The 571,371-nt window shown below is 47.7% G+C and overlaps 18 protein-coding genes and 4 long non-coding RNA genes across 48 annotated transcripts in view; 8 read left to right on the top strand and 14 right to left on the bottom strand.

The window, feature by feature from the left end:
- Positions 1 to 8,989, bottom strand: part of LOC148650407 (uncharacterized) — an 11,102-nt gene extending 2,113 nt beyond the window's left edge. Inside the window, exons 1-5 of the mRNA XM_088604159.1 lie at positions 8,837 to 8,989; positions 6,590 to 6,928; positions 5,865 to 5,951; positions 1,095 to 1,177; positions 731 to 848 (exon numbers count right to left, since the gene is read on the bottom strand). Of these exons, the coding sequence (XP_088460285.1) occupies positions 731 to 848; positions 1,095 to 1,177; positions 5,865 to 5,951; positions 6,590 to 6,928; positions 8,837 to 8,891 (682 nt within the window). The 5' untranslated portion in view covers positions 8,892 to 8,989. The remainder of the gene's footprint in view (positions 1 to 730; positions 849 to 1,094; positions 1,178 to 5,864; positions 5,952 to 6,589; positions 6,929 to 8,836) is intronic.
- Positions 8,990 to 12,551: 3,562 nt separating this feature from the next.
- LOC148650405 (uncharacterized) lies at positions 12,552 to 32,721 on the bottom strand. 2 transcript variants are annotated; one of them, XM_088604164.1, is made up of 8 exons: positions 18,392 to 18,528; positions 17,471 to 17,689; positions 16,885 to 17,226; positions 15,667 to 15,741; positions 14,728 to 14,813; positions 14,278 to 14,362; positions 14,125 to 14,161; positions 12,552 to 13,270 (listed from the first exon to the last, which is right to left on the bottom strand). In XM_088604164.1, the coding sequence occupies exons 2-8, from the start codon at positions 17,523 to 17,525 to the stop codon at positions 13,174 to 13,176; spliced, it is 777 nt and encodes a 258-aa protein (XP_088460290.1). In that variant the 5' UTR covers positions 17,526 to 17,689; positions 18,392 to 18,528; the 3' UTR covers positions 12,552 to 13,173. The 2 variants fall into 2 exon arrangements, with proteins under 2 accessions (XP_088460290.1, XP_088460291.1); XM_088604165.1 differs by lacking the exons at positions 16,885 to 17,226; positions 17,471 to 17,689; positions 18,392 to 18,528 and adding an exon at positions 32,384 to 32,721.
- On the bottom strand, positions 18,045 to 29,969 carry LOC148650406 (hepatitis A virus cellular receptor 2-like). Of its 2 annotated transcripts, XM_088604160.1 has the most exons (8): positions 28,813 to 29,969; positions 26,791 to 26,987; positions 24,676 to 25,017; positions 22,097 to 22,180; positions 21,286 to 21,371; positions 19,770 to 19,854; positions 19,617 to 19,653; positions 18,045 to 19,057 (listed from the first exon to the last, which is right to left on the bottom strand). In XM_088604160.1, the coding sequence occupies exons 2-8, from the start codon at positions 26,843 to 26,845 to the stop codon at positions 18,961 to 18,963; spliced, it is 786 nt and encodes a 261-aa protein (XP_088460286.1). In that variant the 5' UTR covers positions 26,846 to 26,987; positions 28,813 to 29,969; the 3' UTR covers positions 18,045 to 18,960. The 2 variants fall into 2 exon arrangements, with proteins under 2 accessions (XP_088460286.1, XP_088460289.1); XM_088604163.1 differs by lacking the exons at positions 22,097 to 22,180; positions 28,813 to 29,969 and having other exon boundaries at positions 26,791 to 26,972.
- Positions 32,722 to 47,376: 14,655 nt separating the features above from the next.
- LOC148650404 (dead end protein 1-like) lies at positions 47,377 to 52,438 on the bottom strand. The gene is made up of 4 exons (XM_088604914.1): positions 52,109 to 52,438; positions 49,259 to 49,382; positions 48,370 to 48,831; positions 47,377 to 47,651 (listed from the first exon to the last, which is right to left on the bottom strand). The coding sequence occupies exons 1-4, from the start codon at positions 52,121 to 52,123 to the stop codon at positions 47,377 to 47,379; spliced, it is 876 nt and encodes a 291-aa protein (XP_088461040.1). The 5' UTR covers positions 52,124 to 52,438.
- Positions 52,439 to 56,207: 3,769 nt separating this feature from the next.
- On the bottom strand, positions 56,208 to 64,661 carry LOC148650403 (uncharacterized). 4 transcript variants are annotated; one of them, XR_015926107.1, is made up of 7 exons: positions 64,526 to 64,661; positions 63,243 to 63,584; positions 61,132 to 61,182; positions 59,497 to 59,618; positions 58,675 to 58,759; positions 57,400 to 58,128; positions 56,208 to 57,317 (listed from the first exon to the last, which is right to left on the bottom strand). XR_015926107.1 is itself a non-coding variant. In XM_088604158.1 (6 exons), exons 1-6 carry the CDS (start codon positions 64,575 to 64,577, stop codon positions 57,935 to 57,937), a joined length of 846 nt encoding a protein of 281 aa, XP_088460284.1. In that variant the 5' UTR covers positions 64,578 to 64,661; the 3' UTR covers positions 56,208 to 57,934. The 4 variants fall into 4 exon arrangements, 3 of the variants coding, with proteins under 3 accessions (XP_088460284.1, XP_088460282.1, XP_088460283.1); XM_088604158.1 differs by having other exon boundaries at positions 56,208 to 58,128; XM_088604156.1 differs by lacking the exons at positions 56,208 to 57,317; positions 57,400 to 58,128 and having other exon boundaries at positions 58,137 to 58,759.
- Positions 64,662 to 121,075: 56,414 nt separating this feature from the next.
- Positions 121,076 to 138,542, top strand: LOC148650402 (alpha-1A adrenergic receptor-like). Its single transcript, XM_088604151.1, has 2 exons — positions 121,076 to 122,486; positions 137,815 to 138,542. The coding sequence occupies exons 1-2, from the start codon at positions 121,523 to 121,525 to the stop codon at positions 138,399 to 138,401; spliced, it is 1,551 nt and encodes a 516-aa protein (XP_088460277.1). The 5' UTR covers positions 121,076 to 121,522; the 3' UTR covers positions 138,402 to 138,542.
- A 3,858-nt stretch (positions 138,543 to 142,400) lies between these two features.
- ttc1 (tetratricopeptide repeat domain 1) lies at positions 142,401 to 157,649 on the top strand. Of its 2 annotated transcripts, none has more exons than XM_088604152.1 (9): positions 142,401 to 142,419; positions 142,772 to 142,834; positions 145,183 to 145,727; positions 147,201 to 147,261; positions 148,128 to 148,240; positions 150,009 to 150,045; positions 151,028 to 151,176; positions 154,019 to 154,073; positions 157,186 to 157,649. In XM_088604152.1, exons 1-9 carry the CDS (start codon positions 142,416 to 142,418, stop codon positions 157,317 to 157,319), a joined length of 1,161 nt encoding a protein of 386 aa, XP_088460278.1. In that variant the 5' UTR covers positions 142,401 to 142,415; the 3' UTR covers positions 157,320 to 157,649. The 2 variants fall into 2 exon arrangements, with proteins under 2 accessions (XP_088460278.1, XP_088460280.1); XM_088604154.1 differs by lacking the exon at positions 142,401 to 142,419 and adding an exon at positions 144,956 to 145,058 and having other exon boundaries at positions 142,816 to 142,834.
- LOC148650401 (uncharacterized) lies at positions 148,325 to 154,022 on the bottom strand. The gene is made up of 2 exons (XR_015926106.1): positions 153,852 to 154,022; positions 148,325 to 148,818 (listed from the first exon to the last, which is right to left on the bottom strand). It is a non-coding gene; the product is annotated as an uncharacterized LOC148650401 (long non-coding RNA).
- Positions 157,650 to 159,684: 2,035 nt separating the features above from the next.
- Positions 159,685 to 195,700, bottom strand: pwwp2a (PWWP domain containing 2A). Of its 3 annotated transcripts, none has more exons than XR_015926104.1 (4): positions 194,226 to 195,700; positions 177,094 to 178,990; positions 160,495 to 162,656; positions 159,685 to 160,164 (listed from the first exon to the last, which is right to left on the bottom strand). XR_015926104.1 is itself a non-coding variant. In XM_088604150.1 (3 exons), exons 1-3 carry the CDS (start codon positions 195,365 to 195,367, stop codon positions 162,441 to 162,443), a joined length of 3,255 nt encoding a protein of 1,084 aa, XP_088460276.1. In that variant the 5' UTR covers positions 195,368 to 195,700; the 3' UTR covers positions 159,685 to 162,440. The 3 variants fall into 3 exon arrangements, 1 of the variants encoding a protein (XP_088460276.1); XR_015926105.1 differs by having other exon boundaries at positions 162,003 to 162,656; XM_088604150.1 differs by having other exon boundaries at positions 159,685 to 162,656.
- Positions 195,701 to 201,038: 5,338 nt separating this feature from the next.
- fabp6 (fatty acid binding protein 6, ileal (gastrotropin)) lies at positions 201,039 to 205,225 on the top strand. The gene is made up of 4 exons (XM_088604155.1): positions 201,039 to 201,192; positions 202,095 to 202,267; positions 202,770 to 202,859; positions 204,509 to 205,225. Exons 1-4 carry the CDS (start codon positions 201,126 to 201,128, stop codon positions 204,569 to 204,571), a joined length of 393 nt encoding a protein of 130 aa, XP_088460281.1. The 5' UTR covers positions 201,039 to 201,125; the 3' UTR covers positions 204,572 to 205,225.
- Positions 205,226 to 209,689: 4,464 nt separating this feature from the next.
- ccnjl (cyclin J-like) lies at positions 209,690 to 237,211 on the bottom strand. The gene is made up of 6 exons (XM_088604142.1): positions 236,856 to 237,211; positions 235,694 to 235,803; positions 227,831 to 228,041; positions 215,024 to 215,323; positions 213,883 to 214,042; positions 209,690 to 213,593 (listed from the first exon to the last, which is right to left on the bottom strand). Exons 2-6 carry the CDS (start codon positions 235,769 to 235,771, stop codon positions 213,146 to 213,148), a joined length of 1,197 nt encoding a protein of 398 aa, XP_088460268.1. The 5' UTR covers positions 235,772 to 235,803; positions 236,856 to 237,211; the 3' UTR covers positions 209,690 to 213,145.
- A 2,262-nt stretch (positions 237,212 to 239,473) lies between these two features.
- On the bottom strand, positions 239,474 to 244,720 carry c1qtnf2 (C1q and TNF related 2). 2 transcript variants are annotated; one of them, XM_088604144.1, is made up of 3 exons: positions 243,245 to 244,720; positions 242,000 to 242,281; positions 239,474 to 240,728 (listed from the first exon to the last, which is right to left on the bottom strand). In XM_088604144.1, exons 2-3 carry the CDS (start codon positions 242,250 to 242,252, stop codon positions 240,091 to 240,093), a joined length of 891 nt encoding a protein of 296 aa, XP_088460270.1. In that variant the 5' UTR covers positions 242,253 to 242,281; positions 243,245 to 244,720; the 3' UTR covers positions 239,474 to 240,090. The 2 variants fall into 2 exon arrangements, with proteins under 2 accessions (XP_088460270.1, XP_088460269.1); XM_088604143.1 differs by having other exon boundaries at positions 242,000 to 242,257.
- Positions 244,721 to 244,817: 97 nt separating this feature from the next.
- Positions 244,818 to 258,165, bottom strand: slu7 (SLU7 homolog, splicing factor). 2 transcript variants are annotated; one of them, XM_088604140.1, is made up of 16 exons: positions 258,033 to 258,165; positions 255,496 to 255,654; positions 254,650 to 254,803; positions 253,692 to 253,772; positions 253,323 to 253,487; positions 252,482 to 252,550; positions 251,842 to 251,889; positions 251,262 to 251,393; positions 250,511 to 250,608; positions 250,248 to 250,315; positions 249,628 to 249,767; positions 248,853 to 249,014; positions 248,307 to 248,411; positions 247,404 to 247,475; positions 247,162 to 247,275; positions 244,818 to 245,409 (listed from the first exon to the last, which is right to left on the bottom strand). In XM_088604140.1, the coding sequence occupies exons 2-16, from the start codon at positions 255,630 to 255,632 to the stop codon at positions 245,230 to 245,232; spliced, it is 1,725 nt and encodes a 574-aa protein (XP_088460266.1). In that variant the 5' UTR covers positions 255,633 to 255,654; positions 258,033 to 258,165; the 3' UTR covers positions 244,818 to 245,229. The 2 variants fall into 2 exon arrangements, with proteins under 2 accessions (XP_088460266.1, XP_088460265.1); XM_088604139.1 differs by lacking the exon at positions 258,033 to 258,165 and adding an exon at positions 257,144 to 257,283.
- A 67-nt stretch (positions 258,166 to 258,232) lies between these two features.
- Positions 258,233 to 261,754, top strand: pttg1 (PTTG1 regulator of sister chromatid separation, securin). 2 transcript variants are annotated; one of them, XM_088604149.1, is made up of 6 exons: positions 258,233 to 258,376; positions 258,768 to 258,860; positions 259,552 to 259,709; positions 260,530 to 260,617; positions 260,796 to 260,945; positions 261,422 to 261,754. In XM_088604149.1, exons 2-6 carry the CDS (start codon positions 258,770 to 258,772, stop codon positions 261,505 to 261,507), a joined length of 573 nt encoding a protein of 190 aa, XP_088460275.1. In that variant the 5' UTR covers positions 258,233 to 258,376; positions 258,768 to 258,769; the 3' UTR covers positions 261,508 to 261,754. The 2 variants fall into 2 exon arrangements, with proteins under 2 accessions (XP_088460275.1, XP_088460274.1); XM_088604148.1 differs by having other exon boundaries at positions 261,371 to 261,754.
- A 50-nt stretch (positions 261,755 to 261,804) lies between these two features.
- Positions 261,805 to 273,504, bottom strand: grpel2 (GrpE-like 2, mitochondrial). Of its 3 annotated transcripts, none has more exons than XM_088604146.1 (4): positions 273,349 to 273,504; positions 265,763 to 265,919; positions 264,862 to 264,943; positions 261,805 to 263,856 (listed from the first exon to the last, which is right to left on the bottom strand). In XM_088604146.1, exons 1-4 carry the CDS (start codon positions 273,429 to 273,431, stop codon positions 263,501 to 263,503), a joined length of 678 nt encoding a protein of 225 aa, XP_088460272.1. In that variant the 5' UTR covers positions 273,432 to 273,504; the 3' UTR covers positions 261,805 to 263,500. The 3 variants fall into 3 exon arrangements, with proteins under 3 accessions (XP_088460272.1, XP_088460271.1, XP_088460273.1); XM_088604145.1 differs by lacking the exon at positions 273,349 to 273,504 and adding an exon at positions 272,998 to 273,275; XM_088604147.1 differs by lacking the exon at positions 273,349 to 273,504 and adding an exon at positions 273,008 to 273,271.
- Positions 273,505 to 280,362: 6,858 nt separating this feature from the next.
- Positions 280,363 to 322,683, bottom strand: afap1l1a (actin filament associated protein 1 like 1a). 3 transcript variants are annotated; one of them, XM_088604169.1, is made up of 19 exons: positions 322,502 to 322,683; positions 300,175 to 300,300; positions 299,351 to 299,434; positions 298,646 to 298,743; positions 297,389 to 297,497; positions 296,500 to 296,598; positions 296,183 to 296,391; positions 295,591 to 295,770; positions 292,891 to 292,983; positions 292,327 to 292,420; positions 291,970 to 292,125; positions 291,518 to 291,729; positions 291,202 to 291,347; positions 290,526 to 290,586; positions 287,197 to 287,302; positions 284,575 to 284,739; positions 283,832 to 284,007; positions 282,811 to 282,939; positions 280,363 to 282,318 (listed from the first exon to the last, which is right to left on the bottom strand). In XM_088604169.1, exons 1-19 carry the CDS (start codon positions 322,515 to 322,517, stop codon positions 282,292 to 282,294), a joined length of 2,286 nt encoding a protein of 761 aa, XP_088460295.1. In that variant the 5' UTR covers positions 322,518 to 322,683; the 3' UTR covers positions 280,363 to 282,291. The 3 variants fall into 3 exon arrangements, with proteins under 3 accessions (XP_088460295.1, XP_088460294.1, XP_088460293.1); XM_088604168.1 differs by lacking the exon at positions 322,502 to 322,683 and adding an exon at positions 304,666 to 305,032 and having other exon boundaries at positions 298,646 to 298,740; XM_088604167.1 differs by lacking the exon at positions 322,502 to 322,683 and adding an exon at positions 304,666 to 305,031.
- A 219-nt stretch (positions 322,684 to 322,902) lies between these two features.
- ablim3 (actin binding LIM protein family, member 3) lies at positions 322,903 to 442,363 on the bottom strand. 10 transcript variants are annotated; one of them, XR_015926109.1, is made up of 23 exons: positions 441,599 to 442,363; positions 419,076 to 419,213; positions 390,136 to 390,319; positions 375,008 to 375,123; positions 369,731 to 369,857; positions 368,222 to 368,315; positions 358,120 to 358,207; positions 355,461 to 355,519; positions 354,380 to 354,451; positions 352,274 to 352,429; positions 351,341 to 351,370; positions 350,256 to 350,385; positions 348,796 to 348,894; positions 348,258 to 348,383; positions 345,826 to 345,876; positions 339,432 to 339,569; positions 337,435 to 337,499; positions 335,758 to 335,911; positions 330,328 to 330,357; positions 329,014 to 329,072; positions 328,587 to 328,647; positions 325,985 to 327,958; positions 322,903 to 325,632 (listed from the first exon to the last, which is right to left on the bottom strand). XR_015926109.1 is itself a non-coding variant. In XM_088604171.1 (23 exons), the coding sequence occupies exons 1-23, from the start codon at positions 441,609 to 441,611 to the stop codon at positions 325,519 to 325,521; spliced, it is 2,052 nt and encodes a 683-aa protein (XP_088460297.1). In that variant the 5' UTR covers positions 441,612 to 442,361; the 3' UTR covers positions 322,903 to 325,518. The 10 variants fall into 10 exon arrangements, 1 of the variants encoding a protein (XP_088460297.1); XR_015926108.1 differs by having other exon boundaries at positions 419,076 to 419,216; positions 441,599 to 442,362; XR_015926110.1 differs by having other exon boundaries at positions 339,432 to 339,551; positions 419,076 to 419,216; positions 441,599 to 442,362.
- A 15,977-nt stretch (positions 442,364 to 458,340) lies between these two features.
- sh3tc2 (SH3 domain and tetratricopeptide repeats 2) lies at positions 458,341 to 477,179 on the top strand. Its single transcript, XM_088604138.1, has 18 exons — positions 458,341 to 458,704; positions 459,211 to 459,309; positions 460,966 to 461,070; positions 461,435 to 461,562; positions 462,050 to 462,155; positions 462,856 to 462,999; positions 463,991 to 464,186; positions 465,214 to 465,287; positions 466,026 to 466,221; positions 466,655 to 466,788; positions 467,058 to 467,108; positions 467,386 to 469,137; positions 470,060 to 470,237; positions 471,674 to 471,824; positions 472,512 to 472,634; positions 472,965 to 473,115; positions 474,795 to 474,991; positions 476,171 to 477,179. The coding sequence occupies exons 1-18, from the start codon at positions 458,653 to 458,655 to the stop codon at positions 476,378 to 476,380; spliced, it is 4,047 nt and encodes a 1,348-aa protein (XP_088460264.1). The 5' UTR covers positions 458,341 to 458,652; the 3' UTR covers positions 476,381 to 477,179.
- A 22,237-nt stretch (positions 477,180 to 499,416) lies between these two features.
- Positions 499,417 to 504,507, bottom strand: adrb2a (adrenoceptor beta 2, surface a). The gene is made up of 2 exons (XM_088604137.1): positions 504,318 to 504,507; positions 499,417 to 504,147 (listed from the first exon to the last, which is right to left on the bottom strand). Exons 1-2 carry the CDS (start codon positions 504,486 to 504,488, stop codon positions 502,936 to 502,938), a joined length of 1,383 nt encoding a protein of 460 aa, XP_088460263.1. The 5' UTR covers positions 504,489 to 504,507; the 3' UTR covers positions 499,417 to 502,935.
- Positions 504,508 to 509,662: 5,155 nt separating this feature from the next.
- On the top strand, positions 509,663 to 524,154 carry LOC148650388 (uncharacterized). The gene is made up of 2 exons (XR_015926103.1): positions 509,663 to 509,928; positions 522,159 to 524,154. It is a non-coding gene; the product is annotated as an uncharacterized LOC148650388 (long non-coding RNA).
- A 6,018-nt stretch (positions 524,155 to 530,172) lies between these two features.
- LOC148650387 (uncharacterized) lies at positions 530,173 to 538,045 on the top strand. 3 transcript variants are annotated; one of them, XR_015926102.1, is made up of 3 exons: positions 530,194 to 532,345; positions 532,606 to 534,965; positions 536,368 to 538,045. It is a non-coding gene; the product is annotated as an uncharacterized LOC148650387 (long non-coding RNA). The 3 variants fall into 3 exon arrangements; XR_015926101.1 differs by having other exon boundaries at positions 530,195 to 532,345; positions 532,606 to 534,213; positions 534,643 to 538,045; XR_015926100.1 differs by having other exon boundaries at positions 530,173 to 532,345; positions 532,606 to 538,045.
- Positions 538,046 to 547,457: 9,412 nt separating this feature from the next.
- Positions 547,458 to 560,786, top strand: LOC148650386 (uncharacterized). Its single transcript, XR_015925839.1, has 2 exons — positions 547,458 to 547,835; positions 559,798 to 560,786. It is a non-coding gene; the product is annotated as an uncharacterized LOC148650386 (long non-coding RNA).
- The last annotated feature ends 10,585 nt before the right edge of the window (positions 560,787 to 571,371 follow it).

Genomic DNA, 571,371 nt, shown 5'->3' with positions numbered 1-571,371 from the left:
TTCACATCACTGTAGGTCTGGATAAAATACCTGTAGCTAATTGCACTGATTAAAAAAACATTTTTACATTTTTGCAACTAAAACCCTTTTGCACTACAGAGAGACTAAAAGCTAACGATCCAGACCAAACATTTACAGCTCTTGCAGGTACACATCGCCTGTCAGATCAGTGCAACGAGTGTACCAGTCCTTCAGAGCGCTGATGTCAGATCACAAGCGCCCCCGTTATTGTGGTTTCCTGTCTGGTATCAGTTTCGACTGGGGGGCTGCAGCTCGTGTTCTGTAAGAAGCATTGAGCTGCACTCTGCCCAGAAGCACAGTCTCCCCAGGTCACAGTGCAGAAACGATCTCTGTGAGAGTTTGGTTGTAGCGCCAGGGGTACACCATGTCTAACGCTCTTCAGAGTCGGGCTGGCCCACCCACAGTCAGAAGTGGTCATTCTTGTTGTAACTCAGGGGCTGTCCAGTCTAGGTGCTGGAGGGCCAGCGTGTCAGGAGGTTTTCATTCCAGCTCGGCTCTTTATAAACGAAATGAGCTCATCACAGGCCTGTCTGAGCCAGACTGTCTGCTTCCCCTGCCTCTCCAGCCTGCTGACAGGCCGGCCATCCAGAACCAGGACTGGACACCCCTGTGTCCCAACTATTCATAAGAAGTGCTGTAGTTGTGCATCGCGTTACACATGACGTTCGTGGGAGGACTCGTTTCCCGTTCATCCACGTCGGATACCTACGTCGGAAGCCCAGGAGAGCCAGCGAGCTGGCCAGCAGCAGGAACAGCAGCACAGTGATGGACCCAGCCAGCACCGGAACATTGATCTGCAAGGACTGCGTGACAATCGCGCTCTCCTCCTGCAAACAGCGAAAATGCCGTATTTTTTCTATTAAAAAAAAATTTTATTTCACAACAGGCATCTTACAATGAGCACAGACTCTGACGAGTCATGCGATTTCAACTATATAGGAGACGTAAAAATACATCATTAATGCTGAATATATAATAGAATAAATCAATAGAAAATAACGATATATACCGAGCGCACTTTTTTTTAATGTGAGGGTCAATGGGAGCGCCGGGCACGGCGAGAATGCACTCACGACGCCTCCGGAGCGGGGCAGGCTGGGGTTCCTCGCGGCATCATCCTCAGTCAGGCGGGGCGACTCTGCTTCTACCCGGCCTCCTGCAGGGGACAGACACGGGGCACAGCGGCCTGGCTGCCATCACCCGACTACAGAAAGACCAGCCTGGTCCCAGCCCGAACAGCACCGGTCTGAGAAACCAACGCGAGAGGCGCCGCGACACACGGGAGCGAGCAAAGGCATGCAGACACTCAGAGCAGCGGCCCCTGAGAATGGAGAGCGCGGTCACTAGGGGGAGCCGGTGCGTATTGTTTCGTCTAGATCAGAGGTCCCAGTGACCTGATGAAGCCTTACTTGAACAAACATGTGGCTTTTTTGGAGTATTTTTGGCAACTCAAAAGTCTAGGATTTTACATACGAAATGCAAAATTTAAAAGGCAACCCCCTACGTGTTTAAGAGCTGAAAACAGTTCAGTTGTCATGTGCACAGAAAGCATGTTTCCGCCCGGTTTCGAATCGAGAACTTTTCCCGTATGATGCGAAAGTGATTAACTACCACACTACAGAAACTTGGCGCTATACTATGGAAACAGTTAAGCAGTTCAAATAAATACTGTTATCAAGTCACTTAATTGTTCGACTGTGTGACTGGGAGCTAGGCCGGAACTCAACCCAGCAGGTGTGTGGGTCACCCGGACCGGGACTGGGAACGCCCTTTCTAGATGACCCGAACTCCGGTCCAAGAAGACACAGGAGGGTCAGAGCTCCCGCTGTTGTTACCTGTAACAAGGCGCCGAGCACGCCCGCGCATTCATGACTACACAGACCTTTAACACTGAGAGAACAGTTGACACCGTTTGACACGCGTGTACGAGTCTGTGGAAAGCCGTTCTGCACTCCCGCTCCTACGCAGAATAACGTGCGAGAGAGACTGCTGCTGTGGTTTTCGGGAATCCAATGTTTCAATATTGCCAAATAATTAGATATTGCCAAAGCAAGGCAGAATATAGTTCGTTTCAATTGCTGTTCACTTCATCGCCGATTGTTTCTGAATAAACCTCACAGAAAGTAACTTTGTGACATTTTTAGTCACCGCAAGGTTCAGGGGTATAGTGTGCGATAACTACCTCGGCCTAGATGAAGCTGATCATTTAGTTGCGTTTTTGGAATAAAGCATTTTGGGGAGCCGTGTAAAAAATGTTAATCAGGAACTGAGTGGTCTTGAATAGTTTCAACGTTATGGAACAACCCAGGCAATTCAATTTGTATACAAATGCTGAAAACTGAGTCACGGGAGTCGCATTTGGTGATGAACTGTGAAATAAAGTGCTGTTCGTTTACCTAACTAGCTCCGACCGCAGATGCACGACTCTCAGATGACGTGCATGGTGTTTAAATGCGGTTATTTGCGCTAATACGCCCGCCGTACAAAACAGACAGTTGAGGTCTGTTTTTCAACTTCCTTTCGGGTCGGGTGGGATGATGTGAAGCAGGGTTGAATCACAGGACTCTCGGTGAGGGAGACCTTTTTTTTGTAACAACTATTTAGACTGAAACCAGGGGTTACCCCCGGGAAGAGTTCGTTGCTTCTAGATTAAACCCCATCGAGCCGACTGCAATTACCAGTGAGCCAGAGACGCACCATCGCTGGAACAGACATTCTTCCCTTAAATTACAAGTCTAATCCCAGAATCTCCACACCCGCCAGAACCAGAACAGCTTCCGATCCTACTAGGAGAGGAAACTCAATAGAGTTGCAGCCCAGTGTGTGATCTCCTGTCACTGCCTGAGGACAGACAGTGAGGAGACTTTGAGTCTCTTAAGAATAATAGTAAGCCCTTTCGGGCTTTTGCAAAACTGGAGAGCCAGTGTCTCATTCAGAAACATGGGAAGAATGTTAATTGGAGGAAAATCTGCTAGAAACAGGGTGAAATGGGTCCTAATTATGGAAGACTTTATTTTGGATCTGACTCGGGTCAGATCGCACCCTGCAGACTGACGCAGTCTGGCAGGAGGACGATAAAGTCTCAAGCCTCTGCTGACTAAACTGCTAGAATAAACGAGTCATTTGGATTTCAGAGAAGTGGTTCACAGATCACACAACAAATTACACAACACTTTCCATTGCATCCAGCAACAGTCTCCCAGTCATTGTGAAAGTAGCACCATTTCCCTGTCCTAGTAGTCTCGGAACGCTGAAGCACGTGCTTTCTCATGCCTTATCTTTGCCACCACCCACTGAAGCTCAGCAGGTGTGAGCCTGGCCAGTACCTGGACGGTAGACCTCCTGGGAAAGCTAAGGCTGCTACTGGAAGAGGTGTTAGTGGGCCCAGTAGAGGGCGCTCATGCTGCCGTCTGTGTGAGTCCTAATGCCCCAGTATAGTCATGCTGTGAAAAAAAAGATGGTGCCATCCTTTGGAGGAGACCCAAAACCGAGGTCCTGACTCTCTGTGGTCATTAAAAATCCCAGGGCGTTTCTTGAAAAGAGTAGAGGTGTTTCATTGGTGTTCTGGCCAAATTTCCCCTTGGCCTTTACCAATCATAACCCCCTAATTATGCCCATCTGTGAACTGGCTTCATCACTCCTCCCCACTGAGAGCTGGTGTGTGGTGGGAGTACTGGAGCGCTCTGCCTGCCATCACATCATGGTGGCGGTGCGGTGCCCAAGGATCTGCGCCTGTGGCTGGAAGGTTGCTGGTTTGAATCCTGCGGCTGGCAGAGGAATCCTTCTCCGTTGGGCCCCTGAGCAAGGACCTTAACCCCAACTGCTCCTGGGGTGCTGTATAAATGGCTGACCCTGTGCTCTGACCCCCAGCTTCTCTCCCTGTCTGTGTGTCTCATGGAGAGCAAGTTGAGGTATGCGAAAAGACAAATTCCTAAAGCAAGAAATTGTATATGGCCAATAAAGTCATCTCTTACCTCTCATCCAGGTGGATGGATGCTGTAAAGCATTTTGAGTGGAGTGTCAGATAAGGGCTATATTATGATAATAATAAGTATAAGGCTAAATTATTATAGTCTTTCATCGGAGTGGGGAGAGAAGGCAGACACTTCCTGTCACTCGCTGATGGGAAGTGGGTTTCACTTCCCAGAACCTGCCCGTGTCTCATCGGCAGCGCTGAGCCCCGATCGCAGCTCGTCATCTGACTGCTGACTAACGGGCTCCTGTGGCCTTGGAAAACGTCACACGTCACCGCGTTGAACCGATGCCTCTAGTGGCCTCTCCTTCACGAGAATAACCACACCACACAGCACAGGGCTTTCAGGCACAGCCAGACAAGAACCAAAACACTCATCACATCCTGCTCTAAGATGCCAGCCTAACCTGATTTAAGAACAGAGACCTGAGCAAAACCACAAAACTTGCAGCCCACCACAATGAAGCACACAGGAAAAGCTGTGCACGGGGGGCATCTCAGCCCATCTGGGTCGATTGGTGGCGAGTATGTAACTGACCAGAGTATCTCATCTAGCTGTTTGCTTGCGAGAGCGCTTGTGTCCTCTGGTTTGTCTTTCTTTGCCGGCTTGAACTGCAGTCCAGTAGGCTGAATGCTCGATTCAGGTTCAAGAATTCAATTCTTTCTGCTTGTCAGATAAGGACAATCCCTTAAGGCGTTGGCTTGGATAAAGAATGTTATCCAAATTCTTCCTGAATTGATGTTGCTGCTTCTGCAAGGTTTGCTTAGCATTCTTCTTTGGGGGAGTTCCCACTCAGTTTTCCACACCCATGTCCTAGTTGTTTGAAAAGACAAGATCAGCTCAGACTTCACCTCTAGTAGGTGTCCTGACAGACTGGATAAGACCAAGGAGGTCCAGTACACAATGCCAGCTGGACCCACACTGCGCCAGCCAGACCTGGGAACCTTTTATCCCCCGGTTTAAGCATACAGGTCAAACATCCATCTATCCCGCCATTATCCACGGCAGATGGCAAACCAGAGGCTAACCCCGCAGACACAGGGCACAGGGTGGGCACACACCCTGGAATTGCTGCCAGTCCATCCCAGGTGCTGTAGCAATATTTCCACTTCCCCTTGAAAAACAGCCAAGAGTCCGCCTCAGAAGTTAAAGGAAGGTTTTATCTGTCACACGTCCCTGGGCTGATCAGACTGGCAACATTGCAGGATCACGCTCATCTTCCTCTTCCCCATTTGCCAAAGATAACTTATTATAACACAATTGGTCACTTACTTTTGTACCACATGTTCCTGTATAACACAGTATAACTCCATTCCAGTTCAATCCAGTTCTTCCCCTTGCAAAATACGGCAGAAAACGTCTGTCCAAATTTCACAAAGACCCTGTCAACACAGGGTACACCTGCAGGTACACTTTGGAGACAGTAAATGCCCTAGTCGGCATGTGCTTGGACTATAAAAGCAGACTGCAGCACCCTGTAAAAACCCGCCCAAACATGCAGACTCCACACAGAAGGCTCCTCAGGCCCCAGAATGTGTCCAACCAGCGCTGGCCTGGAGTCTCGCTCACAGGGCTTCCACGATAGGCTCTGGATTAGCACCACCCTTCTCCAGGGATGCACGGCTTTTCAGTAGCGGATTAGTGCCAAGAGTCCCCTGCCATGTGGGTGGTATTTGTGGGCGCACGGCGTCAAGACAACTGCACCCACGTGTGCAAGCAAGCACACTGCCTCCTTCAGGCTCGCCAGCTGCAGCCGGGTTAGTGCTGGGAAAGGCAGAGCATACAGTGGTGGAATTGCGGAGTGAGAGGCTCAGGTACACAAACATGCCCATTCCACTCGGAGATCCAGGAGATTAGCGGCAGGCTTACCTGCAGCCTGTGGCTCCGATTGGTTGTGTCCGGAGTGTCCGGGTGTCGGAGTCACTGGGCTGGCTGATGGTGAGGGCTCCGCTGGCGCTGGAAGGACAGGAGGTGTATTCAGGCATTTACTCATATGAAAAAGCGCATGCCGAGAAAGAGCCTGGACTATCAAGAACTGTGAGTCAGAAAGGAAGGAGTTACAGTTTCAGAGGTTTTAACCCAGGGTTGGGGGGGGCATCTCCAGTCCGCAAGTGCCTCTGTCTAGCTGGGTTTGTAAACCTCTTTACATCTCCACCTTCTCAAAAACTAGGAAATGCTTGTCCAATCAAGCAAATGATAGGTCCAATTGGTCAATTAAGTAATTAAGAGCTCAGGTTGAAGGAAAACCAGCAAACCGCTGGCCCTCCAGGCCTGGAGTTGTGTCCCCTGGTGTAAACAACGTTTATATTCAAGAATATGAGAAATACGGTACAGAGCTGGCCTGTAACAGTTGCTCAACAGTCTTGGCTCTTGGTAGGATCAAAGTTCCATATATAGTGTGACAAAGAAACCTGCCTTCTCCACTTCCTCCCAGATTCTCTCCATGTAATTAGTGCTTTATTATAATGACATTTTATTAACAGATTGATTAATTACTTCAACTGTTTGATGACTAATTTGATTAATTAATTGACTGTTTCTGACAGCTACATCAGTATTTAGTATCTGGGTTGCCCAGGGCTGGTGTAACCTACCTTTGAGAACTTGCAGGGTGTGAGACACCTTCTGGTCATTGAAATAGCCATCGATGTCCACTCGGCAGCAGTATGACCCGCTGTCCGCTTGCCTCACCCTGGAGATGGTCAGGTCCACCTGTCCGGCCGGGATGTCTCCGTTGAGCCGGTACCGGTCCGAGACTTTGGAGATGACGCGGCTGCCGTCGGTCTGGACGATGGTGTCGCTGCACCAGAGCGTGCCGCAGTTCCGGCCCCAGCACACCCGGCTCAGCCCGTACCTCTTCACCGAGTAGCGGCAGGCCAGGCTGACCGCCCCGCCTTCCAGCGCCCGGTACCCCGCGGCCGAGGACCTGGGGGCTGTGAGGGAGAGAGGGATGAGTTTCCTGAGCCCATAGCTACAGCTGCACTGTTCCAGCTGCTACTGCTACCTTACTGCTGAGCCCCATCTACTGGTGAGCTCCACCTACTGCCACTGCTGAGCCCTGCCTACTGCTGAGCCCCATCTACTGGTGAGCTCCACCTACTGCTACTGCTGGGCCCCGCCTACTGCTGAGCCCCACCTACTGTTGAGCCCCGCCTACTGTTGAGCTCCACCTACTGCCACTGCTGAGCCCTGCCTACTGCTGAGCTACATCTAATGCCACTGCTGAGCTCCACCTACTGCTACTGCTCAGCCCCGCCTGCTGCTCAGCCCCGCCTGCTGCTCAGCCCCGCCTGCTGCTGAGCCCTGCCTGCTGCTGAGCTCCACCTACTGCTGAGCTCCACCTACTTCTGCAGCTCCACCTACTGCTGAGCCCTGCCTGCTGCTGAGCTCCACCTACTGCCACTGCTCAGCCCCGCCTGCTGCTGAGCTCCACCTACTGCAGCTCCACCTACTGCTACTGCTCAGCCCCGCCTGCTGTTGAGCCCTGCCTGCTGCTGAGCTCCACCTACTGCTGAGCTCCACCTACTTCTGCAGCCCCACCTACTGCTGAGCCCCGCCTGCTGCTGAGCCCTGCCTGCTGCTGAGCTCCACCTACTGCTGAGCTCCACCTACTTCTGCAGCTCCACCTACTGCTATACCTACTGTTGAGCTTCACCTACTGCTGTAGCTCCACCTATTGCTTGGGATGAAACCGAGCTGAAGGTTGTGATCCCAGGTTTTAAATTAGTGGTGCAACAGACTAGGATCACAAGACAAATCTAGCTAGAGAGTGAGTGAGAGTTATTGTAACTAATGAGCCCAGTTCTGTTTTGGCAGCGTGTTTAACTGATTACTATGAATTCGTGCTTACTGTTGTTTTGGATTATCAATGTTATTTAAATTAACTTAAAGCCAATGCATTAGTACTTTAATTATCACATAATTGAGGGTTACTTATGTCTCTTAACCCTTCATATATATACTGTGATACATTCTGTGGCGGTGTAGGCATGATCTGGGTTATATGCTATTTGGCTATTTGTGACTGTTCTCTGCACTGAACCCTCCCAAATGTTGAGACCCTACTGTAATGGAATTTGAAGTGCAGTAACAGACGCCCAGACCAAATCAAAGTACCAACGGTATGTGTTGCATCAACAGCATTAGTAAAAGTAGAAGCAGGAGCTGTAACAGTTGTAGCAGTAAACATACCAGCAATAGTAGAGATTGATGAGAGTAGTGCTTTTACTTAATTCTAGTAATCATTGGTAGTAACTACTATTGCTATTATCATTACTACTATGTTAGCAGTAATGGCAGTACTGTAGCAGTAACATTAGCCCACTAATAATAGCAGTGGTGGCATTAGCCTTGTAATAACAGCAGTAGTTAGTATGGCTGTAACAGTGACATGTGTAGCACCAACAGCATTAATAACAGCAATAGCAGCACCAGCAATAGCAGTAGCAGGAGTCCTGTAAGTACAGAAGCAGTAGTTACTGCAGCTGTAAAGGTAACATGTGTAGCACCAACAGCATTAATAACAGCAATAGCAGCACCAACAATAGCAGTAGCAGCAGTAACCACAGCCCTGTAAGTAAAGAATGTGTAGTTACCGCAGCTGAAACAATGATATGTATAGCATTAACAGTATTATTAACAGCAGAAATAGCAGCTGTAGCACCAGAAATAGCAGTAGCAGGAGTAACAGCAGCCCTGTAGCTATGTTAATGCAGGTGGTGGTTATTGCGGCTCTAGCAGTGAAACATCAGCAGCATTAATAACAGCAATAGCGGCAGTAGCTGGGGGTTAGTAATTCCAGCACAGACAATGGAGAAATAACCGTGGGTAGGAGCTCTTGCCTGCTATAGCCACGGTAAGGATCCAGTGCAGCCACAGGCCAGCGCGGAGAGGCATCTCCTCAGCAGCAGTGGTGTCAGGGTACGACAGCCCCTCTGAGAGAGCGCTGCCAGAGAGCGGCTATTCACGCCGCCCGGGGCAGGGGGCACCTCAATGGCCTCTTGTGTCCCGGGGCTCCTGCTGGGATATCTCCTGCCAGGACTGGCACAGGCTCTGCAGCCCATCCTGGGAGCCTGTGGCGCGGGGGCTCAGAAAGGGGCCATTGTCTGGCAGCTGGGCTGCAGAGGCCCTTCACTTTGTTTTCCGCCTTCTCCGAAGGCAGGAAGGAGGGAAAGAAAAACGTGGCAGCAAACCAGTGCTGATGGGCAGGGGGCATTTTCCATAGCTGAACTGATTAATCAGTGAATCAGATCAGAGTGACTATCGGATCACCTTGCAACCTTTGTCTGCCTAATTCTGGTCTCCTGCCTGTCTCCCAAGCCAGTTTATACTCCATGGGAGACAGGGCCTTCTCCTCTTTGACTCAAAGCTCTGGCATTCCTTTCCTAAGGATATCCGAGAGTCACCCCTGACATCTGATCCCTGGGCTCTATTAAAGCTAGACTCAAAACCTCTTTTTTGTTCTGTAAAGTGCTTTGAGACGCCACTTTTAAGGGCGGTATATAAAATCGAGTTTATTATCATTGCAATCACTGACCCGTAGCCCTGCCCATGCCCAAATGGAAATACTTTGTGAGACAACTGTAAGGCGGTCAAATGGCCTCTTCCTGTCTCGTGGCAGGGCAGGTGACCCAAGCACAGGCAGAGGTGACACAAGCACATCCCGGCCTGACCCGACACAGGCGGGTCTCGGCACCGAGCCTCCAACTCCCTCTTCCCAAACCCTTTCCTCCTGGGATCTCCCAAGCTCGACGGGGCTTTGACAAATCCGATACAGGATGGATGTCAGCGAAAGCCAGGGTGGCAAATAAGTGGCTGTCCAAAACATGAACAGGACCCCGTTTCCGTTGTGGTGGGTTAAAGGCCTGCTGGTGTTTTTCACAGCCCGAGGTTGCGAGCTGCCTGTGAATGATGTAACCTCCTGCGCTGTGGTCACCACTGACGCCCAGGCCCCCGCGTGACTCATCGCCTTGGTGCTGGGGTTTCCTGCCGAAGCTGCCGTTCGCCCGCCTGAGCAAAGGGCAGCGGGGGCGACCCCCCCCCGAGACGGGCCGAGCCGCGAGAGGGGGGAAGGGGAGGCAGGGTGGTGGGGAAAGTGCAGCCTGGCTCAGGGCGGGGGGGTTCTGCTCACACCATTGTGAATGTCACACCTCGAAGAGCCGCCCCACCGCTGGGCAGCGGGCGGAGAGGGCACAGCTCTGATCGCATGTCTCTCTCTCTGTCCCCCCCCCGCCCCCCGACTGCCAGGGTGCACAGCAGTGACGAGCAGGTCCGTGTACCGGAGGAAAGGAGCAAACTGGGCAGGAAACAGTTCGAAATGCAGCAGCTGCAACACTCGAGGTGCTGGATTAATCTCTCTTACATTCACATTAGTAGCACACAAAAGCTAGTGGGTGATCGAAGGAAAGCAGGGTAACGGCTTGTTCCACACTCCCACCACCCTTTGTGAAAAGAAGTGTCTTCCTCTCAGCCTCAGTCTTAAATGTTCTTCCCAGTAGTCCCCGTACACCACTGTCCTCTGGTTTGTGTTTCTCTGTTGATTCTGGGTTGACTTTATCAGTGTCTTCGAGTATTGTTAACTCTTGTGTCAGGTCTCCTGTTCCAGACTAAAATGGTTCAGTTCCTTCAGCCTGCTAGTGTACAAATTTCCTTTAAGCCCCGGAATACAACTGGTTTTTCTTTTCTGCACTGATTCCAGAAGAAACAAAATCTTTTCTATTACCTAGTGACCAAAACTGAATACAGTACAGTTCAATTCTAAATAAAGTCTTACTACTGTGGTATTTAAATTAGCATGACTTCTCTTGAGTCCAGTCCTACACTGTTTACTAGGTAGCCTCACGGTCTGTTTGCCTTTTTTATTGCTTCCACACAGTGCTTAGAACATATCAATAGTGAATCAGAATTAACACTTAAGTGTTTTTCTCAAGTATCTTATTCTAGAACAGCGTTTCCTGTTTTGTGTTTATAATTCCTGTTTGTGCTGCCTGCATGTAACACTCTGGCACTGGTCTACATTAATCTTCATCTGTCTGCCAGGTGTTTGCCCAATCTGGAATTCCCTCTAAATTCTCACCTTTTGGGTTTCCTTTGCTGCTTCTAAACGTTTTCTAAAGGCCCCTGTTTCAGTGTCACCTGCAAACTGGTACACCCATGACAGTATTTCAGAATCTAGATCGTTCACATGAGTTAGGAAACCAGTGGACCCAATCCAGATCCCTGTGGTACTCCACTAATTACAACATTACCCGTGCTGAAACAGCAACACCTTATCTGCTCTTTTTTCTACCCATTAGCCAGTTCTCAGCCTAAATACATGCATTACTTTACACACCTACTGCCAGATGTTTGAGATTTACTGTTTATGAGAAGCTTGTGAACGTCAACATGCCAGATTGTATGGTCTGTGTGCGTCCATTACTGGAGCTGCTTGTTCATATTACTCTGACAAGTGAGTTAAGCTAAACAAGGTGACTGTCCTCTAGAATCACACTGCCATGCAAGTGCTCCTCAGGGAGTCGTGTAAACCATTCTGGGGTTAATGCTAAAGTTGATCACATATTCTTTACTCCATTTACTGCACAGACTGGTTTGCCAGAAAACAGAAAGTACAGCAGCACTAGCGTCGTCGGTCTCTGGCACTCACAAGCTCATCAAGTGGTTTTTGCACCTTTAATGAAAACAAGCCGATCAAATTTCACGCCCTTTTCACCATTCCTACAATAGCACAGGGGAAATGTGGACAGTAAGCACAAAAGCACAGCCTCTAAAATTAGCCTTCTGTAAAAACATAAGTGAAAATGAATCTTAAAAAATGTCAAATAAGTACATAGAAAAGCAATTTCAGCATATAATTCTGTGGAGCTCTAGATTCCCAAGGGATGGAAGCACAGCTGCAAAATTCTATCCATTAAGTTGAATATAGTGAAACAGATCGAGTCCAATTAGCATCAGTGTCTTCCTCTTAAACCTGCGTCAACCTCTTAAAACCAGCATTTCTGAATATTACTGAAGGACAGACCATAAAGCAATGAATCATTTCCAGTTAACACTTAAATTCCCTAGCAGGCTGGAAGTTGTCACTCACCAGCATCAGTGTTTACATTTTTCACATAGCTGTAACTTTTTCAGCTTTCTGCCCCCACTGAACGCAGTCCCCTGCAGGAGACTTGGATCTTCAACACTGACGTTCAGACATGTTCCATGCCCAAGACCCCACTGTGGTGTCAACCCTAAAACCCAGGTGAGGGTTTCTCCGATAGGTCTTGGAGAGCCAATTCCCTGGAAGCAGAGACAAGGGAAATTCCTGCTCTGATAGACTTAAGGAACTGGATTTCTTTAGTCTTGCCTTTTGATTTTCTTGTCAATAATTAGCTGTTCCTGTGTTAAATGTGTGTCTGTACAGGGCTGGGAAAATTTGAAAAATCAGTAGCTACCAAACGTGCGCATTTAGAGATGGAAATTCAGTGACGTGACCAGTCTGTAGAAACCTGCCAGCCTACGGGCTGTGAAGTTATTTTTCATTTCATGTATGTTTTATCAGACGTACAACAGAGGTGTCAAAATCGAAAATGTATTTTTAAGTACATAAGGCAAATGCATTAAATAACAAGTACAGGACAATGGTCTTCCAGGGATGTCTTTTGAACTACACAGTAGTAAAAACAACAGCAAAGGGAATTATATGCCAGTTCACCTTAAACTCAGGCCATACAGGATGGAGGATTTCAGGAGTGTGGATTAAGCTGGCACCCATCAATTCTGCCCTATAAAAATATATTGTATCTCAGTATGTAAAGAAAAAATGTAATTATTGCTTTCCTCTTTTTGTGTTAAGAGCCACAGCCTTTCCATTAAGTCATTGAACCAACTGACCCAATTAAGAGAACAAGTACACCTGTGGTTCTTAAGAGCCAGGAGAAAAGGATCTACAATCCAGACCTGCATTGACAGCATTAATCTGGAATTGCAACATTATCACGTGGGTTGCAAAACTGAACAAGATCTCAGTTCCTCTCTGCTATTGTCTTCCAGAACAGTTTTCTTATTTCAGTGCTGAGGTTGTCAATGTTGTAGATGTTCTCCTGCACTCTGTCTCTGGGGATGTCAAGGACAGACTTCATAGTCATCCTGTGTGTCACTGCTGTAGATGTTCTCCTGCACTCTGTCTCTGGGGTTGTCAAGGACAGACTTCGTAGTCATCCTGTGGGTCAATGCTGTAGATGTTCTCCTCCACTCTGGCTCTGGTCTGCAGCTCTGGGATGACCTGAGGGTCCCTGCAGATGGAGGAGGAGTGAATTAGATCTGAGAACCTGAGCCCATGCTGCTGAGCTATGCTGCCTGTAAAAACTCACTGCATTTCAAACAGGGGCGTGTAGCTATAACCCTGCTTTCTGATATAGAAAGCAAAGGTTTACATCTAAGGTCAAACTAAGTTGAAAAAGATGTAGCTGTGGTACATTCTGTATCCTTTTATTACACCTGTCCAGGTCCTACCCTACCCAGAAAAACAGCTCTTGATAGAGCATTTCAAAACTGAATGAGACGGACTTAGAATATTTACACAGAGAAAAGGTTTGAACCCTTTAGATTGGTCTGCATTATCATATGAATTGAAACACATCATTAGATCCACATGAGAGTCTTAATGAAGGATGAAGCTGAACTAATTAAATGTATAACACATTTAATTAACAAAATTAAGTGTTACATTTAGTTGGTCCACAAATCGGACTAGATGGGTCAAATGGCCTCCTCTCATTTACTATATTTCTGAAATTCTTATACTAAGTAAAATAGGGGTTCACTTATTATTTCACATCCAATACATTATTTACACTTTTCTGCTTCATGCACCCTTGCATCCCCTAAAAACACTGAACTGGTAAATACAGACACTTTTCAGTATCTTAGAAAGGACTGGTTTTGATTAAGCACAGGCATCATGGCCAAAAACTGTAATTGCCAGAACGGCACTGGAATTGTTACACGATCGCGTACAGGGGTGCGGTTTAAGGGTCACCCTACTTCCCCAAAAACTTCCTGTCATGAGCAACAGATGCTGAACAAGCATGGAGAGCACGAGGCACCAGCCCTTGCAGGTTTCCGCTGAACTGTCTCCAGTACTTACAGCTTAGTCGTCGTCTGGGCTCTCCGTTGTCTTCTGCCTAAAGTAAAGGAAGAGCCATGTGACTGAACACTTCAGTGAAGGAGGGGGGGAGTGAGAGCAGAGCTGAACACGGTGACAGTTCTGTCATCAGGGGTGATAAAGATCTCTACTTACGCAGCAGGAGAAACAGCAGGGTCAGGAGCACCAGCACCAGAGCTAGAACTGCCACCAGCCCTACAGTGAGGACTGGGCCCCCAGCCTGCAGACACACAGAGGACAGTGTTACTGGAATGTGTCTTACTAACAGCATCAACACATTTATATGGTTTTTAAATGTCACGGATGCAAGCACAATTAGACTTGTGAAAAGAAATTTTCAAAAGACCACCTTTTGATGCTGTGGTTTAGTCAAGACCTGCGTTCATATTCACCCAGCTTCTTTATTTCTGTGATCTTGAGAGTTTGCTCACAGGTTAAATTAGACCCTTAGTGTTTATCCAGAGGCAGATACTGTAGCTACTGCTGGTCATGTGCAGACCAACCAGTGACTGAAGATCTGAATGACAATGCCAGACAGTATTCTCCTGTGAGTGTGCAAACTCTTCAGCCACAGTCTTCACTCACCGAGTTACTGTACGCTGAGCTGCTGAGCTGAGCTGAAGACATTGTGGAGCTAATTGTAGAATCTGCTGCCTTCCCAGTCGATTTACCTACACAGACACGTTATTAAAAATACAGGCACAACCATTCATTTTCATTCATTTCCTGGGCATGTTGTAATGATTTACAGTACTGTGGGAAAGAAGATGATGTTGGGCTTTGTTAGGAGAGCTGTCTGGTTTTAAAGTTTTGAAATCTCAGTAAAATCTTATCAATAATGTGCCCATTCACAGAGTGTGACCAGACTGTGTGACTCTGACACCACAGAAACACCAGAGTTAGAACCTGAGAGAACTTAGCTGGTTAGTCCTCAGCAGGATGTGAAAGAGGAACTGCTAAACATAATCTGAATCAGGGTGACCAGGGTGACTGAGGGCCGTGAATCTGGAATCCCAACTTTCGCTGGTTTAGAATTTTTTCTGGGCATTTTATAATAGTTTAAGTGCATCTTTTCCCACAGCTTCAACACACAGAACTGTACGCCGTCTCTCTCCAGTTTACCAATTAAGAGTCTGCTGCCATAACTCCGACTGAAGAGCTCTGATCAAGTGAGGAATCGCTGGAGAGCATGCACAGGTGGGAATGGCGCTGTATCAGACACGCCAGAGTGTTCAGTCAGTTTTCCTTCTCCTGCAGCCCAGTGGGTCAGATTACAGCTCACACACATGAATGAGGGCCATCTTGAAACATTCATACCTATTACAAATCTTATCCAGCTTTTTAACAGGCCTTAAAGGACCTTAAAAAAGGCATCAGGTAGAGAATTGACATAGATCAGCCTGTGTTTCCGAACTCCGAACAACGACCAGCAGACAGAGGGGAATCACTGTTCCTGTGTACTGTGTGCACAGTGTGTGTACTGAGCTGCCGCTGTGTTAGAGAGGAGACAACAGAACTTCATACAGGGGGTCTGAGTGGTGGCTGCTGTCTTCTGAGGCTCTGGGGAGGAGACGAGCGAGTCTGTGGTCGTCACAGGAGCTGGAGGGGAAACAGAAGAAACTCCTGTTTGGTAAAGAAACAGAGACTGGCGCTGTACTGCGGACTCTGACTCACAGCCCCATCAGGACAGAAGCTTGAAAAAATAGAGCGCAGCTCGTCTATCTGTAACACACCCGGCACATCTGGACTGGAGACACTTTCGCCGTTTTCAGGTCAACCAGATCAAAGCCTACAGTACATGTATTTCAATAATAATAATTAATAATAATAATAATAATAATAATAATAATAATAATAATAGTTTATATAGCACCTTTAAAATGGCTTCTCAAAGTGGATTTACAATAAGAAAATAAAAAAGTACACTAGAATTACACTAGAGCAGAATTACACTAATCCAGCAGGGGTTTGGAATACAGTAATCCAGCATCCAGGTGGATGCTGCACATTGGTGATGGTGGAGGGGAGACCCCGTTACCTGTAAAGCACTTGGAGTGTCCAGAAAAGCGCTATATAAGTGTAAGCAATTATTATTATTATTATTATTATTATTATTATTATTATTATTATTAAGATGTGTGTGTGTGCACATGAAGTTTAGGACAACTTGCAATGAATCTGTCTCTCGGAGACTGTTTGCCAGCTTGCTCTCTGGCCCTCAGAGTGTTTAATTGACTTGCGAGCACACATTATAGTAAGGCATATAAATAAATATGCATTTACATATAAATAATTGCTCAGGTGAAAGTAATTCTGAGACATGACAGTGAGACGTGCTCTCTGCTCTCTTCCACCATCAGCTGGGGTTTATTCAGCCTCTGTAACAATCAAGTCCACTGTGGATTTCTGGTCATTAAGCGGTTCTGGTACTGACCTGTTGTTAAATGTTCATTGTTAATAGTTGTATAGTATCGCCAACTAGCTCTAATCTGGAAGTGTTCAATACGTGGTCATGTGCTAAACCATAAGAACAGTCCCACACTACAGCCTGCAGTGCAGTAAGACAGAGGGGACAGGGCTCAAGGTCACAAGTTGTTAGAACTGCTGCTTTGTATCTGATGTATTACATCTGAAAGTAGAGTTACACTGAAACACAACAGGGCAATGTTCACTCAGCTCCTTTTCACTTTTAAAGACACGAGGAGAAGGAAGTCGCTCACTATGGCTGAGCAGTTTACTCACCCTTTGTAACGATCAAGTTAACTGTATGTTTCTGGTCATTAAACCAGCCTGGTATTTCCACACGGCAGCCGTAGAGCCCAGAGTCGCTCTCCTGAGCGTGGAGGATGGTCAGAGAGACATCGCCTCCGGTCAGCTGTCCCAGCAGCTGGTACCTCTCTGAGAGTCTGGAGTTCACACTCTGTCCATCAGTGGAAATGATCATATTATTACACCCAGAAAGAGGTAGTTCTCCTCTCCCCCAGCACATCGTCGTCACTCCGAGATCCGTCACAGAGTATCTGCAGGGGAGAGTGACATCCTGGCCGACGGATCCTCTGACCGTCAGAGCAGAGACTCCAGTGACTGAGAATGAGGAAGAAAATCATATTACACAGCTTCTGATCAAGTCCCCCCAAAATATGTTAAAACCGAGTACCAGCATGTTTTTCTGATATAAAAAGAGTTTGATCTTCAAGAATAGAAACTTGGTGAAAGGTGAAAAATCACCAGAACGTAAACTTAAACTCCCCAGCGTATCTCCAGTATGAAGCCCAGTGTGATGATCCCAGTCAGTGACCCACAGCTCAGAAGTCCTGGGAGCTCCTACCTGCCATGAGGCTCAGTACCAGGCAGCATGATGGGAGGATCCTGCAGAATCTCATTGTGAAGAGCTGCTCTGACACTGGAGCCCCTGTGTCTGAGTTTCTGTAGACTCTTGACTCTCAGCTCTGACCTCACCTGCTGTGGCTGGCTGTGGACTCAGTTTGTCATCTGACTTCCTTTCTCGCTTTGTGAGTCATAGCTGACAAGAATTAATTTCTAAGCACTGAGGGAGAAAGGAAAGTGATTGAGCTCCAGGCTTGATTTGCTACGGTGAAGATTTAAAGTTCCTAAATTAAATGTTTTCAAATGCTAAATAATGTAAGCAATCCCCTTAAAAAGATTAATTTAATGTTAGTGCACAGAGCTGGAGACTTTCAAGCATCTAAGGTGTAAAACATAAAAATGCTTAAATTCCTATGGAAAGCAGTGGTGCCTTCCCTGTTGACCCCTTAAGAACTGATTAAATTTATGGAATAAATACAGCCAATATAATTACTGATACTATATACACTGCCTGCAACTTTCCCACTGGCTTCTCATGTGTACAGTTTTTTCTCATTACAAAAAGACAAGAGATATGACAGAAGAGGTAATTAAGTTTATTGTCGTCTTCAAGCTCGACAGCTGCTGCCGGTGTCAGCTGGGTGTCAGCAGTCAGCGCAGTGAGATCTCTACCTGCTCAGAGCAGCTGGGACTGAGCACTGCCCTGCACAGAGACTTGGCTTCAAGAGCCACTGTGACACCCAATAATAAGATGTGTGTGAAGATGGTTATTGAGTATTTAGGCAATGACTTAATGATATCTAAGTCAGTAAAACTATAAAAAACAACATGATAATAAATAATAAAAGAGTTGGGAAATATGCGATTGTTGGTCTGTGGCAGAGTTGTCTCACAGGAAATGCAGATTCCTGTCTTTCCAAACCTGTCTGTGGGTGCAGAGCCCTCCAGTTAGTTCCTGAGTCGTTTGAAGGCAGGACCAATAGTGTCTTTTAGACTTTTGATTGGCTCTGATGTTGATGCAGCTGCTCCTCGGGGGTGTCTCTCTCAGGTGTCTCTCCATCGTGAGCCCCCGGCGTGGCCAAGCTGCTTTAAAACCCACAGCTGTCTTCCAGAACACTTTTCCCACACTTGTCCTCTGGTTTGGTCATGCTTCTCCTCTCTCTGCCTCATCAAGGAGATGCAGTCTGTCTCTGGGGTTGTCAAGGACAAACTTCATAGTCATCCTGTGTGTCACTGCTGTAGATGTTCTCCTGCACTCTGTCTCTGGGGATGTCAAGGACAGACTTCATAGTCATCCTGTGTGTCACTGCTGTAGATGTTCTCCTGCACTCTGTCTCTGGGGATGTCAAGGACAGACTTCATAGTCATCCTGTGTGTCAATGTTGTAGATGTTCTCCTCCACTCTGGCTCTGGGGATGTCAAGGACAGACTTCATTGTCATCCTGTGTGTCACTGCTGTAGATGTTCTCCTCCACTCTGGCTCTGGGGATGTCAAGGACAGACTTCATAGTCATCCTGTGGGTCAATGCTGTAGATGTTCTCCTCCACTCTGGCTCTGGTCTGCAGTTCTGGGATGACCTGCGGGTCCCTGCAGATAGAGGATGGGTGATCATTAGATCTTTGTGCTTGAGCTCATTGTTGCTAATGACTGACTTCTGAAACAGGTCAAAAACATGATTCTTCTTTCCAGACACGCAAAGAGCATTTATTGACAGGAGAAGGCAACACAATGAATTCCTATGAACATTATAAAGCAGTTGCTCCTTTCAACCACTGATGTTCCACTTCAAGATAGTTAGACCAGACTTTGAAGGTATGTGTGGATAGGCCAGACTCCATCCTCCCATCTTTTGCAATATCTTATGCTATCACAAAAGTTCAAAGTTCAAAGTTCAAAGGTGAAGAGTTAAAGCAATAGATTATCAATGTATTATTTCTTAGCTATGACCTGTCCAGAAAAGAAGGCAAGGAGAAGGGGATGCATATCTATAATGCTTTTGTGCGGAGAGACTGGCAAAAAGCTCACGATAAAGCCCAGTTCGTGGGCCTCACGACATGAAGTCACTCTTACCAAACACAAAACCTGTCTAAATGTACATTCTCGGGCTAGGCCTCAGTTATTTCTCTTTCATTTCATCCATACTTACAGTCTAGTCGTCGTCTTGGCTCTCCGTTGTCTTCTGCCTAAAGTAAAGGAAGAGCCATGTGACTGAACACTTCAGTGAAGGAGGGGGGGAGTGAGAGCAGAGCTGAACACGGTGACAGTTCTGTCATCAGGGGTGATAAAGATCTCTACTTACGCAGCAGGAGAAACAGCAGGGTCAGGAGCACCAGCACCAGAGCTAGAACTGCCACCAACCCTATAGTGAGGACTGGGCCCCCAGCCTGCAGACACACAGAGGACAGTGTTACTGGTATGTGTCTTACTTACAGGATCAGAACACTGTCTTCAGTATAACGGGCCATTTCCATACCTACACAGGGAGACCCAGAAGAAACTGTGACTACATAGTTACCTAGGTTAGTAATGTTTGCACTTCTCTGATTGATTACCTCACCCAGTAGGTTTGGAGGCACATCATCATCGTCTTAAGACACAGATGATTAAAAGTTGTTCCTAATGGTTTACACAGGTTATTTAACTTCAACATATGTCATAAAGGCCACCATATTGAAGAAAGAAAACACATTCAACAGCCACCAGATCGTTCCTAGTGAGGTCACAGAGCCAGCCGAGCCAGCATACAGTGGGATTGGACCACAACATAAATACGGGAACAGAGAAGCAGAGAAGAGGGAGGAAAGCAGACCTCATCAGTCATCATTACCATTACTTATCTTCATCATTATCATCTCAGTTTTAAAACAAAATTCTATCCATGCAATTTAAGCACTTTAAAGAGTTCTGGACTTTGTGCATTATTCCAAGAGAGCTTGTGGTCTTATTTTAATTCGGATTTCATATTTAGTGGAATTCTCATGCTAAAAACATCCCTCCTGTTTTAGTGGCGCACTGTTAGAAGAACAGGGAAATTGTTCCCATTCACTTGTGCTTATCCATGGTATAGAGTCAAAGATTTAATTCTTATATGACCCATTTTTTATAGAACTCAGGTTTCCTTTCATTAGACAGTTAAGTGTTTTGTGATGTACCTAGACTACAGGGAAAGATTTGTGGAATTACCTGTCTGGTGGAATAGGACTCTGAAACACACTGACTGAAATAATCTGTCTATAGAATAATCGTTGTGTGTATTGTAGAGTTCTAAATTAAATTGTCATGATTATGTAAATTATTGTTGATAAATATTTGTTTGTCCTGTCTAATTTTGTCCTGATTAATATTCCTTCATCACTGTGCTGCAGCATAAAAGATGTATATTATTCTGTAGTCCCAGTCTTTGGTGGAGGAAATCATCAATCTGTAATTATTTGCTTCGTATTAAAAATGGTGATTTTTTAACACCCCACTATTCTTACATTTCAAAATCTCCTGCCCCCATCATGTAACAATTTCTTATGGTTTTTAATGACATGGATGCAAGCACAATTAGACTTGTGGAAAGAAATTAAGACCACCTTTTGAACAGCAGCATTTTGGTCAAGATCTGTGTGCAAAGTGCCCAGCTTCTTTATTTCTGTGATCTTGAGAGTTTGCTCACAGGTTAAATTAGACCCTTAGTGTTTATCCAGAGGCAGATACTGTAGCTACTGCTGGTCATGTGCAAACCAACCAGTGACTGAAGATCTGAATGACAATGCCAGACAGTATTCTCCTGTGAGTGTGCAAACTCTTCAGCCACAGTCTTCACTCACCGAGTTACTGTACGCTGAGCTGCTGAGCTGAGCTGAAGACATTGTGGAGCTGATTGTAGAATCTGCTGCCTTCCCAGTCGATTTACCTACACAGACACGTTATTAAAAATACAGGCACAACCATTCATTTTCATTCATTTCCTGGGCATGTTGTAATGATTTACAGTACTGCAGGAAAGAAGATGATGTTGGGCTTTGTCAGGAGAGCTGTCTGGTTTTAAAGATACTGAGTGACCAGGGTGACTGAGGGCCATGAATCTGGGTGACCAGGTTACTGGGGGCCGTGAATCAGGGTGACCAGGTTACTGAGGGCCGTGAATCGGGGTGACCAGGTTACTGAGGGCCGTGAATCGGGGTGACCAGGTTACTGAGGGCTGTGAATCGGGGTGACCAGGTAACTGAGGACCATGTATCAGGGTGACAAGGGTGACTGAGGGCCGTAAATCAGGGTGACCAGGTGACTGAGGATCATGGTCAGTTTCCTTGTCAAATCCGATGTGACTCTATAGCATCTCTTTGGCCCGAGCAGCTTCACCAACAAATACATAAAACTAGAAAAAATTACTATATAAATATATATCTACATATAATTATAAATATTAATATATATCTACACACATATATATATAGTAGATATCTATATAGAGTGTCTTCTGAAAAGATCCTCATAAATGTGAAGCAGTCAAAGAATTTTAAAATCTGGTTGTGACTGTTGTGTGGGTGTGTAGGCCAGGGTGTGTTTCTCGAGGGTGTGCACGGCGTGTGTGCTGAGCTGTCGCTGTGTTAGGGAGGGGGTGGCACTCATCCGTACTCGGGGTCTGAGTGGCGGCTGCTGACGGCCGAGGCTCCGGCGTCACTGAGGAGGGGACGAGCGAGTTGGTGGTCGTCACAGAAGCTGGAGGGGGGACAGAAGAAACTCCTGCTTGGTAAAGAAACGGAGACTTGGGGGAAATTCAGGACTTGGGAATAAAACCACAACCACTTAGAGATGCCAATTACATTTGCCAGCATGGTTTTGGAGACTCTTGGTAGGTAACTAGGCGGAACTAGACAGAACCCATGTGAACCCATGTGGACATGGTGACATGCAGACCCCACACAGAAGGTACCCCAGTCCAGAAGCAAACTCAGGACCCAAGACCTGTGAGAAGTGTGCTACCCTAAAATTGATATATTTAGTCTATATAAATTAATATTGCAACTTAAATACTTCACCTGACATGAGAAGTCCTAAAACAAAACATGTCTAAGGTATTTGAAAGGTAACATTTGATCCAGATACATTTGATTCTCTAAGATTTAGAAATTCGATTCATACATGAGAAATGAGCTATTGGTAATAAAATATCATATACTGTATATAAAATATTGAATAATCTGAGTTTCTGTAAATGTATTAACATCTTATTCATATTCTCTTAATCTATTACTTGCAAACACTTTCTAAAAGGAATGTGTAACGAACATTAATTATTTTCAAGCTATATGATAGTAAAATGGAACAATAAAGCATACCACCAATTTGAGTGTTTATGACTGGAGCACAACATGATTCATTCCTCGTAGAGGATACAAACCATATCTCTTCATTCCCACCCTCCAAAAACTCTCTATTTCTGGTTTCTTGCAAATACGGTGAAAATGTTCTTTGTTGGATTATAGAAGTCAATATTGCACAAAAATGAAAAAGATGTGTACTTATGGATTTGATAACTACATACTGTACATGCAAGTAAGACTATGTTACATATGTGAAAATATTGAATTTTTAATTTAAGAATGTTTAAGGGAGACAAATTATACAACTGGGCAAAGGAAAAGGAAACCTTGTCCTTGAGCCTAGAGCCTGTGCTGTGTGGCATTACGTGGGGGCGTGTCCAGTGTGGAGGCGGAGCCTTTCATCCAGGGCTCCGCCTTGCCTTAGGAGCTCTATAAAAGCCCACTGAATACCCCCCTAAGGGACGAGCAGGGCCATCCCCAGAAGGGGAGGAACTTCCACCGGCAGTCCCAGAGGGGGATCGTACCCGAGCGTAAGGCTGTTGTTCTTTTTCTTTTCATTTCCTTTTTCTTTTTGTCTGTCCCGTCCTGTATCTTTACTGGTGCAGGCTGATTGTTTTCACACGTTACGTTCCTGTTTTGTTTGGGGCTTACGCTCCCAGCTCTTTCAGGCTCTCTTTCCTAGCGTTAATCCCACATCAGCAGGGTCCACTTGTCGGCACGCCCGTCTCCATTTGGTGGTTTGAACCAAATCTTTGAGCTGACGTTGCCATTAACTGCGACCGAGAAATACTCCAACCGGCACATCGCTCCGCCTGCCGTCAGAGTTGGAGGGGGGAGGAGGAGAACAAAGTAATGAAGCCAATTCAGAGATGGGGATTATTAGGAGGCCATGATTGGTAAAGGCCAGGGGGGAAATTTGGCCAGGAAACCAGGGTTACACCCCTACTCTTTTCGAGAAACGCCCTGGGATTTTTAATGACCACAGAGAGTCAGGACCTCGGTTTTACGTCTCATCTGAAAGACGGCGCTTATTTACAGTATAGTGTCCCCATCACTATACTGGGGCATTAGGACCCACATGGACAGCAGGGTGAGCCCCCCTGCTGGCCTCACTAACACCTCTTCCAGCAGCAACCTTAGTTTTTCCCAGGAGGTCTCCCATCCAGGTACTGGCCGGGCTCACACCTGCTGGGCTTCAGTGGGTTACCAGCTGTGAGTTGCAGAGTGATGGCTTCCCTGCTCTTTCAGACTGGACTCCGTTAAATAGGTTAAAGTCCAGTCTGGCCACTGCTGTGCTGTTGGTTCTTTTTTTTCCCAGGCTGGACCCTGTTAAATAGGACAAACCCAGCCTGGGTGTCGCGATGCACAGCGGCACACTTCTTTTTGCTTTTCGCTCTGTTTTTTTCACCCTTTTCTGTGTTATTTTGGTTCTTGCTAAGCTCACACCGGTGCTCCCATCTCTCAGTTATCCCATCCCTCAGGCTTTTTACTGGTGCTTGCCACGGCTCCTCCCACTCCCAAGGTTACAGTTGGAAAAGATGAAAGGGTTAGGGTTACCTTCTCATACCTGTTCTTAATTGCTGTAGCTTAATTGTAGCTGTACACTATTGTTCATTGGTGTTTGTTCAGTTTGTGCTCATGTGCTAAACCATAAAAACTCTTTATTAACATATTGACCGGCAGTCCCACACTACAGCCTGCAGTGCAGTAACAGAGTGGACAGGGCTCAAGGTCACAAGTTGTTAGAACTGCTGCTCTGTATCTGATATACTAACATCTGGAAGAAGAGTTATTCTGAAACACGACAGTGAAATGTTCACTCAGCTCCTTTTCACTTGTAAAGACACGAGGAGAAGGAAGTTGCTCAACATGGCTGAGCAGTTTACTCACCCTTTGTAACGATCAAGTTAACTGTATGTTTCTGGTCATTAAACCAGCCTGGTATTTCCACACGGCAGCCATAGAGCCCAGAGTCGCTCTCCTGAGCGTGGAGGATGGTCAGAGAGACATCGCCTCCGGTCAGCTGTCCCAGCAGCTGGTACCTCTCTGAGAGTCTGGAGTTCACACTCTGTCCATCAGTGGAAATGATCATATTATTACACCAAGAAAGAGGTAGTTCTCCTCTCCCCCAGCACATCGTCATCACCCTGTGATCCGTCACAGAGTATGTGCAGGGGAGAGTGACGTTCTGGCCGATGGATCCGTTGACCGTCAGAGCAGAGACTCCAGTGACTGAGAATGAGGAAGAAAATCATATTACACTGCTTCTGATCAAGTCCCCAAAGATTGTTAAAATTGAGTACTGGCATGTTTTTCTGATATAAAGAGTTTGATCTTTAAGAATAGAAACTTCATTCCACTGAATGATACTTCACTCTCTGTCCATCTTTTATCACACCATAAAAGAAGCAAAAGGTATTTCTCCTCTCTTCCAGCACATTTTCTGTACACCATTCTCTTTCACAGAGTATGTGCAGGGGAGAGTGATGTTCTGACCAATGATTGTCACAACAGAGACTCCACTGCCTGGAAAGAACATGAGAAACATTATTTGCAGAGTGAGCCACACAGGAAGCAGAACAACACACTGTCCACATCACAGGGCTGACCCAGGCCTGCAGGAAGTTAGACACGAGAGGACCTGGGTGTTACTGAAGAGGCTTCTGTGTCCTCATTGAAACAACGTGGGGAAGCAATAAAAAAAGCAAACAGTCTAGTTTTTGGATTTAGAGCACAGAGTGTGGAATTTATACCCAGGGAAGTTATGCTCAAGGTTTTCAGCGTCCTAGTAAGGCCTCACCTGGAAAACCGCGTTCAGGTTTGGTCATCAAACCACAGAAAAGATATTGCAGCCTGAGAAAGAGTTCAAGGAAGAGCAACAGGAATGATTCCTGGTCTCAGGAGACGGCCTCTTACAGACAGGTTAAAGAAGCTAAACCTCTTCAGTCTAGAGCAGAGGAGATGGAGAGAAGTTCTGACTAAAGCATATGAGCATATCCGAATGTATAGATACAGACAGAGCCAACCCAAAAGACTGTTCCACACCCTGCAGAGAAACTAGGACACAGACTCACAGCTGGAATTTTTAATATGTTTCCATAAATTAAAGGAAATGTTTCTCTACACAAAGAGTTGTGGCACTAAACATCCCCTGCTCTCTTTTGCAACATTAAATGTAGTAGCTGTATTTTTCAATTTATTATATGAAAAATCCTTTTACTTTTAATTTTCTAATGAAGTTAAATTCTGTCCTTTCTAGCCTCTTTATCTAATACAAGGTTGTGGGGGAGCCAGAGCCTATGGCAGCAAGCAATGGGCACCAGGCGACATACACCCTGGACTGAACACCAGTCCATCACAGGACAGACTGACATACACCCTGGACTGAACACCAGTCCATCACATTGTCAGGGCAAACTGACAGAGACACAGTTACATACAAGTACACAGCACATTTTTCTCAATTTTCCCAAACGCCAATTCAACTACCAGCATATCTTTGGACTGTGGGGGATCCCAGAGTAACTGGAAGAAACCCACACAAACACAGGGAGAACATGCAAACTCCACACAGACAGCACCCCAAACAGCAAAGCTTACCACAGTGTCACCACGTCACTCGAGGGTTTAATTATAATTTATAATTCCTTAAAAAAATCTACATTTATAATGAGAAATGTGAACCCTCCATGATACAGCTACACAACTGCCCAGAGAGTCCAGTGTATCTCCAGTATAAAACCTGCCTGCAGAGACAGAGACTCTGTCCTGTCCTCACAGTGATCTCTCCAGTGTATCTCCAGTATAAAACCTGTCTGCAGAGACAGAGACTCTGTCCTGTCCTCACAGTGATCTCTCCAGTGTATCTCCAGTATAAAACCTGCCTGCAGAGACAGAGACTCTATCCTGTCCTCACAGTGATCTCCCCAGTGTATCTCCAGTATGAAGCCCAGTGTGATGATCCCAGTCAGTGACCCACAGCTCAGAAGCCCAGGTAGCTCCTACCTGCCATGAGGCTCAGGACCAGGCAGCATGATGGGAGGATCCTGCAGAGTCTCATTGTGAAGAGCTGCTCTGACACTGGAGCCCCTGCGTCTGAAAGACTCTTGACTTTCAGTTCTGACTTCCCCTTCTGTGGTCGGCTGTAGACTCAGTTTGTCATCTGACTTCCTCTCTTGCTTTGTGATTCGTAGCTCAGGTTTCTATATTTAAAAAAATTGAAGTTGTACTATTCTAGGCCAGGGGTTCCCAAATATGGTCTTCACAAACCATTAGCTAGAAGGAGTTGCTGGATACAGGAGTCCTGTGCAGGGACAGGAGATCTGTAAATGTCAATGTTGCATTGAATCACAGGAAGGGAATCGGAACAGGGGCAGATGGAGTTGAGTGTAGAAAAGTGCAAATGAGTGCCTGCAGACAGGAGAACTGTCCTCTGTAAATATCAGCTGGAGACACTGGCCTGTGAAGAGAACTACTCTGTTCACTCATCATTTCCTCTTCCAGATGTGGTGGAGGAACAAAGGAGAACATGAGTATAGCACAGTGTATATATATATATTACAGTGAAGTATGTGACAGGAAATACATTTTTACACAAAGAGCAGCAGGAGTCTGGAACATGGTACCCAGTTTGCACTTGAAATCATTTTCCTGGTCAGAAGCAAATTCTCAGTTCAATAAGGTTCTGAGTACAAACCAGCACAAACCAGTTGAACTGACTCCTCTGGTCTGTAACTTCTTCATTTTATATGAAATACATTTAATTTTGTCAATACATAAAGTCCTCTTCTGTTACAAGAAGCTTTCAAAATGACTAAAGTATTAAATCACCCATGTGGAATACAGTTATTTCTCATCATTTGACACCACATACAGTGCTTGTGCACAGTTAATATTGAAGTTTATTCCAGATATCCTACACCACTACACTGTCGTAATTCTGCTCTCTACATTACATTGTGGGTCCTCACTTTTAGCACAAAGCTAACAGAGAGAAAGGCAATTTTAGCCTATATTCAAGGACTTTCTTCCTTACTAAAATAATAACTGATCAAAATAAGAAAAAAGCATGTGTCTCTTACATATACCTATCCTCCACAAGTTTCAATATTTGCAGTAATTGTTTTTCTAAAGGAATAACACCTCTAAGAATTTCCCACTAGGTGTCAGTGTGGTACAGCTGTTGCACTGAACTACAAAAGGGATTAAATCTGCTGTTTAAAGTGAGTAGTTGTAGGATCTTCACTTGTACAGAAATAGGTTCCTAATCTCAGACTCCTTCTGAATGTACACACTTTATTAGAGAATGAAAAGCTGCAACAATGTTGTTCAAGTGGTACAGGTGTGGTGCTGAGTGGAGAAGAATCCAAGGCTCTTTCTTCATCATGGTGGGTGTCATCGCTTTATGCACCTGAAGAGGAGCGCAGACAGAAACGCGCCGGTCAGACACACGACACACAGCAGCCGAACTCCATTCGCAATGAGGACTTCATCCTGGTGGGCAAAGGAGGAAGAGTTAGAAAAATACAACTTTACCCCACCAGACTCGTATCCCTACTTCCATCTTCCCCACCCATCCACTTCCTGTCCACTGTATACACGTCTGGGTCACTGGGCATCCGGAGCCTATCCCAGAGAGCAACAGGCACACCCTGGGCCGACACCAGTCCATCACAGGGCACACACAGAAACAGCACCACGCAGGGCCGAGTTTCCCTGCCAGCGATTAACCTACTGTACCAGCACGTCTTTAGACTGTGAGAGGAAACCGAATCACCTGGAAGGAAACACACAGAGAACCTGCAAACTCTTGACAGATAATACCTCGGGTCCAGAACTGAACCCAGGGCCCAGCACTTCCCTGGTATCTCTACAAGTGGAACTCAATGTTGAAAGCTTGTGTTTGTACAGAAAACTCCAAGCCATTTTCACTACAAGAGTTTTCAGCCTCGGTCTATGGAATGTCTGTAGGTTTCCGGTTCCGTTCGGTTACACTGTGTTTGGGGGCGAGATAGGAGCTGTACTCACGGGGACGTGCGGAGGGTGGGTTCCTGTCCGGACAGCCCCTCCTACAAACACGGGAAAGTGTCAGTAGCGCCTAATCACAGCAATACTGATGAAGACCGGACACGGGCGAGGAGGTCAGTGTTTGGGTGAGCACTGGCTGTTTTCACAGTCCAGTTTCTATCAACTCGATGGCCGGTCTTGCAGCTGACAGTATGATAACAAGATTTACAGCAGGGAGCTGTAGTTGACGCAGTTCAATGAAATCCCTATTGTAATGACACCTTTTCACCAGCAGGGAGCTCTAGAGTTCAATGCCTGGTTAGCATCAGACCTCACTGCAAAATTGATGGTTATTAAAGTATGAACTGTGAAAGGCATGTGGCGATTTCATTCGTATTCGAAATAAATATCCGATATGTACAGTTAGTTATATTTCTTTAAACATTTACTGACCAATTAATGTCAATTAAAATAGTAAATAAACACATATTTGCTATATAAATCGCCATTGAGCCTGAAAGTCCCGTTTAAAAACTGTTTTGATATATAATGTTATCTGTTTTTGGTTCGGTTGTTGATAAACTAGATTATGTAGATGTTCTTCAAGAAGGGTAATTCAAAGAAACGCCCGTCAAGGCAGAGAACACCAGCTTTTCCCTCGACATGGTTTTCCGCCGGTTCGCGTGTGTTATTACTGTCTGTGCTCTTCAGTCCCCCCGTTTTCCAAACACCTCCTGCTATTCGGTGTCTCGGGGGAGCCGGAGTCTTTCCCGGAGAGACATGGGGGCAAGTACAGGGTACACCCCGGCTGGGATACCACACACACACACTCCAGGGCCGGTTTTCCAAGAAAGCAACTTAACTTGCCAGTATGGGACTGTGGAAAGAAAGCCACACAAACTAGGGGAGATCATACAAACTACATGCCGTATCTGTGCTCTTGAGGAGTGAAGTCAGCGAAGCGTTTGTGCCTTTTTCTCGCCCGTAACTGATAATGTAAACCTCTTTTACAGTACTAATATAAGCCTGGAACAACACTGAGGAGAGGCGTCGCCGCCTATAGTCTCAGTCATGCTGAGAGACCACATTCTGTATTAGAATTACCAAAAGAAGGTTTACTCTATGCAGAAAATGCGTTTGATTATTACGCAGTCGACTAATGTTATTTCGGCTGGATCTTCATTAGGTAGCTGTGGCGTACCCTGTGTGTAATTGTGCTGTCTGCCTGTGGTGTGTCCTTTGCTCCTGTCCCAGGGCTTTTCTGTGGAAGTGGAGACAGTGGCTTCGGTAGCTGCAGTTGTGTAAGGAGCTGGAGGAGAAAGAGACGGAAATCTTCGTTAGAGAGGGTGTCAGAACAAGGTTCCTTGTGTGTAAAAGAAGTGACAGGTCAAAATTGGATCAAATGTCCTTCCTTGTCTCTGTTGAGATGTTGACGTCTCATTTAGGATGTTATTTGTAAAGATGTATGAGGTATAAAACACATTGTCACATTGCTCTTTCTTCTGAGCTGTGCACAACCAGGGTTCCAATCAGACAAAGTAACAGATTACAGGCAACAAACTCTGCTAATGAACTTCTTTTGTCGCTAAGATCCAAAGAGCATTTGCCTTCCTTAGTCAGGCAGGAATGTCTGCAATTAAAATACTAAGGCTGATTCCAATCACTGTATGCTGATTATATAGAATTTAATATATCAAATAATATTTTTTTGCATTTGTTTATATATTACTGTACTATATTTATAATCTTTTTGGCATTCGGAGCTATTGACATAACTCCCACCCTTTGTGTAAAGAAGTCCTTCCTGTCTTCAGTGTTAAATATTCCTCCCTGTAGTTTCCACTGGTGTCGTCTGGTTCGTGTTTTTCTGTTGGTTCTGAAGAAGTACACTGGCTTCATTGGGTCAGTGCAGTCTCTTCTAGCTCACTCTTTCCCAATTACAGTTTCTTTTTCCTTCCTGCCTGCAAAACCCTGTGCTTGTCTGCATAAACTGTGATCTCCTAGGTATTTGCCTAGTCTTGAATTCTAAGGATGACTAAGGAAGACATACAGTAGCATTGTCTTGAATACATTTTGCTTCATCCTTAATGCTGCTGTTCCTGTTGTGGTAATGAAAAAACTCATGTTTTGCTCAGTTGCAGTTTTCTTTTCTGTCTCTCTCTTGGTCTGTTCAAAATCTTCTTTAACCTGTTCCAGCAGATCACTGTATCCTTTTTACTTGACTGGCTTGTTTTTAAATCATTTTATGAAGTGCCTTAATTTCCCTTATATTTTTCCAAATTAATTTGTTGAACTATTTGGGTTTTGTTTTTCTAGCCTTTGATTTGCTAACTCTTGGGATTAATGTGTTGTGTGTTTTAAGCACAATCTCATTAGACTGTTGCCATCTGTTTTGCACTGACACCATATCTACCCTGTTCCATTTTCTTCCCTTGAGCTGTTTCATACCTTCAACATCTGCTTTTCTGAGGTTGTAGACTTTTGCATTGGACACATCCTGTACAGTTTCAAAGTATACAGTTCTTCAAAGCACGTAGTTCCCTAATTGCTCACATACCTGTTTACCTCAACGTGTCTCAATTGTTTTTGAAGATAAGATCTATACAAGCATTTTCTCCTGTAGGTGCTCCAGATAACTGGGTTTCATGAGCAGCTTCTGACTCTCCAGGGTGCAGGGCTCCCTGAAAGCTGGTTGTGTCAATTCTGCAGTTCTCTGGAGCTCCTGGAGAGCCTTTAGTAGTTCCTGCTCCTGTGCTTCAACCTTTACATTCAGTATCTGGATTCTGTTACTATAGATATTATTTCTCCAGGTGCCACGCAAGATCCACATGACTGGAGTAAACACCGTCGGTTAAGTGTATATTGTACAGCACATGGAGAATGTTTGTGTTTTTAGGACGAGAAAAGACTTTGCTGTTTCAATGTGGTCAGCCTTCTTAGCTGATGATATTTATCACAACTTCCTGTGACAATGTGGCCTGTTAGCTGTAGCACAATGTATTTGAGCTGTTTAGACATTTACTAACTGCATCCACTTGTAGTGCAGCTGTCTTCAGGAAGTGATGCAGTTATGATGATTTCAATAAAAAGAAAGGAGCGTTATGATACATGAACATTTCCTCGCCACCTCACTCAGTATTGGTTTTTCCTAAGTGAGCTACTCTTGCGGTCTGGGCTTTATTGGTTTCTCACACCCTTTTGGCTTTGGACTAGTTTCGCCTTTGTACTACGGCTTTCGGATTGGGGCTTTGCTTTGGCAAGTACTCTCCTTGGTTTGGACTTTAGGCTTTCACCTTCGACTACGTGCTCAGACTGCGCTTGAGGAACTATCTTAACTCAAAGTATATTTTCCAGCTCCCGTATAGGGTCTGGATTTCTCTCTCGGCTATAATAGCCGGATTGGTAACACTAATATCATCAGAGAAGCTACCTCTGAGAGGAGAACGTCACTCCTGTTTGTTCTGACTTAGTCACATTTCCGAGAACTGCAACAGCCCAAGAACTAAATCAAGCTGGAGTACAAATTAGCTGTATTTTGCTAAAAAAAAACATTTTTTTAGTTTCAAGTATTTTTACTGTGCAGTTCACTCACCCTTTGTAATGATCAAGTTAACTGTCAGTTTGTGGTCATTAAACCAGCCTGGTATTTCCACACGGCAGCCGTAGAGCCCAGAGTCGCTCTCCTGAGCGTGGAGGATGGTCAGAGAGACATCGCCTCCGGTCAGCTGTCCCAGCAGCTGGTACCTCTCTGAGAGTCTGGAGTTCACACTCTGTCCATCAGTGGAAATGATCATATTATTACACCCAGAAAGAGGTAGTTCTCCTCTCCCCCAGCACATTGTCGTCACCCCGTGATCCGTCACAGAGTATGTGCAGGGGAGAGTGATGTCCTGGGCGACGGATCCACAGACCGTCAGAGCAGAGACTCTGCTGCCTGGAAACAACAAGAGAAACATCATTTAATACACAAAGCATTGGGTTATGTTGCCTTACAAATCAATAGCAATGATTTAGATATGGTTAGCAGTTTAAAGTAACACAAATGGAAGTACCAAAACGTTTCTGCTTTTATTAGTTTTAAAGTAGAATTTAAAACCCATACCACATGACCAGTCACTGATGCTGTAGTATTGGGACTCAAACTGTAGAATAAAGTTTTCCTCCCTCCAGCTTTCCCAACTTCTGTATTGTAAAAAGATAAATCTTTTCTGCTCTTAAGTATTTCAGCAGTTTTAAAATACTGAAGCAGCCAGATATAGTCCTGTAGGTGCTCCAGCAAACTGGGTAATAAAGCTGACATGAACCATGTCTGCCTTTGCAGTTTCTGCTGAAGCTTTTTCTGAGTTGAGAAATTGAAGTCTCCCATGAAAACTATGTCTTTGTTTGCAATTAAAATCTCACATTATTCTACATCTACTTTTGTACTTATGATTAACATCAGCATTTGGATCTGGTAATGTATAGCAGTCCCCTGACACTCTTTGATATACTGTATTGTTCATTCCTCTCCCTCTTCCATCTTTCCTGTCTCTTCACTGTTTACATTCCTCTCCATCATGTGATCCCTTTTATATTACTATTCCCTGCAGCTATTGTAGCTTCCTATACCTTTTGAGAGCTCCTGGCATTTAAACACAAGCATGTAAAACTCCTGGACCTGTTAGTAGTGCTGTTTTCCTCTCTGGTTCTGTTTCTGCCATTGTTCCCAATGCAGCTGCATTTTGGAAATTCTTTGGATTCTCCTCCATTCCCGTCTACTTTTAAAGTTTCCCGATTTCCTTGTGGATCCTTGTGCAAAGAAGGCTTCTGCCCATGTCATTCAGACATAGTCAGTCACATCTTGTAGATGTCCTTTGCTATGGAATGGCCTCCAGTTGTAATGGGAGCCGGTCCTGACTCCCGTGACGTACGTAGTTTAGGACCCTGTGCAGACGGTATAATCCGGAAGTGACTGGAGAAGGGCTACAGAGAAAAGAGCCTGTAAGCCTGTAGACTTTAGAGACAATATCAGGCACTTCAGATCCAGGGAGACAGCAGACTGTCATTGACTCACTATCTGTGGTGCTGATCTCAGTTATACGCTGTGGTGTTCAGTTATTCAGTTAACTGAATAGAGTCTTCACTAATCCCCACTTCCCTTTCTGTGTTCTTAGCAGTGTTGACAGTACTTGTAGTCAGTGTTTGGGACTTGAGGTCAGCAGTGAAGGTTTCATGAGCAGCTTCTGTCAAACTCTGTGTTTATCTGACTCTCCAGGGTGCAGGGCTCCCTGAACGCTGGTTGTGTCAGTCCTGCAGTTCTCTGGAGCTCCTTGGGAGCCTTTAGTAGTTCCTGCTCCTGTGCTTCAACCTTTACATTCAGTATCTGGATTCTGTTACTATAGATATTATTTCTCCAGGCGCCACGCAAGATCCAGATGACTGGAGTAAACACCGTCGTTTGAAGTTTTGATTGTATACTCTGCAGCATATGGAGAATGTTTGTGTTTTTATGACGAGAGACAGTTTTGCTGTTTAAATGTGGTCAGCCGTGTTAGCCACAGCAATGTGTCCTGCAGACTACTCTACCAGTACTCAGTGTGGTCTGCTCACACCTCATCTCAACCATTCAAACACCTACCATGCAGTATATTGTGTTTTTGCTAACACATGATATTCTTGGCTATAATATCTGCTATTTGGCAAATATAACTGTGAAATAATATTTTCATTTTTAAGTATGTTGAAACTAGATCTCAAGTGTATCTCCAGTATTATACTTGCCTGTAGAATTGGTCTGTCCTGTCCTCACACTGATCTCTCCAGTATAAACCTCCCTGCAGAGATAGAGACTCTGTCCTGTCCTCTCAGTGATCTCTCCAGTGTATCTCCAGTATAAACCTGCCTGCAGAGACAGAGACTCTGTCCTGTCCTCACAATGATCTCTCCAGTGTATCTCCAGTATGAAGCCCAGTGTGATGATCCCAGTCAGTGCCCCACAGCTCCGAAGCCCAGGTAGCTCCTACCTGCCATGAGGCTCAGTACCAGGAAGCATGATGGGAGGATCCTGCAGAGTCTCATTGTGAAGAGCTGCTCTGACACTGGAGCCTCTGTAGACTCTTGACTCCCAGCTCTGACTTCCTCTGCTGTCGTTAAGTGTGGACTTTATTATCTGACTTTCTTGTCTCGTGATTCACAGCTCAGTTTTGTTTTTGTTTTTAATCATAGATATGAAGAAACGGAACCAGAGCTTTTCAGCTGTAAATCCTGAGTTACTCACAAACCATTAGTTTGGATGTTCTGGGGGTCACTGGATACAGGAGTTCTTCCTAGTGGTGGGAGATTTTTAAATGTTTCACTGAATCACGAGAAGGGCATCAAACTGGGGGCAGATAGATGCTTGCAGGCAGGAGAACTGTTCTCTGTAAACATTAGATGGAGACTTAATGTCTCTGTTTGCTTATTAATTCCTCTTCCAGACGGAGGGGAGAAACAATTTAACAGGAACACAAATGCAGACAGATAGATAATACTTTATTAATCCCGTAGGGAAATTGATGTGTTACAGCAGTCCAGCCCAAGACAAGCAAAACAGACATCAGAATAGTTATAAAACAAAAGCCAAAAAATAAAAATAAATAAATAAATAAATAAATAAATAAATAAATAAATAGGTGTGTGCAAAATGTGATGATCATAGTCACTGTAAAAACAATTAAATATGTGCAAAATGTGCATAGGTTTATACAGACTGATTGTCCAACAAGTACAATGGAGCAAACATGCTGTCCATAGAGGAGCAAATGAAGGGCTAACAGTCCTAGCCTAGGGCAGCGTTATACACCCTGACAGCCGCCGGGAGGAAAGACCTGCGGAAACGTTCCCTTGAACACCGTAGCTGGAGCAGTCTGTTAGTAAAGGTGCTCCGCTGCCCAGTAACAGTCCCATGAAGCGGATGAGAGGCGTTGTTCATGATGGCTGTGAGCTTGGTCAGCATTCTCCTCTCCGCCACCACCTCCAGGGGGTCAAGGCTCAGTCCCAACACAGAGCCAGCCTTCTTGATGATTTTATTGAGCCTATTTGCATCTCGTCATGATGCTGCTGCCCCAGCACATAACAGCGTAGAAGATGGCCGCCGCCACCACTGATTCACAAAAATAAAAGGTGTAGCAATGTTCCACACACACCAAAGGACCTGAGCCTCCTAAGAAAATAGAGTCGGCTCTGACCTTTCTTGTACAGGGCGTCAGTCTTACCAGACCACTCCAGCTTATCATCCAGGTGTTCCCCTAAGTACTTGTAGGAATGTACGCCCCCTATGTCCTCACCCTGGATGTGACAGGAAACACTTCTTTGCACAAAGGGTGGTGGCTGTCTGGACCAAGCTGCCCAGCGGTGTGTTTGAAAGCTTCCAGAACTGGCTGGATGCCGAAATTCTCTGTTCAGTCAGGTGCTAAGAAGAAACCGACTCCTCTTATATGTAACAATATGTTCATGGTGTGCTGATAATTAAGAACTCACCAAAATTAGCAAACTATTTTCACCAATCTTGAATACATAGTGTTATGTTGATTAATGATACCAAATGCAGTGCTTAAGAGTAATTTAAATATAATTTTATTCTACATATTTAGGCTTTTCTACACTGTTCTATCTCTGTTCTCTTCATTAAGGATTCTGGACTTTCAGCTTTCAGTGTTAATGGTGTATCATGTACAAAGTGTGGTGTCCAGTCAGCTGGTGTCCAGTATGGATGGTTTATAATGTGAACTATATGGTGTCCAGTCCGCTGGAGTTCAGTATGGATGGTTTATACTGTATACAGTATGGTGTCCAGTCAGCTGGTGTCCAGAGGTGAATGATGATTTTTCTATTCACAGAGAGAAAAGGAATTTTAACCAGTACCTCATAGCCTTCCTCCCTAACAGAAGAATAAATTAGACAAACTTTTCTATAGTAAATACTTTTATTTCTCCAGCATGTGTCTCTTATGTATGCCTATATATATTTCTAAATAAATTGCATTAGTTGTAATAATTAATTTCGGATATTTTTTGTCTCTTTTTTTCTCCACTAGGTGGCAGTGTAGTACAATCTCAGCCCTGCTCAAGCTCCAAAACCACAGCATGATTTTAACTAGAAAGGAAAAACACTTTTATTCAGCAGAACAGAGCTCAAACAGCACCCTTCCTAAATACTTCATACAACCTTTTGGGAAAATGGAAAAACACAAAGGTCACATGAAGAAGATATAGTCCAGTTTTACAGACAGTTCAGTTTTATGACACAGTACATAAGACAATAAGAAAGGTAGCTCCCTGAAGCTGCTCCCCCTACAAACAGCACAAAAAATGAAACCCAACGCATTCATTAGTGAAGTGGATGACATTCAGTCCCATCCAGACTGTTCAGTCATTAGCAGCTAATTGATCTGAGGATGTCATCCAGCTGTTTCTTGAAGGACACAAAACCTGGGTATGAGCTTCAACCGCATGACTGTGCAGCTTGTTCCACACTCCCACCACCCTTTGTGTAAAGAAGTGCCTCATGTTCTTGGTCTTCGATATCATGGTGCTATCAAAACAGATTTCAGAGGATCTAAGAGACAGCAGTTGATGCTCATCAGTCTGTGAGGCCTGGTGGAGGTAATGTGATAAATAGCCATCTCTGTTACTGGCTCTCTCATCTCTGCAGATGATGTACCATATGTAATGATGGAAGTGGCCAGTGATCCGTCATTCTGCCACAATGAAAATCATCAAACCCACTTTATCTCCTGCCCTGCATTTTACAACCAACATTTGCTGCACTGATTGATAGAGAACACACAGGTTTATTAAAGAGTGTGTCCTGAAATCTGTAATCCTCAAATTAAGACTGTAAAGGTGATCAGCAGAACAATAATCACTTTGAATTAATAACTTGCTGCTAGTTCTACCACTTCAGGAACTCATCTTGTCTAGTGACAAACCACAATCAGGAGGACATCAACTTCCCAGCTGAGCAAGATTCTGGTAAAATAAAGTTTTTTTTTCTGGATTACTCTTTGCTTTCTGCCATCTATAACAATCAAGAATCCTGACTAGTTTACCTTAAAAGTGACCTTGGAGGCTTCCGCTTAAAAAAAAATTAAACAATGAAGCAATAAAAAATAAAAAAGCCATAAGAAATCTTAAAGCGGACTTTAACATGGAAGGTCTCCACCTAATTACTTTATTTAACAAATAATGTATACATATTTATATGGGCAATTACTAGTTTACAGGAGATTAGCATCTGGTCATTAGCAGATATTATTGCCTGTTCCAGGTCCAATATAGATAATGCTTGAACAGGTGAATGAATGTGACTTTAGTTTGCCTCAGCTTGTGACACCACACCGGCTGTGCAGGCAGACTTTATCTACCAATATATTTGGACAGCTGAACCATTTGGTTAGATAAGCAAACAGCTACATTACAACCTCAGTTAACTTGGGAAATTGGCCTCAAACTAAGTCGAAGTTGGAAAGTCAGTTCCCCTGCACTTTGAAGCTGTTCCACTCTATATGCGCTGATATTCAGGTAAATTGAAAAATGTAGCACTGCATAATTTCCGTAATGATGAATTTACTTTAAACTACAGAGGTTTGTGTCGCTTGAAACTTTGCCAGACGGCCCTATTAATTTGTTGTTGCAGTCTGCACAAAGATTGATACAGAAGTCATTTATTTCCAGCAAACACTCGTTAGCTTGCAATAATGAGCATTTAGGCTCAAGTTAGGCTGTGATCAGAAAGCAGCACCTTCAAACAAGTGACTTATCTTCCAGGCAGCCCATACAACGCAATGTGCTCTAATTTGAAGGAAGAATTTGACACGGTTTTCTTTAATTTAAATCACATCAAGGTTCAAGTAGGGAGCTGTGTCTGCATGCGTAGGCTGCAAAGAAACAGGTGAAGGTGTATTCCATCTGGAGTATTCCAGCTACTATCCTAAAGAAGGCTCCAGAGCTGAAACGATCCCTTTTCTTTCCAGCATGGACTTGACCAAAAGTAAAAAGAGCAATCAAGAGGCTGTGATCAATTCTTTACATTTAAGCCGCACATCCAACCCCAACTTCCTCATTAAAATGACCCCTCTCCTCGCCTTTCGTCTCGTAGGTTTTAATCTTTCTTTTCCTTCGAATAACTACTGTGACAATGGACCACACCTCCCACTGCACGCCCCACTCCACGGCGCGTGGGAATGCGCAGCTATCACGCGGGAGGCTAATCAAGGCTGCGCTTTAAAGATCCCCACGAGGGCACAGGCGGCGTTCATGCTAGAACCGAATGTGTTCTCCTCGCCGGCGACCCAAACCAATTTCTCCGATCTGAGGAAGATTTCTCTCCTGTACCAGAGAACCGAAACCTCTGCAGACGGCTACACACCGCCCAGAAAAAAAAACACGCGCTCTGCCGGTGCTCAGTAGTAGTATACAGTAGTAAATCCTTCCGATTTACCATGTTTAAGCATGGTAACAACACAACTGTGTGTACAGGGGCTAAACTTCGTGGGTTCTCCGTTTAAAAAGCTATTAGTACAGAACATTTATCTTTGCCTAGAAGTGTTGCATAGGTAATTGTTCCTCAGCTGAATGAAAACAAATCAGAAGCTGACCCCAATACTCACAAACAGTGCTTTCTTAAAACTATTTCGAGTTTGACTTTCTGGTATTCTGATTTTTTGTGGTCTTATGAACGTATTTCGCATAGTGTAAATACCATGTTGAACAATAATTCAGAACTCAAATATACCGTCGTATTCCAGCATGTACGTAATTGTGCATAAGCCAGAACTTAAGGTACTAAAAAATGTAATTAGGTCATGGACACTGTTGAAATCAAATTTTAAAAATCACAAACCGCGATCTTTTAAACATCTGTGGTTTGAAAACGCTGCGTGTTTTCTTGCAAATGAAGCGTTTAAATGATCAACTGGAGGTTGTGGGGAAAAAAACACAAATTCCCCTCAACAAAACGCGAGAGGTCGGGCAAGAGTCAGGCGAGAGGCTCATGGGATAGGTGAGATATCAGTATGTGATTGCGCGCAGCTCTCGTAGTTTGTAGACATTTATATGATTATAATGTAAATGTGTTTGTAACTGCTGTAACTTACTTTCAGTTTGTGTTTAGACCATTGAGTGTTGCTTGCAGAGTGGACTATCTTTCTTCCGTGCTCACCTGTATTTCTTTGCACAGTTTACAGGGCTGCTGCGGCAGTCAGTGACGATTTTAATACCGTCTGTGTTTGTTTCATTAAAATTCTTCCTTTCCATTAAAGCACAGTTGCTCCAAGAGCCCTGCTTTTAGGCAACAGGCTAACTTGGGCTTTAATGTAAATTATTGCCGAAAAGAAGTTTCTTCTGAATCAATCTGTGTGCAGAATGGAACAACAAACCTGGCAAAGTCTTTAATCACACTAACCTCTGCAATTTAAGTAAATTTGTCATTTCATCTGATTACCGAAATTATGCAGTGATACAGTACATTTTCCAACGTATCCGAATACCAGCGGCATACAACAGCTACAAAGTGAAAGAGAACATCGTGTGATTCCCAAGATGACCGAGGTTGTAATATAGCTATTGAGTTTGCATGTGCTTATCTAACCAAATGGTTAAACTGTCCAAATATATTGTTAATCTCTCCCTGCACAGCCAGTGTGGTGTCACAAGCTGAGGCAAACTGAGGTCACATTCATTCACCTGATCAAGCATATTAGACCTGGAACAAAGCAATATCTGCTAATGACCAGATGCTAATCTCCTGTAAACTAGTAATTGCCCATCTAAATGCATATAAATGAATTGTTAAATGAAGCAATTAGGTGCAGACCTATTTTAAAGTATGCTTTAAGATGTTATTTTTTATGGCTTCATTGTTTACATTTTTTTAAGCTGAAGCCTCCAAGCTCACATTTATTTTAAAGTATACTGGAAGATTTTTTTATTTCCTATTGTTTCATTGAGATTTTTTTTAATCCGTTTCCACTGATTTGCGTGGTAAAGACCAAACTCACAAAGTTTCTGACAGGTATATACAGTAGGACAGGGCTGCCCAATTCTATTTCCTCTTTACTTGTTACCTAATGTTAATCACTTGATTCTAATTGTCCCCTTAATTGTGCAAGGAAACTAGGGTGTCACTTATCAATTTCCCTTCGTGATCAATAAAATCTCATCTATCTCTCTTATTTTGCAATCACTGACATTGCAGCAGACAAAACATTGAATTGTTCAATATACAGGATATCACAATAGTTCAGTGGTTAGCACTGCTGCCTGGCAGCGCTGGGGTCCTGGGTTCAAGACCTGGGTGGTGTCTGTGTGGAGTTTGCATGTTCTCCCTGTGTTTGCATGAGTTTCCTCTGGGTGCTCTGGTTTCCTCCCACAAAGACATTCTGGTAGGTTAAGTGAGTTCTGGTGTGAGTAGGTGTGAGTGTTTGTGTCTTTCCCCTGCAATTGCTTACCAGGAAATATTGCAGAATCATAACCTGTAATACTAATTTAATACTATTACTATGACAATAGCCCTTGCCCTGCAATGGACTGGCGCCCCTTCCAGGGTGTACCCTGCCCTGCCAGGTAGGCTCCAGCTTCCAGCGACACCATATGGTATAAAGGGCCTTGCTCAGGGGCCCAACGGAGTAGGATTCCTCTGCCGGCCGCGGGATTTGAACCAGCAACCTTCCAGTCACAGGCGCAGATCCTTAGCCACAGAGCCACCTCTCCGCCCCAACTATTGGCTGATTGTACTGTTGCTATTGAACTGGCAATCTCCAGTTGTCTTTAGTGTTGCTATGTGCTGTACCAGATCATGTTATCAATATAAAACTGATATTAAAAATGTGAATTATTGCATTAAGAGTCTTGGCAAAGTTGTTCATTATTGCAATTTGCTGAACATCTCATTTTTCTTCTAGTTGTATAAATGAAAACCCAGGTCATAGAAACATGAACAGCCTTTGGTGTATGATAACAGCATTTTTGCTGTAAACATATAAAAAATGGGACACACTCTAAGCCCTATGATGACATAATGTTCTCATAAAATGGGATACCATAAAGTGCTGATGTCAGTGCCAGACAGCAAAAGCAGGTATCTCCGTATATTAATTAATCACTAGAACTGACTGTGATTTTGTCTAAGTAGTGGTGTAACATATGATATTGTTATTTGAAGGGTATCTTGGGCCCCTGGATAATTTTCCATAACGCTCAGCAGGATGCAGTGACTGGCAATAATAAAAAAAATGAATTGAAATCCATAGGAAGATGAATGCTTACTGAACTCAGTGCAAAAAGGCATCAACAAATCATTAACCCTCTTATCACAGGCTATTTAAATTCTGTCTAATCTCTGACAGTAAAGGTTCAAAGAGCTCATTAGATACAAGATGAGATTGTAATTGAGCTGCCCCTGCTCATTAAAGAATATTTACAAGGCTAGGCAAAGAAGGAAACAGTTAACCACTTGAGAGCCCAGGTCAGGTGTCACACCAGCTTTCAGAGAGGAGGTGAGTAACACTAGGCTAAAGAGAAGAGTAACTAGCTTTGAATAGGATCAGAGCACTGCTGCCTGGAGCATTTTGCTTATCAACTGAGTGTGTCAGGGAGGTTTATAATAATAATATGTTTTATATGTGTGCTTCTGAAAAGTCAGTTCCCTCAAATACTTGTCCTCCAGGGAGTTCATCACACGGAGAGTCAGTAACTTGTCAGGATGCTATTGCGAAGAGCAACACAATGTTCAAGAAAAAGAGAACTGCACTAAATTATGTTCTCTACCAAACACTGGTGAATTCAGCAAATTCAGTTGCTCAAAACAGCTGTGTTATAGTCCCTGTTCTACAGAAATAGAAACTGTCTGGAAGCACAACAGTTTCAGACGTTTTAATTAACAGCCACTATACTAAAACATTTTCTCTACCCTACCACTAGATGTCAGTATACATTTTAGGTACCACTACATCTGTCACGATCCCTTTCAGTAAGAGCTTATGCATGTCGGGGTCCTGGGGAAAGCATTGGATGGGATGCCAGTCCATCGCAGGGCAGACAGACCCAAACATAGGAGGTGCCGGCATAAATAGGTGCAGATACAAATCGCTTTAAATAAAAGAGTCAGCCAGTAAATTAGTGACTCTTCTCGCACAATTGCTTTGTTATTTGTACTTGACGTGACATTAATCTTCCCTTTTACATACAACTGATTCTGGCTAGATCCTTGTAGGGATACGTTTCTTTTCTGGAAAACGTCTTCAGTTCTTCAGGAATAAGATCTCCGTCTGCTCCAGTATCAACCTTAACTTCAGCCCTGCCAGTGCTTCTAACAGTTTAACAGGTCCGGTCTGAATGATGAGCACCAAATTTGGCCATGGATACAATGTCAACGTCTTCTTTTGTGCTGGATTGCAATCATGGGAATTTCCAGTTTATTTCGTTTGAAGTCGTTTTTAGCAAGACGGTCTTTCCAGAGAGCTTCTACCCACACCACATACTTTCCTTTTCTCGCAGTGTGTCAGTATCCATTTGTACTTTTTCTCTTTCTTATCACCTAAACCCACAATCGGTAGGTCTCTACTCCTCCGAGAAGGTTCATGAAACTTAAGAGCTCATCTCTCAGACCAATCAGCCCCCTGGAAAAGAAAATAACTTTCTTCAGGGCTCCAGTTGACATTAGAGTTTTCGGAGAGAATGAAAGTTTAGAGATTGTCATTTACAGATTGCTGATTATTTTTATTTGAAGGATACCTTATCTGCAGACAAAGTATACTTTACACTATCTCTTAAGCCCACACACGGTTTGTACTGCTCGTAGTAGCTCAGCTCAGTTGGAAACTCTCTCACTGTTTATAGGGATATTCCTTGAGATTCCTTGTGACTGGTGCAGTGTTTCCTGTGTTGGAGACTCGGAGTGCTTCAGTACAGCAACGGTGTCATGCAATAAGAAAAGTGCTGTTTACACTAAAATAGTTTTTGCATGCATGAAATAGCTTGTGGCTCTGTGGCTCAGGATCTGCGCCTGTGGCTGGAAGGTTGCTGGTTTGTGTCCTGTGGCCGGCAGAGGAATCCTACTCTGTTGGGCCCCCGAGCAACCCCAACTGCTCCAAGGGCACTGTAAAAATGGCTGACCATTTCTCTCCCTGTCTGTGTGTCTTATGGAGGACAAGTTGGGGTCTGTGAAAAGACAAATTCCTAATACAAGAAATTGAATATGGCCAATAAAGTGATCTTAAAATATATATATAATATATATAAAATATTAATTCTGTCAGCTGTTCCCCATAGCTGTGTACCATAATTTAAACATTTCTTTCAGCATTTCCTAATGTAACAGCTGCTCTGGACTGCACAGATATCCTCATTATAATAAGATAAACCTGATAATAAGATCAACTTCATTGTTCCCTAGGGGAAAATGTTTATGGTCACATTGCCTCTGTATATCTGAATACATCACAAAGCATCACACATACACATCTACTGCACTTGCATAACTCATGACAACAAACAGTAATCGTGGCACTTCACTCATGCGTAGTTTGATAGTGTTAGCTGATAGGCGTTTGCTCTGGGGGTCTTCTTCCACAGAGGAAACCGTCAGCCCATGTGGAGCGTGCGTGGACACGGGGGTGCTGGTCTCTCTCCCCGTCTCCTTGCTCCGCTCGGTGACCTTGCGTGGGGCCGGCGCCCTGTCGCCCAGACCAGGCAGCCCTCACCGGCCTGGAGGAGGGGCTCCCCGACTGTCTCCCTATGCTCTCGGAGGGCAGAGTAGGGCACCCCGCTGTCTGGTGGGCCCACAAACTCTCGGGTCGTCTGGCTTCGGCGCCCCCTGCTTATCTTCAGTTTATCTCTGAACTTCGTTAACAGCACAACTATTTTTTTAATCGTTCTTGAGCCCTGAAACAGGTGCCACACTGAGGACTCACATTATGGGTGAGTTAAGCCTCTTTTCAATTGTGATATGTTTCATCATGGTATTATAGTCCTTCCCTTTAAGACCAAACAAAGAGCAGCCTCTGGTGTGCTTGGCTGTATGCTTAACTTTAAATATTGGAGGTTAAATGCTGTCTTCATTTTTTTTCTCAGGCTGTGACCTTATTTGTTATTGTGTTGTATTTAGTGGTTTTAAGCCATATTTGTCATTGTGGCCAAATATAGTATTTGTTGGGTTGCTTGTTCTGTAATCTTGCCTGTTTATGGCCTGTTTATGTCCTTATCTGGAAACGGAGCATAAAACTTATCAAATCTAGTGATTTGAGCTATATCATTTAGGTGTTGGAAGGTGCTTTTGAAGTGTTAATTGAGCTCTGTTCTATGATTGTCCTGGTTTATTGCTGTGTCCTTTAATAGGAGTGGTTTATTAATCTTATCAGGCCAGGTTGTCTCAGGTCTCCTGCTGGGAACAGATCTGTTTTGCTTTGTTTGTGAATCAGGTCTTTCTCCAGTGAAATGGGTCTGATCTGATGTTAAGAAACTGTATCTGATTTACAGGACACAAGTGGAAATTGTGTGGAAGTGAGTTTCCAACTGACAACAAATGCACCTCTTTACACCAAGGTTTGTGGGAGGATGTAACAATCCGACCATATGACAGCCTGGATTCCCTTAAGATACTGCTGATGCTCAGTTTGTTATCAATTGCTATCAATTAGCTATCAATAGCCAATGGAGGAGGCATAAATCAAGCAGCGTTTGGGTCACGAATCTTATAGAACGTTATCTGTATATCTGTACGCATCAGTTAGGTTAGAAATGTGCTTTTCCCCCTAACACATTACATTTTAATAACATGCACACAATATGACCAATCAAATATTTTAAATTTAAGTTAATGCTTTGAATCTTCAAATCTAAAATCCCAAACTAAATGTATTTTTTTAAAATAATCACTTGGAGCATTAGGACCCACACAGACTGCAGGCTGAGCACCCCCTACTGGCCCCATTAACACCTCTTCCAGCAGCAGCCTTAGTTTTCCCCAGTCGGTCTCCCATCCAGGTACTGGCCAGGCTCACACCTGCTGAGCTTCAGTGGGCTGCCAGTTGTGAGTTGTCAATATATAATTGCATCTTCCATGCCAAATGGCAGCTTGCTGTACATTTATATGAATATTCCTGGCTATGGCAGGTGTAAAAGTACATGTATATACAGTATTCTAAACCAGTCATTCCCAAGCCTGGAACACCATGTCTGCTAGTTTTTTATTCCAGCCGAGCTCTGAATCTCCTATGCTAATTGAAGCCTTAAATTAACTTGACATTTTATAGTGATTTCAGGGCCCTTGTACACCAGCAGTGTTGGGGACACTTTACAGGCTTAAACCAAACAGATTTAAAAAGAAGAAAAACTAATGTTAAGCCAGACTAAACGGGTCGGCCCGCAGTCTAGGTCTGAGCGCTGTAAGAGAGCCCCCAGGGACTGAGCTCCCGCGCTGTGCAGCGGGGCCCTGAAAGCTCGGGGGCGCTCCAAGATGTGTCTCAGCCGGGCACACAGGGGGCGATCAGAGGGGAACTGGGGGGCTGCGGGGCTGCGGGGCTGGAGCCGAGTGTGCTGGGGAAGGGGGAGCCAGCGAGGACGCGTCAGGATTGGGGGGGTGACGTGGTCACGGGGCCCCGAAGACGTTAGAAGATCTGGAGCGTGTGAAGTATTTTTAGGGGACAGGAAGGGAGCCCCCCGTGGAGACTGTTACAATAATCCGGCCGAGATGAGATGAAGTCTGAGTGTGGGCAGCGTTTCTGAAGTGAAAGTAAGAGTCTTTACAGATGGTCTTATTTGTGCATCCAAAAATATTAGAATTGGAAAAACTGCTATTGCTTCAAGGGTATTGTTTCCAACAACTTCCGCACACAGAACTTCAAGCAGCCTTTCCTCAAATTTCTTACTCAAATTACTCACTAATCAGCTCTTAATAGGTGATCAATTGAAAACTGACACAGGCGAGAAGACCTTAGATGCAAACACTGTGTCAAATAGTCCCGCATTGAGCTTTTTTTCCTTCCTCCGAGGTCTAAATTACTTGCATTTAAAACAACACTTAAATGAGGAGAGTTCTGGACTTGGGAAATGTATAGAGGGATGATACTAGTTAGGGTGGCGCCATGTTTAGCATTGCTGCCTTGTAGCCCTGGGATCCTGGGTTCAAATCCAGACTTGCTGTGCTTTCTGTGTGGAGTTTGTGTATTCTCCCTGTGTCTCCATGGATGTCCTCCAGGTGCTCTCGTTTCCTCCCGTTTTCCAAAGATAGGGAAGTTAGATTCTGGAAAAACTGACCCTTGTGCGAGTATCTGTGTCAGTGTGTGCTCTGCGATTGACTGGTGTCCTGCCCAGGGTGTATCCTGCCTTAATGGATAGGATCTAGCTCCCCTGTGACCCGGAATCAGAAGCATTTAGAAGATGGATGGGTTTGTTATACATTGTTAACACACAAATAAATTGTAAACGACAAAGAGCCTCCTTTGCGAAAAAGAAACTTTATTATTGTGACTGAAATAGTAACTATGTACAGATAGACAATATAACCAAAAAAATATAAGTTAAAAATCAACAAGGGGAAGGAGGAAGCATTTTATCGAACAGTGTGGGACTACACATGTTGAAAACCACCACTTAACTTGATGAAGCAGCTCAGCCTCCGTCTCGCAGAGCCCGACGGGGGCGCCGGCGAGCCGCCATGCCCAGCTCTGGGCTTGCTGGTCCGAGGCCGCCGATCCGAGGGCGGGAGCTCAGCCTGGGCGGCCCGGGGCTCGGGGCTCTGGGAGGGACACGGAAGAGCGGCTCCCGTCAGCCTCTCCAGTTCGTCCTGGGCCCTCGGGGTGAGCCAGGACACTGCCACCGAGAGGCCGAACATCGCCTGGAAACCTGCAACGACAGGGGGCTCACAGTCACCGTGCCGCTACAGCGCAAGGGCAGGAAGCAGAGCTCCGGCGCCGCCTGCGCACGGCCCGAAACACGAACCAGCAAACGAAACAAAACAAAGATTATCCAGGAGCAACCATTCGATGTCAATTCAATTTCTTTTCATATAGCGCCTTGCACACCAAGGTCGCCCCCAAGGCACTTAACAAAGCTATGTGACAGTACGTGACGTGACAATGCAGAAAGAGAAAAAGCCAGAAGACAACGGAAGAGAGGAACCAAAAACTCCTCTGGAAGGAGAAAAAAAACCTCTACAGTAGGGATTCAAGGTCAACTGGCTGCCAAATTATAACAGTATATAATTCTAAAGAAAGTACTACATGTGGACTATTAGGGTACAGAATACTAGGTCACTAAAAAATCATCATCATTAGGGGCAACATTAATGCACGGAATTCTTGTTAAGATGCAAGAAATGTAATATCACCTCATCATGGATACTTGTTCACCATTTTAGTCTTGAGATTAGAAAAGGACGTGCAAATCATTACATTTAATCCACCACCTTTTTAAGTGTTCGTGAATGCTTTGGACGATTGTGTTAATGCGAGTGTGCTCATTCAGAAAACCGCCCGTTTCAGCAGTGTGATGGTGCGGAGGGCAGGGCACGGCATTGCTCAGACATGAGCCACTAGCTGCCTGGAAGGGGGTAAACCGGTACCTTCGCACACGACCTTCTTCGCCATGGATGCAGCCCGGTGCGAGACGTACTCGGCGACGGCGAACGCCGTCTCGCTCTCCGCGGGCCCCGGCGGGACCGTCACGCTCGCGACCCCCTCGGCCAGGTGCCGCAGCGCCCCCTGCAGCTGGCTGCCCCCCAGCGCCCTGGGCAGGCCGCCGATCAGCAGCCGCCTCTTCTCCACGCTCCTGACGACGGCCAGGCGGCGGCCGCCGGGCAGCTCGTAGCGGTGCAGCCACAGCACGGCCGCCCGCGCGCCCCGGGGCTCGCAGTACTTGGCGAAGGCGAAGCCGCGGTTCTGCCCGCTGAAGTTCATCATCAGCCGGAACTCGTACAGCTGGCCCGCCTTCTCGAAGAGCGGCACCAGCTTGTCCTCGAAGACGTCCCGGGGGATGTTGCTGATGAAGACCTCGCAGATGTGGGAGGGGGCGGGACCCCGCCAACCTGGGGAGACAACGGGAGGCGGTTTTCTCCACCGCGTCACCCGAATTCAGGGCCTATCCCAGCAAGCACTGGGCGCAAGGCAGGGTACACCCTGGACGGGGCTGGCGCACACACTCGCGCCAGGGCCCGTTTTTCCCAGACGCCAATTAACCTGCCAGCGCATCTTTAGACTGTGGGGGGGAACGGTAGCGCCCCGAGCAAACCCACTCGACCACGGGGAGAACATGCAAACTCCACCCAGATAGTACCCCAGGTCCAGATCACCAGTTGGATCAATGAACATTTCAGTCTCGGAGAAGTATATTTCATTCCTAGGCAATACAGCAATAGCATTAGGAAAACGTGTATGCCAAATCCTGACTTTCTTTCTTAATTGCACAGTGTTTTAAATTCTTGCCTGGATTTAGAAGAGGCAAGTTGCACTGACCTGCCGGAGGACTGCCATATATCCTCTGTCCGTTGACCTGCACAAGGGACACGCCTTGACTCTCTTTCCAAGACTCCAGGGAGGCCAGACTCTTCTCGTTCACAAAAATACCGAGGCAGCTCTCCTGGAAAATGGGAAAGCAAATCATCATCAATCATCTTCCAAGGGACATATTGCTTCTGTGTTTTGCTTCTGCAGTGTAGCTCTCTAGAGTCTGTCTCGAGCGCTGGGGGAGTAGTAGCTTTCACTACCTCTGCTGTGATGCCTTTCACATCAGGAATAACTCCAGAGCGCTTCACACACATCCGCGACAGATCACACCCGCTCTCTCAAACTCTGCCCTCCGCAGCATCACACTATCGAAATGGGCGATCTTATGAATGAGCACATTAATACATTTTAGCATTATCAAAAGTGTTAATAGTTAAAAAGATAGTGGATTACATTTAATCATTTGTATTTTCCCTTTATAAGCTCAAACTAAAATGGTCAGGTGGTATTACATTTCACACATTATCTTAACCATAAGAATTCCGCGCGTTGATGTTCTTTTTTTATTTCTTTATCCCCGAGTGCTCTGTATCCTCTCCCAGTCTGCGATCAGCAGTGTAGGTTTTTGGCCCAGGAAGAAGAGCGCCATCTGCTGGCCACCAGGACGCTTTACAGCAAGGGTTTGCCGTCCCAGTAATGACGACGGTCTAGCCCCGCTTAGCCTCTGGCAATCTTAGGCTACAACACTGCCTAATGATCCTCAGATTGTCAGTAAATCTTCTAAATTTCATCAAGTACTGTCTTAAGAAATAAATCAACGCAAAGAATTTCATTTCACACTCAACATCGACCATCTCACATTATCTGGTTATTCTAAACCATTATGAAAAGTGTAAAAGCGCTTATTATTCCTAAATTATTCCGTTTGATGGCCTACCTGCTAAAAACGGCTCCACAGATTCTGAAGAGCTCAGTTATAATCTTCTTCCACTTTTTATACATAAGGCATGTCAAATTAAAAAGCCAAAAATGCTAACACTTTAATTAATTAATTTATTAATTACATTAATTTTTCGTTTGTGAATTCATGTGGTACCTTCACAACTTGGCTTGAGAAATTAAGAGGAACGTTGAAATTTGTTTTTAGCCTTCAAAATAATGGAAGGCTTGCAAAAGTCTATATTAAAGTAACTTGTTTAACAAATCTAAGGTTTTTGTTCTTGATCACAGTGGGCATGTAAAAGGTCGCAAATAATAATTATAAAAAATAATTAATTTCACTCTGTGAAAGCTTGAAAAATGCGGGTTTTCTACGGACTCATTTTTGAGAGACCGGCACGCATTTGTTCATTATGCGAGTTCCGAGTTCAGCATTTAACTCAAAACTGCAATTGAGCGTTTCCTTTCAAGGTCAAAACTATACCGTATGTTAGTAAAAGATTTTCCGTTGGTAACCTAAAAATCGATTATACGATTATACGATTTTTCATAACAGGTTTAATGCTAAGTTGTTTTGCACTGAATCGTTTCATTTTGTTTCACTTCATACGTTAATGTTTTAGGTTTACGTAGCATAATTCCTCAGGTTAAGGCATAAACAGGTTAAGACTCATACTTGAGAGCTTTTCTTTTAGGTAAAAAAAAATCTATAAAACTAGGAAGAAAAAGCTTACTCAAAATGTCGTCAAATGCAAACAATTGAAACAGTATTTACAAGGATATAGTATTATCTTGGTTTGAACTGGAGGAAAGTCCTGTATGGTAGCTTTAACGAAAATTCGATATCACCTGAAGTTTAAAAATGAATTAACATATATAAACAAAATTAAAATGTATTAAGTCACCTCATATAAAAGTTTATCAGCTTCCTTCTGTTTGGAAGAGCGCTTAATAATATTACAGACTCCATTCTTTATTAACCAGACAGCGGTAGCACACTTCAAACTGAATTGAGAGGAAATTGATCTGTTAGTAACAATTATTTATGAATAAAGAATAATTCCGATTAAAGAATACATTTCAATCACAACTTCGAAAATACATATGCGGGGCATTTATTCAATTTGGAGTTTTTAATGTTTTGCTTCGCCTGCACATATTCAAACTCGTGTTGGAATATCTCCACGTATTGTTAGAATACTGTGAAATGTTAATGTCTGTGAAATTCGTTCAGAAAAATGATTACACATTATAACATTAAATGTGAAAGGTCTCTAGTCTAAAGGAGAATTCGGGAAATGTTAAATGTAAATGTTTAAGTCCAAAATTCGAAACACTACCGCATGAAGTGAAGAATTACCGTTATGTGGGAAATTGATTAACAATTTATATATATATTGAATCGATTTGATTTTTTTAGTCTTCAATAATTACAAGACAGAATAAAAAACATGAATACCGCATGCATTTAATTACTAGTGCATGCAGTCGAGCCCTGTACGCACAAAACTTTTGGAGGTACTATATAAGATATAAGATACGCCAATATGAACAGTTTTAAAATTTATTTTGCAATAATTTCTACAGAATTTAGATAAAGATAAAAATGTATATGCAGTTGGTAATGTTAGATTAAATTAACTGATACACAATACAAATAGGTATGATACATTATTAGATAATACATTGTTTTAAATTATTCGATAATCACATTATTGCGTCGTTTCCTTTGTCTAAAACATAACGACAACGAGTCACATTAAAACACTTGCCGCATCTGCGTTGATATTTCGTGAAGTCGATTATGGTAACTTCCGTTTAATTGGTAGATCGCACCGATTTTAACATCATTGAACACGCTGCGTATTCTGCTTTTCCAACCGGGAAAAATTGGTTTACGACAAATGTTATTCGACCTACCGTGTTCGACTCCATTTGTCGATTGCTCGTAGATTTTTCTGTCTTTTCTAAATCGAGTTCCTGCGACACCGGTCTTTCTCTCTCCCGACACAGGCGATTAAATACTGGTCATATCGGAGGCGGCGCTTCAAGAAAGGCCTGAAATTATTAAAGATTGCCTTGTACACGCGCGCCCTAATGGGTCAAAGTAGGCGGATTCCAGTCATGAAAAAATGTAAAAAAAAAGCATACGCTTGTGTTACAAGAAATCTGGAGTTGCTGAAATCTGCCCTGGCTTATTGAACACTTTGCATAAACGGTGCATAGGAAATCGGAGTATTTTAATCCTCTTTGAACACATCACCCTACCCTTCATTCCAGAACTATGACGGATATATAATTCCAAAGTCATTAATCTCAGCACAGCGCCTCGTTTTTCAAAAGGGAGATATAACGTACACGCATTTTATCGCAATAAAGGCCAATCGTTTATAACGATAAAGGGTAGTGATTTATTAGCACTGTAATAAGAAAAGACCCCAAAATTAAAACGTAAGGGCGCTATTTGATTTCGACGAAGGGCGATGAATTGCTCTCCCTGGGAGCACGGGTGATATCTGAGGATGTATTGTATGTAGGAAGAGTTATGTTATATCTGTTATGTAGTAAGAATATTTCATGAGGTAAAACTCATGAACATGGCTAAGCCCAGCAGGATACAGACACGCTGCACAAACACACAATACCGTACCAGGACAGACACGACTATCGAGTGGCACGCTGGACCAGAGAGGCAGCACACGTGTTATTTTACTAAGGAAACCGCCAGTAGGACATTGATGTTTTCAAACGCGCTCAAGCGTAGAACGAGGATTAAGACAATGAACTAAACTTCATCATGTAATTAGCATCTAATAAAATGTAGAAGAAAAAAACAAGATGATATTATATGTTATTATAAATAATATATAAATGTAACAGATTAACTGGACACTGAAGAAAACACTGAGAGCTCAGTTACCAATTAGCAAATATTCGCATTCCAGCAAGCATATACAACAAAATGAATGTGTCCATATTAAACACCTTTGGGAAGTGATGCAGAAACGCATCATCCTCTCAATCACTAGCAGATAATCAGCTGAATGATTACAACCACAACAATCAATACACACTTATCAGGCAATTGAAAGAACAGTTACAACCCCAATAATAATTTAACACCATTGTCAGGCCTGGCGAGAGACAGAGAAGTCAACCTAATGACACAATACAGCCCCTCCCCTGCATCTCACCCCTGCAGTGGAGAGGAAAAGGAAAACCTGCTTCGAATAGATAGCTGAGTAGCTTGATCTTATTAGCACTTCGATAAAGATCGCATAACATCTGGGGTTTTTTTCCCAAACGTGTGAAATATGTGAAGGTCCCAAGTGGTCCAGCGAGTTTCTCTAACTGTAGACACTGAACAGACCGACTCCGCTGCCTTGTGCGTAGATGAAGTCCTTTTTGTTTCCGAGTTTGGCTTTTGCATTTTCAGTCCGTACAGCTCGATTTTAGGGAGCCATTAGAATTAAGGCACACGCGGGGCTGGGGTCCCGGGGTTAATTCCGGTGCTGGGGTGTTGTCTGCGTGCCGTGGGGTTCTTCATCACAGTCTGTTTGCTGTTGTAAAGCTTTCTTTATCAGTATATTCAATTGGTGTTTTCCCCCTTCAGAAATAAATCAGATGTACTGTGTATTCCCAGAGCTGCTTCACGGTAGCTTGTGTAATGTTCTTGATAGTCATAAACAATTCAAACTTTAGTTTCCGCTCTTTTTACTCGCCTGAGATTTTAGCTTCCAAATTCATCGCTTCTGGAAGCTTCGGTTTTACTGTTGTCTTTATTTGTGATGTATCAAAAGACAGAGTCTGCATTTCAGAAAAGAGCAATTGCTTTCTGAGTTCTGTGTATTCGGGGTACATAAAACACTCTCATTATTGAACCAAAATCTTTTAGCGCCCTCTCCTGGAGCCTTCTGGAATTTTGGCTCTAGTCAAATCGGTCCTATCGTCATTACAGACTGTATTTGTCTTGTTTCCTGTGTTATAATTAACTACTTTCGCAAGTGCAAAAAATATTTTATTTCAGACTTTATTTTCAGACTTTTCAAAAGATTTTATTTCAAAAGAGCACACATTTATATATATATATATCCACCGTATGGATATTAGGATCTGAGTCATTAGTACACTTCCACAACATATTGTATTTTCTATTGTTCTGTATATGCTGTTTGCTCCAAGGTTGTCCTTGTGCACTTCATTTAACACACCTGTGGTTAGTGCCCCAGTTAAAGCTCTTGGGCTTTGCACTCATTTTCAGAAGCAGGCGCTTGACAGCTGTCTCGCTCGCGAAGACGCTGAGGAACACAGACCCATGCTGAAAGACACACAGCTGCTGGAATACATCGTCCCCTTTGTCCACAGGAATCAGTCCAGAACTGAGCAGGTACTGAGTTCCTTTGGGCATCTGCATTCCCATGCATGTTGTCATCTGGGTCGTGTTTTCCTACCTGTACTAACTGCTACTGTATGATGAAACTGCAGGACTGCACATGTGGGCAATAGCTCTTGGGTCATTCATACATGAATCCTGTAGGTTAGGATGGTGGAGCCCAGGAAGAGATCACCTGGTGCAGTTCTGGAGGGCTGAAGCAGTCTGATCGAGTTGTTGCCCCACGACAGGTGAACAACAGCATTCAGCAAACAAGCTCACCCTTCATGAGCAGCGATGAGATATTACCTACCTGTGAAGTGTGCGGTACTTGTACTGCACATACAGTGCCCTCCATAAGGGACAGTGAAGTCAAAATGGATATGTCTGCTGTTTAATCAAGCAATTCGGATTTGAGATGAAAACATGAATATGAGACACAAGTATAGAATGTCACCTTTTATTTCTGGGTATTTCTGCACATGCTTTAACATTTTAGAATCAAACACTTTTTGTGTACCATCTCCCCACTTCAGTTGAGCGTGCGTATGGGGACAATTGACTGCCAGGTGTTTCTTATTGATCAGGTGTTTCATATTGATCAGGTGTTTCTTATTTCGCATTGATTGTGCACAGGTACAAGGGCTGTGGTTGTGCAGTGTTGGATGTAGCCTTTAAATCCAGGAGACCTAAACCAGCATGAAGACCAGAGAACTGGCTATGAAAGAGGAGACTCCACTGCCGGTATGTGAATGGGGACAGGACTGGCTGAGGGAGAGCAGCAGGAAAGACTGCTCGTATCTCCAGCAGTTTGACAAAACAACATAGGAAACGACTCCTTCCTCCCAGTGGCTTTATTAACAGCACTGCTACATGAGGGTTGGTGGAGGGAGAGAAACAATCAGGATAAGGAACCCATATTAGTAAACTACTTCAATAGGAACAGTAGCTGCTGTTCTCAATGGCAGCACTGACATCCACAGCAAATCAGTCAGCACAGGGAGAGATCAGTGCAGTGCAGAGCAGAGAGGGTATCCAGACACACAGCCTGGTTTCACTGTCTGATCTCTTCTGTGTGTATTAACGCCAGCTGTGTCCCCATCGACAGCAGGAGTTCTGCATGCTGACACATGCTGAAGGTGACCACTCAGGTCTTGCTGGAGGAGGAGATGAGAATGTTCATCTAGTCAGTGTAGTTTCAATACTCCTGTCATACATTGAGACACAGTACCGAAACCAGAGTTCCAGGGCTGAATGTGTCTGCTTGCTTGTTGCTGTCATGCCTCCTCTGGAGCAGAGTGACAGACGGTACAATCACTGCATCAGAGCCCCACTCCAGCTCGGCACAGTGAAGAAGATGCCGGTGCAGAACAGGCAGAGACGATGAAGAGTTCAGGTACACTTCTAGAGCCAACGTTCGCTGTGAGGAGGCAGACTGTCTCAGAGGGAACAGGAGTGGTAACTAGCATTTCAAAGTCTTCCTCTCTCACTGAAGAACACATTAGAAAATCAGATCATGTTGCCTTTTTTTATAGGAAATAACTTTATTTCCCCAGTATCTGTCTCTTATGCCTCCCAATACATGCACAATTATATCATAAACTGCATAAGAATTAATTGCAATCTTTAAATGAATATGCATCTAAGACTTTTGTATAATTACTTTATTTCTCCACCAGGTGACAGTGTGGTATCTCAACCTGTGAGACCACAGCATGCTTTTCACTAGGAAGTAAAAGGCACTTTTTGTTAATCAGAAAAACAGATCTCAAACAGCACCACTCTTATGGAGTTCATAAAACATTTCAGAAAAATGTAAAAAGCCCAGGGTATTCACAATGGGGCATCATGAAGGTTACACAGAGGTCACATGAAGAAGATAATAGTCCAGTTTTAGAGACAGCTCGGGATTTTGTTTTTTCATATACACACTACTTAAGACAATACAAAAGGTTACAAATGAGAGGAAGCCATTCAGTCTCATCTAGTCTGTTATGTAGTTAGTACCTAATTGATCTGATGATCTTATTTACATTAACAATATCTTGAAAAAAGCCATGATATCTGCCTCAACCACATGGCTTGGTTGCTTATTCCATACTCCTACAACTCTTTGTGTATAGATGTGCCACCTGTCCTCACTGGAGGATCTCATCCAGCTATTTCTTCAAAGAAGCTAGGGTATCAGCTTCAAGTCAGCAGCCATATCACTCTGCAACTCACAGCTGGTAACCCACTGAAGCTCAGCAGGTGTGAGCCTGGTCAGCACCTGGATGGGAGACCTCCTGGAAAAAACTAAGGCTGCTGCTGGAAGAGGTGTTAGTGGGGCCAGCAGGGGGCGCTCACCCTGCAGTCCATGTGGGTCCTAATGCCCTGGTAAAGTGATGGGGACACTATACTGTAAACAGGCGCCGTCCTTTGGATGAAATGTAAAACTGAGGTCCTGACTCTCTGCGGTCATTAAAAATCCCAGGGCGTTTCTCAAAAAGAGTTGGGGTGTAACCCCATTGGCCCTTACCAATCATGGCCTCCTAATAATCCCCATCTCTGAACTGGCTTCATCACTCTGTTCTCCTCCCCATTGAGAGCTGGTGTGTGGTGAGCGTTCTGGCGCACTATGGCTGCCGTCGCATCATCCAGGTGGGGCTGCACACTGGTGGTGGTGGAGGGGAGTCCCCATTACCTGTAAAGCGCTTTGAGTGATGTGTCTAGAAAAGTGCTATATAAGTGTAAGTAATTATTATTATCAGAACATGGCTGGTGAGCTTGTTCCACACTTTTGCGTAAAGAGTGGTGCCTCCTGTTCTTGGTCTCAAGTACACTTTTTCATAGTTTCCACTTGTGTCCTCTGATTCGTGTTTCACTGTTCATCACTTCCTTTGAAGAATTTGTTCGTGTTTTATGTACTGAAATATTTGAAATGCATGAAAGGGGAACTGCGACGCTACTTTAATATTTCAGGATTTGAAACAGTCAGCATCGATGAGCGCATTTCAAACCACAATGAAAGCTAAATGTACACAGTAACTTGTAAAACCTCCAATTTACATCACAAAATCGGCTAAATTCCCAGGTTTGTGCAGCGCCGTGTTCTGTGATTCAGAACGAGGCAACAAAACCTCTGTCGAGGTGAAGCCACCTTATTACATTGTTCGACTTCCAGGTTTGTTGACAAATACTCCTTTCCTCTTAACTCTCCGTGCAGATCGTGTTGGAACATTTCTGAGGTGAAATGTCTGCTGCACAACCTGTACCGATTCGGTCGTACGTCACAGTCCACCAGTCATTACAGGGCTGCGTGACGTTGCAGGTCTCGCAAACTCTCGTGAAAAAGTTCACGACTTTGTGCTTAATTCGACATTTAGAAACATTTCCTAGACTGCCAATGAATTTACCACATTGCCCGAATGTGTGACGTCCTGCACACGCCAGCTGGCCGCGGGGACCTGCGGGGCGCGCAGGGGTATTTCCACATATTCCGACTCCACTCTTGACGTGCGGCTCGCCGTGGGCGCTGCAGCCTGGGAGTTCGCGACTTCCGCTTCTGCCTCGCCGGCCCGCTTCATTCCTGTGAAAGCAGAGCAAAGTGGGAAAGTTCTGTAGATTCGCCCGGGCTCCGCGCTTCCGCCACTGTAATGAATCACCTTATTTTCAGTTCCGCGTGGAGAGCTGTGATTTTCAGCCAGCGTCCAAACAAGCCTGCTTTCCGCTGACCTACATAGACATCCAGTTCATTTCGCACCACAAGCCTCAACGAAATTATGATTCTAGCTGTGTGGATGTGTAATACTGTCCCAGGCGCACACAAAAAAAAATGGAATCGATTTGAATCTCATCCGTCTGACCAAGCAGCGCAGAGACAAGACAGCAGTGTAGCGGCTTGGTTGAGGTTTGTAACTAGAGGGCTGCGGGCTCGAGTCCAGGTTAAGAGACTGCAGCTGGAGCTCCGAGCACTCTGCGTCACTCCTGTATGAGTTGTTGGAATGCACAGCTGTCTGAACGGGCGAACATATCAGATCATGGACGAGCAACTGAACTGTAATTATGATTCGACTTCTAAAGCGCCGTGTTCCACCAGAATAGAACGGGATTCTGTTTAAGGAGAAGAACTCACCACAGATGATCAAGAGGATCAATCCGGAAATTGCAATGACTGACACCAGTCGAATAATATCTTCATTGAACAGATGGGCGTTGTCCTTAAAATTAAGGAGAGAAAGATTTTTTTTTTAAACCCAGCCCGGACTGAAGTTGAACACTTTAACTTTACACTGTGCACCAAATCAGACCATTAACAAGTGAACTGCAGCGCAGGACTGTGAATATTTCCCGAAATTCACCGGAGACGTTTTATAAAAGACGTTATAAAAAACGTCTCTGTTTTTTTCCCAACCAACCACTGAATTAATTACATTCGCTCTGTAACAAGCGGTGGTTCAGTGCCCCTGAAACCGATCAATTCTGGGGGATAGGCTGGTAACCCCCAAACCCACAGAGACGGGTGAGATCTCGGCCTGTCAAACTCACCACTTGACTTAAGAGGCGAGAGAGCTCCGACTCCTTTCTGCGCAGCACGAAAGATGCTACAGCGGCTCATCACACAACTGGGTCTTTCTTACTACGATACAGCGCAAAGGGGCGCCAGCTTTCTCTATCCTTCTCGTATATTGCTTCTACTATTTACTGCTATGAACACTTTTAAGACATCGTCTGTCGATCGTATGTTTTCCGGCTGCATTTATTTATAACATCCTGTTCTTATATATACGGTTTGTTTTGTTAATTCAACTTTAAAACAGTAATAAGCGCGTGGTTTAGGAGTTTTCTTGTCATTCTCGGTACAGTAAGTCGCTCTTGTGTATCGTTACCATACGTTTTACTCCACATATGGACACACATCCACTTGGAGACAACACACAGTACAGAACCCCCCTACCTCAGCACCTGTACCGTCCACACAGCAGGGTCCGCCCACCACTGCGCTGTTCCTCGACCGTCCTGTAGTGGTGGAGGCGTCTGGAGACGGACTCGCGGGATAGGAGGTGTGAGGGGCCCCACCTGCAACAGCACAAGCAATGAGACCCTCTGCTCCGCACTGCGACGGTGTGGTGCATTGTACTGATAATGATGTGCAGACAAGATAATAATAATAAAGTTTATTGTATATAGCGCCTTTAAAGGTGGCTTCTCAAAGCACTTTACAGGATGAGAACAACAATAAATAAGAAGAATACACAAGATAAAACACAATTACAACACGCAGAGGAGACCGTGAATGGTGGTACTAAGAAAAGCAGAGGGGTGAAGAAGTAAGTAAAGGCTCTTCTAAAGAAGGTTTTGAGCCTGGATTTGAAGGAGTTTAGAGAAGGTGACTCCCTGATATCCTTGGGGAGAGAGTTCCAGAGCTTGGGGGCATAACAGGAGAAGGCCCTGTCACCTATACAATGTAGACGGGCTTGGGGGACAGTTAGGAGACCAAAGTAAGAAGAGCGAAGGTTACGAGGTGGGGAGATTATGGCAATAATAGTTCAGACAGGTACTGTGGTGCCAAGCCATGCAGAGCCTTATAGGTGAGCATGAGGATTTTAAAGTCTACATGGAATTTGACTGGAAGCCAGTGCAAGGACTCCAGGATAGGAGTAATGTGAACACTTGCACTAGACCTGGTCAGGATTCTGGCTGCTGAATTTTGGACATACTGCAGTTTGTTCAAAGTAGATTTAAATACCCCCAGCGAGTAGAGCATTACAGTAGTCAATTTGAGAGATCACAAATGTGTTGATCAGCTTTTCAGCCACAGATAGTGATAGCATAGTGATGGATAGCGTCGATAGTAGTCTAACAGTTTTTCTGAGGTGAAAAAAAGAGGTTTTGACAATATGCTGCACATATGGGTCAAATGTTAAGCCAGAATCGAATATAACCCCAAGGTTTTTCAATTTAGATTGAAGCTCAAGTGCAGAACCATCTAAAGATAGGGTTACAGGACTGGCTTTACAAAGTTGATGGGGGGTGCCAATAAGCATGACTTCAGTCTTGTCGCAGTTAAGATGAAGGAAATTTTGAGTCATCCACATTTTTATGTCAGAGATGCAATGCAATTAGATAGAATAGAGACAGCCACATCGGTGTCAGGTTTGGTATTGATGTATGAGTATCGTCAACTGAAAAATGAAAGCTGAGGCCATGTGATCTTAAAAGCTGACCAAGTGGAAACCTGGTCAGCTAAAGATAAATACGCTTTTAATAAGGGCTGAAATAGCCTGCAGGGACGGCGATCTATTATTGTAAAATCTTGAGAACAAAGCGTGTGGCTGGCGAATTGAGCCGCTGTCTACCCCAGTGCAGATTTTGAAAACTCTTCTCTGCTCAGATGTTCATGTAGCAAGAGAACACATAGCAAGTCATCCCAATACTTCCGCGAAATGGGAGTTTAAGGTCTTCAGATGGGTAGACTAACTGTTTTTGGAATCGAGGAGTCTGCAGTTAACTGTTTGCTTGAGGGTCGTCTGGGATTCATGATGCGGTTTGGTTCTGGTTCCGACAGTTAGCGCCCTGCTGTCTGGCTCACCTGTGGGAGCTGGAGACCCGGACTCCTCCGTTGGCACAGCTGGAACAGCTTCTTGTGATGGAGAAAGAGATCAAAAGTATATTTCAGCTTAATATCCAGCAAAATAGAAACACAATTTGCACTCTGAGGATGTTTTTCTAATGAGCTGAGAAGAATCCCACGGGGCTGAGCCTGTCCAGCACTGGGGGAGACTGCTAAGAACAACCAGGCTCCTGCTGTAAGTGGTGTTGAGGGACTAGTAGTTCCTAACTAACTGGTCAATACAGATCCCAGGGCTGTTAGTAAGAGCAAGGGTGTCACCCCAGTGTCCTGGCTGAACCCCACTCTGGTCTTGTACAGTTTCTCTCTCCTCCCCTGATCTGTAGCTGTGGGGCTGCAGGAGGACTGAACCCCACTCTGGTCTTGTACAACCCAGACTCATTAGAGGCTCTGGCACAAACAGTCTGTGAAACACTTGGTGCACTGACTTTAATAAATGTCACAGGTTGCACTGTTCACCGATGCAAAGTGAACCTCAAATGTAACACCTCACCCAGATTTGCAACCTGAAAAAAACACTTCAGCCCCAAACCAAGAGCCCCGACCACTATCCTATACTGCTGTGACTGACAAAGCTGCAGGAATCTCCTAATAATTACTTTTAACACAGCCCTGCTGCTGCATTTATTAATACTATCCATTAGGAGAAACAAATACCAACACAATCATTTTAAAATACACATCTGACGGCAAAATGTCATTTTTTCTTGATGCTCAATAGGTTATATCATTAATTTATGGCGACTTATTAAATACATATTGTGCAATAGAGTTTAATTTAATCCATCAATTTTCTAACTGCTTTTTCCAACACAGGGTTGTGCGTAGTTCAGTTCTTTTTTCCAAAATCGTATTTAACGCTCCTTTCGGCGCATAGATGTCCACCCGGCTGTTGATTCCCTGTTGTCTAATAAATGAAGATTCAGATGTCTGAATTTACCATAAACCTATAAACTGATTTTTAATATTGTATTGTTTGTATTGATTGTATTCTTTTTTTACTTTCACTTTATTTTTTGAAGGTTAGAGGGCACAGTGCCAGAGACGCCCCCTGAGGGTCCTACCTGTCACGCCCTCTGCAGCCAGAGGGCGCTCCTTCTCTGTCCTGTCCCTAGTTTCCGGTCTGCTGTCCTTCCTGTCCCTCTCTTTCCCTTGGGCTATATATTTCCGTGTCTTGCACTCTGTCCTGGCTCAGTATTGATGTTCGGATGTCCTGAGACCCGCCTAGCACCAGGGCGCCCCACGTCCGCTCCCTGAGGGCATAGGTTTCTATACGGCATTCCTGAACTCTTTGCACTAATGAGCCCGGGCCTTTTTCCCGTCTCGCCGCTACGCATATGGGTCTTTTTCCGCTCTCCTGCTCCCCACGGTTAGTCCCTTTGGACGCCCGTGACACTACCGTGACTGACACCGTGCCCCGTGCCCGCGTCGCTAGGTGACCAGCGACGTAGCCCGGGAAAACCAGCCGGGGCTGCTGGTCGGCTTGGAGGACGGTTCTGGAGCATTAGAAAGGACCGGACTAATTCCTCGGCGTTTCCGCTATCCGTGTGAATCCGTGTGAAAAAGGTGTGAATCAATACACCCCACTAATTACGAACGGGACAACAGGCGTTTTTGGTTCCTGTGTGCGCCGCCTTAAGGTTCTGAGACATGACAGTGAGACGTGCTCTCTTCTCTCTTCCACCATCAGCTGGGGTTTATTCAGCCTCTGTAACAATCAAGTCCACTGTGGATTTCTGGTCATTAAGCGGTTCTGGTACCGACCTGTTGTTAAGTGTTCATTGTTAATAGTTGTATAGTATCGCCAACTAGCTCTAGTCTGGAAGTGTTCAATACGTGGTCATGTGCTAAACCATAAGAACAGTCCCACACTACAGCCTGCAGTGCAGTAAGACAGAGGGGACAGGGCTCAAGGTCACAAGTTGTTAGAACTGCTGCTTTGTATCTGATGTATTACATCTGGAAGAAGAGTTACGCTGAAACACAACAGTGCAATGTTCACTCAGCTCCTTTTCACTTTTAAAGACACGAGGAGAAGGACGTCGCTCACTATGGCTGAGCAGTTTACTCACCCTTTGTAACGATCAAGTTAACTGTATGTTTCTGGTCATTAAACCAGCCTGGTATTTCCACGCGGCAGCTGTAGAGCCCAGAGTCGCTCTCCTGAGCGTGGAGGATGGTCAGAGAGACATCGCCTCCGGTCAGCTGTCCCAGCAGCTGGTGCCTCTCTGAGAGTCTGGAGTTCACACTCTGTCCATCAGTGGAAATGATCATATTATTACACCAAGAAAGAGGTAGGTCTCCTCTCCCCCAGCACATTGTCGTCACCCCGTGATCCCTCACAGAGTATCTGCAGGGGAGAGTGACGTCCTGGCCGACGGATCCTCTGACCGTCAGAGCAGAGACTCGGCACACTGCAGAAAATGATGGATTAAGAGAATTTCAAAACACTGCCTCAATCGCTGTTCGAAGGACGTTCCTGTCCTCTTTCATTTCGAAGGGCAAGTGAAGAATGAACCTTGAATGACGTGTAGCAAATACATACCGCCATGCTGAGGAACGGGTCGCGTTCAAAGACTTTGCACGAGTCTAGTGTTAGTTTCTCGTTCAGACGGCTTCGAAAAATTCGGCATGCATGCTGCTTGTGTTTCGAAACGATTCAAATTTACCCTGTTTAAGTGTTTTTTATAATATCTGGTGCTATTTTATATTTTCTTCAAACCTTGAACGTTCATATTCTCGGCAGAGGGTTGTCGATGGAGGGTTCGTGTCCGGGCGACTCGGGCCCCAGTCTAGGCGTAGGAGACGGGTTAGGTCTTTCCGCTACGGGTGAGCCGAATTAGTTATCAAGCCCATTGCCTGTGAGCTACCGCTGGACATCACACAGCCGGAATGCAAGACCAAAGTGAATTTTTAGAAAGAAATGGCGTATTTGGGTCTGTATTCGCGTAAGGCTTCAATGTTAGAGGCACACGGTGGTCATTTTGGTAGACCAAAGTCACATCAGCAGTTTTAATTTTCTGTCTCGATCTCTGTGGTCCGCGTGACGTCTTTTGCCGCCTCTCTGCTTTTCCTCCTGGGTCCTGGGCTCAGGTCTGGTGAACGTGGCGTCCGGCACAGCCATTGCAACCAACACCTGCTTAAACACTGTTACCTGTCAGTGCATGACATTATTCACATAATTCCTGACGTCACGATTGTAGGGCACCGGAGGAACGGGATTTTAAATGTACGTTTTGGAACAGTTGACGCTGGGTTTAGTGAACGGCAAGAATCAGTTTCGCTGAGGAAAACCTGGTCTTAATTCAGACAACCAGTAAATGACGGCGAGGTAGCAATCAGACCCGTGTCTTACCTGACAGTAGCACCGCGATAACGGAGTGTGAGGCAAAACAAGGCAGCTTCATGCTCTTTCGGAAGAACCTTATAGGTGATAGAACCGCTTATAGGAAATGTATTTTGTGCGTTGGGATATTTATGCAGTCCGTGGCTTCTGCCCCTCCTGGCCAGTTTCTGCGGTTTCACCCCAAAGCATTTTTTTCGAAGTAACTTCCTTCTCCTGTTCATTGCGTTAGAGGAATGGTTTCAGAAACAAGATCATACGTGGATTAGAAATCAGAACAAATCCGTACGTGAGCGAGTCCAAACTTGGGAATGTGGTAAAAATGAATAATTGTTTTTATTTTAAATAATTTGAATATTAAAAATAAATAATATGATGATAATAATAGATCAAATAAATAAGTAACAGAATTGATCTGGCGTGCGCATGTTAGTGTTAGTGTTAGTGAACAAATCGTCATTAGCGTTGATTTCTCAGCGCGCAACCACTTTTACGGCCGAGCGTTTGACTACTGAGGCGAACCCGGTGTTCATTCAGAGAATTTAAGCCCGCAGCCCTAAATACGCCCCCCGCTGCTGTATGGGAACTCGTAAAGACAACCCGCCTATCGCTGAATTCAGACAGTTGCTTACTTTAGCCGACCCTCAATGAACCATCGCGATGAACATTGACCATCACCCACGCTCTCTTAACTGCAGCGCAGCTGTTTCGACAGCAGAGGGCGCAGCAAGATCACTGAACTCCGTGCTAGCGGTAAAATTGGGGCCGCGTATGGACGTTTCAATACAGCGTCTTTTGAGAGTTTTCTTTTTAGTATCCGCGGAATTGTGACAACATCTTGTGCAGTCGGTGACACTTCCTTATCGAAACATCTGCCAAACCCGGAAGTTTATCTAATAGTGAAAATTGCTATTTAAAACTTGATGTTTGCACAAACGGAAGCTGTTCTTTAAAGATATTTATACAACTGAAGACAGAAAAGTGTTGCTCAAGTAAAAACAAGAGTCTGCATATTTATTTGTGTGTGTAAGGACTTAAAATAGATCAGGTGGGTAGCTGCGTCAGAATGCGTAGGCTGCAAAGGAACAAGTAATGGGTTTATTCCAGGCTGAAAAGAGAAGAAAGAAAACGCAACGTTTCGGCCATGGAGCCTTCTTCAGGTGTGTGGTGTGTTTAACACAAAATAGGTTACCAACACAAAAACAGCTAGTTTTCTTAACCCCATTCAGTTGTTAGTGGCTAATGAATTTAAGAATGTCATCCAGCTATTTCTAGAAAGACACCTAGCTTTTTATGTATACAGTATGTAAGTGTTTAAGTTTGTGTAACCTCACACTGGTCCATTGAGTGTATGTATATGTGTATAGTTACAGTATGTGTGTGTTTATGTTTCTATATGTGTGCATGTTTGTATCTGTGTGTATATGTGAGCTTGTGACTGTGTACTATATGTGTTTGTATATATGTAAATGTGTGTGCTTGTGTACAGTATATATGTGCATATATTTGTCTATTTGTAGATGTTGTTCTTGTGTGTTGTTGTGCGTGTAGGCATGTGTATACAGCATGTGCATTTGTATATGTGTATCTGTTTGTGTTTGTTTTTCACTCCTGAGGATTGGAAATGCTCTCATGACGGCGATCAGCTTGGCTCCCACAGGGCAGATGTGAATGAAGTTGACTGGAGAGGGAGAAACAGGGTTGTCACTGAAGCGCTCCTCATGTTCTTCAATAAACTTTCCTGCAGGGGGGTGGCAGGCCTCTCAAAGTTTATATCAGCCATCTGTGTCTGTGACACTTTGTTGTTTTTTAACTGCTACCACTGCAGGGAAGCCATTCATTTGTGAAATTGACTATTTCAAGCCGGCTTATTCATGTGTGCAGAGAGAAAGATAAAGTAAACCGGTGTTCATTTTAAGGCCGTTAAAACAAAGCTGGTGTTGCACTGTGCTTGCTCTTAGCCCTGTGCAATGAGTTACAGCTACATCCATCCAGCAGCTCGCACTTGAGATAAACTGTTCAGTTTCATATGTCCTGTCTTCCCAGACATGCTGAACCAGTGTGCAGAGGAGCCCTTGTCAGTCTGGGCCTCCTGCTCACAGCTCCACACAGCTCATTGTCAGCTTCTTTCTGTGTCCCTCGTTACCCATGAAGACAAGATGACAGACAGGACACTGCAGAAGACAAGACAGCAGGCAGGACACTGCAGAAGACAAGATGACAGACAGGAAACTGCAGAAGACAAGACAGGAGGCAGGACACTGCAGAAGACAAGATGACAGACAGGACACTGCAGAAGACAAGACAGGAGGCAGGACACTGCAGAAGACAAGATGACAGACAGGACACTGCAGAAGACAAGACAGGAGGCAGGACACTGCAGAAGACAAGACAGTAGGCAGAACACTGCAGAAGACAAGATGACAGATAGGACACTTCAGAAGACAAGATGACAGACAGGACACTGCAGAAGATCAGCTATTGGGGTCAACTAGCTCAGAGGCAGCCAGCATTCGTTTAAAAAACGAATTTTAAGGGGCAGAACGGAGTGATTTGCATCACATGTTTGCGTTTTGCTTTGATTGCATCCGAAAATCCAGCATGCCTTCGTGTCTGTAATCTGCTTAATACTCCCACCGATGTAGATACTATGCTGGTGAGCTGAAGCCTTAGATCAAAGAGAGAGCCCAGCTCTGCCAGTTCCTGGAGGAACAGTGCAGCTTCAGGGTTCAGCTCCAGCTCAGTTCCTCATCACAGGCTGATTGATTTCAGTTTGAGTTGTCTGTCTGGGGTGGATTTCTAAATGTGCTCAACTGCGATCTGCAAGTTTTCAACCCTATACCAGTTTTGGAGTTTCAGAATTACCCCAGTTCAGATGTGTTGCCTGAAAAGTAACCAATTAGGTGTGTCTGGTACAGTGTCATTCCACCTGTGTGCTAGTCTGATACAGTCATTCCTATTGTGGGTGTGTCTGATACAGAGTCATTCCCACTGTGGGTGTGTTTGATACAGCCATTCCCACTGTGGGCGTGTCTGATACAAAGCCATTCCCATTGTGGGCGTGTCTGACACAAAGTCATCCCCATTGTGGGCGTGTCTGATACGGAGGCATTCACATCGTGGGCGTGTCTAATATAGTGTCGTTCCCACTGTGGGTGTGTCTGACAGACTGTCCTTATTCTCACCTTTGCCCCTTCATCACCAGCTGATCAGCTGGGAAGAGCTGTCCGGTCAGAGAGGAGAAGCCGTCCCTCTGAAGGAGGAGTTCATGACGCTCATTTCTGACCCTGTTCCTCCAGGATGAGGGGTATTGTGAGTTCCTTGAGTCAAAGACTAACAGTTCACATTAACACCAGGGGCGGAAACGGGCAGTGCTCCACACCAGAAATCACCCTAGCAGCTTTAAAGAACGTTTATGATATAAAGCATTGATTATCGTGGGGGATCAGTACCACGATTTTCAAACAAAAACAAATTTTCAGCCGAAACAATAAAACTGTAAACTCTGGAACTAGAATTTCATAACATTCGATGATGCAACAGGATGAGCTTTCTTGCTATGGTTTGTGCTTTGATCGATTTACCGATGGTGCAAATTATTCCCCGGTTTGTAGACATCAAACCGCTGTTGGGTTTAAAAAACGACATTTAAGGGGCAGAACGGAGTGATTTGCATCACGTGTTTGCGTTTTGTTTTGATTGCATCCGAAGATCCAGCATGCCTTCGTGTCTGTAACCTGCTTAATACTCCTACCGATGTAGATACTGCATTTCGTCTGCGTACATATCTGTGTAGAAACACAGACGAAGACACAGTATTGTATCTGCAAACAACTGTACTTGTGTACAGGAACAAACATAGAGGCAGACAGCACTGAGTCTGTAAAATATATGCCTGTATACAGATACTGTATAGTGCTTAGATAAACTAAACCATACAAGGACAAAAAAGTGTTTTTTTTTTACTTTTTTTTTGCAGAAGCGTTCTTAGTTAAAGAAAGATTTCCTGCGGTAGGCTGCCAGGACTGAGGAGAGAGCAGTGGCTCAGGATCAGCAGAAGACGTCGTCAGAGAGTGTCTGATTGCTTCGCCCAGGCCTGCGGGAGGGGGTCTCTCGGGCCGGGGCAGAGCTAAGCGCGGCGGGGTCATGTTTTGGGAGACCCGGGCTTTGTGCACTGGGTCTCTTTCCCTGTTCCTGCGCCCACGCCAGGGTGCAATATAGGTTGCAGACATTGCTGAGTTGTTTTGATGCAACGCTATCTCCTGTCACAGACTTCTTGTGCAATAGCAGGGACTGGCTAATCAAAGGCAGAGTGGTACCGGTCACTCTGACCCGGGGCTTTGGAAGATGAGGGGGGATTTGGAAAGCCTCGGGGTCAGGGCGACATCGCCGGTCTTTAAGGCATCGTTAGAGAGTTATTATTTTCTCTTTAGGAAAGAGGAAGAGCGGGGCCTTTCGTCGTTTTGTGTCGTGTCCGGTGTGAATACAAGCTCTGAGCAGACGCGGTCCTCTCGCCCGCGGTGTAACCGGGGGTCTCCAGGGCTCTGGGGCTGCCGCAGTGAAGGAGAGGGGGACACCTTTTAGTAGAACTTCCTATTTTAGAAGGCAAATAATAGAATTTTAATATGCCACCCTAAAAAACCCGATGTGCATCTTTCACGTAGTTCCGATTCGAACTCCAAAAGCTACGTTCGCTGGTACTTCCTGCTTCATCCCTGTGCCCCGCTCACGAGTAGAACCCCAGCCGGCCATGGCGGCTAACGCGGACGACCTACACCCTTATGTGGTTCAGCAATCTGTTCGGATGGTTGTTTCCTGGCATCGTGAATCCGTAGGAGCTCATTAATACTAATTATCGTCATCTATAGTGACTGTCCGCACTTGCAAAACTCCGCCTATCACACGACATGGCGATGGATGATGATGAATGATGTGGAAATTGAAAGATCATTCACGAACCCCGGCCAGACAGCCACGTCGAACCCTCTGTGGATCGCAAAGGCGGGCTTTGGTACTAGTGGACGTTTTTACATTTTTTTTAATCGCTGCCATCTAGCGAACTTCCTTGACGGCCTGAGAAAGACTGGGGCTTTCCAGAACGAAGAAGTGAAGGTCATTAATCAGATTTTCCTGAGATGTTTTTCCAAGATTCAATGTCAGTGTTTTAGCAAAACAAAACTTGATGTTCAATGTAAAACGCTGCCTATACATAAGTAGTGTTTATATATATATGAATACTAATAATAGACAGATCTGTTTGTAAAAGGTCGCGGAAAGTCAGAATCCCGAGGCGTCATTAGAAGGGGAAAAATGCGCTTTGTAAACAGGGGCCGTATTTTGGCGGAGTGTGCTGCAGCGGGAGCGCGCGCCGGATGAAGACGGATCAGCCCGGCTTCTTCCTGGGAACGCGCTCTGCCCGGCTGACCGCGCGCGACCCCGGTGGCCGAATCTCCCTGTACCCCGCCGGCGGCCTCGCCCGGTTCCGAACAGCGGAGCGCTGGAGGTTTTCCTGCCCAAAGGTTGTGTTGTGTTGCGCCTGAGGTCCCCAGAAGTGCGAACCGACTACGAAGATTTAGGGAGGCACGAAGGTCCGGCCAGGTGGGGGAGGTCGCTGTGAGCCGGTTGTAGAACACGCGATTATAGTCTTGTAAGGGCTGAAGCCCCCTTCAGCCCTTCTAAAAGTCGAAAGGCTCTGTATTCCTCCAAGGGAGGGTCCCCTGTGTTTAAAAACGCGCGTTTCGGAGCGTGGAAAGGCAGCGTGGTGTGCAGCACAGTGAGACAACACAACGAGGCGAGGTGCTCCGGTGAACCGCACGCAGGTCCAGGAAAATCTTTATCATTTGCAGTCTCACGCAGAACTGTTACAGGAATAGTGCATTCCCAGAGGCGTGCTGCTGTTCCTGGAGCCGTTCTAGCGTGATTCCTTATTCTGAGAAGTCTGAACACCCTTTCCCACCTAGGTCCGCCTCGCGGCACGGGCGGCGCGCGGAAGAATCCCGATCGCGAGAACCGGGGCGGACTCGGCCGTGGTCCTGGGCTGTTTCTCTGACGCCCCACGGTGTGTCCCGGTACGTTTTGTTTTCTCTTCTTTAGCACTAAGCCGACATCTTGGCCCCAACGCTGAACAGAAGAGAGGTCTCGGAGGTAAGGGAGGAGGAGCGGGGGCGGGCTGGCTGTTAAACCAGGAGCAAAAGTGCGTCCAACAATCTCTGCTGTTGTTTTTGAAAGGCGTCTTGTTTTTGTTGAGGAATTAACGAGGGCGATAAAACGAGAGATCGGTATTTGGAAGTCTGAGCATGTAGAAGCGGGCAGTTGAACCCTCCTCCGTGTCTCGGGAGGGACGGGCTGGCCGGACCGCTTCTCCGGCTCTGTGGGAAAGGGAACCTCCGCGGCTGTCTGGGAGCTCGCTTTTCCTGCACCCCCCTCCCCACGCGCGAGTTTATCACGGCCCAAAATAGGGAGAGGCAGGAAAGGAGGTTGTGATGGAAGTGCGTTCTCACAAAAAACTGTTCAGGAGCTGAGGGTGTCCACGGAAAGACGGATAGGAGCCGGATCAGTCTGTGCCCCACAGGTGGCGGCTAATTCTGGAGGCTGGAGATCGTGGGTGGGAAAAAGCAGAGGACATGAGCTCTGGAGCCCACTGGGCCCTGTGTTCCTGCTGGGGCACTGAGATCTGGTTCCTCCAGTTTGACTGGCAATGCACAAGTAAAAAGGACAGACAGTTCTCTATAGTGCCCCCCCCAGTGGTGAAACGTGCCGTCAGAACTGTGGCCTGAGGCACCATCTTCTTGAAGAAACTGAAAACTCAGCTCTTCAGGGCATCCCTGACCCCAGAGGCCTGTGACTGGCCCTCGCTTACTGACCACTTTTGTCGCTACTTCCTGTCTGTCGAGCAGCTCTGAAAGTCCTGAGCGTTGTGCAACATCCCTGCCCTTCGCTACTGCATCATTTGCCAAGTGAATGTGTTGTGTCCCGTGAACAGAAGCCAATATCCATTAAACAGAACAGGATGGGACTGGAGGCTGCAGGCTGCTGAAATTGGAGCAGAGGTTTGTACTGTGAGAGGTAACGGAGGAAATTTGGCTCTGCATGAAGCTCTATTTCATGGGAAGTGATTCAGCTCCCAGCCACCAACCCAAAAGGATTTCAATCAGATTACAGATGTTTTTTGTACAGTGCGATTTGGGATCTGCCTGACTGAGAATCGAACGATCAGATCGCAGAGCAAGGAAATAAGCAATATGGATTGTGAGCTGTGCACAATTTCCCTCAATCAAGTATAACAAAAGCTTCTGTGCGGAAAACCTACATTATTTTCACCTCTCTCTTAACGCAGTCCCGGTACTTTACAATGGACTGAAAAAATTGACTTTAATAACAAGTCTCATCACTATATTAGAAACAGCTTTTGAAAACATATAGTCAAAGATCTGTATTATCCACATGGGATAGAAATAGAGAAACCACATGGGGAAAAGCAGAGTGTCCTTAGAGAAAGGATCTATAGTGTCCCTATGAAAATGATCCATAGTGTCCCCATGGGATAGAGATGTATAGTGTCCCCATGCATGACAATGATCCATAGTGTCCCCATGGGATAAAGGGCGAGAGATCACATGGGGAAGATCTATAGTGTCCACATGGGGTACTGATAGAGATGGGGATTATCTATGGTGATAAACTAAATGCTTGTATTGAAAACATTAATGGCACTAATTAATATGGATAATTTTCTACATTTCCGCTGCGAACACCACTTGTAGGCATGAGTGTTATTGTGACAGCCACTCAAGAGTGAGGTTTTAATATGTAATGCAACAGGGAGCAGGGGAGTTAAATTAAAAGTAATAATACACTTGAAGTATTCTAGATCCGATTGCAGTGACTTTCATGGTTTGCTAACTTTGTGAGATGATTTTGACAGACGAGAGCCCTGCAGCGATGTATCAGGCGAGCAGACCAGAACGCTTTAATTTTCTACAACAAAAAAACAGGTTAATGAAGAAGGAAACAAAGAATACCAATTTGTCTATGCTAATCAAGATTGTGTCCTCTCAGACTGTCCACTACCATCTCATTCACTTTTGTCTGAACGCAGGAAGTGCCTGCCGTAGGCATTCTGAGCACAACTGCACAGATTAAAATCACAGCCGCCCCGTCATGTGGATTTGTCTCTTGTCTCTTTATTTAGTTCAGCATTTTCAGAGAATAACAGCAAACATCTTACAGGTTTCATTCTTCCTCATTTTTCCTCTTTACAAACCGCTTCTGTGGCTTCATCCCTTAATGTTGTTCAGATAATGACCCCGGGCTGAGAGGTGATCATCTGGGTGTGGTATTCACTCCCAGGTAACACAAAGACACCTGGATTACCTGGAAAACAACAGCTCCCCTGTTTAATTAACAGGACGGTTTGGTGTTGTGCTGTTAATTGATGACTGTCAGGATGTCACAATGAAAGTGTTATTCATAAAAGTATTAAACGGTCGAAAGTCAAAAACATTTATGACTTTTTGAAACAAAACAAAAAAAATATTTTCCAAATCAATTTGCTAGGATTGATGCAGCTGAGCAAATTAAGCTTCTGAAAGTAGTTAAAACATCATGACAGTAGTGAGTCTTATTCCCGCAGTGAATTGAGACCTCAGTGTCTCACTGTGACAGTAGTGAATCTCTGTGAACTCCAGCAGTGAACTGAGACCACAGTGTCTCACTGTGACAGCAGTGAGTCTCTGTGCACTCCAGCAGTGAACTGTAAAAGACTGTAGTGACTCCAGTAGTGAACTGAGACCACAGTATCTCCACCAGTGCTATAATATGAGATTGACTTTGGCAGCAAAGTGATGCAATTGGTTTTGTGCTAATTCCCTGCTTAATGTTGTTTGAAATAGCTCTCCTTGTGAAAGTCTAAGGAATCTTTAGGCTATTTTGGGCAACGCACGTTTTATTTTATTGCATGGAAGCAATCCTAGGACTGAAAGCTGGGGTCCGTGGGAATAAAAGTTGAGAGTTGGAGGCCAAATTTGTCCAGATCTGACAGAAGGAGTGATGAGTCTGTCATTGGTGTCTGTTTCTTGTCTGTCCACAATCACTCAGAATTATATAGAAGGTCTAAGTCAGGTGACATTAAATTATTAGTATTAGTATTAGTATTATGTGTGGCTCACTGGCATTCTCTGTTATGAGAGAAGCACAAAAGCATTACTGTAAAGTGCAAAAGAATTAGTCTTTCCTCATACCCTAATCCGTGTGCTTATTTTACCAGGCTGTGAATGAAAGACGTTCAGATTAAGGACATTTACTATCAGTAACATAGCTATTAAAGGTTTAGCCATTTTGAGACTGTTATACTGTGCAGCAGACCAGAGGGACCTGGTCAGACTGCTGGGGTCTGTACAACTTCCTTCTCACCTGATCGCTACACACAACACAAGATTACTCCGACACATGGTTGTCCGTCTGACTCCTGGAGGACACCTGAAGAGCAGGAAGTAGGTCATTAATGATCCGACGCTGGTTGTTAAGAACTGAGCTGCAAGGAAAACTGACCGATACTTCAACCTGTGTGATCCAGAATCCTGGAAAAACACCAGAATTAAATCTGTCCATCTCTGAACAGGACACCACTGCCATAGCATGTTCACAATCCCATCTTCTACACCCACCATCAATGAACAATACAGTCCAATCGACAGCATGTCAAAGGTTGTCCAAGTCATTACAACGGAGCACACTGGAGGTGGGCTTTGTCCCACTGGGAGAATGACGGCCACACTGCTCCCCTGTGGCCGCTGGTGAGGTGTACCAGGTTTCGCAGAGCAACATGCAGGACAGATCTTCCTCCATGGGTTAAGCCAAACTCTAAATAGTGCAAAGGAGGTTTTTAAAGACAAATGACAACAAGTAGCACAGTAGCATGCAAAAACACATGTGCTGGGAAACCACAGTTAGTATTACAGCTCCTTCTCTTTGGCTTTCTGTTTTTTGTTTACATGCCATTCAGCGTCTTTGGGACATAGTGTTCTTCCTAGAGACGGCACATTGCCATCTCTTCTGCGGCTGTGGACAAAGTCTGTGTACCATTTTCCCCAGCATGTCACGTCCACAGGAGGGGTCGATTCCCAGAGGGTAGTGTGGTATTTTAAGTGAGAGGGTGTACTGTGTCACTGTGATTGACTGGCGTCCCCTCCAGGGTGTTCCCTGCCTTGTGCCCATTGCTTGCTGGGATAGGGTCTGGCTCCCCCGCGACCCTGGATTGGAAGACGTGGTTAGGAAATGGATGAGTGGATTTGTGGGTGGATGCAACAGTGGCTTGAGGATGCGCTAAGAGAGCAGGACTAGCCACTGTTTCCTGTGTCACTGGGTGAAAGCACAGTTAAGTCCCATCCCAGCTGAAAGTCTCATATCATTCCTGTTAGGGTAAACCGCCAGAAGAACAACATTTAACAAAAAAAACACAAGCATAAATCCTTCCAATAACATCACTAAGTCAGGCTAATGTCACAGGAGACACTGATGAGACTTGTGAAAGATATTTCTTCCTTTTTGATTTTTGCTTTAAACTTGAAATTCTGTAATACTTGTTTTCTTTTACAAACAACTAAAATGCCTTTGTTTTTCTCTGTTACCATAGCTTTTTTTTCCTGTTCACTTTCATACATCATTGTTTAGTTGTTGTTGTTTTTTGTAATCTGGCAGATTATCATACGACAACAGTTGACTCAGTTCACAGAAGCCTGCTCTATCCAGCTGGACTGCTATTAATCTGTTCCTTCGTGTTTTTGTTTAACTGTGTCCGACAGGACGACAATTCATCATAAATCCCCAGCTTCCGGTAGCAGAATTCTCAACCACACTTTCCTTCTGCTGTCCTTAAACTCTAAGAGCTCCATTTTAGACGACCTTGATGCCTTCACAGGGGCTGAGGACAGCCTTTTTCACAGAAGACATTTGGTATTATAGATTATTTCGATCAGAGTTAATTAGATTACCATCTTTTAGCCCAGCGTGCCAATTCTGGCCACCTTAGAGAACTAAAACGGCACGTTTTAAAAATACTATTAGTTCATTAGCTACCAGAGGTCTACATGTAATCCAGGGATCTCGAGCCCTGCTCCTGGGGAGGTCCAATCCAGCTGGTTCTGTGGGTCACCATTAAAACCACCAGTTTCTAAAGCTGAGGACCAATTCCATTGTCATGAATTAAACAGGTGATATGTTAAATGATGTAATTGCTGAATTGATCAAAATCTTCATAGGTTTGATACATGATAGATTTTAATAAGAAATGAGCTGAGTTAGTTCCTGATACTCTTTCTGAGGGCTCAGTCTTTGCACTCTCTGCATTCATACCACCTCACAAACACTGGCAAACTTCTTCCCAGACCAGGCTGGGGAGACATATCTCTATATCTACCTGATTCTCATCTCTTGTCCGCATGAAATACTGTCCAGGGACTGCAGAAATCATTTTAAAACTCGGCTCAAGGCCTTCTTAGATCTGTCTTCTCCTAGTTATATTTCTGTTTTTACACAAGCTGTTTTTCTTTTTCCTCAGTCTTAATGTGTTCTCCGTGTTGCGACTTTCATGCCCTATTATCAGGCGCAAGGTAAGAACTGACGCTCCAGGAAACACAGTTTAAGGGGATTTGACTTTTTCCAGGCCTGGAGACTACGAGGAGCATGCTGAGCACAGCTCCGACCTGTCACAGAGAAATGGCCTGCGAGTGTGGAGGTGTTTCTTCTTTCCTTTTTAAAGGAAGAATCGTACGGGCAGAATATTACCTACCACCGATATTCAGGTTGGGATAATGAAGTCAGACAGGAGCTCAGACTAAGATCTAGGCTTTGTTTGCGCTTATTTTATTTGTGAACATTTTTGTTACTTTAATAAGAGCCGTTGAACTCTTAAAAGGCATCTTAGGTGTGGCTCTGTCACGAGCGACACTTTTACCCCTTTTGTTCATGTTCGATGAGAGCACCAGGGATGTATCTACCTGAATTCACCTGAGTCAAAAGGAAGATTAATAAACCAGAAGCATATTCTGCAGGAAACATTAAATATATTATTATTTTTATTATTATTAATAATATTAATATTCACCCAACCACTGAACTACCAAACACAAACACAAAAGACACAAAAAGCATTAATTGGAGACGAAACCTAGTGTGTTTCCATTCATAAATAATTCAGGCGGAAGTGTATCTCTAGAGTTTTCATTAGTGTGCATGTGTTAAGTAAACAGTGACCATGAGGTCGTGGGTGTCTGTAAGACATGTATCGTAAGTTTAAAAAAATTGCGTTCTTTTCCGTTTTTAAGTGTTAACGGGTAATTTATGATTAATTATATGAATGCTGATCTTCTGGTGCCATTGAGAGCAAAGCGAAGCTGTTTGTGCCACAGACGATCTCTGTGGGAATCCGCAATTAATGAGCTTTGCAAGCCTTTTACTCATGAATCTCTGGGCTTGGCAGCGCTCCCAAATACAGTATGTGCTGCACATATAATTCACCGTCCTCCGCAGAAAGAAAATCACATAATCTGGATACTAAAGAGGATCCAATTTCAAAAAAGAACATTTGTTTCGGATTTGGAAGTTAAATTATCGCCATAACAGAGCAAACCTTCTGAAACGAAAAGCCGTGCTGAAATATTTCTGGCCCTTCTCGGGGACTTGTTTAAGGCAAATCCGTTTTTCTCTTGTTCGCGGGCAGTAATGTCCTCTTGATTTGGAAAATGATTCGATTTCTCGGGAACGTTACTATAGTAACAGGATGAAAAAGCGCGCTGTCTGCTGATCATGTCTTGCACTTATCCTCGTCCTTGAGCAGCGTTTTTTGTAGGTATTTTACCTTTCCCTAATGCAATCGAAGCGGCTCTTTATTAAGTTACCCTGAACTTCCATGAAATGGAAAAGGGAGGGGTTTTCCCTGTCGCAGTGAAAGGGGCTTTTAAACATCATAAAGCACTGCAAAGTGAAAGGACTTGTACTTTTAAAAGCTCGCTGCTATGGGGAGCCAAGCTGGGAAACTGGAGAGTGAACCATCTGCAGGGCTACACTGGCGTACACACCTTTATACAGTACATGCTTTATAGATGTGTAGTTATTGCAGTTTCAAAGACTCCTGGTACGATATTTAAAATCCTGACACTGAGGGACAAACCAGCAGACTTCTTCAGAGCACAAAGTGAAACAGAAACCAGAGGACACCAGTGGAGACCACAGGAAAGAGCATTTCAAACCGAGAGCCGGCGGCACTTCTTTACACAGAAGTCGCTCAGCTATGTTGTTGGAGCCGATGCTCTTCCAAGAAACAGATGGAAGAGATCCTCGGATCAAACCGTCACTAATGGGCGGAGTGGTCTTCTCTCTTTCGTAACCTTTCTTAAGTGTTTATGTAACACAGATAGATCTCTTTAAACAAAAAACAATATTAAACAGTCCAAAGGGCTCTTGGGATACAGCAGTGCTCTTTCTTGGTGCAGAAACACCAGTCTGTGCTGATCTTCCACTCTTTTCAGTGTCTCAGTAATCTTTACGTTTTTTTTTTTAGTTGCGACATGAGTTGTTTTGGAATTTTCCGAACAGTTGCCAATTTAATATGATGGAATACAAGTTTCGGGTACAATCCTGCAACTTCCTCCCTTTCCAGAAGGAGGAAAGGGAAGCATTTTGCTCTGCCTTTACTCAAAGACTGATACCTGGAAACCTATGACCTGCTGTGAAAAGCCACTCTGCACTGCTCTGCACTCAGTGACCCCTCTTTATACAGAAGCACCAGTCTGTGCTGATCTTCCACTGAGACTGCAGCCTGTCTGTGCTGAGCTGACAGATCTGTGGGCTCCGGTACACAGACCGGTCTTCAGCTCTGTGGGTGTGTGGAGGAACAGCTGATGTTAAAGTTGGGGAGAACCTGACAGTGAGTCAATCAGATCTGATAGGCAAATGAGATTAATAGCTAGAATAACAATACTGTCTTATTTACAGTTTACCTTCAGCTGTTGTGAACAGGTGTTCGGAGATACTGTGGATTAACATAAAACAAAAAAACGACTTAAAAACAGACTTTTGGTACCACATCACCCGTCAGCTACAGTCGTGCATCGCAGTTTGCTGCACCCGTGCCGCGTTTCCTGGCTTGTCATATCCCAGTCTATATTTACCATGCAGTAGGAAGTGGAGCACAATAAAAAAAGACCAAAAATAAGTGAGGTAATTATGTTTTAAATCAACGCTCCTGATGGGACAGCGCTGTAACGCTGCCGGGAGTTATTATGAAGACTGGCCAGGAAGTAAGAGACTTGGGTCAGAGTCGGAGTCCCTCCAGTTTCGCATGAGGGAAATCAACACTTCCGCAAACAGCAGAAATATCACACAGGAGGCTGAGCCAACCGGCTATGAGTGTTTATTGATTGGTACGATTGGCAGCTTTTTTAGATCTGTCAGTCAGGATTTAACATGTCATCGAGGTAAAAGATTTTTGCTGCCGGGACTGTCAGGCATTCAGGAGTCACAGTCGTGTGAAATAACCCGTCCTGTGGAAGCAGTTGCCATCTCGCACCCTAGCAGGTGATGACGGCTTGCTTTAACTGATAGACGGTTGTTTTGACGCCGGTTTAACATGTCTTTTAATCAAAAGTGACTTGTAATTAAGACCGTAGGCTGACTCTTTCCGCACTGGGGGGGCAACACCTTGAGCTCCGCAGCGGAAAATGTCAAAAAATATAATTGCAATTTGGGACTTTTAAATAGACATCGATTCAGGTGTCAGTGGGATTCCACGTGTTTTCTTCACATTCGGCCGAGTTTCCCATTTAAGAGGCCCTGCCAAGCAGAGGGCGCTGTGTAGCGCAATGACAGAATACCCGATGCAATAATGTCTTCATTCGTGCCCTTTAGTTCAAACCAGGGGAACTGGATAACAAAACATCTAGCTATTTCGGCCCGTTTCTGTCTTCATCAATCGGAGGAGAGTGCCCTGAATTGTACTTGACTAATGCCAGCAAAGACTTCATTTAACACGTTATGTCCTCGTACATCATGATGTTCTTTTATTCTCACAGGGAAGACGTTGGGCGTGTTAAGATTCAGGGCTATGGGCAGAAAAGGTTTGTCACTTGTCAGGTAACTCTTCTCTTTCTTTCACCGAGTTAACAATTTGTTAACAACATCTGTATCAAAATCTTCTTTCTGTGCGTCAGGCTCATGATGCTGAGCCTGCCAATAGAATAGAATTGCACATCTGCATCACTGCAGAATTCCGCATCTGCCCCACTGCTGAATTCCACATCTCCCCCACTGCTGAATTCCACATCTCCCCCACTGCTGAATTCCACATCTGCATCAATGCAGAATTCCACATCTGTCCTACTGCAGAAGCCCACATCTGCATCACTGCAGAGTTCCACATCTGTCCCATTGCAGAATTCCACATCTGTCCTACTGCAGAATCCTACATCTGCATCACTGCAGAATTCCACATCTGTCCTACTGCAGAAATCCACATCTGCATCACTGCAGAATTCCACATCTGTCCTACTGCAGAAATCCACATCTGCATCACTGCAGAATTCCACATCTGTCCTACTGCAGAATTCCACATCTGCCGCACTGCAGAATCCTACAGTACATCTCTCCTACTGCAGATTTCTGCTGATGATACAGAGTGCATGTGCGGGAGAGATAAACAGAACACCCATACAGTCCACACTGCTGTGCAAAAGTCTTAGTGAAGTATCTCTCATACTGTCAGGAGCTGTTGTGTATTTCATCAGCATCAACAACGTCCTGGAATCTCACTACAGCCTTTGACTATTATAGAATCTTTAACTATTATTTGATACAGATTAGTGTGCATTAGAAGATACGCATCTTGTCATCTAACGTGAATGTTTAAATGGAGTACGATACAATCCTATTAGATTGACTTCGCTCCGCAAGCTGCTGGTTAAACGCAAGGATATTTAGATCAAAGCGGCGAGTGCGATGCTTGCACGCAGACCGGGGACACGAAACCACCCTCCCAGCGCTCAGAGATCAGAAGGAACTTGGCTTGGCTCCGTTTTCACCACTGGGGCTTTTACGGCTCAGCAGTTCCACTCAGCCTCTGCGGCGGTGTTTTCTGTGATGTCACTGCAGTACTGCGAGATATCTAGAACAACCTCGTTAGTTTTGCTGAGAACTGCCTTTTAACCCGGGAGCCAGAGTTTCCTGGGAGAAATCACGCGAAGCACAATATTGGTATCGAAAATATGGTAAAGTAAAAATTGTAGTTGTGTAGTGTAAAATTCTCGTACCTGCAGTACTGGACGTTTTCATTGTGACATAAAATGTGCATCCTTTAACATATGACACGTTGGAAGATTTACAGTTCCTCCCCAAGACAGTCCTGGGCATTGTTTCCAAACAAACCTTTATATTTCTACCGACGCTTTGTGAGGGATTTTCACAGCCTAACCACCCTCTCAGCGCTTCGCTTTGGCAACCGGCCAAGGACTGACTTTCAGATCCGCTCTGTACAAAAGCTCCTGGCGACCACAGGCAGTAACCCGATCCTCGCGGACTGCGGCTCGCCCTTTCCCGCGTGCCGTTTCCCCCCACGCCGCGCGCGCGCGCCTTGCGCACCGCTGTCAGCCTCGAGGCAACTGGCTGACCTCGTCAGCTGACGGCCCGCTCGCCGGCCCCGAGCCCCTCGGCATTCTGCTCGGCCTTACCAGGAAAAGGAAAGCTGCTCGCACGCACGCAGACGCTAAAGCAATGTCCGCGCTATTTAAAGAGCGCCTTTCAAGCTGGAGAGAGCCTTCGAAAGCTGCGGGCGAAGCAATTATAGTTAAAAGGATACGCTGACCTTCATCTGGTCAATGGGTTTCTGAGCGATTATTCCTAGTAATACATACTGTATACGCATGTGTGGAATTCATAGTATATAAAACTTCATTTCACCAGATAATGTCCACTCACAGCAGGTTCTGATCAGGGCCGGCGCCAGTGGAAAAATCTGTAGGGGGGCGTCTGAAATTCTGAGGGGGGCGGTGATATTTCGCCTGAAACGGAGCCGTTGCAACTACCCAAGTGAAATCTCGCAGCCACGCCACTGACTAGTGCTTCATGTCAGAAGACAACGACGAGCCATCTGGGATTTAGCGATGTAGTACAGTTTCACGTTCATCAGCACCCTCGCGATTATCATTGCCCGGAGCGACAAAAGACCAGACGCGTCCATTTTTGGCAGCTACTGTAACATCGACGGTAACGAGGTCCTGAAACACTAAGAAAAAAATAGTTGTAAAACCAGCAGAAAGCACAGAGCTCTACAACTACAGCCCTAGTTATATAACGATTGTAAGTATAAGGATAAACTACTGCGAGGAATCGGTCCACCTGAGCAAACAAGATCGTAATAATGTTGATACCCAATAACATAGACACTGTGTAATATGTGCCGTTCCTGGACGGATAGCCCTCCTGCACATCAAACAGTCCGATGTAGTAACTGTGAATTCGGGGTTAGTATAGTTATCTGACCATTGACCAAGTACTATTTTTTAGGGCGTTAAGTTATGTAAGCGAAAGTGTTGAAAACTCCTTTTGTCCAAAACTGAGGGGGCGGGACAGTTCAGTTGAGGGGGCGTTATTTCTGTGAACCGCCTTTTGGGTTGTCGTTCTAGGTCCACGATTGTAGTTGTCCGCTATTTGTTTCTAAACAAAACAAAAGTTGAATAAAACAATTTGTTCGGGAAAACGAGAGTTAAAGCACATGGAACCAAACTCTTTCGCCACCGCGCTGAGAGATCAGGGAGAGGTGTGAGGATCTCCCGAGCCGAGGGAATATTAATTCCTGCTTTTTCACGGATGGGTTTCGCTCGGTGTGAGGCTGTGGGGTCTTACAGATGGTGTGTGGCGCGGATATTCGCCTGCAAAATTCTCAGAAATGCATCCCCAGCAGATGCGTTCTTGATTGACAGCAAATAGACGGGCCTTAAATCGTTGGCTGTTAGTAACATCCTCCTCTGCAGTCAATGCGTCGTAAAAGGAAATAATAAATGTGGTCTAAAGCTTGAAAAGGCGTCTCTTCTTTTCTTCCCTATAATAAGCCGCTATTGATTTGACGCCTCTTGCGCAATGTTTCTCTCGCACGACCGAGAAGACAGGAAAATAAACGGAATGTTCTTTTCTTTCCGAGAGCCCGACTGTACTCGAGGCTGATCCTGCGGGATATCACGAGCAGCCTGACGGAGACCTGGAACTTGGACAGCAGGCAGCGCGGGACACAGACGTTAGCTGCGGGTGTCTCTCGCGGTGCGTTTGCACAGCAGATGGCAGGAGGTTTAGGGCACAGGCCCTTGTGCTCAACGTGTGTAAGCGAAAATGACAGATTCCGTTTCCATATGGACGATAAAGCGTTTCAGTATGGCATACCCAGCCTAATTATAGTGCTGCGAAGTTTACACAGATGTAGAACAAATTATCGGCACTTACTCAGACGGGCTTCTCAAACCTCAGTCATTTTGTACACATGTGTATTTAAATATCGGGCGGCCCAGTGGCCCAGTAGTTAGCATTGCTTCCTGGGGCCCTGGGTTCAGTTCTGGACCGGGGACGCTGTGTGTGTGCAGTTTACATGTTCTCCCTGTGTTTGCATGCCCAAAGACTTTTTTTCTAACCAAATTAACTTGATTTCCCAGTAGACATCTTACAATGAGCACACACTCTAACAAACCATAAAACTCTAATCAGTTAAGAAAACATTCGAAATCGGGTGACTGTCCGTTTTCAATCTGTGCAAGAGGAAACTGGCGCTGGATTTGCACAGTGAAAGAGTTCCTTAAGCCCTGCCACTCGCTGTCGTCCGGGCCTCTCCCCTGTCCCGGCTCTGAACCTGCAGTCGTCCGGTCCTCCGCAGGAGCGCGGGGAACAGGGATCTCCTCCTTCGTCGCTGTACAGGGCCCATCGTCCCTCCCAGCGCCCCCTCGCCGTCGAGAAGCCCCACTTGGCGACATTGCTCTTCATCCTCCCTCTGAGGATCCTCTCCTCCAGCTCCCTCGCTCCCCACTCTGCGTTGTGCCCGATGAGAGTCTTCCTCTCGCTCCACAGTCCTTGTTTTGTTAGGGACACCAGCAGCCAGAGCAAGTACTGTGTCCCTCTGTCCGGTCCGGTCAGGGCCAGGTCCAGCAGGAGGCACTGGTAACTGAGCACCCCACCGCTCCCAGTCCAAAGACATACTGTACTGGTTGGTTAATTGGCCCTGGTGTGAGTGTGTGCCCTGCAATGGACTGGTGTCCTGTCCAAGGTGTAGCCTGCCTTGTTGCTTACTGGGATAGGCTCTGGCTCCACAAGAACCCTGTGCTGGTTAAAGCGCTTAGAAAGTGGACAGATGGATCTTCAAATAGGTGTCTGACAGTTTATTATCACACCTATGGACTCTGAAACACATGTATAGGAGCACACATACAGAGAAAACAGTGACTCAACACGTACTGTACTATTCCTTTAGGAAAGGTTAATAAATTCGCATCATGTGGAGCAGTGTGTGGGAAGTCACTGTTCGGAGTTTACAAGCTCTGCCCAGAGTCCTCGTGGTTTTATTATCAGGCTTTTCAGACCAAAAAAAGGCATATTGAGTTCATCTCGGCAACCCCTCATTGGTCCACTGTGTTCTCCACAGGCATTGAAAAACAGGTCGGGAGCGTCAACACAAAAGATTAAGACATCTGCAAAACCGCCAGCTCCTCGTGCCAAATCTGAAATAGCATCCTGGAGCCGATTTGTTAAAGGAAGTCTAAATATAGCGCGGTTGTTTGCTTCTGGAACTTTCAATCAGTCTGATCACAATTAAGACACTGCTTTATCGGTCCCCGGAACCGCGCCAACAGCAAACACGGCAGAACCCCACACAGCTGCACCGACTGGCACCCAGACATCGCGGGCACGTGCGGTTCGCTGGCAGCCGAGCAAGAATGCACCTTCGTGACGCGCGGCTGTAGCTCAAGTATTGCAATGCGTTGCAGTCAGCGGCACCGGCGCGATGCATTTGTAGTGGATGAAGACGAAAATGACGATGAAGCAAAACCAACTGAAAATCGGCATTTTAAAAATATTTCAGGTGGGTAGCTGTGTCAGCATGCGTAGGCTGCTAAGGAACAAGTAATAAGTTTATTTCATGCTGAAAAGAGAAGAAAGAAAACGCAACGTTTCAATACACTTATTACTTGTTCCCTTTTTAAAAAATATTGTTTGGGTTTTCGGAAATAGGTCGAAAGGACACGCATCTGTTTGCGCAGTAGCAGCTTCTGCGCCACAACGCTGAATAAACAGGTCATATTTTGTGACGACAAAAAAAAACGATTTGGTGACGACACAGATGATAGGATCTCGTTCCTGTGCTACCGCTAAGCCTAAAGCGTTTGTTTAAAGCTCATCTCTTTGTTAGACCTTCTGTAACCCTGGCAGAGTCCTGGTCAGTGAAGCCCTCCGACACCCCCTTCCCGAGGAAATTTTTACTCACTGGCGGAAACGGGCTTCCATAGGCTCATTACGACTTGCGGTCCCTATCATGAAAACGAAAGATTTGCTCACGCGGTCGCAAACGTTTGGTGAAATCAAAAATTAAAAAACGCTCAAATAAATTATTATTATTATTATTATTATTATTATTATTATTATTATTATTATTATTATTGATAAAGCCAAATGTATTTTTAAAAAAAAAAACGAAATCCCATGATTAAAAAACGATTTTGGAAAATGTGTTAAACGTTCTTTGGAGTTATGAAAAAGAGTTTGGTGAGAAGAGACAAGACAGAGCGCTTGAACTGGGCCAAAAGAAGAGACTGCAATTGTCCCGTGTACTCGCGTCCTCCAGGCTGATATAAGGCGCAGGAAGACTGTCGTTTCGCAATGTTGTTAGTCCCTCGGACGGCGGTAGTGACATTTAGGCATCAAGCCAGCAGTATTAAATAGGGAGGGAGACAAAGGATCGTTTCCTGCGCATTTAAAATGATTTATGAAAACATTTTGTTCAAACGATGGGGACATTTGGCACAGAGGCGACGGAGAGAGGTGGTGTGAGTTCTGTGCGACCGGTCACGGTGTGTTCAGAACCTCGTCCGGCAGGATCGTCGTGCATTTGTACACGGGAAATCAAAGGACATCAATTGTTTTCCAAATTGAATTTAAAATATTAGGCAAGTTCCCTTTTTTTAAAGCGGAAAATTGAGCGTGGCTGTTTATGACAGAGAAAGAAAGTCAACTGGATACTTATTTGCATTTCCGACGTTCGTTCGCGATTTCATTCTACGGAAGGGCAGGTTCATTTACTTTCCCAACAGCCTTGACATTACGCTCGTAAGTCCTGTTATTTTCAGGTATTTACAATTACAAATGCTGTAAAAGATAATAAAAAGTAGATTAAAGTCCACCGTATATAACCCGATCCAATTCAATTTGATTTTTTTTTTATCGACCTTCAAAACAAGTTGTCACAGAGCGCCTCCACGGTTAAATACACTGACTGTACAGACGCGGTTATATAATACGATAAATAAAAAGGGATTGTGTGTAAGTGGGTGTAATGCAGAACGGCGTTAAGTGTAACTAAAGGGAACGGAAGAGAGAATACCAAAAAAAAACCAAAAGGAGAAAAAAAATCTCCTAGTGTCTTTATTTCCGTAGGCTGGGCGTGTTGACTGTACATTTTTCATTAACCCTTTGAAAACTAGGAGTCTGAGCCTGCCTTATGGTATAGTTCTAACTCTTTTCAAAACATCTAGTTATACTCCGGTACTAATGTGGTGCTGGGATCTCAGCCGGTTCTAGGAACAGCTTCTCCAGAACTGTTCTTACTCCTCTTGGACCGGATTCAAAACCCATTCCCTGGCTCGGAAGGCAGGCGCGGGGAAAAGAGGGGTTTGTATATTAACACGTGTTTCATTATTTCAAACAGACAGAATGATTACAAAGCCCTTTTCTCTGCAAAGTTGATGGACACGCAGCATCCAGGTGGATGCTGCACACTGCTGGTGATGGAGGGGCGTCCACCAGTTAGGGAGCTTTGAGCGGAGTGTCCACAAAAGCGCTATATAAGTACAAGGAATTTTTATTATATACGTTTGCATCATAAACAAACGTAAGACAGTAGTGCCTTTGGAGCAGCTCACCGTCTGATCTTGTGTTTCTCTCCCCTGCTGAGAAAGAAGAAAAAACACGACAAACGATATTAATTTCCCCACAGCCAGCCTTATGTAATGAGTGGGGAGTTGCGGGTTCACATCCTAGCTGCTGCGGCTGTGTCCTTGTCTGTCTCTGATTCTGCACGCACTCAGGGAGAGTTTCTGAGGCACCGGGCGACCCCGCCAGTACGTCCGTGGCGGGTGGGAAGAAATGAAATCGCCCGGAAAGAAACCCACCGGGTCAGAATGTGCAAACTCCACACGGAAAGCACCCCAGTCCGGATTCGCACCCGAGCCCCCAAGAGCTGTGAGGCTCTTGCAGCACTCACCACGTATCGCCGTGCTGGCTGGCACACATCCTGCTCTGTGGTTAGCTCCGAGGGAAGAACGGCACGTACCCCCTTTCGGCTGCGAGGTGCCGTGAGTCATGGAGATGCCGGCGAAGACAGGGGGCACCAGGCCACATCCGGCTGGCCTTCCCCGCAGACCGCAGTGTTGTTGAGGCCCCGTCTTTCATAGATGTTTGGGGAATAAATAAGGAACAGAGTGGAGCTTCAGAAGAGCTTTGAAGATCCCCTACTACGTGCCCAGACTGTCAGTCCCACAAGTGTGTGGGCTCTTGAACACACTGCCATTCCCACACTGCCCGTACACCATCTCAGTGGCCCTGCAGGGGGGGGGGGGACCCCTAGAGAACTTCGGAAGAAGACATTCCCACATGTGGACGTGCCACACACCCCTCATCAGAATGCCTGTGTCCCGCTGGTGTGGCCTTCTCACCATTCCTTGGCTGAGTCCCTTCACTGTTTCCGCTACCTGATACACACAGTGCGGCCCGCAGAGACAGAGGACTATAAGTGCATAAATCCCTACCCACACAGCTAAAACTCCACCGTCTGTCACCAGAGGGGAGAGCACAGGAGCCCACTCTGTCCAGGTTGGTCCTCATGCCTTGGGAGAGACGGTCATCTGCGACCAGAGACCCTTACAGAATGCAAGTCTCTGCCAGATCATGCAGTGAGTCTCATTCAACAAGACATCAAATATTCCTCTGTGCAATGCAGGGATGGGAAAAGAGGATTTGGGCATTTCGAGGAGGAGCGTTCCTCTTTGAAATCCACACCGAGTTCCATTCCATTCCCTTTTTATTTTTTTTTCCAGGAGGTGGTTTCACAGCTTGTTGGCCCACCAACACGAGTAAATGAAAAAAAAAAACAGGTCTCGGTTCTCAAAAACGAAAATGATTCAGGGCCTTCACTTACTGGACCACCTCTCTCCCGCTGGATGTGTCTTCAGGCAATCTGTGTTGCGACAAAGTGCCCAAAGTTGGTTCAAAATCTTCAGAGGTAATCAGTTTGTTTGACACGTGCACACGTGCAATGACATGCTTATTTGCATGTATGCTCCGATGGGAAGATATTCAAGAATCGCCAAAACATAAACAACAGAACAGCAACAGCACCAAGTTAAATAACTTGCAACTTTAAAAAAAAGGCGGGTCAGACAAGCAGTGCAAGTAGTAATGTAGGCGTAGTCGATGAGTTTAGCCAGTGACATCGGACAGCGTGCGGGAAGAAACTGGCTCTGAATCCGGAGGTTCGTGCCTGTATGCTCCTGTAACGCTTACCTGAGGGAAGGGGGGAGAAAAGTGTGAAACCAGGTGAGAAATCAGTAAGTTCGAGTTCCCCAGTTCCCATGGAGTATTAGCTGAGCAGCCCCTGATCATGCCAGCCCCGAACTCCTAATGAATTACTTTAACCCACAAAGTCCTCTATCTAATCTTGGCTTGGCGGTCCACACATTTCTCCCCTTGATGTCCACTTTGAGCTCCACTGAAGCACACTGGATACCCAGCTTTCTATTCCTGTAACTGCCTTTCCATGAGGCTCACTGTCAGCACGGAGACCCCCACTTTTTTATTTAAGAGAACAGATAAAACCAAGTGAAGTACCGATGACATAATCCAGCCATCCTTTCACAATGCACAGTTGGTGAGTTTAGTCTCTTCTTATTTGTTCCCTTGATATTTCTTGTATTTCTTTCACTTGCTTCTTACCAAACCATGTACATTCAAAACCAGGAAGATGCATACATTTTTATGATTATACAGCGGGAGAAAGGTACAGAAACAGATTCAGCAAATTCAGACTTTACAGGTCTTTTAATGTAAGACCAATATTTGACAAATTTGTTCATCTGTAATTTAAGTGAAAATGTTATTTTAATTTATTAACTCAATCCAATCATTCATTGTTGGTAAATCCAGATGAAGCCACTTGCTTGTTTGAGACCTTTTAGCTGCAGATAAAAGAACTGTCGGAGACAGTTGTTGTTATTCCACAGTGTGGTCACGAGTTCTACTGTGTTTGCTTGGGAATGCAATCATTGAAGAGCTAAGGAGAGCTTCTGAGCTACTGTAGTTTATCTATGTTCCTCAATGCTGGGCCCTTCCGTCCAGTACTGCTGTGCACACTGTGATAAAAAGTGAGTGAAGTACAGTACAGCACAATGAAATCCAGGCGAAGCATGGGGAGGTACAGTATGAGTAATAACCCCTGAGACTGCAGGAAACCATCCATCTGGTTTCAAACCACTTTTTCCAACTGAGGGCCGCGAGGGAGCCAGTCCATCACAGGACGCACACACTCACCGTAGACAGGACGCCAGTCCATCACAGGACACACACACGCACCCTAGACAGGACGCCAGTCCATCACAGGACACACACACGCACCCTAGACAGGACGCCAGTCCATCACAGGACACACACACACCCTGGACAGGACGCCAGTCCATCACAGGACACACACACACCCTGGACAGGACGCCAGTCCATCACAGGACACACACACACCCTGGACAGGATGCCAGTCCATCACAGGACACACACACACCCTGGACAGGACGCCAGTCCATCACAGGACGCACACACGCACCCTAGACAGGACGCCAGTCCATCACAGGACACACACACACCCTGGACAGGACGCCAGTCTATCACAGGACACACACACACACCCTAGACAGGATGCCAGTCCATCACAGGACACACACACACGCACCCTAGACAGGACGCCAGTCTATCACAGGACACACACACGCACCCTAGACAAGACGCCAGTCTATCACAGGACACACACACACCCTGGACAGGACGCCAGTCCATCACAGGACACACACACACCCTAGACAGGACGGCAGTCCATCACAGGACACACACACACCCTGAACAGGACACCAGTCCATCACAGGACACACACACGCACCCTAGACAGGACGCCAGTCCATCACAGGACACACACACACCCTGGACAGGACACCAGTCCATCACAGGACATACACATACAACCTGGACAGGATGCCAGTCTATCAGAGGACACACACACTCACCCTGTACAGGACACCTATCACAGTCTATCACAGGACACACACACACCCTGGACAGGACACCTATCAAAGTCTATCACAGGACACACATCCTGGACACTACGCCAGTCCATTACAGGACACACACACACCCTGGACAGGACGCCAGTCCATCACAAGACACACACAGGCAACACACTCACACACCAGGGCAATTTTCCCAGAAGCCTGCTTACCTACCAGCATGTCTCTGTACTGTGGAAGGAAACCAGGGCACAGAGAAGGAAGCCCACATGAACACAGGAAGAACATACAAACTGCACACAGACAGCACCCCAACAATTGAACTCATTGCTGTGCCACTGTGCTGCCCTGGGAACCAGGATCCAGCAGTGTCAATGCAGAGTGCAGGTATGAGCAGGTTTACCGTGGTAAACTGTCCCCAGGGGAGAGAGTGCGGATCAAAAGGAGGGGAAGAGGCCGAACTGGCAGCATGCGAACATGCGGCCTCATTACCCAGCGCGCATCTCTGCGGGCCTGCGTGTGGGCAGGCGGCGGCGTTTCGGACCGCAGCGCCCGGCTGCTTTCACATGGGAAGTGGCGGCCAAGCCACATGGCGCAGCTGTGGGGGAGTGAGAAGCAGGAAATCCCAAACAGTGGGGGCTGGGGGAGGGGGAGGGGGTCAAAGGTCACCTGTACTGAACTGTTGTGAATAAAACATTCTTCATGCCTCTGGATCAGCCGGGGCACTGAGCCAAAGGTGAATTTCTAGCTGAGAAATGATATACTGCTCTGGAATCCAGACAGAGAAGAGCAGCTAATTACATTCTGTGGACAAGGGGAGAGTCCCACAGTGACGGGCTGAAGGAACTGAAGCTCTTTGGTCTTGAACAGAAACTGCAGGGGAGCCCGATACAGGAGTTCACAATCTTCAAAGACACTGACACAGTCAACCCACAGGACGTCTTCAGAAACAACGGAGACACAGGAACCAGAGGAAACTACACTTTATCACTGAGAACTGGGTGCACGTCTCTTTCCATCATTCAAGGGCACGTTCATGTTGCGTTGCCTGGGTTCAAGGAAACCCCCGCGCCTCCAGAGAACGGTTCTTTCAAGCTAGCCTGCACTCAGGAAAAGTCATACCCAGGCTAATCTCACAGAAACTGGGAGTCAATGGGTCATGGAAAGTATTTGTTTATGAATTGTTGTTTATTTTGCAGTTGTCAAGGGTTTCGACAGAGCCTGACCATGTGTGGTTGTAGAGGAGTGGTGTTGAGTGGCACATCACCAGGCACAAAACAGAGGAGACACCAGTGCAACAAAGTCTAGCAGTATAGACTCGCACTGCATGCAGGGCCTGACACACACACATACCCTGCTAACTACACATACTTGCTGCCCTACACAACTTGGACAAAATCCAGAGTTACAACCTATATATACTGCATATTATTCATGTTAACAAATTATTTAAAGACCCCACAAGTGTGTTCTACTGTTGCAACAGTTCTGACATAATATGCTATTGCAGGTTAGGGTGGGCCTTAGGAGACCTGTCTTGTCGTTTAACTTGGACCTTCAATCCACACAGATCAGGGTCTCTGAACACCTGTTCACAACAGCTGAAGGTAAACTGAAAATAAGACCGTATGTTTATTCTAGCTTTTAGTCTGAGGTTCTCCTCAACATCAGCTGTTCCTCCACACACCCACAGAGCTGAAGACCGGTCTGTGTACCGGAGCCCACAGATCTGTCAGCTCAGCGCAGACAGGCTGCAGTCTCAGTGGAAGATCAGCACAGACTGGTGTTCCTGTATAAAGAGGGGTCACTGAGTGAAAAAGCAGACTAATGCACTAAGAATGAGCCCTCTGTGCAGCAGTATAGACAACAGTCAATAAAGGGCTGTGAGTGAACTGGACAAAATTGTTCTGTTTTGGATGGGGGGTTCAGTTTGAATTAACCCTGTTTTGGATGGGGGGCTCAATTTGAATGAACCCTGTTTTGGATGGGGGGTTCAGTTTTAATACCTAATGTGACCATGGGTCACTCTGCTCTTTCCCAGCTTACCTAGGAATTACTGGCAGTCCTTTTCATATTCATATTCATATTCCTTTTCATAGTCTTTCATATTCCTTTAGTTTTCTGCCTACGTATCGTATTTTAATAGATTATCATATAATGATGTTATTCCTAATGCACCTTAAAGGGTCATATCCCTTCTTGTTTTGTTATAATAAACAATAAACTCTTCTGTATATCTCTATCTGTGTATATTTCTGTATCTGTGTATAAGCTCCCAGCATATCTCAGCATGAGCCGTTTCAAATGAGTCACCGCATGCTGCCAGATTAATGGATACACATGGTGAACAGTTCACTAATCTCCCCTTAATCTTTAATAATGTGGTTTATTTTGAATGCTCGTCATCATTATTGTTATCATCAATATCACTATCGTAAATCACAATAAAGATTGGATCCCAGATCCATTATACCAAGCAAGTAGAAGTATTTTGTGCATCTGACTTTCCAGCATGTTTTTTGTTAACTCCTACCTGAGAGGAAGATTATAATTGCACATGAAATATTCAGAGAATTAATCTCAGGCATACCTGTGGATTGGCCTCCCACTGCCCCACCAGGAGCTTCACCTCCAGCCTCTCAAGCTCAGCATGTTGTACCTGTTCGCACTCTGGACGGGGGGGTCTCGGGTTCAGAGCCGGATGGCACACTGCTGTGCCGCTGACTAAGGTACCTTATCCGGTTGGTTCCAGCAAGTGCACTGCTGCATTCGTGGGTCTCCAGGTCTTTGTCGTAAGTGATAACGTGGTCTCAGTTGATGCATCCAGGGAAATAAAGAAATAAAAAACAGGTGAATGTCTAAAAGCATCAGACAACCTCTTGTCATGAATGTGTTTATGGTCCCAGCATGGCATTTGCATTGATGTACACTGCCCTGTCTAAATATTTGCATATTGCATGTTCCATAAGCAGTCAGATCAATACGCTCACCACCCTACATTATCAATAGAGATCAGTGAAGAGAAGTATTCACTTCTGCCCAAAGCAGTGTGAATTGACCAGCAGCTGGTGTTTCTCAAGATTCCTACAGACAGCAGTATGGCAACAGACAGGGCTTTTTCTTCAGCTTGTCCTGCTGTGGCCTCAGGTGCATCAATATCAGACAGTATCAGTCCTGGCTAATGTGTGACAGCCGCAGGGCTTGCGATTTGTTCCCCAGGAAGCTACTAGTCCCAAGGGACAGATGTGTTTTAATAGGAACCTGAGGGTGGGACTGAGCACAGGCTGCTGCACAAGTAATTGCAGGTCAATTAGATGCAACATGTCGGCACGAAAATTATCAGTTAATAAAACTGCTTACTCCCAAAGGCCTCATGGCCGTCTTCCTCTGACCCTGTGCTTAAAAGCTATAAAGGATGGGTTAGTTTGGATACTGTGCGTGAGGTGGCAGGCAGTGCAGTGCAGTATCGACGCTGTGTCTGAGCCGGTTTGGAGCTGTCTCCTCTCTCTTTGCTCACTGTGAGGGGGTCGGGCTGTGTTTTAATAGGAACCTCATGCCAGTCAAGCTGAGGGGGGGGGGGGGAGATTCTGAAAGCCAAGCCTGCGTGTGAGCAGGACCTTGGTGCACTGCTCTCCTGGACATCGTCTCAGGAGATGGCCCGACTCGTCTCTGGAAGGGGTCTCCGGTGCTGGTTTCCCCACTGGGCTTTGGGAGGGGGTGAAAGCATCTCTGCTGACAGTCCTAGATCACACCGCGTCTTCAAACTCGCACGGTCTCACTCAGGCACTACAAAAAAAAAACCTCTTTCAATTCCAGTTCTGTTTCTGACGTCTTTGCTCGTGTGTAGGTGGAGGCACTGGCTCTGAGTGCCGATAAAGATCACAGTGACACAGGGAGAAAGTTCGTCTGCAGATGCTTCAATCCCAGCTGCCTGTTTGGAGGCTAGAAGATCAACACATGAGCTTCTTATGATAGGACAGCGGATTAGCAGACCATCTTAAGCCAGGATCCCCGATCCTGGGCCCGGGGGACCCCTCGGTCTGCTGGTTTTCATTAATCACTGCTGCTAATCGATGCCTTTCATTGACCTGCTTGCTTGTTATGACTGTTGTTTACCTCGCTCTCAGGAACACTGCGTCAGACGGATTGTTCCCACCGCGCCAGGGGGCGGGGGCGTTACGCGGTTTCTTAAAGGGAGAGCCGGGTCGAGCATCCAGTTCAAGCAGGACCACCCAAGCCCTGTTTATTCTCCACAACCTCTTAGGATGGTTCTCGGGATGCATATTCTGTCCAGATAAACACTTCCGGTTTCATGGCTAATTTTAAAATGCCTCTCTTGCCTCCAAATCAGAGAGCTACACAACAAGCCGCCCATCCCATCGACTCCATTACACACTTTCGCCAGGATCAGCTCCTTCAATGCTTACAGCACGCTGACCATCAGCAATAAAGCAGCTGGTGACATCAAAGTAAAGGAAGGGAGAGGAGTGGATTGGAGCTGAGGAGCCCTGCCTTCGTGCTGGAGTCCCTCAGACCTCCTGTTTCTCATTCCAGCCCAGATTGATCACTTAACCAAGGCCTTAATTGAACTAACAAATTGATTGATTGGAACACAGGCATTCTTCTCCTTCAAAATGTGAAATTTTATGTTGCTTATAAGATGCAATAGCTAGAAACGACCTCCAGAGATGTTGAAGAGGAGAAAACGATCAATCCACCTGTCGTTAAATCAGTTAAGGGTTTGGTTGTGGACCAGGACTGGGGAGCTCGGTGGGAGGCAGCTGTAGGTGTCTTTGTTCCTGTGACTAGCAGCTCTCTACGCTGGGTCTAGCCAGGGCTGGTCAAGGTCGGTCTTAAGCAACCTGTAAGATCCCAGACACACACAGCGTGGCCTGGGGATTCCTCTTGACAGAACGCAAATGGAGATGGTGTAGCTGACGTACTGTACGTACAGTCTGCACAAGACAGACGTTTTGTTAAAACTATTCCTTAGAGAAGTTTATTCAGCAGGCACAGATATTAAGACATTTTGCTTGCAGATTCTTTACTTGTAAGAGGGTTTTTATCGGTCTTCCAACCACATGATGTTATATTGTAACCAATGCAATTTGAAAACACTAGTGTCCTCGCTGTCTTATGAGCTGGTACACAAGCTTGCTGTCTGTTTATCCAATTCAGGGTCACAGTGGACTGGAGCCTATCCCAGGAAACACTGGGCACAAGATAGGACAAATCCTGGACAGGAAGCCGGTCCATCACAGGGCACACACAGACACACTCACACCAGGGCCAGTTTTCCCAGAAGCCATTTAACCTACCTGTGCAACTTTTGACTGTAGGAGGAAAGCAGAGCACCCAGATGAAACCCACACAAACCAGGGGAGAACATGCAAACTCCATATACATAACATGCCAGGTCCAGAATTGAACCCAGGGCCCCAGTGCTGTGAGGCCGCAATGCTAACCACTGCGCCACCATGCTTCCCTTGTTCAAATACACTCTGCTAAAAAGCACATGAAGCAGTCAATATGCTTAAGTGCTGCTCTGCAGTTTAAAACTATTTATAACCAAGAGGCAAAAAGGGCTTTCAGAAATCATTTCTACAACAGTCCCGTTCTACGGAATTAATATACTTTTAAATGCCCTTTTCCCCTTGAGCACATTACGTGTTCTTTTTATTCATTTATCATACAATTCCACATTGAAAGCACGTCAAAGCTAAAAGCCAAGGCCCAGCAGGCTTAATAGCTCAAAGTACAGCTAATACACAGTTAGAAAATTAAGTATTAGAACCAAAGATGGGAGCTGGGAGGCTCCGGAATAATGGAAAGTTAAGTTAAGACAAGTCCTTGAGTTTCACAAGATCCCGTTTTTAAAAATATTTTGTAGAGCTCTCTAGGGAGCAGCATTTGGGGAAGAAATTCTAAAATGTCTAGATAGTGCAAGATTTCCTTTCTCTAAACATGGGAAAATATTGGTCAGCCAGGTGTTGCTTACTGTACAAGTACAAGACAGCTTAGTGACTGCTTGGAGCACTAATCCATTAGGTATAAATAAACTCTGACAACAGGGCTCGATACTCAATGACTGAGTCAACAGTTGGCAGGAGCAGTGTCATCGATTAGGCATATTACAGCGCGGGGTGGAAAAGTAAATGCTTTAAGATTGATTTGTGCTTAGTGTTTAATAGCTTTTCCTGAATTTTGTCAACTAATACGTTTTAGAGAATGCCGTTTTGTTTCGCTGTTAATTAAAGCCTCTCCGCACAGTAACGGACAGGACAACAGGCTTCAAAAAGGGCAGCTCCTCATTTCAAGCCGTTAGACAGCTACAAAGCACCAATTACCCCTGTGAGCCCCTGACTTAGATTTTCTTTCCCTGGGGCACTTGAGCACCTTGGGCTCATAACACTCTTGCACATATTCAACATACTGTAGGGTCTCCCAGGGCTGAAGCTGCACAGTCTTCTCACAGTCAGCACGACTGTGACTCTCGTTATCATCCAGCTCAAAAGATGCATGGACCACACATGAAGGCGGGTTATTGCTGGCAGTTGATCGAGTGCAGACTGCACAGATGCCCTCTGTGTGGAAGTCTGGATGTTCTCCAGCATGGGGTTTCTTTAGGTTCCATTTCTTCCCACAATCTAAAGATACGCTCTGGTGCTGGTTAATTGGTGTTTGGTGTTCACTGGTGTTTCTACATGTTGTCCTGTCCCGTGAAGAGCTAGTGTCCCATCCAGGGGGCTGCCCTGGCGTCCTGTCCAGGGTCCGTTCTGCCTTGCACCCATTGCTTGACAGAACAGGCTCTGGCTGTCCCGTGACCCTGATGGGATGAAGTGGTGAGAACATGGTCAGATGGGTGTGTTACAGTGCATTCCTGCCCATTCCAACCTCCAGCTTGTCTCTCTGGGCTTTCTCTGTACAAGCAGGCCAGTTTGCACTCCCTTTGGGGAAGAAACCAACATATTTTTCTGTTTTGGGGACAACGTCTTGGCTTTGCTATTACACAAAATGCAAATCGCATGCAGAGAGCCAAAGCCCGTGTTTCTTACAGTCTTCTATTTACTTTTGGATTGTTTTAGAGGAATGCTAAAGTCATCTTCCAGTTTAATGGGCTGTCATTTTCCAACATTTGTTTGTCATTAGCCTGGAGAGCGCAACACTTCGCTGAGCCGTGCTTAATTACAAAGGCGGCTAAACGACATCGATTCGTGGGATGCATTAAGAGCATTAATCTTCCGAAGGAAAATAATTAAGGAACCACCCCTTCGCCTTCGATAAGACTGACTAGTCTGAGACAATGCAGAGTGACCTTTCAGTAGATGGAAATTAGGGCTGACATACTGCTGAAGTAAAGACTGTGTTTAATATGATCACCTCCCCCTGAATAAAGTACAGTGTCAGTAGAGAAAACAACGTTCAGCTTCTCCATTGTGTGGTCCAGCCCTGCGCAGTGTCCGCCGGGTCAGGCTGTGGGTCACTGTGGCCCCCTGTGGTAGGGGCCCCCAGCTGTGGGCACAGAGAGCCCCTATAATGCCCTTCTCACAGGTCACCACTAACTCATCAGTTTCTGACTCACAGTAGTACTATACTGCATTACACTTACTGGATCTAGTGAACTGCAGTTTTTTAAAATCAAGTCATTTAGAGATCATGGGGAAGAAAAACAATTCCGAGATACCCTTTAGTCCTTAAGGACCCGAGTTCCCTTATGTGAACAAATTACTAGCCTAATTAAATGGTCAGAAGTGTCCCATTCTTAAAGAAAAACGAGGTAGAGTGGACCTGTGTTCTCCAGGACCAGGACTGGAGACCCCCCGTTCGGTACAGAACTATAACAGATGGGTGCATCGTCTATCGGGGGCAGTATGGAGGTGTTGTGGAGTTTGCATGTTCTCCCCACTGGTTTCCCCCACCAGTCCAAAGACACAGGGGTCGCCTAGTTGGCTTCTGGGAAAGCTGGCCCTGGTGTGTGCCTGTGTGGCCCTGCGATGCACTGGCGTCTCACGCAGGAAGTACCCAGCCTTGCGCCTGTTGCATGCTGGGATAGGCTCTAGCTTCCCCTGCGACCCTGCACTGGATATAGTGTTTGGACGATGGGTAAATGGACGTCTCTCCTTTCCACCCTGGCTCCAGACCACATAAACACGTTCATGTCAGGACCAGGGTCCTGTGTGCCACCTGTGTGCTCCACAGGGCCTGGACAGGTGGGTGGAGTGGACAGGGCGGGGGAGTTTCCCCTCTAAGGGCAGGCAGCTGGGGGGATGGGCGCAGAGAGGAAGTTCACACCTCGAACACCTTCTCATTGGCTGGAGCCCTCAGCCTCTTCCAGGTGTCTCTCGGGCTCCTCCTCCCTCTACTGCCCTGTGCGGGGGCCCGGCAGAAATCGCCTTAATTACCTTAATTACTGCAGATTCAGAGAGGATCATGTGCGTTTCCCTGGGAGACGCGGCCCCTGCGCTTCCTCGGGTACCGCGATTTGCATTTTAATGATTAAATTAGCTGCTGCCTTGACGGCGACCTCCGCGTCTGCCACCTCATCTCTGTTCAGCGGGATCGACTGCGGCTGAGCTGTGAGGAGGGTCAGCGTGGTCATTTGCGGCGCAGTCATATCTCTGATGATCTATGTCTGCTGTAATTGCGAGAACATTGCATTCACCCGGGGTTTAATGATCTGGAGGGGGGGGTCGTTTTCTTGAGGGGAATTTAACAGCATGTGTTAACGCTTTAACAAACGGGCAGCTCTAATGCTATTTGACTGGGCAGGAATGAATGTGTTCGCACTGTCAAGGGGCTGCTGCGCGCTAGTAATGTAATTTAAGCATTTTGACGAAGGAATGCCAAGGCGTTTTAGCCTCCATAAACTGCCGAGTATTTGTGGAAATATATGTGCATCCCCTGCTGGCATCCACTCGATAGTCTAAATGCATATAAATGCAAGTTTTACGACGCTAGCTGAAAGGTTTATAACGTGAGTGTTTTACCCTTGTTGGAGCGGCAGCGGTGTATGAAGAGAGCGGTTAATTGTAGCGTCGAAACAGCAGTTTTCTCTCTCTCTGTCCCGGATAGGGCAGTTCTCCGTTAATTACATGGCTAATAAGTCATCAGTGATAGCCTGATACCCGACAGCAGAACACACCAGTCTGCTCTTTTTCCAAACTGGGCTTGTTTCTCGCCGCCTTGGAGCTCCGAACGAACGCGGGTCGCGACACACGCACACACGTGGGTGACACGCTGGGAATGTGCTGTGTGAGGGTTTCTCTGTAAAAGCCGGGAAATCCTGTTTACGAACGCTAATTATATCAGAAGAATCGGTTCTGGAGACTGTACTGGCAAAGCCCTTTGTTTTAAACCAAGCGAAATAAATCGCATTTCACTACAGGGTCTGTAAATGTAAGTTGTAGCTAATGCATACTGGTTAAAGATCATGAGCAAGTGCATATTAGACTTTTATTAAATTGAACACCTTTCCAGATTAAAGCAGAGGTTAAAAGCAGCTGGGTATGGGTATGGACAGTATTAGTCTTCTGTTCCAAAACGGCGCTGTTACGTCATGTCGTTCAGGCCTTTTGCGTTTGTGTGGTTGGTAAAAACGCAACAAAGCCATGTACATAAAGATTTATAAAGACGTTAAATGGTGAGAAGAGTGGGATAGCCCTAAGACGTTGGTCTGTCTTTGCATTGCCATCGAAGAGCTAATTAGTATTCATGGGATTAAAACCTTCTCCACTGCGCGTTAAATCTAGACCTGCGCTGGAGAAGGAGGGTGATTCAGGATACTGTGCGTCTCAGTTATCTGCTGTGTCTTTTGAAGAAGAAGAAGAAGAAGAAGAAGAAGGGAAAAGCAAGCCAGGAAGGTAAAATTCATGTCCACTTCTGGGTCGTCCAGAGACCTAGTGCCCGGCTGAGTCCTCCATGTCCGAACCCGGATATCGGAGGTTCTCGCGATACTCGCCCCGTCGCTGCGGCAAGACTTCGGCTCGCACCCGGGCATTGCGTCTGCGGCAGGTGGCTCCGGCTTCAGCACGAGGAAGCAGCCGAACAAACTGGCACCCCACCGCCCCCCCGCGGCGACGCGTGCTGCTGTACTGGGGCGGCCGTTCTAGACCGCGTACGGAACTAATTCCGATCCGGACGGCCGACGTTCCGAGTGCCGGAACGCAGGAGGGGAGAGGCGGACGCCGAGCTGTGCTTCGCCTGTTATCTGCGCCGTGGTGCGGGCAGTGCTTTCAATAACGACACCCTGTCCCCGATCAAGGCCAGAGTGACCGTTCCGGGTATGTTAATAAAAGCGGCCAATTCTGCAAAATACGCTTTTTTTGTGGTAAACATCGGAGAGAACAAAGCATCGCCTAAAGCCCAAGAGAGCACACAGCTGGGGCTCGTCACTTTCCTGGTGTTTTGAGCGAAATGCTTTTAGGTTCTTGTGGTTGAACTGGACAAGAAGGGGGAGGGAGGGGGGGAGCGAGTATCTGAGCGTGTTCCGTGTCCACATGGCTACAGTTCCCCGAGCCGATTCAAAGATCAATGCAGATCAGGCCCCAGTGTGCAGTTGTCTGATCTTAAGGCAAGGAGTGAAGCTACAGAGGGCAGTTTCAGGAAATCTATCAGTCTATTCAGGAAGGTTAGGACTGCCTCGGCTGTAGAGTGGTGGGCCACAGTCGCCCGCCTGAACAGAGGATTGATCGGGGGGGATGACGTCAGCAGGCCTAGATCAATCGCAGCCACGTCTGCGTTTTGCCCCAGAAGTGCCCCTCAGCCTCACCACAGTCATTCTGGGAATCACAAGTAGACGCAGAGCTGTCAGATCACAGAGATAGGTCCAGCATTTTCAATAAAAAGTCATTTTGCAAGCAATCGATAGATGCTGCAAATCTCTCTTGTCACGGGAAGGGGAGTTTGTCAGCCTCGCTCGAGGATCAAAAGGACAGAACAAGGATTAGAGAGAGAACTTGGACAAAGCAGAAAAAACTTCCTGGCACTGCTGTCCGTTAACTGACATTAAAAGAGGGGAAGCAAACCAGGCTAGAGGAGAGAGGAGATTGATTGTATAGTGTCTTGTATGGCAATGTAATAAAAAAATTTGATCTCAGAGCAGATCACAGCATAGGCAGAGGGCTGGCAAGGGACCTTTGACCTTTGACCTTTGAATGGTAGACCCTTCCAGTCTCAATTGCTCCCTGGATGCAGTTGCTTACAGGAAAAAAAAAAAGAAAACGCATTGTAAAACCAGACAGGAAAAAGTCACAATCTGAAATGTGAGGGAACCGAAGACCTCCGTATTCTCCAGTTCCAGCACCCCGCGGCCACAGTCCTGCAGAATAAACACGGGGTCTCTTTAAATTGTTATTTCGGGGACCCCCCCAGCTGCAGCTCCTGACCCCCCACTGGAGAGAAGGAGAACCCCCACAGCACAGCCCCAAGGGAGATGGCAGTCCTCCCTCCCAGTAGCCGAGCCCAGATCCCCCCAGGAAGCTCCCCAGAGCAGCTCCCAGCCCTCTGCAGGCCGACAGCATCGCCATCAGTCCAGTCACACCTGGGGGAAAGGTGATCAGGTGATGCCATGTTAAAACGGTATAACGCACTAGTAAGGCCTCGTTCAGAATATTGTGTACAAGTTTTGGCCATCATGTTGTAGAGAAGATATGGTTGCGGTCAGAGAGGAGAAACCAGATGCATTCTGGGCCTGAAGGGAGTGTCCTACACTGACAGGCTGCAGGAACTGAACCTTTTTAGTCTTAAACGGAGATGACTATGAGAGGACCTGATAGTGTGTTCACAAGTGTTCACAATCCTGAAAGACGCAGACACAGTCAACCCAGAGAACTCCTTCACAAGCCACGGAGAAGCACGAACCAGAGGACACCGGTGGAAACAAGGGAGGAGCTGAGAACAGAAGGCTCTTCTTTACACAAAGAGTGGTGTGAGTCTGGAACAAACTATCCAGTAATGTTGTTAAAACCAAAACCCTGGTTTATTTTAGAAAATGGTAAAATCATGGATGAATCAACCACTAAACAGATGGTTTGGATGGGCTGAATGGCTTCCTCTGTCTTTGTGGCCTGTCTTATTGTCCTATATTATGAATCCAGGTTATCAACTTCAATAACATAGCTTTGCTGTTTGTGCCACACCCCCGGCACCCTCTGTGTAAAGAAAAGGGTCCTGTTCTCTGTTTTAAAGGCACTTCCGCAACTTGTGCCCACCAGCTACTCTTCCATCCCATTTTCATTTTATTGCTCTTTCCAAATGTTTTTTTTCCTGTAAGCCTTTTTAATGTTTAATCCAAGCTCCTGGAATTTTTACAACTTAATTTTAAATAGTCCCTAATATAGACATGGGATACCTTTGACTGTCTTGACATTCCTGGGACGCTGTTTAAAGCTTACAGTAAAAAACAGTCCATTAGAGTAGATGTTTCATTACTGTTCACTGCTTCAGACAATGTTTTTATACTTTACACTGACTGTAATGCTGCGCTAATTGAATTTGAAGTAAACAATCCCCATGCTGGACAGAAGAATAAGGATTGTTTTCCTTCAGAACTTTCTTAGATCTCATGTGCATTGCTTTATCTTTAGATCAATGGTCGTACTCTGCTTTTGTGGCACCAGAGCAATGGCCTGTGACCTGAGGTTCGAATGGCATCGATATTCAATTATGCAGGGCAGTTAGCATGCACAACCTCATTTGCCGCAGATAACGGCAAACAAAAGCGCTTCAGGCTCTCTCCCGCCTCGTGCTAAAGATAAATGCTCTACTTTAATTGCCTTGGCAAAACCGCTGAGCCCCGAAGAGATAGCGGGCTCCGAGGCCGTCTGCAGCTCATCATCAGGCACCAGCGGGACCTTCCGTTAGAGAAATTGAATCTTTTTTTTTTGTTTTAGAGCTGCCTCAGTCTTCTCTGATAAAGCAGAGGCGTGCAATTTAAGGATAAAGGAGGAGTTTTCGCTTTATCCTTACACTGAGAGTGGTGGGAGTGTGGCTCAAGCCACCCAGCTGTGGTGTCCAAGCTGATGGCCTGGCTTCTTTTAAGAAAGGGCCAGGATGAGTTCCTGTCGTTTTGCTGCCGTGTACGTGAGTAACGTTTTGTGGGCGCGCAAAGGTCCTCCCCCATCTTTGCAAGATTCAGCAAGCGAAGGAAGTGGAGATGAGCAGTGACTTATTGGAGTTTGGCAGCTGCTGGATCAAAGAGCTGGACTCCCCTTTTGTCGCAGGAATGGAGAGAGCAGGCGTCCTCAGAGGTGCTGGCTCCTGGTGCTGTCCGAGGACCGTCGACTGTGTTTTGCGGGAAGGGAGAGCTGTTCTCCCCTCGTGCAGGTAATGTGATCAAGGCAGGACAAGCCTGCCTTGCTGACCAAAGCTTTGCCAATGAGGCCACATCAGGCACACAGGGAGGGGAGCCTGGGCTTTAGCTTTTAATTTGTTTAGCAGATACAGAATGTGGCTTAAGGAGGTCTATAGTGGGGGTCTTAAGCCCGGACTTGAGAGTCCCAGTCCAGCAGGCCTCCAGGGTTCTTCCACAGCTCTGAGGAGTGTAAATTAGACTGTCCATCACCCCGTTGTTAAGGGTCGGAGCAACACCAGACCCTGTCCCAGAGGAAATATACAGCTGAAGGAGGGACTAAGGTTTATCACGGGGCACAAAAACCCCATCACAGGCACACGGGGACCATTTGAAGACACTTCACCATCCTTTTTGGAAGACAGAGGGAAACCCCTGCCAACCTGGACAGAAGATGCAAGCTCCTCACAGGAGGTTTCCCAGTCCAGAGAGGAAACCAGCACCCAGCAGCCATGGGGGCAAGAGGCCCTGGTGCTGTGACAGCCTGTCACCACAAGGTTGCTTCTTAAAGCACTGAGGCTCGAAAAAAAGTTACCAGTCTGGCAGACTGCGGCCCCTGAGGTCCAGAGGCGTCAGCACTTTTGAGAGTGACCGTGAGAAGGAGGTGGAGAGCACGGGGCAGGGAGGAAAGGGAGAATGAGATTGACGGGGCCCGACTGCTGATTCAGCACAGGCGCTCGGCGCTCAGCCTGAGCCAGCCTGCCGTGACAGTGCAGCTGCCAAAGAGCATCAGCGGTAATCACCGCTCGGAGCCCGGCCGCAGGACTCACCTGGGTCTTAACTGCATTAACTGGAGCTGCGGAGCCATCACTTTCATCAATAACAGTCACATCCACGGGCTCTCTGTCGACACCCAGGGGGAGCCAAATCCGATAAGAAGTGCTGTTTTCGCTTAGAATGAAATTCCTCGTTACAAGTCTAATTCAGAACTTAATTGGCCATGCTTTCCCAGAAGTCTCTTCTCGGGATGGGCAAGGAGGGGGGGGGGGGAGGGGCATCTAGCAAAGAGTTTACAGAACAAAAATCCCAACCCGCCCAGAGTGAAGCATTTCTTTGAAATAAATCGCCAATCAATAAAAGTCGTACTCCGGAAAAAAAACCAAAATAAGTTCTGCTTCGAGATTCTTTTGAAGATCTTGACAAAATGGGGCGCACACCGTGTGGCGCATTCATCTGAATCCGATGCCATTTTCGTGTGTATTTTCCTAAGTGGGACCACATGTGTAATAATAGGAAGAATCTGTGGTTGTTATGACTAATTCCAGTGGGGGAGATCGCTGCTCTGTCAGCACTGCGGAGATATGGTTGGGTATTTTTTGTAACACTAATCTCTTGAAATCCATACAGAACAGGCTGCTATTTCCATACAGTTTGACTACAGAAGTCAACCTATAAAACGATAAAGTGTTCAAACCCTAAGAATGTCAGGACAGAGACAGTGCTCACGAGTTTGGTTGTATGTCCTGTAAATTTACCACATTCTGTTTAGAATGAAATGTTCTGTTTTCTGGACATTTCACAAACTAAACTGAGTTTCACCCTTTCATGTCTCCTAACATTAAAACTATCGGGCATTATATTACCGTGGAATTAGAGAGAGGCACACTGACAGTCTTCAGAAGAATCTTCCATCCCAAAAAACATTCTGTTCAGTGATCCTGGTTGGACAATTTACAAACAAGTGGAGCCTCTCTGGCCTGTTGGGTCATTATTAGTGAATTGATCTCTGGATCTCCTCCATCTTTTTCCACTCTCTCACTGCCCCTTGTGGAAAGAAGTGACACATGTTCTGGTATTGAAATGTACTTTTCCTCGTGTCCTCTGCCCATACTTACACCAGGGCCAGTTTTCTCTGAAGCCAATTAAGCAACCAGTATTTTTTGGGACTGGGGGAGGAAATCAGAGTACCCTAAGGAAACCCATGCAAACCTGGGGAGAACATGCAAACTCTGCACAGATAGTACCCCAGGAACTCAGAGCTCGAGAGAGAGCTCACCACTGCAACTCCATCGACCCCCCTTTTCCCTCTAGGTTGTACTGGTACATCGTTTCCCCTGATTCGGGAGGGATTAGTCTACCTGGTTGTGTACTGTAGTCATACTGTGGGATGTCTGCTCGTTTTCCCAGGTCTGAAGCAGGTGACCATTCAAAGACAATCCGGGATCCCCACTGGGCTGAGCTCTTCCCAGATCACGGCTGTCCATCACTGCCGTGACTAAATCGCAAGAGTGAAGGATCTGTAGGGATCAATAGTGTAGAAAATCTCAGACAGCAGGAAGATCTCGTTCTCTTTTAATCAGTTGCAGTTGGGATTTTGTTTTGGTTTGGGCTATTTTTGCCGCTGCTTATTCCTTCGGCTCAAGGTATAATCTCTGCTGAAGGCTCTGACTTCACTTTTGGGAGAGACCAAAATACCCACGTTCTGTACAGATTGTCAGGCAAACAAATCGGATTTTTGTTTTCCTTTATTTACATCACCACCCCACCCCACCCCCCGGTGAGAGTTTTCTCATGATGAAAATATGCCGAGCAGTGTGATTCCACTCGGGGAGGGGTCCGTGCCATGTGAACTGTCTGCACAAACTGTCGTTTATGGGCCTGTTTACAAAACTTCCCAAAAAAGCATAAAGAAAATATAGCATACAGTCTCTCTCTCGGTGGCTGTCCAGCTGTTTCATTCAGGGTAAAAGAGCAGGGAAGGATGAGCTGACCTGCAAATAGGAAACCTGCCCAGAGACATTGCTGAGCTGCTGTGTGCACGTTTGAATGTACCATTCATTTCAGAGCAGCCTGGAGTGCCCTTCTTCTCCACCTGATACGTACGAGTCAGCATGCGTAGGCTGCAAAGGAACAAGGAAAGGTTTATTCCGGGTTGAAAAGGCAAAGAAAAGAACCACCGTTTCAGCTGTGAAGCCTTCACACCCAAAGAAAGCTCCACAGTCAGAACGTTGTCTCTTTTCAGCATGGAATAAACCTTAACTTGATAAGGCTGAACTCAGGCTTCAAGCTGAGTTTAAGAGCTGAAGAACTCTGAACAGTTCAAATAAATCCCGCTATTAAGTCAATTAAAGGATCGAATGTGGGAGAGTTGGTCTGGAATGAAAACCAGCAGTTCTTGGGACCAGGATTGTCATAGGCACCCTATACCACACAGGACCCCCCTGCAAAATGAACATTAGTAATGGGTGGAACTAAGGGAAATGTGATGAATGGGACCTGAAGGGTTTTCAGCGTGCTAAATGGGCTATGATCTGCTTCATTTAACAAATCACCCGTCCAACTGATAGCAGTTACGTTGTTGCAAGTCTGTGGAAATTCTGGTTTAATGGTTACTCATGAAACCTACTGGACTAATGGGATTGTTCAAGGGTATCCCAGGAGAGGGAAACTTGTTTTGTTTCCTAAGGGTTGATATGGGTATCCCTATCATGTGGTGCACTGTTGAGGAACAGGAGGTGATTGGTTGCAATCCCTCCAATCAGAATGTCCCCTGCCCCCAGGGCTCCGCCTCTGAACCCCCCCCCCCCATGTGGCATGCCTTTCAGCAGAATTGAGACAGACTGTTCACACTCTTCCTCTCTGATGTTTCAGCTCAAAGCAGGCAGGAGGTGTTGAGGGAAAACACAGTGCCCCCCCCCATCACAGGAGACCCTGGTGCTGTGAACACAAGCACTACTCTCCCAGTGTCGAGAGCACGAGGGAGCAGGGCTGGGAAATCTTTGGAATACAGTATACAGATGTGTTTACACCAGCAGGAGTTCAGCTCTGGTCCTCAAGAACCGCTGTCCAGCAGATTTTATTGATCTCTTAAACCATGAAAAGCGTTCAATTCGCCAAATAAGAGGTCATCTGGACATAAAACCCAAAATGCCCTGCCCCCCCAGCCCTGCAGCTGTAATTCCTTGGGTTGGGACACACTCAGACATTACTCAGACAGGTCTTGTTTAGACTCTTCCTGTTCTGGAATCGTGAACAAAACAGAGGGCGCTGACTTGGCCCAGAGATCACAAGAGCAGTGCAGATGGAGTTTAAAACCGCAGAACATGGACTCTGCCATAATGAAGTGTCTGGGTTCCTCGAGCAGGTGGAAGACATCAATAGCTTTCTTCACGTTGTGAATTCATTTTCAGTGATTCCTTTGCGTAGGGAGAGAGAGTCAACTGGAGCCAGCCCATCAAGTGAAATGTGTGATCAGGCTCCTCATGGTCAATTTTTCGTTGGGGTTCTAAAATAAAAAAAAACTCCTTTTCATCTGCAGTCATTTCCCAGCTAAGGAAAGGCCTTGCCTGATGACGCTGACAAGAACAGATGTACCAGGACTGAACTCTTGAGCGTCTGAACTCCAAATACTAGGTCATGGTTCTGAGCGGAAGAACTGGGGTTCCAATTGGGGTACGTAGGGCTCCCGAGTGGTTAAGCCAGTAAATGTGGCTGCTCGAGTCCTCTGACCCCCGATGTGACTGGCTGGAGCATGGGTCAGATCATGAGCAGCAGCCTATCGCTCTGCAGGTACCCTGTTGCTGTTTATCCTCGTGTCTTGGATTCTGCAGGACGGGCGGAACCGAGCCCAGTATGTGGGACATGTCCACCAGCACCGAGTGAGGGTTTCTAGCTGGGCTGTAGAGCACTTTTCCCACTTTCCCAGCCCAGTCAGACATCATCAGCACAGTGTTGTTTCTCCGGACAACAGGGGAGGCAGTCAAGAAGGAAAACTGGGCTGGAGCTTCCTGTAGGCCTCGGGGGCGAGAGGCAGAGCAGGGGGCTGACTGCAGATTCACAGTGCTGCTGGGTCTCTCTCATCTGATCTGGGCCTTTTTTTTCTCACCCGCTTGGTGCTGAGAAAACAAAATGTGCCAAATGATCAACTGCGCAAAAGATGTATTCATCCAGGCCTCTGGGACAACGACAGGTTTGTCATTGCATTTGGCGCCGCTTAAATGAACAGGTGTTTATTCAAAACTTAAAAACGTACCCAGCCAGTGGAGCCATGCGAACTTCGCACAGAAGGATCGCCGGGTGGGACTGGTACTCTGGACCCTCACACTGTGAGGCCGGTGGAACTGACCGGTCCGCTGGGCTGTCAAAGCGAAGCCTTGCTTTCTGACAATGAGACACTCTGCATCGCGCTGCTCTAGAAACTGATTCCAGTCCCGGTGACAAAAGGCACATTTCTAACTACATGGCTTACCGGGCAGATGCAGGGTTAGTAGCTCTGCCAAGTGGGCTGAGCTCCAGAGAGAGTTCGTGGTAAAAGCGTGGTAATGCGCTAACGGAAAAGACGAACACGCGAAGCAGGTTGGATTTTCAGAACATTGGGGAAGTGCAGAAACTCACGAGTTACCACGCTCAGTGCTTAATTTCAGCGTCCAGCTGCTGTGTCGTCCTCGGGAAGTCAAAGATTCCTCTCTTTCCTCAGAGAGGCTCTGTCGGCACCTGGAAAGGTTAAAGCCGCAATGTATCCGAGCCCTGTTTCTGTTCTTACTGGGGCTGGTGAAAGAGGAACGGACGCGCGGTTTTCACCTGTTTACATTCAGGGCCCAGTTGTTCCTGTTTTTATTTTCGGCGGCGAAACAGAAGACACCGTGTCGTCCGTTCCGAGGCCGCCCGCCCGAGAGCCGACGCGCCCCGCCAACAGCGGCAGCGGCGGCTGGAAGCGAGACAAGAGGACTATTGAAGTCCCTGCCCCGGAGCGTCACCCCTTCATGTCTTCTCCTCGTTTCTCGATTCTCGTCCTGTAACTTTCCGCGTTTAAACCTTCGCTCCCCTGCTGCTGCCCGGACCTATTTTGTTCTCTTTTAAAAACGCGATTGCTTTTGCTGTAATTAAGGCCTGGTAGGTGGACACAGTGCGATGTATATGCAACGGGGCTTATTTTATATAGAAACGGGCTGCATGGGGGCTACGAGTTACGCGCCGTTCAGGAAAATAACTGGAATATTTTCTGGAGCAAATCGATGCTCTACTACGGCTTCCCGGACTGCAGTTCTAGACTGCAGCGGATGAAGCGTTTTATAGTTGAGAAGATGCAGACGCCATCTGGTTTCTGTTGTCTAGCTCGCGTCAACGCTCTAGGAAGAATGTTTCGTGTGCTACATGATCCTAGAAACCTGACCCCAGCCCAGGGATCATCAAGCAGAGCCACAGAATCACTGGGCCGAAGGGAATCGCGCCCTTCTCTGCCCTCGACTCGTATTAGGCCAGCGTCGCCTGAAACTTGTTTTATGGTCCTGTCCGTGCTGGACTGGTCTGGAGTATGTCACTCGCGTGGCTGGGATTTCGCCAAGCTTGTTTAAATACACAAGAACTCGAATCATCCCGAAGCAACCTGTCCCGAATCCTGTAAATGCAGTTGCAAGACTACCGATATCTCACACCGATGTATTCTAAACCATCGATAACTTTCTTGTGTACGACATGAAAACGCAGTGCTGCGCATTGCTGCCTCGCAGGGCGGGTCCTGAGGGTCAGCTCCTGAGGTGCTGTCTGTGTGGAGCCTGCATGTTCCCGCCGTGTTCGCGTGGGTTTCCTCCCGCAGACCAAAGACACGCAGGGAGGTTAATTTGCTTCTGGGGGGAAAAAACGGCTAGAAAACGGATCGATGGATGGAAAGAATCGTCTTCGTGTACTGCGTGGTTTTTTTTTTCATTTTGGTTCGTAACGAGTGGTTAGTCTATTAAAGCAATCCCGCTGTGCAGCTAACTCCTAGCTATCGCTTTTACGTTTGGGCAGTTTAACCTCTGGAGAGCGGGTCTGTGATCATCCTCACAGCTGGGAAGGATGGTGTGTTTTTCAGGTCCTCAGGGCGATTGGCGAGATCAGACCTTCTCGGTTGGAGCCGCGTTTAGTCTCCCTCGGCCAGCGAGTAGCGCTACGCAGAAGCGGCTCCAAACCGGGTTGTGATTTCTAAAAACAATATCCTACAACTTACCCCCAGGCGAAGACTGCCCTTCTGTTTTTCGAGCGATCAAAACTGGAGCTTTCATCTGAAATTAATAAAAGACTTTCATTCCAGACCCTCAACTCTAATTGCTCCGCACTGCTTGAAGCGCATTTTAAAGTAACAGCGCGATGAAAACGGGGCTACAGGCTTCTTTATTAAAAAAAAAAAACATTAAAATACTTCTCGGCGTTAGCCTCCGAATTTGGTTTGAAATCTCACTGTACTTGACCAGAGGAGATTGGGCTTTGTAAGCGGCCTCCGTTAAGCTTCAAGATCGATTCCACGTCTTTTCAAAGCGCAGCGCTGCACCGAAGCAAAGCTGTTACACAACACGGGATGGGGGTGTTAAAAATAACGAAGTTAAAATCGCACAGTTTTGTAAACTTCTGTTTGGGCTTGGGTAGTGCCGAAGTTTTGGGTTTGTTTTTTTTGGCGGGGGAGGGGTGTTGACCTTATGTCTTCGGGAGGTGAAGTTTCTCCGTGTTTTGCCATCTTGAATGAATTACTCCCTCGGCTTGAGCTTGTTGCGTACAGTATGAAATATGTATTGAGCTGTTCGTTTTAGGCGTAAATCCTTCCTTTACAAGCTCACCCTGTGCACGCCATAGATCACATGATACGTCACCTACATGGTACATATATCATTTCGCACGCTTATTGTGCAGAGTATCTTGTGAGGAGACTCCGAATGGATTTTCCTTCGCTTCTCCCCTGTTAAAGTGAAATGCATCTTGTGTTAGACGGATGAAAAACGGGCAGAGGGATGGGTTTAATCCAGAAAGCATTAACGACAGATTCGCTCTTCGAGTCCCGTGCTGACCTCGAGCAAGCGACCAGTTCATCCTAATCAATCACATAAGGATTTTGTTTTTGGCGCAGCAGAGCTCAGTGGACACGGACAGACAGGCTCTGTTGGAAGCAGTTCTACATTTCTCTAATCCTGGCTTCCGAAGCGTCACAGCCATCAAACACTCCGGCATCCAGGTTAATCACGGGTGTTATTATGAGCGTTTGGCGTCTATAAAGTGCTTGAGGGTGGATTCAGACGAGAAAGGACATTTTTACACTCAGGGCGGCGGGGGACGGGAACAATGTCCCTAGTCTTTCTGTTGAAGAAGATTCCCGGGTTCCCGATGAAATGCGTGGGTGAGTTCAATATGCTGCTGGCAAAGAAAATTAACTGGGTGTCACCGTTCTGATGCTCGGATTTTGTAAGCTGCCTCACGCCCTGGTGTCGCCCTGGTGGTGTTGCTGGGTTTGTTCTCAGCAAGGCATTCCACCATATATACGCCACGCCAGGGCCATCTACTCTGGCCCCAGTCTGTGTGACAGGTTTGATTAGACAGCGTTCCCGTCCAGAATCACCTCCACAGGTCCGGTGGGAGACAGCACTATTGAGCTGTGACCTGCCAGCTGGGTCAGAGGTCAAGCAATCAGCGAGCCAACACCAGGCGGGGGAATGTGGTCTGCTCCCTCCCCAGACCCCTGCCCCTAAATGAGCTAAGTGACCGAGCAGCCTCTGCTTAATCATAGGTGCAGCTCCATGGGCTTTGACTGTCAGCAGTGCGTTAATGCCTTTAACAAGGCCAAGTTCTCTCCTGCCACCTGCACTAGGAAGGACAGCGGGACTTTACTCCTAACACAGGTCTTCCTCTTCCATCCCTGCAGCCCGGATACATCTCTCTCTCTGGGTCCCAGGTATCTGCAGGGATCCTGCCCAGTACTCTGGATACCCTTTCATCCAGTCGGACATCTTGCTTGGACACGAGTGTCCCTTTCAGGCCTACTGACCACCGTCGCTTGACCAAGCCAGACTCCGCCGTAACATAAGCACCGAGTGTTTGGATGGCACCTCATTCTTGCAGGAGCTGCACAGAATTCCTCCCAAAAGATCGGAGTCCCGCCATACAGAAGGAGACCTGGCGCAGGGCAGTGTTCTCCTAGCTGATGTCCTGTCCCAGCCCTGCACTGTTGCTAGTGATGGTGGAAACCTGAACTCCCTAGTCTTGGGTTTTTCCTCTACTGAAGTGCAGGTGATTCTCTGTTCAACATTGCCTGATAGGTGTGTCGCTGAACCAAGTGACCTGCTAAATACAGTACCTGGACCCTTCAGGATTCAAGGGAGAGCGTCCATTTCTTAGTCGGTCCAGGCCATGCCTGCATTCTTCCTGACCATCTTGGTGTCCAGCAGTTCACCTAATTTTGGAATCATTCTGAAAAGTAGCACACGACTCCACAAAAGGTGACCGTCGATCCTTCTCATTCGAGCTGTGTCCACCAGGAGCCACGGCGAGGTGTTCGTTTCAGTGAATGAGTTGGAGTTCAGAGGTGTTACAGCCTGCTGGGAGCTGGTGTCTTCCTGTAGACAGTTCTTGATGCAGCAAAGTCACACCGATCTGCCTTATTGCCTGGTAGGTAACATCCTTCATTCTTGATGACGCAAAGAGTGGGCAAGCTTGAAACTGTCACAGATGCGGTTAAAACGCATGGATCTGGCAATTCAAACTGAGAGCATGCGACACGTCTTTACGCAAAGGATGGCAGGAGTGTGGAACAAACCATACAGCCATGACGTTAAAGCAAACACCCTGGACTAACTACCAAGCTCGAATGGCTGAATATCTCAATTATTGCATTTCTTATGTTCTGACGTGTTTGCCCCAATGTAATTTTGGAATATCATTTTCTGCTAATCATTTGTAACTGCAGTGGAATACTTTACAAGCCCCCGGGCGCTCTTTTCGAAAGTTGTGAATTCAGCAGCAGACTGGGAGCGCGCGAGCATTTTGAATGAAAATCAAACCTAACTGCATACGCAGAAAAGAAAAGGGTTGTGACTGTAGGGATGGTCCTGTTCCGTGCCATGGCTTTGGCCTGACACTCAGAACAGTGACAGTGCGTATCGCTGGCATGGGGGAGGTCGCGGCCTCCCTTCAGAAGAGCCGTTGTGTAAACGTTTGTGGGGGATTAGCGAGCGTGTTGATGTGTTAGGAAGGCCCTGGGGGAGTCTGCTGCAGGGTCGGCCTGCCTTCCAACTCCCCTGCCTGCGCAGAAGTAGAATCCTAACGAGGCAGGAGATGGGGCCTAGGAGAGAGGTCACAGTCTTGCTGTTTTCTGACATTTACCTTCCTCTGTTGTTCTTCAGATTAAAGCCGATGGCGCGTTTAGGATCTCATCCCCGTGGTCTCGCAGCTCTCCGTGGAGTCGGAAGCCCCCAGCCGATTGTGCAGGAAGGCTCCCTGATGATTCCCAGCAGACCGCGGGCGCTGTGTCCTGAGCTGGGAAATCCTTCCCGATGTGCAGACAGGCCAGCTTGCTCTGATTTCAGAAACCTATCAGAGGCCAGAAGGGCTGTCTGCAGAGGCTTCTGTTTTCCCAAGTACAGGGCCGGAAATATAGCGGGAGTGATTTATAAATGCAGGGCTGCCACGCCTTTTCCACAATTTGGAGCGCGTACACACGACAGAATGAGACTTTTTTTCCAGTTGAGATAGAAATCTGTGCAACAAAGATTAGCATCAGGAGCCTGTAAATGCATTGGTGGACCGCACGCAAAAATGCCTCTTTCAATGTCCACATCAACTCAAGAGCCGTTCAGAGATTCAGGCTTTGACTTGCACGGAGCTCTGATTTCGGCATCAATGAGTGCAATCGACACAGTGAAGGACCTGGCACCGGTCCCTCAGCGCGGAGCAGCTGTGCGAGTCTCCGATCAGCATTTCACACCTTCTCTGCGCCAGCGCTTGGCATGGCCCTCAAGTGCCCTCTCTCGGTCCTTACAAGACACAATCTTTCCATCGTCGGAAGCACCGCCTGACCTGAAAGCCGGTTCCTCTCAAAACCTCTGCAGTCGGAGCCTCATCCTGTAGTGAGGCGAGAGGCTGTAAAACCCGAAGAGGCCTCTCTGCGCTCTGCCAGAAGAATCGGGAGGGTGGCCTCTCCACAGAGCTGCTGCAGCGGCGCACAGACTTTTACGGGCGTTTCCTTCCTTTGCAGGAGGTCCTGCTCTTGTCTCCCTCCTGCCCAGGTGGTCGGGACCAGTCGCCTGTCTCCTGCCATCAGGTGTAACACATGTGGAGTGGCACACACACCTAGAGACCTAGAGACGCTTCCTTCTCTTTGTATCCGTGCTGTTGTGCCTCTCTCCTCTCCGAGAAGCCAGAGAGTATGTACAACTTTGCCTCCATTTCCTTAGGATCTGGTAAATAGAGCAGGGGCATCAAATCGGAAAATCAAAATCGAGTCACCTCTCCGAGAGTCAGGCTGGGCCAGGCACGCCTCTGCTCGCGCTCTGCTGCCGGGACGTTTGCTAGAGGTCCCCTTTGCTACTGTTCCTGAACCCACAGTGAGTCAACACAGGCAGAGGCCTCCGTCTGGCAGTGGCCGCGGGTGATTTATAATGCCACCCTGCGCCCTTTCCCTGCTAAGGTTTTGCTGCCTTTTCATTGGCCTTTAACCTCCCACAATCCATTGCACATCCTTGACAAGCCTGCAGGCGAACCACTCTGGCAGCCCCATGAGCGGCTGACCCTGAGGTCACGGTGAAACGGCCTGAACTATTCTGCCTTTCCCCCGGGGGACACCGGAGACTTGGCATGCCTCGCGCCAGAGCCTGGATGTTTTACGGCCCTCAGAAAAGCTGCGGATTAATTCTTAAGCCACTGAGAAGATGAGTGCTGAGTGGTTCGCACAGTTCAGGTCTGTTTCTGGGGCTTTCAAATCTCTCTCCAGAGTCCCCTGGTCCCTGAACACCCCCCCTTATCTGGCAGTGCTGTTGGCAGTCCCTCTCGGTCTGTTAGTGCCATTTCCGATTGGAAGCCCAGATATCCGAATGGAAGCTCACATTATTTATAAGTAACTGGGAGCCTGTGCCAATCTGAGCCACATCTGGAAGGAAGTGCCCACAGATGCACTGGGACCAACATTAACAGCACTGTCGAATTCAAGCATGCCATGCCAGTGTGCCCCCAGGAGAGCGCGCTAAAAATAAATGACTTCATCCAGGCAAACGCCTGCAAGACTTCCCCTCCATGAGCTGTGGCTGAGCCACACAGACTCTCCTGTCTCTCTCCCTGGGCAGCTGCCCACCTGCTGCATGATGGGAGCTGGCTTGCACGCGGGTGAGGTTCCGGGCTGCCGTTGCTCCGGGCACCCTCTCTCCTCGCCACGAGGAGTCCCAGATCGCGAGCTGCTCCCCACTCTTTACCCAGAGTGAAACCCCGCCCAGCTCCAGATTTCCAGGCCTGGGCCGTGATCCCTTCCGGTGAGGAAGCAGGAATGAGGAATGAGGACCCAGCCCTGCTCAGTCTTCCTGACGGATGGCCATGCACGCACGTGACATTCCAGACAATTTTAAAAGCTTTTCCAGATTCTTCGGGCAGCCTCCCCATGATCCATTCTTCCTCCCCGCACCGGTGAAGGAATATTATTCCCTCTCCGAATACACGGCTGTGCTCCTGGGGTTAACAGCGCGCAGGTTGGGAAGCCAACTGGACAGTCTCTCTCTCTCCGCTGTCCGCTCGGAAAAGCAGACCCCCCCACGCCTGTCTGACACGGTGACTCACAAACGCGAGAGTTATTCCTGGACAGGAGTCTCACAGACCTCAGACCTCGTCTGTGGGTCAAAATATCCCAGGAAAATTGACGTTTTATCTTCCCCTTGCGCATCCAATTTCTTCTTTTCATTTTAATCTCATTATTATTGACCCCTGTCCGCCCCAAGATGACTTCCACTGGTTTCAGATGGAAACCACAAATTTACACTAGATTTTGTTGGCTTAGGAATGTAACTGGCTGCAGCATCATCTGTTTGTGCGTCTGTGTGTTCCTGCATGTCTGTGTGTGTGTGCCTGTACATGTGTGTGTGTCGATTTGTGTGTGAGTCTGTTCCTATCTGTATGTGTGTATACGTGCGTCTGTGTGCATGTGTCTGTGTGTGTTTAATGTGTCTGTGCGTGTATGTATGTATGTGTGTACGTGTGTCGGTGTGTGATGTGTCTGTGTGTGTGTGTACGTGTGTCTGTGTGTGTATGTATGTCTGTGTGTGTATGTATGTGTGTACATGTGTCTGTGTTTACCTATTTATCTGTTTGTATGTATGTGTATGACTATGAGTCTGTGTGTGTATGTGTTTATCTGTGCAAGTGTGTGTGTTTGTGTGTGTACATGCCTGTCTATCTCCCCGTTTAGGCTTTCTAAACAGTGGAAATACACACAGTTAATTAGAATACTATTTACTTTTGCATTGCTGTATATACAATACTGTTTACTGTTTGCTTGCTCTCATCTTCAAAATTGCTAGCTTTTCCATCACAGACAACTAGCCTTGATCTTGTGTTTCGCCTTCTAACTCAAGAGTCAGACCCAGAAAGTAAACACCAAAGCCTGGAACCGAGGCCGTACATCCACAGCTGCTGTGTTTTGTGTTTTCACAATTAATTGCAACATTGAAAATCTGAGCAATTAGGAACACCTGCCAGACATTTCTCCCTGTACTTATGCTACCTGAAGTGGGGGGACTGGACACAGCAAATGACATGGGTCTAACATGGCTACACATGTACACCACAAAATAACCAGAAGCAAATGCTGAAATTGCGTGCTTTTACCTTTTTATTCATCTCTCAATCTGAAATATACATTTGATTAGTACAGAGCAGAAATGACAGATTTTACTTCACTGGCCCAATGCTTAAAAACCCTCATCATAGTCTTTTGTGAATCTAGCCAATATTTTTTTAATTCCCTTCATGTGTCCCGGGCTCAGCTGATTTAGGCTTACTGTGTGTCGGCCCCCACTGTGCGTCTCCGTGTCGCTGTACCCCCAGAGCTCCAGCGCACCGCCCTGAAGATAACCAGGGAGTCGGACTCGCTTGACAGAGTTTTACAGACGCTTTTATTGTCAGCGGCTCCGCCCCGGCGCGTGCCGTGTGTTCCTGGGCTCCGCAGTTTCAGCCTCGCGACCCGGCGTGCGTCGTTCAGCGCCTGGAGACGACTGCTTGGACAGGCGCTGTTGCGAAATCAAGATTTTGGCACCGCTTGTTCTTTTCACACGTGCGCCGACGTGCTCGGGGGGTGTGTGGGAGCTGCACGGATGGGCCAAGAGACTGTTCCGTGGCTTCATCGATGAGGGAGTCCTGACTCCCGTCGCTGCGAGCTCCTCTTGCTCTTGCGCGATAACCACGTGGCCAGAGAGGCGTTATCGCATAAGCTCGGGCCTGAGCCCAGTCTTCCTTTCTCTTTCAGGTCTGTCTGTGGTCACCGAGCCTGTCCTCTCTGGACAGTCAGGTTTGTCTGTGTCCAGTTTCTATGGCCAGGCTGTGGACACTGAGCCTGTCCTCTCTGGACAGTCAGGTTTGTCTGTGTCCAGTTTCTATGGCCAGGCTGTGGACACTGAGCCTGTCCTCTCTGGACAGTCAGGTCTGTCTGTGTCCAGTTCTTATGGCCAGGCTGTGGTCACAGAGCCTGTCCTCTCTGGACAGTCAGGTCTGTCTGTGTCCAGTTTCTATGGCCAGGCTGTGGTCACTGAGCCTGTCCTCTCTGGACAGTCAGGTCTGTCTGTGTCCAGTTCCTATGGCCAGGCTGTGGTCACTGAGCCTGAACTTTGTCAGGGTCTCCTTTGCTGTATCTTAATCCTGGTCAGATACTCAGCTAGAGTGTATTGTGTGTTTAGGGTCCTGTATCAGTCCAGTTTGTGTTGTGTTTGTGTGTGTGTCCCAGTGGATGCATTATTACAGAATGGCCTTCCTCAAACTCGACGAGAGACAATGTCCCCGCCTCTCTCCAAATCCAAACCCAAAGCTCCCGGTTTTGCCCGGCCTGTGTCTGGCTGCCCTGCGCCCTTCTCTGTCTGGGCCTGTTTGCTCTCCTTCAGCCTTTTTTTCTTCTTACTTCCTGTCGTGACCGTTTCTGTCTTTTCTTCATCACTATGCACGGCGTCCTTGGGGTTAGAAGGCGCGTCCAGATTTTTTTTTCTAAAAGACATTATTGAACCAAGAAAAATGGTTCCCTGGGCTCCCAATCGGGCGAGTCAGACGTGTGCCCTGGAACATGGATCTGTGGGAAGGACCCAGTGCGTGTGGGAGCATTCCCATGGGGAATGGTGGGGGCAAGGGGTCACCATGATTCTTGACCATCCGACACTGGAGGTGGAGGTGATGTGGTCAGCATCACGCTCCGGCCAGCCTATCACCCCCAGAGGGATTAACCTCCAGGACTCGCTTGGAAAGCAGGCTGAGTGGACCTGGGAACAGTCTGGAAGGAGTTAGACCAAGCTAACATCCCCTTCCTGGGATTGAACCCAGGACCAGCAGGTCAGGAGCTAGACGCCCCTGGTGGACAGCTCTACAATTCTCCAGCTGCCCCCCTCTCTCTCACACCCTGTCCGGGACATGTGTGCTGTAACATACAAATCGCCACAGGCCTCCACTTCCTGTGCTCTCTGGCATCTTGCCAGCCGGCCATCGGAAAAATGAAGTGTTCCGCTGTAATTGAGTTCCCGCCTCTCCATAGACCCCCTCTACCCTCCCCTGTAGAAAGCACGTTTAATCCTATCCCGCCGGGCGGCACCAGAGCCACACAATGTTGTTTTAGAACATCTCGCCCTTCGCAGGTCCAGGAATGTTCCGAGATTCATGAGCGAACCCTGTCAGCTTTTTAATAAGAATAATTCATAATACCGCCATGAGTCTCGCACGAAAGAGTGGGAGCTAACGGGCTTGTATTGTTGTTGTATTGCCGTCAAAGACGGAATTAGATATCATCATGTGTTATCAGGTAATTATGAGAAAACACATGAAATATATTTTTTCTATCCTCGAAGGCGGGGCTAATGTCTCACGCAAAGCTCATTCCTCATGTAGGCGCCTCGTGAACACTAACCGCATTTGTGAAGGAGTCGAGGTACAGGAGGTTCTGATTATTTGTCGCCCGCTTCGAAAAGGCTTGAGTGGGGGTGTGTTTCGTGGGTGGAGGTGGGTTAAATAGACACCGATCGCGTTGTCGCCTGTTGTCAAGGGATCTGGTACCGCCGGCGCCAGAGGCAAGGCCGACCCACACGGCATCTTCTCATTAACCGGGCGTTCCCGACGGGGCTGCTGCATGAGGTTATGGATGGTAGTGCCGAGACGTTTTCCTCTGCGTGCCCTCGGTGAAGAACACGCAGCCCCCTTTGTCATTCGCAGTTACCCTGCGTGGACCCGCGAGGAGGTTCGCCACCCGCGAGTCCGACAGACAGCGAGAGATCCGCGTCCCCGCGCTGCTCCAGGCCCCTGGTAATGAGAACCACGTGCGCGTCCAGAGGCCCCCCCTCTCCCGCCGTGAGTAAAGACGGACCCCCCCCCCCCCCGGTTTGAAACCACGGCCCGCTGGTGAGAGCCAGGGAAAAAACACAAAGATTGGAATTTAGAAACCACGCGTGGGAAATGTCAGCTTTTTTTTTTTTACGTGCTGCCTGCACACCGAAACACCACGCAGCGTGTTGTGCGTGTGCGGGGAATCTTGTTGACTGACAGTGGAAAAGTAGAGCCGAGAAAGACAATGGGCGTGTTTTGGCCCTTATTTTTCAGACAGTTTAGCAACTTTAGTATTTTTTCGGGGGGGGGGGGGGGGGGTTCTGTACGAATCACGACGCGCGCGAAGACCTGTTCTTAGATTTCCTCGCTTCTCTGTCACTGATACAAAAAAACAACAACTTGTTGTTGTTTATTATCTATTATTTCTCCGTGGGACGCGTGGGAGTCCGAGTCTAACCCCGCAGCCACCGGGCACAAGGCAGGATACACCCTGGACTGGACGCCAGGGAATCTCAGGGCTACACAGACACAGAAACACGCTCTCTCGCCAGAGCCAATCAGCCCAGAAGCTAATTAACCTACCAGTAGGTCTTGGGACTGTGGGAGTAAATCCTCGCAAACGTGGCAAGACCATGCGAACTCCACACAGACAGCACCCCAGGTCCGGAATTAAACACAGGCCCCCAGCGCTGATTATTAAAATAACAGAAGGGTGGGATAGCTTGTCGTGCGTGTTTTGTTTTTAAAGTTTATGAAAACAAACTCAACGCATGTCTTCATTTTTAACATCAACAATAATCAGGCTCGTAAGCACCGCGCTGAGTCAGCTCCGTGTATCTTCTTCTCCGCGCGCTCACACAGATCCTGCTTCACAGGAAAGGGCTTCATGTGTGTTTTTCTTGAAATAAGGCGAAATAACGTGTCTTCCCGGCAAGAACGTCATCGGGCTGCGTAGTTCCTCTAAAACCAACAAACCTCTGCCACCAGGCTTTCAAACGACAATATAAAATATATAGGAACATTCCTTCTGTATAATAATAATAACAAAAAGACGTGTGTTGTTGGCTATCAGTGGCACAGTACGCTAATGGCTTGATCAACAGCCAGTGCTATCAGTGTGCTGCTTTTTTGCTCCAGTGTGACCAGTGAAATCGCAGACCGCTCGGTCCCTTGCAGACCTCGTCCGTGTTCGGCTGCTACCTGGCGAGTGATTTCGTCGGGACGGTCCCGTCGGAGGGCGGCGGAGGCGGCTCTGAGAGTAGCGCCGCCGGACACGGGCGCTCTCGCCACCTTCCACGGGCGCCTGCCCGGTCTGCGCCCGCACCTTCGGCTCCCTCGCGGCATAGCTTTCAGAATGCGTGACGTCATTTGTTGTGTACGCCCCACCCCACACACACACTGGCCTCTAGCTAGCGCACGCTGGCCTCTCCATTCATAGCTGTGTAGGCACGGTCGGGGAGCAGGCACGCAGCTCGCTAGCGCATCGGCGCTCTGTGGAGTCAGGAGGGCTTAGCCTTATCTGTCGCTCCTATTCTGCTGCCTGGGCCAATTTCAACAGGGACTGCAGAGTTCAAACGGAGGTCGGGAAAGAGAGAGAGAGGGTCTTTGCGTCCAGCTGAAGTGAAAACAACCATATAGCGCAAAAGGTAAACTTTTTTTAAAGCTTTTTTTGGGGGGGCCGAGTCGACAAAGAACAGCAAACGCACTTTTTGGACCCTGCGTGTGGCCGTGCGATTAACGAACACTCCGATTAAGTGCGTGCAGAGGAGAAGAAAGCTACTCGTCTGTCGTCGATCGTCGAAGTTTGCCCGGTCTGCTGCCGCCCCGCCGCACGCCTGCCTGCTATGGAGGGTCGCGCCTCTCACGATGAGTCTGGACGCTAGAGATGCCCTCGGGGTTAACGCGTCTTCGCCGCGGCTTGCGCCCCACGATGGGGAACTGCCCGCCAATCTCTCCAACGGGACCTCCGGGAACCAGACGCTGTTCCCTTCCCTGGACGTCACGAGGGCGGCCGCGCTGGGCATCGTGCTGGGCGCCTTCATCTCCTTCGCCATAGTGGGCAACATCCTGGTCATCCTGTCGGTGGTCTGCAACCGTCACCTGCGCACGCCCACCAACTACTTCATCATCAACCTGGCCATCGCCGACCTGCTGCTGGGCACCACCGTGCTGCCCGTCTCGGCCACGCTGGAGATCGTGGACTACTGGGTCTTCGGCCGGGTGTTCTGCGACATCTGGGCGGCCGTGGACGTGCTGTGCTGCACCGCCTCCATCATGAGCCTGTGCGTCATCTCCATCGACCGCTACATCGGCGTCCGGTACTCCCTGCAGTACCCGACCATCGTGACGGAGGGCAGGGCCGTGCTGGCCATGCTGGGCGTCTGGGGGCTCTCCCTCGTCATCTCCATCGGGCCCCTGCTGGGCTGGAAGCAGCCGGCGCCCCCGGACGAGAAGGTCTGCGTCATCACCGAAGAGCCGTTTTACGCGCTGTTCTCCTCCCTGGGCTCCTTCTACATCCCGCTGGCCGTCATCCTGGCCATGTACTGCCGGGTGTACATCGTCGCCAAGCGCACCACCCGGAACCTGGAGGCCGGGGTGATGAAGGAGAGGAGCAACGCCAAGGAATTCACGCTGCGGATCCACTACCGGGGCTCCCAGGCCAGCGAGGAGGGCGCGGGGGCCGGCAGGGGCCGAGCGCAACACATCCGGAGCTCGCTGACCGTCCGGCTGCTCAAGTTCTCGCGGGAGAAGAAGGCGGCCAAGACTCTGGGCATCGTGGTGGGCATGTTCATCCTGTGCTGGCTGCCCTTCTTCCTGGCCCTGCCCATCGGTAGGTGGGGATGTGTTCTCTTGGGGTTTTTTTTTCCTCTTCTCAAGTTCTTTATCGAGCCCTGATTTAAAAGCCCGTCCGTTTTCTCCCCCCCCCCCTCCCACCCGCACCCACGCGCGTGAGAGACACGGACCCACTCCCACTGTCACGCACTCGGCGGCGTGCTGGGGTTACATCCCCGGGATGAAGTCTGGCGATCCGGCTCCACGGAATTGGCGGTGGGCTCTCTGCTGTCAGAAAAGATTATGATGCCCTTATAGATTTTATTCCTCTCCCTCCACCTCCAGGTCATATAGCATTGGCAGTTTTTAGTTTGTTGATTTATTTCTATTTCTGTTGATTAAATATCGGAAATCTTTCTGGAGACAGCGAACATTTGTCTAACAGCTCCCGTATCCGATATCACAAGAGCAATCGTTTCTTTATCTAGGCAGTGTTTTTGTGAATAACAATGGAAAAAAAAACTATTCCTATTGTTTTATTTTAATGCATACTAAGGATATTTCATTACCTCCCTTTTTTCAATGTATTTAAGTGTTTTAATGGGTGTGAACTGCGTAAATGCGATGTGGTTAGGACGCGTATATTTGCTTGTGGTTATTTTAAGAAAACAGCAGCCTTTAAGAGAAAGGTGTTGATTGACGCGCTGAGATGTCACTAAACACATTCAGCCGAACTGGACTCAACTCTTGCTCTGGCGCGGAGCACAGGCACGATCGCAGACAATAAGGAAATAAAAGTCAATATGACCAAGGTAACAGAATCAAAACTTCCAGCAGGCAGCCGCGTCAGCATGCGTAGGCTGTAAAGGAACAAGTAAAGGTTTATTCCACGCTGAAAAGAGAAGAAGAGAGACAACGTTTCGGCTGTGAAGCCTTCTTCGAGTGTAGAAAAAATTGCAGAATAAAAACTTGTTAGCCGGGTGAAAGGTGGGATTTCCGTTCAACACTTCGCAAATATGTAGATATATATAACCATTTGTACATATATAGAACTTGCAAATATAGATACAGTTTAAATACGGCATGCGTATACAGGAAGTAAACAATAAAATAGGATCTTAATCTAAAAATCCTAAATTAACCTCCGGCGCGAGGCTGTATTTTTCGTCTCTCTGCGGTTGACCAGCTCAGTTTGTTATGACTTCCGCCTCGTGCGGTCAATAGAGGAAGTGCTCGCAAGGCGCTATACTTCAGCTTCCTGTTCCGTGAAGTGCTCTTCTGTATGGTCCGTTCACTTGTCTTATCGCATTCAACGACAAAGCAAACTGATGAAGCAGCCCTGCATTTGAATTAGACGATAATTCAAGGTATGGTCATCGCATCGTAGGTATGGACGTGAAGGGTAGTCCTTCCTTTAGCGAACTGTTTGGATTTGGCTTGGGCTTGTGATAATGGTAATAATGGGTTTAATAATTGCTTACACTTATATAGCGCTTTTCTGGACACTCCACTCAAAGCGCTTTACAGGTAATGGGGACTCCCCTCCACCACCTTTGATGGTAAAAGCTGGGGTACGCAAAAGTAATGTTTGAAATTACTTTTTAGTTCTTAAATTGCATGTTATCGTCGCACCACGGGAGGGGGGGCTTTTAATGCACGATGTATTTCGAAGCTCGAACTGCGGCGGCGCGCAGTCGGGTTTTGTTGTTCCCGGTTTCGAACCAGCGAGGTTTAGTTTCATCCAAACCGGTTCATTCTAGTAATGGCGACAGTGGCATTTAACGCTATCAGTTTAAGGCTTGGAAAATAACATGAAAGGAGGCCAGGGATCTCTTTCCCTCTCAATTCCTGAAACGAGAGCCCGTCCGACCGGCGGGCCTTGGACTGTGTGTCCTGAGGCGGGGGTGCGCTCAGCCCGCGAGCGGAAGAAGGTGCTTCTGTCTCGCGGCAAGGACAGCCGAGAACCTCACGAGGGACGCGTCGGCGCGTGCACGCCGGGACATCAGATGTCCACAGACCCCGAGCAGGCTGTGGGGGTCAATATTCCGGGAAGCTGCGTGGAAAAGATCTGTGTAGAATGCGTTTTCGTGAGGACTCGTTCCTAGAACAGACCTTGCCCATGTTATAGTCTTTCAAGATTCATGTCTTTAAGCTGCACCTGCGTACAGTGTTGTAAAAGAAACTTGTCGGTAAGACACGGTACCACCTCCCGAGAGACCACAAGAAATAGAAACGCGCGTACCCCCCAAAATCCAAAAGTTCATACGTTTTGTGAACGACTTGACTATTTCGTATTTTGAAGTAGCTCGGCCATGAGACAAAGTGTGAGTGTCTAATACGGGGAAATATAGAATTAATATGATCTATCGCTCAAATAAACTAGGATAATAATCCATCAGGCATAAACTGAGGTGCGTGGCTTCACCTCTAGAGGGATTCCAGATTCAGGACAGGCTGGAGGCGCTCAGTGTGGAGAATTCCTGGGAAAACCCCGCAGCGCCAGGATGGAGAGCAGAACCCCGTGCTGCAGGTCCGAGCAGGAGAGTCTGGACGCACGTGGGAAAGCGATAGCCGGGGCGTGGCGTTGCTGTGGTACCTATAAGCATCATTTATAGCGCGCGTTAGATCACTGGGTACAAATGCACGTCTCCGTGCTCCACAGTTTTATACAGCTTTCCTGTCTCCTAGATAAAATGGGGAGGAGGCTGTTGGGCAGGATGTTTCTTATTATTATTTCTTCACGTTGGAAGACTGGAAGATCAAATTGCATTTCTTGTACAAATAGCTCACACGGTCACGTTCGCAAACTGGACTGTTGTGTATTATAGCTGTTTACAGCACAGAATACTGGCATTCAGAGCGACATAACAACTCTTGTTAACTTGCCCTCTCTCGCCTTCCCAACTCTTACTGGCAGGGATTTGTGCGGTGATAGTGATTTGCGGACAGACCCCCAGAAAGCCAGGCTCGGGGTTCCTGGGGGGGGGCGGTCGGACCGCGCGTGGGTCCCATCCTTCACCCCGCGACGCCTAGCTGTCCCGCGGTCATGAGCACCACGACCCTCCTCGTGTCCGCGGGGCAGGAGCGAGGCTGAAACTGTATCGGAGGGCACGCGAATGAGCCCCCTGACGCTCCGGGTATTTTAATACCGCGAACAGCGCGCGGCACAGCGACACTCCTTACTGAAGCGTCTGCTCTAGAGTGCGCTGGGGCAGCGCTTCGTACCTGTAATTGTACTGTTAATGACAAAGCAGCAGTTTCAAAGACAGATAAGTAGAGGCAATTGAAAGAAAAAACAGGAGCAGAAGTCGCGTTTTGTTGTTAAGGTATTTGTTTTCTGGACTAAACGGTGCTCCATTTTGGTGGCCGCATTCCCGTTTCCTCTCCCTGCTGTCCCCGAATTGGGAGCGAAGAGAGACTGACCACAGAAAATGAGACAGAGCCCTGCAGGCCGGGCAGAGCTCAGCCTGAGCGGTCTCAGCCAGGGCAGGGTGCCTTCTCATCACCACCCTGCTTGCTGGTCTTCTTACATTTCTTCCTGTCATGCTTTTGTGCTGGGATCCTGTGTCCCTGTTTCAGGGACTGGAGCTGAGCGTCAAACTTAAAATGAGTCTTTTTCAAGAAGACATGTTTCGACAGCGCAGGGGCGTGGGTAAAGGAAAGGCGCAGTGTGAGATTTCCATTGCTGTATGCACGGGCAACTGCTTGCACTGAATTCATTGAATACACTATTGGTAGCTATTTCTACAATGTGGCAGGGAAGCTAGCAGTGTTGCCAAAGTGCAGGAGAGATATACTCACAGAAGTATATCTTACAGAAAATCAGAATAACAGCAGCAACGAAACCCTGGTCCCGGTCAGGCATGTGTTAGATTTTCTCAATCGATGATATTTATGCGATCCTGTATGAAACGGGGCTCAGCACGCCGTGCATGTTACAGAAGGGACAACACCTCCCTACGTCTGGAATCCAGCCTGTGTGAGAGTCAGTGTTTCTGTGTGGTGGAGTTGACATCTGTCCCAGAGCCTGGGAGGGACCGGAATTGAATCCCAGCAGGGCTGGGAGAGCAGTACGCATTACAGACAGACATTCCACTCAACTGGCTTCAGACAGTTAAGACTCTCGATTTGATTCTTGATTCTGTAAGGCAGTCCCAGTGGGCTCCTAGCCTCTCACAGCTGAATTCTCAGAGTCAGGAATGCTGGACTGGGAGAAGTACTGGTGCCACTAAGCATCTGAAGATGTCTGAGATTTTGTCCTTGGGAGACCCACTTTTCAGCGATAAAGATTTCATGATCGAGATCCGTCTGTGCACCTGTCTTGTGACCGGGTAGGCCAAGGGAAAACTGCAGTGACCTCCTGACCTTTACAGTTTACAGGACGCGCGCCCCAGTCAGGCACTCCGCTGCGCTGTAGAGAGCTTTTCAACAAACAGAAGGAGGCCGTCTCATGCAAGGCAACAGGAATGCAGTCTGGGGAGTCCTAATGATCTGAGGAGGGGGGAGGGGGGGTCGATACTAATCATGCTGCGTCTGAAAAATAAACTCACAGGAAAACACGCCCAGTTGTTGCAATGCTGTAAAGCTTCTGTTTGGACCTGCTGGTTGGCTAGGTGTTTGAGTAAAGGCTTAGAAAACAGGACATCACATCCTTTTTCTCATCAACTTCAATTCAGCCGCTGGTGTAGGTCCTCGTGAATACGGTGTAGCTATGAGATATGTAACTCGTATTTGGCATGACTCTCCTAGCTGAGTAAATGGCAATCTAGCTGTGAGGACAGGCTGCCCCGTCCCTCCTCACTATTGTGAGGAATGAGCCAGGGAGCTGCTCCAAAGGTGTAGATGAGGAGGTGGGGGGGGGGGGGGTGCGAGAGAGATGCACGAAGGGAGGTTCTGGGTGCCAGGTTTCTGTACGTACATACAAAATCAGGACCTTTCTCTCGAACCTCTGCTAGAAATTCCATAACTTAGGAGCTTCATTCCAATGGGATGATTACAAAAGCCATTGCAGGGAATAAATACATTCAGAGTGAAATACCTTCATTCAATCTGGTTCGTTTGCGCTTCAGGGGTGTGTGAAGATTAGCCCTCCTGTGCCCAACCCTCACTTCCACTCTCACCCTAAACTTCCCCCCACTCACCCTCACCCTAACTCCAACCCTAGACTCAGGGAGCTCTGAGGAGAAAACTAACTGGACAAGGGCTGCAGAGCGAACATGGGCAGTTGTGCCTTGTAGGAGCCCTGAGAATCTGCAAAAGGGAGAGCCAGGATTAATGGGCACACAACGCAGGGCCCTGCAGGAGATCAGACAGACAGTGCTCAAACTGCCAGAGTTTCCCACTGGATGCTAGGAATGTTCTCAGGAGGAGTCGGGGAATGAAGTCTTTTTTTTTTCTGCGGCCCAGAATGACGCGTGGGAGCGAGTCTGGACAGTGTACCAGCTAACGGACACTGCGCTGGGAGCCACACGGGCGAGGCGCTCTCATCAACGTTCGATGAGTCCGGCAGGGGCGGGGCAGGCCGGCAGAGCCCAGTTTTCCTCTGTGACCGCGTCTCGCAGATCCCCAGCTCCTCACGGTGCCAGTGGCTCTCCGACCCTAAAATAAAATGACAAAAAGTAGCCAGAAAAAAAAAAACTTTGAAGAAACCCTGATCTGGATTCCCAGAGACGAGAAGGGACTTGTGTTCAAGACCGCTGATCTGACATGAAAATACTGGCACCTCCGAAGACCTTTGGCCGAGCAGTATCATGTTAACAGCCTTTGAAGCTGGCCAGACGTGACCCAGGTATGTGAGTGCAGCTGGGAAGAGGGAAATTTTATCCCAGGAAATTTATGGGACAGGGTCTGGCAAAGGCAGCAGAGCGAGGAAACAGGCCAGATTCTTGACCATAAGAGGAAGAGGTTGCCAGGGCCTGTTCTTCCTCACAGAAGTTTCAGCACATGGCTGCATTCGCACAGCCAGGCCCAGGCTGTCCTGACAGTGGCGATCTCTGCATGGCGCAGATCTCCATCAGGCTGTTGCTTGGTACCGCATGATCGCCCAGTGGACAGCACTCATCTGAAACCCCTGTCCACTGCTGCGCACGCAGTTTCAACCCGACCCTGAGATTTCAGAGTTTTCAGTGGAACCCGCATGGATGTGCATGGAAAACTGAGAACAGGAGGCACTTCTGTACACAGAGGGTGGTGGGAGTGTGGAACAAGCCTCCCAGCCATGTTGTTGAAGCCGATACCCTGGATTCTTTCAAGAAACAATTGACCGCTAAAGACCAATCAGGCCAGATGGGCTGAATGGCTCCTCTCGTCTGGAACCTTTTTTGTATATTTATGCAGATCCCTCTGCTGGGTATTTCACACCTGTTGTGTTCCATTGCGTCACACAAGCTCAACAAACTGGGACCACTGGGAGCCCTGTGCAATTTCTGTCAGGGCTGGAAGAAGAGCCGCCTGACACATACAGCAAGCTGCTTAGCACGTACTGCTGCCCTTCTGTGTCATCCAAGAAATACATGTTCATTGCCACCCTTAATTCAAATTAGTTAATTCCCAAAATTAGTGCATAAATGTGTTCAAGAAAGAGGGTGTCAGGGCTTGTGATTTTTTTCCAACTTTTAGTGCAGGGTGCCATCCGGTCAGCTAGTGACACTGTGAGGGATGGAGTGAAAGTTAAGGAGAATGGATCTGTAAAAACAGTCACCAGTGTTTCCAGGATTTGTGCCAGAACTTGTCCAGAATGAGTGAACACGCACCCAAAGTGAATGAGCGAACATGCACCCCGAGTGAGTGTACACGCACCCAGAGTGAATGAGTAAACATGCACCCAGAGTGAATGAGTGAATGCATGCCCAGAGTGATGGGTCTTCCCTTATTTAATGAATTGCTGAACAGGTGATATTTGAGGTTTTGCTATAAAAAGACCCCCACCCCCCACCCCTGTATGTTAAATATATATTCTGCACATAACATCAGACCCCTGTATTTTACTCTCACTTAGGACTGCATCTGTTCGGCCAAGAGTAACAGATTGGAGAATTACAACTGTAACACCATAACTAATCCCCCATAACTAAGACCAATCTGTCTTACTTATGTTACTGATGAACTTATGGAAATAACAGAGCTCAATAAGGAATACTCAGAAAATAGTCATTTTAATAATTAACAGCCAGCATTGAGTTAGTGAGGAACAATCTTGTTGAACTAACTTTCTAAATCTTGTTGAGCTAACCTGCTGGATCTTGTTTAACTAACATACTAGAGTTCTTTGATCAAGCATCAAGGACAGCTGGTAACCCATGTGACATGATACATTTGTTTTTCCAGCCAGCTGTTGATGAGGTTGCTCATTGATTAATGCACAAGCTAAAGCAACAGGAATCCAAGGTTATGTTGAACGTGGATCAAAAACTTGTTGACAAACAGGAAACAGCACAGATCTGAAGAGCAGTAAGTTGTGATTGGGCAGATGTTGAGCAGTGGTGTACTGCAGGGATACTCAAGCCATCTGCTCTTCCTCATTGTTAGCAATTCAGATTCCAGAACAGTTAGCAATCTAGTTAAAGATGCAGGTGATACAAAAATGGGGAGAGGCAAATACACAGAGAATGAATAATGTCTTTACACAAAGAGTTGTGGGTGTCTTGGACAGGCTTAACTGCCTGGTGGTTGAGTTCCAAATTCAGGCTCCTTTGAGTTCTGCATAGATGATAATTTCTAATACCACTGCAGACTGGGCAGGCCTGAAACCTATTGTTTTTCTCAATTGATTTTGACAGTTTTGAGGGTACATTGGACAGCAGTTAAGCTGAGGTGCTTGATGAGATCCTGTCTGAGTAATTAAAGTATAGTCATCCGGTTTTAACATATTTTTTTGCATTCTGCTCATAAGGGAAGACAAACAAACCTGCCTAAGGAGAGACTTTCAAGCCTGTGTTTGCCAGCTGAGTACAGAATTAAAGACACCCTGTCAACTCGGGAAACTAAAACTCATTTGGGATTTTAAAAATTGGCAACACTTGACATCAAGAGTTGTGGGTGTCTGGAACAGGCCTCCCAGACAGCAAAACCACACCAGCAACGGGCAATTGAGGACAGACGGCATTAAGCATTCTCGGCCTCTTTTAGGGAAAGTTTTTATTAAATGCGATTAATGCGACGTTTTTTCTCATTGCATACCCATTCGGTATGCTGAAATAAATAGCGGTCGTATTCAGCCCCGGATCTGCTAGGACTTGTGTTGGATCTGCTGGGAAAAGGACAGGAGGACAAGGAAAGTAACGCTGAAGATGAGGCATCGGTGAACTGTTTTCTCTGGGGGTCGTCGACTCCCAGTGATCTTTAGGCAGAGGTAACTTCAGCGCGGTGCGATCGCGGGGGGGTGCGAAACCAGAGCCCAGCCTGTCCCCTACACTTGCGAAACACACCAGAGACCCGTTTCTGACCCGTCAGTCCCCAGACTCCGCACTTCCAGACGAGCCCGGGACCTGAGAAACGAACTCGAACTGGGTTCGGAAAGACTCTAGAGCTTCGCGACCCGGTTCGAGAAACTTAGAAAAACGCTGCTTTTGCCAGCGCTTCTACCTGACGGAATGATAAAGAAATTCCCGATCAGCTAATCAAACCATTAATTTCTAGAAGAAATATAATAAGCCAAAGATTATTTGGGGGGTTTCCCGGAGATACCCAAATCCCACAACCACGTAACCTAGTGACCTCCTAGGAAGTCTGAGTAGCTTTTTTTAGACCATTTTTTTATTCCCCTTCAGTGGTTCCCCCGCGGCCGCCAGGTCTCAGCGCCTGCTGCTCTCGTCCGCCGAGCGCCTTGGCGGCGTCCTCCAATGACGTCATTGCGTGAGACCCAGGGTAGAGAGGGTGCCGGAGAGTGCCTCGCGGGGCTCGGCGCGGCCGGGGCGAGTCGCGCGGTGCTTGAGGCGCAGCTCCTGCCTTCCGTCGCGGTTTTCCGTCCGTCACAAGAAACCACGCGAGACAATTCCCACGGGTCCTGTGGCCGGCCGTCATGTTTGGCCTTCGCAGTAGCGGCGCTGTAGTGCTTTCAGCATTCTCCACTCTTAAGTCACAGCGGCTTGAGTGCCCTCTGAGCTCAGTTAGAGTTTCAAGGTGAGATGAAGTCCATCATAAACCCATTCTGGACGCAGCACTCCTCCATCTGCCCCCGAGTCATGTACCCTCACAATGAAGGTCACGGAAAACCAGAGTCCCTGTCTGGTGGACAGTAGGCCAGGCAGGAGGGAGAGCACATGCGATGAGAAACAATCGAAGACCCCCGAAAAACACAAGGAGCACATGCAGACTCTCCACAGGCAGGTGTTCGAGGTCAGGGTCAAACCCAGAGCTAATCATCTCGCCACCAGCCTGCCCCTCGTCCAACAGGCACTGTGCTACTCAGGGCACGGCTCTCAGGCCTGTGTGCCTTGTTGTACCACAGTTTCAAAAGGTTCATCTGACAATGTTGTGGCTCGGGCTCCCCTCTCCTTATAGAGAGCACAGCCCTAAGAAGCCCTAAGAAGCAGCTGCCTTCCCAGAGACTGACATAAAAGGCACTCGACACATCACCAAGCACAAACCTGAGCTGGCACAAACCCATCAGGGCCCTGATACAGCCCGGGGGTTTTAACCTTCTGGGACAGTGGACTTCCCCACCGCTTGGAAATCCTCTCTTGTCTTGTACTTTAGGGGAATGGAGATTGAATCCAGGCTGGGAACGAATCCCCCCCCACCACCACCACCCCACTCTTGCGCCACACAGGGCCTGATGCAGATGCTCAAGGAAGAACCCAAGTGCTGGATAGCTGAACCACTTGAGAAGCTTGGGTGCTCATTTTCATATGACAGGAGCTCCAGGTTACTCACTGCTCCTGCTGCTGCTCCCACAGCTGTGTGATCAGAGGAACGGGTATTTCCTCTACAGTATCGGTGTATTAGTTTGGGGCTGCCAAACATGCGGAACTCATTTGTGCCTCTTGGACAAAACCCCACTGAACTGTATTGACAAGAAAATTGCTTCAGTGCGTCTCGGTACGCAGCTGTGAAACAGTTTTCTTCAGAAAAGCTTTTGAAGACAAACAGCATTGATGAAGTGGTATTATCGAGACTTGGGGGCTGCACAGTGATGCAACGGTCAGCACAGCTCCCCCGCAGCACTGGGGCTCTGGGTGTAGTTCCAGACCAGGGTGCTGTCTGTGTGGAGTCTGCATGTTCTCACCAGTTTTTGCATGGGTGTCCTCCAGGTGTTGTGGTTTCTTCCCACAGTCCCAGGGCATGCTGGTAGGTTAATTGGCTTCTGGGAAAATTGGCCCTGGCGTGAGCGGGTGTCTGTATGGCCCTGTGATGGACTGGTGTCCCAGTCCAGGGTGTGTCCTGCCTTGTCCCATCGCTTGCTGGGATAGGCTGCGGCTCCCCCTTGACCCTGTACTGGACAAAGCAGTCAGAAGATGGAAGGATGGGTCAAGGCACAGGATTATAAACGACCGTGCAACAAGATTCCGTTTTAAAGCTGCTGAGATCCATATTTGGATCACGTTCGGTTGTTGTAATTGGCAGAAGTCAGAGGGTTCTGCAAGATTACATTCTGTGATAGTGGAGCTATTTGCTTTCCAGCCCTGCCCTCATATTGCCAAGGAATGGTGATCTCAGGGGCCTGCAAAGGAAACTGTTTTGGTGTGGGGGCCTGCCGCCCGAAACAGTTTCTGTAGTTGTTTTCGCACAAGCACCACGAGGCAGCCGCATGGTGTAGCAGCCCTGGGTTCGAATCCCCCCACTCCTCCGGGGTTACTGCAGTTGAACTCCCACCACACTGAATGGGAATACAAGCTGTTCACTTGGGGTGAAAGAAGCCTGCCAAGTATATAAATAATACCGTACAGTAGCCAAAGAGAAAAACAGGATGCTGTGTTTACAGAGCGCTATTTCTTCTGAGGGGGCACAGCGTGAAGCTTGTTACCTGTTTGTTTGAAGGAAGGAAGGATGTGCTCTGACGATTTTGGACGGAGCAGTAAGCTTTGTTCCAGCTCTGTCGTGTTTGTGATGGGATTCCTAGACAACTATTTTGATCTCTGCGCCGCGTGTTTCGCCAACACACAAGCCCCGAGAGAAACCCGTCCAGTCGTGCCGGAGGCGGTCTTTCGGGTTACACAGGGCCGGTCTGCACCGCTTCGGTAAACGAGACAATCCGCAGCTGGAACATGCGCTTGATGCGTGTTGCGTTAAAAAAGAATCAAAATCCAGTACGGCTCAAACCCCTTGGTTCTCCGTGTCTTCCCTTCATGAAACCAAATATCCGCTTTTCCTATCGTCGCCCTCACTGTAGGGCCGGGCTCTCGTGATATATTGAAGCCGCTTCGTGCGATTTTCTGAGGAATGCTGTGAGAATAGAAGACGTTCACACAGCCTTCCCAAGTTCACACACACACACTCACACACACAGAGAGAGGTCTTCGGCCTTCCCACACGCTCCCACGACACTGATCGGGGAAATCGCCAACGACGCGACGCGACGGGCCCTCTAGGTGGTTAAAAACAAGCGTTGTTAAGGAATCGTTTACGCTCAAACCGCTTGACGCCTGGATGTCCTGCGGACCGGTATGATCGGTATGAACGGCGTCGATTGCCCGCTGGATTTTGTCACGCAGCCCACCGTGGCTGCCACGGCTCTCGGACGGCAACCAGAGACGCCACACGGTGCGGACTGTGAAGGTTTTCGAGATGCAAGCGCAGACTGGGCTCCCGGTGTCTGAGCTCCGCGCCGATTAATCTTCCCGCTCGCAGGCTCTGGTTTCAGCTCGGCTTTGGCACGAGGGGAAGGCAAGGAATTTCCTGGTTCTGGCGGCGGGGGTTATCGAGATGTGACCCCAAATCCTGCCTCTCTCGCCACCCCCCCTGCAGGGGTACACGCAGGGCGTTCGGGAGGGGGCAGAGGGGGTGGATTGACAGGGAGGGCCCGCGCCACCCCACGAATCACCCCACAAGTGGAACAGCGCAGTTAAACGAATCGGTATACTGTATACGTATGTGTTTCATTTACACATAACTGTTGTTGGTTGTTGCTGGATTTCCGTCTCGCACGACTCGCATTCTTTGCTCGACTGTTCCTGTTTTGTTTTCCCTGGGAGTCTATTAACGGAGGCAGTAACTGCAAAAAAAAAAAACGCGTGCTTTCTTTAGGAAGAAGGCCAATCCATTACTATTGTTGTTGTTGTTGTTGTTGTTACTGGTTTTGAATCTCTGTTTGCCGCTTTCTTTCGCCTGTAAGCCACATTTAGCAACCCCGCGTCCGCGCTCGAAGTTTATTTTAACGGCACTTAAAATTCCTGCTCCCCTGGCCTCGTGTCACGTCCCTGGCGCGAGGCGCGAGCAGGAGCGCGCCCGTGGGTCTGAGGGCCCGCAGAGGCTGCTGACAGAGGGGTAATCGGAGCGCAGAGGTGATTCAGCGATTACAGCCGGCCAGGAGAATTGCAGGATAAACACCTGTGTGTAAACAGTGCAGGTCTGAATATTGCAGGGCAGGGCGGGGTCTTCTATGGGGAAGGAAGAGTCTCGTTTTTCCAAGCGGCAGTGTTAGACACTGTTAGACTCCTTACTCTGCTCAGGGAGTGTGCTGCACCCAGCTGTGACTCTGCACCCTGACACTCTGCTCAGGGAGTGTGCTGCACCCAGCTGTGACTCTACACCCTGACACTCTGCTCAGGGAGTGTGTATCACCCAGCTGTGACTCTGCACCCTGACACTCTGCTCAGGGAGTGTGTATCACCCAGCTGTGACTCTGCACCCTGACACTCTGCTCAGGGAGTGTGTATCACCCAGCTGTGACTCTGCACCCTGACACTCTGCTCAGGGAGTGTGCAACAGTGTCTGTCATCTTTCAGACTGCAGGACACTGAGCTGTTGGTCACCGTTCCAGTTCTGGAAACATTCAGAGCCTGGAAGAGAAATAATACAGACAGAGAGATGGACTTATTGCCAAGGTTTGAGATTTGTTTTTAATTCCACAGCCATCTACATGTGTGTAATGGTAAAAGAATGTGAGATCCACACAAGCTGTGCGCTAACTCTGCTTGCAGCCCCAGTATGTCCTGAGCGCCATGACTGTCAGCAGGTACCAGTGCAGTCTGGTAAAGTCAGGTGTCTGTTTTTCATTGTGAGCATCTAAAAACAATAACAGGTAATAGGCAGGTAATTCCATTTGGGTCACATTCAACAGCCCATCCTGCTTTCTAAATACATATATACTGATGCATAAAATACATGGGCCCCACTGAGACATAATGGTCCTGAAATTTGAGCATTTTAAGATATTTAACGGGAGGCACAGTGGCCTGGCAGTTACCAGTGCTTGCCTTGCAGAACATGGGAAGTTAGGTGTGGGGATTAGGTTTGAGTCTGGCATGGGCCTTCTGTGTGGAGTTTGCGTGGTATTCATGTAGGTTTTCCCCACGTGCCTCAGCTTCCACCCACCTCATGAATTCAGGCTTGTGTGTGTGTTCAGGCTCGTGTGTGTATGGGCTTGTGTGTGATTGGGCTCGTCTGTGTGTACAGGCTCGTGTGTTTATGGGTTGTACGAGCCAGCTGTGGTGAGAATAGTGCTTTCAGCCACTTGACGTCACAGAAAATGAGCACAAAAATAAAAGCTCAAGGAATCGTGGTGAGTTCACAGTATGTAACATAGCAATCTCTCAAAACCTTTGCACATTTAGCATATCAGGTATCACTTCCATGGACACCAACACAGGACACAGTCCTGTTAGTGCTGAAGCACAGTCTCCTGATCAGTCTTGTGACTGCAGTGAGCTGCTCCTCCCCAGTCTACACCAAGGGCACTGTTCTGTTAAAAAGAGAGTCCTCCTATCTTCTGTCAGGTCTGGCCAGGGCAAAGTGCAGTTTATCACTGATTACAACACTCCAGCTCTCTCTCTTCCATCACTTCAGATGTTCTCCGGCCTGCAAAAGACAGCAACTTCATCTCCCGGCTGTCAGCTTTAACTCTGCAGTTCATTTTCAAGCAGATGCTGAGCTGCAGTCACGCAGCTGAAATGCAGGCTGTTTCTTCCTGGAGTTTCTCGTGCTGCTGAAAACTGATACACAGGTCGAATCGGTTGGACAGGAGAGGCCCGAGCCTGGGTGGTGGCCCTCTGCCCACCAGAACCCTGTCCCTCACAGAACCGGTCTCCTGGTCTCTCTGGACTGGTCTGCTGGTGCTTCATACAGAGCGCCTCACTCTCCAGACAGCCGAGCTCACAGACAAACCATCATGAACCAAAGCCACAGCAAGCAGTTCATCTCGGCTGCTGACATGGGGCGTGGTGCACATCTACCTCTCACTGCTTTCACATGCAGTCAATTGTCATTGTCATTTTGAGTGACTACACACATTCTTAATCTGCTTATTTCTTGTAGTTTAACTCTAACACAGGGGTGGCACAGTGTTTAGCACCGCTGCCTCATGGAGCTGGGGTCCTGGGTTTAATTTCTGGGGTGCTATCTATGTGGGGTTTGTATGTTCACCCCATGTTTGCGTGGGTTTCCTCCTACTGTGCAAAGACACACTGGTAGGTTCATTACTTTCTGGGAAACCTGGCCCTGGTGTAAGTGTGTGCATGTTTGTGTCTGTGTGTGGGTGCCCTGCAATGGACTGGTGTCTTGTGAAGGGTGTACCCCAATTTGAGTCTTTTGCTTGCCGTGAGAGGCTCTGGCTCCCCCATGACTCTGAATTGGAAGAAGTGGTTTGAAAATGGACTCTAACACACAACTCCTTCCTTTTTTTTATCCTCAGGAGTGATACTGCTCAACATTTCTGCTCACTGTTTCAAGTGTAAATAATAATACTGTATTATGTGCACACTGAGCTGTCAATGTTGCATTTTCAGTGTGCATCAGTATATTTACAGTAAAGAAACAGGGAGTTGCATCATGGGAAAGACTTTCATTTCTAGATGTGTCCTGTACATGATTAAGGGTGAAAAGTAACAATTTGCCGTTTTGTTTTATGAAGTCGGATCAGATTAGCCAGAGTGGTTAACTGCAGAGATATGCAGACCGTAAATTCACGATGACTATAGGGAATGCTCCTATCCGAGTTGGATATTAGACACACCCTTGTTAATGGTAAGGACAGAATCAGTGCAGGCACACAAAATCTGCAGTTTGATCGACACATCCCGAGAGCAACCAGTGACTTGCAAGAATATCCCGCGCTAGTGAGCCTGTACTGCCACCTGCTGTTCAAATATAGACTTGCATGCAGCGCCGCCAACGGGGCGAGTTCAGGAGCTGAACACGCCAATCAGATTGATTTTGTGCTACTGGTAGTTTCGCCTGAGCCAGGGGTGAATACGTTTTTTTTTAAAAAACAAATCCTTCCACTCTTCCAGGATCTTTCAACACCCATCTGCGGCCTCCCGAGACCTTGTTCAAGGTGATCTTCTGGCTGGGCTACTTCAACAGCTGCCTGAACCCCATCATCTACCCCTGCTCCAGCAAGGAGTTCAAGAGGGCCTTCATCCGCATCCTCCGGTGCCAGTGCCGGCGCAGGAAACGCCCGGGCTGGAAGGCCTCCAACTACCGCACCTCCCACCTCGACTCCTCCGACTACTCCCGCAAAGACTCCGTGGACTCCATCTTCTTCAACGGGAGCCAGAGGAGGCTGTCCTCGCCCAGCCCCAGCTGCCTGTGCATCGGGCCGGACCGACACCACGAGCCGGGCGCCTCCCACGCCTGGCGGCCCTGCGCCTCCTCCCTCCCCGGCAGCCCGACCGACAGCCAGCTCCGGCCCCTGGCGGGGAGGCTGGACAGCGGCTGCCTGTGCCGGGGGCTCCCGGAGCGCAACGGGAGCAACGCGCTCCCGCTGCAGAGACCCTACGCCCTCTGCCTGGGGCCCCCTCAGGACCACGGCCTCCCCTATGGTCAGGGGCCCGCGGGGAGCGGCCGTGTGGGCGGGTTCGCCCTGGTGTCGGAGTGAACCAGCGGTCCGGCGGTTCGGGGGCGCAGGCGGCGGGTACCGCACGCCGGGCCGCGCTGTGTTTCTGGTTGTTTCTTGTTGTTTTAGCGGACCTGCCCTTTGTTTCCTTGTTAACCCACCGAGTCTGGGATGACCAATGGGTGGGGAACTCGGCTGTCTGCGAACGAAGCCTGCCGGGGTGGACGGAGACGGGCTGTGAGCCGGAGTCGGCGTCTGGCGCACAGCCCAGAGAGCCCCCGCGCACTCGCCACCCCCTTCAGCGCAGACCATCGGTAACACTCGAGCCCGCAGCCTCTGGGTCGTAGCGCGGACCCGTCGAGCCGCACCCGGGACCGGGCTCGCTTGAGCGAGTCCGACGCCTGCAGGCCGCGGCACGGTTCGTCACTGTCCCGCTGTCAGAGAGGGCGGTGACGTCACTGCTGTAACTGAGCGGGCCTGAAGAAGAGGGTGAGAGCCCCGCTGCACATAGGATAGGACTGGACTGCGCCAGGCAGCTGTGACACGGACGCTGGCGGGTAACTGCCCACGAGAGCCTCGACAGATCGATGTCTGAGCTAACAGCGACGGACACACCGAAATAAGTGAACGCATCTTGCACGATGCGCATTTCACTTGTATCTTGCGAGTCTGTAAATCTACGGTATTCTTGGGAACTGCGGGCTGAGGCAAGAGATGTTTAACTTGTGTCCGTGTGACTCTTGATTTTTGCTGGAGGAGACACGTCGTCCTTGTGGTCTCTGAAATACGTCTTCTGTTTTCCCCGTTATACGCACAAACACGCATAGACGAATGTATTCGTGCATTGTACAGGATATGGACCGGCACTGGTCGATAAAGGTTAATGGAGTCGCTGACTTTATAACCATAGTGTGACTCTTCAGAATACTGGGCATTTTATGTATGAAACCTAAAGGGAACCAGTTCAGGGCTCTCAGGTGTAGAGTGATTTGAGATGCACTCTAAAAAATGCACACAAATTATTAAGAGACTTGAGACTAATTAAATCTTGATGAAGTTTCCTGAAGATGCATATGAGGTTGTGTTGTTGCTCTAACATCTTAGACACCATCAAGAGTTGCAGTGTACTGTATGTATATTATCAGATGAAATAATTTACTTAAAGACAGTGGGGTTTTTTTACTGTTAGAACATATTTTGTTAATTTGGGTGAGAAGAGAGCCTTTTATTCATCAATTCACACTGATCCACAACAGTTGAAGGTAAACTGTAAATAAACCAGTATTGTTATGCTAGCTACTGTATTAATCTCATTTCCCAATCAGATCTGATTGACACACTGTCAGGTTCTCCCCAACTCTAACATCAGCTGTTCCTCACACAGAGCTGAAGACCGGTCTTTGAGTAAAGGCAGAGCAAAATGCTTTTCAAAACAGACTCCTCCTTCTGGAAAGAGAGGAAGTTGCAGGATTGTACCCGAAACTTGTATTCCATCATATTAAATTGGCAACTGTTCGGAAAATTCCAAAACATCTCATGTCGCAACTTATAAAAAAAACATAAAGACTACGGAGACACTGAAAAGAGCATCCTGAGACCGGTTTAGGATTAGCGCGCTGTCCCAATAAGGGCGGTGACCGCAGTTTCACAAACGCGCGCCGCCGTGCTGTGTTCACCAGGGGGCGCGCTTGACGTCACCCGGCTTCAACCGTTACAGTGCGCGCTGCCTCTGCCGTGTGAGCTGGGCGAGACCGACGGACGTCTCGGCCGGAGGAGTCGAGGTGAGTAGACTCCGCAGTGTGGATCTCCGCTTGTCTTCAAGCCTCCCCTGCCGCCTCCGCTGCCGTTCCCACTCAAATCATCGTTTTCCAGTACGGGAAAAATCAAACCCGCTTCCAATAGCCTTCCATACCATGGAGTGGTTGAGTTGTTGTATCCGTTTTCACACTGAAGATACAAAAGCAGACATACTTTTACATACGTGTTAATGTTATTTAAGCTTTTACATGGGAGAAGGTAATAAAGTATTTTTTACGAACGCTGCCGTATTTCTCGTCCTCAAGCTATCTGTCATTCTCGTGTTTCTGGGGGGTATGTCTTCAGCATCAGAAGGCTCAGCACATTCATGCAGGGACTGCTGGCTGAGCGCCCTGTGCCTCCCCTCTGGACAGAAGGAAGTTTTCAGGGGACATCCAGTCTGTGTAAATGTCAGCAATTAATTGATCCAAGGAGGATCTCACCCAGCTGTTTCTTCAAGGAGACCTTCTTTAGCTCAGCCGGCAAGACCCCTGTGGAGCGACACCGGAGACCCGGGTTTGTGCCCGTGCGGTGAGGGACGAACTGGGGCGGGAGCGGCGAGGGCACAAGCCCTAGAACCCGACTGCGCTATTGTCAGCAGTCATATCACCCTGCAGCTCATGCTGGCAGCCCCACTGAAGCCCAGCAGGTGTGAGCCTGGCCAGTACCTGGATGGGAGACCTCCTGGGAAAAACTAAGGCTGCTGCTGGAAGAGGTGTTAGTGGAGCCAGTAGGGGGCGCTCACCCTGCGGTCTGTGTGGGTCCTAATGCCCCAGTATAGTGACGGGGACACTATACTGTAAAAAGGCACCGTCCTTCGGATGCGACGTAAAACGGAGGTCCTGACTCTCCGTGCTCATTAAAAATCCCAGGGAGTTTCTTGAAAAGTAGAGGGCTGTAACCCTGGTGTCCTGGCCAAATTTCCCCCTGGCCTTTACCAATCATGGCCTCCTAATAATCCCCATCTCTGAATTGGCTTCATTACTTTGTTCTCCTCCTCCCCCCTCCAACTCCGACGGCAGGCGGAGCGATGTGCCGGTTGGAGTATTTCTCGGTTGCAGTTAATGGCAACGTCAGCTCAAAGATTTGGTTCAAACCACCAAATGGAGACAGGCGTGCCGACAAGTGGACCCTGCTGATGCGGGATTAACGCTAGGATGAGAATTTATGGAGCAAATCATTAAAGAACACATCTTTCGGTGAAAACCTCTGAAACACACTTGAATGTTTTTTGCCTGTTTAGCATGTTTTCACAGTGGAAACTTTCCATCACAGTGTTGTAGAACAACAAGGTCGAGTCTCACAAATAATGCAAGACAGGGTACACTGTGAACAGGACACCAGTCCATCGCAGGACACACAATCACACCAATAACAATTTTAGGATTGTGGGAGGAAACTGGAGCACTGAGCAAACTCACACGGAATCTGGGAGAACATACAAACTCTACACAGACAACACGTCAGGTGCAAAATTGAACACAGTGCCCCAAAGTACCACTTTTTAAATATCTTCCCTCTAGCATGCTGGGATAGGTTCCGGCTACCCTGTGACGCAGTATTGGATAAAGTGGTTACGAAACGGATGGATAGAAATTCGATCTGAAAACATTTTCATTCGAATAATAGTAATGTAACGCTTACGGCCGACAGGCACTGTGTAAGAGCCGGCTTACCAGAGCGGTGACGTCACCGCCCTCCCTGTGTTCCCCGGTTCGAGCCCCCGACGGTGGGGGGCCGACATAATGCGGCAAGGGCGCCCGCCTGAGCCCCCGTTGCGTTACAGTAATATTAATTCACTATACACCCACGGCAATAACCGACTCAGAAGCTAGACCAGCCCGGGCCCGGAATCGCAAACAGATTCCTCCCTCATCCCCAAGTACTTCAAAGCTCCCCACTGCCAGTTTTATAGAGGCAATAGAACTCCGAAATGAGCTGCCGTATAGATTTACTGGCTGGAAAAGACCCAAACCAACACGTTTTCAATCTATGACCGCATGAAGATGGGTGTGACTCCGCCCCCGTGCTCAGTACGGTGAGACAACAGCGACACGGTACGAGAAGTTGATCCTTCAAGAGCGAAGAAGTTCGGTCAGGAGCTGACAGGCTCCGCGTGGACTAAGCACAACATTGTCGAGATTTTCTCTGATAAGCAAGAGCAGTTTGAATCAATAAGAACAGATAAACGTAAACAAAAAGCAGGAATAAGTTCAACGGCTTTTATTTTACTTTTTGAACAAAGAGGCGCCTCTAAAGATGGGTTTGTATTAGAAAACATTTCTTTCCAAGAATGACGTCTGCAGAACCCAGTGAGATGTGAGATTTGCTGACATGTTTACGCGCGATTATGCATGAAGCTCTTATTATCAGCGTATTCGTCTGATTTAATAAAGCAACCAGTAAATGGTGAAATATTTCATATGAGCGGCGCCAGGTGGCGCGCTCCTGCGGTCACTAGCGAGCACAGGCATCCTGGGCTGTATCCTGAGATACGCATTTTCCCCGAGGGCGACGAAGAACTACAGCTTCCAGAACCCTCTTCTCTCTTGTGAACAACTACATTTCCCAGAATCCCACGCCGGCTCTTTTAAACCCTCTCCTTGTATTTTAAGCTATGATTCGCCAAAAGGGCCGGAAGTGTTTCTGCAAAGCGACTGCTTGGCTTCATCGTAAAGGTAGGAATGACAGAGCAAGTGTTTTATTTTCTCTATTAACATGTTTCTGAGGAAATTTGGAAGGGACAGCGCAGGTAGTCTCGAGTGGTATTCTGGCTTAACGGCACACATTGGTTCATGTGCATATATGCGTGTTGGAAAAATAGTAACACATGAAATAAGCTTGACAGTCCTAAAATAATTTTCAGAAGGCAGTGCTCATTGGCGTGACTGTAGAACAGCCCTTCGAGTTCTGGAGGACATTCCGATTCACAGCGTAAATAGCATAGGTTTTAAACTTGAAGTGTCTTTTATCTACAATGCAATTGTGTGCTTATTCGCTACTGTAGTTTTAAGGAAGAGCTGCGACCAGCCTTCTTGAACTGAACAGTTCTGCATGGCTCGGAGTCGTGGGCCTTCTCCGGAAGAATCTCTGTAAACTGACCCGCTCCTCCACCTGTAATTCAAGCAGCCCCCAGACTGTGGGGTCTGTGTCTGTATGGTTCGTTCTGTCTTGTGGCTACGGTGGGCTCACGTTTCTGCAGTTTAAAACTAGTAGAGTAGACCTGTGATGAAATCGATCGATCTGATTATTATTCAGAGAGACGAGCTTCCTTGAGCCAACGACATCTTTATGAACAGGGAACACAAGAACAGGAGCTCATTCGTCTTCATTCGGTTCAATTGGCATTTGGTATCTAATTATCCCAGGACCTCATCCAATGTTCAAACACATGGCTGGGCAGCTTGTTCCCCACTCCCACCATCCTTTGTGTAAAGAAGTGCCTCCTGTTCTCAGTGTTAGATGTTCTTCCCTGTAGTTTCCACTGGTGCCCTTTTGTCTGTATTTCACTGTTGATTCTGAAGAAGTCTTCTGGGTTGACGGTGTCTTTGAGGACGCTTAACGCTTGTATCAGGTCTGCTTTGTAGTTTTCTCCTTCCAAGACTGAAGAGATTCAGTCCCTTTAGCCTGCCAGTGTAGGACAGTCCCTTCAGCCCTGGAATACACCTGCTTGCCCTTCTCTGGAATGACTCCAACAGTAGCAATATCTTCTATATAACACGTTGATTAAAATTGCACACAATATTCAAATGAGGTCTTACACTATTCGAAATAATTTTATTTTGATTTTTGACACTTGATCTGAATTTTACACCTTTAATCATAAACCCTAACATTTCTGTTTCCCTTCCTTTTGCTTCTCCACATGGAGAACCGCTGTAATCGACAGTCACCGAAGTGCAGTTATGGGTTTCGTTCCAACTGGGCCCTTAGTCACCAGTGCTTACTGGTGTTAATAACTGGTTTAGACTTTTTTTTTCTGCACTCAGTCCTTGGTTTCAGAACTACCCTGGAATGTATTATTTCAACATCTTTAATGCACTTTATGCAGAATCTCAACTTGCTAACGAAGAATTTGGTCCCTTCTGACTAAACAGCTCTTACTAGGTGATCAGCTGATGAAGAACAGACAGCTGGGAATGATTCTGTATCAGACATGCCACCATTGAGGTGGTTTAAGTCCAATAATATATAAATACATTACATATTAGCATATTTATATATAAAATAATAATAAGTCCAATAATATATAGCTATATCACAGCTCACAGCTGAAAGAGACCAGTCCTAAAATTCACTGATTAGCACAGAGTCATACCGTTTACAAATCACATTCATCTTTTCAGGCGCTGAAAGTAAATATTAAAAAAGGCCTCAGATAGTTACCTGACATAAATTAGCACTGCTTACTAAGGGCCCATCTGCAACACCACCCAGCAGACAGGGGAGTCCTGCAGGGCTAGGACTGAGAGGCACTGCTCTGGAAGTTGTAAATAATGTGTCAGCATGAGCAGTTAATTCTTTTCATAAGTGTCTCTATCTCTCTGTGCAACACTAAAAGTTCAAATAACGTATGTCACCCCACTGTTCTGGCTGAACCCCACTCTGGTCTTGTACAGTGTCTCTCTCCTCCCCTGATCTGTGTGTTGTGGGGCTTATATATGAAATTCCATGGGATCGTCTGTGATGAAAAATGATGTATAAATGCAAGGCATGATTATTAATTAGAGGTGAGTGCTAGACTCTGTTGGCAGTTTCAGGTTTCCCTTCCTCAGGGATCTGTAACTGCGTGTGTTCAGCTCCACAGGACCCAGGAAGTCACTCTGGCTCTCTGCCCTGAGGAGAGGCCTGTTCTGACCCAGAAGCCTGTGGGATTTAAACCTGCCCTGTTCAGCTCTTGCTGTAGGATATTTGTCTCTTCATTTTAGTAAAAAGTCAGAACCCTTCACCGGAAGCCCTCCTCAGTTCTGACAGAAGGAGGCTGTGTTGCTGAGTTTTGATCTTCCCGTGCGCTGTGTCCGTATAGGCGCTGTCATGGCGGAGTGTCCCAGCGACAGGGATCGGCTGCCGGAAGCCCTGGCCCGAACTCTGGACCTTTCGGAGCGGCACAGCGGGCCCGAGCCAGAGGACGAGTGCTTCTTCGACTGCGAGGAGACCCTGCAGGGCGAGGCAGAGGAAGGGCAGAGGAGGGGAGAGGCCGGAGAGGCCGGACAGCCTGGCGCGGCAGGGAGGGAGAGGGCATTGTGGGAAGAGTCCACAGAGGCGAAGGACCGAGCGGTCGAGGGGAGGGAGGAGGAGGAGGAGGAGGAGGAGGAGGAGGAGGAAGAGGAAGAAGAGGAGGAGGAGGAGGAGAGGAACGAGGACGCTGCGCGCGGCCGGGCCGGGCAGAGCCGAGCGGAGCGGGGGCAGGGCGACGGCGAGGGCGCCGAGAGGTGGGAAGAGTGCTTGGAGGGGGCGGAGGCAAGGGGGGAAGAGGAGGAGGACTTGGAGCTGAAGCCGGAAGAGGCGCCGGAGTTCGACGAGGAACACCTCAGGGAGCTGGAGAAAGACCTGACCGAGGAGGAGAAGGAGGTGAGGGTCGTGTTTCTTTCTGTGAGAAGACTGGTCTGAGAGCCACAGCGCAGCGGCCAGACGTTTGGAGGCTGATACTGCTTCTATATAATCAATTATCAATAGATCATCAAGGCCACTGGGTCCGGTCACACCTATCGTGTGAATGAGCCCCAGTGTCCCTGCTGGGGAGTGCACCCACAGTGTACACCTCATCCATGGGAGTCCTGCCCCTGCAGCTTTGAGACTCCTCTGTCCATTTCCTAATGCGTCCCAGAGCATCAGTGACATGGCTAGGAAATTGGTTCCACACCCCCACAATCTCTTTGTGTAAAGAAGTGCCTGCTGTTCTCAGTTCTGCATGCGCACCTCCTCATGTCCCCAACTGGTGTCCTGCGATCGCTGTGTCACAGGGCTGTGAGGTGGTAGCAACGTGCTGGGGTGCAGAAGTTTGCAGGGAGACTGAAGGAGAAATGTCCTCCCCCTTCGTTGAAAAGGGCACCTTTGTGATTTTAGAGTATCAAAGGAAGAATTCAGATTCCCATTTCATGCTTTTCCCCCAAGAATTAGTGTCTCCTTTGCTGAAGCTGATGGGGAGGGAGAAGCCAGTCAGAACTGAGCAGAGCCTGTGGTTTGTGTTTGATGTGCAAAATGTTCAAAGTTATCTGTTCGAAAAACTGACTTCGGCTCTGAACGTTTATCTGTGCAGTTGTAACTTTCAGTGAAATTGTTTTCGAAAGGGGTTTTTAATAGCAAAATAATCCCCTGCGCCGAAGAAAACGCCATTATCACCTAAAATGTTTTTATGTTCTTTCTTTTTTTCTTTTATGGAGGCTGAAAAGGCTCACGATTTGAGAAGCCTGCAGCTTGCGCCTGTCTTTGATTCCTGCATGTGGAAGCTGACAACGTGTCAGAAACGAAACACTGGCTTTGATGTCTTTGTCTGATGTTCCTCTGTCAGACACCGCAGGCTTTGTGAAAGACCGAACAATGGGATTTTTTCGGTCTTCTTCAAAACGAGATTGACAGTCAACTCAATTTCATTTACCGAGGTTTTCAAACACAGCTGATCGTGTACATAGATTGTAGCCACTCAAGACGCCTTAGCAGGATTCAAACATCCTTGTATTCAAGGATATCAAAAAGCCCATTCCTTGCTTAATCCCATCTGGTTATTATGGAAATTGTATTTTTCTAATATGCACACTTGGCATCAGTAATCATGTTCATGTTTTGCTGAGGAGCACGTTGGGGGACAGGAGAACAGGAGAACATGTTTTTACGCAGGTTATCCAGCAGGCTTCTTGGTTTAGAAGTTACTTCCTCCACCCATCATAAAATCTCTTGGTAGAATAATTAAAATTAAACTTTTGTTTTTTTGTTTTTTTTGGGGTATCGGGCAGGGACAGTGACCTCCCGAGACCCTACGCACTGTGATAGGGGTGACCGATGGTCTCTTCACCTTTCCTTCACATTGCTTTCCCGGTTTTCCAGAGCAGGAGAGATGAAGGCATGAAGCTGAAGGAGCGAGGGAACGAGCAGTTCAAGAAAGGAGGTAAGATCCGGAGTTCTGGCCCGCCGACTTGTGAACTCGGGACAGAAGCCCCCGCTGACTGCACCGGACCCACTTCCTGTCTGCTTGGCAGTGAGGGGTATGCTGGGATAGAACACCAGCAGGGTCTTGGCACAAGTGATTGTTCTCGTCTGAGACCTCTTGAGCGTTTAATATGTGAAAGCAGCACACAAGCTAAAACGGCAATAATTCAACCATGCAGCGGTGATTGAACTTGGCCTCGATTCCTTCCAAACCGGAAATGGTTCACTTTAGGTCTGTCTCTGTATTTTGTTTGTGGGGGGGCATCGTCTGTAGATAATGCTATTTCCAGCTGTGTGTGGCTAAAGCTCTTTTTAACATTGAAATGCTAGTCTCATGTTTAACAGCAGTATGACTCACATTAGCAGATGTGTGACTCAGCCCCTTGTATAAAGTATAAATGATGCATTCTGGAAAGAAATGAGTCCAGCTGGCTTGTAGCTTTCTTTGACACATTTCCAGGTTCAGCTTAGGACATGGTTTGAGCTCATTTTAAGGTGAAACATTAACACAGACCGTTAGAATCTACATGTGTCGGCAGGCTCCGTTCCTCAAGCTTTCTACAAATTCAGTATGTGAATCGCTTTCTCTCTGATGTCAGTAAACTGGCAGGCAAGCAGTCAAACCGCCGTTCGGTGACCTAAAAATCCACCGTAGACCTTTGATTTGAATCGAAGATGCTGATGTGTTGATTCATCGGACGTGTCGCAAGCTCTTGGGGCTCCTGCGCCTTTCTTTCCCCTGGCAGGGAGGGCGCTGTTGTGTGGTGTTGTGTGCGTGGGGAGTGGTGATGTTGTCTCCAGCCCCTCTGTGTGTTGTGTCTCCAGAGCACTCCGAGGCAGAGGAGTCCTACACTGCGGCCCTGAGGATCTGCCCGGTCTGCTACAGCAAAGAGAGATCCATCCTCTTCTCCAACCGCGCGGCCGCTCGCTTGAAGCTGGTAAAGAGAGTCTCACACTTAATAACACCCGGGGGGTGGCACCGTAGCAGCGACATCAGAAAACAAGACGCACAAAGGCAGGCCTGAGGTTAAATGAAGTGCCTTTTATGTACAATGTCCCCAGCATTACCCATGCTAAAGTAATAGATAATAGGCAAAATAATAATTATTCTAAGAAATAATAATTTCTGTAGTATCAGAGCTTTGCACAACAGCATACTTGGGGTTAAATCACTTGGTTCACTTAAGGGTTTAAAGAAAAACCCTTTTTTTAATTTGAGTTCCGACTAGACTTCCAAAATCAGTTAAATTTGAGACAATTCACAGGCTCATCTGGCGGGCGCTCCCTCTGGTGTAGCGGATCTCGGAGGCTCCGCTCTCCCTCTGGGGAGCAGAGGTTGACGACCCACTTCCTGGATTTCACTTGTCAGGCAGCCAATTGTCTTCCTGCAGTTGGTCAGGTGACTTAGGGTGGCAGGTCATTCCCCACAGTTCCCCCTTCCGTCAAGCCCTCTCCGATGCCTGGTAGGAACAGAGACCCGCACTAGTTGTTTGACACAGCACGGGCTCTGTGCTGCCTAATAGGGGAGAAACGAGAAGTAACTTGAGGAGAGGCGTGCACTGTATTCACAGAGCAGCAGGCGCAAGTAGATGGGAGATCTGGAGTCATTGATGATAATGATAATGTGATAATAATGATAATGTTTCTTTATTAGCCCTATACAATTTCTTGCATTAGGAATTTGTCTTTTCGCATACCCCAGCTTTTTCTCCATGGAGGTACAGACACACAGACAGGGAGAGAAGCTGTACAATGGGTCGGCCATTGTACGGCGCCCCTGGAGCAGTTGGGGTTAAGGGCCTTGCTCAGGGGCCCAACGGAGTAGGATTCCTCTGCCGGCTGCGGGATTTGAACCGGCAACCTTCCAGTCACAGGCGCAGATCCTTAGCCACAGAGCCACCGCTCCGCCCTATTGCTGTGGTATAGTCCAAGGCCCCAGACTCTGGGAGACACTCGCTCATTCGTGTGTCACTGTTTGGTGTCCTCGTCCTCTTCGTAGCTATTTAAACACAGTGTGTGGACTGCAGGGCTCCTCTGGTGCTTTGAGCAATTTATCGGGCCAGGCTACTCCGGATCCCCAGTTAAAGCATAGTAACAGGCGAAGGGGACAGTCGTGACACAAGTATATTAGGCCGAACCCATCCATTGCTGGTAGCCTGGAGCTGCACTGCATGCAGCCCTGATGCAGAAGCTTGTGTAGAAGTCTGGAGGTTACGGCACAGGTGCATAATTGTTTCGGACAAAGCCGGACGATTTGAGTTTCTGGTTTGCTGTTGGGCAGGTGCTTTATTTTTTGTAGCAGAGGCCCACCTCTCTAATATTCTTATACTCTAGGTCAGTGATCTCCAGGTTTTCATTCTGCCCAAACTCTTAATGGGTTAATTGAATCAATTATTGATTTAATTGAATTAATTCAAGCTCTTCCCAAGTCTTTAGTCATTGTGAAGTTTGACTTCCCAATAAAACCTACAGGCTAAGATATTTAGTTCTGTGTTTCTGCACTATGATCCTTTACTTTCCCACAGATTCCTCCAGGATCTTCACAGTCTGAAGTTTAGATTGACAGATTGCTGCTTCTTGGGCATTTTATCCAAGTCTATTTACAGTCCTTCAGCACAGTCAGGCCCATGAAGATCCCTGCAATAGTCAGGTACAGATCATCTTGTCGCAGTGTGTGCCAAAATGCTTTTTGCTTTCCTTTTGCAGGATAAGAAGGAGAAAGCTATATCAGACTGCACAAAAGGTAAGAAAATGTTCCTCTTGTCTTATTGTTTGTAGGGGGAAAAAATTCTGTATCCCTTTGTACACAGTGTTGCTGTGCAAATTCCATGCCTGGTCTTGTCCATCTTGAACAGGAAGAGGCGGAACACTAAAGCTGGTGTTGACCCAGTGCATTCTGGTACTTGTAGTCCTGAGGCCCAATAAGATTTCTGCAATTGCTCATCTCTGAATGTTTCACATAAAGGAGGGGACACACTTCATCCATTAAAGAAGTGCAGTAACATCTTGTCCCCAGAAAGCACTCAATTCTAATTAATAATTATTCCTTGCATTTATACAATTTTAATCACAAAGGATCCCATAGAATTTCATATAGATAAGAGAGAATCCCATCCCCACTGAAGTGTGGATGCACCTGTTATTGTACACCTTCATCCCCACGACACACAGGTCAGGGAGGAGAGAGAAACTGTACAAGACCAGAGTGGGGTTCAGTCCTCCTGCAGCCCCATGGCACACAGATCAGGGGAGGAGAGAGAAACTGTACAAGACCAGAGTGGGGTTCAGTCCTCCTGCAGCTCCACGACACACAGATCAGGGGAGGAGAGAGAAACTGTACAAGACCAGAGTGGGGTTCAGTCCTCCTGCAGCCCCACGACACACAGATCAGGAGAGGAGAGAGAAACTGTACAAGACCAGAGTGGGGTTCAGTCCTCCTGCAGCCCCACGACACACAGATCAGGGGAGGAGAGAGAAACTGTACAAGACCTGAGTGGGGTTCAGTCCTCCTGCAGCCCCACGACACACAGATCAGGGGAGGAGAGAGAAACTGTACAAGACCAGAGTGGGGTTCAGTCCTCCTGCAGCCCCACGACACACAGATCAGGGGAGGAGAGAGAAACTGTACAAGACCAGAGTGGGGTTCAGTGAACACAGTAGACCTGTTGTATGTCACCCCAGTCCCTGCCTGCCGCATTGCCCCTCTGATCCACCTCTCTTTACAGCTATAGACCTGAACCCCAATTACGTCCGGGCGATTCTCCGCAGGGCGGAGCTGTATGAGAAGACGGACAAGCTGGACGAGGCCCTAGAGGACTACAAGGCCGTTTTGGAGAAGGATCCCACAGTGCACCAGGCCAGGGAGGCCTGCATGGTGAGTCTGAGCGGCATCGCCTACCGATGTGTCCACTGGTGTCCCAGGTACAGATTACCTTCTCCAGCTGTGTCTACTAACTAACCCCCCTCCCCCATTCACATGAATTTTCCTGAGGTCATGGTGGAGGGGGTGGTTTGATGTCAGATCCAGAAGTACTGTCTTCTGTGTCTGCTGTACATCTTTTCCCACTGGTCTGGAGAGAGAGCTAACTGTGTTGTCACACGGATCGTCCTGTGGAGATATACTCTTTTTCCGGCATTCTCAGCCAAGTGGTTGAAGCCAACGCCTGGCTTCCTTCACGAAACAGCTGGAAGAGATCCTCCAATCAGGGCGGGAGGTGCTTCTTTACGCAAAGGGTGGTGGGAGTGTGGAACAAGTTGTCAAGCCATGTTGGTGAAGCAGATACCCTGTTTTTTTTTAATAAATAGCTGGATGAGATCCTTGGATCAGGACAGGAAATATCATAAGATTTATTGTCCCCTGAGGGAAATTTTTTATGGACACACTCCTGGACATTTAAATAGAATGCAAACTTCTTTACACAAAGGGAGGTGGGAGTGTGGAACAAGCTGCCCAGCTGGCCATGCTGTTGAAGCTGATATCCTGGCTTCTTTCAAGAAACAGCTAGAACAGATTTCTTGGATCATTTAGCCAATTATGATCAGAGGGGCCAGATGGTCTCCTGTCGTCTGTGATCTTTCTGATGGCCTCTTGTACTGTGAATGCCTGAGTGCCGTGCATTTGCATGTGAAATAATGAGTGCCTGCTTTTTCTCTCATGTATCATAATACATGTCTTAATAGATGCTCTGTCTGTTCGTCCATTCAGAAATAGAAAGGGAAGAACTCGATGTGAGGGTGAAGGAGAACAAACAGGTGGCTAATTGTTTCTGCATCTTGTCAAAAACATCCAACCATCTCTCTATCCATTCTCTAACTGCTGAGTCCAAATTCAGGGTCGTGGGAGAGCTGGAGACTGTCCTGCTAAGCAGTGGGCACAAAGCAAGATCCACTCTGGCAAGGACACCAGTCCATCACAGGGCACATACAGACACAGGCACACACGCACACCAGAGCCAGCTTTCCCTGAAGCCAGTTAATCTGCCACCATGTGTTTGTACTGTGGGAGGAAACTGGGAGAACGAACAAACTCCACACAGACAGCACCCGTGGCCCTGGAATTCAACCCAGTGCCCCAGCGCTCTGAGGCAGCACTGCACACCAGTAGTGAAGAAACAAACCTACGCAAACAATACACAGACCGATCGCTGAGTGTGTCGATACAAAACTGAGATGGTGCATGTGCCCAGCGAGCTGATCTTTAAGACACTTATTTGCCTGGTGAAGTTCCTGAACACCCAGCCCATCCAGTGGTAGTTGGGCAGTAGAGGGCGTATCTGATGTGAAGCATAGGGCACATCGTTTGCCTTGGCGATCTGCAATCTTCCTTTGAACGCGTGGGGGTCAGGAGTCCTGGCCCTTTCGCACTGAAACCTGGAAACGCGGAGGAGAAAGCAGGAGGAAAACCTTCTTATTTCATTCCTCCAGCTGGCACTTGCCAGGTCAGATCGGGATCAATGCGTCGTTGGCGGTTTCTGTCCACCATGTGGACTCTCTGAGCACGGTGTTTCTCAGACACCCGCGGTCTGCCCCTTTTCGCTTTGTTCCAGTATTCTGTTATAGATCAACCTGGGAGCTTATTGATCACCAGTAACTATCAATTAGCCCATACAGAAGCTGCCAGAAGGACAGCTAGAAGCACGGAGGGGAGGGCAGGGGAGTTCTCAGACCCCCCCACCCCCACCTTCCCCTGAAAGTGCCTGCAGTTTTGTGTCTTGGAAGGCTTGCCGGAGTAAAGCCTGAGATTACAGGATTGGCATTTCAAAAGCATCTCCGTACGTGTCTGGTGTACAAAGCAGGGTGGGGAGGGGTGGAGGAGCCTTGGCTTTTTATACTGCTGACTTTCAAACTTTTCAAGAGCTTCTCTCTTTTTTTTTTTGTCACGGTGCTGTACACTGCTCTGTGCATGCAAACCACAGCCGGCCTGCCTGACACGGACCGCGAGGGGGCCATCTTGTCGGGCGAGGAGGATCAGCAATAAAACAGCAGTGCCTGGATGGAGAGAGTGCTCAAGCAGGAAAACTGCATATTCTCTTCCATTGTGGACATATGAGCATGGCTGAGCAAAGTGTTCCACACTCCCACCGCCCTCTGTGTAAAGAAATGCCTCCTTTCCTGGCTGTTTCTTAAAATAATGCAGGCTTCAAACACATAGCAGAGGAGTTTTTTTCCCACACTCCCACCACCCTTGTGCCTCCTCGATTTTCTCACTTCTTGGTTTGGACCAGGAGATGAAGCAAGCAGCCTGCTAACAGTAACGCCAGTCTTGTGTCTCTCTTTTCTTCCATTCCCAAAGTACCAACCTTTCTCTAGCTGCAGTCCTCCTAAGATGTTCTCTAGGTGTGTTACAGCTGTGTCTGTAGGTGCCCAGCTCTGATTTGCCAGAGGCTGCTTGAATCCACTCATTGCATCCATACTAATCAGGACTTACCGATTGGCAGATGGCTGAAGGATTAGGTTTAATTTAGATTCCCTTTGTGCAGAACGTTAGTGCTGTAGACTGAAGTACATGTTAAGTGTCAAACTGATTTGTATTTCAATTGAGAGTCGTACCCCCTCAGCCCAGTGTCCCCGGTCCCTTAAGCTGGACCTGGTCCTGTTCTGGTCTTGGTCACTGTCCCAGTATTGGTTCTGATCCCGGTCTGGGGTTTGATCTTTGTCCCGGTTCTGGTATTGGTCTTGGCCTCCTGAAGTCACTCCCTTCCTGTCTGTCTTCCCAGCGCCTGCCCGAGCAGATCACGGAGAGGAACGAGAAGCTGAAAGAGGAGATGATGGGTGAGTGCACCGGTTCTTCCTCTTTCTTAAGCATTTAGAAAGCTATTACAGGGGGTGACGCACAAAGACAAACACTCCAGTTCAACAACTGGAGAAAAGACAGTTGAATAAATAAAAGCAGAAGAGGTGAATGAAGCAGACGTTGGGATGTGTGTGGGGGGAGTGTGAGTGTGTGGGGGTTGGAGGTGAGTGTGAGTGTGTGTGGGAGTGTGTCAGTTTCTCTCTCCTCTCACCCGTCTCCAAGTGCAGATTTCTGTTTGCAGCAGCACAGCTATAAAAAGATCAGTTTGCTGTGCAGCGCCCTGAAAGGCTAATCAATCTGAACTCGAGACTCTCAGCCCATGTGAAGTAGCAGGAGCCAGTTGTGTGGTATTTAAAAGCCAGAAGTGCCTCTGGGGTGAACAACTGCTGCTTTTTAACATTTAATGTGCAGATAGACCTCCTGTGCCAAGAGCCGCTCTTGACCAGTTAGAGTCCACCTCCCTGCAGTGCGCTGAACATAGTTGCGCTCTGCATTAAAGGAGCCCCTTCACTTTAAACTCATTTGGATTTTAAGCATTTCACATGAAAAATGTTTGTGAGCCCCTTTGGAATGACCTGAATTTCTGCATGAATTAGACAAATGTGGTCTGATCTTCAACTAAGTCACAATAATAGACCAGCACAGTCTGCTTAAACTAATAACACACAAGCAATTGCACTTCTTCTTGTCAATATTGAACACACCGTTTAAACATTCACAGTCCAGGCAGGAAAGCGTATTTGAATCCCTGTATTTAGTAACTGGTAGAACCTCCACCAAACGTTACCTGTAGCTGCTGATGAGACTTGCACGGTTAGGAGGAATTCTAGACCCTCCCTCCTTACAAAACTGTTTCAGATCATTGATATTTCTGGGATGCCTTGCTCGCCGTGATCGTTGCAGGACGCCCACTCCTAGGGAGTGTAGCAACGGTACTGAATTTCCTCCATTTGTAGACAATTGTCTTACTGTGGATCGATGAACACCCAGGCCTTTAGAAATGCTTTTGTAGCGTTTTCCAGCTTTATGCATCTCTACAAATCTTCTTCTAAGGTCCTCTGATATGTCTTTTGTTCGGGGCATGGTTCACATGAACAGCTCTTCCTTGAGAAGAGCAGACTCTGTCAGTAACCACCCTTTGTGTACCTTTTTTAAAGGACAGGGCACCTGCAGCCCACACCTCCAATCTCATCTCATTGATTGGAACACCTGACCCCAATTAGCTTTTGGAGAAGTCATCAGCCTAGAGGATCACAGACTTTTTCCAGCCTGGACTGTGAATATTTAAACGATGTGTTCAGTACTGGCAAGAAGAAGTACAATTGTTTGTGTGTTCTTAGTTTAAGCAGATTTGTGTTTGTCTATAATTGAGACTTAGTTGAAGATCAGACCACATTTTTATGAGTAATTAATGCAGAAATCCAGGTAAGTCCAAAGGGTTCACAAACGTTTTCTTGCAACTGTGTAACCAAGGGTTTTTAGAATTGTTCTGGGTGCATAAATACAAAGAATGAAGCAGTGCAGAGCTCACTTTGTCAGGCTGCTGCAGTTACATAGCCTGGCAGAAATGTAAACCCTCCATTTCCGAAAAGACACCGGGAGAGTTTCCCCCACCCGTCTGTGGCCTTCACATCGTCGACCCCGTTAGTCTTCTGTGCATAGACTGTGCTTCTCGTCACGCGGGTCTGCCCTTCTCTACCTAGGAAGAGCAGATCTGCCAGAAGCAATACTTTGACACCCTGATGCAAACCTCACAGGGCCAGTTTCTGAAGGAGCGCGTCGCGCGCCGATCCGCGTAACTCCTCCTCTTGTTCTGATGGATGAGAAATCTCGCGAAAGGCACTGCTTCCATTCTGAGCTCCGTGGGTGTTAGAATTCCCAGTGCCGGGGGCTGGCTGGGGGCGGAGAGCTCTCGAGACACACTGGGATCGCGGCGCTGTGCTTTTTTTTTATCAGATTCACACCAGCTTCCTCTCCCCTGTCAGAACGTGTTGCTTTCTGACACTCCTGCTGCCAGCCCGAGAGAGACTTGTAAATGAGCTCAGGCGACAGCAGGCACCCACAGTACTACGCGAGGAGGGAAACCAGGCTGGGGAGGAGGGGGGACGTGATTTTCCAACCCTCATAGAGGGGAAGAGCAACCCGCGATGCACACCCCCGACAGGGGAGCAGCAGACACGCACCCCTCTTTGCCTGGCGTGTGACCAGTGCAGGGCCTGACTCAGAAGGTCAGGCAGAGAGCTGGTATAACTTTTGGAGGGGAATCACGTGTGCTTTTCGAGCAGTGGGGCTTTGCAGAAGTGAGGAGTAGTGCTGAGATCGTACAAAACAAAGCTGTGCCTGACTGCCTACCCCACTCACTCTTTCTTCAGAGAGGCAACATCAAAACACTGCTCTGCTGTCTGAATGGAGCTGCAAATTACAGTGTGCGGCACCAGCTTTTATTTTTTCTGGGTTTTTTTGGCTGCTTAGCAACATTTCTTATCGATTTAACGGCTGCAGCCACACACTGCTGCTGTGGGCGAGATGTGATAAATACTTGTACAGAGGGAGTAACGCTCAGCAGCCCTAATTTGTATATTTTTCTCAACATTATTGTCTTGATAGTTTTGTCCCTAAGCCTCTGGGGTTTACCCCATCACCTGTGTTCCTGCTTCCTAAATTTGTGATTAAAATGTAGTCGCTGTTTCTCAGGGGGCAGAGGGGATGTTAGAAATGGAACAGGAACCATAGTTTTGCGCTTGTTAGCATGATTGTCCTCCTGGAAGAATTATTCTGTTTGTGTTCACATAGACAGGGAAGTTGCAGCTGAGCTCCTGGAGAAGATAGACTAGAGGGGGGATGTAGCTGAGCTCAGGGTTCAGCTCAGGCCAGCTGAATTAACAGTACCCCTTCCTCACATGGCCGTGAGAGTAACTGCACTTGCAGAGAGCAGCCTGGGGTAAAGTATGTCCCTGAGGAGCTCAGCAGAGCTGACATGAGCATGTCTGCAAGAAACCGCAAGCAGAAAATCCCTGCTTAGAGAAAAAGAGTTTGTATGGCCGCGCAGACGCAGCTCATCCCTGTTCTCTCCCTCTCTGTCCTGCACAGGCAAACTCAAAGACCTGGGGAACTTGTTCCTGCGCCCCTTCGGCCTCTCCACAGAGAACTTCCAGGTCCAGCAGGACCCCGCCAGCGGATCCTACTCCATCAACTTTGTTCAGAACCCCAATAACAACAGATAGCATCGGGGGGTCCGGCTGCGTTGCACCCCGAACCCCAGTTCTCCAAACACCCCCATCCCAAAGACTCACCGCTGGACTGCCCCTATGGGCAGCGTCACGTAGGTCCGCAGGGCCCGAACGCAGCGCCGACTGCACACAGTGTGTCTAACAGACTATCCCAGAGCTGGACACTGTTCACTGCTCTCAGAGCCGCCTGGAAGAGGAGTGTGTGAGTGTGTGTGAGTGTGTGTGCTTGTTTTAAGGTCAGGAGGTTCCACGAGAGGCCAATTGCATCATAATTTTTTCAGCTGTTTTCTTTTTCCATTAATAAAGTACAGGAGCTGCAAAGTCCCTCACTTTTATACTCATGATTGTTGTGTGGACTGTCATCCCGTAGTGAGGAGAGTTGGAAATAAAGCACGCGTGTGTGTGGGTGGCAGTTCGATCCACTCCAGGTTTCAGAGAAGACAGGCAAGGAGGCTTGTTTTAAAACTTATTAGAATGGCAAAAGTGCAAAAAACACAAACATTTACTATTACTCATTTAAAAACACTTTTAACTCTTTTTAAGTTCTAGCTTTTCAAATTTATAGAGTCAGGCAATTAGCATGAAGGAGCCAGTTAGTGATAAGCAACATGGATCAGATTGCTGTGCACTGGGTGTCAGATTGACAGCACTGTAAAGCCTGGAGTGGATCAGGCTGCTGTGCACTGGGAGTGTGACTAACAGCACTGTAAAGCCTGGAGTGGCTCAGACTGCTGTGCACTGGGAGGGTGACTGACATCACTGTAAAGCCTGGAGTGGATCAGACTGCTGTGAACTGTAAAGCCAGTGTATTATCGGTCTTCTCCCACCCCGCCTGCTGAGAGAGCACAGCACAACCATGCTCCAGATCCAACCTTTTGTAATCCAAGATCTGGAGAATACAAGTTCCAGCAGACACCCTGAGCCACCATAAATGTCTAGACAAGCGCAGAGTGCATATCTAACTGCACACGTGGTACGGCAATATTTTTAAGCACCGACCAAATGTAATGTTCTGTTGTCCAACTGCATGGGAAAAATCACCAAGTCTGCTAAATACTAAATTGGTTCCAGTCAGAGTCTACCATCTGCCCCGGTCTGTCTGAATTCCACACCCTTCACCAGCATTCCTCTGTTCCCTGAGAGCCCCGTCTCCTTTCAGTCACAGCCTGGGAGGGGCGTTGTTCCCTTCAATACCCCTTTGTGAAAGGTGCTCTGGGGAGCCTGTTTCTACCCCCTCGCCACTCGATCCCAGTAGGGTGTGGGCAGGGGGGGCTTAGCCCTGCGTCTCTGTGCTTGTGAGACACAGACCGACGTGGCTCGGTGCTCAGTGGAAATTAAGCTCAATGGCGACTCGGACTTGGAGCCAGAGAACGAGAGTGAGGAGTGAAGACCGAGCAACACAAATATAAGGACGCAAAGAAAGGAGAATTTATATATTTTTTTCATTTCTTTGGATTTTATTTTAAAAAGTTCAGTTTAGAACTAAAATCCAATAAAAGTTGGTGGGGACACAGCGCGGGGGTGTGCAGGCAAAGTCTCACCAGCTCTCCTCCGCTCCTCTGGGGAGAGAACGTGTTTCAGCCCCTCTGCGCAGGAAGCTGTTTTACCGCGGCCGAACCGTGCGATTCCTCGTCTGGCCATCGAGCCGTTCCCAGGGGGTCTGTCTGTCTTCGTTGGAACTCGAGGACAGCCAGCTGATTCCAGCCTGCGTTTTTCTCTTCAATGCTGTTATCTGCAGTGCCAGAGCAGCTCACAAAAGATAAAAGAAAATGAGGGAGAGAAAAAAAACCATTCCTGGAGCTCTTTATTATTTTTTTACTCGAAGTTAACTTCCCGTGGCATGCGTGTCTGTGTGCGAGTGTGTAAATGCGAATCTGTGTGCGTGTGAGTGTGTATATTTGTGAGTTTGTGCGTGTGTGTGTGCTCTGTATGTGTTCCAGTGCCTTTACCTATTTCCAGTGTTCCACTCTGAGAAACAAACCTGCAATTTCAGCTGAGCTCCTAATGATTAAATTGATCTTTACTGGCCAAGTCCTTTGATAACTACACCCTCTTGTTTCCAGCACAGAAACGGGCAAACCACTTCCTGGGCAGCACCAGCAGGGAGAGAGTAAGGTTATCTACACAGACTGACATCCTTCTGAGACTTAAACTCCAGCTCCAGGGCTCGAGTCATTGAGGGCCACAGGCCTGGGGTTCTCAGTATCTGGGAGTGGTAAATTAAAGAATTTACTGCAATAAACTAATTTAAAGATGGATGTGGACGGAAAATGAGGGGATCCCTTATGAGCTGTGGTGAGGAGACACAGTAGAGAGGTGACTGGAACAAAAAAGGAAAAAATTACCAAGAACTAGAAAATATCAACAAAAACAAAGAATCCTCTTTATTTAAGTAATTGAGAGAGAAGATTCATCAAACACAGTCTGGATGAAGCTTTAAACATGACTCACGCAGCAGTTTTTGATTTTTTTTGTTTTCATTGCAAGCTCACAAAATAAAGGAGACGAATCTAATGAAACAGTGGGGTCAATTTGCAGCTTAAATATTAAGCAAACTCAAAAGCCCAAAACAAAAAAAGCCCCAAAGCAATACAGTACTGTCAATTTTACTCTAAAAAATTTCCCTGACACAAACCTTCGATTTTACACTTTAACAAAAATTAAAAAAAACACACATAGAAAACCAGGAGAGGCTGTAGCACAGTTTAGAAAACACTGCTATTTTTTTCATCAGTATACTTACAAAAAATATCCCAGTGGAATCAAGGTGAACCAATTGAACTAGGAAAGTTCTATTTGCGTCTCAACTGCATGTCAAAAGGTGTCTTCAGAATGATACCTGAATTTAAAGACACTGCAGTTATGCCTCAATAAGCATATCCTACAGATTATTATGGGGCAAAGGTTCAGCTGTGGGGGGGGTTAATATGCGAGTGTGTTGCTGTTATATCACAGTGCCTGTTTGTGAACATCGGGAAGGATACAGCCGAGGCTGGTGGGCTGGTTCTGTTCCTATAGACAGGACTGGAGTCCTGAGGACAACCACATACCACCAGGACTGCACAGCGAGACCATGCAAACTCCACCCAGACAGGCACCCCCCACCCAGACTTGACCCCTGAAGCTGCAGGGCTAGCAGTGCTGCCAAGCAGTTCAAATCTACAATTACCAATTATGCCTTCAGGCGCAGAGCTCTTTTCATCCCACAGAAGCCCAGCATGCTTTGCAAACAGAAAGGAAGCCATGTCACCCCATGGATGTGCAGACCCACTTCTGGGGGATACCAGTCTGTGCCCATAGCCCCGCTACACAGCTGACTGAGGGAAGGAGAAGTTGATGAACAGTTTGATAACCCAGGTTTTCCACAGCAATGTGAAAGGTCTTTTAAACCAACCCACTGCCAATAAAGTGTCAGTGATTGCAACATAAAAAAACTACTGTTTTGACATGGAGAAAGCACTTGTAACTGTTGATTTTCTCACCTCAGGCTCACACAATGGGATTTGGGGCTGAAGGACAATTAAAGTCCATTCCTGAGCCCTGAAAAACCATTCAAATCACTGTGGAGATGAGATAAAACTTCTGGAGGTATGAATACAGCTGTCGAGATAATAACTTTTCGATTTAACAGTATACTTCAAGTCCTTGCCTTTTGCAAGACATTGGAAAAGAGTGCACAGCTGTTCCCAGAACTGGGAAAGTTTATAAAGTGGATTCTATAAAAAGTGGATGGGGTGTTGAGCTGTTCTGATGGGTTAGGCAGGATGATTTTTCTGTTTTGTTTAAAAAAAAGCACAACTCTCATTTCTCCTTGTACCTGTGGCGAAGTGTCACATCACAAATGAGGGCTCGCCTTAAATACAGAGACCACTGAACGCCTCCTCTCAGTTTGATTTGTATCAAAGTCATCAACAAGAATACACCTCTTCAACAATGTTTTAACAAGAGCAGAACACATCAGACGACACTGCTACCGGAGTCTTTGGACCATTCGGGAGGTTCATCCATCCTAGTGCGTGTGTTTAACACAACAATTAAATAATAACAACAACTGAAGCCCATTGTACGTCACCAAATGAAACAGTTGCATAGACAATTTTCAGCCACATCATCTTGCTAATGAAGTTCCAACAACATTATTTTAAAAAAAACGAAGCGGCGGTGTACTGAGGCGTGAAAGCAACACGATCAGCTGAAGTCCGTGATTATAAATTATTTTTTCGATTAGGTTCTTTTTCTAAGAAAACAAAAAACGTCAAGGCACCACCTCCCACCCCTCGGCCCAACTTCTTCACCTCCAGCCTGTCCGACTGGAGATAGGCTCTGTTTTTGGTTATTCGGTACGATCTGCGACACTCGCCCTCCTGTCCGCCCCCGGGTTCCGTTCTGTTCCGAACCGGGAGCGGCTGCGACCGGGGACATTCGTACCGTCGACCTATGCGACAGACCTGGCGACGTGCACACACACACACTCACAGCTGCACAGGAACTCGAGTCCTGGTGCACAAGCAGACTTGAGCAGGGCGCTTTACAGATATATACATGCCAGTGTGCGCGCACATCAGGAAAGCAAATGGAAATAACCTTGCAACTTTACTGCTTTTACTTTCTGACTTGATGACCCCCGCTATATATATATACTTTGAAACATGTGCAATTAAGACAGGCAAAACAAACCCATAAACGCGGCAACAGCGGAAGTCAGCCCTGTGCTTCGTTGACGTGAGCATAATTCTCTTTCCCTTCTAGCAGAGCAGAGACAGCGCCCCCTGCAGGGGAATGGTGGGCTAGTGCGCGACGGGACGGGTCTTGGGACACGTGAAAGGCCTCTGTCCCCGTCTGGCCGTCTCGATCGAAAGATTCCCTCCCCCACCACACTCGCTCACGGTCCTTCGTTTTATTGCCAAGTTGTTCCGTAATAAAACATCGTCTCTTTGCTGTCTGCGTCCGTCACTGGGACAGTCACCGGGGGGGGCGGATGCAGTAAAATTATCCAGGAAGTGAACATCGCGAGTCCTGAGCCCCTTGCGCCACTCGGCCGTCTCCCAGCACTCGCTGCGCTCCTGACCTTTGACCTGTGAGGTCTGTCTTTCACCTGTCCCACACCGACGGGGCTCAGAGGGTTATACAGACGGGTCCAGATGAGGGGAATTCAGGGGGGAGGGGGGGGGAAGCGGGGTCCGTTTGGCTTCTGATGCGAAGATAAGGTGCGTGCTCCGGGATCCTGGACCGTCCCCCGCGGCGACCCCCCTCCCCGCCGCTGGCTCCCCACCAATGGCAGTGCTCGCGTGGACGGCGCGGACCAATCAGCAGCCCTTCAGTGTCGCGGCGCTGGAAGAGAGCAGAGAGCGGGGGGTCAGACCCGGGATGGGCAACAGAGGCCGACGCACGCCCCCCGCCGGCGGCTCCGCCCGAGAGATGAGCCTGTTCATTTCCTGCGGCTCTCGGGAGTTCAGTGCCTAGACCTGCAACTCGAGGACGTCCGCCCCGGCGTGAATACAGACAGGGTGCTACGAACACGGCACTGCTAGCAGGCCGACAGAGCAGCCTCCCAGCTCGGAAACCAGCGGATTGCTGCTCCACACCCCCCCCACACACGCTCCCCAGTGTCTTGCCCGCCCCACTGCCATTAAAGGCCACAGAGGTCACGACCCTTGATCTGTCCAGGGATGTGGGAGCTGGGGGGGAGGGGGTCAAACAGGGCCAAGCGACCCCAGATCTGCGTGCAGGTGTGCAGGCAGGTCAGAGGTCAATCACCCTCCTCCATCCACAAGCCCTCCGGCTCAGGCAGGCTTGCCGACTCCTCCACCTTCCAGAGGGGGAGCTCGAAACTCTTCAGAAATAGACCAAGCCGGGCGCTTCAAAAACCTGCCTCCAGCACAAGCCCAGCCCAGGGATGAATGCAGTGGCCACAGAGAAATGGACAGAGTTTTTACTGGAGATGTCGTGTCAGTTGTTTCTGCCTCGGCAACACTGCAATTCATCGGTCACGCCAAGAAAGCTCAAATTTGGAATTCGACAGTCCACTGGGCGCAAGCTACAGTTCCAGGGCAGCAGCTCACAGGCCTTATTTCTGTGGGAAACAAGACACCGAAAAACAGCCCCGTTCTTCCGACTCAGCTAAAACCTGGGTTGCGCTGACCACAAGATACCAAACCAAGAAAACTTTCCACTCCTCCTGTCCTCCAGCCAGACAATGCAATTTCAGCATAAAAGAAGAAATCACCCTGCAGGCATCAAAAACAGAGAAGTAGCAACTCATGGAGAGCTGTCAGCTAGCGCCGCTGAAGGCAAAGTAAAGGATTAGAATGAAATGATTAGAAACGTCCGAGTTTCCTCTGCAGAGCACAGGAACCTGGCTAACTCTGTTGGCCTCTTCTCGTGTGTTTATTCAGATTTAAGGTGGATCTTTCCTGGAAGGAAACGGCACCCTACGGATCCTCTTCTTTTGGTCTCCTCTGAGAGATAAGGAGGTGTCTTGCCTTGTTTTTGGCTGTCTACTACAGGGAGCTGCTGTTAGTGCTCCTCCCAAAACAGACAGGACCACAGAGCCCCTGCAGCCTTCCAGCTTTAATTTGTGTGCTTGGCGTATATCATATAGTATGGCAACTATACCAGCCCGTCCTGATTGCAAATAAACACTGCCTTCACACAGCCAGGAGAGCCCTCTTCAAAGTCAAGGCTGATAGCAGGCAATGCAATAATCTGGTGCAAGTAGGTCCGCATGCGTAGACTGCAAAGGAACAGGTAGCGGGTTTATTCCGTGCTGAAAAGAAAAGAAAGGAAACACAATGTTTCGGCAGTGGAGCCTTCTTCAGGTGTGAGGGAGCCTTCTTCACACCCGAAGAAGGCTCCACAGCCGAAACGTTGTGTTTTCTTTCCTTTCTTTTCAGCATGGAATAAACCCAACGCAATAATCTAGTCAGCTTTAGATCACCAAGGGCTGAAAGACACAAATCTTCATCCAGGTAGATAGGATTGCTTTCAGAAACTAGTCTTTCCTCTCACAGGTGAGCTCGCCCTCTCATCTGATGATAACAAGGAAGTCAGCCTTCGGTCCCTAACATAACACCTCCCTCATAATTGAAAGAGAAGACAAACTCTGCAGGGCACACTGACGAAAGGAAACGCACACAAGAGCACAAAGAGCAGACAGCTCCTTCCATGTCTGCATAGCACACTAACTACATACCAGCTTCTGAGTGGCACACCTGGAGCTGAAGGGGAGGACGTTGCAGGGGGAAGAATACAGATGTCACACAGGTCATAGTTCCTGGGCCATGGAGATTCTCAGCAAAGGCCAGAGATGGGTCATCTCCCCCACAGTGCACTGCTGGACCCAAAGACTTCTCACACTGAGCTCCTACTCATCTATAACACAATATCTCCTGCATCACGCACTGGTGTGTCGTTTAGGAGATCCATACAGCTGCAAGAAATGGCTAGTTGGTAAATCTTGTTTTTCAAATGATTCTGAAATACAATGCTGGGAACTTTTGCAGGTTTTTTTTTTGGAAGAGGCCACTAGCATCCCACCTAGACTTGACTGCATATAAATTATGCATTAGACAGCACTTTGACTCTGAAGAGCTTTGTCAGGCCAAGTAAAATCAATGATCACAGCTCCCAGTGTGAGGGCGAACCGTGCTAAAAAAAGGAAGTGTGTTTAAAATCAGAAGGCTTGGACTCCTCAAACAGATGGGGAGGTCAGTGCCTCACAGGGGGTGAAAGATTAAAGTGTTAAATCAGCAGAGTTGACCATCTCAGTTCTATGCAAATTAATCTCAGTTCTCTGATGTCCAGCATGGAGCCAAATAACCAACAGCCTTCACACACTTTCTTTAGTCTCAGAAATGCCTTATTCAGCAATCCAGGTATTGTCCCTACCGAACATACTTCACATTTTCATAAGGTTGTTTCCTAACACACAGTGAAAAGATGTACGCGATTCAGGCACGTGTGCTATCTAAAATATATTTTCTGTGCAAAGAAGGGATTCTTCCATACAATTAATTATCCCACCAATCAGGCAGCAGCTAAGAAACACATGGTGTGTGCCAAACAAGGAATTCCAATTCGAGAAGCTTATGTGTTGGTTACGACAGTACAGCATCATCACTTTGGAAACAGGTGCCAAGAGTTTGGGTCAGTCGATCATTCTTTTGGATTTTTTTAAAAACCTGGGACTCCCTGAACACATAAACCATTTCCTTTGTTAAAAAATAAATAGGATAGGGAGCTCTTATAGGTCTGATTAACTTAGAAGGAACACTTTGTTCCAAAAGTTTTTGCAGGCTGAAGAGCTATAATTTTTGGAGGGGGAGATATTTTGTTGACTATAGCCCATCTCATACAGTAATCTATAGGTTCAGGGAAGAGTGATAAAGAACAAGAAGTGATGCTCTTGTTCATAGGGAAGAGTAACGAAGGACAAGAATAAAAGGATGCTCTTGTTCTCAGGGAAGAGTAATAAATAACAAGAAGTGACATCCTTGTTCTCAGGGAAGAGTAATGAATAATGAGGAGACGTGATGCTCTTGTTCTCAGGGAAGAATAATGAAGAACAAGGAGAAGTGATGCTCTTGTTCTCAGGGGAGAATAATGGAGAACACGAAGTGACGCCCTTGTTCTCAGGGAAGAGTAATGAAGAACAAGGAGAAGTGACATCCTTGTTACCAGACTCTTGGTTATATCATCCATAACATTCAGATTCCAGTCCTATGCCTCACAGGTGCAGGACGAGATGCCAAAAACATAAAACACATGAATGTGCTCTTCTCTGTCCAAAGGGACTGTGAGATAGAGGAACGGCTATAAATAGCTGAAACCTTGGCCACCATCTGTGTGCACAGGATTTTGCTACTGATGAAAGACTCCGGCACAAAAGCCATCCTCTGACCATGGTGTGCACTTGCCTTTGTAACAGAGATTGTATCTAACAATGCAATTGTAGCCATTTTCCATAACACATCATTTATTCAAGGTCTTCGTTAGTGAGTTGTGAAGTGCAGGGCAAGTGCTCACAGGACTGCAGACTTTCCAACCTGGGCACCAGCAGAATTTGACTGCAGCGATGGAGCACAAGTTGTGCTGCCATGCGTCAAGAGTGCTGCAATTTCAGTGGAGGCGTGCGGACATGCAGCTGCGTTGCAATAGGATGAGAGTCCTGTAGCTGCCACCAGGGGGCAGCACACACTGGTCCCAACAGGGAGCCCAGTACCTACACATCCATGTTCTAACGGTTTCATCCAATACAGTTGGATGGGTCAAGGGGGAGCTGGAGCCTGCAAGGCGGGATACACCCTGGACAGGGCATCAGACCACCACGGGGCACGCACAGATACAAACACATGCACACACCAGAGCCAATTTTCCCAAAAGCCAATTAACCTACCAGCTTGTCTTGGAACTGTGAGAGGAAACTGAAGCACCCGGAGGAAACCCACACGAACACAGGGAGAACATACAAACTCCACACAGATCGCTCCCCAGGTCCAGGCTTGAACACCAGTGCTGTTAGGCAGCAATACTAACCACTGCACTGCCTGGAAGTCTAGTATTTCTTGGCCAAACAGAAGTCGCTGCCCAAGCTTTGCAGGCTGCCTGCTCTCCGAAGACTGAACCATGCTCAGAATGCATGGAACAGGAGTGAGGGACGGGAGCCAGGAACAACTTCAAGGGAAAATGAATGGGATGTTCAAAAATAATTCAGAAGCACTTAGGCTCACCACAAAAACGCCCCCTCTGGCGTGGAGGGCAGGACGCGTGTTCCTAATGTCCCAATCTCCAGGTCCCATTGGCACAGCAGCTGTCTGACTGCAGTCTCTGACCTAAAACCCCTTCCCTCTCCGGTTTCACCTCTTAGAAGAGGGGTTTTGGGGAGTGGTCTCCCCCCAAATTCTCCTAACATTCATGGGCTTTGGTTGCTGATATAACTGGGCCTCAGGGGTTTCAGTGATGTCTCTTACTGAAAGTGTTTAAATATTTCTTGAAAATGTATAATCGCCTGCTATTCCGGCCCTCTAGCCACAAATGCCTGGTGTAGAGATTTTCACTCTGACAAACCTGTCCTTCGCAGTCCCAAAGAGCTTTTCGCTAGAGCGAACGACAAGCGTGACCTCCCACAACACAGTTCCCTGGCGCGTCTGCGTTCTGAGAATTTTAACACATCTCACTTGCCTGCTTATCTTGTTAACTGTGAAGCTCTTCTGAAGCACAGACGTGCAATGGGGCTTGAGTGATAGCAGCTGTAAGGCCTTTGTTTATTGTGGACGTGGCATTAATGAGCTGGAGGGCGGAGGGGGGGAGCTATCTGTGGAGGTTTGGAAGCAGAGGGGCAACTAGGGCTCCTTCTATTTACCCCAGGGTAATTAACATGAATAAACAATTGTGCTCTTTCAGAATTCAGTGCTCTGTTAGAGTAAACCCAAGTAATATTGTAAATTGAGGGACAGGTGTATTTTTAATTACATACCTATGGAAAATAGAGTACCCAGTTGCAGAGAGGAGCTCTGCACCCATAAGAAGGAGAACGAGGAATATAGTAATGAGACTTATCCTACCCTTTGAAATGCCATGACTTCCCAGACCCTTTGACACGTCATGACTGGAAGACAGCAGCATCCCTTATGGAGTCCGCAAGCGCTTGGGAAGCCACGGGGGAGGGAAGAGGGCAAGTCCGGCCCCAGGACATGCCCCACTGCTTGGAGGATCCTGGTCGCAGTCGGTCACAGTTGGCCAGTATTACAGTCGGCTAGCAGCACTGTCAGCTAGTGCCACAGCTGGCCGGTATCACAGTTGCTTTACAAACAGGTGGTCAGTGTCACAGTCAGCTAACGGTCCCTCAGCTAACACAGTCGGCCAATGTCGCACTTTGCCAGTCACAGTCGGCTAGCACCACAATCAGCCGGTGTCACAGTCCGCCAGTGACACAGCTACACAGCTAGCTAGCAACAGGTGGCCACTGTCAGTTGCCTAGCGACACATTGCCTTATAATGTGACCCCGTCAAGAACTGATCCCTTCTAGTGTTACGGGGATCACGATGTCGTAGTGCCACCCCAGCTCCCATTTCAAACTCTGAGCAACTAGCCATTCCCAGAGGGGTCTACAGTTCAATGCACTTTTGCCAGTGCAGAAACACAGGACCTATATCTCCTGCCATTGGAAATCCTCTGGGTTTCCATGCTTCAATGTCAATTTAAAAAAGGGGTGGCTTTAAAAAAGGGTCCTCAGCAGAGGCCACTTGAGTTCCAAACCGACAGCACTGATTACGCTCCAAAAGCTGAACAGTTCTAGACTAGTCTTCTTCCATCAGAGTGTCCTCAAACCTCACTGTGGAAAAAAAAAAAAAACTCACCCTGCATCAAGGTAGAAAACTTCCTTTGATTCAACATCCTCTAGTGACACAAACTTCAAGGTACCAGGGCTGATTTGCTTGAGATATTTTTGGCGCCAGGTTTCTACGTGCAGTAGAAAAAGAATGAAGAAGGGAACAAAGCCACTGTCTACTGCGACTCGGCTGCACACCCTGCTCGTGCTCAGCACCCGAAGATTAAGTCCAGAACAATGTGAAAATCTTACTCCAGAATCACACCGAGGCCAATGTTCGAACAGGGAGGCCTTTTAAAAAAAAAAAAAAAAAAAAAAAAAAAGGGGAGAAGAAATTCTGTTTGCAGGTGAGAGAATAAACTGTGCCAAGAATTCAAAACCACCAAACGACCCTCTCATCCAGTAACCCTCCTTGCATCTAGTGAAGAGCAAAGCCTGGGTCTCCACGCCTCCTCAGATGCAGCTACGCTTTCCGAGCAATCGACCTTCCCCAGGGCAAGCAGGAAGCCTCAACTTTCTCCTCTCAGTTTGCTATGTCTGAAAAGGCGCGGTGTCACGCCTCATCCAAACTCCCGACTGGGAGCGATTTTAGAACCGTTCGCCCAATGTTAAAAGGCATGGATCGGCTGCAACGAAGGCAGAGCCTTCTATATGCTTCAGATCAACACAGGATAAGTGACCGGGACGCCCAACTGGACTAACGACCATTACCTAAGCAAATGGAGCTTTGTTCATTTATTCCTTCTTCTTTTTCTTAAAAAGAGACCAAAACAGTTGAGGGAATACAGGGGCAGAGGAAGAGGGGGAGGAAAAAAATGACAACTAGGTCAGATTCCTTGTAGTTAACATTTTATTTACATAATCTTTGTACATCAGAAAACATTTACACAAATAATGTCTTAACTTTTTTTTTTTCCTTGTTCAATATACAGCATTCTCTGATCTGCAAACAGATAAGGAAGGGAACATAAAAAATACAAAGCCAACCACCATTATAAATAGAATTGATTCTCACTGGGGTTGACAGTCACTCAGTGTGTTTCTACCAGCAAGATGTCCACTCCAGTGGGCCATGGCGAGAGTCTCTTTAAGGAGGAGGGGTGAACCACAGGGGCAGCAGACAGCTTTGTTAACCAGTCCTAGAGCAGGCTGGGGGAGGCTGGGGTCTTGAGGACACAAGCTCTGCATTGCTTTTAGTTGTTCAAAAGACAAAAAAAATCACAAAAACACCTTAGGAAGAGTTTAGGAACTAGCTGTTTTTTTATGTTTCCAAAGGATTCGCCAAGGTCATTTCTTTGCTTTCATCTGCAGAGGATATACAGTAAATGGATGCCTGCAGTCTTAACAGGTGAATGATACCTGCCTAACCCCGCCACCCCCACCCCTGCTGTGAAAACATGATTAGATAGTTGTCATTCTGCTAAAGACAAAAATAATCTCAGCACGTCACCTTGCAGCCATGTCACTTATCAAGTGCCTGTTGTTCCTTCAGAGAGAACACTGGATGCTTTCACACAGCAGGAGAGTTTAAATGAGGATGGCTTGCACACAGCCTCACAGGACCTACCAGGGAAGTGGAAGATTGTTGCAGATACACAACATCTAGGTGGGAGGGGAACGCGTTTTGAGGGAGCGACACTCGTAGCTTGTTTCCGGCCAACACCCCAGGGGACTTCATCGATCTGGCAGTCGATCTGGCCTGAAGAGACTGAAAACCTTCTCATCCAGGACCAACGAGACCACCTGCAGCCAGAGCCCTGCAGAACTGTCCTGCACATCAGCGCGGCGGACTCTGATCTTGAATTAGCACCGATGCCGGAGTGGTCAGAGGACAGGCTGAGAAAGCTGATGCTTGGAGATTAACAGGAACATACAGAACCCCCCACATCCCGAGTGCACTAAAAAAAGCTCTGATTCTAACTGGCTACTCCAAAGCAGTACTGAAATAATCAACAGGGACTCCTATTTCAATACTCAACGGACAACTAAAGGTAAATAAATTACTTTCAGAAGACTACAGAAAACAGGGTGTAACGTTCCCTCCCCACCTCGCGTTCCCTCTACTCCATAGATTTGTAAAAACAGGAAAAAAAAAAATCGGTACTCAAAATTAACTCCAGCATGTGTGAAAATGAAAATCAATTTTAAATGTGCACTGTGTTCTACCAAGCTCAGCTTCTGACAAAAGCCCTCTGTTGCACAAAAGTGACACATTCACCCTTGCCAGCAGACACTGTCCCCGACAGTTCCAGCTTAGGCTGCCTCATCACACCTGCTCTCGTTCGGAGGTGCGGGCTGGGGAAGACGTTCAATGTTCGGATCATGACGTGCTGTGCACCGCGCTAGGGAGCGTTACGGCTACCTCTCCCTTAACAGCTGCAATAGGGCCCCTCCCCTCTCCGAATCCAACACACTCAAGCAAGAACACACCCCTGTGAGCAAGAAAAGAGAACTAAGAAAACGAATGTGATAATGAACAATTAACGATAGTAGTGAAAGGCAGAGAAATTGAGAGTAGTTCTTTCAACACCCTACTGTTCAATCTGAGATGTCAACAGGTGTGTAGGTGCTGCAAGAAACGTGGGATGCGATAAATATGATCAGAAGAATCACTCCAGCAGCAAAACTGACGTTCCATTCAACACGCAGCCTGATTCTCCGGGAAGAAAGAAGCATCAACAATCGTAGTGTGGTTTGCCTTGGACGGCGTTAATTGCACCATGAAATATTGCAGCAATGAAAAGAAAGGAAATATAAAGAGTGAAAAGAACCACTCCTGATTTTTGTTGACAAGATACGGTTGTTTAAAAAATAAATTACTTTTAGGGATCTTGGTGCCAGACAGAACACGGCACAGCAGCAGTTCTGAGGCCCCAAACCAACGGAGGCTCATGGTTTAGAGAAGAGTGCCCTGTTTTCGCACCATGTCGCAGAGATTTCACTTTGCTTTTGAGCCCGTAATGGATTCTCCTTAATTCGGGGGGGACACACCTTCATCAGGGAGGTAAAAACGCAGATGACTCAGGTATGGCCAGGACATTTGGTCACACGCATGGCGTAACTACCCCAGGATGTCATGTCACACGCATGACATAACCACTCCAAGAGACAGCTGCTCTCCCTCTGTGGAAGTGCAGAGGAGGGGAAACAGCATGTTATGAGGCTGACAGAGAGAGGGAGGGAGAGCTCAGGGCTCACAAAGCACTCAAGCCGGATGTGCAGGTCAAGCCTGACCTTCCCCACTCATTGATCCTCTTCAGGGATCAGAGGAAAGCTGAAGGGGGCCCGAGGTGACACTGGCTTAAGGGCTGAGCTATCTGGGCAGATCGCACTGGTGAGCGGGGACGTCAGTGCCACACTACTACTGATCCCCCTTTCCACCACCGCAGCACAAACCTTCGGCAACCCACCCTCACCACTGCTTCTCTAACCTCCAGCCTTTTCATTATGGATGAGTCAAAAAAACAGAGCTATCGTTCTGGCAGCAGCATGTTGCGGTTAGTTTCAATGACTCCCCGAAGTAACACCGATTGCTGCATTTATGCTAATTACGTCCCTGTCCCAGAATCTGGGCAGTTTGATCTAACGGCATCCAGCTTACCTGATACCCGGAACAGCAGTAAATGTCAGCTACCTCCTCTACAAACACCACAAATTCTTAAAATACTGAGATACAAAAAAAACTCCTTTCAAGAAGCATCAACAGTCAATTTTCTGCAAGACAAGGAGTTCTGCGCTCTACCTGCCATTCTTAAATAACCATAATGTAGGACACACTGCAAACAGCATGAGAGCCCATCTCACGTGGAAAATCTGAGTCTTCGGTTTTTTCCTGGCTGGCTGAGCAAACGCTCTAGGATATAACTGAAGGATTTTTTTATACTGCTGTCTAATCCAATCACTGGGAGTCAGAGGAGCCAGCTTAGGGCATTTGGACACGTGTTTTGTGGACAGGCGTTCAGACTGCCAAACTGCAGCCTTACTGAAGCACCAGTCATTAGCTAGCCCCGGCTTCTCTCCTCTCCTAGTTCAATCCCTCGCACATTCTGCACCTCAGGCCACAGAGTGACTCTGTGGCTATATTATTTGGCGCTCTGGACTCCGGATCAAGCAGTCAAGAGTTTAAATCTTAGGTGGTGCGAGCGTGGAACAAGCCGCCCAGCCATGGTGTTGAAGCCGATACCCTGGCTTCTTTCAGGAAACAGCTGGATAAGATCCTTGGACCAAACAGCTCTTAGCAGCCAAACAGGCCAGATGACAGGCCTGTCACCTGTAACTGTTCTGCAGGTCATCTTATTCTCTAAACTGTCCCTCAACTACCTGTATCAGAGACTCCCTTCATCAGTAACTACATCATGCATACTTACTCCCAATCACACCAATTTTTAATTCGATTTAGAGTAGGCCTGGTCTATGTGTTAACTACAGTAGCGATCCAGCCTACTTAAAATAATTCTACCTTATCTCAACATAATCTGGATCTATGGAACCACTTGTGAGGGTCTAGCTGTAGTGGCTCAATCAAGATCACAACAGAGCAGAAGCTTTGCTTGATGTGGAGACGGTCAATCTGTACTTGATGAAGCATGTGGGCACTCTCTTAACTAACCCGACAAGCATCTTTTCATTAAGGCTGTCATTTTTTATAAAAGCTAGAAGGTGGCCCCCAACGGTCGCAGAATTGCGGTACCCTACGAGGGATCCGGAAAGAGCTCTGGAACTGAGGCACGAAAAAAACACCCATCTATCCATCCGCTAACCGTTTTATCCAGTGCAGGGTCACAGGGGAGCCGGAGCTTAACCCAGCAACGGCATGCAAGGCAGGATACATCCCGGATGATGCCAATCCATCACAGGGCACAGAAAGACACCGACCAGGACCTATTTTTCCCCCAGGAGCCAGTTAATCTACCAGTATGTCACGGACAGTAGGAGGAAACGGGGGCACCAGAAGGAATCCCACGCCAGCATAGGGAGGACATGCAAACTCCTCACGTATAGTATTCCTGGAATTGAACCCAGGGTGAAATGCTAACCACTACTTGAGAAAAATGATCTACTACACTGATAATGAACTAATCCAATTATTTTCACCAATCAATGTAACATTTTTGGATGCCCTGCCTTGATTTTCCTTTGGATACTACTTTTACACCTTAGTTAAGATATTGCTCCATTAAGCTGTTTACAGACAGCGGTTAAATAATGTTTTAACCCTAAATGAATTAACTATACAGAGAAACTCTACTTATATGCAAACGGACTGAATGCTACTTCAGCTACGTCCTCTGGAAGCTGAGGAACAGAAGTCACCCTGGTCCTGCAGAGCCACAGACCAGCAGCTCTTCCAGACCGCACGTGAAACATCAACTCAGAAAGACGGGGGACACAAGCGAGTCTCTATCACTTGATTTGGCTCAATTATGTCAGGAAAGGCCAACTGCGGTCCCAGAGAGCTATGGGGTGTCAATATCTTCGTTTGAAACCATCTCTAAGAGCTCACCTTCTTAGAAAGCGCCTCAGGTGTGTGTAAAAATGGCTGACTTATGGCTGACGCACACAGCTGGATGGACAGCGGCTCTCCGGGACCACAGCTGGGCCCCACTGGGCTGCGGGACTTGGAACCAGCCAGCACGTAGAGTTTAAAGACACACGCCAGGAGGGCAAACCGAAAGCGCGATCATTCAGGAGCTTCGCAACGAGAGACGCCAAGGCGCAACACCGCTTGAACGGAGGGGACTTGACAAAGACAAGCGAACCTCAAACGGGACCTCCTGCACCCCTGTCTGCAACCGCTAGCAAAAATGCTGCTGTAATGTGACTAGGTCTCTGCTCAGTCCTCATCTTCACTAGGTCCAAGGTGCCAGTTTCAGGTCTTGAGGGCATGTAGCCCCTGTTCCCTTCTAATTCTGGTTCAGGACAGCTACCCTGTGACCCGCATCCACACTGCTCTTCACTTTTCTAGCAAACACAGCTGAACACAGCGCTGCTTGGTCTGCAGTCAGCCGTCACTTAAAAACAGAAGAGGGGTTATGAGACGAGGAGGCCACCTGCCCACCTAACCCACGTGGTCATTAGCTGTTCAGTCCTCCAGCTGCTTCTTGAAAGAAGCCAGGGTTAAGGCTTCAACAACATGGCTGGGCAGCGTGTTCCATACACCCACCACTCTTTGGGTAACGGAGTGTCTACTCTTCTCGGTTTTAAATGCATTTCCCCTTCCTCTCCTCGGGACAAGCTCTTCAAGGTTAACAGACACACTAAAAAAAGGTTTTGAGAGGAGCCAATCATTCCCTGCAGTACATTTTCAAAGGGAGCATTACAATTATTCTAAGCGCATACAAATTGCAAGTCAGGTTACATATAATAACGCATTTGCCAAGACCAAAAGTATACGCTCTACAATTAACCTGAAAAACTGTTTTTGTGAGAAAACAAACTGAGGGGAAAACGGATGATTTTGTCCCAGAATCTAGTGTTTTAATATCTTTTACTGTCCTGTTGGGGGTAAACACCCCCTCTAAAGAAGAGTGACCTTTAAAGAAACACAAGGCCTCAAAAGCACATCCCAATTTGTCAGAGAAGACGCATAAAACATGTTCTTTGTGTGTCCACTCCACTAACTTGTTAGTGTAAGCCTTCCCATTCAATCACTTCCCTAAATACACAAAACATCTGGTCAACCAACCTTCTGAAACAAAAAAACCAAGCTGCCACGGTGTGCAAGGATCACTGTAGAAATTCACAAATCCGAGCAGCACTCTGGTCATCCTGACATTACACCGCTGGGTCCTATCACTGGGCGTCCAGTGTCCTCAACTGCTGACCTTTGATTCAAACTTTTTCTCCCCCATGTCATGCTCTACCCTAAAAAGTGCCATCTACTGGTCAGCGATACAAAATCAAGGGAATGAGGGGGTACCCTCTCCCCCCAGCTCGCACAGAGAGTGACCTTGCATCTGCTATTCTCCCAGGGGTTCAAACAGACCAGGGAGGAGCTTAGGGGGGATTCAGCCCAAAATCTACCCAAACCGCAGAAGCCCCCTGGTTGAAACCGAAGCAGGTGCTTCAGAAACTGGGGTAGGAAATGAGAAAGGAGGTGGCCCTTCATTGACACAGGAGCATGCATGACGTAAATGGGCTGATTGATCTGCTTAATTAGTGTTTGTTAATGCACCGGACTGACTGTTAAAGTGGTCTTTAAAGGCCGGCACTCCACAGCTACGCAGGAGCTGTCGGGCAGGCCTCTGGCGGCGGTCAAGTACACCAGCGCTCCCCAAAAGATAAAAGGGGGTCTGTCTGCTCTACGGGCCTGTGTAGTGTACAATTTCTGGTCGGCAGATACATACCGAAAAATAGGAAATTCAAAAAAGAATTAAAATAGTCATTCTAAGGACAAGAGAGTGAGATAGCTATCTCCCTACTCCCCAGTGTATCTCCCTCCCCTAAAATTAATGCACCTGTGACACGGATAAGACCCCCAAAGAAATCGTAACCGGTGTTTAATGGGAAATTCTGTCTGATGCAAGCTTTGAAATGCGCACAGCTCTTGAAAAGTCCTGGGCAATGACGCAATCATCCTGGATAAACCGGTGCTGAACGTCACACTATCAGGTGATAAAGAAAATCTGAGCACCCTGCTGCACCATATCCGGGACTTAAAGTCTCTTTAAAAACTCCAACGGTATTGAAAGGGTTCCAGTCCTTCTCCCTGCTCTCTGCCATCAGAGCAGAGCCTTACTTTAGACACACTGGGGCTCCTACGCACCTCCCTGCAGACAGACCAGCTCCGCACCGCCAATTCAGGGAGAGGGAACCCGTACAGAAGAAGCTTTCAGGAGAGGAAAAACTCACAATCTGAAACCCACTGCCTGACACGCCCACCCCGCAGATCAGTCGGGCCTCCTCTAGGACCTATGCTTCCGGGAACATCTGTTTCCCCCATCTGGAACTCGGAACTCGTCCTGTCGCACCCCCGAGAGTCGCCAGCGGGTGGACTCACAGACCTGAGAGAGGCGTGGTCGGCCAGCGCCTTTACTGTAAGTCCGAGCCGGGCCAGTGGCTGGGGCAAGGGGCCGACTCGCTCCGAGAAAGCTGGAGTGTCGGCCTTTTTTTTTTTAGCACCACGTCTCAAAATTGGGGGGGGGGGGGGAACGGATAACACAACTGGGGTGCCCCGCCCATCCACCTGACCATCTGGAGATCATTGCTGTATCCTCCCTCCCCCAACTCTCTCGTCGCCCCTGACTCTCAGAACCCCCACCACTGTGGTGGTGGGGGGAAATAAAACTAAAAACAAAAGACGAGGGGGGCTGCAGAGGGGCTGGCACTCGTCGGGGGGAGAGCATGTGCTTTTTGCCTACCTTTCCGAGCCCGCGCCTCCCCCCCCGCCCCGCCCCCCGGCCCGCTCACGTCTCGAACTGCGTCAGCAGGGCCCGCACCTCGGGGGTGAGCTGTTTGGCAGCCTTGGCCGCCTCGGTGATGGCTTTACGGTACAGCCCCTTCCTCTTCTTGTTAAAGCGCGACTGGAAGTTTTCGAGGAAGGGGGAGAGCTGAGAAAGTGCCAGGAAAGAGGTGGTGGGCGACCCGAACCAGGAAATCCGGGCCTCCTGCCGCACCAGGAGCCCGTTATCTTTGCGGCTCACGGTTATGGCCAGGATGCACGCCGGCCACCAGGGGAAGCCGTAAATTTTGGCCCAGACGATGTCCCCTACGCATATGGTCCTGCCGTCCGGGGTCACGCACTTCGAGACGTTTTTGGAAAAGACCGTCGCTTTCAGGGAATTACTGAGCTTTTTGTCCTCCTTGGAGGCCGAAGAGGAGGAGCAAGTGGAGGAGGAGGAGGAGGAGGAGGAGGTGGTGGTGTTGGGGGCGGTGGAGGAGGTGCTGGGCGCGGAGGGGGCGTGGAACGCCCCAGGCGGGGGGAAGTCAAAGGTTTCGGTGGAGCTGCACTCCGAGTTGGAGGACTTAAGGTCGTCGGCGCTGTCGACGCTGCACACGGACGCGTCGGACGAGTCCGGCTTGCCCGGGGTCAGCGCCACGAAGGCCGGGAGGTCGGCCGCCTTGCCCCCCCGCCTCTCGCGCCTGTCCCCCCCCCGCTCCTCGGGAGCCACCGTGTCCTTGTTCTCCTCGGCCGGCTCGGGATGGGGCAGGGGCTGGGGCTCGATCTCGGACTGGGGCCGGGGGTCCGTTCTGGGTTGGGGCTCGGGCCCCCGGGCCGGGCCCTGGCTTTCGGAGGAGGCGCCGGCCTCGCCCGCCGGGACGAGGGAGGAGGAGGAGGAGGAGGAGCGAGTGGAGGGGCAGCGGGGGACCGGCTGGGCCGCCTTGGGCGCCCCTCTACAGCCGCCGCCCTGCACTCTCTCCAGGGCCGGCTTACAAGAGGAAGAGTCGTTCTCTTCGTTACGGTACCTTTGGGGCTTGAGGCGGATCCGGGGCGGCAGGGGGGCGGCGTTCCCCGCGCCGCCGCCGCCCCCCCCGCTGATCTGGTGCAGCCGCCGGGTGAAGTGCACCTTCGGGAGGGCGTCCTGCCGGGGCGCCGCCGTCTTGGCGCCGGCCGCGGCGATGCTGGCGTTGGCCCGGCCGCCGGGCAGCTCCCGCTGCCTCTTCTGCGCCTTGGCCATCTTGAGCACCTCCCGGGCCTTGGAGTGGTCCACGTTCTTGCTCTGCAGAACCTTCTTGGTGCTGAGCTGGACCCGGGAGGAGGCGGCGGCGGCGGCCGTCGTCGTCGTCGCGGGCCCCACCTTGACCACCCTGTTCCCCCCGGCGCCCCGGGCCTGGGCCACCACGTGCGCCTGCCGCCTGGAGCCCTCCGCCGCGCGGCCCCTCTCCTCGGCCCGCGGCTCGGTGCGCGGCCTCTTGCCGACGGCCGGGGCGCTCTCGCCGCGCCGCCGCTTGGCCTCCTCGCCCCGGCACTCGGCCCCGGGGCCCCGGCGCGCCTCCCGCTTCTCGCCCGCCACGGTGCCCTTGCACTTGTCGCACAGGACCTGGCGCGGCCGCAGCTTGATGGCGTTCATGATGGACGTGGGCTCCTCGCGGTACAGCTTGCGCTTCGGCCGCTTGATCTTGCGGGGCGGGGGCTGAGGTATCGGCTGGTTGTACGTGTCCCTGATAAACAAAGGCGGGGGGTAAGGGGCCCCCTCCTGGAACAGGGGAGGGGGCTTTGAGGTCCACAGGCTGGGGTGCGGCGCGGCGGGGGCGGCGGGGGGCTCCTGGGAAGGGCCGTCCTGTGTGTCCGGAGCCTCCGGCTGGAATGGTTCCGTCTTTAGCTGCATAGGTTCGGGTTTATCCCGGTAATCCCTCTTGGGGAACACGGTGACCGGAATTCCATAGGGTCCGAACCTGGAAGGGAGAAGACGGGGGATGAATAAAGCACAAGGTCAACACCACCAACAAGAGGAAAGAGGAGACGGAGAGACGACACTCGCACTACTCTAGACCACACGTGCCCACCAGCGGACGGCCACTGCCGATGTCACGACAGGCTCGGCTCCTTGTTCCACAGCTCTAAAAGCGGCGAGGGGACCCTCTCGCAAGGGGGCATCATCTCAAACAAACCGCAGACAAAGGCGCGAACAGAACGAGCTGCAAGATCCTTCTAACAAACCTCCGACCACTGAAGCCCATATCGGAAACACGCTGTGTGCATGTATGTACTGCAACAGGAAAGGTAGCTGTGAGGGGAGCTTGCATGGTCTAGAAGACTATATATCAAAGGGCTAACGGGTTAATTAGGATCGTTGGAGAGATCGGGGAAAACGTGCTCTTTACTCACATGCGCACATACGCATGCGAGAGCTGAGCATTGCCCTACTGCAATATCTACAGTGTATACTGACAGGCTACTTTCCAAAACTGAAGACGTGGTGTTCCCTGCGCTGGCAGCCCCCTCGCCAGCCGGCTGCCCTCTGCTACACTCCCGTCACTCCAATCCCCTCTCTTCCTGACAGAAGCGCTCCCTGCTCTTTCCGGAAGCAGTGGCCCGTGAGCCCCGACACTGCTGCTCGCGGGGCAAGTCTCCTGTCTTGGATGGGTTTCAGAGATGACTGAGGATATCTTGGGAAATCTGGTGCAGTCTGTTTTGTAAAATACTGCCTGTGCATGGTGTGCAAAACCTGAGAACGCTGTCTGAAGGATCTCTCCTCTCTGTGTGCCTCTCCAGTGGGCACATGTGATACATCGGTTTAGAACCGAGAGCTGACTTCTTTGAGAATCATTTTTTTTTTACTGGTGAACTATATGCACTTTTAATAGTAACAAAAAATATTGACAAAACTCATCCTCAGAGAATCCACCTTTACTTAAAACATACTTAGCTCCTTCTTTAATGCCTTGCTGCAGGTCCGCTGCAGGACGAGAGTCCAGGGACACCCAGCAGTCTCAGCCATTGCTGCAGGCCCTCTGATCTTGGAGGACTGCACCGTGAACGAGCCGCGTGCCACTTTCGATCTCACTGCCACGCCTCGAGCTGCGCACAGGAAAACGAGCCGACAGCCCTGCCTCCGGGGCGAGGTCAGAAACAGGCCTGTTTTGAACACCAAACAGCGCCGCCACCGACCGATCATCGTCCGGGCCGCCACTCAGCCTCCTCTCCTTGAAGTTTACCTCCTGACCTCGGCTCCTGTTCTGCACAACGACCTTCCAGAGGGGACTTTATCAAGGGATTGGGAACGGGACGTCCGGTTCTGAATCATCCCGAGACAGTAGGGGGACAGAGCACCTTACAACTAGCCAGCTTCCAAGGACGCCACTGCAGCAGCCTGTCCTTTCCTGAAATACCTGCACGCTTTCCAGAGCAGCAACCATCATCGGCCAACTAACTCAGCAGCTCCCAAGAGCTTCCGGTATCATTCAAAAGAAAAGGAGAAAACTATTTTCCTTTGACAGCCTTAACACATATACAAAAATTGTGGGGGAAAAAAAAAAAAGGCCAGTTATTTTTCCAACAAAACACGTGCTGCGTCCCAGGAGAACTCCTTCCTCAGTGACTGAGCTGCACGGGGACTGACACTACAGCTGTGTTACTGAGCTCATTCACGGCAATGAAAATCAGCTGCGCCTGCAACTATCTAGCTCCTGCTTATTATTCACCGACTTGATCCAACCTGGGAGGCTGACACCCCCCTCGAGCTAAACAGATTTGGAGATGATGAAATCCCAAGCAACTGGCTGCCGTTAATTAGCTCGGATCTCCAACGGGTCTCTGCTTGGCCTTGAGAGTTTATCAGCTTTAACAGCGTTGACGGCGAGTGTGTGGTCACATGGCTGCCCAGCTGGAACAGGCACACGACAGAGAAACCCAGGGAAACCCTTCGGGGGGAGACAGATCTGCCCCATAGGGAACCCCACAGGTCGGGGCCAGTTGTGTAATGGTGGCACGCTCAATCGACAAGGCTGGCCGTATGCTGCTGCTGCTGCTGCTGGGGTGATCCTAACATTTGCTGGTCTACGTCAGCTCCCTGCACACCCCGCTCACCCTCGTCACCAAGCCCCTGTACTCCCTCACTCCCCACCACACCACACTCCCACTCCCCACCACGCCCCGCCCCCTCAACGCACACCCTCACTCCCCACCACGCCCCCTCACTGTCCTCGAAAAAGCGCTCACAGAAAGTGTAATATGGGCAGGCCTGTTCTTTTTATAAACAGCTTTTAAAAATCTTGATTTTCTAGTAACCTCACTCCAAACAAGTCGGGAGAAGGATTTTCTTGTGGGATTCAAGCGAGGAAGAAATGTCCAGACTTTATCGGACGTGACGGTGGGATTGACAGCCAGGTCATTTCTAACCAGCGACAAGTCCGATGGCGAAGATTTGTTATTGTCGGCCCATCGGAGGAGGAAGTTGCTGCCCATTCTTTTCCACATGACCACTTCCCACTGCTTATACTAAAACAAGCTCATAATGCAAACAAAGCTTGCCATGAACAGCAAAAAAAAAAAACGATTTTCCTCCTATGCATGTGAAAATTTGTATGTTAACTACCCCGTTTTCACAGGTAAACTTGTCTGCCTTGAGACAGAGAAAAATACGCATTTCTTCTATATATACACACCACAAGCCACTGTGCCAAAATCATTACAATTATGGATATAGATAATTAAGAAATTAAAGACGGAATATGAACAGAATGTTGGTACAGAACACTTCTAAATTTATCAAAATACAGAAGACCAATAAATTACTATTAACGAGTGGAAAAATAGATGCAGAACAGTGTGGAAGACTGCATTCACACTCAAAAAGACAAGCGACACGCATGATGAATCCAGCATCTGCTGATGCATTTCCATGGTAAAAATACAGAAAAGGCAAACACTATAGTTAACTCAGCTGTCATCGTCTCTTATTACCCCCTAAAGGTTTTCATCTCGCATCACTTGAGCTGTCAGCCACTGGCTCGGTCAGAGCAGCCCCAGGATTGGAAAGAATTCAGAGGTAAAAGCTTAAGTAATTGAGGTCTGGGGTTTGTGGTTTTGACTACACACACACACACACACACACACACAGACAAAGCAGCCAGCTGCAGGAAACGTGCTGATCTCTCCCACAGCAGTCACATCCTGCAGACTGAGAGCTCTTGCTGCAGCCCATCTGAAAAACCTCTGGCTGCTTTTGAGACTTTGGGGGGGTCCAGTCTGGCATACGCCTGGCACACGCCACCGGGGAAGGCGCCCTGGCGAAGAGAGGCCGGACACGGGATGCAAGGAAGAGAGGGGAGGCGGGGGGTGGGGGACGGGGGCTCACAGTTCTGCTGAAAGCCGTGCCCCAGGGAAAACTTGTGCCCGAAGCCAGCCTGCTGAGCCCACAGCAATGCTGCTTCAAGATATACCACACACACACACGGGGGTGCACTTCGTTCTTTGGGGAAAAAAAAACACTGCACACAAGAACAGTTGTGCACATATAATAAGCAGAATCAGAGACTGGAATGTCTGCAGCAATAACCTGCGGAGCCGACCGGCTGCCAGCGAACACACTGGGAAACAATCGACGAGGGTAGGGTGGCCATGTTTCGGGGAGCAGCGACGCGCGACGGAAGTCCAGGCAGGACCAAGATGCATGGGAACATGGTCATCGGGCACAACCACAGAGGCTCCGTGTGACCCCTGTCCACTGCCCACAACGGCCTGCACGCATCCCCAAGGCGGACGCCGGTGATGTCACCCCAGATTTCACTGCCCTAGGGTCAAAATGTTCAACACTATGAGCTGGACAGACCAACCAGCTTTATAGACACATAGAGGGGACAAACAAACAAAACAGAAACACCAGGGAAGATGAACAACATCACTGTGACCCCCCTCTGGGCAACGCGGCAGCGCAGTCGTTAGCACTGCTGCCGCTCAGTGTTGGGGTCCTGGGTTCAATGAACTGTCTCTTCCACTCCAGTTCATTGTAGGGCCGACGGTCCCAAAAGCCAGTTAACCTACCAGTACGTTTTTGGATTATTGAGAGAAACCGGGAGGAAAAAACGTTTATCCCGCCCTGCGCCCGGTGCTTCCCAGGATAGTCTTCGGGCCGCCATGAGACTGACTAGGATCAGCGGTTATTGAAAGTGATGCGATGATCCTGCGATGACTGCAGCCCAGACTTTCACCAGTCCCGCCTCACCCATCTGTAGGAACCCACTGTGCTCGAAGAGGTGGTGGAATAACAGCTGACTGTTTTATATAGCACCTTGAAAAGCAATCCTAATGTGCTCGAAGTGCACTGGAGTCATCACGCTGACAGCATCACCCCCCCCACGAGAAATCGGTGCACCAGGTGAGCAGCAATCTGCAGCCTTTCTGTTTGTCCTTGAAAGCCCAGATCACCGAGACGCACTTAGAGCAGCACAGCAAACTCTCACTCCCAATACAAGCACGACAGCACCCCGGTATTCCTTGTGTGCGAGAGCACTTCTGCAACAGTAAGACATCAGCATGCCTGCTGCTCGCCGTCTTTCACCTGCAGCGACGCCATCTCCCTCGTTTCCAGACAGGCCAGCTGCACCCGCCAGCTCCAAATAAAGCGAAGCACGCCGAGACGCTCTTTACCGCCTAACTGCCTTCAGGTTAAGGGAGCAGAGCGCGCACCCCCGCTCTCGGACAGAGGGAGACCCCGAGAGAAGCGGGAACGAGACGCGACTTAAGTCAAGGGCAGGGCGGGGCGATCGCCAGGGCTCCCTGGTCCGACCGGAACGAGACGGACCACCCCAGGGTGCGGGCGCGGCTCTGCTGGAGCCGCAAACAAACGCCAATCGGCATCCCTGTGGAAGGGGGTGTGCTCAAACTAACCCGATTGATCGTCTCGGTTCTCGAGTTTCACCTCCTGTTCGTTTCCCTAAGGCGATCTGGCAAAAAAAAGCAATGATGACACCTTAACGATCCACTCCCAAAACGAAATTACTCAACACGCACGAGTCGAGCCAGATGCTTTACCTGCACAAGAGCTGCGGCCCTCTCGCCCATTGCGCTCCCAAAAGATTTAAAGGCAGAGCGCAGGGCCTCCTCCTTGGGATCTGTTCCCCAGGCACTCACAGGTCCCTGACTGGACCCTGCTTCCCCAGGCCCACACAAGACTGTGCGGGGACGCCTCTCCGAAGGTACAGAGCAACAGAGATATGGATGTCAGCAGCTCAGGGCTCAGCACAGCATGGCTGCCTCCCCCTTCACCCCGCTGTCTTGTGTGCTTGCCTTTTGTTGTGCTGTGAAGGTCACTCTCTTTCAGCCCATTTTCCTGCAGGCCACAGTGAATACTTCCCGCAAAGGGAATCGTTTCGATCAGCAGCAGCCAAGCATTCACCTGCTGCGCTCGCTGTGTGAGGGAGGAGGACAGGGGTCCTTTTCCACACAGCCCTCATGGGGAAAGGGGAAGGACTGTTCCACACAAACGTCAGCCATATGGTGTCCTGATTTGCGTTTACTGCAAGCAAATTAGAAATTGCCAAAAATAAGATGGTTTTGCAGGATTATTTGGCACTATATTCTTGGTCCCACATCCCAGTTAGGCTGGCCCATTGGCCATGGAGCATTTAGTAATATATTTTAAGGAAAGTAGATTTTTTTTCCTCGTCACCAGAAAAGGTCATCAGTGACTAATACCCTTTCATGTCCCTGGTATCCCCCCTTTTTATCATTTACACTAACCTACACATGCTCACCCCAATTTGTCACCAGCAGACCAGTACAGCCATCTGGTCACCCTAAGAAGCAGTTGCACGAGAGTCTTTCAGATGCCTCTCCTACGATGCACATGGCTCATGAGTGTGTAAGGCCTGCTTGCAAAAGGTGAGGTGGGGAGGCAAGGAATCTGAAAAGAACTGAGAAGCACAAGCTGGACTCAGCTTCTCCAGACTGGTGCCTGCTGCTAAATCTGACAGCAGTGGGCCTGAGCAGACTGCTCCCACAGATCTCCCGCGCTCTCTTGGCAGGTGACCACCTCAAGAAGCACAGCTGCCCAGATGTTATCCTGCATCCCATATACAGGGTGAAAGATTGTGGTCCTTCCAAACGAAAAAGGAACCCCCTCACCTCTGGCACTAGGGGCTGACAAAACTGAAGACAGAAAAGTTGAAGACCTTTCTGCAAACTCCTCTCTGCCTGGATTCTGCAGCAATTAAGTTCCAAAGCAAAACTTTCATTCAGACCCGAGTGGAATTCAGTTCTGTATTTTTACGATGAAGCATCACAATAAAAGTGCCTCGCTCCTCCTCAGCATGTGCCCCTGTAAGACAAGGCTCTGCTGCAGGAGACCGCACACAATCCTACACGTCATGATACAAGCATGGCAATGTGGCACCGATTTTAGAGCGATCTCGCATCTTAACTGGAGACGGCGGAGGGTGTCCTTGCCGCGAGAGTCGACTCAGTCGGCCTCAGCCTTGCTGGCCTCGACGCTTCTACCTCCTCGTCATCTATCAGCGCGCTAATCGCACCTCCCCGCACCCAGCACCCCTGGACCCAGCAGGGGTGAGCTGATAGACCGGGTGAAGGTCACGGCACACAGCAGCCGGGGAGCCTTCTCAAGCGCACAGCACTTGAAGGACAAACCAAGCAGCGTGAAGGCCCACAGAAAAGCCAGACTGGATTCTTTACATACCGTACGGACATGTTGTAAAGGCCCTCGATGCTCTATCCAGAGGATCTCCTTTCTAAAAGGACTGCTAAGATCCCAACAGTATAATCCATGGTGTCTTTATAAAATGTTACACAGGAGAGACCCAGCAGGAGATGCATCCCATGTTTCCCAACATCTGTAAATGGGCGGAGCGGTGGCTCTGTGACTAAGGATCTGCGCCTGTGGCTGGAAGGGTGCCGGTTGAAATCCTGCAGCCGGCAGAGGAATCCTACTCCGTTGGGCCCCTGAGCAAGGCCCTTAACCCCAACTGCTCCAGGGGCGCTGTACAATGGCTGACCCTGTGCTCTGACCCCAGGCTCTCTCCCTGTCTGTGTCTGTGTGTCTCATGGAGAGCAAGCTGGGGTATGCGAAAAGACAAATTCCTAATGCATGAAATTGTATAGGGTTAATCAAGTAATGTTAAATTATAAATCAGCAGTCAGGCCTTTCCCTGCGTGCTGCACTGTGGAAAAGAAGGTGTCAGAGGTATGGTTGTTGTGCCACCTTCATCTGCAGCGCCACTGAGAGCAATAGAAGACTCAGAAGAAGGCGTTCTGTTAAGGCACTGGTCAATACGGGAAGAAAATTAACACCAACAGCAAGAGGGATTCATTCTGCAAGAAGGAACCGAAATGCTGAGCACACTGGCGTCTGCAGGCTGGGTTGTATCGCAGCTCCACGGACACGTGTGAAGCTCACGATTATCTAATGGGATTCAATATGGCGGCACAAGGTAGCTGGAGGTGGACCAACTTGCTACAGGAGTATCCCCTAACAGAGCAGCAGAGGTTCACAGCGACATTAGTAGAGACTTATTATTCTAATCAGGCACATTTAGAAAAAAATAATAAACCATTCAAACCCAATTTTAACCTGATAAATGCTGGCGATTTCACTGCCGTGCTGCAGTTATTTGTAGCGCCTGCACAGAAGAGCAGTCCCCAGTCGCTCACCACTAAGACACACCCTGCTGTGCAGCCCGTCGCTCGTCTACAGAGCTGCTGGGCCAACAGGACCTGCCCTGACTCTGCAGTGGCACCTGCTTCTGCGTGGGCACTGCCGCACAGAATACCACCTGAGGGAGGCCGACACCGAGAGCTGCCGTGTCCTCTCGCCAGGCTGCAATCACTACTGGCCCACCAGGTGTGCGATTCCTTCCGCAGGAGACACTGCACCGTTATAACAAAGCACAGGGCTTTCTGATCACTACTGCCACGCACACACGTGTGCGATTACTTCGGCAGAGGGGACACTGCACACCCAGCGAAGAACAGGGTCACATTTGTACTGGTGGGGCAGAGAAAGGACACGAGGATTTGCGTGTCCATTTGTAGCTGATCCTTTGGAAGTCTTTATTAGACCACAGTTAGACTCGAGGCCTTTTGCTTGGGGGATTTTAATTTTTATCTATGAATCTTTACGACTGCTGCACCCCGGCTGTGCAAACGGGCACTGGGCAGACGTTTGAAAGAAGGACCCCATCTGCCTTCGGCACAAGCAGCAGCTAAACGATAATGGGGCTCATGACATAAAACCGCAGGCTGACCATGGCTGAAGGAGATGTTTCTCAGCAGAAGGAAAGGCCCGAGGTTTAAAGACGAAAGTCATTCCACACACCAACTGCCCCAGCGGAAATATAAAGACATTTAAAAACGGGAAGTTTAACTGTAGATGTGATAAAAGAAAAATTTGAACAGGCGCATTGACAGTTCATTGCAAAAGTATTTAGAGCTTTATGAGGGTGCCCCTATTTACCTATTTACTTTATTGTTCTGTTTTTTGCTTTGAATGCATTGAGTGGGTTGTGTACATAAATATGAACGTGTACATCAAAGTGCCGTGACTGCAAGCTTTAAAGCAAAAAATGTTATAAAACTGGGCAAAGGACCAAATTGTTTTGCAAGACAGTGTATGAACAAATAGCAGCACAAGAACGTGCTCCTTGGAGCCTGTTCACAGCACATCTGCTGCAAGAAAGCGCGTTTTTCACAACCCGGGGTGAAAACCTTCTCTGCATTTTTAGGGACCTCCTAGATTATCACCGTGTTCCCCTAGAGGTTCGGCTGCTCCTGGCGTAAAACTAGCAAAATAGGATGACATATAAGACTAACAAAAAAACATACAATGAGGAACAGAAAGACGTCAGGGCTGAACAATAAATACAGAGCCCTTCCTGGGAATAAGTCACTACTGCCACCCCAGACATGTGGGATTACAACCACAGAGAGGAACCTGCACACAGATGGCAAAGCCCAGGGCTTTCAGGTCACTACTGTCACACCAGACTTGTGATTTCTTCCTCAGAGATGACACTGTACAGTTATAGCAAAGCCCAGAGCTTTCTGATCACAGCTGCCACACCTGACGGGTGTGATTTCTTCCACAGAGTACTGCTAGCAAAGCCCAGGGCTTCCTGTTCAATACTGCCACATCACATGTGTGCGATTTCTTCCACAGAGAGGAACCTGCACACAGATAGCAAAGCAGAGGGCTTTCAGATCGCAACTGTCACACCAGACGTGCGATTTCTTCTGCAGAGAGGACACTGTACAGAGATATCAAAGCCCATGGCTTTCTGGTCATAACTGCCACACCAGATGTGCGCGATTTCATCAACAGAGAAGAACCTGCACAGAGATAGCAAAGCCCACAGCTTTCCTACTGCAGGCCTTTAAAATGGAGGCAGAGGGTGTGTGCTTTGCCCCAACGGACGCTCACCAACGCCCCTCGCGGCGAGAAGGGGAGGGGGGGGGTTGTAGCAGAGCAAATGACACATGAATAAAAAAGGAACTAGCACACTCCCCGTTGACATTTAAACCAAGACAAATCTTTAATCTCCTCTGGGGCGAGAATCTAGAGGATAGATTCTTAGCCGTGCTGGTAATGTGGCTATAAAGCCCGTGTCACACATCCTGCAGTCTACAGTCCAATTACTTTCCTACCTGGGTGCTGCAGGATAGCACCTCGAGCTCACGGCACAGCAGTCCCAACTGCTGCTCCAACTTCCTCTTCGTTTTCTTGTTATGCCTCTTGTGAGCCGGAGGAAATGTAAGCTGAGCAGCCGCTCCACTGCGGCATCACAATCACAGTTGAAAGCAAATGGACATGGAAATCTTTCTGCTTTGTACTTGTCAGAGCTGACCAGGCCCCACGTATCTGAACTCCTAATGTGACAAGTGGAGAGGCCACGCCTCCCTGAAAGTGAGCCTACAGGTACGTCAGGAGGCTCTCTGTTGGGGGGGGGAGCCTACGGCTCGGTATGTGGCATCACACGGAGACACAGAGGGCTGGTAGCTAAAAGCATGGCAAGCCCAATTCAGCTGGACCTCCACCAGCCCTTCAGGTAAATTGTGAACACGTGCAACGAAACCTCAACAAAAACGTTCTCCGATCCTGTATCCTGGGAATCTTGAAGCGCCGGCCGGCGTACAACCCTGTTACTTAACTTCTCCCTGTACGAGCCTGTGACTGGGCACTGGTGCAGCTTCACCTATGGTTTTCAATTCTGTCCTCCCAGTGCCATCGCAACGTCAAACCAGAGGAGACCGAACCTCGCTGTGGATTAAGCAGATTAGCAGCGGGGAAGCCTTTCACATTTGGGATATTCTTCTGCCCCTGCTTTTGTGCCAAACTGCAACCTTCACACTGGAAGAGAGGGTGAAGGAGCTACACCCGCATCTGCCTGCACAGGGGAGTTTGCCTAAACGCCTCGTCAGCACAGCGCCTGGGGGACCCAGTGGCAAATCGTTAGCTGTCAGAGATTCTAGGAGCTCGTTTTACAGCAAAGGTCAAGGCCATTTCAGAGGAAAGAAGGCCTCCGCTGTGACCAGGAAGAACGCGGCGCTGGGTCAACCTAGGCTTCCACGACCCTCTCTACAACAAGGCCAGGTTTCACGTGGCGTCTTTTACGAGCAATAAAGCGAACCACCGAAGGCCAGCGCTGAGGTCCGGAGCTGGATGGGGGCTCTGGACTTGACTCCTTCTGTGGTTCCTGAAGAAGTCGGTTAATTTACTCGAAATCCCTTAACCTTAACGACACACCTTGTTAAGAACTGCACAGAGGGTGGGGAGGAGGTGGGGGAGGGGGGGGGGAGGGGGGTTACCGGTACAAAACTCAGTAGAGCCAAAGAAAAGTCCATTTCATCTTGGAAGCAATTAAAATCCGAGACAGCCAGCGCAGGCGTTTGCTGAGCCTGCACGGAAAATGCAAATCAAACGGGGTCTGTTCTGTTCTGAGCTAAAAATAAAACAGGCCATCTCTGGCAAGAGCCGGAGCAGGAGCACGGAGAGGAGCAGCGCTTGAAAATCGCCAATGCCTTATCACCCCCGAAGACGGCGGAGCGAGTCCCGGATGCACGGCTACATTGTCCGGGAGACGAGCAGGGATAATTGGCCGGAAAGGCCAACAGGATAACTTCTAGGGAAGGGCGGGTTTTGTTTTTGTTTTCCCCTGCCGGCGGCGAGCGCCCCGTGACACGAGCCTGCGGACGGCCGCTTCCAAGAGGTGACTGCTGGGTGACTAACACCTCGGGCGTTAAAAGGCTGCTGCCGGAGTCTGTGCCGATTCATCGGCTCTCCGTGGGCGGATGGGGAAGGAAGTGACTCACCTAGGAACTCCTCACTCACCCTCCCCTTTCAATTTTTACTCTCGTCTCTCGGCCCTGTCGACAGCAGAGCTATCATCTCAGTGACATTCAAGACTACGGAAGTGACTGGGTCAGATCAAGATGACCCAGCACGAATGAATAACAATGCAGGGAGGGGAGAAATCGGTGCTATTCCATCATTTCGACCCCCATCCCAAAAAACAACCCCCCCCCCCCCCCGTCTTGAGCCAATGGCGCATGATCTACCGTCTCCAGAGGCCCATCACATGAGGGACACTGGGATAAACAGAAGACGGCGCTCCGTATAAAAGAACACCCACTCACCCTACAGCAAGCACGGCTCTGACTGACCAGAGGCCAGCGAGCTCGTTCGACCTGATCCCGGCTCTCGGAACCGGCCTCCCTGCCGTTATCCAGCAAGGAAAGCAAATCCGAAGCGGATCTGGCTGCTCCACAGCTGTAGCCTCTCACCCATCCTGCAGCACGCATGTGTGCGTCTCGTTCCTCAGGCAGGCCGTCCCAACGCAGACCACCCCTCACGGGCACTTTCAGCAGAGGGGGGGGGGAGGTCAAGTCCACAGCAGGGCCGAGATGCTGGGCCGTATCGTCCAGTTATAGCTCGGCCTTTCCCATACTGAAGCCGAGATCGGCGGTGCCCCACCCCGGTGCTGCAGGGACCAGTCGAGTTCTTCACTACAGCCACACTGACAGCAGGTTTCTGTCCGGGACAGACCGGTAAATGTGCTTTGAGCTCTCAAAAAGAATTGCTCTGTAATATGTCACCGTTGCCAACCCTGTAACGATTTCCGAGCGTCACTACTGTCCGCGATTCAGGTGCGTTGACTGAATTGCAAAGAACTAGACTTCTGCATTTGATTCCTGGGGCGCTAATCGAGGGGAGTCCGGATGTTCTCCTCGTGTTCACCTGGGTGTCCTCCAGATGCACCAGTTCCCTCCCACAGTCCAAAGACATACGGGCAAATTAATTGAGTTCTGGGAAAACTGGCCCCAGTGTGAGCATGTGCTTGTCTGTGTACCCCGAGACGGACTGGCGTCCTGTTGCATGCTGGGATAGGCTCCGGCTCATCCACGACCAAGTACTGCATAAAGCAGTTAGAAAATGATTGGTTGGGTGGAGCACCACAGAAAGAAAAAACTACTGTCCGATACAGTGTCAGTACCACCTCTGTCTGTACCGTCATCAGCTAGGAAGAGCTGTCCAGTCAGAGATAACGGCCATCAGGCTGTGGACAGGCTGCCTAAACTGTCCCCCCTGAAGGAGGAGATCATTTGAGAGGAGAGTCAACAGATCAATTAAATCATCAATTAGCACTGGAGACGTAGAGCTCAGCTGGAATAAAAACCAGCAGAGACCCTCTTCCACCAGGACCAAGGCTGGGAAGCGCAGGACTAGAGATCTGCTGCATTTATCTCAGACATTTAGTTTCAGCCAGTTGATTTTCGCCCCCCCCCCCCCCCAGTGACATACCGGTCTAACACTCTACAGCAAGCCAAGCAGAATCCACAGCACTACGTGCAGAGAATTCAGTCTTATTTAAAAAAAAACTAGAGTTACTGCCAAACAGAAGGCTTTTATCTCAGTTTCACGGGATTTGGGTTTGCATTTTGGGATCTGAAAAGATTCTCATAATCTCAAGAAAACGAAGTCAGAAAACGGCTTACAAAACGCCGCCGGTTTCAGACGCTTCAGAACCGTGAGCGAAGGTTTCTGCTTTTTTACTTGTTCCCTTTTCAGCTGTCCACCTTTTTTCAACACAGAGGGGAAGAGAGCAAAACGAGAGGGGCCAGAACACTCACGCCAAGTCACATCAGGAAGGCCAGAAAAGACAGGAGGTGGTTAAGACTTACAATAAGGGAGAAAAGCCCGCCACTTTCGCCAATCAAAGACAGCCTGCATCTCCCTGGGAGGTGGAAGGACACCAGCCCACCCCAGGAAAAAACCCATGAGGCTTTGAGCTGGGTGGGGGGGGGGGGGGGGGGAACATGCAGACTCCACTAAGACGGACCTCAAAAGGGCCCAGGAGCCATCACATTTAAGCACCACACCACTGTGATGCCCTGAACAAGCAAGCCGTTCACGAGGTTGAGGACACTGATGAACCGGAAGCGTTTGGGTTCAGGTGGTCCGTAATCAGGCCGTCCGTATTCAAAACCCAAAGCTTTCCTCGGCCCCTTGAGCCCCACACAATGAGACCCTGTGACACGGGGCTGGATATCAGCACAGGAAAAGAACATCAGGAGAGTCACAGGTGAGAGAGGCTATTTAGCCCATATGGCATGTTTGGTAGTTAGTAGCCAACTGATCTAAGGACCCATCCAGGTCCTTCCTGAAGGAAAACAGGATATGGGCTAAAACCATATGGCTGGGCAGCTTGTTCCACCACCACGTAAAGACATACCTTCTGCCCTCAGGTTTAAATGCTGTTCCCTGCAGTTTCCACTGGTGTCCCCCCATTCATATTTCACCGCTCAAAGCAGAGAACTCAGACATCAGGGAGATGACAAGCTGCTCGTTGGCAAGGTGTGCATTGCACAGGTTTTAAAACTGAAAGTGATTTCACACCCACCCATCAGGGTGCCGAGGACGGTGTAAAAAAACAAAATGGCTAAAACGGGTTAAAGAATTAACTAAAGGGGGGACAAGGTGTCTGAGGAACGACGCTGACAGGACCACAGAAAGCAACAGCTCGTCTACGCCCTAAACCACAACCGGCTGAATGTCACGATTCCCAAGCGACTCCTTCCACCTCCTGTAAACAGAACAGCAGGCAGAGCACACCCGAGGGAATGAGCCAACTGTCCGGAGGAGGTTACGCGCACAGAAAGCACTGAACCGGGGGAGCCAACTGCACAGCTGTGGGCGCGGGCTGCACATCTCCACCCTCTCTGCGCAGCCAACTTGCCCTCAGAAAAGCTCCAAACGAGGGGAGCCCATGCAGCCCGGTTGACCACGAGTGGATGATTCACCTGGGGATCTGCTTCTGCAGCTTCTTGAAGGAAGCCAGGGAATCAGCTGCAACGCCAAGGCTGGGCCGCCTGCTCCCCACTCCCCCCACCCTTCTTGTAAAGGGACCCCTCTGGACCTCGGGGGTAGATGCTCTTAGCGAGTTAAGAGTGTGATCTGAGCCCCTGACAGATTGCACAAGGCCCAGAGAAGTGTGGCGGACCATTAGTTTCTGTACACGAGAGCGGGCACACACCAGTGGGACAGCACTGCACTTTTCCGGGGAGAGAACATTCAGCCACCGACCAAATAAAACCCTTCCAGCCCTGTGCGAGTCACTGAGGCAGACACGTGTTTCGGGTGCTCACTGTATTTCCTAGTTCCGCTAGTGCGGACCACAGCACGGCAACCGCAATAAGGGGTTAATTATTAAATATTCCACACCGCTCCATCACCAACCTCAATTAATAAGAAAAATCTTAACGTCCCATTTCCCACCAAAACCGTCCAACACCCGGAACCACCAGCAGAATCTGGAATTCTGAGGCGGAACCAGAACCCCGTTATTATAAACCGCAGAAGTTTCCTTAAAATGTCTTTTTTTTTCCCCCTTTCCTTTCCAGCCAACGCGTCGCCTGCTGGGACACCTGGGATTATCCCATATGTGCCACCGCTGCATCGATTAAAAACGAAAAAAGCTGCTACAGAACAGGGGGAAATAAAACTCCTAACAAGCAGCCAAACTTTTTTTTAAAAAGTGCTCAATGGTTAATTTCGGAAAGAGGGTGTGTGAGCTTCGGTCGCGAGAAAGGGATTAAGAAATAAGGTGCACGGTGTCAGTGCTGGGTGACTGAGCTATTCCCCGTGCAAAGGCGTGTCCTGGGAGAGAATTACGATACCGTTACCTCTTGGAGAGGTCCATCAGAACCCCGGAGAATATTTTCTCGCCGAGCCGGAACGAAACCACCAGGGCATCGTCGATGATGTGGTCCAGCGAGACCCGGACCTCGGAGCCGGGGATGAGGTGCGCGAGGCAGTCGGGCCGGATCAGGACCGAGTCTCCCCCGGCCCCCGTGGGCTTCGGCTCGGGCTCGCTTTCCGGGGGCTCCGCGTCACGCTGCTGACCGGGCGCACGCAGGTCCGTGGGATCGGGAGGCAGCCGAGGAGCTGAATCCGCCACAGGCGACGCCGGAGCCTGGACCGGATCGTGGCCGACAACGGCCGCCTGCGGTGGCTTTCGCCCCTCGTCGGTTCCGAGCGGCTCCTCGGTCTCGGCAACCGGGTCCATCTTGACGCACCCGGCGTTATCGGCACACGGCGGGGCATCGCCGGAGCAGGACTCGGACCCCGCCACTTCAGCGCCGCCTTCGAGGGCGGGCTGCGGTCCCGTCAGTGGCTCTGTGGGGGCTTGGGTTTCGCCCCCAGTCTCAGTCGGTTCGGTCGGGTCCGGTTCGGGGCGGTGCTGCAGGTGCTCGTCGGTACCGTGGAAATCCCCCGGAGCACGCGGGGGGCTCGCCAGCTCAGGCTGCGCGTCTGCTGCAGGGTCCGAGCCGGGCGCCCGCGGTGAATCCGGGCTGGGACCTGGAGGAGAACAGGCGTGGGAACTGTGGCTGCTGACCTCGTTCGCCGCCTCCACGCTCGGGGCTGACCCCGACTCCCCGCTTTCCGCGTCGCTGCTGGGGTCCTCCGCGCTCTCCGGGTCCGGTTCGGGGTCTGTGGAGGCGGTCGCGGCTCCTGCCTCGCCTTCCCCGAGCCTCCCCGTTGCATTTTGTTCGCCTCCCGCAAGAGCAGCGAGCGCCTTCCCCGCGGCCTCTCGGTCCGGCCTGCCCTGTGCCTCGGCGGTCACCGGGCTGCATTCCTGAGCGGCATCCCCGTCCTCGGGCAGGAGCGCCAGGTTCATCCCTGGGGCACGCTCCTCGCTGGCCTCGGCCTCGAGTGGGGCCTGCGCCAGGGCAGGCTGCACTATCTCCGGCTCGGGCTCCGCTCCGTCCCCCGCTGTTGTCGTTGATGCCGCAGCAGCTCCAGGCTCCGCAGCCACGGCCGCCATTTTCTTTCCGCTTTTCCAGCCAGCGCTCGGCCTTCTCTCACAGATAGGGCTTAGACCCGCCCACCGGGCCCTGCAGGCACTTGGGATTGGCCGACAAACTACAAACCTGTCTCTGTTTGGCTCTTGCCCACGTCTATCAAGTCCGGGCTCTCGAAATCCGCCCTATCATTGGATAGACCTTTTGTCAATAAATTTGAGCCTTTATTGTCAAAGAATTGGGGGTTTAATGTGCGAATGGTGCCGCAGGGGGCGACATCTACATGAAGAACAGGAGTATTATCTCTATTTGGAAATATTGACGTGGTGTGCTTACTATGAGTATTCTTTTCGCGAGAGTTATCTTGTAAAATCCCGATGTTGTCTCTTGATTTTTCGTCTCGGTGTGTGAGCATTGTTAATGTGCAACTATAGCTAACTTTTTTTTTGCGACGATGTGAGCGCGCAGCATGTCCCGTGTAAGACAGTAGGGGTGCGATCCCCCGTGATAACGAAATTTGTGCTGAGTTCTGCCTTTTTTTTTCCTCGAGGTAATTAACATTATGGAGTGTCTCCATACAGTATAGTTTTAGCGCTCACAGACCCCAAACTCACCCCGACGACACTCCAGGGCCGAGCGCAGGTTTCCTTTTCCACTACCCGTCAGTGCCTTATGTCCCCACAACGTCAAGTGAAAATCATTGTGAAATAATCATTACAAAAAAAAATGCACACCGCCTTTAAGGCAGACATCAGAATTGCCCCTAGAACTAACTCGTTGTTGCTGCTGCTGCTGTTCCGTGATCATGTATTTGGTGTTTCCTCAATGTCTTTTAATTGGAGCATACATGCAAATAAGCATTTCATCGCACTTGTGCATATGACAGTAAACTGAACTGAACACTGAACGGATGGATCTTTTCAGACAGACTGCAAGTACCGAATACATTTCACCCCCGCCGAACAGCAGGGTACGGGGATCACAGAGCCCGGTTTTCCATCTTCCAAACAAAGGAGAGAAGGTATCCAAAAATGAACAAAACCCAAACACAAAACACTACGCTGTCTTGGTGTCATTGATACCTTTCAGTGACAGCTGGCAGGGCTCATTCCACATCAGAGAACACCAAAAGCGAGACGTTTCTACATACATCGATTGTTTTTCACTTTGCTTTGATATGTTTCGGGTTTTTAGTGGAGCTCAAGTAATATTGTATCTCCATCATATAAGCATGAAAGACATGCTGTGGATCTCCCGCCGCGTATGACTTCATCGGGTGAGAGGCGCTGCTGACGCAGTGGCTGGGAAACCGGCGGGAAGCCGTTCCTCTCTCCCTGGGTGTGTACCACCCGTGTCTGCCCTCTCCCAGCGGGGTGGGCTCCCAGCGCCAGCCCGCGGGCACCACGTGGCCGCACCTGGAGGAAGTACCTTGCCCGGCCCACTTGGTCCTGTACAAAGCCGCCGCACTGAGGGCCTGAGCAGAGGTTACTGTAGCTTCTCAGACCGTGAAGTGGTAAAAACGGGGATGATGATAACAATTCCTTACACTTATACAGCGCTCTTCTGGACGCTCCACTCAAAGCGCTTTACAGGTAATGGGGACTCTCCTCCACCACCACCAGTGTGCGGCCCCACCTGGATGATGCGACGGCAGCCATAGTGCGCCAGAACGCTCACCACACACCAGCTCAGAGCACAGAGCAGAGTGATGACCACAGCAACCGGAATCGTTAAAAACACTTGGAATGCTATCACTGTGTTTGGGAACGCAGATTTCATATCTTTGTTGAGTGTTTACTTCTTTGGGGAGCAGATGAGACAGTATTTTTATGTCACAAACAAAATGCCAAAGAGACGGCTGAATTCGCTCAAGAAATAAACACGTTCTTCTGTCTCACTGACGACAGTGTCCAGTAAGCAACTGAAAAAGTCCACTTTAAACTTTTCCTCTCCAATTCTCTTTTCTGTTCTTTGCGTTTCTCGCTACCCGACTTACATTTCTGGATCGCTTTCGTGTTGCACACTACCGAACACAGCTTAGCTGAATGTCAGCTTGTCTGTGGCTCAGTCTTGCAGAGGAGCAGGTCGCGTTATTCAATTCGACATATTTTGGAATGAACGCGCCAATGACCAATTGCAAATCATCCGCAAAGCCGTATTTTTCAATAGAACATTGTGTTTTACTTTAAAATATGCGAGACTAAGAGTGCTATTGGATAATACACCGCGTTCCTGACATACGAACTCTCGTTCGTTTATTTTACGGATTGGTGTTTTCTAAAAAAACACTGTCATTTTAACGACGTTAGCAACGGGCCTCCCTCAGATCTGGGCCCGGGTGCAGTTGCACCCATTGCACCGCCCGTCGCGATTAATGGGTCACATCACGGCTGCGACAGTGAGCTCATCTGGCCTGGTATTCTTTTCTCTCCCACTAGGGGGCTCTGTCGATACAGTTTTGTGTTACGTCGTTATCGTCACATTGATACCTTTCAATGACTGCTAGCCACTGCTGGGTCACGGGGTAGCCGGAGCCTCTCACGGCAAGCAACGAGCACAAGGCAGGATACACCCTGGGCTCCATGACAGGGCACACACACAGACACACAGAAACACACACACTCACCCCAGGGCCAAGAACCCAAATCATCCACAAGCCATCTTTGTTCTGTTGGACGAAGACAGAGTAAGGCACCTGGAGGAAACCCACGCAAACACGAAGAGAACATGCAAACTCCACACAGATAGCACCCCATGAAAGGAGCCCAGGGCCCCAGCCACCACCGCGCCACTACGCCGGCCGAGTTCGATAAAAAAAAATCAAATGAAATACAAACCTGAAGCTTTTACAGTTACCAGATAAAAAAACTGGAACTGGCCATCGGCGCTATATAGCGAGTTTTATGTTCTCAGTCTCTTATAATTTGAGAAGTCTGATTTTCAGACCACTCTGCGAAGTTAAAGCGTGCTGAAGTGTTTTCGATCTGGTCAATTATATTTCTCCCGTTCGCGACCCCAGCTTGCCTCGCGATATATGACACACAGAACTCAGACCACATCCCGGGCCGGCCTAGTTCGCCCTTTCCACCCAGCGCGAATGTGTTTCACCCGGCCAGGCGCTTGCATCATCTCGGTTGGGACTGTAAACTCATAAAACCGGAGTCAAGGCCGGTTCTCGCGTGTGTCCTCGACAGCAGCTGTAAAACACGCCGAGTAAAACTCGCCCCCCTCCGTCCGTGAGACTCCGCGGGGCTCTGGTCTTCCGGACAAGACCGATACCGAAGATTTGCCAGATATCGCTTCATGCAGCAATCACTGCATGTATTTAAAACCATCCTGTTAAAAAAAAAACACTTATCTCACGCTTCTTTATGAATAACTGCCTTAAATTTAAAAGCTGAAAGCAAAACGAAGAAAATCCCAGTTAGTAATTCAACAGCAGAATACATTGTGCCATTGGGACAAAATGCATACATGCGTCTAAGCACAAAAACAAGTAACTTGTTCAGCATATTTGCATAATAAGGAAAAATTAGATGTTATAATCAGCGTTATACAAAGACCTTATGTTTGTCCCGCTGCGATGAGGAAGTAAACCATTCCGCGTTGTGGTCCTATTAACATGCAACGTTTAAAGTCTTGAATTTCTTCCTACACTGGTCCTGCACATTGCGCCCTGGCACGATGGTACTGCCAGGAGCCCCGGACTGTTCTCTCAGCCCCCGGTCGGGGAAAACTCGCGGTGTGCTGATTTTAATTCCAGCTGAGCTGAATACAAACGGTATATTCAGAGCTCTGGGACAGAGTTCACTCTAAAGGGAGTGAGACAAGGCAAGAGCGCCCATCAGAGTCCTGTACTGCCCGTCTCTAGACCATACCAGCAACCATACCAGCAACATGGCCAGCTGTTTAACTGGGGGCCGGGGATCGCTGCCTCGGATAGAAGTGGCAGACAATTTCACAGATGGTTCGGGATGTGTTCGGTAGGTTACCGAACCGGACAATTCGGGACCAAAGACCAGCAGATTAACTGGGTAATCTAGGCCAATATCCCCACTGGTATGGGGATACAGGAACTGCAATATTCCAGTGACGGGTACACAGCCCTAACCTTTGCTCCAGCACTTAAAACGCCTAAAAAAACCGACCTCCGAAGATGTCGCTACGCTGCAAGCTGCTTTTTCACCAAGCCGTGAATTGTGAATCGGGGGCTAGTCGGGTGTGTGTGTGTGGGGGGGGGGTTAATTATTGGAGAGGAATAAAACAAATTAGGCCTCGCTTTTAGGATTCGGAGGTTTCGTAACCGCGGATCCAAAGACTACGGCGGCCGTGCAGGACGTCGTCTGCGACCCGCCTTTAGCCTTGAAGACACCCTCACCGTGTCAATGAGTAACAGAGCGGGAGGAGCCGGGCTGTTTTACAACAAGATGGGGGCCACTGACCTCCGAGCCGTGCGCACACAATCCGCCAAGACAGCCTCTATTTATGTTCCGTCAGGGAGATCTTGCACACGAAGCACACACAGAGAAGGGTATAGTGTTATATACCAAACTATGTTTTTCCAGATGATGTTTCCCACTGTACAGGGCAACTTCAAGACCACAGTGTGTAATAGCCTCCCTGGGGGTCAGATAGCGCCCTCAGATTTGCACCCCCCCCCCCTCTGATCTAAGTGATTGGGTTGATCTCATTATCTGGAGAAAAAGTCAAGGGCAGCACAGTGGCAGAGTGGTTAGCATTGGTTCCTCACAGCACCTTCAAGTCCTCAAATTCCTTCAATTCTGCACCTGGGGTGCTGTCTGTGTGGAGTCTGTATGTTCTCCTCGTGTTCGTGTGGGTGTCCTCCAGGTGCTTCAGTTTGCTCCCACAGTCCAGAGACATGCTGGCCTGTTCATTGCCTTCTGGGAAAATCGGCCCAGGTGTACTTGTATCCGTCTGTCCTGTCAAGGGTGTATCCTGCCCTGTGCCTGTTGCTTCCGGCTCCTCTGTGACCCTCTACTGGATAAAGTGGTTAGAAATTGGATGGGTGGACCTCTTGCGAATCTCTACGTTGTGCAAAACTACTGTGCAGTGACAGTGCTAGTGCCCCCTGTGTGTGTTCATCATTGACTGATCAGTAAGGAAGACTGGTAAGCCGTGCACACTCCACACAGACAGACGCCCAAGGCTGGAATAGAACCTGGAACCCCACAGCTGTGAGGCAGCAGCCCTAACCTCCACATTTACTAAACTGCCCTCTGCAGTGCTGCCATTGAAAATAAAAAAAACAGTATCTGAAAGGGTTACTGTATTCCTATCTGACCTGCCTCTTACTGTCCTGCACGTGAGAATTCATGCTAGTTTTTTAAATCAAGGCCAGCCTGTCCAGGGGGTGAATCTGTCTGGGGCCCCTGAGACTAGCTCCAGGGACTGACTTGTGCTGCATCAGTTAGTTTGCTGGGATTTGTCTTTGGAAAATGGCAGCGGCTCATCTATTTCAGATTTCGAAATCATTAACCCATAGCAGATGTGCAACTGAGCCCGGCATTTTATGATGCCTCTGTCTTGATCGTGACGAAATCTACTTCCCCCCTGCCGGCTTCTCCGGTGACTGACACTGAGGTTAGTGACCGTCGCTGGTCACCCCTGAAGCCGTGCCAGAGACCTGGTGCCTCCATAAAACTTTATAGCGTGACGGGGGGGTGCAGCCAGAGAAGGTATTTAAAGAGGGAGAAACGCTGCCTCTGTACCTGTCCGCTTCCTGCCACCTCTCACCTCCCTCGAACCCGCAGCACTGAAGTCATGGCCTTCACGGGCAAGTATGAGATTGAGAGCCAGGAGAACTATGATGACTTCCTCAAGCACATCGGTAAGAGCCTGCTTGTCTGTCTGCCTGCCTGCCTCTGTCTCTCCGCCAGATTGTCCTCTTTGCCAGTCTGCCTATCTGGTGCTCTGCCTGTCTCACTGCCAGTCTGCCAGTCTGCCTGCCTGCCTGTCTGTCTGCTTGCCTGCCTGTCTGTCTGTCTGCCTGCCTGCCAGTCTGTTTAATTGCCAGACCGTCTGTTTTCCCCATCTGCCTGTCTCTCTGCCTGCCTGTCTATCTCTTGCATCTCATAGCCTCAACAGTGTGTCACCCGGAGAAACACTGTGCTCTCTGTATATTTCTATAGTTTTAATTCAGTGCAGTCATTTGTCTCTCTCCAGACTTTGTGCAAAACAACAGGCAATAAGCAAGAGGAGGCCATTCTGCCCACCTGGAAGAGACAGAACCCGACCTGATGTTGGAGTTCAATCCAGATTTGCAAATTCGTAAAGCGTGTGACAGTACAACAGTACAAATTGAATCAAAGCATGCCAAGTGTCAGCAATTGAGTCCCATCCTGGGTTCAGTTCTGGACCTGGGGTGCTGTCTGTGTGGAGTTTGAATGTTCTTCCCATGTTTGCATGGGTTTCCTCCCACAGTCCAAAGCCACACTGGTAGATGAATTGGCTTCTGGGGAAATTGTTTCTGGTGTGAGTGTGTGTTCGTGTCTGCTCTGTGTTAGACTGGCATCCCGCCTTGCTTTTGAGGATAGGCTCCGGCTCCCCATGACCCTGAATGGGATAAAGAGGTTATTGAAAGTGATGTAATTTGAAATCATGATAACGGTGGTAATTAAAAGAAATTCCGGTTGGGTGTCGAAAGCCAAAAGCCAGATAATGCGGAGAGCTTTCCGAAAGAGCGACATCAGAGGCATTCCTGAACCTCCCCCGCTTTTCCCTCGGCCTCAGGCATCCCCGACGACATCATCGAGAAGGGGCGCAACTTCAAGATTGTCACGGAGGTGGAGCAGAACGGGAACGAGTTCACCTGGTCGCAGGTGTACCCTACCAAGACCATGAGCAACAGGTTCGTCCTCGACAAGGAGTGCGAAATGGAGACCATGGCCGGCAAGAAGTTCAAGGTGAGTCGCGTCCCGTTCGGAAAAAGCAAACACTTCCGGCCCTTCTGCTTCCTCTCCGGGCAGGAAACTCCCGCTGGGGTTAACGCTGCAGCTCGGACTTCCTGTCCCGGTTATGTGTTACCGCACTGAAGAAGACAGAGTTCGAAACGTTGGTTCCTGTGGGACGCCTCTTAGTCCGATCAGGGTCTTTGAGACTGTAGGACACTCGCAAGAAACTCCATTCTTAGTTTCGTGAGTGCGGGACAGGCCTCCGGTTCTGAATACAGCATCTGCTCTCCCACTGACTTTAGATTTCAAAATGAGAGTTTTGTGTGTCACCTTATTCAAATGTTTAAACATGTATGTGTTTATATTTTTATGCATGTGTGAAGCGGGACTGGGGATTGGTGTTGGGGGGGGCTGGCCATTGTGGGGACCCTGAGCGGCCGCCCCCTTTGAGACAGCCCTGACTCCCAGGCTCCTCTGCGTCTAACAGACCTGCGCCAATCCCTCTCTCCACCAGGCCACCGTCACCATGGAGGGCGGGAAGATCTCCGTCCGCTTCCCCAACTACCACCACACGGCCGAGGTCAGCGGGGACAAACTGGTCGAGGTGAGTCCTTCTGCCCGCCCCACAGGCTCCTGATTGGCCGGTCAACCTCTGGGTGATGGACGGTGACCTCTGACCTCTTGTCTTGGGCCGAAGAGGGTAGCAGATTGAGGGGAGCCAGGCTGCACGATGTATCGTTTAGGGAGGGTGATAATGGGGCGACACAGTGGCACAGTCGGTAGCATTGCTGCCTCACAGCACTGGGACCCTGGATTCAATTCCAGACCTGAGGTGTGGAGTTCTCCCCGTGTTTGCGTGGGTCCCCTCTAGGTGCTCGAGTTTCCTCCCACAGCCCAAAGATATGCTGGGGAGTTAATTAGCTTCTGAGAAAATGTGGCCCCGGCATGTGTGAGTGTCTGTGTGCCCTGTGATGAACTGGTGTCCCATCCTGGCTGTACCCGGCCTTGAGCCCATTGCTTGCTGGGTTAGGCTCCCTCTCCCCCATGATCCTGAATTGGAAGAAGTGGTTGGATGGAGGTTATGAACGGACCAGGACTGTGTCAAAGATGTGGGGTACAGAGCCCCCCCTTCCAGCTGTAACCCTAGTCTCTCTAACACAGGGCCCGGGCTGTGTGATCAGGGCAGCAGAAAGATGATTAGAAATCTGTAATGATAGTTCATTCTTGGTGTAGTAACACGCCTTGCAGCTACAGCAGGGACACAGCCTTGGTGGAGAAGCTTGTGGTTTGTTCCAGCCTGGGTCCCCTGAGCCAGGAAAGTACAGAGCTCATGTGGGCATCCCCTCTGCTGCCAGTGAGGTCGTCTCCTCCAGTGGCAGTACTCTGGCCTAGCTTGGTACATGATGCACGGAACAAAGTGATATCATGGTAAAAGCTGAGATGAAGTGGCATGCTTCCTGCAGGAAGGAAGTAGCTCGCAAAATTAGTTCAGGTGGGGAGCTGCGTCAGCATGCATAGGCTGGAAAGGAACAAGTAAAAGGTTTATTCCAGGCTGAAAAGAGAAGAAAGAAAACACAACGTTTTGGCTGTGGAGCCTTCCTTTTGCTATAGGAGTAAAGAAACCCTACTTTGAGAACACAGACGGAGAGATCAGTGTGATCATGGCCGTCAGAGGTGAAATGAGAAACGATGGGCTTGGAGAGATCTTTAATCTTCGCAGCCCTATCATGTCCTCTGAAGCGGTCTCCGAGTCTCCTTCCTGTTTCCCCAATGTAGACGGCTGGGCATTTACTGCAAGAGATACAGTCAATGAGTTTGCTGGAGGTACAGGAGGTTGCCTGTGCGATCTGGAATTGTCCTGAGGGGCCTCGAATGAGTGTGGTGTTAGATACGTACTTGCAGATGAGACAGCGAGCTCTGTTGCAGGGCTCCACAGCCGAAACGTTGTGTTTTCTTTCTTCTCTTTTCAGCATGGAATAAACCTATCACTCGTCCGCTTGCAAAATTAGAAACTTATTGCTAACTACACTGTAATTCTGTGTCATTATTGCTACAATCACCACCATCACCTCCCCAAAATGACTTGTGTCTCAGCTGCTTAGTTTTCACATCCTAGGTGTCTTCTGCAAAAAAAACAGACGTGTTTTCTTCTTCTCGCTGGTCAAAGTGAGAAAGTAAAACATGCAAATAAAACAAGCTGGAAGAGGGACTGCTCGTTCACAAGCTCTGTCGCTGTCCGTTCCTCCTCTCCAGTGCTCCACCGCCAGTGGGGCCAAGGGTACAGTCACAATGAAGAGGATCAGCAAGAGGATCTAACACCTCCTGCGCCCCCCCCCGCCGCCGCCACTGCAAACCCCAGACTGCAAGAAAAGCTGGAGAAGACCATCAGGAAGGGCACTGCCAAGAGAGGCATCCATTCCGTTTAGGTGATAGTATCTGATTGATCCCAGACTCCCGGCCAGCTGTTTTCTGAAAGAAGCCAGGTTAAACAACCACGGCTGAGCTTCTTGATTCACACCCCCACTACCCTTTGCGTAAAGACGCGCCTCCTGTCCCAAATTCATTCAAATTCCCATAACTCCCACCCCCCCAAAAAAAACAAAAAACAGTCCAGCTAACTTGTTGAGGACGTCATGTAGTAAAACTTAACCTTCCAAAGCATTTCATAAAGCTGCTGCTGAAATGTCAATTCTTAAGTTGCTGGCAGTAGACAGGCAAGGGAATGTGTGTATTGGAATTGGGGACTGGCTATTATATAGAAAGCAGACAGGACAGACAGGGGTGGATGCTCTGACTGGGGTGGTGGAATTAATGGGTTACCACAGGCTAACATACAGTATATCCAGGGTGTAAATTATGTGCAGAAGAGCCGATGGCTTTGCCTCGCCTGCACTCTTACCTTCTCACCATGTGTAAAGATGAGCTCCCTGTGGTCAGTGTGGGAAATAAAAGGATGGCTTTCCTCCAGCATTTTCTGGTACCTGTGTGCTCATTGCCTCTTGCGTGAGACCTCAGCTCAGGGCTATAGTGTGCTGAAACACCGCGCGCCTCGGAGACAGGGTGTGAAGCTCACAAGACACAGTCTGTGAGGAGCGTGCACAATGAGACGGAAGGGAAAAGCACAGAAGCCCTCTTTCCTCATCAGCTTTCCTAACACAGGCTCCGCAGCAGTGCTGAAGCGGAACTTCCTGTTGCTTTTCTTCCAGCAAGAACGTCTCAGCTCTGCGAGGTTAGCTCTTCCAAACATCACGAAGATAACAATCCCAGCCCCGGGGCTTTTAAAGCTCCCCTCAGAAGATTTTCACTGAGATCAACAACTTTGTTCGACTGATGCTCACATTTACTAGCACACGGTAGGGGCCAGTTACCATAAACTTTTAAATGCATTTTTTTCAGGTGAATTGAGTTCTTGTCCCGCTTAATAAAGATAAGAATCCAAACCCCCAGCCAACGTACTGCACACTTTTCACCTCCGTCCGACAGCCGATTGAAATTCATGGAGAGAGCACCTCCTTTGAATTGTGGGTAATAACAGCGCTCCTCAGACGTCTGTCCATATAACTGTGTTCTTTGGGCCAAGGGCCGTCCTGCAGAACCAGTTGAAAATGTGGGGAAACACAAAATAACGCTGATATAAAAATCATAATAGGCTAACAAATGGTACTTAAAACTCCTGTTGTGAGAAGGAACATCATTGCGCTGTTTCCCATTAGTTCAAATATAGTCATAGTCCACATACCGGTTTCCTCTCTTCTTGTCGACTCGAGGGGTGCAGTAACGCTAATAAACCACAAGAGGGAGCACACACCTCTTGGTTTAGCACGGTTCTGACTACGGAGATGGCTTGAGGTGTCTTGGATTCTCGGGCGGATTGAAGTCGTTACTGGGAGAAAAAATATCAGGCTTTATCACGTGAAACGTGGCCTAAAAACTGGGATTGCTCAAAATGTTTTATAAAATGGTGAATAGTTTAACTTCTGATTGCCTTGCCTGCTCTTTTTGTCCGGAAAGATGCTAAAAACGAGAGGACTTCTGAATTTCGTGTAGAATGAAAGAAATCAGTCATGCATTCATATGTTTCACAGATGAAGGACTGCAGTACTCACTCCAGGCACGTCATTACGTTGTGCAGTTTTCAATAAATTATAGTTAGTAGCCCTCGATCTCTATTGCTAATCCTTTTTTTCACTGCACATACATGCCTTGCAAAAGAGTTGCCCAGTTTTCATATTGTGTTGATTCATTGGCATGGCACTTTGACGAAGCAATATTTGTTATAAACAAAAAGTATCCAGACGCTCCGCTGCGGCACGCCTAAATTAATTCAGGTGCACTACCTTAATGTACCACGCCATCAGCGGAGCGGCTTCTGTGTGCAGTATTGAGATGGGTCACATGACTGCAGGTGAAATACACCTGTCTCTGTGAGCGGCAAGCAAAAATTTAAACATGAAGTCCTAGGAGTTTTCAAAACAAACCAGGGATAAAGTTGTATAAAGGCAGAGATCCGGAGGATATGAAAACATTCCAATGTATCACTAACATCTTTTTGAGAGTGGTCAGTCGTTAAGAGCCAGAAGGGACCCAGACTCTGCCTAGATCAAGCTGGGGCAACAACCTGAATACCCTGTCCCAATCGACAGATTTGTTTTTCTTGACCTTTGCTGTAATTTATCCCAATCTTAGACGTCTTCGGAACATTGAAGTTATAATTACAGTTTTAAATTTCACAGTGGGGCGCTCACCCTGCAGTCTGTGTGGGCCCTAATGCACCAGTATAGTAACAGGGACAGTATACTGTAAAAAAGACGCCATCCTTCTGATGAGACATAAAACCGAGGTCCTGACTCTTTGTGGTCATTAAAAATCCCAGGGCGTTGCTCGAAAAGAGTAGGGGTGTTGACCCAGTGTGCTGTCCAAATTTCCCCCTGACCTTTACCAATCATGGCCTCCTAATAATCCCCATCTCTGAACTGGCTTCATAACTCTGTTCTCCTCCCCACTGAGAGCTGGTGTGACGTGAGAGTACTGGTGCACTATGGCTGCAGCCGCATCATCCAGGTGGTTGTGGTGGGGAGTCCCCATTACTTGTAAAGTAATAAGTGCATTATAAAGCACTTTTAAAATCGCTATATAAGTCTAAGAATTATTATTATAAAGAATTGACTTTTCTCAGTGTAAAGTGCTCTTCATTGTAATTTCCCCTGGCGTCCTCTCTTTGGCGTTCCACTGTAGATTCCAATGAGGCTAAAAAACGCTACCCAAAAAATAAATCTTAATTTACGTTTTTTCCTTCATCAAGGTTTACATCTGCATCCACAAAATGAACGCAGCCCCATGGCAGAGAGCCTAACCCTACATATCCCCTACGACCCAGCCTCACCCCGCACAGACGGAACAATAGTTCCGATTGTTATCCCCCGTCTCTTCCTCTAACTGCTAAACAAACCATTAAAACGCCATTACGCTGGCGGGGGCCGGCGAAGACAGACTTTCCCCCAACAACAGCGGGGGCAGGGGGAGCCCAATTACTGCTCGCCTGTAGCCGGGGGAACGGTTTCCGGTGGTCGCGAGGGGCCGAGAGACGCCGAACTGGACCATTGAGATCGTGAAGCGTCTCGCTTCACGGCTCGGAAACTGATAAAAAGACAAATATTAGTCCTGACCGGTGGCGACTTCCGTGGTTAAAATAATCTGGAATCCCTACCCGCCCCCCTCCTCTTTTTCCGTGACCAGCTGCTGACAAATACACGAGGACGGAGACAAAAGAGGGCATTTTGCGATTTCGTGCTTTTTGTTTTTACACAAACACAATTCCTCCTTCATTCGCCGTTCCCCAAGGATCGCTGTGAAGCACACATTGTAGGAAGCCCCGTGTTGTATGGGGGCCTTTCTTCGGTGCCCTATCCTCACCACTGTGAGCTATGCAGTATGAAATTCCCCGATCGTTGGGCTATTCATGAAAGTCTCAAAGATGGCCTGTGTTGTAGTGCGCTCTTCCCCAGCTCCCACAAGGAGCTGTGCTGTAATGCGATTTGTGCATTACACAAGTGCAGGAGTCATCAGACTGGGGCCTGTTACCCTAATTAAAGAGCTTTTTTTAGCCTCAAGCCCTGCGACATCCATTTAATTCCAGCTGCGCCTTTAACTATCCTTCCGAAGGGAAACAAAACAATGGGCTTAATTGGATAGCTGGATGGAGGTCTTGACTTGATCTCCTAAAATCTTAAAGTTACTTTGACCCCTGAAGAAGGCTCCACCGCCTGAAAAGTTGTCTCTTTTCTTCTTTCAGCATGGAATAAACCTCTACTTGTTCCTTTGCAGCCTACGCATGCTGACGCAGCTCCCACATAAGGAGGGCCTTTTGTTTTCAGGCATGTTCTCAATCGTTCAGTGTACTTGTGTGCTTAATGTAAGCCAACTCGATTAAAAACCATAGATGAGGCCAGCCGCTTTCCAAATAATAATAGCTTACACTTATATAGCGCTTTTCTGGACACTCCACTCAAAGCGCTTTACAGGTAATGGGGACTCCCCTCCACCACCACCAGTGTGCAGCCCCTCTGGATGATGCTCCAGTACTCTCCCCACACACCAGCTCTCAGTGGGGAGGAGAGCAGAATGATGAAGCCAGTTCATAGATGGGGATTATTAGGAGGCCATGATTAGTAAGGGCCAATGGGAAATTGTGTTACACCCCTACTCTTTTCAACAAACGCCCTGGTATTTTTAAAGACCAGAGAGTCAGAACCTAGGTTTTACGTCTCATCCGTAGGACGGCACCTGTTCTTACAGTAGTGTCCCCGTCACTATACTGGGGCATTAGGACCCACACAGACCACAGGGTGAGCACCCCCTACTGGCCCCACTAACACCTCTTCCAGCAGCAGCCTTAGTTTTCCCAGGAGGTCTCCCATCCAGGTACTGACCAGGCTCACACCTGCTGGGCTTCAGTGAGGCTGCCAGTTGTGAGTTGCAGAGCGATATGGCTGCTGGCAAAGGCAAGTAGTCACAGGTGACCCTGGACCCTAACCCCCTGAGCTTGCCCAACGCACATTTCTAGCCCGAGACGGCGCAGACAGGTCCTGGGCGGCACGCCGAGGTTGACTCCGGATTTCTCCAGGACACTGGCATCTCCCAGCTCTTCCACTGCTGACCTACAGGCCCAGTACAGCCAGAAATGAGCAGAATAAGCTCCTTAAGAGCCGAGTATTGCACGTCTCCTTATCAACATATCTGCTCCAGGAAGGAAGGTTAAACCGATCGCATCAGCACTTCGTGGACTCATTTACTCATTCTCCAGGGAGCCCTGGAAAACCTGGACTCCAGACCTCCAGGATCGGAGCTGGAGGAGCCCTGGTTTGAAGGGGGGGGGGGGTGCGCGGTGACCGACGTGGCCTCTATGTTCCAAAGAAGACGCGAGCAGCAGCCTGCTTTCGTTTCGGTATCTGTTCAGTCTTTATTTTGACCCGCTTTAGGTTAAAAAAAAACAACTGAGCTTCTGAGGTTTCATGTTTCTCTTCCCTCTCATGTACAAAACAACAAAAAAAAACGATAATTATAAAAACAATGAAAAAAATCAGTTTAAAACACCAGCGTTCCGAAGTATCCGTGCCATGGGTCTCGTTGAGGACTTTGGCGCCGTCGTTCCGGGTCACATTTCGGAGTGTTGCAACATGCAACATATTCTCACGACTGGATCAAAACTCACTGTCCCCCGGCAGCAGGCAAAGAACTTAAAAACTACAGTTTATCATACAACAAAAGCAATAATCTCACATCTGTCAAGAATAAGTTACAAAAAAACAGAAGAGGATCTAGTGGTATAACGTCAGTCTAAACAGAATAGCTATTGTTCCGAGAGATCAGTGACTCAGTATATTGCACTCGGAGACCTCCGGTAGTTAGAGGCTCTCATTACTGTAACAGGATGGCCGGTCAATGGCTTGGAAACTCACTGAACCCAGACTGCATTCAGCAAACAAAACAACAATCCAACTGGACACACACAGACAGGACAGCTACAAAATCAAGCAAAATGTTGAAACTAAAACACATCGTAAGAAATTTAAAAAAAAACAGTGGAAGCTTGATTCTCTTATGTCTCCTGCTGCTGCTGCTTCTGATGAGGCTGGAACGTGGTCTCACTAGGTACTTGGGACAACCCCCACCCACCCCCTTTCTGGAATCTAACCCTCCAATGAGTCAAAATGACAGGGGGGGAGGGAATTTTCTTCAGGTAAGGAATGTGGGATTTTGTTTTGTCTGGTGGCTTCAAAGAAAAATCCAATCAAATGAACCGACCAGGAGCTCTGCTTTCAGCAATGAAGACTAATCTGATGCTAATCGAGGAAAAAAAAAATAGTGAAAAATATTCCAGTTTATGGAAGCTGAGAGACAGATACCTTTGAACTGCAGCTAAGATTTTTTTTAAAAAAAGTGGAAGCATGTATTCCTTTTACAGTGCAAAACCAAGGTAGCACCACCAGGCGAGACAGGTGGCCCAGAAAACGGAGGTCTCCGAGCATGGTGGGACTCCCTGTCATCGGTATCCCAGAAGGCTGAAATTCTGAACCGAAGAGCACCGTGCACAGTGAAATACATTCACAGGAGCTCCGCAGAGCAATGGGCACCAGTACAATGACAAACTCTCGGTTTCAATCGCCTTAAGGCTCATTTTCACTAAGATGCGGTTAAAAATCACCAGACTTCCACAAAATCAATCTGATCTCGCCATTTGCCGGAGCTCAGCACAGTTCCCGACTCCTCTGGAGGGAGGCGTGGTAGGGGCTGCTTTGGGGAGCTGGGTAGACTGTCACTCTGCAGTCCAGTGTGATGGGGCACTAGGCCTGTGCCCCAGGCCACAGAGTCGAACCCCCTGCGCAGCACGCCTGAGCATTGCAGCAGAAGAGCCTAGGGTACATTTCACACCCAGGAGGCAAATAAAAAGGAACCGACCGGAAACCCTGGACAGCCACTGGCACCGACATGACGTCCTCCTCGTCCTCTCCAATCAAAAATCCGTTTCCTCTCCGGCCCTCCCAGTGAGAAAACTGCCCGCTCTGCACCCCACTGCGATTTTATTCAAACACAGTCAATAAGATAGCCGTGTAGGAACCCATCTTTTTGCAGCAAATGCCGAAAAATTTAAAACCCTCCTTCCTTTCTGTTCTGGATTTTTTTTTACAGATGTGCGCTGGGCCGGAAGAGAAGCACGCACTTTGACCTCGTCTCCAGGGTTACCAGCGGAGCGAGGACGCGAGGAAGTCACTTCCTGTGCCCGAGACTGTACAGCGTTGCTCTCGAAAGGCCGGGATAAAAACGTGGACGTTGTATATCCACGGACAGACTGTTTACCGAACAGTTATAAAAAAAAGAAAACTACAAAATCTCCCATACGGGTAACATTATAAATAACGGCTAAAGTTTAAATGGCATTGTGTTCAAGTAACATGTTAGGTCCCTGATACAGCGAGGTTCTGTAAACAACAATAGAGAAAACAGTCACAGTAATAAACCGTTCAGTTCAATCATAAGGCAGCAGCACGGGATTTGTAAAAAGTACAATAATATTTTGTAAAAAAGAGACTCCTCAAAATATCCATTTCAGTTTTTTTTAGATCTTCAAAGAAAGCAAGCTTCCGCCCCTTCGCTCCCTGACAGTCCTTAAGGCATCGAGTTGAAGAGTCTTTGAACCTTTCCCGGGACAGAGAGTCTGTGTGGTCCCGGTTATTTCCGTATTCCTCCTGAAATAAAACGGGAGCGCGGGGGGTGGGGGCGAACCCAGAAGATGAAAACGTTACCACGTCCACAGGCCTGTGTCGCGTCCACACACTCACGGAACCTCAATGCCGAGGGGTTCTGAAAAGTTCAAACCGCCCCTCGCTCGTCTTCGCCCAGAAACGTCCCGCAGTTCCTCCGCCTCCGTGTGGGCGGAGGAGCCGGGCGGAGTTTCGTTTTCGTCGCCTTAGTGCGAAATCGATCTTCGAACAGTTTTGCTCCCTGAGGTATTATTGTTGATTTATTTTGTTTTTAAGTCTCATTTTTGGATCAGTGCGAGTTAGAGACTGGGCATTACCGGCGGGGCGGGGTTTGGGAACAACTGTTTTGAATTGAACCCCCCCCTCCACACACACACTCCAACAAAATCAGGGTCTCCAGTTAAACCCTCAATAAAAACAACAGCACTTGCCCCTCCAGCAGGACGACCTTCTGGGGTGGTTTGGGGGTGTTCACAGCAGCACACAGGTGGAGAGGGGGTACAGGACCCTGCTTCTGAGCCAAATGCAGGTCAGGGGGTCACAAACCGGCAGAGTTTACAGATCCCTTCAATCAGTAGCCTAAAAACCCCGAAACGGCTTCAGCAGGAATCCTTTCCCCCCCATAAGATGTTCCCAATGCCAGGACTTCCAGGCCAGACCATGAGGAGGGGGCACTTCCCCAGTCAGGCCCGCCTCCTGCTCCGGACGAACAGAACAGACGCCTGCTCCAGGGCTTCCCCCACAGCTGAAAGACAGAGCTGTAGAACTCTGGAGACCCCCCCACCAGGCCCCAGACCCTCGGCCCTTCAGTTCACCACCACTGCAGGGAGTCGATTCTCCAGCGGAAGGATTTGCGCCGAGAGAGGGCGGGGGTGTGAGCGCTCTGCCACCTGGGGTAACTGAGTGTCCGAGTTGCCCTCCGCCGATATCCCAACAAGCACGGAGGATGATGTCCCCCCCCCCCCACTCCCACTCCCACCAGTACAGGAGCCAGACGTGAACGGCTCGCCGGGCGCTACGTCAGAACGATGACTGCCTCGGCTCCGGCCGCGGAAACCGGCTGGCGGGTCGTGCCCCGGGCCCGGGGAGGGGGCCGCTTCCGTTTCCGCGCCCCCCCCTTCTCCTGGCGTCACCTGTCGAAGCAGCCGGCGGCGAAGGACGGGGTCGCGCCCAGGTAGCCGCCGCCGTAGGCCACGGACAGGCAGTGGCGCGGCTCGGCCGCGATGGCGACCTGCATGGAGACGGGCCCCGGCAGCGGGAGGCCGGGGGGGAGGCCGGGGCAGGCGTGGAAGGTGCAGGCGCCCGCCCCCGCGGCGCCCGGCAGCAGGGCGGGCCGGTGGGCCTGGAGGTAGTCGCGGGAGGCCAGAGGCCCCAGGGCCTGGGCGTCGGCCAGCGCGTGCAGCTGGGACAGGGGGGTGGCGTGCTGGGAGAGGGGCGTGTAGCCGACCGGCTGGAAGAGGAGCTGCTGGGGGGCCGAGGCGGGGGGCTGCCTCTGCACCGGGGCCAGGGGGGGCGTCTGCGCGGCCGGCGGGGCCGTTTTGGTCTTGTTGGCCTCCTTGACGTCGTTGTCGTGGGCTCTGTGGGGAAACGGGAAGAAAAACGCGGCTTGAACCCTCACCGCGGCCCGAGCATCGTTGTGCAGAACCGCGCTGAGCGATGCACCGGACATCAGCGAGACATCGGGGCTTCGAGCACCTTCCAGTAAAATTGTTCTGTTCTAATTAATCGCTTTTCTGCCCCAGCGCACGAGCTCGGCTCTTTCCAATTCTCCTTCCTCCTGCCACGGATCCACCCTCCTCGGAGAGGACGGAGAGCAAGCTGTGCGCTGGAGCGAAAAGGAGGAAGACGGGGAGGACGGGGCCTTACAGCAGCATGAGCTCGATGCACTGCGTCAGGTGGTCCCAGGTGTAGCCGGTCAGCAGGTGCAGGGCGGTGGTCCAGCTGGGAGAGATCTGCAGGCAGATCCGGGAGGACGCGATGCAGGCTGCCGCCACCTGGGACGGCCGGAAACTCAGGAAGGCGTGATCTGGGGCGGAGACAGACGGACGAGCGCACACACACACACGCACACGAGACAAACGCACTCCAGTGAGTCAGATGCAAACAACGCGGCGACGTCAACAGAACAGCGTAGTGTCGGGGGGCATGCTCGCCGGGCTGTCTAAAGATAAAGGGCCCAATTGAGTGAAATATCAAATTGTAGGGGGGGGGGGGTACAGTACCAGAGTGGGGTTCAGTCCCCCTGCAGCTCCACGACACACGGATCAGGGGAGGAGAGAGAAACTGTACAAGACCAGAGTGGGGTTCAGTCCTCCTGCAGCTCCACGACACACAGATCAGGGGAGCAGAGAGAAACTGTACAAGACCAGAGTGGGGTTCAGTCCTCCTGCAGCCCCACGACACACAGATCAGGGGAGGAGAGAGAAACTGTACAAGACCAGAGTGGGGTTCAGTCCTCCTGCAGCCCCACGACACACGGATCAGGGGAGCAGAGAGAAACTGTACAAGACCAGAGTGGGGTTCAGTCCTCCTGCAGCCCCATGACACACAGATCAGGGGAGGAGAGAGAAACTGTACAAGACCAGAGTGGGGTTCAGTCCTCCTGCAGCCCCATGACACACAGATCAGGGGAGGAGAGAGAAACTGTACAAGACCAGAGTGGGGTTCAGTCCTCCTGCAGCCCCACGGCACACAGATCAGGGGAGCAGAGAGAAACTGTACAAGACCAGAGTGGGGTTCAGCCAGGACACTGGTCAAGACCTCTGCACCTCCTACTGCACTGTGTCACCATCCTTTGCTAATGCTGATCCACAGGGAAGAGCGACACCTACTGGTCCACGCACGCCACATACAGCAGCCACCTGAGATTGGACCAGATTAGTGCTGAAGGTTATTAGATTGCACCTGCCTGACTAAACACCTACTCCTGTGCTGTGAAGACAGCCCAGTGCCTCCACAACTCTTCCTAGAGACCAGTTCCGTGCGGGCCCCGCTCTGGCCCTCCTACCTTGCAGGGAGACCTCCAGGAAGTAGTGTGTGTACTTCTCCATGAAGGCCCGGGTCTTGGGGAGGGAGGAGAGCGGCCAGCCGTTGTGCAGGTCGCTGTCCTGGATGGCGGCGTGGAGGTAGTAGTCGATGAAGTGGGCGGCGGTGGGCATGCACAGGTTCCAGTTGAAGGTCTCCAGCAGCAGCAGCTCCATCTTGAGGAGGTCGCGCTTGGTCAGCACCAGGTTCAGGCTGCACATGAAGCCCAGCGCGTTCAGCTGCTCCAGCTTGGGCACGCGGTCCTCCTTCTCCTCGAATTTACCTGCCGGGGGAAGAGGGAGCCGTGGTCAGACCAGCCCGGGATATGCAACAACAGGGCTGGGCAGCTTGTTCCAGACTCCCACCGCTCTTTGTGTAAAGACGTGCCTCCTGTCCTGACTGGAGGATCTCATCCAGCTGTTTCTGGAATCTGATACCCTGGTTTCTTGTTCCACCCTCCCACAACCCTTTGTGTAAACCTCTCCATCTGTTACCCACTGTCCGTGAGTCAACCTCTTAGGGGATAACGGTCAATGTTAGGTTGGGTTTTTATTTTCATCACATGACCTACCACATCAACCTTTTGCCTATGCGGCCTCATGAAGGCAGGACACATGCAAGACCTATAATTAAAAAAATCCCACTACAACAAAGAGAGAACTAGATCAGGTTCACGATTTCACACCGCAGCAGGAGCGCAGGTGTCCAGGGAACTACAAACAGCACGGGCTAAGGGCGTGGTGAGTGCTCAACAACCGAGCAAAAGCCTTTCTAGGTTTCCAGGCTTTGGCAGAACCCAACACCTTCTGCGCCAATCTAAAAAGGCTTGAACCACCCAGGAAGGAAAAAAAGGCTTAACACCAACCAGGCGCGTTTGTGGGCATTTAAGAGACACATGCCAACATTTCTCATCAACGCCCTTCTTGGCCTTTGTCAAGATCCTGGCCAGCCTATTGAACACGTCTCTTTCTCACGGGCAGCGGTGTGGAGCAGTGCTCAGGGCTATGGAGGTCTACAGGGTAGGCTGGTTGTTCGAAACTGCTGTCATACCGTTGAGCACACTGCCTTATCTGAGCTGCTCCGGTAAAAAAAACAGCCGTATAAACGGAAGTCGCTTCGGATAAGAGCGTCAAATACAATTAATAATAATTAAATAAAGGCCGCAGGGCGAATGAAGCCGACGTGAGTTTAATTCCCCAATCTCTCTACTCAGACGAACATAAAATTGGGGGGAGCGGGGGAGGCCCCTCTCAGCTGTAAAAGCACATATGCCCACTGCCCCCTTATTGATCCGGTTCACAGGCGCGCTCTTTCCGCCGAGGTGACGTCGCGGACGGCCTGAAAGAGGCCAGCGAGCCCCGAACAATAGAGCCGAGTCACCCGAGAGGAGCGGCCCTGTCCCGTCCGCCCCGCCGGCAGGTGCAAGAAGCGACGCCATTTGCATTTTTAAATAATGTGGGGACATCGATCAGGCAAATAGGGGCGACTTACTGGCTCACATCTGATCTTTCGCGGAACAGCGTGCAGTGGGGTTGGAGCGAGCACAGGGCACGTGCGTGGCCGTGAATGTTAATTAAAAAGGGGGAATTCCGGCTCCCCGACAACACGGAACACATTTTCTCCTGGCAACCCTCTTTTCACGGTCGGAGATGTCCGTCCTCGCCAAACAGGCGTGCCCAAGCCTTCACACAGACCGCGGCGCCGGTTTGTCTTTAATTAACAGCTCTTGAATGACGGCGGCCCAGGACTACAGCGCTCACGTCCACACACTGTAAACAAGACGGCAATTAGTACTCTCCCGTTGTACAAACGGGGAGCTTTCGAAACACACAGCAGGTTTTTTTTACCCATGAGAGACCCCTACAGCACTCGAGTTCAAACAAGACGTGTGGCAGGCGCTCTTTCCATCTCTTCGCCTACTGAAGGAATTCATTTGGAATGTATTAGTCTGGAAACCCCCGGAGGGGCTGAAGATATTAAAATTAATGGGACATTCAAAATAAAACGGCAAAAAAAAAAAGCTGGGAGACAGCCAGCTGAAGCCTACTTGATTATTCAATGAGGATGAAAACTATTAGGATCCTATAGCTCCGCCCACTCCCCCCGGGGGGGAAAGGGGGGGGGGGGCTCTCTTCATATATATACTTCTCCTAGCAACAGCTCTGTGACCTCACAATCCCTCACGGCCAATCAGATTACAGAGTTCAGCCTTTTAACCCAAGTGGGGAAAGAGCCGGGGCCCCTCCCCCCCCCAGTGGAGGGGGGGGGGGTCAGATTACACAACCTGCACACCCCAGCCACCCCCTAATGATGGCCCCTGCGCTCCTTAATGCTCCCTTAGGCAAAGCAGTGGAGGGGGGAGGAGGGGTCTTGCGATCCAATTACTGATCCACAGTCCCCTATAAACTGCACAAACGCCGGCACTGTAGAATAAAATGCTAATTTCTTATAGATGGGTGGAAAAAAAACCTCACAATTTAGAGCAGCACAGGATGCAGGCTCAGGTCTGCACACTGCGAAGCACAGGGACCAGGTGATGAGTATTACAGTCTCCCAGATCCAGGCCCTCGGGTAAAATTCCTGGATCGGGGGAACCCGTCTGTGTGGAGCTTGCACGTTCCCATACGTGCACAGCTCCTCTCCGGGCACTCCCGTTTCACTGCCTCCCTCCTCTCTCTTGGGGACTGGCGGCTCGACATCGCTCCTTCCCGATGGTGGCCTGTTCCCAGTACAGCCAGCGGCAACTCTGGGACCACAGGGGAGCTGGAGCCAGACAAGAGCTAGGGCTCTCGCGTTCGGCTCTGCTCCACCCACACCGGCGCGGACCTCTTCCAGGCCGGGCACGGTCATCACAGGGGGATGCCCCCGGGGCAGGATGCTTCAGGAGTGGGCCTCTTGCCCTCACCCAGGGCAGGTAACGACGATGCCTCTGCTGTCAACCGGCTCACAAACCGTGAAATGGAACACCTCGGGCCAGAGTCGGGTTAGGGATTTACCACGATCGCCGTTTCAGTGCTGGCGGAACAACCGTGTTGTCGTGCCGTTACATGTCCTACAGCACCCTCAGCCTTCATCAAGCGTCTTTTACAAATGCGGGGTGTTGAATATTCAGTGCTGTAGTACAGAAGGTCACAGAAGGACAGGGTGCGTTTTTTCTTCCCTTACTGAAAAACACCAGGCCTGTGCGTGGCAGAATTTGGGTCAAGTCGCTCATCCAAGGACAAAAACTGCCTGGCTCCACGTCCTGGAGCAGTTCTGGGGCTCCGGAGCCACACCTTGGCCAACCCTAACAAATTCCCAGTGTTGTTAGCTGCCCAGAGTCTCGCCCCTGCATACAGGCCGCGGTTTATTACACTACAACTCCTCCTCCTCCTCCTACAGCGCCAGCTCGGCTCACACCGTCCAGCAACTCGCAAGGCAATAAAAGCTCGAGCACAGGTTGGAGGGACCCTTTGATCCTGGCGTGAACAGCTGGGACGTACAGCACAAACTCCACGGTGGACAACCTTAACACGCATGAACCCCTGCAGGCGTCTACTTCCTGCACTGCGATAGCGGAAGAGAGTGCTTCCCAGCCCTGCTCCCGGAGGAACAGCGTCTCGGTTGAATCTCATATATCCTCTACTGGGAGGCTAAAGGAACTGAATCTCCTTAGTCTTGAAGAGAGGGGACTACGAGGGGACCTGATGCAAGTATTCAAAATCTTCAAAGACACTAATGCTAAACCCAGAGGACAGGAACCACCTCACGCAAAGAGTGGTGGGAGTATGGAACAAGCTGTCCAAACATGGTGTGTAGCCAAGATCATGTCTTTTTAAGTATTAAATAGGACTATCAACCAAATGGTTTTGATGGGCCAGGTGGCTTCCTCTCTCATTTTCCTAGAAAAAGTAAACAAATGCCCCATCTGTTCAAGCTCCGTTTTATAAAAGGTTCCTCTCCTTCCTGGCACGGCTGGAGTGTCGAACGGACATGGGAGGGGTGCAGCCTCACTGCTGTACCCCAGGGGCCCCTCAACCTGCGCTGCCACGCGTGTGGGGGACATTTCTGGAGCGGGCAGCGTATTCCTGTCAGAGCAGGGGCAACATTTAGGACGAGAAGCCCATGATGCATTGGGGCAAAGTCTCGGTCATACCCAGCCCACCAGCCAGCACAGCGACGCAATACCCTCTTGTCCCCTCAACCCTCAGGGAGTAAGGACATGGCAGCCAGGACTGTCCAGACAAGCAGCCGACAGCCGATTCAACCCAAGCCATCCATATCCCAGAAGACCACAGCCCTCCAGCGTACGCACTAACAAACAGGATGATCTCCGAGTAAATCAGATGAGGTATTTACTACCCCCCATCAGTCCAACAGCTAATAACTCAGATACCCTTTTCCTACTGGACATTTACTAGCTCTTGCCAAGTTGTTCCACTGATAAAGCTGTAATCCACGACTCAGTGGGTTCTCCGGGTCTGTAGTCACGCATGCTGACTTCAGCCACTACAAGTATTAAAGTGCTGCTGTCTGTTTGATGGCAGATCGCTGCAGCGTGTGCTGTGCTATTCTGGTCAGGAAACAGCTGGGGTGGAAGTGCTAGTGGACTGGTCTATCAGGGCGTATTTTCTGGGACCAAGATGGACTCAAGGAAGAAAAGGGGACCTCTCGGCACAGTTTTCCTTTGGTCGGTGTGGCCAGCAGCTCTGTGTGGAGTGAGGGGGAAGCGGACAGCTCTCACCCCTTCGGCCCGAGGATGCAGGCAGGACCCCGTCCTGAAAGGGTTTTGAGAACCCGTAGGGCTCCAGGGCGTCCAGACTCCTGCGGACACCCAGCGAGAGAGAGCGTGAGGTCCGCACGTTCGGGTGGCAGCCCCAGAACCAGCAAGAATATTCGCTGGGATTTCCTCAGCTGGCAGAACCCAGTTGCTGGAGCTGGTCCAGAGTCCCACACAGGCGCCAGAAAGGGCTCATGGCAGACCGGCTGAAATCCCAGAGGGCTTACCGACGCGAAATCATTTCTTTTAACACAGGAAGCAAACAAGTAACGCGTCGCTGCAAATGGTTAAACATATGTCAAGCTCCAACTTAAGAGGTTCCAGGAGAAAAAAAAGGGAATCAAATGACGAAGGCTGAAAATTACACATCAAAAAGATGCCAAGCGGTGGTTGATGTAAAAGCAGGCGTGTTTAGACTGCAGTCACGTGTGCCAGGTGCCTGTAGTGCTGACCGGGACTTTTGCACACAGGGAGGAGTGCAGGCTCCAGGCAGGCTGGAGAAGGATCAGCCACCCAGACCACCCTGAGCCTGAATTCTCAAACAGCAGCTCACCCTTGGAAGGGCAGGGCAGAGCTGGGGCAAAAGGCTGTGTAGGGTACTGAGGCTAGCAGTCAAAGACAGCTGGTTGTAGACGACAATTATGACCATATGACTCCAATTTTCACTAATAAAAACTTCCACAGTATAATGAATATGAACAAGGAGGAGGCTGTTAGGCACATTCAGCCTGTTTGTTGGTCGTACATTAACTGATCCCAGGATCTCATCCAGCTGTTTCTTAAAAGAAGCTTCAACAACATGGCTTATGTGCTCAACAAGAGCTTGTTCCTCACTCCTACCACCCTTTGTGTAAAGAAGGGCCTCCATTTCTCAAGTTGAAATGGTCTTCCATGTAGCGCGCATCCTCTCCTCTGGCCCGAGTTTCACTGGTGATTCTGATGAGGTGCGTCAGTGTCTTTGATGACTTGATGACTGGGGGGGGGGGCGTGATGCATCTCCGTTCAAGACGGAAGAGGCTCTGCTCCTCCCGCTCGGCCTTCTCCCCGGAGGAGAGGCTGCCCATCCCGTTCGGCTGCAGATCTTCTACTCGGAGCAGAACGGGCTCTTCTTCAACCCCTACTGGACTGGCAGCCTCCTCACCGGCTCCCCCGATGTGGTCCGGCTTGCAACCGTTGCTTGCTGGGATAGGCTCCCCCATGCCCTTGAATTGGGCGAAGCTGCTAGAAAATGGATGGATGGATGGATGGATGGATGGTACCAATCCATCTCTCCTCCTCGGGGAATCAGCCTAACGCTTCCATCTTCTGTGGGGAGAGTCAGCCCAGTTTAGCAGCAACTTCGCTGCCAACACAAACCCACGTCTGCCCGTTTCTTATCGGCAAGCAGATACAGTCCCTCCCTTCCGGCAGGTGGCTGTGAAACCCGCTGTAACAGACCTCCCAGCAGCTGCGCAACTGGGCGGCTCATCCGAGCCGAGGAGAGGGCTTCCCAACAGCGAGACCCCCCGCACCAAGGCTGCGGAACATGTCCGAGACGGCCCAGCACAATCCGGGAGACGAGACCAGCAGGGCCCGGCGACAGGCCTTCAGAACCAGGTCCACTGTTCCGGGCCCTTGCGGGCTTTTTCTCCCGCCACCACCGCTGGAAAATTTAAAACCCCTGTCCCTAGAGGAATGAATGTTGTGCTTTGTTCATCTGCTTTTCAGTGGAAGGTTTCAAACCCATTTTACGGGGAAACGGGCACAAATCAACTCCAAATCTGACCTTCAAGCTGCGGGAGTTGCCAACAGGGAAAACGCTTCTTCAGAAAAAGCGTTTTGTTTTACGTGGGACTGCAAGGGATCAGCTGGATCGCTCCCATCTCTTCCAGTGAGCTTCAAGTGCGGTTCAAAAGCTACAGGCCTTGACACCGGAATCGACAACAGACCCCACCCCATCCCACTGAGAAGCAAAAATGGCCCAAAATGTTTTAAATCTGCAAATCTAGCAAAGAGTGTAGAAAGAGCAGAAAGAAGCACCAGGAAAAACTCGGAACAGTTGTGGAGAGGCCCTCACACAGCAACTGGGAATTTCCGATTTTCTCTCTCTGTCAGCCCTCCCCACAACCTCAAGGTGAGGTTGCAAAAATAAATATCCTTGCATTAAAATCAGGATATTATGACCTTTTCTATCACCACAGGCCAAAACGCCTCAATGTCTGACGAGTTCTTAGGGCAGCTGGCAGATGTGAAAGACTGGAAATGAAAAAAAAGTGAACATCCCGTTCCTGGGAGAGGGGCAGCTCGACAGCATTCTCAATGACCGCACAGCCCCGCCGCGCTCCGAGCTCTCCTACAGGGAATCTCCAGGCGGGAGATCCGGTCAGAGACAGATAGTGTGTGTGTGTGTGGGGGGTGTAACATTCCTTTCACCTTCCCTCACATCACCTGGAATGTGTGCTGTAACGCGACACCGTCAGCTCTGAAACCGGGTACAGTTCTGCACAAAAGACGCTGGTCTGCTCCACACACCTGCGTGATCGCAGGGAATCTGTACTGTACCAGCGCGCTGGCGGCCAAGACCCTCCGCGAGGGGGCGAGCATTTTTACCCCCCACACGCCTGTCCTTTGCTCCAGGCGCCGATGACGGAGGCGCCCTCCTGCAGTTGCACAAGGGGACAGACATCGGCGCCTCAAAGAGGAGGAGATCGGCCTTACACGGCCACAGAGTCGTTACAGGCACCCCCTCAAAAATGCATAGTGTGCTCCAGGAAAGCCTCCAAGAAAGAAAAACATTACTCGGCATCAGGAGCACTCTCTCTTGGACACTCGAATCTACAGGGAATACAAGTTGTGCATCCGCGTAAGTGTTTTCCAGGTGGAAGAGGAGGTCTGAGGAGTGCACAGGGAACGAGACGAAGGTTTAAAACAGGGGCGTGAAAGGATATGCCCCGATCCGGGGCGATATGTACACCCCGCACAAACCAGGTCCAGTGTACGGCTATGGACTTGAGGACATCCAGGCCAGGAAGTAAACGCTCCTGATGAACAACACTCTCGAGTTCAGATATTAGGAGCTGCAGGCTCATTTCCCATGTGGCTAGACTCCCAGCATTCCCTCCATGAAGAGTTTTCTCAACGAAGAGCGACTTTTCCCAGCTAACTAATGACCTGTCCCCCAATCTCCCCCCACCCCCCCGCAGCAGTTGGGAATTTCCAGTTTTCCCCAATGAGGTTTCTTATTTTCACCTTCATCTACTGCTCTCCATCACCCCTTCCATCTTCCACACTCGCGTCTCTTTAGGATCCCTCAGGAAGGAGCTCTTTAACGGAGCGGAATTTCCGGCCAGTGCCTTTCTGACGCTCGGGCACATTTTGCAAAACGCAGGAGCCAAGTCCAGACTGCAGCAAAACTTCCCCAGATCAGGAAACAACCCCCTTTACAAGACCCCTCCTGCAGCCTCTGCAGACACCAGGCCTATTTAACGATGCAGCGATTTTGTTTTAATTACACCTTCACGCCTTTCGGACGCTCTGCCTCGGGAATGCTCCCCTGATCCACTTTGCGTGTTCATTTGCATTGCAAAGGCGAGACTGCTGAAACCAATTAGCGCCCGCCACTTTGAGCGCAAAACAAAGCCAGGATTATGGACGTCTTTTTGGAAAGCGGGATCGGAGCTTGGATTCAGGAGCTGGAAATCTCGGTTTTACCACTGCTACCGTGCTGTCAAAATCTAAAAACAGATCAAGCAGCCAAGGGAAAAGCGTGCTCCAGACAGTCCGTTTAAAAGGGTCTTCAGAGCTGTCCAAACTTGTTCTGTGCAGTATTTTCCGAAGGGCCCCAAACTGATTATCTCCCTAACAGGCACGGGGGAGTTCGGTCAGACTAATCTACATATTCCGGCTCCCCGCTGGGTAAATTCAACACAGAAATCCCACCAACCCCACCCCCGCCACAACTCAACAGGAGCAACAAGCAGTGGAACAGCCCGTATTTAAAAGCCTAGCTTTTTTATCCTGTTGTTTTTGCCATTTTTTCCGCAGGGTGGACGACCTCGTGACGGGACACTTTAAACTCAGTTTCTCCTGGCCCTTCTCTCCTCAGCCCAGCCCTGGACAGCTGCCCACCCCCTCAGCTCCACTATTCCGCCCGTGTTTGAGGCAGCTAGAAACGAACTGGAGTTTTAACTGAAATTGCAGCTGGGAGACAGCATTTTCCCTTTTCTCTTCCCGGCCGATCGGAGAGAACATCTCTGGAGCTCTACAGCAGGATCGAGGCTTTTCCCAGCTGGTCAGGGCAGAGCCGGGCGGACACTGGCAAGCTGGGAGCAGCAGACAGGACTGCACCCCCCAGACCCCCCCCCAGATACAGAGGCACGCATGTTGACGCCTGCTGGAAGATCAACGCCCGTTTTGGTTGAAGCCAACATTTCAATTTCTGGTCAAATTCCCTCCGTTTTTTTTTTTTGTTAAAGAGCCGAGGGGAAACAAAAACAAATATCTGCATGCTGGAGAACGCAAATAAAAGTCACCCCACAAACCCCCTTTCTCCCGCCACTAGCTTCACGGAGGCGTGCAGAGGTGGGGGAAAATGTATCAGACTGCACAGGTCCGCTTCTGTCCCACACAGGGGTCCAGGTGGGCACGTCACTTAACCCAGGGCCCGAACCTCTCTCCTCGTGCCCGGGACGATACCCAGCCCCCCCCCCCGGCACACATCCTGCCCTTCAGCTCCCCCACCCAAGAGGGGCTGGGGGGTTCCCCGTGAGGCGCTCTTTTGTTCAGAATGGGGCCCGGAAGCACATGGCGGGCGCCCTGGAGCCCCCCTGGACCCTCACAGAGGCTGGGCTCTTTCTGAGCTCGTCACCCCCGTCAGCGGAACAAAAACAGCGGCCTGCCCCCGTCCCCACGCGCGGCGGCGGCGGCGGCAGCGGCTGGCGGAGTCGCTGCTGCCAGCCGCACTGCCACACAGGGAGGAGGGGGGGTGGTCTCCCTTTCATTTCCAGATTCCGTGTTTTTTTTTTTTAAAAGCTGTGTTTCCAGTACTCGAGGAAGGTGTGTGTGTGTATCTGAAGGGTCTGGGGACAAGGGTTTTCTGAAGTGTAGCTTTTTTTCCCCTCCCTAACGCAGGTACCATTACAGCGTCAGGACTAAGACTGTTGAAGGGCAGGCGCCAGAGAGATCAGCTTCTCTTTAGGAGCTCTCCAGAAGGAGCTCTTTGTCCACGCTGGGCTAACGGAGCAGGATTTCTGGCCAGCCTTTTGGATTCTTAGGCACTTTTTGTAAAAACGCTGGAGCAAAATCCAAACTGCAGCAAAACTGAGCTTTGAATCCCCCTGAGCAATAACAGCGCCACCCCACTTCGCTGCCTTAAATAGGCCATCACTCCTGCCCCCCCCCAGCTGCTCCTGACAGCCCGAGCACACCCCCCCTCCCCCCGCCAGCAGGGGGGATTCAGTTCAGTGGAGACAGAGCCCTGTCCAACGGAGCTCCTGCGAGGGTGGAAACAGCCTACAAGCTCCGCTGGGAGTAGAAAACGGACCAGCTCCCCCAGGACTCTCGCTCCCTCCAGCTCTGCCACATCCGATCGGCTTGTCCACGATGAGCATCAAGCCCCCCAGCCCAACACTCTCCCCCTCCCTTGCACTCCCCCGGCGCCCCCCGCCCCTCATCAGACCCATCACAGAGTCCTGCGCAGACGGTGGGCTGACAATGGAGGGGGGAGTGGGGACACAGCCAGCAGCAGGCGCGACCCGCGACCCGCTCCTACACAGACTGATTGAATTACGCTGCGCCCCCCCCCTCCGCGGGGCAAAACCCCGGGCCTTAACCAGCTGCGCTGGCACGGCCAGCCCTGCCCACAAGGTGCCAACTAAAAACAAATAAATAAACATGGCGCCCTTCATACTGCATCGGCTCTGGGAGGGGATCGGAAAAGCCAGTGAGGCCGTCATTAACGCCAATGCCAAAACCCCAGCCACACCAAACCATCTAACATAGACGCCCAGGAAGTCAGGAGCTCCGCCGAGATCGCAGAACCGACGGATACTCTCCGTGCAAAGTAAAGAACGCGCTCCAGTCCAGTTTTTGACTAGGGGATTTCGGGCCGAGCACGGTTTGTTAGCCTGACCTCTCCCCTCCCCCATTAAAGACTCCCTGAAAACCGCCTCGAGCCCTCACCGAGAAGCACGATCTCCCAGTTGGATCCTGCCCTGATTTAACCACACTGGTGTGGCTTTAACCCTATAGATCGGCAAGGCATCTCCCGAGCCTAGAGACTCCAGAGGGACTGGAATTCCACAGTCCAGTAGCACCGAACACTTGATGTCCCCAGACTTCCAGCGGGCAGACCAGACTGCTTCAAATTCCCAGCCCGATGATCTCGTCAGGACGGGTCGCAGCCCTGATTGAATCCAGGCTCCGAGACTCGACTTTCACACCTTGAGCAGGAACTCAATGGCATATACCGTTAGTGCCTTTGTGCATTCTTTTTCCTGCAGAACGATCTTTAAGAATTCAAGACGCACGGAATGCTTTGCATTTGCAAACGCATGAAAAATGAGACACCCTGGACCGGAGGAAGCCATAGCATTTCCCTCCTCGCTACCACAGCCGGGCCTCCCCCATCTCGGCGCAGTCCTCCAGCGTGTCTGCTGGATAACTTATTACCCTCCTCGTTTCCCTGCCACGCTAATTACCCAGCTCCCAGAGCCGCGTTTCCCTTCTGGTGCGCGTCTGTGATAAGAGCCCCGCGTGATTAACGGGGGCTGTCAGGGGAGACAAAGCCCCAGTCAGGAGCGCCACCGCCGAGGCCGGCGGCCCACCGACAAGGCGACACTGACGAGCTCCTGGCGTCCCGGAGAAGAGGAACATCTCAGACTCGGGCAAACCAGAGGGTCAGATAAGCTGGCAAGGGATGCAGCGAACGACTACTGCAAAATGCCAAGACAGCAATTATTGTTGAACGGGCCAACTGGCTCCTACACGGCACTGTGTGGATAACGGCCAGACTTGACACTATCCTGGGACTAATTGTCCACCGCCACACTGAGATGTATTTTCTGAAAAAGCTCAGAACAGACTTTTGACCAACACCCCATCTGGAAGATCCAGGGGAGACGACGTTTGTGTTTCGGACGCCTGGGCTCAGAGTGACAAACCCCGAGACGCAGGGGACGTGCGATTGCTCTGCCCTGCCCGCCTTCCAGCCTCTTGTTTTATTAACAAGTCACAGGCAGCGCAGCCCCCCCACCAGAGGAGAGGCAAGCCCCTGGCCTGCCACATGGGGGCGCTGTGTCTCTGACAGCACAGAGATTCCTTAACAGCACTCGGGGGACAGCTGCATGCCACTTGACGTGGGGAACCCCAGGCAGAGTCAGCCTAGTGACTTGACTCAGGCTCGAACCTGGGATCAGGTGAGCAACTTTACCAGCTGAGCCTTTTTGGAGGCCTACTCTTTCTGTTTTTGGGAAGTCCAGCCACATACACAGTGCAGCAACTCGCAAAAGCTAAGACACCCTGCAGCAGGGCAGCGTTAAGAGAGACTAAAGCGGCGCGTGCTCTAGACGAGCTGACCAGACAAGTCCGTTCCTGCAGGACTTTAAGACAAGCTCTGCACTTCAACTCGTCAGACGGCGCCACTATACACACTGCACTCAAGAGCTCTCCACCCCCAATCTACAGCTCTCCTTGCTGATGAGCAACTGCACAAAACGAAACAGGACATAAGCAAGAATGCTGTACTGCACAGCAGCCAGAAAGAGTAAGGATATACGGACCGACCTCCCTCCCAACACAGCTGTAGCACCACGGGGGTGAGGGTTCTGGACACGTTTGTGGCTGCAGGTTCAAATCCCAGAAGCAGCACAGCCATCTCACCCTTCAGCCACAGTACTTCATTGTTTTTTTTAAAACATCAATAAAACACCCAACTGTACCAACGCAAGAAACCTTATGGAAAAACACGTCAGGCTCAACCGATTTCGGAACAATTGATACAACTGGCACCATGCTTCCCGAGACGAGGAACCCCCCTCCCCCCCCCCCACTTACTGGCGAGGAGCAGGCAGGACAGCGCGATGACGTACAGCTGCTTGACCGCCACGTCGTAGTGGTCCATGAACAGGTCCAGCAGGTAGACGGCCAGGTGGCGCGCCGTGGGGCACAGCTGGTAGCGGTTGCTGAGGATGGCCAGCAGGTCGGCGAAGTAGCGCCGCATCCCGATCTGCGGGGAGTGAGCTCGGTACGCCGGCAGTTTCAGCTCCTGCAAGGGTGGGTGGGGGGAGGAGGGGGAGAGAGAGAGAGGCGAGGGGGTCAGGAGAGGTGGTCCGGCTGCACCCCAAGACTGGAGGCGAGGGGGGTCATCAGGAGTGTTGGTGTAGCCGCGCCCCAAGACTCCACAGACACGTGCAGCAGACAGTGCGCGTCAGATCGACAGAAAAGGCGGGGCGCCCCGACAGCGCGGGCTGTTCAAGGGGGTAACGCCGCACGGACTGGGCCCGGTGGGAGACATGGGGAAAGTTCTGGAACAACCACCTTAAACGTCTGTCTGCGTGCGTGCGTGCGTGCGTGCGGGGAGGAGCGAGCAACTTGGGCCTCCTTTTCAAAACCAACACTTACAAACTTTACAGGCAGGAAGCCAACATCAGGGATGCCTCTGCAAACACAGAGTGAATCAAGCAGAGGGCTGGTGGAGCAGGCGTCCGGGCAGAGCAGAGACAACGGCCCGGTCAGCCTCTTCAACGCTTCGGCAACACTCTGTTGAGGTGACTTTTGGAAGGGCTCTCTGGCGGCTCCCTCCCCCCACACACACACACCACCGCCCCCCCCAGACTCAACCAACTGGGCTCGTCAGACCCCCCCTCGCTAGCTGCTGTTATCTTTGATCTCCTCACTCAACCATCTCCTGACATACCAGCCCGTTTCAGAGCCGGGTGCAAGGGGGGGGGGGGGCGGCGCTTCCACCAGCAGATAAGGCAGCAGAAGCAGAGGCTGCAGTCAAAAAAAAAACCTCCACCCCCCCTCCCCCAGTGCGGACGGCTGCCAGCCCATCCAGACTCTCGGAGTCCTTCGCTCCGGTCTGCTGTCCGCGCTGCTCCCGGGCGCATCCAACCCCACTGCCGAGAGGACTGGGGGGGCAATCCGAGTTACACCCTGCCTGCGGTGGAGACCCTCACGCAACGCGTGTTTCAGACCCGCGCGGGGACTTCTCCGCCAAAGCCGCGACTGAAGAGTAACCCGTTCTGCAGCTCTTCAGGGCCTAGGCTCGAGGAAAAATAAACACTGCCCTTGATTCAAACTGCTGGGAAGAAATAAAACATTCGATAAAATTGCAAAAAGGAAAACGGCCGCTCGAGCTTTCCTGCGGGATCGAGCGTCGGAACCAAGACGAGACGGGTCAGCGGTCTAGAGCGGACCTCAGCTCACTGCTGGGGAAGCTTTGGGACAAACTGCAGCCCATCCTCGGGATTTCAGGGCTCCCATCGAGACCGCAGCCAGGACACCCTTACGACTGGCCAACGAAGCCGGCTTAAAGGGGAACGGCAGCGGGTTCGAGCACAGCACACGGCGATGACGTGGGAGGAGACTGGCGGGGCCCGGGACTAACAAAACCCAGTTTGATCTCAACGATCCCTTGGCGAAACCAGGACAGGACCGGCCCTGCACTAACGTCCCCACCTAAGCCTGCGTCCCCTCTCGACCACCGACAGAGTTCACCGCCCACCCAGGGCAGTACGATATCGGCAGACCAGCCGGCCCAAGGAAACAGACCAGGCCCATCACAGAGCAGCTGTCAGGTTCGTGTACAAACTGTAATGAAATGCAATATGCTTGTAGAATTGTCTCACTCTCAAAAAGGGGATGGCAACAGACAGCAGGCCTACTAATGATGGCACAGGTTAAAATGCTCTGCAAAGGGAGTCTTCTCTACATCCTGTTCATAGGAAGTTTCAACATGTTTTTAGCCAAATGTCCCCCCTGGCCTTTACTAATCGTGACCCCCTAATAACCCCATCTCTGAACTGGCTTCATCACTCTGTTCTCCTCCCCACTGAGAGCTGGTGTGTGGGGAGTGTACTGGAGCATCATCCAGGTGGGGCTGCACACTGGTGGTGGTGGAGGGGATCCCCATTATCTGTAAAGCGCTTTGAGCGGAGCGTCCAGAAAAATGCTATATAAGTGTAAGGATATTATTAGCCCCTGCGGGCCTGATGTCATTCCATTCAATCTCCATCATACAGCGGGTCAGAATCCGCTCGGCTGTTCAGAGGACACTGGCTTGCTTGATGCTCAAGAGGGCACTTTTCAGAACCGGGGTGCACATGCGAACTGCACCCAAGTCCAGGGACCCCCAGGAGCATCTTCTTCCAGGACCTGGGATGAAAACCACGCTCGACCCGTTAAGAGAAGGAACTCAGGCTCCCCTAACGGGACTGGCTACACCCGACTCGCCCTTCGCCTTGAATAAGCTCTGAAAGCTGGCAGCTGGTCTCGGGTTCGAGCAACTGGGTCGCTGAATGGATTGTCTTGTGTACATCTCAGAGCAGGAAATGAGGAGGCGCCCCAATACTAATCACAGCTACTTCGAAAAAAACCACAGATTTCAAAAATCTGTTTATTTGTTTAAGCCTCAAAATGGATTACTGGCTCACTAAAAATCCAGGAAAGAAATGTGCTTCTTCGAGATGAAAACTCCGGTTTCCTAGTCACTTTGAGGAATACTTTCCCAGTTCATATCGGGGAGCAATTAACTTATAAGCAGTAACGAGACTGCGAATAAATAATGTACACAGAAGAAGCAATGCGCTGCATTTTAAACAGTGTGCCTTTTCTTTCAATCAACATGGTAGATTTTCAAGGGCTTTTCAGCATCCTTGATCTCGAGATAATGATTTAAACATGGAGCTCATTCACATCTGGAGTTTCTCGCTTCACTCAGAGGTCCAATGACAAACTGCTTTAAAAAGTTTAAAAGGATGAAAGGAAATGGCTGTTTTCCAACGTTTTTTTTTTAAAACAGTATTGTCATGACTTGCAGAGGACAAAAAAAAAACCTACAGCGTCTCTGTAACCTTATCAGGGAAGCACCAGACGGTAAAAAGAAGAAAATTTCTCTGTAGGGGGATTTGTGATCTCCTGCCTCTGATAAGACAAGCCGATGTGGCCATGATTGAACACTGCAGGCCGCTTCCTGCAAACCTTGTAATTAGAGGCCATGAAACAGGTGGGCAGCCTGCAGAGCAGCTCCAATAAGCCGAGATTCGGACGTCTGCGCTCACAACACAAGTTCTGGTATTCTATTCCGAGGTTAGAAAAATGGTAACAGCCAGCGGAGTGCAGATTCCTAATCCTCAACTGAATTTCAAGACGAAAAACTGCGAAAATTAACACCTATAACCACACGTGTACCCTCCTCCAGCTTCCTCTATCCCAGTGGTCTGCTTTCCCATCGTTTACCCACAAACCCCTGAGAAGGTGACAGTGGCTCAGCACCCGACTGAAGCTCTGCAGCTCAAATCTTGTGCAGCCCCCCCCCCCCCCCCCCGCGCACTGACGGGAGTCCCTTCTTGGGCTGTCTGCCCCCCCCCACCGAGCCGGGTCTTTCAGCCCGTCTCCACGACCCAGATCCCCGACACGGAGCCCCAGCGGAGCCGGGGGCGCCTGGCAGGTCCCGCCTGGCCAGGCCGGGCGGCGGGAGCCGGCTGCCGTCCGTCCCGGGTCCTTTCTACTCGCCATCTGTCACTCTCTCTCGCGCACAGTGGTGCTTTTGTGACGGAGCTGAAGTGGCGGATCGCACAGCTGTGCGCTGGGACGCGGCGGATTAGCGCGACCGATACCATCTCGCGCAGGGCTACCAACTTCTCTCACTGCACCGCCAGAGCAGCCCCAACTCCTCACTATCCTTCCAGCCGTCTTCTGACTGAGAGCCCGAGCCTATCCCAGCAAGCAACGGGCACAAGGCAGGATACATCCCGGACCACACAGACGCAAAACATGCACACCAGAGCCAATATTTCCAGAAGCCAATTAACCTACCAGTGACTTTGGACCATGTGAACTCAGGGGGAACATGCAAACTCCCCACAGATAGCATCCCAGGAATCAAACCCAGGGTTTCTTACTAATGGAACATAATTTAGAGAGCTACGCAGTGTTAACACTATGCCCTGCGAACAGTGAGTGGCACATCATTGCCGAGTGCCATTCAAAGCAACTATAAGGGTGCGATTTATGAAGGAGGGGCGCCACTGGCGATGACGGATCGTTTCGGTTCACTGCTGTGTGCACACCAGCCAGCATCACCGTTTGATTATCAATCTGGCTGGGCATTTTGTGGGAATAGCTTGATCAAAACACCTTGCTCAAGGCGGCAACGGCAGTGGCTCTCACCTGGGATTTGAACCTGCAACCCCCTGGTTACAAGGGCAGAGGGTCAAACATCCCAGAGACCCATGCAACACAGGCTTCTCTGGGCGGTGCCAACACAGCACTAACGAATGATCGGCGATGTGCGTGCTGTGTGTGGGCTGCCTCCATGCACCTCATTAAGGGGTGGGGGCCGGAGGTAGCCAATCAGCAGCCCACCTTTGGATTTTTTTTTTAACACTTCTCGCTTGTCCTTAAGAGAGACAGGACATCTTTAGTTGGCACGCCCCCGGATAGGGAATTTTTTAAAAAAAAGCTTGGCTCGTCAAAACACCCAGGCAGGGACACTGTCTGAACCACAGTCTGCAGAGAAAGCTGAATCCCCAAGCCCATCTAAAAACATGGGCTGGGTGATGCCCAGCAAGAGATCCCTGGGCCAACTGCAGAGGCTTCCCTTAAGAGAAGTGTGGAACACAAAAGGGAGTCTAAATTAAGGCAATCTGCCACTTGCATCCTCTTAAAACACACGAATCCTCTCGGGGGCGAAAACCAGAGTTCATTATGTGGAAACAGTGCGTTAGAATTGAATGCTTCCCATGAGGGGTTCAGTTGCCGTCATTATAATATAGAGTTACTGTAAAAGCCCTCTGGCATCAAGCTGCCAATTGTGTCGGCCTCTTCAGCCCAACCCCCTGCTACCCACTCCATAATTTTTCAGGGGTCTGTGGGAAAAGCTTCCCTCCGACCACACCAAGCAGGAAAAGGGCTGAGGAAAGAGGAATCATATTCAGGAAAGAAAAAAAAATCCCATCTGTCTCCGAGATGCCTGAGTGCTGGTGCTCTCGCTTTGGAGTCAAGTTTTTTTTTAACAGAACTGTAAACTCACCAACGGATAAGGCCACATCCCTGAATTCTGAACCTCGGAACATTTTCCCGGCAGCAGAACACTAATAGGTGTCCAGACTCTGTGGCTACTGTCACACACCAGAAACCCAGCAACTTATATCCTCCTCCCCACTACCTTGCATGGAGCAGAGCAAAGGAGACTAACTCCAAGCTCACCCTCGGCCTGAGAGCAGGGCCAGACAGAGACGCTCACACTGAAGTATGATTCTTGTACTGCAGGTGCTGGCAAACGGAGCTGCAGGCAGGGTGTAGGGCCTGACGCAGACGCTCACACGGACGTGTGTGTGTGTATTGCACTGTTGTTGGTGGTGAGGGTAGATGCACGCTAGTTTAACCAGGGAACAGGGTTTTTTAAGGCCACAGGCAGGAGATACCCGAAATTTTCCATCAGTCCTACAGAAGCATTACGTCAAACTGGAAGAAGCTCCCCGATCAAAATGAAGTCTTCGGGGAAACAGAGTTGCGGGGATGGACAGCCTATCAGAATGCACCGTTCCTGTCCCTTCAGGTCAACAGACAACACCTGGCTATCATGTGACCTTACCACACTCACACTGTGATCTGTGATGTTTTATTGGACTTTCACACTGTAATGAAGATTACTAAAAGACCACGAAGAAAAAGGTAATTATAGATCCCATGGCACTAGCTGTAAAATTCCACTCTGGTCTTATACAATCTATCCTTCCTCAAGTTTCTCCTTCATTCAGCTGGTTTCTCTCTCCTCCCCTGATCTGTGCACTGTCCTACCTAAAGTTGACCCTTAATTCAGCTTGGGATGAAGCAAGTCAAACACTTTCAGATGAAAGGCACCATAACATTGGATTATAATGTAACTATGTTGGCATTATATATATATATAGTATGACAATATATTGTATTGTTGGTATATTGTTATAAGATGGGACAAGTACCCTCATTCTGAAGACCATTTTCTCATAAAATGTTTTATTGCCTCACAGCTCAAGGGATCTGGGTTCAATTCCATTTTGGGGCAACTATCCGGGTAAAGGGTGCATGTTATAGCCAGTATTCACCATTTCCTGCTTCCTCAGGGAGATGGAAGCTGTTCCCAACACAATCAGAGAATCAGAGAAAATCACCCTGGTTTGGACCAGCACCCCAGCATTCGGACTTTCTGACGTTCTCAAGACTGCAAGGCACACAACACCGGCACCGAACGCATCAAACTGAGCAGCAATACAGAGTCAATACAGCACCGTACACACATCCACCCCTTCATCCAGTACAGAGTCTGGGGGGGGGGGTGCGACCTAGCCCAGCAAGCAACAAGCGCAAGGTGGGGTACACTCAGGATGGGACTTTAGACTGGGGCACACACTCACACCAGGGCCAATTTTCCTAGAAGCCAACTGACCTTCCAGCTTGTCTTTAGAAAACTGGTGCTCCCGGAGGAAACCACACGAACACAAGGGGAACATGCGAACTCCACGCAGACAGTACCTTCAGCGCAGCGACAAGAAAACTCAAACAGCACAACTCTCGATTGACAGCTTTCCACTACATACAAAAAAACATCCCCTACGCTGGCTCCCAACTCTACTCTGCCCTCCTGTTCCAACTGCATCGCCCTGCTCGCTGGTGCGCGCCAGCCGTCCGTCACAGGGCAACGTCAGCTCCAGCTTCCCAGCGTCCCAGACAGAACAAACAGAGCAGCCAGGGTCATTTCAATTACCCTCTGCTCTCCTTTCCGGGAAAGAGCCACCCCCTCCCCGGCTGAACCGTTAATACATTTCCCGACAGCTCCTCAGCCCACCGCGCTGAACAAACACACGCGTGCTTCCCCAGCCCGAAGGACATGAGCAGCTGCAGTGCTGGGTCTCTGCCCCGGCCCCAGTTCTCCGTCTGGACCGAGCAATTGCGTGGTGGTGAGCGGAGACCCCCCCCTCCGCATTCCCTCACGTCTAACTCCCTTCGGCTCGGCCCCCGGTCAGGCGGGGGGGGCATTACGGATTACCGCGCACAGCGACGGGAAGCGTCACAGCGAGAACCGCCGCCGTGAGCAGGGCTCCTCAGTGAAAGCTGGCGGGCTTTGGAGTCTTCGAACCGAATCGGCCTCAGGAGAGCGGTGACTTCACACAGGGGTGAGGACCCCAGACAATTCACACTTCAGCCGCAACGAGACAGCCGCCGCAAAACCACACAGCTGCCCTCACACCTCCCTGCCCGGCGCACGCCGGACCTCTCACAAAGCAGGGGGGGAGGGAGGAGGAGGCGGCGGCTGTGAGCTCGCATCTGTCTCTGTAGTGACATTTCTGCCTCCAGTCACTCGTCTTCAAAATGTTTTGCGCAAAACGGGGGAGGACCCCCAACACCTCTGTAACAGAAATGTTACATTAAAAGTACGACACCAACCGTCAGCCGAACCAAGGAGTTTAGCGCCGTTTTAGACCCAACGAAGTTAGAAATATCCGCAAACACCACCACTAAGGTCAGACAGGGGGGTATTGACAACTGCGCGTTTCATTTTAGTGGTCAAAACCAGCCAGGACCGACAGGGCTACTGAAAAAACACTTATCGTGAGTTTTCTCTTTAGAATTCAACGCGCAGCCACGTTTGGCCGCGGTCAAGCCACACCGGTGGTCCCGCCGAGACGTTCCGGGCCGACGGGTCCGACTCACCTTGATGCGGAGAGCCTGATGGATGTCCGCCGCCAGCTGCCCTTTCCACCACTGCCCTTCCGTCTCCATCCTTCCCATCCAGCCCGGGGGAAAAGGACGGCCGGTGAACCCTGCGGAGATCACAGCGTGGGGAGGCCGCGTCAGAGCGCTCCTTGCGCGGCGCTGGCCGGACACAGAAGACCGGGGCGCCAGGTCCGCTGAGGAACCGGCCCGCCGCGGCTCGGAGCTAAACCTGCGCGGTAGCAGGTCTTGCAAGTGCGGAGCCCGCTGGCCTTGTCACATGAAAGACCACTTCGCCTGTATTTCCAGGGTTGAAACCTCGCTTGCTTTAGGAAACACCGCGACGAGCTCCAGATTCGTCAGTCTATCACTGTGAAAATCCCGAATAACCGCGTCGAAACCATTTTCGCCACCGAAAACTGCTGTTCGGTCTTTTAAAACAACGGCCGCCGACGTTTATTCCGCCAGAAAACACAACCCGAACAAACATTTGAATAACACACGTTCATAAAGTTTAAGTGCTTTGTTTTTACGGCCGTAGCGGAAATGGTCAAAGTGCTCTTGACGCGGATCAACCCGCACAAGTTTTCGCCTTTGAAGCGTCCCAAGCGAGCTTAGATCTTAGACACCCCTTCCTCCTCCCCCTGGTCTCACACAACTCGGCATTTAAATGTCTGTGAGTTTCACGCTGCCCGGCTCCGGCGTGCGGGAGAAGTACTCACAGCTGTTACTGAAGCCCTCAGCCACCCCCCACGGCCACGCCAAAGGCGTTTTAAACCGGTCCGTGCTTACAAATGGGATTTAACACCATAACCGCATAACTATGAAGTTGAACAGCAATGAGCACCTACGTCTCGCAAAACTGGAAATGAAGCGAAATTAAGCACGAATATAGGCTTCGTCGATCGGTTTAAAAGTGCGCCTGTGAGAATTCGCAGTTTCTGTCCAACTACAGCCGTTTTATTTATTTATTTCGCAAAAGCCGTCCTACCCACTGAAGGGCTGCCTTCGCGCAAATACCTGTAAAACTGCTCTTCTGAAGAGTTTGAGATTGAAACACGGGGATACAACTTGGCTGGCTTGGGCAACACGGTCGTTAGGCATGAAGAAAAACACACGTACACACCGAAGAAAGAGAGGAGAAAGAAAAGGCACGCTTTACCCTTCTTCCCCAGCCAGACAACCGCAGCGCCGGACCCTTTGTCTCAGACCAACATCCTGAAATCACCAATCCCCGCGTGGAAGTTTCTTTGTATCTCCTGATTTTAGGGAAAACCGGGCGGAAAAACTCTCCTCCGTCCCGGGAGACGCAAAGCCGGAGCTCCGAGTTCCACACGGGGTAGTGGGAGATTTTGTACTTTTCCAAGAATTTGTGCCGTGGTCTCCCCCCCCACTCCCGACCCTTTCCTCTACTCGCTGTGGATGGGAATGGCAGTGTTTCCAGCGCAGCGCCGAGGAGCCGGCGAATGAACCTGCACAGCAGGGGATGGGAAGGACGTTCACGGCATTCTGGGAACTGTAGTCTTCAAGAGCTCGGCAGACTACAAACACAGCTCCAGGGCTTCGGTCAAGCATCGCCCAGAAACCCATGTTTCACATACGCAAACCTTTCCTCTCGTAGACAAAAATCTATAAAGTCCAGAGCCATTCTTTCATATAGGGGGCCCACTTCATTGACCCCACTGAAGTGTTGTCCCTCGACACACAGATCAGGGGAGGAGAGAGAAACTGTACAAGACCAGAGTGGGGCTCAGTCCTCCTGCAGCCCCACGACACACAGATCAGGGGAGGAGAGCAGGAACTTGCTTTTCCATAGAGTACTCCCATCCCAGAACTTGTTATAATCATTAACTTATAGTTTCCAGAAGTTTGCCCAACCTGCCTTCCCAGAGTGTCAGCAATGTTAGAAATGAGAGGACGGCCATGTGTCTCAGCTAGCCAGTTTGGTAGTTTTATAGTTGTAGTTCTTGAAGGAAACCAGGGTATCAACAACATGGCTGGGCATCTTGTTCCACACTCCCACCACCCTTTGTGTAAGGCTGTGCCTCCTGTCCTGCCTGAAGGATCTCATCCAGCTGTTTCTTGAAGAAAGCCAGGGTTCTTGGCCTCAGCAATGTGGCTGGACAGCTCATTCCACACTCTCCCAGCCCTTAATATACATAAAAATGCAGCAGAGCAACTTGTTCCAGAGAAGACTCCCCAGCACCACAGTACAGAAGCGTGATCATTTCCAGTCCTAATCCACCCAACCTCACTTGTACTAGTAACTTGTTAGTTTCACTGTTGTCCTGGTCTGACGCCATCAAACCCCTTCGTAATCTCCTCTGAGGGAGACAAGAGGACTCAGTTTGGAGCTCTGGCACTGGCCCTGCCTCTGACTCACTGCTGGCTGAAAGGCAAAGGCCAGACGCCACAACAGTGGCTATCAGCCAGGCTGACACAAGTGCTACAAGATTAGGATTGACTCAGCACTGCTGCGATCTGGAGGTGAACTGTTTCGAGTCGTGGGTGAACGCCCTGCACGCTACAGGTTGGGTTGAGGATTTGGATGATGCTGGGCAGGGGGAGAGCTCAAGGGGGGCTCTTGGCGTGGCTAAGGACTGTCGACAGAGCCCTGAGGCTCTCACAAACAGAAATGGTTGCTGGGTGGGTCAGGGTTCCAAACAGCGAAGTCCACAGGCTGAACAAGGCGCCTTGGAAACCTTTCTTATTCATCTTTGCTCCTCAACATAAGAGCCATGTGTGCTTTTTTATAAATGGAAACAAAACTCTCCCCTCAAAAATGAGAAGGTTGCAGCATGTAGCATATCATCCTGCAACTCACAGCCCCACTGAAGCCCAGCAGGTGTGAGCCTGGCCAGTACCTGGATGGGAGACCGACTGGGAAAAAACTAAGGCTGCTGCTGGAAGAGGTGTTAGTGGGGCCAGCAGGGGGCGCTCACCCTTCGGTCTCTGTGGGTCCTAAATCCCCCAGTATAGTGACATGGACACTATACCATAAAAAGGCACAGTCCTTCGCATGAGACGTAAAACCAAGGTCCTGACTCTCTGTGGTCATTAAAAATCCCAGGGAGTTTCTCAGAAAGAGTAGGAGTGTAACCCCAGCATCCTGGCCAAATTTCCCCCTGGCCTTTACCAGTCCTGGCCTCCTAATAATCCCCATCTCTGAACTGGCTTCATCACTCTGTTCTCCTCCCCACTGATAGCTGGTGTGTGGTGAGAGTACTGGTGCACTCTGGCTGCCATCGCATCATCCAGATGGGGCTGCGCACTGGTGGTGGTGGGGATCCCCACTACCTGTAAAGCGCTTTGAGTGGAGTGTCCAGAAGAACACTATATAAGTGTAACTTATTATTATGTAACAGCCAAAATGTTGTGTCTGTTTTCTTTTATTTTCAGCATGGAATAAACCTTCACCTGTTCCTATGTATATGTAGCATGTGGCACCATAATTAGCATTGCTGCCTCACAGCTCTGAGGCCCCGGGTTCATTTCCTGGGGTGCTGTCTGTGTGGAGTTTGCATGTTCTCTCTACATTCATGTGGGTTTGGTCCAGTTTCCTCCCACAATCCAAAAAGCAGGTTAATTGGCTTCTGGAAAAATTGGCCCTGTTGTGAGTGTGTGCGCGTTTGGGTCTGTGTGGCTGTGGAGTTGAGTGGTGTCCTGTCCAAGGTGTACCCTGCCTTGCTTTCTGGGACAGACTTTGGTTCCCCTGCAAACCCGAAGTGGGCTGGTCAGAAAGTGGAAGGATAGTATATATATCTAAGTCACAGTTCTGGGTTGTGATTTTGCAAAGGCTTTTTAAAATGATGATTATGAAAAACAATTACAATTAAATTTCAGATCAGGAAAATCAACCAAGAAGACAAACCTTAAGAAGTCTGTAAGTCATTCTTACAAGAACTGAAAGTTGCACATCATTCTTGGGTGTCATGATACCTTGTGATTATAATATTTTCTAGTTTGCAATGATCTGTTACACTTTACATTTCCATCGACTGGCAAATTAACAAGAAAGGACTCCAGCTCCCGGCTTGAGGGGCTCTGCACCCCTGCAGTTTTGGGGGGCAGGGAAACTAAATGTACCATGTCCTCTCTGCACTGCCAAACCTCTCACCCGCCCTGTGCCCGCTGTGGGCGCTCCCCTACAGTACAGACAGCCAGCCGACCAGAGACACCAGGCCTGCTGCAGGCAGATCGTCCTTGCAGAACTGAGCTGTGCCGGAGCCGCTGTGCTGGGCCCCCTGCACGGAAACTCCCCTCGAAAGAATTTTCTACGTATCGTCCGCTGCTCCGGTCCACGGGCCCCGCGGCACCTCATCTGGCCCGAACCGGTCCTTCCACGCGTCACTGAAGGAAGCCACGGGGGGAAAACGGGGAGGGGGGGGGCGGAGGCCCTAGGCCGTCCCCGGCGGCCTGCCCTCCACTTCGTTGAGGAAGTCCTGGTCGGGGTAGATGAGGAAGCCGGTGAAGAGGCTGTCGGTCCAGTAGGGGTCGAAGAAGAGCCCGTTCTGCTCCGAGTAGAAGATCTGCAGCCACACCTCGTCGCCGCGCTGCAGCCGCAGCACGGTGGAGCCCGAGGCCACGTCGTGGTTGCCCGTGTTGGCGTCGAAGGTCCTGATCCTGTACTGCCCGTTGTGCACCAGCCCGATGGCCAGGTGCTTGTTGGCCAGGGTGATGTCGTAGGTGAAGTAGTAGACGCCGGGGATGGCGCAGACGAACTTGCCGTCGCTGGTGTTGTAGTGGCCGCCCTCGTTCAGCAGCACCCGGTCAAACTGGATGGGCAGCCGCTCCTTGGGGTAGCTCTTGGACACGGCCACCGAGAAGGCCGAGCGGGCCAGGGTGGCGCCGCACAGGCAGCCCCCCGGCAGCCCGGCCCCGCCGCTGTCTCCCGCCTCGCCCTTGGCCCCGCCGGCCCCCGCCGGCCCCCGATCGCCGCGGGGGCCCTTCTTGCCGCCGGGTCCCGCCTTCCCCACCACGCCCTGACGCCCCTTCAGGCCAGGCTTCCCAGAGTTCCCTGGCCGCCCCTGTGCCCCTGCAAGAAGAGACGCGCGTCACTGATCTCCCCGGGAGGGGCTCTGAGGATGGGGGGCGGGGGGTTCCTGAAGACCACAGCAGGCACCTCAGAGCTGAGCGAGCCCAGTTCCACAGGCGCTGTGATCTGGTTGGGATTTATAGGGATCCTCTCACGAGAAACCAATCAACACAATAGGAAATCAGGCATCCTTCCCCGGCCAGGCCTCTTGTCCTGGTCAGGGATGGTCCTGGAATTAAGATGGCTTCAACCGTCAGGAGCCTCACGCGCGAAGGAGGAGCTCAAGTCCAGACTGGAGGCTCAGGCTCGTCAGTATGGATCGACCGGGAGCGATCTGGGGTCGGACCAGAGAGCATTTAACTGCCCCCAGGACTGAAAGCCCCCCCCCAGCAATGCTGGTCCCCAGCTGTACAACTGGTTGGACTGGTGCAGCTGCAGTAAAGTACCTCACTTAACAGGTACAACAGAGTCGGACCCACAACCTGTGGGCCATGAGTCCAAAAAGCTTGCCCACGATGCTCATATATAATTAATGAAGCACATAAGTGAAAAAATTCAGAAACCTTAAAGGTAAATTGTAAAGTTTTTAACATGCTACTCCAGGCTATGTAACTCTTGGATTCCCGCTGCATTTTTAAATGTGAGTTGTCTCAGACAGAAGCCTGGGTTAATTGCAGTGATCAGCGCTGTGGCCCCTTGCTGATATGCAAACAAACATACCTCGTGTCTGAGCCTGGCACAGCCCCCAGAGTCTGAGACAGTGTACACCCACCCCCCCAGAGGAAGAAAACACGGCTGCTCGAGGCCAAAAGGCTCAGTGCGCAGTCTTTCTGCTTGAGCTGTCATCATCTGATGACCACCCATCACCTACCTGCCACTTCTTCCTGCTAAGGGGTGCAGCAACCTGGGACGTATACCAGAGGCACAGGGCTCTGGGCAGGACAACCATCTCAGTGGGAGGCCAGTCCATTGCATGGCACTCACACGCACACGCACATGCATGTACACACACATGGGTAACTGAGAATTAACCCAGCCAGCATATCTGGCAAATGGGCAGATACCAGAGCTCCTGCTCCAAACCGGGAGAGAACATGCAGACTCCGCACGGATGGATCATCCTTGTCTCGAATTACAGATCCCATAGTCTGCTACTCCAAACACATGTACCATGGGTTTCCAGGACTTAGGCAGGTGCAAAATGAAGGAAACAGCCCAGGGGTGGGGGGGCAGATTTCGTCCCGGGAGACCCACAATTCCTCCCTCCTCACCTCTCTCCCCTTTCTCTCCCTTGTCCCCGTCTTTCCCGTCCTTGCCATCCTTGCCCGGGAAGCCCATCCTCCCGATGGTTCCTGTGACCCCTGGAGCTCCGGGCACGCCGGGGGGCCCCGGGGGCCCGGGCAGGCTGCAGGCCAGCTGGGAGGAGTCGATGGTGAGCACCTTGCTCTTCCTGCTGGCCGTGCTCACGATCTGATGGGCTGCTAAGGGCAGCAGGCAGGCCAGCACGACGGGGCACAGCATCATGGGAGCTGCGGCAGGAGACGGGCAAGTCACTGAAACACACAGAACGGTCTCGGCGCAAGCAACAGATCACAGCAAGCACACTGACCGCCCGGCGCTGCTCCTGTGCTGCCCCCTGCTGCTTATTCCTGAGAACTAGCTCAAGGAAGTTCTGTGCTCAGTTTGCTAAATGAACGAGATTGTTTTATGTCCTGCTTTGCTGGACAAACGCGCACAGATCTCTCCCTCTCACACACCCAGGACGATTCACTCGCGCTGAAAGATGAAGAGGTGGCCGAGCTCAGCCGCTTGCTCCCAGAGATCTCCAGGAGGGGGTTACGCGCTGAGAAGTGACGTGATGCTACAGGTATTTTAAAGACACATTGTTCAAATAACACAAGACGTCATTCCGAACAGAGCGGGCGCTCTGTAAATTGAAAATACAACGTGTCTCTCGGCAGAGCAGGAAATAATATAAATAAATGCATGAAACGCTTTATAGGCGATTCTCTAAGCAAAGAGTTGTGGGACCGTGTTGTTGAAGTTGGCATCGTGGCTTCTTTCAAGAAACACACCGTTTAGACACCCTGATGAACTATTTAGCCATAAGTACAGTATGTGGGTAACAACTACAACACCCGAATGAGTTATGTGTGCTAAATGCCGAAAACATACCGCTTCCTAGCAAATATTTGCTAGGAAATATATTCTACGCACGTTCCGTAGAATACAATGTTCAATTCGAGCGGATCTGTCGAACACACTCGAGTCCGTGAAGACAGGGATGCTCCATGCGATATTACCCTGTGGAGTTTCAAAAGAAAGCTCTTCTTCACGTCCCGCGCGGAGCCCAAGTGTGAGCTTGGTTGCACTGAGGCGCAACGTTAAGTGTGCAAAAAATAAAACCCTTTTAGTACGAAACAGAACATGAGCAGAAAAGACCTTGCATGAACGTTCCGCTTGTGAAAGTCAAAACTAAGCTGCGTCCTGAAGCTGGAGACCAATAGGCTACATACCTCACCAGTCCTGTCCACAGATTATACAACAGCGCGGGACTGCGGCGGAGCGGTCAACCTTTCACCTGGTTAAGTTGTTAGTTGTTGCAGCTCTGAATTAAAAAAATAAATAAGATGAGGATCCTTGCGGGCTAGAGGCAAGCCCTGAAACCGTTTTGGAGAAAGCAAAGCCCGGGCGCCCCTTTTACGCATAGACAGGGAGGGGAGAGAGGCGCTCTCGTTCCTACGGGTCCGGTTCTGCAAAGCACAAATGTTAAACGCCAACCTCCGAATAGCAACCCTAACCCCTCTCCTGGCTTTTTTTTATATTATTATAATTACGTTGCCTTCTTGCCAGCAAATACTTTCAACATTATGCAACAGCTCAGTGCTGTTCCGAGCCTTTAGGGGATTGGAAATTATGATTGTAGAATAGAAACCGCATGTACTGGTAAAGGGAACAATATCCGAGTTAAGAATGCCTCAGTTTTATCATTAAAACGCCCATCTGCGATTTAGCGTATTATTATTATCCCATCTATTTAAGTCAGTGTCTCTGCGCGTAGCTAGATCCAGCCAAATTGAATACAAGACGATGGAAATCGTGTCATCTACGATTTTTGTTTAAAACTCACAAATATATTTATTTCAAATCGTTGGTGATGAGCTTGTTCTACACACATTTTGGACACGCTCAGTTTGAGCGAAACGATCGTCCTTGACGATGGACGACAAGGACACCTCACGGGCAGCGTGTAAACGCGACCTCATGGACCCAAATCCGGAGTTCACACCCGGAAACTACCCGAGCTGTCGTTTCTGGTGGGTAAGAATAAATAACACGGGGGTAAAAAGAGAAGCAACTGCGAAGGGACATCGCCAGACCCAGAAAGCTGGAATTAATTGACTCAGCTGGAAAGAGAAATTCACCAGATGTCTGTCAAGAGGTTCGCAGGGCTTTCGGAAACCTAGCCAAGGAAAGATTTAGGGGAAAAAAAACATCTGGAGGAAAAAAAAAACGTCTTCTATTCTGAGAACCGGTCTTAAACACGTCTTAGACAAAGACGAGAGAGTTCGTTCCACTTTAAGCTTCGTTTTCTATAGATGCAACTTCGCCCACACCGAAAAGGGGCTCCGGTGTTACAGTGGACTGAGCACCATCCGTACTCCAGCTCAGGCGACCAGGCTGCCCTCTCGTCCTGGCAGACAGCGGTGACGTGGCGGGCTCCGGGCTCCGGGCTCCGGGCTCGGGAGCGGCAGGCCGGCGCTGAGCGGCAGAACCGCGCGTCTCCGCCGGGTCCGCAGGTGCGCGCCGCCCTGTGTGTGTAACTCGCTTGCACAAGGGGGGAAAAAGGCCCCATGTCGCTTACTGACCATCGCTTTCTGCCCGGGGAAGCAACCCGCGTCAGAGAGCTGATCATCATAAATGCAGCCGTCCTTGTTCCGCCTCACTTCTGCGAAGTTCACACTTATTTTACTGTCGGGTGTCACGGCCGCTTCAAGAGACAGGCCGCGCTCTTCCGCTAGAAATGCACTCTTAGCTAAACGTTTTACAAAAAATAAAAGTTAAATAACCACACAAGCAAAAACAACACATCGTAAACAACATGCTTTAATTCCATTTGGTAAGATGACCTGTGAGATAACAGTTTTTTTGGGGGGAAATAAAAGCATCCAAGTGTCCAGTCGAAGCGCGGTATCTCCTGGCACACACGCGATTTACAAATGGCAGGCGGGTACAGAGAGAAAAATCGGAGAAGACCAGATCCGGCTCGCTCCTTCTCCGCCTCGTCTCCGGGGACACTGGAGGAAATGGGAGCGAGTATCCCCGAGCCAGCGAGAAACCGGAGCAGCCCGGCCGACAGCGTGCTGTGAGGTCACGTCTGCCTCCGCGAAAGTCAGAAGAATCGGTCGCTTGGTGACCACCTGGGAGAACGGCACCCTCCGGCCCAGCTTCCAAGACGGGGGCTGGGACCCGCGGGCGTCCTCTCCTCGCCCCCCCCGCCTCACTGTCCGAGGAAGGAGGCCATGGGGTCGTCGGGCCTGTACCTCTTCATGCGGAAGGCCTCCATCTCCTCCTCCGTGGGCTCGCGCACCTCCTTCAGGCTGTTGTAGGGCCTCTTGCGCTCGTCCAGCTGCAGCAGCTCGTCCACCTGCTTCAGCCGGGCCTCTTCCGCGCTGAGAGCCTGCAACGAGCCCAGCGCAGGGTGAGGCCGGGGGACCCCCACGGGTATATCTTACCTATTCGCGGGAGAGGCTTGTTCTGCCAGCAGCCATATTACCCTGCAGCTCACAGCTGGCAGCCCCAATGAAGCCCAGCAGGTGTGAGCCTGGTCAGTACCTGGATGAGAGACCTCCTGGGGAAGGTAAGGTTGCTGCTGCTGGAAGAAGTGTTAGTGGGGCCAGCAGGGGGCGCTCACCCTGCGGGCTGAGTGGGTACTAATGCCCCAGTATAGTGAGGGGGACACTATTCTGTAAAAAGGCCCCAGATGAGATGCAAAACTGAGATCCTGACTCTCTGTAGTCATTAAAAATCCCAGGGTGTTTCTTGAAAGAAATAGGGGTGTTACCCCAGTGTCCTGACCAAATTTCCCCTGACCTTTACCAATCATGGCCTCTTAATAATCCCCATCTATGAACTGGCTTCATTTCTCTGTTCTCCTCCCCACTGAGAGCTGGTGTGTGGTGAGCGTTCTGGCGCACTATGGCTGCCGTCGCATCATCCAGGTGGGGCTGCACATTGGTGGTGGTGGAGGGGAGTCCCCATTACCTGTAAAGCGCTTTGAGTGGAGTGTCCAGAAAAGCACTATACAAGTGTAAGGAATGATCTATTAATTCTGCCTTGCTTTCAGTCGATTAATCCCCTAAAAGAATACTACAGACGCAGTGGCAAAGCATTCTCGAACGGGCTGCAACAGGCCATTCAGGCCCTCTGGCTGGTACTCACCCAGCTAGAACACAGCAAACAATCAGAACTTGTCGAAAAAGTAATTCAAGTTATTTGGATTTTCTATATGACCCCCCCCCCCCCCATCTCTGTTCCTGTGTGTGAGAGGGCATATAGAAAGTTCGTTTGTCTGTCATTTGTTTTCTTTTGCATTACATGTGCAAAGGGGAATATTGTCAAAAGTTATACGTGTCAATCTAACCCAAGTAGATAAAGTGATGAGCCTTAATGTGGACGTCACTACGGTCATGACTTCTGCTAGCAGGATGGAGGATTTCTTCAAGCCAGCGGTGCAGAGTGAGCAAGCACACCACTGGGCAGAGAAACACCCATAAGAGAATGCCTGAGCGTTTGAGAACAGCAGAGACTCGAGCCAAAAACACAGACTGATCACCTAAATGGGCACAAGTCTCAGAATAGGTTGGACAAAACCCCATGTGAGCCCACGTGGAGGCAGTGTCTGTAACTTCAAAGTGATTGCATTACACCCAGAAAACTGAATGACAGCAACAACACGATTAACCAGGGGAACCCAGTGCAGGTCCTGCAGACCTATACACCTGCCGGATTGGATTCTAACCCAGCCCTCAGTTAAGAACTCTAAATTCAATTAATAGTAAGACTCATTTGAGCTGTCTGACCATTTCCATACAATAGCCTCCTGTCAGTTTAATTAAGGATTCAAATGGGTAAGGAAGCTGGGCTGCAATGAAAACCAGCAGGTATGTGGCCTCCAGGACCAGCACTGGGAATAAACAATCGTGCCGATGTGTACGATGGCACGTTGTGACCCAGGTGAGCAGAAGCAGTAAGCAGCATGTGGGCATGCATATAAGGGTGCACACACAGACGACGCTACACCTCTCGAGAGAGATGAGGGCCCTGGGCTGATGTTCATCACGGAGCCCAACAACATTTGTGCTCGTCTCCCAGAAGACACACAGGACAGCCCCCACCCCAACACCAACACTCCCCCCTCCAACACTCGTACCCTTTTCAGCTTCTCCTTCTTCGTCGCCTCATCGTCCTCGTCACTGCTGTCCGAGTCCTTCTTCTTGTGCTTCTTCTTCTTTTTCTTCTTCTTCATCATCTTCTCTTGGTGCATCTGTGGGACAGCCAGAATGACAGCGACTTCAGCTCATGACTGAAACTGGATTAAGCCCCCGAGCTAACACAGCAGAAACAAGGTTCGTTCCAGCTCTGATCTGGGAAGGCTGCTTTGCCGAGACTGACCTCCAATAATGACTTGGGCTCCTCCTGCTGCTGACTCATCTCCTCCTCAAACGGCACGCAGGCAGGGTTGGTCTGGAAAAAGACAGGTGCACACAGGTCAGCGAAAACTGTGCTGTCAAACAGTCCTTACATGTTCTTCCTTGTTCTCATCACTTTATTCAATAAAGAATCACAGGGGAGCTGGAGCCTATCCCTGGTATGCAATGGGTGAAAGGCAGGGTACATCCTGGACAGGACTCCAGTCCATCACAGGGCCACACGGACACACACATCAGGGCCAGTTTTCCCAAATGCCAATGAACCTAGCAGTCTGTCTTTGGAGTGGGAGGAAACCAGAGCAAACAGAGAAAACTTCACACAGATAGCACCCCAGGAATTGAATCCAGGACCCCGGCGCTGTGAGGCAGCAATGCTCACCTCTGCGCCCCTGTGCGGCCCCACTTGCATGTTCTCATTTCTTTATTATTTGAAATGATCAGAAGCATCACAACCCACCCTTCTCTCTTGTTCTGTGCTTTGTGAAATTGGGTACAACTTATAAAAAAGATATCACTGCTCTCCAAATCGATCCAGAGAAGATACATTCTGAAGCTTAAAGGAATGCCATGCACTGACAGGCATGGCTGAACCTTTTTAGTCATAGATTGTAGAATTAAAAATCTGCAAGGATACTGACCAAGCCAGCCCAGAGATATCTCCTGCATGAACAGTGAAACAGAAACCAAAAGATACAAGAGGAAAACTAACATTTGACTGACATTTTCTCAAGTGCAGACAGAACTCATCCGCTGCAGCAACAACAGTATTATTCAGACCAACTGTTGTTGCAGGTTACATGATGTACACATACGAAATACAGAGGTGTTTTGTAATAAAGGAATGGTGCTGCTGCACTGTACTCACATTACTCTGTACGCCAGCTTCCCCGGTGCAATAGGACTGCTTGATGAAGGAGTAGCAGCACTTGTAGCCCCACCTGCCCTCTTTCCAGTAGGACCCCCAGATACACTGAAAGACAACAGCAGCCTGAAAAGTTCACCCACGCCATGTCTTTAATGTGACTCACGGCCCATAGGTCTTTCAGCTTGAGGGAGGCTCTTCCAGGTCCAGTCACTTCCAGTTTAGACGGAGAAACCAATCTGAATCACTGGGGAAACTGCTCCGAGCGGATCACAGAAACCACCTGGGCCTCAGCTGCAACTCCTTAAGTCAGCTCCAGCCCCAATCGTTTAACATGCTAGAGAACAGCCTGGCACTGCAGTGAAAGAGATCCCAGATGCCAACGTGAAGTGAACAGAACACTTCCTCAGCTTGAGGCTCTTGGAAATAATTGTCATTCACCCTGGTGGCGTCTTGATCTGGAACAGACGAGGGAATGACTGTGCTTCACATGAGGAAGACGACTACAAACACCAGTAACTGCGAACGGCGGGGATAGGCGTGACTCACAGTGTGGTTGTTGATGAGCACGTCCTCCTCGTACTTGGAGCGCGCCACAGCCTTCTCCTGGCCCTTGATCACGGCGCCGTGCCGGGAGTACTCCATGTAGTCCTCCGTCTGTGCCAGCAGCAGCTCCTGGGGCGGCGCGTCTAGGTGCTCCTCTCCGCCGTACTGCGCAGAGGAACAAACTCTCGTCGCTGCTTGTGTTCTCATGCACGGCCGGGCGGGCCTGACGCCGCGCACAGGGGGCGCTTTCCAGCCGTGAGGCACAAATACTAGGCGCAGCACGAAATCAAGGCCCCAGACAAGGACAGGTTTGTGTCTGCTCTCCTAAGTACTGGGGGTTTTGTCTGCATGCATCTTCATTTTTCTCTTGGTTAACGGGACAGGGCTCCGTAGCACATGAGGAATTTGCATAACTGAGCCTCAGGACTATAGAAGACCCAGCGACCATGGGTGGAGAAATGCTGCTTGGCTGAAACAGCTGTTTTTTAACCCCCAAATTATCAGTGACTTACCCATTCTCACCCTGATACTAACTTCTCCATCAGCGCTTAGCCGTGATTTACACTAGAAAGTTCTTTTTACTACAACATGAGTTTGGGTTTGTGATGTTAAGCCCCTACAAAACACAACTTTTAAGTTGAGTTCCTTTTCTGCAGGGTTGTTCAGGGTGAGAAAAACTGTGTGATGGCAGCCAAGGCAGTTCCTGTGCGCCAGTCCCGGATGGACTCCGCGGTTCGGCACGCGGCTGTGAAAGAGTGGCTGTTCCAAAGCACCGTACCTTCTCCAGGATGCTCTCTTTCTGCTGGTTTTTGAAATCCTCCTTCTTCACCTTGAAGGACTGGTGCAGCAGCTCCAGCTTCGTGGGGTCGGCCTGCAGGTGAACCTCGGAGCCCTTCTCGTAGGCCTCCCAGGCAAACACTGCCGCGGGGAGAGAGAGGACAGCAGCACGTCAGCCCCATGCACAAGCTGTGCCCAGATCTTCCACCCTGCAACTCCTCAACACCCAGGGCACTGCTGCACCAGGTGGAAACAACACTCCCACTGCAGGGCGGCTCAATACACTCCAGATCTTACCGGCTGCAAACACTAACACAGAACTCAGCACCAGGTTCTGGATAGGCCCGTTACTTTACTTAGAGTGAAAAACAACCGATGAAAGAGTAGCTCAAACAATATTATAATATGCATAAAGACGTTTTTTTATTCAGTGCAATAGTCCGCACCTCATATGATCAAATTTTATTTGCGGCAAAGATCTTATTCTATTTCTGGCACTATAAACACCACAGTACAAATTAGGCTCCAATGTCTTGATCAGCAGTTTTTGGGTAGGAATCTAATTTATTATCTGCCGAAAGGAACACTGCATCAGCACAGTAGGGCTGAGGAAATACTCACACTGCGTCTGGGCCATGGTTATGGTGTCCCCTGTATAGCGCACAAAGTTATCGCCAGCATAGCCCACTCTGCAAAAATCAAGAACGGACACCTTGAAGGTTTTGCAGGACATAGAAACACGCCAGAGAAAAGATCTGTGGCTTACTGCACGGGTAAACCGTGTCTAATTCACTGGTTAATGAGCAGAGTGTAACAAAAACCTGGAATAAAATGTGCCCTGAAAGGATGTAGTCTCACACGGAGAGACGAAGCACTGCACTCACTCTTCTGGGTTCATCCCAGTGTTTGCATAAGGGTTCTCCCTCATGGCTCGGGTCTTGGGGTCGTAGTATGCAGAGTTGGGGTCCAGATTTCTCAAGTACTGGGAAAAGAAAGCAAAACCAATTAGCAATAGGGTAATTGCTAATTGTAACAATTGTAACAAAATTTAATTGACATCATCCATCCATCTTCTAACCACTTTATCCATTTCAGGATTGCGGGAGAGCCTGAGCCTATTGCATTGGGCCCAAGGCATTGTACACCCTGGATGGGACGCCCATCCATCACAGGGTCTCACCAGGGTCAGTTTTCCCACAAGCCAGTTAACCTACCAGTACGTCCTCGGACTGTGGGAGGAAACCGACTGGAACACAGGGATAACATACAAACTACAGGTCTGTAACTGAACCCGGGGCCCCAGTGCTATGAGGCAGCAATGCTAAGCACTGTCATAAACTGACATCATTTAAAAACATGGAAAGGTAAATTTGTGTAGCATTAACATCATCTTAAGATGCTGAGACCCTTTGTAAAACTGTACCCTTAAGATTTCTGTATTGAATGTATTCATCTGCATTGAATTATTTTAACTCATTACACAAGCATGGCTAGCCAACTGTGACTCCTCCAGCTGCTATTCATTCAGTAAAAAAAAATATATGACACACAAATATTTACATGGACGAAGGATCAAACAGCATCTCGACCCATACAGTGACATTTCCCGTGTTAAACCCAGGGAAAAGTAGTCACCTTGGCGATGTCTTCTCGGATGCGCAGGTTCCTGACGGTGATCCGTCTCTTGGAGTCGAAGTTCTGGCCCGGCATGTCGATATCGTCAGCGTACTTGTCCTCATCTTCATCTTCGCTATTGTGCTCCCTCTCCTGCAGAGAAGCCAAGGCCAAATTCCCCCTTTGTCCACACAACACCACAGTATTGCCCGCAGGCATGGCGAGACGGGCACCACAGTTTACAGCACCGCTTAACAGCTAAGACATGTCAAACCCCAAGTTTAAACATTGAGAGGCAAACTGCATGTAATAAATTCAAATCACACCCTTAAATAATATATATATATTTAATACTACTGCAACAAGATTTATTCTCCTTCCAATTAGTTTCTCCAAGGGTGGAACACAGCACAAGCTAACATTAATATTCATTATAAAGCACGTACACTGCTAAGTGTCCACCTGTAGTTATTTAAAAAGCAGATCTCCGTATTAAAACATCAGTTTCTGTGCAGTGCCTCCCCCCATTTGCAACATAAAGAGAAGCCAAGGCTTTTTCTGAAGAACAGTTTCTTTGGTTGATTGAATTAAACCATCTTACTGTCTGCGAATTGTGTTCATCCTCTCCCCACTGCTTTCTGGATGAGCTCTGCAGTAAGGAGAGCATGATTGATCAACATGCATGGGGAAAGCAAACTCGTTCAACAGGCTTGTCAGCAAACGCATTCAACCTTGGGAAAGTCCAGCACTAACTCTTCATGCATGCTCAGCTGTCACACTACAGAAAACAGACTGAGGCATGTTGGTGCATTGACAGCAGAGACAAACAATCCAGTCTAACAAAACTCACAGTCAGAAATCATTCAGGAAGAAAGGCTTCGCAATCAGCATGAACATGAAAACACAACACTCGCTAAAGCATGTTTTATATTGGCCAGTGAGACCTGTTACTTTCATGAATGGTTTTGGAATGTAGGCTTTTTTGTTATATATTTTTAAGAGAAAGTCAAATAATCCAGACAAGAAAACATCTGATTATTCCAAAGCGGGTTTTAAAATGCATGACTATTATGTGCGCCTTTGCAGGGACATCACACGCACACCATTCAATTAACGGTAAGGGCAACATGCAGGGCAGAAACAATGGCATTCATCTGTTGTACTCAATTTAACTCTAACGCCTTAAGCAGGTTTCCCAGCTTTTTTCAGGAGCTTCTTAAAATGGAAGTGAACAAACATACCGCTTGATCCACAAGTTTCCCTGAAGCCAGCTCTTCCTGTAGCTTCTGTGCTTTCAGAGTGCGTTTAGCCTATGCGAATAATGGAATAAAAAAATCCAAGTCAGCTGAAAGCAACCAACAGGAGAACCACTTTTAGACACTAAACATCTGCACAGCCAGGCAATTCACAGGAGCGTAGCAACAAAGACATTGCAGCTATTATTTTATTGACATGCTCCTCAATTTGGCTGCTAACTGTTCCCTCGTTAATTAACCCCGCTGATAAGACATCAGCTTGAAACTTGCAACTTGGAAATCACTAAAATGCTCAAAACTGCTATGCAGTAGGCATCGCTTTCTTGAGTCCCCGGGGCTACAAGTGTGAAACCGTCTATCTGTTAATGTACACAGAACAGACACACAAGTCTGGCGATTTGCAAGTCTTTGTTCTGGAAAACCCTTATGAAGCTTATTACAACTGGAATTAAAAAGGAAAATAAAACATAATTAGGCAACAAAAATCAGAAACTGACTGTGAAATTATCCTTAGCACAAAATGCCTAATTGGTATACTCATGTTTTCAAAAAAGCACCAAATAACCAGGAGCATAATTAAAATATGTATATATTTAAAAATGCTCACAGCATCAGACTGAGGCGTAGAGGGGTGTACATATTTTTACAGATGCACGTGGTGTCAGGTAGAGGTGTAGAGGCGTTGTACATATTTTTAAAGATACACACTGTGACAGAGAAGTAAAGAGGTATAGAGAGTTAGATCCATGTTTACATGGTGTCAGACAGAGGTACAGCAGTATAAAGAGTTAGATCCATGTTTACACAGTGTCAGAAGTGCACTCACCAGATCCACCTTGGAGTACTCCTCCACGATGCGCATGTGCTCCTCAGGGTCGTACCCGTTCCAGCGGTCCCGCTTCCCGTCGTAGTCCAGGGACAGCTGCACCTGGCTGTGCTCATCCTGCGCGATGTCGGTGCCCGTGAACTTGGCTCCCACCTTCCTGGGCCGCTGGGGAGACGGGGCGCAAAGACAACCCGTTTGATCGTTTTCACAGCGGTGCGGCCATTTTCTTCTGCCTCGCTGTGACTAGCCACCCGGCGACGGAGGCCAGCTCGGGAAGGCTCAGGAAGGAGAAACAGAAGGCGAAAGAAAACGAAACAGCCAACTATCTTTCCCCCCGACCAGGACCATGGAATATTGGTTCCCACTTACCTCCAAGCAATCCTTCTTCTTGTGCGTCATCGCCCCACAGTTCTCGCACGCCCCTTTCCGATACTTCGTGGTAACAGGTTTCTAGGCCAAAAGAAAAAACACTCACAAATGCTGTATACCATCCCTCACACAGCAAAAACATTTTTCAGTCTTATGATAATAAATGGCCTGACTGAAGATTACAAGACAAGTAGTGCTTGAGCAGTAAAATGTTCTAATAGACCATTTTGTTTCAGCTTAACAAACCAAGCATCCCAATTCTGTACTTTTCTTTGCCTAATGCCTAAGACATCAGTTATAAACACTACATTTATCATTCCCCAGAAATTCTCTCTTTTGCCACTCCCTTAAATGTGATAGTTCTGCCCCCCTTCATTTTTATAAGGCTCTGCATGGCTTGGCACCTCAGTAGCTGTCTGAACTATTATCGCCCTACTCCCCACCTCGCAACCTTCGCTCTTCTAATTCTGCTCTCCTAACTGTCCCCCAAGCCCGTCTACACTCTAGGGGTGACAGGGCCTTCTCCTGTTATACCCCGAGGCTCTGGAACTGTCTCCCCAAGGATATCAGAGAGTCACATTTTCTAAACTCCTTCAAATCCAGGCTCAAAACTCTCTTCTTCAGAAAAGCCTTTACTGCACTGGTTCCATTCTTTACCCCTCTGCTTTTCTTAGTACCACCATCCACGGTCTCCTCTATATATTGTAATTGTGTTTCATCTTGTGTATTCTTCTTATTTATTGTTGTTGTCATCCTGTAAAGCGCTTTGAGAAACCACCTTTAAAGGCGCTACATAAAATAACGTTTATTATTATTATTATTTTTTTAATGTGACTTTTCAGAAAACGGTGAATCACATTCTCGCCTGGGGCAAATACCTACGGGAAAGAAGGCTCGTGTGATTTGAGGTGATGGGCTACCTACAGAGCAGCACCCCAGCGCCGCGCTGAGCACTCACCTCCTGCACGCCCCGCTTGTACCAGTCCCCGATGGCCGTGTACTGCGGCTGCTTCTCCTCCTGTGGCCTCTGGTGCCTGAGGGTCGGCCTCTTGGAGGGGTCGATGTACCAAGGCACGGAGGAGATGTACTGAGGAATGTGCGGGTTGATGTCCCTAGAAAAAGAATGAAAGGTCAGCAATTTCATTTAGACCAACGTTGCAAACCTGTAATGGTGCGACGCGATGCTCAAGAGCCGTGTCTTGATCACATATATGCTAAGAATAAAAATTACACAAAGATGGCAGAGGATACCAAAGCCATGGGCTGGAGATGTGAAGATCTTTGTTCTAAAAAAAAACACCTGGAAAGTTACTAGAACTGGTATCAAGAAGGAAAAGGCAATATATCTAAGCAATGGAACTCACGAACTTCCACTGACTATCCTCTGCACAAAACCCCTCATCGGTATTTTGTAGGTAAGTACCAGCAGGGGCATATGTAATGAATTCATATTTAAAGTTAAACAGGTTTACAGCCAGCCAATCTGGTCCTGGAGGGCTGGTGTGTTGTAGGTTGTCATTCTAATTTAGTGTTTAAGAGCTAAGCCAGGAACCATCTGGTTTAACTAGACTAATTTCACAGCATCTCCCAGCTCTTCTTGAGCTGCGGATATAAAGAGCCCTTAGCTTACACACAAAATCCTACAGCATGCATCTTGCGGCACCCCCTCAAAAAAAACTCTTGTTCTCCTGTCGCTTGGCTTTCCCCAAAGGATGCCCAGCAGCACATCAATGCTTTTGGATTTCGGCTCCAAATTTCCACCCTTTATTTGACAGTTTGTAAGGTTTTGGCCTGCGTGACGTACTTCCCCTCTTCGTCCACCTCGGCTGGGGCATTTCCCAGCTTCCTCTGCTCCTCTAGCTCCTTCTTCTTCCTCCAGTCCTCCCTGGTCATCTTCTTGGGCTCCTCCAGCCCCACCACCCCCTCGGTCCCTGCTGACATGGCTCTTCTGTTTCAGCGCCACCTGCAGGAGGAGGGTGGGAGAGACTGGATTATTCAATTCAATTCAACCTTTCAAGTCCCACTGGGGAAATTAGTTTTACCCCACACTCCAACATAACACAAGGACAGACAAAATTTTACCAACCAAGAAGTGGTGGTTGTTACGGCAAGACAGTTACGATATTAGATATTTCAGTGGGGATGAAAGATTTCCTGTGTCTATGAGTATTACAACTGGGGACACAATCCATAATACACGTTGCTTTCTTTGCATTACAAAGCATTTCTTTGCACGCTTTGCTTGTAGAGGATATGTGAGGTGAGCTGATTTCCTCCAATTAATTTGCTATTTATTTGGACTAGGCTGGGAAAACTATTACAATCAATGGTACTCATTTCAACACTAGCAAGTGAGATAGTATGCCAAGACACTTTTAATAAAAGACTTGTAGAAATTGTTAGGATGGTCCTATCTATCTAGAAATTTCTTAGTTTTTCTTAGCAAACGTCTTTGTTGTACTTTTTATAAACGGTTTCACAGCATTTGTCCCAACTCAGGTTCTTGTCTATGACCACCCCCAGTACTTGTTAGTCAGTGACGATTCCTGCAGTCTGACCATTAATTACTGTAGGTTGGAGAGATGTTGCATTATTCTGAAAATCAATGACCAGCTCCTTTCGTTTTGACAACATTTAAGTGCAAACTCGTTACACCATTTAGTACAGTCATTTAGAACGGGTCCATAATGGTTTTCTGAGTCCCCTAATAACCCAACCAGGACTTTATCGATGAGATATGTATTTGTGCGTTTGCTTTTACAATCGTTAGTATACAAAATATACAGAAGTTCAAGTAGGTAGCAGTGTCAGCATACGTAGACTGCAAAGGAACGGGTACAGGTTTATTCCTGGTAAAAAGAGACAACGTTTCGGCTGTGGAGCTTTTACCAGCTGTAACAAAACACAGCCGTGTAGAAATATAGCAAATGTCAGATAACCAGTTCCCCAATTTGACCTACTGAGTCCCGTGAACGAAGTCGCAGAGCGAGAGAGATGATCATTTCCTTTGCAGTATTCGAAGAGAAATGGAGGGGACTTGGGAGATGAACAAGAGGCCGAGAAAGACAAATACAGAAACAGACTGTTCATAAACCAGCCTCCTCTCCGTCTTCTGGGCAGAAACTGGAGAAGCTCCGAGGTTTGAAACCAGCTACTTCCCCGGCTAACAGAGGGAAACACGTGTTCTGTAGCGATACCGGAATTTAACAGTTACAGGAAAGTTCTCTTCGAATACTGCAAAACAAACGACGTACTTCCAAATGCCATAGATTTACATTAAATTCACAAGCGTTCGAACATCCATAACAAACTGGCCTTCCGTCTACAGCTACACAACCGTTGTGCGTAAACGACCTGGGGAAGCGCATTCAAATGAAACACATGACGTTATGACGCGAAATCCTCGTAAAACATGACGTTTAAGATACATAATAAGTAGAAATATGTCTTACCGAACTCGACTGAAAATATATTTTGAGGTCAGTTTATCGTCTCCTAGTGTCGTATTTACAGTCCACCGCACAACGCCGCCATATTCCCAGAATACCCTGCGCGCTGACGTCATTCAAAGGGGGGCGTCTGCGTGGTGGTGCTTTAAGGTTTGTTCAGCAGTAACACAAAAATATACATTTTTAAATTTTTTAATTAAATTCTATAAATACTCCTACACTTATCGTGAAAATCTGTATTTGACTTATTCTATTTTTAATGTCTTAATGGCAAAATCTGCAAATTAAGCACCTATAGTGCTGGAGGATTTAAACTAAACCGTAGTGATAATGTTAGTAATACCCGCAACTTTATTGGTAACTTTAATACTGTTTCCGGCGGCTTCGCCACCATCGGTGTGCTATCAGAATGCCCACTGGCCTCCTTGCGTTGATTTTAACTTTAAGAGATGAAACCCGAGTGAGATCCGCCGGCTGTTTAAAACCGCTCACCCGACGGTTACCAAACTGTTGCGTCACTAAGGGCTCCCGGTCCCCTGGTTTCGCTGTCTGGAAAGAGCCGACAACACTTTACTCCCGTCTTAACTGCTCGTTTGACTCAATTAAAGTTATACCATAGTTCTTGAATGTTTACATATTTCCTGCAAATGCTTGTCAAATAAATACTTCTACTCTGCTCTTTTCACCACTACGTTGTTATTACAGGTTCATAATTACTGCCCAGTGATTTAGAATTTTAAAAATAAATGGAGTGATTTTTATACTGTCCGCAACCTAGCTGTTAATGGATCTGAGGACCATTCCGCTATTCAAGCGGGTCCTGATTTACACGGTGATTTAAGAAATTATTCCCTGCGCCAGTCGATAAAAGTGATAAAGCAGTGTGTCGCACCAGGAATTACACCGGTAGGAGAACAGTCGGCTGGGCGATGATGAACTGCACTGGAGCCAATAGCCCGGGCGTCTACCCCTCCGTCAGGTTTCACTAAGCGGAGGCGCTGGCTTGCACCGAGCAAGTTGTGTGAAAGCAATAAAAAAGCGGCGATATGAAAACAGCCTCAGTCGGTCGCGTTACACACCCGGTCCGCAAGGGGGCGGTGCGGACAGTCGTCACTTCCTCGAAACAGCTGCATCCTCGTGCTCCCGGGAGAGCCAATGGGAGCGCGGATTATTGTTTAAAACGAGAGCCCACTGAGAGTGGCGCTTGTGTGGTGAAGCTTTGAATTTAGTACGCTGGTAAGTAACGCAGTGGGGAGGAGGGGGGTTTAAAAATGTTCTCTGTAATGAAATCGAAACGTTTTTGCAGTATTGGAGCAAAAATAAAGCTGCAATACGTCCTTATGAGGCGGGTAGTAGCAAAGGTATAGTTTTATAGATATAGTCCACAGCCGAAACGTCGAGTTTCCTTTCTTCCCTGTTAAGCGTGGAATAAACATTTAACTTGTTCCTTTGCCGCGTACGCATGGTGACGTACGCAGCTACATTCTTGAACTACATAAGATTAGTTTTTTTTATCCATTACCCCACGTGGGAAGTTCTTTTGGAATCGCTTGTTTTAAGTGTCCTACCTGTTAATATTCGTCTTGTTGTTGTGCACTACAGATTCGTTTTTTTTTCTTTTCTTCAGAGATGTCCCTGGCGATTTATACCGACAAGGAAAACGGCTCCCTCTCGACGCCCGCTCCCGCGAAGAACCGGGTGAGGCTACAGTCTGCTCCAGGTGAGACCCCCGTCCCTGCAGCAGGGCCCCCGCTCCGCTGTCGGGCCCTCCTGTGTTATTCATTGCGCCTCGATTTCGATTGATAGACTACGAGGGTAACTAATTAGAAGAAGGGTACTTGGTTTCAGAGCGTCGCTACGGCGATATGCTTTTCTGAGCCACATCGGCGGAGGTATCGTCACCTGCTGAATAGTGCTGGGGTGAATACAGGACCATTGCCAATGTGTCCTTTGTAAAACGAAATGACTAACAGTGGTGCTGAAATTAATTCTTTGTTAATAAACCCGCTCCATGGCTGTATCTTTTGAAGCGCATCTCTTTCATAAAGCCTAGATTGCTGTAATGTCTCATTTACTGCATCCATGTCTTGGCTTATTTGGAGAAGTGGCTGGATGAGATCCCTTTAACCAACTCAATATGAGGTATCCTGGCCAAATGTCCCATTGGCCTTGACCAATCATGGCCCCCTTATAATCCCCATATCTGAGCTGGTTTAATCACTCTGTTCTCCTCCCCACTCAGAGCTGGTGTGAAGGGAGGGTACTGGAGCATCATCCAGGTGGGGCTGCACACTGGTGGTGGAGGGGATCCCTATTACCTGTAAAGCGTCTTGAGTAGTGTCCAGAGAAGTGCTATATTAGTGTAAGGGATTATCATGAAGTCTGTGGCATACTAGCTTCTCTGTTGGCAGATCTGCTCGCTGACAGATGCCTGAAGACGCCTCACACTGGGAAGCTCCTGACCGGCGCCCCCATGCTCTCGGCTCGGAAGACAGTCAATGCGCTTGGCTCGGTTCCCTCCGTGCCCCTTCTTGTCCGGAAGAAGGAGCCACGTGTGGGTTCGACTAAGGTACACTTACCTGGCAGCTTGCAGTGCCAGTAGGATACTTCACTCCTGCTCTAACCTGGAGTCCATCGACAAACCTGACCCTGCTCTTGTGCCTGATATCTTAAACAAGTCTTGGACTCTTCAGCCTAGGTTCTGGATCAGATGGCTACTGATCAATTAAAGGAACCATAGTCCTTAAGGACTGAAAGCTCTTTTAGAAAAGATCTTGAGCTCCAGTCTGTGACTTGACAAATCACCTCCCTAATTGACCACTTCATAAATTTTAAAGGTTGTGTATAAAATTTGGTGCTGTGACTGGGTCCTGCTCACTATTCACTGCAACGAGACACGTACTGTAATGTTCAAGTTGAGCTGCAAACATTTCACCTCAGAAATGTTCTAATGTGTTTTGCATGCAGGGTTGGCAAAACTATCTTGAAGCCAAGAGCAATATTTCTATTGGATTAAAAGAGATGTATTCACAAGCCTGTTTGTTTACAATGTAAAAGGGTGGCTTCACCTCACCAGGAGTTGTTGCCTCGTTTGAATCGCAGTTACTGTGTACATTTTACTGTTGCAGTTTGAAATGCACTTTTCCATGCGGATTCTTTCTAGCCCCAAAATATAAAAAGTGTTGCAGTTCCCCTTTAATGGAGACTCGGTTGCCGCTCAAACCCAGCACTGCCTTTGATGGCATGGCCCAGCCTGCTAAGGACTTGTATCCTGTGGAAAGCACTGGTCACCTCCATTAGGAATCCTACTGATGCTTCACATGGGTCGAAGCCTCTGGCTGGTGTTTGGGTTTCAGTTGAATTAATCAAGCCGTTTGCCTGGCCCCCAGCTGAAAGAAGAGGTGAAGGCCTGCCCCCGACAGGTGAAGAAAGAGGAGTACCCCGAGGTGGAGAAGATGATTCCCTATAACCCGCTGGGTAGGTCCCCTTCCTGTGTGTTTTGAGAGGGGGGGGGGCTATGTGGGATATGTGCCAGATAGCTTGTTCCTGAACTCGGTAAGTCCGTTCCATCTGTTTAAGTACCTGTACATGACGGTTGTTGCTTGGGTTCCTGCCTACTCACTCTCTGGGGCTGATGGTCCTGGTCTCCCATCAGAGTTTGAGTGCTTCGATGTGCCCGAGGAGCAGCGCCTGAGCCACCTGTGCCTGGCAGGGCTGGCAGTGCCGCCCACTGTGGAAGAGGAGGAGGATGACTTTCACTTGTTGGATGTCTGTATGCAGCTGTCGCCTCTGACCTTACCAAAAGGTGTGTGTGTGTGTGTGTGGGGGGGGGGGGTAGGGGTGGTGTTTTGTAGAGTGGGGAATCTGCCACCCTCTTGCAGAAACCAGTGCCGTAGGTTTTGAAATGAGCAAACCCTGTTTGATTTAAAATGGTGAACAGGGCTGGCTGTTGACCAGATTGCATGCTGTCAGCCCATGAGCAGGTGTAATCCACCTGTTTAAGTGTTTTGCCCTCTCCTGCACAATTAAGACTCCAGTTCACAAGACTAGATATGCAACTGGCTTTGCTGCAGGTGCTGATCTAGTGAGTGACCTATGGTCAATGACCTGACCTCTTTAAACTGTAGTCAAGCTGTAATAACTGGAAGTGATAAACCTTATTGTGCACTGCTTGGTAATTCAGTGACCTTTACCAAAAAGGTTCTTAATGTTTTGACTTTGCTACTCCAGTCTTAATCTCTTGTGAATGGGCTAAGACTAGGAGTGATATCTGTATTGCAGAGGACTGGTCTGCGGAACTGGACTCATTCTTGCAGACGGTGAGTGAGCTGACTGTGGATCTGCCTCCAATGGAGTTTGAAGACTGAAGCTTTGTTTTTGTTTGTTTTTAAGCATTGGTAATGAGTTTTTCATGTAAGCTGCTTAATAGTTAAACTACATTAAACTGTCAATCACTGTTAAGTGAGATCAAGGAAGACTGAGATCCTTCATCTGTTTTCTGGATGCTGTGGCACTTAACACCACCTAGTTGGCCGAAGTTGTGATGCCCACCTGTTAAACAGGCATTGTTCATTTTTAGTATTTGTTGTAGTTTCTAATAAATTATTATTCCGAGTTTGGTTTCTCTTCCTTGTTTCTGCCCATGATAACAATGCACACAGCTCCATGGTCTCTGCTTTTATTGTAGTACTAAAGTCACTTTGTTCCATTTTGGTTTGGAGATCTCTGTACAAACAAAAGTCTTCATAATTTAGATATACAAGTTTATGTACAGAAGACAGGCTTTATAAATAAAATATTGAACACATTTAAACAAAACTGGTAATGTTTAGCTATTGCCCCTAAAAGTAAGAATGCCTGTTGGTATGGACCACGAGGAATTTGTTTCCACTATGCTCAAAGAGGCTTAAGCATAAACCAAAAACAAACTGGAAAGCACTATATTAAGTGATTTGGTTCAGCCCAGAAAGAGTTAATATAACTGGCAACTCTGCTTTTGCAGCTCCTGGAAAGAACTGGTCCATGAAAGAGGCTTGGTACAAGCCATTGTACCAAAGGGACAGCCCTGCCAGTTGACATTACTAGTTCTGCACCAAAGGATCTCATCTAAGGAGCCATTTGTCCTTCTAAATGCTTTATCTTGCAGATTAATCTGACATATTACAGTTTTCATTTACAAATTCCAAACCATAAGTTCCAGAAAACAGGAAAACCACTACATTCAAAAACCTTACACAGGAAAAAAGCAGAGTGGAATGCCTCTTAGAAGATGCCAGCTATAGAAGCCCTGCCCTTTAGCAAAAGTTTTTGGCACAAATTGTACCAGCTTGTTGTAGTTTAGTGTAAAGCAGCATGCAGGGCCTGAGATGGATGCTAAAGAAACTTTCCAATCCCACAAGGGCACAAAAGTGTGAAGCAGGGGACAGTCCATATCATTCTAGGATGGCAGGAAAATTATTCCAGTTTAACAACCTCCAGTATCTCCCCCCCCCTATTCAACTGTCCCACCCACAAGGGTCTAGAAGCAACTGGAGTGTCCTTTTGGTTTTAAAGACTTAATTCCTGAGAACATCGCACAAAAAAGAAGCAAACTTTGTCCAGATGACTGCTACTGGTTGCTCAGCCCTTATTAATCACACAACACGCTCACACCAAGGATCAAGTCGGCCCAGTTAGGGATCTGGTGTCATGAAGCTGACAGGAAGATGTCTAATTCCATTAACCCTTTGCTCTAACAGATACAGAGAGACTTGGTGGAAAACCACACCATCTGAACATTACAGAGCCCAGCAGCAGCAATCAGGGTCTCTGTGCTATGGGCTGTAAACAGGACTATAGAGCTTTACAGAAACATACAAGCAGAAGAGCCTTTAGAAACTGCTGATTCAATTGGTTATTAAAACCTACTGCATCTCAGCTTCTCAGGAATGTGTTTGAAGAAGCCTGTGGCACAGGGATTTGAACGTGAGAGACCCACACAAGCTGCTTCTATCTTGACTTGTACATTCCTCACACATTTTTCACTGCTTGATACTAAAAACTTTTATTCGGTGCAATAAATTCAGTTTCCCAACTAACCTCGACTGGACTGTAAAGACAAGAGTCTCCCCCATGCACAAGGGGCAGGAGGGTCAGACGGCAGCAGCTATTCTGAACAAGTAAAAGAAAAAAAGGAAGACGCATTGTTTCCCCCAAAATAAGAAAAAATATACACATTTCTCTATAAAACTGTACAGAAGGACAAAAAGCAAATTTACAGAGAGAGAAAAAAAATCCTTAAATATAAATAAACTCAAGACACGGACAGAGACTGACGGGGGGAGGGGGGGGGGGGGTGGCACCCCCAGGTCCAGATCGGGGTCACCGCTCCTGCGTCTCCAGGGCGACGCCCACGTGCGCGTGGCGGATGGTGCGGCCGTGCAGCTTGTAGCCCTCCTGCTTCACCACCGAGATGGTGCCGGGCACCGCGCCCTCCGCCGCCACGTGGCACACGATCTCGTGGTCGTAGGGGTCGTAGCGCCCGCCCACGGGCCTCATCTTCTCCAGGCCGTGCTTGGCGAAGACGCCCTGCAGCCTCTCCTGCACCAGCGCCAGCCCCTCGCACAGGCGCTGCAGGGAGGGGCCGCGGCCCCCGGGACCCTCGGCCGCCACGCCGCTGGCCGTGCGCTCCAGGATGTCCGCCACCTCCACCAGGTCGCGGCAGAAGCTCTGGATCCCTGCAAGGCGGAGGGAGAGCACAGCCTGTGAGACAAGGAAACCCACTGGCCCGACGCCGGGCTCAGCCAATCAGCTCTCATTCTCTCTCTCGCTCTTTTGCGACAGGCGCGTCTGCACCCTTCCGGTTCGAGCCATCGACACGGACAACCCAGCCGAGTTCAGAACGACAAAGGATACAGAGAGCCTAGGACGCAAGAGGAAACTGCATTTAAAATGGAGGACAGGAGGCGTTGCTTTACGCAAAGGGTGGCGGGTGAGTGGAACGAGCTGCCCATCCACATGCCTGAAGCCGATACCTTGGCTTACTTTAAGAAACAGCTGGATGAGATCCTGCGATCAATGAACTGCTACCAAAGGGTCTGGATGGGCCGAATGGGGTTAGAAAGAATCAGCACTGAAGAGTGAATTTCAAACCACAGTAAAAGTGAAATGTATACAGTAACTCATAAAACTTCCAATTTATATCACAGAATAGGTCTTACTTCCAGGTATGTGCAGCGCTATATTCTGAGATGAGGCAACAAAGCTTCCGGTGAGGTGAAGCACCTTATAACATTGTAAACATCTGTTTAAGCCAACAGAAATACTGCTTTCCATTTCGAGACTCTGCATGCAGATCATGTTGGAACATTTCTGCAATGAAATGTCTGCTACACAACCTGTACTTATGTGCTCGTACATCACAGTACACCAGTCATTACAGTGACCAGTGAGCAGGAAGGGAACTTGAATGCGAGTTTGCAACAACATTGCGACTTACAGTACTTTAACAAAGGTTACAATTTTATGCTTAATTCGAAATGTGCAAAATTTGTCTGTGACGTCAATGAATTCATTTTGTTCCCGAGATTTAAGAACCAGTCTGAGAAATGATGACTGCGGTTCCCCTTTAAAAGGCTCCACAGGATCAGCCTGAGCAGAAAGGCACCACCCTCGCCTGCCACCTCTTCAAGGGGGAAAGATGAATAAGTGCTTCCTGAAAAAAAAAAAATCAATCTGCTTACCAAACAGCTTGGCGTCCTCAACAAACTTCTGAGTCCTCCTCCGAACTGTATCGGAATCTGCCAAGGCCTTCTGGTAACGCTCCTAGAAAACAAAACGTTTTGACATTCAACCACACAAAAACAACATCTGCTCAGTCTCACACCCTCATTCTCCCCAGGCAGGCAGCACAACTGAGCTGAGAAGTCGACAATCAAAAGGACAATCTTTCCTGTTCCCAGAAGACAGGGGGCTTGAGAAACCCAGGAGACTACAATACATGAATATTAATCATTTCATTCTCTGTTCAGGCCCATGCAAATAAGTGCTTGAAAGCAGGGGTTACATTAGATGTGTGTCTTCAACCAGCACTTAAACGATTATAATAATATTAATAATAATATAAGTGCGTTTCTGGACACTGCAGCACTTTACAGGTAAAGGGACTCCCCTCCACCACCACCAGTGTGCCGCCCCACCTGGATGACGTGATGGCGGCCATAGTGCACCAGTACACTCACCACACACCAGCTCTCAGTGGGGAGGAGAACAGAGTGATGAAACCAGTTCAGAGATGGGGATTAGTAGGAGGCCATGATTGGTAAAGGCCAGGGGGAAGTTTGGCCAGGACACTGGGGGTAATATTCCTATTCTTTTTGAAACATGCCCTGGGATTTTTAAAATCCACAGAGAGGACCTTGCTTTTTTAACGTACAGTGTCCCTGTCACTATACTGGGGCATTAGGACTCACACATACCACAGGGCGAGCGCCCCCTACTGGCCCCACTAACACCTCTTCCAGCAGCAGCCTCAGCTTTCCCAGGAGTCTCCCATCCAGGTACTGGCCAGGCTCACACCTGATGGGCTTCAGTGGGCTGCCAGCCCCCCCCCCCGCCCCACCAGGCCGAGCGCTGGGCTCTTACAGTGAGGTCGCGGACTTGCTCCTCCAGTTTGCTGGACCTGATCTCCAGCATCCTGATGGTCAGCGCCTGGGTCTGCTCTTCGGGGGCGTCGTCCACGTGGCACTCGTCGCCCGTGCTGCGCTGGTGGGCCGCGGTGCTGTACAGACACAAGGGGGCACTGTGGAGACAGAGGCGGGGGGGGGGGTCAGGCAAGACACAGATCACTCAAGAGACGCTACTTCAATTCGGAGCAGAACAATTCCTGGGCCACGGACATTTCCCCCTTATTCCCACATCACCCGGGAGCTGCCCAGCACAAAACACTGGCGAAGAATAGAGAAAACATCACAAACTGAAATGGATCCAAGCTTGATGCTGAAGGTGCTGCTCCCACATGAAAGCGTTCACACCCTCGATTCCGACTGTCTGGGCTTGAGCGGAAACCCGCCGGAGCCACGGGCAGGACTACGGGCGCAGCCAAGAGGTGCGGGTAGAGAGGGCAGCCCCTACCACCTCTCGGCCCAGCGCCGAGAAACGAGAACACCGCGATCTCGCGCCCCGAGCATTTCCAGAACCCCGATTACCCCCCCCCCCCACCCCGCCTGCTGATCCAGACACCCCGCTGTGGCAGCGGCACCGCTGGGGACAGGAGCCCCCCTAGCACCCAGGGGTGCAACACCAACACGCCCTCCCTGGGCGACTGTCAGCTCGGCGGATGGGATGTCTCCAAAGTGGGGGGGTTGCGGACCCCCAAGGTAATCCACAGCCCCCACACAATTCCGACTGCCCCAGACCCAGACACCCACGTCAAGCTCGGCGCCGGCTGCCCCCCCCCAGGCTGACGCAGAGAAACAGCGGGCCAGCGGGGAGCGTGCAGACAAGGAAGTGGGGCAGAAGCGGTCTGCGCGGCGCGGTTGTCAAGGGTCATCGCAGGCCGGGCAGGGCGTCCTGCCAGAAGGAGGAAGGAGGAAGCTGCGCGCGAGACGACACTGCAGCGCAGGGTGCTGAGCTCATGCTGCCGCTGCCCTCGCGGGGGCAGGACTCATTCCTGTAAATCACACGCCAGCGAGGCACCAGGCTGAACGAGCCAGCCCAGCCCAGCCCAGCCCAGCCCGCAAAGAGTGGAGCCACTGGCCTTCGGACTGAAACAGACTGGAGAAAATCAAAACTATTCCTCAGGACTCGGCTCTCTACTTACTCTACTTTGAGCCATTTTCTCAATGAGGTGGAACAAATGAAAATATTTGAAAAGATTCATGGAAGCGACTCCACTTGGAAGCCCTGTTTTTGGAGGACACCTCGAGGCTATCAGAGAGGGAGCACCTTTGCTCTCACTGCTCTTTCACAGCTCCTGCTCCATCAGCGCCTCGCCCCGTCGCGTGGAAGAGGAGTAAAGCTCTCCAGGGCACGATCCCCAAAGGCTCACGTCCTTCGGGGACAGCCCAGGTGCCCCCGTCTTGAAATACTTGTCCCTTAGAAACCAAGTGTGGCTGCTCTGGGGTGTCCAGTCTGTACCGGCTCAGAGCGCCCCTCTGAATGTGGAGATCCGGTCTACCAGGCCTGCCCTGCGCAGGTCTGTCTCCCTTGTAACTCGAGAAACATCAGTAACCTTCTCCATGGAGATCAAACACTTAAAACCGGAGACACACTGAAAGAAAGCACCCGCAGTTTTACAGCTGAGTTGTTGGCTTCACATTCGAACTCGCACCGAACAGCCAGGATCAAGCAGGCGTGACGGCCCAACAGCAGTTCCGTGGAGCAGGTTGTGTCCGCAGCTGATCTAGTTAAAGCAACAGCTACACTGCCGATGAGAGAGAAACAAGCCAACCCAAGCGCAGGGACCACTGATCTAGGCTGGCACCAGCAGGGCTAGGCCTTTCTATCCCAGACACCCCAGGGTGGGACTTTAAAGGAATCTCAATTCATCTCAAGAAGCCTGATCCCCGTGACTGGTGTGTGCCTCGCTGTTTGTCACAGTCAACGTGTTTCCTGCGGGAAGAACAACAGTAGCGTGCAGACAAACAGAACTGAAATTTCAAGTGCCCGTGAGACTGTGCAATTCACTGAACTCTGAAGCAGACATCTGGCCCACGCACGCACAGGGGAATTTACGACGGAGTTTACAGTGCTTTGGCTGCTTTGTAAAAGGATCCAAGGAGCTGCGCGCACACCTGGGCTTCCTGGTCAAAACCCAGCCTTTGCAAAGGAATCGAAATGCCTCCCATCTGAAACTCGAGAATGAGGGAGGTGCCCGCCCCCCCTCAGCCCCCTCTGCCGCCCCAGCAGACTATACATTTCTCCTGGGGGGAGCTCCTCGCCCTCCATGAGCACTGTCACAGCCTACTGCGCGGCAGCAAGCTGGAACTATACAAGATTAATAATAATAATTGCTTACGCCCCATGACACACAGATCAGGGGAGGAGAGAAACTGTACAAGACCAGAGTGGGGTTCAGTCCTCCTGTAGCCCCACTGCACACAGATCAGGGGAGGAGAGAGAAACTGTACAAGACCAGAGTGGGGTTTAGTCCTCCTGTAGCCCCACGGCACACAGATCAGGTTCAGCCAGGACACTGGGGTGACACCCCTACTTTTACAAACAGCCCTGGGATCTGTATTGACCAAGCAGTACAGACCTCAGTTTAAGGTCTCATTTGATGGACAGGGCATCAGTCCCCACTCATCATACTGGAGCAATTGATTGGAGACTGTGGTGCAAAGGGAAGAGTGCTATCTATTGGTCCACAAACAATTGACAGCACCAGCCTGCTTTTAACAAGTCCCAGCCTTGCTTAGCTTTCCAGATCCAAAAAGATCAGGAGAGTGTCAGTAAGCCACACAACAAGGTCACCAGAACCATCCAGTGGAGGATTCTGCTCAGAAATGCAGCAGCCAAGGAGACTATGAGACTGTTTCTTTAAGGTTGGAACAGGAAAAAGCTGCTCGTTTCCTGCTCTGCACCAACTATTGCCCAACGACGCAGTACAGTAAAAGGCAATTCTGCCCCTGAAAATTAACAAGCTGGGAAAAAGCATTGATGCAAAGGAAGGGTAACACACTCGTGCAATATTTACAGAATGCAAAACACTGATAAATGATAAATGAACACTGATAAATGTCATGCAGAGATCACTGGGCCTGTGTCAGAGGTCTGAGCACAGGAACTCATAAAAGCCTGCAGTGCAAACTGCTCCTCAGCCAGCACCCCCACCATGACAGATACAAATGGCTCTAGCTCACCTCACTGGGACACACAGACAACACAAACTGGAATGCTACAGCACCCTAGAAAGGTGGGTATCTGACCAGGTTACAGGACAGCAGACGCAGTAACCACAGCCTGGCCACAGAAATCAGGGGAAACAGACAGACCGGGCAACCCAGAGAGGACAGGCTTAATGACCACAGCCTCAACAGAGAAACTGGACACAGGCAGACCTGACTGTCCAGAGAGGACAGGCAGTGATCCCACTGCCAACAAAGAGAGGCAGAGCCAGAGATGCCCTTTCTGAGGCACCGTGAGAAATACTCTTGGATTACACAATCTTTCCTAAAATCATCTAATCCCAGAATCTGAATTCTTGCCAGAACCACAACAGTTTCCAATCCTACTGGGGGAGGAAACTCAATAGAGCTGCAGACAGTGAATCTTCAAAAAAATGATCATGGATTCGCAAACGTCTATAATACCTTTAGTATAAGCGTTTATAATTGCTCTCGCTTGCTGTTACAGCTTTGCCAAGTGTTTGAAATGTCATTGTACAAGCTCCCACTTCCCTGGTGAGAGCAGCAGTGCTTGTCCCATTTCTCATGTCCTGCACACGGCTATGGAGGCCTTTAGACAGGAGAAAGAGAGAGCTGTTTTCCAGAACACAAATCCCACACTCCTGAGAGCATGGAGCACGAGCTATGAGCTAATCTCCCTGCCATGCGAGGAATTCCATCACCATCTCTCACACTACAGCCCACACTCAGACTGGGACACAGATCAGCTCACAGACTCAGACCTACACAGAAATAAACTACAGAACAGGCTGGTCTGTGTGCCTGGGACACAGCTCAGCTCACAGACTCAGACCTACACAGAGATAAACTACAGAACAGGCTGGTCTGTGTGCCTGGGACACAGCTCAGTTCACAGCCTCAGACCTACACAGAAATAAACTACAGCACACGCTGGTCTGTGTGCCTAGGACACAGCTCAGTTCACAGACTCAGACAGAAATAAAAAGGTACTGTAGTATATTTACCTTTAAGATAAGGGATTACTGTCCCTAATTGCAAAGCATTGTGATTTCCTCAAACCAGAGACTAATATACCACAAATCCAAATATAAAAACAATTCTGACAACAAGACAACAATTCTGACAACATCTCACTTGAAAAACAAGTGAGATGTACTTTATCAATACACAGTAAGTATGTTTCATACATTAAACTGCTCCCAAAATATTTCTCGGACAGTTTTTATTCATACGGAAAGTGCTTACATTTCAACAACATGAAAATCTAAATTTCCCTTTGTGGAAATGTGTCAGGGTTCCTGCTTCCCAAGGTATGTTGTTTCTGTCAAGACCATCAATCTCAAAAGTATTCCTACGGCATTCCTGCAAAACACTGGTTAAAATGCCACCAAAAGCCTCAACAAAGTCAAGCCATTCAGTGAAACACATCGGGGGCACAAGAAGAAACTAGACGGACATGCACTGAAAACTGAGAACAGGACACAACTGTTTACACAAAGGTTGGTGGGAGAGTGGAACAAGCTTTCCAGCCATGTTGTTGAGGCTGATACCCTTTCAAAAAAACAGGTGGATAATCCTCAGATCAATATGCTAACCACCAGGCCAAATGGATTGAATGACCTCTTTTTGCCTAAAAATGGTTTAATATTGCTGAAACTTTCTATGAAGCCCATCCTAATTTATTGCTCAACCACAAGGCCTACCGATTTAACCTGTTCACCACCCGCGCAAAGTACCAGCAGACAAATCAACATTAAACAGTTGGACTCTTAAGTTGAGCTTGACATCAGCAACAGTCTCACAAGAATCAGCTCATCCTCTGTACGTCTGCAGACAACCTGGCGTATTTAAACTGAAGATTAAAGATCTCTCCAAGCCCACTGTTTCTCGTTTCACCTCTGATGGCCACGACCATTGTAATCTCTCCGACTGTGTTCTCAAAGACGGTTTTCCCCAACTCCTACATCAGAAAGACCACCAAAATCAAAATTATCCTGCAGCTAGGATCACACCTTCCCCCTTCTCTTAACGACAGACTACTCTTCTAAATTTTCTCCACTCATTGGAAGTTTCATTTCACACCTCTCTACACCTATCCTGACTTCACACCTCCTGATTGGCCTCTCTTGCTGTCCCCTGCTCCCGCCTCTCACTCCTCCTCTCTCCCAGCCTTTGTTCTTCCGCTACATTACCTTTGCTTTCTGCCCTTTCTCACACCTGAAGTAGGCTCAACGGCCAAAACATTGTTTTCTTTCTTCTTCTTTTTTTTCAGCATGGAATAAACGTATCACTTGTATTTAAACTGCTACCACTTCCTGCGTGTGTCCTGCTTCCTGCACTGTGCCCACTGGGTTCAACTGCAGCACTGTGTGGGGGCGTGTGGAACTTCCTTCATTTGCAGTTAATTTTTCTTGCAATGAAAAGTTAAATTACACACGCCGGTTAAAATGCGGAGGGGCACATTAAAAATGATCTTTTTCCTCCAGAATGCAGGGAGTGCTGTTTAGTAGCCGACAACACCTTCAAAGTTCAACTGCGCCATGACTGGGACACCTTGAAGGCTGTCCGATTTGTGTATCGGTGTTCAACGAGTCGAGCCCTGCCTCTGGACAACCACAGTCCAGTGGGCCCGACAGGTCCGGTTAGCCCTAACGTGTTCAGAATGGGCACACACACACAAGTTCAGATCAGCATCATCATTTAACCAGCTCAACATAAATGCATAATATGCAGCTGTGTCCCTCCAAGAGCTGCAGGGCATTAGGATTTTAATTTCAGGTGATCTCTGATGTTCCTCAGTGCACAACCTACCTGCGTCAGTGATAAATCCTAAATTGTTCCCCTTATTTAGAAAGTCGATCTGAGGGTGACTCACAGCACCTGCCGGCCTGCGGCCTCTCCTTTGCAAACGGTATATGTAAGTAATATCCGTAACCCGGCTCTGAGGTGTATCGAAAGTAGCCACAGCTTTAAAAACGTGAGCGTTGGGAGTAATCACCTGCTTAAGACTGGCAGCAACACTGTGTAGGGGTCTGACTAACTGTTTAATTGGCTGCTCAGACTCGGACACTAGGTCCTGCCTTAAGGAACTGATTCTGGACTTTGAAGCTAGCTGGTTCTAGCTTGACCCGGCCACAGCCCCCAGTTTACGGTTAACACACGCAAAACATCCCCCGAATCGCCCGTCGCTGCTCGCGAAAGGAGAGGATTCGGGCGCAGTGCCGAAGAAGCCCGGCGCGCGTGCAGTTCCGCGAGCCCACCGGAGCAGCTGGGGCAGCAGCAGCGAGAGAGCCTCGCGCCTCGCGCCTACGTGTGCCGCGGCGCTGCTGGAATGGACTCCTACAGCCACGGCAACAAGGCCGTTATTCCTCCACTGGGAAAACCGCAACAGCAGCCGATTTCACACAGACCAAGCAAACTGGCACCGATTTCTTTACCCTGACCTGGGTACACACACTGACGTGTTTTTTTTTAAACGTTGGCATACACTTAAATCGCTCTTCGATTTAAACCAGGCAAGAAATGCCCTTTAAAAAGTAAATATTCTACAGAAACACCCCCAAGATACGTGTAAACTTGTTTTCACTTCAGAAATACTTTAGCTGAAACGGCGGCCAACCTTTCCAGAGCTGGGCCCGAGCGCCGGGGATGAACCCGTCATGTGACGGAGCGGTGCGCGACCCCGACCGGACCAGCTCGCAGTCACGAGGCTGGAGCCCACGGACACTCGCACCCGCAGCCCGCCGCTCTCCCATTTCACAGCATCGCCCCACATATCACCGCTTCTGACTAAAACAGAGCCGCGAAAGGACCACGCAGGACCCCTCTGAATGAGCACAATAGCTTCGGTACATAGCGATTAAAAAAAAGAGCTTCGCGTTTAATTTTTTTAAAGAGCCACCCGATGCAAAATGACACCAGGTGTTGCGGAATCCCATTTAAGTTGTGCAGTTTCGAGATTCGTTTATGCTATCTAGCTAAAAGCCGCAAAGGGGAGAACTAATACCAGACCCAAGTGCACCTGGTGAGGCGGCCGAGCTCGCCGGCGGCACGGAGAGCCGAACATCCCATCGTCTCTGCGCCCGCGGCTCTGCTCCTGTCGGCTCCTCAGGCCAAAATCTCATGCTCGTCTGTTAAAAACCGTATGATGGGAACCTGGGACTGTGCTAAATCCTCTTAGCGAGCGTACAGCCTAACCTGCCCACCCCCTGCGGCTCGGAGACCTGCAGGGCAGGCTGGAGAGCAGCCGACTGCGTCCTAGCAGCGAAACACAAAACCCACCAAAAATACACACGTCCCCCCAACACAAGATCCACAAAACTTGGCCTGCAGTCTCGGTAGAATGAAAGGGATAATACTTACTTGTAGCTCCTTGCAGAGAGCGCTATTAATCTATTTAAATCGTTCAAATTCTTCCCAACAGTCCGTAGATAGCGTATAGCCATATTCGCCTGTGAACAGCAAACGCTGGCTCAGGGCATGATGATACAAACCGCTGCACTACATATCCCAGCACACAACAGCGACTACAATACCCAGGGTGCAACGGGGGGTGAGGGCAGTAAGAAAGATGGCGCCTTCTAGCGTGGGTTCGACAAATTCTAATGTATCAGGGCTTTGTTCTTTTTCTAGGCATGTACCCGTTTTGACATGTAACTGCGTGACGAGTGAGAGTTATGGTCACTTTTAAAAACCACAGATTGCAGTTTAACTTGGAGTATTCACATAATTCATGCTCTGCGAATAAAAAAACACGTCACTGAAGAGACAGTTCTCTTCTTCCAATTCTGGAAGTATTAACATATTTACTTTTACTATTTAGTAATAGGTTTATTCCATGCTGAAATGAGAAGAGAGAAAGCACAACGTTTCGGCTGTGGAGCCTTCTTCGGGTGTGAACCCACCTGAACTACATATTTATTTAGTAAAACAGCACCAGCAGAGCTATAGGACAACACGGTAACACATGTCCAGTCCTGGTCTTGTGTCGGAGTGTCGGCAGGTTCTTCAAGGACTCTTGACAGCGCTAGCACCTGTCCAGCCGAGAAGAGCTACAGTATTAGTGGTCCGGTTAACCCGTAACGAGCAGACCCTCCGTGCCACAGGGAAGAGGTTTGCCAGTCCGTAGTCCTTCAGCTCAGACCAAGGCGCGCTCAGTCCTTCCCGCTGGTCAAGTCCCTGTTCCTCTGGGCTCCCGCTCGACTCACCCCGTGTTTGTGCTGACGTAAACGTTGTGTTACATTCACACGGGCTGCCACATGACAGTGGCCACACCGGCAGCGCAAATGTTTTAGATTAAATTGGGGGAATTAAAAGAAAACTTACATTTTGCTTTATTTCTCTCGCATAGGGGTTAATTTGACCCCCATGATGTTTAGCCCACCAGTGTGTCTTTGGACTGTGGGAGGAACCTGGAGTACCTGGACGGAACCCATTTGAACACGGGGAGAACATGCAAACTCCACACATATAGTACCCCAGGCTGACCACTGTGCCACCCCCTCTCCCTGCTCAAATCGATGGTCTTGCTATGGACTGAGATCCGGTCTCACCTGGGGCTCGTTGAAAATTGGGGCACCTGTGATAACTGGCCCTGATTAAGAAAATTGAATCCACAGGTGGTGGAGGGGAGTCCCCATCACCTGTAAAGTGCTTTGAGTGGAGTGTCCAGAAAAGCGCTATATACGTGTTAGCAATTATTATTATAATGATCAGCATCCCTTCAATCCAGTGAACAGCTTCTAAACTCTGAACACAGCTCCACATGGACAACAGGTTGCGAGACTGAGAGCTGGGCATCAGGCCTATTCTCTGCAGAGCAGAGAGGGGAATTTCAAAGAAAACATCATGAAGAACCGCAGAGAAAAAAACAGGACCTGGCTGTGGCAGGGAGGAATAGGTGTGCCATATCAGGTATGCCTATCCAGCAGCCATATCACCCTGCAACTCACAACTGGCAACCCACTGAAGCGGGTGTGAGCCTGGTGAGTACCTGGATGGGAGACCTCCTGGGAAAAACTAAGGTTGCTGCTGGAAGAGGTGTTAGTGGGGCCAGCAGGGGGCGCTCACCCTGTGGTCCATGTGGGTCCTAATGCCCTGGTATAGTGATGGGGACACTATGCTGTAAACAGGCGCTGTCCTTCGGATGAGATGTAAAACCGAGGTACTGACTCTCTGTGGTCATTAAAAATCCCAGGGTGTTTCTCGAAAAAAGAGTAGGGGTGTAACCCCAGCGTCCTGGCTAAATTTCCCATTGGCCCTTACCAATCATGGCCTCCTAAAAATCCCCATCTATGAATTGGCTTCATTACCCTCTGCTCTCCTCCCCACTAATAGCTGGTATGTGGTGAGCGTTCTGGTGCACTATGGCTGCCGTCGCATCATCGGTGGTGGTGGAGGGGAGTCCCCATTACCTGTAAAGTGCTTTGAGTGGAGTGTCCAGAAAAGCGCTATATAAGTGTAAGTTATTATTATGCCTCACATGTCACTTCCTGTCATACTGTGCCACGGTATATCTGGCACATCCAAAGCTGCCAGCTCTAATTCTCTGGATCGTTGCAGTCAGACTCTGGGATGGGCAGTAACGGGCCGGACATTTGCCAAACGCCCCAGTGTTGCTGTCTGCACAGCTCCTGCAGTCAGGTGAGTCTTTCAATGCCAAGAGCAACGCCAGTCAAGACCAGGCTGGAGTATGGCACGCCTCAGTGCTCTGCAGGGATTCTCCAGAGACGCAGTTATCGATAGGATGTGAAGGGTGCTGGTCTGCTTGTGTCTCCCAGCGGCAGGATACCTGGCTGGGAGAGCCTGTTCAGCCTGAATTCTTGTGCTCACGGCCAGCAGGGAGGCTGTGTGGACTACTCCGAGGACTGCGAGCATGTGGAAGAAATACTCCCTGTGTCAGAGTGAGATAACATCGTCTTTCACAATCTGTGTAAAATAATAATAATAATAATAATAATTATAATCAACATCATCATGCTTTCATTTCTTGCCTTAATTTATAATTATATATTATATAATAGTTTATACTATTGCTAGTAAATACAGTTATGATGTAATTTGAATTTGTATGATTTTAGTATTTTTAGCTTTCTCTATCGGGAGATCATATCTATATTTAAATTTACTTATTTAAATTTGTAGGCGTTTCAAATCTTACACAATGATCACAAAACTCTGAAGTTCCTAAGGCGTCTGAGGATGCTGGCCAGAGATCTGCTGTAGCATCTGGGCCTTGTCTGTAGAAACAGGTGCTGACAGCGATGACAAAAAAACAAACACACTGGGATTCCTGGTCAGTTCCTCCTTCATCGAGCTGCTTAGCATTTTTCATTCAGGGCACAAATGTGGTCCACTGTAGGCCTAAGTCAATCACTAATTAAGCCAAATAAGTGCCTTGAGAGCATACCTTTTAAACCTGCAATATGAAATAGTTTATTTCCCCAAACACTTTTGCTGTGCAGATGTTTGAAGTTTCTAATATTTATTTCTTTGGCTGATTTTATCCAAAGAAAAGTCTGTATGATTTTCTTTTGGACAGCCAGGCATGTTTATCAGGCCAGTTTAGCAGCCATAATAGTCCACCTGGAATTCGAACCCACAACCTTCTAGCTGGGACCCCCAGCCAGTACTCCACCCCGCTGTCCATCACGAACCCCCAGGACTGTACGGGTTGGCCAGATGGCTGGTTGTCTCTTCTCCCTGCAGGCTCTGGGCCAGGGCCATGCTGCTGTGATCCGACAGCAGTACTCTCCAGTTCTCCACCCCAGCGCCAGACAGACAGACTACTTCCTCATGGCCCGGTCCAGGTGGACGCAAGACCGCTCCCCTCGTCCGGCACCGGAACCACCAAACACACTTCTCCTTTCACAGCCACTGCCGCTGAGCGTCTGCACGACGCTTGCACAAACAACACGAAGAGCTCAGGCGCCGGATCAGCGGAACGGAGACAATGAAATCAAACTGCTGGGAGCGACACCACAGTGTGTAATGCCAGTAATGTCATGACACATGCAAGCCACTATTTATGAAAAAAGCCAGAGCACAAAAAGGATAGGTTGTAGATCCGTCAATAGTGAATGGAGTTTTGAATGAAGGCTCGGGAGGGATGACAGCAAGCAGGTTCTTTGCCTTTCCTGCAGTATCTTGTAATCCTGGATGTCACTTCCTGGAAAGGTATGAATAGCACAGTGTAGCCCCCTTATGCAAGCCGACCTCTGCCTCACTGGGGGGTCTGAATCACCTTGGCTAATCAATCAATCAATCAATCAATCAATCTTGCAGCAGTTTGCCATAGAACACTGTACAGACCTGTGTTACAGAGCTGTTAACAGTACTGCACAGTGTACTGTACAGGCCAGAGGGTGAACCCTTTGAACCTTCATCCTAACTCTCATGCCTGATGCATCAATAAATATCCCTGACCACATTTCCTTGTAGGGTTTTATATAATAAAGGAATAAATAAGTCGTATAAATAATATATATGTTTAATATAAATAAGTCAAGTTATAAGAAATTCTTAACGTAATTAATAATAACTCTTTACACTCCTGTAGAGTTTTTCCAGACACTCCACTCAAAGCACTTTACAGGTAATGGGGACTCCTCTCCACCACCAGTGTGTAGCCCCACCTGGATGATGCGATGGCAGCCAGAGTTCACCAGTACACTAAACACACACCAGCTTTCAGTGGGGAGGAGAGCAGAGGGATGAAGCCAGTTCATATTATTATAAATTATGCGGACATGATTGATAAAGGCCAGGGAGAATTTTGACCAGGAGACTGAGGTAACACCCCTACACTTTTCAGGAAACGCCCTGGGATTTTTAATGACCACAAAGAGAGTCAGAACCTCAGTTTTACATCTCATCTGATGGCACCCTTAACAGTATAGTGTCTCCATCACTATACTGGGGCATTAGGACCCGCGCAGACTGCATGGTGAGCGCCCCCTACTGGCCCCACTAACACCTCTTCCTGCAGCAGCCTAAGCTTTCCCAGGAGTCTCCCATTCAAGTACTGACCAGGCTCACACCTGCTGAGCTTCAGTGGGTTTCCAGTTGTGTGTTGTGAGTTGCAAGGTTATCCTAATTAAGTACTGAATTCTGTAGCGCACACTGTGAAGGCTCTTTATCCAATAATTCACAACCTGGCCTCTGAAAAAAAGAGAACAACATGAACCGAGTCAGCTGTGCCACTAAGTCACATTACTGTGGAGCTCCAGACTGCGACAGGTCATTATAGCTCAGTCAGACTGAAGTCAGGCAGCACTGAGAGCTGTGAGCCACTGGAATGATAGGTGCTAAACACAAGAAAAATTATGCCAGAAGAGATGGGTTAAATATAAAATACAGTATATATACACACTTATTCAAAACTACAGTAGTGTGGTCTTTATACCTGCTCTCAGCTTTGAATGCTTTCCTGTAGGGACAACATGGTTCTGCAAACACAGAAGATCTTTGAGGAGATTATCAGTGCTATTCAGTGTATAATAATATTAATGGTGTGTGTGAGAGTGCGTGTGGGTTGTGTGTGTGTGTGGGGAGATGCGTGTGGGTTGTGCGTGCGTGTGTGCAGGGACTGACTCGGATGCTCCTGACATATTATTAGCTCTCTGTCCCTCTGAAGTGGGCATCCTCGTTCCCCGCGGTCATCAGGAAAGCTTTTCGACTGGGTTTCCACAGTCGTCTTTGGGGAAAGGGTTCTTGATATGGGACCCTGTCGAGTGCCTGATCTTCTGTGAGAAAAGTGCAGGGCCCAGCGTGCCCACTGGAGCCAGTCCCTGTGTGAGATCACACCACAGGGCTGCAGTCAGTAGCACAGCTGGGGTGTTTGTTACTCATCGTCTGGATAGTAATCTCACAATTTTTACTTTATCTCTTGTCGTCTGCAGGAGTTCCATCCCCGTCGTGTTTATGAGTTAAGGAGACAGGAGAATGGGAGCTGTTGCCTGAATATCCCGCTGAGGTAGGGACTGTCTCTTGACGTCTCCTGTGGTGTACTGAAAGCTAATCCGTGGGTTTAAATCCCAGCCAAAACACCCTTCTGCACAATACACACCTAAATCTGCACATTTATTCAAACTGCAAACATTCTGTTCCTGGGAACACCTGTTTTCTGGGATTCAACATCTGACTTTTTTATGTTTGGGAATAAAATCTGTGGGGTGCTTTTGTGTGTAGCTTGTAGTTCCAATCTATCTGGGCAGTTTTTAAAGCGATTATTCAATGGAGGTGCTGTTTTCCTTTTGTTCTTTCAGGGGACACCCAGGGGACAGCTGCAGCAGGATAAGTCTCTGGAATCGGGTAATTATTTAAAACGTTAACGAAGCACCGTGCAATGAATCTGCCAGACGGCGCTGCTGTTATCAGAACCCATTCTACTAGTCATTGTAGCGCAAGTCCCAATTCCTTATCCCTTCTGCCTGCTCCCTCTCCTCTTTCGCAGGACGGCCAGCCCTGCCTGAAGGTCCTGAGGAAGAGGAGGAGCTGTGGGCCAGTGATCCAGTACTGCTCTGGTGCAACACACATGCCCCCCTGTTCACCCCACACCTGGCCTTCGGTCTCCCTATTCACCCCACACCTGGCCCCGGGCCCTCCTGTTCACCCCACACCTGGCCCTCGGTCTCCCTGTACACCCCACACCTGGCCCTGGGCCCTCCTGTACACCCCACACCTGGTCTGGGCCCTCCTGTACACCCCACACCACACCTGGCCTCTCGGCCCTGTCTGCCCCCCGGGTCAAACAGACAGGCGCCCGCCCTCCGTGACCCAGGGGCACTGCAGTGCCTTCCTGCAGCCGGCGGCCTGGTGACCCGAGCGGTGCTGTGTTACAGAGGCTGCTGAAGCGGATGGGCGAGGGCCCCACGGCGTACCTGGTGCTGCTGCCCTGGAGCCTGGCCTCCGACATGTCCCAGCAGCTGAGGTCCCTGGCGGACTGCAGCCAGTACGATGTGGACCGCTGGCCGAGCGCTGGGCTGCCCTCTGTGTCCTACCTGTAGGGACAGGGACTCCAGCAATGTAAAATAACCCTGATCTCCTGTAGCGCTGCTGTACTGAATTCTTTGTTGGCGATGTTTGTTTGTTCTTATTGTATTGAACTATTGGACGCAAAACAAATTTCCCCCAGGGGGCAAAAAAGCCAGAATAATAAAGCCGCTCCTATGTGTGGAGCATGTGCGCACTGCTCTTGCCTCTCCTCCTCCATGGTGCTGTCTCATCAGCGCTCTTGTTTAAAGAGTAGTGTATATACGTGACCGATGCTTCAACACCTTAATCTCTGCATTTGTTTCTTCCCTCTGTTCCAAAGGGCGGCTCTTCACTCTCCTCAGTTCCTCTCTCAATAAAACCAATTGACATTGCAGACATGTGTCATTGGCCAAATTTTCTTTATTTTACAATCTTTTGCTTGACAGAACATGTGCGCCAAAGCAAGGCAAGGAAATGAGAAAAAAACTTTTTAGTCGTGTGCAAAGTCTCCTAAGTTCAGTGGGCCCAGAACAACTAATTTTGTCCTTATCAGAGCTTTTTACCCCTGACCTCTGCTGACCGAGCGAGTGAAGAGCACAAGAACAAAACCAACTGCAGCAGGGATTCCCATATTCAAAAAACAACCACGTGCCTAAAAGTACTGAAAAGTTAGAAGCATAACTGACAACTTGTCTTGTACAGTTTACTCTGCAAGGAGGGACTGACAATAATGTGTTTCAGAGGGGAAGTCATTTCTTAGCACTAGAGGAAGTCCGGACAGGTGTCAGGCTGGTCTTGGACGTGGCGCGGATCTTTCAGGAGCTCAGTCTGAGGTCCCGGAGACTCCGTGTCTTTGCCCAATCAGAAATGGCACGTGACTCCAGGAAACAGGCAGGAGAACACTGTGGAGAATTTCCTTCTGTTGCTGTGCCCCTGCCATCCACAGTGAAGAGGCACTGAGCACTCTTGTGACGGATTCACAGGGGAAAGGCAGGACAGGACAGATCCACAGTGTGCCTGAACACTAGTATCAAAGCTCTGCCTTACGGAGTTCAGAGTCTTTTCTACTGGACATTCCAGAACACAAACAAATCCCAGTGGAACATCTCAGAACAAATAGACTAACAGTTTGTTTTGTTCGCACTACAAAAGTAAAATAAGTTACTTATTAACTGGCATATTAATAATGGCAATTAATATTGGCATATTAATTGGCTCCATAATCCTGTAATAATGTTGCTCTTTTTTTGTTAGACACCAATAACCTTAAAACAGCACATTTTCCACACCATCTCTGGTTACATTGAGCCCTTCAGCTTCAAGCCCTGAAAACCTCCCAGTCTTGTAGTACAGTGACAGAACATGGACTAAACTGCACAGAGCAAAAAGACTAAAAAGAAGAGCATATTAAAATATCCTTAGTGTGTTATCATGTTATCAGTAAGTGAAACGTAGAAAATTAAATTATTTAAAAATATCGATTGTCTTTGTTTCCTGCACTCTGTATCCCAGTGTCTCATGCAGTAAGCAAACCCAGCTCAGAGGTCAGCAGGGCTCATACACAACACTGTGGAAGGACTGTCAATCTCTCTGCCCCTGCGCCTTCTTCGGAGTGAAAAGCAAGACACAAGTCAGAGGACACATGTCGAAAATATGTGGAAGTGCATTCAACACCAATAACATAAGGCACTTCTTTACACCAAGGGTGGTGGGAGAGTGGATCAAGCTGACCAGTCCTGTATTGCATCTTCAAGAAGAGTACAGATGAGGTCCATGCACCAAGAAGCAACTACCTATCAAACATGCTTCGTGGGCAGAATGGCTTCCTTTTGTTATTAACCATTCTTCTGAATCGTCTGGCAGGGCAGCTGCAGCAGAAGTGGTCAGTCAATAGCAAGACTGTAAACGTGCCTTCTTCAACCATGTGAGGACCACTTTAGTGCTCTATTCCTTAAACGGTCTTTTTTGTGGGGGAGCGTAGCAGGTGACAGGGGGACTGTGATGATGTAAAATGACTCAGTATAAAAACGCTTGTCTATCTTTGGAATCAAATGATGAGGCGAGGAGATTTAAAGAGGACGTATTCACTGGGTTTTACCCTAGTCATTTTTTTTTTGGGTTAAGCCATGTGCGTCGAGGCCTTGCAGAAATCCACACCAGCCTCGCCACCGTGCAACACTCCGACGAACGTTTCCCAGTTAAAGACAAGATTGCAGCAGTTCTCTCAAACTCTTCCAGTTCCCACAGAGATGGACAGACGGAGGCAGCCAGTGGACAGCCCCTCTCACAAAAGTTCAGAAACAGCAGTCCTCCTCGGGCTCCATCAGCCACTTAGGTCCCTTTTTTAGACTCCCATTCCTAGAAGAAAATGGGAGACGCAGTGTTTATGTTTTATTTATTTTATTTAGGGGAAGTAGTCATTCTGAGGCAGCCACTGTACTGCTCTGAGCAAAGAGGCAGAACGAGAAGCCCGAGTTGAAACCGCATGTTGTGAAACTCTGTGAAAGAGCTACATGGGATTATTGTGATGCATTATCAATCTCCAACAATACACAAGGCTTTGAACACATAGCTTTGCCATGCTAGGTGTCTCAACACCTAGCACAAATGATTTTGTTTTTCTCAGGCAAGAACCGAACAGGATCCTGGCCCAGCATGCACAAACACATTCATATCTTTGACCTTGTGCATCCAGCAGGTCCTGATGCAGATGATCTTGTTAAAGGCTTCTAGTTATAGGAGGGAACGTGGACATGCTGTAGTAAAATAGACCCTCAGAGCATCTTAAGAGAGGCTGGTGTCAATATTTTGAGGCATCTACGATCTACCTGGGTGTGTGCCCAGTCGTACCTTAGCCTTCTGCATGACATTCCCAGAGCCTGATGCATAGATGGAGGGGGGTCGCTTGCGCATCTCCGAGGCGCAGTTCACAGGCATGGGGTGCTCGGTGGAGTTACTCTCTGCCGTACTGCCCTGGCCCTGAGAGGAACCAGGAGAGATGTTAAAGACAGTGTTGAAGACACAGGTAAAATGCCCCCTGAAACACAACCTGTACCCCTCACTACTGATTTTGCTTTTCTCAGGCAAAACCTGTAGCACAGGAACAGGATCTTAGTCAATTTCAGTGTTAAAATGCAGTATCTCTGATGTGTGTGGCACAAATCCTCCGGCTTCTAGCATGTGCTTGGCTATGGGCAAAGTGGGTATTTTATTCCATTGCAAGCCTTGATAAATCTGCAATATTCAGTTGTAAAATTAGCTGAGTATTTGCACATCAATTAAACAATTAAATGGTTAGATTAAGGTCCTACTATGGCATGTAGGTGTGAAGAGACAAGAGTGTTTCACCAATTCAATTTCCTGCTGCTCCTGCCATTGCAGAGTCCACCACTAGGTGGCGGTATGTTCCAGGACACCCGTCCTGGTGGACTCACGCCATCTGAGCGGACACCAGCCAGGCTGCAGGCTGTGCACATGCACTGGACGAGCACACCCTGTCACGCCAGCGTAAGGGCGGGGAGAGGGCTCTGTGCAGCAGCGATGGAGAGCACCCAGTTCATTTAACTTATTGCGCATTACTGGAATTCTCTCAAGAGCATTCTGGGGAGAGGAAAAGGCCGAACATGTTGCACCAGAGGCTGTACGTTTAGTCATGCAAGTACAAAACCGCACAAGTGGTCACTGCATGGTGATTCTACATCCAGCAACCCCTCGGCGTGCTTCACCAGTTCTAGCACAGCCAGCGCGGATGAGCTTCCTTTCCAGCGCGCCCTTTTTCCCCCTGTGTCGGACCAGGGACCGGCTCCCTGAGGCCCTCTTCCTGGCCCAGGGTTTGAGAAGGCTGCAGGAGGGCTGAGCGCCCCGTACGTACTCTGCTGTCGGTCCGGCTGTCCCCCGGGGCTCCCAGGGACCCCCCAGCCAGCGATTTCTTCAGGCTCTCCTTCACCTCCGTCAGCCGCAGCTCCAGGTCCACCCTCTCGCCCTCCTTCGCCCGGCACCTCTCCTCCAGGAGCGCCACCTTCTGCTCCAGCGCCGCCGCCCGCTTCCCTGCGCCACGAGACACTCGGACTCACAGCCGATCCCTCTCCACGGCCCCCGGCGCCCCGCCCCCAGCGCCACAGGGACAGACCGGCCAGGGCAGGAGCAACTCTCACCTTTCCACGCCACGAGAGGAAGCACATGCTCTGCAAAGGCCCTTTTTTTCCCATTCGAGAAAATACAGCAGGCAAGAACGTGCTGATCTGTAAATGCCAGTCGCAGTAACTCACACGCTATATGGTGCTGTACGTGCTGTCGTTACGCTAGCAACAGTAGCAGTGTACATGAGACTGCTCCTGCGGACACTGGTCTGCCTCAGCTGTACCAGTGGAGGAAGTTCAGAGGATGCTTGTGGTACATGTACCTCCAAGACAGGGGTCTGCAATCCTGCTGTTGGACAGCTACAGCCCTGCAGTTTTTACAAGCAGAGCACAGACCTGGCTCACAGCTGGGCTGTGCCTTCTTCCTCCAATAGGGGGCACTGAAGAACCACAGAGCAGAGCTTCTCTTGTGTTCTTCAGTCTGTGAGCTGCGCCTCGCCTGGGAATCTGTCACATTAAGAGTCTTGTAACTTACCTGTGGCTGTCTTGAGCTCCTCCTTGAGCTCCCTCTTCTCCCTGCGCAGAGCCAGCAGCTCCCCACGGATCCCCTCCCTCTCCTTCTCCAGCTTCTCCTTCTCGCTCAGGAACCTCCGGGCGTCCTCCTGCGCCCTCGTCTTCCCGTACTTAAACTGGTTGGCATCTGGAGAGACAGAGGCGGCCGCCGCGGTCAGGGTACTCCTGCCCCTCTCCCCCACGGACAGGGCACCGAGTCTCTGGCGTCCTGAACGGGAACCAGGCCGGGCCTGGAGAGCGGGGTTCAGAATTCCTGTCCTGATTTCAGACATATTTCTCCAGCGCCATATGTCTGCCAACACGCTAGTGTCTCCACAAGTGCCCCAGACCCATAAGGACACTGACAGTCAACACTCCAGACCTCTTCAGAACCAGCAGTTTAACTCCAGAGCACACCAGTGGAAACTAGTGGGAAGAGGACCTAACACTGAGAACAGCAGGCACTTTACACAAAGGGTGGTGGGAGTGTGGAACAAGTCGTCCAGCCACGTTGTTGAAGCCAATACCCTGGCGTCTTTCAAGAAACAGCTGGGTGAGGTCCTTGGGTCAGTTATCTACTAACGACCAAACGGACTGGAATGGCTGAATGGCCTCCTCTCATTTTGTCACTTTTCTTATCTTCTAAAAGGAGAAAACAAAACAATCTCAATGCACCGTCTTTTTTACTCCATTAGTTGGGTTTTTTTTGGTGGGAGGGAATGGGGGGGGGGCTTTTACAGGTTGTCCTGCAGAAGAGCCCAACACCTGAGCCAGAATCGAGAGAAAGGGCACAAGGTCACTCTCTCCTCGCCACCAGATTGAAGAAGTGTCACGGCATACATGGGAGGAGGGGTGAAAGGTCACAGATTGACCCGAGGGGTTGTGAGAAGGTGACACTATCCTCCAGGCCCTCTCCCCTCTCAGCCCCTGTGCAGACCAAGAGAGAAGCTCGTAAATCTAATGTTACTTCAAGTGTCATGTGTAACGTGGGATAGCCTTTGAAGAGCCGGTACTACCTCTCTCACTTGATCCTCTATAGGGCCATTAAGCCACATGAATAGTTAAACCTTCACAAGATGGATGAAGGTGGGGAGAGCTGCTGACAGGGGTAATGACTCTGTAAAACTTTCATGGCACGACTGGAGAAGACTCTGACAGGAGGCCCGGTCATCATGACCAACTGCTTGCCTGCCTGCATTGTACCGTAACAGAGAGTCAGGAGATGACAAACATTGTTGACATGAGAACACCAAAACGGATACAGATGAGAGGAGTCCATTCGGTCCCGTTTGGTCTTTAGTAGTGAACTGATGTAAGGATCTCATCCAGCTGAACAGGGTATCGGCTTCAACAACATGGCTGTTCAGCTTGTTCCACACTCCCACCACCCTTTGCGTAAAGAAGTGCCTGCTGCACTCGGTTTGAAATGTAGTCTCCACTTGTGCCCTATGATTCCACTGTTTGAATTTTTAATTGAATATTTATCCTAATATTTTGGAAAATGTTTAATTTAATTCTTTTCATATTTATATTTTTGGAACAGTACAATGAGGGGAGCATTCTGAGCCTGCATGCTTTGTTGAATCTAATATAGTCCTGCTTTATTTTTTTTTCCTGTCTCATCTGCCAAAATAAAGACATTATTCCGGCCCAAGGAAAAATGTAAAGATTTTAAAGATAATTAAATCAGGAGCGAGGCAGAGAGACAACAAAGAACCTCACCAGGATGGATGGAGGATGGAGCCACCCCAACAGAAATGCGTGACACGACATTAAAGCACACCGCAGGGCCTGGCACCTCAGGCTGGACAGAGCGCAGGCGATCAGACACCCCTGATACTTTTGCCAGGGGCGAGGATGTTTACAACCGTACAACTGGACAGCTCCACTATGTGTTGCTCACTGAGACATGCAGGGTCCGGCACCACCTGGACAGCACACGCGTCTAACTGCACACCAGCCCTGGCTTATCTGCTCCATCCTGCAGCCATATCACCCTGCAACTCACAACTGGTAACCCACTGAAGCTAAGCAGGTGTGAGCCTGGTCAGTACCTGGATGGGAGACCTCCTGGGAAAAACTAGGGTTGCTGCTGGAAGAGGTGTTAGTGGGGCCAGCAGGGGGCGCTCACCCTGCGGTCCATGTGGGTCCTAATGCCCCAGTATAGTGATGGGGACACTATACTGTAAACAGGCGTCGTCCTTCGGATGAGACGTAAAACCGAGGTCCTGACTCTCTGTGGTCATTAAAAATCCCAGGGCGCTTCTCGAAAAGAGTAGGGGTGTAACCCCGGCGTCCTGGCCAAATTTCCCATGCCTCCTAATAATCCCCCTCTATGAATTGGCTACATTACTCTGCTCTCCTCCCCACTGATAGCTGATGTGTGGTGAGTGTTCTGGCGCACTATGGCTGCCGTCGCATCATCCAGGTGGGGCTGCACATTGGTGGTGGTGGAGGGGAGTCCCCATTACCTGTAAAACGCTTTGAGTGGAGTGTCCAGAAAAGCGCTATATAAGTGTAAGCAATTATTATTATTATTATTATTATTATCCTCTTTCAGGGCCACCTCATCCTCAGGAGGAAAGCAAGGACGCGGGAGTCTTACTGGAATCGTGGCGCTTGATCTTGCCCTGGGGGTCGATCTTCTGGGCGTCCTTGCTGGAGAGGGACGCGTGCCGCTTCACCTGGGCTCCCGCCTTCGGCTCCTCTGGCTGCGGGAGGCCGAGAAGACAGAGAGGAAGAGGTCAGGGCCTCAGGGGAGAAGAGGAGGGAGCTGCAGGGCCGGCCTTCGGGATCAGGCAGCCAGGTGGGATTAGACAGGGAGCAGTAATAACGGAGGTCAAACCGGTTTTTGCCACCGCACTCCTATGTTAAAGTGAGGAGTGGCTGCGTCTGCGGTAACACAGCGAGCGCCCCCACAGTCCTCTACAGCAGGGGGTCCCAGTCCCAGTCCCCCACACCCACACCTGCTGGGTTGGAGATTTGAAGATACTGAAGAAAGTCAATAGTTAAGAGGCAATGTCCTACATGTTTAAGAACTGAAAAGAATTGTAGAGTTCAAATTAAATCTGGTATTACTTAGCTCCATAAAAAGTTTAATTATTTAACACAGTCCTCAGCTGGAACAAAAACCAACAGGTGTGGGGTACCCAGGCCCAAGGTTTGGAACCCCTGTTCTGGAGCAATGTCTGTGGCTTATGCCACATTATTAAACACAGACTAACTGATTTCAGATTTCTTCTACAGACGGGTTTTTTAAACAGTTTCTTTCGGCTCTTAAAAAATACTTAAAAGAGAGGTGTAATAGATAAGAACCAGTTTCAGCTCTGCACTCATTCAGGTGAGTGAGCTGAAATCTAACCAACTGCACTTGAGCCAAAGGAAAAACGCTGACCCACAGTGGTGTGTCTGATGCAGTGTCATTCCCACGGTGGGCATGTCTGATCAGTCTGATACAGTGCCACTCCCAACTGTGGGTGTGTCTGACAGCACCACTCCCACTGTGGGTGTGTCCAACAGCCAATCTCACTGTGGGCGTGTCTGATACAGCATTTGACATCAAATCCCGGGAGAGCTGCATAAATCACAACACTAAACATCATTTAAGAAGAATATGAAGCAAATAATTTTGAACTCAAATGGGAAAACTTTGCTTCAGGCTCTTCACCATCGTTAGAGCAGACTCAGGCTCTCCGAGAACACTGTTTAAACGTGGCAGCCAGGCTCGGTCTTCTATAAATTGCTTACTTAGTAGGAAAGTTTCTGATTTATTTAGTTTCAGAAAGCAAGGAAGAGGTCCTAGAAGGGAAAACCGCACAACAGCTCTCTGCTTTAAAAGACTGATGTCACTCATTGCTCCTCACAAACACAAACCAGAAGATTACTGCTAATAACACAGGGCTGCTGCTCCAAGTCTGGACATCGTCTCGTCCTCCTCTGCCAACTGCTATACTAAAAACAGAGGCTTCACAGAGCTTACATAGGAAAAGTCGGAAAAACATTTCCTAACTGATACAAGTGAATTGATACCAGTGCCTATGTGACACAGTGTCAGCGGTTTCCCACACCACACCTGGGCACAGCCCTGTCTCTTAGTTCAAGCTGAGCTCTGAAGTCTCCACTTATCTCCAGTAATTGACAGCTTTAATTGGCCTGTTTGCTTGCTTAGTTAACTTTATTTCTTCTTATTTCTACTTCAAGGGGACTGGTTCCAGCTACTACAAGCACACAGGACTTTATACAACTCAAATAAGCTCTTAATGTACACTTAAGAACAGTTACAATGAGTGGTGCCTGTTCGGTAGTTAGTAGTTAACTGATACAAGGATATCATCCAGCTGTTTCTTGAAGGAAGCCAGGGTATCAGCTTCAGTAGTTTGTTCCACACTCTCACCAACCTTAGTGCAACGAAATCCTGTCTCGAGACAACCAACACTCTCCATCCTATCTTACTGGTACTCCTCTCCACAGCTGATAAATACTGTAATGTGTGCCAATGATACATTTATGCTGTGCCATGGAAATACCTATGGCAACAAATGTTTTATATCCGAGTTCAGAGGTGAGGTTGAAAATGAGGATTTATAGGCTTCGTGTCGGGGGGAGGGGCTGTGTTATTCAGGTCCGGGTGATGGTTACAACAGCTGCTGAGGATCCTACTGAGCTCTGGGCAAGAACAGCCACCAGTCTGGAGAAAACAAATCCGGGCCCTGCAGAACACCGAGATACAGCCTGGCTCCTTGTTGAAGCATGATGTTTTGTTTTTTTGTGTTGTTACTTCTGCCTTTCTGTCCAGGGCTCTGGGGTACTGGTACGCCTCTCGTCTCAGCCCTAGCGCAGACAGACAGAAACATCTGTCCGAAACATCTGGGGAAGTCAGTGGCCAGTGAGGGCGGCACTTCCCGACGGGAAATGGGATTGTCCGTTTGATGGAAAACCAGATTACTGCATAAAAACTTGCCTTTCAAAAAGAAACAGGGCTCCTTTGCTTTGACTTTATTGTCCTACGACACAGAAGGCGGAAATTCAGCATGCGTGTGTTTTTAAAAAAAATCACTCCATTTCCACTGTTTGCACCAGGACAGGAGGTCCTGGAAACCAGGCACTTGCTGTGAAAGTCACTGATCAATGCTACAGCGACCCTTTCAAAAGAAAGGAGCACTCTGCCAAGAGCTCAAGGAGGCAAGTCAAGACAGACCGCGGCTGAAGAGTGAAAGTACGCAGGAATACTACCACACAGCTTTAAACAGAACACTGCTAAACAGAGCACCAGCCTGTCACAAGAACACAATTCGTGCAAAGAACAGCATGACTTTGAGAATGGGGATGACCTGTCCAAAGTGGCACTGCTGACTGGAATACATACTCTTTTCCACCGTGATTGGCATCAAAGCTAAGATTTAAGTGCTACTCCCCGTTTACGCGTAAACAAGACACCGGGGAGGCAGCAGGCCGCAAGGATGCAGTTTACACATGTAGATTTTTCCCTTTTCCAACTGTCAAAAAAGGGAACTGCACCTTTTTTTTTTGCATCATGGTGCTGAAAAGGAGTTAACCTAGATGAAGCCAAGAGAAGCTCCGTGGAAGATGGGAAGATTTTTTGTAAGAAAGTGACAAGTGTCAGCTGTGAGACTAGGGCAAATGTACATCACCATGCATCACCATTTTACTACAATTTCTCTAAACTGCTGCATATACTCTGCTCTGGCATAATGTCCAACAGCTTCATGCCCCTGCATGCTATACCAGGCTGTACTACACATTGCTTTTACCCTGCAATATCTGAGCAAGTTTTGTTAAGGTAGCCCTGCTTTTGTCTCGGTGCTGGAATTTGGCATTCTGATTCAGCATGCAGCTGCACGCCAGGTCCTGTTCCCTGTACACTGGGCTGCTCGCAGGGGACCTGAACCAGCCAGCTGCACCCAAGGCGCGTACCTGTACTCGCTCGTAGGGCACCTCATCGTAGGTCCTGGAGTCCACGGCGGAGGTCGCCCACCTGCGCAGGAGGAGAGAAGAGCGCCGTCACCTTGGAGTGAAGCCGAACGAGCTGGGCCGCCTAACGGGATAGCGGCACAACTCCGAGACCCAGAATCGGCATTTTACGAAACAGAAAGGTTTCTGTCAACTGTGTCCCCTGTGGATAAGGCACAGCACACTCTCCTTACTGAAGCTGATTTTGGGAGATTTACTGTACCATTAACAAGTAAAGTAGGACAGTACTGAACAGATCGGGGATTCTCTACTCTGGACCACGGAGCCTAAAATCCAGCAGGTTTGTCTCTTCAAATTGTCGACAGCTCACGGTTGTGGAGAAGGAAGAATATTGTCCAGTTAAGCCCTTCTGCCCAGGGGTGGAGCTGTAAGACTCTGCTGGACTCTGGGCCCGTGGCCAGAGCTGGGCTTGTAGGTACAGAAGAGCTGGGGAACGTTCCTCAACTCTCTTTCCTCAATTTCCCTTAGGGATCAATAAAGTCTTATCTTATCTTTATCTGCCTGATATATTCAGCCTGATATTCCCATGGTTCAGTGCAGCGCAGCTCAGCGAGCTGCAGCAAAGCCCTAGCACGAGCTGCACAGCCAGTGAGGAGCAGGCTCTCCTCCGAGCACTCACAGGAAGGAGTGTCTGACCGCGTCCACGATGTTGGCGATGGTCTCCACGTCCACGTAGTCGTAGTGCAGGGACTCGGGGTCCGTAGAGCTGCCCGTCTCTGCCAGCAGGAGGCCCAGCCAGCGGCCCATGTCCTCCGAGCAGTTTGCCTGGACGGGGAGACACGCAGGGTGTCCGGTCAGGGCCACAGCAGGAGAGCAGCTGGTCCAGCCCAGAAGAGACCCACACAGGCGCCCACACACAGCACACAGAGGAGTGTTTAACTGACAGGGTGCGAATCGACTGCGGCAACCCCCGGGAGTCCCCGCGGAACCCATACCTCCAGGGCTGCCACCTCATGCCCGCTGCGCAGGATGCGGAAGGCGAAAGGGTGCTTGGGGCCCAGCCCGGGGGCCACCTCGCAGCCCCGCAGGGCGATGGCGTTGACATGGGTGCGCAGGTCCGAGCGGTCCCGGTGGAAGTAGAGCGTGCCGCGCCGCACGCAGCACCAGCGCTCCTTCCAGCACTGGTTCACCAGCACGTTGAGGAAGCCTGCGGGGAGACGCAGGCAGTGCAGTCAGTGGCACAGGGACCAGCTGGCATTGTGGGTACGACCCTCTGACACGCCCAACTGTCAGAGCCATGGTCGAGCTCCACAGCGCCCTGCGGGTGAGTCAGAGCCGGCCGGAATAGCGGCGCGGCCGTCGCTGATGTCACCGCCGGGGCCCGGGAGTTTTGGAAACCCCAGGGAACGGACAAGCCCACCCACCCCAGGAAGGGGCGACCCCTCACCACAGCGGGGCAGCTCCTCCTCGGGGGAGGACGTCCGCGGGTCCTCGGCAGCAGGGGGCTTCTTCTTGGAGAAGCTGATGATCCGAGTGATCTTCCTGCCGGCCGCGCGGCTCACCGAGCCCGTCAGCTCCGACAGGCCGCCGCGCTTCGCCTTCCCTGCGTTCGAACACAGACACAGCGCAGGAGTGAAAGGCCCCCGGACAGACCCTGAACACGGAGGCGACACCGGGCCAAAGACCGGCTCCTGCTCTGAGTGGAGAACATTACACCGAGCTAGCAGCTGGGCTACGCAGACAGGCAGGAACAGAAACACAAAAAGGGGCTGGTGCAGGAGTGACCAAGCGAGCGGGTTCTTACCATGCTCCCTGCTCTCTCTGCCGTTGGCCGGGCTGTTGTTGTCCCCCGTCGCGACGCTATCCGAGTCGGAGGTGTGCTTGTCTGCAGACAGTCTCTGTAAACACACCCGCGCAGAGTTAGCTGCGCTGAATCAGGCCGCGGGGCGAAAAGTGAAGCAAGGAGCATAGAATTTTTATACCCAGCTTGTTTTCATCAAACTGCCCTACATGAACACTTGTCTCTGGGATGGGCGGACAAAAAGCTGCGTTTGTCAACACCAGCCCTGCTCTACATGTCTCCTGGCTACAGGGCTGGGCCACACAGGAGCGCCTGTCTTAGCAGGCCGCCTCACGGACGAAGTCACAGAGCCGCGCAGCTCTGTGTGATGTGTGCCTACCGTAGTTAAACCACAGTCTGGAAAGACATCTGAAGGGTTTATGTACCTGGCTGGGGCAAACCACACACTCGAAAGCCAAGGGTTTAGGTTTCACTGTATAACTCTCACACTTTTCCGCCGTGTACAGTAGGGCTCTCCCACATAATACGCCCACTCTCCTGTTCTTTGACCGCAGTCACCCTGATTACCTTGTCCAGCTCCGTTTTCCTCAGGATCATGGGAGAGGTAGACACCTCTGCTCCTGGTCCACTGCTGCCCTGGCCGCTCGCCTCTCTGATCACCTGCGGAGGAATGGCAGCCTTACACACAACTTACACGGCCGGAGTTGAAAGAGTAAAAGCAGAGCACAGTGCAGCTGAGCACAATGAAACATCAGCGGTGTGGCACAGGACAAGCAACGTGCAGTAAACGTGTGGCATCAGTGGGGCGAGACTACGGTCTTGTGCATGGGGCTTTACCAGTGCTCTGGGAGATCACCCCCCCCCCCCCTAGGAGAGGCACTGCACAGCACGGGCAGTATTTTTGTTGCCTTGAGAAAATAACTTTGCGAGCATGCAGAGAGATGGAGCGACTGACTTCACTGAAGAACGAGAAGCAAAACTGAAGCTCACTGGAAATGATAAAAACGAAGGTGGAGAAGGTGATGCGTCTGTTGTTACATACATATGACACCCATTAAGCAAGGACAGCCTTCATCTGCAGGAGACGTGACGCAGGGCTTTTCAAACTCTTTTTAAACAGGGCCTGCAACTCGAGATGCATGAAAATGTCTTTGCCTAGCCAAATAACTTGGTTACATTCTCTCCAAACCAGCTACGAAGCAGTGATTAAGGGGAAGATGAATTGTTAAGAGAAGCAGTGAGCTGTTCCACTCAGATAGGCCGGTGCTGTTCCTGTTCTCCTGTCTGCAGTCCGTCTGCCCTGTCAGATCACAAGAAGGAATCGGGCTCCTGGGTGCTCAAAGCAGACACTATCAGCCCCTCCACTGCAGAGGAGCCAGCAAGGACCGAGCAGGGGAGACAACAGCAGGGCAGATAACAGACACCAGAGCAGCATTCCTCTCTGACGGGAATTTCTCTTCCCACAGGCACAGCCACGAGCCGGCAAAGAAAGAGAAAAGCTTCAGGAGGGACTGAAAAAAAAGGCGATGTGCTGTTGACCTATGACCTTCACTGACGTTTGCTATGGTGAAAGGAGGGCACGCAGAGGGCACTATGGCAGAGTGAGATCACAGCAAGCAGAAACCTGTATCCACAAAAACTGTGAAAGTGATCAAATATTCCCTCAGGAGGCCTAGAGCAGTGACGCTCACTCCTGGTCACTGGAGATGTCTTTCCACCTGGGGGCTTAGGGACTGGATTAAGTCAATTATCAGTTTAACATTTTATGGCCTGAGCTAGCTTTTGCACAAAGAGTAATTTTGTAATTGTAGAGTAATTGTTCTACACAGTAATTATACGAAATGGGAATAAGGAGATCTGATAGACTGAATGCACCCATTGTTGAATATTCTGATGTTATTATGTTGTCAAATGATGGTTTTAAAGAAGCTGTGTATATATTAATTAGATGCACAAAGTTACCAGTTTTATATTTTTTCCCAAGGATGATGCTTTAGATACAGGTACATTCAGAGAAAAAATATTCAGCCACAAAAATAATGACTCAGTGAAAAGATTGTGTTTGGTTAAACTGAAAAAAACAGTTACTTTTTCATTTTAGGAAAGCAAATCTTTGCTGAGTGAGCACTTTGAATGTGGCAGAGATTCAATATTCTTTCGTTGCACACAATTCACATCTGGATCTCTGGTAGATGAATTCTATCACAGTTCAGCAGTGTGTCTGCAGTCTAATGTAACTGTTCACTAAAATCCTTTCTTCTTCTCTTCAACCCAGAATCCAGATTCCAGAGTACCAAGAGGCCACAATTAAGAGTTCCCTTTTAGTCCTACAGAGAAAGAGGTTTCTCTGTTTTTCTCTTCAGTGGGGCACGTGTTTATTACTTCATTATTACAATTACTGCTGAGTCTGTTTTCTATATATGATGAATGTGGTCCCGCCTGTACAAGAAATAAATTTGACTGGAGAAAACAAAACCTCTGTCTGTATGATCTCTTTCCTCTCTATGAGGGCTCCCGTCCTGACTCTTCTCAGATTTAGTGAGCGTAACTACAGCACTTTAACACAAACAGCAAGACTGACAGATTCACCCAAATCATCTTACTGAAGATTTGTGGCTGTAAGTTGTCACAGCTACTCAATACTGGCAGTTCTATGCACAAGATGACATTTATACACAAGACACAGGCCATGACTTACAGGGATTTTGGCAAACGCTGCTCAGACGTTTGTTAGTCATGATCCATAAATTTGTTAAACTTGACATGTTTGCTGTTGATACTGTAAAGTCTCACTGATCTGCAGGTACAGTGATCTTTAAGCTTGCCAGTTTTTCTGAACCACATCCCTTCATTCCTGAAATTAACATACTTCTGGACTGTCTGAAGACGTGACATCCTGCACTGCTACTTTGTGGAACAGCAGAACCAGCCAGTCCTTCCAAAATGGTACAGAGGTATTATGCAAGCTTGGCTACATCCAGATGCTGCCTTCACCCATTTTAAACTGGATTTCTTCTAAAACCTAAGAGTTTGGAGTGTTGAAATAAACCTGTTTTAGTGCTGCAACCGGTATGCCTGTTTGTCACACACACAGTCTCCCACTGCTTGCATTTTTAGAAGGCGTTTTCCAAAATCCTTCCAAAACGCAATGCTTCAGCAACCCAAAATTGGTCTCGTTTCCCCGCCCCACTGCTGGCAAACGCCGGACGCGACTCATCAGCGACCTCAGCGGCCGTCCCCGAGTTGAGGAGAGTTAAGGACACTGACCCTGAGCCAGCCCTCGGCCTGCTCCTTGCTCTGCACCGCCAGCACCAGGCTCTCTCCCGCCGGCAGGGTGAACCGCAGCTCGTGCTTCTTCCGCCGGCCGTCCTTGGGGATGTAGATGACGTGGCACAGGTTGAGGGGCAGGTCCAGGTAGGGGGTGTGCTCCTTGGAGCTCTTGTAGCACTGGAATGACAAGGGGACAAAGGTGTACGTAGGCGGGAGAGAGGAGCCTGCAAGTTCAAAGGTCACAGAAAGAGCCATTCAAATTCCCTGCTTTCCAAGCTGGGAATCTGACAGATGGACATTTGGAAACATTCACCTTGGGGAGGTTAATAAGTGTATCCATCTTATTACAGAGATTCCATATGGATAATATGGATAAAACAGAACAAATCCCGAGCAAAACCACACAGATGCGAAAATTGCAGCATTTACCAGTCTTGTCCAACTCTAAGAGCACCCGTGGTCTCTCTGCGAGTCAGACGGTAAGGAAACGCAGGAAGACAACGGGTTATCTTGCTCAGTGTGGTCAGTCAGGTTCATCAGCTCAGTTCAGGATGTCAGGGGGGGAAGATTTATGGGGTTGCACACTGACCAGCAGGCGGCTGTCGCGAATGATGGTCAGCTGCTTGGCCCACTGGCCGAAGCGCTTCTTGCGCAGCAGGAAGGCGCAGATGCGGCAGTCCTTCACCAGCCCCATCGAGTTCTCCTCGGACGGCCACTGGTGCGTCAGCCGCCGGCCTTTCCCATCATCCTCCTCCTCGTCGTACGACTCGTACGAGCTGCTCATGGCGTCCGAGTCGTCTAGGGGGAAAACAACCCGGCAACAACCAAATGAAGTGAAGAAGAAAAGCACAAGCAGGGGGAAGAAGCAATTAAAGACCGTTGTGTTGGTGCAGCGCATAGCCTTACAGGAGTTCTTGGGCTCTCCGTTCATCCTGGTGGTGGGGTAGTTGTTATCGGCGTCTTCATAGTATCCATCCTCTATGGAGTTGGGGGGGCTGGAGCTGCCTGTGTGAAAGCAGATCATAGGGTTCATATTTGACAAGAGTCCTGTCCAGTTAGAACAGCAAGCACTTCTCTATTCAAAGAGGTGTGGGAGTCTGGAACAAGCTGCTGGGCCAAATTGTCTGAGCAGATACACTGGAGGGTGGAAGACATTCTTCCATCAGCAGCTACTAGCCAAGCTACATGAGCAGAATGGCCCTTCCCGTATTGTAACTGTTCTTGTTCAGATCTAATTTAATTCGTTTTTCTAAACTAACGACTGCGGTGAAACCTGCACCATCTGCAGTGTCTATATTTTGGTCAGTGCAAAAGACTTTGCACTTTGTCCCAGCAAGCTGCAGTTCGGATGGTGTAGTAAGTTCACTAATTTGAGCCGGCCAGCACTTGCACGTGCACCTCTGAAGACAGATAGTAATTTTGCGCTTTGTGCAGAACCATGAGCAGGGTGTCAGCACAGGTCTACAGCAAGCACAGAGCAGCAGGCCAGGAAAACAAGCAACACCTGACCCTGATTCACATGACCCCCTGAGGTAGTAGTCGAGAGAGGTCAGAGGTCACACAGTGAACTTGTGGAGGACGATGATCAACATGACAGACCAAAACCCTGGCCCCTACAGGAGGGCTCAGGAAGCCCAGTAGTCTCAGGGAGACCTGAAATGGCTCAAACTGCTATGTATCGGGACTCTTATTGTCACTCCTGGCTGTCTGCGGACTGGCTGGGTGTCAGGGCTAGGGTTATGTGAATAGTGAGGTGTATATTCTGAGGGCAGAGCATTTCCAACACAGAACTTACTGCGGGTGGTGATGTACTGGGGGGCCTTCCCAGGGCTCAGGGGCACTGCCTCCTCATAGTAATCCTCTGGGGGGGGTGTGGTAGGCAAGGGAGGGGGGGTGTCTGAACTCTGAGGAGCAAAGAACACACATCTCACTGTCCATTCACAAACCACACCCAGCTTCCCGTCCGTCTGTCCATTCACAAACCACACCCAGCTTCCCGTCCGTCTGTCCATTCACAAAACACACCCAGCTTCCCGTCCGTCTGTCCATTCACAAAACACACCCAGCTTCCCGTCCGTCTGTCCATTCACAAAACACACCCAGCTTCCCGTCCGTCTGTCCATTCACAAGACACCCAGCTTCCCGTCCGTCTGTCCATTCACAAAACACACCCAGCTTCCCGTCCGTCTGTCCATTCACAAGACACCCAGCTTCCCGTCCGTCTGTCCATTCACAAAACACACCCAGGTTCCCGTCCGTCTGTCCATTCACAAGACACACCCAGCTTCCCGTCCGTCTGTCCATTCACAAAACACACCCAGCTTCCCGTCCATCTGTCCATTCACAAGACACACCCAGCTTCCCGTCCGTCTGTCCATTCACAAGACACACCCAGCTTCCCGTCCGTCTGTCCATTCACAAAACGCACCCAGCTGCCATGTCCATTATGTCCATTCATGAAACATACCAAATTGCCCGTCCGTCAGTCCATTCATGAAACGCTTCCAGCTTCCCGACCGACTTTGTTTGTCCACTAAGTGAATAGGTATTATCAACTCCTTCATCCAAAATTTCCCAAAACCCAAGAGAACCTGTCCTACTTTCAAAGTGTTATGAATTCTTCCTTTTAGCCTTCCACTGCTATCTCATCGTGAAACATACAGACACCTCAAAGTATATATATTTAATATATACAAAATATATATCCAAACATTTTGAACCACCCTAGAATCATCTACTGTGTTCATATATTATATAAAATATTACTTAGAAAAACTCAGATATAATTCCAGTAAAAACAAATGAGCACAAAGTCCTCGAAAAGTTATAGAACCCGAAAGTGCTCCCAGGATCCCGCTGAACTAATATTAACTCTCCATGGGGCAGACCATGGGGCTGCTGAGTCACTCACACAGTCAGATGCTCCACAACGTGTGCCACAGTGTGCACTGCAATGGCGGTTCAGTCTGCACCGTCAGACCCGCCTGCGCTGTCAGACCTGTGAAAAGCAGGAGGTGAGCTGGGAACTGGGGTTAAACCAGGCCCTGCTTACCGTTTTTGACTGGGGAGTTTCAGGTGCCTCCTCCTCCTCCTCACCCTCCTCCTTCAGCTCCTCTGCCGAGTCTTTCAGATCCCGCAGGTCGCAGTCTGCTATAACAAGAATGCGGAGCAGTGAGTACACAGATCACACTCTGCAACAAGAAGACAGACAAGCCTGGAGAATAAAGTCATTCAAGTCTTCACATGACCTGACCTTCACCCTGTTCTCCTCCTTCTGCTCTTCCTGGTTTTTACATCAACACTCAGCAGAACATGATCACGGGGTACAATGGCAGTGATCATTGCAGCCTCACATGCTGTGGTGTTCTTGGTTCAATTCTGACCTGGGGAGCCTTCTGTGTGGAGTTTGCATGTCCCCTCCCGTGTGTGTTTCCTCCCTCAGACCATGCGATCCTTTTAAAGTGTACTCCATGGAAACGTGCGTGTCTAAGTGTACGTGTGTGGTGAACCCAACAATGGCCTCTGATCCTGGCCAGGGCTGATGCTACCTTGTGCTGTTTCACTGCGAGGTTGGGCTTTGGCTCACTGTGGCCCTCTACTGACCAAAGCATTACTGAAACTGGAAAACATTCATATATCGTAATAAAAGAGTATATAAAATAGGATACTGCATATCATACAACAATACTATCAATAGATTACAAGAAACGATCAGTCAAAAACAAGTAGAAATATAACAGCAACGTTTTCTTCTTACCAAACTCCTCGAACAAGGATTCGACAAAGCTCGTCCCATTCCTGTAGACTGAGAAGTTCATGTACGTGTAATCTGCTCTGTTAACTGAAAAGGCCCAGAAAAAAAGGTTAATAGTTTAATGTGAATGCGGTAATCAATTGTCTACACTCACTCGGGGCTGAGCTACGGTGGACTATGACTCTCCAGACTACAGAAGAACCCCTTGCAGCTCATTTTGCAATGCATGAGTAATCTACAGAGCCCACTCAGCTTCTCCCGTGCTGAACTGGTAATAAATAACCCACGCTATCTGTTCATCACGGGGGCTCTACAAAAAGACATCCGCAGAGAGAACCTTGCATAATTGTGTGGGATTTTAACAGAAACAATGGCAAACATAACTGCTAGCTTATGCAGTTAGTTCTGAACTGTAGTTTTGAATCAAAGAGAAGACAAGCACCAGCATTTGCACCAGCACAGTGGCACGTGTAAATAAACTAGCAAATGGAGATTTAAAAATCACTTAATGACATTAAAACAAAGCTCCTGTGGGAAGGAGCCAAAAGACCTTTATCTACACGCTCGATTCTATGGTCTGGTGGTCACTGTGGTGACTAGTTGTGGTCCCTATGATTCTGCATTGAGCTGACCCAAGCAAACATTGCAATTCTGGGTGGATCTGTCCCTGGTGGAAACTGTGACTGTATGCAAAACTGTCCTCTGTGGATCTATCCCTGGTGGACACCCTGAAAGTAGGCAGACCTGTCCCTGGTGGCCCTGTCCCAGGTGCACACCGCAACAGTGGGTGGACCTGTCCCTGGTGGACACTGTGATAGTGGGCTAACCTGAAGGCTGCAGCTGCCTCAGCAGGTCCCTGACAGTGGTCTTCTTCTCAGCTGTGGTAGAGCTCAATGTCTCGTGGTCCAGTAGCTTCAGGAGGATGTTGAGCTCGGAAACCAGCTGCTCCATTGCTACAGAACAAGGTAACAGAGTAAGCTGAGCACTGCTGCAGTGCTGTGGGACAAGGGAAAATGTGATCAGTACAAATTTTAATAAACCCTGGATGTAGGTGTGCTTGGAGACAAAGCGAGCTCTCAGATCAGTGACTGCTGTCAGATTTAAGCACAGAGAGAAATATTCAGAATCAAAGTATTTTCTGCCATGCAGAACCTACAGCACAGCTCCACTAGGATACATCTATCTGTATTGGCTTTCCATGTCAAGCTGACTCATAACAGTGAGCCTGCTGACCCAGCAATTGCACACTGATTGACACTGCAAAGTCTTCCACAGACACAAATTCGGATTAACTGGAGGAGCAAAGCTGTGGAAAATAAGGAGAGCCAGCTGTCAGAATTGCTGTATCCACTGGACACCTGGAGATTTTGGCTCGCTGTCCAGGGAACTCCTGCCAAACAGGCTATCCGAGGGGTTGATGGCTTAATGCTGCAAGCAGGCGTGTTAGGGGCACGGCAAGAATCAATTTCATACATGAATCACAGACATAAATGATTAAATCTTAAAGCAAGCCCGGACTGTTACTAATAAAGTCTTTGAGAAGGGTAGGAGAAACAGCGAGGGCGAAGTGGTCTTAAAACAGACCAGGGGTTGATGCCCCAGGACTGACAACCCCTTGGGAACATGCCGTGACGCCTGTGTGTTGAGCCCGTTGAGCTGTTCCCCCCCCACAGAGATAAGGTTTCAACACGTGAAAAATGCAGCCATCGCTGGAAAAAAAAAGAGCTCCCCCACCCCACCCCCATTAGAGGAAAACAGGTGACGACAGCTCAAAAACATCCACTGGGCATGTCTGCCGCAGCCCCGGGCGAGAAGGCTCTGGCGATGTGAGACTGCAGGTCACACGTCAGGAGCAGCTCGGAGCGGACATGGTGACCTGTCCAGAAGATGACTGGAAACCGCTGGGCCTTCACGCCCTGGTCGTTGGACAGGCTCACCTTCTCCAGCCTTATCTGTGATCAGCTCCTAACGCCTCCTTTCCCGCTGCCCAGCAAGCCCATTTGCTGGTTTTCTCCCAGGTTCATTCATAAAGATAGAGCTGGCCCTGCCCCTCCGGGTTCAGGATCTGCTCTTGAGGTGAGGCATTCCGTTTGAGGCTTATTTAAAAATTTCGGCATTAAAGATGGCTGCACGGTGGCGCAGTTTGGAGAGCCACTCTCCCCCAAAAAAATCACATACAGCCTCCCTTCTCCACACCGGGTTCTTAGCGAAATTCTTCTGTCTACCACTGATTTCAGTTGGCGATTTTCAGCTGTCCACTAACGCGCAGATCAATTTCACGGAAAGCAAGACCCACTGGGCAAACACAAAGACACCGTTTGTTGCAAAACTCATCTGTTGGGTAAACACACACTTCCTTAAGTGACCTCCCCCCTCCCTTCCCCAGGCTGTCCAGCCCAGCCCTGCCCCCCAAGGGGCCTGCATGATCACATGGCTGCGCTCTAGACCAGCCGTCATCGTCGCAATCAGGCAGGCTCCGATCCTTTTTCAATCATGCCCAGCTCTCCTGCAGGGCCCAGTGTAACATAATCGGCAGAGCGGTGCTGTCCCTTATTTCAGCGTGTTCTGTGTGAAGGGACTCTCCCAGCCACGTTTCGTTCAGAATATAAGCTCATAAAGTAAGCAAAGGGGAGAAGGGCCGTGACAGCCCGTCATCTGGCCCGTTAGGTAGCTGATGTATTGTGAAAGAATATGAGAAAAAAAAAATACAGAGAATGGCCTAAGGAGATAGAAACAAAGGAAAGGGTGGGGGAATTGAGCAGGTTTTGAAGATAAACCTTGGTTTTACTTTCTGGAAGAACAATCCCCACGAACAAACACCACCCAGGGCAGCCTGAGGCCGTATCAGTAGACTCTGGAAACTTGTAATTCAAGACTAGTTATTCTAAAACCTATAACAGTGAATAAACTGTTTATTTGCTGCATTGGAAAGTGCTGAGGCTGAGATCTGTGCTGAGGCAGGCTGGGTCCTTTGCAAAACAGAGGAGCTCATTTCATCAGTACAACAAAGACGGTTTCTACGATTCAGCTGAAAAATAAGTAGAACTGGTTCACAAAAAGCTTTGAAATGCCTCTAAAGATTTTCCCCCTGTTTATCCGTTAACCACAAATGGGAAGACAGACTTTCAAGGCTGGCTCAGCAATGCCTGAAGTCTGACATGAGCTGCCTGCAAAGTAAGCTGTGGTTCAGTGTGTTAGCAGTGGCATTACGTAGAAAGATCTTTCCTGGCCATATGAAAGGCATTTTTACACATGCCAGGGGAATTTACTGAGACATGAAGAGACTCGGTTTTCTCAAATAAAAGCAACACCTGAAAAAAAAAAGGCAAGCTTCTCTCGACCACAGGGGATCTTCTGAGGTTTGCACATCATAAAGTGGAACATCTGGACAAGCTCCATCGTGCAGGAGTGGTAGCACTCCTCCGCAGGGAAAGCAGGGAGTTCTCACCCCAGCGGTAAGGAGTGCCGCTAACGTCAGGGGGTTGGCTACAGCCGAGCTCGGGGAAGAGGGGAATTGCACAGCTCTGCACGAGCCTTCTCGTGAAAGACTCCGGGCCGAGATCAGGACTTAATTTTAAAAAAAGATGGGAAAGTTGAGAACAAGAAGAAAGTTTTAAAAACGTGAACTTTAGAAGACTGCATCTCTGTGAATGTATGTGATAGGCGTCAGGACCGCCAAGGCAAGGCAAAGTGGAATCAAAAGTAAAAGCACTGCAAGGTGCAGAGAGAAGGAAAAAAACCTCAATGCAGTAATGAAAATGGGAAGATTATATATGAATTTACAGTACAGAAATTAGGTCTCTTTGTACTGTACATAGGGGGAAGCAGTGTGGAGCAACTGTCAGGGTGCGGGACTCATGACTGAAAGGTTGTAGGTTTGATTGCGAGGGGAGAGACTGCTGTTGAAAGCAGTTGTACAGAATAAGCTCACAGCTGAAACGGTGACCATCTTGGAGAGGCATAGAACAGCAAATGGCTCATGTACGCCCCCTCCAGGCCAGGTATTGGCTCTCCCCTTTCCTTCAAGAACACAGGACAGACGTGTGCCTTCATTCCCCACTCTGCCTCCGCCTCCTTGCTCACAGGGTACCCAGAATGCCCAGGGCTACATGAGGTACCAAATATAATACCAGGAAAGCACAAGGCTGGAGTTTATTTTTTTATATCAAGGACAGCTTCAGAGTTAGGCCACTAGTACCAACACCTGTTCCAAACCGGAAGAGGAAATTCTCGGACATAGGGATTTTAGACACCCTGATGCCGAGAAACGTGTCAAGTGCTCAGTCAGCTTATAGCCCTCACAACTGCAGCTGTGACTCACCGCACTCGAGTGAATACAGAGACGACCTATTAACACATGAAAGCCTCTCTGCTGGAGTGGATGTTTTCTCCGGGGCGCTCCAACCCTCTGCAGTGTTTTCCGCCCCCCATGGGGCCAGGAAAGGCTATGAAAGCCTGGAACACAATGGGGGGCCGACAGGCGACACCTTGCTCAGCTGACGCGCGGGGACACGCCAGCGCGAGGCAGGAGAGGGACGGCCTCTGGAGTCTGCCTCGGCCCCGTGGAACAGGAACCACCATCGCAGCCGGAGGCCGCGGGCCGATCACAAAGTCCCCAGCCCCGAGGGCACCTCGCGGGGCAAACTCTCAAAGAGAGCTGCTGTGTTCGTGGCCGTGTGCCGTTCCTACTTGCAAGGACGTACGTACGGGGTTTTCCGCCAACTCTCTGTTGAGTGGCGTCTCCCACTCCCTGCTCGAGCTCCTTGATTAACTTTGCGGCTCAGTTTTGTGTAAAAAAGACAGGAAGATAAACTCAGGAAGAGGAAAATCTAAAAAGACACAAGTAATAAGTTTATTCCGTGCTGAAAAGAGACGAAAGAAAACAACGTTTCGGCCGTAGAGCCTTCTTCACCTGATCTAAAAAGGTATGCAAGCAGGGAGCCGTTTCAACATGCGTAGGCTGCAAAGGAACAGGTACATTTTCATTCCAGGCTGAAAGGTAGAGAAAGGAAGAGAAACACTACGTTTTGGGTATGGAGTAGCGTGGCTTTTCTTAATCTTTCAGCAAGGAACGAACCTTTACCTATTCCTATCTAAAAAGACAGACCTAACTGATAAGAAACTGGAGAGGAGCAGTTGTCTGGAATGACACTTAACACAGTCAAGAAGCACCCTCAGTGTAAAAATGGCCCATGAAGAAGGTATGACAAGTGAAATATCGACAAGCTTTATCGAATGATACAGCTCTGCTAGAGTGAAGCCTCTAACTCCTGACACTGCTGGAAACCCGGACTAGGAGCCAAACTTTTTTCACCTACCAGTTACAGCTGCCGAGGAGGAAAATCCAACCATTCTCCCCTTTTCCCTCTCAAAAAATAAATGCCGTGCCGCCGGGGAAGGAGGATGTTACACGAATCCCAGCATCGGGCTCAAAGCTCTCCAGTCGTGGAGCAGAAGCCCCTGTGGTTTATCGGCAGCAGTTGGAACACCAGCACGGGCTCGGCAGGCAGGCAGCGGCTGTGCTCCGCTATGTCAAGGGCTCCCTCTGAGAGTGCTGAGTGGCAGTTTCAGGCTCCGGGAGATTGCAGCGGCCACCCCCCACCGCAGTCATGAGAGGCCTGGCCTAATCCCGAAGGCTCCGGCTTCACATGGGAATCAGGATTCTGTGTCAACACGGCCCCCCCTCCCTCCCCTCCCCACCTCCCAGGACTGTGCTCCGAGCGGGAGGGGAGCGCTGCTGTGGAGCTCCGGGGCTCTTGCAGTCACCTGTGCGATTCCCACCCCGGAACAGCCAATAGCTTCTCTTCTTTGCTCCAATGCTCACAAATGGGAACATGGATTCAAAATTGTTGGGTAGTTCTGATGGAATAATCTACTGGCAGGCAAATGGGAAGCAATGGCTAAGAGAGACAGGACATATCATGCAAAGCATAAACAATAATAAAACCTTCCCTCCTTATGACAGAAATATATGAGTGAAGGAGACACTAGCTTTGGGTACATTCACAAAGATTTACGTGATTTAGAAACGTTTCTGGAAGTCTAGAGAAAAAATTCTGTTTCAACTGTGAGAAAAGCCATCACGACACATAAATAATAATAATTTCTTACACCAATATAGCGCTTTTCTGGACATTCCAATCAAAGCACTTTACAGGTAATGGGGACTCCCCTCCACCACCACCAATGTGTAGCATCCACCTTGGTGATGCGATGGCAGCCATAGTGCACCAGTACACTCCCCACACACCAGCTATTAGTGGGGAGGAGAGCAGAGTGATAATAATAATAATAATAATTGCTTACACTTATATAGCGCTTTTCTGGACACTCCACTCAAAGCGCTTTACAGGTAATGGGGACTCCCCTCCACCACTACCAATGTGCAGCATCCACCTGGATGATGCGACGGCAGCCATAGTGCGCCAGAACGCTCACCACACATCAGCTATCAGTGGGGAGGAGAGCAGAGTAATGTAGCCAATTCATAGAAAGGGATTATTAGGAGGCCATGATTGGTAAGGGCCAATTGGAAATTTGGCCAGGACACCGGGGTTACACCCCTACTCTTTTCGAGAAGCGCCCTGGGATTTTTAATGACCACAGAGAGTCAGGACCTCGGTTTTACGTCTCATCCGAAGGACGGCGCCTGTTTACAGTATAGTGTCCCCATCACTATACTGGGGCATTAGGACCCACATGGACCACAGGGTGAGCGCCCCCTGCTGGCCCCACTAACACCTCTTCCAGCAGCAACCTTAGTTTTTCCCAGGAGGTCACCCATCCAGGTACTGACCAGGCTCACACCTGCTTAGCTTCAGTGGGTTGCCAGTTGTGAGTTGCAGGTTGATATGGCTGCTGGCTCTAGCATGAAGCCAGTTCAGAGATAGACATGACATGAAGTGTGAAGGAAGGTGGCCCACTGACTTAGAAGTGGACAGATCAATGTCTAAGGGGGTTGAGAGGCGGTAGAAAGACTCAACTGCCACAAGCCATCCATACAACAGTATGGGTCAGAGCAAGGACAGCTCTGGGAAGACCCGAGTCTGATCTGAGACTTCACCTCCCTTGGTAAAGAAGAATATTTTTGTATCCTGCCATAATCGTACTGTGCAGACAGCATTATAGGTCGCAGGGCTTTTTAAAAGACTTTGCATTGATTTATTTGTTGCTGACAGAGCTGATCTGTGAACACAGAGAGAGAGGGAATGAATGAGCTCTCAGCCTCAATGGGATGCAGGATCTGACTTGTCAAATACCTGGGAAGACTCAGCACATTGCAGCTCCTGTCCAGGCATACATCTCTGTCTGGTGTTTTCAGCTTTTTATCCTTTATTCAACCCAAGAACAGATACTCACGTTTTACAATGGTGGCACATTTATGGTACATTTGCTAAGGACCTCACTTCAGGTGGACAATAGCAGCATCCCACTTGAGATTCCAACCCCAAAAACCCTGCAGTCTGGAGCCTGCAGTCTTGATCACTCCCTCAGACTGCTGATTCCAGAAGTTCTGAAATAGGAACACGCTGGCAAAGTGGTGCTGCCTAATGTTCCCAACGCACTTAAGAGAGACTGTCCTCTTCATAAGCATCTGCATCAGGCCCTGCACAACAAAGCCAAGCTACTGAGCATTGCCGTGTTTGGGTATGTTCCATTCAGCGCTTGGTGTTGCTGTCCTCATTGTGACATGCTGGGGGATTTACAATACAATGCACTACTGGAGGGGAAGAGCACAATCATTCCTCTGACCCCCCAGGAACGAGGAAAGGACTCTAGGGAGTCAGATCCCTGAACTCACAGCTTCCCTGGCTCAGCGCAGGGATTGGATTGAAGGAGAGAGAGGAGGGTTCACTACAGCAGGCCTTTGCAAGCTGCAGGCTGGAAAACCCACAGCACAGCAACTCAAACACTGTTAGTTACCATGGAAACGAAACACAGAGGACGTGGCTTTTTTAAGAGTCTTTAACGCCTTGTAATTAAAGACTGAAGATACTGCAGGTTAAGCGATGTTAATTACCGTGTAATTTAAGGTTTTGATGAAGATACTACTCCAACTCTTTCATCAAATATACAAAAAAAATCACAAAGCTCATCCTCAATGTGCTTTCACTCAAACATTCTGCATGGAAGCAGCATTTTTTTACTTGAACGTAATTTTGGAAATGAAAAAAAAAAACACGCCAAGAGGCCGATGACTGATGAGTTCTCGTGTTATTCTAGCACGCGACGCCCAATTAAAGCAAATTATTCAGGCCCCTGTGGAGAGTTGTTTGAACTTGCGGGCCTTGCAGAGGGAATACGGAGGAACGCCAAGGCCTCTGCCTGCTGCCTTTCTCCTGATCCACCCCCCACCCAGCCATCCTGGAAGACCCCAGTGAGAGCAGTCAAAATCACCCCCTCCCCTCCACACGCCATCCATGTTCACTTTACAGTGGGAGCTCAACACATTGACCTCTGACCTCTCCCGTATAATCGTCTGTTGGTGTGGAGCTGCCTCGGCTGGGATTGTAACCCACTGCTGCCACCACTACAACCACAATGACAGAACATAGAGAGACTTCTTGCACCCTATCTTAAGTGATTACATGCTGGTATTTGATTTGTGGAATTGTTTGGTCATGTTAATGCTACCCGATACCGGAGCCTAGTTATTCATGAGCAGTTAAAAAGGTTGCAAATGAAATTAGGACCATCTGGCTCCAGATGATCAACTTAACACCTCCGCTTGATTGTAGCTTATTGATCTGAGAATCTTTTCCAGCTGTTTCTTAAATAGCCCCATGGAATTGTCTTCAGCATCATGGCTGGACAGCATGCTCCAGACACCCACAACCCTTTGTGTAAAGACATACCTTGAGTCCTGACTGGAGGATCTCATACAGTTCGTTTCTGAAAGAACACAGGTTATTGGATTCAACAACATGGCTGGGCAGCTTGTTCCACTCTTCCACAGCCCTTTGTGTAAACAAGTGCCTCCTGCAGTCACACCTACTCGCTCTTTTCATGTTCACCTGTGTCTTAAAGTTTTAGTTACACTGTTGGTTAAGAAGCACCCCCACCTGTGTTGACTTTGTTCATACCTTGCAGCTTTTAAATACTGGTATATCCCATCTAACATCTTAGTTTCCTCAACTGAACAATAAAGAAGTTCATTTCCTTTGACCTGTCTGTGGAAGACATTCCCTTTCAGGAGAATAAATAATCTTGTTCTTTGAACTAATTTAACCACAGTGTGCACAGTGATCTAATACGATCTTATTACAAAATATTCTTGCAGTTTTAACAAAGTCCACCTGAAATGCAATGTTCCATGTTAATTACAGTGTATATCCTGAGAATCATTAGCCTTTCTGACTGCTTCCCCTGCTTCCTGAACTAAAAAATGCAATTGAGTTGAAGAAAAAGAGCAGAGATCCCCAGGACTAATGACAGCTTCAGCGTTATCACTCAGACTATAAACAATAAAACAGGAGTGTTGGAGAACCATATTAGGCTCATTCCTGATGAGAAAGTCATCTCATTTCACAGAGCAAGGTTTATTTCTCCTGTAAAGAAAAGGATCTTTTGTTTAATACCTGTTTACGAGCAAGTACTCCCATCTTTCTACCTAAGCCCCCAGGGGGGCTGTCCATCCTGGTTTGTGGTCGAACATGTGACAGATTGATTAACCACAGCAGACCAAGAACAGGATTCCAAGTGACACCCCCAACAACAGCAACAAAAAGCTCTGAAATTCCAGACATGCTCCGAGAGTTAGCGTTCCACTTACTGTGGGATGCCGTGTCTGGCGAGTACAGTGCACCAACGGCTGGAAACCCCACCACCACCACAGTCAGGGTGAGACCGGTTAGAGCAGTGAGCCCAAGGCAAATACTGGAGCAAGACGCAATTCGATGTGAAGCAGGGAGAGGGGAAAGGTTTGATGCGGATCCGATGCACGGAAGGGAGAAGCCAGCGTGATAGCAAAGCACAAGATCCGCCACAGAGCAACGTCCCATTCCAGAGCCTCAGTGGCTCACCTGGCCAGAGCTCATCCTGGTTAGTGTAGCATTAAGAGGACTGACAGCCGATGACTCCCCCCCAGGCGGGACGCTGCATTACCCACCCTGCACTGCTGGTCCCGCTACAGCTGGGCAAATAGGGTGAAGGACATCACTTTAGGTACAGCAGCAGTGTCTGCAGCAGGTACTCAAACCTACAGTATAGCCTGTCAGTCATGCGTTCAAAGGCTCTCCTGCAACTCTCCGTCATTACTGTAAGAAGGGGTGTGCCTTTAGATATCGCGTGGCTTTATCTTGGAAAGTACAGACAGTACAGGCTTGGTTCAGGGCTTGATTTCAAGGCAACTCCTTGGGCACCAAGTCTAAAATATCAGATTTTCATATCATAGTCAGTACAGACACTAGAAAGAAAGTTCTAGCAACATGAAAAAATTCTAGCACATGAAAAGACCCAGTTTTCTTGTGCTTCTCCAACAAGACTACTACTTTAGGTAAAAATCTGAAGCTGATGGAACAAAATTCTTAAATTTCTAATAGGACTAGATCAGATGAATTGAAAAGACCAGCACTGTAACGAAGACCCCCGAGATTCTGAGCTTCCTTCTGCATTCTGTGCTTCTGGGGGTTGAACACTACTGTAACTATTTACACTACGCACAGGCCGCTCATCTAAACTTCAGACGTGAAGGAGAAAGGCCATACAAGAAACGGCCAGGCGCTTGCTCCTGTATTTAACAGAAAAGCATCCCCTCCTAGCCCCGTGGAAGGACAGACACTGCACACCGCAGCAGTGTGGGTAGAGGATACAGCCCACAGCTGCGTCTTCCTGTTCCCCTGACGACAGCTCCTATCACTGCGGCCTTCTGCTTCCTGTTCCTCCGCCCCCCCCCCCTTCCAGAGCAGCCGATCCAAACGTCTTCCCAGGGGGACCGGTGAGACCCGCGGCACACGCCCCGCGGGCCCGCCCGCGCTCGCGTCTCTGCCTCCACCTCCCAAGCAACCAACTGCCGCCTCTCGTCCGCTACCTTATTGTTCCGGCTCACTGCTCTTCCTCCGGAGTCCGAGGAGGAGGACGCTGCCAGGAGCTTGTGTTTGAAGAGCTCACCACTCCCCTGGAACCTACGACTTCTGGAAGCAGCACCTCTAGGTAGCTTCTTGAGAGATTCGACCGCACTGACCGCTAGTAAATCTTTATTATCGTCATTTTTTTTTTAACAGAAGAAGAGCAAATGCAACGAAATCAAGCTCTGAACGAGCGTCACTGTGCTCAGAAGCGGATAAGTCTGTTTAACAGGGGTCTCAGACTGGGCTCCTGCAGGGCGTGGGGCCTGCTGGCTATTGTTCCAACCACATTCTCAGTCATGTAGTTGGTCTAATTATTTCATTAGCTGCTTGATTGTAACATCTAACCAGGCTCTGAGGCGATTTATAGGTAACTACCTTTAACGCAGTGGATGTCCTGTGTTACAGTTTACGACAGCCAAAGACCTTAAGAAATATCTCACATATTTGATAATTAGAAAATAGTCTGGTGAATTGTTTAATTGACTACTGAGGTTGTAACATAAACCCAGAAGGCACAAGCCCCTCCAGGAGCCATGCGGGGTCACTTGCTCCTTTGGTTATTTGCAGCTTATTGAACTGCCTCCCAGCTCCTGGGTCCTGGGTTTGATCCCAGACGGGAGCTCCTTCTACGTGGAGTTTGTATGTACTCTCTTGCTGAGATACCAGGAATGAGCAGTTTTTTTATCATGATCGTGTCATTCAGCTGTGTCTTTAACAATCAATCCTTTCCTACGGAAGCCTCTACACCAAGGAGGCTGGATAGGACTCCCAGAGTCCAGTCCTGGAGGGCCAGAGGATTTGTGGTTTTCTGTCCCTCTGAGCCCTTAATTGCCTATTTGAACTCATTCATTGCTTAATTGCACAAGTTGTGCTCGAGGAGCTGGAGATTTAAGGACACTGAGAAAACCTGCAGGACAGTAGCCACTGAGCACTGGATCGGGGCTCCACAGGTTGAGGAATGGGGCAGAGAGACAAGTAAAAGTAGCAAAAACACATCAGTGACGTTTAAATGATTTAAACTTCACCTGTCCTCTTAGAAACTCTGGAATGAGGCAGGTCAACCCCCTGTCAATCTGGAGCCCCATAGGAGCCACTCTCATAATTCAAGATGTCCGATGGCACCTGCTCCCAGAGGAAGATAAGACATCCCATCTGCCAGCATTCAGGCCAGCACCCCAAACATTTCAGATGTCCAGATGGGGTTCGGTTTTCTGAACGCCCCAGGCCTCACAAACACATTTGACCTTTAGTCCTTCTGGGGCGGTAGAATGATGAGTGTGTGGTGACAAAGAGGACAAGAGGCGTCAATATCAGGGGCCTATATCTGGGGTTAAGGCTGGCATTCCGCATCACAGTGGAGCAATGTGGAACCCTGGTGGACTCCAGTAGAAACACTTATTTTATATTTTTATATTCTATATTCTATTTTATATTCTATATTTTAGTCCCCGAGGGTACGAAGACGGGCCGTGCGGCCTAGCATGCACCAGACTGGCGCGACTCAGGGAAGGCCTCCTGGGGTCGGGCAGGTGTGCACCGCGCTGCAGGTATTCCAGAGGAGAGCAGGAGAAGAGGCGATGGAATCTGCCTCCTTCAAGGAAGACAAGCACCCCGGATGAGGCAGGGCGAGTCGCCGGGACGCGCCAGGAGGACATCCCTGCTGGCCAGCTCCGCCCCTGAAGCCTGCGTCCGCCCACCTTGGCGGCGGGAAAGGGGGGAGCAAGGGAGCTGCCGTGGGGGATGGCGCGAGCGAGACAGGAGACGCAAGCCTGACGTGAGCACCTGGCGTCCCCCCCCCCCCGCTTCTCCGCTCACGGCCTCTCGCCAAGCCGCAGGGACGAGCGCTGCTGGAGCCCGTCATCCGGACGGAGCCCCCACGGGGCAGAGGGCCGGAGTGGGGAGGAGCACTGGAGAGCTGCGGCAGGGGGCATCTGTGCTTCAAGAACGCAGACGGAGAGATCAGTGTGATCATGGCCGTCAGAGGTGAAATGAGAAAGCGCTGGGAGACCGCTTCAGAGAACATGTGAGGGGTGTTAAGGTGAAAGATTTCTGCAAACCCATAGATTCTCATTTCACCTCGGATGGCCATGATGATCTCTCCGAATGATGATTTCTCAAAAGGGTTTCTTGACTCCTATTGCAGAAAGACATCAGAAACTAAAATGATCCTGAAACCTGGCTCACACTTCCCCCTTCTCTCAACGACAGACTTGTTTTCTTCCAATCCTCTGTTCATTTGTAGGTTTAGTTTCACCCCTCTCCTCACCTCTCTCGGCCTCGCACCACCTGACTGGCCACTCTGCCTCCCCCTGCTCCCGCCTCCTCCTCTCTCCTGGCTTGTGTTTTCCCCAGATCTATTATCTTTGCTGACTGCCCTGTCTTTCTTACACCTGAAAAAGGCTCCATAGCCAAAACATTGTTTTCTTTCCTCTCTTTTCAGCATGGAATAAACCTTTTACTTGTTCCTTTGCATGCTGACGCAGCTCCCCATCTGAACTACATTCTATAACCATGTTTTATCCTGGTTGTCACCATTTAAAACCTTTTACCATTTTAAACCACACCCTCCGCTAGCAGTGCAAGGCTTTAAAGACAAGACGTAACAGAAACTTCTGCTATACAATTAAGTCATTTTAACAGGCAAAATGGATATGGAAAAAACTCCTGCACAGCAAAAAAATCTGGTCAGTTTCTGTATTTAAATTAATGGCTGTTTCTCCAGTCAAATCTGGTCTTGTTTCTTTTTTTGCTATAGCCTGTCGGCTAGCTCAGAATCTTTCTCGACTGTGTATGTGATGCCTTTTTCTTTTATCTTTTTCAAATAAGTTAATTATTTACTCTTGCCTAGACCCTTATGGCACCATATACCATCGCCTCACACACACACAGACAAAACAAGAAACAGGAAAAACAGGACCGTTAAGACGATATTAATAATTAATCTGGCCAACACTCCTGACCAGACTAACATTTGTATCCATTTATGCAGCTGGGAATTTTCCTGGAGCGACCCAAGCAATGGCCTTAGTTTAGGGATACAGCAACAGCTCCGCACCCAGGTTTTGAACCCACAAACCTCCAGGTGCACGTCCAGGAGCCCTGACCACTCCTCCGCACAGTGGCCACCACTGCGCTCAGATACAGCCGGTTTCTTCTAAATAGTCTGGCACCTGAAATCGTACAGTGCAGCTCAGCCAACAAGTGGGACGAGTCTGGGAAGCCCATCAAAACAGAACTAGACAAACGTTTTCAGTTCCAGGCATGAACAAAAGCACAATACAGGGGACATGCTGCTGAAGACAGACAGGCAAGGAAGTCCTCCTCCCCTGCAGAGGAAGGAGCTGTTTGGTTTAGGATGGCTGACACACCGGGGAGGAACTGGATCTCCAGCTCTCCCAAACCTCCCCAACCCTCTGCCTCCCTGCAGCAGCTCCAAAGTGGGAAGAAGGGAAAGCAGAGTTTGGAATGGCGGACAGCACATGCACAGAGGCCTTTTTTGTTTCGATACTAGGGAAGTGTCTTAGGCAGCTTTGGAAGCCGCAGTTTGAATTCACAGATCTTGTGACACAGGGTTTTAACGAGCTGCCTGGGCCGGTCGTGCCGTAATCACACAGAGGGACGGTCATGCCTGGGAGAGTGGCTCATTTCCCCGTGCTGCAGCAGCAGCAGCAGCAGCAGCAGCAGCAGCCGGTAATTGAAGCTGGTCCTCGCAGGTCAGAGATCTGAGCGGAGCACGGGAGAGACCGATGAGCTCCGTGCTGCACTTCACCTGCTTGTCCATTAACTGGCTTTGAAGCCCAGCTCCACTTCCACTGGGGGCGGGGTGGCTTTGAAGTCCTGCCGCCTCCAGTTTCACAGCAACCGAGGCACCAGCTCCCCCACCCCCGCTCAACATCAAAGGGCAAGGCCCCCCCTTATTTCTTCCCAAGAAGAACCTTGCTTACAACTATTCAAGCATTTACCACTTATTAACGGCCCTGCTATCAACACCCAGTATCCAGGTCACACAGCACCAGCAGTGGCCATAATTCCTGAGGACGGCGTAAAGTGCATAAAGTCAACTATGAATTCATCAGCCTAACTGTCTGGGGCAAATCCTGATGCTGACCTGCGAGCTTGCCCAGATGTGCTAATGTATATACTGGGATCTGAGTTGTTTTTAAATGGGAGATCACTGCAGAAACGTGTGGACAGAATAGAACATCAGAAAGATGACAGACCATTTAGCGAATCTGTCCAAGAATCTCTGTCAGGCTTTATCCAGCTTAACCCGTGAAAAGAAGCCAGGAGTGTCTGGGGTGCTCGTTCCACACTCGTTCCAACCCTCTTGTGCAAAGAAGTGCACAAATGCAACATATAGTCCAGCACAGGGTCCGCAGGAGGACGGCGGGCCCTCTCGGCTGCGATGGGGGTCCGCAGGAGGGAGGCGGGCCCTCTCGATTGCAATAGGGGTCCGCAGGAGGGCGGCGGGTCCTCTCGACTGCGATGGGGGTCCGCAGGAGGGCGGCGGGCCCTCTCGACTGCGATGGGGGTCCGCAGGAGGGAGGCGGGCCCTCTCGATTGCGATGGGGGTCCGCAGGAGGACGGCGGGTCCTCTCGGCTGCGATGGGGGTCCGCAGGAGGACGGCAGGTCCTCTCGGCTGCGATGGGGGTCCGCAGGAGGGCGGCTGGCCCTCTCGACTGCGATGGAGGTCCGCAGGAGGACGGCGGGCCCTCTCGACTGCGATGGGGGTCCACAGGAGGGAGGCGGGCCCTTTCGGTTGTGACGGGGGTCCGCAGGAGGGAGGCGGGCCCTCTCGGGTGCGATGGGGGTCCGCAGGAGGACGGCGGGTCCTCTTGACTGCGATGGGGGTCCGCAGGAGGGCGGCGGGCCCTCTCAATTGCGATGGGGGTCCGCAGGAGGGCGGCGGGCTCCTGCAGTCCAGCTCGGGCTTCAGTGCAGATCGATGACCGGTTCTGCACCCCTCCATCTTAGTGCTTTTGATTTCCCCTGCAAACTCTGTCAAAGGGGTAACTCAACACGCCCAGACAAAGGCACTCTTCAGCCCTCCACTCGTTATTCATATGGCTTATCTAAAATAAAAACCCCACTGCCGGCTCGATGATTTCATTAGGCAGCTATGCGTCGCTGAAACTCTTGATTTTCTTCAAGTTTCTTTTTTAGGGAAAAAGAAAAAAAAAAAGGCCCTCCGGCCACAGTCAAGTCTGAGCAAAGCCCCCTCAGCTATTGTTGGGCCCAGAAGAGTAGCTGCTTTGTCTCGGTTTCCTGTGCTGCATTTTTAGAGCTCGGCCTCCCCACCACATAAACAGGGACTGCTGGGATTCCTGGCTCCCTGGTTCAATTACACCAGGCGAATGCCCTCAATTACATGATCTGTGCCCCTGAGATAGAAGCAAGGCTGCTCTTTTAAACTTGAACACACGGTTTCCAACAATCAGCCCCTCCAGACTGTTATAGACGGCTCTTAAACCATATTCATTTTTTAAATTAAAGACTCGCACGCGCCGCAGTGAATCACAGTTGGGCTCTCACACTTCGCCATGATCTTTTGCAAACTCCACGTACTGTGCTCAGCCCCTTTTGAAGGGACCTCGCTGACAAAACGAGAGTTTCCTGACCTAAGTGGAGAGAGTGTGGAACTCAGGTGTCACAGGCTACAGTGATCCTAAAATAAATCACCCCCCGATTTCGGGAACAAATCATAGATGACTTATGACGAATTAAGAACATTTTCCCGAGTTTTTTTCTGTGCTGTGGATTCACAGACACCGTCTTTGAATGCAGAAATAAGAGGTTCTTTGTACGGCTTATCTGGGACAGCTCTGGGCTGTGGACCTCACAGCTGGCGAGTCGTCTGAAAGCGCTCCAGCATCTCGCTGGTCCTCCGGGCTGTTCCCAGCGCACGCTCCAGCTCCCGGAACCAGGAGGGGGGCCCAATCGGGCCGGGGTGGCGCCGCCACCTGGGAGCGGGGAGGACAAGGCAGGTACCGGCCTTAACTTAGACGCACGACAGCCGCAGCTGAGGAAACCTCATCGAAACCCTCCGGGGGGAGGCGGGGGCTGTATCGCACGGCCTCCTCGTTTTGCGCTGTTGTTTTTACAAACAAAAGCTCGTGGAGATAAAATAAACATTACCAGCTCCCAGAAGGATTTCCTACCTCTCTCTCTCCCTCCGCAAACTATTAACGATAAAATGCAGTGAGGTGATGGTGCGTTAACCAGACTGCTTTTCAACACATACAGCTTTAATTAAATCCTCTGTGTCAGCCAGTTTACTCCTCAGCCCCCTCCACGGCGGGGCTGTGATGGAACCAGCCCTTTCAATCGCTGCATTGAGCGGGCTCTTATCGGTTAGATGTCGACTGGACTACTGTGAAACAGAGAGGGTGGAAGGAGTTTTCCTGCTCTAACCCGGCGCTCAATTCGACCCTGTCCTGCACCACCAGGCTGTGTCTGTGTGAGAACCCTCAGATACAGCCTGGAATATAGCAGCCTCCGGGGAAGGGGTGCCTCTCAAACCCGGTGGACTTTGCCCAGAACTGGAACGGGAATGCTAAAACAACCCATTCCACTCCCGGATGTCCTTGTTAATCCCTCTGCCCCAGTTCAGGGAAACACAAGACACACGTCAAGCCTGGAGCACACCATGTGCCCTTAGTCTGCACATAAGAACAGAAGAGTGCCCTCCTGTCATTAGTAACCTTTCGACCGTTTGGTCGTTAGTAGTTCATTGATCCCAAGATCTCATCCAGCTGTTTCTTAACATGGCACTTGTTCCACACTCCGACAACTCTTTAAGTAAAGAACTGCCTCCTGTTCCCTCTGAGCTATACTGTTCTTCAGCAATCCTGGATGCCTCCAGCAGAGGAGCACAGCACAGTGACAGTCAGGCACGGCCGAGCTGAGGCAGCCAGGCTTTCATGTGAGAATCCCTATCGGACACGCTCAGGCTTGTTAAACAAACAGGCCGTGTGTTTGTGTAGCTGCTTCTGTGGGGCTCCGATAGTGCTGGGAAAGCTTGTTGACAGGCAGCTCTTCCCCGTCACCTCTCAGCACGAACCATTAGCTAATACAGCAGTGTGATCCAAGACTGTCATTTGACTTTTTCAAAACCAAGCTTTTTTGTTTTACAAAAAGAGCTGACCTCTATTGTTTGCCATCACTTGTGCAAACCCACACTCGTGTCCGGAGTTCAGGACATGCTACATACGGCCACCCTCAGCATGCAAATGTTGGAATTTGTTTGAATGTTTGATCAGGACACGGACAGGAGTTCTATTCATCTCACAGGGCAGAGGCATGCTGGGTACCGGCGCATTCTACAAGACCTGCACAGCGGCTAGCGAGCAAGACCTTTTTCACAACACGGCACGGACGCAGATTTGCATTAAATAAAGCCTTGAGTTCTGCATTATGATAGGGCTTTAAAAGACAAAAGATCACTTGTTCCATGTTAAGCTTTTCCATATGCTTAGGAATCATGAAGATTATCAGAAGGGAACAATAAACATATTTCAATCCATCAGAATAATGGAGTGTTGCATCCCCATGACTGGCCTCTGTAGAGATTTCTTCTTCAACGCATCCCACACCCTTCACACTCACCCACCCAACATGTGCACACAGTCCAGATCTAAATCTGACCGAGGCAGACGTCTCAGTACTCGCCAATTGCACTAGGTATGCAAGATCTTGGATAACACAGTCTTATCAAATTTAAATACAAAACATTCATACCGTTAGGCTTGTACCATCAGTTACAGAAAACCAATGATGTCACCTCCGTGTATTGTGGACAGGCTTTTGAGCCTCATGTGCAAGACATTACAACAATAAAACAACATTTCAGCTGCTTAGCCCTCAGGAGTGGCTCAACATGAAAAATTAAACAAAACACTTTTTTTCTGCCTTTCAGCCCTAAATTAACCACTGCTTGTTCCTTTGCAGCCTGCAGACCTATGCACAGAGAAATACTGCAAGGCTGCATTCTGTGTGGTCTGTGTTTTTTCAAGAATGGATTATTGCTCTACACAGCTTACATGGGTTTCTAAAACTACACATAAGTTGTAATAAGTTCAGAACTCAACATCTAACCAGGTAACAGACAAGCCCACATCAGATGCTTTAAAGCCAAAGTACTTTTTCATTGACTGTTGTTGTCAAACCTTAGCCTTGAGAACAGGTCATGTGTAAGAAATCACATCACTCCTATCCTGGAATCCCTGCACTGGCTTCCTGTCAGGTTTTGAATTAATTTTGAGATCCTTCTGCTTATATTCAAAGCTCCACATGCCTGATCTCCCCAGGATCTAGCTGACATTCAGTCTGTTCACTCCCCTCCACATGACCTTTGATCAGCTGACTCGGGTTTTCTGTGTGACCCCACTGTGCATCTCCACTCTATGGGTGCAGGGCCTCGTGTCGCTGTACCCCAAAGCTGTGGAACTCCACCTCAAAATCAACCTGGGACTCAGCCACACAACTTCACTTTGAAGTCGCAAAACATAACTTTTCAGAAAATCGTTTTTTGTGTGCGATTATTTTAATATATGATGATCCTGCACCCACTTTGCATTCAGCTTTGTGATCAAACGAAAGCAAAGTACGAAATGTGTGTTTTGTGTATTGCAAAGCACTTTGAGACGATTGCCTTTAAAGGCATTCTAGAAGAATGTCCTATTCTTCTTACTGTTATTATTAATAAAAACAAACTCTGGGAAGCACAGCATAATAAGCAATTGTTTCCAGCATCAGGTTGCTGGTGGTTATCTGCCGCTGGGCGTTGAGGAAGGAAATATGGTTATCCTGAAACACAAAGGAAGGGAATAGCTCCGGATCGTCCTGGAATGGGCACAGGCTACTTACTGGTGATGTCATTTCCCCACTCAGAAACATTCCACTGACAACCTGCTTCACGGAATGGGGCTTACCAAATAAAAAAAAAAAAACACTTCTGCCAAAAAACTCAATACCAGATGGATCGACTCTGAGCCACCTGCAGAAATCAGGGCTCAAAGCTGGAAGGCCCTGGAGGGAGTTGCTGCTTGGGAAGATAAACAGCTACTGTACGCTTTAGAGACAGGGGATGACACTTCAAAACAAGGTGCCCCACCGAGCTGCCTGACTGTAGCTAACACAGAGCCGCTAGCAGAGCATCAGGGGACAAGCAGGGCGGGATTTTCAACTCCACGTTCTGCTTCCACACAGAGAGAGATTCTGCTAACGCAGCGCTGGGTGAGGTATCAGTTTGGTGCGATTTTGAGACTGGCGACAGACGAGAAGCAATCACCCCCCAGTCTGTCGGTCTCTCTTAGTCACCCCCTGCGCGGATCTCCCGTGCTCGCCGTTGAGTTTTGTACCTCTAGCTGCGATCCTGAGGCGATGACTGTCTCCGCCCTCGGCTAACTTCATCTAAACAGGAACCGGCGTGTAAAGAAAATATATATATATAACAACAGCACGGCCGTCCGGTTACTAAAAGCAGACAGGGGGAGGTTAAAAATAAACAGATCTCTGATTCTTATTTTTTCCTGGCGAATCGGGGCTGCACGGAGGGGAACAGACCTGGCTGAAGGAAGGACTTCCAGCGGATGGCGGATGAAGCCAAGAGGGGCGATGGGGGCGGAAACAGGCCTGCGAGGCCCCGGCCTTCACCTGCTGCTCCGGCAGGGGACGGGGAAAGGGAAGGGGAAGGAGATGGTGCTCGCCGGAGCTGAGGAAGCGGTCGCAGAGTCCCCAGCTCCAGTCTGAGGCCTCCAGGGAGCCGGGGGGGGGAGGAAGGGAGGGGGAGGGGGTTTGTGGGTCAGTGGATCGGTCTGCGACTCTCAGAGCGCGCGCCCCGCCCTGCTAGGCCGCGCGGCTGTGGAAACTCCGCTGCCCTCCTAGCCGTCCCCACCCATCCTGTGAGTGCGGAGTCACGCTGGCAGCCCGACAGGCCGGCCGCATCAGCGCAGAGCTCCGCTTCCCACAGACTACTGAGTCACACCAGGAGGTCCCGTTTCTGGAGAGGAAAGGGAGCAGGAACACAGAGCCGTCTCCAGTGAGGTCCTATTAATCACCAGGCTAGAGGGAGGAACTACCCTGCGCAGGTCTTCAGAAAACCTGTCCTGTAGCTCTGTGTCTGTCTCTCTTTCAACTCCCTTCATTCTCTCGATCATCCCACATCTGGCCCTCTCTCTTTTTTTTGTTTGTTTGTTCCAGGTTGCTTCCTCCTGCTCTGGGGCGGATGAAGTTCGTGGCCATCTTCTCCCGCGATTCGCAGAGAAGCCGAGAGGCGGCAGGCGGGCAGAAAGAAACCCAGGCGGACTCTCGGTGGCGCTCAGGAGAAAAGAAGGAAGGAAAGAAGAGCCGGCTCGCCTCGTGGGTTTCCAGGGTGAACCCGCGAGGCCCCGGAGCCGGCAAGGCCCGTCTTAACGCAGCCCAGGGGGTGCAGACACCACCGAAGGAAAGTCTGTTCGTCGAGTCTCCGGTTCACAACACAATGGAGAACGGGAGGCCACCCGTTCTCGAGATTGGCCAAGGAAATCCATCAGTGCAGATAAAATATCAAACAATGAGACACAAAGGGAAATATCCCTTTCTTCCCCAGTTCAGTCTTAATCCCTTTTAACTGTCCATTACAGATTTATTCTCTTTTTTTTTTACTGGATTGCCAGGGAGATCTGGTTTCATGGGGGTGGGATATGGAGGGGGGGGGGGGGGGGGGGGGGGGGGTGTTGTGGCAGGTTGTTACATTTTAAACACGTCAGATGCTGTAGGCTCCCCGTTTCAGGAAAAAAAGCCTTCAGATTCAGCGCATCCGTGTGAGGGCAGGAAAATTGATACAGGACCTCCCGCCCACGGCGGCGATCCCTGCCAAAGTTAAAATAAAACAGCCATCACACGGAGCCAGGCATTGATACAACAATGAGATTGAGAGGGGATCTTAAAGCTACAGGCCCCCGAACTGCGCGTCGCTCAAGGGAGAGATCCTTACCTTATAAAGTCAAGCTCCGCTTATTATAAACAAGGCTTCAAAGCTCCCTGTCAAGTGTCACTGCACGCAAACTGATCTTTCTGAACCGCGGGACGCTCCTCGCCCAGGCCCTCCGCACAGTTTTAATGAGCACGAAAATCTGCTCGCAAATCCGAGAGAGCACTGAAGTTAACACAAAAAGAGGCAAAGTTTCACACGAGGCAGCAACGGGCTGCTGCGGTTTCATCGGGGCGATGTTTTAGGCGCTGGCAGTGGCCGTGGGGACAGCGCCAAGATCCGGCCCGTTGTTAGTGCCCGGAGCGCGTTGCAGTGGCCGGTCAGCAGTTTGCATCATCTCGCCCTGAGCGGCTCTGACGCTTCGTTCGTGGGGCGTCTCGCCTCCGCGACTCAACTCGCCGGAGCAGCCGGCCCGCTACCATGCCGCAATGGGAGTTCAAATAAAGGTGGAAATTTGACAGAAAGGCGAGCCCTAGTTCACTACAAGCAAAGGGATAGCCGGCATTAACCCGAGTGCAGACTTTAGAGACCCTTTTGTTTTACTACAGAAACTTCGTTACCGTTATGATTACTATGAGGCAACTCGCACGCACTCGGCGCAGCCACACACGCGTTCAAGTCCCGCGGCAGGTCCGGTCACCTGCGACAGCAGCGCGCTGCGAGCGGACTCGCCCGTCCGTCGCTCACAGGTGCTGCTACGAGTCGCGCTTCCCAATTCCAAGTCCCTGCGTCAGCGACCCACACCTGGGACTCGCCTACAGCCGGCCCGGACGGGTCTGCCCGAATTCGTCGTTTCTACAGCGGTACTGCCGAAAACATTTCCAGCAGACGGTGTTGTCAAACGTACCCCAAGCCGTGTAGCGACCGGCGCAGGAAGGGAGGGAGACACAACCTCCAACACAATCCTGGGCAACGACTGTCTCGTCACCTGTCGCTCCCGAGCGGAATTTTTAAAACTGCGTCAACATCGTTATAAACAACGGAGCGTTTCCAAGATTTTTTGGTAAAGGATAATGAAAAAACAAACAAGAAAGGCAAGCTGCTACAGAATTTGAAGCAACAAGTTTAGGGGGAAAAAAGGCAGAAAACACGCAGTGTTTTTGGTTACTTACAGTTGCTACTCTCCATGTCGGCTGGTGTATTTTCCCCTTAACTGGAGAGACTACCAAAGTTTTGTCCGGAGTTCATGATAGAGTGCAGCAGGTCCCGCGTCCCGTTTAATGACAGATGCCGTTTGATACAGTCAATGAACTTCCAGTAGTTCCTACTTCCTCAGTCTTTCTCCGCCGGGTCCTAGTGCCAACTCCTTACCCATCCGCAAAGTGTTACAAACGACAGGAGAACTTAATTTTCCCTTTGCCTGTGGTTTCAGTAAGGTAATCCGCTCGAATATTTTGCGGAACTGGCTGTTATTAGACATAGGTAAAAAAAAAAAAGATCAAGGCTTTTGCAAGCGTTATAATTGAAACGTTTGCTTGGCGTTGCTTTTTAAAATAACACCTCTGAAACGCTGTTACACATGAAAACAGCATTTTATTTAAATATAAGATATACATCATTTGTTGATACAGTACTGACAGTTAAATAAAGCGGTTAGGTTGTTGTATACAGTTACAAAAAGAAAACAGAAAAAAATGTACAATTCAAAAATACCATTTTGTAGTAACTAACTTCTTTAGTACAGAGACACTACTCTGGTAAGTAGCTTGGTCATTGGACACTTGGTTAGGTTAGGTAACACTCCAGGACACTCTGCCTTCCACAGACACCGCTGGCCGTGCGCGTCATGAGAAAAAGGCAGGTTAATATTGCAGGTGGAACTGTCTAGAAATGTGTCAGTTTACGTGGTAAATGTACTGTACGATAAACATTCATTTGCAAAATAATGTTCCTAATATTCCTACAGCAGTGAAGTCTAACTCAGGGCTGGAGGGCTGTTCCACTGATGGACTAGCACATTAAAGCTATGTAAGCTATGGGCTTTATGTGTTACAGCACAGCTTGTGCTGACTTACTTAGACACTTCGTTACTGCAGTGTCCCTTTGGGCAGTGACTTCACATTGTGCATCATAAACCCCGCACCCATCACACCATGCCCCCAGGTGTTCATCGGTGCAAGGTGTTGATTCGGCATAGGAGTGAAACAAAGCACAGAGAATGAAAAAGGAAATCCATCAGGGGTGACCGATTCTGGACCTGGGGAACCACAGGTTTTCTGGGTAACCCTAAACCAGGGGCAGGCAACCAGGGGAGTCCCAGTCCTATCTTGGCTTCAGGTAATCGGTAATCAACCAAATGGTTTTGAGCAGTTAGGTGGAGTAAACAATTAAGGGTCAAGTCCTGTTATTAATTGATTGGAAGGTTCAAAGGCACTAAACTCATTCCTCCTTGCACCTGAGAACACTTTCATTGTGACCACTTAGGCAGTTAAGTACTTCACTCAACACTCACCCATCTACCCAATCATCCATTCATCTACCCAATCATCCAATCATTTATCCACTCATCCATTCATTCATCCGCTCGTGGACCCATTCATCCACCCATCTATCTATCCACTCATCCATTCATCTACCCATTCATCCATTCATTCATCCGCCCATCTACCCTTTCATCCATTCACCCCCCCCCATAAACTGATCCATTCATTTATCCATCCACTCTTCTATGAAAATATCACCGTCCTACAGCTCTCAAGGAGCACAGTTGGGCTCTCCTGGCTTAACGAACTGATGCATTTAATGCAGCGATCCAATCTCTAGTGCGTCCTTACGAGCTGATGATTGCGGAGTGACCAGCGGTATATACCCGCAGGACTGTGGTTCTACACAACCAGAGAGGGCCACCCACTGAAATCCCATCATGAACGCACACTGCCCTGCTCAGTGCACACCAACTGTTCAGAGGACCGCAAGTCAATACAGCCTGATTTGCACTGGCAACGTTCTGGCTGACTTAAGAAACATCTGTCAGTGTTAAACAGCCCGAAGAGAAACTATGAAAATTTGGTTATTTTTATGCTATGTTGTTCAAAGCCTGGACCCCTAAATAAAGTCTTCTTTTTTCATTTAACCCCCCTCCCCTGAAGCCCAGGGATTGCTGCTCTACTGAAAAGCGACCCAGCCCTCTTTCAGGTGTTATTCTGAGCCTGGGACGCGTGGATATTTTACCATGTAAGTACGTGACACCACCTGAGCCTGCAGTGGAGGATTGGTCTTTTCAGAGCTCTGTGACCTACGGGTGGTCGCAAAGCAGCAGTGTTCCACCATCTCATCTGTACTGTCGTTCACACCCTACAGTTGTCTAAAACTTCAAATACATTCTTCAGAAAAACAAATAACAGAGTTCACTTCAGTTTGTCTGCAAAGGAAATAACATTCAGTGCTTAAGCTCCGCACTGCAGTCTGAGAAGGTAAGCAATGCACTTCTCTCCATGCAATTTGCCAGAGTGTGGACACATCTTGATCTGTGCGTGCACAACTTTTTTCATCTCCCATACAGAACTCCTTATCTTACTTTGGTTTTACGTCTTTAGGAAAACGCATGATTGCACACTAAAACGGAACTCCGTGCTTTGAATCTATGGAAGTTACAAGCTCCAGAGAGAAACAGTTTAACAGTAACAAGTCTATTTCAGCTTTCTTTAAGAGTACGCTGTTGAAACAGTCATGGAATTATTTCGACTTTGAGCCTCATTGCAATTAAAGGGAGCTGGAGCAACGCCTCCAATTTCAGCTTAAGTGTTTTTAAAGTTTTGTTGTACAGAAAATGTGCAGGATTTTCACTCGGCATTGTTCTCCTAGAGTCTTTCAGATACAATGCCAACATTTCTGTCATTTGTGTCGGCTGTTGCAAAGTTAGGATTTAATGAGGCCCAGCCTGACCAGTTTCGAACTGTAATGAGCGTTCAACACAGATGCTAATGGGTAATGACGCAGGCAGAAATCACAGTCACTTTGAGGAGTAAAAGGAAAGCAAAATATGTTTTATATAATATAATTGCAAAGGGGGCCTTTTAGGTGGGCTGTGCCCAACTCTGTTTGGCTTCGATTCCAAATGCAGCGTTTCCATTTTCTTCAGCCGTGACACCAATAACCCGGGGACACTCTCTGTCGGCGCTCGCTGGTATCAAAACAGTCTCGCCTGCTTCTTCAGCTCGTTCCTCTTCCACAGCGCCAGGCGGTCAAAGTCCACAATGCTCATCCCGAACACCTGGTAGAACTCCTCGGGGGACAAGTGTCGCTGAAGCCAAGGGAGAAAGCAACGTTTAGCCCGTGTGCAGTCATACAGACGGACCTCATAAAGGTCATAAAGACGGACCTCAGCTCTGTGACGCCAACCGCCAAACCTCCGAGAAACAGCTCGCTCTGGGTCTAACCAAGATAATCGGGTTCTTAAAGCTGAACAGTGGGATGGTGCAAACAGAGTGCAGTAAGAGAGAAGGGCTTAAGCCTTCTTCCTTCAGAAATATCAGCGCTGGCACATGTGGATCCTGAGTTATGGTGAGCACTGGCCTAATCAGAACTGTTTTCTCACCCCAACCCCACCCCCACAAGCAGCACTTACTGTTGGACCTGCGAACACCCGGACTCACCTCTAACCTAGCTCTGTCCACATCCTTTGGCAGCCGGTTGCGCCCCCTAGTGGTCACTATTAAAGTTTCGTAGGGATAAATCTGCAAGGGAAGGCAGGAGGGTCACTGATCACAGGACAGATGAACACGGGCCTCTGGGCACTCTAATTAACACAATGTATAGAGATGTACTGCTTACTAGGCAGGGGGTTATTATTCATCACATCCTGTTTAGTAAACAGTGAGACCTGTTCATCTTCTGTATGAAATATTTAAATGCATTCTCTGTAGTTTTTAAATCTTGCCTTAGAACCTGTGTTCTGTACGGCTGTTACTTAATTATCTATTTATTTTGATTTCCCCGTTATATATGTTTTCATTGTATTTTGTGTTTGCTAGACTTTTGTTACATGCATATGTAAAGTGAAGTGCCTTGAGAATGCTCTGGATTGAAATAATAATAATAATTGCTTGCACTTATACAGTACTTTTCTGGTCGCTCCACTCAAAGCACTCTACAGGTCATGGGGATCCCCTCCACCACCACTAATGTGCAGCCCCACCTAGATAATGCGACGGCAGCCATAGTGCACCAGTACCCTCACCACACACCAGCTATCAGTGGGGAGGAGAACAGAGTGATGAAGCCAGTTCATAGATGGGGATTATAAGGAGGCCATGATTGGTAAAGGCCAGGGTGAAATTTGGCCGGGACGCCAGGGTAACATTCCTACTCTTTTTGAGAAATGCCCTGGGTTTTAAAGATCATAGGCAGAATCTCCATTTCATGTCTCATATGTCTGAAAGGGTCTATATAAGAACAGGATTAATTGTATTACCCATTGTGCTGTTTTTTTTTAATTTCAACAAGTTAAGGTTTGACCCCCGACTTCTACAGAAAACACTGTTTACTGCATGTACAACACAGCCATAGTTACCTGCGAGACACCATTGTACGAGCTATTACTATGTTACATAAGCAGCCATGAATGAATACTTCTGGTAAATATTCAGGTTCATTTAAGAAATAATAATATTTGGATTCATTAAAAGGAAGGTGAGAATGAATTACATTTTCAGGCTGTTGGCTAAAACTGATGTTGAAGCTGGCACCAAAAAACTAAGTGTTACTTAAAAAAATAACTTTAATTGACCATTCCTGACATGTCTTCCTGTCCCATCTTTATCTGGATAGTCATCAGAGTGACTCTTACAGCCAGACAAACTGTAGATGCTCGCCAAGATTGACTGCTCAGACTGTGTGGATTTACTCTTCTTCCCTGTGCTGTTCCTAAAGTCACTAGAGCTTGACAACAAGACAGTAGCAGCCATTACTCATGCTGAGGACCCTAACTGACCCTAAGCAGGGAGTCAGCTCTTAAAGACCCTGGGCAGTGTGTCAGCTCTTACTGACCCTGGACAGGGCATTAGCCCTTACTGACCCTGGGTAGGAAGTCGCCTTTTAGTGACACTGGACACTGTGTCAGATCCTACTGACCCTGGGCCGTGTGTTAGTCATTACTAAGCAACAAATGTTAAAAAATCAGACAAACACACACAACCGCATTTTGTACCCCTTCAGTCAATAGATCCCCAGGGCTTAGTGTAGAAAATGTTCTTCAGCCTGTGGAGCTCCTACCAGTACTCGCAAGATCCTCAGACCTTACCTTTGGTGTCCCCAAGCTTGAATTTACATTTGGCTAATTTAGTTAGAAATGATTGTACAATCTCAGTCACAGCTCTCTGCTCTGAAGTGTTTTTTACTGTGAATGAGGTTAAAAAAGTGCTTCAAGACACCAAGAACAAAATGAGTGAAAGATGAGTCCACTGCTGCTCACACAGCAATGACAAACGAGAATAAGAATGGGCAAAGTGTAGGTCAAGCCCTGCTGAAAGGTCTTTAAACGGTGTCTCGAGAGGCCGGCAGGTGGCAGACGTCTGTCTTTTTGCAAGTGGATTGGCTCCTCTTCCAAGCACACTGTCTTACCTTGTATTCTGTGGGGGAGACACAAGCACAAAGAAAAAAAAAAAGATTACTTCAAGCTTAACTCCCAGCAATGGTGATCGAATCTGTGTTTCACTTTGCCGGACTAAGGCCATAATTCATATAAAACTGCGGGAGGTTAAAAGATAACAACAGGTAAACGTGTTGTGATGGAACTTCTTTCTTGCTCAACATCACATCTGGTTCCAACTGTACAAGCCAGGCTGCCTCGTTGTAAGGATGAATACCGAGATGAGGGCTTGCATTCATGGACGAGAGAGTGGCAGCTGGGATATTTCTCATATATTCTCATATATTTCTCGTTATAACTTAGCAATGTTGTCATAAAAGAAGATTAACTAAATAGCTGAATGACTTTGATACCTGTTGGAACAGGGTAACTATTTTACACACCTTTTGCTGCACCTTATTTTCCCACTCTGAATGGATACGAGCTCATTTCACAAGCCAAGGACTGAATAAAAAGCACAAAAATGACTCCTTTTATTCTGCCTGCCTTGTTGGGTTTTATACCGTGCCTTCAGACGTTTAGAGTTTATCTTCAGGAAACAGGACGTGCTGATATTCAGCCCGATAACCCTTCTCTCATCTGCCTTATCCCCCAAAACAAGCCTTTACCTCTGATTCCCCAGTTCACTGCGTTGCTGCTGTCGTACTGGAAGTAGTCAGCGCTCTGGGGCTGAAAAACAAGAGACAGCAGATGTTTCTGTCGGAAAATCTCCCAGGGCAAGGGGACGAGAAACCCTGCACTGCCTGTGTGGCACACATCTTACTTCAGCCTGAACAGAAAGGCAGAGGTCCTGTAGCTGCTCGGCAGGAACCCTGTTCCTTTCCTTTTCATTCACACTGAGACAGCCGCAGGACAATCAATCAGCTTTATTTTTTGAACGTGCTATTTTTTAGCGGCTGCTAGAGAAAGGGGTCTCTGGAGGAATAACTCTGAAGGTTGGGGCGCATTGTGTGGTACTTGACCGGGGGCGCCGCCCTCGCTGGCCTCCTGGGTCCCAGAGGAAGTCTCTGCCGGAGATACTCCGGTAAGTCTTACCCTGTGCAGGCCGTTTCTGCCGTAGCCGGGCAAGGAGGCGGATTTGGAAATGAAGGAGTCTGGAACGAACACACAAAAGCCTCGGAATTAAAAAACAACTCCCACGCGCCGAATCCAAGCCGACAGACTTCAAAGCTTCACCGCTGGAGTTTAGAATAGATGTTAAAACAATTCTAACCACGATGTAACAACTTCTAACTGTTACCAGTTGTTTTATTGTAGTTGTTTTATTCCCAGTAGTTTTTTTCCCCAGCAAACCTGTGTCCTGTGACTGCCCATTACATACATCTGTGTGTCTACCTCACAGTGCTTCAACGAATGCATGAGCTCAGTTCTTTGTGAGGCTGCCTTAGGTTATTTTATACATGTACAGTGCACAGGTAGCAATAAATAAGTATCGTTTTTAAATACATAAACTGTAAATTGCCAAGGATTAAGGCTTTGACAAGATAAACTGTAAAAACACTGATGATGATGATGAAGTCAGGGCCTGCAAAACTAGCAACTCTCTAATGGGTATCAGTGGGCTTCTTGTTCAATCCCATTCCCAATGTCTGACTGGCACTGTTCCTAGAAATCCTACAGGGAGACAGTGCTAGGAAAAAATACATCCTCCCTAGGAACTAAGGAGCCATCCCATCCTATTCCGAGGCAATATTCCCTCCTTATGATTCTTCAGCACCCTGCCATATAAAAAATCATGAGTCTGCAGTTTAATCCTAAATCAATCCTGGCGCCGCAGCTAGCTTTCAAAGGCACTGTTTAAGGCACTCGTTTGTGTTGCTGGGATGTTTCTGAAACTGTGAGAGGAGAAGCGCTGAGCGACTATCTGGCAGCAGGGGGCGCCATCGGCACAGACAACGGAACTTGAAAACCTTAGTTGCATTGCCAACATCGCCCAGAGATTGGTCTGATAGCTCCCTCTGATGAAAGGTTGTTCGAAAAATATCTACATTTACATTTCCTTTCAGTCGTGACTCTGTGCCTCTTATTTTAATCCAAGAGTAAGCTTAGGCATTCTGTACTGATCTCCTTTTAATAATGCATAGGAAGCGAGACACTGGCCTGCGCTGCCCTCTCTGTTTTTGATTCTGCAAATGAAACGGCACAGTTAGATCAACCTGCACTGCCACACAGGAGCCGAATGGATCGGGACCTGTTTGCTTGAAACAATTTAAGACTCCTAACGTACCAACTAATCTGGCCCTCTGTAAAATCTAGTACTGATGAAACACTGCGGCTCTTTTAACACAGCAAATGAGCAAATAAGAAAAAAAACAGATTAAAAGATTGCGCAGGAAGTGAGACACTCACCATTGTCCACTGTGTAGTGGGACCGAGGAGCTGAAATGAAAGAAAAAAGAACAAGATTAACCCCTGATCTGGCAATATGTCCCCTGATCACACCCCCCCAGGACCCAGAGTCACTGTCAGGCCATAGGACTGGGAAACATTAAACAATTAAGAGACTCGTTAATACAATTATCTTATTAAGAGCATTGGGTGGAATGTGAACTGGAAGATACTGTATCCATAGCAGAAAGGAGGAACAGTGCTAATAATCAATTTCAGCATAATTGTCTTTTTCTTAATCCCACAGGAATAAAAAATAAGTAACTATGTCAATGCAAATTAAATCTTAGGTGACATGTCCCATTTAGCAGCATAGTAGTGCTTTGGTTCGCATTGCTGCCTTGCAGCACTGGAGCCCTGGGTACGATTCCTGGGTTGCTGTCTGTGTGGAGTTTACATGTTCTCTCCGTTCCTCCCACAGTCCGAATACAAGCTGGTAGGTTAATTGGGCCCTGTCTGTGTGGCCTCTGCTGGGCTTTTGTACCATCCAGGGCGTATCCCACCTCACTTGCTGGATAGGCTCTGGCTCCCCTGCTACCCTGAATGGGATGAAGCAGGTGAGACAGATGGATGGATGTCCTGTTGATGTCCTGTTGACCTGCTGGAACCTGCTATCTGCACGCTCACTGTCTCACAGGTGGGAGCTGGGAGCATGACTTCAGAGTCAGGGGTTTAAAAGAGTGGTGGCTCTGTGGCTAAGGATCTGTGCCTGTGGCTGGAAGGTTGCAGGTTCAAATCCCGCAGCCGGCAGAAGAATCCTACTCTGTTGGGCCTGTTGAGCAAGGCCCTTAACCCCAACTGCTCCAGGGGCGCCGTACAATGGCAGACCCTGCGCTCTGACCCCAGACTCTCTCCCTATCTGTGTGTCTCATGGAGAGCAAGCTGGGGTATGCGAAAAGATAACTTCTAATGCAAGAAATTGTGAAGGGTTAATAAAATGATGTTATAAAAAAAAACAGGATGATCAACACCATTCATTTACAGTCAAAGCGATCCGCTGCTATAACAGTTGTGTCTGAAAGAAAAAAAACATGGGCTGTCACAGTGCCGCCCCCGCACTTGGGCCATGTCTGTACTTTCTGGGAGAATCCCCCCTGCTCAACAAGCTGGAATCTGCAGCCAGTACATCCTGCTGGGATATTGACTGCCGTGAGGCTCTAAATCAGCCTCATAAGAGATTCCAGACGAGAATCTCCGTTTGTTCCAAAAAAACGAAAACCCAAGATCCAGGTGCACGCTGCACTCTGCTTCCGCTCGGGGCAGTTTTCCCCCCTCCCCCCCCCCCCCAAAAAAGATGAAACGGCGCAGATCCGTCGTCAGCCTGCACCGGCGCAGCTTTGAGATGTGGACGCAGATGCCTGGCGATTTCCCGGGGCGATCTCATTAGAAAGAAGGCCGCGACCAGCTTCAAGGGGGAGACGCCCAAGCTGCAGGTCCTCCACGGCAAGACGCAACCCGGAGGCAGTGTCAAAGGGCACACTGCTTTTAAACACCACATCCTTTCGCCCTTCCTGTCCGCACGTCCTCCTCTGTAGCGTGGTTTGCAGTGTCCTGTCTGACTTTCAATGCCCGTGCCCGTCAGCTTACTGTGCTTGGCCACGCCAAAACCTGGGCTCAGCTAGCCTCTCCTTCCCTTCCCCGCAGTGTTATTTTGATTTAATTACTCTGCGTCGGACCGTCAGGAGAGATCAGAGCACAAAATCTGGGAGATAAATGGAAGTCGTTAACAGCTTCCCTCTCTCGTTCTGACCTGCCACCCCTCTCGGCTGCTCCCCCCTTCCCCAGCGCCGCTGCCTCGCTCCCTGCCTCTGATCTCATCGATTGTCCTTACGATAAAGCAAATTGCATCATAAAACATTCAGGAGCTGGCCGGCACACCGGGCTGTGCCACGCAGTGCCGGCGCAGACCTGGGGATAAAAGGGCCAATCGGCAGCATGCCAACGCCGGGCCCCGCGGAGAGACAGCCTGGCCCGGCTCGAAGTGTGCAGCTCCTGCATCAGGACCCGCCACCTTTTTACGCCCTCCTCCGTCAGCCTGCATCAGCAGCACGGTGGCGGCCTCCATGCCAGTGAGGGCAGCAACCAGCTGGGTCTGAACACCCCCAGCTGTCCGCCTCTACGTGCAGTCAGGGCCATCTTAAGGGCCCGGGGCCCCACGGTTTGGGGGGCCCCCCGCGCCGGCCAGCCCAAACCCCCAATTCCCAGTCCCACTTCACACACGCATAAAAATATAAATACATACACGTTTCAACATTTGTATAAAGCGACACACAAAACTCTCATTTGAACTCAAGATGAAATCTGAAGTCAGTGGGAGAGCAGATGCTGTATTGAGAACCGGAGGCCTGTCCCGCACTCACGAAACTACGTCACAGGCCAGCAGCTGCCGGCTAAAAGCGATTGCAGCGAAACTAAACTCGCCTGGAAAGAAAAACGTTCACAGGTGGGAAAATGGCGAGGGGAAACAGAGCCGAAAACAGGACAGTGGGCGCGAGAACAGAAAAAGGAGGCAGAAGAGGGAGGACGCAGAAGTGGCTCTGTGGAAAGGTTCGTGGTAAAAACCGGGAGCGAAGACGAAGCGCACACGGGTGGGGATCTCGACGAGGACGAGGACGCTGGCGGTGAGACACCTGGGGGCACCGACAGCGTGAGCAACAACGGCGATGAGTAGTTGTGTTCGGTTCTGTGAGTCTGTTTGCGCAGGCCAGTTAGGGAGCTATTTCATCACCGCCACGCTGCTCCCTGCCGCCACCACTACACATAAGAGCCCCCCACCCTGTGTACACACAAGAACCCCCCCACCCTGTGTGCACACAAGAACCCCCCCACCCTGGGTGCACACAAGAACCCCCCCACCCTGGGTGCACACAAGAGCCCCCCACCCTGTGTACACACAAGAACCCCCCACCCTATATACACATAAGAACCCCCCACCCTGGGTGCACACAAGAGCCCCCCACCCTGTGTACACATAAGAACCCCCCCACCCTGGGTACACACAAGAACTCCCCCACCCTGGGCCCCGCCCTGCCCACCCCTTGAGACAGCCCTGTGTACTGTACATACAGTACTGTTTGTGTGCATGAATCTGTCTGTCCACACATTCTGAATCCAGGACACACACTAAGCTGGGTCTCATTCCAGCTGCGATTCTAATTACTTAATTGAATTCATGACAGGCTTAATTAGGACAGGCTTCATTAGACCACCATGCTCTTTTAAAAGGCCTGTGGCAATCCGAGATAGAAAGAGAGACACATCAACCCTGCTGCATTGAGAAGAGAGATAAGAGTATCAGACTCCCACTGCACAGCTCTTCGTCTCTGTGAAGTTTTATTCAGAAGAGACTTGAGCGGTACGACCCAACAGCAGGTGCTGAATATTTCAGTCACATTTTTCTGAGTGGTGTTTTATGAATTCTGCTCCTAATCCTGATTTAAACCCTAATCCTAAAACACGCAGGCTCTGCTGTGACAAATGTCATGTATTAACAGAGATAGTCATGTACACATGATGTCTTTTGGAGTTACAATCGCAGAGTATGAAAGTTGTTCCTGTATCATATACAGCCTGTATGAAGGTGTTAAGATGTCTAGATATTATTTAAAGTGCTTCAAGATCCACCCAGCTGAAAAGTGTCAAATGCAAGATCATACTTTTGAATGAATGGGCATTAGCAGGTTTAAAGACCTGAAAGGACCGTCAGGAAGAGCACAAGAGTGCCCCAACAGCACTCTCAACAATAAGCTAATCTTCTGTAATTCAGACAGAGCCTCCCCCTGTCTGAATTCAGAATAACAGAGCTGCTTGAGCCTGTGGCTTTCACAATTTCTTGGTAATTCCTTAGGCTTTTAGCAATGCCTCATTAGATCTGGAAGGTGATGCAGGAGGAAATTCTCCCAGAATGGCTCTACTCCCCCAGTGGGAGACAGTAAGATTTCTCTTTTATCCATGAAGAACAGTCTGCCAAGGCACATTTGCAAGGCAATTCAAAGTTTTGCCATGGTTGTCTGTCTGTCTCTCCAGGCTGTGGGGCAGAGTGTGTGTGTGTGAGACAGTGTGTTGAGGACCTGTCTGTCTCTCTAGTGTGTGTGTGTGTGTGTGTGTGTGTGTGTGTGTGTGTGTGTGTGTGTGTGTGTGTGTGTGTGTGTGTGTGTGTGTGTGTGTGTTGTGTGTTGAGGACCAGTCTGTCTCTCTAGGCTGTGGGGCAGTGTGTGTGTAATAGCCTGATGAACACCGCTCTATTCACTCTTTGTGACGGGACAGGATACAGGAAACATTAGACATGAAGCAGGAGACAGGAGAGAGAAGCAGGCAGAATTTGGAGCATCCAGCATTTGACACCAAGCTAGTTCTGTGCACCCACGTAGCCCCTTCAGAAGGAGGGCAGAGGCCCTCTCTCCTGTTTCTCTGCCTCCTGCTGCTCCTGTGGTCTCCTATGAAGACATGGCGGTAGTGCAGTTTAGGGGGAGGGCAGCACAGGGTGACCTATAGCCCAGGCCTGCAAAGCCCTAGCTCTGATTGAAGCCGGCACTCCGGATAACAACTCATTATTGAACAGGCCGTTCAGAAAGACCAAGCCTCCACATGCAGCAGGACAGTGATGCGCGTGGGCTGGGACTGTCACACTGACAGCTGTGACGAGCTCTATTTCTATTTCATTACCACCTCCAGGCAGGGCTTCTCAAACACATGACCCACTCAACTAGACCTTACAGAGGCTCCACGCAGCTTCATTTTGCTGTCAGGATAATGATACAGCATATCTCAGTAAAGGGGGCATTGCATGTAGTGTAGCACAATCAGTCTGTCCATCTGTCTGTCTATCTGTTGTTGTAAATGTATGTGCCTGTCAGTCTATCTACCCTATGGTCCATCTGTCTATTTCCCCAGGTGACATTTTGTGTCCACTCAGTCACCCATCTACTAATCTAAAACAGAAGGGGAAGTTTGGACACCTGGACACAAGGCCTAAATGATTTAAAATCATTCACTTTGGTCAAAAGTCCTCCTTCAGCCGTTTTGAAAGAAATTCATTTTTTTAATGATTTCAACTTTCTTTATAATGTAAAACCTTCCTGTCCTATTTTTAGAGAGCTCGTTGTAAAATGTAGTACAAACATGTAGTCAGCAGCCCTCTGTCCATCCCTCCTGTGCTCTTGAGAGCTTTCTTGGCTAAAGCTGTCGTGGGGCGGGGGGTTTATGTGTGTGTTTCATCTGTAGCTATTCCAGACGCTGAAATGATCCTTTTGCGGTTGCAGGGGTGGGTTTGTGTGGGTTGGAATGAGGGGAGGTGGGGTGGAGCAGGAAGGTTCGTTTTGCTCCTGATCTCATCCTCCATCGCAGTGCTCTGAGGGGGACGGGTGGGTGGGACGGCGCTTGCGTGCTCACAGCCGTTCAGGGAGGTCTCGTAGCCCAGGCCCAGCAGGGTCTCCTTGCTGCCGCTGCGCGAGTTCCGCGCGCTGGCCCACGGGTCGTTGTCATAGGAGCCGGACCGGGCCTTCATCTCCTCCTTCAGGATCATCCTCCCGATTCCGCCCTGGATCTGCAGAGGGGGGGGGAGAGATCAGCCACCCAAGGGGAGGTGAATTTGACACACCGCAGCAAAACGTTCAGACATCTACTGGTGGAGACAAAACACATGAATCGTGTTCGACAGAACAAAACAGGCATTCTTTCTGCGGGGGCGATCATGTTGAGACCCCAGATACCTGGGAGCCCATCCCAGAAGCTCAGAAGCAGGACAAGGCAGGACTGCAGCCTGGACGGGGGACCACCCCATCGTAGGGCACGTACTCACAATTTAGAGAACATGCAAACTCCCCGCAGAAGGAGCCCTAGCTTAGAGTGAGATCCAGGGCACACAAGTGCTGGATCACCAGCTATGTCACTGTGCCACCGACCTGGAGAACTGGCCACAGTGTAGGCGACTCTGCTGATAGGACCACACAGTTCCACGCATCCTCACTCCAATCAATCTGTCTCACCGTGATCATTTAGAAACATCTCCTTTTTCATCAAAATGAGTCCCCAGGACTTTAATAATGAGGGTCCTCTGCACAGCTAGCTTAGCACAGCTTTTGCAGCACAGAAAGTTAACCCAGCCCTCGACAGCTCTGAAGCCGGTCTCTGGGCCTAACGGATATTACCTCCCTCAGGCCATGCCTGATCATTTAGAAAAAACACAGATCAACAGGCAGATCCAGAGTGTGAACGGCTCTTTGCGCCGTGCCTCTGTGGGGGGGGGGGGGTGATCCCAGCCCGGGCTGTCTCTGAGACAGAGCCGGAGTCGAGCTGCGGAACTGTGGGCCAGACGGAGGGAGGCTCACTCCCACGCGCCACCTCAGCCTTCCATCAGTTCAGCAAGCCGGCCAAACACACCCACTGGCGGCTCCAAACAAGCAGCCGCGGCTTCTGTGAGGTTAGCGGGGTCCCAGGCGCCAACCAGCAGTAACAGCCCCCTTTCGGGGACGGCGCCTGAATCCAGGCTCTCGAGCTCACAGCCCAGCGCCGCTCGAGGGGAGAGTGTGCACCTCGGTGGAAACCGCAGAAGCGGAGCGGCTGATGACAGATGGGAGTCTCTTTGCGGGGAGGCAAGAGGTCCTGCCGATCCTCGCGCACTGGGCAGAAAACGGCCATTTCAACAGCACGTTCACCTTGAGGTCAGGTGTCGTTGGAAATTCATTCACGGGGAAAACGCAGGGACGTGGGGGTGTGGGGGTCGGATCCAAAGGCGTCACGATGAGAATCGAAAGCAGTGAAAGACTAGCGGCAGCTGCAGGGCTTGAGCAGGAAGAGCCACTGCCTCCGGCTGGTATCTGCACTCAACCCCTGTGATCTTATCCTGAGAAGAGATCTCAGAGTACCCCTGTTCTCACCGATTCCCATTAAACTCCAGTCTTCGGCAAGGCAGCAGCCTTCAGGGACCTGGCCAGCTTTAAAGGGATTTTGCACAGTCTGCAAAACTGGGGCTTTGATGTGCAGAGCGAGCCCAGCACGGCCCGCTTGTCATCGTCTGCCCTCTTTAATGAAGAGAGAGAAAGAGTGCTCGGGGGGGGGGGGGCTCACCCTGTTGAGACTGTGGTTCCAGCCATCTTCCTCTCCCCCCGACGAGAACCTCCGGGCGCGGGGAGCTGTGAGGGCACAAAGAGAGAGAGGGGGCGGAGCTCGACTCGGGCAGGCTCAGCCAGCTTTGCTCACCTCCAGCCTTCCTGTCTAACGATACGGGCTACAGCCTGGCAAAAGGGACTGTGGAACACGTTTAAAGGGAACTTTTATTTTGTCCACATATTTAAGTCCAAGAAGCGGGTGTAATTCCTTCGCTTTTAGACTTTTCTTTCTCGCCTTATCTACACTGAACATTTACTCACGGTTTCAGATCAGGACAGCAATTTATTTGCAGTATCATTTGAAATGAATGGATTCAGTTAAATGCCTGTGATAGTGGTAATTTAAATAAATGATTCACAACTTGTGAAGTTGAATAGGTGAAGAATTAAGGTAGATTTGATTTGCTGCTGCACACAATAGTCTTACTATTCGTATGAAGAGCCCTGGGATCTGTAAGGACAGTGGCTCTGGACCGGAGCAGCCTGGTTTTCCTTGCAGGTCGCCTATCCCAGGACTGATCAGTCCCAGTCTTTATTTTAACAACAGTTTAGTGTGTTCCTTTTGCAGCAGATTTCAATCAATTATTATTATTCATAGCCCCAAAACACTATATGCTATCCTTTTTTCACATGTCCAAACACAGCGAAATAACTTCTGAAGGTCTTTGGAGAATTCAGAATAAACAGCACATTGGTATTTACAATGGATGTATATTAGATCCTCTAACACTCATCCCTATAAGGTCATAACAGCATAAACCTCCCTGGGTTGGCTTATCACACTCTGTTGTGTGCACAGGACTGGCGATAAATGATTAGAAAGATTTACTGTATATTTTTCATTACACAGCAAAATCTTTAAAAGAGCTGAGGGACTGCACCCCAAAAACCACATCAGATCTGCAATTCTACAGACTGTAAGACAGGATCTCAAGAAGCCCAGCAGAGATATAGAAATCTGAATCCAAAACCTAAATTTTGCCCCTTATGCAACTTGAATTCCTATTTTTAAAGATCTGACTCACACACAAGTTGTGGAACATTTTGTATCTCGTTTTCTTTCCTTCAGTATCCAGCAAAAAATTCTCTCACCACCCCAAAGGGAGGAGAGGAAAACAACAGGCATACAGTATCAGTGCATGGCTCCTGACCCACACCTACTGTATGTGATACAGAACACCACCTGGGCTACGACTCTAGAACAATAGTGATAATATTCCTACTAACCTCAGTCTTTCAAAAAGGACTCAAGAAGGTTTTGAAGCGTGCATTTTTTAATTCTCCAGAGATATCCACCACTCCTGAACAATCCGCCTATACCCACGCACAATTCCAAATCAAAGATCTAAGAACAGTTCCAAAAGAGAGGAGATGGCCACTTGCCCAGTTTGATACTTAGTAGCTGGTTGATCCGAGTTTCTCATCCAGCTGTTTGAGAAGATGCCAGAGGTTTCGAGTTGCACACTCCCACCACCCTTTGTGTAATGAAGGGCCTCAGAGGACTGATCCCCACCCTGTCTAGTTTTAATGTTCTCATGCTCTAAGCTGAAGTCTACCCCTCCCCTAACAGAGGAAACAGAGGAGGTGTTTGCAGAACACAGGAGATAGCAAGACAAGAATATCTCTTTCCTGCCAAACCACACTGGTAACGTTTTTTTTCTGGGGCTCTTTTTTGCACCACTTTTTAAAGCAATTTTCCTCATGCCCACCCAGATTAGAGTAATCAGTTTGTTTCTTCACATCCTTCTGCACACTAACGGCTCCTGTTCTGCAGGGGGAACTGTAGGGGGCGCTGTTTAACCCAGAGCCAAGGGATGGATGGACAAACCGCATTCCCACTCCCCAAACAGGCTGTTCCAGCTATGCGTCGCTGCATCCCAGTGGCACTTGGCTAGTGATGTGACCCAGTCTCGAACCCGGGTTCGAGGGAGTGCCTTCGCTGACTGTGTGCCATACCTTTGGGGGAGCCGGTGTAGTGGTAGTAATTGGACTCAGAGTGGTGGTACTGGTCTGGCGAGTAGGCGGACGGGTATTTGGACGACTGGACTATATCCTCACTGGTCTTGCTCTTGGTGGCTGTGTAGCGGTGATTGTCTGGGGAGAGAGGAGATCTCCGACGTCAGTGGTGGCTGGAGACACACACGCACACGCGGTGTGTGGCGCGTGGCCAGGCACACTCAGCACACATGGAAAAAGTAAAACAAGACAAATAATACCAACCGCACCACAAACACCATTTAATCCACCTGCTTCTCAAACAACTGCCGGGGAAATTTCCATTTACTGCTTTGCCTACAGGTATTAGGAAAGAAGCTTCCTTTGACCGCACCTAACATTAAATAAATGTAGCAGTGGACTTTGGGGTGTCCTTTACTGTTCCACCCCAAAACTGCTCAGCCTGCTACCTGGGTCCCGTTTTTGCCCTCAACCTACAGTTTCCCATTACACTTTGAAAAGCATGATTCTTGCTTCTGGCTCATTTGCAGATCTGTTAAGACATGATAAAGGCAAGAAATACAGGTGCTTCGTACAGTATGAGCTGCTGGACACAATTTAATAAGTTCTTCCCTGATTACTATATAATGACATGGTAAATAGATAATATTGCTAAACAGTGAGACAGCTGGTGTTTCCTGCAGCCCATTTGACACAACTGAAGGGTTTCCAGTTAGGTGGGGAATGCGCCCTCCAATATCTCATCCTTCCCAGATGTCTTTCAGGACAGGGGAAGAAAAAGCCCACAGTGATGCACATTCATTGAATGCACCAATGCTCTAATGGAGTAAGGAGAAGTTAATTACATGCTGAAATGCAGAAGCAAAAACAAAATGTGTTGGCTGTTAAACCTTCTTCACCTACATGTGGTGTTTTTTCTTTCTACTTGTTAGCAAGGTTTTACGCCTCGACTTGTGTCTTTGCACAGTCTGGACACTGATGCAGCTCAAATGCTAAAATGCTCTAACGGGGAACTACATCCAACACACAGCACACATAAAACGAAAAGACTGCGATTGCAGTCGTCATTGCTCTGGGTTCTGTGTTAGCGATACTTTTTGGGGGTCTGCGTATAAACTGGTTGAGGAAGTGGCTGAGAAAGATGTTTCCCCCTGCCACGAAGGCTAGGAACTGGGCTTGCTGTTCTGTACTCAGTCCAGGTGTGCCACCTTTTATAGCTTTGCAGAAGTCACCTGTGTGAAGAGAGACAGAGCTCATGGCTGTCAATGCAAGAGGCACTTATTATAACACAGCTCCCTAACAGAGACCTAGAGACCCAGAGACCCAGAGAAGGTTACAGGAGAACATTATCAGTGCTGATGGACCTGGAGACGGTCTGCTCAACGCTGCTCTGACATACTGTGAACAGCTGTGCTGCGCCTCAACACATCTCAGGTTAAAAGAGCAACACAGTGAGCAGAAAAAGGCAATTTCCTCTCATGCTGGATCAATCACTTCCATTCTACTGTCTGCTTTCAAAGGCAGCATCTGAGCTCATCCGCATCTTTCAATAACCACAGCTACACCCAGCACCCAGCCAGTGCAATTAATGACACAGCTGTTTAGAGCCTGATGCCAGCCAGATCTGCATCTCCTGACATCATTAAACTGCTGAGGAGTCTCTAAACAATTTGTGCCTTTTCTAAAACAAATTGTAACAGGCAATGGAAAAAGCATGACTTTTCAATATATATATACATCTAGGTTGAGTCATGTACCCACACTGAAGAGCATGCGCTCTTTCATCACAACCAACAGTGCCTCCCTGGAAACCTGGGGCTGACTGGAGGAGCAGGGCGTCACATAGTGATGTCACCGAGTGATGTCACTGTGAGCCTGCGGGCTCCAGGTATCTCACAGGAGTCACTGTTTTTTTGGCAGCCAAGAGGACCCTGGGAATCCTAGTCATAGCTGGCTGGTTCTATGACCCAGGTTCGAGCCTGTAATGTCTGGACTTGGGAAAGATTTTCTTGATCATTATTGCCTCCTTTCATGACTGCATTTTTGCACCCTTTTCCTGTTTAACATGAATTTAAAACTTCAGGAAACAGGACACAATGCACTTTTCTCTAACTGTAAAGATGCAGGAACGTATTTAAACACATGAGAAGGTGGGTGAAGAGCCAGTGATGTGAAGGGTGGTGTAACAGATGAATCCTTCTTAATTTTCTAATTACTGATTCATCCCTGTTTCTCAGTCCCGAATTGAAATGTTCTCTCTTTCCCCTGAGAACAACAACAACAACAACAACAACAAAAAAAAACAGTACACGATCCCGTATTTTCTCAGGAAACGGGTCCAGATCCGAGAGACTGTGTGGCAGATGGAAGAGACCTGGAGAGACAGACAGCCGGGAAACGAGGAGGTACTTACAGAAGAGGACAGTTGACCGAGGGAAGCACAGCAGTGGGAAGAGGAAAAGAAATCAGGTGATAAAAACCACGATAGAAGATAGAAAAAGGACCGTTACTGACAAGCCCCAAGGAGCAGACAGTAAATACAACAGCAAGGGCCCCCACATGGAAGGAAAAATGAATAAGAAAAATGAAATCACTTTGTCAGAATGGGTATTTCCTCGGGGCTCAGATCGTATTGCACTGGGGCACAGCGCTTCTCTTCCATGTGGGCGGGGGAGGGTTAAACTCGTCTGTGTGTTACAGGCCTGAGGCCGAGGACTGAGAGAAACCTTCTACTCACTTACCTAGCTGATAGGGAATGTAACACAGTGAGCACGTTTGAAAACGGAGAGCCAGTCCTGTCCTGTCCTGTCCTGTCACGCAGGATGGACAGCTGCCTCAGGGTGGGTTCCGGTGCGGGCCGCAGGTCCTGTCCAGCGGGACCGAGGGGCTGGGCCCGCTGCGCGCGGTACCCATGTCACCGCCGCCGCGCCTGAGGCCCTGATGGCCACGCTCAGATCTGTCAGGCCCTGTGCCTTAGCAGGCGACATCCATGAAAGCATCCCATTTTCTACCAGCTCCTTAGCAATTAGGCGGCTGGCTTTACCCTCTAATCTGTGTTTTTGGCGCTGTGAGCGACAGCGTTTAATGGTACATTAGACACTTACTTTGTGCTGAAAGCAGAAAATAAGGGCTCCTGCCTGTGCATTAGAAGTATGAAGCATAGAGAATGCACATCGGCTCCATTAAAAACAGATTTTATATTGCCATTTTCTCAGTTTTTTTGTTTTGCTCGCTGAAAAAAACTCCAATATTTCTCCTGGCTTGCAAGATGTAATTTTGGGAATCATCTTGAACACCGCAATTCTATGTAAGGAGCTCTGGGGCGGTACGAGCTTCTCTTCTGTTTCTCGGGTAGATCAGACCTGGCTTGAGCACAAACAAACTGCATAAATAAGCAGATAGCGGCAGCCCAGGATAACCACTGCTATAATGCGTCTATGATGCCTACACATCCTGCAGTACTGATCGCAGGCTTACTAGACCTTGCCTGGCTTTACATAAAGGCAGCTGCAGGCCTGCAACACATAACACACACAACACACAACACACAACACACCTGGTAGGAATCAGCAGCACAAATCGGAAACAAAAACCACAAAGAACGACGCACGACTGACATGCAAAACAGGGATAAAAGATGCACCCAGATTGTTACAGATTCCTGCTGCTTGTGCAGCCTCCTGTCACTGGAGCTGCTTGTCAAGGAGAAGAGCTGCCGGTCAAGTACGGGAGACAGGAGCTCAGGCTGTTACCTTCCGCGAGAAAACAAAAGCTACCTGTATCTGTGGTGCATCTTTAGAATGGGGCACGGATGCACAAACACGGACACAAACACAGACACTATAATGTTCCTTAGCACTAGATTGCGCCCGTCGTGTTAGCGCACTGCATTAGTCTCTGCTAGCAGCCCTTTTTTTAAACAGCTTCAGGATCTCAGGGGGGTTGGCTTACTCTGGGTCACCTTCATTAGACTGCAATGACAAACTAGGGGTGACCCGTCCCGACTCCGCAGAGCCACAGCCCTAGACTAAACCTAAAACCTTGGATCAATTTAAGTCAGCTGTAAGGAGTGACACCTAGATCTGGAAGGCTATATATTGTCTTAGGCTTTAGGAGTCGAAAGGTCTTGGTTGTTGATTGTTGACAGTGGTCAATTATTCTGTGATTCATGCCTCAAAAGTTACAAGTAAACCTAAGATGCCTGGGCTGGACTGTGGCCCTACAGGACCTAGATTGGCCAAGCCTGGGCTACACCTTGAGTCCTAGGGGTGGCGAGTGCTCAATCTGATGTCTAATATGACAAAACCTTCACAAACGTGTAGGTATATACTGTAGGTATAGACCCTGACTCAAGAACAGTCACTCTGTCGATGTTCCGTTTTTCGTTTTGTAATAGGTTCAATGGGCTCAAGAATAAATATCATTTTGTTTTCTGAATCACAGAAACCATTCATTCTGTTCAGTCTTTTATTACCGCGGTCTTCATAGTAAAGGTAGCAAGGGGAGCAGCTCTACTTTTCTTTCAAGTCCGTCTTGATAGACTAATCAGCCTAGTAAGCACAGACTGATTTAAACATGACAGCACCAACACAAATCAAAATGAACTCAGGCTAGTGCAGAGCTAAGATTAGTTCATCAAGGATTATGCTTTAATCAGAGCTGTACTACATCACAAAAAAATTAACTAGGATTAGTAAATCTTGGATTCAGAAAAACGTATCTAGATCTCAGATTTTATTCGTGATTTATTATTTTTTACAAGAAAAAAATAATATTTAAAATGCCCAACGTGACCTGCTTCTGCGTAGTTTCTGACCAGGCTGTCAAAAATAGACTCTTTTTAGAAGAATTTAGAATCACCAATTATTTTTGTGAGGCCTATCCAGTTTGGGAGAGCCAGTTGTGTGTTTTTCATGACTTGACTCACAGCTATGATCCCCATGAGCACACAGGGAGAAAAAGGAAGTGCAGACAGACTCCTCTGCCCCGCCCACCTTCCAGCCAATCATCTTTTAACATGCCACAGGCAGCACTGCCCCTGTACCTGAGGATCAGCACCGATTGGAGGGCAGGTATGTCCTTCACAGTCAGCACCGCCCTGTCCCAGATGATCAGTGCTGATTGGAGGAGATCCCTCACCATCAGCACCGCAAGGCTGAAAGCAACCAGGAGCCCACAGGGGGTGCTAGATTGCCAAAAGAGCCTTGGCTAACTAATCCCACCCTACTGTGTTGCCTCAGTAGGTCACTCAGACAAATCTGCACCATTGCAGAGAGCTGAGGTAAGTGAGCTACTGAGGAAGCCTTTCACCTTTTCAAAACCCTTTCCTGGAAAATTCCTCATTGCCAGAAACACCGAAACAGCTTTTCAACTGCATTCTGATTTTTCTCCATAAAACCATTTCTTGGAGATTGAGCCAGGTGAGGAAACCTGTCAGTATGTGCCAGTTTAAACCAGGGCTCAAACTAGCAAGGTTCCAATTAAGTTCTTTACCTTTCAAATTAAATTCTTTACCATTCTTTACCTAATTCAATTATTTGCCTTTATTTTAAACCTGCATTCAAAGTCCTGGTGAAATGAGTTTACTTCTTTAATCCTGGATATCGCGATTCATTAAACATTGATTCATCGCAATCACTTGTTAAACACAGGATGTAATTTGAACCTGGTGCATTGTGATTAAAACTGAATCCTTGATGTAACCTGGTTTTGTGGCTAAAGACCATGCTGGTATAGAAGGGCCTATAGACCTTTCTGCTCTGTCAGACCTGAAGAGCACAGGAAGAGGAGACCCTTTAGTAAACTTGCTTCACAACAGCACTAAGACGCCAAACAACCTGGAACCAAGCCTTCTGTGTCTATGCTCCAGTGGCATCTAGTACTGCCCGGTTTGACTGGTGCCCCGTGGGAGTTTCTACAGTCCTGGTTTCCTCTATAGCAGTTGGGCTTACACAGTTGCAAGACTTCTTTTTGCAAATGCATTTAGACCGTATGCTATCTTTATCTATCGCTGGTTAGAAATGCGTCATTATTTGTTCACACGTAATTATAAAAGGGCAAAAGAAAACCCCGACCGGGCCTTCATACAGCATTATCATATTCACAGATCCCCGTGTTTGTACAGCAATACGGGTTTCCTATCCAAGGAGAAAATTTCACTGCTCCCATTAAGACAAACGGCATGCTAAAGCCCTGAAAAAAGTCAGGCGCCCACATATCTTCCAAGGCTAACAGCACATGCCCGGAACAACGCCTTCCTGCACACGGCAGGGACGTACAGAGGCCTGGGATAATTCTGGGAAGAACGGAAAAAGGAAGTGAGCTTGTATGACCCCACCCAAGCCCCCACCTCAGGCTACATGCTACACGCTACAGCAGGCAGCAGACACAGTACCATGTCTCTTATAGATGGGAGGCTTCCTGTAGATGTTTGGGTCTCCTGTCGCTGGAGATAAAAAGAAAGACAAACGAGAAGTGAAATACGGAGGAAGAAGCAGGAGCAGAGCACAGAAGGCGAAGGGGGCGAGAGGTGTTGCGCCTTCCAAAATGTTAAGAACAGTTACAGACGAGATGAGATGAGGCCATTCAGCGCATCGAACTCGTTTGGTCTTTAGTAGCTAATTGAAAATCTCACGACCTCATCTATCTTTTCTTTGAAAAAATCCCGTGTGTCAGCTTCAACAACATGGCAACTTTGTTCCACACCCCCACCACCCTTTGTGTAAAGAAGCGCCTCCTCTTCCCAGTCTTTAACTGTTCAACTCTTGGCAGTTTTTTGGCTTTGTTGTGGCGTCCCCCACCTTGTGCTGCAAACTGCATGTGGGTCCACTGCATGGACTGAAACGATCCTGGTGAACTACGCCCTCTCATCAAGACCACGGGGACAATACAGTGCAGCAAAAGATGGACAGCTTAACCTCCCCCCGCTGAGGTCTTCTTGAGGTGCAAGCAGTTCGAACCCTGCGGTGTGCCATATCATAAAGCCTCATTGCTTTGTTAGTGGGAAACTAGTCTGTTATCACGGAAAACTGATTCGCTGATTTAGAGTGACTAGATTAAAGTGGAACTGCAGTCCCAGTTTCCCAGACCTGTTATTAAATCTCAGTAACAAAATAAATTGACGGTATAGAAAAACTTGACAAATTCTGAATTAAGCACAAAATTGGGAAATTTGTGAAAGTCATGTTATTGCAAACCCCTGGTCTTGCCACGGGTGAGAGCTAGAGTTCCCATGAATTACGACATGGTGTGGCCCTTCCTGCTCACTAGTCACTGCAATGACTGATGTACTGTGATGTATGAGCAAATAAGCACAGGTCGTGTAGCTGACATTTCACCGCAGGAATGTTCTAACGTGACTCTGCATGCAGAGTTAACAAGTCAGTAGTATTTGCCGGCAAAACCGTCTCGAAGTCGAGAGGAATATTTCTATTGGATTAAAGAGATGTATTCACAAGCCTGCTTGTTTACAATGTAATAGGGCTGCAAAACATCACTGGAAGTGCTCTTGCCTCACTCTGAACATGGCGCTGCACATACCTGGATGTTTAGTCTATATTGTGATGTAAACTGGAGGATTTACGAGTTATGGTGTACATTTGACTTTTACTGTTTTGAAACATTTTTATCGATGCCGATTCTTTCTAACACCAAGATATAAAAATAGTGCTGCAGATTAAATAAGAAACCCTTTCAATAAGAAACTCGGCCTCTTTGCTTTTGATTGCTCGTCCCCCGAGGAATAACAACAGCCAGGAATGAACGGTTGCTGGGAGCACCTGGGTGCCCAGTCTTGGTTAGATGAGGCTCGGCCCCAGGCTGCAGGACGGTATGCTGGGACCCCCCTGCAGATTGGGGAGCGACCAGGTGCAGCTGTACAGCTGGGGCTGGGCGGGAGAACGTGAAGGAGAAGAGGCTTGTGTCTGGTCTAGGCTTGCACCTGAGGACATGACGTCGGGAATGAGACCCGGCTGGGGCAGCTGAGGTAGGGCTGAACTTGGCTGCTACCCGCCGCAAGCACCTAATCAACACTAAGCGCCGCTGCACGAGGTAACTAATTACCCCCAGCTTTCTACCATCAACTTACTTCCCATTTAAACCCTCACTTCCCATCACACTGTGCCCGGTGTTGGTCTCTCTCTCTGGAATTCATACCTCGCCTTCGCTAAAACTTTTCTGAACAGAAACCACGGCTTTGAACCTGACCTCATCCTTAGACCACGACTTCAGTCTCACGGGTCGGATCGTTATCGCCTGAAGAAATCTCTCATCTTCCTAGTTCTCCCTCTACTCCGCGCAGGGTCCAATTTATATTAAGGCCAGCCAGGTCAAACAGGAAGCTCCTTGAAGTTGGGTGTAAACCCCACCCCATCGGCTGAAAGCTGTTCTCTCTGGGCCGGGACACTCGCATTTCCAGCGCCAGGATTCGGAGAGCGATCCCCACAAGGCCAGGAAATGAACCCCGAACTCCACTACACAGACTCCCACAGACAGTCCATCTTACTGAGATGTCAATAGGCACTGATGATTTATCTCAGAACACTGAGATATCCCGTAAAATACTGCACTCGTTTTCCGCTCCATGTGCATGTATACACAGGGAACATGCAAGGGAATGTTGAGGGATTAGGGTTTAGGGTCACTCTAAAATCTCAGGATGTCATCTATCTGTTTCTTGAAAGAATACTGTGTGTCAGCTTCAACAACATGGCCGGGCAACTTGTTCCACACCCCCACCACCTTTTGTGTAAAGAAGCGCCTCCTCTTCCCAGTCTTTAACTGTTCAACTCTTGGCAGTTTTTTTGGCTTTGTTGTGGCGTCCCCCACCTTGTACTGCAAACTGCATGTGGGTCCACTGCATGGACTGAAATGTTGAGGGATGAGGGCTTAGGGTCACTCTGTTAGTCACGGGCTCAGATCCCCTGCACGAAAGAGCTAGCTCACAGCGGGGGTCTGCGTGAGGCGACAAGACAAAGTGAAAAGAAAAGGAAACGAATGGTGGTGGGAGTGCCTGCCTTTAGAGGAAACATGTGACGAGAATGACAGAGAGACAGAGAGGAGGGGGTGAGAGAAACAGGGGGCAGAGAGAGAGAGAGATCTGGCAGCCCAGTATGGGGTCTCCTGTCACAGCCTGAGGAACAGATTGTGAGCCTCTCAAAAATACTATCACTACCAGTAATTTACAACTAATAAGAAATTACAACAACTATTTTTGTCATAAACGTAAAATGTCTGTAAGATGTTTTGTCTGTAAAATGTTAAATAACAGAGAAGAGTGAGGGCAGAGAGAGAGGACCAGAGGCCAGGAGCGCTGTTCACTGCTCACAGCTATGAGCCAACTTGGCGTGACCTGATGGAGGCCTACCTGGGATGTGGAAGTGCTTGGGCGCTTGGTACGCAGTCGGGGTGCTGGATCTGACGTCCACCTGGCTGTAATAGGGGGAGCTTCTGCCACTCTCCGTGCCTGGAGCCAGCCCGGCCAAGGACAGCGACAGAAGAGGAGAGTGAGGGGCAGGTCTCACATCACCACACACACTGAACCCCGAGACCCCCCCCCCCCAAAACCAAATACCACTACATTTTCTGGCAGAATCTGGTGTGCCTCCTGGAAGGGGCTGAATTTCTCAAATCGAAACTCTCAGAGGACAAAACTCAATGAAAACCGGAACCTAAATGACAACACTTTTGTTTTAAAAAGCAAAATATGGCGGAGGTAGGGAGCTATGCTTCACTCAGAGGGGCAGGAATTGGGCACACAAGACCAATTGACCGCATGTGAAGGTCTGGTCAGTTCAGAGTGCCGCAGTTTCCATTCGCTCTCACCTGCGTGATCAGATCAGATTTTAACCCTGTGAGCTCCTGTCTGCTCTTGCCAGGTGGTGCCCGGGTTAAGGAGGAGTATTTCAGAGCTCAGGGAAGAGGTGCACTGCCCAGTCAAGGCATGAGCCGGGAATATCCTGTGATAGTCTCTTACGCGGACGAAGGAGACATGTCACATTACAAGAGGGGCACTGGTAGATGTAGTTCACTTACCCAAAACGCTTTAACCTCGGGCCAGAGCGCCTGTGTAGGGCCCTGCATAATGTATCCCTAACTTGCAAATGCTCAGTGGCTTCACACATGCCTGCTACAGTATCTAAAATCCCGGGCAGCTAATTTATATAGGGATGGGATATGTACAGCATGTGCTAGGATTCGACAGTGGGAGTGTGAATCATTTCGGGACCTGAGGAAAACGTGGGAATTTAGTGATTGCCTAGCACAAGTCCCTTCGGAATAAGAATCTGCATCCCAGCCTGCGTAGGACTGAGAGGAGGGAGCAGTTAGCTGTCACACATCTTCTCCTTACGAGCTCATTGCTGTGAGTTGAGGACTGACGTTTTAGTCATGCTCTGGAAAGATAGAGTTTGGCTGTACTTTCACTCGTTACTGGTTGTGCACCAGCCGGCCCAAGCTCTGGCCAGATCTGTGACCTGCTGGCGTTATTCTGGGAAGATCAGCTAAGACAGGATATAAAAGTATTCTTTCAAACACGTTTGCCCCGCACACGTGCACATTTTCTTCTGCGAGCCTGTGTTAGTCACGTGCTAGACCCCTACAGCAATGTAAAAAAGGTAAGAGGGGGGGACAATTCAGGTCCTTGGAACAGGTCAAGATTAATTGCACACTGAACAGTACACAGGAGAAACGCAACATGGAGGAATGAACCTTTACTAGTTTCTTTGCAGCTGATGCATGCTGACTCAGCTCCCCACTCGAACACACACAGAGCATTGCTGTGCGTCCCATCACCCCCCTGCCGCAGCAGTGCAGCCCCTGACTCACCGGAGCGATAGTAGTGCTGAGGGGAGCGAGGCACTGTGGGGGACATTCCCTGGCGGCTGTAGCTCGGGGAGTCGATGTATCCGGGGCTTGACGCTCTTCTCTGCCGCAGGTCGATGCTGTCATAAATGTCCTGTTGAGAACAGCCATTAGTGTGCATGCCTCTGTCCTCTGTGTCCCCTTTGTCCCTCTGTCCCCCTCTCTCCCTGTCCCCTCTGACACTCTGTCTCCCTGTTCCTCTGGATCCTCTGTCCCTCTGTCCTCTCTGTCCCTGTGTCTCTCTGTACTCTCTATCCCTCTGGCCCCGTGTCTCCCTGTCTCCCCTGTCTCTCTGGACCCTCTGGTCCCTCTGTCACTCTGTCCTCTGACCCTCTGTCCCCTGTGTCTCCCTGCCCCTGAGTCCAGAGGCTGAACAGCGAGTGCTCCTCTCGCTGAGCTTGTTCTCACACACCAGCACAGCCCCTCATCTTCACTGGCCTCTTTTGACTGTTTTTTAAATCGTTTAAAAAGAAAGTGTTTGTATACAAAAAAAAATCTGAGTGGGTATACAAAAGGTTTAAAAAACAGGGTTTTCTTCCTGTTTAGGTCGTACACAGCAAATAAAACTCATGTCGTACACACAAGCTCACATACACGGTCAGACACACACACACGTTTACTTACACCTGCACGGGCACGCTCACACACAGGCCTATACACACACATAAACGCTCACACACATGTGCTTACACACACCTACACACACACTCTCTCACACACACACCTACACACACACGCTCACACAATACCTACACACACTCTCACACACACCTACACCCTCATGCTCACACACACAAACGCACACAAACACACTACCATCCACACATGCACACACACACGCTAACGCACGTACACACACTACCATTCACACATGCACACACACACGCTAACACACGCACACACACTACCATTCACACATGCACACACACACGCTAACACACGTACACACACTACCATTCACACATGCACACACACACACGCACAGACACACATGCCCACATACACACAAATGCTCACAGGACGAGGAGACCAGGAGGTACTGTAATTACCTGAGAGTACGGAGAAAGAGTCCCCAGAGACTGCAGGGAAAGAGAACAGACACACAGGGAAGAGGGAGTGAGGGCCGGCTGGGAGAGAGGTGCCATCAGGCCTTGAAACAACTGCCAGTCTGGCAGACAGAGGAGCAAACACTTCCCTTCTGGTCTTCTCTTTATTGCTCCACAGATGGAAGCGACTCATCTAACAGATCCCTTCAATAAGTTGCTTCAATGCATTTGTTAAACATCCCACCACATTTTTAATTTATAAAAAGTAAATTGTGACAGTACCGCACATGTTCACTTGTTTGTTTTCTGGAGATTCTGTATTGGCATTGCCTCGTATGCTTAAGTTTCATTCTTGCCTGCTTCTGTCCGCCCAGATACGGTGTATATATCGGAGGTTTCTGTCTATCACATGACAGCGAGGCTAGCATGCAGCTCACACAGTGCACAGCGAAACTAGGTGCAGCGACCCACAGTTAGATGTAGTAGCACAGAGGAAACACACTGACACAGGCCAGACAACAACACCCCTGAATCTTGGGCTTCACAGTATGCATTCAACCAGCAGACTAAGTCAGCTGTAACTGAGCCCATGATCAGTATTCTGCCATAATCCAACAGGTACGGCATTCTTAACTACGGTACCCGCTCTCTGTCATTTTATGTATGCTTTTGAGTTCAGGGCTAAAATGATTATGTAACATTCATTTTTAAGAAACGTATGCTGGAAATTTCTTACGTGGGAAACAAAGGTGCTTCCACTAGGATTCTACACTTGACAGAGGACACATTTTGCAGCAGTGCTCAGTTACTCAGAACCCCACGGGTTTCGCGGGTCAGACTGCAGCGTCTCTGCATTCCACAGGTGAAGCCCGAGTCAGCGGCGAGCACAGCGCAGGCAAAGCACACAGACAGCGATCAGCTCCAGCGTCTCAGTACCTCCCCATAGCTGTAGCGCTCTAGCCTGTCATCGGAGGTGTATCTGTGATAGGGCTCATAGGAAATTAGTTCAGGCCGCTGAACGTCGTATATAGCTTTAACCTTAGGAAGAGCAGCGAAATCTTTGTAATTAAGGATCTCATTGTCCACTTTGGCCTGGAAAGAGGGACACAAAGAAGAGCGGATTTGAACGGAGCCATAGGACCAGCAGAAACAGACACAGCCTTTCGGAAACACAGGATGACACCGAGGGAGGGCAGGGTGGGGGGGTATGGTACTTTGGAAAAGGAAGGCACAACAGATGCATGTTTCTTATGTAGGGATTGCTCTTTCACAATGAATGACAAGCTGGGGAGAAATTGCTTTTGAAGGGGAACTGCAGGCCCAATTTCTCAAACCAGTAAATGGATCTCGGTCACAAAACAAATCGACGTTATAGAAAACAAACGACAAACTTGGAGTTAAGCACAAAATCGTGAACTTTGTGAAAGCACCGTAAGTCACCATGTTGACGCAACTCGCCTTCGAGTTGCCACGAATTGCCGTGTGATGCGGCCCTTCCTGCTCACTAGTCTTCTAATATAAGGCAATGTACGAGCGAATAAGTACACGTTCTATAGCAGACATTTCACTGCAGAAGTGTTCCGACATGATCTGCATGCAGAATTAACGAGTAAGTAGTATCTGTCATCAAACCCGTCTCGAAAACAAAAGCAATATTTCTAGTGGATTACAAGAGATGGATTCACAAGCCTGCTTGTTTTCCATGTAATAAAGCCGCTTCGCATCATCAGAAGTTTTGTTGCCTCGTTCTGAATTGCAGAACATGGCGCTGCACAAACCTGGGAATTTTGTTGTCTATATTGTGAGGTAAATAGGAGGTTTTACAAGTCACTGTGTACATTTTACTGTTAATGCGGTTTGAAAGGCACTGATCCAAGCTGATTCTTTCTAACCCCAAAATATGACAATAGTGTTGCAGTTCCCCTTTAAGAGGTTATGTGTTCCTTCACACAGGAATGATGCACTCACTCTGCTTATTGTAATAGATTATATCCTAAACCTATTTCTTCCCACCCTGTTAACTGGGTGATGGAATCCCTTTCACAAGCAACTTGTACCTGTTACACTTTCGTTTATTAAAGCACCTTCCCTCTCCCTGACACCCAGGAGCACCCTCTCTTCCGTTGATAAAGCTGAACCCACAATGTCAATATTGGGGGTCACCCCCAGAGAGCCTGCAGTAGAAAGGGGCAGTTTGTTGGTTTTTCAGATCTGCTCCTGGCTTGGGACTGGAGCCTCATTCAGTAACTATTCATTTAAAACATGTATCAGCGCTTGAAACACAGTCCACTGTACTGGACTCCCTGGCAAAGAAAAGCTTTCTGGCACTTGATAAAAAATCTGCAGGATGCGTGTACAAATTCAGCGGGATTTTGGGTGCAAAGCCTTTCAGATTCCGAGAAATGTCACAGGATTTGTTTTCTCCTGCTGTATCTTCCTAGCAGAATTCCAGGAAGGATCCATCAGCATATTTCTGAACTACATTCATTAGGTGTTTCCCTAAACTCCTGAAGATCTGCTAAATTCCAAGATCCCTGCAGAGTTTTATTAAGTGCTTTACAGTAAAATGCTTTTTTTTCTAGTTCCACATCAATTTGGAAGCTAAAGCAGTTTTCTTCTCATTTTTTAGATTGGCAGACAAAACTAAGCGTGCATGCTTGGAATTTACTGGTGCAATTATCTAGAGAACATTTTGAATATCACAGAAAAGTCAAAGCCAGCACAGTTCCCCTACATGCTGCTTCTAATCAGGTTAGTGACTCTGCCACCTGAGACCAGTGAGTGTGCAGCTCACAAACTCTCCTCTTTGGAAACAGGACTTGGGGTGTCTTTAACAGGCAAGGTTAAAATTAACTCTTTCTTTTACCAAGCCCAGATTTTCAAAGCAAAAAGAGATGTTACAGCATGACAGGGCATGGACAGCCAGTCAAGAGCAGTCAAACCCAGAGAGCCCTGCTCTCCTGAGCGAGACAGCCACTCGCAGGGAACAGGAGCTCCTCATGTTGTCTGGATGTGAAGTCTGCGCTCGGAGCTGTTACTCACACAGATGACGCGGCTCGGGGACCCAATGCTGGACCCTGGGGGAGAGATGGACGTTTCCGAAGTGCGTCTGTGCTGTAAAAGGGAAGAAATGCTGTCAGTCCGAGTTCAGTCAATGTAGCAGTCAGAGTCTGATGGATGGGCTCAGCAGGGATATACTGCTGTGCAATGCTACCAGGAAAGATTTGGTAGTGGAAACCACATTTTACACCTCCCAAGTTTAACTAACTTGGCCTTGCACTGTTACTTGGAATGTAGCTGCCATGTGTCACACCGTGTCACACTGTAGTGATTGTAGGACTGCAGTGCATTGTGGGAAATCGGCACTGACTGCAGGACTGCAGTGCACTGTGGAAGATGCAGTACTGACTGCGGGACTGCAGTGTACTGTGGGAGATGCAGTACTGACTGCGGGACTGCAGTGCACTGTGGGAGATGCAGTACTGACTGCGGGACTGCAGTGCACTGTGGGAGATGCAGTACTGGCAACGGGACTGCAGTGCACTCTGGGAGACATATATTGACTGGAGGACTGCAATGCACTGTGGGAGACAGTCGGTTGCCTGCAGTACGCATGGTGAAATCCTTCTGTGAGACTGTGCTCTCACTGATGGTACTCCAGGCTTAGGCCGATAGGACACTAAGGGACATGGATAAACAAAAGTCCAACCAAACCCAAAAAAAAGCATGAGAAAGGAAGACTCCTGCAAATTTACAGTGCAGATGGACAAAGCTGTCTGTCAATGAAGAACACTGTCGTTCCATAAATCAACTATGGTCAAATAACAGGGAGCCACAGGGCAAGGAGTCTGAAAAACACACAACATCAGGTGCAGTGTAGATACTTCTGCCCTCTGTAGACTAGCATAAGACTTTTCTGTATACTCTATTCCCCCTTCATCAAATAATGAGATTGCCTTTTCATGTCCTGAATTCTTTTGTCGGTCATATGTTTGAAATCCATTTGTTACAGCAGATCAAAGACCAAGGAGAAGCAGCAGTGTTTCATGTGCATGGCAGGAGGGAGAACGATCCTTCTTTTCAGCCCGGCGTCTGGGGAGCAGAGAGGCTGGCGGCCGCTCACCTTCAGCTTCCTCTCAGCCCGGGCGGCTTGCTTACACAGCGGGTGCCACACCTCGGAGCCTGCAAGGTCAAGACAACATCAGAGCGCGCGCGCACCGGGGCCGGCCCCCGTTAATGAGCCAGGGCCCTGCTTCACGGACCCCACGCTGAATGCAGGGAGAGGATTCTTCACACCTGAGGGCTGGCTGGTTCCCCCCTGCCACTGAAGAGCCCTCGTAGAAGCAGCTAATGCGCAGTAAATCACTGTGAAATCGCTGTTCAGCACAGAAAGGCAGGGGATGGTAAGACTGGAACTGGGGGGGGGAGGGGAAAGCAAATTCGTGGTAGCAGAATGGCAACATAAAGGGAAGAAACGCAGAAATCTTTTCCGTTATCTGCCAAGATAACTTTCCTAAGGGTGGCACAGCGCTCACGGCATTGGGGTCCTGGGTTCAATTCCAGAAATGGAATGGTGTGGAGTTTGCATGTTTGCCTTCTGTTTGCATCGGTTTCTTCTGGGTTCTCCAGTTTCTTCCCACTATCCAAAGCCATACTGGTAGGTTAATTGGCTTCTGGGAAAACCGGCCCTGGTGTGAGTGAGTGTGTGTGTGTGTCTGGGAGTGTCCTGTGATGAAGGCCCTATCTTATCCAGGGTGTACCCTGCCTTGCACCTGTTGCTCGCCAGCTCCATCTCCCCCAAAACTCTGAATTGGATAAAGTTATCAGAAAAACGATGGATGGGTGGTACTTTGCTAAAAAGAACATTGATGCATTTCGATGGAAAGAGTTCAGGTGGATAGCCGCGTCAGCATGCGTAGGCTGCAAAGGAACAAGTAATAAGTTTATTCCATGCTGAAAAGAGGAGAAAGGAAACAACATTTCAGCCGTGGAGCCTTCTTCAAAATGTTGGGTTTCCTTTCCCCTCTTTTCAGCATGGAATAAACCTATTACTTGTTCTTTTCTATGAAAAGATCTCAACTGGAAAGAAAGAGAGAGGCCAACCTGCTCTCCACTGGCTGACTGAGTGCAAAAAAAGTTTTAAACACATTTTTGTCTTCTAATTGACAATAATCATTCACAGCGCTCATTAACCTCCTGGCACCTGGCACCCGGCGAGCAGCTTCAGAGTGATTCTGCCCTGTCAGGGCGCAACCCGGGGGCAGGTTTTATTCTGTCGGCACTGCACTCGCCGAAGGAAGGAGAGAAACACAACAGCTCAGCCAGGGAAAAAAAAAAAGCACTTTAATTTTCTTTGCTCCGAGGCAAGAAGCAAATGTTATCTGTGCCAGCCAGTCTGGTAATGTCATTATCCATTTTTCATGACTTTCTGGCCCATGGTAATGTGGCTCTCTGACACAGCTTCAGAATAATGGCTTCGTTTTTTTTAATTCGTCTTCCTTAGGAACACGGTTTGCCGTTGTGTCGTTAAAAAACGATATAGTATGGAAAAATTCACGCGCCCTTGCGCGTTTTTCACTTCTGGGGAGACACAGATCTAGGGTGTCCCTAGGGCCGGCAACCTTCCACCCTCCCGCACACCAATCCTGTACCCCTCTGCATCGTCACACCGCTGAGTTTTGATAGATTAGTGATAATAGTGGGAGCACGCAGGAACGTGAATGCATGAGTGACTGGAGGCTAGCATGAGACTGAAGAAAGAGCCTCTTCCTGTCAGCTGAAGAGCGTGGGAGCAGGGCGGCCACAGAGCCAAAGACAAAGGAAATGCTCCATAAACACAGAGACCCCTTTTCCCCCTTAAGTCTTTTCTGAAATCCATTTCTGACAGCCTGGGTTTGTTATCGATTGCCCAATCAAGGAGGCCTTTCGTTGTCTATCAAGATTTCGAAAACCCCTTCATCAACAAAACAAAAAACCCTTGTATGCTGAAATATTTGCAAACACCCCCGGGATGTTAAGGGTGCAGCACCACCCGTCTGGCCTCACATGCAGGCTCATAAAGGGGGCAGGGCAATGGCCTGGGGTTGAAAGGGGCAACTGCAGTCCCGATTTCTCAGACTGGTTAGTAAATCTCGGTAACAAAAGAAATTCATTGACGGCAGGGCAAAATTGGACAAATTCCAAATTAAACACAAAATCCCCAAAATTGTAAAAGTACTGTAAATCGCCATGTTGTTGCAAACCTCTGGTCTCGCCATGGGCAAGAGTGACAGTGCATAAGAATCGTGACGTGAAGTGGCCCTTCCTGCTCACTAGTCACTGTCTAATGACTAATGTACTGTAATAAGTACAGGTTGTGCAGCAGACAAATCACCGCAGAAATATTCCAACGTGACCTGGATGCAGAGTTAACAAGCAGTATTTGTCAGCAAAACCGTCTCGACGTCGAGAGGAATATTTCTACTGGATTAAAGAGATGTATTCACAAGCCTGCTTGTTTAGAATGTAGTAAGGCCGCAAAACCTCACTAGAAATTTTGTTGCCTTGTTCTGAACTGCAAAACATGGCTCTGTGCAAACCTGGAAATTCCATCTATTCTGCGATGTAAACTGGAGTGTTTTACAAGTTACTGTGTACATTTTACCGTTAATGCGCATCAATGCTGATTCTTTCTAACCCGGAAGTATAAAAATAAGATTGCAGTTCCCCTTTAAAGGACTTTAAAATTCCCAGCAAAACTCAACAAGAGCCGGAGTGATCTTGATAGCCGTGCCGGGTCTCACCTGTCAGGTACATCTCCTCGCCCTCCGTGAACATCATGTGACAGCGGGCGCAGCGCGCGCACGTCGGGTGGTAGTGCTTCCCTCCGGCCTGAGAGAGACACCCGGGTGAGAGAGTTGTGAGGTGAAGTGCGACGGCGAGGCAGAGGGTGAACAAGGAGAAAGCAAGGCAACAGGTCGAAAAGATGTTGGAGGAAGAAATTAAACACAGATGTTCCGTTTAGACATTGTGAAAGCTAAATCGAATCTGCGTTCATGAAGTGTAGACTTTGACCGAAAGGTTCTACTTGCAAGCCTCAAATCGTTGCTGGCTTCACACTTTTTAATGGCTCTCTATTCAGTGGCTTCTAATTGCTGCTGTTAAGCATTGATGTTAACAAGCCGGGCTTAACGGGAAAAAACAAAAAGGTACCACATCTGCTAGTTTCCCCCGAACACGAGCAGCACACCGTTCCTTTGCCTCTTTAAAAGGCTGTGCCACTCCAGGTTTTAGAAGTGACAGCCCTTTGCACGAATGTCAGTTCACACCTAGTGTGTGCAGCTAGGCTGGGTGTGTGCTTGGAACACCCAGCACCCAGTGTCTAGAGAGGAGCCTGCTGCCTGTAATTCCTGGCCTGGCTCAAACTGCTCTGCAGCAGGAGTCGGATTCCCAGCCGTGCTCTGTGCAACGCATCACGCGTGCTGCTTGTGCCGCCTCGCGGAGCTGCCTCTCGGTGTGCACCGATCCCCCCTCCGGGAACTGGCCTGCTACTGCTCTGGCACGAAACCCAGTCTGGGCAAGAACACTTCAGACACAGAGCTGGCTTCTCACAGGAATGTGGCATCCAACAAAACAAGACAAGCAAAAGACTTGGAGCCTTTTACTTTAATGACTTCTTCCAGTGTCCAAGACAACACAGTTTTAGATTTTTCAAATCGCCTTTTCCTGCAAAGCTGAAGAGCATGCACAAATACCAACACATTTCTGGAGTCTGCAGAGACAGCACTGACACCACAGCGCACAGATCTTAACCAAAAAGGAATGAATTTTATTGGCAGGAGTAGCTCACCTTATTTGAAGCAGGTGCAGGTACTTTTAGAAAGCCGTTTTCATTGTACTCTCCTATGATTGAGTGCCTTTTTTATTGTACTGTACTTCAAAATGCTATTCCCATGACACATAAGAGTGTATTGGCACTTACAGACTGTAATCTGCGCTGTTTTATGGTCCTCATCAATCTACATACAAAAAAAGAGTCTACTCCAGGACTTCCACTGCAATTCAGGCATAATGCGGGGATCAAAATTCATCTCATCTGGGGATGTTATTTTCCAGCTTTCTGGGATGTTTTGATCTTCAAAGAACGGGGTTCACATACTATATGAGCAGGAGGAGAGGGTTAAACTGAACTACGTGGTTCATTACTGGCTTTAGCAGGAATTCAGGTAGACGAAAAATGTATATATACCCTAGTAAACTTGAAATCTAGCTATTTTGCAGCAGTAAAACTGTCAGGTTTGCAAGTGTGCTGGGTAGTAGTTTCTCTATAACAGCAGTGAATCAAGTTGTAGATTTTCTGCATTCCTACAGTATGTTCATCCTTCTCACTATACATACTATAGTAAGAACCACATAAAATGTAGCAAGCTACAGGAACATGCTAAAGCTACAGTATGTGCCTGGCAGAAGCACAGAAAAACTACACCATGCAGACGTGCTGTGCTAGACCTCCATAAAAGGAGACGTCTTGCTCTGCTGCAGGTTATTAGTGTAATAACATTTTATTTGCAGTGTTCATCTCTTCTCTGAAGGGGACAAGGCTTTGGCTGAATGAAAGTCTGCAACAATAGCAACTCTGATGAAAAAAGGTTCCTCAGTCTCTTCAATCTCAATCTCATTTCCTTGCTGACACACATGTTCGGGCACCAGAGGAGTGATTGTCCTTCAAGGGTGGGGGGGGAGAGATTAACCCATGGCCTGACATTGCTCTGACAGCCTGATGTTCATAGGAGAGCATTACCAGGATGTGCCAGAAATTGCTTGTCATCTGTTAACCATGTAAATGGCCAGACAGCCTATTCATTTTCAGGAACAGAGCATGCAATGGATGTCACTTGTGCAGGAGTGGGTGGCTTCACTGTCACACAGAAACAATACTGCCAGAGACAGGCCAGCCAGCTCCCCAATATGTGTCAAAGACGCCATACTGCACTTTATATCACAGCGTAATATAACCTTCTCTGTTAAGACTTTAAGAAAGAGAAAAAGACATCTTTCTGTCTGCAGATAAAATGCGGAATATAAATCTGCATTAAAAACCTTGTCTATAAATACATTTTTCAACAGCAACTTTTATATATGAGGATGTTGGAGAACTTTAATGTATGGTGATGTGCTGGCTGCAGGTAGGAGAGTGCTTTTGCTTGGACAGAAACACATGCAGCCCCGTCCAAATTCCAGGAGTTCACCTACATTCCAGTTGTGTCGTCTCTTCCTGATCCTGTCTAATGGAAGTCCTGTGTAATGGCATGGTGGTGCAGTGGTGAGCATCGGGCCCTGGGTTCAATTCCTGGGGTGCTGTCTGTGTGGAGTTTGCATGTTCTCACAGTGTTTACTCCAGGTGCTCTGGTTTCCCCCCACAATCCAAAGACAAGCTGGTAAATTAATTGGCTTCTGGGAGATTTGGACCTGGTGTGAGCGTGTAAAGTGTCTGTGTGTGCCCTGTGATGGACTGGCGTCCTGTCCAGGGTGTATCCTGCCAAGCGCCTGTGGCTTGATGGGTTAGGCTCTAGCTTCCCCATGACACTCTACTGAATAAAGCAGTTTAGAAAATGTATGGATGAAAATCCTATGGATTAACCTTTAGGATTTTGGACACCTGAATGAGGTCCTCTCGGAGTCTTCTGTGTTCGAGAGTAAAACGATTCAGTTTTTTAGGCTGCAAAAGTAGGACACACCTTAATAATATATTTTGTAATGTGTGGACTAAAACTGGACTTCATACTCCAAGTGAGGTCTTACTAACGCATTGTACAATTTTAACATAACTTCCCTCGATTTAAATTCTGGACTTACAACTACATACTGTACTGTATCATAACATTTTGCCTTTTTTATTGCTTTCCCTCACTGTCTGAACACCTTAGTCTCTTTATAAGTATTTTCTTTCCACTGAAGTATTCAATTCAGTGTCTCCTGTCTTATATTAATAGCATCTGCTACCCGCATGCAATACTTCCACTTGTCAATGGAATGTCATGGGCTTGCTGCATGAATTTCCTGTCTCAAATTGTTTAGAATTCTTCGACAGTGTTTGCAAATCCTCCTATTTTGCTATCACCTGCAAACCAGACTCTCTCACTAACTGTACCAGAACGTAGATAGTTGCAATTAGGAAGAACAGCAGTCCTCTTACAGATGCCTGTTGTATGCCGCTAATTCTGTTACCCCCATCTATACAGAAGCACTTTGATAAAGGTACCCTGCTTTTATCCTTTGATAGAGGAAACCCTGTGGGGTTTGAACCTGGGGCCAGTCAGTGCTTCAGACTGTGCTCCCTAGATGTTCTGTGGTCTGAAAGGAGGGGGGCATGGTACCCCTCTGACCCTCTGCAGAACTCATCTCTCACAGTGCATGCAGACTCTCATGGTGTATGGAAAACAAGATCACGCAACCTGTAGACAGAATATAGGTGCCGCACAGGGGCTCTGATATGTCCGATGTACTGTAGGAAGAGTGACCTGCGCATTATTTATCAGAAAGAAAATCCACAGCACCTCAGTCCCATTAAAGGCTTGTGCATGCGCCTTTACTGTACAAGTTTAATCCTGCATCAGGATTATTCTGTTTTCTTAGGCTGCCCACAAAGGAGCTTATGCAAATAGTTTGAAATGCAGAAGACGCTTTGATGCATCAACATGAGAAATTGCATTTTAGCGTCCCTGTCCTCCCAGGACAAATGATGTAGAACCCTTGTGATTTGTATCTATCCAACGTACTGCAAGGCAAGAAAAACAAAATGTCACAGAGTATCACAGAAGCCAGCTGTAAGGGATTTATGCTCTCTGTGTCCCGATCAGACGCGTCCTGCTTGCGGGACTTCAGAAATCCACTGACATGTGTTTGGAGTCAGTGGAAAGACTGCAGGAGGAGCACTGGCTTTCTCCCACATGGACGCAGGAATCTGGCCCTGCAGGCAGCTGGTTCCCAGACCACCCTGCTCCACCGCTACAGCCTGAAACTCTCTTTGATGTGGGAATGGAAAGAATCGCTTTGAGCTGTGCAACACTAAGCCAGGAGAAAGAGACAAAGGAATGCGCTGCAGCCCTGAATACCTTCAAAGGCCGTTATGTTTTTGTGGCGGAGCTGGAGGTAAACTCACTGTTAAAGGCTCGGCGTCCATGTCCGCGCCCCAGAACAGCAGCAGACCGAGACGGGGAAACTGTACGGAGCCAGAGCACGCAGGGCCCGTCCTCTAGGTGGTGTCTTGAGGAGAGGAGATACACGCACGATGGGCACGTGCCAACCTGATATGGGCAAGTCGAAACCTGATCGCTGGCCAGGCTTCAAGAACGGACAATGCAAAACTCGAAGGGAGCAAAACAAGCCTTTCTTGATTTCCTGAGGAAGCTCGCTGCTTACTGATGAGAGGTTCATTTCCTGTCGCCATGACCACCGCTGACAGAACTCGCATAGATTCACCCTCAACATTTCTTCAACAATAAAAAACCTCTGTGCCCTCGGGCGCTGTAGAGGACCGGCACAACCACTCATCTTCCCGGCAGGGTAGATGAAGGTTTCCTGGCTCAAAGACAGATCCGTGCCGGAAGCTAATGAAAAAGGCCGCGTGGAGGGATACCGACTGAGCCAAGGCAAACGTTTCGCGAGGCGCTCGAGGGGGCCCGGCAGCTGTCTAGTCCCTGGGCGCTGCAGGAGCCCACCGGGCGGCTGAGGCGTGGCGCGATGACAGCCGCGGCAGGGGCGTGCTCCATCGAGGAGGAATACAGATCAGAGCTGTCACGCTGTCGCCAAGTGAGAGGTCCCCCAGAGGGGACATTAATGAACTGCTGCAGCTTGGCAGCGCGTGCAAGGCTGCCGAAGGGGACAGGCCCAGGCACAGAGAGGAAAAACTCAAACCTCCGGTGCCCCACACACCCCTTTTTTCCTGTTCATGGCCACCCGTTGCCTAGTGCTGTGTCCAAAACAAGGCATTACATCTCTCACTGGCGGAGGCACCGGGTGTACGGCAAGTCAGGAGGCCCATTAGCCTGACAAGCTGTCAAGCACAGGCGTGCGTGTGAGTGTTGGGGGGGGGTCAGCCAATTGTAGCCCAGAAAACTGAAGACATAGCCAGTCAGAGCCTGGACAGCTGCAGCTTCAACCAATCAGAGCTCAGATACTTACAAACACAGCCAATCAGAGCCTAAACAGCTGCAGATTCAGCCATTCAGAGCCCAGTTACAAACAAAAACACAGCTATTGAGAGCCTGAACAGCTGCAGATTCAGCCACTCAAAGATCAGATACCTACAGACACAGCCAATCTGAGCTCAGATACTACAGACACCGCCAAATCAATACTGTGAAAACTGCAGATTCAGTCAATGAAAACCCATACAGGCGTGGACATAGAACCACCAGTACATAAAGCCAAACTTCATCAAAGACAACTGGAGCCACAGGAATATGCGTGTTCTCCGCGTGTACATGTGGGTTTTCAACGGATGCTCCAGGTTTCCTCCCAAAGACATACACCTTAGATGCCATCGAATATTATAACTTGTCCCCCTGGGATTTCTTCCCCCATAAGGAAGACTGTTGCTCGTCTCCCCACTTCCCATATCAAGTGTGGAGTAGCCTCAGTGTCTCACTCCCCTAAACCAGGATGGGACACCCAGTTTTCTGCCATTTAACACAGACAATTACTGACCCATCCATCAGCTTCTCTATTGCACTTCCCATGCTGTTTAACCTTGCAAGGACTGCTGGAGTTGAACGGCTACAAATCTGGATATATCAAGCAAGCAGCAAGGAGAAAGGGTAGGCTTTCCTATGTCCATGTGTCCGTGGAATCAAGGAGGATGCTGAGCAGAGTTTATTGCCAAGACAGCCAGATGTGAATAGCGTCCCGCAGTACATGAGCACTTCTTGATTCCTTTTTTCCGCACAAACAATATTTCAGGCTGTAAAGGGTTACAGCTGTTCACGCCATTATGACATCATCTCCTTTGATCTCGGATCCCTCCGGATTACGATGAAAGATCCGCGACTTTCCCCCACTGCGGCTGTCTCCCGTAGGGCTGGCAATGAGTGCCGGGCAGCTGGGCGCATTCGAAAGTGAGACCCGAGCGTGTGCCAGGGTGCCGAGCGGCGCTGGCAGGGAGAGCAGCTGCCAGGCACAGAGCGAGCCCAGTCTGTGGCCCGTGAGGTGGCTGCCACTCTGAAACGAACAGTACATCGCCGCGAGGCCAGGACCGAAGGGCTCTGCCTCCGCACACAGCACGACAGGGCAGGTCTGGGATCGCAAAGCTGCAATTTCCCCTTGAGCTCATTTTCAGCAACCCCTTTGCATGAGCCGAAAAAAAACAATGTCCTCTCCTTCTGAAAGGGGCAGGAGAAACACTAAATAAAAAGAGCAGCTGTTAATGCAGGCATGGAGAAGATTGTCTTTTCACAGATGTAGCTTTTGGGAGAGGGTTGATTTGGAGCTGCGATGAAAAAGTGGAGCGAGTTTTACCCGGCAGTAAAAATGCCTGACAGCCGTCCTATGTCTGTATGGTCCAGCAAAAATAGGCCGAATTTGTCTGGGAATGTAACGTTAAAAAAATGTCGACCCTTTGTGTCCTGGCCTGCACTGAAAGGATGTACAAGTTGAAGCCCTTGAGCTAGAAGCACATTGTGTGTCTGCTCCCACAACACACCGGAGCACATCTGGAACATGTGTTACAGTACCCCCTGCCCCCCAGCCCTCTCTGTGAGGACAAGCCTTGTGATTAGCCAGCAGCCATATCACTCTGCACCTCACAACTGGCAGCCCCACTGAAGCTCAGCATGTGTGAGCCTGGTCAGTACCTGGATGAGAGACCTCCTGGGAAAAACTAAGGTTGCTGCTGGAAGAGGTGTTAGTGGGGCCAGCAGGGGGTGCTCACCCTGCAGCCCATGTGGGTCCTAATGCCCCAGTATAGTGATGGGGACACTATACTGTAAACAAGCGCCGTCCTTCGGCTGAGACATAAAACCGAGGTCCTGACTCTCTGTGGTCATTAAAAATCCAGGGCGTTTCTCGAAAAGAGCAGGGGTGTAACCCTAGTCTCCTGGCCAAAATTTACCATTGGCCCTTACCAATCATGGCCTCTGTATAATCCCCATCTACCAGCATCATTACTCTGCTCTCCTCCCTACTGATAGCTGGTGTGTGGTGAGCATTCTGGTGCACAATGTCTGCCATTGCATCATCCAGGTGGGGCTGCACATTGGTGGTGGAGGGGAGTCCCCATTACCTGTAAAGCGCTTTGAGTGGAGTGTCCAGAAAAACACTATATAAGTGTAAGCAATTATTATTATTACAGGCCGAAACACTTCTAGTCTTGTGTCCTTGCTTTACTGCTGGTCCTAAGCTGGCCTTGTCAATAGCCTTCAAATAGTCAAGTCGTTATTTGGTTATTCTGATCATTATTAATTAATTCTTTCCATGGCTCCACGTGTCTCCATTTATGCAACAGGATAATATAATGAACCGTGAACTCACTACCTTCTGGCTACATGTCCAGAGCCCTAAGCCTGCTGCACGCCTTTCTGCAGTCACCTCTGCTCAAGACTAAAGAAGCTTCGTTCCTGTAATCGCCCATTTCCCTGGTGAAAGGAGTGGCGAGGGAGATGCAGGAGAGAGATGCAAAGTGAAGTCCGGAGTGCAAGATTTTTATACGCAGGAAAGTGTAGGTGTGCAAAATAAAGATCTAACCTTCCACCTGAATTTCTGTTATAAGCTCCATTAAATGGAGACAATTGCAGAGTCCTAGATAGGATGAAAACGAAAGATGGGAGACACTAAGCTCTAAGAAACAAGCTACTAATGAAAACAACTTGGGCAGGATATTCTGTGCTAACATTCTTTTCATCTTCTTGACAATGCGTTGAAGCACAAAAGGCAGCAGAATACACAAGATAGGATACTCAGTGCAGAACTGAAATCATGTGTTCAAATTGTACAGTGCACCAGGTACCTCGTCTGGAATACTTTGCACACTTTTTTGGTCACCACGCTACAGAAAAGATCCTGCTGCTCTGGAATGATTCCAGAGAAGAGCAACCACATACATTCCAGGGCTCAAAGGAACGTCCCACACTGACAAGCTGGAGGAACTGAACCTCTTCAGTCCTGACCAAGGACAACTACAGGGGCACATGACCTCGTGAAGCACGAACGCAAATGGAGACTAGAGGAAACTGAAAACAGCAGGCACCTCTGTACAAAGTTTTGGGAGTGAGGAACAAGCTGCCTGGCCATGCTGATGAAGCCGATGCCCCTGGAGTCTTTCAAGAAGTAGCTGGATGAGATCCTCCAGTCAGGACAGGAGGCACTACTTTACACAAAGGGTGGTGGGAGTGTGGAACAAGCTGCCCAGCCATGTTGTTGAAGCTGATATCCCGTCTCCTTTCAAGAAATCACTGGACAACATCCTTGGACCAATTATCCACAGAATAAGCTACATGCGTTGATTGGCTTCCTCTCACCTATAACATGATTTAGGTTCTAATTATCTAATAACAAGCCCAGTGAAGGTTTGGCATCACACCAGCCTTTTTGCAGTCCTTACAACTCACTCATATACAGCTGTTCATGTGATAAACATGCTCCCAGTTTTTTATTGTATGTTATCTATAATATTTGTATGATTTTTATTTAATCCCACCTCCCCTTCCTCCCCAGGTACAGCACCCCGTTTCTTCAAGATGCTCCGGGCCCCCGAGGACGAGGATATTAGACTCTAGAAAAGAAGGCCTTGGAAAAAACAAGGCAGATATCGGACACACTGAAAGCCGGGATAATCGTAGGCATCTATTTTGAGAGGTTTCAGGCCAGAGGAAAGGTACTGAACTCGTGCATTCTACCTATAGGCGATCTACAGAGCCCGAGAAAACCAGCTAGCCTGTGGCCCTCAGGAGCCAGGACTGCAGCTCCCAGCATCTGAGGATCCTATCAGCAGAAACGTGTGCACGCCGCTCTTACAGAGCCTGCTGCCAAGACTCTCAAGCCTTAAGTGCTTTCAGAACCTTTCAGATAGCAACGCATTAAGGGGTCGAGATGTCTTTATCGGTTGGCTATATCTTCATGTGCAGATGCAAAACCTTGTGTGTACACACACTACATATAAATGGTAATCGATAACACTTTCTACTCTTACCTAATGTTTGCACATGAATGATAATAGCTCCTGATAAAAGAAACAGCAGGTAATAAAAATATTTTCTAATATAACCTTCGAATAAAAGCAGCTGCAACTGTATGTACTGTAGTGCCACTTATATTGTTATATAGTTATAACCATTAATTTATTAGATTTTTTTGCATCCAGTTTGAGTTGAGGTAACAGTTTGAATTGAGACCAGGTTCAACTGACATGTATTTTTCTTTGTAGATTGTGTGGTTCTGGTAGACAAATGCTACAAATGCTGTAGGACATGCTACATCCTTTAGATCCTTTATGCTAAACTGAGGTCCCGCTTGGTCAGTACAGATCCCAGGGCAGTTGTAAGAGTAGGGGTGTCACCTCCCCTGTCCTGGCAGTAATCCACTCTGGTCTCGTACAGTTTCTCTCTCCTCCCCTGATCTGTGTGTCGTGGGGCTGCAGGAGAACTGAACCCCACTCTGGTCTTGTACAGTTTCTCTCTCCTCCCCTGATCTGTGTGTCGTGGGGCTGCAGGAGAACTGAACCCCACTCTGGTCTTGTACAGTTTCTCTCTCCTCCCCTGATCTGTGTGTCGTGGGGCTACAGACGCAGAACAGTGTCACCCCAGGTGGTTCTGCACTTCAATGGGGATGAACTGGATCCCCTCCTATGTATAGCTTGCATTGGGATCCTTCAGGCTGAGAAGTGCAATATGAATACAAAGAGCTATTGCTTACCTCCAATACTCGTCCACTGATATACCTGTTGCAGGTCTCGCATTTAATCCCAAACTGAGTGTGGTAGTCGGTCTCGCAGTATGGCACGCCATCCCTGACAGAGACACAGCACAGGGAGGGTTAACCGGGTGTGCAGGTGATCTCTGGCCTTTTAAAACACATCGCTGAAGTCAACTAAAAAGACTGCATCTCATTCAGTACTTTCCAGACCACCCACTGAGTTTTTGCAGGAGCTATCTGGTTTAAATGTAAAAGGATCTGTGCTATACATCTCTGGGCCCTGCTGGTAGTTAAGGGGCTTCTAAACAACCTTAAATTCATAATGAGGATTTGTTTTTTGGCGTTTAATTTGAAAAAGTCTGTGTTTATTGTGAGCGGCACGGTGGCACAGTGGTTGGCACTGCTGTCTCGCAGCCCTGGGGTCCTGCGTGCACTTTCTGGGGTGCTATCTGTGTGGAGTTTGTATGTTCTCCCTGGGTTTGCATGGGTTTCCTCCTACAAGACAAGCTGGCAGGTTAACTGGCTTCTGGGAAAGTTGGCCCTGGTACCCCTGGTACGAGTGTGTCTGTCTGTATCTGTGTGTGCCCTGCAGTGGACTGGCGCACCCTCCAGAGTGTACCCTGCCTGTGCCAGCTGCTTGCTGGGAGAGCCTCCAGCTCCCTGTACTGGATAAAGCCGTTTAAAAAAAGCATGTTGGATGGATCGATGTATTGATTGTTTGGTGTTCCCATGGTTCTTGCAGATACCTTAATCTTTCAGTGCAGAAGGAGACTTTTTCCACCTTTTCTTCACTTTGCCTTACGAAAGACAACATCTACAAGAAACCTGCCCTTTCTTGTATAACAAACTGGCAAGTGCGTTGTAGACAGGAGAGCGCTGTTTTCCCGAGGCCTGGGAATTGTCTGAGCTTCGCACCAGTTCACAGCGACAGTAACTGGCCTCGACAGCGGGGACATTCCCCACTTTGAAGAAAAATAAAACGATTCAAATGTAGCCATCTCAGCACACGGCACCGTTAGGCTGAACTCAGCTTGTAAAAAGGACCATATCCTTGCTGGATATTCCTCAGAGCAGACCCCCCCCAAAAAACATCCCTTTCCAACTCTTGATTCCACTTGACTTGTAAATAAGACACAGCCATGATTATTTTAGAATCCACCTGCCTGTTCTGGATCAGTTTCAAGTGGTGGTAACAGCCCAGCTCCGCAGTGGTTTTCAACACTAATCTTTTATTCATCGGGGCACAATGTTTTGTGCTCACATTGAATAATTGCACTGCACAGTCGAGCACAACAAAATTAAAGTACTCTCCGAATCGCCTCATAATGTCAATTCACTGCACTTGTCACTTCAAAATAAACACTAAGACTGCTATCTATAAATAGCTGATTAAATGAAAATAAAAATGCAAACAGTTAAAACAGGCAGGCGGTGTTTTTATCGTGCTGGTGACAGCTCCCCCGGGAGCTGTGTGACACAGGCTGAGCTCGCCCAAGTCGAGACACGTACTTGCTGATGTACTCCCCTGTCAACACGATCCCACAGGTCTGACATTTGAAGCAGCTGACATGCCACTGCTTCTCCAGAGCTAACAAGGACTGTCCTTGTTTGATCTCCTCCTTGCACCCTGCGCAATCTGTGACAGAGAGGGAAAGAGAGAGCCATGAGGACAGATGAGACTCACGGCGTCACAAATACATTATTAAATCTCATAAGCACGCGGGGCAGGTGGAACATGGATGGCGGCGATGATTCATGACTGCAGCGGATTTTCTTGAGGAGAGGTTCTGTGCCCTTTCGTTTTCATTGTGCTGAAGCTGAGCACGACTCTGAGCTCTCCAGCCTGTCAGAGACAGACTGAAGGCTTGTTCAGCTCCACAGAGAGGATACAGTCCAAGAAAAAACATCAGACATGCCTTTGGATCAGCATTATTACTTTTCCTTTGTAATTTTATGGATTGCTTTTAATGACTTTCTAATCCTACCAATGCCAATGTGGTAGGGAAATTACATATTGATTTATTCCTTATTGCTTTTATTGTTAAACTCTTGGGCGTGCCACAGAAGGGTCAATAAGAATTCCACTTCCTGTGTTCCCTATGGATCATCAGCAAGAATGCTTTGACGTCTCACATTCCGGTGGGACATTCAGGACAGACACACGGGTGAAGAAGCCAGTCCCTCAGGGCCAAGCTGAATAACTTCCTCCCAAAACCCACTTTCCCTTAGAAGTGTTTCACTTTCCTCTGCAAAATGTGCTTTTTCTTCTGTTTACCTGTTTGAATTCCTCTCCAAACACACAGGGTTTAATTTGGGCAAAACGAACAGGAAAGGGCATGGGATATTGTGAACTGCCCAGTTTAGATGTTGCCGGTGGGTAAACTCATCATTTACGTCTTTGAGACAATGTAGGGAAACAGTTCAAAAGATAAAATACGAGGCTTTATATTGTGCACAAATGCAAAAGGCCTTAGAACTTAAATCAAGGGTTGTTAGGTGAAAATTGTATAATGCCTGTCTACAACGGTAAAATGCACATACAATAGGAAGGATATTACTGCTCCTGAATCAACCCAGATTCAAGGGCAATCAGATACAATCCCAATAAGTAAAACCAAAGTTTATAGGAAAGTCCCACAGTGACAGGCTGACGGAAATGAACAGAGAAGACTACAGGGGTAACTGAAATAAGGGTTCAAAATCCTCAAAGGCACTAACACAGTCAATCCAGATGACTTCTTCAACATCACCAGTGAAACTCAAACCACAAGGCGTCAGTGGAAACTATGGGGAAGAGCATTTAAAGCTGAGATCAGCAGGCACTTTACACAAAGGGTGCTGGGAGTCTGGGACAAGCTGCCCAGTCATGTTGTTGGCCTCTTTCAAGAACTGCCTGGGTAAGATCCTCCGGTCAATTAGCCACTAACAGCCAGAGGTGCCAGACTGACCGAATGTTCTCCTGTCATCTGTGACCTTCCTGATGTCTTGACGTGCTTTAATCCAAAGCATGGAGTGCTTGTGTCTGAGACTGGAGCTGAGTGTCAGCTGGAGAGGCAGCAGATGGAGCCCAGCGGTGCAGGCTGATTAATCACTTAGGAAGAAGCAGAATAAGTAGGACCACATCTCCACGTGTGTCCAGTCAGAGCGGATGTCTGCCTGGGCCGTGGCTGGACCTGGATCAGGTCCCTACAGGCAGGTGCCAAAGAGCCTTTTACACTTCCATTATCAGACATAACCTTTCCTCCAGCAGTTACGTGATCAAGCTTTTTATCAACTTTTGTCCTTCTCCGAAAGGCCCGTGCCCCTTCCCTCCCCACGTCTCTTCCAAACTGTGGTTTTAAAGGGGAGCTGCACTGGAGAAAAAGAAATGCAAGATGGAAATGAAGATTCCCTTGGAAAGCAGCTGAAGGCTCTGTAGAGTAAATGAGAGGGGTAAACGATCAGCCTGCAGGCTCCAGCACCGGAACAGAGATGCGCTGATGGAGGAGGTCTGACGCCGCCGGCCTCCCTCCAGAGACCAGACGAACTCCGGCTCGTCTTCCTGCCCGGGACTGCTCCGATGGAACACCGATGGAGCGGCTGGATTTCGCTGAACGAGCAAACCGCATTTCCGCCCCTTCGCTGCAACCGGATCGGCCCTGCCCAACGGCCTCCTCCTGGCGGTATTGATCCCTGCGGGAGCCGTTGGATCTGTGCCCACCGGTCCCGCTCCAGTTCCGTTTATCCGGAAGGGGAGCCCAGGCTCCGCTCTCTCCTCACTGCTGGGTACGGCGGAGGGATGAGGCAGGCTGACGCTTCACTCTTCTGGTGTAAGTGCCTCTTGTGCTCACCAGCCTCTGCTCACTACAGTCATATTCACTATAATGGTGCACGGTGTGGTCTTCTGTCAGCGACATTTCACTGTGACAGGAGCACAGAGAGGCCATAAAAACAAGGTAAACACAGTCCAGGACGAGGACAATGTTGTCGGGTCACGCCTTCGTTTTTAAAATAGTTCCTGCTCACGTTGGCAATAATCATTCCCATCGTGACCTCATCCACAGGGACTGGCCAGAGCACGAGGTATCCAACAAACAGGATATGAGTCACAACATGAACACAATGAGCACAGAATCCACATGTGAGCAGAAGGAAACAATTACCTGCCTGGGACCACGGCTTGCTCTGCCAGACCGGTTCATAACTACTGTTTTGCAGTTGCATAAATATTTGAGAAAGCTCTGGTTTCGGCACAGTACGGCTTCGGTAGAGGTGCCGACTGTTTAATCGGGAGCTTGCCGGTGATGAAAACCAGCTGCCTCGGGGTTGCTCTGATGGTAATGCAGAGGATGAGTTCTGCAGGGTCACGGGAGATCACGGGTTTGAATCCAGACTGCCACGCGCCACATGCTTTCCTCGTGAGAATCCCAGTACCATTAGCACTGCCAATTAATCACACTAAAGTGCTGCATACTCTTTTATATAAATATTTGTACTTCTCCACTTTACTTATATTTTCAGTATATAAAAGGACTGAAGGATTGCTATGCCCTGAGACAAGTACTTCTGCATTAAAACAGTTGGGAGCGTGAGTGCTTAACAGCCCCGCAGAAATGCTTGGTTACTGTCTGTATGGAGTTTGCATGCTCTCCCAGTGTCCAGATGGGTTTTCCAGAAGAGCTCTGGTTTCCAGGAACAGGAATCCGGGAAGCTAGGTTAGGTAGGTAAATTAGTAATTCTGTTGCCTATTGTGTGTGTGCGCATGTGGGTGGCTGTGCATGCATTTGTGTGTGCTCTGTCTGTGTGGGTGTGTGCGCACGTGTTTGTGTTTTTCTGTCTGTGCGGTTGTATGTGCACGTGTCTGTGTGTGAGGGTGTGAATGCACGTGATTGTGTGTTTCTGTCTGTGTGGTTGTGTGTGCACGTTTTTGTTTTTCTGTGTGTGTGGGTGCGTATGCATGTGTTTGTGTGTTTCTGTGGATGTGTGTGCGGGTGGTTGTGCGCATAAATTTGTGTGCTTTTATGCTTGTGGGGTTGTGTGCATGTGTATGTGTGTTTCTCTCCATGTGTGTGTATGTGCATGTGTACTGTATGGACTATATTGTACACGTGCACCAGGTCCCCATGACCTGGATCAAGCATCAAGCAATTACTGAAAATAGATGGAAGAGCCAACACTGCACTTACAATGAACACTGGACACCCAAAACATGATTTCGGAAGGTGTATCAGAAAAAACTCTATAATAGTGGCAAATAAAAAAAATCCTCCCTTGGAAGTTGGTCTAACAGCCTGGACTGTTCGAGATGGCATCCTTCACAGACCTAAACGACGAGCAGGAATGGGATGCTCAGCCACAGCGAAAACTGTCATTCAGCGATCAATGCACCCATTTAAGATGTGTCAGGCCAAAGTATCAAAATAAATGGTGTGGCAGATTGCACCATGAAGAGATACCTTCTGTCAGGCAGATTTAAGAGATGCATTAGGAGGCAAGAGCAATTAATTGTGTGTCTGGCATATTTATTGGACCTGACCATCTCATCCTCCCACCTCTCTCTCAAAGAGCACCTCTGCAATCAGACACTGTTAACCAGACCTCCACAGTAAATTATTTATGGCTTTCACAACATGCAATTGACTAGTTACGTTAAATGAATGGAGGGAAGCTTCTGAAATTGAATTCCTTAACCCAGCTCCTTCCACAGATCCATAGCAATTATTAAGTGACAATTGAGTGTGCGGCAACTGATCAGCAAACAGCTTTGAAGCTATCAGTCATCACTGTCTCAGTCAATAAGTGCTGTAGTTGCTGTAATTCGTGGAGGCTGGGTAGAACGGCTGTCCCCTGCACTGGGCTGGCACCTTCATTCACAAAGTGGGACAGAACTCTTAACTACATACGTAACAAATGAACAATGCCTTCCATAACCATTGGTACTGTGAAGTCAAAATTGTGAGCTCACCTCAAAGGTGGGGATGGTGTACAAAAGGGGTATTATTCTAAAAGTTAAAAGCATGTACTGTAGGCACAGAAATACTCAGAAATAAAAAATGGCATTGTGTACTTGTGCCTCATATTAATCTTTCCATCTCAAATGTGAATTACGTGAGTATACAGCAAGAATAGCCGTTTTGACTTCATTGTCCCAGTACTAAAGGAGGGCACTGTGTACGTTATCATCAGAAACAACCCAGCTTCTTTTTCTAGTAGCTGGAAAATAAAGACAGAAATGTGAAAAACTGACAGACTTTTTTAGGCTATTGCGCTACGGTTTAAAATGCGACTTTGTTTCTGTTTTCGAATATTGTCCGAGCAGGAGGTGGTAGGACTAGTCCTGTAAAGGTTATGGGTCTCTCGCATTTCATGACCCACAGCAGGCCTGTGTTAACATCCTGAACTCTTCTCTCTAGGCACTGACAGCTACCCCTTATCACCCAGGCTACATTATTTATTATGAAGCTCACTTCAGCCTACTGCCTGCCGGTACAGAGGTTTACCAGGGTAAACAGGCACTGTAAACTAACAAGGCTGTGCTAGGTCACTGTCTCACTCTTCCACAAATTCCTTTGATCTCTTTGTTCAGCCATGAGTGACCCCATTCCACTACACTTCACTCTGCTTTTACTGCGGTATACCAGGGGTCCAGGGGTAACGCTGTGTGTCAAGCCATTCTTGGCTGAGACGTCAAACGGAGATCAGTGACTGAACAGCAGCAGCTCGCCCTCCACCCCCCTGTGAGCCGCTTCAGCTACAAAGGCAAAATCCTCTTATCATCGTCATCCTCGCCGGTACCGATGGACTTACGGCTGGGTCCGTGGATCTTTATGGGCTCGTTGGTGTTGACCAGAGTGTGGGAGCACTGCTGACAGACGCAGTCCTTCCCACTGAACGTCACTCGGTCTCCGATCGGGAAGGGTTTCCTGAAAAGCAACGGCAACAACACAGACAGAATCAGTCATGGGCCTTGTGAAGAGCACGTCGCAGCCAGCGATTAACAATGCCACTCCCGGGCCCGATGACCATAATAACAGGGTGTTTATTTTGCACACAAGCAGGGTGACTTTTAAAAAGCCTTTTGCTTCGGACTAAAGCTCGACGCTTTGGGGAACAAGCTCTTCAAGTCCACTGTACCAAGAGATAAGTGAATAATACAGAGAAGAATTTAAAAGATGACTTTTAACTAGAAAACACTGTGATGGACTGGTGTCCCAATCAGGGTGACCCTGCCTTTGAGCCCACTGCTTGCTGGGATAGGGCTCTGGCTCCCTTGCGGGGCTGAATTTATCAAGCAGTTAGAAAATGTGTGGCTGGATGGAACTCTTTTGGTAGAGAATAGGACCTTATGGGCAAGCACCAAACAAGTGGAATCAGAAGACTCTTAACTAGACTTCAACACAGTGAGATGCGACAACACACAAGCATTTCTCATTTTTTTGGTTCCGAGATGTTTTCTTTTCCCCCTCCAGCAGAAAGCAACAGCTAGCGTCTGTCAGCAAGGACTAACAGTCCTGGGATTTGGAAGAATCTAATGAGGCAGTACACTGTGCATGTTGCTGCCCAATGATAAACAACAAAGCCCATTTGTTATCCATTAGATTATAAAGGTTGACCGGGCTGCAGAAATGCAGGAAAACAGCCTTAATTAAGAAAACAAGCTCCAACAGGACAACTATCCTTCGCTTCCAACAGAATCCAATACGTTGTAACGGCTCTGATTACAAAATTCTTTTTTTTTCTTTCTGGCTGATGAGAAAAAAAAATGTCCGCGGCTCTTTGATGCAAACGCTAAGGATGTCTCGGATTAAAAATACTTTTTTTCTTCTTGGTGAGCTGAAGTTTTCAAAAAGCCACCGGAAACGGAAAGCTCTGGAAATCTCTGCCGGTGTTTGAATCCAGTGCAAAATGCCTGACTGACAGAACTCCAGAGAGGGCGGAGTGGTGGCACTGTGGCTAAGGATCTGTACCGGTGGCTGGGAGGTTGCCGGTTCAAATCCTGCGGCAGACAGAGAAATCCTACTCACTTGGGCCCCTGAGCAAGGCCCTTAACCTCAACTGCTCCAGGGGCGCCGTATAAATGGCAGACTCTGGGCTCTGACCCCAAGCTTCTCTCTCCCATCTGTGTGCCTGTGTGTCTCATGGAGAGCAAGCCTGGATAGGCGAAAAGACAAATTCCTCATGCAAGAAACTGTATAAGGCTAATAAAGTGATCTTAAAACACCTGACTGGGACACTGTAGGGGAAGGCCGTCTGGCAGGCAGGTCTGTTAATGCAGGGGATTACTTGCAGGATTGGTGCAGTAATGATCAAGGGGTTTGCATTATCACTGCAGGACATGGGTCAGAATATTGGGACGTCAGCTGGGACACGTCGGACCACAGAGAACAGCAAGAACACGACAGGGCTGAGACCCCCGTCCCAGCCCCCAGTTCTTCTCAGGATTGCCAAACTGGAGTTTGCGGGGAAGACAAGTGTGTGTGTGACACTGGAGTGCACTGGCTCCACCAGTTTCAAACTGGATTGTTTAACACAGGACACACAACAACAATCACCTTTCTTCAAGTCAGCAAAGACCTGGGGTTCCTCTTATTTTAGCTAGTGGGTGTTAATGTCAGTATATGCATGACAAGTTTCTTCCATAAGATGTCAGGAGAAGATGTAGACTCTATCAGCAATCTAGTGATTACTAATGATGACTTGATAATTACTATTGATCTGTTTTTTAAGTAGTTTCGTCTACAATGCACAAAACAAAAACCCAGAAATCTGCAGACAGGCTCTGAAAGGTTGGCCCCACAGGGATGCCTCGCATCACATGAAACACTGCAAATGAAAAACGTCACAGATAAAGAAAACAGCAAGTCAGAACAAGGAATTGGAGGGCTAAGCTGTTTGTAAATGACTGCAAGACGGGCATTTAAAGATCGCCACAGCAAAGTAAAAACCGAGAGCTGCTCCTCTTTGACTAAAGACTTCCTTCAGGGCCAACGTTCTTGCATCCCAACAGAACACATCCCACGCTGACGGGCAAACCTTACGAGGGCTTTAAAAACAGTCTGTGCGGCTCATCGATAATCACAGGGTCCCTTAATGACTGGCTGCCAGGCAGCACATGGTAATTTTAAAAGGAGAGGATGGATTAGACAAACGTCAACGACACTCAGGCACCTGACTCTGCTCATCCAATACCGAAAGGATGACAAAAAAGAGAGCGAGCCACCTCTGGAGGAGAGGAGACTAATTCAGCGGGGCGAGACATTCTTGCCAAAAAACAACCACTTGCTGTTGGACTAAAATAATACACTCTTAGTTCAATGTCAAGCCATCATCATGACAAAAACCACTTCAGGACTTAAGTAATAATAGCAATCTGGAGTGATGCAGAGCAGAGCAGCTTTATCAAAAGTTAGAGTGCCGGGGAGTCTGTAGTGAGAGCCAGGCAATCCTTTACACTTAGGCTAAGCCCACCTGCTGTCCCTGCTGCAGCAGATTTGCAATGGTTTTCCATGCCTGCGGAAAACATACATCAGCCTGAGCATCTCGGGCAGGCCCTGCATGGAGCACTAAGGTCAGGGGTCAATTCTGTTCCGTGCTCGGAGTTGACGGCTCTTTCCATCTTTCCATTCATTTTCCAGAAGGATAAAAATCAGCATAAAAATAATAAGAAAGCAGGGATCTGGGTATGGTGTGTAGATCCCCCATGTATTCCCATAATCAGTTCTGGTGGTAGGACACAGAGGCGTCAAAGCCACTCAGCTCAAGAGCTCTGTGATGATGTGGGGAGCCCAGTAATGGAATGGAGAGACCAATAACAGAGTGGGGAATCTACTAACAGAGCAGGGATCCCAGTAATGAACTGGATAGTCCAGTAACAGAGTGGGGAGCCCAGTAAGAGTGGAGAGCAGGGAGCCCAGTAACGGAGTGGAGAGCCTAGTAACTGAGTGGAGAGACCAGAAATGGAGTGGAGAGCCCAGTAACAGAATGGGAAGCTTCCTTATCAGAGTGAAGTCCAAAGAAAGGATTTTCTTGGAACACCCAGTCAGTCTTAATTATGGGTTGTTTGGAAGGGGGGTAATCTGTAAACTTTAAAATACAGGGGAAGGAAGCAGTGCCTATCACTGTTCACACCACCAGTGAAGCCCCATTGGGTACATAACAGCTTTTTCAAGTTCACGTTTTACAGGGTAACAAGAATCAGAGGCAGTTATCAGCAGTAACGGGAGTCATCTTAAACCCCAAGAAGTCCCACGACATACTGTAAACCCTAAAACCCCTAAAGTCTCTCCTGTGAGGTATAACAAGTGGCTGCCATACAGAATCAAAGATGAGGTTAGTGACATGGTTGCAGAGCCAAAGGAAACTTTACAAAAAGCCACAGTTAATGAGATAGCAGAAATCACAAGATCCAACCCATGGGCCGATTCGAGTAGGATGTGTGATTAACATTCCAAGTTTTACGAACGCTGCGGTCTGTTTACTATTTAACTGCTGAATCTCTATGTCAGTTCCTGCAGTAACTACGGTTTCCATGTCTCTCCGCAGGCCTGTACCGTATAGAAAAAAACACATTCTGTGTACGTCTCTCATCTGAACAGGACCGTCTCAGAGAGAGAAGCATGCCCAACTCTACAACCAAACTGGAAATTCTGTACAATTCTGCTCCTGGGCAAAGTGTGCTTTTTTGTAACTAGAGGCTATTTTACAAGAACATGATGCATCTTAAATATAAAGTAGGGATCTGCAGAGCTGTTTTTCATTACATTTTTGCAATATCATAAAGCCCAGCAGAAATTCTTTAGGATTGTTTGGATGTTAAAAATTGTAACTTTTTCTCTTTCACTCTTTCATTTGACAGTAAAATGTGACAAGCTCCCCCCAACTTGAAAATGTTACTTTGCAGCAGATGAAGACACCAAAACCCCTGTGATTAACTGACTGAATAAAACAGTGCCTGAATCCACAATTAAAACAACATGCACATAAAAGAATTTCCTCAGGCAATCAAGCAATAAAACGCACATCATTATTGACAGGCCTGAAACCTTTATGTGCTTCCGCAGAGCGGAAAAACACACATGCTATTTGAATAAACCAAATAAAATAAATTTGCAGGTAATACATTAGTAAAATATGAACTCCACTGTGCATACAAAACATTCTTTATACTGAGATCCATTGCATCTGTAGGTGTACTATTTAGCTTCAATAATCCATAGACCTGTCGGCAGATGTTTTAATCAAAATTAGCACCCATTATCTTAATGAAAAAAACAAATCACGAGTCAAAGATATCTGTTGAGGTTTTTTTTTACTTTTAAGTACCAGGGATATTCATTAAGCAACTGAAACGTTTGCTCTTTTTTGCTGCTACTTAGTCTAAACGTTTGTCGGTTGCTAATCAATGACTATAAATTTGTACAACTCCTTTGACTCCTTTTCCTTTTTTCCTGATGCACAGCGGTCAGCACAATCGTCTCTCTCCAGGTGAGCACACCTTGGTTTTATCGAGGTTATTTTACAGATGGGAATTTTGATGAGGCACAGCTTTCCAGGATGGTCAGATATATTTATTCAGCGCCTCCCCCGTTCCTATACTGGAACCAGGAAAATTACAGAAGACATAAGGAATTTCAGTTGGATGAGATTGTACATTCTCCTTGTGCTCACAAGGGTTTTCTCTGGGTGCACCGGTTTCTTCACTCAGTCCAAACACGCGCTGGTAGGTCAATCGGCTTCTGGGAAAAACTGGCCCTGGGGTGAGTGTGTCAGTGTCTGTGTGTGCCCTGCGATGGACTGATGTCCTGTTCCAGGGCGTTTCTGGACTTGAGCCCACTGCTTGCCAGGATAGGCTCCAGCTCCCCCTGTGATCCTGTACTGGATAAAGTGGTTTGTAGAAGGATGGATATCAAAGTTTTGCTGTTTCTATCCCAAAATATATCTGTACAGCACCATTCCAGAACAATGGAATGGTTAACAATCTCTCATATCCGGTGTTAAGGCACCGTGCACCTTGTTTCTGTTACTTACACTCCAGTATCACTAACAGGCTAACTGTGCCCAGTCTCTGTAACACCTGAGCATTTCACCACACCCGTCAGAAAGCGAAGGGGGAATAAGGACTTTCTCTCCCCCCTGTCTCTCTCTTCCCCTTTGAAGCCACAGGCCCCTTCTCTCTGCTGCCGGAGAGCCGCCACATGTCTGGCAGGGCACTGGTGCATGCAGGGAGCCACACTCTCGTCTGCACGGCTCTGCTGCAGCTGTTGGCCGCCACGCGGGGCTCTTGTTTCAATTGGGTGGGGCCGCGCCTCGGACCTCCAAGCCCACCCTCCCAGCCAGCTGTACAGTACACTTACAGGTACGTCAAACACTCCGGACTTTGGGAGGGGGGATGAAGCCATTAGTGCCCAGACTGATACTCCCATTTCCACCACTGTAAGTAGGAAAGACATCAGCAGATTCTGAGCTGTGTAGGATTCCCAGGGAGCACCTGAACACAGGGGAAACATGCAAACTCCACACAGAAGGGTCTATGGTCTGGAAACAAACACTGGACCCAAAGAGTTGTGAGGCAATGCTACAGTGCCACCTACCAGTATACTTTATTGATCTATTTTACAAAGACGTGCAGAGCTTCCAGGTTAAACTGAAAGCCTGGACATTTTATAATCACGTTACCACAGCAGATCGACGCTAATTTAGAAATTGTAGTTTTGAAACCCCCAAAAATCAGCTGTTCCAGGATGGTCTGACCTGAGGTCCCTGCTTAATCTGCTCAAAGTGACTAGAGGGAAATATCACTGACGTCATCACTGGCCTCATCACTGGCTGACAACTGACCTAATCACTGGCTGACCACTGGTCTCATCACTGGCTTCATCACTGACCTCATCACTGGCTGACCACTGGTCTCACCAGTGGCTGATCACTGACATCACTGGCTGACCACTGGTCTCACCAGTGGCTGATCGATGACCTCATCACTGGCTGACTAATGGTCTCATCACTGGCTTCATCACTGACCTCATCACTGGCTGACCACTGGTCTTATCACTGGCTGACCACTGGTCTCACCAGTGGGTGATCACTGACCTCATCACTGGCTGACCTCTAGCCTCATTATTGGCTGATTACTGGTCTCACCAGTGGCTGATCACTGACCTCATCATTGGCCTCAACGCTGACCTCATCACTGTGTTCAGACTGTGTGAGTGACGTCTTCAGATCCAGACAGTCTTATTTTTCCCTATGCTTTCTTTTCTTTGGCAAGGGGACAAGTTCTTAATGACAAATAAAATGTGGCTTCCTCAGGCGATCAATAGCAGAGCTCAGCACTGAAGTGTAATGGTCTTAGACACATTCTGTTTTGTGGAAACAAAACCCACGCTGTTTAAACCCGATTTAAGATACACGCTCAGAATAATCCCTTTAGTTATTTTAGTGTTTGCTGGAAACACAGTCAATTCCCACTGGGATGCCCTGGGCACTGGCAGACATTGTAATTCAGAGCTTCTTGGGGCTCTGTTCTCCTCTATGTCTTTCTACTGAAATACTGCAAGAGAAGCTCTTCCAATCTGTCTTTCTTCTCGCGAGCCCAGCATTTGCGGACAAGAGCCGATAGCCTTCTTTGCTGAAAAATCAGAGAACGGTGGATGACGCCGGTCTTCCGGTCCGAAGGCGTCCCCTGTGAAAGTTGGATCTGGAGGGCAGGCAGCTGGACAGGGAAACCGATCTGTTTTGTGAGATGCAAGAATGGTGCTGGAAAACGCCGCTTTGTATCGGACGCAGGGAAACGACCAAGCAACAAAATCGGGTGGCCGTGCAGAAAATTCACTGCCTGAGCCTGAAACTGAGATCAGGTACGGCCTGGGCAAGGAACTCCCCCGTTATTAATTCATCTGGCCGATGCTTTCACATGAAGCCACTTACAGAGCTTACAATTCCCTTTTTTTTAATTGGGTTTTCTGGAACAGATGGGCTCAAGTGAAGGGGCCACAAACTTCACCCTGTCCTCACCTGGCGCGTGCACACTGTCTCCACACTGCTGTCATTTCAAGTGTGATGTGCGGAACCATGCTCTTGGATCTCAGATTTGAGGGGTCCCCACTCAGGCAACATGAGGCCTTTTAAAGTGTCAGCAGTTTTGAAACAGGTCCAGCCGATTGAACGCTCTTTCTCAAGTATTAATTAATTCAACTGGAGCTGGGAATCCCAGTACTCAACCCCCCTAATCTTGTCACTTTTCAAAGGCTTAGTGGTCGGGTGGGAGGCGTAAGAGGAAAAAGAGGTTGCTGGTGGAGGAGCAGTAGGTGGCGCTCTTGCCTCTGCGCTGTGAACTGCAATCAAAAACTCCAGTTTGCTGACAGAGACGTGGTGGGAGTGTATTGGTATAGAAGGGTTAACCCTGGTGTCAAGGTCACCCTGAAACACAGCCTCATTTGACACAAAACATGGGTAAAATCCCTTTAAACAGGTGATTTCCACATTCACTTTCCAAATCTGCTTCGTAAAAAATCTCAGGTGTGGTCAGACTTAAAATGAATCTGAATATTTGGAACTGCAATCCGGACCATTGCTCCTTCATTTCCGAAGTTAAGAATCTGTTACACCTGTACTGCGGTGGACAGGATGAGATAATTGATTTTAAAACGTGCTCGACCCGCTGGGACAAGGACCCCACCCTCCAATTCTTGAAAAAGGTGCTTCTGCACATGTCTGTGTGGACACACTGCCAGCAGAAGACGGCAAACTGAACTGTATCCCTTCACAGCAACACGCTGCTGGGTGTGTGCTTTAAAAATTTACACCCTTCCCATATTTAATGGATGCTTTGTTTTTCTGTTGATAAAAACAAAGCTATTTTTGTCCTTCACTGGTCGGTTCATTTATAATTACTGTATAATATAGTCACAGGCCAGAAATAACACGCAGACAAAGGACCGCCGCTGAGACTTTGAAATGAGGCACATCACCTCACTGCACACAAAAAACAGTCACAAGGACAGGAGGCCCAGTCAGCTTGTTTGGTTGTTATTATCTACTCAGATCCAGCGTTTCTCAGAAGAAACCAGAGTATCAGCGTCAACCAAATGGCTGGGCAGCTTGTTCCCCACTCCTACACCTTTTAGTGTAAAGAAGAGCCTCCTGTTCGAAGTGTTAAATGCTCCTCTCTGTAGTTTCCACCAGTGTCCTTGGTTCGTGTTTCACTGCTGATTCTGAAGAAGTCCTCTGTGTTGGTGTCTTTGAGGATTCTGAAAACTTGTATCGGGTCCCATTGTAGTCTTCTCTGTTCCACACTAAATTCTAAATTCTGTTCCACACTAAATACTGTTCCTTCAGTCCATCAGTGTAGGACACTCCCTTAATCCCTGTTGCTCTTCTCTGACTGATCCCAAAGCAGCAACTCTTTCTAGCAGCAATAACATCGTGACCAAAACTATACACAGTAATCCATTTTGTCATGACGACAATATTGTCAAGCGGAAATGACAATTTTACAGCTTTTATATTTGACAAATGCAATGCTGTACCACAGGTTCACCTAAAATGTGTCTCAAACCCGCCGCTCTATAGACTATAGCAACGTCAGGCTACTTTTTTTGAGACCACGAGCAAGAATAGCTGATTCGATGTTATAAAGTGTGGCTTATCTGGAGGGCCCCTTTGGGTAGTTTGTTACCTTGATTGGCAATGAAGCCGTCCCAGAAGTCTTTGCAAAATGGATTACCCGAGGATCGGAAAGTTGGAATTAATCAAATGCTAATTGCTGTAAGCTTTCTGGCATTGCCAGGAGTGACTGGAAATCAAGGAACGTTGTGAGTTAGGAAACGATTCAGCACAGTAGCACTCAGATAATATTCTGGCAGCCAGCCTGGAATGCCCTAAACTGACTGCCTCGGCACATCTTGGCGCCGTTAATGCAAAATCATTACCTTAAAATGCCTTTTGATTTAGTGTTTCTGCGCCGAGCCCATCTGACCCCTTCAGATGAGTTTCCAGAGCTCACTGACACCACAGCCAGACCAGCTCGCCCAGTCAGGCTCCTCCTCGGCAGCCCTCGGCATCGGAAAACGGGTCTTCGGAACCTGGGAATTCCCACAGCAGCCCTAGCACTAACCAGAGAAGTGCCCCCAAGTGGAAACTTTTGATTTGAAGCAGCGGTGTACTAACGTCACTGTAGATGGCGTTTTATTGAATAATAATATATCATGATGACCCAGAGCACAGCCATGCTATAGATGCATTCGATACTTCAATTTTGTTAGCTTTCAAATCACATGACTATTTAGCAAGAGCTTGCAGCAGGTATTATCTGTCTTAATGACAATATTAAATGCACCTACATTCTGAAGGTAATACTGCAGCAGCACAGAGGCTTAGAGTGTGAGGAGCATGAGCTCTGGAAAAAAGGATTCACATCCCAGAGGGAGCAAGAGAGAGATGCGTGACTAAGGGGGAGATCCGGGATGACAGAGGGGACCCCAGAAACAGAGTAAGTGGGAACAGGGAGGTGGCAGAGCTGCTCCAAAGCCAGTTTAAGTGCTGCAGGTGAGAAAGCTGCAAAATGAACTCTGCTGTATTTGATCAAATGGCCCAGTAAGTCCCAGGCACAGAGGCCCAGAGGTGAGGCTGGCACACGAACAGACAGGCTCGTCTCTGCTGCAGCGAGCACCATTTAAAAGGGACCAGAATTGCTGTGCGCTATATGTTCCCGAAATACTGTATTTACTTTGCAGGGCACCGCCCTTGTTCGAATAAACAGCTTTTAAAAAATGATGCAGCTGTGCAGTCAGAAAAGTGGGCCTCCACGTTTGGCTGGGATCAAGTCCCGTACTGAAAGGCAGCTGAGCTGTCCTGAATGAACACCCTGAGATGAAATCCCAGCTCGTGTGCAGCGCAGAGCTCCGTGCGAACCCCTGCTGCTGCACTTCCTCTCCAGAGCTGTCTCCGAGCGGGATATGTCATGCCTTCACTCTCCGCTGGCCCTCTGTCATCCTGTTTCGTTTCAGGCAGCGACCAAATATAGAAACAGCTGTTCCCCTGACACTCCCAAAATAGTCTCACAGCTGGTGCAGAGCCATAAAAACGTTTATAGTAAGATCTTCATTGCAAATACTAGATTTCCTTTTAGGGAGCAGAAACAAAACTGTGCACCCACTAGCCTGGCTGCTGGACCCTGTTTAAGCTAAAACCACAGTAGGATTTCCTGCCTGCTGATCTGACATCAACACTGTAGAATGGATCTGTTCACCATAAAAGCTGACAGAATACAAATGGCCTAGTTTTTCCAAAAGACATTAAGCGACAAGAGAGATTTTTTTTTCCCCTTTCAGATATGCTTCATCGAATCCCTTCCTAATTTGAAACACCTCAACGAGATCTGCTCCAGGCATTCTCTTTTCCAGGGGCCTAATTGGCCTAACCTCGTTAACCTAGTTTGAAATAGTGAAATGTCTGAAGCTCGTGTGGGTTATTAGACTGCAGGGAAAGCACAGAAGCGCAGCTGGAAGCTCTTCAGATTCAAGCAAGGAAACCGGCATTTCCTCAGAAATTCCTATATGGAAACTTTGCTTCAGAGTAGGATACTGTTCCATGAGCTATAACAAGTGGCTATACGCATAGCTGCGTATACAGATACGATTTAGCATATCTGTTTCAGATAGATTGTCAATATCGCTCTGTTACCACCTTGTTTAGTTTATTATGGCCAGCAGCCATATCACCCTGCAACTCACAGCTAGCAGGCCCAATGAAGCTCAGCAGGTGTGAGCCTGGTCAGTACCTGGATGGGAGGCCTCCTGGAAAAGCTGAGGCAGCTGCTGGAAAAGGTGTTAGTGGGGCCAGCAGGGGGCGCTCACCCTGCGGTCCATGTGGGTCCTAATGCCCCAGTACAGTGACGGGGACTATATACTGTAAACAGGCGCTGTCCTTCGGATGAGACGTAAAACTGAGGTCCTGACTCTCTGTGGTCATTAAAATCCCAGGGCGTTTCTCGAAAAGAGAATGGGTGTAAACCCGGTGTCCTGGCCAAATTTCCCATTGGCCCTTACCAATCATGGCCTCCTAATAATCCCCATCTATGAATTGGCTTAATTACTCTGCTCTCCTCCCCACTGAATGCTGATGTGTGGTGAGCGTTCTGGCGCACTATGGCTGCCGTCGCATCATCCAGGTGGGGCTGCACACTGGTGGTGGTGGTGGGGAGTCCCCATTACCTGTAAAGCGCTTTGAGTGGAGTGTCCAGAAAAGCAATATATAAGTGTAAGCAGTTATTACTATAAAAAATGCAGGTTGAGGATAAGAATCTTGCACTTACAGTAAGTATGGCAAATGGTACTTTATATGTGATGCTGTATTAAGCTTTAGATTAAACCTTGAAGTGAGGTGTTGTCTCAGCAAAAGCTTGGGAAATAAGGAATTCCTGGTTCTTGTTTTCCCAGAACAGGACATCAGCACCAGTGAGCACTGGTCTGAGCTGCTCGGTGGAGAAGACACACTAAGGGTCAACAAGTTAGAATTTCTTAAAACAAAAGGAGCCAGCGCTATACCAACTGCAGGAAACCACTGTCACGACTATAGTCCCCCCTCCTTAAGGGTGCTCCAGCCCTTTCACTAAAGACTTCATTCCATGCACCTGTGCCCTATTCCCTGCCCACCTTAAAAGCCAGGCGCTGACGCTCTTCCGGGCTCTGCATCTGATTTCCATATCGTGGGAGTCCGGGACCTGGAAGCGCCTGGTCCCGTTAAGGTTTTAACCTCGGTTCCCGTTCCTGTTCCCCGTCCGCCGGTTCCGACCCGGCCTTCGTGGTTTTTAATTCTTGTTCTGATGGATCTCCTGGTTTTGGACTTACTCGTGTGTTTTGGATTTTCCCTAAGGATTACTCTTGGATTGTTCGCCTCGGCCACACCTCCCCCGTGCACCAGCGCACCTTGGACACGCCCCCCTGTCTTCAGCCCCGTTTTCCTGCATGACGTTTCCCCACTCCGTCGGACTGTGTCGTCCGCATAGGGTCCAGAAAGAACTGTTCGTTACAACCACACTGCAGCCAAAAAAATATGCTGTATTAATTGTCTTAAATAATTTAGAAGCTGGTGAAGTGAAGTGTGGTAAACCACTGCAAAGTAGTTAAAATACTACACCCATTTACTGTGGTAAACTGTCACTATGGAGTGCTGCAGCCTCTGATATTCCTTTGGATGGGAAGGGCTGTGCTGTGCTTCTGCATAGGCCTTTCCACTTAATCCCACTGAGTACAGATGCTCTTTTAATTGGTTTCCTTTTATTTTGCTAGACACTTTAATATCCGTCCATTTTCACAAAGCCTCTTATTGAAGGTCAGGGCTCCCCGGAGTCTGTCCCAGGAACAAAGGGGACAAGGAGGGACTGCATCCTGGACAGGACACCATTCCATCACAGGGCACCCTCACACATACACTCTCTCACACATACACACTGTCACTCTCACATACACTCTCTCACACATACACACTGTCACTCTCACATACACTCTCTCACACATCCACACCCTCACACATACACACTCTCACACATACACACTGTCACTCTCAATCACACTTACACATTCACACTCTCACACACACTCACACACACACTCACTCTCACACACCTTCACACATACACACTTTCACTCTCTCAGATTCACACTAACACACATACAGTAAACACTCTCACTATCTCTCACTCACACATAGACTCTCACCCACACCCTTTCACACTCAAACATACAGTACACCCTCTCACTCTCCAATAGACACTCTCACTCTCTCCCACGTTCTCATACACTCACACACTCTCCCAGTCTCACTCACACCCTCTCACACTCATTCACACTCACACCCTTTCATGGCGAAGCCATAATTTTCTTCGGGAGAGGAAAATGAAGCACCTGGAGAAAAACTACACAGACAAGGGGTAAAGTAAACATGCAAACTCCATGCAGAAGATTCCCAAGGCTGGAATCAAACCCAGGACCCAAAAGCTCCAAGGCAGTACACATAGAGGACCTGACAAATGTGCAGAAACAGCCTCCTCCTCTGGAATGGGACTTTCTTTTTCAATGAATTAGAGAGGCTGTAGCCCCTTGTGAAATACTACAGTAGCACAGATTCGCCATGCTTGGTCTTCTCTTCAGGATTTAGAAACAGTATTGGGAAGGAAATGCACAGCAGAGAGCTCGGAAGAAGGACATTTTTTAAATGTTCGCTAAATAAAAGGACGGAAAGGTAAATCCCACAAACATTCGGTGGCTCAACCACTGGCTTGTGGTTCAATTTCCACAAAGCAGGGCTGAAGGCTGAACAGATCAAACCTGCATTTCCCATCCTATCATACCCAAGTCACCCCTGCAGGGGGAATATTGTGTAACGGCCTGTTACGCAATTTAACTTTGGTTCATTACCAAAAAAAAATGATCATGAAATATGCAAGACTCCCCGGCATCTGCTCAGCCTGTGCTATTTGTGTCGATCCTCCCCTAGGCTGGCTCTACCGAGAACTGAGAGGAGCAATTCTTCAGGGGTAACACTTGTGCTACAGCTCACCTCTGCGCCCCTCACTTCACTGTCTTTTGTTCCATCCATCCATCTTTTAAGCACTTTATCCAGTACAGGATCACCGGGGAGCCGAAGTCTATCCCAGCAAGCAACGGGCACAAGACAGGACACATCCATTCACGTTATACACAGGATAGACAGAACGCCAGTCCGCCACAGGGCACACACGGACAAAAACACGCACACACGCACCCCAGAACCAATTTTCCCAGAAGCCAATTAACCTACCACTATGTCTTTGGACAGGAGGAGGAAACCAGAGCGCCTGGAGAAAACCCAGGCAAACGCAAGGAGAACATACAAGCTCCACACAGATAGCACCTCAGGACTTTAACCCAGGGCTCTAGCATTGTGAGCCAGCTGACAGTATTCTTTATACTGTTTAATAGGGTTTAGGCTTGTATGGGCATTTGATGTATTTAAGATACTTTATTGGCATTTTATATATAACATTATATGAGCCTGCAGCTGCATGTGTTTTATTGTTACTGTTAATCTACAACATACGGTTTGTACATTAACACAGAATCACAGAAAAGACCACATAAAGACTCGATTTGGTTCCTCAAAATCAGCAGATTTTTCTTACGATTACTAACAATACAAGAACCTGGAGACACAAGTACTAAAATCAAGTTTAGAAGGATCTAAACAGAAAACATGAGCCGCACAGCAGAGTCTTTAACTTTCTTGTCACATTGCTGAAGCTAAGAAGATATGAAAGGACCTCTTGGATTATTCAGAATGTACTGTAAGGGAGTTACATGCTGTATAATATAACACAACAGATAATACCAGCAACCAAGACACAAGATGGGCCCAATGGTGTCTTCTCATTTCTTATTGCCCCGTAAAGTGGCTAATGTGACTGGTTTCTGAGTTACACAATGCAGATGATCACAAGTGTGGCTCCTCATGCAAGTCCATAAGAGCAGTTAAAGGAAAGAGCCCATTTGAACTTTGGTTGGGTAGTGGATCCCAGGATCTCACCCAGCTGCTTCTCAAAGAAAAAAGAGGTATCGACTTCAACCACATGGCTTGTTCCACAATCCCACCACTCTCTGTGTACAGACATGCCTCCCGCTCTCTGCGTTAAATGCCCTTAGTTTCCACTTGTGCCCTCTGGGTCCTGTTTCACTATTGATTGTAAAGGTTGGAGGATTGTGAAAAATAGCCATGAGCTTCCCTGGTAGTCTTCTCTGTTCAAGACTGAAGAGACTCAGTTCCTTCAGCCCCTCAGTGTAGGACTTTCCAGAAAATCCAGGAGCATGCCTGGTTGCTCTTCTCTGGCCCTGATCCTGGAGCAGCAGTATCTTTGGGATCAGCCCAGAGAAGAGCGCCGTGTCCCCCGTGTGAGTGCTTACCTGCAGACGCTGCAGACGAAGCACTTGGGGTGATAGGTGCGCCCCAGCGCGGACACCACCTCCCCCGTGATGAAGTCGCCGCAGCTGTCACACTTGGTCCCGTACAGCCGCTGGTAGTCCGCCGTGCAGATGTACTCCCCATTCTTCTGGAAGAAGCCCGATCTGGCCAGGTCACAGCCGCACACTGCAGAGAACACACAGCGCCCGTTACAACTCGGCAACTCCTGCCCGGGAGCTGGGGCGCCTTCCCTCACCTGACACGCCAAGCGAGGGGCCAGGCCCTCGTCAGGCCTGCGTTTGTATTTCTACAGATTCCCAGGGCGGGTCGTGGAACAGAAGCTTCCAGAACCTTCCGACACCACCAGAATGAGAAGTGATGACCTAGTGACGTGGAAACCCCCCCACCCATGATTCTCCACGGCCAGGGATTACTTGGGGTCCCCCATCGCCCCTCCACCTCCGAAATGCCATAAGGAGGCGGCGCCCCCCAGTTTTGAAAGCCTGCTCGTTGTCAGGGCATGCCGGACCACCGGCACCGTCAGGGAAGAAAAGCGCCGTCCCCTTGGCCTAGCCTGCTCCCGAGCTCGTGAGGCAGACGGCTTGTCCTGTCCCAGCAGACAGGGTGTTCAGCGCAGATAAAGCCTGAAACGCAGAGGCGTTCGTTTGCATGGATGCAAATGCCTTCCTGGGAAAAATATGCAAAAGTAAAATCCGGGAACACAGGCTGCAATTTGTACATTCCTTCATTAAAGTTTAAAAGGCCGTATTTGCACGGCAAATTCAAATGTTCCTAATCCTTCGGTCGTCCCAGGAACAACTTCAGCGGCTACATTTCTGCGGTTTATTGTTTCAGTCTGCAGTTTGGCAGAAAGATCAGCCCGCTCTGCTGTGTTACTGCCCTGCAGCTCCTCTTGCATGCCTACGAACGGCTGACCCCCCCGAGTTTGCATCTGGTTTGAATCTCCCTGCTGTCTCGGTGCTCTCCTTCCCTGCTCCCCCATCCCAGCCTGAATTCCCGCGGTTCTCCCAGGAGGAGAGCCCTGGAGCGGGAGGTGTTGGGAGCTCAGCTGCCCCGCGGAGAAACGCACGCCCGCCTGCCTGGCACGGACAGCCACAAACTCAAACCCCCCCCCCCACCACCACCACCCGGTGGGAGAGCCCAGACACGCACCGGTCTCTCACGAGCGTCACACAAGACTTTTCCTCCTCTGTCGGATACAGACAGCAGCTGCCTTACTGATCCAGTTTCTAACACGCAGCCCTTTCTTTTCACAGCCCCACTAAGACAGGCCAGAGAGCTGCACCCCCTCTGGGTCTTCCAGGCTGAATATAATGACGCTGAAACCTGAGCACGTGCAGGCTTCCGTTTTTGAAAGTATATGTCATTTACTGTACATTTCCACAATTATGGGCTCTGGCGTATCATTCCCAGACCTCTCTCTCCCAGTTCAGCTCTGCACTACATTGTCAAAGAAGGTGGCTCTGTCCCCCTGCTGAGCTTTCTGCAAGCAGGGCAAGACAGAGACTGCCTGAGCAGAGCCCTGCCTCCCCTGACTCAGCAGCATGGGCAATGGATGCACACGCTGAGCACTGGCAGAAACAAAAGCAATCTGACCAGGTGGTTTGATTGGAGAGTATTGATCGCCGTCGCGAGCTGGTTGCCCCTGTGCTCCTCTGAGACAAGAGGAAAACGGACTCATCAGTTCACTGAACGATAGGCAGCATGCCCTGTGTGAGTCTGAAGGCTGTCACTATGTTACAATGGGTACGCTCACTAGTGCTTTACTGCCATTAATAACTCGTACTGTAGCCACTGGACCTTCCACTTAACACTCCCAGACCAGATGGTCACTGCACTGTAATTCACAAGCTGCAGGGTATAATTGCTCCAGTAGGGGGCACTGTTGTACTCACTATTCCTCAAACAGAACATAATTGCTTTCTGCCTCATGATTCAGTCTCCAAAGGACTTCTTCCCAGTCTCAGGGCCATGCGCCGTAGTGCTCACGGATTTTAAAATGGTGTCACACTCCCTTTGCAAGTCTCAGCCAGTGACCAATGAGGCAGTTTTTTCACCGTCAGTCTAGCAGGTCCTTAATTACCAATTTATTTGTTTTTACACACAAACCACAGTGAATCTCTGTCATGGCAGGAACAACGAATATTTCTACAGTCTCATGGCACCTGAACGATGCAAGCTGTATTGTAGTTTGGCACTTTCCCCATGCTGATCCGTGGGCTTCCCATCTTTTCCAATGCCTTTTCCCATGTTTCCCAGTTTTTCCCTATGCCTTTCCCATGGTTTTCCTTTGCTTGCCTATGGTATCAGGCTTTACTGTTTCTCTCCACGCTTCATCGCTCTTGTGCATGATTTCACTGTGCTCTCTTTTGTTTTTACCACCGTCCACTACGGTAAAACTACGGTGTTGCAGAGGTAAAAGCACCGAGAGGGCTCACACTGCTATACTTCACCACACATGCTCCTGTGGGTGAGAGCCAGAGCTGCCGTCTGCTTAGTCGCTCGAAATCTGTTGAAACCTGTTTCAGGGAGATGTAAAAACAGCAGACTCTCTCCAGTCCTGACAATATTGTCTGTACATTGAATTCCTGCAAATGACACTACACCACAGAGAGCAATTAATTGTTTCTTTTCAAATACCATTTCTAGATGCGTCAAAAATGTCTAACCTAGATGCCAATGAGGGGCGCGGTGATATTTGAAAAGCAGTGAAAAAAAGAAAGAAACGAAGCAAGTCAACTTGTTTACAGTTGAAGTTCGTGGCCCAACGGATTTATTTTGGTACTGATTTTCAAACACAGCACAGTTCTCTTATAAGAGGATCGTTTGAAAATCCACAAATAACTCCACAGTATGGCAGCAAATTCTCCTCACAGTATTCAGTGTGCTGCAGGGAAGGGACTTCTCTTCAGAACTTAAACGAGCACAATAATTACAATAACAGGTGTGCACCCCTCTTCCAGGACAGAAACAAAGTGGGCCACACTGTCATGGGCTAATGCCAGCCACCCAGATCACACACTCAAGCATTTCTGGTGCATTTAAAACCAGGAACAAGTGGCACGTCTTTACCCAAAGAGTGGTAGGAGTGTGGAACAAGCTATCCAGCCATGCTGTTTGAAGCCGAGGAACAAGTTATAGGTTTATTCCATGCTGAAAAGAGAAGAAAGAAAACACAACGTTTCGGCTGTGGAGCCTTCTTCGGGTGTAAAGAAGCCGACAGCCAACTGCTGGATGAGATCCCTGGATCAATTAGCTACTAATGACCAAATGGCCAGATGAACTGAATGGTCTCCTCACGTTTCTACCTGTTCTTGTGTTATAAAGCAAAGTCGGCACCTTAGACGAAAGGAGTCTGAGGAACTGTCAAGCCTGACACACCTAAGCCTAAGAAACAAGAAAAAACAGTTCAGGAAAAATCCCCAAAAGGGTCTCTTAAGGGCCCTGGGAATACCACAAGACCGAGCCTCACGGTTGGGCACTAGTCCTGTCATCTCGACTTGAATGAGTGGTCCATCCCCTTGAGGAATCCACACACCCTGGCAAACCTGTCTGCCTAATCACGCCCCCTCTGGCTGCAGAGAGGAGACCAGGCCAGGATTTACAGCGACTGTATTTCAGAATTATTACACTGTATCACCCATCTCGCCCATGAATCTCTTCTGCGTGTTGACGTCTGTAATCTTCCGCTGCCTTATGGGAGCTCACCGTCAGCTCAGGATTTAGAAGCACACTCGCGCGCTACCTTTAAAACAGATGCTATAAAGCGGAAAACATATGCAAAGTTTCTACTTTCACAAATTAATTAGAACGCACTCAGTAAGTATTATCCTAATGCGTATGCACCAGTAGTACAATTTCAAATGTTCCCACACGACGCATTGCTTCTGTGAACCTTTCGAGAGACAATATTCGTATCTGTTTGAAATCCCAGCTTAATTTAAATGCGGTTTTAAATGTCAGCCTTTCAAATGGACGACTTCCACATCCAAAACGATGAGAATCTGAGCATCACATTCTGTCCTAATCAATGTTGGCGTGCAGAAAAAACAGGCAGAAGCACAGCAGAAGTGAATGATTGCTCTTGACTGGCTGTAATGGGCTGCCAGGTTTAGAAACAAATGATTAGACTTCATGAAAGGATGACTTTCAAAGCTTTTTGCACTGCACAGCATTCTTCACTTTTTAAAGAAAACTGCAGGTAATTTTACAAAACCTGTAGGCCCCTCCTCATTTAATTTTGCGGTTTCTCTGTTCCAACAAGATCTTTCTCAGAATTCACATCTTGCAGGATGCAGTTGCTTTTGGAAAACAGGGGGGCAGACAGGAACGTTTTCTTGTGGCGCTAAACAAGCTCGGTCATGATCGTGTCACTGCTCAGCACAAACTGGGGACAACCTGTCGGTCTCAGTCTATCGAGAGAAAAAACGCACTGGCTTTAATCAAACGGAACCAAAAAAGAAAAAAAAGCAAACTTTCAATACTTTGTTGGCGCATGATCCCCGTTGCACAATCATATCTTATTTGGCTTGTGTTGTAAGTTATGGCAATCAACATCCCAGTACAAAAATCAGCTCTTCCTTAATGGTGGGTAACGGAGTGCGGTGCTGTGACAGGGTATTAACGAGACTGTTAACGTGACGTAAGTGCCCCTAGCCTCTCACACAGCAGTGCCGCTCCCTGATCCATGGGGGAGAATTTGAGCTCATTCAGGCAGTGCAGATCGGTTGATGGGAGGTGTGTCTGCAACAGCAGTTCCAATGCAGGGTCTGACCGCACATGTGGCAGTGAAGATGATGATGGCAGTAAAGCCCAGTGGCATCACGACTTGATCGAACAGCCCAGTGAGCACGCAGCCACAAAGCCCCCCCCCCCCCGACACACTTCTGTTAAGATTTCCTTAAACTGTTAAGTAGTGGTTGGCTGAGGTTCTCAGATCAATCAGCTTCCAGCAACAAAAACTGGACAAGATCGACTGGACTGTCTCTTATTGTTTGCAACCATTCTTATGTGCTTTGCAGTAATGATTCTCAATCAGAGGTGCAGGGACCTCTGGGGGTCCTTGGGGACTGTCGGGAGATGAGGGGGTCCACAAAGAGAGAGAAAGAAACGTCTGGTAGTACACAACATCAGCGCTGTCGCAGAGCAAATCTGCTCAGGCAGAACACACAGTATTCTGATCTGCAGCTCTGCCTTAATGTTTTATTACAAGTTGCATCATTTGTAATAACAAACAGGGGAGGCCCGGTGGCGCAGTAGTTAGTATTTTTCTGCCACACGGTGCAGGAGCCCTGGGGTCAGTTCCTGGGATGCTGTCTGTGTGGAGTTTGCATGTTCTCCCTCACCTGACCTCACAGCCCCAGACGCCTCTAGAAGACACTTCTGCTCGTTTTGTGCAGAACAAAGCTGAGATTTAATTTTTTTTAAACTAAGCAAGACCTGGACCCCAAGCGATCCAAGCCAGATCCTGGAGTGTGGACTCCCCTGTCTGAGCCGAGAGTCCTGCTTCTTCACAGAGGAAAAGGCACAAAATGCTGTTTTTTTAATTGAGTACTTATAGTCAGGCTTGTTCGGCTTGTTTTTCTTTTATTGTGCAGAGTGAAATTCTGTGAGAAATGTTTCGTAGAAGAATGGAAGGAAATCTTTCGTCACTAAAATAACATTTTAAGGCGAGGGAAAATAAATTTTATTTGAACTTCATGACCCAAGGTAATGCACTAGTGTTGTACTGAGGATGCAGTAATCTCTCTTGTTACGTGGATCCAGGAGTACTAAACAGAAGAAATAAATGAGCAAATATTTATTCGAAATGAAACTTACATTGTTTTCAGTTGATGAGAAACTTCACAGTTACCACTTGAGGCTGTTTCCTTTCTGTGATTGACAAACCTATACCAACACAGTGTTGTAAAATTCCTACGGGTGTACACAAGTCCTGGCAGTCGGTACTTTTCCCAGGATCCACCCACCTGACAGCGGAGTGTTTGTGTGTGAACGTGGGTGGGGGTCTGATCTGTGCGCAGAGGCCACATTTCTTACTTTAGAAGACACTGCGGCATTCATTACATTTTTAAAATCAGCCCAGTGAATTCTGCTGTCACGCGTAAACCTAATATTAATCCGACACTGTGATTGACAGCCATGGGCTTCTGAGCTCAAGGGAGCTTTTCAATGATACCTCCATTTCTTGTCTGAAACTGGCCTAGCATGTGAAAGGCGTTGTACAGTATCCTTGAATTTAATTACAAGATGATTACTCCATTACTTTATCTGCAATTAGACACAGGGTGGTATCTTTCGAAAGCTAAGAAACTCAGTTCTCTAACCTAACACTCACACGATGCAGAGCTCATTAAGAAAGTCAGAGTGCAATAGCTCAGTGCACAATGTCAGTGGTTCCCAAACTGTGGGTCACCGTGCACTGGGGTGTCGTAGGCACAAGAGATTGTGTTTAAAAAGTGTGCATTGGGAGCTTCAAGAGTGACAGGACACAGATGAGCCAGTTTACTTCATACAGTGATCCTGTATTTAATGAAAAATAGCTCGGTGCACAGTGCCTTAACACTGGAAATGACAGAATCTTAACCATTCCATTGTGCCAGAATGCTTCCATTGCTCCGGAACGCTTCATTCTGTAACAGAAATTGTAACAGTCTGATATTCACCCACCCATCTCCTAACTGTTTTATCCGGTACAGGGTCAGAGGGGAGCCGGAGCCTATCCCAGCAAGCAACAAGGCAGGATACACCCTGGACAGGACGTCCATCCACTACAGGGCACACACAGACACGCTCACACACTCACCCCAGGGCCAGTTTTCAGAAAACAGAACTGAACCCAGGGCAATGTTAACCAATATGCCACCCAGTCTTTTCTTCAGTTCGGAACAGATGTTCCCTCTCGCGACTTGGGTGCTGATTATTATGAAATCACCTGTTGTGCCACAGGAAAGTCTGGGATGACAAAAGAATGTTGTGGAACGGTTTGGAAGCACTATGCTTGGATGCAACAGATTGGTGGCTATCCTGCCATTTGAAGAGTGTGCAGCTACATGCACAGTATATAGTACACTCTCCCCAAGAGGTCCATATAAATAAATGACAGCAATGGGCTGGAACAGGGCTGCAACACTTGAAATGCAAAAACAAGAGGTGTGACATCGCATTGCTGCAGAGAAAAACAGAAATGGTGCATGCACAGCTCTGAAAGGAGGCATCTTCTATTTCCTGATTAATTAATACCATTACTTTCAAACACTAACAACATTCTACACAAGAAGTGCTGTTTCTCACACAACACACCTGCAGACAACAAAGTTCATTTAATACGGTCCCCAGGGGGATGCAGAGAACCCAGAGGCAGAAGACACAAAGGGGAGTGTATTTTTGGTGGCTGCTTATGGATATGATGATATATGGTAATGGCTTCACTCAGTGAACTTGCTGCTCTTTCAGCTCTCTCAAGGCAGTGCAGCTTTATTGCTCTGGGCTCAGGTTTTATGGAGCTCAGGGGAGCCTGTAAATAATGGGTCCTGATTTTGAAAGGCGATACTGCAAACTTCCTTATAAATTAAATCAGCTGACAGCCTGGCGTTTTAACTGTGCGTGTCTACTGGAATGCAACAAGAGGCCAAGCAACCTAATCAGCGAAGAACACGTGTTAAAATGCACTTAAACGGTAGCTAAAGGAGTCAAGCTACTATGCTCAGTTTAATAAGATACATGTGAATGGAGGGCACAGTGGTTAGCACCGTTGTTTTGCAGTGCTAGGGACCTAGGTTCAATCCCAGAACTCTGTGAGGAGTTTGTATGTTCTCCTCATGTGCGGGTGGGTTGCTTACAGGTGCTCAAGGTTCCTCCCACAGCCCAAACACGTGCCGACAGGTTAACCCCAACTGCTCCAGGGGCGCTGTACACTGGCTGACCCTGCGCTCTGACCCCAGGCTCTCTCCCTGTCTGTGTCTGTGTGTCTCATGGAGAGCAAGCTGGGGTATGCGAAAAGACAAATTCCTAATGCATGAAATTGTAAAGGGTTAATAAAGTAATGTTATGTTATGTTATGTAATGTTAAATCGCCCCTGTGTGCTGTGTGCTGGTGTGGAGACAAATCGGTGCTCCCTGCACTGGACCGTCCTCCTGTCCAGTGTGCAGTCCTGCTCTGTGCCCTGTGAGTCTGGGACAGGCTGGCAGATCACAGACGGGGGGAATTACATAGAGCCCAGCCTGCAAACACGCAGATTTCACACCAGGACATGGTGGCAAATCACCCTACCAAGGCTTCACATTGGTTCAAATTTACCCTGCTTCATTCATAAAGGCTTATACAGGATATAATCGAGGATGAAATAGGACTGCTGCCCATACGCGCTTTTACTCCTATTGTCTGCTAAATATAAACGACAAAACAAAGCCCTTTCTCACTGCTGCTGCTGAGTTCTCTCTTGCCATTGAAACACAACTGGTGGCTTTCCACAGTGACAGAGGCGAGGAGCGGGGTGCGAGAGGAGGGGGAGATGCAATGTCTCGGCTTTGGGGGGGGGTAGCCAGCCACGGACCGTTAGGCTGCTCGTGTCCTGTCGCTAACGGAGGCCCGGCCACCTCGCAGCAGCTGGAACGTGACGTGAAGTATGTCCTCTGCCTCAGTTGCCATAGTAAACCTGCAGACTGGATGTCTGGTTGCCCTAGTGACTGCTGGCTTCCACAAGTGATACTGCTGATAAGGTATATATGTATGTGTGTGTGTGTGAGAGAGAGAGAGATGTCACCTTGAGCGTTTTAATAACATCCCAGCAATTACAAGCTGTGGGATACAATTATTTGGGGGTTGTTGTTTTTTGACATTTCCAACAGAAAATTAAAACCTAAACAATTGAAGCTTACAGGCCGCGGCACAGTGCTGGCTCGTCAGCAGGTTGGCCGCATCATTCTGAATAACAGAGCCCAGAATGGCTCTAAACTTCACTGAATGGCCTATCGCTACGCCACCAACAAGCAGGCCGCGAGATCCCATTTCAAGAGAGGAGAGGAGGAGGAGGGCAGCCCTGAGACACAACGGGAAGAGGGCTCCTGCCCCGGCTCACTCAGAGACTGACGAAACACGCTCGTCTCCCTCATTCTACGAAGTGCTGATTCTCCCACCACCACCACCACCACCCCCCTCCTCTCAAACGCTTCTGTAGACTTCAGCTCCCCCACACCCACCCATCACCGAAGGTTTGAACACAAACACAACCAAACCACAGCAGCGGCCATCTGCTGTGGAGGCGAGAAGGAAAATAATCAGAAAAAAAAAAACTAGAAGGCTGATTATTAAGCTGCGTGCATATTGTTTTGTGGCGTGGCAGCTCCTCGTCATAATTCCTTCAGGCTGTGGTCGGAGAGCGAGCCAGCCGCGCGCAAACTGGATCTCCGAGCCGTCTGCGTTTCTCAAAGGCCGGGAGGATGGAAAACACAGGGGCCTTGAAGCGCAGGGGCTCTTGAGTCAATGCCCCCGGGGTGAGCGCGAGAACGCCGGGGAGCTCCAGAGAGGCGCTAGCCGTGGGGGAGCATGTCTGAGTGGCTACAGCCCCGGTCACGCCAGCCAGGGCGTCCGGCCTGCGTCACAGGGGCCTCGGGCATGGGGCATTCAGGCTGCCAGGGGCTGACCGTGCCGCCCGGTCCGGCCTCAGGAGCTCAGCAAGGCCGGGGTGGGTCAGTACCGGGAGGGGAGGCCGACCTCCAAGGGACGCAAAGTTGCTGCTGCAAGACGTGGACCAGTAGGTGGCGCTGTTGCCGTGGGACTAGAAGTTCTGAGCCACTGCTCCAGTATGGTGACTGGGGACACTGCTCCGTCCTTCGGATGAATACGCTCCATAGAATCAGAAATTCGGCGCGTTGAATTTAAGTTTTCAGATGGTTTTCACTCAGTAACTTACTTTTTTTTACAGGAAAAACGACTCCCCTCTAACCGAAAATCAAAGCCCCATGCAAGAGCTAAGCTCTTGAGCCTTTGCCAAACCGTCAATACTGGGAACGCCGGTGAGCCTACCCACATTACAGCACCGAGGGGTTAAAGAAGCTCAAGAAAGTCGGCTGCTTCCCTAGTGGCACAGCTCAACTCCCACAGAGGATGTGGCACTGGAAAACATTCAACGCATCTCCCTCGGCCCCCACAACTCCTGCTTTTTATAAGTCAATTAACATGCTCTTTCATTGTCTTCAACGCACAAGAGCTCAGCTGTGCTTTGATTTGTTTTTCTGAGTCGGAGTTGAGATCCGCTGTGCTTTTCCAGGCCTACAAAAGCGCCTTTTCCCAGCGCCATTCCCACGACATGCCAGGCCTACATGAGCCGCATCTGCGCTGCCGGTCCCCCCTTCCTCCTCACGCCTTCACCAGTGGAGCACAGACAAGAGGAGGCCCGTCAGCCCATGCAGCCTGCAGGGTAGCTAGCATTTAACGGATCTGCAGATCACATCCAGCTGTGTCTTGAAAGACGTCATGGTGTGATCTTTAACCATACGGCTGGGGAGCTTGTTCCACACTCCCACAACCCTTTGTGTAAAGAACTACATCCTGTTCTCAGTGATAAATGCTCTTCCCTGTCATTTCCGCTGGTGTCGTCTGGTTCGTGCTTCTCCGTTGGCTGTGAAGAAGTCCTCTGGCTTAACTGTCTAAGCATCTTTGAGGATTTGTATCAGGTCTCCTCGGTTCAAGATTAAAAAGGGTCTGCTCCTTCAGCCTGTCAGTGCAGGACACTCCCTTCAGCCCCAGAATGCACGGTCTCTCCTTGCTCTTCTCTGGTTGGGTTCCAGAGCAGTAATTTCTTTTCTGTAACACGAAGACCAAAACTGTACACAACATCCTAAACGAGGCCTTGCTAGCGCGTGATACACTTGGCTCCGGGAGTAGAATTACAGTATGCTTTCAATTAAGGGCTGCATGCGGGGAGCAGAAGGAGGTTATAATCCTGGTTGGAATACCGACTGCTGTGCAGTGAGGCTATCCCACAGCCCTGTCCCCCCTCACTCGCCGAAACCCTCCTGCCAGTTCTGTGGTTCGAGGCGACGTGGCATCCTGTTCGCCCTTCCAGGAAAGACAGGGAATCCGACGGGAAAGCCAACACCAGGACAGGACAAAAATCGCCATACGGGGAGGTTGTTAAACGGCAGCAACCTGTGACTGGCAGGAGGAAATCTCATTATATATTTATCGCCAGTCCACAGATGTAATTAAAACGCTCCGCAGCAAGATGGACTACCTCCCTCATTCCCCCTCCTTCCCAATTCCCATTAATGACACGCGGTGCAATTACTTTTTATCGCAGTTCTGTAGAAAACTCTTTAAGACTGTGAAGGCGGCCTTGGGCTGCCGAGATAAGCTGTCAGAGGCGCCGCGCCCCCCTCCGCGCCCTCCGAAAAAAGAGATCAAGGACACACGGCTCTCGATCTGACCCCCCCCCCCTGCGGTCCCAGCCTCGGCCTGCGCTTTCTTCTCCGCGGACCGGACCCGCCCGAGACACGAGGGGGCGCAGCCTGGGGCTCAAGGACGACAGCAGCGAAAGGGGAGGGAGACCCCCCCACCCCCCCACACGCGTGCTGATCAGGTTGGGGAAAAATCTGGCTTTTTTCATTGTTCCCAGCCAGGGGGGAATTTCAGACTCAGCGCACACTTGCTGCGATGCCAAAGCCAGAATCATCTGCTGTCTGGTGGCACGTCCAGTGAGCATGACTCTTGGACGTACAGATGTATATTATATGTAAGACACCATAGATATATACCGAACTAATAAGGTCCTTATAACATGGGCTACAGCACAGTGACTTCTCTGCTTTATATCCATGCTTATTAGTTCACAGCTGTTTATTATCACCCTGCAACTCACAACTGGCAGCCAACTGAAGCCCAGCAGGTGTGAGCCTGGTCAGTACCTGGATGGGAGACCTCCTGGGAAAAACTAAGGCTGCTGCTGGAAGAGGTGTTAGTGGGGCCAGCAGGGGGCGCTCACCCTGCGGGCCACGTAGGTCTTAATGCCCCAGTATAGTGACAGGGACACTATACTGTAAACAGGCGCCATCCTTCGGATGAGACGTAAAACCGAGGTCCTGACTCTCTGTGGTCATTAAAAATCCCAGGATGTTTCTCGAAAAGAGTAGGGGTGTAACCCCAGTGTCCTGGCCAAATTTCCCATTGGCCCTTACCAATCATGGCCTCCTAATAATCCCCATCTCTGAACTGGCTTCATCACTCTGCTCTCCTCCCCACTGATAGCTGATGTGTGGTGAGCATTCTGGCGCACTATGGCTGCCGTCGCATCATCCAGGTGGGGCTGCACACTGGTGGTGGTGGAGGGGAGTCCCCATTACCTGTAAAGCGCTTTGAGTGGAGTGTCTGAAAAAGCGCTATATAAGTGTAAGCAATTATTATCATTATTATAATTGTTATTAGTTCACAATCACAAGTTAAGTTCGGTCAGATAACTGTGTCAGTTAAGATGTAACGAACAGTTCTTTCCGGACCCTATGCGGACGACACAATCCGAAGAAGTGGGAAACACTAGGAAAGCGTCATGCAGGGATACGGGGCTGAAAACAGGGGGGCGTGTCCAAAGTGCGCTGGTGCACGGGGGAGGTGTGGCCGAGGCGAACAATCCAAAAGTAATCCATAGAGGGAATCCAAAACACAAGAATAAGTCCATAGCCAGGTGATCCATCCAAACTAGGAATTAAAACCATGAACTGGGTCGGAACCGGCGGACAGGGAACAGGAACGGGAACAGAGATTAAAACCTTAACGGGACCAGGCGCTTCCAGGTCCCGGACTCGCACGGTGCGGAAACCAGATGCAGAGCCAGGATGAGCGTCAGCGCCTGGCTTTTAAGGTGGGCTGGGAAAAGGGGTCAGGTGCACAGAATTAAGTCTAAAGTGAAAGGGCTGGAGCACCCTTAAGGAGGGGGGACTATAATCGTGACATAAGACAGTAAACTCTGTCAGCATCATCCCGGAGAGGCAGGGAGAGAGAGCTGGGGGGGGTCACAGTCTGCCCAAACTGCCGCGATCCAGGCCGCCAGGAGCCCCCGGGGATCCCCGCGGCCCTCCAGCGACCTCACAAAACGGCCTTCCCTGGCGGCACGTCCCCTCGATCGATTGCTTTTCAATCAGCGCCAGTGAAGGAATATTCAATAGCTGACACGCTCCTGAGCCGTTCGCAGGCCAGGGAGGGCGAGAAAGGGAATCGATCTTTTCAAACCCCACATCATTAGCCAGTACTTTAACTTCACGTGCAGCAGGGGGACGGGGGGGCGGGGGGGACGGGGGGGTGCGGCGGGACAGAGCTGAAATCTATAACAGCCCCTGCACCGCGCGCCGATCGGGAGTCACTTGTTTTCTCATCTCTATCTAACCTGCCTCCCCTCCCCCGGGAACTTCCCATGAATTATTCAGCTCGCTGCCCCTCCTGCTCTCACTGAAATGCCAGCCTGACCTTTCGCGTCCGAGCCGATTCGTCGGCAGGGGCGGCGGCGCTCGTCGAGGGCGCGTGCGGGGCAGGCCTGGCGGTCGGAGCCGCGCCCGTGGGTCCAGCTTTACGGCGGCACTGCAGTCTCTGATCCTGTCGAGTGACGTGTTTAATGCAGGTGTCGGAATCCATTCGTCACAGCAGCCAGTGGGACACAGGCGGGCGGCTCTGGTCCTGGAGTCAGACCCTTAACTGCGCAAACGGGATTGGTGAGCAGGGTGCTGGATCAATGACACTGCGGCTTTGTGGCTAAGGATCTGTGCCCGCGCCTGCGGCTGGAAGGTTGCCGATTCAAATCCCATGGCCGGCAGAGGAATCTTACTCCAGTGGGCCCCTGAGCAAGGCCCTTAACCCTGACTGCTCCAGGGACGCTGTACAACGGCTGACCCTGCGCTCTGACCCCAAGCTTCTCTCCCTGTCTGTGTGTCTCATGGAGAGCAAGCTGGGGTATGCAAAAAGACAAATTCCTAATGCAATTGCATATGGCCAATAAAGTGATCTTCTCTTATCTTATGTTAGATAACCAAGCCTCCAAACAGCCGGTTCTGCCCAATATCCAGCACTGCCGTGCCCTTTGAAGGGCTGGAACGGTCTATCACAGCAAACCAGGTGCCTGAGGGCTGTAGAAAAAGGAGGCTCCGGCTTCTGTCTCCTCCAGTGTTAAACAGGAGGAAAAGGAGAAAGGCTATGGTTTAAATAATAATCTTTACTTGTATAGCACTTTTCTGGATGCTCCACTCAAAGCGCTTTACAGGTAATCCCCTCCACCACCACCAGTGTGCAGCCCCACCTGGATGATGTGATGATGACCTGGTTTAGCACTGGACAGGGCTTTTGCACTTGGGATCCGGGACACACCTGTACATCAGACAGGACAGGAAGTTCACTGGGGGTCAAACACTTCTCATTTTCCTGGATGCAGGTTCCCTGTGCTCCATGTAGACCCCCTGGCAGCAGAACTGCATCCATGTAGCCTTAATGAGGAGTGTCATCTGTAATTAATGAACCATTAGGCAGATCCAAACTAGCACAAGCAAACAAAGCACAGTAATTAAATGCCTAAGGTCTGAGAATTGGTTCCCATGGAATAACCAGATGGTGGAGAATTCTACCACTGCAGCTTCAAGAAATAATCTTTAAATGGGCTTTAAAACCATTAAGGGGCTCATAATAGGTCCTGCTTTTGTGCCACAGACCTCTTATTGGCTGAAGGGAGAGATTCTTCACCCCAAAACAAAATCTGCTGGACTAACTGGACCCGAACTCTCCAGGACCAGGGTGGGGGACCCCTGTACTAACTGGACCCGAACTCTCCAGGACCAGGGTGGGGGACCCCTGTACTAACTGGACCCGAACTCTCCAGGACCAGGGTTGGGGACCCCTGTACTAACTGGACTGGGGCTCTCAAACTTCATTTCATTCTCCGACTTGAAGAAGTCTTCGAGAGGCCCGAGGAAACTTGCCTGAGTGTTTTGTTTGAGCTTTTTTCCTAGCTCTGCCTACTGCAATAACACCAGCAAATGTCCTACTCTACGTCAACAAGAAGAATCAGGAAAGCAGCTGCAAGACAAGAGTCCCTGGCTTCCCAAGAGAAAGGTGCTGGGTGCCGAGCGACAGGTGGCAGGATTGGACCCCAGGTGAGCCACGCAAGGCTGTGGAGATCACTCAGCAGGCAGCCACAGGCCATGAGAGCCAACCCGCAGCCCTGAGCGTGGTCACGTTCCTCTATCGGCTGCAGAAGGAGATTCTGAATGTGTCTTCATACTGTATATATAGATCTATCTCTCTGGACAGCTCTGGTTGCACAAGCCTTTTTTAACTGCGGTTCTGCTCTGCTAGAGTTTCTCAGCCCGTGTTTCGCCGAGCCTCCCCTCTGGCGCATTGTGGCGCTGTTGGGCTGTGTGTCGGCTTGGCCCCAGGGGGACCGCAGCGGCTCTGGAGGTCCCCTGGGCAGGAGACGTCGCAGCCCCGCCTGATTCCTCCGAGTCGCTTGCCAAGGGCAGCAGGGTCTGGAAGATCTGAGCACTGCCCTAATCCTGCCAGCTCCAAAGTTGCCCTTCCAGCCCCCAGCGCCCAGATCAGGCCGCAGTGAAGGGACAGCTGGTGGGCACGCGACCCGCCCTGCCACCGGCCCGCACCTGTCACGCCTGTCCAGGGACCGGGCAGGGAAAAAATAGCCTCCGGCCATCCTTCTGGAGGAGCAAGAGTCCAGTGTGCAGCCTCAGAGGGTCTATATAAGGAAACGGCAACCCGGGCAGCCTCTGTCTGCTTGCCCATCCCAGGAATTCCCCGCACGTCCTTAGGGCTCCAGGGAAGAGCACGAGACAGCAGCATCCTGACGGACTGTTATTAGGAACTTGGCCAGCGTGAGAGTCTACTACAGTCAATTTATTTCTGCTGTGGTGTCCCGTGGCGTCAGCATGCCCTTGCTGTGCTGTACTACACTGGCCCGTGAAGAATAGTTCAAAGGCATGTTTACTGCAGAAGACCTCGTCTCCACCCTGTCCCGTGTCTTAAAGCATCATGTGCTTTAAAAACATATGGTAGGAAAGCACTGCACTAGGGTCTATCTACAGCACAACCAGAGAATAACCACTGCAAAATCAGAGTAGAATTACAGCACAACCAGAGTTTAACCACTGCAAAATCAGAGTACAATTACAGCACAATCAGAGTATAACAACTGCACAGCTAGGGTCTACCTACAGCGTAACCAGAGTTACTGCAAAACAAAGGGTCTAACTTCAGAGTATAACCACTAATCAGAGTAACTAACCAGAGTATAACCACTGCAAAATCAGAGTAGAACTACAGCACAACTACAGTATAACCACAGCACAACGAGGGTCTATCTACAGCACAACCACAGAATAATTACTGCAAAACTGGGGTATGAATATAGCACAACCAGAGTATATCCACTGCAAAACCAGGGTGTAACTACAGAAAACCAACAGTACAACCACTGCAAAACTGGGATATAACTACAGCACAATCAGAGTATAACCTCTGCAACACTAGAGTCTAACCACAGGACAACTAGGGTATGATCACCGCAAAACTTTGGAGTATAACTGCAGCACAACTAGAATATAATCACTCCAAAATTAGGGTCTAACCATAGCATAACTAGGGTTCGACCACAAGATAATGAGGGTACAATCAAAGCAAAACTTGCGTATAAGCCTGCTTTTTGACAAAACATATACACAGAATAGGACTAAAATAAGTATACAGAAGTGTATTTTACCCTATTTTCAAGAAAAACACAGAAGTAGCAAGAGGCTTGAAAAGGTAACCGTGTTTTTCTTTTTCCTGGATGTCTGATAATTGTGGGCGTTACTGGTAGACACGAGAGCCTGTAACTGACACCCCAGAGCTCTTCGAGATCTGAGTCTCGTGGCGGGGATTAAAAAGACTACGTGATTAAACAAAGAAACAAAACCAGAAACTCCGAGATCTGGGAAGGGGGCATGTTAACCCCCCCAGGTTCCTCCTGTGTTCATGTTCACTGACATTTTCGATCCCGTTTCTCTGTTTGAGGACTAGCTCATAAAACCCCCAGCATATCAGCGATGTCTCCGGGGAGCTGGGCTGATCATTCTCGGCATGATGGGACATTTTAGCACACCTAATTAACTCTGGGACTGCCCAAACGGCTGGGCTGTCGCTAGCATTTTAACGAGCTTGTGTTCTTCAGCAGTTTGTCCTTCTAAATGAGAACAGAGGCTGTGAATCTCCTCTGGACATAGACAGTTAATAAAATGGGTTACGACAATTTGCCTCTTTCAGGTTTTCTAAATATAAAACAAGTTTCATCGCACAAGCAGCAATCCTTATTAATTCCACATTTAAGGAAAATTAATTAGATGCTCACACAAAGTGTTAGCAATGAAAACTCATTTCATAGGATTGCGTTTTACATTCCCTTAAGAAGCTTGAAAGTGTGGACTACATGTCAGATCATTAAACTCATTAATTTCTTGGACCAAATCTGTGATTAGTAGAGAAGAAACGAAACTGGAAAATGCGAGCAATGCAAGATGAAGAGAATTTGAGATCCACAATTTGTGTTGACTGGAAGAACAGGACAAGGTGAAAAGTGAAGCAGCATGGTAGTATAGTGATTAGCATTGCTGCCTTGGTGTGCCTTGAGCTCTGGGGTCAATTCCCTGGGGTTCTGTATGTGGGGAGTTTGCATGTTCATATGGGTTTTCTCCCACAGTCCAAAGACATACTGGTAGGTTAATTGGGTTGTGGGAAAACTGACCCTGGTGTGAGTGTGTGTGTCTGTGTGGCCCTGTGGTGGACTGGTTTCCTGTCCAGGGTGTATCCTCTCTTGTGCCCATTGCTTGTCGGAATAGACTCTCACTCCTCTGCAACCTTGTGCTGGATGAAACTGTTAGAGAATGGATAGAGTACCAAAAGTTACACCGTTACAGAATTACAATTTTTTTGCTCATTCCTATGCTTGTGTGGCTTCACACGAAGGGCAAGCCTTGGGAGTAGAACTTCAACTCTAAAAAATAAACATCCACCACTGACGTATTAAAAACACCTGAAAAATCCAGGAGCTCTGCAATGATTTAACAGACGCGCTCTTCCGGGGTAGGTAAAATTCTCAACCTCTTTAACAACCTCCTGCAGCAGCTGCAGGCAAGGATGGGGGATGCCGATACTGAATGTACAGAAACATGTTGGAACAATTTATCGGGATTTCTTTGATTTTAATAGATCTTTCCCTCTCTCTCTCTCATTTGACTGGAATGGGTACAAGAGAAAAAGTCATTAAGATCCCTTTTGAAAGCAAACAATTTCAAGGCAAGATTCAATCAAAAAAACTGAATGACCTCCTCCAAGATACCCTTTTTTTTCACTGTGGCTTTTAATACAGCGCACATTTTACATGTGGGATTAGTCTTATTACGTCTAATTGCTGTAATTTCAGTAATTAAAAGTATTTAGCTATTTTCAGTATAGCTGTAAAGTTAATTATCACTGGATAGGGTTTATAGTTCTGCTGTAAGGTTATCACTGGATGGTGTTAGCAGTTCTGTTGCAAGGTTAATTATCACTGGACAGTGTCTGCAGTTCTACTGCAACGTTAATTATCAGTAGATGGTATTTGCAGTTCTACTGTTAGGTTAATTATGAATGGATAGTGTTTGTAGTTTTACTGTAATGTTAATTATCACTGGATTGTGTTTGCAGTTTTTCTGTAAAGATAATGCACTGGAATAAGACAGACATGAGGGATACTAACAGGCTATGAGCACCAAAGGGGAAACATGCAGCATGTAGCCACAGAGGAATTCTCCCTCTCATTGGAAACTTACAGTATAACATTACATTTATCAGCGATGAGAATCAGATCTGCTTTTTGACAAACATCCAAATAACATTGCAGCAATAAACTGCCAGCAGACAAAATCTCAGCATCCTGGAAATCACTTTACTCCTGATTTGATGTACAGTAACGCTAAAAGCAGCAACAGCAAAACCCGTAATGGGCTGAAAGTCAGGCTGCAAAACTCCGGTTCGTGCTGAGAGCAGGTCAAAGGCGCTTTGAATACTGGTTATCTTGACCTTGGGCAGACAGCAGCCTGCCGTCATGTCTCTGCTTGAGTGCAGCAGGATTGCTGTGGCTTCAAAGCACATGATGGAAAAGGATAAGGTTTCCTTTATTCCCTGGGTCAGAAGAGGGCATGAAGGCTGACAACCAATGTCCAAGATGTGGGAGAGGAAACTTTCTTCACAGAGGAATACCGGGCCTACAGGACGTGAGACAAAAAAGCCTTACTCAACACTGAGTGTGTGAAATGGTCTGAGGGAGGACGAGGTGGAGGATATTTGGCTGATCTGCCTCATTTGTTTGCTCATTGTTAATTAATGCAAGGACTGCCCCTTTCTGGAAGGATCCCATTGTATTAACTTGTTCCACACTCCCACAACCCTTTGTGAAATGAGGTGTCTTCTGTTACTGTCTTATGCATACTTCCCCAGACACAGCTACAGTCCTGGATTGCCGCAGGTCCTTCAGATGTTCTTGCACGCCAAGCTCTTCAGATGACATCCGAAGAAGGATCAACAGACGAAGCGTTTTTTTTTCTACTTCCTGTGTTTCGGTGTGGAACGAACGCACACGTGTGTGTGGTATCTACTACAGCCCGAGCGTGGGGATCCTACAAGTGCTGTGGTCAGCCACAGAGGGAAACTGACACGGCGAAGTGGCGATTAGATGACTACTGCACATAAAGACCGAACGAGGGTCTGCTTGTCCTCTGCAGAGGGCAAATCTTTTATCTTCTTTAGCACGTCTCGGGGCTTCTCGCCAGATACACGCACCACTAGAGCCTGTCCTCGTCCACTGATCCATCTTGATTAGTTACGAAGCGGCTGGGGTCTGGGGACCGGCTCGCTCAGCCGAGACGCTCGATTTCGAGGTAAGTTCATCTGGTGACCCCCCCCATCCCCCCCACCGCCACCTGCACCGCAGTCCACGCAAGCGACTTAAAAAAAAAATCTCTACACTTTCTTTATAATTACATCCAGTCTCAGCCCAGGGTGAAAGATTAAAAAATGCTTCTGAATACTTGTTGTAGCAGATGTTTTCAGTAGAAACTGAACACTCATTTATATGAAGTGAGGAGCAGTTTAGGGCAATAACTATGCAAGTACTTATTTCAAGCAGCTGACGATATCAGTGGGCATGTCAATACTCTACAATGACAGGATGATGTTCCATTTTCAAGCATGACCTGGTTGTAATGTGTCTTACCCCTTTAAAGGGAACATGTAAGAATCTGTTACTACCACTACCTAGGGCAGATAACACAGGACTAAACTGAAAAGGCCTGTAAGGATGATTTTGTGGTTAAAATAAAATGACAACACAAAACCGATCCGCTATAAACCAGCTATCAACCCCCCCCCCCATGCAGAATGGATGGGAGACTCCTCGGAAAGCTCAGGTTGTTGCTGGAAGAGGTGTCAGTACGGCCAGTAGGGGGCGCTAAGTCTATGTGGCTATGTGGTCTATGTGGGTCTTAATGCCCCAGTATAGTGACGGGGACACTATACTGTAAAAAGGTGCTGTTCTTCGAATGATGTACAAAACTGAGGTCCTGACTTTGTGGTAATTAAAAACCCCAGGGCATTTCTCTGGAAAGAGCAGGGGTATTACCAAATTTTAATGTTCCCCAACATTAAAAGTGCTCTTTAACTCTAAAAGACCTCTGTTTATTTATCTAGAACGCCTGGGGCCATGTTTGTAAAGAACTGCCTGTCAAGACTGTTACGTTACTATCCCAACAGGTTTGTGCAACACTTTACAACTTTGTTGTGTTGCTCTCTTATTACAAACAAAGCAGGTGTACACTGGGAGCAGTAGGATACGCAATACGAACTTTCAGATGGTTGACTACACAGCTCTGCAATGGTTTGACTTGAACACAATTAATACTATAGATCACTGAGCTACAAAACGAATGTGTTAGGCGCTTTGGCAAAGTGCATTTTTCTTTTTTTTTAAATAAGGATTGCATCTGGCATTTGCTTTGCTTGGAAACTGTTCAAGGACATTCATAAACATTTCCAAGTCAATATTAAGTGCTCGATTGTTCCCTGAACACGAAAAGGAGGTCCAGCAACAAAAGTCTAATTGTTCTGCCACAATCAGTGTGGAAACGTGTAATGACTCTGGATCGACATCGGGGGAAAGTGCATTCCAGCAGAAAAACAAACTCCTTTGATTTATTGCAGGGCTGTGTCTCACAGAATCACACTGGTGCCGTAACAGCGACCCAGAATCACACTGGTGCCGTTACAGTGACCCAGAATCACACTGGTACTGTTACAGCGACCAAGAATCACACTGGTGCCGTAACAGCGACCCAGAATCACACTGGTGCCGTAACAGTGACCCAGAATCAAACTGGTGCCATTACAGTGGCCCAGAATCAAACTGGTGCCGTTACAGTGACCCAGAATCACACTGGTACTGTTACAGTGGCCCAGAATCACACTGGTACTGTTACAGTGGCCCAGAATCAAACTGTTACTGTTACAGCGACCCAGAATCACACTGGTGCCGTAACAGCGACCCAGAATCACACTGGTGCCGTTACAGTGACCCAGAATCAAACTGGTGCCGTTACAGTGGCCGAGAATCATGACAGTGCTGTTACAACAGGTCAGCTAAATCGTTCTGATCTGTATCAGTAGGAATGAGGAGCCATTTCCTTTACGTTTCATCAATAAAAGAGCTTTTCACATCATTGAAAGGAACGGAAAAAAAAATCTTCAAGTGCACAGTCTCATACAACAGTAACATTATTCCTTTAGAAAAGCTGCTAATTTGATAACTTAAACAAAAATATCTTAAGCAACTCCAGACAAGGACCTACAGTAAATAAAGAAATAATCACGGTATTAGCACTCTACTGATAGAACTGGCAATCGGATTACCGTCCACCTTTAATGAACTAAACCTCCGCTGCACAAGACAAGGTCAATGTAGGTCACTCTGCCTTCATGAGTCAGTGAAACCCAAAGCTAAACCAAGGGGAGAGCCAGTTTCTTAAATGAATCCTTAATTGTTAAAACCGACTTGTCTCTTTGTTCGCGTTACACAATTAGACCCAAGTTACCATGCTTTAAAAAAACTCCAGATTTCAGCATTTTTAAACCAGCCCCTCAAAAACTGCATTTCGGACAAATCTGCATTTTTACAATTTACAATTTATTCCTTGTTTTTTTTACTGTTTCCTTTTACATACAAAACATGCCACACACTCCACTGTAAGTTCTGAATGCAGAATCAGTTATTTCACTGATGCGTACAGGGCAGATGGATAAAAACCACTGTCTTTAAAGACAATTCCCTTAACACAGATCAGCGTGTAGTTTCCACATGCTGGCTGGACCGACTGTGGAGGGATATTTGCAAATGGATATTTCTCCTGTCATTTTGAAGTGTAGCAGCGTTTCGGAATGAATTTTTCTGCAGTCCCACGTGCAGGGTTCACGGTGCTTCCTGTAAAAACTCAAGGATTTAATAAGACTGCTGTGGGCTCTTTCCGAGAGTCTCACTGTCATGACTTGTCAACGCCTTTTTGTTTCCTGACGTGGGAGAGATATTCTGCGCCGTTTGCTTGGGCCCCTTCCAGCCCAGAATTGTGTTGTTTGCTTTGCATATTTGTTTTCGTACATCTCCCTGCCTTTTTGTCATTCTGCCCTTTTCTGGGACAGAGTTATGAAACGAAAGACAAAAACTCTGCAACGCGGACAACTGACCACTGCAGATCCTAGGACGGGCCTGTGACAATTAACAATGAAGGCTGTAAAACAGGCTGGTGAGGCAGTATCCCACAATAGTGGTTGAAACTGCAGTGTCTGCAGGCATGCACCTTTCACAACAGGCCCATTGTTTGTGTCCTGCAACGGACAGAAGAGCAACGCGCACTGGATTTCTCCAGAACAGAGCCACCCGATACCCCAGGCAGCCACCTGCTGTCTCCTGTATTTGTGAGCATGAGTGTGTACAGTATGTGTATGTGCAAGTGTGCTGGCAAGCTTGTGACTGCGCATGTGTGCCAGCGTGCATGCTTGGGTGTACATGTGTGTGCGTGCGTGTGTGTATGTGTGTGTGCAAGCGTGCTGGCGTGCTTGTGACTGCGCACTTTGCTGGTGAGCTTGCTTGGGTGCACGTCTGCATGTGTGTGCGTGTGTGTGTGCAGTATGTGTGTGTGCGAGCGTGTGCCAGTGTGCTTGTGACTGTGTGCGCGCACCGATGTGCATAGCGTGTATGCCTGAAAGTGCGTGTGTGTGTGTACATACAGTATGTGAACACGGCCCTAGAAATGAGCTTCCCCATTCCAGTCCTCAGAATCCACACCCCCTGGTGTTTGTCCTTGATGAGCAATCAGGTGCTAAAATGAATACTTCAGTGCGCAGATAGATTGCGCAACTGGAATTTTGTCAAGATTTGTATCTGCTCAGAAACTGGTGATTTTAAGCGACTTACAACAGATCAGAAGTGGAAACCCTGTCTGTGTTCTAACAGCTGAGTTCCTAACCAGTGTGCTGTAATTCAAATGCCAATATTTCAGTAACAGTGTCTTCTATTAAGTGGTCAATGAACTAACTTGGAGCTCAGCTAGATCAGAGTCCAGGAATCTGTAACCCCTGATCTGAAACAAGAACCCAATCAGTGTCACGATTATAGTCCCTCCTCCTTAAGGGTGCTCCGGCCCTTTCACTTCAGACTTGATTATGTGCACCTGTCCCCTGTTCCCAGTCCACCTTAAAAGCCAGGCGCTGTTGTCATCCGGGCTCTGCATCTGATCTCTGTATCGTGCGAGTCCGGGACCTGGAAGCGCCTGGAAGCGCCTGGTCCCGCTAAGGTTTTAATCTCTGTTCCCATTCCCCTCCCGCCGGTTCCGACCCGGTTCATGTTTTTAATCCCTTGTTGGATGGATCACCTGGCCTAGATTTATTCTTGTGTTTTTGGATTGTTTGCCCCGGACTCACTCCACTTGACACCTGCGCACTTTGGACATGCCCCCCCTGTTTTCATCCCCATATTCCAGCACGATCTTTTTCCTAGTGTTTCCTCACTTTTCCCTGGATCGTGTCGTCCGCATAGGGTCAGAAAGAACTGTTCGTTACAATCAGTCTCATTTAATTTAATTAACCCATCAAAAACCAGCTGCTGGGGACTACAAATGTGGAGCCAAGTTCAATATAATATCCAGTTTAAGAAATAAAAAGAGACTCAACAGACCTTTCCTGTATTTTTCGAGGGAATAAAACCTCATTCTACTTCGCCTATTTAGATACTGATAACAGAACTCATTCTGCAGAGTGTGCACAAATTCACACAATACATACCACAGAAAAAGTTTTTTTTTTTTCCAGACAGCAAATGTATTCTTTGGACACAATGGAAAGAATCTTCCAGAACACAAAGCTCTGCACTATTATTTGAGAAAAAAAGTCAAAGAGAACATTACAATTTAATGCATACGCATTTCCTGTGTAAAGTGCTTTAAGAGTTTTGAGTGAAGTTCCTAGCACAGAATGTACCGACAGTCACAGGTAGCTCACACTGTTGACTTTAAAATTCAACTTATTTCCTTAACAGTCAGATATTTTTGTTCTGGAAGCCCATTGTGATGAAACTTCCTGTTCTCCTCCCTCCTGTTGCCTCTCACACGCTGCAGAGAAATTCTGTTCTACAGAAAAAATGTGCCATCAATAATTGCTCATGCTGCAATACGACTCTCAGTCAGTTTTATTCTTCAGTAATTTGGGAAGAAGCTGATTTCTTTCACGTGATGGGTAGATGAGGTACTTACTGTAACTTAATTAACTACTAACTTCTTAAAGGGCCTGAGCGACCGACTGGCCTCCTTTCATTTGTAAGCTTTCTTATGTTCTTTGTGAATAGGAGAAATCAAGGACTTTAGAGAAATGAATGAATAGCATAAATCAGTAAATCCACACAGCTGGTGTTCCATATCACTCTGCAACTCACAGCTGGCAGCCCCACTGAAGCTCAGCAGGTGTGAGCCTGGTCAGTACCTGGATGGGAGACCTCCTGGGAAAAACTAAGGTTGCTGCTGGAAGAGGTGTTAGTGGGGCCAGCAGGGGGCGCTCACCATGTGGTCTGTGTGGGTCCGAATGCCCCAGTATAGTGACGGGGACACTATACTGTAAACAGGCGCCATCCTTCAGATGAGATGTAAAACCGAGGTCCTGACTCTGAGGTCATTAAAAATCCCTGGGCGTTTGTAGAAAAGAGTAAGGGTGTAACCCCGGCGTCCTGGCCAAATTTCCTATTGGCCCTTACCAATCATGGCCTCCTAATAATTCCCATCTATGAATTGGCTTCATTACTCTGCTCTCCTCCCCACTATTAGCTGGTATGTGGTGAGTGTTCTGGCGCACTACGGCTGCTGTCGCATCATCCAGGTGGGGCTGCACACTGGTGGTGGTGGAGGGGAGTCCCCATTACCTGTAAAGTGCTTTGAATGGAGTGTCCAGAAAAGCGCTATATAAGTGTAAGGAATTATTATTACTATGATTTCACAGACCAGGGCTCTGACAGGTGTGGCCCAACAACAACAGACCGCAATCAGCAGTTTTCATTTCCTGGCCCGCTCCGTTGCAGACGTAAGTTCAAGAGCAAGTTCAAGAGCATTGAATTGGTCTGCCGTGAACCCCTGTATAACCCATTGACAGCTTCCCATTAGTGCTGTCTTCTCGCTTGAGACAGCCAGGGAGTGTGTCTAATGATGGCTGACGAGCATTGGACAGCGGACAACTCCGCCATGCGGAAAGACGGGATCCGTGTCTATAGCGCGGCTCTGAGCTGTCTAGGTTTCAGAGGGGTGACGTCACTTCTGGAACCGGCTCAGTGCGTGAGCCCTGTCACAGATGCGGGTCCGATAGTGACCAGCTGAGGCCCCGGGCACCAAGCGACCCTGGAAACAGCAAGCGCCTGCAGTCAAGCGGTGTGCTGTTTCCTCCACATTGGCAAAGCGGAGGGGACTTCTGTTAGGTTCTGCTGCTGGGGCTCTGGGCTCCATCCCGTCAAGGAGCTCATGATGTCACCATAGTGGGAAGGACACCCATCCCACAATGCATTGTGGGAACCAGCCTAACAGACATACTGGACATGAAGGACATACTGCAAGTGACATGGTGCCGCCAGCAAACCGCACAGGCCTCTGAAAGAGAGCCCAGGTGTTTCTCCGTGCCCCCCTCCTTTAGAATCTGCCAGTTTTACCTCCTGCGGAGAGGAGGGCGTGAAGGGTGGCAGAACGAGGCAGCGAGGGGGAGAGACCGTGTGACTTCTCTTAAGCTCTGCCGCTGGCGCTCTGGGCTTCATCTCGCCAAGGAGCTCATGATGTCACAATAGTGGGAAGGACACGGACCCCCCCCGTTTTCGGAGCCCGGCAGGAGGAGTTCCCATTGGCTGCTGTCTGGAATGTGTTGCTGAGAATAGCCACCACCCAGGGGAGGATGCCCCTTCGCAGGGTTGCCACAGCAACCCTCTCATGCAACACAGCAAAACACGTGTGTGAACGGAGGCTGCCGATTCCAGAGAGGGGCGGGCAGAGGTGGAGCCTTTTCAATGGGGACGAGTCCTCCTCAGGAATAAAACACAGACTAGGAGTTCTCCTCGTCATGCTTTGCAGCCCGAACAACTTGTGCTTTTAAAGAGCTTCCTTACCACCCATTTGTTTCAAAACACACAGTGGGCACGGCGCATGTTTCTTTACGCCTGATGCTGGGGAGTTAAATACCGTTCAGAGAGATAGAGAGAAAAAAACTACAAAACCTTTCCCCTGGCGCACACTTGTTATGCGACTCATTCTTGGAGAGAGTCAGGGGATCTGCAGATGATTAATGTTGTCATTAGTGGCACTAAATGAAAAAAGCACATCTGTTTTACAAGGACCAATAGGATGGCTGCTCTCGGGCCCAAAAGCCATTTTTGACCAAAAGACATCTTCCGGACGTTAGGGATTCAATCTCTGCTCACGTTGTGCCAACTCTTCGGAGCGTGGAATACCAATGTCATTTTTTAAAACCAGTTTGTCTAGACCTGTTATACAGCCTCCAGATGCCCATCATCGTTTTTCTATCTTGTCCAGATAGATAGAGTCCAGGAGGCTGCAGCTTTCCCCACTGGGACAAAATTGGCATACAGCAGACACCCATACGCCGTGCACTCACAGAGAAACTCACAGAGGCAGCGTGCAAGAGGAAACTGCCAAGCTACAGTAACACCAGCAGCTTCATCATCATGCCCATTTATTTGCACACATATCCTGTGCCACTTAAATCTATTACAAGATTTTATGATGTGTGATATCGCACGAATGAAGGAAATCAGTGCTGTTCTTTTTTTTGTCAAATCACAAACCCGACCTTCACCTTTCTAATCCTTTGAGTCTCTTTTATTCTGCCTCTCTGTCCTCCTAATACATACAGTCCTCACTAAGCTGCTGCTCCTGGTTCTGAAAGTGCAAAGAAGTTGAACAGCTGAACCGTTTTAAACCCACGACAAATCCCCAATTAATTAAGAACAATTAGTGCAGAAGCTGACCTTGGATACCTGGGCTAATGTAAGGACTCGGGAGTCTATTAAAAGGAAACTGCTGCCTCAATGAAAGGAGAATCAGTAGTCTTAACTAGAAGAGTGAAGCATTTGCCACAAACAAGATAAACACAATGGACAGGAAATTGGGCATTACTGCTTGAATTGATTGACCTGGTCTGAATCATACTGTATATTGTTTCGGAAATTGATTACAATCACTTCTCTGCATCTGTATATGCCATTAACTGGTGTGGGAATGACCAAGTGTATGAATATTAAATGCTACAAAATCTCTCTGTGATGTTGCTGAAAGCTTGCAGGCGTCTGGCAGGATTACTGCTAAGCTGAGAGCCAAGTGAACCCTGGCCAAATAAAGCTGATCCAACCCCAGCAGCATCTCGCTGACCAAATACCAGAGCACAGGGAGCCAACGACAACCTGAAGCTGAATCATGACCATTCTAGTGCCACAGGAAAGGGGGCAGGTGTCCTACCTAGCATGTAGAGTCATGACCATGCTAATGCAAAATAAAAGAGGCCACGGGTCCTACCTGTATGTAGTCATGACCATTCTAGTGAACCAGGAATTGGCCCAGGGGTCTTACCTGTAGGCACTCATAACCATTCTAGTGCCATAGGAAAAGAGCAAGGGATCCTGCCTGGCACATAGAGTCAGGACTATTCTAGTGTCACAGGAAAGGGACCAGGGGTCCTACCTGTATGTAGACATGACCATGTTAGTGTCACAGGAAAGGGGCCAGGGGTCCTACCTGTATGTAGACATGACCATGTTAGTGTCACAGGAAAGGGGCCAGGGGTCCTACTGATATGTAGTCATGGCCATGTTAGTGCCATAGGAAAGGGGCCAGGTGTCCTACCTGTATGTAGCCATGGCCATGTTAGTATCACAGGAAAGGGGCCAGGCGTCCTACCTGTATGTAGACATGACCATGTTAGTGTCACAGGAAAGGGGCCAGGGGTCCTACCTGTATGTAGACATGACCATGTTAGTGCCATAGGAAAGGGGCCAGGTGTCCTACCTGTATGTAGACATGACCATGTTAGTGCCATAGGAAAGGGGCCAGGGGTCCTACTGATATGTAGTCATGGCCATGTTAGTGCCATAGGAAAGGGGCCAGGTGTCCTACCTGTATGTAGCCATGGCCATGTTAGTATCACAGGAAAGGGGCCAGGCGTCCTACCTGCATGCAGAGTCATGACCATTCTAGTGCCATAAGAAAGCGGCCAGGGGTCCTGCCTGGCACACTGAGGTACAGTATGACAATTCTAGTGCCACAGGAAAGAAACCAGGGGTCCTACCTTGGCAGGTGAAACACTTGACGTGGAAGTGGACATTCTGCACCCTCACCACCTCCCCCTTACACACGTCTCGGCAGCGGAAGCAGTGAATGGCCGAGGTGCTGCGGCCTCCGCTGTACGAGCTCTGTTGATAGGGCGCTGCTGAAGAAGCACAAGGAGGACAGGAGAAAAGCAATTAAAAATCGGAATCATGAAATAACCCAGCTGCAACTATCATTCCTTTGCCCACCCATTACAATGAAGACATTCATAGAAATAAAATACTTTTGCAATGCGTCAGCAGGAGTGCAGCCATCTTAGAATGTGAGCCTTTTGTCATAAAAATGGTAAAGTCAATTTTACACATGAAATGTCTGTGTATAGTACGATAGAGATTCCCAAAGACGGATTGACAATATTTAGGTGGCTTCCATAATTCGCAAACATCTATAGGGCAAACAGGAGAAAATGACTGCTTCATTTGAAAACATTCCTACAGCAGTGCTGTTCCTAAGAGTCATCACCTAGAGAAAATCTTCTTAATATTTGTTCCTATACAGACCCAAGCTGACTCACAGTACGCTGCATTCCAGGAATAGCTGATTTCTGACATCCGTGTGTTACCTCTTCAGGCTGGCCTGTGGCGTTTTCGTGCCTTGAGAACACTTGAGAAGGCTCAGCGCTGCCACAACTTTTTGCAACATTTTTTTTTTCCGCAAAATGTGTGGAGGTTCATTCTGGGTGTCAGTATCAAACCCCATCCAACTCATCACGCACAGCCAGAATTTCGACCCAGATGTGGCACTCTGTAAGACTCCACCTTGGACAGATTCTAAAGGAATAGTCTCACACATGTACAGTATTTCTGTTCTAAACGTTGTCCACAGCTTTTGTCCGGTGCAGCTTCCTTTTATCAGATATGTCTGTTTTGTTTGAGTCCAGGATTTCAAAGTTGTAGCAGCTATCACAGATCTACACAAACTGTGCTTTTGACACTACAGCTGCAGTCTACACCAGCAACGTGCGTCAGACATGAGGCGTCACCAGGAGAGCAGGGTGGGACGTCATGTGTTTCTCCCTGTTTTTTGCACTTAGTTCATTTTTCAAGCCTAAGCCTGTACAGTGGTCATAAACAGATACATTATAGCTACATAATGTAAAGAAGATATGTATTGTACTCCTGTCTCCCCTATACACATTCCTGAGTTGTGTCCCTGAAGACGAGCCTGGGACAAGCTTCTTATCCCTGACTCCCCAATACACACTCCTGATGTGCTTATCCCTCTGGCAGATCCTGTGTCAAGACTTATTATTTGTGTCAGAACCACAACGTATTTACGCAAAGGGCGGTGGGAGTGAGCAACAAGCTTTCCACAAGCCACAAGAAGAAAAGAAACACGTTTCAGCTGTGGGGCCTCCTTCGCCGAAATGTCGTGTTTCTTTTCTTCTCTTTTCAGCCTGGAATACACCTTTACTTGTTCCTCTGCAGCCTGCGCATGCTGACACAGCTCCCTACCTGAACTACTTCAGTACTGAACCTCTTAAATATCTGCCTCAGAACAGGATCGTCAATGTTTATTAAAATGTTTATGAAGTGTATTTGTATCTTTGATCAGGGAAGCATTTGAAGTAAAAGATGACATTGTGGGCTTTACCCATACATCTCCTTGGCCTTCCTGCCCAGAAAAGCAGAGTCTGTTTCCCAGTCAGACTCTCAGCCTTATTAAACAAACGTCTATAAGGCAGGCAGGCAGTGCTAAGCTGCCAGGACTTTCCTTTTCAGAAAGTACAGCAAAGTATAGCATTGCTTCATAAACACATCCTCACTGATAGGATTCACTGTTTACTTCAGCCTCTCTATAGTATCTGTCAGCTGTGTATGCTTTCAGCCAGGGGTGGGCAATCCTGGTCCCAGAGAGCCGGTGCAGGTTTTCATTCACACCCGGTTCTTACAGCATCTATCAGCTGTGCATGCTTTCAGCCAGGGGTGGGCAATCCTGGTCCCGGAGTGCCGGTGCAGGTTTTCATTCCAACCCGGCTCTTACCCAAGATGGGCTCATTATTGGCTTAATTGTTCCTATTTATCAAGCTCTCCCAGCTCTTCAGGTGCTGCTGCTTGAGGGAGACCAGGAAGACCTGCAAACACACCAACAGGCCCTCCAGCACAGGGCTTGCCCACCCCAGCTTTCATCCATCTGCTCATCAAAACGAAATGCTTTTTTTTAGAAATAAGGGATTAGAAAGAGAGAGAGAGAGAAAAGCCTGTTCATAGACTGAAACTAAAAGAACATCTGAGGCGCTATGGCTGCTGTTAAGGCCTGGCGAGAGTCACTTCAATACCCATTCTGGAAACCTTAACGAAAGGCCTCAGGTACACACTGCCAGCCTACCGGGGCTGCCTGCTGAAACGCATGAATAATAAATGAAAATGGACAGTTCCTTCTGCTGGGGCTGCTGGGAAGCATTTCTTTTTGTCAAGCCTTCTCTCGTGGGGAAGAAGATGCAGGAACGTAACTTGCTTTACCATTTACAACTGTCCATCGATCTGCCTATTTATTGATCGGAACGCTGGTGAGGGAAGGAATTTTTATTAGCTCTGGCTGTTTGTCAATTATTCTTATTTTCCCTTTTGTGTACAGAAAATCAAAGTTAGTTTATGTATTATGATTGCCAGGGATACAAGAATGTGATCACCGTAACTGTAATGTAAAAATATTGAGAGGAGATACAGTAGTTAGTTTCAGTGCTTTTTTTGTGGCCCCTTGTGTATTTAAACTAAAAACGCGATTTAGTATTACAGAAAAAATATTCTCTCCTAACACATCATCTTATCTGTAACTGAAACATAAAAGTTTAAATCCGCAAATTCACATTGTAACCTGCTGCTGTTGAACTTTATATATATTCATTAATATCATTAAAGAAGCCTGAACATCACATACAACCTATTTTAAGAACGGAATGAACTCCCTGATTATTAACAGAACTTCATGTAATTATCAGCAAATAAATGATTATAGACCTGTAATAAAAACGCTGAAAGGAGGCAGTTAGAGTCAGGGCTTTTGTTGCCACTGATTTGTTTAAACTAAGAGCGTGACTTGGTAACTGTTCCCTTTCTGTGCTCTTAATGGTAAGTTTTAACGGAAGAAGAACTGATAAACGCTATTACCAACAGGTTTTCTCTTCGTCACATTATGTTCAGCATTACTGTACCACGAACCAAATGTTAAGGTATTTAAACTGCTACATATCCAAAAAAACAGGAACTGGGAGTCTGATTCATTTTCATTCCCAGAATTCCCAGCAGCAGTGGCTCTGAAAAGATGCCATAGCCCTGAAAAGTGTTCCATTATCCATCCACCTGCCCCTAAGATTAGATAAGATCCCCCCACAAACATGGCCGCCTACAGCTACAACCCCCGACGGCTGCTCACCCACCCATCCCCCACAGCTGCCACTCTCCAACACCTCCGCCATTAACACCTCCAGCACTGAAAGCACTATGAGCATCATCCCCCGGGCCAGGCTGACCATCACAGCTGACCAGGTGAAGAAGGAGCTGAAGAGGCTGCACGAGGGTAAGGCCACAGGACCAGATAACATCTGTCCCAGAGTTCTGAGGGCCTGTGCTGATCAGCTGAGCGGAGTGCTCCAGCGACTGTTCAACCTGAGCCTGCGCTTGGAGAGAGTCCCGGTGCTCTGGAAGACATCATGCCTGGTCCCGGTACCAAAGAAAGGGCGCCCCTCTGTCCTCAACGACTACAGACCAGTTGCACTGACTTCTCACATCATGAAGACACTGGAGAGGCTGGTCTTATCCCACCTGAGACCCCTGGTCAGCTCATCACTGGACACCCTACAGTTTACCTACCAGCCCAGTGTTGGTGTGGAGGATGCGATCATCTACATGCTGCACCTGGACAGGGCTGGCAGCACTGTAAGGATCATGTTTTTCGACTTCTCCAGTGCCTTCAATACCATCCAGCCCTTACTGCTAAGGAGGAAGCTGGAGGAGATGCAAGTCGATGCCTCCATGACCTCGTGGATCACTGACTACCTGACGGGCAGACCACAGTCTGTGAGACTTCAGAACTGTGTGTCTGAACTGGTAGTGAGTAACACAGGGGCACCTCAAGGGACAGTTCTTTCTCCATTCCTCTTCACCCTCTATACTTCGGACTTTAAGTACAACTCAAAGTCATGCCACCTGCAAAAGTTCTCAGATGACTCTGCAATTGTTGGATGTATCAAGGGTGAGCAGGAGGAGGAGTACAGAGGACTGGTCAGCAGCTTTGTGGAGTGGTGTGGGGTGAACCACTTGGAACTGAATGTTACAAAGACAAAGGAACTGGTGGTAGATTTCAGGAGGAAAAAGGTCAAACCTACTCCTGTCTACATCCATGGGAGTGGCGTGGAGATGGTGGACTCGTACAAGTACCTGGGAGTGCACATCGACGATAGACTGGAATGGTCTAAGAACATCGAGGCCATCTATAAGAACGGACAGAGCCGACTTTACTTCTTGAGGAGGCTCAGGTCCTTCAATGTGTGTAGTAAGATGCTACACATGTTTTATCAGTCGGTGGTAGCGAGTGCCATTTTCTACGCAGTGGTGTGCTGGGGCTCTGGGATTAGAGCAGTAGATTCCAAAAGGCTGAACAAGCTCATCAGGAGAGCAAGCTCTGTCATTGGGTCTGACCTGGACCCCTTGGAGGTAGTGGCTGAGAGGAGAATGATGTCCAAACTAGAGGCCATCATGGACAACCTCTCCCATCCCCTCTATGACAGGCTTGCAGGAATGAAGAGCACGTTCAGCAATAGACTGATCCATCCACGGTGCGACAGGGAGCGCTACAGGAGGTCATTCTTGCCGTCTGCCATAAGACTGTACAACGCATCCACCTTGCGTCTTGGCAGAGGCAACAGCGACAGTGACCTGTTTATGGACTAAACGCATATACACATCTACTGCTACATCTGTTCTCTTTCTTTTTCTTTTTCTTTTTCCCGTTTACAACCACTTTTGTGCAATATATGCCAGGGACCTGTGCAATACATTTATATTTATATTTATATCTATGGTTACATCTATATTTATATTCATACGTGTGATACGATTTTCTGTGTACTGTTCTGTTCTAGTTTCCTCTTGTGTGTCCGGACTGTGAGTAACTCTTGTATTGTATTGTATGTATTGTACTATTATTATATAATTCGTTACACTGTGGCTGTGTTGTGTGTGTTAAGCTGCTGTTGCACTGCAATTTCCCTCACGGGATCAATAAAGTATCTATCTATCTATCTATCTATCTATCTATCTATCTATCTTCAGTCCTGCTGGTCCTACAGGTGTGTTTCAACTAGCAACTGATGAAGACCTGAAAGCACAAGGGGTCTGGCTTCTTATCCACGTAATAACGGCGATGACGTCATTCAGAACAAACTGGAACAAGAAACAGAGGACCCTGTAGCCACTGTAGGACTGGAGTTGCCCATCCCTGTTCTATGACCATATCAGAGCAATTAAAATAGCAGAGGAGACATGAGACAGAGGCCATTTTTCCATGCACTGTGCTTAAATACAGCGGGGCACCCTCTGCTGATAACGAGATATCAAAACCAGGTCCCACGCCAACTGGAGAAGCAATCAGGTCCAGGCCCCCCAGCATTTTCACAAAATCTCCAGGCTTGCTTTGACACGGAGGAAAAAGATCAAAAAAGGCATTTCTAGCCAAAGAGTAAGTAATTGGACATTTGTGATTCAGAATAAGCAGAAGCTCTTTTCCATATGATAATGATAGTCCCAGGTTATAACTCCACCATTTCTGTGTGTCTGAGTGGCTCCGAGCTGCAGATATTTCACGGCTATACAAGAAATATCCTCTGCTTGCCACACACCTTAAAGCATTTCCAGTATTGCTGTACTGGATTCATTTCTTAAGGACACTGAAGGTAACTGCTGACAGTAACCATGCTGTTTCAAGCTGTCTGCTTAGTCGAACGCTCTCTAATTAAGGCCACGGTGTCAGTGCAAGAGATTAGACAACAAACCACCCAGAATCACATCAGGAAAATAATTAAAATCCTGATTTCGGACAGGTGGCCTTGTGAAGCTAATTGTAATAGAGTGGCACGCATACAGAAAATGAACCTTTTCTTGGTAGAGCCCGCATCAAAGTTCTGAAACGTTGCATTAGCTGCATCAGAAGATGAGGCCCACACTGCTTTCAAAACTTGTCAATGGAACTAAAAGATCCACTATCGCAGACAAGAAAAGAAAAACACAGCAGTCTTATTAAAGAGAACCGTTCTCCGGGAGCTTATAACATCCTGCTTGGTGGAGAAATTCAGGTGCTTTAATAATCCCATCTCGGGACCATACTGTCTAGCTGCAGGGGTGGCAGGAGACTCTGTATTGAGCCTTAACTCGCTCGTATGGCTCAGAATGATGTCACAGGCCCTTTCTTCCTCAGCATTTTAATGGGCCTGATCTTCAATGTGCTGACTAAGCTGTGAGTCTCACGGTGCTACGGGTGCGAGTCACACTGGGAAAGCAAAATGCATCTGCGAGGATGAAGCAGAGCTTACCTACACATCCGAGCACACCGCAAGCGCACAGTCTGGGAGGATTTCGAATGGTGCTTTCTGAATTTCAATATGTCATTTTTTTCTTCCAAGCTGTTAACTTCTATTTCTAGGTGATAATTTTGCATTGGTTTTTTTTTGTCTTTCTCGTCTTGCCTGTTGGGCGGCACAGTGGCACAGCGGTTGAAATTGCTGCCTTGCTGTGCTGGGGCCCTGGGTTGAATTCCAGACCTGGGGTGCTGTCTATGTGGAGTTTGCATGTTCTCCCCAAGTTTGCGTGGGGTTCCTCTGGGTGCACTGTTTTCCTCCCACAGTCCAAAGACATACCGATAGGTTAATTGGAGTTTAACTGGCCCTGGTGTGAGAGTCTCTGTGTATGTCCACCCTGTGATGGACTAGCGTCCCATCAAGGGTCTAACTAATTTACCTAATTACCTAAAAACCTAATTTACACCCATTGCTCTGCCTGCATAAACCATCCCCCCCAGCCCTGTACTGGATAAAGCTTTTAGAAAATGGATGTAAGAGTGGGTAGTTTCTGTATTACACAAAGATGAAAAAACCACACACAACTGAGCTGGCGAGAGGGTCATGACTCTAATGAGAAATCTGTGCACAAAATAACACTTGGCAATGAACCCAGGATACTTGCTGTTTAGGTGCTGATTTCCAGTCTTTACAGTCTAATAATTCTTCCTGCCAGGAATATGCTGTAACTCCCTCCTCAGAGGATGCTGAGCAGAGCAAAGCACAAAATCAATAAACATTCTGTCTGGTCTCCAGGCAGGACCAGGGCAGAGACTGCTGGAACGGTCTTCAGAGAAAGGCACGTGCCCACAGGGTCCACACTCTCACTGTCAGGACAGGAAAAAACAGCAACCTCTGTTTCTTTCTTAACGAGAGCACACGGTCAAACACACGCAGGCATCAGGAGGGATGCTTTCTCTCCTAGCTGCTTTAAAAGGCCTTGCCTGCTGAGATCAAGTGGGATTTCGTAATCATCTATAATTCAGGGCTTCCTCTGATCCCAAGAGAATCTGAAGATGTCCCAACATGAACTTCACTTGCATCTCTCTTGCCTCCTGTCAGGTTTTTCTGTTCCAGTCTGATTTATCTGCATCCTGCATCCTGTCGTTTCTGTTGACAGCAAAACCTTCTTGTGATAACAGTGACCTTCATCCCCTGACCTGTCCTCTCTGACATCACAGCTTAATTCAGCTGATGAAGCAGTTTCTCTCTCCTCCCCTGATCTGTGTGTCGTGGGGCTGCAGGAGGACTGAACCCCACTCTGGTCTTGTACAGTATCTCTCTCCTCCCCTGATCTGTGTGCTGTGGGGCTGCAGGAGGACTGAACCCCACTCTGGTCTTGTACAGTTTCTCTCTCCTCCCCTGATCTGTGTGTCGTGGTTCTGCAGATGCACTCAGGTGGTTCGGCACTTCAGTGGGGATTAAGTGGATCCCCTATTGTGTGAGAAGCACTTAGGATGAAAACCAAAGAGTATGACTCAAAAGCTCTCTAATATCTTTTTCTAACAGGCAAAAGACCTGTCTTTACTTCCTGATCTCCAAGCTGCTTATTTTAACTATAAGGCATTTTTCCCACTTCATATTGAGATTGACATAAAAACAAATTAAACTCAAACTGCAGTACATACTGCTAAAACATACAGGGCATCTTTACCTGCCATGGGCCAGGCAATTCTGTGGTCTAATACATCCCTGGCTCTCTCCTTGGAGTAAGACACCTCTCTCCCCTTGTCCCTCTTCTTTCTTTCAGTCATTTTCCAAAGCCTTTCCACGCTTGCAAATGGCATTCCAGCTCATAGTTCCAGAACTACTGGCAGTGGGCTAAGGGGTAATCTAATTATGCAGAATAATCCCATTAGACTTTAATCCGGGGAAGAAGGATCTGTGCCCGAGGAGCACCTTCGGCAGCTATAGATTCCCCTCTCCGAGCACCACATCGACGACTGCGGGAACGCGCAATCCCATCTGGGAAAAACACCAGGGCTTTTAGGTCCAGACACGAGGTCACTCCAGAATAAGGTCTAAGCTTTTCTTTTGGTTACAAAAACATCAGCCCTCAAGTCACTGCTATGACTGTCTAGAAAGTACTTTTAAATGCTCTAAAGCTGACCTTTTCACTGCAATCAGGGAGATAGGAGGTTGGGTCTGGCTAAGAAAAGAATAAACTGTCTAGTGTGCATAGCCATCGATTCTTTGCATGCTCAAAGCAATGACGGACAGTCTGATAACTCCTTTTACTAGGATTAATAGAGCCATGTTTCACACCACAAACACTGCAATTTCTTTTCAGTCATGAAATAAGATAAAAAATAATTTTTGCTTCTGCTTTGTTGTAGTCAAAATGATTATCCTCCACCAAATTACAAGAGAGAAGGCTCGGGCACACTGTACACACACACAAAATCTTTTGTCATTTTATGAATGGTGAGTGAGAACCGAATCTGCGCCTCAGAGTTGCCCAGCGGTGCCATCAAGACAAGTGCCCAGTACTGAGTTCCTTAGTGCCGTGATTGGAATAGGGATTGGAATCCCAGTGACTTGACTGGAGTAGGGATTGGAATCCCAGTGCCTTGACTGGAATAGGGATCAGAATCCCAGTGCCTTGACTGGAATAGGGATCAGAATCCCAGTGCCTTGACTGGAGTAGGGATTGGACTCCCTAGTGCCTTGACTGAAATAGGGATCAGAATCCCAGTGCCTTGACTGGAATAGGGGTCAGAATCCCGGTGCCTTGACTGGAGTAGGGATTGGACTCCCCTGTGCCTTGACTGGAATAGGGATTGGAATCATAGTGCCTTGACTGGAGTAGGGATTGGAATCCCAGTGCCTTGACTGGAATAGGGATTGTACAGCATCTGAGCCACATCTGTGACAACAGCGTGGGATTATAGATAACAATAGTCTAGGATCAAGTTCCCTCCTGGCTTTCCTGTCAGGAAAATGACAAACACTCACTCTGGACTGCTGCTCTATCATTCTGTACAGGAAACCCCACAAACCTCTCCTGCCGAAAACAAATCCAGTGCGCAGCATGAAAGCACTTACAGGGAATATTCCTGACAAACACAAAAACGTGCACTGATGGACACTGAAAGCGCTTACAGGGAATATTTCTGACAAACACAAAAACGTGCACTGATGGACAGCGCAGGGGCGCCGAATTTCTCCTGGGCTCCCTCTGAATGTGGAAAACGAGAGAGGGACACGTGCAGCGCGAGATGAAAGAAGAAGAATCTGCTGAAGACCCTGGGGCAGAAAAATGTGCTGTGCACGCAAATGCGACAGGGGCACATGTGCGTGTGCGCTCGAACAGCGAGGGACTGCTCACCAGCGTCCTGGGATCCCTCTCTTTTGGCAGGAGCTTCCTCCTGTAGACTTTGTGTTTTAGAAGCCGCCACGTCTTCTGCCTGCGACCCCAGGGACCCCCAGCCAGAGTGATGACACACCACCGCGTGGAAAGACCACAACAACATGCGAGCCCTAAACCCACTGCTAATTTGAACGGGTTCTTGAGCTGGCGAGGATGGCTGGTATCTCAAAGGATAATGTGGGATTAGGCCTGACAGGGAGGACAGGGCTGCGGCAGCAGTCGAGAGGCGACAGGAACATGGGGTATAAACAGTCAAGTGCAGGGGTAGTGGTTTTGACTGGGGCTACTGTGCATCCTAGTGCACTGCAATAGGTCCCTGACTGGGCTAAAGGATGGGGTCAGATTTCAGGGATATGCTGAGCATACGAGCTATGAATAGAAAGGGAACCCCAGACTCTGTGCACAATTAGAAATATCTGTAGGTACAACACTGTGCAAAAGCCGCAGTCTTACTGCCCTGTGCTGCTCTTTTAACTCAGTGACCCCCTGTTTATACAGAAGCACCAGTCTGTGCTGATCTTCCACTGAGACTGCAGCCTGTCTGTGCTGAGCTGACAGATCTGTGGGCTCCGGTACACAGACCGGTCTTCAGCTCTGTGGGCGTGTGGAGGAACAGCTGATGTTAGAGTTGAGAAATAATCTGACAGGGAGTTGATCAGCTCTGATTGAGAAATGACACGGATGAGCTGTCACAACACCTCATGCTGACTCCTGTACAGTTTACCCTGAGCTGTTTTGGTCATGTTTGTGAAGATTGTGAGCGTAGATTAATGATTAAAACTAAACGACTAGATGGGTTTCTTCTCTCCCAAACTAAGTCTTATCAATAACAGTAAAAGTTAAGAAAACACTGGCAGAGGGAAATTGATAACTGGTAACAAACACTGCAACTCCTGATCGTGTCTCAGGTGTCTCAGCCTGGTGCAGTACAGCGTACTGAGTGAACCAGCCCTGCTCACAGAGGCCCAGGCATGCAAAATATCTGAGAATGTTTTAAAGGGCGTTGTCTCGCATTCTCTCTCTGGGGGATCACTCTGTCAGATCATCTCCCTTGCTTCAGAGCCGGGGTGCAAGTCCGGACGTCACAGTTGGCATCCGCCCAATACGGGAAGACTGATCGCGAGAAAGACGAGTTTGAGTCCCAAAACCCGGACGGGCAAAGGAGAGTCAAGCGATGATGACCGCGATATGAAATTCCTGTCCTGCTGTGGAATTTGGAATGGGCGCACTGCGTGAAGGAGGGAGTTCTCGGAGCCCTGCCTGCCAACAAATAAAAACTGATGACTGCTGAGAGTGCTCGGCACAGAGGGATTACCGCGGATACTTCTTTGTAGCAGAAGGGATTTATTGAGTGTGGCTGACTTTGACTGTGTGCAACAAAGGAATCTTAAGGGCTCTCTCAGTCAATTTAATGCATCTACTGTATGAGAAAATCTGTAATGTATTAACTGAAAAAAAAAACTATGGAGAAAAAATAAATCCTGTAACAAATAAAGAGGTGAGACAGCTTCTGGGGTCCCTCTGCTGCGCACTCGCAGTGTCTGGAGCAACTGAGCTCAGATCACGCAGAGCAGTCATTTTCATGCGGTGGTTTTTTTTGTGGGTGATGTTGATCAGCACTTCCTGGCGGTGTTTCCCGAATCCAGCGATGTGTTTTCACACCTTCTGACAGCTGGCTCATCCTGCTGTGCCAGTTCCTCCAGAGTGTCGGGAAGGAGGAGGAGGGGCGACACGTCCCAGGTTCCTCAGACAGGTTGGGGAAAAAGCTCCGTCAGCCGGCTTGTATACTTCCTGATTCCGTGCCACGCTTCTTCTGAGGTGCTGCTCCCACTCAGATCTCAACATTCCCACTCAAGATGTTGGTTTCTGTGAGCCGCTCGGCTGGGGGAAGGGACGCCCCACTGCGCCTGTTTCAATCGGGATATCATGGCTGTTACACAAAGACATTACTCTCAGGAGTGCACAAACGCCGCACACTGAAGTGTTGCATTGTAGCGTTGGTCAGTCCCATTTCCAAGTCTCTTGAAAGACTCTTTAAATCACCAGCACCTTACAATCTGGGAAAAGCCGTGAAAGTGGACCACTTAAACCCAACGACACACAGTCATCCAGATCCAGAACTGGATCACTCTGAAGTGAAGGGCAACCGAGGCTCATGAGAAGAAGGTGTGCGTGTTTTTAAAAGACGGTCTTCCAGCTGATTAATGACAGCGTGCAGCTAATTATGTCTGACATCACACTTCGGGAACACAGGCATTCCAACAGAAAGTCCACCATGTTTAAAGGGAGTTTGTCTGTGTGTGAAAATGGAGTTCAGATAGACGGCCTTTCGATCAGCTCTTGGCAGCGGTGCACCCTGGCTGACACTGTTCCACATTCCTCCCTCTGTGTGCGTTGACACACGTCAACAACGCTCACACTCCGCATGACTCATGGGTACACGACGAGCCCTGAACAACGACCCCGACACCTGTGTGAGACTCTTTCCCGGTCAAATCACACCGGGGGGGTGCAGGAGGTTTGTGGCCCACGTCACGACCCGGCTGGACGGATTCTGATCCATAACCAGGGTCCACTGTTTGATGCTGTGGGCTTGTAGAAGCTGGGCAGGGATGTTGATCCCTGTCATGTTATTTCTTGTGGACCTACCTTGGTCTAATCTATCCATCCAGTTTCTATCCGTGTGATCCAATTCAGGGTAGAGGTGGAGCTGCAGCTCATCCTGGCCAGCAACGGGCACAAGGCAGGGTACGCCCCGGACTGGACGTCCATCGCAAGGCACGCACACAGACAATCACACCAGGGCCAATTGTCCCAGAAGCTATTCAACCTGCCAGCATGTTTATGGATTGTGGGAGGAAACCGGGGCAGCCGGAGGACACCCACACAAACACAGGGAGAACATGCAGGCTCCACACGGACAGACGCCCCAGATGTGTGTTGTAGAGCCGGCAGGGATGGCAATGATCAAAGCAAGGTAACGAACGGCCTGTGAGTACAATTTGGAGCTCTGACCAAACTCTTCCCAGAAGGGGAAGGAAATCGCAGGGAAGAGCTGGCTCTCCAGAATCACGCTTTTTCCTGCAGAATCTCCGGATTCAGTCCGTCTTGGCAGTAACAGAGCTGCCCGAGTCTTGTTTCGCCACCACAGTCTCAAGCCGTTGGCTGGCCTGAGATGTTTTTCAACGAGGATCGTACCCAGAAACATGTTAAAGCAGCACGACTCCTGGAATTTGGGGTCAGCACAGGTAGGAGCAGGGATAACCGGGACTTTACTGGACTGGAATTTCACAAGGAGATCAAACACCCCTAGCAGTCACAACAGCAAAACGAAATCCCTGAATAAAATCCGAGCAATTCCCCACACAAGCCTGACACAGCAGGAATTCCTCTGAGCATTTCGGGAAATCAGAGAAATTCAGACAGGCCCAGGTGATCGTTCTCAAAGCTTTTGCAATCTCCGAGTCCTTGATTTCTTTTATTCTCGGTTCCATCCTTCATTGGAAGGACTCGAAAAAGAAGCCCCCCTCTTTCAAGAGCCCATTCATGCAGGCACTCAGAATCCTGCTCTGGCGTGCTCTCAGACGAACGCCCCGTTAAGAGAAAAGGCAAAATCTTGTGCTCACGTCTCCTGAGATGAGTCTGCGGGGCCTGGCCAAGGGCGTGCCCTCTCCCCCCATTCTGCTTGGTGGAGTGTGCAGTGCCCTTGCAGTGCAGGGCAGTGAGAGAGGCACCTCTATGGGGAATGGGCTGTCATTCGCCGGGTGGTGGCAGGGATTCTCAAGGTGCTAAATTGCTCTGCCCTACTACCAGAAAGGAGAAATGGCCTTGAACCGTGCTCGGCTCCGTGCAGCTGTTTATCTCTCACGGCTCCGTGTCACCCCTGCGGAAAAAGTCAGGCGGACCAATCGCTCCCCGACTGGCACCGAAAAGGTTAATTTCCTGCTTGGGTGCTGCTTGCGCAGGCTGAAACAATATGTTTTCCGGGGGGGGGGCGAAACGAACTGCGGATTGCATATTCTGCACAATAAATTACATTTCAGGGCCGCAAGATCTGGAGGCACTGCCGCGTTTCCAAACCCTGGCTCGTTTGAGCTGATGTCTGCAGGATCGGACTGCCCTCGCCAGCGAGACCTGAGCGATGAGCAGACCGCCGGGTGTACAACTTCCGAGGGAACTTCCCCCTCGAAAAGCGAGACCTGGAGAGCCAGCGAAAGAGTTTCTGCTCGGCCCTGATCATTACGGTCATTTGTTGTCACTGCGTGGGAACAGCAAGTTCTGCTCCACAAAGGGACAGCGTTTATTTTTTCTCCTCCTCCAGGAGAGATCAGACCCTTAAGCATTTCCCACCTCAGCCTCAGGACAGACGCCCCCACAGTGCAGGAAGGCAGAGGGCAGTGGGCACAGCGGCTGGGGTGGGTTTAATCTTTCAGTTTAAGTTTGTTTCCAGCACGCTGTCTTCTCCCTGGAGGTCTCCCTTTGAAACACAAACCAAATGAGGGAGAATTGTCTCCACTCCAGCCGAGACTGTTTTGAAAAGGGAGGGAGAGGAGGGGTCAGTAACTCTCTTTTTTTTTTAATAGCGAGAGAAATAATGAAGCTGCTGCTGCTGTAGAAAGTAAAAAAAAAATCATAATAATGCCCAGAGCCTTCCCCTCACATTTAATAACCTTCATTTTCCTCCCCAGCCTCTGCCCGGCTCTGGATGGAGAGCGGTCTAGCACGCACAGCGCTTCAGCTGGAGTTTGGAACGTGCTTCTCCATCTGGGGAGGGGAGGGCACAGCTGGATGTTGGAGGAGGTGAAAGATTTTCCTCGGACCTGTGTCGAAATTGAAACGAGCGCCTGCTATGAATGCCGCCCCCCCCTGCTCTCCTCCCCCTCACGTGCGAGAGACGTCTTTATCCACCTCACGAGCGCACGACAGGAGACAGGGCCTCTCTCCAGACTGGGCCGCCTGCTTCTGGGGCCCGTTTCCGCCACCGAATTCCATGGAAGCACCCGGGAAGGGAAACGTTTCCAGCGGACGTGACAGCTGGGGAGCGCGCCGTCCTCCGCGGGGAGCATGCGGAGCTGGGCTGCCGAAGATCCAGCATGTCCACAGCTCACCGCCGCTGGGATTTTAACCACAAGTTACCTTGTGTCACCTGCCTGAGCTGGTCTCCCAGTGCATTCCAGAAGAAGACTCTGGACAATGTCACTCCTTTAAGGCTGGATACACACAACTACACTTCATTTGTGCTCTCCAGGTGTTCCTGTCCCTAGTCTGAGGCTCTGACATTCCCAAACCCTGCGAAACGCTGGGAGACCTGTTTCTCCAGGCCTGTGGAATGATCTTGTCCGTATGGGATCTTCCCAGCCAGTCAAGCACTTTCATACCCTGTCATATTCTCTGTTATACTCCAGCTGCCTTTTACTCTATTGTACAACACCTTAAGATGGTGGACAATGAAAGACACGATAGACAATAATAGTTACTGTAACCTTAAGATGCTATACAGACTTCTAAGCTGTGCTTAACAAGGATAGTGGGCCAGGTAGCAAAAAAAAAAAAAACATTGCATGCTCTTCAGTTAGATTCACTTCAATTCAGTTTGCATTGAATTCAGTTTAATTCAGTTTACATTGAATTCAGTTTAATTCAGTTTACATTGAATTCAGTGTGCACCGAAGTCACTTTAATTCTGTTTGCACTGGATTCAGTTTGATTCAGTTTGCACAGAAGTCAGTTTGATTCAGTTTGGCAGTGAATTCAGTTTGCATGCCAAGGGCCGGCGAAGAGCAAGGTACAGTACGCCTTGAATTTCGCCGGCTAGCAGCTGGCTGCAGAATATCGCAGGACACGGTGACGAGAGAGGTCACACCCTCCGCTCCGGGAGCACAGCAGCTGCTGAGGGGGAGTGGCAGTGGCCACAGAGCTGCCGGCTTTCTCCCTCCGACGGGCCGGCCCTCCAGCCTAGCAGGTGAAGTAAACATCGCAGCACTGCCACATCCACAGCTACTCGGGCCTGACCTCGTGCTGACCTCCCCAACACCACCGCCACCTCCCCCACCTCATCTAAATCCAGCAGGAAAAGGCCCCACCATTCCCTGTCACTCCGCAGCTCCCAGCCCCTCCTCGGGCTCCCGGGAGTCATGTTCATAATGTTGCAATGATCTGTGGCTCCTGCTACTTTGATTCAGAACAAAACGCGCCTGCAGGGAACACTCGTTCCTGGATACAATCCGCCCTTAGCCCTTTCTGCTGTAAACCTGCGTCATGGCATGAGGCCAGGCATGGAGACACGAATAAAACCTGCGCAGGCTGCGTTCTGCCCGTTTGATGCAGCCTGTCATTAAGCCCTGTGATTTACTGTCCGCCGAGGAATTGCTCTCAGGAGTTGGCCTGGGACGCCTGGAGATGATGGAACGGCCACCATAATATCTCATTATCCTTTCGGAAACAAAAATATGACTCAAAGTCCTCTCGGCGATCCTGGCTACTGATTACTCTTTTTAAAAAATACGACCTGAAGTTCTCTATTGACCTTCTAATTATTGTCCTATTTTCTCTGCAATTTGCAGAGATGCGCTTGCAGAGAAACCCTTAGATAGATACACTGTAATAACTGCTTACACTTATATAGCGCTTTTTCTGGACACTCCACTTAAAACGCTTTACAGGTAATGGGGATCCCCTCCACCACCGCCAGTGTGTAGCCCCCATCTGGATATTGTGACAGCAGCCATAGTGCGCCAGTATTCACACCACACACCAGCTCTCAGTGGGGAGGAGTGATGAAGCCAGTTCATAAATGGGGATTATTAGGAGGCCATAATTGGTAAGGGCCAGGGGGAAATTTAGGCAGGATGCTGGGGTTATACCCCTACTCTTTTCAAGAAACTCCCTGGGATTTTTAATGACCACAGAGAGTCAGGACCTCGGTTTTACATCTCATCTGAAGGACGGCGCCTTTTTACAGTATAGTGTCCCCGTCACTATACTGGGGCATTCGGACCCCACACAAACCGCAGGGTGAGCGCCCCCTGCCGGCCCCACTAACACCTCTTCCAGCACCAGCCTTCGTTTTTCCCAGGAGTCTCCCTTCCAAGTACTGGCCAGGCTCACACCTGCTGAGCTTCAGTGGGCTGCCAGTTGTGACTTGCAGGGTGATGTGGCTGCTGGCGAGCTATCTTTCTGATGCTGTGGTTAGTGCCTCATACTATTTGTGCCTGTCGGTTTGTTAGAGATGTGAGACCAGCTGCCCCTATGTAAACTTGGCCACATCCGTCTGAGCTTCTAAAATGTGTCAATTCTGAGCTTCACAGCTGTGCGTTTTCCAGTGTTTGTGATGAAAGTGTTGAATACCTAACAGCGCTGACTTTCAAAGAGACCTAACGACACAAGCTGCCACAGAGGGTGTTGTCTGGAGGAAGATCATTTTCGGCCTGGATTTTCAGAAGTATTTACTCGCACTCTTCCATCACCTGCTTCCCAGTGCCCGGCTGTTCACACGCTCAATTAAGAACTGCAAGGCACCCATTCGGCTGACCTCCAGAGACGTCAGGGTTAGGAGGAGAACATGTTCCTATTTACCCAGTGGTGTGGAAAATTGACGTCCGTTCGTGCTGCAGTGGCCACGCAAACAGAAAAAAAGCCATCTACAAAAAGCATAGCCTAGATGAAATTACACTGTGGATTTATTTTGCTGTGGGGCAAGTATCTCTTGCATGGTGTGAAACATTGCTTTTTCTATGCTATTGCTTCACTGCATTCCGAGGCTAGGTTGTATTTATTCGTTCTGTAAAAAAACTGTACACAGCCCTGAAAAAAATTGATGGAGTTTATGGGAATGCCAATATGCACTAAATGGAGAGATACAGTAAAAATATATTTGAAGACAAGTCCTGATTGGCCATTAGGTGTAAAGCCACTGTAGTGTATCTAAACAATAATAAAACTGAATGCTCACAGATTATAATTCCTTATTGCTTTTTTTAAATGCATCTCGTAAAAATATCAACAGTGGAAGACGAGGAGCTTTGTAAAAAAGCACAATGTGTTTGACAAAACGGCAGATTCCATCAGACGTCTGACTGTGATTGGGGCTTCAGGTTCTGGGACGCTGTTATGATTCCGATTGGGGTTCATATACGGATGAGCAACAGGTGAGTCGATAAAGGATTTCACAGACAGCATCTCACCTTTTCTCCTTTAGGAAGATTGAAAACAACAGCTAAGAAATTGAGCTAAAGTCATAGACACAGCCTACAGTATATAGCTTTAAATCATCAGAATTTTCAGCTCCTTCTGCAGCCTGGTACAGAGAGAGCCAGCTTCACCTAATCAGTTTAACAGAGAGTACCACCACAGAGCGCCATAGCTTATCAAAAAAATTCCAATCTTTTCCATGGGAATAATATAATACTTCAAACCCAAGGAATAGAGGGCATGTGTTGCAGTTTCAGTGCAGACTTTAATATGGTTGTACCCAAAGCTGTAAATACAGCCCTCGGAGCTGGGCAGCAGAACCAATGCAAACACATGATGGCCTTTTCTTTAAAACAGTGCTGTATGTTATTGCATTAGGCCAAATGCAGCCTAAAAATTCATCTTTTACCGCTGTTCCAGAGGGCTGGACACGCAGATGCTTCAGTTTCAGCAAACCGTCATGATTATGGTTCAAATAAAAAAAACCTCTAGTTACACATTAGCAATCTGCTGCTGATATTGTAGTCAGCCCTCAATACGGAGGGAGACTCCTTTTTGAAAAGCCCGCAGTCATTAATTCTTGAAAAGAGATTTAGTCGGGGCATGGCCATGGTGACACGCAGTAGGCTCTCGCTAAGGAGCTGATTCTGAGACTCATTACATTAATTGTGCCTTAGAGTCAAATCAGATCCACCTCAATCTGCTGGCCAAACAGGGCGCTGTAGAGGAGGTTAAGAGAATTATGGAGTGTGTGTCTCAGCCCCTCCACTGTGAATTCTCACTCCTCCCATCTGGGAGACTCCTCTGTGACCCCAGGTGTAACGGTGACAGACTCGGGAAATCTTTCCCCTTCTCTGCGATCTCACTCTCCAACAATGCAAAATAAGCCTCTTATCCCCTGAAGCACTGGCGTGCTGGATCCCTTATTGGCAATGTTTGTGTGTTTGATTGGTTGGTTATGTCGTGTTGGACTTGTAGAGCCATTTTCCCCTGGGGGACAAGAAAGCCTGAGTTGAATGAAGTGCCGCGGAATGCAGCAGTGGCAGATTTGCATGTCTTCCCGCAGGTGACAGCTGCATCACAGCCGTGGTGTGCAAGCTGATACCTGCCTCACGCAGTGCTCAGCTGCCAGGGACCAGCGCAGTAACTCCTGATTGAGGGGGAGCTGCCACCACCTAATGCCAACGCCAAAAAAGCTCAGTGAGGTATTTTGCCAAGAGATAGTCACTCCAGTTGTGTGATGTAGCTCCTGTGCACCTGTGTGTGATTTGCAGTTCCTGTTTCAGCAGCTATATTACCCTGGCATCCCACTGAAGTTCAACAGGAGTGAGCCTGGTCAGTACCTGGATGGGAGACTCCTGGGAAAGCTGAGGCTGCTGCTGGAAGAGGTGTTAGTAGGGCCAGTAGGGGGTGCTCATCCTGCGGCCTTTGTGGTTCCCAATGCCCCAGTATAGTGTAAACTGTAAAAAGCGCTGTCCTCTGGAAATTACGTTAAACCAAGGTCTCAACTCTCTGTGGTCATTAAAACTCCCAGGGAGTTACTTGAAAAGAGTAGGGGTGTAACCCTGCACCCTGACCGAATTTCCCCCTAGCCTTTACCAGTCATGGCCTCCTAATGATCCCCAGCTATGAACTAACTTCATCACTCTGTTCTCTTCAGTGTGTGGAGAGCATACTGGTGCACTCTGGCTGCTGTCGCATCATCCAGGTGGGGCTGCACACTGGTGGTGGTGGAGGGGAGTCCCCATTTACTTGAACTTGAACATGTACTTGAACGTCTCTTCTTACGAAACCAGCAGGGCTTGTGTGTCAGAGGCCGTGAAATCTGCACAGCAGCGACGAGCGGATTCGGACACAAGTCTCTTTGCGGTCGAAGCCCCACCTTCGCACTCCTCCTTCTCACAGGGGGAGAGGAGTCTGCCAGCTTGCTGGTTCAGCCAGCTGCCAGGCAGGTTTGGCGTCTTTGCCGCCTGTGGAGCACCCAGGGAAAGGGTGGGTTGCCCAGAGTCTGTGCTGTGCTGTATGTCAAAACAGTGAGGGGCTGGGCTGCCCGCGTCAGGGCGACCTCACCAACAAAGTGCCCTGGGGCAGTTCTGGGCCAAAGCTCATGGCCGGTGTAGCCAAGGAAGCAGGACAGAGGGGTGTCGGGTTACAGCACTGTAGGGGAACAGGCAGGGACACCCAGCAGCCAAGGAGAGGGGGCAGAGAGAACACAGTGTAATGGGCACGTTTCGTTGACACCATGTGGAGAAAGCCCATGCAGCATTTTATTACTGGTATTGACCTAGGATTTCGCTTTGCTTTTTAAGAACAGAAGAAGATTATATTTCGGTTTTAGTAATTGATCCCAGGATCTCATCCGGCTGTTTCTTAAAGGAAGCCAGGATATCGGCTTTAAACACATGGCTGGGCAGCTTGTTCCACACTCCCACCACCCTTTGTGTAAAGAAGTGCCTCCTGTTCTCAGTGTTAAGTGCTAAGGCAGTTAAGTCAGTGTTACGTTCTCAGTGTAAACTACAGGAAACTCCCTGTAGTTTTCACTGATTTCCTCTGGTTCATGTTTCTCTGTTGACACAAAATCCTCAGTGTCTTTGAGGGTTTTGAACACTTCTAGGAGCTCCCTTACAAGTACGGTGGCTCTGTGGCTCAGGATCTGCGCCTGCAGCTGGAAGCTTGCCAGTTCATATCCAGCAGGCCGGTAGAGGATTCCTACTCCGTTGGGCCCCCGAGCAAGGCCCTTAACCCCAACTGCTCCAGGCGCTGTATAAATGGCTGACCCTGGGCTCTGACCCCAAGCTTCTCTCCCTGTCTGTGTGTCTCATGGAGAACAAGTTGGGGTATGCAAAAAGACAAATTACTAATGCAAGAAGTTGGATATGGCCAATAAAGTGATCTCACTCTCTCTTATTTCCATTCAAGACTAAAGGAGCTCAGTTCCTCCAGCCTGTCAATGTGGGACATTACTTAAGCCCAGGAATGCCTCGCACTGCTCTTCTCTGCACTGATTTCAGAGCACCTGACTCAAATTACCAGAGACCATTAGTAACGGCAGTTAAATACATTAATATTAAAGGGGTGAAGAACAGAGGAGCTAGGCACCCCTCCAAGCAGAAAGGCAGCGCAGCAACTGGCAGTGAACAGCCTGTCAAAATAAGACACGGAGTGACGCTCTGCTTTTCCTCGTAGTTGACGGACGAGGGACAGCTGGCGCAGAACAATTAAAAAATACATCGGTCTCTCTAAGAATTTCAGCCTAGTGCGGTGCTGAGCGCTCATTAGGACACCCAGCGTGCTACACCGACCACCAGTCGATTTTCCGTGAAAAGACCAGCGCTCTGAGGGGACTGACACGACAGACCGGCGACAGAGATCGCGGCGGGGGGAAAGGTTTCACAACAGCGCCGCTCAACCGCCTCTCGCACCTCAGAAGAGCGGCATACTGTACATATTTTAGAACCCGCAAACGCAACAGTTAAAAGTCATTAGAAAAGACAACCCGGACCCCATTACACGGCACACGGCAGTGCGCTTTACTGGAACGGGTACAGTGCTCAAACTGCAGGCGGCAGCCGTAGGGACAATTCACAATTCCAGCAGGTGAATGAACCGTGACAGGTGGGAGGGTTGGGGTTATGACGGGGATGCCTGGAAAGGAAATAATGCGGCCATCTCTTCCTCAAGCACACTATTACAATATTTACAGTACTACAATATATCCCCCCCAGCGGCAGCAGGCTGTTCGGTGTAGGTGAGGCGCTGACCGTCCTCGTCTGCGATGTGACCAGCGTCCTAACTTTCTCCTGCGCACTCGCTCTCCCGCACGGCCAGCGCCGGCGGTCCCTCCGCTCGGAGCCGGCGTTTACCCTACACGTGTCGGCTCCGCAGCCCGAACCCGACGGCCCAGGCACTCTGCCACGACGTGCGCGCAGACACAAGGTTCAGAAACCCGGGAGCAACGAACAACAAACTGGACGCGGCGAAGGTGGAAATCAAGCCCCGCCGTGGCGTCTACCTGGCCCGTCTCTTCGCCGCCCGGTCGTCTCTCAGTGACCCGAGCTCTAACTCAAGCCTTCCCAAAAGACCGTTTGTGAAGAAGCGCCAGCTAAAAAAAATAAATCATTCCAAAAAAAAAAAAATCTGCTCTGCTTTAAACGCGCTTGGTCGCCAAAGCGCTCCAGCTCGGGCGACTTCGTTAGACCAGAGAGCAAAGCAGCTTACTGACAGCTAAATATGCTAATAACACCGTATTCGTTTCAGGAGTGTCTTCGTATTTAATTCCTTGCTTGCAATGTTGCATGCATTCATTTCTCTCCTTATCACACATGAATTCATTAACAACAAGGGAAGCGGCACAGTGCCGTTGACTTACCTCCACCGCTCATAATGCATAGACTGCCTTCTCATCCGAGAGAGCGAGAGCCTCCGAGAAGATATTAATCCCTCAGAAAGACACGGGGAGATTTCGTGAAACGAAAGTATTTTCCTCCGTTATCTTTGCAGGAGACGAAATTATTTCATTGCAGTATTCCTCATTCGACACAGTTTTAGTATTTTTTTGTGGCAGTTTTTTAAAAGCCACCGCTGTCTACGGCAATACCTCGCACTCCCGAGATTTCGCGTTTCTGTCTTCGACTGTTCCCGGTCCCGAAATTGCGCCGTGTGATTTATCCACAGACGAGGCGAAAAAGAGATGCGGGCTGGTGTGGAATTCGAGGGTGTTCCCTAAGTACAGGAGCCGATTGCATTCAGCCGGGCTGTCGTGACAGTGCCGCTTGAGGAAATTCGATTAATTCCGGATTTCAATGGAGGTGCATTGTAGGCGCATTCCGCGTCTGCTCTCCTGCGAGTCTGAAGTAGACCCGAAAAATCTGTAGCGCTCTGTCTACGGGCAGGCTCCCCGTACTCTACTCTCAGTTTGAGCCCATTCCACTGATATGATAGCCAGTGGGAACTGATCCTCGTCTGCGGTTTAAGGAGGCGTCAGAGGCGCGGACCTGCCATCTGAAGAGAGTCGGTGTCAATGTGTCAGTCGATCGCAGGAAAAAAAAAATCAAGCGCCCTTCATGTTTTACTACGGTTACGCACAGCGAGATGTGTTGTCAGTGGAAACAACGTGAGGGTGTTTTGCCCCTTTTTTTTAATTCAAAGGAAGATTTTAACACCACGAAAAAAAGAAATCGTGCGCCACCTACTGGAAAGACTTGGTAATTGTTTTCTTCGGATAGGTGTCATCATAATGTGTAGATTAGGCTGAATCATTGAATCATTGCCCTGTTCATCCTGCTGTGTCGTTTAAGTGAAACGCTGACTTCTTTATTCTCTTCACCTCGGCTCATGTTCCTTAATTGAGGTCATTATTGATAATTACTGCACATACGTATTTCTGCAATTTCTGCATGCCCCGTGGATCATCATCTCCTCCATGCATCAGAATCAGTAACAATTCCATTTCATGTTTAAGGACTTCTAAAAAAAGTCAAAGCACTGTACAATTGTGCACATGTAGCACACTTTCCAGGAGTGAAGAAAACACAGTACAGTAAATCAAAGAGCTAAGAGCACGAGTCAGCTGTACATTAGAAGCTGAAGTGGGCAGGTGTTGACGTGACTTTTCCAGACGTCAGCAGTCTCAAGTGGACTTGAGTAGCGAGGGGGTGCCTGACAAGAGACTCTCTCGCCTGGTCTTTACTCAGAAAGGCCTGGATCAGCATGTCTCACAGGAGGAGCTGGGCCCATCCATCCAGTTTCTGACTGCTCTATCCAGTACAGGGCCGTGGGGGAGCTGGCGCCTATCCCAGCAAGCAATGGGCTCAAGGCAGGACACACCCAGGACAGGACGCCAGTCCACTATGCGCACAGACCCAACCCACTCACACCAGGGCCGATTTTCCTTGAAGCCAATTAACCCGACAGCATATCCTTGGACTGTGGGAGAAAACTGGAGCACCCAGAGGAAACCCACACAAACACACAGAGAACACACAAACTCCATGCAGATTGCTCCCCAGACCCCCAGCACTGCAAGGCAGCAATGCTAACCAGCAAGAGCTGGGTCACACTCAAGCAATTAACACTGAAGGGAACCTGGAGCTGGCAGCAGCAGGACCTTAATATCCACTCTAAACCCGATTGGAGCCAGTACAATTGACCAGGGACAGGAGTGAAGTGCAGGCGCAATCCATTTGAAGTTACAAACAGGATATACTGAAGACTAGGAGTACTTTAGAGAAGAAGTCTCAGTAAGACATTACAGTACTCTAATCTCGAAATAATGGCATGGATCAATAGAGCAGTATCAGGCGGAGTGAGGACCTTAACCCTTATCAGCACTACCATGAATAAATATGTTTTCACGTTTTCCCTCCTAAGTTTTGACCCACTTTTTTGGCCTGTGTTTGAGAGCCATGCGCTCTCTGTGTAAATAGCGGTGGTATTTTAATAGAAGCAAGTTGGCCTAAAAGTCTCAAGTGCAAATTTCAGTGGAATTACTGTGCTGTGCATGAGGTGCATTAATACAGCTGCTTCCCCTGCAACAGATATTATTAAGTTAATGCATCCGCTCCGGCATTACTCAGACAGGCAAGACTTCTGTCTCCGTCTCTCGCAACAGTTCACTTTCTGGAGGCGTGCCTGAAGGATGGACAAGGCTCCAGCGTGCCTCTGGTCCACTACACCACTACACAGCCAGTAGTCATACCACCCTGCAGCTCACCCTGGCAGCTGACTGAAGTACTGTGGTGGGGACACTATGCTGTGAAAAGGCACGGTACTTCGGAAGAGATGTAAAACCGAGGTCCCGACTCTCTGTGGTCATTAAAAATCCCAGGGCGTTTCTTGAAGAGAGTACGGATGTTACCATGCATCCTGGCCACATTTCCCCCCTGGCCTTTACCAGTTGTGGCCTCCTAATAATCCCCATCTATGAACTGGCTTCATCACTGTGTTCTCTTTCCTGCTGAGAGCTGGTGTGTGGTGAGTGTACTGGCTGGTGGTGGTGGAGGGGTGTCCCCATTACCTTACAAAGCACTTTGAGTGGAGTGTTCAGAAAAGCGCTTGATAAGTGTCAGCGATTATTATTATTTTTACATTATATACGTACAATATACATTACCATTACATTGCAGTTTTGGGGAATCCAACTGCACCTCTTCCATGACAGCCTGCATGTCCCCTCATTACAATGCTCCAGAAAAGCCAGGTAGTCCAAACTGCCTCATCCAAATTGCAACCTGTAAGGGTGGATTTCAAAACACCCACTTGAAAACGAGTTAATAGGCTCCTGGAAAGTTCCTTCCGAGTAAATGCTTCTGTATGACTCTGAGGCACATATGACCGCCTCCCTAACATTAAAGTTCTTGTTTCACGAAACTCTATATCAAACTGTCTCTGATTAATTATAATCCTATCAGCTGATCAGAATCATTACAGAAAAATAACTATGTTTTGATCGTTTCGTTTTTTAACACACGGTATCATATTGTGGCAGGCGTAATGTCAACTTTAATCACACGTTCCCGGTGCGGGCCTGTAATATTTTAAAATATACTTCACTTATGTTGGTGCATCAGAGACAAGCTTGTAAACGAGCGCTTTAATTTGATCATGTGAAGGATGGGAGAAGTTCTGGTATCGGGGACTCAGAACTGAAACGGAGAAAAAAACATCTGTGGTGTTTGGCGACCTCTGGTGGTGAGGAAGCGATGGTGCAGGGTTGCTTGAACTGCTGCTCTTTGAATCCACCCATTGTCTTCCTCGTGAGAGTCATAGCAAGCGCAGGGTGCGAGGAGGAACCATATCCGGGATGGAGCACACACACACACCGTGTCTGAAGCATGTCTGTGGATGATGGGAGGAAACAGGAGCAGCTGGGGAAAACCCACACAGACAAGGGGAGAACGTGCAAACTCCCCACCCAAGGTGCTCTTGTCTGGAATCGAACCAGAGAGCCTAGAGCTGTGAGGCTGCAGCGCCTGGCGCCACAACTCTCTGAGTCCTTTTGTCAAGAAGCATTAAATGGCTGTAAGGTACTTCCCATGTGAGTGAACAGCAGCTGCCAGCACTTGCAGCGGCGTGCAGGAAATCAGAGTGTTAGCAGACACAGAAGAAGCTCCGTACGCTGTAAATCCTGTGAACTGTAAACTAGTTCTGAAACAAGAAGAACTCCTGATAATGCATTAGTCGTCACGCTTTGGAATGATCAATGCTGCAGTTTAAAGAATATGTCCTTATGCATCTCCGTGTTTGATCTGTGTGTCATGGGGCTGCAGGAGGACTGAACCCCACTCTGGTCTTGTACAGTTTCTCTCTCCTCCCCTGATCTGTGTGTCGTGGGGCTGCAGGAGGACTGAACCCCACTCTGGTCTTGTACAGTTTCTCTCTCCTCCCCTGATCTGAGTGTCGTGGGGCTGCAGGAGGACTGAACCCCACTCTGGTCTTGTACAGTTTCTCTCTCCTCCCCTGATCTGTGTGCCATGGGGCTGCAGGAGGACTGGACCCCCAGTTTATTGTTATATATAAAAGAAAACAGTAAGATCCCTGTGCTGAAATTGACTCCAGATCGCAATGGGGATGCCCGGGGTACAGGAGCAAGCCCTTGCTTTCACAGGGAGCAGCGCCCTGCGGAACAATGAGCCGGGAGAGCGCGACAATGCGGGGATGTGGGCAACAATGGGCTCTGCGCGCGGCTCTCCCGTCTAGCGCTCCAGTAGGTCTCGGGCAGCCTTCGCGAGCGCGCTGCAGAATGCGTGTGCGTGCTAATACACTTTCCGTAAGGATTACAATAAATACTGCAATCCAATTCTCGTTTTTTTTTCTGTCGGATTTTCAATATGTTATTAAAGTAGTGGAAGAAAACTGCAAAAAAGTAAAGCTTCAATATTTCCTTATTTACTGTATATGTTGTCTGCGTCTAAATCTAGAACATAACGTTAGATTTTTATTTGGCGATGACCAAGGGTGACTTACTCTTGTTGCTAATGAACTAAAGTATAGTCGAATACAAGTGTGTGGTTGATTCTGTCCTACTTCTTTAATAAAGTCAATTGATTGCAGAATTGTTCTTCATTGAACATTATACTACTGATGATATTTGCATTACAAAACTTTATTTAAGGAGCTAGCATAAGCATTTCCGGTACTTGTAGCGTGCTTGAAATTGTGTTATATCATGCTGTATAAATAACTGTTATACATTAGTTACTATGGGTGTTCTGCTGGATTTAAAGCTCATATTGGTATGTAATTGTGTCATTTCTAACAGTTGTGTTATGTAAACACTAGTGTACAAAACCACACATGCTAATGTACAAAAGTCATGTGCTGTTGCCTTCAGTACATTAACCATTATCTCAGTATCCCACGGGCCTGGGATCGCAGTGATCAGGGCTCTGACTCAATCAGAGCTACACCCAAGATGGGTGTAGGAGAATACTGTTGTGGACAACGTGCGAACTCCACACAGAAGGTATCCCAGACATGAAGTGAACCCAGGACCCAAGAGCTGTGGGACAGTGGTGTGGGCCACGACTACACACCTTCCTTGTTAGCAGTTATTGGCCGAGGAGATATTTGTCTGGTTGTAGCTCTGTCAGGCGTTGTTACACCCCTGTTGGAGGCCGCGGCCCGTGATCACCTACTGTGATACTGGGATTTACAGTAAAGGCTGGTACTTCTGCCTTTTATAAAGGCCGGTTATGTGTGTTATCTGTTACAGTGGCTTGGAATTGCGCCTTGTTCAGGTTCGCTAATTATTGCAACACAATTAAGAGCTGGGTCCAGTCCAGTACATCCGTATGCAGTGTAAATATTGTAAAGTGCCTAAGCAGGAGTATTCTGTCTGCCATTCTAGCTGCTACATCGCAAAACAACACACAGGGGAAACAATACTGTGAAACAGGTTGTGTAAATGGACTCAGGCTGTCAGAAAACACGACTCTGAATAACAGGAAGACACAGAGGCCTCGGGGTTTTCCTCGGAGGGCCCCCAGCTGCTATGCCGGCCAGGCTCTCGTCTGTAAATCACAGCTCTGTCCCCCGCTTGTGCCCCCTTGAGTGGTCTGCGGTGACATCACGGAGTCGCTCTGCCCCAGAGGACCGTCTGACTGCTGAGCTGCGGAGACAGAATGGGCCCTCTGTGGGCCTCAGGCACCGGCGGCCTGACCCAGCCCAGCCCAGCAAACACCACAGGGAAGGGGTTTAACTGTGAGTTGCCGGTGCTCACTGCCCAGCGATAACACTGTCCTTTGTGAACAGAGAATGCATTACTGTCCAGCCCGCTTCACGTAAACATCTGCAGAGGCACACAGCACATCGTGCTGTATTTTCAGTAACAGCAATAGTGATGATATCAAATGCGACAAAGCTGGAGCGCTTCTTGGAGATGTTTTTGAAAAAGGAGTGTGGTACGGAGGACGACGGCCGCCTCACAGCGCAGGGGCTCTGGGTTCAATTCTGGACACCGGGTGCTGTCCGTGTGGAGTCTGCATGTTCTCCTCACGTTCATGGGTTTCCTCCAGGTGCTCCAGTTTCTTCCCACAGTCCAAAGACATTCTGGTAGATTAACTGGCTTCGGTGAAAAATTGGCCCCAGTGTGAGCGTGTGTGTCTGTGTGGCCCTGGGGTGGACTGGCGTCCCGTCCAGGGTGTGCCCTGCCGCGCACCCGTTGCTTGCTGGGAATAGGCTCCAGCTTCCCCTCGATGTCACGGTCGCTACTCCTCCTCTTAAGGGCGCTCCAGCCCTTCCTCGTTCTGCCCCATTACCCACACCTGTTCCTTATTCCAGCCCCTCTTCAGTTCCCCCTTAAAAGCCAGACGTCATTCGAGGCTCCTCATTGAATTCCGTGTTGTGAGGGCCCGGGTCCTGCTGCGTCTGGCTCCGTTATGGTTTTAACTTTCTGTTCCTGATCCCCCCCACCACCCCTGACCCGGTTCCTGGTTTTTAACCCCCTGGATGGATCGCCTGGCCATGGACTTATGCTTCTGTTTTGTCTTGGATCGTTCGCCCCGGACTCACTCCCCCTGGACACCTGCACACCTAGGACACGCCCCCCGTCTCCATACCCGTCTCCTGCATGACTCTTTGCTAGTGTTTCCTCACTATTCCGGATTGTGTCGTTTGCATAGGCCCCGGAAAGAACTGCTGATGACACTCGACCCTGAACTGGATAAAGCAGTTCGAAATGATGGATGGATGCAAGGGGAAGTTCTGTAATGTTGAGACAGATCATCAGACCATCAATGTTAGATTTGAGAAACGCATTGCACACTTTCTCAGACACACACAAGAATGTCGCCATTAAATTAGCAGTATTCCATATATGTACTATGTAGCACTATATTGATGTCCTTTTCTGGGCATCAGTTTCAACAGCTGACTATAAGACAATGCAACTGCTAAGTCTTTCATACAACAAACTGCTCTGTTTGTCTGCCGAAGCCATAGTCTGCACTATTTCTCAGCCTCGGGCTCCAGCCCTCCGCAAAGGAGGTTTTGTGCTCTAGACTGCTGGGAAAATGTTTAACACGGGATCTGCCACAGAGCTGATTTTAGCCCGCAGGACATACACCAGAAAAACTCAACAAAACAAATCAGGAGACAAGGATTGCTCACGCTGTTTATAGCGAAGGTAGAAATCCTGAACGATTAAGGACTGAAATACTTTTCCATTTTCGAAAAAAAAAAACATGCCTTGATCTCACATTTCTTTTTAGGTCCTTTGTATTTTCCAGGCAGAAACAACCTACGGTACCAGGGTGACTTCTATCTAGACAATATGAGGAAGCAATAGAAAGGGCAAACAGGATGTTAGGATACATAATTAAATGTGAAATCTTGTAGCTGTCAGAAGAACAACAGTAAGGAATTATGGCATCCTCTGAATGCACCCTGCTTTCAGACTGTTACATTGGCACAGGCTGTTTCCCCTGCTACTTCCCTCCTACTATTCTCTAACAGTGGAGTGCAGCACAGCACTGTGCAATTGTGGTATAAAAGCACAATCAATACATCGTTAAATAGGGAGAGGTTCAGTATAGCAAAGTTAAGCATGCAGACCTTGGAAAAAACTATGCCAATGCATGACAGAAGTGAAGTGTAGAGCTAGACCATTACAGGGATGTTGTAGACATGTCACTGCGAGAAGGCAGTGGTGCGACAGGTCGGAGGCTCTTGTGCAGATGGGATGGTGAAGGTCAGATATCCAGTCAGATATCTGGTCACTTATGCTATGTAACTATGGCTGAACCCTGCAAACCTCCCCTAGCAACGTTTCACAAGGGAAACCTCTGCTCACGCCTTTGTGCCCAGCCAGGCTGGACCGTTACCATAATAAGTGCCCTCTCGCAGACGCGGCCTGCCCACAACTAATCGCTAGCAGGTTTCTTGAAAGCATGGCTGTATTTATAGACTCGGAGTAGACTATATTAAAGAGTGGTGGGGTCTGGGATGAAACATCTGTGCCTTGGATCATGCCAGAGAACCTGCAGACTGAGAGTCTGTCTCCCTCCTCGGACTCCCCAGAGGGTCAGAGAGGGGGCGTCTGGGGTGCCACTGAAACGGACTTGTTTCTCCGTTTCCAGCGCAATAGAGTGCACGATCTGGAGATTGCTTTAAGAAGGTCCACGTGCGGGCTAATGACTTGTGCAGCGGACACGAGGAGAGAGACGCTTGAAGCGTGGAAGGGGAAATGGATTTTTCAGGTTGAGTCTATTTTTAGGCTTGCACAATGGAGATGTCACAGGGGATGCTCAGCTACGAGCACGTCCCAGCCTTGCCTTGCTGAGTGCGAAGGAGGTGACCGCTGGGATCACCAGCCCCAGTGGCCGTGGAGAAAGGAGTCGATCTGAGCCAGGGGCACCCAGGCGTTTTCAGCTTGCGTCACACAACATGGTTTTCGCCAGCAGGTCTATCACCCTGCAGCTCACAGCTGGCAGCCCCACTGAAGCTCAGCAGGTGTGAGCCTGGTCAGTCCCTGGATGGGAGACCTTCTGAGTAAGCTGAGGCTGCTACTGGAAGAGGTGTCAGTGGGACCGGTAGGGGATGCTCACCCTGTGGTCTGTGTGGATCCTAATGCCCCAGTATAGTGACAGGGCACTGTACTGTAAAAATAGGCACCGTCCTTCAGATAAAACCTAAAGCCAATGTCCTGACTCTCTGTGGTCATTAAAAATCCCAGGGAATTTCTGAAAGAGAGTAGGGGTGTAGCTCCAGTGTCCTGGCCAAATTTCTCCATGGCCTTTACCAGTCATGGCCTCCTAATAATCCCCATCTATGAACTGGCTTCATTACTCTGCTCTCCTCCCTACTGAGAGCTGGTGTGTGGTGAGTGTACTGGTGCACTCTGGCTGCTGTCACACCATCCAGGTGGGGTGACACATTGGTGGTGGAGGGGAGCAGTTTGAGTGGGGTGTGCAGAAATGCACAGTATAAGTATAAGGATTATTAATAGCATTAACTTAAAACTGAAAAATGAGCAGCAGTTTTAAAGTGAAAGTTGTGAGTTCACTTGTGCAGGACTAGAACTTCAACTAGAAATAGAACAGTTAAATATTTGGTTTCTTTTCAGTGCTGGAAAGAGCTGCTCTCTTTCAGATCCGGACCCATGCTGATTAAACACAATCTCTCCCGATTCCACTTCACACCTGTGAACGTTCCACAGCCCACCTCTGGTCGGTGGTCCACAGTGGGGAAGCACTGCCTTAAACCCACTGCCACTTAGTGACTAAATCAGAAAAAGAAAAAAAAAATAAATACTCCATAAAACCTGCTTTTTATTTCATTTTTAAAATATTTCTCCTAATCATCATTCATATGAGTGTACCTTAATGAGAGTTCTGGTCCAGTATGTTTTTTTAGCTGGACAAATTCTCCTTGCTTAATTTAGAGAAAGCAGTCCTAACATGTGTACTGCTAATGCATGCCTAAGGGGTGGATCGACACAACACATATAACTTTGTCTGGTCGTGTCCTCCATTCTTCCTGAAGAATGAAAAGTGGTTATTTTAAGGGTCTTTCAGTTTTTGATTGCGCATCCCAAAACGGTGAAAACATCGCTAACATTGATCAGAAGGCAAGCTCGTCTTGGACGTCAGTCCCTAAACATGCTAGGTCACCTTCCCCATTTAATTTTGCCTCAAAGGAAAGGGAAATTGCTTGACACACTTTCTCCTAAAAGCCTTCTGGTTCCCCCATTTGTGTTTTCTATTTCTTTTTTAAAAAACTCATGTTCCAGGCCCAGGGCCTTTTGGGAACAGTCCTACTTCCTAGTAGTAAATCACTGTCCCCTTGAAACTGGTAAACTTGCTGGTGGTCAAAGCATGAAAATGTCATATACGGTATTGTATTTTTTAAATTTCCTGTGAGCTCCTGAACGCTGCCCTGAGGACCGGTGTCTCGGGATCACTCTTGAAGATCTGAGTGTCAGTGTCTAATATGTTCCTTATGTATCCTTCAGGATTCCAATCCCCCTCTTCAAACCATAGTTAAATACTTCCTTCTTAGTTTCTTACCCTTGGTGGAGAAAACAGAAGAATATTTCCCAGATTTGGCAGGGTTCACAGCTCACATGTGAAGTCAGGCAACAGGAGGGTTTAGGACATAGACAAAATTGTCCTAAATTGTCCTGACTTGTGATTTGAGGTGACTGTGATGGGCTGTGATGAGTTTTCACCCAGCTTAATCACATACAGTACTTGATCAATTGAACTTGTTCAGCCCTTGCTATCTTTGTGGAGTTTGCATGTTCTCCTTGTGTTCCGGAGAGTTTTCTCCAGGGGCTTCAGTTTGCTCCCACAGTTCAAAGAGTTCTGGGAAAACCGGCTCTGGTGTGAGTACCGTATGTGCGTGTCTGTGTCTATGTGCGCCCTGGTGTCCCATCCTGCCTTGTGCCCGGTGCTTGCTGGGACAGACTGCAGCTCCGCTGTGTGAATTGGATAAAGCAGTTAGGAAATAAATGGATTTGAGAGCCTTACATTGTAGATCAATAGAACAAGAGACATTCCCTCGTGGTTCAATTTGGACATAAATTGTGCCTTTGGAGTTTGGGTCGGGAACAAGTTTTCAACCCTGCTCATTGTAAAGCAGGGGTGTCTAATCCCGGCACCCTGAAGGCCAGCACATCTTCAGGTTTTCATTCCAGCTCAGCTCGTAATGACCCCAGTTAGTTCTATTTACTGTACATAACCAGTTTAGCAGCCTCTCCCAGCTGGTCTGGAGCTGCTGCTTTAAAAAGACCAGAAGAACCTGCAGACACACTGACCCTCCAGGACTGGGGACCCCTGCTGCAGACACCCTGACCCTCCAGGACTGGGGACCCCTGCTGCAGACACCCAGACCCTCCAGGACTGGGGACCCCTGAACTAGGTTTGTACTGTAGTGCTTCAGGAAATATGGGCAAAACTGCACAGGTTTGTGCCTGAACATTTTTTACCTTTATGTCATAAGAAAAATATTATATATAAATATTATATAATAATATTGTATGTGCACTGCATACATAATGATGATTGGGATGTTTTAATAAGGGTGCAGACTTATAATAATAATAATAATAATAATAATAATAATAATAATAATAATAAATACAACTATTATTATTACTACTACTATTATCATAGTCATCGTAGAGGGAGTAATTATTAATTATAATTATAAGTTCTGTAACATTTTGTGTTCCTTCAAATGTTCAAGCTACGCTGGCGGCTTCCGGGTTCAAAGTTTTTTGGGGGTACCCAGGAAAGTGAGACAGTTTAATTTCCTCCTTAAATGGCAAACAGTTTCAGAAATCACATCCTTGCTCCCCGTTTCAAACCTGAGCTCTCACCTGGAGGGTGTCGCCGAGAGCCTTTGTCACTGGCCTCACACGGCTCTCTGAGAGGCCAGGAGGGAAGCCCTGCTCCTTCCCTTTAAGATAACGCTTTTTTTTTTAGGGTTTCGACTTTCCTCCCGAGGACGGGGGAGTGGTTTAGCTGTGCCGGTGCGACGGGTTCCAGTTCTTGTCAGCAGCTCCCGGGTCCGCTGACACCGCCGGGCTGTCCGGCTCACACACACCGGACAAGAATGACACGGCCGCGCTCGCGTCTCCGCGGAACTGCCCGCCTGGCCGCGGCGACGCGCTGACAGAGAACTGGACGAGGAATCGGCAGTCATCTGGGAGCAAAGAAGCCCGAGGTTGGTCGATCCTGTAGTTTTTTTTTCTTTCGTGCCTTCTGGAGTTATGAAACTGTTGAGCATAACTCTGAGAAAGAAGGGAGGGAGTGAGGAGTGCGATTTCGCTTTCTCTTTTCCGCGCACGAAGGAATGCAGGGTGCACAGCTTATTGCTTTGTAGCGCAGAAAACGAAGCAGCTCTCAGAGTCACGAAACTGTCGTCTGTCAGAAGGTAAAAGTTAGGTGTTGTTTACAGGTTCATCAGATTTGGCTATGAATCCGTTCACTGTTTTTTTAAGACGCACCCAGTACGAAATCTGGCTTTGGAAGGTAATTCTAAACATAGTGCACAGACCGCAACTCAGATTACAACCCCCTTTGCCTTGATTCCCACGCGTTTTTTAGATTGCTGTCAACCTGCTGTTAACTAAAAAACACAGTAGAGAGTCACCGTGAGAAACTGTGTTTTCTGTGTCTATGACTGGTTGATGCGAGAATCCACGAGTTTAAGAAGGGCTCACGCGAATGACCTACTGTACAGTATGAAGGTTACCTCGATTTCAAGAGCCTGGAATTTGTCATTGGACCGCCAGTGCCGTTCAAATGTTTTCCCTCCTGTCTGCACTGCCTGTTTAGATATAAATACAAGTGCTGTAGAGTGTTTTCAACAAAACAAACTACAGCAGCAGGCAGTAAAGCTGCTCTATGGGGGGGTGTATTCGCTGTGACATTTAGAGCCTGAGGAGATAACCAGTAATCTGCGCTGAGGACGATATTACAGTGGGCACAGTGACACAGTCCAGCCTGCTATCTTGATCAGATTGTGGACCGGCTCGTTCTCTGCAGCTGTAATCAAGCTGAAGAAGGAAAGGCTTGTTTGGGGGGGAATTTTTGTGTTTTTTTTCTCTCTGCGCTTCCTGTTAGACCTGCTGCGGAAAAGACGAAAGAATGCAAAGAGAGGCCACATCCAGGCTGTGCAGGCAATCTTGAGCAAGAGGAAGGGCAGAGAGCGTCTCAGCTGCTCAGCGCGCCGCTATTGTTCGGCTTCTCAGTGACTGGGGGCAGGTTCTGTCTGCAGGACAACTTCATTTTTGCCTTCGAAGCAGATTTCCAAACAGGACGAAGGCAGAGGTGCTGGCATCCTATCCTTTCTTGGGAGAATGCGGGGTATCGGCTTCAACCAAGTGGTTGGGAAACTTGTTCCACACCCCCACATCTCTTTGTGTACGTAACTGTCTCCTGTCCTGACTGGAGGAACTCATCCAGACGTTTCTTGAAAAAACAAAACAAAAAACCGTCGGCCTCAACGTCGTAGCTGCGCAGTGTATCACAAACTCCCAAAAAGTAGTGAAATTACAAAATGATGCTTACAGATTTTTTAAAACTATATTTTACTCAAGACGTGAATTAGGAAACCTCTAAGGGTATGATCAAATACAGCTGAATAAATAAGGTTAGATTAATCAGCACAAAATAAAGAGAAAAAAAATGAATTACGTTGATTGTGTAAGTATTCAGACTCATACTGTACTTATGGTGGGAGCACCTTTGACAGTATAACAACCAAAAGCTTTTTTTGTTTTTTGTTTCAGTCTTTGCACACCAGCTTGGAGCGGTTTTTCTGCTCACGTACAGACAGCAGGTTCTTTCCCCAGATTTTCTAGAGGGTTTCAGTCAGGGCAGTGACTGGACCACTCGGGGACAAACACTTTCTCATCCTTGAGCCGCTCCAGTGTCGCTTTGGATCAGTGTCCTGCTGAAAGGCGGTGTCCAGTTTGACATCTGAAATAGGTTTCACCCAAAAGACTTTCCAGTACTTTGCTCCATGTATGTTCCCAATAGTCTTGACAAGCTTCTCCTTCCCTGCCAATGAGGTAGAACTACAAGATGATGCCCAACAGTAAGCATGATGTTGGTGTTTGATTTGCATCAGATGTGACGCTTTGCTTTTAAAAGTTCCATTTTGTCTTGTCTTTCCACACAAACGTTCGCCACATGTTTGCAGTATCACTGAGGTCCTTGGTTGCAAATCCCATGCTGGGTGTGAGACGATTTTTTCTTTCAGTTCCTTACAAGCCTGCTTTCTGGAGTGACCAAGACATCGTTGATGGATGGACTCTTTCTCCCATCTCAGCTGCTGGACTCTGGGCCTCTTTCATAGTCGCTGTTGGTCGCGCAGTGACATCGCTGTTTTGAGACTCCCCGCAGTCTTCAAATCCTTGAAATTCACTACCTGACCGTGGGAGTTTGCAGAGACAGGTGCATTTAATCTGTAAAATCATGAGCCACTATTATCACAGAGGCCACTCAACTAATGGAGTGGCCCGTTAAGGCAATTCTGTGCACCTAATTTAATACAGGTTTGCACAGCAAAGGATTTCAATTTTTTTGCAATTATGACTTTTTCATTTTCATTCATTTTAATGATCTATTTATATCCTTTTTTTTTGTTTCGAATGTGGAGTAGGTTGTGTTTATACAGTAGCAGGCATTAACTGCTTCTTCCAAGTGTCATGACTGCAAAGCTTTTAGGCAACAGTAATGTGAAAACCATGCCAGGGTCTGAATCTGTTTAGAAAGCACTGCATCCAACATCAGATCCTACTTGTGTTAAAAGGATTCAACACAGAAGTTATGTTATCTTTAATTCCACTGGGGCTGCTGGTTTTTCCCAGTTGGGCTACAGCTAACGTGCTCTCCATTCAACAGCTCGCGTCAGCAAAACCCTGCTATTGAGAAGCAGAGGTAGTAAACCTGGCCTTCAACATTCATATTCTCCTGACTTTCACAGGGTAAACGTTTCAAATGAATTATTCAGCTTGATTGTCATGGCAGTGTAGTACATCCTGTACTTTAATATACATTACTGTACTTTGCTGTATTGATGTTTGAGCTTGAAGGGCTTTACCAGCTTTGATGAAGAGCCCTGGCAGAAGAGTTTTGTAGTTCTCAGGGGTGGAGATGAGTATACAATCTGCCAGAGCTTCAGCAAGCCTGCTTCTGCTTTCCATCAGCAGAACAGCTGGAGTGCACAGCTGTATGGGGAGATAGGTCAAACTGCCATTGCACCGTAGTTTGATCCCTTTTATGATTTATGAGCTGTGAGCGTCTGAAGACACAAGCACCTTGTGCTGGATATTTCAGCGTCGTTTCCCTCTTTTTCATAAACCGGCACGGCACGGGCTGACACGTGAAGCATGAATCATTTTTATATAGAGCCTTTCATGCCAAGACAGTGCACGTGGAGAATGAGCATCCATCCACGCTGTAATCACTTCATCCAATTTGGGGTCCTGGGGGAGCTGGAGCCTATCCCAACAAGCAAAAGGCACAAGGCAGGGTACACCCTGGATGGGACACCAGTCCATCGCAGGAGGCTCACACACAACTGAAGACACACTCACACCAGGACCAATTTTCCCAGAAGCCAATTAACTAACCAGCATGTTATATAACCCGCGATGATTCAGAAAAACATAGAAAAGAGAAAAAAAAACAGTGAATTTACTTCAAAAATTTGGGAAATGCAAAAATGCTTTCACATGATCTGTCAAAACCGAGGGGGAAGTTTTGCTCAGCCTCAGACAGAGTTCTCTGCGGTTTAGGTGCTTAACCGTAGACAGCCCGCTCACCCAAGGTGTGATGTCTTGTCTAGGGGACACAGTGCCAACCAGAATCCAGTGAGCGGAGCGATTGGGGTGGGGTGTCATAACTCAGTCTTTGGGATAACAAGGAGCTGGGATATTTAGGGTTGTATCAATTAAGGCGAGAATTTAAAACAAAACAAAACGATGTGCTTAGAAACAATCTAGAAGCTGAATTTTTAACATTCTTGTTAAAAGAATAGCTGGACCATAGCTGGACCCTATGCGGCACATGTTAGAACCCGGGAAAGCAAAGCAAAGTCCAAGAAGCCTCATCCGAAAGGGCAGAATCCAAAGGTCGGAGGGAGAGGTCTAAATCCGGGATAATCGTTCAAGGTAAAGCGCGCGGTGAGAGTTTACCCAAGCAAGCGGCGAACTGACAAGCCAGCGACTCAAATACCAAGCAAGGAAGTGTGGGAACCAGGAGTTTGGGAAGGGACATGATTGGAAAATGAGGTAACGAGTGCAATTAATGTGGACAGGTGGGGTGCGTGGTCGGAACAGAGCCTGCGACTTGCAATATCTGGAATGGATCGAGCTGCTAAGGAATGGGACTTTGGCTTCTCTGCCTTGCTGGTGAATGAAATGCTTGGCATCATTGTTCTTCAGACCCCTTCTGTGAGGGATCCGTTGGACACCCAGAAACAAACACAGCTAACAAATGTGTTCTGTGGAGAAGTCAACAGGGAGCAGACCTGAGTGTGGGTACACAGAGTGATCACAGTTATGGATGGTATGTCTCTCTCCACCCACAGTACAAAAGAAAAAGCCTGCATTTTCTGGGATTTTGACAGGGCTAACATTCCAGTGTCTGGTAGACCCAGGGAACTTAGCAGAAAATGATGTGACGCGTTGACCCACACTGTGCTGCCAAGAGTGTTTTCATATTTCATATTCAAAAAATGTCTCTGAAAATATTTAGGGTTTACGAGCAGCTTGCTGAGCCACTGATCAAAGCTCGTGGAGTGAGTTTAAATTTCATAACTGAAAGTCACTGCCTTCCAGTTTCGTGAAGACCTCAGAAATGGTTTTAAGGGCAGTCGAAATTCACAAAAGGCACAGCAGTCCTTTGAAACCGAACTCAAAACAACGAGACATCACCAAAACAGGAATGGTACAGGGCTTCAATGAATCCGTACTCTGCATCCGCCAATTCTTTTACAAATTAAAATTGGCAGATTTTCTTCCACCTCGTTCATTGACAGTATGTGTGGGCTAATTTCCAGTGAGGCTGCACAGCTCTCCTCCGCAGGAAAGCGACAGATGTGTAAGAGGTCTGGGCTGTGCTCTGGACCGGACGATAGCCAAGCACAGAGTGAACAAAGTGTGATTTGCTGTTTGATCAAAAAACGACAAGCCGCACAGCAAAGCACGTGAGCCATGATGCTCACGGAGACACTGGCACGCTGAGGTCCCACACAACCTACACAGCCAGACTACCAGCAAAGCGTTCATTGTGCAGCAAGAGATGGGGCTCTGGGAAAATAGCTCCAGTGTGAGCGAGTGAGAGAGAGAGAGAGAGACAGGGAGGGAGAGAGTCCCTCTGTGCGCCAGTATTTGTGAAACCAAAGGCAACTCAGCTTTACTCCAGGCATCGGGATCAGGCTGATTCGCTGAAACACGGCTGCCTGACACTCATGGCCCTGTGCTGCACTGGTGCCTGTGTGGGACACTGCCTCTGGTTTTCAGGTTGGTCCCAGTCTGGCTTTTGTTAACGTTCTTGTGACGGGCTGGTGGGGTGGTGGGGAGATGTTTTTTTAATGTGTGATATGGAAATCGCAGAAACAGATTAGTGCTTGGATCGAATGTGGCATATGCCCTACACATGGAAAAGTTCGCTTAGTCTATTATCTTATTGTAATTATTCATAATGTCCTCTGTTAATGGGAGCAGCAATGATAAGGAATATCACTGGAAAGCAGATTCGAAACAGGTTAGTCATCAGTGTTGTGACTAGAGTATGAGATCCTGGAAGAGCCAAGGAACACGGTCTAGAGATCTGTGCTGTTAACAATGTAGATTGTTAATATCCTCTTCAGCCTAGAAAAAGTTACATTTTCAAGTCAAGGCCTTTAGAGTTTGACTAGCCTTCACAGACTGTGCTCTGACTCCTGGCCGTCTTGTCCGCTCAGCTCCAGGGATGCCTCTTGGTTGGGGAGACATGCTGCATTCCTGAACCCTTCTGTATTCCCCAGGCAAAGAATCCCCTGAGCTGGATGCCTTGTGGGTAGATCCGCCCTACACGCTGGCCACAGTCAATGAAGACACGCAAGGAAATGGCATCATGACTACAGGTGCTGTAGCCCACCACTGTGCTTTGACTTTCTTTGTTTCCCCGTTTTGTAAAGTTTTGTCCCTCTTCTAACCTCTTTATCCAGTACAGGGTCGCGGGGGAGCCCGGAGCGTACCCCGGCACGCAATAGGCACAAGACAGGATACACCCAGTGTATCGCAGGGCACACACAGACACACTCACACACTCACACCAGAGCCAATTGCCCCAAAAGCCCAATTACCCTACTGGCATGTCTTTGGACACAACAAGAATTGAGCCCAGAGCTCCAACACTCTGAGGCAGTAATGCAAACCACAGCTCCAGCTGTTAAGGGACTGTTTAACCTCTGGAAGGATTGAGTTCTATCAGCTTTGTTCAACAAATATTAGGCCATCAGTGCGTAATTGCAGCTCTGCCGCTGGTGACAAGAAGCCCATGCAGTAAGTGTTGAGGGTCAGTGTTAGGGACAGTAGCTGAAATGGAAAAGGACTTCTGCGTCTTCCCTTACCTTGTGGATTCTCAGGTACGCTCTTGTACAAATACAGAGAATAGTGCCACTCCAAACATCTGGGGGCTATTTATAGACTGGTCTCTGCTTCAGGATCCTGTTTACAAGCCAGCCCTGGGAAATTACCACTAATGCACAGTTCCTGTGTTACATTACTGAAATTAAAACCTCAACAAACATGCTTAAGATGACGAGCACATTTCCCCGAACCCTGTTCTGCGTAATTGCACTGATTAAGAGAGTGACACGTGTGGAAAGATCTTTTCCATTTTAAAAAGACTGCCTGTAAAAGCTGATGAAGCCTCACACTCCTACTGTATGTTTGACCACCATTGGAGAATTATCTTTGTGCAACTCATTAATGACTGCAATGTTCACAGTCTCTGAAGGAGAAAAGTGCCAGAAATATTTTGCTCAATTCTTCCAGGGCATTACACCCAAAACATGAGCAGGGTATGGCAAGGCATTAGCGACTGATAAGGGAGACAAAATGCACCAAAAGTGAAAATGTAGATGACTTACTGTAACTTCCATTTCTCCATGCTGTTTTATAGAACAAATAGCTATCTTACATCTCCACAAACCAGAGGCAAATCAGATTTGAAACAGTAATTCACTGATGCTAGGTGAATCCCATCGTGATTATTCAGCGAAATGAATTCCCTACAGGAAACCACGTAGAAAATACGATGTGATAAACGTGTTTTGAGTTTGCATACAATCATTTATTCTGTAGAGGGCCTGCTCACATTTCATTGTACAGAGGGTCTGAAGACAGTTACAGAATGTGCGCTCTGCACTGCTGTTGTGTTTGAAATGAAATCAGCGAGCAGGGACAGTTCATGAGGATGGAACCAGATGTGTGCAGCTTTGAAATCTATAGCATTAGAAGACTCAGTGCTTCAGTGGGGTGGGAACCCAGCTGCTTGAAATGTTTGGCTTCCATTTAGGGCTCTGCTAGAGATGATCAGGAAGGTAGGGTTACAGTTCAGGATACAGCTAGGGGGCAGGAGGGTTTGTTTGGATCAGTTTGGCTTCTTCGGGAGTGGGAGAGACTCCCGGAGGGTTTCAAGGCAGATAAAGTGAGGCTGTGCTCCATGAAGCCGACGATCACTGCAAGCCTGGCCGAGTGCATTTGAAAACCAGTGTCCTGTGTTTGTACGCCAGGCGATGAGGAGGAGGTGCCGGACGCTGGGGACCCCTGGAAACAGAAGGAATCGTTTCTGGGGGGCAGCACTATTTCTCTGGCTGTGGGGGAGAGATTCTCCTCAGGTACTGTTCCACGTCTCCTTCAGCCAAGTAGCTCTTGCCCAGCCAGACCAATTCTGCCTTGATTATTACACTGCATCGATTATAACCTGCTGATTGTTCGTGCATTTATATCTTCATTGCTTAAAACACTCTTGGGTGCATTAGGGGCCTGGAAAACAAGTTAATGACCCTTGCTGCACATTACTGCACATTCCGCAGTAATCCAGATGCTTTCGTTATCACCATCTCCTTCTCCAGTGCTTTAATTACAAGTCTGTGTCATGAATGCGGTATCGGCTTAAGGCCCAGTGCCGTCAGACCCTGCTGTCCGTCTGTCTTGTGCGGTAAGGTCAGTGCCTGCGTGTCCCGTGTCTCCCCTGCGCAGAGGTGCTGCTGGTCTTCAGCGTGCGACGGCGATCCAGCGCGCTGCCCGACAACGCCCTGCAGGAGGCAGTGCGCACGCGGCTCAGGGTGGTGGAGAGCAACAGCCAGGATGTCACCCAGCTCTTCAAGGTCGGTACCGCGGAGCAGGGAACCAGCAGCTGGGGCCGAGGGGAGTGGGGCCCGAGTCCAGTGGGGGGCTTATTACAGGCTTGTAGATGACTTACTGCCATTTCCATTTTCACTGATGCTAAAGTGCCTGAACGAGCCAGTGATATGCAGCGTGGCTGAAGCGAGCACACTATACGATCCGCAACAAGGCCACCATTCATACAAAAAAGCAGAAGAACTTACTGTACTTCATCGTGCGTGTGATTTTCCTCCTCACGTTTCATAGTGAAAGGAATTCCACTGAAAAAAACCAGGAATGCATCTTTATATGTAACCACGCAGATGTATGCTTACGGATGATCGATGTAGGCAAGTGCTCGGAAAATACAGTGCACTGGAATCTTACACTTGATCATTTATGCACTTGCATCTTGGTGCGGCATGGGCTTTGAAAACAAGTGGACGACCCTTGAACCTTAAAGCATTGCTAACCCTGATCTCTGTGCAGGACCTGTCTGCCCGGCTCGTGTCTGTGCACGCGGAGACGGATAGCTTTGTCATCACCTTTAAGACAGTGGAAGAAATCTGGAAGTTCTCCACCTACCTGTCGCTAGGTACGAAGGGGCGGGAGTTGTGGGAGGTCATGAGTGAGGGTTTGCAACTGCTTGGAAGTGGGTGGAGGGTGGACTGTGTGAAGGCGGATGCGTTCTGCGCTGTAAGGCTGGATATCACTCAGGGGCAGCTTGTGGATGTTTCACAGTAAAAGGTTTTAGAGCTGCACTCTGCAGAAATGAAATGTGGCCCCACGCTTTGGGGAATATGAATAATGTGTTCCAATGAAGGCACCTTAGCATAAGTTCATCTTGAGAGAATGGGATCTGTTGTTCTTCCTGGGATGTGCCAAATGCTATAGGTAAAATTCTGGATTTAGATTATTGTTCGGTTTAGGATTTAGATCTGAAAAAGAAACCAAATCCTTTTTTTTTTTAATTATATAATGTTAGCATGCCCAAAAGGGTTAGGCAGCCAGTTGACCTTGGACCCCTAGAGGGTTATTTTTCTCCTTACTGAGGAGTTTTTGGTTTCTCTCCTCCCTTTTCTTCTGGTCTTCTGTTCTGTATTCACAACATGTATGGTTACTTGCATTGTAAAGCGCCTTGGGGCAACTTAGTTGTGATGGGGGCTATATAAAAATAAATTGAATTGAATTGAAACCCAATATACAGCATATTAGGCCCAGTGTTGACAGAATGGTGGCCTCTGTTGTGCCGTGTTGTGTCGCTTTTAAGGAGACCTCGGGTTCGATGTTCTCAGGCTATGTGGCGCGGTGCTTGGAGAACTTCCTCTGTGACCAGACCTTCTGGCTGGACTTGGCGCTGCTCCGCGAGGTTGAAATCTGCCTGAGCGTGGACGAAGACCACCTGGCCACCATGTACCTGGGGCTGCTCCTGGAGGAAGGCAAGACCCTCGTTCACGCTATCCTGCCTGTTCACCGAAGCCCTGATCCCTGGGCGGGACCAGACATTAGCTTGTACTGAATACACTTACGCTGAGCCCTGACCCTAACGCTGGCTAACATTCTCTCAGTCCCAGCGCCCTGACCTTCACCACACTGACAGCGTGGGCTGTTTACAGTATGTAGATCTCGGGAGCAATGCAGTAGTGATGGTAATTTCCTAATAACGATTCTAATTTATGAGCACATTATGTCTGTGGCAGCAAGAAACTCGGGGCCTAAACTGAATGATGTAATATGAATTTATTTGCAGAGATAGTGTAATTCAATAAAAGCAGTTACTGACACGGTCCTGATTCTGCAGGACAAGGAAAAGAATAAGGGCAGGATGGATCCCGACGGAATTTTTTAACCCCTGCATGGACAAGGCGTATTTCACAGCCTCACAGCCTAGAGACGTTCCTTGTCGTGAGATTTGCGGGAGGCCCTTTTGCGATAAATCCGGTGTGTTCTAGATTGAAGGGCAGCAGCCCTGCCCCCTCTTGATGAGACAGACATGGTGTTTGCTCACAGGCTCTCAAGGAGCTGCATTGTACTGCCGTGACCTCTTCCTTCCACGAAGCAACACTTGGCAGATCAGCAGGAATTCTGGAATCCTGTGATCCTGCATTTTCCACATATTTATTCAGAAGCGTCTCTTGCCTTTGGATCCTTGCAAGTATCCTCAATGTCTTGATGCCGTTTGAGGTCTGATAAAGCCGGCGAGCTGTTTGCTTTTGCAGGAAGCCTGCCAGCCTCTGTATTAAAGAGGAAGCAGCATTCTGGCTCAGGATCGCTGATAGCATACCCGTTTTAAAGGAGGAGGCTGGTGTACTGTCTCAGCAGGGCTGGGAGAAAGCGCTGGGAGAGCTTGACCTCACTCAGAGGACAGGGTCCAGGGAACCAAGAGGCCCTGTTTCAGCCGAGCTCCCTCTCTGTTTTGTGCGCGCGCAGGGTCATTCTTTGCCAAGGCTCTGTTCAACAGCAAACACGGCGAGGAGGACGAGCACCTGCCCTACAGGAGGAACGACTTGGTGATGGTGAGGGACGTGGGGCAGGACTCGGAGTGGGAGGGCACCCTGCTGTCCACAGGCCAGCACGGCTTGGTGCCTGTCCACGCCATGCAGCCTCTTCCTTATCCTTTCTACCAGTGAGTGCAATTCCTCTTTCCCAAACCTCCGTCCATCCTTCTTCTCGATGGTTTATCCAGTGCGGGGTCACCAGGGGGCCAGAGCCAATCCCAGCAAGCAAAGGGCACAAGGCAGGATATACAGTACCCTGGACAGGATGTCAGGCCATCACATGACACACACACACACACACACCAGGGCCAGTGTTTCCCAGAACCCGATCAACCTACCAGCAAGTCTTAGGACTGTAGGTGGAAATGTGCACAAACAGGAGGATAACATGCAAACTCCACACAGATAGCGCCTCAGGTCTGGAATTGACCCCACAGCTGGGACATCAGAGAGGCGCACGCCACTCCTCCAATCGGTCCAAACGCTCGTGTACTCCTCTGAAGAGCTCCCAGTGGGAAAGTTCAGGGGGAGAGTCGGAGGATGTTCCGGTCTGTTCCAGTCTCCTCTCTCCCCCAGTGTGGTACAGGCCTCACTGATGTGAGCCACAGGGTGACGAAACAATTGACAATTGATTCCATGTTGGGTGGGTACGTAATTAATGTTTCATTAATTTTACTGCATTATGGAATAAACTTAAATACATAAGAACAGTTACAAATGAGAGGAGGCCTTTCAGCCTATTGAGCCCGTTTGGTAATTAGTAACTAATTGATCCCAGGATCTCACTCAGCTGTTTGTTGACATAAACCAGGGTGTCAGTTTCAACAACAGAGCTGGGCAGCTTGTTCCACACCCCTACCACTCTTTGTGTAAAGATGTGCCTTCTGTTCTGACTGGAGGATCTTATCCATGCGTTTCCTGAAGGAATCCAGGCTATTGACTTCAACAGCATGGCTGAGCTTGTTCCAAACTCCCACTACCCTCAACACCACACCCCCTCTACCCTGACTGGGATTGAAACTAGGACCATGTCAGTGAGAGCCTTGAATCCTAACCTCTAGATCACCAGCTAATCCCCCAGTACCCACTGGGACCTTTTTGTAATGTGACAATGAACTTAATTGAAGCATTAATTTACATATTTCTTGCTCACAGGTGGTTCCTCCGGAAGCACCCAGGAAGTGCTGGAGGTCCTCCAGCCACTAAACACGTGTTTGACCTTCCTTTAGGTAAGAACATAAGACAGGTCACAGGCAGGAGGAGCCCTTATTGAGAACATAAGACCGACAAGAGGAGGCCATGCAGCAAGTTGGATAGTTAGTATTTAATTGAGCTGAAGATCTCATCCAGCTGTTTCTTAAATGAAACCACAGGATCAGTTTCAACAACATGGCCGGGAAGCTTGTTCCACACTCCCACCACCTGTTGTGTAAAGAAGCTGTTTCATCCTCACCGTTGGTGTGTATCAAAATGAGTCTGAGTATACTGTACTGTATAGAGCGACAGGTGTCAGGATTAAAATTGTGATTAGGGTTAGGGTTATGGCTAGGCAGAGTATCTTTGAACATACCTGAGTGCACGGTAGTGGCATCAGTACTAATAACAGTTCCTTTTTTTAATAAGAGGTTTATGTGAAATATTGCAACACAAAAGCTTCATACGATTTTTCCCACTTGCAGGAAGAGGGAAATACATGGTTAAAATCACATAAACAAATACACAAAATGTGCAGTTCCTACTGTACTGAAGGATGACTATGTCTTATAAAGGTTTAGTGTGCTGTACCTTTTGCAAAAGCAGAGTAAGGCTCAGTATATCACCGTTAACTTATGGTAGAAGCTGACAGTAGGAAACCGAGAAAAAGCCACATGAATGAACAAGGTGTAACTGGAGAAAGTAAACTTCCTAAAGGTGCAGTTAAGGTCTAATTTCTGCCCCTCTTTTTTCCTGTGCTGCACCCTTGACAGGAACAGGCACATGTGTCGCTGTGGTGGACCACAGCCCCTCCTGTATGGACGAGCTGGCCTTCGGCAAGGGAGACCTGATCGAGGTCGTGGGATTCCTGCTGTCCAGCCTGGAGTGGTTTATAGGATGTCACTTCGTCAGCGGCTGCTCTGGGCTCGTCCGGAAGTCCCACGTGGAGCCAGAGGGCCTCAGACCACTGTAAGAGCTCACGGACGAACGTTAGAGGTCCAAACTGAAACAGAGTCGCCAGCTAACCCGTTCTAATCTGCTATATGTTGTTTCTCTTTTCAACTATATCAGGCAACAGCTTTTAGGAGCTGCACTTACTGTAAGCAAATCCAGCAGCCCTAAACCATGTGTTCTCCATATAGCATCTATTTCTAGAGCTTGCCTGGCTTGTCAGCTGAATACTGTTGTAGCTGCCTGTGTACAGTATATGCACATCTTTTACAGTGACCTTCGTTTACAGAGTTGCTATCGTTAAAGGAAGCAACAACATCCAGTTACCTGTTTTCCTGATAATCTTTTGCTTTTGTTATTTGTCCCCCTGGGGGCTGAGGGGATTTTTCATGCTGAAAACGCTGAAATGAAACTCACTGTGGCGACAATGTGGGCTTTGTTCTCGTTTTAGGGACAGACAATTGGTCTTTCTGAGTGAAGAGGAGAGAGCCTGGCTTTGTCGGTTTAACCCCTGCAGCGAGCAGTGCTACGCTCCTCTCCTGAGCACGTTCTTCCCCAGCGACATCAGCACGATCTACAGGCTAGGTAAGGCCTGTACACCGTGGATTTAAAATCACCTTTCCTTCCCCTTCATGATAAGGCATGACTTCATAGTTCTCTGCATAACGCATAACGTGTGTTGATGTACAACATTGCAACATGGTAATTGTTCTGTACAATCATTTCACAAGCAGAGTTTGGCAACATAATAATTGCATAAAATATTTTTCAATTGATCAACTCATTGTTCCTTTCAGTCTCAATGGTTATATTTACAATCGGTGCATTTTACTTCTTTGTTTTTAATTCCGCAGATAGACTGGACAATTCAGACATTCCATATATTATAAACCAGCCCAAACAAGGTAATTAAAAACAAATGTAAACATCTGTCTTATTTTATAGGTTCTGAACATTTGGTGGAATATGTTGGAGTGTTTAACAGGGTACATCACAATTCCTTAGGAAGAAATTTCCGATTTTTTTTGAAAATGAGAAATTCTGAAATGTGTCCGGCGTCAGGGTGATAAAGCAGGATGCAATAGGATATAATGGGTGGAACAGGCTCAGGTGCTGTTAAACTGTTTGACCTTGATTCGGAACAGACTGTGAATGACCTTTTCATGACATGTCCCGTTTCAGAGAACAGAGGGGCGAACAGTATCCGGACGAGCTCTGTTTCAGAGAAGAGTGAATCTCCCCTTTGTCATTCTTCACCCAGACAGTCCTTCTGCACTGCGAGAAGCAGCCCGGAAAAGGGGGACGAACCGCTGTCCTTTGGCCTGGACGACACCTTCAAGGAGATGGCCGAGCTGGAGGACGACCCCAGGTTTTTCGGCGACGAAAACAGCTGGGACGAGGAAGAGGAGGAGGCCGTGGACCCCGTCACCGTCCTGCTGAACGAGGACCGCTTTGAAGAGCGCTTCCGCGAGCTGTACGACCTCTCCTTGGCCCCCCTGAGCACCATGTTCGGGGCCGGCTCGGCGGACGAGCTCCTGCAGCACCTGGAGGCCATGCGGGATGAAGCCAAGAGGCATAGGATGCCCTGGGCACACAGGAGAGTGTGCTTCCTCCTGGGCAGGATGTGTGCCAAAAAGCAGAAGTACTCCCAAGCGAGGGTTTACTTTGAGGAGTCTCTGGGGGTCCTCGTCTGTGGGTTTGCCGACCCCCTGCTGCTAATAGCCCTGTACACGAACCTCACGGCCATCTACCTGAAGCAGAGGCTGTCGGCCAAGCTGCACCTCACCCTGGAGAAGGCCGCCGCCCTGCTCCTCTGCCTGCCCCAGCACGCCTTCTGCTCCGCGGACGAGATCGAAGTCCTCAAGCTCGTCTTTCGCAAGGCCATCATGGCCAACGACAAGCACCTGGAGGCCCGGACCTGCTACCTCATTGTCAGCCTCTTCCTGAGGCTCGGGAAGACCGAGGAGGCCCTGCCCTTCGTCGAGCGGCTGCAGTTCCTCACCATCGCCCTCTCGGCCGAGGCCGCTGATCCGGGTCGGCCCGGGTCGGGCCCGGCTCCGGGTCCCATGGCGCCCGTGGATCTCAACTGGATGCTGAGCCGACTCTACCACAAGAAGTACCTACCCTATCTGTCCCTGGCGGCCCTGAGCCTGGATTCGGATCAAGACCGGTCGCTGCAGGACGCGTTCCACAAGATCGATCTCTTCGTCAAGAGCTCGGCGAGGCAGGGCGGCCAGCGGCAAGGAGGCGGCGCGGTCCTTCCCGCGCAGATCGTCATTTACCTCCGGCAGGCCCTGGCCATCGCCAGCCGGGGGCGGGACGTGAGGACTCAGAGGGACTTGTGCCTGAGCCTGGCGCGGGTGTATCAGCAGCACGGGGCCCTGGCCGGGGCGGCGGACTGCGCCAGGAGGGCCGTGGAGGCCGGCCAGCAGATGAACGAGGAGGAGGCCTTTGAGGCCACCGTGCTGCTGGGCTGGCTGCTGGCTCTCACCGAGGAGCCGGGGCGCGCCGCGGGCACGCTGCGGCCCGTCCTGCGATCGCTGCACGAGACCGACAGCCCCACCCAGCGCGGGGTGGTGCACACCCTCCTGGCCCTGTGCTGCAGGAAGCAGCGGCGGGTCCAGGACGCCGCCCGGCACTTCCACTCCGCTCTGAAGATCTCGCGGGAGAGTGGCAGCCGGCGCAACGAGGCGCTGGCGCTGGCCAACCTCGGGTGCCTGGCTCTGTCGGCGGGGGCCCCCCTGCTGGCCGAACGGTTCCTCTGCGGGGCCCTCCGGCTCTTCTCCCAGCTCCTGGAGAGCCCGGCGGATGCCGAGCACGTGCAGGCCTACCTCTGGCTGGGCCGAAGCTACGCCGACCGGCAGCGGACTCAGGACGTCAGGCTGTGCTACGAGACCGCACTGCTCGTCGCCATCAGGGCCAAGAACCTGCACAGTGAGTACACTTCTGTCCGGCAGCCATATCACCCTGCAACTCACAACTGGTAACCCACTGAAGCTCAGCAGCTGTGAGCCTGGTCAGTACCTGGATAAGAGACCTCCTGGGAAAAACTAAGGCTGCTGCTGGAAGAGATGTTAGTGGGGCCAGCAGGGGGTGCTCACCCTGCGGTCCAAGTGGGTCCTAATGCCCCAGTATAGTGACGGGGACACCATACTGTAAAACAGGCGCCGTCCTTCGGATGAGACATAAAACCGAGGTCCTGACTCTCTGTGGTCATTAAAAATCCCAGCTTCTCGAAAAGAGTCCCCGGTGTCCTGGCCAAATTTCCAATTGGCCCTTACCAATCATGGCCTCCTAATAATCCCCCTCTATGAATTGGCTACATTACTCTGCTCTCCTCCCCACTGATAGCTGATGTGTGGTGAGCGTTCTGGTGCACTATGGCTGCCATCGCATCATCCAGGTGGGGCTGCACATTGGTGGTGGTGGAGGGGAGTCCCCATTACCTGTAAAGCGCTTTGAGTGGAGTGTCCAGAAAAGCGCTATATAAGTGTAAGCAATTATTATTATTATTATTATTATTATTATTATTATTATTATTATTATTATTACACCACCTGCAGCGATAACAGTGGGGCAGCGCCGAAGGTGCAGGCAACACTGGGTAGAGTACAGAAGGTCTCATCTGACATTTTGCAGCCCTTAGGCTCTTGCATGCCTTTGCTGGAAGCAAGCACAGCATTTTCAGGAACGCCTGAAACCTATGAGGAGCTTTATGTTAGTGCTGATTCTGGTTATAGACGCTACGAAATTTCTGTAACAACACATAAAGGCAGTGAAAATAGCCCTGGCGTTTGTGCTGTAATGTTGTGTTATCCAGAAGATTTCTCATTTTTGGTTTGTTTTTTTCCCATAGGCCAATTAGTCGTGGCTAAACTACTGTGCCATTTGTATGCAAAAATGCTGTTCTACGGGCAGTGTATAATCTACTATGAGTACTGTGTGTCTCTGTCCCGGGAGCTGAAGGATAAGAGGCTGGAAGGAGAGTTTCTGGAGACCCTCAGTGAGCTCTACTTGTCCCTGAACACGGAGAAGTAAGTTCAGCTTCTTTTGGACAACTGCTTTATCTGCTTTGGGCTTTCAAAACCAAACAGTCGATGCTGAACAGTAGACACCTACAGTACGAGGAACATGAGCTCACAGGTTAAAGGAAAAGGGTCAGGTTACAGGTTTCGCGTAAGAAAACCACACCATGCTTGATTTCAGAAGCATAATTCTTGCAAATGAGAGCAAACAAGTGCAGTCTGAGGGTGTGTTCATTTCCATCTAACCCTGGAGAACAGTTTGGTATCGTGCTTGTAGTGTAGGAGAAGAGAGTAAATGGCTAAAACCAAGTTCTGTGCTAATATGTGGCCAAGAGATCCACTGCAGTGGCTGTCCTGAGTCCTGCATTGGTGTTTAACTCCAGATATGCAGAAGAACCAGCTCCTGCAGACTGGACAGGTGCAAGTAAGATACTTACAGCAATCGGATGTCAGAATGTTTTTCTAATACTGTGTTTCTTCCCCACAATAATATTTTCTACTGCGATGCTATTGCTTTCACTTAGTGTATTTCCTCCTTAATGAAGAAGCACAAGTCTGTGATGGTCTTCAACAGACGTTTTAGCCATTTAGCTGCAAGGTCACAGTTAGGTCTGTCTGATTCATGTTTTGTGGTACATCAACCCATTTAGCTTGATGAATGATAACAATAAGGAACACTCAAATGCAAATGAAGCAGCTTTATCACTCTGCAACTCACCCTGACAGCCCACTGAAACTAACCAGGTGTGAGCCTGACCAGTACCTGGATGGGAGACCTCCTAGGAAAGCTAAGGTTGCTGCTGGAAGAGGTGTTAGTAGGGCCAGTAGGGGGCGCTCAACATGCGGTTTGTGTGGGTCCTAATGCCCCAGTATAGTGTAAACGGTAAAAAGGCGCTGTCCTCTGGATATGACATAAAACCAAGGTCCTGACTCTATTTCTAATGTGGTCATTAAAAATCCCAGGGTGTTTCTTGAAAAGAGCTGGGGTGTTACCCAGCATCCTGGCCAAATTTTCCCCTGGCCTTTACCAGCCATGGCCTCCTCATAATCCCCATCTCTGAACTGGCTTCATCACTTTGTTCTCCTCCCCACTGAGAGCTGGTGTGTGGTGAGAGTACTGGTGCACTATGGCTGCCATCACATCATCTAGTTTGGGGCTACACACTGGTGGTGGTGGAGGGGAGTCCCCATTACCTGTAAAGAGCTTTGATTGGAGTGTCCAGAAAAGCAGTAATTTTTTATATAAGTGTAAGGCACGATTATTATTATTGAATTAATTAATTAGTTAAATAGGTATGGATGAGCCAGCTCAACACTTGATATTGGCTGCTTATTGACCTCTTGGTGAGTTCTGCTTATTGTGTCTCTGACTGCCAGGGCGTTTTGCACAGCCAGGTTATGTGTTACCAAATACAGAATGACATTTTAGTGTGTCATGCTTGTAGGTCTTCAAGGAAGTCCTTGGACTACACCAAGCAGAGCCTGAGAATATCCATTGACCTGGGGAAGAAGGAGGAGGAGTCAGAGACCTGGCTTCAAGTCGGGAGAATCTACTACCTTATCCAGGAGGACGAGCTGGCAGAGATGTACCTCCAGGTACAAGGTTGTGGCTGTGTGTGCAGGCTGCACCATTTATCCAGAATGATTAATCCACCATTAATCTGCTGCACTGCAGTATCAATGTCTGCACTGAAACAGTCCACATTTACATTCGACAGCCATCTGTAGAATAAACCCTGTGTGAAAGATTCAGTCCACAGGTTTCTGATATTTTCTTTCTCTACTGTTGATTTTATAATTTAGCACTGGTATTTATGCACGGCTTAGTAGAAGCTAGAAAACCCATAAACATTATTAGCTTCGTACAAACCTTGACAGGCTGATGGGTGTATGGCTGTGTATTCTTAAATAGTTTGAAAATTGTATTTCTCGATTTGTAGCTCTCAGCCAGAACCCATCCTGTAAGCTTAAAAAGAATCAGAGTGTAGCAGTAATTCAGCCATCTGAATCAATTCCACTGTTTAGCTTTAGGAAAAGGCCAGCACTTGGAAGACAGACAGAAGTCACATGAAATCTGAAGTGCACTTGCATAGATAAGGGAGGAAGCTCTCTGGGTGCCCGCTGGAGTACTGCCTGATTATAGCTCTGACTATTGTCTCTCAGCTTTCACACACTTGGCATTCAGACACACACACACACTGCTGCTGTTGCATATGGAATTCCTTTTGTTATCCTGAGACTGTGTCCTTTAAACTCGTGTTCCTCTCCTTATCTCTAATACAGGCTGCCGTAAAAACAGCTCTGAGAGTGAATGATTCCTGTTTCGCAATGAATATATACGAGGAGGCCGGAGACGTGTTTTTCAAAGGCCAAAGAAATCGAAGTGCAGCACTGCCATTTTACAGGGTAGGCAGTGTGATCTACTGGTAATGCCTGCCTACTCAAAACGAAGGGCAAGAAAAGAAGTACTGAAGGCTTTATATGCTTTCATTACTGACACCAGTGGAATGCTTAAAACAACAATGATGTTTTTTTGTATTTTTTAAAAATTGATTTTCTGTATATCATACCATTGATGTCTGTGGATTGTGAACAGATAAACTGTCTGGTTTTAAGAAAAAAGGACATAAAATGGAAAATTACTTTTTAGTTTCTTAGTGAAGGTATTTTCATTATTGGATTTTCGTTTGTATCCGGTGTGCTGTCAATTCCTAATGTGTACAATTCTGTGCGCAGGATGGGGCTCTTCCTCTTGCAAGAAGTTTTGGAGATATCTCCTCAGAGGCGCGCCTGCTTAATAAACTCACTGAGCTGCTAATGAATTTGAAGCAGTACGAGGAAGCATTGCAGTACGCCACCCTAGCCGTGCAAGTCAGCACAATGACAGGTATGCATGGTGTGAACATTGCATGATAGTGCCTTGCAGCACTTTGTAACAGAGTGATGCACAAAACAAATGCAACACTCAGGTCTAATGCATCTCATCAAATCTAGATCTTATACCACATTATAGAAAATGTCAGAGAATCATGATGAGTTTTCAGTATTCACGTAGACACACTGTCATATTGAAATCTTTAGTCAGCATTGCTGTAACTTCCTTGAGCACTAACACAATCTTGACAGTGTTGACACACAGATCTAATACTGTAAGTCTCTTGACAGATCGCTTTGGGTTGTTTCAGTACATTTTTTGCTGTGCAGCTGCAGTCAGCATTGGCGAGCTAGTACCACAGGTGATCTCTTGGACTCCGGTGAGACAGGAAAGCTGGCCAGAGCAAGACCACTTGGGTGTTTTCTTGAAATCATGCCATTGTAATCCCAGCACTGTGTGGTCTTGCATTGTCCTGCTGGAATATCAATACCTCAGGTCTTGTCTTGCAGGAACTGTGAAACTGTTCATTCAAAGACTCTGTCAGTGTATCAGTGAGTCGTTCTTGTGCTAAAGGAAATTCCTCCTGACTTCATCACACATCTGCCTCTCACCAACTGGTTAGCATGAATAACAGCACAGACAGCATAGCACCATTTTTATCTCCCCATACATTGTATTCCTTCAGATCTGCAAGGGCACAGCAAATTCATTGGGGAATAAAATCACTCTCCTAGCCACAATCACAGTTGTTCTCTGGCTGACAAAAGATTTTAATTTCATCCCTAGGCTGCATTATCACCGAACGACCTCCAATTATGTCACTTGCTTGGGAGCTAAGGTTGTTTTGCTGATGTACAGGTTATTTTTCTTTGGAATGTCTAATGCTGTAATCACTGCAGACTGAGAATGATTATGCAGATAGGCGGATCAGGCACATGTGATGGTCCCTAGCTGATGTACTGACAGCTCCCCAGGACATGGCTCTGCCCGCACAGACCCCTTTTCTTTTTCTGAGCTAGTCTGCTGGTGGTCAGTGCAGAGCACCTCATTCTTCAGACAACTTCTCTCAACGATGTGTGGCCTGTAATCACACTGATAGCCACTATAGCATCCTCATCACTCAAGTTGGGCATGGTCCTGTCTTTCTGTATTCTTTCATTAAATACATGTCTTTTTAGACAGATTCCTAATCAACTTTTTGACATTTTGACAATTTTAACTCAACTTCCAAACACTGAGCACTTGACATTTCTTTGAAATTACATGACTTTAGTTAAATTTTTCAATACCCCAAGGAGCAATACTCAATCAATACTCAATACTCAATCAATCAAATAACTACTTACTAATAATGTATGTACACAACATGTTTTGAAGTAAAACATGGAATGTTACATTTTCATTGTGCACCAGTATGTGAATTCAGTGTTAGGTATTGGTCTATAATACATTGTATTGTATTGTAATCATAATTCAGTAATGATATCGGTCAGTATTGTGAATATTACAGGTGGGTGCTGTACTTCAGTGAAGTACGGATGAAGGGGGTGCCCTTCTAGGTACGAAGTGCTTTGAGATGAAAAACTGTTTCACTGTTTCACTGTTTATTAATTACTATCTAAGGAAATGCAAGTAAAATGCATAAAGCAAGAAACCTGGTGAAAAGTCTCCCAATTTGTTTTGTTTTCCAGGAGACCGCCTGAAAGAGAGAGCAGCCTTCCACCGCCTGGCGACGGTGTACTACTCTCTGCAGCAGTATGAGATGGCCGAGAACTATTACCTAAAGGCTGTGTCTCTGAGCCCTCATGTCTTGCACTCGCCCCTGGAGGCCAGATACTTTGTCAAAGCCTACTGCCGACTGGGAGACCTGACTCTGCACAGGCTAAAAGTAAGAGCCCTGAGATTCCTTTCAGGGCCTTTTGGGTTCATTAATAGTGGCCAATGTTCCTGTTGGACATTGATTGTGTGTTGTTGTATTTAGGATTTTTTTTTATTTTATTGATAATGCTTAAAACAACAGAAGATCAAGAACTGACTCACTGGTGACACTTGCCTTTAGTTAGCTGCCAGCTGAGCAGCTTCACATTAACTGTAGCTCAATGCAGTAGAACAGTACTTTAGTGCTCAATGTGATTCGGCTGCCTAATCCCTCTATTGTTGTGGCTACAGGTAAGAAATTATACTAATGTGCCTGAAAGGGAATGAGCTTTCAGATTTAATATATTGCTGGCGTATCTTTAAGGATGTTCAGGAATGTGTAGAGGCAGCTGCGCAGTACCTATAGGTTAACTTTGCCCATCTTCTTTAACATGAAGAGGCCAGTATCTGAAGCCTAGATTTGCCAGATAGCTTAATTTACTACAGTCCAGCGAAACACAGCAGCTATTTATAAGGCCGGATTAAGTGGTTTGATGCACCAAGGTGTTGGCGTTTGTTTTTTTGTTTCTGGAGAAAAACTACAAGGAGCCCAGGCAGATGAACGATGACGAGAATAGGGACGTGTGGGGAGGCAGAGTTGGCAAAGCTGTTCAGTTTCATTAACTCCCGCGGTGCTCGTCTTTGTGCCCTCTCTGAGCACACAATCAGGGCAGCACAGAGCAAGCTTTCAGAACCTGCAGCCGAACCTGCTGTGCCCTTGAGTGAGGCACTTTACACCCAGTTGCTCCAGTCCTCCCAGCTGTAGAAATGGAGACCAGACTTGAGGGGTGTAACCCTGTGATGGAAAGTGTCCGATCCAGTGGGGAGCCACATACTCCTAGTTGCCTAGAAGCCCAGGAAAAGCCTGGGCCCGATGAGCCTTTAAGCTCAGGGATGGCCTCTTTCTTTGCTTGGCACACTCTGTTCCTCATGGCCGAGAGGCTGGATCTGCAGGCATACACTGTTAGTAAGGCTGTAACCCTCATAGTGGTGACCAGGTCCCCTGATCCAGGCACAAGCAGTCTCAGACCCAGTCGTCTTCAATAAAGGACAGAAGAGCTCGTGTGCTTTACTGGGGGGAGGCTCTGGTCTGGAAAAGACTCCGTTTCTGTCCTTTGTGGCTGATCCGCGTGGTGCTGCTGTCTTTCAGGACGCTTTCGACGCCATGGGCTACTTCCACCTGGCCCTGGCCGCGGCCCTGGAGGATGGGGGGGACCCCGAGGGCCTGTACGTCGTGTACATGAAGCTGGCGGAGATACACTCCAGCCACATGGCTGACGAGGAGCTCTGCCAGCACTACAGGAGCTGTGCTCAGGCGCTCAGGAAGGAACTGGCTGGAGACACGGACCCTGTTCCATAGCCAGAGAGACCAGGAAAAGGAATTCCGGCGGTTTCAAAAGGACACAGACACACACTGCTCCTTCTCCTCTAACACTCGGGAGCTACGCTGTAGGCCTCTCCAGCTTTGACCTGGGGGAAGACAAACAGTGTTTGAAGCCAGGTGCAGTTTTGTGCTGTAAATATGCAATGCTGATTTAGACTTTAATTAATGCGTACAGCATGACCGGTGTTATGTATTTTCAACAGAACCCTAGATTTTCCCTTGACTCTCTTACCAGATTAGAGCTGTCGAAATGTTCAAGAAAACCCTTCAGTTTCATTCAACCTTTTCGTTAGAGTTGCAGCCAAATGTGCTGTAAGTGATGCTTTTACTCTCGTCTGCTTCTTTCACTGTGACAGGAGGCTCTGAAGCAGGAGAAATGACATTAAAGGCAGCAGCTGGCCCAGAGGAATCGTGTTAAAAACTGCTGTACATTTCTAATCTGTTTCTGTGTAAATATGCACATCTTAAGAAACGATATGTACTAAGGCAAATATTTAACTATAGGTAATGAAACGATCTGTACAGAATTTGTAAAATAAGGTTAATATAGAATGGAAAACACTGGAAAACTATTGATAGTTTTGCACTAAATGTTTTTGCTTGTATAAATACTATTTAATGGGGGAGGTTGAGGATTGCCTTGTTAGAGAAGACCTCTGTTGTTTTCCATTTTGAATGTTATCTTTTACCTGTGAAAAGATTCAAAGTCCAGGAATTTCTTAAATTAGTTTCTTTAATGCATTTTCTATTGACAATAAACGATTCTTGTCTTTTATCTATGGTTTTGATGAAACAATGGGTTGGCTGTCAGGTAACACCTGTGTTTCACTGAACATACCAACAGTAGTTGTAAAGCTGAAGAGTTTGAGGACAACCAGGAATAAGAGCACTTTAAAAAAAACACCAGGGACACACAACACATTAAAAAGGGAAGAAATGGAGAAAAAAGGGAAAAATCAGAGAAGCGAAAGGAGGTCAAACTCTCAAAGTAGATATGACAGAATAGATTTCTCGATAGCCGATAGCTTACAAAATTTCAGTTTTTGCCCGGACTGTCCTAATATCTTAGCTGGATCAGTCTTGCGGGATTGTGTAAGTCATTCACACTCATGTTTGTGTTATATGTGAAGCAGTTTGATTATCCAGGTGGTCAGGTGGCAAAACTTAATCTCAAAAAGGATATATAAATAAAAACTAATATGCATTGTTTTCAATGTTGTGCATTGTTTGACAAAACTTGACTTACATTTATCTAGCTCATGGCAAATTGATCAAAGTTGGTATTTGTTTCCACCTAGTGGATATCAGGTGTAATTGCATCTGATACTTAAATATTTTGCTTTTAAAACATGGGCTATTGTTAATGTTATGTCTTAACATAACTACATTACATAAAGAACACCACAAGGATAACACAACTACAACAATAGTGGATAAAATCTACTTGCTTTTTCACATAATAGGATCATTTACAAAACCTACTATCTGTTTGTACTACAGTGATAAAGTCTGTTAGCGTTATGTCTTCTTAGAGGCAGTTAGATTATTGTAATGGAAGTTATGACTTTCTTTTTCCTTGGCTTGCAAGCACTGAAAATGACCCCTAAAAACAAATTTACTGTACTTGCTTTGAAAATACCCGAGACTCAATTTCTAGGGGGGAAAGGGTAGTCTTGTCAATGGGAAAAGTTTAATTTTGTTTTAGTCCATTTCATACAGTTGATTTGCCAGGATCACACAATATTTTGTTAATGTTACTTATGTGGGTGGCTTGGTGGCGTAGTAGTTAGCATTGCTGCTTTGCAGCTTCGGGCCCTGGGTTCAATTCTGGAGCTGGAGTGCTGTCTGTGTGGAGTTTGTATAATAATAATAATTGCTTACACTTACATAGTGCTTTTCTGGACACTCCACTCAAAGCTCTTTACAGGTAATGGGGTCTCCCCTCCCCCACCACCACCAATGTGCAGCATCCACCTGGATGATGCAACAGTAGCCATAGTGCACCAGAACACTCACCACACATCAGCTCTCAGTGGGGAGGAGAACAAAATGATGAAGCCAGTTCATAGATGGGGATTATTAGGAGGCCATGACTGGTAAAGGCCAATGGGAAATTTGGCCAGGATTTACACCCCTACTCTTTTCAAGAAACACCCTGGGATTTTTAATGACCACAGAGTCAGAACCTCAGTTTTACATCTCACCCAAAAGACAGCACCTGTTTACAGTATAGTGTCCCCGTCACTATACTGGGGCATTAGGACACACATGGACCACAGGGTGAGCACCCCCTGCTGGCCCCACTAACATCACTTCCAGCTGCAACCTTAGTTTTTTTCCCAGGAGGTCTCCCATCCAGGTACTGACCAGGCTCACACCTGCTGAGCTTCAGTGGGCTGCCAGCTGTGAGTTGCAGGGTGATATGGCTGCTGTATGTTTTCCCAGTGTTCATGTGGGTTTCCTCCTGCAGTGCAAAGACATACTGGTGGGTTAATTGGCTTCTGGGAAAGCTGGACCTGGTGTGAGTGTGTTTGTGACTGCGTGGCCCTGTGATGGACCGGTATCCTGTCCAAGGTGTATCTGACTTTATGCCCATTTCTTGCCAGGACTTACCCTGGACTGGATGAAGCAGGTAGAAAATTGATGGGTGGTAATTACATACAGTAGATATATGTTTTTGAGTCAGCAAAGTATTGAGGAGAAATCTGGGAGAAAGGTTAATTTGTCATGGTAAAGTTGGGAGAAACCTACAGTACTTCACCGAGGTAGGTTCTGCTGTTGGCAGAAAGGTAAATGTCTTTTGACTTTGATTTTGCTGGTCTACATCAACAAACTACGAAATGACTATTTCTCTATTTCTGATCGATTCATGACGCAAGACAAAAGGATTCAGCTCAGAGGACTACACAAATTTGTAGTCTTTGTCTAGAGTTGAACAGAGACACAAAAAGCAAGGCCTGGTGGAATTGTGCAGTTCCTGTGTCAGTGAAATAGCCCAGTCTTTCCTTGATTCTGCACAGTTACATCAAAGTGTGGGATGACATGGTGGGATCAATAAGCCACTGTTTATATACAGTATGATTTTGTATTTTTTTAATTGCTTTCAGCTATAATGTTTCATATATGAACTGAGACATTAAACAGAGGTCACTACTGATCCTACATCGCCGTTCTTAAGATTAAGGGTGTTAACCCTGGTAAACCCTGAGTAAACCCCACTCTGGTCTTGTACAGTTTCTCTCTCCTCCCCTGATCTGTGTGTCGTGGGGCTGCAGGAGGACTGAACCCCACTCTGGTCTTCTGATTTTCTCTGATTTGTATGTAGTTTGGCAGTAGGAATACTCTAATTTCAATTAGAAAAACTGATTTGAGAATAAGAAGCCCGATTTGCTTCTGCTTTTGTTAATGAATCTCAGAAGTGAGTTTTAATCTCTTCTCTGTGCTATGCTGAAAAACTTACTCAGAATTCCAGTAGGAGATACATTTTGAATATAACACCGCAGTATTACAACGCCTACAGAATAGTTGTTTCTATTACATAAGTCATACAGCAGAGGGCGTTATTGTTCTGAATATTACTCAACAGGATTGTATTAACCCTTTCCCCGGCCGGAACTCAAGGTCAATGTTCTTCTGGAAGGGAGGTACACATCAACAATCTTAAATTATCTTGGAAAGTGTACACAGTACAGACCTGGTTAAGGTCTTTAATAATAGGGCATCCTTTCGACATCCAGTCTAAACCTGCAGATGTTTTTCTCAGTATACACGTTAGAAAGTAAGAACTAAAAAAAAAACAGGAAAAAATAAACACATTTTATTCTCTTTCTTCAGAATTCAATTTCTCAAGTTATGGCATGCCTAGGACGTAGATTTCCAATTCCAGGCCTTGTCTAATATTTCTACTACCTTGGATAAAAATGTGAGAGTTGAGATTTTGTATGAGGACGGGATTTGAAATGATTTTCTCTGCTTACAAAAAAAGTGAAATAAATAATTAAAAATAAACTAAATAATAAATCGTTCAGTGTTTTTTTTGTATATATAGTGTAGACTTCTGGCAGTGCCAGAGAACCTATTTATAGTGTATATGGAGAAAAGGTGTGTTTGTGCACCATTTTGCACACTTCTGGTATGTACTTTATGACAGATTGACAAGTGACTGTGATCTTTCTTCACGTCATTGACAGAAACAAACGGCAATTAAAGGACGGCTAAGAACCTTCCTAAATCTCTGAATGGTCAGAACCTGCTGAATGACAGCTAATTCTACCTATTAGCTCAACCTTTGTCTTAGGCGGTCGAATTGAAAAAACAAGGGGGCCTTCGGCAGTCATTTTTAACAGAGCGTTTTTTCCTTGCACGTGATTTTGTTTTAATCGGGGAATACTTTTTTTCAAGGTAGGAGACGTTTTTTATCGTGGCGAATTTTTGCTTCTGAGATTGTATTTTCCTGGAGGATTGATAAATGATGGGTTTTGGTGCGTCTCTAAACTGAAACACTACAGTATATAATTCTATGAAAAAAGATTCATTTTATTTATGCTGTTGGGTCTGTTGTAACCTTGAAAAGCTTAGGTTGGGTTGTCTTGTAATATACTGTATAGTCTGCTTGACTTTGCTGGTAAAAATATTTATAATGCACCTGTTTCTTTTGAACTGCTGTTTTTAACATTATGCTGTTCATTTGTTTTTGTTTGTTTCCAGTCCGGGGTCTTTGTTAAACAATAGTTTCACTGCTGTGAAAACAAACATAATGGGTATTAAGCATTTGTGATACTTTGAGAAACATTTCAAAATATCTCGTTAATGGTAACATAAAGTATACCGTTAACTGCAGATTATGTGTCGGTCCGGGTGGGGACAAGATGGTGGCATAGTGTTAAAGCGGAACATTCCATTTAACTCTTGACAATTCAAGCAGTGCTTACATTACTGCGTTCCTGGTTCTCCAGGTACTCACAAAATTTCATCAGAGTGAAAAACACAAAGTTTTTAATCAACACTAATTAATGCACAAACCTCAATGTACTGAAATAAGACTGTAAATTGGGTGGCATGGTAGCGCAGTGGTTAGCACTGCTGCCTCGCAGCACTGGGGCTGTGTGTTCAATTTTGGACCCGGGTTGCTACCTGTATGGAGTTTGTATGTTCCATTGCTAGCTGCCTCCCAACCCTGTACTGGATAAAGCATGTATACAGTAGGTGGATAGCGTGTAACTTTGCCATTAATTGCATTAATGACTGTTGCAGGATGTCCAGTCAGGGGTATTTGGAAAAAAAAGTGGATCAATTATTGTAGAGAAGACAAATACAAATGATTTAGAATATTCATTGACTTGTCAAGTAATTCGTTTTGGAAAGTGCTGTATCAGCTTGCTCGACTGTGCATCAGGCAGAACTATCCTACTAATGTTGTTGAGCTGAAGGGGGTCCTGGACCCTTTTCAAATGGAAACAGGTGATCCGTCTTGTTCGGGAGCTGAAAATGTCTGTGATCTGAGACAACGTCTGCTTGCTTGGTGACTCTGGCAGTGCTGTGCTTAGATGGGCTGCCCGCACTCTCAGTCCAGGCACAGGGAGATCACTCATCTTATTACCACCTCCTCGGCTCTGGTTTTCCTTTTTGTAACAGCTGACTGGTAAATTCATTCAGTATATTCTTGCCCATATCCTTCCAACTCTCCACCTTTGCGACTAAGACTCTGCTGTGTTGTTTAATGTAGTCACGTCAGTTGAGCCTCGCAATACTTTTAACATGATGTGCAACTTCTGCAGCGACGCCGTGACGTCCCAGAGAAAGCTCTTACTGAACTGGACTGCGATAAAGCTTCCAGCCGGTTCGAAGACGGCGCCTTGTCTTTTTTCAGTCTCTTGACTTGCTTAACGAGTGCCAGAATTGTATCTGCAGAATTTCTCTGGCACCTGCTTTTTGCCTCAGAAATGTTATTTGCATTCCTCATTTTGATCTCATTACGAGAGCAAAACAAAACCACCTTTATTACGCCTTGGTCCGCAGACAGCCTGTTAATTAAAAGAACATTGTCAGAAGAACACCTCGTTCCCTCCAGCGGTGTTACTTCTGAGGTTTTAATACTTAATCGACACAAACAGACACAATTTCGAAACAAAATGCTAAGTGCCACTCAAAATAATGACTCATAATCACAAAGGATGTCTTGGACAGAACGCAAAGCAGCATGCCGAAAAAAAAGATAATTTTCTGTTGTGTTTTTCTTTCTGGAACAATCTCGACATGCTCTGGGAGACGTGGCTGGAGGAGAACAGTAAATCTGTTAAACATCAGGCGAGTTGGACAGTCTTTGAGAGGTGTGTCAGCAGAATGATTTAAGGTCGAGCTTCTCCATTTAATCATATGCAGCTTCATTTATGGTCTTGTTCACCCAAAACCGTTTCAAAGATCATTTACACAATAGCTGAACATGTAACACTGAGGGGCTAAAAAGGAGGCGCACACACACTGGTAGGTTAATTGGCTACTGGGAAAATTGACCGTGGTGTGAGTGTGTGTGTCCCATCTGATGGACTGGTGTCCTGTCCCGAATGTATCCCACCACCCTGTACCACCCGGTACTTGCTGGGATAGGCTCCGGCTCCCCCACAACCCTGAACTGGATACAGCCGTGAGAAAATGGATGGGTAGATTAATTATTATTTATGGAACCACAATAATGTTCTTAAGAGCTGTGCACAGAAACATTACGAAGCAATACAAAAAATGAGCCGCGGTCTTGACTCTCCTCAGAAGCCGGTGTTCACACTCTACAACAGGCGTTCTGAAACTTTTCCTGCCGGAAAATGGAAATGAAAATTCTGTATTATACGGAGGAGAGAGTCTACTCCGATGACCTGAGAGGGAATTGGTTTTCGTGGTCGTGGGGCGGTCTGGACTGTCGCCAAGGACAACGTGGTAACCCCTGGTTGAGAACTACAGCTGTAGAGCACAGGGGCGCTGGAGCACTTCGGGAGACCACGTCAGGACTGGCCCCGAGAGCCTGAGAGTACAGGACAAGCTCCGTGACAAAGAAACAAAAGCGTGAATTTCACCCGCGGACTTCATGGCGCAGTGGGCCCCCTCCGCCTGTACAAACGTCTTGTCTCCGTTTATTTATGGAAGTGATTTGCAGCCTGTTGATTTTGTGTTATTCCCACCAACTTTAAACGGAGGCAGTAAGAGCCGTCAGGCACTGAGTACAGGACTCTGCAGCGAAAGGTCTCGTAAATTAAGTCAATCAATCCAGAGTGCTGGTCAGAACGCCGTATTCAAACAACCTTTCAGAATGAAATGGGTTTTTTTTTTACCACGTCTTGAAATTCAATTTACATGTTGGAGGAAAGGGTGACAAGCTATTAAAAAAAGACCGCGCGATTCTCGATCTCATCTGTTGGCTTGCTTGTAACAGAAATGAGAGACTATAATACACAAAGGCTTGTTTTGCCGTTCAACAGCAACAGCAGCTGTGGAAAGCCAAATTAGGGCAAGCAAATTAAAATGGAAAGCGTTCCCCTTCTGCCAAAATGTACTTTGAAATGAGCCATTTTTTATTTGCAGATTGGTATGTTTTCTTTCTTTAGAATTCTCTTTCTCGGGGGCAATTTTGCTTGGTGTTTCAAACATAAAGAAATGGGTCTATAAAAATGCAGCCTTTAAAGAGCCGGTAAATGTGTTTCTAGTTTATGACCATATTGTAGCGAGACCCGAGCTCGCCTTATGGGAATTCCTTTGAGAAAGAGCACAAGAAAGCCACGACGGGCATTTGATAAATATGTCTGAGACTACGTTAGCCAGTATACTGTAGTTGTGAATTATCTGCCCAAATTACACTTTAAGTAGGTAGCCGCATCAGCATGCGTAGGCTGCAGCGGGGCAAGCCGGAAAGTTGTGTTTCTTTTCTTCTCTTTTCAGCGTGGAATAAACCTTTACTTGTTCCTTTGCAAATTACACTTCACGGCACAGGCGAAACGCAGACCTCTTGAGATCCGAGCTATAGTCAGTGGGGAGATGGCATGCGCTTCACGGTTCTGTTAAACAAAATACGATTCTGTATTTCTAAATGCAGTTCACAGCCTATGTTATTTATATGACGTAAGTTGTTGTTACTATTCCATCCATCTGTACTGTATATTTTCTAATCGCTTCTTCCGATTCAGGGTAACAGTAGCCTGTCCATACGAGCAAGGAGCGCAAGGCAGGATACATTCTGGTTGGGATCCACTCTGTTGCAGGACAGACAGATACACACACACACACACCAGGGCCGGTTTAACTAGAAGGCAATGAACCCACCAGCATGTCTTTGCACTGTGGGACGAAACCCACACGAACCCAGGGAGAACATACAAACTCCACACAGACAGCACCCCAGGTCCAGAATTGAACCCAGGGCTGCAGTGCTGTGAGGCAGCAGTGATACCCACCATGTTACAGTACCTTGCTGTCCTAAGTTATTATTACAAAAGTTTTATCAGTTTTATTCCTGAGCAGGAAAGTGTTGCACAACATGGGTATCCAAGCCAGGAATTGAACCTGGAGCAGTAGAAAGGGCACCATGCATAACACCCCCAGCTTCCTGTAGCTGATGCAAACCACACTGCTCTTGGGGAATCATTCAGGCCTGTGTCTTCATTGCAGCAGCAAAAAACTCAAATCCCCTAAAAGCCCAAAAAGGTAGTTAGCTCAGCTTTTGTCTCTCCACACAACCCCTGCGATTCATGTGATTTCTCCTGAAACGATGCTTGAAGTGCTTAAATACAAAAATGGGAATAGAGATCGGTTGGTGCCCCTTGGCACAGAGACTCTGCTACTTGGAAGGGGATGCAGTCAGAACAGAAATAAAGATCTCCTGCTGAGGTGCAAAATCTGGCAGGAGCGGGCAGGGCTGTTCAGAAACGGCAGATTAACATTCACAGCCAACCCCGGAGGAGGAAGATGTGTCCTCAGATGCCAGAGGCCGGCTGGGCAGGGAGGGTACTACAGTATGTCGGTCCCTGGCAGTAATGAAAAACGGGGGGTGCGTGAGATCTGCTGTTCCACAATAGGCGTCTTTGTGCTTTGTTTGCAAGATGACGTTTTCAGTTCCGTGTAAGTTTTCTTGTTCTTGCATCCTGCCCTCAATCAGTCTGCCGAGTTTTTGTTTTTTTTTATTCCGTTGAGGGTTACTCAGTTTCACTGAGGACCTGGAGGCCCCTTTACAGGCCAGGGGATTTAGTGGAGGAATGTGAGTGAAGTGCATTCCCACCCTGGACTTGAACCTGCAACCCCCCCAGTTAGAGCCCACAGCCCAGACCCCGCCCCCGTCACTCCAGCCAGGTCCCTCGTGGAGCCAAGAACCCGCCTGCTCCCTTTGCAGGAAGCTCAGGTGTTGTACGCAAAATGTATTGGTTGACATGGCGGGAAGCTCCTTCCTGAGAGCGGAGAGGAGCGGCACAGATCGGATTCCAGGGCAGGTAAGGGCTGAGCCAGGCACCAGTGAGCTCAGCTGGGCGGCAGCCCAGCAGGTGTGAGCGTGACGAGGACTCAGACTGGAAGCCTGTGTAAGAGCCTGCCAGGATAGGTGCCTTAATACTGCAGACTTGTAATAATGCTGCGTTTTATTTAGGAAGCGAATGCTAGGTGCACTCCCATTGGTCGGTGGATTCTACATCTTGAGCCCTGTTTCACAGAGCTTCCGGTGAGAACTGAGCCTGGCAGCAGTCTGTGCTCCTCCTCCGCACGAGGTCTTTGCTACAGGCTGCCTGTGAAGGATGCAGGAGGCAGTGTGGCCCTCTCTGAGCTTTAGGGCTCTGTCTCCTGCCTCCAGGTCCCTCTGCTAGGTCAGCGTCCTGCTCAGGGCTGGGAGGCAGAGCAGGGAACACGACGTCCTCTTCAGATTTGTTGAAGGTCATTATCCTCAACCTCAAAGGATCGTCAATGCTAACGATGGTGCTATACACACACACTTTTTTAACCGCCTCTGTCAAACTTGCTGAATTAACTCAGCAGTGACTATAAGATCACAATTTATTTTGGGAGTGAGCTCATGAAGTCATACTGTACCATACACTGTAGTACAAAAGATCTGAGTAGATGCTGGAGTTAGTTCAGACATTTCAAAGCGGACAACCCAATCAAGTTTATGGCCACAGTTAAATGTTGGAAAAGTAACTTACTGGACAAGGCAAAAATTCTCCAGAATAACCAACAGATTATATATAGAAAAATGTATAATATAATCTTATACTGTACACTGTAGGTGGTGGGGACATATACTGTAAGTCTGCTAGGACAGCAGCAGGGCAGTAGTCAACACTGTGGCTGTCTTCTGAAACTCAGGCTGTTGGACAAGGAGTAGCATGATGGCTCAGTGCTGTGCATTGCTGCCGTGCAGAGTTTTATTACAGAGGTTTAATTCCTGCGGCGCTCTTCTGTGTGGAGTTTGTATGTTATCTTCATGTTTACAGTGGTTTCCTCTCGGTGCTCCGGTTTCTACCCACAGTCCAAGTGGGAGGAAACTGACCACAGTCCATACTGGCAGGTTAACTGGCTTCTGGGAAATCTGCCCCTTGTGTGAGTGTGTGTGTCTGTGCCCTGCGATCGACTGGTGTCCCATCCAGGGTGTGTTCTGTCTTGTGCCCATTGCTTGTCGAGATGGTGGCCCAGTATTGCATGAGCAGTTAATAAAATGGATGGATATATTTGGAATATACAGTATGGGGCATTATGGGAATTTCAGATTTTTGTTTCTGAAGTATCATTTGGCAAGAGCTTAACAATGAGTAGGAGACAGTAATGAAGACAGGCATTATCCCTGTGAGAGAGAGAGAGAAATACAGGGAAATTATCTTCTTGTCCATCCGGGAATAACATTTTCACAGCACGAGGTTTTACATTAACAGTTAACACAGCCAACACCGCTGTCCTCGTTCAGAGGAACAGCTTGTTCATCTCGTGTCACTAACTGCCATTAATGCAAACAATACACAAAAGTACAGACGAGTCCCCTGTGGCCTTTGTTCCAGAACGACTCACAGCAATTATTGGTGCAGAGACAATGTGTCACTTTTCTGTGTTTCACAAATAAGACAAATATCAATCCCCAAACTGCAGCTCTGTCAACAGATGTGTGACATGGGAGAGAATGACTTCATCTTCAACCTTCATTCATCTGCAATCTCATCTGTTTTGTGGTGGAGTGCGGGTTTCATGGAAAAGGCACTGTAACACCTGCAGAAAGGCATTTTTGGAAGTCTGCCGCCATGCTGACTTTGGTGGGCTGTAACCCATCAGTTTTCTGGTGATTACACCATTGATTTTCAAAAAGGACACTGGACCGACCTCTTTGTCCCCATCTCTGTTATTGCAAGAGCTCATTTGAACATGCTGATGACAGTGTTTGTAGGGGCTGACTGACCACAACAATCAGACCAGCTCTTGGCTGGAATAGTAATTTCAGTGTGGAACGCTTACAGTACCTGTTAGGTCGGGAGAGCAGAGATCTCAGTCTGGCTTAGGGAAAGACCAAAGGTCTTGTTTCGTTGTTTTGGACCAGACCTGGGTGTGTTAACGTATCCAGTGTCTTACGCTTCAGTTATGCGCAGTGGCGAATCCTTCTTCAGAATATGGAATGTTATTTCTATTGCTCTTGCCTTATTAGGCTACTGTTTTTATTAATGTGACAATGTTTCTGGGCCCTTTTATTTATTGTATTTACATATGAATGTCAGAAACAACCACAAGGAATTCAGAGCTTGAGAATAACCATGGGGAGATCTGCACACAGCTAGATTAACTCAGAGAGCTGAGCTCAGCAGCTCAGAGAGAGGGGCTTCTGTGCGCTGAGCTAGTTGGCTTTCAGCTCCACTGGGTGACTGGGTTAGTTTGGCAATGCTTGGCAAGTGGCAGAGAACCTAAGCAAACAACCAGGGGTCATTTGAGCCAAATAAGTTCTGCTTCTTTATTGTTTTTGGAAAAGCTATATCCCGACTAATGCAAACTTGTGTTGGAAAAGAACTCCTTATTCTCGTTCATATACATTGTTAAAAAAATCTTTATCTGTAAATAAGATAAAAAAACACCTTCATCTGAAATACATAGATTTATGTGAAATAAAGATTGATATACAGTACATGCACACAGCAGGGGTCTCTAGTCCTGGTCCTGGTGAGCTCCAATCCAATTAATCTTAAAGTTCACCCTAAATCATCTATTAGTTCAAGGCCTGGAAGACTTTTTTAAACAATCGTTTAAGCATGTAAAGTTAAATTTTCCAGAAAAGTATGATTTAAAACCTACTGGACTGGGGCTCTTCACGATACTGTATATAGACCTACAGACCAAAAATAGATACATTGTATATACTGTATATATACTACCCAGTCCAAATAAGAGATCCATCCTGTACAAAGAGATGGCAGTGTCATGAGATATTTCCCATAAGTCATGAGGACTAGAAGGCAGAGATCTGGCCTTTTCCTTAGTGCATTGTGCTGAGAGAAAAGAAGGTGACACAAGTGACCTCACAAGAGGCATGGTTCCTGGTGCACATGGCTTTGGTGCATCTCCGCAGGCAGTAGCAGACCTGGCTCATGTGTCAATTCAGACAGCCTTAGGGATGTGCAATTGGTGGCTGGTGTATATAAAAGGAGGTGCAGTTCAGGCTGCAGTAAGCCACGGTGACAAAGTGAACACATTAACACGTTTTAATTTGTGTAAGAAGACCTCTGAGTGATCCCATAATGAGTAGGTAATCGAATCAGTGTCCTGTGATTGAGGTCTACTGTAATTGTGACAAGTGGGCTCAGAGCAGACACAGTGATCTGGTCTGAGTCTGCTAGTGACAAGGTCAGGAGGACTTCTGCACGGCCAGGGTTTCTGTGGGTGTCTGCTTCCCTTCTGTAACATGTAACAGACTCAGGGGCATGGAACATAGTCAACACTGTAGGTGAATGGACTCTGGATTAGGAGCATTCTCTGATATGTTGATAGGGCTATATACACACATGCATAATAGAAACATTTTTGTTTAAATTGATCATTTGATCATTGTTTTTGAGGTTCTTAATTTCCTATGAAATAGTCAGCATTTTATTGCTTCCACAGGAGACTGAAATTATAAAAGGGCCCACAGCTCATCAAATATGATGTTGGGGAGCTTTCAATGTAGTAATATCATTGTAATTTTCTTTATTTGTTTTACCTCATTCCCAGAGTTTTTCTCTCATCAATGGAAATAGTCATATATATACTGTATACTGATCTCTGTGTGGTTTAAAAACATTGAGATCGCTCAGCCAACTCTATTATAACTCCCCCTAAAACACAACAGCAAAACAAGTCAGTGAAGAATGTTAATATTAGATCTGAATGACGCACATTGCACAGTATTTATTTAACAGTGCTCCTGGAGAATAGTCATTTCGTTTGTACAATTTGATTTTAATGTGCTCCATCATGCTGTAATGGAACTGTGACATTTAGAAGACCGTCCTGGCGACTAATAGTTGTCACTTTCTCCTCGGGGGCACGTTATTACTTTTATCATGTGTAATGTTATAAAATGTAAAAGATAATTTGAGATTTCTAGCTTTGTTGTAATGGTCTGTTTTAAAAAGATGGGCGCCCCCAGACCGTGTCAACATATTGTGAGAGCCATCAGATACTATATGTCTATGCTACATGTCACTATATGAGACCAGACCAGACCACTATATGACAATGATATCATCAACCTATGACCATACCAAAGCGCAGGAATCGAACCCTGGACCATGGTGTTGTCAGCAGCATATTCAAAATCAAACACCCTGCAATACAGCTACTGTACTGTATAGGCAGGCAGCCTGACAAATTCAGCATATTATTGTTTAAAACCATTTTGGGGTTCAGCATCAGCCTTACAGAGACTAAACGTCTTCCAGTAAGCTCTAACTCCTCTTACAACTTTGAAACGATTGTTCTGCGTTTTCTGAAAATGTTGTTTTGACGTGTGTAAAACATCTTGCCCTGTTATCTTACACGCTGAAATGCTTCACGCACTGTGCAACCTGCTGTGGAGTAGTCATTCGGTTATTCCGGGTTGTTTTTGTTTTGGATTTTCGTGTTTTGCGCGCCGATGTTAAGAGTGGTGCCACAGAGCCGCGCCGTGATTGGCAGTCCACTACTCAGCAGTTTTCTGAGCACATTGGCCAGAGTGGTGAAAAGCTCAGGGGTAGTCAGAGGGACACCACACAGGAGCCCAGCGAGAGGCTGAAAAACAAATGGGTTGTGCTGTTTATGCTAAACAGTACATTTGGAAATGCATTACCTAAGGACTGTCACACAGGCCATCTTTGAAACTGAATCCTTATGGCTGCAGCCCACAGCTGATGTATAAAATACAAATAAAATAAAAATAGATTAGCACAAGAGAAACCACAGTTTCAGACACTGGGTCGAAACAGTGGCATGCTAACACCTGAGTCTGAAGGCTTCTGAGCCAGAATTCCTCCTAAAAAAGATACAGGTCTACAAGATTCTCAACCTGGAAACCTGCAAGGTGCTGCTGTCCCATCCAGGCTGTAGTCCCGCCCTGTTCCTGTTCAGGAAATGTTCCCGAATGCCTTGATCCTGACCAGGAATTAGCAAGTGGCTAAATGCAAATAGATGGATGGGACCTGGGTAACGTAACAGTTGGTCTGTGCGAGAACTAGTCAGCCCTGAAAACACATGGAATATAGCAGGCATCATTCACTGTCACTAGGAAATACCAAGGAGAAATATGTTTGTGAAATTCAAATGCTGGGAACTTATCCACATGGTTTTCACTGCAGTAGTAAGACCTCAGTTGGAGCTTATATTACAGCTTGAGAAAGAGGAGGAGTAACAGGAATGATTCTTGGTCTCGGAAGACTGGCCTACACGGATGGGTTGAGGTCGCTCAATCTCTTCAGTCTGGATCAGAAGAGATTGAGAGGAGACTTGATCCAGGAATAGAAAATCCCAAGAGGTCTAGACAGGTTCAACCCAGGGGACTGCCTCACACTCTGGTGAAATAAAAACACAGCATTACAATTGGAAACTGGAGGGGAATTCAATTAAGACCGAAAAAGAGGAAGCACTTCTTTACTCTGGGAGTGGTGGGTGTCTGGAACAGCATCCCAGCCAGGGCACCTACAGTATAAGACATGGCAGGACAAATGTTAGATTCACTTTGGTCCTAAACTACTAGATGAGCAGGATGGCCTGAAAACATATCTGGACTGAAAATCATTATAAAGATTTTTGCTTGGAACATCTTCATAAAAATGAGATGAATTCCTCATGGGCTAAAGAGAAATTCTTGACAATTTGACAATTAAACAGTGACAATTTAATTAAACAGAATAAAGCTGGAGATAGAAGAACATATACTGTTAATAGCCCAGGAGTAAGGAGCTGATACTTCCAGTACAAAAGATATAGTTAAATTCTAAAGGTGTTACATCACAACATAAGAGGTTTAATACAACAGTTTCATTGAAAGGACATTCACATTGTGGCATTTTTCATTTTGCTGTGTGTCTCTTTGCGTTCTTCACTAAAGTTTACATGTGAGGTTTGTGTTAATAATACCTGCAGTAACCTCAGGGCTATATTGCCAGCAGAGCTGGTAAATAGGGAAACTGAGGCTTCTAAGCAAGTAAAATAGCTTAGAAACAGTGAGCAGTGCTGTTGAACCCACAAGGCAGAAGTAATGAAGCTCACAGTCTCTGTGGGAGTGGTCAAAAACTTCCTCTTTTCTGTTTGCAAATAGATACAAACGATTACTAAAAAAAGTGTTGAGTAACCGTACCAACCAAAAACATTGAGAGTAAAATCGGTAGCTGTCTCTTTCTTTCCCTCTCTCATGTAGTTCTGTACAATTAAATGCATTCCTATACAGTGCATTACAATGTTATTGCATAGTCTTGACAAGTTCTTCCCAAACTATATTACAGTTAGCTTGTAGCATACTTTAAATGTCTCTAACCTTTCACAGTTCCCCAAATTATTGTAAAATGATAAGCCTTAGTGTTATTATTTTTAACCAAAGCTAAAATTTTAGAGAAACATTTGACTTCTCCTTCTGCATTAGAAGTTCAGTGTGAAATGAAATGTAAACTGTCTGCAAGGAACAGAACTGTTGACCTGTGACTGGGATATCAGCGGGTCACAGGGCACTCATGAACACACATGGCCAGTTAAGAGGCGTCAGGTTACCCAAGTGGCTTGTTTTTGGAATGTGGGAGGGGAACCCTGAGCCCTCCAGGAAGGCCCACACAAACACAGTGACAACATGCAGGCTCCACACAGACTACACACTGGACATGCATTCTCCACACATTCCACACAGAACGTTCAGGAACACGCCGACTCCACCTGGAACACGCAGACTCCAAACAGAAGGTCCCCCAGCCCAGAATTGTACTCGGAACTAAAGCACGGCTTTAAGCCTTAAACTGAACAGAAGAGTCAGGTGGGGACCCGCATACACACTGAAATGGGTACAAGCAAAATGTGTGTAAACATCAAAATGTCATGTATTCAGGCCTTCAAACTACAGACTCGTCTGATGGTTGTCAATCAGTCGGACAAGAGGTCATTTTGCTTTTGTTTAGAAGTAAACAAATATACTGTAAATTACTGGCTACAACAGCTGCTATTGGACAAAAATTCTGACCTCAGGAAGATTCACCAGGCTTGGTTCTTCCCTCTAAATCCACGTCTCTCAGCCTTTTCCATCCCTCTTACGCACTGAACACATGACTGACCTGAGTGTATTAATATTATAAAGAGTGTTTCATCTGCATTTGTTTTGCACAGTGGCCTCAGCCCTTCGAAAGACATTGATGACACTGAAGTAGAAGCCAATCGTGTTGTCAAACATGTCCATTAAACTGGCTGAGCTTAAATCCCACTTCACGTAATTCCGGAGTGGACAGACTTCTTACGTTTGTGTATATAGATTGAACAGGCAGCATCACCCTTTGCTTGCTTCACACAGCTAATATGCATTTAATATTCATTGTTTTATTTTTCATATGTGACTTTTCCAAAATTCTGCAGTGCCCCCACGACTGTCACAGCGTTTGAAAATCACAGTATTCTCAGTCTCTAAGTCATACAATCCATCCATCTTTTTTTTTTTAACTGCTATTCAGTACAGAGTTGCTGGGTGGTAGCCGGAGCCTATTCTTGCGAGCACAAAGTAGGGTACACCCTGGACATGTTGCCAGTCCATCACAGGGCCACACACGGACACGCACAAGCACTCACTTACACCAGGGCCAATTTTCCTAGAAACCAGTTAACCTACAAGTATGTCTCTGGACTGTGGGAAGAAACCAGAGCACTTGGAGGAACACAGGGGAAACATACAAACCCCATATACTGTAGATAGCAGCTTAGGAATTGAGCTCAGGGTCCCAGCTCTGTGAGGTACCAGTGCTAACCCCTGCACCACCATGCCATCCCTAAGTCCCCTATAATAATGAGAAATTTAACATTCAAATTAAAATCCATTCATTTTAATAGATTAATTTTAGTTGTCCAGCATTTGCTCGATTGCTTTTGACAACATAACTGAGCTTTTGGATGAAGGCCTTCCTCCTGTCCACATTTGAGAACTGAGAACAGGAGATGTGCCTTTACACAGAGGGTGGTGGGGGTCTGGAACAATCTTACCCAGCAACCAGACCCCCAAGGTCCTTCCAGAAGTGAGTGGTTGAGATGCTCAGATCACTGCCAATGAAAAGATCTTACATGGGCCAGATGGTCTCCTCTCCTTTGCTCCTTTTCTTGCATTGACTTCAACTGAACATAGGACTGGCGAAAGTGATCTGCAATCCCATCTGAGTTGCAGCAGCGAGTCTCACTATGTGATTGCAGTGAAGCCAATAACAACATAGAAAGGTGAATGGGATTGCTGTCAGTTACAGCTTATACCTTCTGGCCTGACATGGCATTTCACTGTTCTAATTTCCTCCTGTATTCCAAAGACATGCTGGCTAGGATCATTTTGATAGCAAAAAAAAAAAAAACCCAGTCAGGCTAATGACAAACAAATTAGCTTGCAGAGGGAAAGAATGCAGCCTCGCAATTTAAAATCTTGGATTGTCTCCAAGTAATTCAGAGAGCGGCCAGTACTGTCGGGCATTAGCAGCGTCTGCTGCCTGTCGGGGTGAATCAGATTAGCTCACCTGTCTGAGGAAAAACACAAACGGGTTAAACTCTACACTGGACGTGTGTAGATGAGCCGTGCTGATCTGGTTTGGATGCCACTCTGGCAAGTGGAGAATATGGCAGAAAACACTCTCCTGACTGGTTTCTGGAAACCGATGGAGAGAATCTGACGGCTTCAGAGTGACTAAACTAGAGACTGTTCCTACAAACATTTGCATACTTTATTTGCAAACTGAAACAGTGTAGGGCTAAAGTTTCTGGACGTTCACCCTCACCTTCCGTAGTCTCTGTGCATCCTGTTATAATGTGCTGGAGTGTCCCAGTGGGATTTCATTGCGGATCAGCAAGTTTGCTCTTGACAACAACCATCAGGCTCAAAGAGGCTCGTCAAGCGTCTTTGAAGGATGTTTTGGTCGATAATGACCTTGTAGACTGACTCCATGTTACTTCTGTTTGCTGTTAATGAAAACGGCTGTGGGTTTGAATGTTTGGTCAGCGTAGCCTTAAGAACACGATCTTAAAAAATGTTATGGAAGATGGGAGGCCACTTGGACCATATGTTTTGGTTTATTATTGCTAGTTGATCGGCTGGTGTCCCATCCGGGGTATTATCCAGTCTTGAGCCCTGTACTTCCAGAACAGGCTCTGGGGTGCGGTGTTGCTCAGCAGGGATCAGCAACTTTCTGATAATGGATCGGATGTTCTCAATGCTGTGTTTCCCTGGAATTTGCAAAAAAAAAATGATACTAGGCTCTTGGGTTTGTTGTTCTGATCTTTGTCCTGTGATAGCAATTCATCATGCAATTACGGCCTGCCCTTACTTAATAAAAATATGATCTTGCTTGAGCAGAATATATATTTCAGAAACTGGAGCCAAATGTTGAATGTCTTCCTGTAGCCTCCGGGGGAGTGACTTGGACTACCAAGCCTGACCCTGATGTTTTTCATTCTGAATTGCTGTTCCGCTTTCGTACGGTACAAGAAACAAGAACTAGAGAGGACCTACCCACTTCTTGGAGGAACTGTTTGCAGAACATATTATTCAAGTACAGCAGAGGTTACACAGTATCGATTTCCAATCACTGTGTGCAAAGAGCTACTTTTCCTTAAGCAATACAATGTAAATGGAACTAACTTGTTTCCCATCACAAAATGTGGCCAGATGCAGAGGCCTGATCTAGATGGATCAATGATAGCTCCACACAACCACCTTTACTGGTTAAGCCACTTGGTTGCCTCCTGGAATATAACAAAGTATTTTTTTTAACTGTCCTTCCAAACTATTTGAGAATACTTCTAATAGCAGGTTGGTCCATCTCAGTGGCAATTTCAGATGCTGTAATGGTGACAATTCCATTTGATGTTCACAGATTTCTGATGACCACGCTGTGGTCTTTTGTTAAATGATGTTGAATCCATCTTCTGTGACTCCATTTCAGTCCACTTCATACTGTATGTACTGGATTGGGCACTGTTTGTGGTTTGACTTAGCCTCCAATCACTGCTGGGAAACCCTTCAAGCTGTCTGAACTGACACATTAGCCAGGTCTGCTGTTTCCTTCAGCGGTAAGGTCAGCCTTCTTTCACGTGACACAGCACACTGAAGAAAAGGGCTGGGCTGCTACTGCTTTACAGTACCCAGGGATCATGGGACATACCATGCCATGGAGCTTTTCCATTAGTTTGGATAAAATGGGACACTCTTACAGGGTGCGCAATTTCTTGATATTTCAGTAAGTCACAATATAAAACATGATATCACAAGCCAGAAAAGTTTACAAAGTGTAGCACTTAATTGATGATTATCAATGTGATCTGATCTCAAACCTTTAAAAGACTGCAGCTTGCAGCCCACTTAACAGTTTGAGAGAAAGAAAAAGAGAAAAGGCCAAGATAAATGCACCCACCCGAAATAAAACAGGGCCGTCATTTTAAAAAGAAGCATTAATAATGAATTCATGGAATCTACGGCAGTACTAAAGGAGAAGCAAGCTGAAGGGGATAATTCCTTACTGGAGGCAGTTGTGCAGAAAATTACTCAATTTGAAGAGAACATTATGCTAGGCATATCTTATAAGGAGTAAAGCAATGCAACGTGTCCCTTTAAGAAGAAAATGTAGATTAGAAACAGACTCTCTTGAAGGCAGTAAGTCACCGTTAGACTTTTTAACTAAAGCTCTTTGCTGTACTGTAATGTTGGGACATGTAGTTAGAGGTATAGAATCTTAATCAAAGGAAGTTGTATTTAATGCATGCAATGTATTCTTAAAACCTCATTCAGAGTAATGTGTATACTGTAGTTTTGTTAATCACAGTACAACAGAAGATATTGCTGCTCTGGAATCAGTCCAGACGAGCACCCAGGTACATTCCTGGGCTGAAAGGAATGTCCTTCACTGACAGGTTGAAGGAACTGAACCTTTTTATGTCTTGACCAGAGAAGATACTTTGGGGTTCTGATACAAGTGTCCACGATCCTCAGAGACACTGACGCACTCAAACCAGAGGACTTTTTTTCGGGGCCAACAGTGAAACTCGAAACAGGGGAAGCCAGTGGAAAATACAAGGAGAAATTTTACAGAGCTGTGGGAGCGGGGAACAAGTACCTCAGCCAAGTTGTTGAAGCTGCTACCTTAACCTCTTTCAGCAAATGGCAGGATGGTGCCCTTGGACTCATTATACGGCCAGATACTCATGATATGGCTAGCAGCCATATCACCCTGCAACTCACAACTGGCAACCCACTGAAGCTCAGCAGGTGTGAGCCTGGTCAGTACCTGGATGGGAGACCTCCTGGGAAAAACTAAGGTTGCTGCTGGAAGAGGCGTTAGTGGGGACAGCAGGGGGCGCTAACCCTGCGGCTCATGTGGGTCCTAATGCCCCAGTGTAGTGACGGGGACACTATAGTGTAAACAGGCGCCGTCCTTCGGCTGAGACATAAAACCGAGGTCCTGACTGTCTGTGGTCATTAAAAATCCCAGGGCGTTTCTCGAAAAGAGTAGGGGTGTACCCCGGCGTCCTGGCCAAATTTCCCGGCCTTTATCAATCATGGCCTCCTAACAATCCCCCTCTATAAATTGGCTTAATTACTCTGCTCTCCTCCCCACTGATCACTGATGTGTGGTGAGCGTTCTGGCGCACTATGGCTGCCGTCGCATCATCCAGGTGGATGCTGCGCACTGGTGGTGGTGGAGGGGAGTCCCCATTACCTGTAAAGTGCTTTGAGTGGAGTGTCCAGAAAACCGCTATATAAATGTAAGCAATTATTATTATTATAATTATAATTATTATTATCTGCTACCTACTGTACTACATGAACTAGTTGGGCCTCCTTTCACTTTTAATCTTTTGTCTGTTCTCATGTTGTTATTTGATGACAAATGAAAGACTGTGATCAATCACCTTAAATTCTGTACGGTATAAACAGCTGGTTAAAGAGTACAAATGAATCTCCATCTTGTCTAGGTAGACTGTGTTCTAGTACAGTATCAGCCCACATGGTTGTCGTGTACACTATCAACCCACACTGTTGTGTACAGTATCTGCCCATATTGTTGTCTAGGTACAGTATCCGCCCATATGGTTGTCTAGGTAAAGTATCAGCCCACACAGCTGTCTAGGTACAGTAATGGCCCATACTCAAGATCTCATGAGCCAGAAAACTCTTTCATTTTACAACATGTAGCACTTCATTGATGATTTATCAATGTGTTCTCAAACCTTGAAAAGACTACTTTAAGTGAGACTTGCAGCTCACTTAACAGTGAGGTTGGGTGAGAAAGAGAAAAGAAGGCCAAGAGGTAGTGGTCATGTATTCATGTACAGTATCGACCCGCAGTGTTGTCTCTAGAAGAACATAGCAGGCCTACAGTATATTAAGAACATTACTGTAGGCCTTCTGTATCTACTTGGGTTGGAGCAATGTGTTTTCAGCAGAAACGGGCCTTGGGTAGCAATGGAACAATTTTCCTGGATTCAGTAGTTGCATGCTGCTGCATCAGCCTGATTTGACTATTTAAATAAATCTTCATGCTCCCCTCTCTTACAATGTCAAGTCCGAGCCTGTACCAGGTGCATGCAAATCTTGCATTTTATGTTAGAAAGAACACTGACGAGTGTGGTTTAGACAGACAACCACGCCTGAGACTGATTTGCACATGAGGTACTGTTTGTGAGAAGGCTCTTTGCCACAGCACAGAAATTTCTTCTCTGGAAAACAGTTCAGAGAAGATCAACCGGATACACTCTGGGGCTTAAGGGAATGTCCCACACTGACAGGCTGAAGGAACTGAATCTCTTTACTCCTGAATAGAGAATATTATGAGAGGACCTCAGTTCAGAATCCTCAAGGGCGCTGACAAGGCAAAACCCACGGATTTCTTCGGAATGAACAGTGGAGCAGAAACCAGAGGACACAGGTGGAAACTACTGTATGTGGAAGTGAATTATAAAACTAAGAACAGGAGATGCTTCTCTACACCAAGGGTTGTGGAAGAGTGGAACAGGTTGCCCAGCCAAGATGTTAAAGCCAATACCCAGGCTTCTTTCAAGACACGGCTGGATGAAATCTTCAGATCATTTGTCTACTAATTACTAAATGGCCTCCTCTCATTTTGAACCCTTGTTGTGCTCTTAGTCAGAAACACAGTGAGGCTCAGAGATGCCAGAAGTATTTAAAACCAAGCAGAAGACGCCTGCTATCTCTTGCACCACATAGGGCTAGTCCTCTTGAGCAGCACGATATGCTTTCCGTTTCTGGGTGGGGGGGGGGAGGGGTCACCCAGTCTGTTCGCAGAAAGAAATAGGCTGGCACAAACATCACCTGTTCAGAAACATACGTTAAATACACTCTTTATTTTTTAAACACAAATGTCCGAATCCATTTGCATTTAATAAATATAACATACAATGGAACGTTTAAATTGTCTTATCGTTGAACGTCTGACTTCCAACAAAAGTACAGCAACAAACAGACGACTATTTTGTGCGAAACATAGCGTAGTAATTACAGTAAACATTCAACGTGCGCGCCAGTCACTGGAGCCTTGTACTGTTAGAGCCTTTACGGACGGTCAGTGTGCCGATGAGCGAGCCCAGCCAAGCCGGCGTCCCAGGACAGTGGCCTTTGTCTCTTTCCTTTCCCTTTGCCCACAGGCTCCCAGGGAGGGTCTGCGGGGGGTCCGCAGCGGTACTTTAGCGAGAGCTGCAAGTTAACATGAGCAGTAACATGCAGCCCAGCTGAAAAACATCAGGACTATTTGTAGGCATACCATGAATCCCCTATGCTCCATCACTGAGTCATGATGCTGATTCAATACAGGGGAATGGGAACTTATCCCATTATGAGTTATTATGTTTTAGTACTGACTTCTCATGAAGATTGTGATGATGATGATGATAGTGTCACTGCCACTTTTCCTGAACAATAATGCATTCTTGACTTGACATTCTTGTCTCCTGCGGTCCCTGGAACAAGACCCACAACCTAAACTTGCAGATGCTCTTCTGTCTGCGCTGGGTTTTTTAGTGTCGCTTGATGCGTTTTGGGTTTCGAAGGAACACGGGGCTCAGCTGGCTCGTTGCAAGGCTATTGCACATATTAAAAACTGATTCCTGAACAGTGCAGGGATAAGGCTGAGTTTTGGAGGGATGAGCCCCCAACACACACAGAAAGAGAGAGTTACGTTCCCATAACGAGCACTGCTGATGAGGGTTTCCGTACTATACGGTGCTGTGACAGGACATAAAGTGTGCAGATGCGTAAGTCGCCAGCAGAGGGCGGTGTATACAAATTCTTCCACACGGTTGGTTTCACGTTACAAAAGTGCATCTCAAGCAGTTCTACAGTATGTAGAATCATTTGTTTTACACAAATTTTAAAAATATATCTCACGTTTTCTAACTGGTATGCACCATCAAAAATGAGAAGGCTGTGAAAAACCGTTCTAGTATGGATTTCATTTGATATCCACATACAGACGTTTATACAAATATTTTTTTTTTACATTAAAATGATCTCGCAAAGAAAAAATGTTTCCGTGCACATACACTGTACAGGTCTACATATACACAAAATATACATACAGATTGTATGTCTTTTATTCCGTATATGTCGATTATTTTTTGTTTTAGTACCAGTGAACGATGAAACTATCTCAGTATTAGAAAGTGCCCCTTCTTAATATCTGAACGATATTTATATGATCAAACTCAACAAATGAAAAGGGGATGAAAGGCGAACGACAATGCTTTGATTTCTAAAGAGAACGCTTTAGAGCCTGAAAACACGGTAATTACTGTAAGTGAATAGGAGGAATGCCAGTTATATTGCTGCTTGTGATTACGATAAGTTCACAGTTTTGATACCCGCCTACAGTATATTTCAATAAGCCACTTTCACGAATTTACCGATTGCTAACGCTGGTGATAGGAGGCACACTGGGAATAGAGACAGCTATTCCGATTTTCTTTCAGTGCATGCAATGGGCGCAAATGATCACAAAATGCATTTTCTGTTGCATGAAGTTTGCTTCGAGAAGGCTGAAATTATTTAAATGTATTTTCGTACTGCGCGCGTTATAACCGCCCCCGGTCTGATTTCCTGCCCGGATGCTTTCATCTCTGTATTTCAGAAAACACCTCTAGACCAGAGCAGAGACAGGTGTGTAGACGCACTGGTGCGTCTCTGAGAGGCAAGAATGGACTGGAGCCGTTGCGGTTAATACTCGACTCGGGTGCTTTGCGAGTCGGATATACTGTACTGTATACGCAGGAACTCATCTTCCCTTTTTCATTCGCAGTAAATGTCGTGACGGAACCTTTTCAGCCTCCAGTAAAGATTTCTCTTCCTACGAGAAGCCACGACAGCAAAAACGTCTCAAAAGCTTAAGATCGATACATTTGAGTGTGCTTTTTAATAGTAGCAGTCGAAACAGTCGGTAGTGCTGTCTGTCTGGTGATGGCTGTACTGTAGTTACAGAATGGTCAGAGTGACTTTCATCTGCTTTTATTAACTTAATTGGCTAACGATTGTATCGGCAAAGACCAACTTCTGTTTACACACCCGAGCATTTCACTGCTGCGATCTGGGTGAAGTACTTCGCGTGTTTTTCCTTGCGATTTGATACCACAACTTTCTAGATGGGAATCCGAAACCCCACCACTACACCTCGATACCGCCTCTGGTATCTACACTTTACACCAGCGGCTACAGCTGGAATTCAGCCTGGATTCGCCTTGGGTTGTTTTTTTTTTGTTAGCTGACTTCCAGACTGGACTGCCTTCCCCCCTGCACTGGGTTCGATTCAGCTTTGAACCCCATAATGGGAGTCTCGGCAAACTCAACACACCGCAGCCACAAGACAAAACGGGGTTAACCTTCAAGAGTATTACCAATCAGAAAAGCTGTCGGGGGCTGTAACTGTCGAAGAGCATTGCTCAACTGTTTTGCAGCCCTTTCCTCCTAAACGGAAAGAGCGGCGCTTTGCACCTGTTATTTTCCCTCTGAGTGTTGGGTTACTGTTGGGGAGCAGAGTCGACAGCGCCGCGCTTTATTAAGCCTCGCTTTAAATTTTCCACAAAATGAAACTGGAATGTATTGAAGATGCGGACGAGATGAATGCTGTGCAAGCTAATAATTTAAGTATACTTCGTATAGTTCTTTTTTCCTGTTTTTGTTTTCTCTTCAGTTTTGTCAAAGGCGGATTTAAACTCGATCGCGAGTGCACTGTACTAGACGTCCTGTTTAGTGACTGATTAAAAGTTAAGACTGCACTTCCACATTGTGCAAATCCTGAGACTAGACAGCCCGAGACACCACTCTGAGTCTTTTACCCTCGACTCCCCCCTCCACAAGATAATTCATTGTTGGAGCAAAACATATTGAACTCTACAAAACCGCTTGCTAGCATGGTCGGCAGACGTCAATTAAATACTGTTATGGTACCGTTTTCACGTTTGTCCTTCAATAAAAAAAAGAGCCCTTCCCTTTTCTTCGCTCTTGAAAGGATCCGGAGTTTTCTTTCGTTGTAAGAACGTAAGCCTGGCTTCATTGCTCTCTTGCATTCGTTAAAAAAGAAGTCATGTCCCTAGTTCGTTAAAAAATTAAAAATAAAAACAATGAGGTAGGTGAAATGAAATTTAAAGTTGCAGAGACCCACTCTCCCGCCGTAAGAGCGAATGTGATCAAGTGGGCTCCTTTCGTTTTAGCAGAACCCACTCAATGGCGCCCACCACCCCCGCCCACAGTCTCACCCCCTGCATTCCCCACTTGTACATTCAAACACATTCATAAAATGTGTCCCCCCCCCTCCCCAAAAAAAAATCCCCCTTTTCCCCCCGGGGGAGTCAGCGAGTTATACAACAGTCGTGAGAGCTTTGCTGCAGTTGCCGTTGGTGTCCGTCCCGGAGAGGGGACCCCGACATTTGGCCAGCGTCCCCTCCGGGGTGACGCTGTCCTCCGAGCTCGATCTGCCCTTTGCCTGCGGGTCGTTCTGCCAGCTGTGTCCGCTATAAACATAACCATTGGGAGGGCCCAGCTTGGGGAAAGGCGACCGCCTCAGGCACAGGATCTCCTGGAAAGCGTGCCGGAACTCGGGGCTCCTGCAGTAGATCACGGGGTTGAAGGCCGAGTTGGCATACCCTATCCAGTTAAGAATCTTGAACGTCAGCTTGGTGTTTTGGAACTGGCCAATGGCCTCCACCACGTTGAGCACAAAGAAGGGCAGCCAGCAGAGAGTAAAGATTCCCATGATTATCCCCAGGGTCTTCAAGGCCTTGTGCTCCTTCAGGCAGAACTTGAAGGCCCTCTTTGGGGGCGCCTTCCCCCCCTTTGGCTCGCCGCTGCTCTCCTGCTGCGGGAGGCCGCTCTGGACGTAGAAGCGGCCCTCGCACCTGTCGATCTTCTTGAGCTGCTTCTTGGCCTCCTGGAACACCCTGCCGTAGACGAAGGCCATGACCACCAGGGGGATGTAGAAGGAGACGATGGAGGAGGTGACGGCGTAGGCGGTGTTGGTGTTGAAGTCGCAGCAGTGGGTGTCATTCAGGCACCTCTGGGCCTCGGGGTCTTTCGAGACCGACCACTGCATGTGGATGGGCAGGTAGGAGATGAGGCCGGCCACCAGCCACACGGCCACCACCACGATCCAGGCCCGGCACTTGGTCAGCAGCGACTGGTACCGGAAGGGGGAGGTGATGGCCAGGTAGCGGTCCAGGGCGATGACGCACAGGGTCTCGATGCTGGCCGTGACGCAGAGGACGTCCGTGGCCGTCCAGAACTCGCACCAGAAGTTGCCGAAGTGCCAGGTCTTCAGGATGATGTGGCACGCCCCGAAGGGCACCACCACCAGGCCCATGACCAGGTCGGCGCAGGCCAGGGACATGATGAAGCAGTTCGTGACGGTCTGCAGCCTCTGGAACCGGGCGATGGCGGTGATGACCAGAATGTTCCCAAACACGATGCCCAGCACCAGCAGCGACATCAGCATGCCTAACGCCACCAGCGACGCCTCGCTGTGCTCGGGGCTGCTCGAGTTGGACGCGGAGCTGTTACTGAGAGGGTCCATGGTCTGAGAAACAACCACAGCAACAGCGACAGACGGGTCAATAAATGGACCGCTTAAACGGTAGAAAGACAAGGGGGGCAGCCGATAAAAAACAAAACACTTTTTTTTTGCTTGTGCTTTTTTAACATAAAACAGGTGTTTAGTTATTAAAGGGGGGGAGAAAGTTTACTAACCTTCTCCTGCTGTGCTCTTGTCTTCTTCTTTTCTCCCACATCAATCAGCTTTATTCCTTTGCTCTTTGATGTCCGAAATCTGTTTACACACTTCCCGAAAGAGCCCTGTCGCACTCTCCTCTGCTCATTTCTGTCCCACTCTTTCACAGGCTGCGTTGCAGTCTGGCACATACAGTATGCAGGTTCCTGGCTGTGGATGGTGCTCGCAGGCTATTGACAGAACCTTATAGCAAGGGTGGGCGATGACATCATTATCCAGCAGCCAATGAGCAGGCGAGGAGGGCAAAGCGCTAAAGGCTGTTGTGTGAAACATCGGACTGGTCACTTTCTGTCTGTGAACCAGATCAACAGAGGAAGTATAAAGTGCTGCATATGTCAAAAAGCTCAGCTTCTTATAGCTTATCAGTCTGTTATGGTCTTGTCTCGAAGGAAGAAGTACAAATGCAAAAGAACAGATTTTACTTTCCCTCTCTGTGTCTCTCTTTCGGTTTGTGCTGGCTGTCTGACTGCTTGGGGTGACTGTCTTCATTTTCTAAACCGTTGAAACTCGTGACAAAAGGCTAAGATCAACTTCTGTGCCCCCCAGAATCAAGTCTGCCCCAAGTTTCCTTGTCAATGGGACGATTAATCCTACTGAGGTCAAAGGAAAGTACTGTATACAGTACAGTATGTATGTGAAAATAAGCTTTTCATTTCGTGAACAAAAAAACATTTGAAAGTCCTAACCTGAAACTGCAGGGGCTAATAAATGGAGTGTTTGTTTTGAATCCACAGTGTGACTAAAAGTCAGTGCGACTTTTGAAAAAGCTTTTTGTCCACGAGAAAGTGGTATTTAGATAGATAGATACTTTATTGATCCCGTGAGGGAAATTGCAGGGACAATTATCTCCCGGTTCTAATTCCTGAGAGGATCGTTGTTTTTTAATGTTATTTTCCCGTTTTTCTGTTTGCTTTTGTATATTGGCTTGTTTGTTACTGCATATTTGTTGCAGGTTGTTTTGAATGTTTTTTGTATCTGATTTTAGATGTTAAATTGTGCTCAGAAAAAGGTGCTATGCAAAACTAGGGATTAATTGATTGATTGGAAGCCGTTGGCTACCCATTGTATGATTACTTTCAGAATAGCTGTTCTTTATTTTTAACCAGGCGAGTCTGCGGTGATATTTTAGGTATTGTATCCCGTATTGTATTGTACTCGTTAATCCGAACCTCTGTGAATGAGTTTTGTCTTTAAACTTGCCAGCGTGTAGACACGCACACAGTGTTGAATGAGACCGTCTTGATCTCAAAAATCCTTCTCCCGCGCATCTTGTCTGCCCGCAAGTCAAGTGATGTATAGTTAGTATCTTAGGTGTTCGGAACTGTTTCTGAAATATTGACAGGTCTTGGAAAACCCATGTAGATATATTCGTTTCGTGTGAATTTTGCCACTGTTTTACTTTTGTTTCTGTGAACAAAATCCATCCGAACACGTCTTGCAGCTACCACTTCAGTTAAATTATTTAAAGACATTTTATTAAGCTTTTTTATCAAAACAACGCAAAGAAGTCGAATTTATTTTCCTTAGTTTGGAAGGATCTTTTTTAACGGCGTGTTTAACTTTGAAAAATTCTGTGTTGTGCAGGGAATGTATAAGCGAATTGTGTTCATTTATGCCTGACAGCACTCATCCTTGCCATGAATATTTAAGTATAATACATTTTAAACAATTCACAGCTTTCCAGAAGCTCGGCATTTCTGAATTTAAAAAAGCGTTGGTTCCGTCACCTGGTGTAAGAGAAACCAGGCCCGGAGAAACGGAAGAAACGCGACGATGGTGACTTTTTCAAAAAGGATAAATGGCTCGTTATTCGCACGGACCTTTTTATTTGACTAGAGGAAGATACATTTCCTAGGAAACGTATTTGAATACGTTTTTTAATCAATAGCACGAGACTGCCAAGAAAGCAGTCTTTCTTGCAAAGAGCACAAAAAAAACATTTCTTTTTTGTGACTACTTTAATCGCCTTATTAATATTGTTGTTCGTAATATTTCAGATTTACCACACCTGAGTATAATTCCACGACAAATAATTAACAAGGTTTCATGCAGTACAGTACATTTCCTTTCAAGCAGAGCAGATGAGTTTATTGCCATATGGACATGTTAATTGTCCGTTCACCCGGGACATACAGTACAGTGCACAGTGCAGCAGACGACAGTAGACACCTCACGACGTAGACAGTACATTACAAAACGGTATATAATAGTGATATATACAGTCAATAAACAACCAGTAAAAATAAAACATGATAACAATAAATACGAGATAGTGAACAACAACGTATTGTAGTTCAGTTTTAAGTTGGCACGATCGGGTTGTATTTGAAGTCCTGCGTTGTCTTCTGAGTCAGCTTTTGACTTTTGGAACCCAGAAACAAAAGGTGTGCAGTTTTTCTAGCGTACTGCATACACAAATGTCCACACTTCTTCACTATGAAATGGTGCTGTCATATTTAATGCTCCATAAGCATGACCTTTTTTTTTCCCTGAGAGATACACACACATCAAAGCTTATATGTGCACCTTGCAATAAATTTGCCGAGAGCTTAAAATGGCCTCCCAGTCGAACATTAATAGTACCAGGCTGCAGCCAGGAGAGAGAGAGCTCACAGTCACGCACTATAAAAAGAGTTCTGACTGGGGACTGAAGAGCCTTCACTATTCGTGTACATCATGTGTCAGCCCGGCATCAGTCTGGCCACAGAGGAAATAGGGAGAATATACTGTAGTCCCACCTGTGTTCTTTGTACAGGTGTAGGGAATCCTGGCTGCCAGTACTGTATATCCAGGGACAGGCTTATGAGACGCTCAGGGGTTTGAAAAGAAACAGACTTTTTTCCAGTCAAATGTCCTGTTTCCAAACTGGTCTCGTTATTTAGTCAGCTGGGGCACTTTGACCATCATGTGCGCCTCAATAACTGTCAGGAGCCAAGGCCATTGTTAAAGTCATCAAAAGCAAAAGAGCCGAGAAAAATCTTATATATTCCCAGCAAAGCAACGGTTGAATTTCAATTGAGTAAATGAGACCTGGAGTTGGAATTCTGCTGGAAAACTCTGCACTAGTGAGATTGCATCTGTCTCTCTCAGTCTCTCTGGAATGATGAATGCACTTTGCTATGCAATCAGAGTTTTTTTTTTATAAGGTGGCCAGTGTTCATTTTAAGCATCTAAGCTTTGTTCTTTTCATTATGGGTTCCTTTTGAAGACAGCAGATATAGAATGGCCTTTATTTCTTTTATTGTGTGAATAAGGTTACCTCTGAGGTCTCCTCATGGTTAAGAAGGTTAAGAATCAATTTATGTGCCCCAACAGAAGCAGCTATCATAACTAAGTCACATTCCAGAATAAGGCCTTGTGTCCTCTCCGCTCAAAACCACAAGTCAGAAAAGCTGTTTCTCTGCGGTTTTGCAATCATTTTAAATGGTATCGCAAATCTATTTAAATGAATATTTTACCAGGAAAAAAAAAACAGTTCTTTCAGTCCTAGCTTTCTGATAAGGGACAAATCAAAGCTTGTGTTTACTTCTGTGCAATAATTATCTGTAAACTCCTCAACACTGAATTAACAGAGAGTCAGGCAGGGTGATCCCACGGAGAAAGTGCTCTCTTGTTGGAACAATTGAGAACTTGTTGCATCAATATCACTAAATCATAACCAGTTTTACTCAAGTGCTTGAAACAGTATATTATCATAGGAAAGTAAGTGCACTGCCCCCTGGTGAATGTTGAAGAAAGTCTACTCAGTCTCATTTAACTCTATAAACAACCCAAATCCATAAACACTTTATAGTCCAGGTACTGTACATTACCAACCATGTAAGCACACTTACTATTACACTGGACTAACAGCACTATCAACGTACATGTAGGTAAGAGTGTATATGTTTGATACATATAAGTACCTTGCTTATTACACTAGTATTGTAGGTGGTATAGTGTAATTGCATATTGTTGTATTTGGTAATGTACCTGTATCATAATGTGCTTGCAGAAATTCTGTTCCATAGTCTTGTGCATCTACTGATACAGTGCAGAGTCTTGGGATCCGGAAAGCTGAATCTACACATTTACATTCAAGGTATGCTCAGCCTGAGAGCCTGTGAACCCAATGTGTCTGGCACAACTGAGGCTGGGGGCTATCTTTAGCATCAGAGGATCCCAGGACATACTGTATAGTGCAATGAAGAAACTAATGAAAGAAATTCACCTGATTTGTGAACTTAAATACTGTGAATAGTTTTGTACTATAAATATTAACATTATTAAGGTCACGTTGTTATTTTTTAGTATTTAAATGCAAGTCCTATAACATGTCATGTAAGAGATTTAATCTTAATTCTGTCAGGTTTTAGACATTGTGGTATTATACTAAATTCATGAAAATGGCAGTGCAGTATCCCCCAAATGGGATACTGTACTGTAGGCTATACATAAGATTTTAAAGGACATTCAGATAGAAACAAAATGAGCCAGGGCTACTGTAGCTGCCCTTTTCTTGCTAGACTGCTATGACAAAACAATTAACAATTTTGTAACAATTAAAACTCCCACCCCCAGGGAGATAACTGCGATTTATCACAGGGAGATAGCTGCCAGCACCCTGGAACTCGCCCTGGAGCTCACAGCTGGCAGCCCACTGAAGCTCAGCAGGTGTGAGCCTGGATGGGAGACCTCCTGGGAAAGCTAAGGTTGCTGCTGGAAGAGGTGTTAGTGGGACCAGTAGGGTCGTAAAACTGATGAAGTGGTGTAAAACTGGGGTCCTGACACTCCATGGTCATTAAAAATCCCAGGATGCTTCATGAAAAGAGAAGGGGTGTTATCCTGGCCAAATTTCCCCCCGGCCTTTACCAATCATGGCCTCCTAATAATCCCCATCTCTGAACTGGCTTCATCACTCTGTTCTCCTCCCCACTGAGAGCTGGTGTGTGGGGAGTGTACTGGTGCACTATGGCTGCCGTCACATCATCCATGTGGCGGTGGTGGTGGAGGGTAGTCCTATTACCTGTAAAGTGATTTGAGTGGAGGGTCCAGAAGAGCGCTGTATTACTGTAAGGATATTATTTACACACCACATACGGTCCCGGACCCTCGGGTGGGAATAATATAGCATCCAGTGGAATAGGACTGAGCGGAGACAGTTAAAGAACGCCGAGCCCAGGAATATCAAGTATCGGCTCTTGGCACACGGGTGGCATCTCAACCCTTTCCAGAAACAAAAGCAGGAGGCTGTGCTTAGCCGGGCACCTCTTCAGCGCTGGGCCGGTGACGTTAACCTTCCTGGCTTGCTGTGTCTTTTTTTTTTTGTAAGGAAAATAAAGAGGGAGGGAGAGACGATAAGAAAACCCCCTCGCTGTGCTGTAAGTGGGAGCAGCTGCACGGGGCTGTGGTGCCAGGTCTGTTTATGCTGTGGGCTGGTACCCCTGGTGTGGGCTGGGCGGGCAGGCCGCTAGGAGTCTCATTTCACACCGCGGCATGGCCGTCTGCCCTTTCCGCACCGAGGGGTGAAGAGATCAGGAGCAGGTCAGCCGCGGGCCGCTCGTCATCCTGGACTCCGTGGGAGGCAAAGAAGTAAGTTCTGTTCAGTGTGGGAGACTGCTGCACCCATGTTCACAGTGCCACTGTGGGATGTGGCACGGACATTGTCCTTTTACAGCTTTCCCTGCGACTGTGGGGGACCAGTTGGCGCACTGTTAGACGGGCAGTGTAGACCTACTACGGGGACTGTAATATAGCTTGGTGTTAGTTTCCAAACGCTAAGGAGAAATCGTTCACCAAACCAACTGGACTTTGCTTTTAGGGCAGGTGGGTTGAAAACTGGCTATAAAAATCCGTTCTTGAAATCCCATCAGAAACCCAAATGAAGGCGTGATATTCAGTTGGATTTCTTTGTTTTGTGGTAACCACCAATACTTTGTGAGCTAAGTCAAGGAAAACCAGTTTCCGTTTTTTTTTTCTGATGACACCTAAATTGTGGAGTCTGGGGCAGGTATTGCCAGTCTGTTTAAAGCACCAGCACTTGAACTGGTGAACTGATGAACTGATCGAAATAGCTCATTAAGAGCCGAACTGGAACAGGTTTGTCGAAAAACCTGATGACACGCTGGCAGCCACAGGCCTGAATCGGACAATCCCGACTTAGAAAGTTCTTTTAAAATGGGTGCAATATTTTTCTATTTTACATTTGAATTCTAGCAAGCTACAGTAGCAGTTTAAATCTCCTGATCAACTTCATCTTGACTACTGATGGTGTTGGATTCAGTTAATCAGAACAGAATATTGGTGTCATCTTAGATCCCAGTCTTGTTCACAGTTTTAAATATGTGTTTCATCTGTGCAGTATTACTAATATACAGTATATGTTCACAACTATTCCAGCCTAATGCAGAGGTGTCACTACATGAATTTGATTTTGCCTGATTATTGTAATCCAGTGTTTTCTGGAGTGTCCTAATATGTTTGCAACATGATACAAGAAGATCAGAACTCAGCTTTCTGATCTTAAGGAACACCAATTTATGAGCATATCCGCCCTGATTCACCTTCCTTCTACTGTTTCCCTGTGGATTACAGAATAGAAATTCACATGCTGCAGCTCACCTTTAATGGCTTGAAAAGTCTGGCCCTAAACTGCATCAGTGAGCTGTTATCTGCCTACACACCTGCATGTTGTGTGTGTGTGCGCGCTCTTTGGCTTTCTTTCAGTTCCCAAAATTAGATTCCATTTGAAGAGCCTTCTTTCATTTCTCCTGCTGCAAGGCTGTGGAATGATCTCCTAGCTCATATTGGGTCACATAATTCAGTAAGGATGTCTTAAAGCTCTTTTTAAACACTTTTTTTTATCCTATTAAGTGAACTCATTTACTTTATCCTGTCGTTACTGTTTTTGCTACTGTCTCTGTTTTTTTTGTAAATTATTTTGGTTTGCTGTCACCATCAACATCATGACCTTCATCATCATCATTCATGGAGTGTTTAACAAAAGTCTGGGAGGGGTGACAGTTGCTGAACTCCCCCTCACCTCGGTGCTCTACCTCGTAATTTTCCATGATGTCACACGTCTTGAAGGATCTACAAATTCCAGTGGGCCTCTCTTGCCTCCTCACATCCATGCTCCTCCAGCCCATCACCACTTGTGCAGCTGCCCCAGGGGTCACTCCTCTCTCTGTATGGGGCTCCTGACTTCCTCTCCAGCCCCCAGCCAAGTGGGTTAACCCACACCTTCTTATACCTAACTCCCCAACACACAATCCTGAACTCCCTACCCTGTTCTGGGATGGCAGTCCTTTTGAATTCTTTTTGTCATGATTATGTATATTAATGCAGGCTAGGTTCACGGGAAAAGGGCATTCTGGCCTCATGTTCTCTTTAAAGGGGCCAGCAGTCACTACTGTAAAGTGAAGTACACTGCAAAACTAAAGCGTGCAGCAGTGCAGGAGGAGAACTAACTCTATGACGATGAGACCTTGGATGTATGGGGTCTCCAGGAAGCGGAAAGCTCTTCTCTCCCTCTTATAGAGCAAATCCAGCTGCTATTGAATACAGTGACTTAGGGCTGGGCGATATGGCCTCAAATTTATATCACGGTATAATTTTAATTTTGGTAACGATACAGTATATATCACCATATAGATTTTTTTTCTCATAATTTCAATAGAACATGCTTTAAAAGGAGTACAAGACTTGGATAGTAAGTTTTTATTGCCTGGAGTTAACTATTGGGTTATTAATAACTGTTGGTTAGCTGCTGTGTCGTTCCTTTAGTATTTCTGAAATTTCACATTGAACTGCAGTAGTGTGTAACGTCCTTCCGCCGCTGGCTTTTCTTGTCATAAGGACAACGACTAGTTAATGACTCGGGTAGCAATGTCTGCGTTGCGGCTTTTCTTCTCACACAGACTGCTTGATTCGGAGCGCATTCTCGAACTTTCCTCATACTCGCATACGTCTTTAAGTGATACAGGAGAGGTTGCTTGTATTGCCGGTCTGGCTAAAATCGTCGCCCGACATACAGTAGTTTGCTGGTATCTGTTTTCTGCTCGTGGTCCGACTTTTTAAACCCGAGCCATTTCCAAAAAAATGAAGCACCCTTCTTTTCAACCACTTCGTCGCTTCTTCACGTGTTGCTAACGCCGCCTTTCTCCATTTCTCCGCGTATTTGTGTTTGCAGGCGGGCACACCGAACACGTGCGTTTGTTTTCAAGGGACAGGGGAGAGGACGCCCGCGTGTTTTTATCTGCCGCACTGACCTCAGACGCGTCATAAACCGGACGTCTGAACCAGCGAAGATCAGTAATTCGGAACCTGTCAGATTTCCAAATATCAGCAAGATGAACAGTTTCGGAATTATCTAATTGGAGCTAAAATACGGACAGAATGACGGGTCAATAGTAAAAATCCCCAAACCCCGTTTTGCGACGACGCTGGCGGCACAATCTGTGTAAACATGAAAAGTTTACACAGATAAACTCTACCGGTGTAAACCAAATCCATATCGTGGCACATATTTTCTACCGTCTATACCGCCCACCCCTACAGTGAATACACCCTTCTCCTCATCAACATTGATACAATACTTTAATTGTGGCACACATCACTATTTGTAGAGAATGGAGAGGTGGCACTGAAAACAGAGGCTGAAAAATGAGTCAAGTAACTACCCATTTAGCTATCCATCAACCCAGCTACCCATTCAAAAGCCCATCAATCAATTAACTGACTACCCATTCAAGTGCTCATCAGCTAACTACCAGTTAATCTACTGCCCTTTGTTACCCTCTGGCTGGAAGCGGCCTGCACTCTGATGTTACCCCGGGTGGTCAGCGTATTCGCACGGGTCCTCAGCCTCCTTCTGACCCCTTGCGAACCTTAACCTCAGACAGCTAAGCAGACTATTTAAGGCTTTTCCCCCTGCTTATTCGGGGCCCCGAGACTGAGCTGAGCGCTCACAGTGCTGAAACTCTCCTCCTGCAAACACCTCGTTTTTTCCTCGATTCATGAGAACCAAATCAGGATCTGCGCCTGTGGCTTGCTGGTTCTGTTCTGTTGGGCCCCTGAGCAAGGCCCTTAACCCCAACTGCTCTAGGGGCACCATATAAAGGGCTGACCGTGCGCTCTGACCCCATGCTTCCCTGTGTGTCTGTGTGCCTGTGTGTCTCATGGAGACCAAGTTGGGGTATGTGAAAAAAACAAAACTCCTAATACAAGAAATTGTATATGGCCAATAAAGTGATCTTATCTTATTTTATCCTCATAACGCCAGACAGCTTCATTCCAGCCTGCCTCTTCATTTCAAACAGCAGTGTTCCAGGCAGCTTTTTTCCTGACTTTAATCGTTTTCGGACATCCGTATTCAAACCCGCCTCGCCAATGCGTTAAGGGAGCTTTTTTTCCCAGCTCCAAATATTTTCAGGCAGCTGTGTTCAAGCCAGTCTCTCTGCTGCATCTAGGCAGCCTTTTTCTTCCAAATCACATTATTTCCCACGGCTCCATTTTCAATCAGCCTGCATTATTACTTCATCGTCTCTCATTAACCCTGGCTCCCACAGAGCCTTCCTGGAGACTCCCGAGGGTCCTCTGTGAGCCCGTGCTTGGAGCTCGGCTAGTCATTTGCCACAGTCCTGAGATCTCTTCTAACGCCCTCTCAGTCTCTTACACTCACTAGAACTGTGTGCTGGAGCTGCTCCAGGCCAGTCTCGCTACATCCATACAGCCCTATAGAGTAACACTTTCCATCCTTTAACCAACATTAAAGCATTAAAGCAATATTTTCATTAAATGTTTGCTCCATGAATTGAGTGTGTAAAAATGCACATCGGAATTTCAAATGTGGGAGTTTAGGGCCCTATTAGATGCAATACTTTCTTCCAAAATCAGATTATTAGATTGATTATTTGTCAAGATTAAACTTTTTGGTTGGGTAAATGTGGATTTGCAAACATTTTAACTAAAGCAATTAAGATTCAAATGTTGACCTACAAGTGCTTTAAAGCTTTCTTTGGGAAAGCCTGTAATAGAAAATAGACATTGTAATCTTGAAGAAGCAGAAGCACCTGTGTTTTGCTAAGAATTACAAGATTTTGTTCCCCACCCTATCTAGAGTCACACCGCTGGGATTATATGGCCCGCTGCAAGGGAAACTGTAAACACAAGAAAGTAGGATGCTGGGATGTGCGATCGTTCACTAACACGGCGTCCCAGGCTGCGTGACTGCAGCTTTCTGGCAAAGCAACAAAGAAAACACATCTCGTTTATTGCCAAGTATCATTTTCTCCACTGTAAATCACAGCACACCTTCAGAACATGTAGTCACACATTCTGTGGGACCAGACGTCAGATTGACAAGTGAGCAAGATGCTCATCCAAACCGCCATCCACGGGGTGTGCTGGCACAGGCACAGAGTCTTGGGCGTTCTGGTGCGAGAGTTACTGAACGCCCAAGAGAGAGAATCCTCCTCTCTCACTGCCCTGCATGCCACTTTGAGCAGGAGTCATGTGAGAGCAGGAAAACACAGAGGGGGGAAAGGAACCCTCACACCTCGCATGTCTATAGATATTGAATGACCACAGTCCACTCGTCCACAGCTTGCGCAGTGGCTGTGAAGTGAAGTGATAGGGGATGAGTTGTTTTTCCAGACATTCTGGACATAGCGTCCCCACTGCTGAACAATGTTTGTGGGAGGTGCTGGCCAGCCCCCCACCTCCCCACAATTCTCTCTCACAAACAAATGGGCCTGTTTTTCAGGTTTGCTCTGGGGGACAATCGGAAAAGCATACCGCTGGCTGGTGCTTCTGTGTAACCCCACAGGCAAGGTGCCCTACAGAGGACAAAGTCTGTTGTGGCCATCTTACATTTGATGGTAAATTATATGCACTGCATATGGTTCAGCTATCCTTTGGCACTTTAACAGGGCTAAAAATAACAGAGTAGTTATTTTGTTATGGATATTGCATTCATGCCGGAATTATTCCATTTGCCGGCGATACTCCGTTATTCATTCTGTTCATTCTACATTTCTAAGGAGTCGTCTTCATGGAGCGTGTGCTCGTTGAGAAACCTCATTCTGTCCCATTTGGCAGCTGAGAGAATGGAGCCTGTGATCAGCTGGCAGGCAGAGAGGATCCGTGCTGTATTAAGTAATGTGCGACGCTCTCCCGATGTGTGTCAAGGGCATGACTGTACTCCAGATACACCAGGATCACAAGGCCGGTACTCACTCGTACAGTGTACAACTCGGGGCAGAGAAGAGGAGGGAAGCACCACAGCTTTCTGAATGTGTGCATCATCTCTGTGTCCTTGTTATGGACAAATTCTTTTGGGTGGGAGTCTGCATTTTAATTTCGAAGTACAGGTGTACTTGAACAGTACGCCTGTACAGTGAAGGTGTGCTTATTGATAACTTAATAAATAAGATAAATTAATGGAAGAGAGCCTTTAGAAAAAAAAAACAGTGCTGTTATCACGGGAGGTGAATCACATACAGTACTGTAGCAGTTGAAAACAAAGCAAATGTAATTCATGCTGTTCTGGTTCCAGACTCACAACTCGTTACTGTACGTACAGAAACGCTCCATCCTGAATTAATTTATTTTTAGTTTTCAGCTGTGTTCTTGGTTCTATTGCGTCTGATGTAGTCTCCTGAGGACCCTGTCTGTACAGGTTAGGATTTTATATATCAGACTGACTTTCTTCTCATCTTTTGCTCTGTACTGAAGAGGTTTAGTTCCTTTAATCTCTCTGTGTTTGAGATCCACTGAGATCAGGTTCTAGTTACTCTTCTGTGAAATTTTTCTAGGGCATTAATATCCTTTGTGCATTACAGTGACCACAACTCAACACCATAGCCTAAACAAGGTCTTATTAGTCCATTGTAAAGCTCGAGCATATCGTCCCTTGATTAAGATTCAAAAGTTTGCCATGAAATACTCACTATTGTACGGATGAATTTTGTAGATACATGCATTTTCTCGTGCAGATGTGGAAGTTATTAAAGGGTGAAGCATCTTGAAATCCACATTTCCTCACCAAGCCCCCCACTCCTGCCTCCCAGACACCCCACCTAATTGGTTAAAAAAGTGTGCGTTTCTGGGCTGCATTGTCGCCTCATTTTCCTGTATCCTGTCTGGGAAACGCATTTTGCTTTTGGGAAATCGCTAAGTGGCTGGGGCATGGAGGCCTTGCACTGGACAAGGGCAATTAGCAAGATCAAGTGCCAAACAGAGCTAAGACTGATCTTAGTGTTCAGCACATTCTGTACTGAACACTAATGTTCACTCCTGCAGGGGCTGTAGTCCTAACAGGTGTGTAAGTGCTAAAGAGATGGTCACCCCTGTCACCCTGTGTGAAGATAAGGCTCTTTTTAGACACACAATAATTTTGAAAACCCCTTTAAAATGGATGTACTGTATATTTGATTTCAGTCACAGGGCTGTGCGCTTATCAGAAAATGTTTGATCTCATCAAAAGTCTGCCCTGCACTACAGGATGAAGATAAGGGTGAAGATAATCTTCTGTAGATAAATCCATATTTAAACAGGGTGCAGCATTGTATGATAATAGGAAAACCACACTGAGAGGTTCTGTACTCAATAAGGCATAGACTAAAATTCCACCTGAGATGAGAGTACCCAGACTGGCGTGTGGACCACAGAATTGTCATGCAGGAGCCTGGGTTTTGGCCCGAGCTGCTCAAATCCGATAGCAATGGAAAAAATGAACGAGAGAAATATTAGCTCCAGGAAAAATGCCTGGTGCCGTCACCCTTTCTCGAAATCGCATCAATAGATAAAGGTCAGTTCGGTGGCATTTGCAGGAAACTGCATTTAATCCTAATTGAATTCTTGTTTACAGAATCTCACAGCAACGCATTTTCAATGCAAATGAAAAGCACCAGTAATGAAAAGAGCCAGTGTGTACCTGCCTAACCAACCCAAAAAGCCTCCAGCAAAATCTGTCACAACTGGGAGTGTTTTAAGGATGGCACCTATGAGTCATGCACAGAGCTACTTTTAAAGTTCAAAACACCTCAGCAGACAATTGAAGTCGAAAATGGAAGTGTCATGCTTTTTGGAGTTCTAAATTAATTCAAAACATGATCTAAATGTGTGTAAGCTCGAAAACACACATCAATGTATTAGCCTGTATTTGAATCACTATTCATATTGTAAGAAGGCAGTGGAGTGAGACATGATGTTGGAACTACAGTGGAGAATAATCTGGGGTCCTCAGTCAGCTGACCATTTAAATTTAACCAATTGGTCTGGCCATTCCTAGATGTTTAAAAAGGGCCTTTAAACACATTGGTATAATAACACAGAATATGTTAACAGAGATGTCACTGCATTATTACATGCTCTTTTAAAGAAGAGAAAACAAATTTCCCACTCTTTGTGTCTCCAGAAGCGACAGATTGACAGATAAATAGACATCACAGATGGATCTCAGGTTTTGGAAATGCCCTATAAAGGTTTATCAATCAATACCATACAGGTCACTCTTTGCATTAGTATTCATCTTTAAATGAATGTTGTATAAATTCGCCTAAAGGGTCATCTGTATCTCTTTATTGTTTGTAGTGCTACATCAGGTAACCCCAGTCCAAAAAATCCAGTAAAATATCTTTTAAAATATAACAAATTTTTGCTGAAAAAAAGTGTATTCAGACTCCTTTTTAAATGAACTACAAAAGCGGGTTCAGAAACTTGAATGCATTTGGTAAGAAGTAACCTGCTCTTTTATTGTGCTGTGTTAGTATGCTGTGAGAATGTACACTCTGTCTGTTGAAAGCCTAGCCTGATTGCACAGCAGTGCTATGCCTGCCAGCTAGCCTGCAGAGGCCCTGCTGTGAGGCTGCCCTGTGATAGAAACAAAGACATCGCTGGAAGGACTGGTTTTGCTCTGTCTAATCTAAAATAGCTGGAAGGAATTGCCTCAGTCTAATCACAGGCCACTGGGTCATATCCTACGGTACAAATTCAATAACAATCTGGTCCGCATTGTTCTGTCACAGTATTAATACTGGTCTGTTTTTCTCAATCTGAGCAGGATGGAAATAAATGATTAAATACCTGGGTGTTCCACTTCAGCGGATGGCTTTTTGAGACATTTGTCCTTATGTACTGTATTTATTTATATATTGTACTTGCATGCTTATTCCAATAGCTCTGTAAACTTCTATAGAGTTGAAGACTCAAATTGTTAAATTAACTAAGTCATCAGAAACTCCATTATCTGGAGTTTCAAAAGGTAAATAGCATTGTGTGCCAAACGAACTATGGATGAAAAACATACACTGTTGCATTTTCATTGTGTATCAGTACATCACTCTTAATACTGTATGTAGGCTTATTTATGATACACAGCATCTGATGCCAAGCTTTCTCTTATTTTTGTAATACAGCAAAATTCACAAAAAATCTTTTGACTTTCTGCAGCGCAGTGAACATAACAGTCTTAATCATTTGGCTGTTGAATGGAGAGTTGAAAGAAAAATAGTTCTTGTTTATCATAAAAGGAAGTGGAATCAGCTCTTCTCTATCAGTGTTCTGTTTTGCTGCTGGAGCTCAGGGTACAGTACGTGTGGCTTTCAGTATCAAGAAGTGGTGTTGGCAAAGGTCTGTGGCTGTTCTTTTTGGGCAATCTCTAAGTAACATTGTTTTTTGTGGGGTTTTGTCCTGCTGAGACCATGCCTTTACTTTTGTGTTCCTGTGTTCAACCATGCAATGTGCTGGAACCTCAGAGCACTTTACTCTGCTGACCACTTTGAAGGTGCAAAGCACATTTCTAAAGCGGTGTATCCTCTTACAGATTAGATGAAATGCATAAACGCCCACCAAATCTTTTTTAACAATTTCCTTGATACATTGATACTGGTTTGACTACTACTGATAACAATGACAGCAAGAAAACAAGGGCTGCCAAACAGAAATAGAGACCCTGACCTCTGCTACAGCCATTCTGCCTTCCCTGCAACATTTTGATGACACCTCTCTGAATGTGCAGGGTGTGCTCCTAATACAGGATTCCTGTACAAACACTAGGATTTGACACTGAGACACCCGTCGTCCTCTCACTGTGAATCCGAGATAACCACAAGCGAGTTACAATATAGCCCACCGGGTTTTGGAAGGACTCTTGGTTAAGGAAAACGTTTGCATCCAAATGTGTTAGAATCTGCATAGCTGTCTGCAGTTGACAAAGCCTTCGTGTACAAGACAAAAACTCATTGAAATTAATCATACGTTTAAAAAAAAGTCAGTAAACAAAGACCAAACTGAAGCATTGGACATTTCTGTGACAGTAAAGCTGTGATATAATTTCCCATGCTTAAGACGCAAGAATATAAGAAAAATTGCAAGCGAAAGAAGGCCTTCTGTCCCATCTGATGTATTTGGATGGTAATTGCTCAATGACCCCAGTATCTCATCTTCCGTCCTACAATATTCCTCAGTGCAGGACAGCCGACTGCTCTCTGTCTCCTCTGTCCTGGTGTGGTCTGGGCTGAGTCTATATCCAGGCACACTGACACCCCTGTTGACTCACCCCGTCCCCCGACTCCTGCCCTGCTCTGTACTGCCTCATCAAATCCAGCTTGTTTGCCTCATTTTAGGCTGTTTGTTTTTGTTATTGTTTTTTTGGGTGCTTCTGCTAGTTTTGTTTTCTTTCTTGTTCTTTCTCTCGTAAAATTTAACGAGCTCTCCGCTTCCAAGCGAAAGGAATTCCGACCCTCGCAGTGAGTAAAAGTGTGGGAAAATTCCCGGCCTACTTCATGTCCCGTAGGGGAAAATAAGGACCATTGTCTCTTTTCCCCTTTCGGTGTGGCTTTGCAAGGGACTGATCGATGGCGCTTCAAAACATCCCACAGGAAAAGCAGCTCCTGTCACACAGTCTCTGCAGGGCCGTGCCACATGAACCACACAAGTCCCTCTTTTCTCAGAACAACAACAACAACAGTGTGATCTTCCCATAGGCGCTGGGAGCGAAATCTTTCAAAAATGTAATTGTTTTAGATCTTTTAGATCTCTTCACTGTCCTGGTGTGTTTTGGGTTCAGTTAATCTCTGGCATCCTATCATCTGATATACTGTATGGAGAAGGTTGGCTCCTATGTTATTTGACATGTTCCAAGATGCACCAGGTTATAGTAGTGTCCTGCATATGAGATATATATGTGTATATATTAACCCTTATATACATTATACAGTATATACTGTATATCCATTATATGAGACATATATGGCGTATTGTATACAGTATATAGTATGTCCCTTATATGGGGCATACTGTACAGTCTGTTAGCTATGGCAAGTTTAAAAAGCAAGGCGGTTATCTTCAATAGTCGTAGCAATGGGAAACTTCACTGTAAAAATGTATTCATGGACGAATTAAACAGTATCCACAAACCTTATTGTAAATATGTCTATGTAAACTATGTGCCGTTATCAAGAATCTGTTTTTGGTTTGTCTATTGCCGGTGTAGAGTGGGTGGTCCTTGCCTGTCTCTCCCACTCACGTATGATGAATCTGACCAAGGAGAGCCAGGTGAAGGCTTGACCTCAGAGGAGGCAAGAGAGGTGAGGAGTTAACAGTGTCTGATTTCACAAATGAATAATTTTTTTACCCTTTAGGTAGGCATTATTTAATCGATTCAATTCTCTCAACCAGTTGTTTCTGGAATGAAACCAGACTATGGGCTTTAACAACATGGCTGGGCAGCTTGTTCCACACTTCCTCAACCTTTTGAGTAAAGTGCTGTTCCAATTCTAAGTTTTAAATGTACATCCATGTTATTGAGACCCAACACACTTTTTTCTGTATCTAGACTTATACAGTACAACCTGTCTCTGGCATGTGTTTCTAAAACTATGCTAGATGAGATACTGGACCTCCTGGGCTGTTCTTTTACTGAGAGGGATACACTGGAAGGAGCGATAGGAATAAGAGAAGCAAGGAAAGAAGGGAGGAAATTTCCTACTTTGTGAGATTCCTGGTTTTTCTGTTTCTGTCTGGTGCTAAGGGGCCATTTACACACTGGTGCCACACTGGTGCAGTCCCACTACAGAGTGGTGCAGTCTCAGCCCTCAGCGCTCTACAGCACACGACCGGCAGCAGTGAGCCCTGAGCATCACCGCTCAACAAAAGCGTCCTGCGGAAACCTCCGCTCTTACTCTCAGAGTTTTTGAGTGCTGTTTTTTTCCTGAGTATCACTGGATGAAGGCCGATACAGCCAGAGGCCGTTGAACTTTGCCTGCAATTTCATCCTTGTGAGTTTCTCCGGGCACATGTACGTTCGCAGTCCAGTTCGGCAACCCTTCCCTCAGAGACCTAGAGCATTCTCAGAATCGGTTTTTATCCTGCTCCTGTATGTCTCAGGCATATCTCTCTTTCAAGAGACCCTTATTCTTGCAGTTTATTGTAGTGCAGAATCGTGTGTATATGAATTCTTACAATATTCACAGATACGTTAGAGCTGATCGTGCCTTTCCAGAGGGGTATGGAGGAGATTTTGTTCTCGGAGGTGGGACAGCTGCTAGGCAAGGCTCTTGTTCCCAGTGCAACCAGTATAGGCTATGGGACTAATGGGAAATGAAACGAGAGGAACTTGAAGTACAGAATGGCCTCCTCTTAGTGTGGACTAAGTTTTCCAAGACTTTTTTCCCCCACTGTGCCCTAGAAAAAAAATCTGTCACTGCCCAGGTGTATCAGAAATGTCTTCAGTGCTTAGTCGTTGTCCCGTTTCACCAGACTTCTTCTTCTTTTGTTGCTTCTGCAGTGTTTCAGAATTTGATTTGTTTTCCTTGCAGGCGGTGGCAGAGTCAGAAAGTCGACTGCTTGACTCTCCCCCCTGGCTGTTTCTCCCGTCCTCTTCGCATCCAGATCTCTCAGCAGCGCGGCCTCCTTCTCCACTTCTCCCGCGCGCCAGGACCTTCGGCGGCTCCGCGGACTTCAAAGGGAACAAGGCAGGAAACCGTTGCTGTGACTACAAGTTGAGGGATGAGTTTTTAATGGAAGGGGGATTTCCCTAGCCAAAAGATAGAGGCAGAACTAGTGCAAGAGCGTCAAGAGTCACACCTGGAGATAACGGAGAGGTGTTTTGCGGGGATATTTTGTCTTGGAGCATGGGAGAGCGATTGGAAAGAGCTAACAGCAATCAGCAGTGTCAATGTCGTCATCCACCCAGTGGGACGAGGTGGGGTGGGGGTGCTGGTCTTGACAAATCTTTCTTATGGTTTTGTCAGTGTGTTTGTTGTGGTGTGTGGAGTTGGAGTGTTTCCCAAGCAGCACACACTATTTAAGTTTGGGTATTGGGTGAGGCAGTTTCGGACAGGGAGACAGGAGTTCCCCCCTGAGCCCTCTCATCTGTTTTTGCTTTTTGTTTTTCTGGGGCTGGGGAGGTGGTTCTTCAGTGGGGGTTTAGGGGAAAGCTTGTATAGACAGTAAGGGAAGCAGACAAGTTGCACTGCAGGCAGTCACATCCTACATGGAGCACAGGTAACACTACTTTACACATAGGGTGGTGGGTGGGGTGCACAAAACTGCCCAGCTACATGGCTCTAGCAGATTCCTTGGGGTCTTTCAATTGGCAGCTGGACTTGATCCTTGGATCACGTTTAGATTCTACACCAGGTGTCCTTCTCATGGATATTCTTATGTTGATATTCCAGTTTGAAATTTGCACTAGTCCCAGCAAACTGGTTATTGTTGGACGTCCCTTAATGTACAGCAGGAGCCCCAGACATGGGAAGAATGGGCTGCTTTTAAGATGTGAGATAGCCGTGGCTTGTGTTAACATACCGCGTGGTAAACAGGATGACATGTGTTTCACTTAGGGTAAATAGCTTTTCCAGCAGCAGTGCGGAGAACTGCCTTGTTTGTCCCACTCACTGTTCAGTAATGGAACATAAATGTTTGCTTGCACCCCTCCGCACACACCACCGCTGCCAGATAAAAGGTAAACTTTTGACCCATCTCTCACTGACAGGATTGAGGAAGTACGATACGCTCTGAAACTGAAGCGTGGCTTTCAAAACTGAGTCCAGCATCTAAAAATAAGTCGAGGCTTCAAGGAGTTCCTTTTCACTGGGCCTGAAGCCCAAGAAGTGTCCCTAGATTCTAGCCAGAGCACTGGGGGTAGCCAGCAAAACCCATAAGAATGACATCAGAACAATTACAAAGTGCTTAATACACGATATTAATCATCCTGACAAATCGGATATGCATGGCAGTGTTTTTCATACAGCCTAGGTTCTTCCAGATACAGTACAGTGACAACATCTTAGAACATTGCGACACTAGTAGCTACTAAGGCATTTGAAATGTGACATTTCCCAATTCCACTTACTTCCTTCATTGTCCCACACGGGAAATTCGCTTTGCAGGCAGATGAAAAGACGATGCACGATACATAACACAAACTCCAAAACAAATTTAAAAAACATACGTGCCTGAAATTCAATTGAATTCACGTCCGAAACTTTTAGTCATCCTCACTGCCCAAAATAAACAGAAAAACTGGGTAGTCAGTGAGTGAAGTAGTTATCTAAGACACACGTGATGAGAATCAAAATATGACATAGTTGTTCTGATTGAGCAGTGGTGGGGAATAAAAGGTTAACTTAGTTCTTGCGCTGGATTTCAGGCAGTCTATATAGACTCCCTGATGGAAGAAGCTCAGATTTGGTGTGCAAGGAGAGGTCATGATAGTCAATGATTGTATTGGCCTTATGCAATACTTGTTTGCTCTACATGTGTGCCACTGTAGCTGTTGTGTTCCAATAACATTGCTGGCTACCTTCACTATCCCGTCTGTTTCTGTGGCATCTATTCAAGTTATTTCCTCTTCTCATTGTCCTGAATTTTACTGTCCAGGACAAGGGACTCCTGGGATTTTAGTTTGCTGTCCTTTTTCACAAAGAAGCCCCAGAATGTAAGCATGTTTAATTTATTGATTGATTTATTTACTTTCTAATTTTCTTGGCTTAAATTGAGTTTCTGTGCCCACCTTAGTTTTTTCAGAAAAGCTCCCTGGGCCTCCCTGAAGCTGAAGCTGCCTTCGGTGATCTGATCCTTGCCTCTGTCATCATGATAACATTAAATCACTGCAGGAGGCATTGCAATATGAGCTGTTAGCAGTGTGAGGGCCAGTGCTTTATATATAATGCAGAAGCTGAATGCCTGACATATTTGTGTGCTCAATACACCTGTAGCTGCTCTTTAATGTATCACCATCCTTAACCTATACACTGCGAACTGGGTACTCCACTGTACACCCTATGCACCTGTCCTCACCGACCTACATCTCTGTCTCAATGGGAACTCTAATTCCACATTACCAATGCTGTTTGTTTTGACAAACCATGACGATTTTTAACCCATAATTTGAAGAAACACTTCCATTTGCTAGGAAGTCAACAATAGTCAGATAGGTCATGTTGAGTCTTGTTCCATTGTAAGGGCTTGAGTGACAGTCTCTTATGTTTCCTCCTGTGTGTCTATACCTATGCCCGACCACCCGCAGAGCTCTTTGTCATTCCTCGTCTGGAATTATGGGTAAAGTCGCACCCATTGAACTCCTCAAGGCATGGAAGCTGACTTGGCAAAAATATGGGCTCCACTGCGCCATCCAGGGGCTCGTTCATGTTTGAACAGATTCACATATCGTTGCCCATTTTCAGCAATGCCTCAGTTGGCTATACTGTTTGGAAGAAAATGTGCTCCTCAATGTATTGTGCAACAATAATATGAGGGTGGAATGGTGATGCAGTGGTTAGCATTGTCACCTCACAGCACCGGGTATCTGGGTTCAATTCTGGACCTGGGGTGTCATCTGTGTGGAGGTTGTATTATTGTTGTTGTTATTATTATTATTATTGTTTTATTGGCCTGGTGTGAGTGTGTGTCTGCATTTTTGTGTCTTCGAGAGCCATCCGGGATCCACCCTGTGCCTAATGCATTACACAAATTAGAATCTGCATTGTAGTAAAGTAAGAATGGCGCCTGATCCACCACGCAGTGGATTCACTTTGCAGTGATCTGCTTTCCTAGTGTCTGAGGTGCTGTTGTTCGGGATGAGATTCCCCTTGATCTCCACATGAGCAGGACAGGTACACATTTCCCCAGGTACCTGGAGGTAATGACTCTACCAGTGCCACCTCATGCCGAGTGCCTGCTGGATCCACAGGTTATTGTTCGTGGTTTCTGTGAAAGATCACCCTGAGGAGCGTGGTGAGAACCAGATACAGTAATTACAGTATAGCGTTTCACCGTAACGTCTGCCAGTATATCCCAACTCGTTCGTCTGGTCTGGCAAAACCATGAGTGTTCCAAGCTTTGAAAAAAATGAACACAAATGAAGTGGTTTCCAAGAGGAAAGCTTGAGGAGGCCCTCCTACTGCACGGCCAGTTGGCTTTCTTGAGCTTACCACCCTTACTTTTCAATGACATGAAGGGGTGGGAATATTAGAATTCTCTGAGGAGGTTTGCAGACGCTCTGCAGTTATTGGAGTAGCACCACAGGTTAAAAAAGCCAACTTCTCCCATAAACAAAAATCATCAATGCCCATTCATCCATCTATCTTGATTCTTCTTTTTCTGGGGATGGTTGCAGTAATATTATTGTCAGCCAAGAAACCAAACAAATAGAAATTCCTGGTTAGAGGTGTGCTGTCATGTTCATTTTTAAAGATTTTACTCTGAAAAGGAAAAGAAAACAGTGCACATCAAATGCTAATTGTGTTATTATTAATCCAAAACATGCAGAGATTTAATTTGAGGAACATCAAGATATAATGTAGTTTTACAGGAACTTTTCTCATCTGCAACACAGGATTGTTGGTAATTATTTTTTGCAGAGTGACTTCAAATGATCTTGGTCAGTCATATCCAGTCCTGGGCCCTTCTGACCACAGGCTCTTCTGTGTCGTATGCCAGCTGTATGCAGTCACTGCTGACCACAGGCTCAGTCATCTGCAGTCCTGCGTCCAGTTGCACGCACTATAGAGACCTAGAAATCCTTCAGGACAGTGACCCTTCTCAATGAGGTTTCTGTTTAGATAAAATACAGTATACAGTATGTTGCAGCTTGGAGTATGAAGTCCTCCATCCTTCACTTCTCCTGTAAATGGTAACAAGCTAAAATTACAAAACATCTTTGGCTGCCTGTTCTGACATTCTGAGTGTAGGGTCTGTTTCCAGAGACATGACTCCGAAAAAATCCCTTAAAGTGGGGGAAAAAAGCTACACAAGTCATGGCACCATGTGCTCTATTCAATCCCACACACCACTGCGCAGACGCTCGTGTCCTGTCTTGCGAAAACAAACTCTCCAGTTAATGTGTGACATGGGAAATAGCAGCTCTTTTAATCTTGATGGCTAGCTTCATACAGGAGACCTAATCTGCCTCGGCTGAAATATAACCATTTATGGGAGGAAATACCCCAGTCCGAGCAAGGACACTGTACTGTGCAAGAGCAAAGCCTTCCGGGCCATCAGATAAGAGGCTTCTGGTAAAGGGAGAAAAGAAATAAAAAGAACAACAAACAATCCGCAAACGACATCCTAATATCATGGCCAGTGCCGAGGCAGTTTTCCTTTGGAATTACAAAGTCCCTGTGAGCTAATGGAAAAGGGAAATGGTACATGAGCAAGACCAGTGAGACATCAAGGCAAAAAAGGAAAGTTCAGAATTCAAATCTCAGTCAGATGATGGATGGAGCCAAAGCCCATTTGCTTGATAAGATCGGATCTGCTTTCTTTTAAATCAGGGTACAGCCTGACTGTTTTTGTGATGGCTACTCTTCTAGCGGCTGCAAAGCTTTCTCTCTGATTGTGGAGCACAGTCTGCACCTGTGTTTTTTTTTTTATTTTGAGGTAGCACGAGACTTTATTTTATCACCTGGTGACCTAGGGGGGGGATCGTTTTCTCACCTGCAAGGAGCATGCCATGAAATTGAATTTAGTCCAACCCAATTAAGGTGGAAAAGCGGTGCTATTCGAATAACGAGCTTTGTTGGGGTACCTCGCCTGGCTGAGGAGAGAGACAGCTCATGGCTAAAGAACCCCAGCTTAATAAGGAATGAGACAGGGAGCTGCTGTAAGAGTGAGGGCAGGGCAGAGGCAGGGATGTAAAACTGAAACGCTCTAGTCAGCAAGAAGTGTCTTTATACAAAGGAAGGGGGAAGTGAAATTTCATTTGAAACTCCGTTTGTATAAATATCAATTTTCAGTGCAACTTTCAGCGCGCAAAGAGCTATGGAAAATGGAGAATAATTACCTTTAGTTTCTCAGATTAGTACCGTACGAAGAGAGAGGGAGCTGAAATTGCCAGAAAGTTTGAACAGTTATCATTTTTCATCACACAAACATGAATATTATGTAAAGTAGTGTAATTGTGCATGAGCAAGATGCTCATACCTTCATTGGTGGTGTTGTAGAGCAGAGGCCGTGCACGGTTTTAAAAGTCTAAATACAGTAGATCAGGGCCTACCGACAGTCAGGTTTTATTTTCCACGGGACTGAAATGATGAATGAGCACCTGAAGAACAAATTAATGCTTTTTTTTGCTAGGAAGACAGAAAAACTAACAGAAACAGCTATATAGAGACGTACAGTATAGTCTATTCTCTGCTTATCTCCGTCTCATTCATCCATCTTTACCTCTCTCCATCAGTCTCTGTTCCTCTATTATCAGGAGAGAGTCAGCACTTTTCTACTGGCATGATTTCCTCTTTTATGGTTTCAGAGGCTTTATCATGTACAGCTTCAATTGTCACTAAAAAGGCCTTTTCTTGTGAAATATTCCAAATCATCGCCTTCACTCTTTTCATTGCTTGAAGCTCATGCCCTGATATATTTGAAAAAGTCAAAACATTGAATGGTTTACAAGCGATTCCCTACGTCTTATGTCGTTTATCATCTGGAGGAATCCCACAATTCCGGCAAACCTGCTCCCCCTAAGAGTGGAATTACAAACAAACACCGAGGGCCATCATGGATACTGGAAAAGATCACAGGGATTATCTGCAAACACGGGAGTGCTAACAACCCAGGACAAAAGGAGCCTTAAATGAACTGGTTTACACCCAGTTGACTCACTGGAATGTAGAAAGACTAGACTGGTGGAGCTCGGGAGGAGAGTAGGGCCTCAAAACCGGCTCCACCTTCCTTTAGCTCCAAAGCAAACTGCTGCCAGTGGTTCAAAACTACATGTGTCAGAAGTTTGTGATTCTCTACATCCAGACATAATCAGACATACTATCCTGGTAAGGATATTCCTCCTGGTGCTTATTCAGGACGTGCATGGCACAGGTCTGCACCCAGCATGAGATGTCATTGCATTGCTAATTATAATGTCTGTGGAAACTGGGAGGAGGCAGGAGCAGCCGAAATGATGGACAACATGCAAACTCCAAACTGAAATCAAACTCAGTATCCTGGGTCTGTGAGCCATCATTGCTGATTAAGTCATCTGTACACCAATTACTTGGGTGGGGGGGGGGGGGGGGATTATTAATGAGGTGTGTGGAGGATGTCAGAATTCTTCCATTTCTTCTGTCAGCCTCTTTTTAGATCTGGAGTTTTTAAACAAGGTGACCTCAGGAAAAGGGAAGCAGATTTTTCTCTGGAGCAACCAGATTTGAAAACAAATCCCTCTCTTAATGTCCTGTAAATCTGTCTGCCAACAACAAGCTGAAAAGGATGCACACTATCCTCCCTGAAAGCCTTTCCTTTCCTGGCTGTCTTGACAGCTTTATTATATAATTACGAACGCATAGAAAATAAGAGGGCATAAAAAGCTCTTGGTTTAGCAGCTGGTGTGGGTTTTATGTGCCTGTTTGTTGTGCTTTGGGCTAACTTAACTGGCTAGAGGCTGCAGGGTGCACATCAGTATACACTGCTACACATAGGCACACACAGTTACACAGGGCACTCACACAAGTACACACAGGGAGCACACACAGATGCTGTACACATAGGTACAGTACATGCACTGGCACATGGGTACACACAAGTACACACTGGCAAATAGGGCACACAAAGGTATACACTGGCACAAAGGGACACACTCTGCCACACAGAACATACACACTGACACACACAAGTTTTCAGGATACACAGGTACACACTGGTATAAAGGGGCACACACAAGTACACAGGACACACATGAACACACAGGTACACACTGGTACAAAGGGGCACACTGGTATAAAGGGGCACACACATGTACTGTATACAGGGCACACATGACCAGAACACACAGGTACGCACTGGTACAAAAGGGCACACAAGTATACAGGGTACGCATGAAGACACAGGTACGCACTGGTACAAAGGGGCACACAAGTATACAGGGTACACATGAAGACACAGGTACGCACTGGTACGAAGGGGCACACGCTGACACTTAAGAGTCTCCATCACCTGTCTTCAGTCCCCCTGTCTGCAGAGTGTGCCAGTGATATATGGGCCTTTTTTATGGCTCAGAGCCTACATTCCGGAGACTCTGAGCACAGCCATGGTGAGAAATGAGCTGCACTGACAAGAGGAGAAAACAGGAGAGATGTCTAGTCAGCAAATCTCAAAATGACTTCTTGAAACTTCAGCACTGTAACAAAGATTTCTAGTTTGGTAAATCGCATTCATCAACTAACATCAAACAGCATTTAGCATTAGGTTTTTCTAACTGTTCTGTTGAAGTAAGGCAAGTTGAAGATCAGTTTAAAATAATACAATAACACTGTTCATTGTGTTTGGATTTCCCACACCTCAGGCTGAATGACTGACTTAAAAAAAATAAAAACAACTACATATAACAGAAAAATGCACAGGATAAGATGTAATGGGTACCAGAATTAGAAATGTCCCAGTGGATGGTATGTACCTAAAGGACTAAAGTTTTATAGTGGAATCAAAATTGATTCACGCCCTTGCACCACTACTTGAGATACAGTAATATATTGAAACTCTTCTTGTGTGTTTCTTCAGAGTTGCAAGTAGAATGCTCTTAGTGGTTTAGAAAGTTAAATGATTTAAAGAATCATAAAGCAGATGTATTGCTGCAGATGTATTGCTCTAAAATGACTATACTGTATATCTTCCACTGTTCCAGTCCCACTGTGACCTTCACCAGCATTGTAAATGGACAAATGGCTGGATGTTTCTCTCTCCTCTTTTAAACATTAGTTTTCCTCTTTCAAAAAGAAACAATACTCCAAACCCCTGTTACCAGCGTGCAGTCAGGATGAAAATGTGAATATGCTCCAAAAGAAGCTCAAAGATATTTCTGATGGAAATCTTGTGTGAAGGAAATAAAAAAAGGGAAATGGCGATAAAGGTGCTGCCCTTTTCCGATCTGTGATCACTTTGTCTTCTCCTGGTTTCCAAGAGGTTTGTCGACAAAGAATCAATTTCAACAGGCTGAAAGGAGACAGTTTGCACTGTATCCAGACCCAGGGGGTCACCAGGTCATTCATCTTTACAAGCCTTCAGCCGAACACTCTGCAGTCTGTCGGGTTCTCCGGCCAATCTTGTTGCACAGGCCCTGACAGGTCACTTGGGTGCCTGGGGGCTCAGCAAGCACACAGCTGTCGTGTTGTTATTCCCAGCATTCCTCTCAGCGACGCCAGGGTGTGGAGTTGAGCCTTGCTCCCCGTTGTCACAACCAAACCAGAGACTAAACCAATACCGGGACTCGGAAAGAGAAGCCTGCTTCGTCTGGCCTGTCTGTACACCCCTGCTTGCAGAGGACCCATTTCCCGTCCTCCAGGAGAACACAAACTTTTCAAGCACAAGACCTGAGCCCCCAGTGTCTATTGTTTCTATCGGTTTACTTTGGGTGCAGCTTGAACGCTTAGCAGGCTGGCAGCTCTGCCCTGCTGTACTTTGCAGGGAGGGGTTGTATGCAAATCCCGAATAGGTGTGCCATCAGTTACCGCAGGGCGCTGCTGCCGGCTCGCCAGGCATGCGGGGCAGGACATGGCAAGAGGGAGTATTTGATGTAACACCATGTTCTTGTCTGGACACTGCGCGTTCCTAGCTGCCGCCCAGCTTCTCAGCGGCGCTGGCCTAAATGCTACAGTATCCCAGTCACCTTACGACCGTGCCTGTACTTGTTCACACAGGGACTTCATTTCCTATTTCCTCTCCCTGCTTCCGCTCAGATTTCCGATCCCCTCACCCTGTTTCTAAGACATATTTAGGAAGGGAGGTAATTCAGTGCAGGGCTGAGACCAACAGGCCAGAATCAATCCTGCTTTCTTGGCATGAAGCAACCGGAGAGCACTACCCGCTGTGGGTGGGACCCCAGTCCATCACAGGACCTACCCCCAGCAATGCTCATTTATACAGCTGGGTGGGCTGGAGCAACAGAAGTAAGGCACCTCACTCAAGGCACAACAGCAGTTGTCTGCAGCAGGGGCTCGAACCCAGAGCCGCCCAGCTGGGGGTCCAGAGACTTGCCCACTCTGCTGCAGTTCCCCTACGACATATTTGTCTGCATTTAAATGATGTACTAGTCAGGAGTACAATAAGATTTTAATTTGCAATATTTTTATCCATCTCCCGCGGTTACAAGGAATGATATGGACACACTGGCAATAGTCAGGTGTGCAATGTTTTTACCGGCACTCCAGTAGGTCGATCAAGTAAAAACAGGTTTTCCTGGAAAGAGGGTAGGCTGTATTACAGGAATCCAAGGCTCTGAATGTTTTTACAAGGATAATGTTTTTGCAAGTCTGCTCCTAGGCCAAGAGGTGCTTGACTGATTTATTCATTGTGATGAATCTGTAACAGAGGCCACTGAGATGAATTTGGGAAACCATGCTCCTTCTTGTGGGCTGAGCAGGTCACAGGGGCGGGACTTCGGAAATTCTTCCGGTTACCACCCTGAGCCGCCAGTGGGCTTCCGCTGCCCTGAGCTTCTGACGCCGTCCGTCTCCCCTGCACGGGGAAGAAAGAAAGGGATTTCACCACTTCTCTGTAGCCTGCAGTTCAGGTAAGGTTTTGTTAATGACGCGTGATGAGTGGAGCATGGATCTGTAATGATTTAGGAGGCAAACGAGCCACTGAAGCTTGAGTGGAGGTGACCTGAGGAACAGCACAGTGACGGAAGAGCCCTTTGCTCCTCAGGCTAGCGGCCTCCTCAGCCTCCTCACGTCCGAGACGAGCAGAGCTTTCGTTTCTGAGAAGCACAGGGTTTAATGCAAAAGGAAATTAGGCACAACCTGCGGTTGTCTAAAGCCACATCTGTTCCAGGTTCTCGCCTCGCCTCTCAGTACACCACAGTCCCAGGTGCTGGGGGGGGTTAAAGAGAAGAGGGAACTGTTTAATGAAGATGGAACCCGACCAACAGCGATCCGGCAGATTCCGTTGCTATTACACAACGCAGGCCGTTGAATAAATAGAAACAAGTCTGGCCTGGTGACAGGGAGGAACTTCAAGCTGGCACGATCCACAAGGCAAAAGAAAAGCAAAGCATTTGTTTTTTATGAATAATAGTAGTCGATGCGCAGTTGAAAGCTGCACCCGTACCGTGACCAGGAAATTGATTTTTTTTTTTACACATGATAAAATTCTCATTTCTAAAAAATTAAAGGCTCCTGATGAAATCTTGTGCCATTACCACACGGCTGCTCTTCGTATGAACTGCTCTTTGCAGTGTCGCCAAAGCTCACAGAGAACTCATGGTCATTGATTTGATTTTAGCTGTACATGGAAACCCGGGGTTTATTTGCACCGGTTAATGCAATTCTGTCCATTTCATTGAGCCAGGAGGTGGGAGAAATTTGCATTGGAAAGGACTCTTGAGAAAGACTTTGTCCTGTGCGATCTATCTGATTGAATTAAAAAGACGACCTCGAGGTGCACTTTAATTATTTTTATTTTTCATTTCCTTTCGGACTGTAAGTTGCATGATAAAGCTATGCCAGCCACCTGATAAATAACATGAGATTCCTTCCAAAGTTGACTAGCTACAGTATGCAACTTACAGGTTTCTTGCTTCTGTACCACATGTCCCAGGAGCAACCAATTTTGGGCCGGAAGAGCTCCTGGAGAAAATTAACAACCTGAAACTCACATGACACATTTTGCAAGACTTTGTATTTACTGTGACTAACCTAAGGGGCCTCATGTTTTACCATGCTTTTCTATCCTGCACCATGACGTACTGTAACCCTACTGTACTTGATTTCTCTTTGTATTTGTAACAGGACACAACATTTCAATGCTACAAAGACAGCAGCATCACCACTGTTTTGCAGATGCCGTGAGATCTCAGAAGTCAAGCAGAGTTGGGCCTGTTTAGTCCTGGGATGGGAGACTACTTAGGAAAACCAGATGGATGCTGGGAGTTTTTTGTCAATCAGATGGTGCTCTTTCGTGAATTCCACTCCAGTGCTCCACTATACTGTAGTAACTGAAGATGCTGTGCTACCATTCTTCATATGAGACGTTAATCTGAGGTCCTGTCTAGTTGGTCATTGCAACCTCCACTGGCAATGTCAATAAGAGTAGGATGCCCTGGCTAAATTCCAGCCTTGGTTTGTACACTCTGGGCTTCTTAAAGTCTCCTTTAATTCAACTGGTGAAGTAGTTTCTCTCTCCTCCCCTGATCTGTGTGTCGTGGGGCTGCAGGAGGACTGAACCCCACTCTGGTCTTGTACAGTTTCTCTCTCCTCCCCTGATCTGTGTGTCGTGGGGCTGCAGGAGGACTGAGCCCCACTCTGGTCTTGTACAGTTTCTCTCTCCTCCCCTGATCTGTGTGTTGTTCTCTCACCAAAGTAGTTTTGTTCCCCCACAAACACCTCAGAAGAACATTTGATGGGGAGAGAGAGGGGCAAACAGTTCCTCAAGCAAAATCAGGCAAGGAAAAAATAATCAACTCTCTCGCTCTTAAAAAAAACATGCACCAAGTGTATCTTATCAGCAAAATATTTCACATAACTGACAGATGAAACCACATATACATTTTAGTAGTATACACAGACTATACAGAGTATCCCCCTTAATGTAGACATCGTGTCTCAGAAGCAGAAAGCTTCATTTACAGTTACTTGGGCTACTGAGCTTGAACTTCCATTTCTTAAAATAAAGAATGATGTTTTTCAGGAAACACCTATTAAGCAAGATATTTTTTCAAGAATGATATCAGCCTTCAGCAATTTCACAACACACACAAGTTCCCCCTCTAGTCTAAACTCAATCTGTGGTCCTATTGTACATTCCTTCTCTTTCATCTGGACATTCTTCTGCGCTTAAGTGACAGTCTGCTATCCTCTTTTGCCCGTACAGGGAACTGCTTATCTCTCTTTCTCACTGGGGAAGAAGACTGTACTGTGTAGAAAACTCACTGTTTTTCAAGTGATGGATCATCCCCGCAAGCTGTGAGGAGCCTGTGTTCTGTTATCAGGCTTTAAACTGTCTAAAGTTCAAACTGACAGCCGCGACTGAAATTTCTCTTCTTTCCTTTCTGGTTCAGACAGATTTTGGATATCAGTTCATCTGAAGTGCATTTAAACCTAAGAACAGGAGGCACATATTTGCACAAAGAGCCATATTGCCAGCAGCCATATCGCCCTGCAATTCACAACTGGCAGCCCTCTGAAGCCCAGCAGGTGGGAACCGGGCCAGTACCTGGATTCCTAGGAAAGCTCAGGTTCCTGCTGGAAGAGGTGTCAGTGGGACCAGTAGGGGGTGCTCACCCTGCCGTCTGTGTGGGTCCTAATGCCCCAGTATAGTGACAGGGATACTATACTGTAAAAAGGCACTGTCCTTCAGATGAGATGTTAAACCAAGGTCCTGACTCTCTATGGTCATTAAAAATTGCAGGGTGTTTCTCGAAAAGACGGGGGGTGTTACCCCCAGCCACCTTGGCCTTTACCAGTCGTGGCCTCCTAATAATCCCCATCTCTAAACTGGCTTCATCACTCTGTTCCCATCCCCACTGAGAGCTGGTGTGTGGTGAGCGTACTGGTGCTCTATCGCCTTATCCAGGTGGGGCTGCACACTGGTGTCGGTGGAAGGGATCTCCATTACCTGTAAAGTCCTTTGAGTTTAGTGTCCAGAAAAGAGTTATACTGTATAAGTGTAAAGAATTAAAGAGCTGTGGTAGTGTGGAACAAGCCGGCCATGTTTTTTAAATTGATTCCTTAGCTTCTTTCAAAAAAAGGGGTTGGATCAGTTAACTAGAACACAGGCTAGAAAAGCTGAAGGCCTCTTCTTGTTTCTAACTGTTCCTATAATCTTAAAAAGCATTTTCCCTCCTTCTTGAAAGGAAGTACAGAGCACAGGTGGGTTAAACATACAGACATACTGTACATAGCAAGGAAAACTGTTTACATTGTGTTAGGGCTTTTACATAAAACTGTGTCTAAAGGTTTGACTTGATTTGGGGTTATTTAGCACACCCAGTAGTACTGAGGCAGTAAAATAGCAATAAATGTGATTGATTACAATACTCATTTGTTGTGCTATCAGTTGTGCCTCTCAATGTACATGTGATTAGGATGGATCTTTAATGAAGAAACCAACAAATCAGTTCAAAATACAGGGTTGCATTGAGTCTGAGCCTATCCTATCAGACAGTGGGGACATAACTAGATTTGCGTGGAATTCATCAGCACAAACTCATAACTAGATTTGCGTGGATTTCATCAGCACAAACTCACCTTCCTTCTTGTGTCACCTATTAAGTTAGATTACAGACCCCAATTTTTTTCTGAGTTGAAGAGTTTCACCAGTTCTGTTACAACTTGCAGTAAGAAAAATGCGTCAGCCTGTAAATCTGTGCCCGTTCTTCAGACTGTCTTGAGTAACGGCTCGCTCTCCTCAGGGGTCTGTGGATGATACTATCCATTAGGGGAATACTGTATATCTGTTCCTTCTGCTGACTTCTGCTCCTTTCATGCTGTGGAAGAGGTATCCCAGGGCAGCTGGAGACCTGGCCTTGCTATTGACCCTGAGGGTGCTGTTCTATGCCATAAGCATCTTTACATTTCCCTCCTCTTGTTTGTGCAGGCTGGTGGTTCTTTGGATCAGCGTGGATAGTACAGTGTACTTTTCTGGACAGGCGGGCCTCCTCATTTGCAGGAGCTCATTTTTCCATACAGTTCTGGGCGGATTTCTGTTTCACCGATGGCAGGTTTGAGGTTCCCTGGCCAGTGCCCTGTCTGCTGGGACTGAAGCCTACAGCGGCTGGGATCCTTCCCGGTGTTGTTCCAAATCACCTTCAACACCCCGATTCCTTCACACCCGAACTGGACCGCTGACTGCGAGGGCGTTTGAGCGTCTGATGGCAGTGGGAGACAAGCTGGCCGATGGACACAGGTGTGCTTGTAGATTCTGTGAAGCTGCGCTGAGATGCTGAAGCATGCATGGGGTTATACAGTCACAAGATAAACATGAGTTTATTGCTACTGTCCAGCAGCATTTATGGGTAAAAATGTAGTATGCATGTGTAATGTACAACGTGTGATTTCCAGATTCATGTGTGACCACACGCATGGATTTCTGTGCTTTAGTGCATATGTGTTGTCAAGAATGAGATGGAGGGAGAAAAGGAGGAGGAGGAAGCTGATGAATAGATTTTTTTACCTGTACTGTTTTTGATTCATATTTTCAATTTGTTTGGCTGGGACCAAGTCTGGATTATCTTAGTCTCCTGACGGAACAAGAAAAATGACCGTGTGAGTTATAAACCAAAGCACTGTGCAAAATACACTTGCACGAGCAGACCTTAGCAGCCGGCCCTGTCTGTACACGCCAGAGGACTGCACCGGTCGGTCACATGAGCTCGCGGGCTGCGCAACACCTTTCCCTCTGCCTGTTTTTTTTACTCTTTTCTTTAGATATTTCTCCTCGTTGCATGGCCTGAACTTTTTTTTTTTGTCTCAAACAGGCATAAACAATTCAGAAAGGACATGTGAAGCACATTTACTCCAGACTGTTTATAGAATTGTTTCCGAACATTATCCAGGTGGTGCTTCCTTTCTCCAGGAGCCGGTTGCCAATGTTCCTTGAGGAGATGTAGAAATACACTAGTTTTCCTAAACAAAAGGCAAAAATAGAACTAAAGAAAATAACTGTACAGAAACACACCTATTGCCAGTAATATATGTTATTTAGGTCAGTGTCAGTGTCAGTGTCTGTGTTGAGAAGTCATTCCTGATCGTTATGAGCTATTCGATACCTGAGACTTCTTTCTTCCTCCTCTGTCTTCACTGGGTGATGTGGCTGTCTTACAGCAGCTTTTCTACCTGGTAGAAATATAACGGTCAGGATGGCTTCCTCTACATCAACACCATACAACACAATACCACTGGACACAGGACTGCATGTGCTATACTGTGCCTTAAAGAAAACAATTCATATCACATTATTTGAATGGAGCTAAAAAACACTGTTATATGTCCTTCCTAAACACCACACAACACATCATTGCAACTGCATAATCATTAACACCTGATTGTGCAAATGGCATTATGGGCACATGAGTACGCATGACTGTTCAAGGCTTATTCATGTTCTAATGAGATGTATTTTCAGGTGAAAGCTAACCTGGGGACTTTGAGAGTCATAGTACATGTATACTGGCTTATGTCAAATTGTTTTGTCCTACTGTATACTGTATGCATTTATACACATTGTCACCTCTTGTTGTGTTACAATTAAAACATTGACGATTTTTTATGATAAATTTCCCGTTAAATTTATCATAAAGTCTCCATTACGCCGAAAAGGAAGTGTCCATCAACTTCATGCACGAGTAATTTTTAAAAAGCCCACAAACCAATAATGTTTAGCTGAACTTTCAGGGAGGTGCTTCCATGGCGACAGCGTTCATATTAACGTTGCTATCTTGCGCATTACATCATTGAACAGATAAAAGTGCTTACGCGTATCTCCTCTGGGCAGAATCCTGGAGAGCTGCATACTGTACGTGTTGACACAGTTTAATGATGTGAACCCTTCACCCACATCCATTTGTGAAGTGTCAAAAGAGACAAACAACACATGCGCAGCACTTTACAATGGGAAACACGGAAAACTCCCAGCTCATCTTCCAGGAATTATGTTGATCTGTCACAGGCTGTTTGAAACAAGGTTACAAGATCAACGGTTCTCCTAGGGCAGGATAAAAAGCAAGATTGTATCAAAAAAACTCCCCTCCGCCTCTGCTGGAACTTCATGAATATGACGAGCAGTGCCTCCTTATGAAGAGACTTCAATCGTTTTGATAGACTGGACCTATTTGATCTACTTTAAAATAACAATTTCAAACGGGCCTTGTCCATGAGTTATACAGTACAGTACATCTTTGTTAAGGCTGGCCGATGAGACAATCTAACGGCAAGATTGAAGGTCCAGTGACAGCCTGACAGGGAATGGTGTGCTCCTGTTTTTCCTTTAGATATCATCTGTAACTTTTTCCCCACCCAAAATCACCATAAATGACTGATTCTCAGGGCAGGACAGATGGTATGTATTATGCAAAAATTCAGTTTCTCAGCCTTATAGGTGCATGAAAAGAAAACAAATAACAATTACACCACCTCCTAACTTGAAATGTTTAGGTCTGGAAGCCTAGCTGGGGAGATTAACAGGTTGCCTCAAAAGAAGGATTTATCTTGTTCCCTGCTGGCAGCAGTAAGTAGGACTGATATGGACCCTGAATCTGTGCCAAACTGGAGAAGTTATTCTCAAAAGCCACAGGCTGCAAGCTGGGCAAGTTTCATCTTTCTTAAATACACTAAGAAGAAATATATTCATCATGCCCAGCAGTTAACACTATGTTCTCAAAGTATTTAAGTAGGTATTGTGTGTTAACCAGAGTTAAATGGTTATCCAGCGTGGAGGAAATGATGTGAGCAGTGAGGATATACAGTGTATGCAGGCATCCACCTACATATTTGGTCAAAAAAGTGCAACAAAAAGAACAGCGTAGCCAAACTCACTCCCTGTTTGACAGCCCTTCCTTTCAAAAGGCACAGAAACTCAAAGCACCTCTTGCTTTCAAGTATACATTCACAAGATATGGTGTAAACATGGACTGGTTTTAGGGAAGTGAATTTAAGAAATAAAAGTGCAATGTATAACAGAATTTGTGGAAATGCATCTGCAAAATTAAGAACTTAATAAATGTATAATCCATTCAAAATTTTTATGATGATGACAACAACTTCTATTCCTCATTTAAACTACCCAATCAGTTAATCTATCCACCAAAGACAGCTTACTGGTGTCTTAGGATAGCATTGCTACAATGCTCACCACGAATAAGAAGCTTGCTGATAATGGACAGATGGATTCACATGGCCAGACTTTTAATATTTAATGAAGTGCTTGAAGAATGACGGGACAAACATCAATATTCTCTCTCCTGTTCAAATAGGTTTAGCAACGGGACTTCAGACCCTCTTTTCCCAGAGTCCTTTGCGCAGGCACACTGCCATCACCTAGAAAGAAATGGCTGTGAATAACTGATATTGTTACATCACTATGCCATTAGGAATACACAGCACAGCAATGGAATCCTAACAGCAACCTCTACCATCAAGTGCCGGGAAAGAAAATTGCTGAGTCTCCTGTGAACTCTTCTACGTTCATAAGTGAAGGAGAACTTAGATGCTGCAAACAAAAAGGCCTTTAATAGACACCCCACAAAAAATTTGATATGCAAAGTCAGTACGTTATCACATAAGACTTTTTTGTGATGTTCTTGTTAACAACCTTTTTTATTTTGCAAAGGCAACTCCTTAAAATATTTCCTGGTTGTTAATACTGCACAGGCTTTTATGGGGTTTTTGCCCCCAAAGCTTGGGTTATCCCCTCGTGCATTGCTAACACTTTGAGGTGTTAATTATTTCTCTTTGAAGCGAGGGACGCAGCAGACAAACGGTTCTTTTTACTGTGTGAAAGGGAGTCTAGCCGAATGCCTGTTGTTCTCCAGGTCTCATTTTTCTCCTAGCGGTCAGTGACATTGAGGTGGGGAGCATCGCTGTTGTTCAGTGGATGAAGGCCTTGTCACACACAGAGGAAGGAAAAGGTGTGGAGTGAAGTTTAGCAAGGGTGACTGTTCTATAGATCCTGGGATGTTAGCCACCAAACTCTGTCCTCAACGTGACACTCTTATCTTTGTAAATCGGCTCCGCTCATATTTACAGGCTTTCACACTCCAAAATGTTCAAATGTTCATGTTTTGTGTGCATGTTAATTAGAAAATCACATTTTCCTCTGGTCTACATAAATTTCAGGTAATTATCAAAAATCTGGGAGTGGACAAACAGTTGCTTCTCTCTTCCTTATTCGGTTTGGTAGTTAACACGCAGATAACGGGTCGCCGGTTTTTACTCTGAAGGTGGCTGTTTGGGAAACATTCAGGGTTTTTTTTGCACAGTAAAAATGATGTTTAAATGAGTGGCATCAATTGATCAAAGATTTAACACTCAGTTCACATTCTGTTTTAGACTAAGGGTAAGAAACCCTGCCTGTCTCCAAGTGTTTGTAAAGGTTCCCAATGGAGGAAGGATATTGGGAAAATAATATGCTCTGGAACATACAGTGCTTTGTTAAAGTATTCACCCCCCCCCCAGCAATGATATCCCATTTTGCTGAATTTCGAACTAAATTACCTGCCCTTGGGTGAGCGACTTTACTGGTTGAGGCACTCTGTAGGCCCGAAGTCCGAGATCTTGATGTATGACCTGAAATTTGGAGGAGGTGATGAGGTACTGAGCCATAGTGTGCATTGAAATTAAAGGAATTCCCCCTTGAAGTGTACAGTTACTCGAACGAAGCACAGAATGGCAACAGAGGGGAAACGGAGAGCAGTCGAATCCAGTCTTCTAAAGACCCTCACGGCCAGTGCTGCCTTGGGGATTAAATGTAGTTTTGTGATGCTTCCTCGCCCCCGAGTTTGGCTTACTGCTGTTAACCAAGTCACAGAGTGGTGAGATGCACAATTGACTGAAGCATCACAAAATCTTTGCAAGCACAGAGTAATACATCATCGGTTACAGATTGTTTCGAGCGTTAATTGATTTGGAAATTCCTTTTGCCAGGGGATTTCTTCTGCCGTCTGACATTTAACACAAATCAGAGGACCTTTGGGTGCTACCTGGGGATAAAAACTGGACCAAGCAGAATTAGAAACTCTAGATGTAGATGCTGGGCTGAAGGAAAATGTCATTGATTAATTATAGAATTCTCGTGATCATTTTCTCCTGATTGATAATCGGGAATATAGGAGGCACCTCTGGTTTCTTCAGCAGAAAAAAGAAAACGCTCCTACTGCGATTGAGCTGTAGATGCGTTCAGTGACTGTGACGGAGTGTGCTTAGTGTTGTAGTGGCATTCTCTTTCATTCATGCCCAGTGGCATGTCTAAAGGCCATTTGTCGAACCTGTTACAATAAGTGCTTGTCTTTATTGAGAAAGGCAATATATTTGCTGAGTGCCAGCCTGGCCCAGCTGCGCTCTTAGAGAGGGAGAGTAGCTGGACAGCAGCAGGTGGGAGGACTTCAAAGTAAAACTCGGGAGAGAGAGATAAATTTAACCCGTATTTTTTCAGAAATGTGCATGTCTTGAACAGATCTCATAAATGAAATTGGATTGTATTTGAGTAGCCCCCAAGACAAAGGATAGAAATGGAAAAGTACAGTATGCACTAGAACACCCTGCTCTTTGCAAAAGTATTCACCGCCTTCCAATGATGTCACAGGTTGTTGATTTTTGTGTACACACATCGTGTTTACTATTTACGTGTTTTACTGTAAATGAATTATGGTAGATCAGAACTTGATTGAACGCTCAGTCTCAACACCAGTATACTAGGGGTTTTATATGTTACGGGTGAGTGTAGTTTTTGCAACTCCCTCCCCTACCTTGACACCCTGTTTCTTTTTCAGTTGTCATGGATGACACGCCTGATTTATTTCAAATTAAAAAGGAGGCATACTATACTGTAAATCAATGAAACAGTAGCTACTGTAATTCTTTTGTCTGGGGCCTCAGGTTTGATTGGTTGTCATTTTTTTGCGTGAATGAGGGGGCCGTGTGCCCCCTGGGTGGTCTGCCTTTCGACTGGACTTGCCCCCTGCACTGTCTTTGCTCTGTGGGCAGCTGCAGGTGGAACAAACAAGACTTGAAAGAGGAGCCACAGTCCCAGTTACGCAGACAGGCTATTAAATCTCGGTAAGAAATAAATTCATTGACAGTATCGCGACTCTTTACAAATTCCAAATCACAAAATCACGAACTTTGTGAAAGTACTGTATACTGTCCGTGTTGTCGAGAGTTTGCGAGAATTGTGATGTGATGTAATGACTAATGTGACATGATGTACCAGTGAATAAATACACGTTCTACAGCAGACCACAGAAATGTTCCAAAGTGATCTGCATGCAGATTTAACAAGCAAGTTAAGTTCGGCAAAACTGTCTTGAATCTGTTCCGTCTGGATTAAAGAGACGTGTATATTCACAAGCCTACTTGTTTACAATGTGATAAGGCCGCTTCACCTCACTGGAATTTTTTTTGCTTTGTTCTGAATCACAGAATATGGCGCTGCGCAGACCTGGAATTTTAATCTATTTTGTGATGTACTGTAAGTTGGACGTTTTACAAGTAACTGTGTACATTTTACTTTGATTGTGGTTTGAAATGCACTCATCCGTGCCGGTTCTTATATTGCTGTTCTCCTTTGAACTGCTGGCGCAAAAACAATCAGCACTGTTGTGTAACTAAATGCGGAAGAGCAGTTAACCTAGAGGGGCAGGGGCTTTCAGGAAGAGTAAGGCTTGCAGGGCAAGCCCAGGGTTTTTTTGTCCTTGGTGTTTCCGTTCCTTGACAAATGAGCCCCGTCTCGTTTTGCTCACACCCTTTGCTGCCCTGCGTTGCAGAGTGACGCGAAGGTGAAGTTTTATGACTTCATCAGGGTCCTTGCTGTTGTCTAGGTGAAGGTCAGCCCAGCAACCTTTCCGCTCGGATCATCGGAGGGGCGGGCCGGGGACGAGCAAGATGTCTGTTCCTGGTGTAAACTGTTGCCGTCGTTCATAATCTGTACCAGTTCTTTTCCGAGAACGACACCGGCTGGTGGTGAACTGCCTTCTGGGCAGTGTGGAGGGAGAGGGGGGGTTGGCCTGTTGCATGGCTCTTTGGCTTTCGTCTACAGAAATGATTAACTTTTTAAGTGGGACGAGTGGGTGCCCATTACTGGAGCACTGGACCAGAGTGCTCCCCAGAAAGTTCAATTTGGGCACGCTTTTGCACGGTTGGCAGGGGCAGTGCCACATTTGTGTGGGAGAGAGGCTGAGGGAGGTCCACAGAGAAAATCAAGGGTCACTCATTTTTACCTTCACTGCGGAGTCCACTTTGTTGCAGGTTTTACACTTTCCGGAACAGAGGGAATTTCCCATTTTCTGAGTAGAGCTAAAAGATGTGTGCAGTTAATGACAATGTCTTAAAAGGGGGACTTTTTCCTAACAATCAGAGAAGGACCTCCCATTCCTAATGGAAATTACACTCATTTGTAGTAGTAATCAGTGACTGGTTTCTAATGATATCAAGTTGCATCTATTGGTCTAAACTGGCTTAAAATGCTTAACAGTTAACTTCTACTGGCAATTTGGAGAACACAAACTGTTTTTTTATAAACGATGCTCTTTAAAGTATAAACTGGTTTCTACCGGGCTTTTAAACCTTATGCACAGGACAGTACTGGTCACCAGTAGATACCAGCTGGAATTTCTAGCAGGGATAAGGAAAACCCTACAAGTCTTATTGCCGAACTCCTCTGCCTGTTTCTCTGCTACGTAGAGGCATCACTCTGCACATGCCATTGATCTGAACACCCCCACATGTGTTCCTGTCCTTTACCTCCCTGGAGAACCCTTCCCCCCGCATTCCCAACAGTGGGCTTTTCCTGCAGAGTGAGACCTCTGCAGAGTGCAGTATGGCTGTAAGTGTATGGGGAGCAAGAGGGTGAATAAGGTACTGTACAGTGAAGAAATGAGATTGTAATCTTCTTACACCTTGAATATACAGTGTGCAATAGTCATGGAAGTTACATTTCAGGAGGAGTTACTAAGAGCACTTCACAAGGCTTCAACGGTGCTTCTTGTGGTTCTACCGTACTGGAAAAAGCCTCACACGATACTGCAGGAGTTTCCAAAACACGTGTGAACTCATTTATTTTTAGCAAGATCCACCTACTGTACAAGGTCCTACTGTACAAGAGGACTTTAGGAAGCAAACATAAATGATTCTCCAGCACGTTCGGTTGTAAATGATTAATGCTCAATTGGTACAGAAAGGAAAACCCGAATCTGGCTAACTGGCATGTGTAAAGAAAGAGCACATGGCTGGGTACGTTTATCTTCAGATACACATTTAACATTTTAAATGGCCACGTGTGCTTCTCGAAACACATTTCAAATGGGCACAGTGCTTCTAGAAACACATTTCAAATGAGTGTCTGTGATTCTAGAACCACATTACAAATGAGTGTGTGTGATTCTAGAAACAGTGATCGAAACGAAAAGGAAAATGAGAAGGCAAGTTCAGATTACGTTTGAGCCGTCTCGGATGACCCATGTGATTTTTCAGGTATAATTTCACTTTGTGGTAAACGCGCCACAGGAACATCAGTTTCTACCCATGTCTGGAAATGGCTCTTCTCTGACTGGCTGGACGTCAGTGGTTGCCCTCCAACAGGCCAGAACTGTGTTTTCCCACTGTGGCAGCTGGGAAACTGCTTCTCCTCTTTGCTATACAGCTGGCAGTCTTGCAGAGTAGTGATGCTCCATTTGCCCTCCCATATCTGACTGAAACCTCTGCAGGATCCCAGATCCCTTTCTAGTGTTCCAGCCTTCAGGATCCTGGTGCACCCCCAGAAGCTCCCCAGTCCCCACTGCGCAGCCTGCAGGATCCTGCCGACATCAACTGAAAGCACGAAACTGCAACAGGAAGAGACGCATCTCGAGGTGAAGAACCTACCTCCAGCCGGCCTTTTACAGCACACATCACACACAGACTTCCAGTGGGGGTGCACTCTTTCAGCTCAGTGAAAGCAAAAGAGCCTTCACGGTAAACTGTAAACTGTGAGACGCTGAGCAAGTGTGCCTTCAGCTTAGCAAAGGTACCCAGCCTGGCAGGACTGCACTCTGGGAAACCAAATTTCTAATGCCTTATACTGTACCATTAATGCATTTATTCATGCTTTACAATCATATACAGTAAATACTCATGAAATGTGGACATGACACTACTGTATGGAAGCAAAAAAAGTCTTATTTTTATATAAAGTATATATTTTATATAAAAAATCAAATACATTAGCCCACAAGGAGCTCCTTCATGCTCCTAGCATCAGGATTAAAATGAACTTTCTTTTCTAGCTACTTTAAAACAGGCTCTGACTGGTGTGCAATCAAGAGAATTAAGAGTATCAAGAGAGTAAGAGTACAAAAATATACATGTCCCTGATATCTGTTCATTTATGGATGTTTTAAAGGGGAAAAAAGGAGTTTTAGCCTTTGAGGAAAAAATACATTCTGTATTTCAGAAAGTTCCAAAATTATTTTGAGGAATTATATCTGAGTGCTTTAAAAGTTTTCAAACTTTTTTTGCGGTAGTGTACATTATTTTGTTGATATAAATAGGATCTCTCAATATATGTCCAAACTTGAATTATAATTTCATTTTCAAGAAAGGCTGTCATTAAGCTCCTCGTTCAGTCCAATGGGAAGGTGCTGTACTTCTGTGCTTTCTTACTTATGAATAGTTTCAGTATTATACTTGGTACCAGGTTGAACAGAGAATGTGAAGTTCACAGTCATGGATGCTGGTGTTTAAATGTTCTGCCCTTTTGTGTTTATTTGTTAGTGTCACTACAGAAGAATTCTCCTTAAAGCTCAGAGTCAGTGAGTTCACAGTTCAGAGACAGGTTTCACATGGGTCTTGATCAATACAACCTTCCCGTTATCTGCTGTCCTTGGTGAGGCGATAACTTAGCTGCAGCTCTCTCATGTGCTCGGCTTCAGAAGCAGGTCATTTTCTTTGAGGCGCTATGGAAGAGGAAAAGAGAAATGTGCTGTACTGTATATCATGCATATTGAAAAGAACATTTGGAGAGATCTGAGAAGGAGGGTCCTGGTGAAATATTGCAGACTATCCATAAGAATTAGGATCCTAAAGCCCTGTTAATAGTTGAGCATGTATTACTATAACCCGGCCTTTTAATTCACAGTAATATGTTTTATCCATTTTGTAGATATCCTTCTGAAGTCCCTGCATATATCTTTCTTTTTGTATTGTCCATCACAAGTTTTTTTTTACTAAACTGGCAGCTCAACTGGAATGTAATTTTTGAAATTGAGTTTTTTCAATTTCTCGTTCTCTGGTCAGATTCCCCAGTACTACAGTTGTATTCCCTAGCTTCTGCCAGCTGCTACCCAGTCTTTGGGCTATTATTTATACTAAGAGCCTGGTCTTCTTATTCCGTTTGATTATCCCAGGAGGTCGAGTTGAATACAGGATCTCTACACCCTCTGGCAGGTTGAACAGGAGTTTTCTGATCACATGCTGCGTGATGCTTTGCACTTAGCAACCTCATCCTCTTTGGCATCATAGTGCTAGGATCCTTTTCGGATATTCTTTCTTCGTCTCGTTTGGTCAAAGGCCACAACCTCTCAGGAGTTCCATTTCGGTGGATATCACGGTAGCAGACATCTGTGATTAATGTATTTTATTGTAGAGGAACTTGCACACCAGCATCTACACATCTTGACAGAATGCGACATTGATCCAGAGACCAAGGCTATTGGAAGTCTCATTCTGCTACAGCCCTTGTCTGCCGCAATAGCCACTCAGATATTCCAGGTGCCACGTCTTCCTCCACCTGTTCTGCTCTCGAATGTTGTTTGCCAGAACTCTGCTTGTTGTTACGGGCCTTCCCAGGAACCAAAAAGTCTCCAGGACCGAAGGAAGGCTTCCCCACTCCACCCTGTCGGTGTCAACCCTCTGTCACGCAGGTCCCACTGCGAGGACAAGGGGGTGCACTCTGGAACCCTAAAAGCCTGGCGGAATGTACTGTAGAACAGCGATGTGAAATCGCTGTGTAAAAGGACTGTAAATCATAATCGTGCAGTGAAGCAAGGCGTCATGCAAACTGGGGCAACTCGTGGTGTTGTAATCGTGCAAAAGTCTGGAAGTGTGCAAGATGTCTCTCATTATATTGGGAAACTGCTGTACAGAATAAAAAAGAGTGAGGTGGGAAGTCAAGGCCATTGCATTGTCTGTGGAGCAAATGAATCACAATCATTTTCAGTCTTGTGGCGTAAGGCTGAAATTCAGGTTCGTTTTGAATTGCTTGATGTCTTTTTTTTTCCCCTCACCAGACCAATTTTGCGTGCTCTGCAGGCCCGGTCCGCGGTGTGGGTTTTGCTGCAGGCCTGCGTCAGCTGTGAATCAGAACGCCAGAGGCACAAGGTACGTGACCCTCCTCTGCCCACTTCCTCACCAAAAGGCACGCGAGTCCTCGCTGTGCGGCTCAGAGCAGCTGCAGCATGACCACAGACACTGCCAGGCTGGCACCCCATGCCTGTGCAACAGCTTTGCTTCTGTTGTGTAACAGGAGAGGAGCAGGGCAGCCCCGCTGCAGTATGTAGTGCATCTGAATGTTTTTTTCTCACAAGGGCAAACCCAGACACCACTTGCTTCACACTTGAGTCTGTGCGATTTGCTCCACGTTTCCCCTCCCTCAGCAGGAGGGAGATCAAAACACATTTAAGAATAGGCCCGAGAACTGTAGCTGGCATTTTACCAGTCCGTCTAGTTGTATAAATGTCTAACAAAATATGAAATTTAATTAACTTGGTTATTTTCCCCCTCAAAACAGCTTTGCATATCCTAGAAATTCTCGCTGTACCAGGTACGTTGTTCAAGGTCTGTCTGATTTTGTGTTCCTGCTTCTGTTGCTTTTTAAGGCACTGTTTGTCAAACATTTCTCTTGTATTCATCCCATAAAAGCTTACTCAGTGACAGATCTGGGGGCTGGGGGAAGCCGATCGTGCTTTGGAGAACCTGCTGGCTCTTTGTGTCCTCTTTGTAACATCTGCAAAACATCGATTCATACAATAGACATTTTTGGTTCTGCAAGCTCAATTTTAATCCCCACCAAATTGATAACAATAGATTAGATGTATACTCACACTAAGGTAGTCTGTCCAACGATACCAGTGAGCCAGTACACACATCAAACACCACTGCATGTACAGTTTGGGAACACAAAAGCAAGTGCAAAAGATTTGACTGTTACAATGACAGCAAAAACTATAAGGCTGTTCAGACCCTAATTGACCTTGTGGACAGACTGTACCCAGTTTGTCATAGATGGCCCATAAAGACTAATGTATCCTTAATTGCCAGATTGGAATAGATGAGGATAAACAGCGTCTGTTGCGTGGGGAATAAGATCTATACATTTGAAAAAAACATCTTTTTTGATCTTTGTCATCAAGTACATTCAAAGTTTATCAAGCTGTTTCATACATGATATGACAAGACAGCACGCAAGTTGGCGGTGTGCTTTTTGGCCGTTTTGAAAAGTTGCACAAGTAGAAAAAAATGTAATCAATAACGCAGGCAATAGTGTAAACTCCAGACTACACACCGTGTCCTCGAGGCTGGAGGGATTGATCGCCGCAGATATATCTGTCTTGGCGGGGCACAGCTCAGAGGACAGCACGTGGCAGGGGTGCAGACTCAGGACTGGGTCTTGCGGCTTCAGGACACACACACGTGCCTGCTGTGTTATACTGGGAGTGCGGGAACATACAGTAGTTGGACATTCAGAGAATTCCAACAGCTGGTCTGTTGTCTATGCTGAGTGACTGTGTGGCTGCCCAGGTGTGATTTTTTTTGTTTTAAATGGGAAAGGTGCTTTAACTGCTGCACTGAGACAGATTACTGTTGGTCCTCCCAGGAGCACAGCCATGAAGAGCTGGATATACTGTGGGTTGTTTGTGTAATCTGGAAGCTTTTGAGTTTACAGTTGAACGGATTGATAAAATGTCTGTCAGAAATCTTTCTACTCCCTTTTTATCATTAAGCTTGGAGAGTAGAGATCGATAGGGGTAGATGAGCTATCATTTTTACCGTGGGGTTTCATATACTGTACAGCACTGTCAGCTGTTGCTTGTCTCCATAGTGGCTGGCTGAGAATTTGTGTAGCTTTTTGGAAGCACCTGTAAATCCTCAGGGGTCAATGAACATTCGTCATAATGCTGTCTGTTTTTTCGGGATTCTATTTCAAATCCTGTTACGAATGCTGGCACAGCAACATCCTCTACAGTAAATTGAACTGGAAGATGTATTTGTCTAAACTGATCTATTGTGAGATGGACTAACCAGCTGTTTATACAGTAAACCTTGGATTGGCTGGTGTGAACAGAGCAAAACAGAGCAAAACGGCAGAGTAGTAACACTACAAAGTAGTATTTATCACAGGTTCAGGTCTTGTATAGTATGGCATTGGATGGCAGGCACACTTAACATATGGGTGACAATGGCTGCTTGAGTCGGGACTTTCCATGACTTTTGTGGAAAGCTAAAGACATGCACAAAGCTTAAAAAAAGATTCAGAATCGATAGAATTGCCTTGATGGTAGATACTGTGTCACTGCAGGGTTTGTGGAAGTCTGGCTGACGTTTTCTTGTGTTTTGCTCACCTTGGTTCTATACATTTTTGGGCGCTTTCTCATTTTTGCACCAATAAGGCTGTAACTCGCTAGCGCTCTTTAAATAGACAGCAGAGTGCTTCAGAGATCTAGATCTGCCTGTTAAAAAGAGCTCTTTGTTATGAAAACAGGCTCCAAAAAACAACACTGCCAAAACATTGTTCGGTAAATAGATTTCACATCTGTACAACTCATTAATTGTGCTGGAGTCCAAACAACAGCATCCCATCCACCACTGGCTTGACATGTTCTGGCTTTTTAAAATTTGATATCAGTTGTTTCCTATCTCAGGATGGCCGTATGTTGCCAATCAGTATTGTTCAGCAAATGCTGCTGTGGCAATTGAATTCTGATTCGTTGGGTCCCTGACCTGACAGGAACTATTACATGTACCCACAAATATTTCAATATATGTGCAAACTTCTAAACGCTGGAGCAAGCTGCACACTTCCTGTCCTGAAAAAAGCTGACACCTCCTCTTTGGGCAAGAGGCTGTTGAGAATGAGGCGCGAGGAAGGCGCTCCGTGTTTCTCAGAAGCACAAAAGAACACTTAGAGCCTGTGGTTTGTTGAGTGACTTCCTCTTGCTGCTTCTGACTGCTGGGTTGGGCCAGTCTATTAATAGTCTACAGACACGGTACAGTGCCAGAGGCCAATTGACCGACCAGAATGTCGTGAACACAGGGAGAACATGCAAACTCCACACAGACTGCACCCCAGCTTAGGAATTGAGCCCAACCACTGCACCACCATGCCACCTCACTGTTTCTACCAATAAGCTATATTGGTAATTACAGGGGTAGAATTTCAGTGCTGTAAGGTTCCTGAAAAGCACTCAGAAACAATCTTTACAATAACATCACTATATTCCATTTAACAATATATCTACAACATACCATACTAAAGATAATAGCAGTAGTAGCAGCAGTGGTGGTACTTTTCATATGCTTATGCAAAAATAATATTTTTGCAATTTGAGAACAGAATTAAACAGTTAAAGGAGGTCAGCAGAGCCAGCGGTAGCGCTTTGAATACAAAAAAATTATTCAAATTGTACTGGAACAGGATCTGTATCGGTGGTCTCACATTTGCTCTGATAACTGAAAGCTAAAAGTAGCATAGAGGCAGTGTACTTTCATGGTTAAGAGCAGGGTCCACAGATCCGATAAAGGCAAGCAAACATGTCTGTGACGAACAGGAGCTTCTGTAAATTTGTTTTGCAGAGCAGGTGAATAACATTGTTTTATAGGTCAAAGCAGAAGTATCTGGATGGAGAACAATCTATGGCTCTTCACAGCATCCTGGCTGTTTTAAAGACGCCAGTGTTGCCAGAATTGATCTGTGGCTTTTCTTTCAGACTCTGAAACTAATGAGTAATAGGTTAAATGCATGCAATGAAACAAAAATTCTGATGGTGATTTGGTTGCACAGTTACAGTACAATGCATCTCCTGCAGTTTTAAGAGTCTGAGTTTTTAAGTGGTTCACCACAATAAAAACGACGTTTCATGTCCCAGTTTTGTTATACCTACAGTAGGTTTGGTTTTAGCTGTTCTTGAAGTTTCAGTAGGGCTTTCCGCCCGATATCAGTTTCCAGCAGGCACTGCACTTGCTTTGAAATATACTCATAATATTAGTGTTGTTTCCTGAAGAATAACAAAATTCAGTATGAATTTTTAGAAGAGCCACTTCTTACATCATTCTATCAGTTTTTTTCATATAAAAGTGCCTTTCAAGAGTCTCAGGGCAATTTAAACAAAAGTCAAAAGATAATTTTTAAAAATGGCATCATAATCAATGCACATACTATACTGGCAAGCACCAGTGACACAATGATAATAAGTATCAGCTGAAAGTAAAAACAGAAAGAAGACTTATCTGCTTTTTAGCAATGGTTGGTGTCTGAGAAGCACAATTCAGCTGTTGTAAGGAATTTATTTAGAGATTTAGATTTAGAGAGAGAGCAAACCGGAACCTTCTGACCATGGACTACTGACAGAGTGTAGGAGAACATTTTCGCAATTTGTGTAGAGAATAATTTGTGTAGAGATACCAAGGCTATTGAGAGGCTCCTATCATTTCATGAGTTGATAATGGAATGTATATTCAGGCCAGAGAAGATTGGTAATAACAGGACTAGAGCTTTTCTTATTATATTATAGATTTTAACAGAAAAAAAAACAATTGTTATGTGACACAAGTCAACTGTAGCCACTGTCTAAAGAAAAGCATTAGGACAGGAAGAGCATCCTAATATATTTCCACAGCTGTCGATTGTTTCTTTTCATTCAACCTTACCAGGGCTCAGGATGTCAACCATGACCCCTAGAGGTGAAAGGTGAAAGGTGACAGCAGTCCCAGTTCCTATTGCAGGACAGACTAAATTGAATTGAAAGACTCAACTCCTAATCTTTCCAAAAAGAAAGGTTTCCTTGTTTTTGAGTGTTTTTTCAGTATTCCTCCCTGCATAATAAAGAACTGGTTGAAGCTGGAGATAAAAAAAAATGATATTTATATTTTAGCTCTCAACCTCTAAGTCTGAACACGCCTGAAACGTGAGAAAACGTTCAGTGTTGCATCTTCCTTTAATGGGTTATTGCTCAGCTTACACTTTGTGTTTTTTTTCTTCTGGGAGTGGAAAATACCTATAATGTCTCTATGAGAAGGGTCTGTTTGGAAAGACATACGGTAATTTATTTTCTGCAATCTGTTTCAGCACCCAATCTCTTGAAAAACTGTGCAGTGCTTAAATATTTCTTGCTGCCTAAATGACAGTATCCAGTTATTTTACAGTGCAATAGTGAATATTAAATAATTAGATTATCTCTTCCCCCCCGACCAGAATTTCCAAAGATAGTGCCCCTGTTTGGTGACCTGTAGGAGGCGCTGCCCTTCGAGTGAGACTTCAAGCCGAGGTCCGGACAGATTGTTCATTCTCGATCTTTGTGTGATTAGGGATGGTAAAACTGGTAACCTGCTGGGTTGGTGCTCTTTGGCTTCCCTACAGCTTCCACCTTCCCCTTCTGTCTGCTTTCAGCAATGGTTCCCCTCTTACAGGCAAAGTGCCTTGGACCCCTCTGGCATGAAATGTTGTTCTTTACAGTGAAAAACATACATCTTGGGATGGCAGAGTGAAATTTGTCATTTTTACTGTGTAAATGTGAAATGTGTAATGTAAATAAGAAATGTGTAGAATGTCAACCATCTGTACTCATGGCTCAGATTATTCTTCTGATTAAAAATACCAATTTCATGAGTTTACAGCTCAAATGACAAGTTTCAGTTCACTGCCTCAGTACGGTATTTACTCTCTTGTCTGCAGGTGCAGGGGATTAAATGTTGTCAACGAAGGAGGGTGCTTCACTGCTTGAGGTCAGACCAAGATTCAGATAATGGAAAAAAAATGGGTGGTTAATTTCATGCATGGCAGGATGAGAGCGATAGGGGACGAGATTTCATCGTTTTGTTGTTCCGTTCACCATCTTCTGAGGAAAGGGCACAACGATCATGTTAATGCTTTATCTCATCAAAGCAATGATGCAATTACAAATCTTTTGATCTAAAAAGATGTTTTTTAGTATCTAATATGATGCATCTGAAGAGTGCATGGTCATGTTTCTTCCAAATAATCTCTGGTACGGTAATTTATTATCCATTGAGAAATCAGCATTGTGGCATGTTAGCATTTCTATTTTAAGGACATCTTCAGATTCCTAATGATAAACCAGTTAAACAATACCATGATGACATTTGCCATATCGTAGCATATCCTGAGTCATTCAGTTATCTCAATGTAAGAAATTTAAAAGAAACTTAAAGGAAAACAGAAGAAGCACAGTATCTCTTTAAGGAATGAAAATCACCATTGATTAATTCTGGATACATTAAGAAGGAATGTATGATGATGATTTTCCTCAGTCTCTCCCATTACGTATAAGTATTCCACCAAATTTCTTTAAAGCGTATGTGTGTTATTCTTTCAAATGCAACTCATTTTTAAGTGCTGACTTTAAATAAAAATTTCAACCTGAATTTTTCTAAGGGTTGTGATCCTCAAGTATGCAGACTCTTTCATAGTTTAGACATCAGCCTAGTCACACTTTGCTAAGCACTGTGCAACGCAAAGCAGTAGCTATTCAGAGTCTAAATAGAATCGTAATTCTCTTGACGCTGAAGGGACAGATTGGAAATGTAGATTATGCTTCAGAAAGCCGACACAGAACGGTGCTTTCCCGCTAATTAGAGCACATGAAGTTCTTAATCTGTCGTCTGCTTTGCCTTTTCGTGCTCGGCGCTGGCATCATGCGTATCTCGTGTTCTGAAAGGGGCAAGTTCCCAGCTGCTTGTCCTGAAATGTAGCAGAACCAGCTGTACAGCTCGGCCCAGATGAACGAGAACAGTCGACGCTGAGGACAATAAAGAAGTCTTCATGCAGAAGGCCCGCGTCACATTCTCTGCATAGTTTCTCCCCGACAGCTGGAAAAGGAAAAAATGGTCCATGTACTGTACATCTGATTTTTCGCTTTCCAGTACAGATCACGTGATTGGGAAGGTACAGTAGCTTATTTGTCCAATCTTCTGCCATAGTATAATAATTAATAATAAATCCCTACACTTATGTACTGTAGTTCTCTTCTGGACACTCCACTCTACCAGTAATGGGGACTCCCCTCCATCACCACCAATGTGCAGCCCCATCTAGATGATGAGACAGCAGCCATAGTGCACCTGTACCCTCACCACACACCAGCTATCACTGGGGAGGAGAGCAGAGTGATGAAGCCAGTTCAGAGATGGGGATTATTAGGAGGCCATGATTGGTAAAGGCATGGGAGAAACTGGAGTAACACCCCTACTCTTTTCGAGAAATTCCCTGGGATTTTTAATGACCACAGACAGTCAGGACCTTGTCTTTAGGTCTTATCTGAAGGATGGTGCCTTCTTTTACAGTACAGTGTCCCTGTCACTATACTGGGGCATTAGGACCCACACAGACCGCAGGGTGAGCGCCCCCTACTGGTCCCACTGACACCTCTTCTAGCAGCAACCTTAGTTTTCCCAGGAGTCACCCATCCAGGTTACTGACCAGGCTCACACCTGCTGGGTTCAGTGGGGCTGCCAGCTGTGAGTTGCAGGGTGCTATCGCGGTTGGGATTGGATGCTGTTCATTTGTGGGGGGGGAGTCTCAAATTGGGTACCAGTAACCTTTGTCAGTACCCTGCTACACACAGGACTCCTTGGCTTGGGGGCTTTGTCAGTCCTCTGCATTGCATGAAAGCCATGCTGTACAGAATGTCAGGCTGTTGTTTACCAGGGCTCGGGATTCAGTTATTTTTTACCAGGGCTGTAAAGATAATGTAACGCCATACCTTGTGCCCCTGTGGAGTGGCATGTCAGTCTGTTACTCGATGTTATCGGCGTTTTCCCAGGTGGCATCACAACACTTCCAGCTTGAGCGCTGGGAAGTGTATAGACATAAGAGAATGAAGAACCACATGCTCTTCTGTCTATTGGTAAGTAGTACAGTAATTTTTGCCATAAGAAGCCAAAGATGAGAGGAGAGGATGAGAGGCGGACTATCTGGCCTAGATAAGAAAATGTTCCCATGCAGTCAGTCAGCTGGAGATCTCATAGAATAGACCTCCCTTTATATGTAGTGGTATAATGGGGATAAAGAGCCATCTGCAAGCATAAATCTCACATGATACAAGCATAAAGCATACACGGCTTAGTGTATTTATCTGTACTGACAAACATTTCAAAGTGCTACAAAAGTCCGCTCTAACACCTCGAAGCTGATGCTGGCAAATAAGAACAGCTGTGTGACTGCAGGCAGTGTTTCAACTTGTAGCTAGGCACGCCATTCCCACACAGACAGCAGTGGCAGGCTTAAAGAGCCCAGGCCTACCCAGGATTAGTGCAATTAGAGGAGATGATGTAGAAACAGCATGAGGCAGATGCCTGGGTTTCAGGACATAGATCAGTTTTCATAGGGAAAGGCATACAGGATAGTCCCACCAAATCTGTAAATGAATCCTTGGAGATAATACTTCAGAACCTTATTAAACGTTAATGATGTTGTGAGACTGGGCAAACTGAGAGCCATTAGTCAGAGTTTTGTTTTATTATCATGTCTAAGCAGAGCATTAGCTTCACCCTGTGGGTGTGTGTGGGGCATTCATTCTTATTACCTTCATTTTGTTAATAGAATCTGGAGACTCCGTTCCACTACAGAGAATAAATAAGCATCCACTCTCATTTGCGAATATAATCGCAGGGTAGGTTGCAGGGTTACTCGTGCAAACGTTCAGATAATGGCATAATACCAGTGTTACTGTGGTGTAAAGGGAGGACACAGTCTTCTGGGAAATAATTTTTTTGACCCTAAATGTTGCATGATGGTGCAATAAGACCATGACTTCTCCATTCTATTCTATTCGTGTCATGGAAGAGCTGGAGCCTATCCCAACGAGCAATGGGCACAGGACAGGACACACATGGGAGCTAATTGACCTACCAGAGTATCTTTTGACTGTGGGTGGAAACTGGAGCACCCAGAGGATTCCCATGTGAACACAGGGGGAACATGCAAACTCCACACATACAGCACCCCACTCCACACAGACTGTGTCACCCTCACAAAGCTCAGGATGGTAACAAATCACCCCACAAGCTCTAAAACTGACAGCATTTAGCAGCGGGAGAGGCCAGCCCTGCACTTTGAAGCATGATATTCTGTTGGTTGTTCAGGTAGAACTAAAGATCTCAGGAAAGTGGTAATTTGGACAAGTTCTATAAGCAATTAGTTCAGCTCAGTTACTTAATGGCAAATACTCCATCTGAAACACATAAGCTCTGGCTGTCACCAAGGATAAGATTTGAACTGTCTTCAGATTACCAGATTAAATAACGTGAGCTCGGCCAAGGGGCTGAATATGTTTCACACTTTGAAGCCTTTCTTCCTCATTTGTTCCTCAACGGGGGTTCAATGCTGACTTTTGCTTTCCTCATAAAAAAAAGAAAACTGGAGAGGCAGAAAACGGGGGGACAAAACCTGATTACCTTTGAACAAATGAAGCAAATAATTGCCACGTCTCAATAATGCACCCAAGAATTGGGAAAGAAAATTCCTTACAGGTCTTGATTACACGTTTGTGACTCTGAATTCTAAAATGGCCTTCACATTAAATGGGACAGAAATGAAATTATTGTCCTGGCATAGTTCTCCAAGACGGAGTTATTAATTGTTCGAGCAGCCCCGATCAACCCATTTCACTTATTGATGCTTGAACAATCAACCACCCAGTCCAGCTCATGACAGCAGTGCTGAAACTGCACATTTGTGTTTATTACTTTTCAGAAACCCGGGCACACATCGCCTGCCAACAACAGAAGCCAGCAGCACATCGTCTTTGGTCAGATGGTAAAAAAAAAAGTTTCATTATTGCTTCATTGCTGCAGCATTTGGTGCCTGCAGTAAACAAAACAGGACTGATCCCCTGAAGACTTACAGTACAGTAAATAAGGTGTCACATTTTGTGTCTTTACAGATACAAATTCTCATTTTAATGGCTTCAGAAATTATTTTTTTTGCCCTTTTCATAGCTCAGCAAAGCAACAAAAATAAAGCATGTTAGTTCAGAGGCCGGTTCCCATGAGGCTGGTACAAACTGTGCCATCTTTCTTTAGTAGCCGGTCAGGGGAGAGTGCCAACGTCATGTGCTGAGGACTGATGGACTGTGGGCAAGGCAAAATAGGCCTATGGACCAATGAGCTTTTTTTAATGAGCCTTAATTGTAATGGGATTTAAAATAGGTCTGGAAATTGCCGGTATAATTAAAGAGAATTCTGGAAGGGATTCGAATGGAATAAATCACTTCTTAAAAATCTGGTGGAAGGGTTACACAACAGCTCCTAAAAACACAAACCTACCCAGCAACTTTCATTAAACAAATTTGTTTTTTCCATAGCTTATTTTAGACATTCACTTAACTACCAGCTTCTCTGTTGTTATCCTTTCTCCTCACTTGGGTCCTTAAGAGTATAAGAAATGTCTATAAAGGAGAGGTTGGGTATTCAGCCCATCTTTCTCATTTGGTACTTGTGGTATCCAAGTGAATCTAAAATTATGTCCCGCCTTTTTTTAATGGTACCCGGCGTGTGGACATCAAGTTGTTCCAGACACCCACTACTCTTGGTGTAAAAAGTGTTTCCTTTTTTCCAGTTATCAGTTCTTGTAAATACATTATCTGGATTCGTTTTGTTTGATTTTTTTGACAAATCAACCTTTTATGTGGGACTTAATCAAGCACTTGCTGGAAATGGAAATATATCATGTTTTGTCATGCTTTATCATGTCTTGCTGCTTCAAGATAGACTAAACCTTACCTTTCTAAAACCATTGACAGCTGTGTCTTAAAATGTCCTTGCTTTCTAAGTATTCTTCTAATACTTCTTAAAGATATTACTTTTTAAAGTATTAAAACTTCTTAATAGTATTCTAATAATTTAGCTTTATCATTAACTTCACCAATAACAGGGGTGAGACGGGTCTGTAGTTTACTTTATTGTGAGTGGGTCTTACAACTGTAATTTTCCAATCTGTGGGAACTGCTCCCATTCTAAGTGAGAGCTGAAGTTTTCTAGCCATGTCTATGACTTACATTCATCATTTCTTTAAGTATGACTGGAACAATACCATCAGGCACCAGTGAGGTATTTGATTTTAACCTTGCTATCCCATCTAAAACAAACACAGTATCAATAATGCTAAAATAACCCAGTTCTGCTGTAGCCTGAACTATCATTTGGACACTACGGACGTCTTCTATTGTAAACACCTGTGTGAAATATTCATTAAGCATGTTAACTACATCTTTATCATCTTCTATCATGAATTCCTTACTGTCTCTCAAACTCTTTATTCCCACTTTTACAAACTTCAGCAGACAGTACCCAACAACACCCTATATTGTGCATCCAGTACACTCCTGGCCCTTAAGATAGAAAGTGTTATTTTTAAATAAAATGTGAAGCTAGACTGTGCAACCTTGTTGCCATTCAGAGCAGGAACCTTAACTGTTTGCAGCTTTACTTTCATCAGTTTCTTCACAAGTGATGTCTCCTCTGAAGGGTGGAGTAGCGGCTTTCAGACTGTAATAGAGGTGGGCTGACATCCTCTAACCAGTGAAATCTTATCTGAATCTCTTCATCCAAGGTCCTCACCCCTTCATCCTGGTGTCCTACCCCCTTCATCCTGATTCCCTTTATCCTGGTGTCCTACCCCCTTCATCCTGATATTACTTTATCCTGGTGTCCTACCCCCTTCATCCTGATATTACTTTATCCTGGTGTCCTACCCCCTTCATCCTGATATTACTTTATCTTGGTGTCCTAACCCTTTCATGCTTGTCCTTGTGTCTTAAGCTCTTCATCCAGGTGGATGCTGAACATTGGTGGTGTTGGAGGGGAGTCCCCATTACCTGTAAAGCGCTTTGAGTGAAGTGAGCTTTGAGCTTTGAGCACTATACAGTATAAGTGTAACCAATTATTATTATTATTAGGTTTTCTAACCCCTTTATCCTCATCCTGGTGTCCTAACCTCTTAAAAGGTTAAAAGGTGTCAAAGTTCTCATGGCTTGGAAATGGAAAGCAGAGCAGACCCCTATGTTTGTTTTTAATGTTTCTCTCGTTGTTTCCCTCTTTCTCACGTCAGCAAACTTGATGCGTGTCTCTTTCCATCACTGTCCCACACATCTCCCTCCATCAACTTTCTCGTCATTTGAAAGAGCAGAGGTAGCAGTGGGTTTTGCGAGTCTGGTTGCTCTCAGTTGCCAGGGAATGGTCCGAGTCAGGCACCAGGAAGGATCTCACTAATCTGTTAGCGCAGGGAAGACTTCACCAAGGCAGTCCGGTGTTTAAGGGCACCTCGGTCCATTTCCACAGTAGATTTCAAGTCAACAACACATAGAAGGGCACGGCTGATGCTTTTCATCATTTTCTTCTCTCATCCTTAAAACATCTGAACTGTTTATGTTTACAAATAAATGGAGCATTTTTTCAAGTTGGCAGCAAAACTGGAAAAACAGGTTTTAATTGGAGTTGTACTACACACAAATTTGATCACTGTAGCTGATTACTTTTTAAGTTTATATCAAGGTGGAGAGAGGGGGGTTGAAACCATTTGTGTTTCGTGTTTCTCTGGTTATCCATGACTTTAACATTCAAAATCAATTTATCGGAATCAGTGAAACACAAAGCAACAACTGGGCAGCTGGAGGTGGTTCTTTACACAAAGAGTGGTGGGAGTGTGGAATGACCTACCCAGCTATGTAGTTGAAGCAATACTTTGTCTTCTTTCAAGAAGAAATTTTGTCTTACAGTATGTTGTTCGATCCTTGCCTCCAAGCACAGACGTCTCAGGACGCTGCCAGGAAATTGTAAAATCCCAGCTGTTCCCTAATCTGGTAACCTGCACCTTACAAATGCAGAAACCTTCACAGTATAAAAGTTCTCTGTATTTCTCTTAATGTAACTAAACTGACTCATGCTTGAATCAGCCTGCCCTTTTACACGGAGAATGTGTTTAATCTTCATGGAGATAAATTGCACATCATGATTTAGTCATTAAAACATCATCATGTACAGTAACTTGTGTTTACTCTGTATCTGTCCATAGTGCCAAATAAATCAATCAGAATTAAACAGTCTTTTCTTTTACAGGAATTAAATGCAAGCTTTGTTCTATCTTGATTTTCAGTGATTAAACCCATTCAGTTTATACGTACTGTATATGGGGTTTGTTGGAAATCCTATAAGGCAACAGGCCCGAAAAATGTGAAAGATCTCCTTGTTAGTGTGAAGAAAAAACCTTCCTCATTTTCACTGCTTGTTTTAGCAACTCCCAGAACTTCTTAATTATGTTACAGAACACCTGAGCATCTTCATATTAGTAATAAAGCAACAGGGAGTAAGTAATCCTTTTTATTGTGATTAACCGCAATGATACTGTGACGAAAGGCCATTGCTTTTTTGGTGGATATCGAAGAGACTTAATAAAGAGCCCCCACAGGAACATTTCATTTGCTCAGTTTCAGAGAAGAGGCTTAGCAAGACTGCATCTCTTGAAAGCATGTGAGTATTCATCTACACTGTGAGAGACTGCCTGTCTCTCATGGCATATGTTACCAAACACAATCTGCTTTTTTTAAACAGACAAACCCTGATTGCATACTGAAAAGAGAAGAGAGAAAACACAATGTTTCGGCTGTGAAGCCTTCTTCAGGTGTGAGCACACCTGAAGGCTTCACAGCCGAAAACGTTGTGTTTTCTCTCTTCTCTTTTCAGCATGAAAATAAACCTATTACTTGTTCCTTTGCAGGCTATGCATGCTGATGCAGCTACCCACCTGAACTGATTGCATACTGTATGGCTTTGATGCCATGCAGAGGACCGACAAAGCCCTAAAGCCTATTTCATGTACAGTACCTGGCTACTGACAGAGGTTACTGAAAAACCCTCTTAACATCAGCCAATCAAAGCAGCACTAACACATCACTTGGCCAGTGGCATAGCCTGGAGTTTATCTCGACAGTCACGATCTTCAGGCCTGAGAGCAGTATTTTACCAAAGGAGAATTTTGGCGGGCAGTATGGTGGCACAGCAGTTAGCATTGCTGCCTTGCAGCTATCTGTGCAGATTTTGTATGATCTCCCTAGGTTTGCAAGAGTTTCCCCCAGGTGCTCCAGTTTCCTCCCACAGAACAAAAACATACTGGTACTGTAGGTTAATTGGCTTCAAGGAAAATTGGTCCTGGTCTGAGTCTGTCTGTATCTGTGTGTGCTCTATGACGGACTGGCATCCTGTCCAGGGTGTATCCTGCTTTGTGCCTGTTGCTTGCTGGGATAGGCTCCTGCTCCCCCTAGACTCTGAACATCCAGTCTGAAAATGGATGGATGATCTGCATGGCTGCACAAGACCTCTCCAGAGATCGACACTGTTTGGAATTTTCTACATAGAGCGTGTGGGTTATGACACTTACACTAAAGGCACATAAAAGAGATGGTTTTCTTTGTCCAATGTGAACTGTACCCAATTCTGTTTTTTGGCAATGAGAATTCTGGGAGGAAATGAGGAATTGAGCCTCTTTTCTGCCTTTTTATTTTAAATCTCTATAGGCCTTCACTCACAGGAGAAGGCAGACTGCAGGTCATACTGAGTGAAAGGCACATAAACTGCAATTTCCTAATTTCTGTAATCAGCATAATGACGGAAAGAAGGGTAGGCAATATTTTCTTCCAGAAAGATTGTCAAGAAAAGCAGCAGTAATATTCACTAAGTGTCCAGGGGAGCTGTGTGTCTTGTGATAATTCCTCCTGATTTATGGCAGCCTTTTTTCAGCATCGGGCACTTGATATTTTAACCTGAGAGCACAGGCATACAGAACATTCCTTCTTAGTCATGCGAGGTGACATGATAGAGCTGAAATTCTACCGCGGTTTACAGTACAAACTCCAGCACCTGTCAGGAGAACACCAGACAATTTTCCTTGACTTTCTCGCATTTCCCGGCAGTACCAAAGTCTGCTGAAAAACGAGACCAGCTCAAATGGTTCTGTTGCATTGAAAGCTAAATACCCCATCACAGGCAGTTACGACAATTTAATGATTAACATTTCCCACCAGTGCCAGGGTCAATAACAGCTTCTAGTTTTCATTACATTTTGTCTTTCATGTCCAAATCAGAAGTGTTTATTCGTTTTAAACAAATTGAATTATCACTTTAGACAAATCTGCACAAGCTCTGAGTATTTATAAATAGTTTCTGGTGCTTTAAATAGCAGATGAGCAGGTTACATGGAGATATATATATATATTATACTTAAGTGCACTTTGACTCCTGTTCCCAGTTATATTTATAGTAGGCAGACAGCTTGAGTCTGATTAAGTAACAAAACAGAAATAGATCTGTGTGACTGTGGAGAAGACAGAATGGGCATTTCTCCTGCAGATAGAGAAGTGTTATCACTCAGCATCTTATCAGTAAAATAAACACGCCTTGCTGTATGTCAGCATATCCGTTACTAATGTGATATACCAGGGTGTCTCAAATGGAATAATGATAAAGGGTCACATGCTGAATTTTGACTGACTATGCTTTTGATAATAGAAGGCTAAGAGCATTAGTACTGTAAGACAATTTAGAGAGCATGTCAGTAGCCAGTGGGTCAGAGCAGCACAACAACCTGAGGTCTAAATGCTGCTTTTCATTCCATACTGTACTGGAACAGGAAGCAAAACACATAGAACAAAACAATAGCAACTAAGACTTCCCCAGGGTTATGGTGTTGGCTCAGGTATATTTTACCCAGATGGGTCTAAATGTAAAAAGGTGAAACAACGCTTTTTATTTGCACAGTAGTATAAAACTAAAAGTACATTTACTGTAAAACACTACTAATGTACCTCTTCAAGTTCTAACATCCTCGCAAGTCTTCTGTAGATACTGTATATCTGGGCAGCTCCACTCCCTGCCTTTGTCAGATCCATACTTTTAATCCAAAACCCACAACAAACAGTTTACAGCCCCATCAGTAAGTCACTTATGTCTTCCTTTGGTGTGGCATATAGTTTCTCTTCACTGACAGTGATCCCACAGCCACTGAAAGCCTCCACCTCCTGGTTTTTAATTGACACCAAACTAATTGTCGGCCTTGAATTGGTCAAGTGACCAAGGATAACGGGTCATTTCCCATCACGTTTCTGGGTAATGTAGTTCAGACAAGAACTTCTATCTTGTCTCCACCTATCTTCCTTTTAAACAGGATGTACTCAATGCGCACCACATTCTGTACCCCTACAAAGCCCAGACTGTCCAGCCAATGGGAGGGCTGTGTGTCTTATTTCCCCCTGCCCTTGGCCAAAGTGACCCAGTCCCAACCTTCTTAACAATAACAATTACTGTAAAAAAACATCTCTTTGTCCACAATTAACATTAACAAATGGAATAGAATTTATTATTATAATTAAACAGTAGTAAAAGAATTAGAAGGCAATTTTGTTTAGGAGCGCTTTTTGAGAAACTCTTTACTTCGATAAAATATTGCATCCTTGCTTCTGCCCATTTAACTGTCGCAAAGCAAAACTGAACATTCATGTAGATTTGATCTGAATATTTTATATAAAATGGTTATATTAGATTGCTGAGGTAGTTTTGAAAACAAGGTTTGGGGTTGCCTGTGCAGACAAGCTGAGGTCATAGCCCATAGGGCTGTTTCAAATTTTAATACCCACTACATACAATTTCTCTGATTTGAGAAGGTTTGAGCCGTGATATAGTCTTTGGTTCGATTTCAGAAACCTGTTTCCAAGACCGCTCTCCTGTCTACCTGCTTTTCTGATGAGAAGATTTTCTAACATCAGTCACGCTCCGCATGATAAAAATGTTCTTCAGAGTTCGTTCGTGTTGACTACCGTGTGTGCTTGGTTTTACATGAGCTTTGAATGCTCAAATTCAGGCAAACCTGTGGTGGAAATATTGACTCAACGTGGCAGGTTGTGATAGGCTGTCCTGCATCTGACTGCCATCTGTGATAAAATAACTGAGCTAAGGAAAGCAGATGTCCGCAAGTAGCTTAGGCCAGTCTAAAACAATTCCATTGAAAATCTGTGCTTTTGGTCTGAAATCATTTCCGGCACAGTATGATATGTGGAACGGAGGGAGAAGTGAAACATGTGGTCCTTTCTTAAATTATTTGCACAATAATACTATTGTCCATTTCAAAGTAATATATCACTGGTGATACTAGCAGTACTAATTACAAATATGATCGTGGAAGCAATGTTAGGATTCTTTATTCTAAAGTGCTATGTTATGGCACTTCTGTATAGACACAGCATTTTTAAGCAATAGTATCATGGCAGCTCTTTTGGAAAAGCTTTATCGGTTGTAATATATACAGCTGAAGGCTAACATCTTCCAGCTGGAGGCCGGGTCTGAAAGCGTACAAGCTCTTGTAAAGGGTGCCCTGAGCAGGAAGCCCCCTGTATGAATCTCACAAACCTGAAAAGCTGCACCCTGAAACAACAGTCTGGCTCTCCCTGAAATAGGATTAAAGCAAGACAACAGGGGTGTTTAATATGATCAGGATTGCAAATCAGCCCTGTGAAGCTCACAGTTTTTGGAAAAATGCAAACCGTAGCCTCGGATGTAAACTGCTTCCCTTCCTCACAGATGAAAAATACCATATGGGAGGTTTTAAGCTGTGGGATTTCATTCATTTATAGCCCCAAGGTGACATTTTGTTGCACTTTATAGAACACATCTTGCAATTTGAGGTTAATTTCCTAAATTAATTAAAAACAGCATTAGCCTCAGCAGCTCTGAATAAAATCCATTTAGCTGCCGGTGCCAGAACTCCACTCCAGCTGACACTGTCATTAGGGGAGGCACTCTTGCCTCTTATCTTTTATTTATGATGTTCAAAACAAATCAGTCGCAAATTGGCTTCTGACACGAGGCTACACTCAACTGTTGAGCTGGCTGGTGGGGAGATACTGTAGGGAGGTCAGCACAGGTACCTGGAGAACCCCAGTGGTTATGGGCTACTGAACTCGACATTGTTGTGCGAGCGTCTTGGGCCTTTGTCATCAACAACCAGGAAATGTCATCATAGCCATGGGAAATACACAGATCCCGTGCGTTTTATCAATGGTAACAAAGTAAAAGGGAATTGTGTTCAATTTACAAATACTGTGGGGCTACTGCTTCTAATCATAATAATTTATACTTCTTGTGTAGTGGTGCTACAATTCATAAAGATGAAAAACAAGGAGCTGCACAAACTGCATGAATGTAATTAATTATGGTTGTTATTAATATTTTTGGGGGTCATAGTGACACCTCACACTGCACATCAAGGCCCGGGTTCAAACAGGTTAGTGTTTTATGGCAGTTTTCTGGATTGGCTCTCCACCTCTTTTGTTTGCAAGCTGTTCTTTGTATTGTAGAAATAACATGAAGAGACATGGATGGCACAGTGGAGCCTTGGTTAACATTGCAGCCTCACAGGGCTGGGCCCCAGGGTTGAGATCCGGACCTGGCGTTCTATCTGTGTTTGTGTGGGTTTCCTCCCGCAGTCCAAAGACATCCTGGTAGGTGAACTGCCTTCTGGGAATATTGGCTCTGATGTGAATGTGTGCGAGTCTGTGAGTCTCTGTTTGTGTCTGTGTGTGCCCTTTGACGACACTGTAATTCATTGGTCAGGTCGAGAAAACTCTTGAACTGAATTGAATTTAGTGGGCAAAGAAGAAACTGCCCCTTTCTTATACGTGTCAGTGATTCCAGAACACCCTACACAAAGCAGAGACTTTTCTACCTCACTTACTGACCGAATGTGAACTGAAAGCATAATCCTGACACATTCATTCCAGTATGAGATAAACACTTAATCAAAATATACAGATCCTGACAACGAATTAAAACCATGACATTAAATAATCCATCTAATACCATCTATTATCTTGTCAAAGTTTAGCATATGGACTCCAAATTGAGTCCTAAATAGTTGGATAATGAAGATGGAATACTGCTTTGACAGTTTATTTTCAGATCATATGGAAGATTAATTGTTTTCCTGTACTAGAGAAGCGATTATGTTACTTCTTGCAATACAAATGTGCCGCTGAACATGAATTTTTCCACTCACTGTAAAGCAGCTAAACCTTGATTCAGTTTAGAAATGTAACGGGCCCCTCTGGCTGGCCAGCAGGAGTGATGTATTAGTTTCAGACGAGATGCCACTAGAGGTCATTCTGAACTCAATCATAAGTATATAGATTTGTGCGGGATGAATTCCTGTAGGTAATTAATTAGATAATTAGGGAAGATGAGAAACATACTCACTAGGGTTTTAATTAGCCTAGGTTTGGCATATAAAGGGTTTCACAGTGCTGAGACTCTGGTTATCACTATGTTTTTCCTTCCCATTAATGTCCACATGGACATCCTATTGTCCATGTGTTCTGGTCGTGTGAGCCACCTGAGACATTGGCCTGTTGCAGCCCCATTCAAGTGTGCAGGAATGGTCAAGAACCGTTTCTTTCACAGCAGCTCCGTCATAAAAGATTATGATTTTTCCGATCAAGTGTACCTTAGAATCACAGGAAGGGAAGACTTTGTATTGGCTGACAGAAGAATCTTCTGGTACAGAGGGAGATAGGTGTTGATGGAATTTTATGCTCTATATGACATGTTGGTAAAGTTACTGGAATTGTCCAACTACCTCTTGATCCAGATGGAGTTGGATTTTTGTTGTGGCACCAGGACAGTGTGATGTAATGATATTGGCACTGCTGAGTTTAATAAAGGCTTTAGTCATAGCACTGCTGAGTGCTGTGCAAGCAAAGCCGGTCTGTCATTTTTTCTTGTCACTCATCCCTCTTGACAGCTTCACACTCAGCTCTCATGAATTCCAGTTCCTTCCAGGTGTTGACACATTCGTGGAAATGGTTTCCATGGCTGCACTTTAACTCCTCATATCAGTTCCACTATGTTGTGATGGATTTTAAATTAAATTAATTATGCAGTTTTGCATTCATCTCCCTAATTCATGAGTACTTTTGCAAAAGGTCTAATGACATTTATATGTGGCAGTGCAGTGTGGGAGAGGGGAAGAAAAAAAAACTGTACAAGACCAGAGTGGGGTTCAGTCCTCCTGCAGCCCCACGACACACAGATCAGGGGAGGAGAGAGAAGCTGTACAAGACCAGAGTGGGGTTTAGTCAGGACACTGGGACACTCATACTTTTACAAACAGCCAAAGGATCAGTAATGACCAAGCTGGTCTCCTGATGTAACAATATTTACTCAATATCATGAACTAATCTGTAAAAGTATGGGTCACCATTACTGCAATATTCTTTAATCCACAGAGCTATGTTCACATGAACTGATTCATATGGCTATTTTAAAGGGGGTGACTTCATCCTGTTTTAAGGCAGTTTTGAATAGGTTTCACCCTGAAAAACACCCTTGTTCCAAAGGCAGATTTTATAATTAGCTACTGTGCGTGATTCCATACTGAAATGTGTAAATGGAAGAATTAATTACAGGTGCAAAAAAAACGGAACAGCTCTTGTAATGTAAATAAGGCTCCATTTGCCACATTAAAGTGCACTGGAAAGGAAGTAGTTCGTTAATGTATTCCTCTTTTAATTTAGACTCTAAAGGCTTAAAAATAAACCAGAACAGAATATTCAGATATTTTAAATGAAGCAGTCTGTTCCCTTTTCATTTAATTAACGGTGGGATTTTTAATATGTGTTCGTGAAAAACATCTTGAACACGCTTTCATGCTCGTACACTTGTTGTTTTTGTTTTTTGTGCTTCCTGTGTAGTCTGCATTAGACATCTAGCACTGTGTAGTGTAATACATCTTTCATCATAAGCCTCACATACCAGATATACATAGAAGTACAATCTGCAGGGGGGTGGCTGGAGAAATGCCATCTCTCCTACTGAATGTGCATACCTTTTTGTACATTTTTAAAGTACAAAAATATTTTACATTATATATTTACGTTATATATTTTTCTATAAATATTTTGGGTTTTGTCCCAATCTTGGCTTGCAACAATGAAACCTTTATCTTTCACAAGCCAATCATCTTTTAAAATGTCCCAAGCAGCACCGCCCCCCTACTGGAGGAGCAGCATCGATTGGAGCAGAGGTGTGTCCCTCAAGAGCAGCACTGCAGGCCAGAAGCCCCCCTGCAGGGGGCACTGTATCACCGAAGAGAGGCCATGCCAATAATCCCTCCCTGTCCTCGCCACCACTCAGTGAGTTGTGCACTGGCGCTTGGAGAATCCTATTCACTGTTGGCTAGTGACAGCACCTGGGTTCAAACCACCTGTCAAAGAGCTCAGCCTGCACACAGGTGAGTGCATTTAAAGGTTCAGTCACTCAGGAGACTCTTGTTATAGATATTGTATCCTTATTTGAAGAGGTCAGTAGGAAGTAGAAATTGTGATTAAGTTCAGGAATGGGCAGCATGGCGAAATTGTTTGATTCTGAACTGGGATGCCAGCTGTACGGCATCAACATGTTTCTTTCCATGTCTGTGTGAGATTTCCTTCATGTCTTCCAAAGGCATGCTGTCTAGGTTAGGTGGCTTCCAAATCACCTCTGTGTGCATCCCATCCACAATGTAGTCCTTCGGCTCTATGCTTCTGGGATCTGAGGCTCTGGGTTAATACCTTTGCCACGATTAAGTGGATAAGGGAAATTGTCCTTAATTCGAATCCAAACTTTTTACCCAACTCCAAGCCTAGTCCTAAACTTGTCACGATCGCAACCCCTCCTCTTAAGGGTGCTCTAGCCCTTCCTTGTTAGTTTCATCTCCTGCACCTGTTCCCTGTTCCAGCCCCTTTTCAGTTCCCCCTTTAAAGCCAGACGCTGACGCTAATCCCAGCTGTGCATTGGTGCCTGCATCATGCGAGCCCAGGACCCGGATGCGCCTGGCTCCGTTATGGTTTTAGTTTCTGTTCCTTGGACCCGTTCCTGTGCCCCCTGCCGGTCCCGACCCGGTTCTGGATTTTAATCGTCTGTCTCGGATGGATCGCCTGGCCTTGGACTTTTGCCCTGTTTTTCGGATTTCCCGTTTGTCTCATCCCTGGATCGTTTGCCTCGGTTGCACCTCCCCCAACCACCAGCACTCCACGGACACGCCCCCCTGTTTTCATCCCCGTATCCTGCATGACTTTTTTCCTCGTGTTTTCTCACTCAACCCTGGATCGTGTCGTCTGCATAGGGTCCGGAAAGAACTCTCCCTGACAAACCTGTGCTTAACTGCAGGCTGCCACAAAGCAGGCTCTTGTCCCGTCTGCACAATAACTCTGCATTTAACAGCAGTTTCGAAAGGCGGACGAGTTCTTGAATTTTAGATTCAGACATAATTTCCTCTCCAGGAAGAATCCCTGCTTTGATTGATTTAAATGATTGCACAAAGCGAAGCAGGGAAAGAAAGAAAAGAAGAATCAATTCAAATTAAATGATACGACGTGGCAGAGGTAACAAGTGCGTGTGTCTGGCAGAAAGGATTCAATCACGTCTACATGTAACAATATCTGTTAGCATTTCCAGTGGTCAGATGCCCTAGCATATAGTACCACATCTGGCAGCACTTGGGCACAGCACGCACATACAAATGTTAGCTCTGCAATTGATCTCAAATGCTGTGTTACTCTCTCAATTGCCATCATTGAAGGGATGTTTAGGGTTAGGCAAGAACGAGCAGTGGGGAAAAATTGATTTAGAAAATAAGACGGTAATATGGTCCTCCAAGGATAGGCTAGGAATGTTGCTATCAGCACTGAAAAGACCAGACCAATATTTAGCCGTGACCAGTGGGCTGCTTTGCTCAAATTAAATGGCATTGCAGATCTGTAATTCCTGCATCTGGAACAGATCATATCCTACTTCTCAAATCCCATGTGGGCAACACCAGAGACTGTAATAAGTAAAAGTAATGATTTTCTGGGGGGCTGGAGATGTAATGATTGCTCACACTACTGAAAAACCAGAATGTTTTAATGTTTTGCTTTATCTTTTTTTTTTCTCTGCTCAACTGGAATCTTAAAATTCACACCAACAGATTTCTCTGTAATTGAAAAGCTGTGCATATTATCTTGGTGTTTGGCAGTTAACTCAGTCGTTTTGGAATCACCTTGGCAGCACATATCTTCTCTTACCTTACATGCAGTTACACCAACAGGAGGCTGTTCATATTGCTTGATTATCTGGGATTTTCAGCCATGTTTAACGTATTTATCTGTGCTAAAGGAAACCAGCTTCCTGCCTACCTTTAAACGTAGATAAAGTCAAATGCAGTAATTATCCATTCTCGGTGGTTCTCGTTTGAGAGCAATTTCTGATTTCCAAAACAAACCCATCTCTCCACAGCCCCCTGGGTGACTGGAAACCTTTTTAAGGGAGATTTAGTTGTCGCTCTTACCCTGTGTGTGAACCAGACACAATTCAGTTAAGGCAGGAATGCATGGATCAATTAAGTCAAGCTGCTAAAGCTTAATTGAGATTGAGAAGGGTGATCTCTGAGCTACACAGGCAGCACCAAGGATTGTGCCTTGTCGCGAAGGCAAAGAGTCACGTGCCACTCTAAGGAGAGGTTTGTCTGTGGCAGGACATTGGAAAGCTGATGTTGGAGAAGTAGACCACTCTGAACATAGAGTGCAGTATTACCTCTCCACACCTGGTCAGTGGTCATATGAATATC

Source organism: Lepisosteus platostomus, chromosome 13 (genome assembly GCF_059453375.1).
Source record: "Lepisosteus platostomus isolate fLepPlt1 chromosome 13, fLepPlt1.hap1, whole genome shotgun sequence".
Lineage (NCBI taxonomy): Eukaryota > Metazoa > Chordata > Actinopteri > Semionotiformes > Lepisosteidae > Lepisosteus > Lepisosteus platostomus.
Note: the sequence above shows the minus strand (reverse complement) of the source record. Positions and strands in the feature narration are given on the sequence as shown.

Bases quoted from the DNA above. Each gene is read 5' to 3' on its own strand.
- LOC148650405 (XM_088604164.1), bottom strand. From the start codon at position 17,525: ATGAGATTCTGCAGGATCCTCCCATCATGCTGCCTGGTACTGAGCCTC. The intron at 14,814-15,666 runs GTATGAAGTTCT...GTGTCTGTGTAG, and splicing joins AGCCACCACTCAGACCCCCT to GTAAATCGACTGGGAAGGCA. The intron at 14,162-14,277 runs GTAAGTAGAGAT...CCTTTACTTTAG, and splicing joins CCTGCTGTTTCTCCTGCTGC to GCAGAAGACAACGGAGAGCC.
- LOC148650406 (XM_088604160.1), bottom strand. From the start codon at position 26,845: ATGAGACTCTGCAGGATCCTCCCATCATGCTGCCTGGTCCTGAGCCTC. The intron at 25,018-26,790 runs GTAGGAGCTACC...CCTCATTCTCAG, and splicing joins GGTCCTGAGCCTCATGGCAG to TCACTGGAGTCTCTGCTCTG. The intron at 22,181-24,675 runs GTGAGTAAACTG...TCCCCCCTCCAG, and splicing joins TAACTTGATCGTTACAAAGG to CTTCTGTGACGACCACCAAC.
- LOC148650404 (XM_088604914.1), bottom strand. The intron at 48,832-49,258 runs GTCAGTGCAACT...TTGTCTCCCCAG, and splicing joins ATATGGCAGTCCTCCGGCAG to GTTGGCGGGGTCCCGCCCCC. The intron at 47,652-48,369 runs GTACCGGTTTAC...CTGTCGTTGCAG, and splicing joins GAAGAAGGTCGTGTGCGAAG to GTTTCCAGGCGATGTTCGGC.
- LOC148650403 (XM_088604156.1), bottom strand. From the start codon at position 64,577: ATGAAGCTGCCTTGTTTTGCCTCACACTCCGTTATCGCGGTGCTACTG. The intron at 59,619-61,131 runs GTGAGCCAGACA...GTGCTGTTGCAG, and splicing joins CGGGTCTCCAGCTCCCACAG to GTGGGGCCCCTCACACCTCC. The intron at 58,760-59,496 runs GTAGGGGGGTTC...CTTAATTTTAAG, and splicing joins TGGACGGTACAGGTGCTGAG to GACAACGCCCATCTGTTCAA.
- LOC148650402 (XM_088604151.1), top strand. From the start codon at position 121,523: ATGAGTCTGGACGCTAGAGATGCCCTCGGGGTTAACGCGTCTTCGCCG. The intron at 122,487-137,814 runs GTAGGTGGGGAT...CCACTCTTCCAG, and splicing joins CTTCCTGGCCCTGCCCATCG to GATCTTTCAACACCCATCTG.
- ttc1 (XM_088604152.1), top strand. The intron at 145,728-147,200 runs GTGAGGGTCGTG...CCGGTTTTCCAG, and splicing joins TGACCGAGGAGGAGAAGGAG to AGCAGGAGAGATGAAGGCAT. The intron at 150,046-151,027 runs GTAAGAAAATGT...CTCTCTTTACAG, and splicing joins TATATCAGACTGCACAAAAG to CTATAGACCTGAACCCCAAT.
- pwwp2a (XM_088604150.1), bottom strand. From the start codon at position 195,367: ATGGCGGCCGTGGCTGCGGAGCCTGGAGCTGCTGCGGCATCAACGACA. The intron at 178,991-194,225 runs GTAACGGTATCG...TCTCCCTTCCAG, and splicing joins CTGATGGACCTCTCCAAGAG to GTTCGGACCCTATGGAATTC. The intron at 162,657-177,093 runs GTGCGGGCCCTG...GCTCTCTTCCAG, and splicing joins CCAAACAGCTCACCCCCGAG to CGCCGCGACACTGAAGGGCT.
- fabp6 (XM_088604155.1), top strand. From the start codon at position 201,126: ATGGCCTTCACGGGCAAGTATGAGATTGAGAGCCAGGAGAACTATGAT. The intron at 201,193-202,094 runs GTAAGAGCCTGC...CCTCGGCCTCAG, and splicing joins TGACTTCCTCAAGCACATCG to GCATCCCCGACGACATCATC. The intron at 202,860-204,508 runs GTGAGTCCTTCT...CCTCCTCTCCAG, and splicing joins GCGGGGACAAACTGGTCGAG to TGCTCCACCGCCAGTGGGGC.
- ccnjl (XM_088604142.1), bottom strand. From the start codon at position 235,771: ATGGGAAGGATGGAGACGGAAGGGCAGTGGTGGAAAGGGCAGCTGGCG. The intron at 228,042-235,693 runs GTGAGTCGGACC...CCACCCTTGCAG, and splicing joins ATCAGGCTCTCCGCATCAAG to GAGCTGAAACTGCCGGCGTA. The intron at 215,324-227,830 runs GTAAGTGGGGGG...TTCCCCCGGCAG, and splicing joins GTCCTGCCTGCTCCTCGCCA to GTAAATTCGAGGAGAAGGAG.
- c1qtnf2 (XM_088604144.1), bottom strand. From the start codon at position 242,252: ATGATGCTGTGCCCCGTCGTGCTGGCCTGCCTGCTGCCCTTAGCAGCC. The intron at 240,729-241,999 runs GTGAGGAGGGAG...CTCTTCTTGCAG, and splicing joins GGGAGAGAAAGGGGAGAGAG to GGGCACAGGGGCGGCCAGGG.
- slu7 (XM_088604140.1), bottom strand. From the start codon at position 255,632: ATGTCAGCAGGGACCGAGGGGGTGGTGGGGCTGGAGGAGCCCAAGAAG. The intron at 250,316-250,510 runs GTGAGTGCAGTG...TGATTTTTGCAG, and splicing joins ACTGGGATGAACCCAGAAGA to AGTGGGCTATGCTGGCGATA. The intron at 245,410-247,161 runs GTACGAGTGTTG...GGCTCGTTGCAG, and splicing joins AGAAGGAGAAGCTGAAAAGG to GCTCTCAGCGCGGAAGAGGC.
- pttg1 (XM_088604148.1), top strand. From the start codon at position 258,770: ATGTCCCTGGCGATTTATACCGACAAGGAAAACGGCTCCCTCTCGACG. The intron at 258,861-259,551 runs GTGAGACCCCCG...CTCTGTTGGCAG, and splicing joins GAGGCTACAGTCTGCTCCAG to ATCTGCTCGCTGACAGATGC. The intron at 260,946-261,370 runs GTGTGTGTGTGT...TTGCTACTCCAG, and splicing joins GCCTCTGACCTTACCAAAAG to TCTTAATCTCTTGTGAATGG.
- grpel2 (XM_088604145.1), bottom strand. From the start codon at position 273,110: ATGAGATTTTGGCCTGAGGAGCCGACAGGAGCAGAGCCGCGGGCGCAG. The intron at 265,920-272,997 runs GTCTGGTATTAG...CTGTCTCCACAG, and splicing joins GCCTCACCAGGTGCACTTGG to TGCCCCCTTGTGTCTGTACA. The intron at 263,857-264,861 runs GTAAGCAGATTG...TCCGCCTTGCAG, and splicing joins TGAGGACGCCAAGCTGTTTG to GGATCCAGAGCTTCTGCCGC.
- afap1l1a (XM_088604167.1), bottom strand. From the start codon at position 304,699: ATGGTTGGATTTTCCTCCTCGGCAGCTGTAACTG. The intron at 299,435-300,174 runs GTTAGCCCACTA...GGGCCTTTTCAG, and splicing joins GAGGCAGCTGCAGCCTTCAG to TTAACAGAGCAGATTACACG. The intron at 284,008-284,574 runs GTAAGTTACAAG...CTCGTGGCGCAG, and splicing joins GGAGCTCAAGACAGCCACAG to GGAAGCGGGCGGCGGCGCTG.
- ablim3 (XM_088604171.1), bottom strand. The intron at 351,371-352,273 runs GTACTGAGACGC...CTTTCCCTGCAG, and splicing joins AGCGCTACAGCTATGGGGAG to TCTCTGGGGACTCTTTCTCC. The intron at 348,895-350,255 runs GTGAGTCAGGGG...GGCTGGCTCCAG, and splicing joins TCAGCACTACTATCGCTCCG to GCACGGAGAGTGGCAGAAGC.
- sh3tc2 (XM_088604138.1), top strand. From the start codon at position 458,653: ATGGCCCTGTGCTGCACTGGTGCCTGTGTGGGACACTGCCTCTGGTTT. The intron at 463,000-463,990 runs GCAAGACCCTCG...GTGCGCGCGCAG, and splicing joins GGGGCTGCTCCTGGAGGAAG to GGTCATTCTTTGCCAAGGCT. The intron at 465,288-466,025 runs GTAAGAACATAA...CACCCTTGACAG, and splicing joins CGTGTTTGACCTTCCTTTAG to GAACAGGCACATGTGTCGCT.
- adrb2a (XM_088604137.1), bottom strand. From the start codon at position 504,488: ATGTGCCAGACTGCAACGCAGCCTGTGAAAGAGTGGGACAGAAATGAG. The intron at 504,148-504,317 runs GTTAGTAAACTT...GTTGTTTCTCAG, and splicing joins CAAGAGCACAGCAGGAGAAG to ACCATGGACCCTCTCAGTAA.